General features: G+C 40.9%; 6 protein-coding genes, 1 long non-coding RNA gene, 1 other non-coding gene and 1 pseudogene across 96 annotated transcripts, besides 56 other annotated features; 5 read left to right on the forward strand and 4 right to left on the reverse strand.

The window, feature by feature from the left end:
- Positions 997-1,056: a silencer, noted in NCBI's record as "silent region_19132". NCBI's record gives its function as "represses an Ori minimal core promoter by ATAC-STARR-seq in GM12878 lymphoblastoid cells {active_cell/tissue: GM12878}" and the evidence as "EXISTENCE:reporter gene assay evidence [ECO:0000049][PMID:35858748]".
- Positions 6,229-6,750: an enhancer, noted in NCBI's record as "H3K27ac-H3K4me1 hESC enhancer chr8:38577151-38577672 (GRCh37/hg19 assembly coordinates)". NCBI's record gives its function as "activates a minimal SCP1, AML or CMV promoter by ChIP-STARR-seq in primed H9 embryonic stem cells {active_cell/tissue: H9 hESC(primed)}" and the evidence as "EXISTENCE:reporter gene assay evidence [ECO:0000049][PMID:30033119]".
- Positions 7,903-7,952: an enhancer, noted in NCBI's record as "active region_27255". NCBI's record gives its function as "activates an Ori minimal core promoter by ATAC-STARR-seq in GM12878 lymphoblastoid cells {active_cell/tissue: GM12878}" and the evidence as "EXISTENCE:reporter gene assay evidence [ECO:0000049][PMID:35858748]".
- Positions 8,093-8,272: an enhancer, noted in NCBI's record as "active region_27256". NCBI's record gives its function as "activates an Ori minimal core promoter by ATAC-STARR-seq in GM12878 lymphoblastoid cells {active_cell/tissue: GM12878}" and the evidence as "EXISTENCE:reporter gene assay evidence [ECO:0000049][PMID:35858748]".
- On the forward strand, positions 15,178-139,624 carry TACC1 (transforming acidic coiled-coil containing protein 1). 57 transcript variants are annotated; one of them, XM_047422141.1, is made up of 16 exons: positions 15,178-15,267; positions 23,469-24,111; positions 28,947-29,047; positions 75,300-75,415; positions 106,118-107,231; positions 110,586-110,621; positions 111,904-111,964; positions 113,764-113,971; positions 117,721-117,773; positions 122,758-122,883; positions 125,066-125,142; positions 126,820-126,863; positions 128,883-129,043; positions 129,885-129,991; positions 133,295-133,415; positions 134,551-139,624. In XM_047422141.1, the coding sequence occupies exons 2-16, from the start codon at positions 24,058-24,060 to the stop codon at positions 134,617-134,619; spliced, it is 2,448 nt and encodes an 815-aa protein (XP_047278097.1). In that variant the 5' UTR covers positions 15,178-15,267; positions 23,469-24,057; the 3' UTR covers positions 134,620-139,624. The 57 variants fall into 57 exon arrangements, 50 of the variants coding, with proteins under 50 accessions (XP_047278097.1, XP_011542934.1, XP_047278096.1 ...); XM_011544632.3 differs by lacking the exons at positions 23,469-24,111; positions 28,947-29,047 and adding exons at positions 72,272-72,332; positions 74,153-74,339; XM_047422140.1 differs by lacking the exons at positions 23,469-24,111; positions 28,947-29,047 and adding exons at positions 72,509-73,608; positions 74,153-74,339.
- Positions 21,005-21,504: an enhancer, noted in NCBI's record as "H3K27ac hESC enhancer chr8:38591927-38592426 (GRCh37/hg19 assembly coordinates)". NCBI's record gives its function as "activates a minimal SCP1, AML or CMV promoter by ChIP-STARR-seq in primed H9 embryonic stem cells {active_cell/tissue: H9 hESC(primed)}" and the evidence as "EXISTENCE:reporter gene assay evidence [ECO:0000049][PMID:30033119]".
- Positions 22,085-22,584: an enhancer, noted in NCBI's record as "H3K27ac hESC enhancer chr8:38593007-38593506 (GRCh37/hg19 assembly coordinates)". NCBI's record gives its function as "activates a minimal SCP1, AML or CMV promoter by ChIP-STARR-seq in naive H9 embryonic stem cells {active_cell/tissue: H9 hESC(naive)}" and the evidence as "EXISTENCE:reporter gene assay evidence [ECO:0000049][PMID:30033119]".
- Positions 40,927-41,221: a silencer, noted in NCBI's record as "tiled region #10821; HepG2 Repressive DNase matched - State 8:EnhW, and K562 Repressive non-DNase unmatched - State 9:DNaseU". NCBI's record gives its function as "represses a minimal TATA promoter and a strong SV40 promoter by Sharpr-MPRA in HepG2 and K562 cells {active_cell/tissue: HepG2 | K562}" and the evidence as "EXISTENCE:reporter gene assay evidence [ECO:0000049][PMID:27701403]".
- Positions 43,350-43,899: a silencer, noted in NCBI's record as "silent region_19133". NCBI's record gives its function as "represses an Ori minimal core promoter by ATAC-STARR-seq in GM12878 lymphoblastoid cells {active_cell/tissue: GM12878}" and the evidence as "EXISTENCE:reporter gene assay evidence [ECO:0000049][PMID:35858748]".
- Positions 43,990-44,039: a silencer, noted in NCBI's record as "silent region_19134". NCBI's record gives its function as "represses an Ori minimal core promoter by ATAC-STARR-seq in GM12878 lymphoblastoid cells {active_cell/tissue: GM12878}" and the evidence as "EXISTENCE:reporter gene assay evidence [ECO:0000049][PMID:35858748]".
- Positions 44,060-44,229: a silencer, noted in NCBI's record as "silent region_19135". NCBI's record gives its function as "represses an Ori minimal core promoter by ATAC-STARR-seq in GM12878 lymphoblastoid cells {active_cell/tissue: GM12878}" and the evidence as "EXISTENCE:reporter gene assay evidence [ECO:0000049][PMID:35858748]".
- Positions 57,118-57,167: an enhancer, noted in NCBI's record as "active region_27257". NCBI's record gives its function as "activates an Ori minimal core promoter by ATAC-STARR-seq in GM12878 lymphoblastoid cells {active_cell/tissue: GM12878}" and the evidence as "EXISTENCE:reporter gene assay evidence [ECO:0000049][PMID:35858748]".
- Positions 73,436-73,515: an enhancer, noted in NCBI's record as "active region_27258". NCBI's record gives its function as "activates an Ori minimal core promoter by ATAC-STARR-seq in GM12878 lymphoblastoid cells {active_cell/tissue: GM12878}" and the evidence as "EXISTENCE:reporter gene assay evidence [ECO:0000049][PMID:35858748]".
- Positions 73,556-74,095: a silencer, noted in NCBI's record as "silent region_19136". NCBI's record gives its function as "represses an Ori minimal core promoter by ATAC-STARR-seq in GM12878 lymphoblastoid cells {active_cell/tissue: GM12878}" and the evidence as "EXISTENCE:reporter gene assay evidence [ECO:0000049][PMID:35858748]".
- Positions 80,567-80,861: an enhancer, noted in NCBI's record as "tiled region #13542; HepG2 Activating non-DNase unmatched - State 23:Low, and K562 Activating DNase matched - State 14:Gen5'". NCBI's record gives its function as "activates a minimal TATA promoter and a strong SV40 promoter by Sharpr-MPRA in HepG2 and K562 cells {active_cell/tissue: HepG2 | K562}" and the evidence as "EXISTENCE:reporter gene assay evidence [ECO:0000049][PMID:27701403]".
- Positions 83,452-83,990: an enhancer, noted in NCBI's record as "OCT4-NANOG hESC enhancer chr8:38654374-38654912 (GRCh37/hg19 assembly coordinates)". NCBI's record gives its function as "activates a minimal SCP1, AML or CMV promoter by ChIP-STARR-seq in primed H9 embryonic stem cells {active_cell/tissue: H9 hESC(primed)}" and the evidence as "EXISTENCE:reporter gene assay evidence [ECO:0000049][PMID:30033119]".
- Positions 84,110-84,249: an enhancer, noted in NCBI's record as "active region_27259". NCBI's record gives its function as "activates an Ori minimal core promoter by ATAC-STARR-seq in GM12878 lymphoblastoid cells {active_cell/tissue: GM12878}" and the evidence as "EXISTENCE:reporter gene assay evidence [ECO:0000049][PMID:35858748]".
- Positions 84,320-84,479: an enhancer, noted in NCBI's record as "active region_27260". NCBI's record gives its function as "activates an Ori minimal core promoter by ATAC-STARR-seq in GM12878 lymphoblastoid cells {active_cell/tissue: GM12878}" and the evidence as "EXISTENCE:reporter gene assay evidence [ECO:0000049][PMID:35858748]".
- Positions 91,881-91,940: an enhancer, noted in NCBI's record as "active region_27261". NCBI's record gives its function as "activates an Ori minimal core promoter by ATAC-STARR-seq in GM12878 lymphoblastoid cells {active_cell/tissue: GM12878}" and the evidence as "EXISTENCE:reporter gene assay evidence [ECO:0000049][PMID:35858748]".
- Positions 92,291-92,340: an enhancer, noted in NCBI's record as "active region_27262". NCBI's record gives its function as "activates an Ori minimal core promoter by ATAC-STARR-seq in GM12878 lymphoblastoid cells {active_cell/tissue: GM12878}" and the evidence as "EXISTENCE:reporter gene assay evidence [ECO:0000049][PMID:35858748]".
- Positions 93,311-93,502: a silencer, noted in NCBI's record as "fragment chr8:38664233-38664424 (GRCh37/hg19 assembly coordinates)". NCBI's record gives its function as "represses an EF-1alpha promoter that drives an FKBP-Casp9 reporter gene in an ReSE screen in K562 erythroleukemia cells {active_cell/tissue: K562}" and the evidence as "EXISTENCE:reporter gene assay evidence [ECO:0000049][PMID:32094911]".
- Positions 121,478-122,261: an enhancer, noted in NCBI's record as "H3K27ac-H3K4me1 hESC enhancer chr8:38692400-38693183 (GRCh37/hg19 assembly coordinates)". NCBI's record gives its function as "activates a minimal SCP1, AML or CMV promoter by ChIP-STARR-seq in primed H9 embryonic stem cells {active_cell/tissue: H9 hESC(primed)}" and the evidence as "EXISTENCE:reporter gene assay evidence [ECO:0000049][PMID:30033119]".
- Positions 142,957-143,016: an enhancer, noted in NCBI's record as "active region_27263". NCBI's record gives its function as "activates an Ori minimal core promoter by ATAC-STARR-seq in GM12878 lymphoblastoid cells {active_cell/tissue: GM12878}" and the evidence as "EXISTENCE:reporter gene assay evidence [ECO:0000049][PMID:35858748]".
- Positions 147,876-148,376: an enhancer, noted in NCBI's record as "H3K27ac hESC enhancer chr8:38718798-38719298 (GRCh37/hg19 assembly coordinates)". NCBI's record gives its function as "activates a minimal SCP1, AML or CMV promoter by ChIP-STARR-seq in naive H9 embryonic stem cells {active_cell/tissue: H9 hESC(naive)}" and the evidence as "EXISTENCE:reporter gene assay evidence [ECO:0000049][PMID:30033119]".
- Positions 148,377-148,877: an enhancer, noted in NCBI's record as "H3K27ac hESC enhancer chr8:38719299-38719799 (GRCh37/hg19 assembly coordinates)". NCBI's record gives its function as "activates a minimal SCP1, AML or CMV promoter by ChIP-STARR-seq in naive H9 embryonic stem cells {active_cell/tissue: H9 hESC(naive)}" and the evidence as "EXISTENCE:reporter gene assay evidence [ECO:0000049][PMID:30033119]".
- Positions 150,632-151,132: an enhancer, noted in NCBI's record as "H3K4me1 hESC enhancer chr8:38721554-38722054 (GRCh37/hg19 assembly coordinates)". NCBI's record gives its function as "activates a minimal SCP1, AML or CMV promoter by ChIP-STARR-seq in naive H9 embryonic stem cells {active_cell/tissue: H9 hESC(naive)}" and the evidence as "EXISTENCE:reporter gene assay evidence [ECO:0000049][PMID:30033119]".
- Positions 151,133-151,633: an enhancer, noted in NCBI's record as "H3K4me1 hESC enhancer chr8:38722055-38722555 (GRCh37/hg19 assembly coordinates)". NCBI's record gives its function as "activates a minimal SCP1, AML or CMV promoter by ChIP-STARR-seq in naive H9 embryonic stem cells {active_cell/tissue: H9 hESC(naive)}" and the evidence as "EXISTENCE:reporter gene assay evidence [ECO:0000049][PMID:30033119]".
- Positions 151,495-151,544: an enhancer, noted in NCBI's record as "active region_27264". NCBI's record gives its function as "activates an Ori minimal core promoter by ATAC-STARR-seq in GM12878 lymphoblastoid cells {active_cell/tissue: GM12878}" and the evidence as "EXISTENCE:reporter gene assay evidence [ECO:0000049][PMID:35858748]".
- Positions 153,790-154,989: an enhancer, noted in NCBI's record as "MED14-independent group 3 enhancer chr8:38724712-38725911 (GRCh37/hg19 assembly coordinates)". NCBI's record gives its function as "activates an origin of replication core promoter dependent on BRD2, BRD4, P300/CBP and CDK7 cofactors, and independent of MED14, by STARR-seq in HCT116 cells {active_cell/tissue: HCT116}" and the evidence as "EXISTENCE:reporter gene assay evidence [ECO:0000049][PMID:35650434]".
- Positions 154,153-154,654: an enhancer, noted in NCBI's record as "H3K4me1 hESC enhancer chr8:38725075-38725576 (GRCh37/hg19 assembly coordinates)". NCBI's record gives its function as "activates a minimal SCP1, AML or CMV promoter by ChIP-STARR-seq in naive H9 embryonic stem cells {active_cell/tissue: H9 hESC(naive)}" and the evidence as "EXISTENCE:reporter gene assay evidence [ECO:0000049][PMID:30033119]".
- On the reverse strand, positions 185,846-188,041 carry LOC124901937 (uncharacterized). The gene is made up of 2 exons (XR_007060893.1): positions 187,809-188,041; positions 185,846-187,292 (listed from the first exon to the last, which is right to left on the reverse strand). It is a non-coding gene; the product is annotated as an uncharacterized LOC124901937 (long non-coding RNA).
- Positions 186,354-186,543: an enhancer, noted in NCBI's record as "active region_27265". NCBI's record gives its function as "activates an Ori minimal core promoter by ATAC-STARR-seq in GM12878 lymphoblastoid cells {active_cell/tissue: GM12878}" and the evidence as "EXISTENCE:reporter gene assay evidence [ECO:0000049][PMID:35858748]".
- Positions 186,604-186,853: an enhancer, noted in NCBI's record as "active region_27266". NCBI's record gives its function as "activates an Ori minimal core promoter by ATAC-STARR-seq in GM12878 lymphoblastoid cells {active_cell/tissue: GM12878}" and the evidence as "EXISTENCE:reporter gene assay evidence [ECO:0000049][PMID:35858748]".
- Positions 187,454-187,863: a silencer, noted in NCBI's record as "silent region_19137". NCBI's record gives its function as "represses an Ori minimal core promoter by ATAC-STARR-seq in GM12878 lymphoblastoid cells {active_cell/tissue: GM12878}" and the evidence as "EXISTENCE:reporter gene assay evidence [ECO:0000049][PMID:35858748]".
- Positions 187,942-260,508, forward strand: PLEKHA2 (pleckstrin homology domain containing A2). 8 transcript variants are annotated; one of them, NM_021623.2, is made up of 12 exons: positions 187,942-188,041; positions 204,503-204,666; positions 222,590-222,646; positions 230,385-230,433; positions 232,720-232,817; positions 237,446-237,586; positions 238,762-238,908; positions 239,232-239,300; positions 239,893-239,963; positions 243,919-243,982; positions 255,188-255,265; positions 256,017-260,508. In NM_021623.2, exons 2-12 carry the CDS (start codon positions 204,526-204,528, stop codon positions 256,377-256,379), a joined length of 1,278 nt encoding a protein of 425 aa, NP_067636.1. In that variant the 5' UTR covers positions 187,942-188,041; positions 204,503-204,525; the 3' UTR covers positions 256,380-260,508. The 8 variants fall into 8 exon arrangements, with proteins under 8 accessions (NP_067636.1, XP_047278023.1, XP_011542909.1 ...); XM_047422067.1 differs by lacking the exon at positions 187,942-188,041 and adding an exon at positions 188,360-188,665; XM_011544607.4 differs by lacking the exon at positions 187,942-188,041 and adding an exon at positions 188,360-188,501.
- Positions 187,944-188,613: a silencer, noted in NCBI's record as "silent region_19138". NCBI's record gives its function as "represses an Ori minimal core promoter by ATAC-STARR-seq in GM12878 lymphoblastoid cells {active_cell/tissue: GM12878}" and the evidence as "EXISTENCE:reporter gene assay evidence [ECO:0000049][PMID:35858748]".
- Positions 191,996-192,255: an enhancer, noted in NCBI's record as "active region_27267". NCBI's record gives its function as "activates an Ori minimal core promoter by ATAC-STARR-seq in GM12878 lymphoblastoid cells {active_cell/tissue: GM12878}" and the evidence as "EXISTENCE:reporter gene assay evidence [ECO:0000049][PMID:35858748]".
- Positions 200,743-201,424: an enhancer, noted in NCBI's record as "H3K27ac-H3K4me1 hESC enhancer chr8:38771665-38772346 (GRCh37/hg19 assembly coordinates)". NCBI's record gives its function as "activates a minimal SCP1, AML or CMV promoter by ChIP-STARR-seq in primed H9 embryonic stem cells {active_cell/tissue: H9 hESC(primed)}" and the evidence as "EXISTENCE:reporter gene assay evidence [ECO:0000049][PMID:30033119]".
- Positions 222,947-223,627: an enhancer, noted in NCBI's record as "H3K27ac-H3K4me1 hESC enhancer chr8:38793869-38794549 (GRCh37/hg19 assembly coordinates)". NCBI's record gives its function as "activates a minimal SCP1, AML or CMV promoter by ChIP-STARR-seq in naive H9 embryonic stem cells {active_cell/tissue: H9 hESC(naive)}" and the evidence as "EXISTENCE:reporter gene assay evidence [ECO:0000049][PMID:30033119]".
- Positions 223,628-224,307: an enhancer, noted in NCBI's record as "H3K27ac-H3K4me1 hESC enhancer chr8:38794550-38795229 (GRCh37/hg19 assembly coordinates)". NCBI's record gives its function as "activates a minimal SCP1, AML or CMV promoter by ChIP-STARR-seq in naive and primed H9 embryonic stem cells {active_cell/tissue: H9 hESC(naive and primed)}" and the evidence as "EXISTENCE:reporter gene assay evidence [ECO:0000049][PMID:30033119]".
- Positions 223,805-224,134: an enhancer, noted in NCBI's record as "active region_27268". NCBI's record gives its function as "activates an Ori minimal core promoter by ATAC-STARR-seq in GM12878 lymphoblastoid cells {active_cell/tissue: GM12878}" and the evidence as "EXISTENCE:reporter gene assay evidence [ECO:0000049][PMID:35858748]".
- Positions 244,162-244,321: an enhancer, noted in NCBI's record as "active region_27269". NCBI's record gives its function as "activates an Ori minimal core promoter by ATAC-STARR-seq in GM12878 lymphoblastoid cells {active_cell/tissue: GM12878}" and the evidence as "EXISTENCE:reporter gene assay evidence [ECO:0000049][PMID:35858748]".
- Positions 244,342-244,591: an enhancer, noted in NCBI's record as "active region_27270". NCBI's record gives its function as "activates an Ori minimal core promoter by ATAC-STARR-seq in GM12878 lymphoblastoid cells {active_cell/tissue: GM12878}" and the evidence as "EXISTENCE:reporter gene assay evidence [ECO:0000049][PMID:35858748]".
- Positions 260,509-260,823: 315 nt separating the features above from the next.
- On the forward strand, positions 260,824-275,259 carry HTRA4 (HtrA serine peptidase 4). 3 transcript variants are annotated; one of them, NM_153692.4, is made up of 9 exons: positions 260,824-261,325; positions 261,627-261,726; positions 263,131-263,335; positions 264,549-264,743; positions 265,811-265,843; positions 268,249-268,363; positions 269,094-269,151; positions 269,549-269,644; positions 274,532-275,259. In NM_153692.4, exons 1-9 carry the CDS (start codon positions 260,860-260,862, stop codon positions 274,692-274,694), a joined length of 1,431 nt encoding a protein of 476 aa, NP_710159.1. In that variant the 5' UTR covers positions 260,824-260,859; the 3' UTR covers positions 274,695-275,259. The 3 variants fall into 3 exon arrangements, with proteins under 3 accessions (NP_710159.1, XP_011542733.1, XP_011542734.1); XM_011544431.3 differs by lacking the exons at positions 269,094-269,151; positions 269,549-269,644; positions 274,532-275,259 and adding an exon at positions 269,190-269,541; XM_011544432.2 differs by lacking the exons at positions 268,249-268,363; positions 269,094-269,151; positions 269,549-269,644; positions 274,532-275,259 and adding an exon at positions 266,555-267,081.
- Positions 260,991-261,220: a silencer, noted in NCBI's record as "silent region_19139". NCBI's record gives its function as "represses an Ori minimal core promoter by ATAC-STARR-seq in GM12878 lymphoblastoid cells {active_cell/tissue: GM12878}" and the evidence as "EXISTENCE:reporter gene assay evidence [ECO:0000049][PMID:35858748]".
- Positions 261,401-261,460: an enhancer, noted in NCBI's record as "active region_27271". NCBI's record gives its function as "activates an Ori minimal core promoter by ATAC-STARR-seq in GM12878 lymphoblastoid cells {active_cell/tissue: GM12878}" and the evidence as "EXISTENCE:reporter gene assay evidence [ECO:0000049][PMID:35858748]".
- Positions 265,986-266,280: a silencer, noted in NCBI's record as "tiled region #15086; HepG2 Repressive non-DNase unmatched - State 23:Low". NCBI's record gives its function as "represses a minimal TATA promoter and a strong SV40 promoter by Sharpr-MPRA in HepG2 cells {active_cell/tissue: HepG2}" and the evidence as "EXISTENCE:reporter gene assay evidence [ECO:0000049][PMID:27701403]".
- A 144-nt stretch (positions 275,260-275,403) lies between the features above and the next one.
- Positions 275,404-283,586, reverse strand: TM2D2 (TM2 domain containing 2). Of its 6 annotated transcripts, none has more exons than XM_011544667.3 (4): positions 283,189-283,586; positions 281,914-282,289; positions 280,141-280,256; positions 275,404-278,141 (listed from the first exon to the last, which is right to left on the reverse strand). In XM_011544667.3, exons 2-4 carry the CDS (start codon positions 282,097-282,099, stop codon positions 277,928-277,930), a joined length of 516 nt encoding a protein of 171 aa, XP_011542969.1. In that variant the 5' UTR covers positions 282,100-282,289; positions 283,189-283,586; the 3' UTR covers positions 275,404-277,927. The 6 variants fall into 6 exon arrangements, with proteins under 6 accessions (XP_011542969.1, XP_006716471.1, NP_001019552.1 ...); XM_006716408.5 differs by having other exon boundaries at positions 281,914-282,390; NM_001024381.2 differs by lacking the exon at positions 283,189-283,586 and adding an exon at positions 283,015-283,105.
- Positions 282,233-282,755: an enhancer, noted in NCBI's record as "NANOG-H3K27ac-H3K4me1 hESC enhancer chr8:38853156-38853678 (GRCh37/hg19 assembly coordinates)". NCBI's record gives its function as "activates a minimal SCP1, AML or CMV promoter by ChIP-STARR-seq in naive H9 embryonic stem cells {active_cell/tissue: H9 hESC(naive)}" and the evidence as "EXISTENCE:reporter gene assay evidence [ECO:0000049][PMID:30033119]".
- Positions 282,756-283,277: an enhancer, noted in NCBI's record as "NANOG-H3K27ac-H3K4me1 hESC enhancer chr8:38853679-38854200 (GRCh37/hg19 assembly coordinates)". NCBI's record gives its function as "activates a minimal SCP1, AML or CMV promoter by ChIP-STARR-seq in naive H9 embryonic stem cells {active_cell/tissue: H9 hESC(naive)}" and the evidence as "EXISTENCE:reporter gene assay evidence [ECO:0000049][PMID:30033119]".
- Positions 282,756-283,335: a biological region, named in NCBI's record as "NANOG-H3K27ac-H3K4me1 hESC enhancer GRCh37_chr8:38853679-38854200".
- Positions 282,886-283,075: an enhancer, noted in NCBI's record as "active region_27272". NCBI's record gives its function as "activates an Ori minimal core promoter by ATAC-STARR-seq in GM12878 lymphoblastoid cells {active_cell/tissue: GM12878}" and the evidence as "EXISTENCE:reporter gene assay evidence [ECO:0000049][PMID:35858748]".
- Positions 283,236-283,335: an enhancer, noted in NCBI's record as "active region_27273". NCBI's record gives its function as "activates an Ori minimal core promoter by ATAC-STARR-seq in GM12878 lymphoblastoid cells {active_cell/tissue: GM12878}" and the evidence as "EXISTENCE:reporter gene assay evidence [ECO:0000049][PMID:35858748]".
- Positions 283,396-283,445: an enhancer, noted in NCBI's record as "active region_27274". NCBI's record gives its function as "activates an Ori minimal core promoter by ATAC-STARR-seq in GM12878 lymphoblastoid cells {active_cell/tissue: GM12878}" and the evidence as "EXISTENCE:reporter gene assay evidence [ECO:0000049][PMID:35858748]".
- Positions 283,456-283,765: an enhancer, noted in NCBI's record as "active region_27275". NCBI's record gives its function as "activates an Ori minimal core promoter by ATAC-STARR-seq in GM12878 lymphoblastoid cells {active_cell/tissue: GM12878}" and the evidence as "EXISTENCE:reporter gene assay evidence [ECO:0000049][PMID:35858748]".
- ADAM9 (ADAM metallopeptidase domain 9) lies at positions 283,569-391,857 on the forward strand. 7 transcript variants are annotated; one of them, NM_003816.3, is made up of 22 exons: positions 283,569-283,756; positions 294,482-294,579; positions 298,254-298,312; positions 300,561-300,639; positions 302,714-302,790; positions 303,815-304,010; positions 305,449-305,514; positions 308,239-308,310; positions 309,752-309,921; positions 312,399-312,480; positions 313,273-313,406; positions 328,542-328,713; positions 341,077-341,169; positions 342,173-342,368; positions 357,894-357,999; positions 363,824-364,007; positions 369,237-369,317; positions 369,564-369,669; positions 376,643-376,784; positions 377,855-377,942; positions 388,459-388,526; positions 390,203-391,857. In NM_003816.3, the coding sequence occupies exons 1-22, from the start codon at positions 283,660-283,662 to the stop codon at positions 390,294-390,296; spliced, it is 2,460 nt and encodes an 819-aa protein (NP_003807.1). In that variant the 5' UTR covers positions 283,569-283,659; the 3' UTR covers positions 390,297-391,857. The 7 variants fall into 7 exon arrangements, 3 of the variants coding, with proteins under 3 accessions (NP_003807.1, XP_047278346.1, XP_011542984.1); XM_011544682.3 differs by lacking the exon at positions 283,569-283,756 and adding an exon at positions 284,138-284,230; NR_027638.2 differs by lacking the exon at positions 376,643-376,784.
- Positions 283,776-284,205: a silencer, noted in NCBI's record as "silent region_19140". NCBI's record gives its function as "represses an Ori minimal core promoter by ATAC-STARR-seq in GM12878 lymphoblastoid cells {active_cell/tissue: GM12878}" and the evidence as "EXISTENCE:reporter gene assay evidence [ECO:0000049][PMID:35858748]".
- Positions 289,380-289,519: an enhancer, noted in NCBI's record as "active region_27276". NCBI's record gives its function as "activates an Ori minimal core promoter by ATAC-STARR-seq in GM12878 lymphoblastoid cells {active_cell/tissue: GM12878}" and the evidence as "EXISTENCE:reporter gene assay evidence [ECO:0000049][PMID:35858748]".
- Positions 290,814-290,883: an enhancer, noted in NCBI's record as "active region_27277". NCBI's record gives its function as "activates an Ori minimal core promoter by ATAC-STARR-seq in GM12878 lymphoblastoid cells {active_cell/tissue: GM12878}" and the evidence as "EXISTENCE:reporter gene assay evidence [ECO:0000049][PMID:35858748]".
- On the reverse strand, positions 305,212-305,281 carry SNORD38D (small nucleolar RNA, C/D box 38D). The gene has a single exon (NR_145988.1). It is a non-coding gene; the product is annotated as a small nucleolar RNA, C/D box 38D (small nucleolar RNA).
- Positions 318,806-319,100: a silencer, noted in NCBI's record as "tiled region #279; K562 Repressive DNase unmatched - State 14:Gen5'". NCBI's record gives its function as "represses a minimal TATA promoter and a strong SV40 promoter by Sharpr-MPRA in K562 cells {active_cell/tissue: K562}" and the evidence as "EXISTENCE:reporter gene assay evidence [ECO:0000049][PMID:27701403]".
- ADAM32 (ADAM metallopeptidase domain 32) lies at positions 394,125-571,513 on the forward strand. Of its 13 annotated transcripts, NM_145004.7 has the most exons (25): positions 394,330-394,429; positions 404,682-404,761; positions 423,253-423,314; positions 433,726-433,801; positions 436,387-436,463; positions 437,973-438,144; positions 447,493-447,561; positions 451,360-451,431; positions 451,626-451,792; positions 456,512-456,593; positions 473,505-473,641; positions 497,740-497,920; positions 508,206-508,298; positions 509,636-509,834; positions 518,623-518,731; positions 520,495-520,678; positions 532,679-532,762; positions 541,010-541,112; positions 543,783-543,939; positions 557,472-557,510; positions 560,908-560,946; positions 562,424-562,462; positions 567,732-567,770; positions 570,182-570,220; positions 571,389-571,513. In NM_145004.7, the coding sequence occupies exons 1-25, from the start codon at positions 394,372-394,374 to the stop codon at positions 571,393-571,395; spliced, it is 2,364 nt and encodes a 787-aa protein (NP_659441.4). In that variant the 5' UTR covers positions 394,330-394,371; the 3' UTR covers positions 571,396-571,513.
- On the reverse strand, positions 444,078-445,315 carry RPL3P10 (ribosomal protein L3 pseudogene 10; annotated as a pseudogene).
- Positions 467,314-468,513: an enhancer, noted in NCBI's record as "BRD4-independent group 4 enhancer chr8:39038237-39039436 (GRCh37/hg19 assembly coordinates)". NCBI's record gives its function as "activates an origin of replication core promoter dependent on BRD2, P300/CBP, MED14 and CDK7 cofactors, and independent of BRD4, by STARR-seq in HCT116 cells {active_cell/tissue: HCT116}" and the evidence as "EXISTENCE:reporter gene assay evidence [ECO:0000049][PMID:35650434]".
- Positions 513,509-514,708: an enhancer, noted in NCBI's record as "MED14-independent group 3 enhancer chr8:39084432-39085631 (GRCh37/hg19 assembly coordinates)". NCBI's record gives its function as "activates an origin of replication core promoter dependent on BRD2, BRD4, P300/CBP and CDK7 cofactors, and independent of MED14, by STARR-seq in HCT116 cells {active_cell/tissue: HCT116}" and the evidence as "EXISTENCE:reporter gene assay evidence [ECO:0000049][PMID:35650434]".
- Positions 571,514-572,441: the final 928 nt, after the last annotated feature.

The raw sequence follows: 572,441 nt of genomic DNA on the forward strand, positions 1-572,441 counted from the left end.
CAAAAAAGCTCCTGCACTCTGTTAAGAGTTCATAGCCAGGAGGATAAACACCACTTAATTTGCAAACGATTACCATTTGGAGATGATAAAAAAATTAAATATCACTGGAAGAAAAGTTTACACAGAAATTGCCAGATCCTGTGCTGGGAACATTTGTGAATTCCTCCCCAGCCGCCTCCTGGACAACAGTTCACGGCTAGACTCCACGGCATCTATTCCATGGCTGGTTTGGTTTAGTGGCTCTCAAACCAGGCCAATGTTGTTACCTTCTCCTTCTACCTCCCCCAAACATTTGGCAATGTTTGTAGACATTTTCTGTTGTCACAACTGAGACGGGGAGTGACGACTGCTAGCAATTTGGTGTAGAGGCCAGGGATTCTGGACAGCCCCTCACAATGCACAGGACAGCCCCCCACAGCAACAAAAATTTCCAGTCCAAAATGTCAGGAGTGCCCAAATTGAGCAAGACTGGTAGGAAGGTATCCAAGGGCAGAAAGGAAAACACAGAGTTGAACTGGGCTTGAGTTCTAGCTTTCTCCTTGGAAGAAGTCGTGGTAAAGGCAGGAGGTCCACCCAGGAAGTTCCAGACTTCCTGGAAACACACTAGGCCAGTAAGGTCTATGGAACTGTATTCTTGTCTTGGTATGATCAGGATGTCTCCGTCTTCTAAAATCTAGGTGAAGTTGGCTGGGTGCAGTGGCTCACGCCTGTAATCCCAGCACTTTGGGAGGCTGAGCCAGGCGGATCACGAGGTCAGGAGATCGAGACCATCCTGGCTAATATGGTGAAACCCCGCCTCTACTAAAAATACAAAAAATTAGCTGGGCATGGTGGCACACACCTGTAGTCCCAGCTACTTGAGAGGCTGAGGCAGGAGAATCACTTGAACCCTGGAGGCGGAGGTTGCAGTGAGCTGAGATTGTGCCACGGCACTCCAGCCTGGGCAACAGAGCGAGATTCCATCTCAAAAAACAAAACAAAACAAACAAAAACAAAAAACTAGGTGAAGACATGGACGCCCATCACTAACCAGCTAGTGGTCCAAATGCGTCCGATGTCCATGTGTGTGCAGCCACTGCCCTCTAGGGGCAGAATTGTGTGCGGCCGCTCACCATGGGTGTGTGTTTTGAGGCTGCACCATAAACCCTCAAGGCTCCTTCTTCACTCTAGGGGTCTAGGGGAAAGAGTCCTAATTGTATGGTTAGCTTTAGCTCTACCATTTGCTCACAGTGGCAAACCTCGTAACTTCTCTGAGCCCCAGGCGTGCCCTTTGTTCTTCACAGGTCATGGGAATCTCACGAAAGCATGGATGAGGAGACACTGTGTATTAAACCATCACACAAATAAATGTCCATTGCTGAGGCACCTCTGGAATCTGATGGTCAGAGATGTCCAATCATTAACAAATAGGCATTGAGGGCTTATGCACATGACGAGGTCCATGGTGGGCAGAGAAAGGTGTGATTTTAGATGGTGTAAATTGCTATGAAAAGATCATATGGGACAAGGGGACACAGAATGGTTGGGGTGGTGCAGTATGGATGCCACATCAGTTATTCAGGGTGGCCAGAGAAGGCCTTTCTATAAGCAGGTACCCAGGAGGCATGAAAGAAGGAACTACCCTTGGAACAGGGCAATAGGGGCCCCTGTCCTGGGCCTGGGGATTTGGAGGACCCCAACCACTCTGATTATTTAACACGGTTCAGACTCCAGGGAAACGCTTCTCCACCACCTTGTCCTAATGCTGTCAAGGTTGTGGGTGGTGCTGGAGAGAATTTGTGTGGCGAAAGTGCTTAGGTGAGAGAAAGGACAAATTAACTAATTTGTTCAAACCTTTCTCAAAACAGCATCAGAGCACTAGATTATTGCATAAGGAAGAATTGTTTCCCAGAGTTCTGAGAATCTGTCTTTTTCTTCTCTTTGTGTTCTGGAGATGCTCATGGATTAAAGAGGTATTTAGGATGTTTACACATGATGGATGAGGAACATTTGCAATGTCAAGTAATTCGCATTTCTCTTAAATGTGTATGTATGTTGGTTTAGATGTAAGATGCTCAAAGCATACCAATTATTTACCTTGACAGCACTGAACACCAAAATTGAGAAACGTTTTCTCTTTTGTTTGTTTTGAGACAGGGTCTCCTTATGTTGCCCATGCTGGAGTGCAATGGCACAATCATGACTCACTGCAGCCTTGACCTCCTGGGCTCCAGTAATCCTCCTGCCTCAGCCTCCCCAGTAGCTGGGACCACAGGCATGCGCCACCACACCTAGTTACTTTTTAATTTTTTTGTGGAGACAGAGTCTCACTATGTTGCCCAGGCTGGTCTCAAACTTTTGGGCTCAAGTGATCCTCCGGCCTCGGCTTCCCAAAGTGCTAGGATTACAGGTGTGAGTCACCATGCTCAGCCTGAGAATTTTTTTAAAAAGTAAGAATATCTAATATAATTTAGCTAGATTTTCCAAAAGAATTTTTCAGCTTTATTTAAATAATTGTAATTTAAACTTTTCATATTCACTAATTAGAACACATATTTGTTTAATTATAAATAATGTTGAATACCTGAGAAAAATAACTTTTTTGAAATGATATATGAAAACTATTTTAATTTTCAAATATTTACTTTCAGTTATATTTTAATGATAATATATTTTAATTTTTTACACTTTGAGGACAATAACATTTTAAAAAATATTTTATATCATTCATCTCAATATAACACAATTATTTGAAAATGATTATATTAGTGATTACATCGAAATGAAACAAAAAATAAACTTTGTGGAATAAACATATAAGTCATAGATAATACATATGTCTCTATTTTTATTACTCATTCAAATATCACCAACCAATCAACAGAACAGTTAAATATGCACAGTAATAAATTTAATTTTCTTTTGTATTTTGCTAACTTGCAGTCATCAAAACCATGTGTTTACACATATTTTTCAATTTTGTCATTATGAAGGCATTTGACATGTTAAGAGGCTGGAACATGTTTTATGTGATAGGTTTTAGAGTGATCTATAACTTTTAAATACTTGGAGATATGGTTTATGGGTTTCCATTCCGGCCCTTGTTCCTGGACCCCACTAGTGTTAGAGGTTGGGGTGTGTATGAAGATCTGGAGAAAGAGGTAATAACACGTTCTAAGCCCTGAAAGAGCAAAATGCTTGGCTTGTGTGAGGGACAGAAAGGCCAGAGTGCCTGGGCCTTGGACAGAGGTTGAGAGGTAGGCAGGGGCCGTGCCAATGTGGTAAGGAGTTTGGATCTCACTGGACTAGCAATGGAAACTGATTGGAGGGTTTTCAACGGGAGATGATGGTCCTGTCTGCTCTCTAGAGAATGGTCTTTAGGGGAACAAGAGTAGATGCAAGAGAACAAGGGAGGGGGCTGTTGCATTCGCTCTGACATGATGACATGACTTTCACCTGAGTTTCAGCAGTGGCGGTGATGATATGCGGGCAGATAGGGGACATATTTGAAGGAAGAGAGGATTGAATTTGCTGACAGACTGCGTGTGAGAGGCGGGGAAAGGAGACAATGGTTTCCAGGTCTTTGGTGTGTGCAACTGAGTGGATGGTGGAGGGAACCCTAGAGAGAGAAGTGGGGAAGTACAGAATACCTTGTATTTGGAACGCAAGTCCTGCTTTTGTAGAAGTACATGTGTTACTGATAATGGCTAGAGGAGAAACTAACAAGGTAGGATCAATTTCACTTAAGTATCTTCCTCTCTCCCTATCAACAGCCTGCAGCGTCACTGGGGCTGATTACCCAGGTGCCACTAAGAGCCTGTCTCATCCCAGTTGCCTGTCAACAATCCCTGCAAGGTTTTGATGGGATAACTGAAGTATTACTTGCTAAATCCTTTCTAGCTTGAAATCCTAGGATTTTAAGGTAATGAAATGGGACCCAGAAAAATTTGAATTTTAAGAGAGGACTTTCTGAAGACAAAAAAGGAATCAAACTGCAAAGGTAGGAGGGTTTGCAGGACAATCTGCCAATTGACCACCACCCTGGCCACAGTATTGTTGTCCACAATCCTTGTCTTGGTGCACACTTCAATGCACATTCACGTACATGGCCTATTTTTAAAACTAGCAAGTTTGCTTAGATGTCATCGTGCATTCTGTGAACTCATAGCTCAATGCGCTCAAAATAAAATAACAGAATATCAGAACAAGAAAGAAGTTGTTCAGCGGCTCTGATTCTTTGTTGCCCTGATAAGGGAAGTGAGGGTTCTGACATGTGACCCTCAATGATCACACAGCTGGCTGGTGACAGACGTGGGCCGGATCCCAGGCTTTGAGACTTTCTGCCTGGTGTGCTTCCCACAAACACAGCCTCTGCACCAGGGATGAGTAATAGGTTGTGCAGGGCGAGGACCTGACATTAAAATAAGTCTCAGATTTCTTCTTGCAACGGCTGCAGATTTATGTCATTTTCTGCAATGTAGAATATGGTCATATTCCCAAGAGCTCAGAGCTCTTTCATAAATATAATAATATTGATCTCCACCGTCATTCATGTAATCATCCAACATTTATTGAGTGCCTCCTTTGTGGACAAGCCCAGTGATGCTGAAGACGTAAAGAACAGGGTGTGCCCCCAAGGAGCTCCCACTGCCTGTTTGTGGTGGGCAGGGTGGAGACACTGACATTGATGACCCCTACGCAGTGTGTGTGGTGCTATGACGGAAGTGTGCATAGGATCCCACAGGATGGCCCAGCACTGACAGAAAGGAAGGGTAGGGAAGGCATCTGGAGTCGTTGAGCCCTGGGCTCTGCAGAAGGACTACCGGGAATTAAACAGGAGAGAAGGAGCGGTTCTAGGACAAGGGAACAGCATGTGCAAAGGCAAAGAAGGCAGCAGAGTTGGACACATTCGAAGAACTGCAAGAACTTGGATCTGCCTGGAGCATGGAGAGACAGGAAGAGAAAAGCCATAAAAGGGATGGTGAAGTGGGTGGGGCCAGGAGTTGTGATCTCCATTATACTGGTGGTGCATCTAAAGCAGACATCAAATTGGCAGCAGGTGAATTTCCCAGGCCTTCATGCTATTTACTCCAGAGAGTCAAGAAATGCCCAGGTGAGAGCTGCATTCAAGTCCCACCTTCTGCCTCCATCAGCCATGTCTCCCCAAGGGCAGAAGTTTTAAACAGGTGAAATCTTCAGAGTGAAAATCAAGGATATGATTAAAAGTTTAGGGATGGTGGAAAAGACAGCTATGGACTGAGTCTACGAGTGGGTTTTTCCTCTTCCCTTTAGCAGCACCTGCTGTAGCCTCCTCCTCCTACTCTTCCTCCTCCTTCTCCTTCTTCTTCTGTTTTGAGACAGGGTCTCAGTCTGTATCCCAGGCTGGAGTGCAGTGCCGCAATCATGACTTAGTGCAGCCTTGACCTCCTGGGCTCAAGCAATGCTCCTACCTCAGCCTCTGAGTAGCTGGGACTACAGGCACCCGCCACCACACCCACCTAATTTTTAATTTTTTTTTTGTAGAAAGGAGTCTCACTACGTTGCCCAGGCTGGTCAGCAACTTTCGGCCTCAAGCCATCCTCCTGGCTAATTTTTAAAATTTTTTTGTAGAGACAAGGTCTCGTCGTGTTGTCCAGGCTGGTCTCAAGCTCCTGAGCTCAAGTGATCCTCTCCTCTTGGCCTCCCAAAGTGCTGAGTAATTTGCAGAGCCCAAGACAATCCCCGAGTCTACCCGGGGATGGCACAGGGTCAGCAGGAGACAATAAGCTTATTAATCACAGAGTATCTGGCACATATTAAGTAGGTGCTTAATATGTATGTATCAAATGAATGAATGATGTGAGTGTATCAACAGAGATTCTTTGTTTTTCCCCCGGGATTTCTCTGATTTGCCAGGACTCCAAGTCTGATTGGCTTGGGTAGGAGGAAGAAGAGTCCTTGGGGCCGCCCAGGTGCTTCAGGCAAGGTGTCTCCCTTCATCCTTATAAAACCCTTTACGCCCTTCCGGTGTGTGCAACCGAATGGATGGTGGAGGGAACCCTAAAGAGAGAAATGAAAAAGTACATAATATCTTGTATTTGGAATGGAAGTCCTCCTTTTGTAGAAGTATGTGTGTTATTGATAATGGCTAGGGGAGAAACAAGATAAGATCAATTTCACTAAAGTACCTTCGTCCCTCCTCCCTCCCTTCTTTCCTCCCTCCTCCCTCCCTTTACAGTCAGTAGTTCAGATTTACAATCTCTTACCCTAGAGCCGGGTGTACTTCGGGATTCTGGATTTTCTCAGGTTTTAGGAAGGTAATGAGAGGTGACAGCGTGCTGGCAGTCCTCACAGCCCTCGCTCGCTCTCGGCGCCTCCTCTGCCTGGGCTCCCACTTTGGCCGCACTTGAGGAGCCCTTCAGCCTGCCACTGCACTGTGGGAGCCCCTTTCTGGGCTGGCCAAGGCCGGAGCCGGCTCCCTCAGCTTGCGGGGAGGTGTGGAGGGAGAGGCGCGGGCGGGAACCGGGGCTGCGCGCGGTGCTTCCGGGCCAGCGCGAGTTCCGGGTGGGCATGGGCTTGGCGGGCCCCACCGGCCCCGGGCAGTGAGGGGCTTAGCACCTGGGCCAGCAGCTGCTGGGCTCAATTTCTCGCCGGGCCTTAGCTGCCTTCCCGCGGGGCAGGGCTCGGGACCTGCAGCCCGCCATGCCTGAGCCTCCCCCGCCTCTGTGGGCTCCTTTGCGGCCCTAGCCTCCCCGACGAGCGCCGCCCCCTGCTCCACGGCGCCCAGTCCCACCGACCACCCAAGGGCTGAGGAGTGCAGGCGCACGGCGTGGGACTGGCAGGCAGCTCCACCTGCAGCCCCGGTGCCCGATCCACTGGGTGAAGCCAGCTGGGCTCCTGAGTTTGGTGGGGACGTGGAGAACCTTTATGTCTAGCTAAGGGATTGTAAATACACCAATCTGCACTCTGTATCTAGCTCAAGGTTTGTAAACACACCAATCAGCACCCTGTGTCTATCTAGCTCAGGGTTTGTGAATGCACCAATGGACACTCTATATCTAGCTACTCTGGTGGGGACTTGGAGAACCTTTGTGTCCACACTGTATCTAGCTAATCTGGTGGGGAGGTGGAGAACCTCTGTGTCTAGCTCAGGGATTGTAAACGCACCAATCAGCACCCTGTCAAAACAGACCACTCTGCTCTCTGTAAAATGGACCAATCAGCAGGATGTGGGTGGGGCCAGATAAGAGAATAAAAGCAGGCTGCTGGAGCCAACAGTGGCACCCTGCTGGGGTCCCCTTCAACACTATGGAAGCTTTGTTCTTTTGCTCCTTGCAATAAATCTTGCTGCTGCTCACTCTTTGGGTCCACACTGCCTTTATGAGCTGTAAGACTCACCGTGAAGGTCTGCGGCTTCACTCCTGAAGCCAGCGAGACCACGAACCCACCGGGAGGAACGAACAGCTCCAGACGCGCCGCCTTAAGAGCTGTAACACTCACCACGAAGGTCTGCAGCTTCACTACTGATCCAGCGAGACCACAAACCCACCAGAAGGAAGAAACTCCGAACACATCCAAACATCAGAACAAACAAACTCCGGACACGCTGCCTTTAAGAACTGTAACACTCACCGCAAGGGTCCCCGACTTCATTCTTGAAGTCAGTGAGACCAAGAACCCACCAATTCCGCACACAGTGACACAACCCAATATACCTTTTATTATATCAAACCCCGAGTGGGCTAGGGGAGCACCTTGTAATCAAACATATAAACCCTTTCTGCAGCGAAATGTAAGAATATTCAAGCTAAGTAGGATAGTACGTAACTTCAGGTCAGTTGAGGTCAGGTTTTGCTGCCCCACAGTTACGAAATGCTTGTGGTTTCCAGAGTGGGGAAGTTTGGAAATGTGGATAAGGGATCGCGGACCTACAAAACCATCACCTTTTGGATGAGGTAACTGAGATTCAAAGAGGTGAAGTAATGTGCCCAAGGTCACTCTACTGGGCGGAGGAGTCCAGGTTAGGACACGGCGGTGTTGGGTTGCAAGATCCATGCGCTCTCTACTGCATAATTCTGGCCTGCTTCCTGCTGTCCGGTACAAAAAGGAGTAAATGGCAGTCCCTCCGGTGCTCAGCGGCAATGGCAATCAGACCAAGTTTGCAAAGAAGAGTTTTCTTTCTGGAACAGCAATGCCTCCACCTACTGGACATATGTGAGAATATCACCTGACTCCCCCAGAAAACGGAGTTTATTGTCCTGGTAATGGACTCTTAAAGGAGGGCAACGGAATTGTCTTTCTGCGACTCTGCAAATGACATTTCAGGAGCCAGGAAGTGGTTACTAAATTGCTGTTACATAACTATCCTTCAAAATAATAACAACAACAAAACAACAATAATAACGTTGGAACCGTCAATGAGATTTGTTTGTTTGCTTGCTTGCTTTCTCTACTGGACTCAGCTCCTGCACCTTGAAATGTACCGGGAATAAAGTAAGAGGTTGGGACAGGCGAGGTGGCTCATGCCTGTAATCACAGCACTTTGGGAGGCCAAGGCTGGAGGCTTGCTTGAGCGCAGGAGTTCAAGACCAGCTAGGGCAATATAGGGAGACCCCCGTCTCTACAAAAATAATTTTTTAAAAAATTTCTTTTAAAAATTTTCTCTTTCATCCAATTGCCAGAAATTCTATTGTTAAATGCCAATTTTACCATTCTCAGCATCTCCGAACATCCATTCTCAAACATGGCACTCTCCAAACCTTTCAGGAGCTCCTTATTGGCCACAGACACCTGCTGCTCCAGCAGATTTGCCACGTCGTATACCTCTGCCCTAGATGGGCCGTTATCATACCGCTATATCCTATTATAGTGCCCAGAACCGCCTATGAGATCTGTTTGGTTAGTTGCTTTCTCTACTGGAGTCTTAGCTCCTGCACCTTGCAATGTACCTGGAATAAAGCAAGAGTTTGGGTTGGCCACGGTGGCTCATGCCTGTAATCTCAGCACTTTGGGAGGTCAAGGCCGGCAGATCGCTTGAGCCCAGGAGTTCAAGACCAGTTTGGACAACTTAGGGAGAACCCCGTTTCTACAAAAATAATTTTTTAAAAAATTAGCTGGGCATAGTGGCATGCGCCTCTGGTCCCAGCTACTCTGAAGGCTGAGGCAGGAGGATTATTTGAGCCCAGGAGGCCAAGGCTGCCATAAGCCATGCTCACATCACTGCCTTTCAACTTGGGTGACAGGGCAAGATCCTGTCTCAAAAAACAAAAAACAAAACAAAACAGAAAACCAGAAACCAAACAACAAAGAGTTTAGTCTTTTTTGAGGAAGGAAAAATGAGAGTGAATTTATTTCATAAAATTACAAAAATAAAAAATTTTTACATTAATTAAATGCAAATATAGTCATCATTGCCTTCTAAATTTCAGTGTGATTACACATTTAAAATCCTTTCTTGAATATGTATTTTGGTAGAAGGCAGGATGAAGAGAACTCGGGGATACACACATTGCCAGAGAAGGGAGATCTTCAATAAATGTAATAACCACAATATACAGGATACTGTGTTCATATAAGAGATGGTTCTTTCCTTCAATCTCCCACATCATCTCTTCTTTTCTCAGACAGTGCCTTGAATTTCTCAAAAATACCTTATTCTTTCCTTCCTTCTTTTCTTTTCTTTTCCTTTCTCTTCTTTTCTTTTCTCTTTTTTTGAGACTGAGTCTTGCTCTGTCGCCTGGGCTGGAGTGCCCTTAGAATGAATTAGCCAAGGAAACAAAAAAGTATACATGGAATGTGACACTTTGGAAGCTGGAGTGGTTACAAGATAAGTGGATAGTTATTTTTTCAGGTATGTGTTTTGTTTCTACAACAGTTCTCTATTTAGATATCATTCACACACAATAAATTCACCCATTTAGAACATGCAGTTCAACAATTTTTAGTATATTCACAAAATTGTGCAACCATTGCTGCAATCAATTTTAGAAAAAAATTTTTTTTTTTTTGAGACCCAGTCTTGCTCTGTTGCCCATGCTGGAGTGCAGTGGCTTGATCTCCTCGGCTCACTGCAACCTCTACCTCCCAGGCTCAAAAGATTCTTCTGCCTCAGCCTCCCAAGTAGCTGGGATTACAGGTGTGCCCACAACGCCCAGCTAATTTTTGTTTTTATAGTGGAGATGGAGTTTCGCCATTTGGCTAGGCTGGTCTTGAACTTCTGGCCTCAAGTGATCCACCTGCCTTGGCCTCCCAAAGTGCTGGGATTACAGGTGTGAGCCACTGCATCTGGCCTAGAACATTTTTATCATGCCAAAAAGAAAGCCTGTATCCTTTAGCTGTCAACCCCCAAGCCCTCTGCTCCCCACGCCCCCAGGTGCTGGCAACCACTACTTTCCATCTCTGTAGATTTACCCATTCTGGACATTTCATAAAAATTGATCATATAATATGTGGTGTTTTGTGACTGGCTTCTTTCACTTAGCATAATGGTGTCCAGGTTCATCTATGTTGTAGCATATATCAGTACTTCATCTCTTTGTGTGGCCAAATAATATTCTATTGTGTGGATATACCACATTTTGTTCATTCATCAGTTGATGGACATTTGGGTTGTTTTCGGAAGCAGCTGTTATGAATAATGCTGCTATAAGCATTCGTGTACAGGTTTATGTGTGGACATTTGTTCACATCTCTCGAGTATAGACCTAGAAGGGGAAATGTTGAGTTAAATGAGATGGGTATTTTTAAGCCAGGCGAAGTGGCTCACTCCTGTAATCCCAGCCCTTTGGGAGGCCAAGGCAGGCAGATCACTTGAGGTCAGGAGTTCGAGACCAGCCTGGCCAACATGGTGAAACCCCATCTCTACTAAAATACAAAACTTAGCTGGGCATAGTCACCTGCGTCTGTAGTCCTAGCTGGGAGGCTGAGGCAGGAGAATTGCTTGAACTTGGGAGGTGGAGGTTGCAGTGAGCCAAGATTACACCACTGCACTCCAGCCCAGGCGACAGAGCAAGACTCAGTCTCAAAAAAAAAAAAGAAAAGAAGGAAGGAAAGAAAGAGGTATTTTTATCTCATCTCCCTTCTAGATTACAAACATCCCTAGGGCAGGGTTTGAGTCATTCCTCTCCTGGCCCGGTGCTATGCACATCGACATTCATTAAATATTTATTGACTAGGACGAATCAATGGATGACATTTTCAATTTTAACATATAACATGGTAGGGAGTTGCAGGACTAGAGAGGCATCATGAATACAATAAATCTTTTTTTACAAAAGCAAAAAAGAACAATCTTAACACTGACAAGTAAAACTGCAAAATATATATCTCAGAACCTCAGCTCCTCTTCTGTAAAATGAGAGCAACAATACTTTATAGTGCTGTTGTATGAAAAATTGTGTTCTATCTGAGAAGGCCTCAAAGAGACGTGGCACACATAGTAAGCACTCAATCAATACTTTGTAGCCAGTTCAATTCAATACGGTCCCTCATCCACAAACCAATCCAGCATTTGGCCTTTTGTGAAATATTGTTTAGCTTTCACCTTGAAAAGCCTGGGTTTTCATCTCACCTTCAGCTCTGTCTTTTGCTGTTCAACAAGAGATTTTTATACTTGTGTCTATATTCATGATATCAAAGCAAGTAGTTTAATAATTGAAAAAGAGGTGACTGATCTAGTGAATCTTGCTCTCCAGGTAAAAATTAGAAGTGACAGCCAGGCGCGGTGGCTCATGCCTGTAATCTCAGCACTTTGGGAGGCTGAGGTGGGTGGCTCACAAGGTCAGGAGATCAAGACCATCCCGGCTAACATGGTGAAACCCCATCTCTACTAAAAATACAAAAAGATTCACGGCTATAATCCCAGCACTTTGGGAGGCCGAGGCAGGCGGATCACAAGGTCAGGAGATCCAGACCATCCTGGCTAACACGGTGAAACCCTGTCTCTACTAAAAATACAAAAAAGTAGCCGGGCATGGTGGCAGGTGTCTGTAGTCCCAGCTACTCGGGAGGCTGAGGCAGGAGAATGGCGTGAACCCAGGAAGCGGAGTTTGCAGTGAGCCGAGATTGCACCACCGCACTCCAGCCTGGGGGACACAGCGAGATTCCGTCTCAAAAATAAAAATAAAAATAAATAAATAAAAATACAAGAAGATTAGCCAGGCATGGTGGCAGGCGCCTGTAGTCCCAGCCACTTGGGAGGCTGAGGTAGTAGAATGGCGTGAACCCAGGAGGTGGAGCTTGAAGTGAACACAGATCATGCCACTGCACTCCAGCCTGGGCAACAGAGCGAGACTCCGTCTCAAAAAAATAATAATACTAATAAATAAAAAATAAAATAAAATAAATTTAAAAAAAGAATTAGAAGTGCCATCCCACTAACTCTGCTAGGCAACACCCCGATATCTCTGGTCAGATGTGTTCATGAGGCTACATAGTCTTCAAGTCTGTGGAATTAGACTTCTGCCCTTAAGTGGGGGCATAATAAATCTTTTTAAAACTTAGTTTGCCTATTGTTTAGATATCAAATAGACTCAATCTGTCTACCTCTTTTCAGAGTCTGGTTCTTGAGATCATATGTTTATTTTAATATTATGTTTAAATATGTTAGACTATAAAATAGACATCTAACTACATACTTTTAATGTTGGGTTAAACTTTGTTGATTAGGATTATCTCCACACTACACTGAGTTTGAAATGATAGAATATCTAAATTTCAGAGTATAAATGCATTTCAATTACTTTCAAGTTTAGGTACAAAACTCAAGCCAGAACAGAAAAATATCACCTAGGGTCAGTCTCACTTCACTGACTAGATAAAAATCATGTGTAATCAGTACATCAACTCAACAATCTAGAAATTGCTAGCTTTAGTCTCTTATGTGTACAGTATAATTTTTGTAAATGAAGGATACTCCTAAAACATTTGAAACTTTCTAACCTGATGAATTGGCAAATTTTTTTTCTTTTCTTTCTTTCTTTCTTTCTTTTTTTTTGAGATGGGGTCTTGCTCTGCTGCCCAGGCTAGAGTGCCATGGTACAATCATGGCTCATTGCAGCCTCGATCTCCCAGCCTCAAGTGATCCTCCTGCCTCAGCCTGCCAAGTAGCTGCAGGTACAGGCACCACCACACTGGCTAATTTATTTTATTTTATTTTTGTAGAGACAGGGCTTCCCTAGGTTGCTCAGGCTTGTCCTGAACTCCTGAACTCAAGTGATCCTCCTGCCTTGGCCTCTGAAAGTGCTGGGATTACAGACATGAACCACTGCACCTGGCCTAACAAACTATTTTTTCTTACAATCTTACTCGCACTATGAATGTGCAAGTAATGATAATAATAGTAATAATAACAATAGCTGGTAAAAGATTGCAGTGCAGGCCAGGTGCTGTGGCTCATGCCTGTAATCCCAGCACTTTGGGAGGCCAAGGTGGGCAGATCACCTGAGGTCAGGAGTTCGAAACCAACCTGGCCAACATGGCTTCTTTTAATGCATAGAACAGAGGAGATGTTCTCATTTCCTGTTTGTGAACAAATTCCCAATTAACACTATGAAAACTACTGAGTTTTGTTGCAGGGGTCAACGAGTACCCTAAAGGTTCCCAATTTGTGGTAGCATTTGACAATTCACAGACATGCTACTCCCTGGGCAGTTACCAACAACTGAATCTTATGATCAGCCTCTCAGCCCTGTGTACTTCCACCCAATCACCTCCACAAATCACAACCAGGGGTCTTTCAGGCCTATCCCTGGGGTGCGGGGTGGGGGCAGGGAGCAGAGGAGATGGAGTTTGTAATTTGAAATGGGACCCCATTTGAAAAAAGTAGCCAATTCTTGTGTGACCATTATAGAAAGACCTAGAACTAAGAGAGAGCCTTGAAGACCTGAATCATTACCTGTTACTCCTCTTTACCACACAGGATGCACACTGTGCTGTGGGGAACACGATCACACAGACAAGGCTGAGTGAGGCAGCACCCTACCGCCCACAGTTTAAGAACAAGAACACCTGCATTGCGATTTTTCTTTTCTTTTTTTTTTGAGAGGGAGTTTTGCTCTGTCGCCCAGGCTGGAGTGCAGTGGCGTGATCAAGGTTCACTGCAACCTCCGCCTCTAGGGTTCAAGAGATTCTTGTGCCTCAGCCTCCCGAGTAGCTGGGATTACAGATGTCCACCACCACACCTGGCTAATTTTTGTATTTTTAATAGAGATGGGGTTTCGCCATGTTGGCCAGGCTGGTTTTGAACTCCTGACTTCAGGTGATCTGCCCACCTTGGCCTCCCAAAGTGCTGGGATTACAGGAGTGAGCCACAGCACCCGGCCTGCACTGCAATCTTTCACCAGCTATTGTTATTATTACTATTATTATCATTAGAGACAGGATCTCACTCTGTTGCCCAGGCTGGATTGCCGTGGCTCAATCATAGCTCACTGCAACCTCCAACTCCTGGGCTCAAGTATTTGGGACTACAGACACAAGCTACTGTGCCAGGCTAGTTTTTAAATTTTGTGTAGAGACAGGGTCTCACTATGTTGCCCAGGCTGGTCTCAACCTCCTGAGCTCAAGCAATTCTCCTGCCTCAGCCTTCCAAAGTGCGGGGATTATGGGCACAAACCACTATGCCCAGTCCAACCAGCTATTATTACTATTTTTTAATTAGAAGGAAAAAAAAAAAAACAAAAAACAGAGGGATGTGGGTGTGTATGTTTCTTGGAATCCAAGCGATCAGGGGGAAAAAATCCGTCAAAAATGTTCTCAGTACAAAAGTTGGCAAAACAGCTCTCTTTTTTAAACTGAACTTTGTAATAGGAGAAATACTCTCACAAGGACAGGATGTTTCTGAGCCAAGTTGAAGCAAAAGAAACTTTTTCCAGCATGTCAGGAACGAAGCTGACGTTCCATTAAGAAAAAAAAAAAAAAAAAAAGAAGTGCTAGAGGAAGGAGTAAGAGGTGAAAAGGCACCAGAATTCAGACGGAGCTTTAAATTCCAGACAGGGCCAGCGTTGGGAGCACGTAGGAGGCGCCCCTCGGAAAGGAGCCGGAGACCCAGCTGACTTCGCACTTGAGCTCCAGCCCCGTGGACATTTCCTGTTCTGCCTCTGGAAATTCAAGCTGAAAGTTACAAAACATCCTTTTCCCTGGAACCAAGTGCTTGGTTGGGAGACCATGCCCTCCCCTTCCTTCCTCGGAACTCCTCCCTGATCGCCCCGTGGCTTCCCCAGGAGAGATGCGAAATCAGCGGTAGCAGGTGGCGCAGAAGGGAGAGGGGAGCGACCCTGGGGACCGACTCTGGGGACCCTCGCCGAAGAGGTAGGAAACGGGGGACTGCACGTTCCTGAGGCCACTTCACACTTATTGAGCAAAACGAGGTGCTGTCCTTTAAGCCTGGGGCTGAGGTGTTTCCCTCGCTTGGGTATGCGCCGGGTGGTGGGTGGACTGGCCTCGAATCTGGAATAAGTTCAGGCATTCCTTTTCCCTCTCTCTTTCCAAGTTGAACTTTAATTCTTGGGTCTCTGGAACCACGTATTTTGTTTGGTGTGGGAGGTATTAAATGGCAGAATTCTAGGAAGTAAATATTGTGAATCCCTGATTTTGCTCTTTTCTTTATTTTCTTTTCTCTTTCCTTTTCTTTTCTTTTCCCTTTGCTTCTCTCTTCTCTTCTTTTTTCTTTCCGCCCCTGAAATGCCCAGGAGCAGTCATAAATACCTTCATCTGGGAATAGATTCGGGGAGAAGTGAGAAGGGGACAGGGCTGGGAAAAGCATTCTCACCACGGTGAACGGGGCGCGGCTGTTTTCCGGGACCTGGGCCATGTATTCTTCTGGCCCAGATGCTCTCTCCGTCCCTTCCTTCTGCCCACTGCCATAGGGACAACTACCTTGAGTTGTTTCTCCGGGTGCAGGGATGTGGCACAGACCCTGGTCAGGGCCCTTGAGCATCAGTGCCCTGCGTTTATGGACAGAACTCAGGTGCTGTCTTAAACGTTTCTGTCTGGGGCAGAGCTAACTGGTCTACCCAGGAGCCTGCGTGTAGTCCTTGGCTTCGTGAGGGACACCCGGCAGTCGGTCTCTGGAAGGCCAGCCTTGGCAATACATGTGCTGACACTGGACCTGCTCAGAGAACTCAGCATGGCTTCTGCATAAGGAGTACTCAGCTGGGTTCACATTTATTGTATACATTTGTTTCTCTTAGAAAATGGCTTTTGAACTTAAAAAACGTCTTGTGTGGCCGGGCGCGGTGGCTCACACCTGTAATCCCAGCACTTTGGAAGGCCGAGGCGGGCAGATCACTTGAGGTCAGGAGTTCGAGACTAGCCTGGCCAATATGGTGGAACCCTATCTCTACTAAAAATATAAAAATTAGCTGGGCGTGGTGGCAGGTACCTGTAATCCCAGCTACTCAGGAGGCTGAGGCAGGAGAATTACTTGAACCCGGGAGGTGGAGGTTATAGTGAGCTGAGATCACGCCACTGCACTTTAGTCTGGGCAACCGAGCAAGACTGTCTCAAAAAAGAAAAGAAAAAGAAAAGAAAACATCTTATGATCTAAGGACATCCTTGCTCCTTGGAAGGGATGCAGGTCCCCTTTGTGGAGTTCAGCGTGGAGCCTGGGGGCACCAGGGACCTCCTCTTCCCACTTCCAACAAAGTAGCTCCATCCTTACCTGACTTTTATGTCGAGGTTCCCAGTTAAAAGCATGCTTTTGAAACAATTTGCAGAACTGCTGACCTGCAGCAAGCAGTGCTTTGCCTAGACTGAAAATGACTGCTTATGGAACAAAGTTGATTGACGGAGGGATTTCTAGCTTGCCCCTGTCTAGGCTCTTACTCCGTCCTCCCATCCGCCTCCTTGAATGATCGCCTTCTGCCCTAGGGAACCCGCTGGAGGTGGGAGTGCCAACAAGGCTCAGCGAGCCAGCTGTTCCATCTCAGGCACCTGACCTCTCGTGCAGGGACAGACAAGGGGCAGAGCCCCGGAGAGCTGACATTACAACTCGGCCTCTCTCTCCAAGTCTTTTCTGAATTTGTCCTTCTAATTGTGCTCACGGTTATGAACTACATGATCAATAATTGTAACAGCTAATTATTGATCTTCCTTTATGATAACAGATTACTTATTGAGCCAGGCATGGGGCTGAGCACATTACACAGATGAGCTCATGGAATACTCAGCCCTATAAGGTAGCTTTTGGCATGACCCCCACTCTGCTGTGTGGAGCGGAAAGGAAGAGCCACTGAGTGACTGGCTTGAGGGCACCCTGCCACTTAGTGGTGAAGGTGGGGCTGGGGCCCCCTCCCCCTGAGTCTGAGCCATACTGCCTTGAATATTTTTGCAGCCCTGTTTGACAGAAGTAAGAAGGACATTGTTGTGAGTGTGGCTTTTTCGTATTTTGTCGAAGAATGCCCCTGAGAATAGGCTGGGAGGAGCAGGGTCACGGGGCCAGGACGGAATGTTCTGTGGGAAGGAAGAGTGCTCCTAAGAATAAGTGGAGTTAGAATTCTTGTCCAAACTGTATCCCTGATAAACATCACTTTTTCTCTGAGAGGTGGTATAGTTTTTGTTTGTTTGTTTTATTTTTTAGATACAGGGTCTTGCTGTGTCATCCAGGCTGGAGTGCAGTGGTACAGTCCTAGTTCTAGCTCACTGCAGCCTCAACCTCCTGGGCTCAAGTGATCCTCCCACCTGAGCCTCCCCAGGAGCTGAAACTACAGGCATGCACCACTATGCCTGGCTATTTTTTTAAATTTTTTAATTTTTGTGTAGAGATGGGGGTCTCCCTATGTTGCCCAGGCTGGTCTTGAACTCCTGGTCTCAAGCGATCCTCCTGCCTCAGCTGCCCAAAGTGTCAGGATTACAGGCGTGAGCCACTGTGCCCTACCGAGGTGGTAAGGTTCAATGGGAAAGTGCCAGGCTCTGTAGCCAGAGTGCCTGGGTTCACATCTCAGCTCTGTCACATTTTAGCTTGGTCATCTTGGGCAAATTACACAAACCTGTGTGCCTCAGTTTCTTCAAAATAATATCCTCTGGAGAAGGATGATAATAACAGTACCTATTTCACAAAGATATCATGAAGATAAGATTAGTTAATCCACATGAAGCATTTAGAATTGCATCTGGCATATGATAAACACTCAATAAATATGTTATGTGTAAAAGAGGTTGTTGTGTTAACCCAAGGAAAAGTAGTTTGGGAGCAGTCTGGAAATATGAAGTCACTGGTGTTTGAAACTATAAAATGCACACCAACAAATGCAATGTAATTTCAATTTGAGCTGGGGAGAGGAGGATTGTGCTTGGACCCCAGCTAGGAAGGAACCTGGGAGACAGCCTAGGACCTTCAGGGAAGAGCTTAGCTGTTCTCCCAGAGATAAAACTGAAAACAACAACAACAACAACAACAACAACAACAAAACTAGTCTTTAGGGTTGGCATTGCCAAATTACATCCTTGCATTAAATGAAGTAAGTGTAGGCTGGGTGTGGTGGCTCATGCCTATAATCCCAGCACTTTGGGAGGCCAAGGCAGACAGATAACTTGAGGCCAGGAGTTTGAGACCAGCCTGGCCAACATGGTGAAACTCCATCTCTACTAAAAATGCAGAAATTAGCTGGGTGTGGTGCCAGGTGCCTGTAATCTCAGCTACTCCAGAGGCTGAGGCAGGAGAATTGCTTAAGCCCAGGAGGCAGAGGTTGCAGTGAGCCAAGATTGTACCACTGCACTCCAGCCTGGGTGACAGAGCGAGACTCTGTCTCAAAATAACAACAACAAAGAAAAGAAAGAAAAGAAAAGAAAAGAAGAAAGGAAGGAAGGAAGGAAGGAAGGAAGAGGGAAAGGAAAGGAAAGGAAAGGAAAAGAAAATGGTATAAGTGTAATTTATTTACCTTTGTAGTTGTGGAAATGAGTCCCACCTCTGACCTAATGTTATATAAAGCAAAAATATGTTTTTTTCTTGTTTTTTTTTTCAATGCCATCTGCTGAACCACTTGTATTTTTGGAAGGATGACTTTAGGATTTCAAACTGAGATATGAAATTTAAGAGCTAAATATAGCTGATTTAAAACAACAACAACAACAAAAAAAAACCCAGGAGATCAAGACTTACAAAAGAATTGTGTGGCTTTTTCAAAGAACAAATTTGTGAGCTCAGCCTGAGTCTGGATTACATGTATAATGATCTTGAAACTAGTTTGCCAACTTTTACTTGAAGTAGAAGTAGATGAGAAATAAATCAATGGCTGACATTGACTGAGCACTTACTATGACCCAGGCATTGTGCTAAGTGCTTCCCCTGCGTCACCTCATTTGTTTAATCCTCATGGCCGCCTGTCAGGTGAATACTATTATTATCCCCGGTTTGCAAATAGCGATAGCAAGGTTTAGAGAAGGAGACAAAATGCACAAAAGCAGACAGCTCGTAAGCATTGGAGTTGGCATTCTAATTTAGGGCTATCTAATTTGGGTATGAGTGCTTAAACCCAACATTATAGTTCTAGTGAATCTAATAATTCCTGGCTTAAGCCATTTGTGTCTGTTTGAAGAGTACTGTACATAGAAGCTGATGGACAAGAGTCATAACTCTTGCAACATGGGCACAGCGCTAGTGTGGGCAAAACACACTTAGACATTTTGGAGAGCAGAGTTTGGAAGACTCGGCACCGGACAGGAGATGCACGGCATAATTGCATCTGAGCAAGGAGACTGTTCCAGGCAGCTCCAGGTGTAGGTAAAATCGTGAAGCAAGTTGCCTTCTTCACCTTTCTCTCTGCTCTCCTAGAGGCTTCCCTGCTCATCCCAGGCCACTCAAGATATCAGGGATATCTTTTTCTTTTTTCCAGAGATCTCAGTCACACTCTAACAAGACAGAGACGATCCCAGCTGTGGACTCCCACCAAGCCCCGCTCTGCAATAAATACCCTCCATCTCTCATATCCAGAATTGATCCTCTTTTTTTTTTTTGGTCCATCAGAACCCCCTTTAACCAGCACTTGATGTTTAGCAAACTGTTTGAAAGTAATCAATGAATTCATACACTGGTGCAGCTCTCTTGGGGGACTTTTAGGCTTCAGTGTGACAGTGACTAGGGGAGATGCACTTAGGGCAGGGAGATTCCCAGGAAACCCCTGGCCAAATGCCACTGTAGTTATCTGTTCCCTGGTGGGAAAGGCACTCTCCTTTCTGATGGTCTGAGGTCCGGACTGCAGGCTTTTGCTGTGTTCCTTCATAGGAGGCTGCTTACCTGAATTTTCAGAACAATTCCTAGCACCAGCTCAGCAGGGACAGCACCCGGCAGCAGTAGGAAGCGGGTGTGATGTTCTTCCTGGGTGCCCAGAGCCCTCTCCCTCTGTCCTTTTTCTTGGTGGCCCCTCTCCCACCCCATTCCCAGCCTCTCCCAGGCTCCCCTTCCTTCCTCACCTCCAGGAAAGCCTCGAGGCTCTTAATTCACGGGACAACCTTAAAACGCACACTGGCCAAGCATGGGCGTGTTTATAACAAGAATCAAATTATTTTGCTGGAAACAAGAGGACAATGGAATTTAGGAATCAGCAGTTCTGGGAGAGTTTTTTAAAATGTTGGAATTCGGGTCCTCCTTAGACGTCCCTGCCTCAAATAATGCACTGTAAACCGTTCTCATTCATGGCCCATCAGTCATTGCGCAGGGTCCTAGTTTAATAAGTATGGGGAACTGGGGAAAGGAAGGGAAACCTGTTGCTCATCCCAGGCCTCCCAAGATTTTGGGGATGGCAAAGAGGGGAGGGCTTCCACATCTTCTGCACTTTCAGTCTTCTAGAGGCAATGAAGATACCAGATACCTTCTTCTTTAGTTTCAGCCTGTTTGTTTGTTTGTTTTTTCTAGACAGAGTCTTGCTCTGTCACCCATGCTGGAGTGCAGTGGTGTGATCTCGACTCACTGCAACCTCCGCCTCACAGGTTCAAGCGATTCTCCTGCCTCAGCCTCCTGAGTAGCTGGGATTACAGGCACCTGCCACCACACCAGCTAATTTTTGTAGTTTTGGTAGAGACGGGGTTTCACCATGTTGGCCAGGCAGGCTGGTCTTGAACTTCTGACCTCAGGTGATCCGCCCTCGTTGGCCTCCCAAAGTGCTGAGGTTATAGGTATGAGCCACACGCCTGGCCATAAGCCTGTGTTTTTAAAATGAGGTTCCAGGCAGATACAAGCAGAAAGGAAGAGTTGCAAAAGCAGACACGATACAGAACAAAATGCCCCAAGGTAGCAGGGAGGGCTTGGTATGTTTATTATGCAACAAAGGACTCTCCTGGCCCTTGGAACTTTCCATAGTTTGACTTTCGGGTTAATCATTACCATCTGCATGGCTGCTGGCAGCCGAGGCTTTGCTTGGCCTGCCGGGCCTGGCAGTCGCGTTGCTGGCCAGCCTGAGGGCTGCACTAGCCATAGTTAGCTGCGATGCCCCCTTGAGTTTCCTGCAGGAACAAGCAAGGGTGCCTGCGGCCTGCTGACGCAGGCTGGCGGGGAGTGGCTTGCCTTAGGCCTGTCTCCTTGTCTCTCACAGCTGGCTCTCCAGGGCCGGTCTGGTTTTCATAGTCTCACGTTTCCTTTTCCAGCACACTTGTGTGTGTCTGCATACCACGTGAGAACACAGCCTGCTCTCTTCCTTGGAGTGGCTGGATTTCCAGCAGGCACCACACGTGCTTGTTCAGATGCAAGGATACGTCATGGAAAAGAGAGGCCTGAATAGATGCATCTTAGTTCATACACAGCTGTCAGGACTTGAGGCACGCATCAGCAGAGCCTGGGAAAAAGCATGAGATCTGCTTTTAGAATCATGAGCACCAGAGCTGAAAGGGATCTTACTCTCTATTCGAAACCCTTCATTTCACAGCTTTGGAAAATGAGGCTTAAGACAGGTGGGGAGTTGCCTTGGGTCACAGAGCAAGGTCCAGGGGTCCTTCTATTTCTTGAAACCAAACTGGTTGTGTGGAGAGTCTTGAGAGGAAGCTAAAGTTACATGGGTGCTGGATTTTTCCATTTGGCCTTAGAAATCACTCTCCACCGTTTTCCACCCGCGCTGTGCCTGGGAGGCTGGCCAGACTGGCACCCTTACATCTGGCTTCCGGGTAGATTTAGCCAGAGGAGGGCACCTGCAGGTAGGTTTAGAGGGAGGGGAGTGTGTCATGGAGGATTTAGTCCACTTCTTCCTTTCCCGCTGCTTCCATGGGCTGGTGGTGTCCGCTGACTGAAGGCCAGGACTCCTGTCAGCAACCACCCCCTGCACTCAGCTCTCTCCCCTGACCCTTCAGGCCTAAGGCAGTGACAGCATCTCCTACAGTGGGCAGCCCTGGGCTACGCTGCTGTCTCCTGTGGCCTCCCAAACCCTCCTCAGACCTTTGTAAATGGTCCCTTTATTAAACCCTCAAGTCAAAGAGAGAGTGTTACCTGCTGGGCTCCTGACTGAAAGAATGGATCCTGACCCACCTGACAGGTGGCTTTGTTTGTTAGCATAAAAGAGAAAATCTGTAGGAAAGGAAGATGTCCCTGAAATTTAGGAAGAGGGTGTGTTAGTTTCCTGTGGCTGCTCTAACTAATGACCACGAACTTGGTAGCTTAAAACAGAACAAAACCAGAAATGCATTCTCTCCCAGTTCTGGAGGAGAAAACTGGGGTCTACCGGCCGGTACTCCCTCCAGTGGCTCCAGGAAATCATCTGGTCCTTGTCCCTTGCCTCCTTTGGTGTCTGGTGGCTGCCAGCATTCCTTGGCTTGTGGCCATGTCCTTTTGATGTTGACCTCCGTGGTGACACTGTGTGTATGAAATCTTCCTTTGCCTCTCTTGTATAATGATGCTTGGGGTTGCATTTAAGGCCCACCCAGATAATTCAGGATAGTCTCCCTCTCTCAGAAATCCTTAATTTCATCACATTAGCAAATACAGTAAGATATTTACAAATAATAAAACATTGTTCCAAATAAGATAACCTGGCTGGGCACTGTGGCTCATGCCTGTGTGGTGGCTCATGCCTATAATCCCAGTGCTTTGGGAGGCCGAAGAAGGAGGATTGCTTGAGCCCAGGAGTTCAAGATTAGCCTGGGCAACACAGTGAGACCCCTGTCTCTACAAAAAATAAAAAAATTACCCGGGCATGGTAGCACACGCCTGTAGTCCCAGCTACTTGGAAGGCTGAGGTAGGAGGATCGCTTGAGCTCAGGAGGTCAAGGCTGCAGGAAGCTATGATTGCACCACTGCACTCCAGCCTGGGCAACAGAGCATGACTCTGTCTCCAAAACAAAAGAATAAGATAATGATAACCTTTACAGGTTCCAGAGATTGGGACCTGATAAATTTGAAGTCATTATTCAGCCTCTGGCAGAGGGTGAGAGAGGCACATCAGAGTTCCTTCAGGACATCTCTAATGGCACACATTTATGGATACCTTCATGCTTGACAAAAGTAGTGACCAGTCTCTGGGGGCAGACACATTTTTGAGGATTCTGTTCAGCTCCATACTCTCTAATTCTCTTATCTTTTTGTCTGGCAGCCAGATATCATTGTGATGGTCCCATTCTGAAGCCAGCTGATTTGTTACCAGGCAAAGCACTCAGAGAAGACAACATAGTGGGCCGCGATGAGGACACAAAAATTGTGGAAGGGCCCAGCGTGGGGACATTTAGGGCATGGAAGTCATTTGACTCAAGGGTTGGATCCTAGAGGTCAAGAATTGGGAGGCCCTAAGAAATGACCTAGCTCAGCCACCTCCTTTACCAGGTGGGGAAAATTAGTCCTGATGTGGGAATTTCCTTATCCGCCGCTGGTCAGTGACAAGGCCCGGACTAAAACAGAAGTCTTGGCACTCAATCTAAGGACTTCTCCTCCGTGCCTCCCTATCACGCCTTCCCACCAACTGGCCTCCTCCCCAGCATCTGTGAGAATTCTTTGTAGGAATTCTACCCCCAATAGTTTCATTTACTGAAAGGCAGTGGGAATGTACTCGATGTCAAGTCTGTGATGCAGCATGAAAGAAGAAACAACACTGGGGACAGTGGCTTCGCTCAGTGCCACTCACAGTGCCAGTTCTCGATGAGATCAGGAGACTGGGCTGGAACAGAAATCTACATCCAGCTTCCTTCATGGAGAAAATCTTGCTGTGGAGGCCAGGCAGGGGAGCAGCAGTGCTTAGTGAGGTAACTGGCTTACCTTCTGCCACAGGCTCCTTATCTCAGCACTGGCCAGTGTGATGGTCCCTGGCTGGAGAACACCAGGAACAGCATTGCCTCACTGCTGCTTGAGCAAACCCACCTCCCAAATAGGGCATGGTGATAGAAGAATATGCAGAAAAGACAACAGTCCCTCTGTCCAGATCCCATCTAGACAATAGAGCTCAGATTGGGAGCCATTCTTTTTTTTTTTTTTGAGATGGAGTTTCGTTCTTGTTGCCCAGGCTGGAGTGCAATGGTGCGATCTCGGCTCACCGCAACCTCTGCCTCCTGGGTTCAAGCGATTCTCCTGCCTCAGCCTCCAAAGTAGCTGGGATTACAAGCATGTGCCTCCATGCCTGGCTAATTTTGTATTTTTAGTAGAGATGGGGTTTCTCCATGTTGGTCAGCCTCGTCTCAAACTTCTGACCTCAGGTGATCTGCCCGCCTCAGCCTCCCAAAGTGCTGGGATTATAGGCATGAGTCACTGCGCCCGGCCTGGGAACCATTCTTTAAGGGAGGTAATGATATTCTAGAGATCTTCCTGTAGTTCCTGACTCACAGAGCACAATTTTTGTGAAGATTAGAAGAGGCTAGGTGTGGTGGCTCACACCTTTAATCCCAACACTTTGGGAGGCTGAGGCAGGAGGAGCCCTTGACGCTAGGAGTTCAAGACCAGCCTGGGCAATATAGTGAGACACCCCCATCTCTCCAAAACATTAAAAAAAAAAATTAGTCGGGCGTGGTGGCAAGTGCCTGTAGTCCCAGCTACTTGGTAGGCTCAGGCAGGAGGATCTCTTGAGCCTGGGAGTTCGAGGCTACAGTGGAGCCTCGGCTTCCCAAAGTGCTGGAATTATAGGTGTGAGCCACCATGCCTGGCTACATAAATTATTTGGAATTCCATCATGGACATTTGTCTCTTCTCTTCATTTATTTATTTGTTTAATCACTAACTTATATTTGTAGGGGCTTGTGGATTTCTTTTAATACTTTGAGTTGTAATCAAATACTGATTTATTAATCTTGTTGCTCAAATTGTTCCAGCTTCGCCCATTGAGCGCTCTCTCATTTGGCTTCTGTGTCCCTTTGCTAGACCCCATTATTGTGGGTCTTGGTGTTGTATTTGTGTTTTGAGCACTTTTTTTTTTTTTAACCTTCTGGTTCTACAAGATACTCCAGGCTCATCTTATATGTTCCCTGACCAAGTCCTAGAATCAGCCATTTCTTCAAGTATCCCTGGTTCCTTTCGTTGGTGCATGGTGTTGAAAACCAAAATCTTGGTGCTAGATGTGCTTGTTGATACTGGGGTGCCATTGGTTCTAGGCCCTCTCAGCTGATAGGGCAAGGAGGTATATGTGTGTGTGCTGACTTCTTTTTTTTGAGACTGAGCTCACACTCTGTCGCCCAAGCTGGAGTGCAGTGGCACAATCTCGGCTCACTGCAACCTCCGCCTCCCAGGTTCAAGCGATTCTCCTGCCTCAGCCTCCTGAGTAGCTGGGATTACAGGCACCTGCCAACATGCCCGGCTAATTTTCGTATTTTTAGTAGAGATGGGGTTTCCCCATGTTGACCAGGCTGGTCTCCAACTCCTGACCTCGTGATCTGCCTGCCTTATGCTCCTGAAGTGCATGGGCCACTGCACCCAGCCCATGTGTGCTGACTTCTATGTGTAACCATCTGTATCTATATTAAGCTAAACATGAATTCATACTGATGTCTATAACTCTAATTCATTGTCATATGGGTCACTGTAGACCTCCCCTTGCTTACCTGTAACTTTCCACTACAACCTGAAACCTGGCTCCCACCATCTGCCATTCATCCACTCAATTGTTCAACTGCAATGTACACATATAGTGGTATTAGAGTGGTTAACGTGGATCCCCATGAGAAGCAACTTTATCAACCAGATGTCAGTGCTTACATACAGTTTCTTTTGCCTTTCGTCTTAACGGACTCCACTCATTCCTAAAGTTACTTAGGTCAACAGTTTTTCCCTACACCATTTTCGGTGCAGTTGTTTTACACATTTGTAATACAGTTAGATTGATTTGTCACAGTCGGCATTTCATCTGCATTTCCTCTGACTGCCTAAATGATTTTTCTTTGATTTGCATACGTAAAGGTTCACTTTCTGTGTTGTAAAGTTCTATGTGTTTTGACAAATGCATAGTGTCCTGTTTCCACCATTACAGTATCATATAAAACAGTTTCACACCCTAAAAATCCCCTGTGGTTCACCTATTAAGACTTACTGAGGAGTAACACCTAGGGGAGGAGAAGGACAGAAAGCAGGACTGGATAATAGAGCCTTCAGGCTGTGATGCAGGAAAAACAAAGTTTCTGCCTGCCCCATGGGGAGCACCATAGCAAAGCTTGGCCCTTAGAGAGTACCCTGTTGGGCAGCAGTGGCCAGGACTTTATCCTACTGCCTTGCTCAGCCATTGTTTGGGGCTGCCAGAGAAGACTGATTTCAGCTCAAGAGAAGAGACAGACCCAGAAGGCACTAACAGCTGGAGGTTCTCAGCTAACCACATTCCTTGAAGCTGGGTTGCTAAGTCCTTTCTTGGCGAGAGATCTGAGTGCTGTAACTCTGGGTCTGCCAGAAATATCTCTGAGGATTCCAAGCAGGGGTTGGCTGACCACTGGTCAGGAATCTTGAGCTGAGGATTCCTCCATCACGTGGGATTTGGGACCAGATGATCCCATTGGCTGCCTTCAGCCTGCTTGAATCCAGGTGATCCAGCCATTCCATTCCACACATTCAGCCCACTTTGCTCAAGCCTCTGCTTCCCTTCTTGCATTAATTATCTTATGCTCTGCTGCATCCTAGAGGTAGGCTCAGAACACCTCCTTTTCCCCAGGGACCATTCCTGGAGGGCCAGAGAAGCCAGAAGACAGAGTCTAGGGTTGCCCGCACCTTTTTGATCCCAAATGTGGCTGTCTGCACCTTTTTGATCCCAAATGCTCAAGAAAGTGGTTACAGTATCCATAGCAATATAGATCAAGGAGTTGAATGCACATAAAAAGCATAAAAAGTTTGTGATGATGGGCAAAAAAATGGAAACATTCTAAGCTAAGACTTCAAAAACTAAATCTTTGTCTGAAATGTCTCCTCCCTGTGGAATGTGCAAAAAGCAAAACAGCACTCCCTACTGATCTATCCATATACTATATCTGGCAGGTACCATTCTTTTATTTTCTTCCATCTTAACTCTCATTCTCATGGTGCTCCTGGATTTCCATTTGCAGGCACAGAGTCATTTTAGTGCAATTCTGATCTTTCTCCGCAGGAAGATGGAAAACTTTCAGACCTCTTGGAGAAAGCATGGCTCTGATGTTGTGCTCTATCTGTGCTTATTCTTCCTTGTATTTAACTTGCTTAAGGTTAAAAGCCTGTTGTGTTTTGTTGTACCTTGGCAGCTCTCTCTGGCTCGCGAGTATCCTAAAGTCACTATATGGCCTCTAAGGACAGTCTTGACTTCTAAGCCAAAAGAACCTTTTATTTTACTTTGTCTGTCTTTAGAGATTTCCTTTGAATGTTTGCTTCTGTTCTGCAGCATTTTCAGGCTCTGTAGACCTTGATTGTTTTGCTCAGCCAGGGCATTTAAAAAAATACTCATGCTGCTATTTTTTTTTTTTTTTTGAGACGGAGTCTCCCTCTGTTGTCCAGGTTGGAGTGCAGTGGCATGATCTCTGCTCACTACAACCTCCACCTCCTGGGTTCAAGCAGTTCTCCTGCCTCAGCCTCCCAAGTAGCTAGGATTACAGGCACCCGCCACCATGCCTGGCTGATTTTTTTTGTATTTGTAGTAGAGATGGGGTTTCACCATGTTGGCCAGGCTGGTCTCAAACTCCTGACCTCGGGTGATATGCCTGCCTCTGCCTCACAAAGTGCTGGGATTACAGGCAGGAGCCGCCGCGCCTGGCCCATGCTGTTATTTTTACACAGTGAACCATGAATACTGATTTTAATTCCAAAGGCTCACAAATTAAAGAGCTTCCTTGAACCCTGGCCCTCAGGATTCTTTCAGTCTCCTGGTTTTTCTGTCTGCTTTGTCATTTCTCAGTGGAATGACTAAAGCCAGAACCTGCTGGGTTAGTGAATGGAAATAAAGTATTGGTGGATGTACTCTTCCTGCCCTGCCCGTCCAAGACTAGACTGTGGGGTTGGAATCCATGTTTCAATACCCAAACACTGCACCAGCTCACGACTACAAAATTAGATGAGACCCAAAAAAATACAAAGAGTCAATATTCCAAGAAGATACTTGCGGTTACTGGGTCCAAGATGTTTGAATTATAGGTAGACTCTATCTCTGCCAGGGACTGAAATACGGCCAGGGCATAAAAAATAGCCTGTTTAAAAAAAAATCAATAAAAATCTCAGAAAGAGCACACTGTCCCTGGACCATTATATACAAAAAGAAATGACAAGTAAATGGAACAAAACAAAAGAAGTTTATAAACACAAATGCTTTTATTCCTCTCTCTGAAAATACAGACTGACACTGTACACTTGGCAGCTGTTTCCACAGCAGGGAAGCAGGGTCACAGGTCTGAAGCATGAGTTCTCTTCTGGAAACCACCTACTGATTATAGGTGACAGTTGCATCACCTTGAAATGGAGGAACAAAGACTTTTTTTTGCCAGAATTTGGCATTGCTAGCACAAAGTGTTAGAAAACGGTGACACACAGAGTGGCTGGTAGAACTGCAGAGGAATTTCTGAAAGTGAGCCTTAGGCAAAAGGTTGGAAACTTGTGCTGGAAACTTACCTTATGATTAAGCATGTGACTCCCACCTGACTTAATTCTCTTCCAGTCCCAAGGGTTCCAAGGCCAGAGAGAGGTCCTGGTCTTGATTGCTGGCATGTTTACTCTTCCAAGTACACTGAGATCAAATGCAAAGACAAACCATCAAAGGTAATTCTTTTCTTTGACATTGAATATACCTGGGATGGATTTTAAAGTAAAAATTTTTATTTCCTAGTGAAAAATAACAGATATGTAATCTTTGTATTTGGATTAAGTGTGAATGAAGGAAATAATGATCGAGGAAAGAACAAAGAACTGGGTGGTGGTGATGCAAGCTGAGTCCTGGTTCTGGCTTTGCTACTAACTATAACTTGGGCAAGTCTGTACTTCTGCTGCATAGAATATATTTACTTATTTCTTTTTTTGCTTGTTTGTTTTGATTTTATTTCGAGACAGAGTTTCACTCTGTCACCCGGGCTGGAGGGCAGTGGCACGATCTCGGCTCACTGCAACTTTCGTCTCCCAGGTTCAAGCAATTCCCCTGCCTCAGCCTCCCGAGTAGCTGGGGCTACAGGTGAGCACCACCGCAACTGGCTAATTTTTGTATTTTTACTAGAGACAGGGTCTCACCATGTTGGCCAGGCCGGTCTCGAACTCCTGACCTCAAGAGATTCACCTGTCTTGACCTCCCAAAGTGCTGGGATTATAGGCGTGAGCCACTGCACCCAGCCAACTTACTTCTTTACTTGTGTAAATGAAAGAAGGTAGAACTACATGGCCTCTGAGGGCCTTTCCAGCTCTGTTCTGTGAGTCAGTTTCTTATTTTTTATTTTTCATTGTTTAGGCAGTGCCAAAACAATAATGTCAGGTGGGTTAGGGTACAGATTTGCAAGACGTTCATCCTGAGGCTGGTAGCAGGCCCCAAAAAACTCTTACCTCATCCATCATTTTTGCAAAGATGAATTCAGAGTAAGACAGACATCAAGGTAGGCATTCAGTATATATTTGTTGAATGAATGAATGAATGAATGAATGAATGAATAACTCAGGCAGCCTTGAGGAGGAAGAGAAAGGAAACATTCTGCCAGAAGAAATACAAGAGGAAATGTATTTGGGACAGGGGATGGATTTGCTTGATGATAATGGTTGGGGGGCAGTTTTATAGACATTTTCAGCTGCAGCTGAACTTTAGGCCTGGGCAGTGTTAGGGTTAGGGCTAGTTTACAGAGCACTCCTTATCTATAGAGTAGGGTGAAATGATTGCTGGCAAGGCTGCCAAGAAATACAGTTCTTCCAGGTACAGGTGGCTTAACTACAAGATAATGGTACTCTTTTTCTCCTCAATTTAATAATGAGTATTAATTAGGATTTGATCTGGCTGAGTGTCATAGAAACTCAAAATAATAGTGACTAAATGATATATATGTTTATTTTTCTCTCCCATAAAAGAAATCTGGGCCAGGCTTAATGGCTCATGCCTGTAGTCTCAGCTATTTGGGAGGATGAGGCAGGAGGATCACTTGAGCCCAGGAGTTGGAGGTTGCAGTGAGCTATGATTACACCACTGCACTCTAGCCTGGGCAACAGAGTGATACCCTGTTAAAACAAAACAGAACAAAAAAGAATTCTGGGTGGGCAAGATAGGGCAGGTTCAGAGCCTCCATGGTTTCAGGGATTCAGGCTCCTTTAACCTCAGCACATGGCTTGTACTTCAAGATTAATTATGGCTGCTTGACGACTGGTCCGAAGGTAGTGAGTTATGTCAATTGATTGTCCACAGTCAGTTACAGATCAGACTCCTTATTCTACTCTATCCCCCTTCTCACTAATGCACTCGACAGGTCTTGAAAAATAGTATGTGGCTGCTTGAATTCAGCGATCCCATCAGTATCACAGCCAGCAGGGAAAAGAAAAGACCAATAAAGGGCTCACCTCCGCACTCCCCATTCATGACACTTCCTGGAAGTTGAACTTGACACTTCTATTTTCTTTTTTCCTTTTTTTGTATTTTTAGTAGAGACGGGGATTCACCATCTTGGCCAGGCTGGTTTCGAACTCCTGACCTCAGGTGATCCACCCGTCTCAGCCTCCCAAAGTGCTGGGATTACAGGCAGGAGCCACCGCACCGAGCCTGACACTTCTATTTACATCCCATTGACTAGAACCTAGTTACTTGGCCAAACTTAGGTGTCATGGAGACTGGGAAATGCAGCTTTTCTTCATAATAGCTGTGTGCCTAGCTATCAGGGTTGGGTTTTGTTTATTTGTTTGTTTGTTTGTTTTACTTAGAGAGAAAGGGAGAAGTGATACTAGGAAATAGTAGCTTCTGCCACTTTGAGAGATGACAGACTTATTCCAACCACATGATGATGCCCCCATTGCTCAATTCCTTTGGCCTGGATCACTTAAAATTGCCCATCAGGGTCCATAGGAACTATTTTCGGTATTCTTTGATTTTAAAAGTAGTTCAAGTCCACACAGGACAGCTGTGATGAGTAGTCGGCCGGGGGTGGGGGCGGGTAATAAAACTGAATATGACCATAAGAATAATATATGGGCTTCTGCTTCTGGGTATTATAGATAATTCTGGGTATTATGACCATTCCTGCAGAAAATAACTCTAAAATCTGGACATGATATACAAAGTGACTGCCTAAAGGAGCTGAAGAGAGGACATAAGTGGATCGCCTCTGCTGTTGCATGTTGGCTTGGAGAACAGAAGATGAGGAGCCAAATAAGCAAGTCCTTCAGCCCCAGGCTTCTAGCACGGGGCTGCATGTAGGCTATGCATTCTGGGGAGTGAGGAGATCATGAATGCTGAAAATAAATGAAGGAATCCAGAAAAGCAAGAGTCAAAGAAGGCATCTGCAGGCCAAATCTCTGATCAACCCCTGACCCACATACACACAAAATACACTCAAAGCAGCTCAGCTAAAGACAAAGATCTGCACTCAGAGTAGAGCTGCCTCCCCAGAAACAGAGCTCGCAGTTCAGGCCCAGCAAGAAAATTACCTGCAAAACAAAGGAAAAACAACACTCATCAGAGAAAAAGAACAGAATCTGGAATCTTCACAACCTAGCATTCATCATATCCAAGATTGAAACCCAAATTATGGGACATATTTAAAAACCAGGAAAATGGAACGTAGTCTTAAGAGAAAAGTCAATCAAATCTGACCTGGAGATGAATAATATATTGAAACTTAAAAGGCAAGGGTTTTAATTTTTGTTTTCTTGTTTTTTTTCTGTTTGTTTGTTTGTTTTTGTTTTTGTTTTTTGAGATGGAATCTTGCTCTGTCGCCCAGGCTGGAGTGCAGTGGCGCAATCTTGGCTCACTGCAGCCTCTGCCTCCTGGGTTCAAGGAATTCTCCTGTCTCAGCCTTCCGAGTAGCTGGGACTACAGGCGCACGCCACCACACCCAGCTAATTTTTGTGTTTTTAGTAGAGACAGGGTTTCACCATATTGGTCAGGCTGGTCTTAAACTCCTGACCTCAGGTGATCCACCTGCCTCGGCCTCCCAAAGTGCTGGCATTACAGGCATGAGCCACCGCACCCAGCCTTGTTTTCTGGGGTTTTGTTGAGATGAGGTCTCACTCTGTCACACAGGCTGGAGTGTAGTGGTGCGATCCCAGCTCACTGCAGCTTTAAACTCCTGGGCTCAAGCAATCCTTTTGCCTCAGCTAGCATGCTCAGTTAATTTTTAAATATTTTTTGTAGACATGGGGTCTTGCTATGTTGCCTAGGCTGGTCTTAAACTCCTGGCTTCAAGCAATCCTTCCACCTTGGCCTCCCAAAGTGGTAGGATTATAGGTGTAAGCTCTCCTGCCCAGCCGGCAAGGGCTTGAAAGTGTTATGTTATTTTATAGTTTTAGGAGGTTTTGTAGCTCTCTATGATGAAGTTTAAAAATTAAGAAAAAAAGCTTGTTTTTGATTAATCGAAATCTCAGCACAGAAATGGGACATTTCATCAGAGAAATAGATACAATGAAGAAGAGCCAAATGGAAAGCCCCCTTTTTTGGTTGCTCTTTTTCTGCTTTCAAGGTTTATATTAGCTTGACTTAGATGTGCCTTGGAGTGGACTTCGTTATGTCCCTTCTGCTTAGTGTTTGTCTAATATCTTGAATCTGCAAATCTCTGACTTTCATTACAGCTGGGAAGTGTTTGGTTATTATTTCTTTAAATATTTTTTCTACTTGAGTTTCTTCTCTCCCTCTGAGATTTCAATTACATGTATGTTTGTTTGATATCATCTAACAAGTCTCTGAGATTTTGTTCATTATGTTCTAAGTCTTTTTCCACTCTGTTACTCATTTTGAGTAATTTTGATTGATCTGTCTTAAAATTTACTCTTTCCTTTAACATGTCCACTTGGCTGTTAACTCCATCTGGTGAATTTTCTACTTAAGAAATTATACTTTTCAGCTGTAGAATTTACATGAAGAAGTACATTATCAACTGTAAATGGGCCATGAAAAGTTAAGGTTGAATTTTGTAATTTATAAATCAACTATTAAACAGTGCAGAATAGCTGTAAAGCATCAGGAAAATTAAAATAGAATATATCTTAAAATATTAAGTAATTTTTAAAGGCGGGAAATAAGAAATGAAGAAACAAATGTCAGAGGAGACAAATAGAAAACAAAATAAAACAAAAATGATAGACTCATACCCAACCATTTCAAAAATTACATTGAACATTTATGAGCTAAACACTCCAATTAAAAGACAGAGATTAATAATTGTTTTTAAATGGATACAAAAACAATTATAACATCTCACCAAAGAAGATACACAGATGCCAAAAAATTTGAAAAGCTGTTTAATAGTATATGTTATTAGGTAATTACAAATTAAAACAACAATGAGATACCACTACACATCTACTAGAATAGCCAAAATTCAAAATGCTAACAACACCAAATGCTGGTAAGGATGTGGAACAACAGAAACTGTCATTCATTGTTGATGGGAATGCAAAATGGTTTGGCCACTTTGAAAGACAGTTTTGACAGTTTCTTGCAAAACGAAACATACTTTTACCATATGATTCAACAATCTTACTCCTGGGTATTTACCCAAATGAGCTGAAAACTTATGTCCACACAAAACCCTGCACATGGATGTTTATAGCAACTTTATTCATAATTGCCAAAAGCTGGAAGCAATCAAGATGTCCTTCAGTAGGCAAATGGATAAACCGTGATATATCCAGACAATGGAATATTATTCAGTGTTAAAAAGAAATGAGCTGTCAAGCCATGAAGACATGGAGGAATGTTAAATGCATATTACTAACTGAAAAAAGCCAATTTGAAAGGGCTGTGTACTGGATGGGTCAAACTATACGACATTCTGGAAAAGGCAAAACCATGGAGACAAAAAGATCAGTAGTTGCCAAGGGTTGGGCAGAGGCAAGGATGAATAGATGAAACATAGAAGATTTTTAAAGGAGTGTAACTATTCTATATGATACTGTCATGGTGGCTATATGTACATAAATACATTAGACATTTGTCAAAACTCATAGAATGTATAATACCAAGAGCAAACTCTAATGTAAACTACGGACTTTGGATAATAATGATACATCAGTGTAGGTTCATTGATTGTAGCAAATGCACCACTCTGGTATGGGATGTTGATAGTGGGGAGGCCATATGTGTAGGGGTAGGGGGTGTGTGGGAACTGTCTGTACTTTCATCTCAATTTAGCTGTGAATCTAAAACTGCTCTAAAAAAATAAAATCCATTTTTTAAAAACCTAAATATAAACTATGTGCAAAGACATACTTTCAATATAAAGACAGAAGGAAACCAAATATAGATGGATAGAAAAAGATATATCATGTAAATAGTAAGCACAAGAAAGCTGGAGTGGCTACATTAGTATCAAATAAAAATAGATTTCTAAAAAAAAGTATCATAAAAGATAAAGAAGGGCACTTTAGAAGAAGAAAAGGAATAATTGATCAAGATGACATAAAATTTACAAATTTATTTGTGCCTAATAATAGTCTCAAATTACATAAGGCAAAAACTGATAGAATGAAAGGAAGAAATAGGCAATTATAATTGGAAATTTTAATGTCTCTCAGAAGTTGATAGAGTAACCAACAAAAAATCAGCAGACAGAAAACCTGAACAACATTATCAGTCACTTTGACCTAATTAATATTTTTAGAACATTTCACTCAGCAATAGCAAAATGCACATTCTTTTCAAGTGCACATGGAATGCTTACCAAGATAGACCACATTCTGGACCATAAAAAAGTTTTAATAAATATTAAAAAGGTTGAAATCAAATAGTTTGTTCTCTGACCACAATGAAATTAAATTGGAAACCAAAAACAATAAGATAACTAGGAAAACCCCAAGCATTTGGAAACTAAGCAACACACTTCTAAATATTTATTGGGCTAAAGACTAAATCACAAGAGAGATTGAAAATATTTTGCCCTGATGATAATATAAATACACATTTCAAAATTTGTGCAATGTAGCTAACATAGCACTTTGAGGGAAATTTACAGTTTTGAAAGCCTATACGAAGTGGGGAAAGTTCTTAAATCAATGATCTTAATTTTCACTGTTAAAAAATAGAAAAAAAAGAGTAAATTGAACTCAAAGCAAGCAGAGGAAGAAAATAATAAAGATAATGACAGACATCAATGAATTAGAGAACGAAAAAAAGAGATAAAAAAATCATTAAAAGCAAAAAGCAGTCCTTTGAAAAAACTAATAAAATTGATAAATCTCAAGACTGACTGGCAAAGAAAAAAAAATGAACAATATCAAGAATGAGAGAAGGGACATTATTACTTTGGATATTAAAAGAATAACAATTCTCTATTGTTATGAACAACTTTATGACATTAAATGTGTCACAGATGAAATGAACACATTCTGGGAAATACATAAATTATAAATCTAATCAAAGATGAAATAGAAAGCTTGAACAGCCCTGTATCAATTAAAGATATTGAATTTGTAATTAAAAACTTACTGAGAGAATTCTGGGTTTAGATGCTTCATTGATGAATTCTGACAAACATTTATGAAAAAATAATACCAATCCTACAAAAACTGTTTAAGAAAATAAAGGAGGAGGCATGATTTTATGATGCAGTATTATTCTAATTCTACAGCCAGATGAAGACATCTTAAGAAAAAAACTACAGTCCAATATCCCTCATGAATATAAATGCAAAAATCCTCAACAAAATATTAGCAAGCCAAATCCAGCAGCATAAAAAAGGTTATACACTATGATCAAGGGGCAATGCAAAGTTTTTTTTTGTTTGTTTTGTTTTTTGGGTTTTTTTTGAGATGGAGTCTCAGTCTGTCGCCCAGGCTGGAGTGCAGTGGTGTGATCTCAGCTCACTGTAACCTCTGCCTCCCAGGTTCAAGCGATTCTCCTGCCTCAGCCTCCTGAGTAGCTGGGATTACAGGCACGCACAACCACGCCTGGCTAATTTTTGTATTTTTAGTAGAGACAGGGTTTCACCATGTTGGTCAAGCTGGTCTCGAACGCCTGACCTCATGATCCACCCACCTCAGTCTCCCATAGTGCTGGGATTACAGGTGTAAGCCACCGCGCCTGGCCAATGCAAAGTTGTTTTAACAGCTGACAGTTAATCAATGTAATTCAACAAATTAATAGAATAAAGACAAAAACACAGACACAGTGGTGCAATGTAGCTAACATAGTACTTAGAGGGAAATTTATCATTTTGAAAGCCTATAAGAAGGGGGTAAAAGGTCTTTTAGTCCTAGCCACTCAGGAGACTGAGGCAGGAGGTTTGTTGGAGACCAGGAGTTCAAGGCTATAGTGCACTATCATTGCACCTGTGAATAGCCACTGCATTCCAGCCTGGGCAACATAGCAAGATCCTGTCTCTTAAAGAAAAAAAGGAAGAAGGTGAAAACAATATGATCAGTTCAATAGGTGCAGCAATAGCATTTGTCAAAATTCAACTCCTTTTTATCATTAAAAAATCTTTCAGCAAATTAAGAATAAATTAAAACTTCCTCAACCTGATTAAGGGCATCTACAAAATCTGTCAGCTAACATCCTACTACAATGTGAAAAATCAATGCTTTCTACCTAAGACGAGGTAGAGGGCAAGGATGTTGGCTCTCATCATTTTTATTTAACTTAAATTGTATAGGAGTGCCTAGTCAGTGCAACAAAGCAAGGGAAAAATAAGGCATACATGCTAGAAAGAAATAAGTAAAATTGTCCTTATCTACAAGTGACATTGTATAGAAAACCCTAAGAAACCCACAATAAAAGCTATTAGAGGTACAAGGTTGCAGGATAAAATATACAAAAATCAATTCAAGGTTGCAGGATAAAATATACAAAAATCAATTCTGTCTCACATACTAGCAACTAACATTTAGAAAGTTAAGTTATAAGACACTTTGTTTACAATAGCATAAAATACTTAGCAAAAGACATGTATGACCTGTAGGCTGAAAACAATAAAACATGACAGGAAGATCTGCATAAATGAACAGCTATACCGTGTTCATGGATTCAAAGTCTCAATATTGTTAAGCTGGCAATCCTTTTTGAATTATTCAATAAATTCAATGCAATTCCCACGAAAATCGTAACTTTTTTTTTGAAAAAAATTTGCAAGAGTATTTTAAATTTTATATGGGAAGTCAAAGGACCTAGTATAGCCACATCGTTTTGAAAGAGGAGAACAATATTGGAACACTTCAGCTACCTGATTTCAAGAACAATATGTGGCTCTGAAGGAATGAACCAATTTTATTCTTTGATCTATAAATTGGCATTTAAATAATTTCCAAATGAGGAGAGATGGGTAGCTCTGAGATAAGCATGTGACTTCCCAAGGTGGCCAATTTGAAGGGTAATTCTCCTTTGGGATGATTGCTAAGGGAAAAAAAAAATCCATGTTGAACATAAGGTTTGTAATCAAGACAACTGGATTTAAATATTGGATGCACCATTCAGCTCTCTAAAACTGAGTATCTTCATCTTAAAATGGGATGTGCAGTGTAAGGATTAAGGCAGTAAAGTATAGAGGCTAAGCCGTGTGCTATAGCACTGGAGCTATCTTACCCAGGTTTGAATCTAGCTTGGCCATTTTCTAGCTATGTGGCCTTGGGTATGTTTAACCTTACTTTGCTTCATCTTGCTCATTTGTACAAGCACTGCTCGTTTTATTGCATTTCACTTTATTGCACTTCACATATATTGCATTTCTTACAAATTGAAAGTTTTTGGCAACCTTGTGTGGGATAAGTCTATTGGTGCCATTTTTCTAACAGCATGTACTCACTTCATGTCTCTGTGTCAGCATTTTTTAGCAATAAAGTATTTTTTAAATCAAGGAATGTACATTTTTTGGACATAATGCTATTGCACACTTAACAGACTATCATATAGTGTAAACATAACTTTTATATGCACCGAGAAACCAAAAATTTTGTGTGATTCGCTATATTGCAATATTCACTTTATTGCAGTGGTGTGCAATGGAACCTGCAATATTTCTGAGGTATGCCTGTAAACGAGAATACTAAAAGTGCCTAGCCATAGGGTTGTGGTGAACAGTAAATGAGTTAATAAATCTAAAGCACTTAGAACAGAATCTGAGCACATAAAAAGTGCTCTATAAGTATTACCCACTGTTATTTTTTTCCTGGTGCTATGAGGCCCGAATGTGGTTACTTTCGTTAACCACCAAGCGTAGTTCCTAGTATCCAACAAATGTTAGTGCCCATCCCTCTGCAGAGCATAAGTAGCATTCTGGGGGTAGCGTTTGACACTGAAGGATGTATTTCGCAATCTTATAGGCAATCTTGAGTTTCAACAGCTTAAATTTTCTTTCCTTGCTATTTTTCCAATGTTTAAAGAATACCTTCTTGGCCAGGCACTGTGGCTCATGCCTGTAATCCCAGCACCTGACAGGCTGAGGCAGGCAGATTGCCTGAGCTCAGGAGTTCACAACCAGCCTGGGAAACACAGTGAGACCCCGTCTCTACTAAAATACAAAAAAATTAGCCAGATGTGGTGGCGTGTGCCTGTAGTCGCAGCTACTCGGGAGGCTGAGGGAGGAGAATTGCTTGAACCCAGGAGGCGGAGGTTGCAGTGAGCACAGATTGCACCACTGCACTCCAGCCTGGGCGACAGAGCGAGACTCTGTCTCAAAACAAAAATAAAAACAAAAACAAAACCCCAAAAACCCCAAAACCAAAAAACAACAAAAAAAACCTTCTTGACCGAATTGTTATGTGCGAGTGGAAACCTTAACCACGGACATGAAATTCTACCCCACTTGGACTCCATCACAGGCCATGTGTCCTCTTTGGCTCCAGCTGGTCATTGTATTCAGCAGCCCACTGACCCAGAGACTAACAAATAAGGGCTGCCTCCTTCCCTCTCTTTTCATTCTCCTCCTCCTCCTTCTTGTGTCACAGGCAGGCATAAATTACAGGGCACCAAAAAATAGTAGATTTTATTCTCTCTATGTTCTGTATCAAATGCAATACCAAGTAGTGTCCAACTATGATCCTCCTGCCCTCTGCTTGAAGGAAAACTCAGTTCTGTGAACGATTCTGAGCCCCAGAATTGGCATTACGAAATTTCTCAGTCACTGGGGACAGACAACAGCAGGGTTGCCCATAACTTACAGCTGGCCTCTGAGTGTACCATTTTAGAACCACACCAAGGGAGAGGACATGTTTCCATTTCTTTAATAACTTTCATCAGAGCATAAATTGTGATTGCATAATAACTATTCATATCATCATTAGGGATGCTGAAGTGTTGTGTTTTGTTTTGCTTTGTTTTTTGGAGACAGACTATCGCTGTGTCGCCCAGGCTGCAGTGCAGTGGTGTGATCACAGCTCATTGCAGCTTTGATTTCCTGGGCTCCAGTGATCCTCCTACTTCACGCTCCTGAGTATCTGTGACTGCAGGTGAGCCCCACCATGCTCAGCCAATTTATTTTTTATTTTTTGTAGAGACAGGGGACTCTCTATGTTGCCCAGGCTGGTCTCAAACTTCTGGGCTCAAGAGATCCTCCCCTCTTGGCCTACCGAAGGGCTGAAATTACAGGTGTGAGCCACCATGTCCAGCCTTTTGTTCTTAACTGAAATACAAAAAGCAAGAAAGAGTTTAAACCCAGTGACATTAATCAGAGGAACTGCAGACATCCCACAGTCTATGCCTTTCTTGGAGATCTGCAGCCAGGCTCTGAGATGGAGAAACAGATCTTGGTTCTGCTTCCATGAGAGGGACAAAGCATTATATGTTGTGGGGTAAGATGTGTCTGGGGATCTCTGGTCTGTCTTGGACATTTTTCCCTAAAAGCCCTCATAAGTTTACTTCACAAAGACAACACTTCCCTTCACTGTGTCCACTCAGCCTGGCCCAAAGCCCCAGCTGCCATGCCAGTCAGGGCAGCAAACCCAGTAAACAACATAAAGCAAAACCAGCCAACACACAAGCATCTTTGCAGAGATGCCCTTTGGGTCCCATATGTTAAATCTTTTACATTATTTTACAGAGTTCCTTTTCCCCTTGTCTCAATTTCTCTGCAACACAAGAGGGTGTAGGCTTCACTCTTTCCTCTTTTTCTTTTTCTTTCTTTCTTTCTTTCTTTCTTCTTTCTCTCTCTCTCTTTCATTTTTTGGGTTTTTTTTTTTGAGGCAGAGTCTTGCTCTGTCGCCCAGGCTGGAGTGCAGTGGCACGATCTCCGTTCATTGCAACCTCTGCCTCCCGGGTTCAAGCGATTTTCATGTCTCAGCTTCCCAAGTAGCTGGAATTACAGGCACGCACCACCACACTTGGCTAATTTTTTAAATTTTTGGTAGAGACAGGTTTCGCCATGTTGGCCAGGCTGGTCTCAAACTCCTGAACTCAAGTGCCACCTGCCTCAGCCTCCCAAAGTGCTGGGATTACAGGTGTGAGCCACCGCGCCCGGCCTTTTTCCTTTACTTTCAACCATTTTAGTGGCCCCACCCTGTGCCTTTCTGCACTAATAGTAGTAAGATTCTTCCCGGCAGCCCGTCCTGTCTACCAGAGAAGGAAAACTTTCCCATTCTCACCCTTTTCTCCTGCCTCTCCCGCTCCTGTCTTCCCTCAGAATAACCGACTGGGAATAAAGACCTTTCTCACCAGCAGAGGCTGAGCGTTCCTCTGAAGGGAACCGCAGCTCTGACAGGGTTATGTTTGCATTATCAATGACACTTCAATCACATTGCCATAGTGTTCCAAACAGACTGTGGGAGGAACTTGAACTTAAAAGAAAAATTATCTCAGGAGTTCAAGGCTGCAGCAAGCTATGATCATGCCACTGCACAGAGCAAGACCCTGTCTCTTAAAAGAAAATTATCTGCCAAGAGTCAACTTTTCTTTAGCTATTTGAAATTCTTCATAAAAGAATCTCAATTCCAGCCTCAGTATACTTTTACTAATTGTTTATTTTCCCACTTCAAAATACTGTTTATGTCTACCATGTGTCAACATTCTGGACCCTGGGAACTTTCTGGCTAAGTAGACTAAAGATAATTTATAAAGAGGTAGTCGAAGTCTGCTACATAAAAGAGAGATCTGGCCGGGCACAGTGGCTCACGCCTGTAATCCCAGCACTTCGGGAGGCCGAGGCAGGCGGATCACAAGGACAGGAGTTCAATACAGCCTGGCCAACATAGTGAAACCCTGTCTCTATTAAAAATACAAAAAATAGCCAGGCGTGATGGTGCGCGCCTGTAGTCACAGCTACTCGGGAGGCTGAGGCAGGAGAATCATTTGAACCCGGGAGGCAGAGGTTGTGGTGAGACAAGATAGTGCCACTGCACTCCAGCCTGGGCAACAGAGCGAGACTCCATCTCAAAAAAAAAAAAAAAAAAAAAGATCTGTTGTCAATGTAAATCTCCATTATGCGTTTTCTGATTCTTTCTGGAACAACTAAAATGTAGTCACATATATCTTTATTCCCCTACAGCTTCAAGAATGAAGTTAATGTTGAAAACAATTCTGTGTGCTTCACCACTGGCTCTTTCATTCATTCAGCAAATAGTTATTGTATATAAAACAAGAACCAGGCACTGTGCTGGGCACTAAGCTAGAATACAGAGAAAAGGAGCATTCCCAGCTGGGTGTGGTGGCTTACACCTGTAGTCCCAGTGCTTTGGGAGGTCAAAGCAGGAGGATCACTTGAGGCTAGGAGTTTGAGACCAGCCTGGGCAACATAGTGAGACCCCATCTCTACCAAAAAAAAAGAAAATTAGCTGGGTGTGGTGGCATTCACCTGTGGTCCCAGCTGCTGAAAAGGCTGAGGCAAGAGGGCTGCTTGAGCCCAGGAGTTCAAGGCTCCAGTGAGCTTTGATCGCACCACGGCACTCCAGCCTGGGCAACAGAAAGAGACACGGTCTTTCAAAACAACAACAACAACAACAACAACAACAACAACAACAACAACAACAGAGTGTTCCTGCCTTTAAAGAACTTATATTCTAGTGAAAGATAGACAAGTGAAGAGATCATTATTATTATTATTATTAGAGATGAAGTTGTGCTCTTGTTGCCCAGGCTGGAGTGCAGTGGCGCGATCTCGGCTCACTGCAACCTCCACTTCCTGGGTTCAAGCGATTCTCCTGCCTCAGCCTCCTAAGTAGCTGGGATTACAGGCGTGTGCCACCATGCCCGGCTAATTTTTGTATTTTTAGTAGAGACGGGGTTTCACCATGTTAGTCAGGCTGGTCTCTAACTCCTGACCTCAGGTAATCCACCCCCTAGGCCTCCCAAAGTGCTGGGATTACAGGTGTGAGCCACCGCGCCCGGCCGGGAAGAGAGAATTATAAAATAAGATTGGTAAATGCTTCGTTAGCAGAGTTAACAAGTGCTATAGGAGCCCTGGGAAGGACAGCGATAACATGGGTGTAGGATGCCTGCATCCATCACCAATTGTGAGCGCCCACTGTGTGCCAAGCATGTTGGAGGAACAGTGAAATCGAAACAGATTCCCTGTCTTCATGGAGCTTATGTTCTAGCAAGGGAGACAGGCAGTAACAAAGAAGATGTAACATCAAGATGCAGGATGGTGTCATAGAAGGGAGGTTTGGAGAAGGATTCCAGTCTGCTGGAAAAAGCGCTAGAATAAGGACAGGTGGCTGGAGAGGAGGTGGGTGGGAGGCAGGAATGGGTGAGGAAGGGCATGAGAGATGCTCTAAAGGGAGTTGCTAGGTGTAGCTGGATCGCAGATGAGATGATAGGGATAGGTGTTTGTTTGTTTGTTTGTTTTTTCCTTGCGACAGAGTTTGGAGGAAAATTCATTGCCTGGTTGTCAGAGCCTAAAGGGACATTAAAAGCTAAAGATGAACATACTCCCTTGTTTTATGGATAAAGAAAACAAGACTCAGAGAGGGTGAAATAACTTGTTCCAAGTTACTCAGCTAGTTGGAGGCATAACCAGAGCCCAGTTTTCTGTGCAGCGCAGTCCAGGCCTCCCCTAGTCTCAGGAGGCAGAAGCGGTTTAGGGGAAAGAGCATGCCCTTTGCAGGGCCGCCTGGGTCCCCTGACCCCGTCACACACCGCCCCCTCCTGCTGCTTCTCTGAACAGCAGCTCCCGGGGCCTCTTCCCGCGGCTTCCCTTCCAGCCCCGGACCCAGCGGGCGGAGAGGGCGACGTCCGCGGATCGCGGAGTCCCGGGGGCGCCCGCAGGCCTAGCGCCCTCCACCTGCTGCCCCGTGCCACCTAGGAGTTTCCTTGCCGGGCGAGGAGGCGCCGCTGCCCGGGCTCCCCGCAGCCCCGCACGCCCCAGGGGCTCCGCATCTCCAGGCGGCAGCACCCGCGGGGCCCTGCAATCCGCGGAGAAGTTGGCGGCATCTGAAGCCACCTCCTTCCCCGCTTTCCCAGCGGCGGGGACCCTACGGCCGGGCGCCCCACCCCGCCCTCCCTCGCCCCACCCTTCCTCCCGCCCCACCGCCTCCCCGCCCAGGGTCTGGGCACAGCCGCCCGCCGCCCAGCACAGGAGGGTGCAGCCCCGGCCCCAAGTTCTGCGCCATGGGAGGCTCCCACTCTCAGACCCCGAGGGGCCGGGAACCCGCCGGGGAGAGGCACCCGAGACCCACGGAGACCGCGTGAGTCCCAGAGCCCTCTCCAAGGGCCGCCTTTGGGGGTTTGCGTGCCAGCCCGGGATGGAGCGCGCTGGGGCCCGTCCCAGAAAGGCTGGGAAGGTGGGGTTCCCGCTGGCGGCAGCGGGGCACGAGCGCTCGGCAGCGGGGCACGAGAGTTTGGCCAGCAGGGCCCCAGGGGCGTCCGGCTGGGAGCGTCCTGCCAGGACCCCACCGCGACCGGATCGCGTCCGGGCGTGACCGTGGTCCTGCCCCAGTACACGCTGTACTGGGGAGACAAGGGGACCCCGGCCTCGTCCAAGCAGAAAACGCACGTGTCCTAAAGAGCTCTGAAACATTCACAAGACAGAGTTATTTGTAGGGAGGTGAAACTATGAGAGAGGCACTCAAGTCTCAAAACGCAATTGGCGTTGGCCCTCGGGGTCCAGGAATTTTGACGCAGTGCTTGCTGCTTGCAAGAACTCCCTCTCTTGTTTGCTCCAAGGGTTTCATGATGATCTCAGAAAAAAAGGGCAGTATTGTAGCAGCAGCAATTAGGCTTTTGTTCTGGGACAGCAACAATTGGGGACACCAAGTACTGTAATGAAAGCTGTGAAGGGAAAGTTTTAGAGAAAGTGATTAGGAGCAAGTCCTACGGTTTGAAAGATGGCCAATGCTTATTGACAGAGAGGGGATAACAATTTATTTGGAAACCAAATAGTCTTTAAATATTTATTTATTTATTTATTGGAATGCATGCGTGTTTTGGAATTGCAGCAGTGTCAGGGAATCCATACTCTTTATTTTAATTCAGCCCATGTCGAAGCTATTTAGTTTGAGAAAGATACACTTAACCATCACAAAAGCAGCCTGGACCGCGGGAGGGCTTTTGAATCATCTTTTCAAGGCAAAATAGCTTTCGGAATATCCAAATGGCTAATTTTGTCCCTAATGTTACCGATGTTCACAAATATAAACTTACTTCAGGCAGCTTATTAATAAGAATAGCTGACGCCGGGCGTGGTTGGCTCACGCCTGTAATCCCAGCACTTTGGGAGGCCGAGGGGGGCAGATCCCCTGAGGTCAGGAGTTCGTAGACCAGCTTGACCAACATGGTGAAACCCCGTCTCTACTAAAAATACAAAAATTAGCCTAGCATGGCGGTGCGAGCCTGTAGTTCCAGCTACTTGGGAGGCTGAGGCAGGAGAATCACTTGAACCCAGAAGGCGGAGGTTGTGGTGAGCCAAGATCGGGCCACTGCACTCCAGCCTGGGCGACAGAGGGAGACTCCATCTCAAAAAAAAAAAAAAAAAAAAAAAAAAGCTGAGATTTACTGAGCACATGACATGTGCAAAACACTTCTAAATGCCCCACATGTTATTTAACCCCCAAGAGCCATTGAATTACTATAGTTCTTGTTACTGTCTTCATTTTACTGGTGAGGGAACTGAAGCACAGAACGATCAAGTAACCTCTCCAAGGTCACACAGCTAGAAAGTGGTGGACCCCAGAGCTCATGCCGCAGCCGCCTCCCACCCAAGAGTTGGAACTATCCTAGGAAACAATCAAAACTTGTCTCAACTGGCAGAGCACACCATCCTTTTTCCTTTAATTTTGTTTGAATAAGGAGTAAATCTGCAATAGCAATGCTTAATAGCTAATTAGACAAAATTGCCAAAGTCGATTTAACTTTCAAAAAACAAACAGGAGAGGCAATATAACATTGAGATGAAGTTAAGAGTTTGGGAGGCAAAGAGCCATGGGTTGAATTTCTAGGTGCTGCTCCTTAATGCTGGAGATCTTTTATCTGTTCCTTAACTCCTCTGTGTCTGTTTCCTTATGTGTGAAACAGGAATGATAACAATATCTACTTCACAGGCTATTCTGAGGTTGACATAAAATCAGTATATATGAATAATAAGTTATAGTTTATCTCTGAGCAATATACTATTTTAGCTGAGGATGAAAGTTGACTATTTTTTGTAAATGTGTGGCCAAGTTTACTGTGTAACTTGAAAGTAAATAATGGAGTCTTTCACTGACTGTATGCTGAAGAAATGAACTCAGGATGTGAGGTAGGGTTCAGTTGTTAGGGTGTTAAATTATCCAGTGGCTTGGCAGCCTACTTGTTTTACCCGTATAATATAAACATGCATAAAGGATCTCTCTCTTCATTGAGGCTCTGCATGCACCTTGAATATTTTACAATGCTTGCCTAAAAGCAATCAACATGAAAGCCCATCCTTGGTCTTTGCCTAGGAATACAGTCCCTCCCTACTCAAGTGAATACATGAAGCACATAAACACATGCAGTCAGTACTGGGATTACTGGCCTCATCTGTATGTGTAGACTCTGCTCAGTGAGGCAGCCTCACAAATCATTTGGCATGTCCAGGTGAAAGACTCTAGAAATGCAAGATTCCAAACTGTAATATACATGAAAAGCAAAAAGGATGCTTTTTATCCAAGTTCTGCCTTGTTCAGATGTACAAGCGACAAGTCTCTCCAGGATACAAGAAAGTAGGAGGTTCATTGTTAATGTTACCCGGCTACAGACTTCCTGCCGAACATATGGCTGTCATGGATAACGCTGACCTCAAGGAAGTTCTCCTACTGAGGCTGTAGCCTTTTCAAAATCTATTGTTCTTTTTTTAAAAAAAAAAAATACATGAAAGTCATATGAATAATACATCAATGCTGGCATTTGTCTTTTGAGGGAGAAAGTATGTTTCACAATGTTCACAATTTGTATTTCAGAATAATCTAATCAGGTACTAAAAGTAACTAGATTAAATCTCTCTTACAAGAGCTCTATTGTGAAATATAAACAAGCATAGATGTACATGAAAAGAAATGTCTGATTTTAAGATACAATTCATTATTATTGAGAATTGTAGCTGCTAACCTTCTCCAAACCCAAGAAGCCAATGAGCCAGCTTTGGTAAAAGCTAGTGGAAATTTCACTTCATTTATTCAAGGAGGCCGTACAGGAAGGTGATTAAGAGCAGAAATTGTGGAGTCAGGCAGACCTGGGTTGTAATCCCAGCTAGATCACTTAGGAGGTTAGTTTAGGAAACATTGGAAATACAGTTATTTAACTCTTCAGTTAGGCAAATTTCTGCATCTGTAAAATGGCAATAATAATCAGACCTAATTGTTTTTTTTTTGAGATGGAGTCTCACTCTGTTGCCCAGGCTGGAGTGCAGTGGCACATCTCGGCTCACTGCAACCTTCAGGTTCAAGTGAGTCTCCTGCCTCAGCCTCCTGAGTAGCTAGGATTACAGGCGCATACCACCATGCCCGGCTAGTTTTTATTTTTAGTAGAGATGGGATTTTGCCATGTTGGCCAGGCTGGTCTCGAACTCCTGACCTCAAATGATCCACCCACCTCACCCTCCCAAAGTGCTGGGATTACAGGCGTGAGCCACTGCGCCTGGCCTCAGACCTAATTTTTGAAGTGGTGTATATTAGTAACACAATGGCCAGCACTTAGTGAGTGTGCAATACGTAGTTATTATGAACACATTTGCACATGTATGTACCCATGAACCAGATGCCATGCTGGGCTCTTTGGAAGGTATATTCATGAGTAAGGCAGGGTCTCTTCTGCAGGGAAGTTTGATTTGTGTGCTAATTCTACAAGGCCTCTGAGAAAAGCAAGGCAATAACTTTTTTGAGTTAATTTTTTCCTCATTTTTCACTTCCATTTTCCAGAAAGTTGTACTACCAAGAGGATGGAAATGCATTTGGGAATATGATAGTTTGATGAAATGTTTGAAATCACTCATTCCTTAGTTGTGTATTTTTGGCGATGTGGCCAAGGTAGGTTTTCTACGAGTAGTGGGGAATTTGTGGAGAGATTTGAAGTATGAGACAAAGCAGAACCTGTGATTCATTGGGGAATATCATCTGGTGTTTGTTGTTTAGCTTCTCTGCCTGGAATGTAAGATCTACACCTGTTGTCAATTCTTACTAGTTAAGTTTCCAGACCAATCGTTTGCATTTGGAATTTAGCATAAGGTCAGTAGCAAAGTCAGGAGGAGTTTCTGACGTCTTCATTGATTTTGCCATGTGAATTTCTGATCAATTAGGTGCTGGCTATGTGATATTCTAGTGAACTGCAAAGTCAGCAACAGCTAGGGTGAAGTGCCTTTTAATGAGCACATCACTGTGGGACACATGTCCCTGACACCAAGAGGGAGGTGCTGGCTTGGAGGTTTTAGACACAAGAAAACATGAATTAAAATAACTAAACTTAGGGAGCAACATTTGTAAATTCATTGCTTTCAAATTTATAATATTGTTTACCACCTTCTCAACACAAAATATTTGTTGTCATTAAAAGCATGTCAGTTCCCATTTGCTATAGAAGTTTTTTAAATGTCCATGTGAAAATGTCTTAGTATAAAATTAAGAGAGAGATTTAGAGCAAGTTTGTGGAGAAGACCCAGAGCAACCAGCCCTGTGATGAAAAGGTAAAAGAATTATAGTATTTAACTTGGAGAAGGGACCCAAGACATGTGGAAATATGTAATTTTTAGGAGATGTTGGCTGGCTCTATCTCCCGTGAAGCCAATCCCGAAGGAAATGATTTGAATTGCATGACAAGGGAATTATTTGTATCTACTGAATTTAGATATTGCAACTTCTAGACTATGAGGGTAGTTGAAATAGAAAAAAGAGTTAATAATGGGAAGAAAAATCCCTCTCTGCAAAGCATTAAAAAGTAAGATAGATACTCTATCAAGAGTGCAACTCTGAGGGAATTCAGGCACAGTTTTTAAGTATACAACTCCGTGGCATTAAGTACATTGGACAACCATCACCACCACCCATTTCCAGAACTTTTTCAGCATCCCAAACAGAAATTCTGTACCCATTAAACAATAACTTTTCACTCCTCCTTCCCCCAGCCCCCGGCACCCACCATCCTATTTTCCGTCTCTACACATTTGACTACTGTAGGTACCTCATGTAAGTGGAAATGTACAGTATTTGTCTTTTCATGACTGGTTTATTTCCCTTAGCATAATGTCCTCAAGGTGTGTCCATGTCGTAGCATGTATCAGAATTTCTTTATGGCTGAACAGTATTCCATTGTGTATATATACCACATTTTGTTTATTCATTCATCTGTGAGTGAATACTTGAGTTGTCTCCACCTTTTGGCTTTTTTTTTTGTTTTTTTTGGGGGGACAGAGTCTCACTCTGCCACTGATGCTGGAGTACAGTGGCGTGATCTTGGCTCATTGCAACCTCCACCTCCCAAATTCAAGCGATTCTTCTGCCTCAGCCTCCCTAGTAGCTGAGATTACAGGCATGCGTCACCAGGCCCGGCTAAATTTTTTATTTTTAGCAGAGTCAAAGTTTTGCCATGTTGGCCAGGCTGATCTCAAACTCCTGACCTGAGGTGATCCACCCGCCTCGGCCTCCCAAAGTGCTGGGATTACAGGCATGAGCCCGGCCCCACCTTTTGGCTCTTGTGAGCAATTCTGCTTTAAGCATCGTTATACAAGTACGTGTGAGTCCCTGCTTGCAGCTCTTTGGAGTATAAACCTAGGAGCTGGATTGCTGGATCATGTGATAACCCACTTCACTTTTTGAGGAACCACAAAACTGTCTTCCATAGTGGCTGCACCATTTGTCATTCCCACCAACAAATGCATGAGGGCTCTAATTTTTTCACATTCTAACACTTGTTATTTTCTGTTGTTGTTTTTAAATAGGCATCCCAATGGGTGCGAAGTGGTATCTCATTTGTTGTTGTTGTTGTTGTTGTTGTTTTAGACAAGAGTCTAGCTCTGTCACCCAGGCTGGAATACAGTGGCACAAACATAGCACACTGAAGCCTTGAACTCCTGGGCTGAAACAATCCTCACACCATAGCCTCTCGAGTAGCTGGACCACAGGTGCACACCAACATCCCTAGCTATTTGTTTAAAAAAAAAAATTGTGGAAATGGGGCTCTTGCTATATTGCCCAGGATATAGTCTCAAACTCCCGGCCTCAAATAATTCTCCCCCCTCAGCCTCCCAGAGTGCTAAGATTACAGGTGTGAGCCACCATGCCCGGCCTCATTTTGTTTTAGCATAAACAAGACATCACTTTGGAGATCTAAGGATTTTAGGAGTTGCATGCCAGGAAATGGAGTCAGAAACCAAATACAGTATTTACAATATCACAATTGTAAAGAAAATAAACTACCCATAATCTCATCATCTGGAGATAATTGTTAACATGCTGGGACATTTTTTATAGTCTCTTTTTGTCCACCAAGTATATTTTTCAAAAATGGGGTTCTGCTATGTCTTCTGTATTCTCATGTTTTACTTAACATTATAAACATTTCTCTATATTACTTTACTGAATTCAAAAATATTGTTTTAATGCTTGCTTAATGGTTCATTATCTGTATATACCATAATTCATTTTTTTCTACATGTTTGATATTTAGGTTGGTTATCATTTTTGCTCATATAAACAACACAGTTAATAAACATCCTTGTAATTCTTTGTACATTTCTGAGTAATAACTTAGGATACATTCCTAGAACTTCAATTACAGGGTCAAATAATGTATAGCAAGATTCTAAAAGTTGCTACATATTACTATATATTGCCAAATTTCCCTCCTCCCCACAATTAATACCAAGTTAGAATCCTCCCAACACTTCATGACAGTGACTGCTCAGCATCCTTTTCTTTTCTTTTTTGAGACTGAATCTCACTCTGTCACCCAGGCTGGAGTGCAATGGTGCAATCTCAGCTCACTGCAACCTCCACCTTCCTGGTTCAAGCAATTCTCCTGCCTCAGCCTCCTGAGTAGCTGGGATTACAGGCGCCCACCACCATGCCCAGCTAATTTTTGTATTTTTAGTAGAGACAGGGTTTCACCAAGTTGGCCAGGCTGGTCTTGAACTCCTGACCTCAGGTGATTCACCCTCCTCAGCCTCCCAAAGTGCTGGGATTACAGGCATGAGCCACTGCGCCTGGCCCAGAGCATCCTTTTCAATGCTGGGCACTATCATTTTAAATCAATTTGGTAAAAAAAAAAAAAAAAAAAGCAATCCTGTTTTAATTTTTTAATTCATTAGTAAGGGTTATGTTTAATTCATTAGTAAGAGAATGTTATGTTTATTAGCCATTTTGAATTCCTTAATTTCTTGTTATTTCTCCTTGCCTGTTATGGACTGGTATATTAATTTTTCCATATTTATTTGTAAGAGTTCTTTATCTTTATATGGTGAGGCCAGCTAGCATTTATTGAGCACTTACCACGTGCTAGGAAAATGCTAAGGTCTTGGCCGTGCGCAGTGGCTCATGCCTGTAATCCTAGCACTTTGGGAGGCCGAGGAGGGCAGGTCACCTGAGGTCAGGGGTTTGATACCAGCCTGGCCAACAACTTTGAAATACCATTTAAAAAATTTAGTATCAGGCTGGGCACGGTGGCTAACACCTGTAATCCCAGCACTTTGGGAGGCCAAGGCGGGTGGATCACCTGAGGTCAGGAGTTTGAGACCAGCCTGGCCGACGTTGCGAAACCCTGTCTGTACTAAAAATACAAAAATTAGCCAGGCATGGTGGCAGGAGCCTATAATCCCAGCTACTCAAGAGGCTGAGGCAGGATAATCGCTTGAACCGGGGGGATGGAGGTTGCAGTAAGCCGAGATCACACCACTACACTCTAGCCTGGTTGACAAAGTGAAACTCCGTCTCAAAAAAAAAAAATTCCGTATCATAACCTCTCTTTCTTTCTGTTTAACTCTTGATGGCTTTGTTTCTTTTTTTTTTTAATGTGTAATTTTATTTCTGCCTCATTAAACCTCCTCTTGGTCTAGGCCAACAAGAGTTTCTTCCTCCTCCAAGCACACATGTATTGGGCACTTGATTATGAGAAAATCCTCAGATTATTGGAACTTGGTATGGAGTACATACCTGTCCCTCCCCTCCAACCTGTGTGCTAATTATCTTATGGAAAATAACCTTTTTCTTGCCTTTTTCTCCCAAGAAAGCCTTGAGTCTCATCCAGAAGTCAGATAAGTGCTGGATCTCTTCTCTTTGCTTGAGTGACAAGTTGTTTTTTTCTGATTCTAAAGAAGGAGATTGCTGTCCACACATGAATATCCACAAGGCTAACACTGCCCCTTTATTATTCAGGAAGATATTTGGTTTTCAGCTTTCCCTTGATGGTTTTTGTCTTTTTATTCCCATTCATTGAACAAATGTTAATTTTTTCTTTTCACTCTCTTTCATTCAACAAGTATTAATTGACTGCCTTCTTATGTTCAGGCACTGTGAACATTATTATGTATGTGGGAATTTACATGAGCAGAAGAAAGCATTTCTAAATGCATGAAATCTGAATATTTGTTTATAATACTGCGGACGGGACATATGCCGAAAAGTCAAACAAGAGGAAATGACCTTGTGAATGGAGGGGGATGTGTGGAGCTGAAAAAAAATAGGACATCTATAACTGAGCTTTTCTCATAGATTTTTTTTTTACCAGCCTAGCCAATTTTCAGTCCATCTTAAGGTTGCATTTTAAGCATTTTCGCTTCCTCTGCTGAAATAGTGGCACCTTCAAATGCTCTCGGTCATCAGTAAGCTTTGTCAGGCATACATTTTTCAGGGACAGTCTTTAGAGTTTATTTTTTGTAATAATAGGACATAAAGCACAAACAGATTTAATATAAGGAATGGCAAATGATGAACCACTGTTCTCTGCTCTTCCTTTATCTTCCAGCTCCTTTACTTTTATTTGTGGAGACTTGGTACCCTTGATGAGTGACTATCCACAAGGATCCCTTACTTTGACATTGCTTCATTCCCAGAACACTTACTGTTACAGATACTTTGGATGTAATTTTTTCATTGTTTGTACAATTGTACAATAGTACAGTTTTATCTTTATCAATCTTATATGTCTGCTACATATGATATTAATGACACTTCTAGGCAAAATACATTATATTTAGCCTCCTTAAATTTGGGAATGTTACACAGAAACTTTAGAGTCCTGTCTATTTTTGGAGGTAGAGTAGTTCCATTTCTGAGAAAACCCATCCTGTTTATCTGTCTTATACTCTGCATGTTCTCATAAAAACCTGACGGCATAGAATGTCACTGGTAAAGATGGGAGCTCCCAGAAACCTTACAAAGATGCTTTGCTGTACAGCAATAGTTCTGAAAACTGTTCAGAGATCCCTTGATAATATGATCGAACTTTTAGGGATCTTTCCCTGTGAAAATACACATATACACAATATGTGAAATGAGGACTGTCAGAGACCCTGAAATCTGTGCATTATCCCATTTAATCCTTTCATGGATCCCATGAAATAGACATTATTATCTGCATTTTACAGATGAAGAAACTGAGGCCTGGAAAAGTTGAGAAACTAAGGCCACAGAGCTAGGTTTCAGTCCTGATGAACCTGGCTGAAGCAGAGGACACAAATTACCAGTCAATTCCAGAGTGTTTCTGCCACCCAGGCAACTCATTAACCAGTGGAGGCTTCTGTTTATCTACTAGAAAAGGAGTTTTTATGGCTATTTCCTACTGATAAGATAGTTTCAGGGAAGTAAATGTTTGAGAAAACATCGCCCAGCCCATTCTGTAGCTAAATAGCTATAGAGAAATCCTGTATTGCATTTACACAGAGCCGACAGAAGACCTCTGTGTAAATTTCCTGGGTTTCTGTGCTGAAGTATTTTTGTCTATGAGTCTTGCTTTCCTAACAACGGCAAAATGTTATGTTTCTATGGCTACATCAGAATTGTTCTTAAATAGGGGTTTGAGAAAACAAAACTAGGAAGGCTTGGGCAAGATACGAAGGTAGGAAGATGACTGACGTTTCCTCTGCCTTTTCACACCTGTGTATCCATTGGCCTCAGAAGGCCCTTGAACCTCTTGATGATATTCAGGCTGTGGCACTTCTGGGCAGATGTGTGTGAAGCCATGATTCCTAATAAGTGCCCCGTGGGCCATAGTAATGGCACTTGGGACCACAGGTCAAGTCCTTATAACCTGGGCCCTTTACAGTTGATACCCAAAGCAGAGATTGGCAGGTTCTCTTGAGGACAAGACTAGAACCAAGAGATGTGTGCAAATTTCAGGAATAGCTGGCAATAATGGGGAAGAAGAGAGACAGAGAGAGTAGAGTCTAGAGTGGGCTTCTTTTACCTGTTTTCCATCTCCTTCCTGCTTCTTGCCAGGTGGAGGGCTCTATCCTCCCACCAGGGGATGCCAGCCACCATCCACTAAGTTTTTGGCTTGGGGTTGGCCTGGTGGGGAGCAAGAGTTTCTTCAATCAACTCCTTTGCTGGGTGGAATAAAATGAGAGGGCCATTCAGATACTAATTTATAGTACCCGTAGGATAAAAGAAAATAGATTAGGGGCCGGGCACAGTGGCTCACGTCTGTAATCCCAACACTTTGGGAGTCTGAGGTGGGAGGATCATTTGAGCCCAGGAGTTTGGGACCAGTCTGGGCAACATAGCAAGACTCTATCTGTACAAATAATTTTTTTAAAAATTAGCCAGATGTGTTGTCGGCGCCTGTGGTCCCAGCTACTTGGGAGGCGGAGGCGGGAGGATCTCTTGAGCCCAGGAACTCGAGGCTGCAGTGAGATGAGATTGTGCCACTGCACTCCAGCCTGGGTGACAGAGTGAGACGCTGTCTTGAAGGAAGGAAGGAAGGAAGGAAGGAAGGAAGGAAGGAAGGAAGGAAGGAAGGTAGGGGAAGGGAAGGGAGGGAGGAAGGGAAAGAAAATAAAGGAGGACAAAATTGACTTTTTGACACCCCATTCCTTCTGCTGGTCGGGATCCTGCCTCTCAGGGGTGTGTCTTCAAATCCTGTGATTCACAGAGAACTTTCTGTAGCTTCTGAGAAGTTGGGAGTCTCCCTTCTGCAGTCGTTCAGTGCTTGTTCATTTGTATCTGCTGGTTAAACTGCAGTATAAACACCCTGCATTGGATGCAGAGGGGACTCATTGTGACTTTTTGTATTTATAGAAGTACAAATGTTGAAGAAATTCTCTTCACACACAAATGTGTTGATGGACGGTGTGATGGAACGTTCTAGTGCCCTCTGGTGGCTACTGCGGCTTCCGGCTGGTGAAGCTGCACAGCAGAAGGAACGGGAGTGTCAAAAGTTCAATTTTTTCCTCCTCCATCCTTGATAATTGTGTGTCTTGTTTGATCGATTCCATACCCCTGTATGAATGGTCCAGGGGCTGAGCAAGAAGCTGTGTCTTAGGACTGAAGTGCTTGAGGAGTGTGTGTGTGTGTGTGTCAGACAGAGAGAGACTTTGAGGGGTATATGTGCAATGTGTGTGTGTCACCATATATATATGTGAAACTGTGTGTGGGAGGTATGTGTGTGACTGTGGGCTTATGTGAGAGTTGGGGGTAGGTGTGGTGTGTGTGGTTATATGTGTACCAGAGACTCAATGTGTGGGTGGGGGTGTGTGGTGTGTGTGAGACTGTGTATGTAAGACTGTCGGGGGAGGTGTGTGTGTGACTGTGTGTGGTGTGTGTGACTATGTGTGTGGGGTGTATATGTGTACATGAGACTGTGGGGATGGGAGTGTGTGATATGTGTGGTGTGTGTGAGACTGCGTGGTGCGTGGATATGAGGCTGTGGGGGTGGAGGTGTATGGTGTGTGTGTGAGACTGTTGTGGGGAGGTTTGTGTGACTGTGTGGTGTGTGTGTGTGTGAGAGACTGTATGGGTGGGGGTGTGTGTGGTATATGTGTGACTAGGTGTGTGGTGTGTGTGTGTATGAGACTGTGTATGGGAGGGTGTGTGTGGTGTGTGTGATTGTGTGGTGTGTGTATGTGTATGAGACTGTGTATGGGTTGGGGGTGTGGTGTGTGTGACTACATGTGTAGTGTGTATATGTGTATGTAAGACTGTGTATGGTGGGGGGTGTGTGTGGTATGTGTGTAACTAGGTGTGTGGTGTATGTGATACTGCATGGGTGGGGGTGTGTGGTGTGTGATTATATGTGTGGTGTGTGTATGTATATGAGACTGTATGAGGTGGGGGGGTGTGGTGTGTATGTGACTGTGTGTGGTGTGTGTGTGTGAGACTGGGTATGGGTGAGGGTATGTGGTGTGTGTGTGTGGTGTGTGTATGTATATGTGAGACTGTGTATGGGTTGGGGGTGGGAGTGTGGTGTGTGTATGACTGTGTGTGGTGTATGTATATGTATGTGAGGCTGTATGGGTCAGGAATGTGGTGTGTGTGACTACGTGGGGTGTGTGTGTGTGAGAGAGAGACTGGGTATGGGTGAGGGTGTGTGGTGTGTGTGATTGTGTGTGTGGTGTGTGTGTGAGACTGGGTATGGGTGAAGGTGTGTGGTGTGTGTATGTGTATGCGAGACTGTGTATGGGTTGGGGGTGTGGTGTGTATATGACTGTGTGTGGTGTGTGTATGTATGTGAGGCTGTATGGGTTAGGGGTGTGGTGTGTGTGACTATGTGGTGTGTGTGTGAGACTGGGTATGGGTGAGGGTGTGTGGTGTGTGTGTGATTGTGTGGTGTGTGTGACTGTGTGTATGGTGTGTGTGTGTGAGAGAGAGTGGGTATGGGTGGGGGTGTATGATGTGGGTGTGAGACTGCTGGGGGAGGTGCATGTGTGACTGTGCATGCGTGTGGTGTGTGTGTATACATGAGACCCTGTGTGGTGTGGCGTGTGTATGTGAACATGCGTGCTCCCTGCGCTGCCGGCTCTGGCTCTCCCCCATCCTTCCTCACAGAGCAGCGCAGGTTTGGCCACAGATGTCAGGAGCCCGCGGCTTCCCTGCTGAGCTAAGAGCCCTCTTCAGGCCTTGTGGTGTCACTATAGCTGACAGTGTCAAGTCTCACGCCCTTTACGAAGCAGAGAGGGGTTTTGATGCCGCATTGTTTAGCAGTATGCAGACCTCTCCCTAGGGGCTGTAGATTTCCTGCCTTCTGAACAATCTCGAGGGGAGCGTGGATTTCCGTCCCGGCGGCACCCTCGGGTTTTCCCTCCCCTGCCCCCTCCGCCGCGCTCTCCCCCTTCGCACATTCGGAAACCCTCTTGGGAGCTGAATCATGTTCTCGCCTTTTTTGGTCCTAGTTGAGCTCTCTTCCACTTTCATCACCAGAGGCTTGAGATCTGTGAAAGAATCAGTTCCTCGCAGGCTGCGGTCTGCGCCGCGCCTCCTTTGTATGTCACGCTCAGAGAGGAGCAGTGCCCTTGGAGTGCCCTGCTCTTGCTGAGAGCCGCACGATAGATGTCTTTGAATGACTGACTTTAATTAAAGTGTGGCGGGCTGGAGATAAAATGATTCTGAATATCTTATTTGGGGGGAAAAAAAAGCCAGCTTCTTTCTTAAGGGAGAAAAAAAGGACTCCAGCGCCAGGAGTCTCTTCGGTATCCCTGAGAGTCGGGGGAACTCTTTAAATGCGGCCCTTGATGGTGTTGTGGAGGGAGAGTGAATTCTGGGAATCTCTCAGCAGCTTTTTGCCAAACAGATGGGCCAGGAGCCGCGGAACCAGGCTGAGGAATGTTGCCTCACGATCTCACATATCCATTCCTGGCACCCACCAGCCCAGGGAATGCCTCTACCAGTTGTCAGCGAGAGGCTTACACAGCATCTTAAATAAAAGGGATTATTGAACCAAGAGGCCAGGGACTGATGGAAATGCCCACCTTGCTGGCTCATTGAAAAAGTTTGGCAAGGTTGTCAGGAGACATGAATTAGATGGGCTTGGGTCTTGTGCCCTTTGCTAAACCAAGTGCTGTATTGGGAAAGAGACGGGGAGAGAAGTGTTGGAGATGCTCTTTAGTCAGGCCTGAGTCACTTGCCCAACCCTGGAGTTGGAGTTGGGGATGGAGCCAGGATCTCCAAACCACATGCCCCTAGAGTTTCAGGGAAAATATGGATTGTGAATTGAAGATGGGGGGTGATGTAAGGCAGACAAGGACAGAAAATCCCTCTTCCAGCTGTGATTTGGCTGTGAGTTTGGCGCTCGAGACACCATACGCTCCTGAGGTTTGTTAAGGGGTTTCAGGATATTGTGGACAAAAGGGAATAGCAAACGATGTTCAGTCCATAAGTACCATTTGGAGGAGGAAATAATTGAAATTGCTGCTGATCAAAAAGCTTTTTGTCTCCAGTTTGGATGTTGGAGACAGGTTTCTGTGTAAGAGAGTGAGGGTGTACAACATGACTGAGAAAGAAAACAATGAGTTAAGGCACATAAGTGCGCATGGGTGTCACCTGGAGGCCTTCTTATAACACAGATGGTCAGGCCCACCCCAAGTTTCTCATGCAGTAGAGGTGGAGCTCAAGAATTTGCATTTCTATTTTACTTTATTTATTTGCTTTATTTATGTTTGAGACAGGGCCTTGCTCTGTTGCATGGGCTGTAGTACAGTGGTGCAATCATAGCTCACTGCAGCCTCCAACTCCTGGGCTCAAGTGATCCTCCCAACTCAGCCTCCCTCCCAAGTAGTGAGGACTACAATCACACGCCACCATGCCTGGCTGTATAATTTGCACTTCTAAGGTGTTCCCAGGTGATGCTGATGTTGCTGGCCCAGGGACCACACATTCAGTACTGCTGTTAAGGCAAAAGACTTAAACACTCCATATATGAAAGAAAGAAAAAGAGAGAGAGAGAGAGAGAGAGAGAGAGGAAGGAAGGAAGGCAGGCAAGCAGGCAATGCTTCAATAAATCCATTAAAACACATTCAAACTTCAGAAATAAACGTGTTCAAATAAGACCAGCAGTCCTTGGTGGTGGCTTATCATTTCACCCATTTGACAGTTTTAAAAGATTGACCGAACTCAGTATTGATTAAGGTTTAGGGGAAAGGCTGTCTCATATACTGTGTTTACAAATGTGAATGAGTACAGCCTTTCCAGAGGGCAGTTTGGCTATGTGTATCAAAATATAAAATGTGTTTGTTTTGACACTACAATCTCACTTCTAGAATTTTACTCTAAGAAAAGATAAGTGTGTGAAAAGAAATTTAAGTGTGTGAAAAGATGCATATGCATGGGATTGCTCATCACGGTTTCATTTATAATGAGGAACAGCAAACCCGTTAAATATCCCTCCATGGGGAGCAAGTCAGGCAAATTCTGTACAGACACACAAAGGCATGTTATGCAGTGAAGAGAAGGAGGCACATGTGGGTTCTGCAGAGAGGCAGATCCCAATGAGGGGTCAGGACGGGTCTTGGCTGCACATCCTGGTTTCCTCTTCATCCATGGGGAGCAGCACCTTATGAAGAAAACAAGCGGCATAATGAATAAATACTCACCTCTAGCAAAAGATAATATGTATAATTAAATCAATAAATATTAATTTGTTAAATGTTAATAAATGTAAATAAATATTCATATATATTAACGTGTTGATTTAAATATTACTATTCATTAATATAAACAATAAATTGATACTTGTTAACATTAAATATCAATAAATTTTATGTATTAATATAAATAAACACTAATAAAACAAATATTTAAACATGCATAAAGTACTCACCTCTATTGATTAAGGTTTGTATTAAGGTTTATAATATTAAGGTTTAATAATTAAGGTTTATTGTTGTATTAATACTTAACCTGAATAAGTACTCACCTCTAGCAAAAGACAAAACGTATACTTAATAAACACTAGGCCCGGCGCGGTGGCTCACGCCTGTAATCCTAGCACTTTGGGAGGCCGAGGCAGGTGGATCACAAGGTCAGGAGTTTGAGACCAGCCTGACCAACATGGTGAAACCCCATCTCTATTAATTATACAAAAATTAGCCTGGCGTGGTGGCGGGCACCCGTAATTCTAGCTACTCAGGAAGCTGAGGCAGGAGAATTGCTTGAAATTGGAAAGTGGAGTTGTGGCGAGCCGAGATCATGCCACTGCACTCTAGCCTGAATGAAAGAGTAAAACTCCGTCTCAAAAAAAAATTCATTATTTTAAATATTGACATAAATATTAATATGCATATCAAATAAATTAAAATATTAATATAATATAAATTTTTATATTTAAATATTAATATTTATATTAAATAAATACTAATATAATATAAACATTAATATTTACACTGGTAAATATTAATAAAATCAATAAATATTTAAACATACATATTGTCTTTTGCCAAAAGTACTTATTCACTATTTGTGTAAAAGTATCTATCTATCTAGCTAGCTATCTATCTAGCTATCTATCTATCTAGCTATCTATCTAGCTATCTATCTGTTGTTCCATTTGTCCAAATAAGTACATGCTTGTGTATATGTAAGAGAGAGATTTGCAATCTTTATTCAGTCATCAAATATTGAGCAGAAGAAACAAGATAGGTAAGGTACTCTGTGTTCATGGAGCTTATGTCTAGTAGGGAAAGACAGATTATAAATATTAATAGAAAAACATAAATATTTCAATTCCAGATGTAAAAAGTACTTTGAAAAAGAGGGAAAAAAGGGTATATCTAGCTCACCAACATTTTAACAGTGGCTATTTATGAAAGACAATACTATGGGCAGGTTTTTCTTTCTTCTTTGAACTGCCTATGTAGTCAAAAATTCACTTTTTCAGAGACAAGGATGCTTAACATGGTCTTCTAGGCTGTCATGCCTTGTGCCTCTCCCACTTCACCAGCCTAAGCCCCTCTCCTCCCTCCAGCAGCTGCTCTTCAACCACGCTTACTCAAAACTGGAGGCTGCTTCTGTCCTTAGTGTCTTGATGAAGGAACGCTGTTACCCTACACTTCACCCAGGCAGCTTCTGCCTATCCCTGAGGCTTCAGTCTGTCACTCCTTCAGAGCAACCTCCCTTGACATCTCCACCGATGCCGTCCACCAGCCATTCTCAGAGCCCCCTGCAGTTCTTATATTTCATACATGACAATTTATATATTACATATTTATTTGTTGGCTTACTAAGCTCACTAATATGCAAGTTCTATGAGGGCAGGAACTGGGTCTCTTTTGTTCAACACAGTGTTCAGCAGAGGCTGGCAAAGCTTGGTCATTTGTCAAATTTGTGGAATGAATGAATGAATGAATGAATGAATGAACATATGTATTATTTTGCCTTAAACACTAAAGGTATTTAAAAATACATTTTTTATTATTGTTTTGAGACAGAGTCTCACTCTATAGCCCAGGCTGAAGTGCAGTGGTAGCATCACAGCTCACTGCAACCTTGAATTCCTGGGCTCAAATGATCCTCCCATCTTGGCCTCCCAAGTAGCTAGGACTACAGGTGTGCATTGCCACACCAGGCTAATTTTTTTTTGTTTTTGTTTTTGAAGGGATGGGGTCTCACTATGTTGCCTAGGCTATAAAAATATTTTTAAAGGCCAGCCACGGTGGCTCACGCCTGTAATCCCAGCACTTTGGGAGGCCGAGGCGGGCGGATCACGAGGTCAGGAGTTCGAGACCAGCCTGTCCAACATGGTGAAACCCCCTCTCTACTAAAAATACAAAAATTAGCTGGGCATGGTGGCACATGCATGTAATCCCAGCTACTCGGGAGGCTGAAGCAGGAGAATCGCTTGAACCCCAGAGGCAGAGGTTGCAGTGAGCGAAGATCGCACCACTGCACTCCAGCCTGGGTGACACGGTGAGACTCCGTCTCAAAAAAAAAAAAAAAAAAATGAAAACCAAAAACTTTTAAAACAAAGTACAAGACTATTTGTATGTATTTGCTTTATAAAACAATTTACAGTGCCTTTTAAAATGAGGTGAATTTTGGGGAGAAGTCATATCTCTATTATACATACCAAGTGGGCATATCTTTTGGGGCTGGGGGGAAACTCCAGAATTCATACCTTCATACCTTCCTTGCAAGGGTTATGAATCCTAGTTGTGCACTTTGGTGCCTGAGTAAACCTTCTTCCAAAAAGAATGATATTCGACCCAGTGATCTTTGGCAAAGGTCCTTTCCAGCTAAAAATTTCTGTGGTTCTATGAGATCTGAGATGGATGCTTAGGTTAGGAGTCAGTGATTATCTTAGTCTGTTAAGGCTACTATAAGGATATAATTGCCTGGGTGGTTTATAAACCAGTCATTTATTTCTGGAAGTTCTGGAGGATGGAGGTCCCCATGATTAAGGGACCAGCAGATTCCACATCTGGTGAAGGCTGACCTCCTGGATGTCTTCTCCCTGTGTCCTCATTTGGCAGAAGAAGGGAGAGGGAGCTGTCTGGGGTCTCTTTTATAAGGGCGCTGACCCCAGGAAGAACCCTCATGACCTAATCACCTCCCAAAGGCCCCACTTCTTAATATTCTCACATTGGAGTTTAGGTTTTAACCTATGAATTTTGGGGGGATATAAACAGTCAGTCTGTAGCAGTGATTTATCATTTGTTCAGAAAATAATGTAAAACAAATATATTCTGCTCAGTGTCTATGCCTTGGCCAAAGGAAACAGAAAACACATAAGATATTCCTATATCATACATGATGAGGTACAGGGAAGACCGGTAAGGATAAACTCGCTCTTGCTTGTCATAGTTCTATAAAATAATACAACAAAATAACTTGACTAATTGAGCCCATAAGAAAACAATTTCTAAAAATATTTTGTGTGTGTGCTAGAAATCGTCACTAGCACCAGTTAGTGTTGAAGCCAAAGAACAATGATTAATTCACTTATAGGATTTGGGTCAGTTATTATTTATTATTGTTATTATTTATCCTTAGAATTGGGCAAATATTGGAGTTATACAATCATATTATTTCAAGGAAATCTCCCCAAAGAAAATAATAACCTTCATCAATATGTAAATCCATTCTACTTGGCCTTTGTGAAATCTAAATATTGACTCCCTCCTTCTTCAACGTTTTTGTCCACATCAGTCATCTTTAAAAATGCAACTGCCTAATTTCTAGAAAGTCAGTATCACAGCTCAAGTCATTACGGCAGAAGGAAGGGTAGTCTCAGTCCTGTTTTTAGGATAATTAGGACATCATCCACGGGGCAGGCTTGAGTCTTTTGGTTCGGGAATTTTCTGCCCTGAGAAAAGACATCATTGAGATACAGGTAGAGTGTTCCTTATCCAAAATGCTTAGGACCAGAAGTGTTTCAGATTTTAGATTTTGGAATATTTGCATATACATAATGAGATAGCTTGGGGATGGGACCCAAGTCTAAACATGAGATTCATTATGTTTCATATACACCTTCTACACATAGCCTGAAGGTAATTTTAAACAGCAGTTGTAATAATTTTGTGCATGAAACAAAGTTTTGACTGTGTTTTGACTGTGACTGGCCACATGAAATTAGGTGTGGAATTTTCCACTGTGGTGTCATGTTGACAAGCAAAACGTTTTGGATTTTAGATTGTTGGATTAGGGATGCTCAACCTGTGTAGATTTATCATTTTTAAAAATGCTTCCATCTTTGAAGGAACTTTCATGTAATCCTGTTCAGAAGAATGTAGAACGAAATTTAAGGCAGGTTCTTCCCATACCTTCATCTAAGGAAGCTTAGATGCTGAAATCCCCCAGAGGAGGTTGTAATGTGAGGGTGGAGATGAGGCTGCTGTTACAAAGGGGCCCAGTGACACAGTCTGATAAAGAAGATAGACTTTTAGGCTGGGCACGGTGGCTCACGCCTGTAATTCCAGCACTTTGGGAGGCTGAGGCAGGCGGACCACCTGAGGTCAGGAGTTCGATACCAGCCTGGCCAACATGGTGAAACCCCATGTCTACTAAAAATACAAAAATCAGCTGGGTGTGGTGGCACGAGCCTGTAATCCCAGCCACTCTGGAGGCTGAGACAGGAGAATTGCTTGAACCCGGGAGGCAGAGGTTGCAGTGAGCCGAGATCACGCCACTGCACTTCAGCCTGGGCAACAGAGTGAGACTCCATCTCAAAAAAAAAAAAAAAAGAGAAGATAGACTTTTCTCTCTCATGGAACAGTCCTCAGGCAGCAATTAGTCTAGGGCCGCAGGCTGCTCTGCTCCCCAGTCAGCCTGGTGCGGGTTCTGTCTGTTCTGTGGCTCTATCCTGTCCAGAGTGTGGTCCTCACACAGCAGAAGTTGTGACACGCAGTTCACAACTTTTCGGCCGGGAGAGGCTGGACATGCAGTTTTCTTTTTAAAGACATTGGCCCAGGGGCCAGGCACAATAGCTCATGTCTATAATCCCACTGCTTCTGTAGGCCAAGGGGTGAGAATTGCTTGAGTCCAGGAATTTGAGACCAGCCTGGGCAACACAGCAAGACCCTGTTTCTACAAACAAAACAAAACAAAACAAAAAACATTAGCTGGACATGGTGGTGTGCACCTGGATTTCCAGCTACTCAAGAGGCTGAGGTGGGAGGATTGCTAGAGCCCAGGAGCTCGAGGCTATAGTGAGATATGATTACACTACTGCATTTCAGCCTGGACAATAGAGCAAAACTCTGTCTCTAAAAGAGAAAAAAAAGACACTGCCCCAAATTTGCACTTACCCCTTGTGCTCACATCCCATGGGTGAGAACTGAGTCACAGGCCACACCTAGTTGTAGAGAAGGAAACGTGGCCTCTTGCTGTGTGACCATGTGCTCAGCAAAAATTCAGAGGGTTCTTTTGCTAGAAGAAATAAGGAAATGATGGATACAGATGGATACAGGATGTGGGGTGAGGGAATTAGGCTCTACCATGGTGATCTTGTGGAAATTCAAAGAGTAGAGGTGCATAGACACACAATGTTAAAGAAGCATTATAGTTTTTCTTTTTTATCTTTGTGTGTGTGCATGTGTGTAGAGATGGGCTCTCACTGTGTGGTCCAGGCTGGTCTCAAACTCCTGGGCTCAAGCGATCCTCCTGCCTTCGTCTCCCAAAGTGTTGGGATTACAATCATGAGCCACCACACCTGGCCTTTTGCTTTTTTATCTTAATAATTAAAATTGTGTGTGTGTGTGTGTGTGTGTATGTGTGTGTTTACAATGGGTACAGAAGGAACAGAGCCATGAATTATGTTTCACAATCTGTGTAGGAGATATCTTTTGACAGTTTTATCCAGTTTCCAACAGTTAAATATTTTTGTTTCCTCTAAGAAGACAGAGGTCAGTGTGACCCCCTCGCTCCATAAATGGACATTTCACTTACTGAGTTGAGGCCAGCTGAACCACTCCTGAGCCACAGGCAGGAATCTCTTTTGTTCTCTGGGCAGAGCTGAATTTACTATGAAGCTGAGGAAGCCTAAGCTTCAGTCCCCTCCCTTGCATGGGCCCCTTCATACTAGTGTGGCCCTAGCACTGTGTTCATGGGGTCCTTTAGCATTTTTCTTAAAGAGTGCTTCCCCAGTTTTTAGGCTTCCTGCTTCACAAAATCAGGCCTTGGCAACCTGTTTGATGCCTCCTTTCTTTGCTGAGCCTTGCTACTTTTTCCCAGATGGGGAGAGGCTCCTGGGTGTCATTTCCCTCATCAACATAGTTTCTTGGAAGAAACCACCCTAAAAGGAAGTATAGCGAAAGAGCATCCCAAAGAAAGAGATGTTAAAATTAATCCTTTTGCACCTCCCACATAAAGTATGCCTTTTATGCTCTGGCCCAATTTTTTGTGCCTTTGAGGATTCTCATTTGTATCAGTAGGGGTCCTTGGGTTTTTTTTTTTTTTTTCTTTTCTTTTTAGACAAGGTCTCGCTCTGTCACCCAATCTGGAATGCAATGCCACAATCACGGCTTACTTCAGCCTTGACCTTCTGGGCTCAAGCGATCCTCCTGGGCTCAAGATTAGCTGGGACTACAGGCGAACACCACCACGCCTGGCTACTTTTTAATTTTTTTATAGAGATGGGGTTTTGCTATGTTGCTCAGGCTGGTCTCAAAGTCCTGGGCTCAAGTTATCCTCCTGCCTCAGCCTCCAAAAGTGCTGGGATTATAGGAAGATGCCACTATGCCTGGCTGAAATGCTCTTTTTTTATGGTACTTTGGCTCAACTGGCAAATGCCTTCTTGAAATGAGCATTTCACACTTTGGTCACCACACAGTCACTTAGATGAAACCCACAGGCTGCCCAGTAACATGGGCTCCCACTGGGCATTTGGGGAAGGGCACACCCTGCCTGGAGTGGTGAGCACTGCTAGGCCTGCTCTCCGCCCTTTTCCACCCTCCGGGTGTCTTCAAAGCTGGCTGTTTTCTACACTAACTTCTGGCAGGTCTGGATTTTCCGTATAAGGGCTTTTTTGGCCAGTACTTCCTTATACTGAAGAATTTTATATTAGTTCCCTTTCAGATTCGAAAATCAATCTTTAGTCAACCTAAAACATTATTCCTGGAGTGGGGCTTGACTGTATGTGGGGAAGAGGAGAGGGAGAGACTGATGCAAATATGCACACACACATACTTTTTGCATACAATTTCAGGGAGGCCAGGACCTTCTGAAACCCTTCCTTGCTAAGCCTCTGCTGTAGAGGGTGAAATGCAGCCAAGTTAACTTGTTAACAACAACAAAAAGGCCGTAACAATACTTTCCTCCTGAGATTGTAGGAGTAAGTGGGGGAGATTAAATGAGACGATTCATGTAAAGTGTAGTGTCTAACACATAGTAAGCAGTTATAATTGTTCACTTTTCTTTTGGGGCTTAAATGATCTTACTTGTTTTCACGAGTTCCTTAGGTAATAACAATACTAACAGCCTTTGTTTTTCCATGGCCTGTTGTTTGCCTTTTAACTTGAAGGCACACAGTCAGAAGCTTCATTTTTTTAAATGTAACCAAATCTATCTTTATTTTGTGTCTGATTTCATTAATTACTTGTAAGTTGGATCCTCATCCTTCCTACAGAGCTCTGATAGATTCTGTTGCTTGTAGACTGTTTTCTCCCAATGGTTCGATTTTTATTATTTAGTCATCTAATCCATCTGGAATTTATCCTGGTATATGCTCTGAGGTAAGGGTTTAACTTGATCTTTTTTCCCATTGCCAGCCAACTATGCTCCAATCATAAATCTTCCTTCTCCTTACATATTGTAACATGTTCTTTATATTTTTGTTGTTTGTTCTTTTTTTTTGAGATAGAGTCTCGCTCTGTTGCCCAGGCTGGAGTGCAGTGGCACGATCTTGGCTCACTGCAACCTCCGCCTCCCGGGTTCAAGCCATCTTTTTTGGTATATAATAAATTCCTGTATCTTGTAAGATCTTTTCCTGGGCTTTCTGTTCTGTGTTACAGAACAAAGATCTGGCTATTTTTGCATAAATGTGTCTCAATGTCTTGTAGGACTAGTCTATTCTTCACTCTTCTTGTTGGTGTTGTTTTTTTTTGTTTTTTTTTTACAAAATCTAAAATATGTTCACCAGTTTATTTTTCCAGATAAACTTTTAAACATTATTGACGAATTCTAAGAAAAATCCCCTCGGAATTTTGATTGAAATCAAATTAGCCCTGTAAGTTAACTGGGTGGTATTGCCATCTTAGCAACAGTGTTTTACCAACTTGGAGTTTCAGGACCAAAATACAGTAATCAAAATTTTACTCCAAAGAGATAAAAGCTGGAGTTTACAGGATGCTGTGTATCATGTCACAGAGTTGGCTGCTTATTTTCCCATCTTTTTATTTCTTAGAAATACAGGAAGATTATTGGTCACAAACACATGAGTTACTGTAATGAAATTCCCCCAAATCCCTAGACTAAGGAATTAAGTTGGAGTTGGTGTCACAGTTATTTTTGAAAGCTTTTTGTGATTTTATTCTTTTCTTCTGGGTGGACCTTTTCTCCCCACATCCTCCTAGCAGTGAATCTGCTTTTGCCTTTCACTGCCCCTTCCAACCACCATCCCAATCTGTTACCTTGTAACTTCTTAGTGACAAGAAGACGTATGGTCTCCTGAAGATTCACAATATATTTATGAGGATAGTGAGTAGAATATTTTATATTAGGGTGATCTCAAAACATTTGGGCTATATGATTAATGTTCTACTAATCCATAAGGATGCATTGTTTAGGACATTTATTTTATTTTGGAGGTGGGGAAAAGAAGAAGGAATAAAATGGCTGTAGGAGAAGAAATATTCTTCTTTTTTTTTTTTTTTGAGGCGGAGACTTGTTCTGTCCCCCAGGCTGGAGTGCAGTGATGCAATCCTGGCTCACTGCAACTTCTGCCTCCTGGGTTCAAGCGATTCTCTTGTGTCAGCCGTCTGAGTAGCTAGGATGACAGGTGCGTGCCACATGCCCAGCTAATTTTTGTATCTTTAGTAGAGACGGGGTTTCGCCGTGTTGGCCAGGCTGGTCTCGAACTCCTGACCTCAGGTGATCCACCTGCCTCGGCCTCCCAAAGTGTTGGGATTACTGATGTGAGCCACTGCGCCTGGCCAGGAATATTATTCTACTTAAATGTCCTGAATTCCTTCAGCCTCTTTAATTCAAGTCTTAAATTCCACCCTCCCCACAAACAGGTAAGTGTAGTAAAGCAGATATCTCAAATTTGAAGTAATGTCCTTTACTAGAATCTTAAATTTATAAACAACATAGAGGAAGTTTCAGATGGTTTTCTTGTCTGAGCTCTAGGTATAAAACTCTCAGACTTGGAGTTGGACTTGGACAGCCCTCTTTTTTATTTTTTATTTTAATTTTATTTATTTATTTATTTTTTACATTCTTGTAAATCTTTATTTTTTTTATTTTTTATTATTTTTTTTTGCAGATTTCTTTTTTTTTCTTTTATTATTATACTTTAAGTTTTAGGGTACATGTGCACATTGTGCAGGTTAGTTACATATGTATACATGTGCCATGCTGGTGCGCTGCACCCACTAACTCGTCATCTAGCATTAGGTATATCTCCCAGTGCTATCCCTCACCCATCCCCCCACCCCACAACAGTCCCCAGAGTGTGATGTTCCCCTTCCTGTGTCCATGTGATCTCACTGTTCAATTCCCACCTATGAGTGAGAATATGCGGTGTTTGGTTTTTTGTTCTTGCGATAGTTTACTGAGAATGATGATTTCCAATTTCATCCATGTCCCTACAAAGGATATGAACTCATCATTTTTTATGGCTGCATAGTATTCCATGGTGTATATGTGCCACATTTTCTTAATCCAGTCTATCATTGTTGGACATTTGGGTTGGTTCCAAGTCTTTGCTATTGTGAATAGTGCCGCAATAAACATATGTGTGCATGTGTCTTTATAGCAGCATGATTTATAGTCCTTTAGGTATATACCCAGTAATGGGACGGCTGGGTCAAATGCCCTCTTTTTTAATGCCTAGTCTGCTCGAAAGGAATCTGAGTTCAACAGAAGGAAACAAAATGTGCTAAATCAGTAAGAGTAATCCTCCAAGATGATATTCCTGTTTAACAGGCTCTGTAAATACAATAGTGTTGTTTAGCAGGAAAGACCAAACATATCTATTGGAATAGAAGATATTTCTAAATTTAAAGATAGTTCACTGCTTTAAGTGGAGCTTTGTGTTTGTTTTTGGTTTGCTTGTTTTCAACTTTGGATTTGTGGTGGTTGGTGGGAAGAATTAGGGATAATGTTGGGGTTATTTTTCTTCACTTAGAATAAACAGGCTGACCTAATTCTGTTTATATCTTTTGCACTCAACAACTGCTTCTTTAATATGTTTACATCACAGAGTAGAGAACTAAAGTGAACTTTCTTATAAAGTCAATAAACATATAGTCATGAATATTTGATGGGAATGAGAGAATCTCACAGAACTGGCTCTTCAATGACACTAGTGTAGTGTAAATATCTATCTATCTATCTATCTATCTATCTATCTATCTATCTATATATATATATATATATATATATATGTCCCCCCAGCTTCTCTGAAAGCTGACACAGTGTAACTCTTCTGTGTGGCAGTTCTGCTATAGGTTTGACCTGTGACCTAGGTTGAATGGTATACTTCCTGGGGAAAGCAAACTTTTCTTCTGTGATACAGAAGAAAACAGATCAATGGGTGGATATGACAAGAGTTGTTCACCAGAGCAAAGTCTGGGCAAGGGTCTTTCAGCAGACCCCAGGTGGGGGGCTCAGCCAAGTCTTTAATAAATGCAGTTTGGATCTTTGTTAATCTTCCTGGAACTCTGAAAGAGTATTTTCTTTTTTTTTTTTTTGAGATGGAGTCTCACTCTGTTGCCCAGGCTGAAGTACAGTGGCATGATCTCGGCTCACCGCAATCTCTGCCTCCCCGGTTCAAGTGATTCTCCTGCCTCAGCCTCCCGAGTAGCTGGAATTACAGGCGCCTGCCACCACACCTGGCTATTTTTATATTCTTAGTAGAGATGGAGTTTCACCATGTTGGCCAGGCTGGTCTCATACTCCTGACCTTAAGTGATCTGCCTGCCTTGGCCTCCCAAAGTGTGGGATTGCAGGCATGAGCCACCGCACCCAGCCTGAAAGAGTATTAGCTATGAACATACCCTGACACCTCTCTTTTAAAAAATTAGAAAGGAGCTTCTCTTTATAATTTTCTGTATAAATGCATTGTACACAGTCCTGATTTCGGTGTTTGGGTAGTGGAGGGAAGATTGTAATTCTATAGATGTTTGTAGTCTACAGGTAAAGGATAATTAGGTAAATATCTGATCTTGCAAGGTTAAGACTGTCATGTTAACATATTTGAATGCGGTCAGATGCTGTTATTGGCAATGTTGTCTTGATTAGACATCATCATGCCCTTGCCTGGTTAGACTGAGGTAGGGCAGAAAAGCAGATAGGGTGGCCACAGCCTCCTGTTGGCAATGGCACGTCTTCACTGACAGGGCTAGAGTGTTCCTAGTTGTGACTTTGCAACCTGTACCAGGTAAGAACGAAGCCAGGACTAGGAGCAGCAGACTGAGAGGAGTGGTCCAGCTAATGGACTCATATTCATTACTGCTTACACTAAGTTCAAGAACTTGCAGAGGAGTGATTTTCAGAAACCTTAGGCATTTATTTGCTAGTCCAGTCTCAAGAAGTTGCTGCAGGCCGGGTGCGGTGGCTCACACCTATAATCCCAGAACTTTGGAAGTGGGTGGATCACCTGAGGTCAGGAGTTCAAGACCAGCCTGGCCAACATGATGAAACCCCGTCTCTACTAAAAAATAAAAAAATTAGCTGGGCATGGTGGCAGGAACCTGTAATCCCAGCTACTTGGGAGGCTGAGGCAGGGAGAATCGCTTGAACCCAGGAGGCGGAGGTTGCAGTCAGCTGAGACTGCACCACCGTGCTCCAGCCTGGGTGACAGAGTGAGACTCCATCTCAAAAAAAAAAAAAAGTAAATTGCTGCATAGGTGAGGCTTAATCTTACTGGGGCCATCACTTGGTCCTGGGTTCTGTTATTTTCTGGCCCAGAAACTAGATTTCCCCAGGGGGAGTCAGGCTTTAGGAATTTATGTCACCTTAGCCAAACTCACAAGGACTATTTGTAAACTAGAATGTTTGTTTTTTCTTACATATATATTGAACACCTACTGAGTGTGTGGTTCTGTCCTAATTTCTGGAGGAAGTCCCAAAGGGGGGTAAAGTCCCTTTAGAAGCTTGTGGGACAGATATGTAAATAAATATGTTATATATGGTGTGCTAAGTGTAGAATGGCCTTACATCCTGGTCTTCTGGAGACAGTCCTGGTTTATGCCTATAGTCCCTGTGTAACTATTAAGAATGCTGTCTTTCACTTTCAGATCTAAGGCCACAGGAAGTGTTCTTTATGGATGTTCGGGGTATAGAAATGATAGAAAGGAAGGACAATGAGCCTGCTTCCCCCTGTAGACACTTGAGCTAAGTGCTGAAGGACGTTCGAGCAGCTGAAGCCTGGGAACTTGGGGTGGGCTGGGGTGGGGGAGGAGGTGTGTTCCAGGAATTCGCAAAGCTCCCTCTGCAGGCAAAGGGAGACTGTTCCCGAAGCAGTAAGCAGTTGGTTCAAGCTAGGCACTGTTTCCCAAATTTACCCTGTGATAACAGTTCCCCAGGACACTTAGTGAACACACAGATTTCCAGACTCTGCTGGCAATTTGGATTTTTTTAAGAAGGCTGGCGGATGATTCTTGGGCATATTAAAGATTGACAACGAGTTCTCTACTCACTGTGGCTAGGAATACAAAAGGATGGGCATAGAGGGGAATGGGAACCGAAAGATTAGAGCACGAGTCACTGATCAGCCAGGCAGGGGTGACCTCAGGCAAGAAAACCTTCAGAGGTAAAACCAGGTGGGAGTTATTTACAGTAGATCATGAAAGATGGGGAGTGCGGGAACTATGTCAGTCACCACAGGGATGCAAAGGAATGAAAAGATAAGAGAACTATTCAGGAGGAAGAACAGGTCCTAGTGTATGCTAGTTACTGATTTGCTGGGGTAATATTATTTCCCAGAAACAGAACCCTGTGTCAAATCCAGGAGCCTGGGGGACTGTAGAACCTGAAGTTTTACTGGGTAAGCATAAACCTAAAACTACAACAGTTGGATAAGTGGTGTGATATATTTCACATGGACCTCCTGCCTAGTTCACTTCTTTATAGTCGCTAGAACACTCATGACAATTTATTTCTGGGAAGAAGCCAGGATGAATTCGAAAGCATCCTGACACCCCACCCCTTTCTTTTCTCTAGACTTCAGGTTAACTCCTGCCCTTCGGTTTTGGTAAAACTACCCTGCCAAGCCTTATCTTGTATTTTGCTCCTGTTTTTGTTATCAAATGTGTAAAACAGTCACGATGAATATACATGCCAACTGCTTTCAGAGGCAACGGTTAGTCTCTTGCAAGTTTCAACGTGCACATTTTGGAGCTGCTGTCTCTGTGGGAACCTGCAGGCACCTCATGGATGCACCACAACTCGGAAATTACAGTACCACCTGGAACACCTTATCCAGGCAAGGAGATCATTAAGCCTGGTGTTTGAGGCAATCGATTCACTTGGAAGAAGGTGCTTTGGTGGTTTTGAGAGGAACAATCCCTACATGAAATCCCTCCATGGGAAATGGAGAACATCAGCTATTTCCCATTGCCTTCAAACCTAAAGATGTCGCCAGGCCTCTTGGCTTGTTACTGAAGCAGCGAAATAAGTCAGAAATCAAAGACTTAGAAGTTACGAAAAGAAAATCTCAAAAAGGAGAATGGGGTCAGGCGCGGTGTCAGGCCTGGAATCCTAGCATTTTGGGAGGCAGAGGCGGGAGGATCGCTTGTGGCCAAGAGTTCAAGACCAGCCTGGGCAACATATCGAGACGCCTGTCTGTATTTTAAATAAATAAATATGGAGAATGGGAAACCCATCAGGCTGTAATCTCACAGGGAATTTAGTACCCTTTACCTAAGACAAGACCTGGGCACTTGGGAAGCCTCCCCGAGTGCGGTTTGGGGAGGGGGAGGGCATCTTAAATTCCAGTCCTCGGTCACTCTTGTGGCTTTGCCAAGGGATTTTCAAATCCCGGGAATGCCAGGGATGGAGATGAACAGGCTGAAATCCCCCACGCTGCCAGGGTTAGGGAGGGGAAAACAACAGTCCACAGCGGCCGCGAAGGTTTGTATTTTTTTTTTTTTGGTAACAAGGGGCTTGTGTGCAGTCCAATATCACCATCGCCGTGAAGTCACAGTGGCAAGATGAAAATGTTTAAAAAAATTTTAAAAAGGAATAAGGAAAGAGGAAGAGGACAGCGTGCCCCGGCTCAGAAAACGGTCCTCCTCTGCCCCGGACGCCGGCGGACCTGTGGGGTATGACCGAATCTCCCCGCGCAGCCGGCAAGCCCCGGCCCTCAGTCGGGCCGCGACCAGCGTGACGCCGCGGTAGGGGGATCCGGCGGGCGCGCGGCCGTCTTCAAAGCCCCGGCGCCGCCGCCGCCCCCGCGCGCGCGCGCGAGTAGTACGGTCCGAGGGGGCGGCTTCTGGGGCGCGGCTCCGGCGGCAGCTGATGCGCGCCCCGCCGGCCGGGAGGCGGGAGTCCGCGAGCCGGGAGCGGGAGCAGCAGAGGTCTAGCAGCCGGGCGCCGCGGGCCGGGGGCCTGAGGAGGCCACAGGACGGGCGTCTTCCCGGCTAGTGGAGCCCGGCGCGGGGCCCGCTGCGGCCGCACCGTGAGGGGAGGAGGCCGAGGAGGACGCAGCGCCGGCTGCCGGCGGGAGGAAGCGCTCCACCAGGGCCCCCGACGGCACTCGTTTAACCACATCCGCGCCTCTGCTGGAAACGCTTGCTGGCGCCTGTCACCGGTTCCCTCCATTTTGAAAGGGAAAAAGGCTCTCCCCACCCATTCCCCTGCCCCTAGGAGCTGGAGCCGGAGGAGCCGCGCTCATGGCGTTCAGCCCGTGGCAGATCCTGTCCCCCGTGCAGTGGGCGAAATGGACGTGGTCTGCGGTACGCGGCGGGGCCGCCGGCGAGGACGAGGCTGGCGGGCCCGAGGGCGACCCCGAGGAGGAGGATTCGCAAGCCGAGACCAAATCCTTGAGTTTCAGGCAAGTACACGGCGTCCCCGCTGAGATGCAGACGCGCTTGCCTCCATCCATCTGCGACTCCCTCTGTGTGCGTGTGTGTGGTCGCCACCCGCGAAACCGTCCTCACGGCCGTGCCGCGTCCCTGCCCGGAGCCGGGTCCCCGTGTGCGTCCGAAAGTTCAGGATCTTCTGTCCTCCCGTGGGGTTTCTGGCCCCCGTTTCGCTAGGAGAGTTCCGCACCCAACCCAGAATCTGCAGTCTCTCCGCATCCCCGCTGGCCTCGGTCACTTTCTCTAAGCTTCGACCCCCAGCCCCCGCCCCTCCACACTGGAGCAACGTCACTGATCTAACCCAGTGCAACTTAGGGCCCCCCCGTGGGGAAGAAGTCGCTCCCCGGCCCTTCCCGGGGCCCTACCGTGTACCCAAAACGCAGCCGCGGTGAAGAAGGTCGCGTGATGACAGGCCCCTGGCAGCTGCTGGGAAATGGTGGTCTCTGCCGGGCTGTCATCCGCGTGATTGCGGAAGGCAGGTGACACCATTCTTAGCCTCGGGCCCAGGGAGTTCCAGCAGGTAGAGGCCTACCGAGCAAAGAGGAATGCCTAGCATCGGCCTAACTCGGGGGTGGGACCAGTATTAATTGTTAAAGCCTCTGGGAAAGGGCTCTTGTGACAAAAGGAGTCTGTTGGAAAAGCGCATTTTTCAGGTGTCTGAGGGAAGGATGACCTCGAAAATAAATGGTGCTGGAGAAAAGCTCCAGGGAATGGAGGAGCTTTCAGAGAGACAGGATGCCAGCCTGAGAAACCCAAGGAGGGCACTGCTCAGAGACCGCAGTTGCCTCCCGCAGGTCAGACCCTGCTGAGGACCGGTTGGTTGTGAAGTTAGACAAAAGTGCTGGACTTTTAGCCTCTGTGAATATGTAGATTTCAAAGGGTGTCGGAAATACCGTTGAAAGTGGTAATTCCTCATTTTTCCTCCTTGGCAGCTCGGATTCTGAAGGTAATTTTGAGACTCCTGAAGCTGAAACCCCGATCCGATCACCTTTCAAGGAGTCCTGTGATCCATCACTCGGATTGGCAGGACCTGGGGCCAAAAGCCAAGGTAAAGAAAAACTTGCATTTTTCCTGCCTGTTTTGTTTCAAAAGTTTTGAAAAATATCAATGAAGGAAGGAAAAAAGTGTAAATTTAGGACCATTTAAGAGAGTTTGACTAAGAAAGAGCTGTTTGAAACCTCCTGGCTTATGTATTTTTAGGGGTGTGGTGATCGAGGCTTTCTCCTCTGAGTAGAGTTTGTGCATTTGCAGTATAAGATTATCATTATCAAACATTCCTACTAGGCCTTTCTCCTCAGCCCCTAAAAAAATATGTATAGTAATGAAGTAGGAAGATCATGTTTATATTTGACTTCACAAATTCCTCAGGCTAAGTTGCTTTCTACTGGGGTGTGGCTGGAGACAAAAATTACAGGTAAGACTTGACTTAATTTTTGATAGGGAGGTTCTTAAGAGGCTTTTTCGGAATCACTCACCTCGCCCACTTCCATGCAGGGATGTGGTGAGAGCCCTTCAGTCTACTTAGGAAAACCTGGCACATGGATTCCCTCCCAGCCCCTCAGAGCCCAGCCCTTCATCTGCAGGAGCTTCCGTTGTCTCACTTAATTAGTAGAAACCTTTTTTGTCACACAGCCAGTTCAGAATAAAATTTCACCTATCCCAACAGAATTCATATGCTTATTTACTAAATAGAGTGCACTGTGATTCAGCAGTGAAGTCCTGCTCTCTCGAGCTAACATTGTGGAGGGAGAACCTGTGAAGGGTTAAGCAAAATATCTATGTCAGCTTGTGTGAAGCACTGTGGAGAAAAATAAAGCAGGGGAAGAGAATAGGGAATATGGAGTGGGGATAGGGAAGGCTGAAGGGGAGTTAGTGGGGGCATTCATGATTAGGTGACTTGAACAGAGACCTGAAGGCAGATTGAGGGAGCAGGCCTTGGAGGTTCCTGAGGTGGGAACCCTTCCAGCAGAAGGAGTGGCATCTGCAAAGGTCTGACAGCACCAGCCTGCTGCAGGGAGGCCGTAAGGTGGAGGGTTCATGGTACAGTTTGAGGACCAGCCAGGAGGTCAGTGTGGACTGACTACTCAGAGAGCAGGAGGAGCTGAAGTCAGCGTGGTCAGAGGAGGTCCAGATGCTGCTGCAGTGAGGATTTGGTTTTCAGTAAGGTGGAAAGCCACTGGAGGGCATATGCATTTCCAAGGGCTGCCATAACAGAGTAACTTAGCGGCTTACAATAACAGAAATTATTCTCTCACAGTCCTGGATAATTGAAATCAGAACCAGAAGTCTCAAGTCAAGGTGTTGGCAGGGCCTTGCTCTTCTGAAGGCTCCAGGAAGTCTGTCCTTGCCTCTTCTAGCCTCTGCTGGGTGTCTGCAATCCTTTGTGTTCTTTGGCTTGTGGCAGCAGAACTCCAGTCTCTGTCTCAACACATGGCCATCTTCTCCCTATGTATCTGTCTTACCGTGCCCTTCCTGTGAGGACACCAGTCGTTGAAGTTAGGGCCCACCCTAATCCAGTTTGACCTCATCTTAACTTGGTAACATCTTCAGAGATACTATTTCTAGATAAGGTCACATTCATAGGTACTAGGAGTTGGGACTTTAACATATCATTTTGAGAGACATAATTCAGCCCACAACAGAGAGCTTTGAACAGAGGGATTGTGATTCAGCTTCTTTTGTAAAAGGCTCCCTGGGCTGCTGTGTGGAGAAGGGACTCTAGGATGGAAGTCCTTTTTATGTGGTTTCTCTGTTCCAGTATCTGGCACTGTCACCCTGAAGTGGCAGCGCCAGCTTTCAGTTATCTAGCTACCTAAACTTTGTGCTGATTGTGACTTTCTCCTCTCCCTAATAAGTATTTTTATTGCTTAGCAACTTCTTCGTAGGTTGCCTAGGGAAGTCAAGTTACTCTGGTAATAGACTGCATGATGGAGCTGGAATTATTGGTAAAATGACATCAGCAAAAAGCTGATTTGGTTTTGCTTTAAATTGATAGCTCCATGCTGTGCTTACCCAGCTGAGAATTCAGCAATACCCTCAACTTGCCCTAGGCTGCATTTTGCCATTGTTCTAGGCAGGGACAACATGGGAATAGGCAAGCTTATATACTGGAGAATTTGTGTGCGACGCATAGCTGTGTAGCACTCTCAGTGATGAAGATAACACTTATTCCTCATAGCTTCCCTTTTCTTCCGTAAAGATTGGCAGATCAGAAGGGAGATTTTGAAGCTTGAAAGAACTATTTGGTGGCCTTTCCATCAAATTTAAATAAAGCTCATAAGACACATGTTAAGGAGCTGTTTGAAAGCCTTTTTGAATTGCCATCAGCTTGGGCGGCCCTTCCTCATCGTTTTGTCAGCTGCTAGACTGATTCATCCCGCCAGATTCTTTGCCAATTGAATAGAGGCCTGGATGACCTAGGCCCCCAAAACCACAGAGACCCAATTGTTTGGTCCTTCCTGTACCAGTGACTCTCACATTTTTTTCATTCTCTCTAAAAGGAAAACTTTTAAATGTTTATGGATCATGAAGGCTCTATGGGGTAGTTCATGAATGCAGACTGTAATTGTAGGGGTAGAGGAGTGTCCAGTCCAGGAAACAACCCTGCATATTATGAAGGCTTTCAGTTTAGGGTCTTTAAACAATAGGATGATTGCTCATCAACCTGGTCGTACCCTGACTTCCAGGGTCCTTGGGTGCAACATCCGGAGCTAGTCCAGAGTACCGCCAATGGCCTTGTCACACATACACAGCAAATGTGCAAAGACAGCCAGAGCACAGGTCTGCCTGGAGAGGATTTCAGTGGGCAGAAAGCCCTTCAGAGTCATTTCATATTGAAGTTTAATTTCTGGGACTGGATAAGTTCCCTTTCTCCCAAAATTATTGATTGTTTTGTTCCTGGTAAAGATAGTCTTTCATACTTTTGTGGTTCCAAGACATGGTTGGACCGCAGTTATAAATTATATAAGACTAAATCATTCTGGAAGAATGATTTACGAGGAGTTAGTCAGGAGTTGGAGTTGAAATATGTAAACATTCTGGCTTCCTGGTACATAATGGCCCTCAAACGTGTGGGCTACATTTACCATACCCATGGCTCCTGTGCTGACTTCTGTATAGTTCTTTGAACTCAGGGAAACATCTAAGACTATTTTGAAATGACTTTTCTTATACTGGAACTGCTTTAGGAACTTGCAGTATCTAAACTCTATAATGACTCTTCCTAAGAGTTGTATGCCAGGAGTTAAGTGGCGGATAAGGTTGTAGATTTTTTTTGAAGCCACATATAGAAGCAGGTTTTAGGCTTACTGGTAAAATAAAACTCTAGCTAAAGATATTTCCTGGAAATAACCAGACTGGTAGCTGTAAAGCTTGGGCTGGTCTGTATTTGCTATCTGTCTGTTTTCTCCCACTAAAGTTGTTTAATGCTGCTGCTGTTGTGGTGGTCTTTCTCTTTGCTGGGAAATATATTGGTGAAGAAACATCCTCTAGGAATGGACTTTTGAGGAGGTACAATCTCAAGTTCATCCTCTGTTTTGTTTTGCTTTGAGACAGGATCTATGTCTAGACTGGAGTGCAGTAGTATGATCATAGCTTACTGCAGCCTCCAACTCCTGGGCTCAGATGATCCTCCTGCCTCAGCCTCCTGAGTAGCTGGGACTATAGGCACACACTACCATGCCTGGCTAATTTTTTGTTTTGTTTTGTTTTTTGAGATAGAGTCTCGCTCTGTTGCCCTGGCTGAAATGCAGTGGTGCGATCTCGGCTCACTGCAAGCTCCGCCTCCTGGGTTCACGCCATTCTTCTGCCTCAGCCTCCCAAGTAGCTAGGACCACAGGCGCCCACCACTACGCCCAGCTAATTTTTTGTATTTTTAGTAGAGACGGGGTTTCACCGTGTTAGCCAGGATGGTCTCGATCTCCTGACCTCGTGATCCGCCCGCCTTGGCCTCCCAAAGTGCTGGGATTACAGGCGTGAGCCACCACGCCTGGCCAGTTTTTTTATTTTTTGTAGAGATAGGGTCTTGCTATGTTGCCTAGGCTGATCTCGAACTCCTGGCCTAAAGGGATTCTCCTGCCTCACCCTCCCAAAGTCCTGGGATTACAGGCGTGAGCTACCATGCCTGGCTTTTGTGTTTGCATGTGTGTTTATGGAGGACTTAGGGGTTGTGGCTTTGTGTAGCTGTTTCAGTCACAAAAACTGCAGTGGGTGCCCTCTGCCCCTTGAGTTTCTCCTTCACCAACATAGCCCCCCTTCCCCAAACACACACACCTTTATCTACAGATTGTTACCTCTCTCTGAGAAAGAGAATCTTAATTAGTGTAGAAGCTCTCACATCACCCTTGGAACAACTCGTTAAACCTCTCCAGTTTGATGTGTTAATTAAATGCCTAGGTATTTCAAACACAAACTGTAGTTCTCTGGACTTTTCCCCAGAATAGAAGAAAAGAGATAAATGGGATCTGTGCACAGATATTTACTGCCTCAGGCCTGTGAGGGAATGCCAAGTTGTTTGTTGACACAATTTTGGTAGTCTCGATCAGAATCAGCAAACTGTGACTCATAGACCAAGCCCTGCCTGTCCTGTTTTTTTGCATGGCCCTGAACAGAAGAATGAGTTTTACATTTTTTGATGGTTTAATGGTGATGTGTGAAAATAATGTGAAATCCAAATTTCAGGGCCCATCAATGGTCACACGATTATGTGAATTTACTAAAAACCATTGCATCATATATTTTAAAGGGTGGACTGTATGGTTTGTGAATTATATCTCAATAAAGTAGTTCTTAAAAAAAAACAAAACAAAATTTCAGGGCCCATCAAGTTATATATATATGAAATATATATTTTGGTAGATATGGGGTCTTGCTATGTTGCCCAGGCTGATCTTGAGCTCCAGGGCTCAAGTAAGTGATCCTCCCACCTCAGCCTCCCAAAATGCTGGGATTTCAGGTTTGAACCACCACTGTCATCCCCATAAATAAAGTTATTGGAATACAGCCATACTCATTCATTCATGTATTGTCTATGGCTGCTTTTGCTCTACAATAGCTGGGTTGAGTACTTGGAACAGAGACCAAATGTCTGGCAAAAGTCTAACATATTTACTATCTTGTACAGAAAAAAAATGTCAACCTACATCTATACTTATTACAATTTCAGTAAAAATACAGAGTTTAAGTAATTTGGGAAAATGGCTTTAAGAATGAAAAGGTGCAAGGTTATACCTGCTGAACAAATGAACTGTGGGCGTGAGGTGCCATTAGTCTAGGCCTGCATGTTCAGGGAAGGCCCAGGGGAGAGCCTGATGTGGCCTGGCTATTTGTCATATTTGCAAAGGGGAAGTGATGTAATTGGTCTGCAATGAACTTGATTTTCAATTGACTCAAAGATCTAAGGAGGAATAAAAATTATTTAAAAAGGAAATTAGGGAAGAATGGGGAGAATATTGGAATCATTTAATAGAAGTACAAACACATAGACTTTTAACTTTTGCCCATTAAATTTTTTTTAACATTTTATTTTCTTAAATTTTTTTTAAAAAAATAGTGATGGGGTTTCACTGTGTTGCCCAGGCTGGTCTCGAACTCCTGGGCTCAAGTGATCCTCCCACCTTGGCCTCCCAAAGTGTTGGGGTTACAGGCATGAGCCAGCCTCACCCAACCCATTAAATGTCTTTAATGTAACTTCGGGTGTATGAGAATTTGTAAGTTGACTGTGCAGATCTCTTAAAAGGTTGATATGGTGTATTTTTAGAATGTTTTAGACTGCACGTGTGTGTGTGTTTGTTTGTGTGTGTGTGTGTGTGCGTGCTATAGAAAACACAGCATGGAAACCTTGTTAAAATCAGAGGCTTTGATTTTTTATTCTAAAGCTTTGAGTTATATGTTTAATCAGATACTATGTGAAAAATTTTCATTAGGTACATATTGAAGTGTTCCATTCAAGTCTACAAGTATATCCTCCTAAGGATTTAGTTTAACATCCTTTCCCTGCTCCAACAAGGGAATGCTTTATTAGAGTTTCCTAGAAATAATGGGACTAATTAGGACCTTTCATATTACCTAGTCCAGCAGTCCAACCCATGTGGCTCCTTCAACAGCATCGCAGCCTAATGCTTTTAATTTAATTTTAAATTTTTAATGTTTTGCTGTGATTGCCTCTTCCACAGTTTGATTTTTTTGTACTGTATAATTCCATGTTAAGGTATTTAAAGCTTGAAAATCTTAGCATGATATAGCTACTTTGTTTTTTCATGTATTTTTAGCTCTGAAGTTGGAGATTCCAACCAGCTAATAAATGAGATCAGAGTCATGTGTTTTTTTGTTGTTGTTGCTCTATCACAATGTAAATGTGCCCCTAGGAAGCACCTGCTTCTATATGGTGCCTTACCCAAGGGAGTGTCTTCCTGGGGAAAAAAGTGTAGTTTTTCCAGCAGAAACTTGTGAGAGTGCAGAACCACAGAGGAGCAACAGTGTCTGAATAAAAAATTCCAGGGCAGGGAAGCAAAGTCTACCTGCAGAAAGGAAAGATTTTAGTAACTATCAAATCACAATTTTTCTTTTAAGATGAGTGACAAAATCAAGACCTTGCACTCCCCCATTTTGGGCTTACCCAAGCATCGAATAAAGCAGTAGAACTTACTTTGGTACTTGCGGGTGGCAGAGACACTTTCTACCTGTGTATGTGTTTTGGGAGCCGGCAGTCCTTCTAAAATTATATTGCTGCCATGTAATGTCCCACCTACAAAATGGATGTGGCCTAAAGCCATTTAAACATTTAAATGAAAGAGCAGTTGCAGTGTCTTTTTCAGGTTACCAGTTATACTGCCCAGAGGAAATCTTGGAGGGTATAAACCATTTTGTCACACTCTCCTAAATCCAGAGTAGCGATGGGAGATAATGGTTTATCCACCCAAAACAACCCTCTCAGTGGAGATTTCATAACCAAGGTTGCTAAATTGCCTGGTGACTATTAAATCTGGGCTTAGAAAGGCTTTGCTACTTGTGAGTTCAAGATCTCACCCTCACCTTTGCATGTACATGACCTAATTTTATGAGTTCAAACAAACATGATTAGATCCCCAGGGTTTAGATTGATGATGGCCAGACTCACAAGGGAATAATAATAATGGCATGGAGTATTTTATTAATTCACAAATGAAAAATGTATCTTGACAGTTTGGCAGATGCAGATACTCTCCTAGCCAGTCGAGGACCCTCTTTCTTATATCATAGCTGGAAATATGACAATAAATGATTGATCTCCAGCTTTCCCATTACAATATTCCCACCTAGCAGATCACCAGCTATCTGTTTCAGCCGTATTTATTTATTAGATGTGTTGGGAACAAGTAATCTTTGTTTGCAGCATCTTGTTTGATTTTTATGACCATGATTCTGCGAGATAGGACACAAGTGATTTCCATTTCACAGATTGGGAAATTGAGGCCAGAGCCTTTACTGCTAGTAGTGGACCTGGGTTTTGAATTCAGCTTTTAAGATTGCAGATCCAGAGCTCTTTGGAACATATTATACAGCTTTTCTCTCCAGGAAATTTGTGAATCCCTCTCTGTTGTTCACTATCTGAAGAGAAGACATATCAGAGGAAATAAAGGGTCTTAAAATGTTGCCAGAGCAGGGTGTGTGATGGGGGAAAGCATCGTCTTAAGTATCCTGTCATGTGATAGTAGTTTAAAAAATCAAAAAATACATCTTCCACATGTGTGAACTTGGCACATATTATTCTGAAGTATGAAATGTATTTTAGGAAGTTGAAACATCAGAAGTTTGGAAGCTTGCAGCATGATTTAGATATAAATTAATAGTCAAGCAAAAATCATCACTGGATAAGTGCAGTGGGATTGAAAACATTTTGCTTCCTCAATGCCTAGCTTCAGCTCATCAGTGAAAAATAAAGAAGGAGTAGACAAATTCAGTACTAGCCTTTGCATTCTGTCTCCACCTGAGTCATGCATGGTTGAGAAGAGGCAGGTGTGTGGAGGTGTGTGCGGCTGCCAGGGGCTCTGCGCCTGTTTTATGGTAGATAGAGGAGTTTTTAAGAGGCCTTTGTTGGTGATCTCTGGCTGCATAACAAATTACTCCAAAACTGAAAACAACGAACATCTCACATAGTCTTTGTAGTTGGGAAATTTGGGAGCTGGGTGGTGTGGCTCAGGTCACTTTTGAGAATGCTGTCAAGATGTCGGCTGGGACTGCAGTTGTTTAAAGACTTGACTGAGGCTCAAGAATCCTCTCCTAAGGCGGCTTACTCATTTGCCTGGGCTGTGAGTGCTGGCTGTTGGTGGGAGGCTGCAGTCCTCACCATGTGGACCACTGCTGGGTTGCTTGAGTATCCTCACAGCATGGCAGCTGGCTGCCCCAGAGTGAGTGATCCAAGAGCAAGCAAGATAGAAACTGCAGAGTCTTCTGTGACTTAGCCTCAAAAGTCACACTTATTTCCACAGTATCCTTTTGGTTACACAGGTCAGTCCAAGGGCATGTGTACCAGGAGGTGAGACATATAGGGGCCGTCTTGGAGGCTGGCTACCACAAAGCCCTTTTCCACTTTTTAAAAAACTTGCATGAAAGGATATACAAGGGTATACATTCTTAGATGGCAAAGCTTTTCCCATTGCTTTCTTCCTTTGGCGTCTCTTCACTATGCCCTTCCTAACCCCACTCCTTCTTGCTGCCCTCTTTCTTAAACAGGAGCAGAACTGGCTGAAGAAATTATATAGCCGCCTATTGGCTTGTGGTCCTGCCATGGATGTGTCTCATGCACCCAGCATGCTGGCTGAGATTGCTCTGTCTGGAGGCCCCTCTCTTGCTGAACATTCCTCCCTCTTCTTCTTTATCCAGCATCAGCTTCTCAGCTCCATGTGGGTGGTTGCTACTTTGTGAGAGAGGCAGTTGGTATTTTGAATTTTCCAGTAATTATTTCTGAAGAGATGCACATTATGGTTGTTTGGCAGCAACAGATTGAAGTTACACAATCCCAGATCTCTGCACAGGAGCCCCATCTGTTAGCACGTGCTCTTTCCCCCCTTGCTCTTCCTGCCAGAATAGGTTGGGGATGGGGGAGAAGTTTTGTGGGGAGGGCCTTCTATGATTTCTGTCTGTGGAAGGGGATTTCTACTCTGTCTAAAATATAACCTCAAACAAATCCAGATGGTTCCAGAACCCATGGGCATCTCATGAGTGAGAAGAGAAGACACATTCATTGCTGGATTGGCTTCTCTGGAGGAGGCTTTGGCTTCCTGGTGGGTGGACACTTCCTGATAAGCAAGTCCCATCCTCTTACCTTATAATCTTGGCCTTTAGAGATACGGTTTGGGTCTCTTTTTATTTTTCTTCCTTTTTTTTTTTTAGAGACAGGGTCTTGCTGTGTTGCCCAGGCTGGAGTGTGGTGGTACAATCATAGCTCACTGCAGCCTCAACTCCCAGTCTTAAGGGATCCTCCTGACTCAGCCTTCCGAGTAGCTGGGACTACAGGCGTGTACCACTACACCTGGCTTGGGTGTCTTTTTAAATAAAATAGCATAAAGTGCTGTTTTGGAAATTTGAAGTGCTTTCTTCATCCTTAGTACAAACTTTTTTCAGTTTACCAAGTGGTTTTCCAGATTATTCTTTACCTGTAGAGTCTTAGGTTTTAGGGGGAGCCTCTCTCAGGAGTTAGAGGCTTATCTCAGGAGAACAGCAGTGTAGCTGGTGCCCTGTCTCTTAAAAAAGCAATGAAATTTGCCCTACCGTGACTTCTGGGTAATGTTTTTGTTTGGGGGTTTTTTGGAGGTTAGGAAGGGGTTTAAACAGGTAGTTTGTTGTCTGGGTTCTGCGTGTGTGTGTGTGTGTGTGTGTGTGTGTGTGTGTATGTGTATTTTTCTGCTTTGGTTGGTGAGACAGCTTAAAACTATGATGTACCTAAGAGGATGGTCTGCCTTGACTCACCCACTCAGAATCCCGCTGACCCACCCCTCTCCCATGCTTCCGGGGATCCTGGGCCCCAGCAGTTGTTGGGGAAATGTGAGCTATGCAGCCCATACCCTTAGATTGTATCCCGCATTCCTGGAAAAGGGCCTATTGTACGGTTGTTCCAACCCTGGACAATAAATTGTGTACTTCTCCATTTTAAGGCTGATGACTAAGTGAGAACGAACATATATAAAATACACTTCAACTTTGGAGGAATCAGAGAGACTGGGAACCCAAAGACATGAAACTGGGGGAAAAAAACACTCAAATTTTGGACTTTTAGCATTAATGCTAATATACATCTGATTAACAGTCTCCTCAGGGCAGACCACTTGAGCAGAAAGGGTTGGTGCCAGAATCACGCTTGTTTCCCTCCTGAAGCCCTTGATTCAGTGTGGGGGAGGAGAGCTGGGAGGGCAAGACCAAGGCACGGAAAGGAGGAGTGGGACCTTCAGGGCAAAGGGCCAAGGGAAGAGCTATGCCAAGCCATCCCCCAGCCGTTAGCCTAGAGCTGAGCTGCGGCATCACTGAACAATTAGCTAGGCCTTCTCAGTATGCGACAGATGAGGTGAGGAGGAGTCCTTTATGTATCAGACACTTGCCCTGCAGTGGGCACTGATTGAGCATCAGCTCTGTCTTGGACGCTCAGTTTCTGCTCCCAGGGATACAAAGAGTAAGGCCCCTGTGGGGCTCCGAGTCTGGAGGGAGCTAGCCCTGTCCTGTTTCCCAGACCTCTTGGCCGCCTTGGCATCCCAAGAAGTTTTAGCAGCAAAAGATAGGGAATTTGTGAGGGAAGAAATTCCCCCGCAAATCTGGAGGTCAAATGTTAAAAGGAAGAAGGCAAATGTTAAAAGTTAGAATTTTAAAAATCCCCCTGCCCACAAAGTAAAAAAAGCCTTTTGGGCTTGACAATTATAACTCTAGGATGTTTCATATACCATACTTGGCTACATCTGTTGTGGAAAAGAGGGATGATGTCATTTTTTTCACCTCTTTCTGTAAATAGAATTTATGTAGCACATGTGGGCTTCCTCAAGAGAAATTTAAAACCCCAAATTGATGGGATGGTGAGACCTACCACCTCTCTCAAGCATGTGTCTCTCCAAGTGACACACATAAGACACTATTTAAAGCATGTACTTTGGATGTGTGTGCTGGCTCACTCCTGTAATCCCAGCACTTTGGGAGGCCAAAGCAGGAGGATTGCTTGAGACCAGCCTGGGCAACAAAATGAGACCCCGACTCTACCAAAAACAAACAAACAAAAAATTAGCAGGGCATGATGGCTTGTGCCTTTAGTCCCAGCTGCTCAGAAGGCTAAGGTGGGAGGATCACTTGAGCTTGGGAGGTTGAGGCTCCAGTGAGCCGTAATCGCCCCACTGTACTCCAGCCTGGACAACAGAGCAAATCTGTGTGGTATAGTTGAACATTTTACTAGAAATCACAGGACATTCCTCCTGCTCCATTTCCCTCGGGTCTGAGCCTCCATGTTCTTTTTTAAAAATAGTTTTATTGAGATATAGTTTACCTGCCATACAATTCACCATTTAAAAGCTTTATGATAGTTTTTAATTTATCGACAGAGTTGTACAACTATTATCTCAATTTAATTTTTAGAACATTTTATCACCCCCAAAGGAAACCCTATACCCATTAGGTGTCACACTCCATTCCTCTTCCTTCCCACCACCAGTCCTAGGTAACTGATGATCTAGTTTGTGTCTCAATAGATTTGATTATCTAAACGTTTCATGTAAGTGGAGTAGTAGAATATGTAGTCTTGTATGACTGAATCAGTTCACTAACCATGTTTTCAAGGTTCAGCTATGTTGTAGCAAGTATCGGGACTTTATTCCTTTTTTATTGTTGAACAATACCCCATTTTATTGATATACTATATTTTATTTACCCGTTTATTGGTTGACGGACATTTGGGTTATTTACACTTTTGGCTATGATGAATAATGCTGCTATGAACATTCACATCATGGATTTATGTTTTCATTTCTCGGGTATATAACTAGGAGTAGAATTGCTAGGCCATATGGTAACTTCATGTCAAACATTTTGAGGTACTGCCAAACTTTTTCAAACTGGCTGCACTATTTTACATTTCTGCCAGTAGTATTTGAGCGTTTCAATTTCTCCATATCCTCTCCAACACTTCTTATTGTCTGTCTGTTTGGTTATAGCCATGCCAGTAGGTGTGGAGTAGTTTTGATTTGCATTTGGTTTTCATTTGCATTTCCCTAATGGCTGATGATATTGAGCAACTTTTCATGTAGCTATTGGGTATTTGTATATATTCTTTAGAGAAATGTCTATTCAGATTCTTTCCCCACTTTTTAATTAGGTTATTTATCTTTTTTATCACTAAGTTATATATTCTAGATGCAAATTCCTTATTAGATATGTGACTAAATATTTTCTTCCATTGTCTTTTCATTTCTTGATGGTGTCATTTGAAGTGCAAAAGTTCTTAATTTTGATAACGTTCAGTTTACTTGTTTTGTCTCTTATGCCTTGATGTCATGTATAAGAAGATTTTGCCTAACCCACAATCACAAAGATTTACTTCTTTGTCTTAACAGTTTTATAGTTTGAGCTCTTACATTTAGATTTGTGATCCATTTTGAGTCAGTTTCTGCATATGGTGTAAGGGAGTAGTCTAGCTTCATTCTTTTGCATGTGGATATCCAGTTGTCCCAGCACCATTTGTCAAAAAGACTATTCTTTTCCCTATACAATTAACTTTGCACCCTTGTCAAAAATCAGTTGGCCATAGGTACAAGTATTGATTTGTAAACTCTTAATTTTGTTTCTCTGATCTATATGTCTCTCGTTATGCTGGTACCACCACACTGTCTTGATTACTATAGCTTTGTAGTAAGTTTTGAAATCAAGAAGTATGAGGCCTCCAAATTTGTTCATTTTTTCAAGATTGTTTTAGCTATTCTGAGTCCATTGCATTTCTATATGAATTTTAGAATCAGTCTGTTAATTTTTGCAAAGAAGGCAGCTGGGATTTTGATATGGATTGTATTCAATCTGTAAATAAATTTGGGAAGTATTGCTGTCTTAACAATATTAAATCTTCCAATTCATGAACATGGGGTGTCTTCCATTTATTTAGGTTTTCTTTAATTGCTTCAAGCAATGTTTTTTGTTGTTGTTGTTTGTTTGTTTTTTGAGACATGGTCTTGCTGTGTCACCCAAGCTGGATTGCAGTGATGCAAGCATGGCTCACTGCAGCCTCAACCTCCCAGGCTTAGACAGTCCTGCCCAGCCTCTCTAGTAGCTGGAATCACAGGCGCATGCCACCACGACCGGGTAATTTTTAAATTATTTGTAGAGAGAGGGTTTCCCTATGGTGCCCAGGCTGGTTTCCAACTCCTGAGCTTAAGTCATCCTCCTGTCTGCTGCTCCCAAAGTGCTAAGATTACAGGTGTGAGCCACTGCTCCTGGCCTTGCAGTTTTTATAGTATAAGTTGTCTCAGTCCGTTTTGTATTGCTGTAAAGCAGGGGTCCCCAACCCCTGGGCCTATTAGGAATGGGCCACACAGCAGGAGGTGAGCAGCAGGGTGAACGAGCATTACTGCCTGAGCTCCACCTCCTCTCAGATCAGCGATGGCATTAGATTCTCATAGGAGTGCGAACCCTGTTGTGAAAGGCACATACCGGGGATCTAGGTTTTGCACTCCTTGTGAGAATCTAATGCCTGATGATCTGAGCTGGAACAGTTTTATCCCAAAACCATACCCCTACCTCCCATCTCCCCGGTCCATGGAAAAATTGTCTTCCATGAAACCGGTCCCTGGTGCCAAAAAGGTTGGGGACCACTGCTGTAAAGGAATACCTGAGGCTGGGTAATTCTAAAGAAAAAAGGTTTATTTGGCTCACAATTCTATAGGCTGTAGTAGAAGCATGGCACAGGCATCTGTTTCTGGTGAGGGCATCAGGGAGCTTCCAATTATGGCAGAAGGCAAAGGTGGAGCAGGTGTGTCACATGGTGAGAGACGAGAAGGAGAAAGAGAGAAAGAGAAAAGGAGGCGCTGGGCTCTTTAATAATCAGATCTGAGGAGAGCTAATAGAATGAGAACTCACTCATTACCTTCAGGACAGCAACAAGCCGTTCATGAGGGATCCACCCCCGTGACCCAGACACCTCCCACTAGGCCTCACCTACAACACTGGGAATCAAATTTTAACATGAGATTTGCAGGGGACAAATATCCGAACTACATCAACATCTTATATTTCTTTTGTTAAATTATTTCCTAAATATTTTATTTTTTGATACTGTTATAAATGGAATTGTTTTCTTAATTTTTTTTGGAATTTTCATTGCAAGTGTGTAGAAATACAATTGATTTTTACACATTGATCTTGCATCCTATAGCCTTGTTGGTTTCATTTATAGTTTTTTGGTGGATTCCGTAGGACTTTCTATATGAAAGATTATGTCATCTGCAAATAGAGATAGTTTTACTTCCTTTCCAATAGGGATACCTTTTATTTCTTTTCTTGCCAGTTACCTTGGTTAAAACTTCTAGAACAGTGTTGAGTAGAAGTCGCAAGAGCTGACATTTTTGTCTCGTTCTTGACCTTAGGGTGAAAACATTCAGTCTTTTATCATTAAGTATGACGTCAGCTGTGAGTTTTTCATAAATGCCCTTTATTGAGGAAGTTCTCTTCTAGTCCTAGTTTGCTTAGTGTTTTTATCATAAAAGAGTGTTGGATTTTGTCAAATGCTTTTTCTGTGTGTATTGAGATGATCATGTGTGTTTTGTCCTCTGTTCTGTTGATTGTTGTGTATTATATTAATTGATTTTCAGATGTTAAAGCAACCTTGCATTCCTGGGATAGATCCTGTTTGTTTGTGGTGTATAATCCTTTTTATGTGTTGCTGGATTTGGTTTACTAGTATTCTGTTGAGGATTTTTGCATCTATATTCAATAAAAGATGCTGGTCTGTAGTTTTTTTTTCCCCCTTGTGATTCCTTTGTTTGGTTTTGGCACCAGAGTAATATTGGCATGATGGAGTGAGTTGGAAAGTGCTTCTTCCCTCGGTATTTTTTGGAAAAGTTTACAAGCAATTGGTATTAATTCTTTAAATGTTTGGTAGAATTCATCAGTCTGGTCCAGGTCTTTTCTTTGGAGGAAGTTTTAAATTTACCAGTTTAATCTCTGCCTGTTTTAGATTCATTCAGATTTTCTGTTTCCTCTTGAGTTGGTTTCAGTAGTTTGTGTCTTTCTTGGAATTGATCTATTTTATCGAAATTGTCTAATTTGTTAGCTTACAGTTACTTATAGTATTTTTTCTTATTTTTTAATGGCATTAATAAGCCCTACTGTGCCTTTTACACAGGGTTGATTTGAGGATCAAGTTAGGTAATGTTTATGGAAGTGCTTTGAAGGCTATATAAGTATGAAGTATTTTATTTGTTCTAAATTTTTAATTATAGGAAAACAGTTGTTCTAGAACAAATTTTCATTAAATTTCTTTGCATTTTTCACACTCAATGTCAAGAGTAGCCCACTGTTAGCACTGTTGCAATTTTTTTTTTTCTTTTTGGGATGGAATTTCGCTCTTGTCACCCAGGCTGAGTTCAGTGGCGCCATCTTGGCTCACTGCAACCCTCCGCCTCCCGGGTTCAAGCAATTATCCTGCCTCAGCCTCCCAAGTAGCTGGGATTACAGGCACCTGCCACCATGCCTGGCTAATTTTTTGTATTTTTAGTAGAGATGGGGTTTTGCCATGTTGGCCAGCCTGGTCTCAAACTCCTGACCTCAGGTGATCCACCAACCTCGGCCTCCCAAAGTGCTGGGATTACAGGCGTGAGCCACTGTGCCCGGCCTGTTGCAATTTTTTATTTTTCAGATGGGTTCTCACTCTTTTTCCCAGCCTGGAGTGCAGTGGCACTATCACAGCTCACTGCAACCTCAACCTCCTAGGCTTAAGCGATCCTCCTGCCTCAGCCTCCTGAGTAGCTAGGACTGCAGGCAAACACCACTGTACTCAGCTAATTTTTAATTTTTTTGTAGAATCAGGGTCTCCCTGTGTTGTCCAGGCTGGTCTCAAACTCCTGGGCCCAAGTGATCCCCCCTACTTAGCCTCCCAACTGTCTACAGTTTATGAAGTTAACATTTGTGATTTGCTCCTCTTTTGTGAGTTGCACTTGAGGGGAGAGATTATTGCCCTTGTTACCAAAGGAATATGAACTAAGATTGAGTTGAAAGGGCAATTAAAGTGATTTTTGGACCTATTTCCCTATTTCTTGAGAGATAGCAGAACATAGATCCTATAGTATCAGGCTCAAAGGGCATCAGTGCCCCATTAGAAAGTCATCTTTGGGCTCTGACCCATTTGTTCCTGGCTAGCATTGAGAGCAGCTGTTTCCTTTCCTCCCTGAGGAATCACTGAGCGTGGTCTATTCTTTGGCTTCCTAACCTCTCTCATAGCACATACCTTAGATGAATTATCTGCATTCCCACCTCTTCCCAGCTTACTTCTAAGTCAATAATAAAGGTCCTTTAAAAACACAAATCAGTTGGCTTTCAAAAATAAAGCATCATTTTTTCTAGAGCTTTCTTCTTTTGCTGAATACGAAAACAAATGTAAAAAGGAAGTAACTCATTGAGAAAGGGAAGCTGGTGACACAGGAAATGACTCCTTTAAAAGCAGAAGTCCAGCTGCAGGGTTTTCTGTGCAAATGTGTTGTGGGCCTTGAGGTGGCAGTCCTATGAGGCGGTGGTAGGGCTTTCCCCTGATTCAGTACTCAGCTGGTCCCAAGGGGCTTTGAGTGTGGCTTTTGCCTCCTTAACTGGATGCTGAATAGGCTCCTTGCACTTATTTTGGGACTCCGTTGTGCCTGTGCCCAGCACAGGGTGTGCTGCTGGTGGTAAGGACCTGTGCTTGGTTGGTTGGTTGCTTGGTTGGTTGGTTGGTTGGTTGGTGATCTGAGAAGATAACTCTGTGGTTCAATTTTAGGGCTTCAGGTCCTGGCAAAACTGCCAGTTTAAATGAATTACAGAGTGCCGACATTGAACATCTGGTTTGGATCTTTATTAGAATTTCTTAATACTATGGCTTACAGTCAATTGCTTTTATATGTTTGTAAAATTTCACCATTAGTGCTGAGCCTTCCAAATTTGTGGCATCCTTTGTGTGTCTTATGTGGCCCTTAGTGGCAGAGATGCACACTTGGGGCTTGGATTCAGCAATCTAGGCCACTGCCTTGGTAACCAGGGCTTCTATTCTCTAGTTGTCAGAGGCTTGCTTAGTATAAGACATATTGCAACCTGGGCAGTTGTGTGAAGCTGTGAGGTCACCTCCACTAATGAGGACAGAGTAGAGGAGCGAGGGGATAATTCTATCTGTTTGAGATACCTGGCCCCAGTGTGGTCGTGTGGGTTCCCTGTCTGACTTCTGGGTGCTCAGAAGCATGGCCCCGGGGGTCTGTAGAGACATGCCATCTGCTTCCATCCTGGCTCCATGCCTGCCTGCTCTCAGTGGTGTGACAGTACAGAGCAATGACCTTGACTCCGTCATGCCATCAGCAGGAACCCTGGAGCCCTTCCCTGGTTTATGGTCCACTTGGGTTTTCTCAGGTTCATCCTGTGAATGAAGAGAAATTGGATGAACGAAGATAGCTCTAGAATTAATTGAGGGGGGGCTCTCTAGCATGATTGAGTCATGGTCTGCCTGTGTGTGTGTGTATGTGTGTGTGTGTGAGAGAGAGAGAAAGAGAGAGAGGGAGAGAGAGAGAAAATAAATTCCATCCCTCTGTCTTGGGAGGAGAAAGAGGGATGGGGCTGGCTAGGTTGAGGATGGGGTCCTGTGATGAAATGGAAGCAGAGGAGAAGTGGGTAGAAGGGGACTTGGTTTTGGGTAAGAAGATATTTTTGTGCTTGCTAAGAAGGATTCTAGGCCTGTTTCTTACTGCTCAGTAGACTGTGTTCATGTATCAGTGGCTAACCTGTACTTGTGGAATATGCGGTTCTCTTCTATACCAGTTCTCTGATTCTCCAGCCCCAGCTGGGTTTTCAAAAACTCAGTTCTATTCTGATACTTACTTTCTCGAGTTAGCCTCAGACTCCACAGGCTTAAGGGCTCAATCTCACAAAACTGCTCTCGCTTCAGATGCTAATTGCAAGTCCCAGATCCCAGTCATCTGCACTTGTGTCTGACTTGGCTACAAATTTTGGAGTTTTCATACCCTCGCCCAGGTTTGATAATTCATTAGAATAACTCCGAGAATTCAGGAAAATGCTAAAGTTTACTGGTTTGTTATAAAGGATACAACTCAGAAATAGCCACATGGAAGAGCTGGGTGTAAGGAGTGTGCAGAGCTTCCATGCCCTCTCTGGGAATGCCATTCTCCATGCACATCTAAGCGTTTGCCAGCCCACAAGCTCTCTGAAGCTCATACTTCCGAGAGTTTTTATAACTTGGTCTTCAGCCCCCTTCCCTTCCCCAGAGATGGAGGTGGAGAGGGCTGAAAATTCCCATCTTCTAATCATGCATTTGGTCTTTCTGGTCGTCAGCCCCCATCCTGAAGCCACTTGGATATGAGATATTGTTTATGTGTTTTGAGGTCAGAAAGAGAGCCAGCGTGTGTATGTGAGAATACAGGAGACTTGTCCAAATTCTGGCAGCTTTCTCAATTATATGTCAGCTGTCTAGAAACCCGTAAAAAGGGCTGTCTATCTAAAGGAGAGGAAGTGGTGGACGAATCTGAAAGGAGCTCTTAGACAATGTTTTGCCATACAGTTAAAATCTGGGAGGGAAAAGTCAAGCATAGCTGAGAATAATGCCAAATCTGAAGTGTTAATGCACATTGTTTTCCAAGTGGTTGCTGTTTTATCTCTTCTTAAATGAGATTCTACATGTAAAAGCAGCTAACCAGTTGATTCTCAGTATGTTAGCTGAATACATTTCTCTGAAGTTTCAAAAATATTTTGTGATAACATTTCCCCTCTTCTAAGACTTTCAAGTTTTTTCATAGATTTGAATTTTAACCCAGTATATTTTCAACATAACAGGGTACAAACTAGAATATTAAGCTGTTTCCCTCAATCCTTAAAATTTTGCATTCCATACCTTTTCTTTTAAAAATACAGAGAGGGAGAGAACTCTTTTTACTGCAAATAGTCTTTATCCTGAATAAGCATAAAAAGCATCTACTGTTTAAGATCACCCGTGGGCGATTCACACAACCTTTTAGATTTAGGGAAGGCTGACTATTGAAAGGAAGAGTTTCATTAACAGCAACAAATGGGCCAGAAGTGGAAATTTTGGTCTATTTGTGGATTTCCTCTGTGTTTGCTTTTAATTCATCTACTGATCTAATCTCTGTCTGTATTCACCAAGCCGCCAGGCAATGCTGTGCTTGTCAGAATCAAACTCATCAAACTCCTTCTAGAGAGAGAGCCTTTCAGTGCCCTGGAAGAAGGTTTTTAGGGAACACAGGATTTCTGTAAAAATGGAAAGGCACATGAAGGTAGGTTAGTTACATAACAGTGCTTTCAGATGAAAAGCAAGGCCTGACAGCTGTGGCCCAAACTCTTCATTATGGGAGATTGGGACCTGGAGCCTACTGAGGATCTGGGTATGTAACTTCTTATAAAAGTGACTTGTGGTGTGATACTTGAAGTTTAGGTTCTTTCCTTTCCTTTTTCTTTTCATTTCCCAGGGACTTGCTCTGTTGTCCAGGCTGGAGTGCAGTGGTGTGATCATAGATTACCGCAGCCTCCAACTTCTGGACTCAAGTGGTCCTCCCATCTCAGCCTCCTGAATAGCTGGAACTACAAGCATGTGCCACCACACTTGGCTAATTTACTTTTATTTTTTGTAGAGATGGGGTTTCACCATGTTTCCCAGGTTGATCTTGAACTCCTGGGCTCAAGGAACACCCCCTACTTTGGCCTCCCAAAGTGTTGGGATTACAGGCGTGAGCTGCTGGTCCTGGCCTAGTGTTTTAGGGCAGCACTAGGTATATGGGGTTAGCTGGTACTGAGACACTTGCTGATAGTGTAAATGCAAATAGAATCTTACCCAAACATACCTTTTCAAGTTATGTGGTTAGTTTGTTTTTCTCTTTTTTTTTATTCTCAGGGCTCCCCAAACTGGTTTAAGTAAATGAGCATTCTTCTCCCACCCACCGCCTCTGCTTGTTTGGACCTTCTCTTGGTGACTGAAGATGCCAGACTGAGATATGGGGTCTGCAGTGACTTGGTATAGGGCTGGGCAAGTTTATTTACCTGGCACCTGCCCCGAGCTGGCCAAGAAATGACTGGGCCGGGGGTGTATTTTCAGTGGAGTTCCTTCAGCCCTCTGCCCAGCCTGGGGACTGAGCGGGGTGGTGTTTGTTTTCCTTCTGCATTCCACCATGACAGGGCCATGCGTTTTACAATGTAGCAGATAAGGCTCCCTATCACTGATGCTAACTTTGCATAAATCTCTTGATTCCCAGCTGCTTGACTGATGTAGGAACACAAGTACCAGTGAGAGGAGCATGTGGGGGTGAAGCCATCTCATACAGTACTACCCTTCCTAGGTGTAGAGTGAGGAGATGTGCCACGGCTGTTGACCCTTCTTAAACTGCAGAGCGTTTGATGTCCAGGGACAGTTGTTGGGGCAGGGTCAGACTTAGAGCTTTTGTCTTGTGCTGAGATGTGCTCCTTTTTCTTTCCTCCCCCTTCCCTAGCTCTTGGACGGCTTTGCCCCATCACTGATTGGTGCACACCCCCTTTTGAGAATCTCAGGGACTCAGTTTGGTAAAAGCAGCTGGTGGAGATGATGGAGAGAGGAGGAAGACTCTTAAAGGAGTGGGTATATGTGGAAGAATGAGGGAAAGGCCCTGTCCTTGTGTTATGGAGATTAGGGTAGAAATAGAAAGCTAGGAGAGAGTTTGGCAAAAGGTGATTCTCATAGACTCCTTTCTTTGGGGGCTGTGGGACTGATGGTGAAGGAGTCTGGGTAACAGGAAAAAAAAGAACCCCAAGAGGTGGATGAGTGTGGGACCTACAGAAGGAGGGGAAAAGGGCTTCTCAGCTCCTGACAGCTGAGTGTTGGTAGCGCTTTACTTCCCTTCCCTTTAACCCTTAGGTTTTCTGGAAGCTGTAGGGAAAGAACACATAGCCCTGGATATTCTGGCTCTGGGATCCTATGAAGGAGAATGGTAGTAAATGTTTAGGAGTCCATGACAAAAAGAGTGGGAGAGAAATTATGTAACTGTAAAAAAACTTTAAAAAACTAGGATCCGCTTCCAACACTACATACAAAAGTAGAACTTCTATTTCCATTGCCCAGATAAAGGACTATCAAGATTTTGCCATACTTGCTTCCACCATCCTCTTTTTCTTTTTTTCTTTTTTTTCATTTTGTTACTTAGGTATTTTTAAAAGCAAATTCCAGATATCATGTCATGATACCACCTATGATCATGTCATTATACCTGTGATGTAATTATCAATAATATTACTCTTTTAATTTAAAAATATATTTAAAATTCAGGTTTTATCTTACATTAGATTCATATTTTTTAGGTAAACTTTTTTTTAAATAAACTTCTGGCTGGGTGCAGTGGCTGACACCTGTAGTCTTAGCATTTTGGGAAGCTAAGGCAGAAAGATCAGTTGAGGCCAGGAGTTTGAGACCAGCGTGGACAACATAATAAGACCCCATTTCTACAAATTCTTTTTTTTAATTAGCTGGGCACACTGGCTGTATGCCTGTTGTCTCAGTTTCTCAGGAGGGTGAGGCAGGAGGATTGTCTGAGCATAGGAGGTTGAGGCTGCAGTGACCTACGAGTGCTCCGTTGTACTCTAGCCTGGGTGACAGAGCAAGACCCTGTCTCCAAAAAATAAATAAATATTTAAAATTTAAAATTAGGATTTAAAATATGTTAAAGCTCAAAGATGAAAGTGTAGAATGGATATCACTTATTATTATGTAGTATTCAGTGTGAATTACGATGATCACATCTATATCCATGGCTCTGGTGATGTCAAATATTATTCCCAGCCCAGATTTCTTCTCTGAACATACTTCTACTTATTCAACATCTCTGCTTCAAAATCCCAAAACAGGCCAGGCATGGTGGCTCACACCTGTAATACTATCCCTCTGGGAGACTGAAGTAGGAGGATGATGTGGGCCCAGGAGTTTGAGACTAGCCTAGGCAACGTAGTGCGACCCCGCCATCTGTACATACAAATTAAAAACTAGCTGGGTGTGGTGGTGTGCCTGTAGTCCCAGCTACTTGGGAGGCTGAGGAGGGAGGAAAAGTTGAGCCCAGGAGGTCGAGATTGGAGTGAGCCGGGATCACGCTACAGTATTCAAGCCTGGGTGACAGAGTGAGACCCTGTCTCTAAAATAAATAAAGTATAACAATGTATTTAAGCTATGTTTAAAATTTTTTTGAAATGAAATATGGAATGATTAAAAAAAAAAAAACCTGAAACAGATCTCAACATGTCCAAGGCTAAACCCATGGCCCCACTCCAACTAGTCCCCAAGCATTCACTAGTATTTCCTGAATCTCACTGAATGGCACTAGTCTTCTAGTTTCAAAGGCTAAAACTTACAAATCATCTTTGCTACCTCCTCCTACTTCAGTCCTGTATCCAGCTTATCACCCAGCCTTATCAGTCTCACCTCATTTCCTCTCTAGAGCATAACTTCTCCTCCTGTTGTGGGAAGTCAGGGACCCTGAACGGAGGGACTGGAAGAACATAAATCGTGAAGATTTCATGGATATTTATCAGTTCCCAAAATTAATACTTTTATAATTTCTTATGCCTGTCTTTACTGCAATCTCTGAACATAAATTGTGAAGATTTCATGGACATTTATCAGTTCCCAAATAATACTCTTATAATTTCTTATGCCTGTCTTACTTTAATCTCTTAATCCTGTTATCTTCGTAAGCTGAGGATGTATATCACGTCAGGACCACTATTGTACAAATTGATTGTGAAGCATGTGTGTTTAAACAATATGAAATCAGTGCACCTTGAAAAAGAACAGAATAACAGCGATTTTCCGGGAACAAGGGAAGACAACCATAAGGTCTGACTGCCTGTGGGGTCGGGCAGAATAGAGCCATATTTTTCTTCTTGCAGAGAGCCTATAAACGGACATGCAAGTAGGAGAGAGATTGCTGAATTCTTTTCCCAGCAAGGAATATTAATAATTAATACCCTGGGGAAAGAATGCATTCCTGGGGGGAGGTCTATAAATGGCCGCTCTGGGAGTCTCTGTCTTATGCGGTTGAGATAAGGACTGAAATACGCTGTGGTCTCCTGCAGTACCCTCAGGCTTACTAGGATTGGGAAATTCCAGCCTGGTAAATTTTGGTCAGACCGGTTCTCTGCTCTCGAACCCTGTTTTCTGTTAAGATGTTTATCAAGACAATATGTGCATAGCTGAACATAGACTCTCATCAGTAATTCTAATTTTGCCGTTTGCCTTGTGATCTTTGCTTTGCCCCTTGCCTTGTGATCTTTATTGGCCTCAGAAGCATGTGATCTTTGTGACCTACTCCCTGTTCGTACACCCCCTCCCCTTTTGAAATCCTTAATAAAAACATGCTGGTTTTGCAGCTCAGGGGACATCATGGACCTACCGATATGTGATGTCACCCCCGGCGGCGGCCCAGCTGTAAAATTCCTCTCTTTATACTCTTTTTATATCTCAGACTGGCCGACACTTAGGAAAAATAGAAAGAACCTACGTTGAAATATTGGGGGTGGATTCCCCCAATACTTCCTATTCATTAGCATCACCCTTGTCAAAGCCCCTAGAATAAAATACTAGCAGTTTCACATGTTCCATTTTTACACTCTTTAATCCTTTTCCACATTGCAACTGGGGTCTGTTCAAAATATAAACCTGAGTATATTCTCTGCTGCTTAAAAACTCATGGCTTCCTGTTGCTCTTAGAATAGAACCAGATTCTTGACAAGGCCTGCAAGGCTCTGTGAGCATGGTGCCTTTCTATTTCCCATCCTCATTTTTCCCCTTCATTCTTTCAGTATTATTTAATCAATATCTCTCTTTCCTGCTAGTCTCTAAACTGCATGAGAACAGAGCCCTCCTCTTTTTTGCTTGCTGTTACGTCCCCAGTGCCAAGCACAGAGCCCAGTACATAAAAATACTTAGGTATTTGTTGAATGACTGAGTGAACATGTGAGTGAAATGGAGGGGTGAACCATTCCTGATGGATAGGGAGCTGGCTTCTCTTTGCACTCATTGCATGATTGTTTGTTTTCTCTTATATTGAGTTGAAATCCACTTTCCTCTTAATAGTTGTGCATATGATCCAAATTTTTTCCCTTTACCTCAAACGCCCTTAAAATTTTTGTAGACTCTATCATGTTTCTTAGTTTTCTAGACTAAATATCTTAGACTAATTGTTTACAGATACACCACCTTGATCCACATTCCTCTAAGGACGTCCATTTTTGTTCACAATTTTTTTAAGATGAGGAGCTCAGAACTGAATTCAGAATCTAACTGAATTCACAATCTCAGATGTTATGTGATCAAGGAGACTACAAGAAACTGTTATGGCCATGAAGAGATGAATTTAACATATGGTTTAGCACCCAGGCCTTAGAGTTTCGACAGATTTGGTAAAATCTGTCATTAGTGGTAAAGACTGATGTCTTGGTTCAATAAGATAGTCCCGGTGAGCTCTTAGTAGCCCATTGCCTAGTCCATCCAAACCCTCAGTGCATTTTACTCAATCCTGTTGTCATTGATGTTTCTGTTTATCTGTTAATAGGATCTGAGATTGCATATGCTTTGTGCTCAGTTATGCCACCATGGGTTGTATTGAGTTGCAATCACATGTTAACTCCAATCACATGTTAGAAAATGTTGACTGGTTGCTCAGGTAGGTCTCTCATCCTGTACTTATATGCAGGTTTTCTCTTCACCTCTGGGCTCCTTGAAGACATTGCATAGGACATGGTTGTAATGCCCATCCTTTCATATCAGAAGGGTTTATGTGTTTGTCTCTCGTTAGGTGACATCAGTTGATCTCAGAATCTTGGGACTTGAGTTCTCTGTGCACTTTAGTTTGAATACATTTGGTCTCGGCAGAAATCCACTCACACTAGCTCAAATATGTATACATCATTGAGAAAGGGGCGTTTCATAGAAATTAAGCTGGGGCAGTGTAGGTAGGCCTTTGTGGGCATTGAAAAGTCCTCAGGTACCTCCATTCTCTATCACTTGTCCACTGGGATAGGATGGTCTTCTGTCTTTATTTTATCCTGACCTCAGCCTCCTACAGATCTACTTACTGTCTTAATTCAGATTCTTGAGAGAGAGAATCTGTTATTTGTGTCACTTGGATAATCAAATAGAACTTATTTAGGAAAAGACTAAGTAGAACAAGGGTCTACTGCAGTATATCTGATGTGATATTAATATTCTGTAGGTCCAGAGGAGCCATTGGACATCAACAGCTTAAATGTTAGGGATGCAAATGGGTACTGAGTTCCCAGGCACAGTCTGATAGTTTCAGGGTCAGAATTTTATGCAGTGATCAGATTTGAATGTTTGGAAGTTAAAAATACAGTCATTCACCATATAATGATGTTTTGATCAACGACTGACTGCATATATGATGTGATCATGTAAGATTATAATACCATATTTTTACTGTACCTTTTCTGTGTTTAGATACACAAATACTTAGCATTGTGTTACCATTGCCTACAGTATTCAGTACGGTAACATGCTGTTCAGGTTTGTAGCCTAGGAGCAATAGGCTATACCATAGGTATGTAGTAAATATACCATCTAGGTTTGTGTCAGGTACACTCTATAATGATCACACAGTGACCCGCACAATGATGAAATCACCTAATGACAGATTTCTCAGAATCCGTTGTTAAGCAACACATAACTGTATTCCCTATTCCACAGAACAGGGTTTAAATAATCAGACTGTTTCAAAAATAAATGGAAAACCTCTCATGTCTGGCCTAGAATCACCTCTCTATAGACAGAAGTACTAAAAGAACCAAATAAAAAATCCATTGGAAAACAAACCCACAGCAAATGAAAGGAGGTAGTTCTTGTCCTAACATTTAATATAGGCTAATTAGTTTATGGGTAAATACAGTTTATAAATTGTACACAAGAAAATACACATGTAATACCAATATTTTAGAAGTAGAATTTTTATTTTTAGCAAATCCATCATGATTTACTTAGGTAACAAGTTCTTCCAGTATATCAGTTTGATTTATAGTAAAATGTAGTGTAAAATAGTTTTCTAGATGGAGAAACAGTGGCTCCGGACCATTTCTTGCTTGTCAGCATATGGAAAGGGTGGCTCTCCCACCATGCCACACCATCCACTCCTGCTGGGCGCACCAGGATAAAGATGTTAAAATACAACCTCTTGTATAGGGTTTTCAAGATCTGTTACTTAGAGTGGGATCATCTGTGGTACAACTGAGAGATGCTGAAGTTCTCCTTAAAAGGTCACGTGTATTAAGTTCCTAGAACGCCTGTTCATCTCCACTTATTTCCATATCACCATTTTTAGAGATGCACTTCCCACTTTAACCATAGTTTTCAAAATCTTAAGGCAGTGGAACCTTTTCCTCAAAAAACAAAAATTATGTGGACTCTAACATATAATAGATTTTTTGTTTGTTTGTTTGTTTTTGAGACAGAGTTTCACTCTTGTTGCCCAGACTGGAGTGCAGTGGTGCGATCTCGGCTCACTGCAACCTCTGCCTCCCAGGTTCAAGCGATTCTCCTGTTTCAGCCTCCCAAGAAACTGAGATTACAGGCATGCGCCACCATGCCCAGCTAATTTTGTATTTTTAGTAGAGATGGGGTTTCACCATGTTGGCCAGGCTGGTTTCGAACCCCTGACCACAGGTGATCTGCCCGCCTCGGCCTCCCAAAGTGCTGGGATTACAGGTGTGAGTCACCGTGCCCGGCAATGTATAATAGATTTTAAGGTGATATATATTATAGTTGTAAAGATTAAAAACATTAGTTTTAAAAACAGTGGGATTTGTGAGATTGAAACATGCAAAATAACTAAATCAGAGTCTAATTAAAAACTAAGCCGGATGTGGTGGCATGCACCTGTAATCCCAGCTACTCAGGAGGCTGAGGCGGGAGGATGACTTGAGCCCAGGAGTTCAAGATCAGCCTAGGCAACGTAGTGAGACCATGTTTAAAAAAAAAAAAAAAAAAGAATAAAATTTATTTCAGTAGTGTTTGGATTACATGTTATTGAAAGAACCTTGATTTATGCAGGTCAGTAGTTGCAGATAAGTTTTTAAATAATTCAGCTTAGTACCTGAGAGCGTGCCTTAATTAAACTATTCCAAAAGTCTGTAAGAGGAGCAGAGGGGAATTTGTGTTTCAGATTTGAGTTATTAACAATATCTAACAATTCATCCAATTTATTAATTTTATAGATGTAAATTTTAGAAATAGTACATAAAGTGGTTCCTCATGAGTTTAAATCTTTTTGGTAGAAAATACAAAACTAAGATATTTAGAAGTATCATTTTAAAAAAATCTCAGATAATTTAGTGCTGTGTCTGTTAAATAGTCACTGTTAAAAGGCACATTTCCTGTTCTGGATGTTCTCAGATTCTCCAGCACCAACTGGGTTTCCAAAAATTCAGTTCATTTCTTAAACTATCTGTCCTTAGTGCAGACCCCACAAGTTAAGGTCTCAGTCCCACGAGACTGCCGCCACTTCAGATACCAGTCACAAGTCTCAGTGCTTCTGAGCAACTGGCTATAAATTTGGGGATTCTCATAACTCCTCTTCTCAGTTTCAGTAATTTGCTAGAACAACTCACAGAACTCAGGAAAATACTTATATTTACTGGCTTATTGTGAAGGATACAACTCAGGAACTGTCAAATGCAAGGGATACATAGGGCAAGGTATCCCCATACCTGCAGGGGTGCAGAGCTTCCACTCCCTCTGGGCACACCACCCTCCCAGTAAGTCAACATGTTCACCAACCTGGAAGCTCCCTGTCCCTGTCATTTAGGGGTATTTATAGAGGTTTCATCATGTAGGTGTGATTGATTAAATTATTGGCCTTGGTGATTGAGCTCATTTTCCACCCTTTCTCCCCTCCCTGGAAGGAGTGGGGACGGTGCTGAAAGTTGCAACCCTCTAATCTTGGCTTGGTCTTTCTGGTGACCAGCCCATTCCCGCAGCTGTCAAGGGACCCCCAGCACCCAGTCATTCATTAACACACAAAAGACACTCTGACCAGTCAGGAGGTTCCAGGGGTTGTAGGAGCTCTGTGCCAGGAACTGAGGACAAAGACAAAATACGTATTTTTATTATACCACCTGTGTTGAATCTAAAAAGCTGACAATAAGCACCAAAACTTAAAAGGAGTGATAACTATCTAAACCTTGATATAATCAAGACTCATTGTTGTACAACTGGCCTGTCTTTTAACTGAGCCAGTTGTACATGGAAACACATGGATATTTGCAGCCTTAGGGTGCTGATGGCTTGTTTTTAGTTGTCTGCCTCCGCATCATCAGCACAAAGAAACAATAACACATTTATAACAGTTCACATACATGGACAGAGATAATAGACTCTGTACACATAAGTGAAATTGTCAGTACAGTTTAAAATGTTCTTGTTAAAATTTTGTGTGTATTGCAGTTGAGTTTTTAAACTTTTTATTTATGAAAAGTTTCACAACTGTATGACAGAGAAAATAGTACAATGAAAACTCCCATATACCTATTCCTGGACAACAGTTACCAAGATTTTGCCATACTTACTATCTCTTTTTTAAAAAATCCTTTTGAAATATGTTAAACCAAATTCTGATTATGAAGCACTGAGACGTTTTAACACATTTTAGTATTAATAATAGTTAAACATATATTTAAAAGAAAAATTTTAATTGGACATTTGTAGAATATCTGAAGTATGTTTGTGAAGTATAATTTGTAAACCAGTACCCAATAATAATCATAGAAGATTCATGAGAAAGGTGTGTGAATGCTTTAAAAAAGCTATTCCAAATCCCAGCTACTTGGGCAGCTGAGATGGGAGAATTGCTTGAGCCCCAGAGTTTGAGGCTGCAGTGAGCTGTGATCACACCACTGCACTCCAGCCTGGGCAACAGAGTGAGAGACCCCTAAAAAAAAAAAAAAAAAAAAAAAAAAAACAGGCTGGACGCAGTGGCTTATACCTGTGACCCCAGTGCTTTGGGAGACCAAGGCAGGCAGATTGCTTGAGCCCAGTGAGACCAGCCTGGGCAACTTGGCTGTCCTGTCTCTACATAAAAAATAAATTAAAATAAAAATTAGCCAAGCTTAGTGGCTCATGACTGTGGTCCCGGTTACTTGGGAGGCTGAGGTGGGAGGATCACTTGAGCCTGGGGAAGTCAAGGCTGCAGTGAGCCATGATCAGGCCACTGCACTCCAGCCTGGGTAACAGAGACACTGTGTCAAGAAAAACAAAAATAAAAACTATAGCTATGATATTCCAGTGGTACTTGACTCTGATCCTGGATTAGGATTAGGAAGTAGGATTAGAGGGTCATCTTTTAATTTCCTTTAAAATCATGAGATATTATAACCAATTCACTGAGTTTTTCTGTGCTACTCTTGTTTCAGATATCTACGTTAGGAAATCACTTTTTGCTTTAACGAAATTACCTCATTCACACCTTCCTAATATTTGCAGCACTTATCCTAGTAAGACCACAATTAAAAAGGATTTTTATTTTTCACAAGTGATTTAGAGAATTCCTGGTCCGACTTAGAGACAGAGGTTCTAAAGAAAAAATAACTTTATTGTTTTACAATTTGTGTCTTAGTAAAATAAGGGCTATTTGTTTTAAAGCCATTTCCATATCTGGTTTTTCAAATTAGCTTTCTTATTTGGTTCTTTTAGTTTTTAGGTCTACAGAGAGATGATTCTGAGCTGGTCACAGTAGATTTTTTAAATTTATTTTTGAAACAGTCTTTTTAAATTCTGTTCTGTGGATACATGGCTTTTTTTTTTTCTTCTTTTTTTTTTCTTTGAGACAGAGTCTAGGCTGGAATGCAGTGGCGCAATCTCGGCTCACTGCAGCCTCCATCTCCCGGGTTCAAGTGATTCTCCTGCCTCAGCCTCCTGAGTGACTGGGACTACAGGCGTGTGCCACCATGTCTAGCTAATTTTTGTATTTTTAGTAGAGATGGGGTTTCACCATGTTGGCCAGGATGGTCTCAATCTCTTGACCTCATGATGTGCCCGTCTTGGCCTCCCAAGATACTTATGTTTTTAACATTCAAAGATTCAGATCTGTTCACTGCATAAAGTTCTGACCCTGAAGCTGTCAGGCTGTGCTTAGGAACTGTCTCAGCACCAATCTGCCTCCCTGCACCATAGCTGTTGGTTTCTAAATACTCCTCCAGACCAGTTTTACCCTACAGAATGTTAACATCACATAATAATACATTGCAGCAGACTCTTGCTCTATTTATCCTTTTTCTAAATAGCTCTTTTGGTGTACTTACTATTCGTATCACTTGGATAATGCACATACACAACTTGGGATAGGAAAATTCATTTTAGGGTGTTGTGCCAGCTCTTCTCTTTCAGGCTGTGCTGCCATCCTTCCTGAACTTTAGAGATGCTTAATAAAAGCAAAGAGGGAAGAACTTGCTATTTGTTTATATGAATTCAGGTAAGAGAGGATACTTACCAGTGACAGATAATTCTTTAATAGATGGTTTTTGTGTTTCATTTTAGAATCACAAGAAGCTGATGAACAGCTTGTAGCAGAAGTGGTTGAAAAATGTTCATCTAAGACTTGTTCTAAACCTTCAGAAAATGAAGTGCCACAGCAGGCCATTGACTCTCACTCAGTCAAGAATTTCAGAGAAGAACCTGAACATGATTTTAGCAAAATTTCCATCGTGAGGCCATTTTCAATAGAAACGAAGGATTCCACGGATATCTCGGCAGTCCTCGGAACAAAAGCAGCTCATGGCTGTGTAACTGCAGTCTCAGGCAAGGCTCTGCCTTCCAGCCCGCCAGACGCCCTCCAGGACGAGGCGATGACAGAAGGCAGCATGGGGGTCACCCTCGAGGCCTCCGCAGAAGCTGATCTAAAAGCTGGCAACTCCTGTCCAGAGCTTGTGCCCAGCAGAAGAAGCAAGCTGAGAAAGCCCAAGCCTGTCCCCCTGAGGAAGAAAGCAATTGGAGGAGAGTTCTCAGACACCAACGCTGCTGTGGAGGGCACACCTCTCCCCAAGGCATCCTATCACTTCAGTCCTGAAGAGTTGGATGAGAACACAAGTCCTTTGCTAGGAGATGCCAGGTTCCAGAAGTCTCCCCCTGACCTTAAAGAAACTCCCGGCACTCTCAGTAGTGACACCAACGACTCAGGGGTTGAGCTGGGGGAGGAGTCGAGGAGCTCACCTCTCAAGCTTGAGTTTGATTTCACAGAAGATACAGGAAACATAGAGGCCAGGAAAGCCCTTCCAAGGAAGCTTGGCAGGAAACTGGGTAGCACACTGACTCCCAAGATACAAAAAGATGGCATCAGTAAGTCAGCAGGTTTAGAACAGCCTACAGACCCAGTGGCACGAGACGGGCCTCTCTCCCAAACATCTTCCAAGCCAGATCCTAGTCAGTGGGAAAGCCCCAGCTTCAACCCCTTTGGGAGCCACTCTGTTCTGCAGAACTCCCCACCCCTCTCTTCTGAGGGCTCCTACCACTTTGACCCAGATAACTTTGACGAATCCATGGATCCCTTTAAACCAACTACGACCTTAACAAGCAGTGACTTTTGTTCTCCCACTGGTAATCACGTTAATGAAATCTTAGAATCACCCAAGAAGGCAAAGTCGCGTTTAATAACGTGAGTGACAGTGGGCGCTGGGTGTCGTGCTCTGTGTCTTGTCTGTTGAGTTTGGCAGCCAGCTACTTTTGGCTTTGGTGAACTGAATTTACCTTTGAGGTGCACCGAGGTTCATACAAAGCTTATAATGTTATCCTGCAGTCTTCACTGTTTGGCTTAACTGTTGTGTGGAATCAGAAATACCAGAGGTTTCCTTTTCAGATTGTTGTCTTTTTTCTGAATCCTTAGCTTAATCAGCTAAGCTCTTTTCCCTTGACCCTAGAGACTTTTTTATGTTTAAAAAAAATAGACCAGTCACGGTGGCTCACACCTGTAATCCCAGCACTTTGGGAGGCCGAGGCAGGTGGATCACTTGAGGTCCAGAGTTTGAGACCAGTCTGACCAACATGGTGAAACCTGTCTCTACTAAAAATGCAAAAATTAGCTGGGCGTGGTGGTGCACACCTGTAGTCCCAGCCACCCGGGAGGCTGAGACATGAGAATTGCTTGAACCCAGGAGGCAGAGGTTGCAGTGAGCCGAGATCACGCCGCTGCTCTCCAGCCTGGGTGACAGCAAGACTCCATCTCAAAAAAAAAAAAAGAATGGCATGAGATAGACAGGTAGAGATTTGATGGTTTTCAGAAATCCTGGCTGGACTGTTAGGAGTCGTGTTATAGACAATTCAAATGTCACTGCTGGCCACCGTCTTCATACTCTATGGATAAAACAGAAATTCCAGTCCTGTAACTTACCTCTGTAGCGTCAATAACGTGGGAAATGATCCAAAAGGGTCTTGTAGAAAGAAGACTTTTTACATAAACAGAAAGCTGTGATTTTTGTGGGAAACAAACCTACCACTAAAATTGATGAGAATTCTTGTCTCCATGTGTAATTTCTGGCTCATCAGCCAGGAGGTAAAATTTCAATAAGAATCAAGAATATTTTAAATGATCAGTTAAAACTGAGTAAATTAGTTGGTTTAGTCAATCCCCCATCTCTCCTGGGAAATTATCTGACTTTTGCAAGGTCCTTGGTGTTTTCAGTGTAATTACCTAAGGTCCTATTCCATATCAAGTTTCAGTTTAACTTTGCTACAGGATTACTTTATCACAAAACTTGAGTAGATGATAATACAATCATACATCACTTAGCCACAGGGTAAGCCACAGGGAAATGCATCCTTAGGTGATTTTGTTGTGTGAACATCGTCAAGTGAACTTACTCAAACCTAGGTGGTGAAACCTACTACACACCTAGGCTATATGGTACAGCCTGTTACTCCTAGGCTACAACCCTGTACAGCACATTATTGTACTGAATAGGTGCTAGGTGTGGTGGCTTACACCTGTAATCCCAACACTTTGGGAGGCCAAGGTGGGAGGATCCCTTGAGGCCAGGAGTTCAAGACCAGCCTGGGCAACATAGTGAGACACCCCCCCACACACACCGATTCCCTGTCTCTTAAAAAAATTTTTTTTAATTAGCTGGGAGTGGTGGTGCATGCCTGTAGACCCAGCTACTCAGGAGGTTGAGGCAGGAGGATTGCTTGAGCCCAGGAGGTTGAGGTTGCTGTGAGCCATGATTATGCCATTGTACTCCAGCCTGGCTGGCAGAGCAAGACCCTGTCTTTAAAAAAAAAAAAAAAAAAAAACTACTATAGGCAGTGTAACACAATGGTAAGTATTTGTGTATCTAAACATATCTAAGCATAGAAAAGGTACAGTAAAAATATAGTATAAAAGATAAAAAATAATACACCTGTATAGGGCCCTTACCATGAATGGAGCTTGCAGAACTGGAAGTTGCTCTGAGTGAGTCAGTGAGTGGTGAGTGAATGAGAAGGCCTTGGACATTACTGTACACTACTGTAGCTTCTATAAACACGGTACACTTCAGCTATGCTAAATTTATTTAAGTTTTTTTCCTTCAATAATAGATTAAGTTTAGCTTACTGTAACTTTTACTTTATCAACTTTTAAATTTTTTAAGAAGTTTTGACTCTTGTAATAAAACTTAGCTTAAAACACAAACACATGGTACAGCTATACAAAAATATTTTCTTTATATACCTATTCCATAAGTTTTCTTTGTGTAAAATTATTTATTTGTTTACTTTTTAAAATTTTTGTTAAAAACTAAGACACAGACACACACATTACCTAGGCCTACCCATTACCTAGGCCTACTCAGGATCGTCAGGACATCACTAGACAATAGTTTTTCAGTTCCATTATAACCCTACGGGACCACCATCGTATGCATGACTGAAATGTCATTACATGGCACCTGACTGTATATCCTTTTGTGGCCCTAAAAAGGGCCACATTTTACTAAAAAGTTTGAGTAAAATGTAGATATAAAGAAGGACCAATGAGATGCAGGATGAAATATGGGAGTATGAGAAGCACTGTGTTTGTACTTGTCACTGTAGATCAGTTGGGGAAATGCTTCTCAGCATTGCTATGACTTAAAGAAAAACTCCAGATATCATGGTGACTTACAGCAGAAAGGAAGACGCCCAGAGGTTTAAAGAGCAGAAGGATCAACTTCAGTACCAAGAAAGTAGAGAGATATAGGAACCAGTTCCTCAGCAGCCCCGGAATGGCTAAGGGGAGTGAAATGTCATTAGTAGCTCTCGATCTGTTCTTTGATTATATATAAGCAGTTAAATGGTTGTTGGAAAATATTATTGATTGGGTGCCCTCTTTTGTGGCTTTTAAGGTTGGTTACTCCTCTCTAGACAGCACTTAGGGTATGTACTGGGCACGTCACTGCCTAGGTACTTCCTCCCCTAAATGTGGGATGCTTCTGCATACTGAAGTTGATAAGGAGTCATTTGTGAGTCTTTGAGTTGCATGCAACCAATGCATTAAATAAGATGAAATCTGGGCCAAAGAAAGGGTAATTTATTCTACACTTTATATTCGGCAGCAAGAAGCACCGTCTCTCGAGTCCTGCCACCCTCACCCAGTAGCCTTTTTCCCCTATTCTGTTTTTGTTGAATGAACTTCTTGATCTAATACACTTAATAGGGCTTTTTTTAAGGCCTTATGCAATCAAAAATCTTGTCGTCTTGTTCTTTTTAGAAGAAAGGAGTGCTAGACCTCTTGGAAGTTTATTTTTCATCTGTAAATTTGAATTTGTGGCATTTCTGAGTGTTTCTACCAGTCTCCTTTGTAGTTGAGGTCTGTTCATCATTCACTCACTGGTGATAACATTCATGAATACGACATTTTTAATTTGTATCTCACCTCATAGAAAGAATTGTGCAGCTTTTACATCTGCCAGACTAGAGTTGAATATTCCAGTCTTTACATGATTTTTTTCTCCATCTGTCTGTCTCTTTCCTGTCTCTAATTTTGTTGGTGCATCAGGACTACTGAACAAGTGAAATTTCTCTGTTTTCTGTTGTAAGTACTCCTGCTGTTTCTTTAGTCCCTGGGACCGTTGGCAGTTTCCTCTCTCCCCTCCCCCAGCCATCTCTCCATAGCATGTTTGCTTCTAATTCTGAGTTTGATCTTCTGATGATTTTTTTGCATTTCATCAGTCACTTCATGAGTCAGCTTAGCCTTGCAGTTGTCCATACCTAAGGGAGTGGGGCTTGGCCTTTACACCTTAGGTGCTAGAGCTTGCACTCCCTGGCTTGGCAGGTGTCACGTGGCGCTTTGACAATACCAAAAGCTGGCTTGGCCCCAAGATCATCACAGCAGTGGTTTGAGGGACTGTTCTGCTATTTAATATTGGAAATCATTGGCTTTTTTGGTAGCATAAAGCTACTGGCTTGGAACAGTTAATAAATTTTACTGAGTCAGCTCAACTTGAGTTTGGTGGCAGAGGGTAGCACTCAGTAAGAAGATTAGGGAAAGAAGATCATGAACTAGTGATTATGCACATTCCGGTAACTTATGTGCTTGTCTTTGTATTTTTTCTCACAAAAGAAAAAAAGTTGCAAATAATTTTTTCTCTTTTTTTGGTCACAGTGGTGTTTTTCCTGGAAATTCTAAGTTTATTAGAACAGAATCTGAATTAGTCCTGTGATCACAAGTTGTGTGCTAATCTACAAATAACAGATGGTTCAAGCTTCCCCAGTTTCAGGCTTTGTGCAGCGTGTGACATTCATCTTCCATCTTACTACTTAATAGGAATGGTAACAGTTTACTCACATATTTTTACTTTTATACTTTTTATTGATGACAGTTCTTCTCTGTGAGCACACAAGTCTAACTGGAACTGTTTTATGAGACGTCTATGGCTTTTAGTGCAATAAAGAATTTTTAAAGAATTTGGTCCAGCGTGATGATTTTTCTAATGAATGTCAAAGCCAAGCGAGTGAGGCTCAGAGGAACTGAATGTCTCCAGCTGCTAAGGCTCTACTGTCTGCAAAGCTTTTGGTGGCGTGTAATTAAAAACCATAGACATCAGAGTGCTACTGTTTGACAACTCATAGAAGCAAGCTGAGGGGGTCTTTTCAGAGAATGAGCCCCGCTTGTAGGTCTTTGCTTACCCCGTCTCTCTGGAGAAAACTCAGAGGCATAAAAGGTGTCCCTGCCTCTCTCCTGCGGCGATGTATGATTTGTGTGGTGCTGTATGCTTTGGCTTCTATCCGCACACACTGCTGTCTGCTCCATTTCATACCTTGACAATTGTCAGTGTGATTGCAAACTGGCTTGTTTGTGTTTCTTCTCTTTCCAGGAGTGGCTGTAAGGTGAAGAAGCATGAAACTCAGTCTCTCGCCCTGGATGCATGTTCTCGGGTGAGTCTGTGCCCATCTCCAGAATGTCTCTGAGACCAGGGGTCCTCCAGTGGGAGTTTGCATCCCCCTGGCGGGTGGTTCAAAAGGACTTTCCAATGGGTACCTGAGTACTCAGCTTTAAGAAGCCAATTTCCAGATCCTTACTGTCCCTGAAGAGAAGGCCCCTGAAGACAAGGGAACCCTTTCACAATGACTCTTTTTTTTTTTTGGTAAAATTCCCACTTTAAATGCTACAAAGATGCATCACCACAGGGTGTGAAAGTCTCCAGGGCACCGAAGGGAAGATCTGAAATACTGGTGTAGGTTCTAATAAGATAATTGACTCTAATAACTGGATGGTATTTTTCTTAAGTCAGATGGTTTTCTAATTCATTGCTTTCAACAATAGAGGAAAACCTGAGTTGTCAGCTGATAGGTCTAAAAATAATGTTTGATGGTAGATTTTTTTGGGCACATAACTTGGAAAGGGGTTCAAAGAATTGAAAGGCACTTATGTTACAGAACTACTTTCTGTTTCATCTATTGTTTATATAAATAAGGTTTCTTAATGATTATATTGATAAAAATAGAAACCAGGAATAAAATTGATGTTGACCTTTGTTACATTCTAGCAATAAATAATATCCATCCATGACCGTATAAACTAATTGCAAAACAAAGCGAAGCCCAGGCCCATCTGATTGCAATGAGATCCTTTTGTTCTTTTTAAAACTTTCTCAGTATACTTATTACAGAAATACATTCATTGGTTAATAGAGTTCAATTTAACATAACTTTTCCTCTACAATTTGGATCAGAAACTTGGTATATGGTGTAAGATGTAAAAAAGGGGTGTGATGGGGGAAATTTACAATCTGAGTTATTTTTCATCTGTTAACAAATGTGTAACATTCTCCCTCAGATTTTGCTAAAGTAGGCAGCAAGAACTATGAGAAATTTATCTTTGGTTTTCTTTAAAAAACAAAAACAAAAACCCAAAACCCATATATTTAGTGCACTGTAAAAGTTTTTAAGAATTAGTGCAATAAAACATTTTGTAATTGATATAACAACTTACTTTTGTGTCTGATAATACTTATCAAAACTTGCAATATTTTGAAAATAAGTTGTGCATTAATAAATGTGATAAGTCTCCAGCAGAAAAAATTTTAAGACTTAAAGAAAAAAGTTTCACAGAGACATTGGATAGAGACTTTTAAAAAGACTTTCAACCATGCAGATGTTTTTCATTTGGATAGTTTCTTGATGGAAGTGGGATGGAAATACAGATTTAGAGAGGAAAAGGAATAACATAAATTTCTGACTTATTCAGGAACTTGTTCATTTAAATTTACATATGGTATCAAATCACTAAGGTAACTAGATAGCATTAAGTAAATTCAATATTTAGAATATTCCAGATATTACATTCTTTGCAATTATTTAAACTTATGCCAAAAAGTTTTTAGATGTCACTTGAAAATGCAATGGGGGACATAGATTTTCAAAAAAAAATTAGGTATATGAGCAAAAAAATTGAAAACCATTGTCTTAAACCACTGAAACTGCTTGCTTATAAACTTAACCTAGAGAAGATCATTTTTTAAAACCTCAGACTCAAGTTACAGAAACTAGGTTCTATAAAACAGCATCTCACAATTGAAAGACTCCAACTTCCTCCTTGCTTTGTACCCAGGTCTGTGGTTAACCTCTCACATATCTGTATGGAGTTGTGTCTACTTTGTTCCATTCATGGGATGTCACTTTTCCCCATTGCTTGCCCTCCTAAAGGGTAGCATCTTCTCTGTTGTGTTTCTCAGGATGAAGGGGCAGTGATCTCCCAGATTTCAGACATTTCTAATAGGGATGGCCATGCTACTGATGAGGAGAAACTGGCATCCACGTCATGTGGTCAGAAATCAGCTGGTGCCGAGGTGAAAGGTGAGCCAGAGGAAGACCTGGAGTACTTTGAATGTTCCAATGTTCCTGTGTCTACCATAAATCATGCGTTTTCATCCTCAGAAGCAGGTATGGAAGCATATCTTCATCTTTCTAATGTACATAAGCATGGAAATGCCTGAAAGCCTAATAAAGCAGGAGGAGCCTTACAGAGATTAAAGAATTGGGTCACTTGAAGGATAGATTTAGGATGCTGACCTATGCTTTGCTTCTTTACCTGGAAAAGGGACACAAAGTGCTTATTGAAGTACTAGGAACGTAGAGATACTTGTGACAAGTTGTATAGGAGATGCTGATGTATGTGAGACTGCTTGAATTTCTTTATAATTTTATGTGAATATGGCCATATCTTAAAGTATAGTGGTGTGTTAGTTCATTTGCGTTGCTGTAAAGGAATACCTGAGAATGGCTAATTTATAGGAAAAAGAGGTTTATTTGGTTCATGGTTCTGCAGACTGTAGAATAAGCATGGCACCAGTGCCTGCTTCTGGTGAGGGACTCAGGAAGCTTCCAATCATGGTGGAAGGCAAGGGGGAGCAAGTGTGTCACATGGCGAGAGGTGGGAGGAAGAGGGGGCGGGGAGGATGCCAGGCTATTTTTAACAAAGATTTCACAGAAACTAACAGCAAGAAGTCGCTCATTACCACAAGGAGGGCACCAAGCTATTCATGAGGGATCCGCTCCTATGACCCAGCCACCTCCCATTAGGCCTCACTTCCAACTGTTGATCAGGTTTCAACATGAGATTTAGGGGGCAAATATTTAAACTATATCAAATGGCCTATAAATATGTCATATGTTTGACTTTTTTGTGATTGTTATACTCATTGTTTAACTTAGAGAAATAACAACTGACATGTATGGTGCCTTACCATGTACAGGCATTGTTTTAAGTGCTTTGCATATACTCATTCATAGCAAGGTGTTACCCTTTTCTCACTTCTTCAGAGAAACAAAGTAAGTCAAAGAAGTTAAGTGACTTGATTAAAGTCACTTGGCTAGGGTAGGACAGAAAAGTGGTATCTTTTTCCTCACCACAAGGTTCATGGCTGAGACATCTCTAACAAAAGATCAACAAGAGAAAAGTGTACAAATATATTTAATATAAGTTTTACATGACATTAGAGCCTCCAGAAATGAAGACCCAAAGGAACAGGGAAAACTGTACTTTTATAGATAGTTGTGCAGAAGTATAATTGGAGGACAGAAGGGTGTGATCTGTGGTAATAAACCAGGGGAACTTAGCAAGTCCTGTTTGTTCCAATTCCTCTTGGTGTCTGTGTCTTTCAGGATAAGGACATTGTTTTTCTCTGTGTACAGGGAGGACCCCTCTTGTAATGAGGTCTTATGAACTATTTTCAGGGGAAGGTCTGAGGGGTTGCTTTATGGCCTGCTTCAGGAAAGGGGGCAGGAGAGGGGCCGAGAGACCTCCCTGCTTCTGCTGTGTCCTCAAATGCGAAGGCACCATATTTTGGTGAAGTGTGTTCTGAACCTCATCATTAGTAAATGGTAGAACTACATTTGACTCTAAGCAGTCTGGTTCCATGGTCTTTTCGCCACAATGCCAAAGTATGAAGAGATTATTTTCATGATACTAGGCTACTGTAAATTTTCCTGGTACAGATGTGGTAAGTTGAGATTGACCAGTGCACTGTAAAATCTTTCTTAACATGCCAATGAGGAACCTGGGCTAACCAGGGTGGAAGCCTCTTATTGATGGACTCATCAGATCATTCTAGAGCTAAGCCCCTCTTTCTTGGGACCCCAGTTACATCCTTGGCCTTAAACTTTACTTATGAAAAGTTTAGAACCATGTTCCTGACTACATTAAACATTATTAAAAACTCAGATCTTCTTAACATAATTTTATTCATGGGCTTTTATGTATAGAATTTTAAAAGTCATGATCTGCCATTAAGCCAGGGAAGCAGATGGAAAGTCAGGACTTGGAGCAATTTATTCCCCCTGGCCTCCTTCTCATCCCAGGCCTCAGTCTCTCATCTATAAAATAATATGCCAGGCATTGTTCCTGATTTCTTCCAATACTGTCTTCTGCCCTGACATCTTTCCCAAAGATATTGTTCACCATTCCCCCAGTTTCTTGGGGTTAATCCTGAGTATTCTTAACACCTGCCTTGGTTTTTTTCCATCTGAAGTGTCTTCCTTTGCTGCCTCTTACACAGATCTGCACATCCCTTCAGGTCTCTCCAGCATGCTTTTGCTCCCACATTTCCTTTCCCCCTTCCTGTTCCACAGTACCTAGCGCAGTGTGTTAATTACAGGAAGGTAATATTATAAACTTACTGAGGTTAGAGACTACCACTCATCTTTGAGTCACCTTTGACACAGTACATGGTAAACATTTATTGAATTATATTCTTCCTCACTAGAGGAAATTCCTTCAATAAAAATTTATGTAGAGAGCTGGGGCCCTGTACATACAGTGCTGTCTTCAAAGTTAGCAAACAGCAAGGGGAACATATTTAAACAAGTGGTTACATTGTAACTGATCAGCCGCATCACAAGCAAGTGGAGGCTGCGGTCCTGGGTGTGGGAATGGCTACAGGCCCTGTTAGGTGAATCCTGACTGTGTCCTGGTGAGTGTCCCCTTGAAGCTGGGTCCTGATGGATACTTACTAGATGTTCTCCAGGAAATGAGATTTTCACACAGCCATGGGAAGAAAGCTGCCACGTTGGTAAAAGGCCTGGTTGCTTTCTGTAAGTATCTGGCCAAGTGGGAAACAAGGTCATACCGTGGAATCTGGGCTTGATCCTATAGGTAGGGAGGGGGAGGTTGAAGGTTTTTGAATAAGGGAGTGATGGTCACATTTGTGTTTTAAATAATTAGCTATTGACAACAATAGTAGTTAGTGATTGCCATGTGGAGGATTGTAACTTTAAACTTTTGTATGCTTTTCTGTATTTTTATGTTTACTTTAATGAGTGCATCTTCTGGTTATTTTATTTTTTATTTTTCTTATTTTTGAGACTGAGTTTCGCTCTTGTTGCCCAGGCTGGAGTGTGGTGGCGCTATCTCAACTCACTGCAACCTCCAGCTCCCGGGTTCAAGCGATTCTCCTGCTTCAGCCTCCCAAGTAGCTGAGATTATAGGCATGCGCCACCACGCCCAGCTAATTTTTGTATTTTTAGTAGATGAGGCTTCGCCATGTTGGCTAGGCTGGTCTCCTGACCTCAGATGATCCACCCACCTTGGCCTCCCAAAGTGCTGGGATTACAGGCATGAGCCACTGTGCCCAGCCATCTTCTGGTTATTTTAAATGTCATCCTCTACCCTAGTAGAGTAGAGGATAGACCTGAGACAAGGAAGCCCATTTGAAGGGGTGGAGGGGAGAATGAGTTTAGTTTCGCTGCCTTGAATTTTAAAGCTTATTATCTTATCTGCTGCATTAATTAGATCAAGGCCACCCTTCTGGGCTGGAATTTAAATTCACTCCGACTTGATGATTAAAAAAAAGCATTCAGTGTTACACAGTGTCCCCTTTCTGAAATAATGCCACAGTTAGTACGACACATTTTTCCAAACTTTTAATGGACACAAGGGGGCAGCCTTGCTGTTCTTTCAGCCTGAAGGCTGACGACCTGTTTGTGGCTGACTAACCATGTGCTCCTCTTCTGAATGTCATGGACTTATAACAGCACTCAACAAAATGCCAGCGCTCCTTTTAAATAAAATCTTAAAATGCTTTTCATGTGTTCATAAGTCATTCTCGCCTGCACTGGGGTTTCCAAGAGCCTTTCACTAGGGAGGAAAGGAACCGACTTCTTGGGATAACTATAAAAATGACTTTCTGTCTTAGGCATAGAGAAGGAGACGTGCCAGAAGATGGAAGAAGACGGGTCCACTGTGCTTGTAAGTTCCTGAATGTGGAGGGCCGGGTGGACTCAGGTTTCTTTCAGTATTTGTTTTGAAGCCCATGTGAATTTGTTAAATTCTGGTCAGTGTTAGGTGATGAGGATAAAATGTAAATGAGATAGTTTCTTCACTTGAGGAACACATAGTCTCTGCATTGTAACCCTAGCCGCAGGTAGCTGTGGAGCACTTGAACTGTAGCTACTCAGAAAAAGAAGAAGCATAAATGTCTCAACTTTTTATATTAACTACATGTTGAGATGATAATATTTTGGATGTCTTGGGTTAACTAAGGTTTATTATTATCATTATTATTGTTGTTATTATTATTATTATTTGAGACAGTCTCACTCTGTTCCCCAGGCTGGAGTACAGTGGTGCAATCTTGGCTAACTGCAACCTTCACCTCCTGGGCTCAAGTGATCCTTCTACCACAGCCTCCCAAGTAGCTGGAACTAGAGGCACGTGCCACCGCACCCAGCTAGTTTTTGTATTTTTTGCAGAAATGGGGTCTTGCCATGTTACCTAGGCTGGTCTCAAACTCCTGGGCTCAAGCAATCTGCCCACCTCCGCCTCCCAAAGTGCTGGGATTACAGGCATGAGCCCCTGCACCTGGCTGGTTTACTCAGTTCTTTTTTTTTTTTTTGAGACAGAGTTTCACTCTTGTCACCCAGGTTGGAGTACAGTGACGCAATCTCGGCTCACTACAACCTCCACCTACTGGGTTCAAGCAGTTCTCCTCCCTCAGCCTCCTCAGTAGCTGGGATTACAGGCATGCGCCACCACGCCCAGCTAATTTTTGTATTATTAGTAGAGATGGGGTTTCACCATGTTGGCCAAGCTGGTCTCAAACTCCTGACCTCAGGTGATCCACCTGCCTTGGCCTCCTGAAGTGCTGGGATTACAGGCATGAGCCACTGCGCCCAGCCCATTTACTCAGTTCTTAAACTTTAAACTTCCTAATTCCCAACTGATTCATCCATAAAATGAGTAGCACCCATCTGCCTTATCAAAGTGGTTGTAAGGATAAGATGAAATGACAACGTGAAAGATTTAAGCTGTAAAGTGCTAGAATACACTAGTGTGCTAGAATACACTGTTGTGTTAGAATACACTGGTGTGGTGTTGATAGGAAACACGTGGAAAAGAGAGTGGAAAGGAAGAGAGTGAAAAAGAAAAATGGCAAACACTGTCTCTGAAGCCAGCTGGTGAGGAACATATCATATGCTGTGACCTTTTAAAAGCAACTCCTTTTGAACTTCCCAACATAAATTAATTTCTGCTTCCTTAGAACATTGAATAAACATTGTATAAAGAAATTTCACCATGCAAAACATTGAATGAAAAAATCATCTATTTAATCCATCATTCACTTTTTAAGTTTATCTGTGTTGCTCTGAAGTCCATTCTTATGTGGTCTTGTGCCCAGCAGTAGGTGGTGGCTGGACTAAGGCCAGAGTACAATCAGTGGTAGGAGTCAGTCTCTCCTTGCTTTTCAGCTGTTGTTCCACAGCATTTTTCACGTAAGAAGTTAACTTTTCTTTTTAAGTTTTAAATGTTTTAAAAGGTGAGTTCATTTGGCTTTTTTGGGCACGTCTCTGTTAGAGTACGGCAGGGGCTGATACTGCTCTCTTGTGATTGAGGACAAATGAGCACAGTCAGCACACTGCCACAGATTAGTGATGCGAATTCTCCACAGCCACGGGAATCAGTGGCATCTGTGCTCACTGTAAATTTGCAACCGGGAGTCCATTGAGTTCTGTTGTCTATAGACTGGTCTTTGTTGGTCCTCAATTGTGAATGTTTTGAGGGACTGGGAGAAGCACTGGCAAACATGAAATAAAGCCCTTTTGGAAGGATATGATTGATTGATTTAGCGTCTTCATTAAAGACATATTAGATGGCCCAGGCCTAAAACAGATCTTCTGGCCAATTCTCTGTGATGGTAGATTCTATAACAAGCTTGTCCAACTTGCTTAATTTTGTTGTTGTTGTTCTGATTGGTTTTGTTTTAGGCTTTTAGCAGCCTGAAGCCATAGTTTTTAGTTTCTGTCTCTAGTGATAAGCGGAAAAGAGGGATGAGGAAGGGGCTTTACTGCCCCAACCAGAAACAGAAACTAAGAACCCATGACTGCATTCTCTCCCTTGGACACCCCTGTGAAATGTTCTGCACTTTTTGATAAGCAACTTAAAGGACTAAGGAATGTAAAAAGTTAAATCCTAGGAGACTGGAAAAGATGGCTAAAGTAGGCAAGGGCATACATTCCTGCCCTGACACCTGTAAGAGTTGTTGCATTTTGAGTAGTGAGGTTTGTAAATGTGGCCAGGCAGAGAGGAGAGTGGCTGGGGAGAGTCGGCAGGCTGAAGAGCCCACTCACCTGGAGACATTAAACACCATCTAAGGTTTGATCTCCTACCGCCTGCTCAGGATGCTGCCTCTTCCAGACCCCACATGTGTTAGCATTGAGTTGTTAAGCAGGCAGACTGAATTCATTTACCCTCTCAACAAATGAATGAGATGCTGAACTCTGTAATGGATGTTGATGTTTTCCTGGCTATGAAGATTTTTAGGGGGCGTATTTCCCATATTCTCACGAACTTGGTAGCCATGGAAAGCACTGAGAGTCTGTTTCCTAAAGTTGACTTAACCTGGGGACTCTGGCTTAAACTAAGAACTCAGAAGAGACTGACCCATGAAATGTTGTTAATTTAGAATCAGAAGTTTAACAGTGAGGTGAATCAAGTCTCAACTTGACCTCCTGTATTACCTCCCTTTAGGCAAGTAAAAGTTTCTTGATAAGAAACAAGGCACAGGAAGTTAGTGAGATGATTCAAATGTCCAGGGGTGTATCAGCTATCTGCTGCTGTGTAACACATTACTCCAACACTTAAAGCAAGTGTTTATTATCTCATTGTTTCTGTGCGTCAGGAATCTTGGGCAGCTTTGCTGGGTGCCTCTGACTCAGAATCTGTTACAGGCTGTGCAATCCAGGTGTTGATCAGGGCTGCAGTCATATCCAGGCTTGACTTGGGGAGGATCTGCTTCCAAGCTCACTCATGTGGTTGTTGGCAAGTCTCGGGTCCCCACTGGCTATTGGCAGAGACATCGGCTCCTTGCCACGTGGGCCTTTCCCTGTAGCTTCTCAAAACATGGAAGTCAGAGTTTGTTCAGAACCTAACCTCAGAAGTGACATCCATGACGTTTGCCATATTCTAATGAGTCACTAGGTCCAGCCTACACTCAAAGGGAAGAGATTACAGAGGGAGGGGATTAGTACTGGAGGTAGGGGTTACTGGGGGGCATTTTAGAGGCTGCCCACTGCAAGTGCCTTCTGGTTCTAGTGGTAGATTTTTCCCAAGAGAGAAAAGAGAGGTTTTGTGGGTACCTTGGACTTCTGTTGGCATGGTGGGCTGCCCTCCCCCAAATGCTGCTGGAACATGGGCACTGCCAGCTTGTGGCTTTTGTATTTTGCTTTTCTGTGGCCTGAGACAGGTTTCTATTTTGGGCCCATGGCTGAGGTCTGTGAAGCTGCATGCTAAAATTCTGTTTCTGAGCATTTTCTAGAGAGAGGGTAAAACTATAATGACTCTGAAAAATTTAAAAGCCACTCATCTACGTTCACCTTGGACTTTCTGTTTAGTGTTGATTCACACAAGATGTAACTGATTGATTATAATCAGTAACTAATTGATTAGTTATCCCACATTTAAGATTAAGATTATTCCAGGTCACTTTGGCATTTTGGATGTTCCCAAAGTATTAGATGACTCATTTATATAAAAAGTTTACTTCTGGCCAGGCGCGGTGGCTCACGCCTGTAATCCCAGCACTTTGGGAGGCCGAGGCAGGCAGATTGCAAGGTCAGGAGATTGAGACCATCCTGGCTAACACGGTGAAACCCCGTCTCTACTAAAAATACAGAAAAATTAGCCGGGCGTGGTGGCGGGCACCTGTAGTCCCAGCTACTCGGGAGGCTGAGGCAGGAGAATGGCGTGAACCCGGGAGGCGGAGCTTGCAGCGAGCCGAGATTGCGCCACTGCACTCTAGCCTGGGCCACAGAGTGAGACCCCGTCTCAAAAAAAAAAAAAAAAGTTTACTTCCGTAGGTAGGAGGAATAGCCAGCAAAAACGTCTTTTAGGAAGGAAAATAGTACAAAGTCCATGTTCTCATGAAAAGAAAAGTTTGCCAGTGTTTTGCTCTGGAACCTGAGCTTATGAAAGAAGCTCCTCAGAGCTTCTGAGCCAGCACCTCAGAGGGCGAAGTGCTGCCAGAAGGGAGTGGAAAACTTAGTAGCAAGGAAGAACCAACACACAGGCATGGTCCTTGACTTATGTATGGCCATTTTGCATATGGGCAACAATGGCACACACCCAGCAGGCTGGGTTACAGCAGGAGGTCGCTGCGGAGCAGCGGAAGTTCAGGATGATCCTGAATCATCCGGGTGAAAGGGTGGGGGTGAGAGTTCAGAGTTCAAATATATTTGCTATTTCTGCCTTCTTAGGCCTGAAAGTTAGTATTTTAGAAACATTTCCATCTGCAGTGGCTAAAGATACATACAAAGCATCAATATGTAACAGGAGCAGCTGTCACTTGTTTTTGTTTTTGCTTTTTTAAAAAAGAAATTCCCATTTACATGGAGCTTATCCCCAGAAACTTAATCATGGGTGTGTTTCTCTTTTATCCATGTGGTTCTTTGGTGACTGACCGCTATTATAAGTACACTTTCTCCCTTTTAGATCAGAATAAAATTCTCTAGGTTATCTGCTCAACAGAAGCTAAGACCACTCTGATAGTCATTATAACAGTTTTTCTTTAGTTACTTCCATAATTAGATTTGTTTTTTAAAAAGCTTCCCCCCGCTGACTTTTCTTTAAACATGGTTTTAAAGGATGTGATCAATTTAGTAATGAGGAAGTTGTTGAAGGATGTCTGGGGTTAAGAAGCTGAAAGCTGACAGATTCAGTGTAATCCCTTTCCCCACAGGGGCTGCTGGAGTCCTCTGCAGAGAAGGCCCCTGTGTCGGTGTCCTGTGGAGGTGAGAGCCCCCTGGATGGGATCTGCCTCAGCGAATCAGACAAGACAGCCGTGCTCACCTTAATAAGAGAAGAGGTAAAAGCTCTCCTGTTTAGTCTGCTTATCACTCCATTTCTTTGTAAGGCCCATGTACCAGCAGGTAGATTGCATCTCTGCTGGCTCAAGTTATCACAGGCTGGAAGTTCTTATTACCTGCAGCTTGTTTAGGTCGTAAAAGGGCCCCCTGTGGCAGTGGTGCTGGAGTCCTGACATTCTGGTCTCCAGGGTAAAATGTTGACAATCTGAAATATTCTTAAGAATTTTGTACCCTTCTTTATCTTTCAGCCCTGACATTTAAAATACCTAATTTTGCCAGCTTTGCTCCCATGTGTAACTAAATCAGTGCTTTTATTTTACAGAGGATATATGCTAATGCCTAAAAACATTTGTAATTTTTTTGCAGTAATACACAGTTGTTTCCTACTTTCATCCATTCTTTAAACCGTTCAACTCTCCGATTCCTGTATTGTGTTTCTTGAACAGCCTTTGTTCAAAATAGATCACTGCTAGGCCTTTCCTGGTTATCTGAAAAATACGAAAGACACTGTTGTGTACCATTAATAAGTTGCCCACCCTCTCCTGTCATATATCTATGCTGTATTTTGTGTGTTTGTTTTGTGTGTTTCTTGACAATTCCACCTGTTCTTAAAGGAAGGTGTGGCAATTTTATTTTTATAGTTTTTAGTTTTATAGTTTTTTTTAGTTTTAATTTTTATAGTATGCTGAAAGTGGTTAAGCACCTCAGCTGTAGGTCTTTTACAGCTTTCTAAAATAGCATCAAGTTGGTAATGAGGGATGTCAGCTAGTCCTGTTTTCAAAACTTGGGAGCAGTGGTAATAAGGCCCACCAAAATCTTTTTTTTTTTTTTTTTTTGAGATAAAATCTTGGCGCAGTAGCTCATGCCTGTAATCCCAGTGCTTTGGGAGGCCAAGGCGGGCGGATCACCTGAGTTCAGGAATTCGAGACCAGACTGACCAACGTGGAGAAACCCCATCTCTACTAAAAAAAAAAAAAATACAAAATTAGCTGGGCGTGGTGGTGCATGCCTGTAATCCCAGCTACTTGGGAGGCTGAGGTGGGAGAATCGCTTGAACCTGGGAGACGAAGGTTGTGGTGAGCCGAGATCGCACCATTGCACTCCAACCTGGGCAACAAGAGCGAAACTCCATCTCAGAAAAATAAAAATAAAATAAAAGACAAGATCTCACTCTGTCACCCAGGCTGAGTGCAGTGGCACAATTATAGCTCATTGCAGCCTCGAACTCCTAGGGTCAAGCGATCCTCTTGCCTCAGCTGCCTGAGTAGCTGGGACTGCAAGCACGCACCACTGTCCCTGGCCAAAATCTTGTAAATGAGAAAAATGACTTGATGTTTTTCCTGGGAGTTAAACTATGAGATCACCACCTAATGGATCAAAGTAAAGAGGTGCCTGATTACCTGAAGCACACAGGATACATCCTTCTATGTTCTTGAGATCCTAATAAATATAATGAAACTACCAATTAGGAAGAGAGCGGCACGGCCAGGGAAGTACAGTAAGAGGCTGCCCATGCAAGCCCAGCCCAGGGCAAATAGAGTTTGAGGCAATGAATTTAGAGTATTTCCTTCCAGTTAGCAAGAGCATCCCAAATATGAGCCTAGGTTCCAGGCTAACTAGCAAGACTCTACCCATAAGTGACGGATGCTATAGCTAGATGTAGCCAGCTCATCTGAGCCCCCTCCTTCTGACTCCATTTCTATGAAGCTGTCAGAAATCTCTATAGAAAGAGAATGTGTTGCTCATGCCAACTTCCAGTGGTCTGACTTTGTGGCAGTTTCACTCTGGTGGCCTGGCATCAGCCGTGATTACATGGCCTTAGTTAAGAGTGAATACCTGCCAATCAGATGGCTCTGTTCTTGGTGTCTGTCCCAGTCAGGGCCTGGCCCTGCAGAGCTGAGAGCTAGACCCTGGACCAAGGTAAAGTTCACAGAGGCTGTAAATACTACTTGGGATTTCTGAGAGATGTTCTACTCATCTTTATTCCCGTGTCTGCATCCCAGCATTCAGTGTGGCTTAGAATACACTTTTCCAAATGGTTACAAACATTTAATATTGAAGTTTATATTTCTAATATAGATTGAACATCTTGGGTTAGACCTGGTTGTGTGCTATTTCAGTTCCCAGTCTTAAATGCAAATTGTAATAGATTGGGTAAAACTAAGCTTTATTGTACTCTAGATAATTACTAAAGAGATTGAAGCAAATGAATGGAAGAAGAAATACGAAGAGACCCGGCAAGAAGTTTTGGAGATGAGGTTAGACTGGAGGTTTTGGGGAGGGGCTGGATACTTTTATGCACTGTTAGATTTGATACAGATGAAGTGATGACAGTGTTTGCTTGCCACAGAACCAAGTGTTGAGAGCTTGAGGGCTTTGCTGTTTGCACCTTGCTTTGTGATTGAGAATGTTATTTCAGGAGTTATTGCTAACCAGTTATTATATTCAAATACTGTAGTTTATCTTGGGTTGTTCAGAACATATAACATGTAAACAGAACCCACATAATTCTTATCTTCTTAGAACTGACAGAAATTTGTATCAAAATATCCATTTGGAATACAGAAAAATAAGATTTATCCAATGATAGAGACACTGAAATTCATAATACTACTTTTTTTTTTTTGAGGCAGGGTCTCACTCTGTCATCCAGGCTGGAGTGCAGTGGTGTGATCATGGCTCACTGCAGCCTCAACCTCCTGGGATCAACTGATCCTCTCCCCTCTGCCTCCCAAGTAGCTGGGACCACAGGCATGTGCCACCATGCCTGCATAATTTTTTTTAGAGATGAGGTCTCGCTCTGTTGCCCAGGCTGGTTTGTAACTCCTGAGCTCAAGCAATGCACCTGCCTCAGCCTCCCAAAGTGCTGGGATTGCAGGCATGAGCCACAGCGCCTGGTCCATAATACTTTTTAAAAATTAATTATGCATGAGAGTTTCAAATTACATAACCACCAAATAGATGATAGAAAGCTTGTTAACAAGAAACAAAATTGATTGACTTGAAATCGAAATCTTTTTATTTTTCCTCACTTTTAGAAAGGAGAGTTATGAGCCATGAAATGACTAAAGATGAAATCAAAGTAGAGAAGAAAAAAAGGCATAAATAATTCACACACAGTGTGGTCAACACTTGAATGATTAAAAAACATTTTAAGTATATCCCTCTAATTTGTTGCTCTTTTATTATTTGTCTTTTAAGCATTTCCTAGGTGTAAGGCCCTTTGCTGGGCTTGATGGAAAGGAAGGGACATTCCTGCTCTTAGAGAGCGGTAGCCATCCATAATAACCAACTTGGATATGACGTCAAAAGTGATGGGGGCACCACCATTGAGGGCAGGGGAGGACGTGATGCGACTCACAGAGCACCCAGCACCGGACTGGGTCAGAAGGACATTGTCATTCTTCACTAGAAGAAAGGTTAACCCAAGAGGTTGATCTTTAAAGTCTTTGAATAAGTGAAATACTTTTGGAATTAGGACACAAAATAAAACTTGTCACTGAATCAGAGGTAGAGTGTCTGAAAGGGTGGATTGACTCAGGAAAGTCTAAAGTCAGATCGCATCTGTTAGGAAGAGCCCAGAAGAATATCTTTAACTTAGTTTGTAAAAGATTGACTCATCTAAGCAGAATGAATCTATTTCCTTGCAGTATTCAAATAGGTGCAAAGAGAAAGGGAAGGCAGTTGGTTCTATAAGTAAAATATAAGTTTGACTAAAGATAAAATCTTAACAAAAACCTTTTTAGAACCTTAAGAAACCTTATATAATGTAAAAAAAAAAAAAAAAAAAAGATAACGAGAGCCCCAAAGCAGATAAATGGATTACATACATTGTCAGTGTATGTTAATGTGTTTAATTGTTTGGGACAGCATTTCTCCAACTTTCATTGTCTGAAAATCCTCCTCTGGTAATAAGTTCTTTTTTTCTCATTTAGGAAAATTGTAGCTGAATATGAAAAGACTATTGCTCAAATGATTGGTAAGGAGAACATTTTGTTTTTTGAGGGTATGAGCCATAGGATCTGTCTTAGTCTGTTCAGCCTGGTATAACAAAATATGTAAGCTAGGTAGCTTATAAACAACAAACATTTTTCATAGCTCTGGAGACAGGAGAGTTCAAGGTGCCCACAGATGAGATGTCTGGGGAGGGCCCATTCCTCATAGAAGGGGCTGGCTAGCTCTCTGGGGTCTCTTTTATAAGGACACTAATCCTGACATAATCACCTCCCAAATTCCCTTCCATGCCCACTTTCACCCTGAACATACTCACACACTGGGGATTAGGTTTCAATACACAAATTTGGGGTTGGGGGGTGGCATAAACTATAAGACCATAGCCGGATCCATTTATGATTTTCAGACCATGTCACAAACTTGTATTTGTCTGTCACTTAGATACAGTCGTCTCATTATTCGTGGGAGGTATGTTCTGTAAAGTTGCTGCAAACACTGAGTTAGTGAATACTAAACACTGCTCCTGGCCTGGCATGGTGTCTCACGCCTGTAATCCCAGCACTTTGGGAGGCTTGGGTAGGTGGATCACCTGAGGTTGAGAGTTCGAAAACAGCCTGACCAACATGGAGAAACCCCGTCTCTACTAATAATACAAAATTAGCTGGGCGTGGTGGTGCATGCCTGTAATCCCAGCTACTCGGGAGGCTGAGGCAGGAGAATCGCTTGAACCTGGGAGGCGGAAGTTATGGTGAGCCGAGATCGTGCCACTGCACTCCAGCCTGGGCAATGAGCAAAATTCCATCTCAAAAAATAAATAAGTAAATAAACACTGCTCCTAGGGAAAAGACAGAGTTAGAGTCTTGCATCTGGCCACAACATTTTCATTGATTGATCAGTATATAACCTTGTTTTACGTGTGTTCCTGTTTAAAGACACCTTATTTAATATATATAGTTGATTCATTAACATTGAGCTCACAGTCAGCGGCACTTTGGCTCACGTCTGAACAGAGCTTCTGTAATGTATGTATTTTAAGGAACCTTACTGCCTTCTTGTGCTTGGTATCACTAGACAGCACTGTGGCACTGCCCTTGGAGGCCACTTAAAACAGTGAAGTCTCCGGCAAAAAGAACACAAGTGCAACAAACATGGCCTGAATAGACCAAAAGAAGAACACTTGTTTATAGAATGAATCAAGAAGGCAGAGTATTGCTTTGTTCACTGTCAGCTGAGAGCGTGCATATCAGGTGACTAAAGCATTTTTGCACTCTGCACACATCCACAAATGACTGTCAAAGTCCAGGAGGATAGATTTTAGGATTACAAATAAATTTTAGCAAGTAGGTGAATTGGGAGGTATGGACTTGGTGAATAATGAGGGTCAACTGTAGTTAGGTTCATTTTAGAAGATGGCAGGCCTTGAATTCTGTGACTGTTGGTGGCCTGGTCACATCACTAACACCCACTGGGAGCATCCTGTGTTTTGGTGCAGGGTTCTTACTCTAGTGCAGATTGTAATTTCTCTGCATCAGACCCAGCGGTGCCTTTACAAAACAACAGGGATTGATCCTCCTGCATGGAATTTAGAGTCTCTTCTCATCTATATCATAAGGATTGACTCCCTAAACCAGAGTCTGTCCTTTCTCCACTAAATTGCCGAAATGATACTTTCTATCATCCACATCACCTAATGCCTTCCCAGCTCAGGGCCTTACCACAGCTGTTCTTCTCTATGGAATATTCTCCCAGGTAGCTGTATGGCTCACATCCTCATTTCTGTCCGGTCTATGCTCAGATCTCTCCCTGAGAGCAGGTACTCTCTGTACAGTAACAGCCCCCTCCCCGCCCCCATTCCTCCTTACCCTGCCTTGTTCTTTCCCCATCACTTGTTACCACGCGTCTCCCCCAACTAGAGTATAAGCCATAAGAGCGGGAATTTGGTCACATCCCCGGCTGTGTCCCTACCACGAGAACACTGCTTGTCTTCTAAGGAGTGTCTATTTTTTGAATAAATATGTCATTCCTTTTGACTTGTGATTCCCAGAAGATGAACAAAGGACAAGTATGACCTCTCAGAAGAGCTTCCAGCAACTGACCATGGAGAAGGAACAGGCCCTGGCTGACCTTAACTCTGTGGAAAGGTCCCTTTCTGATCTCTTCAGGAGATATGAGAACCTGAAAGGTGTTCTGGAAGGGTTCAAGAAGGTAGAGTGTTTTTTCCCTCTGTCTCCTGGTGTATTTCCAGTAGTGTATTTCCTTGGTAACTGGTCATCAAATACATATGCCAGAGGTTGTGGGTATCCTTTTAAATAGGAGCTCAGGGCCTACTGGCCTTGTATCCTCTATTCCAGTGAAGCTGGATTTTTTTCCACATTTTTCCTTCTTTGGTTGTTCAGGCATCTGGCCCACTGGGTGCCATGTCTTGGCCATTCCTCTCCTGTGTCAAGCCAATAAGCCCCAGGCTGTGGCGTAGACTGCAAGAACTGTTAATTGAACCCTCAGACCTCAGGTGAATTCTAGAAATGTTCTTTCTGGTAATTCACCTTTTCAGTTTTAGTAAAAGGGATTAGAAGGAATTCCATGTCTCTGAAAAATTCAAGCTGCATATTCTAGAAGACATTAGTATAATGTTTCAAATTTAGATGTAAATGGGCCTGTTGATTTAATTTAACTTTACCATATCAACCAGACACAATTATAGCAATGAAATGGCTTTATTTTCATATTAAAATAAAAATGAAACTGGCCAGTTTATCAAATATGGAAATCGAATTGCCATTCAGTTTTGAATAACTGCCTTCCTAAAGTAGGCATATTGGTATAACTGACCCTTACTGTATGATATTGAAAATTAACACATGAAGACATTATGTAGAATTTCCTCAGTGAGAATTACATGTGGCTATTTCAAATTACTGCAGAGTATGAATAAAAGCCATCTGAATTAATTAGATTTTTCCATTCTTTAAAAAATGAAAACTCTGATATGTGGTAGATTAGAAGAAACAAAATGACCTGTTTATTTTCAATTTTTGCTTTGGAACAGAATGAAGAAGCCTTGAAGAAATGTGCTCAGGATTACTTAGCCAGAGTTAAACAAGAGGAGCAGCGATACCAGGCCCTGAAAATCCACGCAGAAGAGAAACTGGACAAGTAAGAGCTTGTAAATGTTGAATTTCACTCTTCATGATGTTGTGGGAAGATTGAGAGAGGAAAACAAAATCACTGTTTCGCAACTCCAGGTTGTATTTTTATGTGTGTGTTTATTTCACTTTTTAAACCCTTTTCCCATTGTTAAAACATTAAAAAGTAAAAAAAGGTATATCTGCTCCTGCCTCCTTCCACTGGGTTCCCATCTTTCTCTATGCCAGGTAATCACCATTGTTGGTTTCTGTTTTTTCTTCCTATTACAATTTTTTTCTTTTTTATATGATTATAGCATACTTCGCTATTTTTGCTTAGCAATATAATTTTGAGAATCTTTCCATGTCAGTGCAAGAAGAGCTTCCTCTTTTTTTTCTAATAGCCACATGGTATTCCATTGTTGGAATGTATCATTTATTTAACAATCCCCTCCTGTTAGACATTAAAGTTAATTCAAATGTCTTGCTGCCACAGACAGTGCTGTAATAAGTGACCTGGTAGGTGATCGTTTTGCATGCCTGTGAGTTATCTTTATGATCTGTATGTTAGAAAAGGAATTGCTAGACCAAAGCATATATGAATTTATAATTATAAGTGTTGTCAGATTGGCCCCATTAGACTTTTATCATTTGATAGCCCTAGATAATATATGAGAGCATCTCTTTTTTCTACAACTGTGCCAATAGGTCAACGTTTTTATTTTCTGCAAATCAAATAGGTGAAAATGGTATTTCAACATAGGTATTTGTTTTTGGCAAGCAACAGAGCATTTATTTATTTATTTTATTATTATTATTATTTTTTGAGACGGAGTTTCTCTCTGTCACCCAGGCTGGAGTGGAGCGGTGCAATCTAGGCTCACTGCAACCTCAGTCTCCCGGGTTCAAGTGATTCTCCTGCCTCAGCCTCCCAAGTAGCTTGGATTACAGGCACACGCCACCACACCCGGCTAATTTTTTGTATTTTTAGTAGAGACAGGGTTTCACCATGTTGGCCAGGCTGGTCTGGAACTCCTGACCTCAGGTGATCCGCCCGCCTCAGCTTCCCAAAGTGCTGGGATTACAGGTGTGAGCCACCGCGCCCAGCCCCAGAGCATTTATTTTAATCAATGTAATTTTGATTTGCATCTATCTTATGAATGAAATTGAATATATTTCACCATTCATTTATTAATATATTTGCTTTACTATGAATTACTCTATTCTTTGCCCATTTTCCTATTGTCATTTTATAGATTTTATATATTAGGGACACCAGCCCTTTGTGATAAGAATTTTGAATAATTTTTCAAGTTTATCATTTGTCTTTTGCGTCCACCTATAGTGTTTTTTGATATTCAGAAATTTACTTTTATGTGCTGAAATGTATTAGTCATTTCTTTTACAGCTTCTGGATTCTTTGTCATAGTAACAAAGATCTTCCCCATGCTGGATAGAAAATATTCTCCCATGTTTTACTTACACTTTATGGCTTAGTTTTTTTAATCCTTAAATCTAATACATTTGGAGTTTATCCTGGGGAGTGTTATCCAACTTGATTTTTTGTTGGTTTTTTTTGAGACAGAGTCTCACTCTGTCACCCATGCTGTAGTGCAGTGGCACAGTGTCAGCTCACTGCAACCTCTGCCTCCTGGGTTCAAGTGACTCTCCTGCTTCAGCCTTCCGAGCAGCTGGGATTACAGGCACCCGCCACCATGCCCAGCTAATTTTTGTATTTTTAGTAGAGACGGGGTTTCGCCATGTTGGGCAGGCTGGTCTCGAACTTCTGACCTCAAGTGATCCGCCCGCCTCGGTCTCCCAAAGTGCAGGATTACAGGCATGAACCACTGAGCCTGGCCTCCCAACTTGACTTTTTAACTAAAAGGTAATACATGCTTGTACATTTTGCTGCCTAAATTTCTATCTGTAGAAGCAGAAGTTCCCCTGTCCCCTTCCCACTCCCATAGTACTGTATTAGATTTCTTATGCATTCTTCTCCATAGGTTTTACAGATGCCTCTATATATTATACGTAGGTTTATTGTATATCCCTCTAGTCGTTTCTTTGTGTCTTTATAAATACTATGATTTTGAACTATAAAAAATATTTACAATATTGGAATCACATTAGACAAATTTCCTTTTTCCCTTAATAGCATATCCTGACCATTTTTTCATGTCAGAACATATAGCTGAATCTAATTCTTTTTATTAGGTCGTGGAACTATAGCATTTCTTTATTGATGGGCACTTAGTTACAAACTTTTTTACATTGAAGGTAACACTACAGCGAACATCCTGTGCACTCACTGTTATGCCAGGTGGGAGTATTTCTGTGAATACATAACTGAAAGTGGCATTGCTGCGTTGGAGGGCATGTACACTTTAAATTGCCCTGGTGACTACCACATTGCCCGCCACAAGGCAGCGCCAGTTTTCAGCCGCCCATTGGCACATGAGCCTGCCTGTCTCCTTGTATCTCGGCCCACACAGGACTGTCCTTGTTAATTTTTGCCAATTCAATCAATTTTCAAAGCTTATCATTTTAATTTACATGCCTCTGATTGCTAATGAGGCTTTAGCATCCTTTCATCAGTTTAATGGCTGTTCATCAACTGACATTTATGGTTTTTAAGAATGCCTTTCAGGCCGGGCGCGGTGGCTCACGCTTGTAATCCCAGCACTTTGGGAGGCCGAGGCGGGTGGATCACGAGGTCAGGAGATCGAGACCACGGTGAAACCCCGTCTCTACTAAAAATAAAAAAAAAAATTAGCCGGGCGTGGTGGCGGGCGCCTGTAGTCCCAGCTACTCGGAGAGGCTGAGGCAGGAGAATGGCGTGAACCCGGGAGGCGGAGCTTGCAGTGAGCCGAGACTGCGCCACTGTACTCCAGCCTGGGTGACAGAGCGAGACTCCATCTCAAAAAAAAAAAAAAAAAAAAAAAAAAAGAATGCCTTTCACATCTCATTAATAAACTCATTCCCTGTAGGCCCGTGTCTCACAGATGTCAGTGGTTAGTATCCCAACTCTAGCTGTGATCGTCTCCAAAATTATGCAGTCTGCTTTTGTACTGGTCTAAAAAAAAAAAAAAAATCTAAGACTGTTATAGAAACCATTTGCTAGTGAGATACAAATTTTGAAGTTGTCTGTAAATTGAATTTTTATAAATTAAAATGGAATTATTTAGGTCACCGATTTTTGTTTTTTTTCTCTCATGCAGTCAATTCTTTGAGGCCTGTGCCTCACAGATGTCAGTGGTTAGTATCCTGACTGGCTTTGACTAGTGGCTAATCATGTGCTTTTTGTCTCTTTATTACACCCAAACACCATAAACAGAGCCAATGAAGAGATTGCTCAGGTTCGAACAAAAGCAAAGGCTGAGAGTGCAGCTCTCCATGCTGGACTCCGCAAAGAGCAGATGAAGGTGGAGTCCCTGGAAAGGGCCCTGCAGCAGAAGGTACAGAAAGGGACCTGATCTGGGTGGCCACAGAGACGTTTGGTTTTCCTCCTCAGCAGTGACTCACTTAATGACAGATCTGGGTGAAAGAGGCCTTGGCTTTCTACTCAGACATTTCAGTCCAGCTCCTTTCTGAACTGATCCAGGTGGAAACAAACAAGTCAAACCATTAAATTTTCAAGCACATCATGTGGAAATCATCCACAGGCAGGGTGCAGAGAGGAAGTTGCATTTTAACTGAAGTTCAGAACAGCTTCCTAGTTGGGGTCATGAGACTGCCTTTCTTTCTTTCTTTGTTTTTTATGCAATATATTAATATGAAGCCATCTTCCCCCTTCATTGCTTTAGATCAGTGGTTTGCAGTTGGGGGCAGTTTTGCCCTCCAGGGGATGTTAGGTGTTAGGTAATGTCTGGAGATATATTTGTTTGGTTGTCACCACTGGGAGATGCTGCTGGTATCTAGTGCAGGAAGCCAGGGATGCTGTTAAACATCCTACAATGCACAGGACAGCCTCTGACAACACATTTACCCATCCTAAAACATCAGCAGGGCTGCTTTGAGAAACTGCTATAGATAAATGAAAACCAGGACTAGCAACAATCCCTGTTTCTCACTAAGCAATTTTTAGCTTTCCGTTTTTATATGTCTCCGGTGTATTTTCTTTACTGCATTTCCAATTATGTACTCATACCTGTGCCATCCATTCATCAAGAGCAGGAGTTTTTATCACAGGGTCTGTTAGCCCCTAGAACGGTGCTCCCTGGGAGATTCAGACTCCAGCATCCCTAGATATGCTAATGGATTGAGTGAGACCCAGATACTTATGTTTTTGACAAGTACCCCAGATAATTCCTCTGATAACAAGAAAATTGGGGAACTAAGAGATTCATGGACAAGTTTCAGAGGGCTGGTGACTGTCCTCACCCTTTACTCAATTTAAGCATGATTTTATGAGTACATTTTTTGAGGTGTGTAGCCTTTTTTTCTTTAAAGCATCTCTGATGTAGAAAAGTTAAAAATCACTGAATTAGGATGTCTAGGGTAGGGTAGATCCAGACTTGGGACTAGTTAACTCTATTTGCCTTTATTTCAGAATACAAAGTGGCCTGCATAATTATGTCATTTGTCTTTCAGAACCAAGAAATTGAAGAACTGACAAAAATCTGTGATGAGCTGATTGCAAAGCTGGGAAAGACTGACTGAGACACTCCCCCTGTTAGCTCAACAGATCTGCATTTGGCTGCTTCTCTTGTGACCACAATTATCTTGCCTTATCCAGGAATAATTGCCCCTTTGCAGAGAAAAAAAAAAACTTAAAAAAAGCACATGCCTACTGCTGCCTGTCCCGCTTTGCTGCCAATGCAACAGCCCTGGAAGAAACCCTAGAGGGTTGCATAGTCTAGAAAGGAGTGTGACCTGACAGTGCTGGAGCCTCCTAGTTTCCCCCTATGAAGGTTCCCTTAGGCTGCTGAGTTTGGGTTTGTGATTTATCTTTAGTTTGTTTTAAAGTCATCTTTACTTTCCCAAATGTGTTAAATTTGTAACTCCTCTTTGGGGTCTTCTCCACCACCTGTCTGATTTTTTTGTGATCTGTTTAATCTTTTAATTTTTTAGTATCAGTGGTTTTATTTAAGGAGACAGTTTGGCCTATTGTTACTTCCAATTTATAATCAAGAAGGGGCTCTGGATCCCCTTTTAAATTACACACACTCTCACACACATACATGTATGTTTATAGATGCTGCTGCTCTTTTCCCTGAAGCATAGTCAAGTAAGAACTGCTCTACAGAAGGACATATTTCCTTGGATGTGAGACCCTATTTTGAAATAGAGTCCTGACTCAGAACACCAACTTAAGAATTTGGGGGATTAAAGATGTGAAGACCACAGTCTTGGGTTTTCATATCTGGAGAAGACTATTTGCCATGACGTTTTGTTGCCCTGGTATTTGGACACTCCTCAGCTTTAATGGGTGTGGCCCCTTTAGGGTTAGTCCTCAGACTAATGATAGTGTCTGCTTTCTGCATGAACGGCAATATGGGACTCCCTCCAAGCTAGGGTTTGGCAAGTCTGCCCTAGAGTCATTTACTCTCCTCTGCCTCCATTTGTTAATACAGAATCAACATTTAGTCTTCATTATCTTTTTTTTTTTTTTTGAGACAGAGTTTCGATCTATTTTAAGTATGTGAAGAAAATCTACTTGTAAAAGGCTCAGATCTTAATTAAAAGGTAATTGTAGCACATTACCAATTATAAGGTGAAGAAATGTTTTTTTCCCAAGTGTGATGCATTGTTCTTCAGATGTTGAAAAGAAAGCAAAAAATACCTTCTAACTTAAGACAGAATTTTTAACAAAATGAGCAGTAAAAGTCACATGAACCACTCCAAAAATCAGTGCATTTTGCATATTTTTAAACAAAGACAGCTTGTTGAATACTGAGAAGAGGAGTGCAAGGAGAAGGTCTGTACTAACAAAGCCAAATTCCTCAAGCTCTTACTGGACTCAGTTCAGAGTGGTGGGCCATTAACCCCAACATGGAATTTTTCCATATAAATCTCAATGAATTCCCTTTCATTTGAATAGGCAAACCCAAATCCATGCAAGTGTTTTAAAGCACTGTCCTGTCTTAATCTTACATGCTGAAAGTCTTCATGGTGATATGCACTATATTCAGTATACGTATGTTTTCCTACTTCTCTTGTAAAACTGTTGCATGATCCAACTTCAGCAATGAATTGTGCCTAGTGGAGAACCTCTATAGATCTTAAAAAATGAATTATTCTTTAGCAGTGTATTACTCACATGGGTGCAATCTTTAGCCCCAGGGAGGTCAATAATGTCTTTTAAAGCCAGAAGTCACATTTTACCAATATGCATTTATCATAATTGGTGCTTAGGCTGTATATTCAAGCCTGTTGTCTTAACATTTTGTATAAAAAAGAACAACAGAAATTATCTGTCATTTGAGAAGTGGCTTGACAATCATTTGAGCTTTGAAAGCAGTCACTGTGGTGTAATATGAATGCTGTCCTAGTGGTCATAGTACCAAGGGCACGTGTCTCCCCTTGGTATAACTGATTTCCTTTTTAGTCCTCTACTGCTAAATAAGTTAATTTTGCATTTTGCAGAAAGAAACATTGATTGCTAAATCTTTTTGCTGCTGTGTTTTGGTGTTTTCATGTTTACTTGTTTTATATTGATCTGTTTTAAGTATGAGAGGCTTATAGTGCCCTCCATTGTAAATCCATAGTCATCTTTTTAAGCTTATTGTGTTTAAGAAAGTAGCTATGTGTTAAACAGAGGTGATGGCAGCCCTTCCCTAGCACACTGGTGGAAGAGACCCCTTAAGAACCTGACCCCAGTGAATGAAGCTGATGCACAGGGAGCACCAAAGGACCTTCGTTAAGTGATAATTGTCCTGGCCTCTCAGCCATGACCGTTATGAGGAAATATCCCCCATTCGAACTTAACAGATGCCTCCTCTCCAAAGAGAATTAAAATCGTAGCTTGTACAGATCAAGAGAATATACTGGGCAGAATGAAGTATGTTTGTTTATTTTTCTTTAAAAATAAAGGATTTTGGAACTCTGGAGAGTAAGAATATAGTATAGAGTTTGCCTCAACACATGTGAGGGCCAAATAACCTGCTAGCTAGGCAGTAATAAACTCTGTTACAGAAGAGAAAAAGGGCCGGGCACAGTGGCTTATTCCTGTAATCCCAACACTGTGGAAGGCCGAGGCAGGAGGATCACTTGAGTCCAGGAGTTTGAAACCTACCTAGGCAACATGGTGAAACCTTGTCTCTACCAAAATAAAAATTAGCTGGGCATGGTGGCACGTGCCTGTGGTCCCAGCTACTTGGGAGGCTGAGGTGGGAGCCTGGGAGGTCAAGGCTGCAGTGAGCCATGATCATGCCACTGCACTCCATCCTGGGTGACAGCAAGATCTTGTCTCAAAAAAAAAAAAAAAAAAAAAAAAACCAGGAGTGAAAAAGGAAAGTAGAAGGCAGCTGCTGGCCTAGATGTTGGTTTGGGAATATTAGGTGATCCTGTTGAGATTCTGGATCCAGAGCAATTTCTTTAGCTTTTGACTTTGCCAAAGTGTAGATAGCCTTTATCCAGCAGTATTTTAAGTGGGGAATGCAACGTGAGGCCAACTGAACAATTCCCCCCGTGGCTGCCCAGATAGTCACAGTCAAGGTTGGAGAGTCTCCTTCCAGCCAGTGACCTACCCAAACCTTTTGTTCTGTAAAACTGCTCTGGAAATACCGGGAAGCCCAGTTTTCTCACGTGGTTTCTAGCTTCTTCAGACTCAGCCCAAATTAGGAAGTGCAGAAGCACATGATGGTGAAAAACCTAGGATTTGGCAGCCTTCCAGAATGGTATGGAATCTGAGGGAAGATTTATGTTTCGTTTTGGAGGATAGCTCAAGTTGAATTTTCTTTCCAGCCAGTTACCCTTTCAACCTACCCATACTTTGTACAACTCTTACACAAATACTTAGATATTTATTAGATAGCCCTGAATTCACTCTAATTATAAACAGGGAGTGTAAACTGCCCCCAGATGTTCCTGGGCTGGGTAAAAGCAGCTGGAGTGAAGCACTCATTTTCCATAAAGGTAACAAAGGGCAGCTCAGTGGTTACTCAAGCTCAAAAGGGTTTTTTTAAGAGCAAGCATTGGTTAAGTCTGTGTATACTGAGTTGGAAGTGATTTCAGCACATTCTTTTTTAGTGGAGTGAAAGTTCTGAAGCCCCCTTTTAACTTCCTCTTGGTTTTTCATTATAATTGGTAGCCATCTCATGAACTGTCTCTGACTGTTGTCTCTTTGTGGTCATGTGATTGTGAGCTTGCTTTCTGACTTGCATTTCTGACTTTATCCTGTTGTTAGGAAGATAGAAACTAGGTTTTGAAAGATTACATGATTCAAGCGAGGGATTTTAAAGTAAAGATGTATTTATTCTGAAGAATCTAAAAGATAACAGATTATTTGCTTATGAAAGAACAATATAGTCTGGGAATCCCAGAATGTCAAGCCAAAGGTCTAAGAAGTCATCTCCTTCAAATACTTTAATAAAGAAGTATTTCGAGGAGATATCTGTCCAAAAAGGTTTGACTGGCCTCCAGATTCCAGTTATTTTTAAAAAGCAACTTACCACTAAATCCTTGAGTCTCCATAGAGTAACAGTAAAGAAACTGATGTAACAGACTCTCCTCTCAAAGGATCTCCTCTGGAAGAGACTATCAGCGGCAGCATTCTCCAGGGAAGACCCATCCCCTAGTGCCAGAGCTTGCATCCTGGAGACTAAAGATTGCACTTTTTTGTAGTTTTTTGTCCAAATGCAATCCCATTTCTGTGCCTCTTAGCATGCAGTTAGATTTGGACAAACAAGATTCCTAAGGAATGACTTTATTAACTATAATATGGTTACAGCTATTATATAAATATATATTCTGGTTATAGTTCTAATATGGAGATGTTGTGTGCAATGCTGGCCTGTGGTGGTCTGTGTAATGCTTTAACTTGTATGGAGGAGGCCAGGCTCAGAGCTGAGATGTGGCCTGAACCTTCCCTGTATCGATCCTTTAATTTAGAACTGTCAAGATGTCACTTTCTCCCCCTCTGCCTTTTAGTGGTATCTGACATATACTCAAAACAGTAATTTCCTGGTCACATCATTAACTGCTAATTCTGTATTTATAAAGAATTTTCAGATGGACATGTACAAATTTGAACTCAAACCATCCCCAGTCCAGATACAGGGCAGCGTGTAGGTGACCACACCAGAGCCTCAGCCTCGGTCCTTCTCAGCCGTCGGGATAGGATCCAGGCATTTCTTTTAAATCTCAGAGGTAGCAGTAAACTTTTCAGTATTGCTGTTAGCAAGTGTGTGTTTGCCAATAGATACCCATTATACTAATGTGCCAAGTAAATGTTCATTGCACATCTGCTTCCACTGTGTTCCCACGGGTGCCATGAAGTGTGTGAGGAGCCCCTCATCTGGAGGGATGAGTGCTGCGTTGACTACTGCTATCAGGATTGTGTTGTGTGGAATATTCATCTACATAAATTTTATATGCACAGTAATTTCCCTTTTTATATGTCAAGTAACTATTTGTAAAAGTTATACTCACAAATTATTATAATGATTACTAATATATTTTTTCCATGTTTCATTGCCTGAATAAAAACTGTTTACCACTGTTAGATTTGGGGGTGTGTGTGGTGTTGGTACTTTTCCTGGTTATAAATTGTATCCCTGAATGTGAAAATTTATGGCAGCCCTGCTTTTATGAGCCCCATATTTCAACCTAAAAATAGGAAAGATCACATTTTCTCTACACTCATTTTGTGCATGTGGTTGGGTGTGTAACTAAAAACAAACTTTGGAATTCAGATACTGCCATGTAGATGTCGTGCCTTTGCATCTGTGCAAACAAAGTTTTTAGCTGGGTGCTTCTTGGTTTTGCTTAGAGACTTGTTGTCTGCCCTGGCATTTTTCAAGTCACCCCAAGCTTTCTGACTCGAAGGACCTGGGGTAAGGCAGAACTATGTAAATAGTGCAGAGCAAAGAGTTGCTGTGTTTTGTTTCTTCTAGGTTCAATGCGGTACCAGGAATAACTTTTTAAATACTGGCTAAGCCAACTCTCCACTTTAAAGGGATAGGAGATTGGGCAGGAAATTTTGTGGGTTGTATTACAGGAAAAGACAAATTAAGAGGATAGTTAAGGCTTCATTTTACAACTAGCTGGAGATCCACTTAGGAAAATCAGAGAACTATCACTTTTCTTGCTGTTTGCCACATCTTAAGACAGTGCAGCCTCTGTCTGCAAATATGCCAAAAGGCATATTTCTCACCCCTGCGCGCCTGAATCACCAGGAGAGAATCTTCTAAAAGTCTCTGATGGAGACTGCCATTTGCAGAATGTGAAACACAGTAGAAATATGTTTCTAAGAATTATTGGGAAGAATAAGATGGAAATTAACCTTGCTACTCTCTTACAGAATTGTATTCTTAGATAATTTAGGACCACCAATGTTTTTCATACTTTTACAAATAGGGGATCATGGGGCCATTTTAGTGAATAGCAATTAAGCGTAAGTATTTCTTCATGGAATCTATTACAGATATAAATGAATATATGTGAACTTGGTCATGACAAAAAATGACTTTCTTGCTGTGGCTAATGGTCAAAGCATGAAAAACCCTGATCTAGCCAACTGAAGTCCTTTTACAATGGAAACAGGCCCAGTGGGAGAAGCAATGAAGTGAAGATCACATGGCTTGTATGTCAGTAAGCATTGTTGCCCTCACTCAAAATGAGGGAAAAAAAATTAATTGCAACTTAGTTCTTTTCAAGCTCTTGAAATCCAAGTCCTAGGTTTAGGTAGTATTTATATCATTTTCCAAGTTTGTAGGCACTTAAGGACCGATGAAAACCAAATACCTTTTTCTCAACACTTACTCATTCATTCACTCATTTATTTGCAGAGTTTAAAGTGAAACATGAAAAGTTTGAGGGACAGTTAGCCAAAGAAATTGTTTTTACATTTTATTGAAACAGCATTTAAATATAAATAATAGGGTAATGAAAATGATTCTTCCCGAGAAGAAAGCCATCCCTAGGTTACATTTCTTGAAAGAAAAAATGTAGTTGTGAGTTGTTGGTTAGTTATTATCTGAGTTATTTCCTGAGAGTGGATAGATAGTGGTGCTTATGATCTATGAGATAAATCTAACCCGGACAGGCCTGTATTTTCCACCTTTTTTCTTTTTTGGAGACAGATTCTCGCTCTGCTGCCCAGGCTGAAGTGCAGTGGCATGATTTCAGCTCACTACAACCTTCACATCCCAGGTTCAAGTGATTCTCCTGCCTCAGCCTCCCAAGTAGCTAGGATTACAGGCGCATGCCGCTACGCCATGCTAATTTTTGTATTTTAGTAGAGAGGAGGTTTCACAATGTTGGTCAGGCTGGTCTCGAACTCCTAACTTCAGATGATCCACCCGCCTCGGCCTCCCAAATTGCTGAGATTACAGGCGTGAGCCACCGCGCCTAGCCCTATTTTCTGCATTTCTGAGAATTAACAAAATGTGCCAAGTTAAGATGTGCAAACTCCTAATCAGAAAACATTCAACTGTGAGACATCATATAGACCAAGAAGACATTTTTGTTTTAGACATCAAAAATGACAGCACAATTAGCTAATTGGGTGCATTCAGGCATAATCACAATATTTTACTAAAATATTAAGGAGTCCAGACAGCGTCTCTTGGATGTGCAACGATGAACATGCCTTCTATTTCACTGTAAGACTGGCACTCTAATTTGTCTTTTATGTAGTCCGTACTTTTCCAGATACGTATTTTTTTCTTTCTCCCTTTCAGTTGATTTGTATAACATCATGAATTTTCAGCAAAAATGCCATGTGTAAAATATGATTCAGTCAAGCATGGTGATTCACGCCTGTAATCCCGGCACTCTGGGAGGCCAACGAGGGTGGCGGATTGCTTGAGCTCAGGATTTTGAGACCAGCCTCTAACATGGCAAAAACCTGTCTCTACAAAAAACACAAAAATTAGCCGGGCATGGTGGTGCACACCTGTAGTCCCAGCTACTCGGGAGGCTGAGGTGGGAAGATTGCTTGAGCTGGAGGTCGAGGCTCCAGTGAGCCATGATTGCACCTCCGCACTCCAGCCTGGGCGCCAGAGCAAGACCCTATCTCAAAAAATTTTTTTTTTATATTAAAAATTTTTTAAATAAGCAAAATATGATTTTACTTCCTGTGTCAACTTTCAGTGCAAATGTGTATGAGTGGTCACAGGGGGCCTCCATTCCCAAAGGCTTATTCTCTCTCGGGCCACGTCTTTCAAACTGCAGGTCAAAACCCATTTTAGAGGTTATGAATTAGAACAGAAGAATGAACGCTTGTAAAAGCAAATAGTGAAGATGTAAGTGCTGTTTCATGAAATTTTATTACACTTACATGATACCATATATGGGTAATGAGTTGTAATTTTAAACATCTTGGTTTGGGGGCCTAAAAGTTAAAAAAAGCAAGTTTAAAAAAGCTTAAAAGCCACTAACTTTAGGTCATGGGGAGACAGTTGTTGGATCAGTCAAGGATTTTATAGGAGTTAAAAACAATGATTGCAATCTCCATTTGTTAAAAGTAAGCTACAGAGTTAGAACACAGTAATCCACAACCACAGTTTATGGCAACTTGAAGAAATCAAAACTTCAGAACGGAAACATGAAGCTGCGTTCAGAAAACACAACCTAAAAATTCCTTTCTAATCCTCAGTTGAGATGGAAAGAAGAAAAGAGAACGTTAGAACGGGAGTACATAAAGAATAAAAGCCTGTGGACCTAACAAGCCCTCTAGAAAATAAAGTCTACTAAAAAATAAGAAATGTAAAATTCTTCCTTCCCTCTGCCGTCCCAACATAAACTCATCCTCCTCCTCGAGGCAGCAGAGGGCGAGCTACTCAGGTTCAGAGACACATTTCTGTTTTGCTGCCACTGCCAAAAACTAACCCGACTCTCAACTGAAAAAATGAAACCTCCTCTGTTAGAAGCAAAAATTCTCCTTGATTACAACTTCTTAGACTTAAATTTCTTTGCACAGTTCAATTCTAAATTACAATTGTTCCTATCTGCTGTAGACAAGATCTTTCATTTAAATCTTAACTAGATGTTGGTGTCTGTTCTTCGATGCCACACTTCAACTGAGTAACTGCAAGGCAATGAATACGTGTGTATGAAGTAAGTGACCAAGTCTTGAGGTTCCACATATTTTCAGAAACGTGGTCAGATTTGAAGTTGAATCTGAGGGTTTGAGTTAAGGAAATAAGCTTAAGGAGACAAGATCATTCACCACAATGTCACACAGGCAGAAATCAGATACAAATCAGAGAATGCCAGAGGTGTGATAAAATAGTTGGTCAATTGGGGCCAGGCACAGTGGCTCATGCCTGTAATCCCAGCACTTTGGGAGGCTGAAGCGGGTGGATCACGAGGTCAAGAGATCGAGACCATACTGGCCAACATGGTGAAACCCCGTCTCTACTAAAAACACAAAAGTTAGCCCGGCGTGGTGGTGCATGCCTGTAAACCCAGCTACTCGGGAGGCTGAGGCAGGAGAATCACTTCAACCTGGGAGGCTGAGGTTGCAGTGAGCCGAGATCGCCCCACCGCACTCCAGCCTGGTGACAAGAGTGAGACTCCGTCTCAAAAAAAAAAAAAAGAAAAAAAAAATATATATATATATATTTGGTCAATTGGGATGTTTGTGGAAATTAATTTCTCTAAACATTTAAAAATTATTTTGGAATCATTTTAGATTTGCAGAAAAGTTGCAAAGATTCTCTTAACTTTCCTTCCTTTCGTGGCTAGCTCTATATTTCCACCCTTTCCTTGTTCTTCCTTTTTTTTTTTTTTTTTTTTTTTTTGACAGAGTTCTTTCTCTGTCACACAGGCTGGAGTGCAGTGGTACAATTATAGCTCACTGCAGCCTTGACCTCCTGGGCTCAAGTGAGCCTTCCCCCTAAGCCTTGTGAGTAGCTAGGACTACAGGTGCACGCCACTGCACCTGCCTGTTTTTTTTTTAATTGTAGAGATGGGGTCTTGATACGTTGTCTAGGGCGGTCTTGAACTCCACAGCCCATCCTGGGCTCAAGTGATCCACTCACCTTGGCCTCCCAAAGTGCTGGGATTACAGGTGTGAGCCACCACACCCAGCCTCTTCCTTATTTTGTATCCTGCTGGTGTTTGGCTATTAACTGGGCATTTGCCATGTGCAGAGTCCTGGGTAGGCGCTGATGGGAGAAAGCTATCTTCCCCCTGCACACCTCTCTTTATACAAGCACTATTATGAGGAAAGGCTATGAACTCCTCAGCCCTACTTTAAAAACAAGCATTACTGTGGTTATAGCAAAGTGGTGGTATCGTGGGCCATCTCTTTTCCAATAAGATATACTTAATATATTTTTAAAGCTATAAAAGGTCAAATCAATACTTGGTAATTTGCCATAGACGAAAACAAGGCCGCTTTCTTTTCCTCCCTGCATCTTCTATACAAAGAGCTTGGGTCAAGTTGAGAAGAGAGCTGGGTTTGAAACCTTGGCCTGTGACCTGGGGCCCTGGGACAGTCACTCTAATGCTGTGGACCTCTTTCCTCACCAGTATATCTATAAAATACCAGAACTTTGGGCCAGGTGCAGTGGCTCACGCCTGTAATCCCAGCACTTTGGGAGGCCGAGGCGGGTGGATCACCTGAGGTCAGGAGTTCGAGACCAGCCTGGCCAACGTGGTGAAACCCCATCTCTACTAAAAATACAAAAAGTTAGCCGGGTGTGGTGGCAGGCGCCTGTAATCCCAGCTACTCAGGAGGCTGAGGCAGGATAATCGCTTGAACCTGGGAGGCGGAGGTTGTGGTGAGCCGAGATGGTACCATTGCACTCCAGCCTGGGCAACAAAAGCAAAACTCCATCTCAAAAAAACAAAAAATAAACAAACAAAAAAAACAGAACTTTGGACTCTATGTTCTTAAAACTGTGTATGTGTTTAGGTGTTCTAACATTTTAAATTTGTCTTTAAAACTTGGAGCTCTTTTCCAACCTCTTCTCAGGTTTCCTTCTTATTCCAGAGACATTCTCCTGACACAGCTGTTCTCCTAATTTATTTGGTTATAGTCCTGCATTGAGAAATGCTACTTTTTATGGAATTCCTGTTTGAAAGTCCACTATCTAAATTTGCCTGAGTCCTAAATGAAATCAGATCCTAGCACCCCCACCAAAAAAAAGAAATGGAATTATGAACTCCGAAGCAAAAATATAGCTGTACCTTTGTGTGTGTAACTTTAGTAACTTGGTGTTCAAACACACATGATCGTCAGGGAGGAGAGAGATCACTTGGCTGGAGGCAAGTGCTTTTGTTCTGTTTGGGAGACAATATGAGGGAAGGGGAGGGAGGCGTGGGTACCAGGAGGCAAAGTAGGCAGCATCTGTAGATTCCAGTTGGGCCCATTTCAATTGTGTAGGTGGATCAAATGCTGGGCCTATTTGTGCTTTTGGACAGCGATCTGCCATTTTCCTAATGCTGGAAAATTCCTAATTCTGGTCTACAAAATTGACCAATGCCAGTATAATATAATTCAACATTTTCCTAGCTTGTTTAGAAGAGGCATGTTGCAATGTGACTTTGATCACATTTTTTGATCAGCAGATAAATCTATCTTTATTTATAATTCTGTTTTGTTCTAAGAAGGATTTAAGGCAGTTTGCAGGCAGGGTATAGAACCATCGATGTCACTTAAGATTGTCAGTTAATAGTGATGATGACAAAGGACTCGATGCAGTTGGGTCCAGTCACTTCCACCCCACCCACATGACAGGCATGGCCAAGACAGCCATTATCTTGTCATCACTGCAAATGGAATCTTCCTGAAATGATTAGCAAGTCACTTTCCTAAAATGAGAATGACTTTTACATTTTTATTTATTTGTTCATTTTTTTAGAGACAGGGCCTCGCTCTGTAGCCCAGGCTGGAGTGCAGTGGCACAATCATAGGTTACTCCTGGGCTCAAGTGATTCTCCTGCCTCAGCCTCCCGAGTAGCTAGGACTACAGGCTCACACAACTCATTTTTTAATTTTTTCTAGAGACAGGGATCTCAAGGACAACTTTGCCCGTGCCCACTTCTACATGGTGACTGAGCACCTGGGAAAAAAAAAAAAAGATAGCATCTCACTATGTTGCCCAGACTGGTCTGGAACTCCTGGGCCCAAGCAATCCTCCTGCCTTGGGCCTCTCCAGAGTGCTGGGATTACAGGCATGAGCCACTGCACCCAGCTGGCTTTTACATTTTTTAATGGTGGAGGAAAAAAAAAAATCAAAACAAGAATGACATTTGATGTCAAATGAAAATTACATTGAATTTAAATTTTAGTGTCCATGCATAAGATCTGTTTATAACACAGCTACACACATTTGTTTACATACTGCCTATGTCTGCTTTTTTGTACAACATAATCAAGCAGTTGTAACAGAGGCCATATGGCCCACAAGGTGTATAATATTTACTATTTGGTCCTTTAAAAAATGGATTTGCCAGCCCTTGTTTTTTTTTTTTTTTAAAGAGGGAACCTCGCTCTGTTGCCCAGGCTGGAGTGCAGTGGCGCGATCTCGCTCACTGCAACTTCCACCTCCTGGTTTCAAGCAATTCTCCTGCCTCAGCCTGAGTAGCTGGGATTACAGAAGCCCACCATCACACCCAGCCAATTTTTGTATTTTAGTAGAGACAAGATTTCGCCATGTTGGCCAGGCTGGTCTTGAACTCCTGACCGCAAGTGATGGCCCGCCTCGGCCTCCCAAAGTGCTGGGATTACAGGCGTGAGCCACCCCTGTTAGAGCCCAGCCCCCTGTTCTAATTTATTCATTATTCAACTGACTTATTGGCAGTGTACTATGTTTGTTGTGCTTGGGTTCTTGGTGCTTGATTACTGTTCTCAGTGCTGGAGTTAGAAAGTTCCTAACCTTAATGGACTTTATACTGTAGGTGACATCAAAAATTATATCATAGTAAATTGAGTCCTATCATGTAGATATTAACAAGAATCATTAACATGGACATGCTTTCTAGGTGCCAAGCACTACTCTAAGGATTTCATATGCACGAATTTACTTAATCCTCACAATAACTATGCAGTCTTCAAGGAATCTTTAGAAGAGGATATAACCATGACCTTCATACAGATACACAAAATCAACCCATGTCAAAGATTTTATTAAGCTCATTAGTTAATCAGGGAACCAGGAAATGTTATAAGTGGTTCAAAGAAGAATTCAAAAAAATATATAGAAAATAAGGAATTGCGAAATAAATGTATACATAGATGAAAAATGGGTCTGTCCTCAAGGCCATTATCATTCTATTGGAGGCAGTCCATTTGCATTTCTATGGACAACTGTCATTTACGGAGTTGCACAAGAGCTCAAAGACAATAAAAGACAGAGATTCTGGGTGCGGTGGCTTGGTGGCTCACGCCTGTAATCCCAGAACTCTGGGAGGTTGAAGCAGGAAGATCGCTTGAGGTCAGAACTTTGAGACCAGCCTGGGTGACATAATGAGACCCCAAGTCTACAGAAAAAAAAAAAAAAAAGACGGAGATAACACAGATAGGTGAGCAAGTCTAAGAAGATTTTCTTGCCTATTTCAGTCTCAGTTTTTTTCTGATAGAAGTCAGTACTACAGTATGTCCATACAATATATTTGTATAGACTGAAGATGTCCTTGATGACATTACAGGCATACCTCCCTTTATTGCACTTCACTTTATTGTGCTTTGCAGGCTGTTTTTTACAAAATGTGGCAAGCCTGCATTGAGCGGGTCTACCGGTGCCGTTTTCCCAAGAGCATGTGCTCACTTTGCGTCCCTCTGTTACATTTTGGGAATTATTTTACAATATTTCAAACGTTTTCATTATTATTATATCTGTTATGGTGATCTACGATCAGTGCTCTTTGACGTTACTATTGTCTTTGTTTTGGGGTGCCACAATCCACATCCACATAAGATGGTGAACTTAATAAATGTTGTGTGTGGTCAGACTGCTCCACTGACCAGTGTTCCTCCATCTCTCTCCCTCTCCTTGGGCCTCCCTATTCCTTGAGACACAACAATATTGAAATTAATAACACTACCATGTCCTCTAAGTAAAGTGAAAGGAAATGTGTCATATGTCTGTCTCTTACTTTAAATCAAAAGCAAGAAATGATTGAACTTAGGAAGACATGTTGAAAGCCAAGACAGGCTGAAACTGAGGCTTCCTGGCCAAACAGCCGTGAGTGAATGCAAAGACATTTCTAAAGGAAATTTAAAATGCTACTCCAAGGCCAGACGTGGTGGCTCACACCTATAAATCCAGCTGAGACGGGAGGATTCCCTGAGTCCAGGAGTTCGAGACCAGCCTGGGCAACATAGGGAAATCCCATCTCCAAAAAAAATAATAGGCCAGGCGCAGTGGCTCACGCCTGTAATCCTAGCACTTTGGGAGGCCAAGGCGGGAGGATCACGAGGTCAGGAGATTGAGACCATCCTGGCCAACATGGTGAGACCCCATCTCTACTAAAATACAAAAAAAAAAAAAAAAAAAATTAGCCGGGCATGGCGGGGGTGTCTGTAGTCCCAGCTACTCGGGAACCTGAGGCAGGAGAACCGCTTGAACCCAGGAGGCAGAGGTTGCAGTGAGCTGAGTTTGTGCCACTGCACTCCAGGCTGGTGACAGAGTGAGACTCCGTCTCAAAAATAATAATAAAATAAAAATTAATTTAAAAATGAAAATAAGCTATTCTACCTCTAGCTTTACCTATTTCTGACAACAACAAACAAACAAAACCACATTTCTTCCTCTTATGCAGAGAAATTCAATGATGCTTCCATGTGATCTTTTTCAGGCTTTGTTTTCACTCCCATCTTTTAATACCTAAATGCCCCTTCAAGATAATTTCCTAAACAAAAACAATTCCCTTCTTTAGAGAAATTCCTGCAGAGGAGTCTTTACACACATTTTTAACACTGAAAGATGACCTTGAATTCACTCTAATTTATATTTTCAAAGCCACTTTCAAACTTTGGTTTCCTGAGTGTCAATTACTAATAAATTACTTGCAATATGCCCCCGAGTCATTGAGAAGCACTCCTCTAATTGTCCAGTTTTGCACATGTGTTAGATTACAGATTGATTTCAAGGTTCCAGAGTACTGTTTCTGTACTTGTCTCCTTACAACCAGAGCATCTGACAAAGGGTTTGCTGCATGTAATAGACTAAAAGAAACTGTTGGCTGAACCTCTTTTCTAGGACTTGGTATTGTAGAACTGCTCTGGAATTGGTGAAGTGTTTCTTCACTGTCCTCCACAGCACTGGTTTACAACGTTTGCCAGATAATGTTGGCCAAGTTGTGATTTGATAGGGAACAAAACCCAGAAGGAGCCATGATTCCACCCCACAGCTAAATGCTTGGAATGGAACGCTTTGTTTCCTAAACATCTGAAGTTATCAAATCAACCTTCTTGCCTCTTCTTTTGTTTTCTTTGCAAAAGTGAGATCCTGAAGGGCCACAGCTGCTATATGACCTCAAGTGACCACGTCAGTTAATTCCTCAAATTAGTGCCTCTGTTTTTAATGGTGCAGAAAGATCCAAGCTCAGAAAATCAAAGAAGAGAATTGGCACGGGGAGCTTGTCTCCACAGTGTTGCAACAGAGCTGAAGTCAGAAGTGGACTGAGCAACTTGACATGCCCAAGTAGTGAAGGAGTTCAGGACCTGCCACCCCAAAATACGCTGCCTTGGCATATTAATTATTTTGGGCTAAATGCACTTCAAAAAGAGCAGGTGCGGCTGGGCACAGTGGCTCATGCCTGTAATCCCAACACTTTGGGAGGCTGAGGCGGGTGGATCACTTGAGGTCAGGAGTTCGAGAACAGCCTGGCCAACATGGTGAAACCCCGTCTTGACTAAAAATACAAAAATTAGTCAGGTGTGGTGACTCATGCCTGTAATTCCAGCTACTTGGGAGACTGAGGCAGGAGAATCACTTGAACCTGGGAGGCGGAGGTAGCGGTGAGCCAAGATTGCGCCACTGCACTCCAGCCTGAACGACAGAGGGAGACTCCGTCTCAAAACAACAAAAAAAAACCTAGCAGGTGCAAGAAGGACTCCGATCTCCCTTTTTCCTCCTGAAAGCAGGAGATGAAACTCTCCCATGAGAGATGCCCTTCCTAAACTAGGAGGAAACCAGCATTCTTATCACTAGAGATGAGGAGTCAAAACTGAGAGAAAACTACAAACAAACTTTGTGACACTAACCCTTATCTTTCTGGTTACTTTTCCACAATTTACTACTCTTCATTCAACTTAGTAGAGAAAGCTTCAGCTCTCTGTATAAACTGCTTCTCTGTGCCTTTATTTTTCTTGTGAGGGCTCCCATGCACATGTCAATCAATCACGTCAATCAAATCTGTGTGCTTTTCTCTTGTCACTCTGCATGATGTCAGTCCCAGCGGGAGACTCCAGGAGCGGGGAGGAAAATCTGACCTTCCTTCCAGTATGAACGGAAGAAAATGACTACCTGAAGCTCCCATCATGATACTGACGGGTCAAAGCAATGCCACTTTCTGCTGGCCAGAAGGTATTATTGCCAAAGGGCAAGACCCTTAAAGATGATCTAGTATTGCTCTGTGATTTTATGGATGAAAGATATTAATAGCAAAGTGACCATCCAAGGCTACACGGTAACTTGGTGGCAGTGGTAGGATTATTACTTACGGATTCTTTCCATGCAGCCACTTCACTTTTCTTGATGTATATAAGAAAAATAAGGAGGCTGAGGTGGGAGGATCACTTGAGCCAAGGAGTTCGAGGCCTGCCTGGGGAACACAGGGAGACCCTTTCTCTGCAAAAAGTACAAAAAAGGCACTGGAGCTCTCGGTGGCAGAAGAGAACTTGATTGGCCTGCTTTTCTTACTGTGGCTGCCAGGCTCCTGTCAGCCGCTCAGTGAGAAAGCTGCTCTCACCCTTGCTCAGCCTTGGTGCTGGTCCTCTACCCAACTCTGCACCTGTCTTGCTGGTGCTGATCTGCCTTGTCAGGGCTGCCTGGCTTCCCTGCGGATGGCACCAGGGCAGGACAATGATGCCTCTGGATGAGCTTCCCCACCCTGACCTCTGTGGGCTTTGTTCAGCCTAGTCGGCCTCGCCTTGGCTACAGCCCAGGGAAGATTTGAGAAGTGGGAATTTCAGGAAGCTGGGGAAATCTTTTTTGGTGGGGGGACAGTGTCTCGCTGTGTTTCCCAGGCTGGAGTACAGTGGAACAATCATAGCTCACTGCAGCCTCCAGCACCCAGGCTTAAGCCATCCTCTGGCCTCAGCCTCCCTAGTAGCTGGGACCACAGGTGTGTTGGACCACATGTAGCTAATGTTTTAATTTTTTGTAGAGACAGGGTCTTGCTATGTTGCCCAGGCTGGTCTCGAATCTTTGGGCTCAAGCAATCTGCCCACCTTGGCCTCCCAAAGTGCTGGAATTACTGGCATGAACCACCATGCCTGCTCGGGGAAATCTTTTAACAGACAGTAGAATCTGTTTGAATATGAGCTGTTGAGAAATGGGGAAGTTGGTGGGTGAGAGAGCATCGAGTTGGGGGTTTGTGACGGGAACAGAATAGGAATCAGTCTGACTGGACACTTGAAAGAAGTTTCCTTAAAATATGAAAATAATTTTGCAGAGGAATGTTTACACAAAAAACGATCTAAAGAAAAAACAGCTTACACACTGGAATCAAAATGTCACTTGATTCCCAGAGGGAATGAGCTCAGAAGTTAAAAAGAAAGGGATCCTTTCCAACTATTAAATGTATTTTTAAAGGCCCTTTCGGGTTTAAATTGGTTCCCGGAAGAACACAGGCACTTATCCCAGGGGAGGTATCTTTGCAGATGCAAATAGAAGGGCCCAGAAGCTCACCATTCAGAATGGGGGTGGCGGGGGCAGAGGACAGAGGGCAGGGAGGTCAACCAGAAATACTCCATCAATGGTGGTTTCAGCCGATAAATTCAGCCAGATTTTAAGATCAAGCATTTGGAATTTGAGAACTTCCCACAAGGGTTGCTTTTGTTTATCCTACTTCCCTGGCTGTTGGAGTTCGCAGGGAATGATATCATTGGAAGAACTTTGAAAGCAGGTCCAAATTTTCTAAGGCACAACCTTCGAAATGGAAAACAGTTCTGCAAATTGGTTTGCAAGAGTCATAAATAAACTTTGAGTGGGCAGTTTTAATAAGTGTGCTGCCTGAGCAGTGAAGGAAGTTGAAAATGCAACTGCCCAACTGCTAGCAGCTAGCTGGTCACTGCAAGAAAAGGGAAACAGGGTTCCTGATTCCCAGTCCGGTGCTTTTATTATAAACTTGATCCTATGGTCTGGAAGTCAACCTCGTATAAGTATAAAAATAGCTTCAGAAGTGAAGCTGACTTACATATGAAGTGCAGAATAAGATGCCTCGTCTTCCCAGGCACCACACAAAATCTGGACCTCTAAGCAACTTATCACCATCTAAGGCCATCAAATCAAAAGGAAACAAGAAAGATGCTCCTACCTAGTTGAGGGGGAAGAAGGGGCTTGGGGGCCTGGGGCCTCAGGAGCTGACAGGTAGGCAACTCTTAAAGGTACTGTCATTTTGGGAAATTCTTACTTCCCTTTCTGCAAACCTCCAACTTCCTCCCCCTCCCCCAAGGCCCTTTAGAGAATCCTTCGTTTGCTCCTGGACACACCTTTGTCACTGTGCCTTAGGACAGGGGTCCCCAACCTTTAGCAGTCCCCAACCTTTCTGGTACCAGCGACCAGTTTCGCGGAAGACAATTTTTCCACGGATCAGGGGAGGCAGACTGGGGAAGGTTTCGGGATGCAACTGTTCCACCTCTGATCATCAGGCATTGGTTAGATTCTCATAAGCAGCGTGCAACCTAGATTCCTCGCACACGCAATTCACGGTAAGGTTTGTGCTTCTATGAGAATCCGATGCTGACGCTGATCTGACAGGACATGGAGCTCAGGCGGTCATGCTCACTCAAGGGCTGCTCACCTCCTGCTGTGTGGCCCTGTTCCTAAGAGGCCAGTCCCTGGCTCAGGGGTTGGGGACCCCTGCTTTAGGACAACAAAAGCCAGGGGAGTTCATTTTACTGCAGGTGACTTAAAGGGAGCACTGGTCATCCCACCTACCCGCTTTCCATCCCTGCCTCTCATCTTTACCTGCAATCCACTCCTATGCAACTTTTCCGCCTGTTGTTTTGTGTCCAGGAGTCTCCCGAGTGTTAGAGTTATTTGAATCAGAGCAACTCCGTTCTTGAATAGGGGCTGGGTAAAATAAGGCTGAGACCTGCTGGGCTGCATTCCCAGGAGGTTAAGGCATTCTTAGTCACAGGATGAGACAGGAGGTCAGCACAAGATACAGCTCATAAAGACCTTGCTCATGAAACAGGTTGCAGTAAGGAAGCCAGCCAAATCCCACCAAAACCAAGATGGCGACGAGGGTGACCTCTGGTCGTCCTCACTGCTACACTCCCACCAGCGCCATGACAGTTTACAAATGCCATGGCAACGTCAGGAAGTTACCCAATATGGTCTAAAAAGGGGAGGCATAAATAATCCACCCCTTGTTTAGCATGTAATCAAGAAATAACCATAAAAATGGGCAACCAGCAGCCCCGAGGGTAGCCATTCTTTTATTCCTCTACTTTCTTCATAAACTTGCTTCCACTTTGCTGTATGGACTTAGCTTGAATTCTTTCTTACAAGAGATCCAAGAACCCTCTCTTGGGGCCTGGATCAGGACCCCTTTCCAGTAACACGAGTAATGACTGATGAAGTGTGTGGTCAGTTAGCACTGAGTCTTCGGCAGTCTCCATTTATCTAGCAAACCTTTACCAAGCTCCTTCTACAATCCCAGCAGCATGCTGAATATTAAGGATTCAAGAGACCCAGTCCCGGTTCCTCCACAGCGCAGCACGGGAGTCTGAGAGTAAACCACCAATGCCACCAATGCAACAACTCTGGTCATGAGGGTTTGTTGGGGGTTCAAATTGTGGCCTTGGCAGCCAGCAGAGGGGAGACGAGGGAGGTGTACTTTCCTTAGAGATATGGGGGTGGACAATCCTATGGGTAGGATGCAGGTGAGAGGGAACAGGAAAGACACTGTACATCCAGAAAAACCATGTGCAGAGGAACGAGGCAAGAGACGGCATGCTGGGATGTCTGGAGCAGCAGGAGGCAAAGTTGAAGAGCCAGGCATGGGTCAAACTGTGGAGGAACAGTGAGCCATTGTTACCTGGAGGGGGTGGCGGGCAGTCCTTTTTCTTAGAGTTCCCAAGATGGTGGCGGACCGCTTCCAAGATGGCGGCGGACCGCTTCCAAGATGGCGGCAAGCCTCTTGTTCTCTGACCTGCGGTTCTTGGCATCACAGATTCCAAGGAATGGAATCTTGGGCCATGCGGTGAGTGTTACAGCTCTATCAGAAGCTGTGGGTCATGGAATAAAACTGTGGAACCCAGCGACTAGTGTTTAGCTCGATTAGGATGAACCCGGGCACTTAGGCATGCAGGAACAAAGGCGAGCCTTTAGCCCCATTGGGAGCGGCAATGGGCGCCTCGCTGGATCAGCAGCACAGCAGACACGGTGCGGGATCTGGAGGGGTGGAAGTCAGCGATGGGTCTGCCACAGCGGCAAACAGCAGTGGTGGATGGCGAGCGAAAGCTCAGCTCGAGCAGTAACAAACACGGAGCAGCAGTGTGTGCAGTTGCAAGATTTAATAGAGTGAAAACAGAGCTCCCATAAAATGGGAGGGGACCCAAAGGGGCGTTGCCGTTGCCGGCTTGAATGCCTGGGTTTATATCCCGATCATTGTCCCTCCCGCTGTGCTCTCAGGCAATAGATGATTGGCTATTTCTTTACCTCCTGTTTTAGCCTAATTGGCATTTTAGTGGGCTCTCTTTACTACCTGATTTGTCGGGTGTGAGCTAAGTTGCAAGCCCCATGTTTAAAGGTGGATGTGGTCAGCTTCCCAGCTAGGTTTAGGGATTCTTAGTTGGCCTAGGAAATCCAGCTAGTCCTGTCTCTCACCATCACAGGTGTCTGAGCAGGAGACTGGGATGGTCCAGTTTCTGATTTAGAAAAATCACCTGGGGCTGGAGTGGGGAGAAGAGATGGGTGGAGAGGTGAGCCTGCAGACAAATTAGATCAGGATCCCCACGTGGTCCCTCGGCAACCTTTGTCCCACTTCCACAATCTCTAAATTCTAGAGAAAGTGGGCCCTTGCTGAGATGGTGGCAGCAATCCTCTGAGAAGAATTCTCCAAGGGACCTCTCCATAGGTCTCTTTACACAGAGTTGTGAGTCCATTTCCTGGACCTTTCTTAAACCCCCCAAATAAAGTTCCAGGTAGGAGAACCTGAGACATTGCTAACACACCCTGGGGCAGCAGTTTTCCAAGTGGGGCCCCAGATCACTAGGAGCAGCAGCATTGCATGAGAACTTTAAGATCTCATCTTCTTGAGACCTACTTTATAGGTATTGAACCAGAAACTCTGGGGCCCAGCTACGGTGGGTTTTGTTTTTGCTTTTTTTTTTTTTTTTTTTAGAGCCAGAGTCTTGCTCTGTTGCCCAGGTTGGAGTGCAATCGTATGATTATGGCTCACTACAGCCTCTAACTCTTGGGCTCAAATGATCCTCCTACCTCAGCCTCCCAAGTAACTGGGACCACAGGGGTGCCACCATACCCAGCATTGTGACAGGCTTTCACTTTGCAGAGATGGGATCTCACTATGCTGCCCAGGCTGGTCTCAAATTCCTGGACTTGAATGATTCTCCCACTTCGGCCTCCCAAAGTGCTGAGATTACAGGCATGAGCCACTATGCCCAGCCCCAGCTAGTGTTTTTAACAAGCTCCAGGTGATTCTGATGCAAGGTTCAAGTTTGAGAACCACTACCTTGTGCTAGCACAAACTCAGATGAGTTATATGGAGAACTGATCAGCAGGCTCCCAACATCCTATTTTTGTTTTGTTTCTTTAAGAAAAAGAAAAGCTTCAAGCCTAATCAAAGTCACCACCAAGCAACTTAGATGTTCCATGTGTAGGCTGGGCGTGGTGGCTCAAGCCTGTCATCCTAACACTTTGGGAGGCTGAGGCGGGCGGATTGCTTGAACCCAGGAGTTCAAGACCAGCCTGGGCAATATAGTGAAACCCCATCTCTACAGAAATTACAAAAATTAGCCAAGCCCAGTGGTGGTGCGTGCCTGTAGTCTCAGCTACTTGGGAGGCTGACGCGGGAGGATCACTTGAACCCAGGAGGTGTAGGTTGCAGTGAGCTGAGATTGTGCAACTGCACTCCAGCCTGGGCAACAGAGCTAGACCCTGTCTCAAAAACAAAAAAAAAGGTTTTATTTGACAGACATGGAATGATTATGATTTATTTGATAATCTAGCAAATGATTTTTAAAAACCTACTATTTGCACTGTACTTTCTGGGCAGAGGGAAGAAAGAAATAAAAAAGACACAAGGTTCCTTCCTCCAGTAGGATTCTGCCGTCACCACATCATCAATCATCATCATCATTATCAATCATCATCATCCAAACATCATCATTACTATCATCAATCATCACCATCTTCAAAAAACATCTTTTAATGCTAATGATAGTCACTTATAAGAATCCACGTCTGAAAATCCACAAGGGATTTCTGAGAACTCATTTTGTACCCAGCTCTGTTCCCTAAGGCTTCTGCCTACAACTGATTTGCTGTCTGGTTCAGTCAGAACTTGAACACAAGAAGCAATCAGTCACACAGGGCAGCAGATAATTGTGGGCTAAATGTTTCCAAGCTTAAGCAGGCCTGTGGATTCAAGAGTCCTCTTCCAGCTTTATGCAGATGGCCTTCATTTTCACTCCTTGCCTGAAGCCCTGTATTTTTCTTCTTTTTTTTTTTTAATCCAGATAGTGGCAATCACATGCTACAAGATAAACAAGGTGATGCCCTTTGCATCTCCCTACTCTCTTATCCACAGCAATTTCCCAGCCTATTTTTCAAAAACCCCCAAAGGAATTATTAGGCTGGCTGTGCACGGTGGCTCACACCTGTAATCCCAGCACTTTAGGATGCCAAGGCGGGTGGATCACCTGAGGTCAGGAGTTCGACACCAGCCTGGCCAACATGGTGAAACCCCGTCTCGACTGAAAATACAAAATTAGCCGGGCGTGGTGGCACATGCCTGTGATCCCAGCTACTTGGGAGGCTGAGGCAGGAGAATCACTTGAGCCCAAGAGGCAGAGGTTGCAGTGAGCCAAGATTGCACCATTGCACCCCAACCTGGGCAACAGAGCGAGACTCTGTCTCAAAAAATAAAAATAAAAAAAGATAAAGGGGATTATTAGGCCTATCAGACCCCAAATACTGCCAGAATGAGGCCAGAATTTCCCAGGAATTGAGCTCCCACTCCCCACCCTGCAGGCATTGAGTCATGCGTCTCCAGGAGAGAGCATTTGGCTACACCTTTGGTGCTATCGAGGAAATCATGATGCCCAGTGGTCCACAGCTCTTAGGAATCTGAGCTTCTCTGGGTTTGTCCGTGGACGTGGGGAGAGGAGTCTTTTGGTGCCCTGACTCTAAGAACTTTGACCTTTAATTCTGAAGTCCTGGGCCCCTATCATCTCTCTCCCAAAGGGAGTGTTTGAGGATATGGCAAGTGCGGCATTAACAGATGATTCTAGGAAGAAGAGGAAAAGGCCTGTTCTATAAATAAATGTACTGTTCCTGAATGAGGCACTGTCCTCCTCCCTACTCCCACCCAATCACCCTTGTGACTCTTTCAGAGCAGAGCAGAGCAGCCCCGAGCCAAGGATTAGTGTGATCACAAGGTCAACAATAGATACCCTGTCCATAAATACTCCTGGAGAGCTTTAGTCATTGACTAGGAGCCAGGAGTGGGGGAATAAGAAGAGGGGAAGGGAGAGAGCTGGAAGCCTGTAGGGCTAGCTTGAAACATCTACAGTTGTTTGTTTGTTTGTTTGTTTGTTTGTTTGTTTAAAAAAGCCCAACTTTCCTCCTGAATGTGAAAGTCTCTGGATGGCGTGGAGAAGGGAGGGGACACGGGCTTCAGGAGGGGGATACTGGGAGGGATGGATGAACCCCAGAGAAGGACTCTTGTTTTTAGGGTGGTTAGCTTTATCCTCAGAGCACAGATCTGCCCCCAAAATCTTTGTTAAAAGAAACCCAAGAGCTGGCCGGGTGCGGTGGCTCATGCGTATAATCCCAGCACTTTGGGAGGCCAAGGCAGGTGGATCACCTGAGGTCAGGAGTTTGAGACCAGCCTGGCCAATATGGTGATACCCTGTCTCTACTAAAACACAAAAATTAGTTGGGCGTGGTTGTGGGCACCTGTAATCCCAGCTACTTGGAAGGCTGAGACAGGAGAATGGCTTGAACCCAAGAAGTGGAGGTTGTAGTGAGCCAAGATCATGCCACTTACACTCCAGCCTGCATGACAGAGCAAGACTCCACCTCGAAAAGAAAAGAAAAGAAACCCAAGAGCTGGTACCACCAGCAATTTCAGAATCTCTTTTGTTATATCTTCAGTAAGCAGGAAGAGAGAGCCAGGCTCCTGCATTGATAAGGCTGGGAAACAGTTTAATATCTAACCTTTTTGGATATGAGGACCAATGAAGCCAAGCGATAATCTGTTGGAGGGGCCTGTTCTGCGGGTTCTGAGGACCCCGGGGATCTTTAAGTCCTCACTTTCTTTTTGGGCATGAACATTTGGGTGTTGCAGGCAGATAAAAGTGGTGGGGGAATGTGATCAAGAGATGGAAAGCTGCGTGTAGGAGCGCACTGCCCACCAGCATTGCACCTAAATAAAGAAGGCCACGATGTGCTGTGACAGTGCCACAGAACTGATAGTCTGCATTTTCACCAGGCAGAGGGGAGGACAGGGGGGTGGGTCGGCTTTACTGTCACCAGCAGAGAACTTCCAGAGCAGCTTGGATGAATCATCTGGTGCACACGCACACTCAACATTTTAAAATATGGATGATGGGGCTGGGGAGGCGCCAACTCACAAAAGCTGACTGTTGGGTACATAATTTTTTGGACCCGGTGTGTCTAATTCCATCTTCAATTATTGATTCTTTTGATCCCTTTCAAGTGAAACTTTAAGTGACTTATCTAAAAATAGGCTACTGCTAAGCTTATGTTAGAAGGAGGTAAAAACCTAAGTTATTTAAGATGATGTGGCTAATGTAAGTGACTAATCAGAAAACAAATTAGCTAATTGGTTGTGGTCACAATGTTATTAACATTAGATGCTACTAACATCTTTGTTTTGCCTTTTTTAAAATTTTTTAAGAGACAGAGTCTCACTATGCTGCCCAGGCTGGTCCTGAACTCCTGGCCTCAAGAGATTCTCCTGCCTCAGCCTCCCAAGTAGCTGAGATTACAGGCATGAGCCACTGTGTCTGACTGTTTTATTTTTTAAAACCAAAGTTTAGGGCGAGGCATGGTGGCTTACACTTGTAATCCCAGTGCTTTGGGAGGCCAAGGCAGGAGGAGTGCTTAAGACCAGGAGTTGGAGACCAACCTGGGCAACACAGTGAGACCACTACAGAAAACTTAAAAATTAGCTGGGCCTGGTGGCTCACACCTGTAGTTCCAGCTGCCCAGGAGGCTGAGGAGGGAGGATCGCTTGGGCCCAGGAGTTCGAGGTTACAGTGAACTATGATTGCACCACTGCATTCCAGCCTGGGCAACAGAGCAAGAACTTGTCTCAAAAACTTAAAAAATAAATAAAAATAAAACCAAGGTTTAGGTTCTGAGTTCCAGGGTGAATTTGTGTTTATAATTGATATTCAGAGCAAAAATTCACCATCCCTTTGTCCCCATGTTGGAGAAAGGGCATGGCTTTAGGTGGACAATAGATCTGAAAAATGTTGCCATTTCTTATCCCCAGAAACAAAAAGCCACTGAATTAAATTCCTTATTTGTCTTTGGAGACACAGGTTCTACTTCTGCAGAAAAGATGAAAGCAGATTCTGGCCAAGCAAACGAGAATGTAAGAAACTCTTACGAGATTCAGAGGTCAAAAGCTAGCTAAACGTAGCTGTAAAGGACTTTTTTGTGTGTGTACTTGGAGCTATGTGAAGATGGACTCTACAGGAGGTGATAGTTAAGCAATACTAATGCCTTGCTGTGATCTAAAAGGCTAAAACTTGCTAAGTCAGTCCAGTTACAGATGTTTTGCACCAGATTATTATGTACAATGAACTTCATGGGCCCCTGCTCTGGAAACAGCATGTCCTCTGTATTAGATTAGTGAGCCAAGACATAAATATATGGAAAGCTAAAAAAATAACAAAACAAAAAGTCAGCTGAAATTTTTGACCATTAAGGTAGGAGAAACACTGACTTCAACTTCACCAAGAAGCTGCATTTTGGGCTGGGCGCCATGGTCACCCCTGTAATCCCCCCACTTTAAGAGGCTGAGGAGGGGCTGGGCATGGTGGATCATACCTATAATCCCAACACTTTGGGAGGCCGAAGCAGGCCAGATTACTTGAGGTCAGGAGTTCAAGACCAGCCTGGCCAACATGGCGAAACCCTGCCTCTACTAAAAATACAAGAATTAGCCAGGCATGGTGGTGGGCCCGCGTAATCCCAGCTACTCGAGAGGCTGAGGCACAAGAATCGCTTGAACCTGGGAGGTGGAAGTTGCAGTGAGCTGAGATCACGCCACTGCACTTCAGCCTGGGTGACAAAGTAAGACTCTGTCTCAAAAAAAAAAAAAAAAAAAGAAGAAGAAAAAAAAAAAGTTGAGGAGGGAGGATCGCTTGAGACCAGGAGTTTGAGACCAGCCTGGGCAACATAGTGAAACCCTATCTCCAAAAAAGTAAAATTAAATTAAAAAAAAAAAAAGAAGTTGTCATTTGCTTGATGCTTAAGACCAAATGAAATCACCACAATTAGGATTTATGAAAAGAAGGGGCATCACCGTTTATAGCTTGATTTAAAGTTTTCACATCTTTCTTCAGAAATTGGTCATGGTTACATCTCACCTGAGCTGCAGCCAGCTGTCCTCTTCTAAGTTGTGCTGCTTGTGACGCAGGCGCAGGCAATGGCATCCACTTGGCAAAGCTTCTGAATCAGCCGTATCCGGAGAGCAAGGGAACTTGGCACCATTGGTCTTCGGCACGGGGAACACATCTGCCTTCAGTTGTCCCCATCGTGACTTTTTTCAGTAAGCACTCATGCAACAGTAATCAGTGACAGCAGTTCTCAAACCTGGAGAGCAGAAGTGTGCAGACTGGTCCTAGATGTATTTCCCTGGCCACCTCTTTGCTACCCCGGGCCACTTCTGCCCCACTTTCTTCCGAGCAGCAGCTGCTGAAAAGGCAGGAAGGGCACTCATTCTGAAGGTATTTCTCAGCACACGGCAAGCCCTTTGACAGGCAGCAGAGAAACCACTTTGAGCACTTGGCAGGGTCATTTTCTGATTCTTTTTCTTTTTTTCTGTAACCCTTAACATCTGGTAATTTTGGGATTCTCTTTTGCTTCATCCTCATTTGTGGCCCAGTCCATGATAAGCAGACACAAGCTGGTAGGAGCCATGCATTGACCTTCAACGTCAAGGTCAAGAGACCTTGAAAAACATCCGTAGCTTTTGCTGCCTGTAACATACCGTCCAGTGCTTGATTATATAGCCCTAGTTTATCTTCTAATTATGTCTTGCCTATCAATGTGTCAATTAACAAACATCAATTGGTGCCTTCTATGGACAGAGTCATGATCTCCCTTCCCTAGATATAGGAAACAAGTTATTTACTTTTTTATTTTCCCCCACCTACACTCCGCAGTGCAGAGCACTTACCCGGAAATTATTGGAAGTTTTCAAATAGGGTCTCACTCTGTTGCCCAGGCTGGAATGCAGTGACACAATCATGGCTCACTGCATCCTCAACCTCCTGGGCTCAAGCAGTCCTCCCACCTCAGCTCCCTGAGTAGCTGGGACTACAGGCACGCCACCACACCCAGCTAATTTTTAATTTTTTTGCGGGGGGGCGGGGACAGGGTCTCGTTCTGTTGCCAGGCTGGAGTGCAGTGGCGTGATCTCAGCTCACTGCAACCTCCACCTTCCGGGTTCAGGTGATTCTCCTGCCTCAGCCTCCTGAGTGACTGGGACTACACGTGCATGCCACCATGCCCAGCTAATTTTTGTATTTTTAGTAGAGACGAGGTTTCACCATGTTAGCCAGGATGGTCTCAATCTCTTGACCTCATGATCCACCCGCCTCGGCCTCCCAAAGTGCTGGGATTACAGGTGTAAGTCACCGCACCCGGCCATTTTTAAATGTTTTTGTAGAGATGTGGTCTTGCTATATTGCCCAGGCTCGTCTTGAACTCCTGGCCTCAAGTTCCTCCTACTTCAGCCTCCCAAATTGCTGGGATTACAGGTGCAAGCCACCATGTCCGGCTTTAGCAGGAATTATGAAGTGACAAATTCTGTCTCTGACAGTCCTGCTTCAAGCAGCTAATGCATCCCCTGGTACCATCTGTGATTGGATGAGGACTGTGGAAATGGTGCGGACACTGTAGAATGATGAGAGGTGGCTAACAAGTAAATAGGCTTCAAAATAGCTTGTGCCCCATAGGTATTTTTACTTGCTCAAACTCCTTCCAAGTTCCCTCCTTGCCAATGGGGCTCAACGTGTGGATGTAGCTTATGTTGGGAATACTGGCAGCTCAAAGACAGATCTGCTATAAGTCTCAACTGACATGTTCATTAAAATCCTCATGTTTGTAATCCTAGCACTTTGGGAGGCTGAAGCAGGTGAATCACTAGGTCAGGATGGCCAACATGGTGAAATCCCATCTCTACTAAAGATACAAAAAAAAAAAAAAATTAGCAGGGCGTAGTGGCGGGTGCCTGTAATCCCAGCTACTCAGGAGGCTGAGGCAGGAGAATTGCTTGAACCTAGGAGGCGGAGGTTGCAGTGAGCTGAGATCATGCCACTGCACTGCAGCCCGGGTGACAGAGTAAGACTCCATATAAAAAAAAAAAAAATAGAAATTCTCACTGAGCTTCAAGCATCTGGTTTCCTGCTCCTTTGGCAAAACTATCATGTGTAATCTAAATATGCAAAACAGGGGAAATCCGTTCTTTTTACACAATAAAGTACTCCAAGCTCTGTGCTCAATGGTAGGGAATAAATATGAGTAACAAAGGGTCATGTGTGAACAGGGAGAGATGCATGTAAACAGACACGTGCTGTCAAACATTGAGGATGCAGAGGAGGGAATCATCCATTTAAAACAATTTTTTTTTCTTTAGTGATGGGGGTCTCACTATGTTGCCCATGCTGGCCTCCAACTCCTGGGCTCAAGCTATCCTCCTCCCTCAGCCTGCCAAGTAACTGGGATTACAGACATGAGCCACCATGCCCTGTGGGAACAGTCCATTCTATCTGGGGGGTAGTGATCAGGAAAGATGAGGTGACATTTGACCTTCGGCTTGCAGGATGTGTAGATTTTTGTTTGATGATGGATGGCGTAGGGAATGCTGTACCCAGAGAGATGCATCCTGAGAAAAGACATGGCAGAACCCACGAGGCAACCTGGAAGTTGCTTGGCATGGCCAGGCAAAGGAGATAAAGAGACACAAGGAAAAATAAGGATGGAGCGAAACATGGGGCGAGAGCATTCAGGGCCTTGTAGGCCAAGCTAAGCAGTTTAGGTGTTAACAGCAGGCAAATGGGAGCCACTGGAAATTTTTAAAACCCAGAGAGACATGATCAGATACTTGTCCTGGAAAGACCAACCTTGAAGCCATGTTGAAGAAGGATTGAAGAGATATGGAAGGCCCAGGGAGACAGGTCACCCTCCTGATTAACACTTTTCAACAGCTTAAGGTAAAATCCAGACTTCTGGCTGGGCATGGTGGTTCATGCCTGGAATCCCAGCCCTTTGGGAGGCCGAGGTGGGTGGATCACCTGAGGCCAGGAGTTCAAGACCAGCCTGGGCAACATGGTGAAACCCCATCTCTACTAAAAAAAAACCAAAAAAACAAAAAACAGCTGGGTGTGGTGGTGCATGCCTATAGTCCCAGCTACTCAGGAGGCTGAGGCAGGAGAATCACTTGAACCCGGGAGGTGGAGGTTGCAGGGAGCTGAGATGGCACCACTACACTCCAGCCTGGTGATGGAGCGACACTCTGTCTCAAAATAAATAAACAATAATAAAAGATCCAGACTTCTCATTGTTGCCCAGAAGGGCCCTGCCCACTTCTCCATGCCACCTGGTTCCACTTTTCCTCTCAGAGCAATATGGCAACCGAAGCCCCTCCAATATGGCGAGATCTTTTCACCTCAGGGCCTTGCATTTGTTTGCTGTTTCTCTTTCTTGGAGTGTTTGTCTTTGAGCTCTCTCTGCGAAACTTTCTTCTCAGTCTCAATTTTAATTTCCCCTTCTTCAAGCAAACAGTTATATTCTTCATATTGCTCTGATACATCATAAACATGGGATTCTTTTGTTTGATTATTGTCTTTCGTACCCACAAGCTTCATGAGGGAAGGACTCATTCCTATCTTATTCACCAACATGCCCCCAGAGCCTGAATGAGTGAATGACCCAAACAAGGACTAACATGAGCCTGAACTAAGGCGAGGAGGAGCCAGGAGCAGGGAGGAGGAGATGGAAGGGGTGTAGGCAGTGGGAATCGATACGGCTCGATGACTAATTGGCTGTGGGTGGTGAGAGAGAAGGAGTGACAATGACATTTCGGTTCCTAGCTTGAGTGACGGGGTGGAAGTTATGTCTTTATTATAGAGACAGGGAATGCAAGAGAGAGAAGTTTATGAGACAAAGTCAACAAGGCGAGTTTTAGGTATATTAGGTTTGGGGCATTTGGAGGTAGAAGACCAGCGTGCAATTCGATACAGGAATGTAGAGAGAAGTAGAAAGGCTCAAGCTGCAGACACATACTCAGGAGCTGTCCACATGCATGATGATTGCAGTCAAAGGAAAGACATCCATCAGAGGAAAATGGAAAGGGTATGGGTGCAAAGGAGAGGAGACATGAGTGCAGTTTCTTTCTGAGAATGCATCTCTCTGAGGGATAGAAGGGACATTGAGCTGCAGGGACCTGCCAGCCTTCCCCGTGCCTCCTAGGCGTGGTTTGCTCCCAGGCTGACTAGATGAGAACCCATCATGGCAGAGCTCAGAGAAGAGCATGTAGAAGGCCAAGTGGGAGACATCTGCCCTTGCCTGTCCTCTCTGAGAAAAAGACAAAGGGTTTCAGTCACCCTGGGACCAATTAAAGAATGATATCCAGGCCAAGTGCAGTGAGTCATACCTGTAATTCCAGCACTTTGGGAGGCTGAGGCAAGAAGATTACTTAATCCCAGAAGTTTGAGACCAGCCTGGGCAACATAGTGAGACCTCATCCCTACAAATATTTTAAAAAATTAGCTGGGCATGGTGGTATGCACCTGTGGTCCCAGCTACTCTGGAGGCTAGGTGGGAGGATTGCATGAGCCCAGGAGGTGGAGGCTGCAGTGAGCTGTGATTGCACCACTGCACTCCAGCCTGGGCAACGGAGTAAGACCCTGTCTCAAAAAACAAAACAAAATAAAACAAACAAACAAACGAACAAAAAAAAGAGTAAGACCCTGTCTCAAAAAAAAAAAAAAAAAAAAAAAAAGGCATGACGTGCACAACAGCTTTTAACCTGCTGCACTGAACATGGGGATATGTGGGCAGGAATTTTATCAATACAGTTGGTGCAGTTGAGACCAAGAACCACATCCTCAGTCCAAACAATACTGTCTCCTTTCAGAAGTCTACTCTCTGTAAGAGTACATTCATACAGGTCCACTTACAGAGTGCCCTATTTTACCTGCTTATTTAAATAAGGTGTATTTCAAATAACAATAGGTTTAACTCTTCAATGGAGAAAGGAGAATATAAATCATCATCATCATCTTCTAAAACAATACTACAATGAGCTTTTTTTCCTCCTAGTTTTTTCCCCCTGACCACAGGCTTTATAAAGCATAGTCAAAATCATATATATATATATATGGGCATATATATATACATATATATATATGGGCATATATATATACCCATATATATACATATATATGGGTATATATATACACATATATATACATATATATGGGTATATATATACACATATATATATGGGTATATATATACATATATATGGGTATATATATATACATATATATATATGGGTATATATATATACATATATATATGGGTATATATATATACATATATATGGGTATATATATATACATATATATGGGTATATATACATATATATGGGTATATATATATGGGTATATATATATACATATATATATGGGTATATATATATACATATATATATGGGTATATATACATATATATATATGGGTATATATATATACATATATATATGCATTTATGTGTGTGTGTGTATGAAATGTATCTTGTGGCCAGGCACAGTGGCTCACACCTGTAATCTCAGCACTTTGGGAGGCCGAGTGGATCATTTGAGTTCAGGAATTCGAGACCAGCCTGGCCAGTATGGTGAAACCCCACCTCTACTAAAAATACAAAAATTAGCCGGGCGTGGTTGCGGGAGCCTGTAGTCCCAGCTACTAGAGAGGCCGAGGCAGGAGAATGGCTTGAACCTGGGAGGCGGAGCTTGCAGTGAGCCGAGATCGCACCACTGCACTCCAGCCTAGGAAACAGAGCAAGACTGTCTTAAAAAATAATAATAAAATAAAATGTATCTTGCTTTTTAAAAAATAACCCATATGACAACATATAATTTTTCAAAATTATTTTACTTTTATTAATTATGGTACATCATAGTTGTACATATTTATGGGGTACATATGATGTTTTTTATTTTAGAGTTGGGGTCTTGCTATGTTGTCCAGGCTGGTCTCGAACTCCTGGTCTCAAGTGATCCTCTTCTTTCAGCCTCCCAAGTAGATAGGACTGCAAGTGAGAGGCACTGTGCCTGGCATCTTGCTTTTTTTGGCTAAACATTATCTTGTAAGCTGTTTTTTCCATACACCCTCAGCATTTTGATGATGGTATGATACTCTTTTCCCAATTGTTGAACATTTAGGCCATTTCTAATTGTTCTCTATTTTAAATATATATAATTATTTTAAAAATCATTGTCTATTAGTTTGCTAGGGCCACCATAACAAAGTACAACAGACCTAGGTGGCTTAGGCAACAGAAATTTTTTTTCTCACTGTCTGGAGGCTGGAAGTCCAAGATCAGGGTGGGAGCAGGGTTGGTTTCTGCCCAGGCCCCCTTCCTGGGCTTGCCATTGGTCACCTCCTTCCTGTGTCTGCACTGTCTTTCTTCCGTATTTGGGCATCCCTGGTGTTTCTTTATGTGTTCAAATTTCCTCTTCTTATATAAACACTACTCAGATTGAATTAGGGCCTATTTTAATAGACTCTGTTTAACTTAATCACCTCTATAAAGGCCCTACTTCCAAATACAGTCAATTTTGAGTTACTGGCGTTAGGGTTTTAACATGTGAATTAGGGGTTGGGGGGAGGCATAATTCAGTCCCATAACACATTATGTTCAATTTTTTCTCACTTGCATTTTAGATCATTTTCTTTGGATAGATTTCCAGAGTGGGAATCACTGGGCCAAATGATAAAAATATTTTAAGGCTCTTGAAAACTGCTTTTCCAAAGAATATAACAATTGGTTCCACAGCAGCCTGCTTAAATTAAAAAAAAAAAAAAGTAAATGGACTGGGTGCGGTGGCTCACACCTATAATCTCAGCACTTTTGGAGGCCCAGGAGGGCGGATCACTTGAGGTCAGGAGTTTGAGACCAGCCTGGCCAACATGGCGAAACCCTGTCTCTATTAAAAATATGAAAATTAGCTGGGTGTGGTGGCGGGTGCCTGTAATCCCAGCTACTTGGGAGGCTGAGACAGGGGAATCACTTGAACCTGGGAGGCGGAGGTTGCAGTGAGCTGAGATCACTGCACTCCAGCCTGGGCAACAGAGTGAGACTCCATCTCAAAAAACAAGCAAGCAAATAAACAAACAAAAAAACAAATAAAAAAAACAATTTTGTGAGCACTGCCTTCAGCAAGAAAAGGGCAAGGGGAAACAAAGTCATGAAAAGCTTGAACTGAATCTGTCCCAGGGCACCAAAAATTCTGCTTCCCATGGAGCTCTTGGAAATGTTTTTTTTTTTTTTTTTTCAGAGACAGGGTCTCACTCTGTCACCCAGGCTGGAATGCAGTGGTGCAATCATAGCTCACTGCAGCCTCCAATTCCTGGGCTCAAGTGATCCTCCACCTCACTCTCCCAAGAAGATGGGACTACAGGTGTAGAATCATGCCTGATTAATTTTGAAAATTTTTTGTAGGGTGGGAGTTTTGATCCATTGCCCAGGTTGGCCTCAAACTCCTGGGCTCAAGTGATCCTCCACCTCACTCTCCCAAGAAGATGGGACTACAGGTGTAGAATCATGCCTGATTAATTTTGAAAATTTTTTGTAGGGTAGGAGTTTTGATCCATTGCCCAGGTTGGCCTCAAACTCCTGGGTTCAAGCAATCCTCCCTTCGGGGCTGCACAAAACAGTGGGATTACAAGTGTGAGCTACCTTGCCTAGCTGTTGAAATGTATCTTTATTAAAAATCAAAATATAACCAGGAAACAGAAAGTGAGTATATGAACGGTGAAATTGTTACATATCCTATCTCATGCCATTCTTATTAGTTGACTATTGTCTTTTACTGAAAAGCAACTCATGCCAGAATCAACAAGAACTTTTGTTTTGTTTTGTTTTGTTTTGAAATGGAGTTTCGCTCTTGTTGCCCAGGCTGGAGTGCAATGGCGTGATCTCGGCTCACTGCAATGTCTGCCCCCCAGGTTCAAGTGATTCTCCTGCCTCAGCCTCCCAGGTAGCTGGGATTACAGGCGCCTGCCACCATGCCCGGCTAACTTTTGTATTTTTATTAGAGACGGAGTTTCATCATGTTGGCCAGGCTGGTCTTGAACTCCTGACCTCAGGTAATCCACCTGCCTTGGCCTCCCAAAAGTGTTAGAAGTGAGCCGCTGCGCCTGGCCTAACAAGAGCTTTAAGTATGGCAAACTTGTACCTTTGAGGTGTAAAATTAACTCAGCATGATAATTCCTGGCCATTACCTACCTCACAACTTCAAACAGTTTTTTCAAGAACTAGGCATGCAGAAATAAATGGTGGATTTCATTGAAACCTAAAGGCATTTTTGAATGACATTGTCACCAACCATTAATTGGTTCAGGACCTTTGCAATTTTTATTTAACTTGAGTTGTCTTTTTTTTACCATGCTTTTTTCAATGCATTGCTCAGTATTTTTTAAGTTTCATGAACGCATGCTCAATTCATTAGATTCCATGACTGTAATATTTTGATGCAGCATTTTGCAAATTAAGTTGCATTTTCAGAGCAGTTCTGTATGTTCTGTGATACCATCTTTTCAAAGAGAAACCTTTAAAACCTTAAAAACAAAAGAAAGAAAAACGAGGCCGGGTGCAGTAGCTCACACCTGTAATCCCAGCACTTTGGGAGGCCAAGGCGGGCAGATCACGAGGTCAGGAGATCGAGACCATCCTGACTAACACGGTGAAACTCCGTCTCTACTAAAAATACAAAACATTAGCCGGGCGTGGTGGCGGGCGCCTGTAGTCCCAGCTACTCGGGAGGCTGAGGCAGGAGAATGGCGTGAACTTGGGAGTCGGAGCTTGCAGTGAGCCGAGATCACACCACTGCACTCCAGCCTGGGCAACACAGAGAGACTCCATCGCAAAAAAAAAAAAAAAAAAAAAAAGAGAAAAAAGAAAAACAAAACTGCCCCAAACCATAGAAAACTCTTAGGTGTGCGGTCCTTTTTCTTGTTCTCATTTTTTTTCCCTTTCCTTTTTCTTGTCAATAACAAACATTTGCCAGAGTCTACAGATGCTAGCTAAGGAAGGGCTGAGATGGGGTGGAAATGGGTCGGAGGTGGGTGTCGGAGGGGACTGAGGGTGGGGTGGTTACATCTACAGATCTGGTGATATTTTGTCTTTTAATAAAGATGCATTTCAACAGCCAGGCAAGGTGGCTGCCACCTGTAATCTCACAGCTTTGGGCAGCCCAGGAGGGAGGACTGCAAACTCCCAGGAGTTTGAGGCCAGCATGGGCAACAGGCTTTTTCAGAAAGGAAAATCACCTGTCACCCAGAGGACCATGGAAGGGATCATGTGGGTGAGTTGGTGAGAAGGAAAATCACACACACACACACACACACACACACACACACACACACACACAGGGGGTGGGGTGGAGGAGAGAGAGGGAGAGAGAGACAGAGAGAGAGAGAGAAAGAGAGAGAGAGAGAGAGACTCACTGAACTTGGTAAGTTGTTAAAACTGTCTTTGAAACAGGAACTTGCCTTGGCTCCCCTGAACTGAAGAGTACAGATCTCGCCCTCCTCTTTCTCGCAATCACCTTGCCTTTTAAAGCTGTTGCTGGAGGTAGCTTCCCCTGGCTAGGGAGGAGCTGCTTTGTTGTTCAGAAAGAGTCGTTCTTCCAAAACCAGGAGTGGGGTAAGGGGAGGCTGCAGACCCTCAGGGGCTCCCTCGGGGGGTGCCTGGGGGGATCTCTGGGGGAGATCTTGTCGCTTTGGTTATCCTAAGAACCATATTTTGAGGTGGGGATTCGAACTCCCCTTATATTAAGAAGAAAAGTTGGGGGTAGGGTGCAGAAATTTTGCCAAATTACAGATGGAGCCACCTAGAACCAGAACAATTCCCAAAGGACGTCCTCCCACACCCGCAGGAAGGCCAAAAAAAGGCTTGAAATTCAAATTATTTTTGGTGCTTGGGAGATGAGAGGGAGTGAGAGAGGGCAGCAGCAGTGAATGGGAACTGAAGGGGGAAGAAAAAACAGAAGGCTTGGTCAGTATCATTCCGAAGAAACAGGTCAGGAGAGCACCAAGGACCCTCAGACATGTAGTTGGACTTGGAATACTTTTATTATGTGTCTACAGGGTAGACTGTAAAGGAGAATATTCACACATTTTACATAAATGTAGTTTTCGCTGTAAAGAAACTGCTGCTCTCCCTCCTCTTTTTTTTAGCCTCTGTTTCTGGGATGACAGGACAGAGGTGTCTATTTCTCTCTGCACCTCTCAAACCCCTTTCCTGACCCAAGTTTCCTCCAGGAGCCTTCTTCCCTTTATGAGCATTGGCAGTTTTGTTGTTTTGTCTGCTTACATTTTGCTTTGGGTAAGAAGGATGAAAAAAAGGTAGCAGGGTGGGATGGAAATGGAGCACCCTGTGAGAGGCGAGAAAGCAGTAAACTGATTTGAGAATTGGGCAGAGGGAAAGGGGAGAGACCCTTGTGGAAGAACTGTCTCGTTTATTTTTATTTATTTATTTTTTTGAGGCAGGGTCTCACTCTGTCGCCCAGGCTGGAGTGCGATGGTGTAATCTTGGCTCACTGCAACCTCCGCCTCCTGGGTTCATGCCATTCTCCTGCCTCAGGCCTCAAAATAGCTGGGACTACAGGTGTGAGCCACCATGCCCAGCTAATTTTTTGATCTTTTGTAGGGACGGGTTTTCACCATGTTGCCCAGGGTGGTTTCAAACTCCTGAGCTCAAGCAATCCACCTGCCTCGGCCTCCCAAAGTGTTGGGATTACAGGCGTGAGTCACCATGCCCGGCCTGCACATTTTTTAGGTATCAGTTTTTCTCATCTCTTTCATCTCTTCAAAAGAGTGACTTGGATTGCACAGGATTCCCAGGTAGATACTGGACACCCAGCTAAATTTGATTTTCGGACAAACAGCAAATGACTAAAAATCTGACATGAGGATTCTGTACATTTGAAGCAGTTCTTTTTTTTTTGAGATGGAGTTTCGCTCTTGCTCTTGTTGGCACGATCTCGGCTCACTGCAACCTCCACCTCTCGGGTTCAAGCAATTCTCCTGCCTCAGCCTCCCGAGTAGCTGGGATTACAGGCATGTGCCACCACACTCAGCTACTTTTGTATTTTTAGTAGAGACGGGGTTTCACAATGTTGGTCAGGCTGGTCTCAAACTCCTGACCTCAGGTAATCCACCCACCTTGGCCTTCCAAAGTGCTGGGATTACAGGCTTGAGCCACCGCGCCCGGCCCGAGGCAGTTCTTAAATCACCTCTACAGTGGTGTTTAAACAGTGGGTACCCAGAGGGCACGGTTTTAAGGGACTCAGTGTCTAGATCTCCCTGAGATGCAGTGAAGGCCAGTTCACACTGGCTTCTGCCTTCCCACCTCTCCTTTCCCAACAGCCTTCTCTCACTTCTAAAAACGGAAAGAAAGACATGGCGACATGGCCGTGGGTCGTAAAAACCTTCAGGGCCAAGACAAGGGACAGTGAGAAATATCCATGTTTGTGTTGAGACAGGAAAGCCTTTTCTAACTGAGATACAAATCCTTTCACAGGTTAAGCGGTTCCCAATTCATTGCTATCCATAAAATTTGGAAAAACCTAATTGAATTGTCCACGAACAGATCAATCATTAGAATTTTTTTTAAGAATAAACTTTATTGGCTGGGCACAGTGGCTCAAGCCTGTAATCCCAGTACTTTGGGAGGCTGAGGCGGGCGGATCACCTGAGGTCAGGGAGTTCAAGACCAGCCTGGCTAACATGGTGAAACCCCGTCTCTACAAAAATACAAAACTTAGCCAGGTGTGGTGGCGGGTGCCTGTAATCCCACCTACTTGGGAGGCCAAGACGGGAGAATTGCTTGAACCCGGGAGGCAGAGGTTGCAGTGAGCTGAGATCCCGCCACTGCACTCCAGCCTGGGCGACAGAGTGAGACTCTGTCTCAAAAACAAACAAACAAGCAAGCAAAACTTTATTTTGTAGGGCAGTTTTGGGATCACAGCACAATTGGGTGGAAACTAGAGAGTGTTCTCATTATACCCCCAACCCCACACATAAAAAGCCTCCCCACAGAATAATTTTTGAAGGAAGCTCTCTAACATAATTGAATGACATTACCAAATACGGCCCTGCTGAAAAACAGATCTCAGGTTCCCTGGCAAAAGTGGATTTAGTCATTCCAGGATCCCTCTTGAAACCATAAGCCTTTCTGGGTTATGTCCCAGTTTTCTTGCCTCTCTTCAGCCCTGGACATTGTCATAACAAAAGTCCTTGTAGCCTCATCTACGTATTAACGTGACCAAAGCTGCTCAGAGCTTACATTCGTAAAAATGAGAAATAGGGAAAGTATTAAGGCCAGGGGCGGCGGCTCACACCTGTAATCCCAGCACTTTGGGAGGACGAGGCAGGCCTCACTTGAGGCCAGGAGTTCCAGGCCAGCCTGGCCAACATGGTGAAACCTTGTCTCTACTAAAAATACAAAAATTAGCTGGGCGTGGTGGCAGGCACCTGTAATCCCAACTACTTAGGAAGCTGAGGCAGGAGAATCGCTTGAACCGGGGAGGCGGAGGTTGCAGTGAGCCGAGATTGTGCCACTGCATTCCAGCCTGGAAGACAGAGTGAGACTCCATCTCAAAAAAAAAAGAAAAAGAAATAGGGGAAGTATTGATGCTACATCCTGCTCATTATTGCAATAAGTAATATTAATTAATGAATATTTAACCTCATTACATATACTTGTTTACTGTAGATGTATGTATGTAAATATATAAACATACATATATTTAAAAATCCATCTCATCCATCTCATTAAGAGAATGATTTCTAATGCTATTTTACTGTTTTGTGTTTAACTATCAATAAACTATATTTTTATCTTGTTATTAATAATTGTAATGATGACTTAGTCTCAAAAACTATTTTAACACTTAGAGCCTTATGAACACAGGATGTTTTTTAACATTGTAAAATCAATTTACATATGCATTTTTGTTTCAGAAAATATGATAGGGCAATCAATAAAAGATGTTCAAGCATAAAAATAGCTGACATTTGGATACAATTCTTTAGAGAAAGTGGAATGAAAGTATAGTTCAAGGAAGAAAGGGGATGATTTAACATTTCTGGCTGTCAAAGAACCGCTTGTTCAATTTCAAAAATGAGTGACAGTGTCATATTACTATGGTACTTAGATTCTATTGGATACATTAAAAACAGTGATATGACAGTTTTATTTCAAAACATCCCATGCTAACAACTGCAGAATACATCCCTTGCGAACACTTAAAGCTACGATTAAAAGTTATAGATGTCAAACTTTAAAGTGTGTGAAGAGATGCATAGCATTTCAGCATTTTAGGGGTTGTAGGTAAGGAAAAGTTTGAAGGCTGTTGCTTTCTTTTTTTTTTTTTTTTTTTTGAGACGGAGTCTCGCTCTGTCACCCAGACTGGAGTGTAGTGGTGCAATCTGCCCACTGCAACCTCCGCCTCCTTGGTTCATGCGATTCTTCTGCCTCAGCCTCCCGAGTAGCTGGGATTACAGGCATCTGCCACCATGCCCGGCTAATTTTTTAATTTTTTTAGTAGAGACAGGGTTTCACCATGTTTCCCAGGCTTGTTTCAAACTCCTGATCCCAGGTGATCCGCCTGCCTTGGCCTCCCAAAGTGTTGGGAGTGCAGGTGTGAGCCACCGTGCCCAGCCGAAGGCTGTTGCTTTCTATCACCCTCTTACTAACATTCCTGTTCACAACGTAATACTTACATTTTCCCAATCCTTTACAACCTGGAACAACAGAAATGGTAGACATAATTGTCCCTACAATTTCAGAGGATTCCTAGTCTGAAATTCTTTGTACTGCACTATGCTGCCCTTCTACTCTGAACTGGGTAGTAGTTACAGGATCATAGTACAGTACAAGGACTTAAATTGGAGAAACCAGAAATAAATCAGCCCCCAGACCTCCTGGATGAACTATTTAAAGAATATGCAGTTACATTTCGGAGGCCCCAATTTGACTCATGGTGTACTCAGCAACACATAATTAGAAGCTGCATTCTAACAGACTTCTGCTGTAATGCTTGCTTCTGAACGTAATGCTTGCTACCATGATGTCATCTTCTGAATACAGGGGAAAGCCACGGCAGAATTTATGGCAACACATTGAAACTAACCAACCTTCATATGCACCTTGCTCTGCTCTGGAGAGAGACTTTCTCGAATACCAGGTGAGGTTCTGGTGGAGTTTCTCCAAGTGTTGAAACTTTCTTCTTAAGGAAGGTAGAAAAATGGATGGAAGCAACCAAATGCCCAAAGAGCAGAGGAAGTGCTCATGGGGGCAGCTATGTGAGAGGGATTGTAGCAGTTGAGGTGGGAGAGGAATGAAGCACTGCTCTTTAAGTCACAGCTAAAAACTGAATGTTAGCCCCCAACAATTTAAGGATTGCCAGCCTCAATGTGCAAAACTATGCTTAGTCTGTGGAGTTCATAAGTAGGGATGCCTCAGTTATCCAGGATCAAAAGGGATATATGTTCACCATAAGTTATATATATATATGTACACACACACACACATATTGAGATAGTGCCTCCTCTGCCACCCAGACTGGAGTGCAATGGCACGATCATGGCTCACTGCAGCCTTGACCTCCTGAACTCAGGTGTTTCTCCTGCCTCAGCCTTCTGAATAGCTGGGACTACAAGTGCACGCCATCACATCTGGATATATATATATGTGTGTATATATATATATATATATATATATATATATATATTTTTTTTTTTTTTTTTTTTTTTTTTGAGATGGAGTCTTGCTCTGTCACCCAGGCTGAAGTGCAGTGGCATGATCTTGGCTCACTGCAACCTTTGCCTCCTGGGTTCAAGGAATTCTCCTGCCTCAGCCTCCCAAGTAGCTGGGACTACAGGTGCACACCACTAGACTCGGCTAATTTTTTGTATTTTTAGTAGAGATGGAGTTTTGCCATGTTGGCCAGTCTGGTCTCAAACTCCTGGCCTCAAGTGATCCAGCTGCCTTGGCCTCCCAAAGTGCTGAGATCATAGGCTTGAGCCACTGCGCCTGTCTTTGGCTAATTTTTTTTATTTGTTGTAGAGATGGGGTTTTGCCACATTGCCCAGGCTGGTCTCAAACTCCTGGACTCAAGCGATCAGGCTGCCTCGGCCTCCTGAAGTGCTGGGATTACATGCATAAGCCACAGCTCCTGTCCTTAAGTGATTTTTTAAAAAAATAGATAACATCTATTCAAGCACAGAACACTCACAATAAATTGTTTGGCTTTAAAACTCTTTCTTGGCCAAGCGCAGTGGCTCATGCCTGTAATTCCAGCACTTTGGGAGGCCGAGGAGGGCAGATCACCTGAGGTCAGGAGTTCAAGACCAGCCTGACCAACATGGAGAAACCCCGTCTCTACTAAAAATACAAAATCAGCTGGGCGTGGTGGCGCATGCCTGTAATCCCAGCTACTCAGGAGGCTGAGGCAGGAGAATCGCTTGACCCAGGGAAGCGGAGCTTGCAGTGAGCCGAGATCGCGCCACTGCTCTCCAGTCTGGGTGACAGAGCAAGACTCTGTCTAAAAAAAAAAAAAAAAAGAAGTGGATATGATGGGAAGGAAGGAAGTATATGTGGCTATAAAAGAACAACACAGGGTTACTTGTGCTGATGGAAATGTTCTGTGTCTTGGCTCACTCAATGTCAAAATCCTGGTTGTGGCATCTCACTATGATTTACAAGAGGCTACCATTCAGGAAATGGGGGAAAGGCATGAACCACCATGCCCAGCACATACCCACTTCATAACCTTTGACACCCATGAATCTGTTCTCCATTTCTATACTTTTATCATTTCAAAATGTTCTATAAATGGAATCATACAGTATGTAACCTTTTGTTTGGCTTTTTTTGCTTGGCATGATTCTCTGAAGATTCATCCAGGTGGCTGTGTGTATCAACAGCTTGTTCCTTTTTATTGCTGAATAGTATTCCATGGTATGATGAACTAAACTTTGTCTGATATTCACCAGCAGAAAGACATCTGGGTTGATTCCAGTTTTTGGCTATTATAAGTAAAGCTGCTATAAGCATTCCTGTATAGGTTTTTGTGTGAATACCATAAGTCTTCATTTCTCTGGAATAAATGCCCAGAAGAGCAATTGCTGGGTCCTATGATAGTTGCATGTTTATTTTTATTTATTTAAATTTATATTTATTTATCTATTTTACAGATAAGATCTTGCTCTGTCACCCAGGCAGGAGTGCAGTGGTGTGATCATGGTTCACTGCAGCCTCAAACTCCTGAGCTTGAGGCTCAGGAGCAACCCTCCTCCCCCAGCCTCCTGGGTGGCTGGGACTACAGGCACATGTTGCTGCGTCTGGCAAATTTTTGTATTTTTCTTTGTAGAGACGGGGTTTTGCCATGCTGCCCAGGCTGGTCTGGAACTCCTGGACTCCGGTGATCTGCTTGCCTCAGCTTCTCAAAGTGCTGAGATTACAGGCGTGAGCCACTGCACCTGGCCTGTCACCCTTTTTCATTTTAGCCATGCTGGTATGTGTGTAGGTATATCTCATTGTGGTTTTTTCTCAATGTGGTACAGTATTTTTAATTTGTACACTTTTTCCAGGCTTTTTATTTGTAAAGTCTTATGAACATTAATTAAAAACATTTTTTATTAAGAAAAAGATACATAATGCACATGATGTAATATCTTAAGAATATAAAAGGGCATGAGAGAATCATTAAGGCTGCTCTTATCACCGCAGGGGTGAGCTCCACTGCCATCCCCCCACCAGGCCACCCCTCCTACTAGCAAAACCACGTAGCACTTTCCACCTAAAACAAAGGCACTGATCACAGTTCAACCACATCTTACTCCAAGATCATCCCCAGGAATGATGAAGATTGTCTTGAGCACATGTAACCTGTGGGAATGCTAGTTAACTTTTCAGCAATCCCATGTATGAGCATAGGAATGAACTGGATAAAACCATGCACTTGGCTGGTGTGGTGGCTCACGCCTGTAATCCCAGCACTTTGAGAGGCCAAGGCAGGCGGATCACGAGGTCAGGAGTTCAAGACCAGCCTGACCAACATGGTGAAACCCCGTCTTTACTAAAAATACAAAAATTAGCCTGGTGTGGTGGCGCACGCCTGTAGTCCCAGCTATTCAGGAAGCTGAGGCAGGAAAATCGTTTGAACCCAGGAGGCATAGGTTGCAGTGAGCTGAGATCACGCCATTGTACTCCAGCCTGGGTGACACAGTGAGACTCCGTCTCAAAAAAACAAAACAAAACAAAACAAAACCCATGCACTCCTCCACACCCTCTCACCCACTTCTCCAGTGGTTCTTCCATTCTCCTGAGATTTCTGATATGCTGAGGGCTAGGAAACCATACTCCCAGGGTTTCTGAAATTAGATATGCAATTGGAATCAATAATCAAACCTAAGAAAGGCTCCCAGAACTTTGGCTAGCAACTCAGAGGCCCTTCTCTTCTCACCTTATGAGTTCAGAGTTCTGTTCCAGAAACTGAAGTTGCCAGAAAGGTGACCATGTTCCTATATCTTCTTAGGGAGCTGGAACTATGACAACTTCAGACACTGAAGGGTGCATTTGGTCATTCAGGCAATTAAAACACCCACAGCATCATTAAGTATTAGGTGTAAGGATAAATTTAGTTTGTGATAGTTTAATTGCTAAATGAAGGAGTTAAACTGGACTGGCCTTAATTCTCCAGTCTGGTGCTACACTTAATTTTAATGTAGTTTGAAGGACATGTGGAGTCATCATACAAATTATGATGAAATTTGAAAGAAGATTCCTGAGCAACTTACCTATCTCCAGTGACTCATGCTGATTCACTAGGACTCAGAGTTCAAGCTGCTAACTACGTTTTGCATCTCTTTTCCAGTAGCAGGAGTTTTAATGTGAATGGACACAAAACTGGCCAAAATTTTTTGAAAAATATATCCACAGACTGGCATTTTCTTTCTTTCTTTTTTTGAGAGAGGGCCTCTCTATGGTCCTCCAGGCTAGGCGGGAGTGCAGTAGCACAGTCATCACTTACTGTAGCCTCAACCTCCTGAGCTCAAATGATCCTCCTACCTCAGCCTCCCAGGTAGCTAGGACTACATGCTCATGGTGCCATGCCTGGCACCATGTATTTTTAGTAGAGACAGAGTTTTACTATGTTGCCCAGGCTGATCTCGAACTCTTGGGATCAAGCAATTGCTTACCTTGGCCTCCCAAAGTGTTGGGGTTACAGGTGTGGGCCAGCATGCCCAGACATGGCAAGTATTTTCAAGTATTTTTTGAGGATGAAGTTAGTTCTGTGTTGTTTTTATTTATTTTTATTTTTATTTATTTTTATTTATTTATTTTCTTGTTTTGAGACAGAGTCTTGCTCTGTCGCCCAGACTGGAGTGCAGTAGCATGATCTGGGCTCACTGCAAACTTCACCTCCTGGGTTCAAGCAATTATCTGCCTCAGCCTCCTGAGTAGCTGGGATTAGAGGTGCCTGCCACCACACCTGGCTAATTTTTTGTATTTTTAGTAGAGATGGGGTTTCACCATCTTAGCCAGGCTGGTCTTGAACTCCTGACCTCATGATCTACCAACCTCAGCCTGAGCCACTGCGCCTGGCCAGTTCTATATTGTTTTTAAATCACAAAACATCTGTGAGATAGCTGAAGTACTTTCATGGTAAGAACTATTTATTTGTAAAACTTTTTTTTCTTGAATCATAAAATAATACATGCATATTAAAGAAAACTTAGAAAACCCAGAAAAACAGAAGATTTTAAAAATCACCTATAAGTCCACCACTAGGGTAATTACTGTTATCGTTTTTAGGTATATTCTTGCAAAACTGAATATTTAGTATTAAACACACACATACACAGACACACACACACACACACACATTGATTATCTCTGGTAAGAATAACAGTGTGTTTGAGAACATGGGTAGAAGAAATACTGCTTTTCAATGTTGTTATTTTGTACTTTTTTTTTTTTTTTTTGAGATGGAGTCTCGCCCTGTCACCCAGGCTGGAGTGCAATGGCGCCATCTCGGCTCAATGCAACCTCTGCCTTCCAGGTTCAAGCGATTCTCCTGCCTCAGCCTCCCAAGTAGCTGGGATTACAGGCGCCTGCCACCACGCCTGGCTAATTTTTTGTATCTTTAATAGAGATGAGATTTCACCATGTTGGCCAGGCTGGTCTCGAACTCCTGACCTCGTGATCCGCCCACCTTGGCCTCCCAATCTGCTGGGATTACAGGCGTGAGCCACCACGCCCAGCCCATTATTTTGTACTTTTAAAAAATAATTGGTAACTCCTTTGTATGTGAGAACACAAGAATTTAGAAGTCAAGCAGGGAAGCATCGACTTCATTCTTTTCTACTGTGTGATTCTGAGATGCTATTGTTCTCCTTAAAACCTAAATTTTCCATCTGTAAAGTGAGATGAAAAATCTCTAATTCCCTGAGAGTGGGGGAAAAGGAATATTTAATTCTTTTGAACTTTGTACTGTGTATATATATTGCCTATTAACAAAATAATAAAAGGACATAAGTCTACGTGTCCAAATATCCTTTTTGCTTTTCTTTGTTTTCTATGGTTTATAATAATCAGCTTGTATTGGGAATCACTGATGTAAAAGTCAACCCACTTCACTGACTACCATAGGCATCTCTTGGAATAAACTGGCTAGAGTTTATTCTTGCTAATAACTTTGACTATATTCACCCACAAGTATTTACTAAGAGTAGCCCCTGTGTGGCCTCAGTACTGAAGTAGTGAATTATTTAACTAGTCTATAGTGAATTATTTAACTAGTCTAAGCAAAAATAAAGTCAAACAGTGCTAAAACATGGTCATAGATCCAAAGTTAAGTACCTATTCATTCTCTCACTCTGAACTGGGAAGTCCCAGTTCTTCCCTCTAATTGCAGGGCATCACTGAGGATGCAGAATTCCGAGTGGTGCACTACACTTATTCAAACTGATGGGAAAACAATGCCATCAGCATGAATCAATAGGAATGGTGCTCTTGGCCAGGAGACTGTTATTTCTGGGGACGGCACGCACACTCATTTCTGAGGCTGAGAAATGACACTATTAGTGTTAGACTTAGCAGTACAACAATGCTTTCCAAACTTTTTTACTAGGAAATAACTTTAGCACCAGTAAGTATGTATGTATATGTGTGTATGTATATATATTTATATGTATATCTCCTGTTTATATTTTACAAGTCTGATTTTATAAACTTCCAGATGTTCCACCAGAGTTTTCTCTTTTTTGATTTTACCTTATTACTGTCCTTTACTGCTGTTCCTCTTACTCTATAAACAGAAATTTCCTAAGCTTCTTCCACTCCCCATTTTCCTACTCTCAAGGCTCTGAGAATTTGAGCTAAGAGACAACCTTAAGTATTGGGCAAAGGTCACTGAACTACCATTCAGAACCCAGGGATTCAGATCATGACTGGCTGTGTGATTCTGAGATGCTATTGCTCTCTTAAAACCTAAATTCTTCCATCTGTAAAATGAGATGAAAAATCTCTAATTCCCTGAGAGTGGGGGAAAAAGAATAGTTAATAATTTATCATGAAGTGTTAGCTCTTTGGGATAAAAGTTTCAAATGAAATACGAGGATTTAAATCCAAAGGTATGACACTGATTTTTCAAATTTAGCATTGTCAGCACTTAACCATGTTTCCTAAAAGCATGAATTCACTCAATCCCAAATGCCATGGTATGAGACAGTTATCTGTCATCACCACCTTCCCCATTTTATAGAAGCACAGAGAAGTCACTGGTCCCTGGCTATTCAGCTAATTAGTGACAGAGTCAGGAGTCAAAACTAGGTAGCTGGGTGCCAGAGTCTAGTTACTAGGCAGCCAGTAACTACGAAATCACAGCCAGTTAACTTCCAACTGTGTCCCTTCCTTGCTCAAAAGCCTTCAGTGGCTCTTGAAGCCTAATAATAAGTACAGACTCCTTAGCTTAGCAATAAAGACACTCCAGCTACCTTTCTTTCCTGTTTCATTCCCCATGAAAATCCTTCCTATGTCCTCCCGTGCTCCAGCTCAACTGTACCAGCCACACTTCCCTGAATAGATCCCATGTGGTCCTGCTCTGTGCTTTGCCTCTGATCATCTCTGTATCTGGAATCCACCTATTCTCACCTCCTCTTCACTTTTCTACATTTTAACCTTTCTTTCAAGGTCCTTGCAAGGGGCCATGTCCTTCATGCATTTTCCCCTGCCCTTCTCAACCACAGCTGGTTGATAATCTTCCCGGGGAATTTTATCTCTGCTCTCCTCTGCATGTATCAGTTTCTGTACATACTATGTTCCCTCCTTAGTAAGAGATGAGCTCCTCGAAGGCTGCAATATTATTTTCTTCCTCATGGAACTTTTAAATTTTATTAAAAATTTAAGCCATTCCTGTTCTTTTTTTAAAAAAAAAACCAAATGCATGCATGCTTGTTGCAAAAAAAGAACCCTCACAGAATACATCTCTTAGAAAGTGAAATCCACCATTATCACCCCTCTACCCCTGCCCTAAGAGAACTGTGGTTAACAGTTTGGAATGTATTCTTATAGAGCTTTTTCATGCAAAAAATTATTTACAGAAATGGAATTATACTACATGTAAAGCTCTGTACTTTTTTCACTTAAAATGTATAGTATTTTTCATATAGATATCTACCTCATTCTTTTTTTTTTTTTTTTTTTTTTTGAGACAGCGTCTGGTTCTGTTGCCCAGGCTGGAGTGTAGTGATGGAATCATAGTTCACTGCAACCTTGAACTCCTGGGCTCAAGTGATCCTCTTGCCTCAGCCTCCTGAGTAGCTGGGGCTACAGGTGTGCACCACCATGTCCAGCTAATTTTTAAAAATCGTTCCCAGAGACAGATCTCGCCATGTTGACCATGTTAGTCTGGAACTCCTGGGCTCAAGTGATTCTCCTGCTTTGACCTTTCAAACTGCTGGAATTATAGGCATGAGCCACCCCACCCAGCCCTCATTCTTTTCTAAGTGCAGCATAGCATAAGATTGTAGTGATGCACCTGTTCAATCCCTTCTTGATGCGCATGAAAGTGATTTCCAATTTTTACCATTATGACCAATGCTGCAGTGAATATAAATACATATGTGTGTGCATGTATTGCTATCTATATATCCATATAACTTTCTTTGGATAGGCAATTGCTAGGTGAAATGGAATGGAGATTCTAAATGATGATAAATATAGGAAGTGTCAGCGGTGGGAAGGAAGAGTCTTGTTTTATGCTTTTCTGCATCCTTCACAAGGCCTAACATTGCATCTACCAGTGTAGCTTGGTAGGTAAAAGACCAGGCTCTGGCCTCTGGCTGTCCAGGTTTGTATCAGGGCTTTATCTGTATGCCTTAGCCATCTCATCACCATAAAATAATGGCAGGGTCATTGTCATTATAAAGCTTAAATGAGATAATACATGCATAACAATTAGCAATTAGTAAGTACCTGGAAAACAAGTAAATGCAAGACATACAGAAGGAAAAATGGTAATGGGTTCAGATAATTGTTTGTTGAATGAATTGGACTGAATAAAACAATGGCAGTTTGAGCAATCATTCTAGAAATGGATGGTACAGAACTATTCATACTTTGCTATCAAAACCCATAGCAACTATTTATAAAATGACTGGCTAACATTAGAGGTGCAGTGTATAGCCCTGGAGCAATCCATCTCTGTGCAAAATGAACTGGCCTGAGCCAGAATCAAACCAATGACCTTGGCCTCTTTGGCCCCACACTTTCCCTAATAGAACTAACTGGCCCCAGCTGCAGCCTTATGTAATGGGTATCTATGAGGACAGAACAATAGTTCCCTGCAGGGTACACTGGCTCACCACTGGAGGTTGTTAGGTTATCTAGCTAACCAGCCATTAACATTGAAAATGAATAGAAAGTACATAAATAAATGCTTAGAGTAGTGCATAAGGTTTTCTGTTGAGATTCTTAGGTTCTAGGCCAGAAGTTTTCATCTTGGTGGCAAGGTTTCTATACCAATACTAGAAGATTCTAAGGTAGTCAACTCTGGGTTCTAGAACCAACTCTGCCACTAACTATTATAGCTTCAAAACCTTGAGCAAATTGTTGAGCTTTATTTTACCTTGGTACAACAAGGGGGCTGAAATAGCTCACATGAAACGTCCTTTTTTGACATTCCTTTCCCCACAGGTACAGTCACATTCTCAGACATCAGGGCTGTTTATTGCACTGAACAAAATTAAAGTATAAAATTAGGCAACAGCAATACTGTACTTTCAAAATGTGTCAATGAAGTGATGGCAAAAGTAAACATAAGAAGCTAGACACAGCCAGGTGCGGTGGCTCACGCCTGTAATCCCAGCACTTTGGGAGGCGGAGGCGGATGGATCACTTGAGGTCAGGAGTTCGATACCAGCCTGGCCAACGTGGTGAGACTCTGTCTCTACTAAAAATACAAAAATTAGCCGGGTGTGGTGGCGCAGGCCTGTAATCCTAGCTACTCGGGAGGCTGAGGCAGGAGAATCGCTTGAACCTGGGAGGCGGAGGTTGCAGTGAGCCAAGATCATGCTGCTGCACTCTAGCTTGGGCAATAGAGTGAGACTCTGTCTCAAAAAAAAAAAAAAAAAAAAAAGCAGCAACAGCAGCTAGACACAGAAGGCCACATATATATGATTCCACTTATATGAAGTATCAAAAATAGGCAAATCTGTAGACTGGATGGAAAGCAAGTTAGTGGTGACCAGGGGCTGGGAGAAGAGAAGAATGGGAGGTGACTGCTTAATAGGTATGGCGTCAACTTTAGAAGCCATGAAAATCGGTTGGAACTAGACAGTGGTGAGAGTTGTACAACATTGTGAATTTACCGAATGCCACTACATATACACTTTAAAATGGTAAAATTTATGTCATGTATACTTTATCACAATAAAAAAGTGTCCCCCCAAAAAGAGAGAAAGGGATGGCAAAACATAGCAGGGCACAGACTCACTTGACGCCTGCTTCAAGGTGACATGAGAGGAGGGTGGGGGTGGGGGTCCCTCTGAGGAAGCCCTGGGAGATCCAGGAATAAGAGAGTGGACATTAGTGCAGGATTTGTCATCTAACTGGGGCCAGGTCCTGGCCAGGGACAAGTGTAGCAGTAAATGGGGCTCCAGTGAAGTATGAGCATCTCCCCGAGTGCACTGATGATGACCTTCCCTCAGCCCAACATGTTCCTGGCCTCCTCCCACTGGTGTCAAACTGTATCCATCTAAGTCCCATTTCAAAGCCCACTCCCTTCTTGAGCTCCCCCACCGTCCCCCCCCACCCCCCATCCCCCATTCAGAGACACATTTCCCTCTTTTTTATTTATTTTTTTTCTGAGACAGGTTCTCACTCTGTCACTCAGGTTGGAATGCAGTGGCATGATAATGGCTCACTGCAGCCTCAAAATCCTGGGTTCAAGTGACCCTCCCATTTCAACCTTTAGAGTAGCTGGGACCACAGGTGCATACCTGGCTAATTTAATATTTTTTATTTTTTGTAGAGATGAAGTTTCCCTAGTTGTCCAGGCTGGTCTTGAACTCCTGGACTCAAGGGATCCTCCTGCCTTGGTTTTCCAAAGTGCTGGGATTACAGGTCGTGAGCCACTGCCCCTGGCTATATCTTGTCCTTCTAAAAGTTGACAGCACTTACTCTCTGTGCCATTCCCAGGGCACAAGCCTGCTTCAGCCTTCTAGAGACACCTGTATTCTCTTGCCACCCAAGGCCTTCTGCTTCTCTTTGCCTCCCAGCATCCAAAACAGTAGTGCTCAGGAAATACTTGTGGCTCTGTGATGGAGTGACTCAGGCAGCCCCACGGGGAGTAGAGTTTTATGAGTTTAATATGAACCATACCCTGAAATCTGAGAAATTTACCTCATTGCTCATGCTGGAAACCCTCAGTTCCAGTCGGATTTGCTTGGAGCTGGATGGAATTGTGTTGCTTTTCATACTGAAAATGATCATCTAATTTTTAAATTTAAAAAACATTTACGTAGCACCTACTTCACGTTCGACAGGAATCTCAACACTTCACAAATGTTAACTCACTGACTTTTCCTAACAGAGGCATTGAGAAGTTAAGTAACTTGCCCAGGGGTCAAAGCCAGTAAACGGCAGAGCTGGGCTTCAAATCCAGGTTCCTTGCTTCCAGAGGAGATGCTCTTCAGTTTGTTCTGGTGCCTGAAACTTACAGATGAGTGGCAAAACCCTCCATGAACGGGGAAAAAAAAGACATTGATGTATTTATTTCAAGGGAAATGTGTGTGTGTGTGTGTGTGTGTGTGTGTGTGTGTGTGTGTGTGTGTGTTTTGCCCATCGTCCCCCTTTTCTTCCTCATTGAAAGCAAAATGCTCTAAAGCAAACAGTCTTTTTTCACACCTGAGACACCGGCGGTGTTCATTTTTGCTTTGGCAATCAAAATGGAAGAGGAAACTTGTGTGGTTTCATCACTGGTGCTTTCGGGGTGTGTGGGGCGGGCTGTCCTTCTCCCTCGGTCCTGGCTCATCGGCCCGAGCCCCCCTCCCCAGGCCTTGTGGCCTCCGGTCGGTCGTGGAGACATAAGAGGCCGCCTTTCCTCTGTTAACACCGGGAATGTGCCCCAGCCTCTCCCTCCTTCCTGCAAATCCAGTCCTTGTCCTGGAGAACCTCAGCGTCTTCTTATGCCTGCCTCTTTCAAAGCCTCGTAGGATTTACACCTGATTAACAACGTTTGCATTAGGATCGCCAGACACCGGCGCACGGCCCCGCAGGCCCGCGCGAATCTTCTACATTTTCATGTTTCGGATGTTGTCCACCTGACTTGATGCATATTCAAATGTCTCTCTCCCGACGTGGGAGGCCGGAGTCAGAACCTGACAGACCTGCCGTTTACTAACTGGGTACCCAGGGCAAATTACTTCACAAGTCTGAGTCTCGGTTTCCTCACCGTGAACCGGACTGGTACCCATAGGTTGCGGCGTGGATCAAATGAGATAGCGCAGGGGCGGGACCCGCGCACAGCAGCTCTCTTAGTTCCTCTTGGCGAGGTTTACGTAGTAACACATGCTTGTCTGTTTCCCATTTTTTCCCAGAGCACCCTCATGCTCTGGGGGCAGGAAGGGAGTCTTCGCATCACACCGAAAAAGTCCCAACGGGCACGGTGTAGGCGCCTGTGGTCCCAGCTACTCGGGAGGCTGGGGCAGAAGGATCGCTGGACCCAGGAGGTCGAGGCTGCAGTGAGCTATGACTGCGCCACCGCACTCCAGCCTGGGCGACAGAGCCAGACCCTGTCTTGATTAAAAAATAAAATAAAATAAAGAAATTAAAGTCCTTATAACCCTGGTTAGAGCGTTCCCGCCCACTGGTCTCTTAGGGCACATTTAGGACAACCTGAAGAAGCCACTCTTCTTGGGACCCTAACCCTTACCCCAACTCCTCGGTCCCCAAAGGCTAAGGGCTCGGGATCCGAAGGAGGCCCAGCTGAGGTCGCTGGGTGGGGCTCTGGGAGGAGGAAATGGGGTTCTTGAGGGAGCTCGCGCTCCAGCTCGCCTCCTCCTGCGAGGACGCCCCCTGCCCGGACACCTGCTGCCCGAGCGAGCGTCGGGGCCGGGCCTCCCCGCGGGGCAGTCTCGGCGCGCAGGTCCCACCTGCCAGGCGCGGAACGCGGGCGGCCTCGGGCGCAGCCTCCGGGCGCCCCGCCCCCGCCTCCCCCGCGCGGCCCCGGCGCCCGGCCGCACCCCCTCCCAGCCCGCGGCGCCCCGGCACCCCTCTCCCTCCCCGGCGGGCTCCGCGGAGCATTGTACTCACATCCGGGGCTGGGTTTTGCTTTAATGCGAAACGTAATTAACCCGGAAAAAAGAGCCGAGGGACGGGAGAGAAGGAGGGGGCACTGGGGGAGACCAGAGCGAGGGGAGCGAGAGGCGCGGAGAGTTTGGCAGGCAGACCCAGAAATCCCTGGAGCGCGGCGGACCCGGCGGCCGGAGGGGCGACCCCGCCCGATGTAACGCGCCCCGCCCGAGCCCCGGCCCCTGCACGGGGGGGTAAGTTGGGCGCCCTCGCGGGCTCGGGAGTGGAGAGGCGCAGAGGGGCGCGCGGGGGCTGGCGGGGCTGGGGGTGCAGGGGGCGCCCCGGCGGAGGCCTGGCGGCCTAGGGGCGCGAGGGGCGCGCGCGCAGGGCTGAATACGCCGGTCCTAGTGGCTGACAGGCGAGGGGAGGTGGCCGCAGACCCTGGAGGCCTCCTCCAACCCTCTGGGAGAGCCCCGAGGGCAGCCCCTCCTCCAAGTGCCCCGGGTGGCCAAGGTCGCCGCCGCCAGGGGTCGGGCTGCGGGGGGTGGGGCCGCGGAGAGGGTGGGGGCGGGAGTTCTGCTGAGCTGCATTTTCTCACGTTTGCAGCAGCGAAACTTCTCTGCGGGTTCTGGCGCTGGGGCACCGACCCCGCAACGACTGCCCGGGCTGCGGGAGGGGAGGAGAGCAGAGAACGTCCCCAGGCAAGTCCCTTGGGTACGGATTGGGCCATGGAGACTCCTCTTTCACTCCCCCGACTACCTTATTAAATGACAGGCCTAGAAGGCTCCCCTAGGGACTCCTGTCCTTTCCTCTGGGTGCAGCCTGGACTTCGGGCTTCTGGAACTCCAGACAGTGAAAAGGACTGCCCTAAAATGCAGGTTCGGTGCCAGGTTGGGTGAGCCCTCGAGGGGAGCTGTCGTTCTCTCTCTCACCAACTTCTTCCTCACCTTACACGCTTCCCTTTTCTCCTCCAGTCCTAAAGACGATTTCACCAAAATTTTTTTAAAAAGAAAGAGAAAAGAAGGGTGTGGGGGGGGGTGGTGGGAAGCTAGGCCGTTTAGAAGGGAAAAGTGTCCCTGCACGCCCAGAGAGGGGCGCAGGGCCCGCTGCGGCCGGAGCACCCTCACATCTCCTCCCCGGGGCCAGCCCTGCCCCCAGGCCCTAGCCTTAGGGTTTGGCTTCCTTCCTTCTTGGTGAACGCAGGTTCAGGATGTATCTTCCCCTTCTCATTCCTTCTTCCTGCCCGCCCCCTTTCTTTCTTTAGGGCTCCAAGTGGGGTTTTCAGAGGACAGTAAACGGCAGAGAAGAGGGAGGGGAGAGCACCCCACCAGAAAGCCAGCTGTGGCTCTGGGGGCTCTGAAGGCTGAGCTGTAGATGCACTTGGGGCTGAAGTCCCAAGATTGCACTAATGGTGTTCTTAATCTATCTGACCAAGTCCCATTTTCCCTTCTTTTGTCATTTTTTTTCTTTGGTTGCGAAGCCTTCCGAAACAGCAAAGCAAAAGATCTTGAAAGAATAGAAGTTTTTGCTTTCTATTTCAGTTGCATTCAGTTGACATGTATTATACATGCAAGGCAGTGATGAACAAAACACAACCCCTGTCTTTATTTTTTCTTTTTCCTTTACCTCTGGAGGGCTGGACCCTGTCTTTGGCGAGCTTACAGGACTTGTAAGCCCCCCACTTGTTTTGAGAAGCCAGAGTAAGCTTTTAGAAAGCATCATCATCATCTCAGACATTAGCCCTCTTCACCATGTGCCGCCTGAAGGCAGATGACTTTTGCACTATCAGAGGTCTAGCTTGTAGTCTAGATTATGGCCAGCCCAACGTATGACATGTACCAGGTGCTAAGTAAATGTTTATTGCATTAATGAATGAATGCAAACACATGAATTGTTTGCACTTGTCCAAATGGCAGAGAAAAGAGCAGTGTGGTTGTTCCTCAAACCTGTAGGGATTTGGTTCTCCAAGCTGGTACATGGGAGTTATTAGTCCGGATGTTGCCTTTACACCTAAGTATCCTTTGACCCTGTTTGTACATTACAGCATGCTTTCTACAAATTGTCTATGGCACTCCTAGTGGGGTTTTAGCTAGCTGGTAATGGGAGCCTTGCTCATTTCACAGATTGGTAATTACCTTGGTATTGATTGAGAAACTGCCTGCCCTTTGGTGAAGAGTTTTTGCAACCCTTTCTTTTTCCTTGTCATTGGTGCTTTCTTCTCTCTTCTGTGTTAAGGAAATAGGGCCTGCAGATCCCATCATGTCATGGTAGTGAGCTGAACCATATTCAGCTCGGTATTTTTGAGTGGTTAAAATAAATCTTGAAGACATGCAGGTTTTGGTTGGTGCAGGTTTTTGTTCTGCAGAAGTGGGAAGGGGAAGGCTGATGAGCCCTATCAGCTGAGCCCCAGAGCAGCCCTCCCACTACCTTGCCAAGTGTTTGCCGAAGTGCTAGGATACTAGGAAGACCCAAGCAGCGTTGGTCTCCTGTCCAATTCATGGGACAGATGGACAGGTGGGTGATGCCCCTGCTGAAAGGCTGGATGACTCAGATGAGAGCTTGCTGCAGACCACAGTGCATCAGAATATCTCTTCTGATTCACGGAAACTGCTGTGGCTCGACTTATTCCGGTTGTGATAGACCTAGGGCTTGGAAAAGAGGATCTGGGTGCTGGGACGTTGGGTTGCTCTGCCCCCTCTCTTTTTCCACCATGAACAGTTTGGGTTGCCTTACTTTCCGTTTTCCATCTGTCTCAGTGAGCTGGATGGGACTCCAGCAATCTAATCTGGTAGGCTTTGGAAAGGAAGGAAGGAAAGCAAATATTATAGTGTGTTGGCCTATGGGAAGAGAAGAACCCTGGCCCTGCCTGATATGAGCCCATTATTGAGATGGGGTATTGGACAGGCGGGGGAGATAGGGCAGCTGAGAGGTGGGAGGGATGCGGCCCCATCCTGTCAGTAGAGGAGGCCGGGGGTTGGTGTAGTGAGACCCTACTGTTCCTTCTGAAAGCCCCTTCCCTGCCCTGACCCCAGTTGACTGAAGTGATTTGTTATGCATTAAAGCCGGAATTGGGCTTTCTCACTGTGGAGGTCCCAGCCCTGCTGGGGCAGGGGCTCCTGATATTGCCCAGTGTGGGCAAAAGGCTTGGGGGCTTTGGCCCTGTGGTGTGCCTTTTGCCCACAGTGCCTGGTCAGCTGAGATGAAGAGGATGGGAAGCTGGGTCCTCTTGTCCTTATGCTCTTGAGAAGCACTGCAGTTAAAGTGCGAAGGCTGGGACTCAAATTTGGCTGGCCCCTTGCAAAGCAGCTCTCTGCTGGTATGATTGCCCATGGCTGGATCAAGAGGCAGCTTGCCTTGGAAACTGACGAGCATGTCTAGGTTTCTGTTAACTCTCAGGGTAGCCTGGCCAAGAAGGAGTCAGCACATTGCCTGGACTTTTTGTTTTAAACCTCCTGGAGAATTTTTAGAGATGTAAAATGTGGTGTTTCTTGGAGTAGAGGGAAGAGTGAGGGAAGCTGATGCCTTTCCTCGTGAGAGGAATCCCAGAGTCGCAGCTTTTTCATTGACATTTGCTCACTGGAGTTAGAGGGATGGAGGTGCGCATGCAGCAGCTGCCTGCCCAGTGTTAAGCAACTTTGCAGTAGTAATGATGACCATGTACTCCTTGTTAGGCACCCACACATGCAGTTTAACAACAACAATATTTACCCAATGTCTGGGTGTCCAGCACTTTTCACACATTATTTCATTTAATCCTCACAGCAGCCTTTGAAGTAGGTAAAGCAATTATCTCCATTTTGCAGATTAGGAAATAGACCCTGAAGACTTAAGCAACTTTTCTGCGTTTGAATCCAGGTCTGTCTGGCTCAAGACTCATGCTCTTTCCCTTCACTCCACTGCATGGATGGGATGGGTAACTGAAATCAGCACACCCTTTTGAATGGTCATCTTCTTGCAAAAGTTCCCTCAAAAATACTCATATTGGCTGGATGCCGTGGCTCATCTCTGTAATCCCAGGGCTTTGGGAGGCTGAGGTGGGGGGGATCACTTGAGGCTAAGAGTTTAAGACCAGCCTGGGGAACATAGCGAGACCCCATCTCTACAAAAAATTGAAAAATTAGCTAGCTGTAGTAGTGTGCGCCTGTAGTCCCAGCTACTCGGGAGGCTATAGCAGGAGGATTTTTTGAACTCAGGAGTTTGAGGTTATAGTGAGCTGTGATCGCACCACTGCACTCCAGCCTGGGCACCAGAGCGAGACCCTGCCTCTAAAAAAAAAAAATTTTTTTTAAATACTCATACTGATTATTGTCACCTGCACATCCTCCTTACCACACCCAGCCCCTCCTCCTTCCCTAAATCAAGAGACAGAAGCACATGTCTTTAGAGGAACAGAGCTAGGCCATTTACGCTCCCCCCTCACCACTCCCCTGCCCCACCCCCAGCACTTAGCAAAAGGCCAGTAGGTTGGAGAAATTATGTTTTTTGTGTTTTTGCTTTTTTTTTTTTTTTTTGAGACAGAGTCTCGCCCTGTCGCCCATGCTGGAGTGCAGTGGCGCTATCTCGGCTCACTGCAACCTCCACCTCACAGGTTCAAGCAATTTTCCTGCTTCAGCCTCCCAAGTAGCTGGGTCTACAGGCGCATGCCACCACGCCCAGCTAATTTTTTGTATTTTTAGCAGAGACAGGGTTTCACTGTGTTAGCCAGGATGGTCTCCATCTCCTGACCTCGTGATCCACCCACCTTGGACTCCCAAAGTGCTGGGATTTCAGGCGTGAGCCACTGTGCCCGGCCAGGAGAAATGGTGTTTTCTTTTCATTCTCTTAACTGCCCATGTATTAGTACCCTTTGGTTGACATCGTCCATTATAAAATGAAGATTAGAGTTCCAGGACTCGCAGCTGTTGTTAGGAAGCCCAATAGTGAAACCGAATTCATTGTGGGGAAACTTTCACAATTCTGAAAGTTGGAGATCTCAGCTTTTATAGGCTGTAAAGCCAGTATGGCTGCGTGCCTGCACTGGTGCCCTCTCTGGTGGAGATGGTCTGATGAGCCTTCAGCCCCGGGCAGGCTTTTGTTTCCTGCAGGCTCCAACAACCACATTTTCTTTGAATGTAGATGAGGCTGCTGTGAAGAGAGGTCATGAGTGTCTGAAATATTTTGTTGTTTTTGGCATCTTTATTGCAGTGGTATCAATTTCCAGTTACTCCTGCCTTACACCCCTCCCCCCATATTTTTTCAAAAATTCCTTCTTGAGTATCTCTTGCTCTCTACTCCAAGTTCTAGGGTCCAGTGGGGATTGGGCTATCTCAGGGTCAAGCCAGCACCCTGTCTGATCCGCCCCCCGCCATTCCTGTACATGTTTGCATTCCTCACCCTGCACTTCCTCTGGGAACTTGTTCTCAGTACGTTCCCTTCTCTCGCACTTTATTCTCCCGCCTTACACTATTTGGAATCTGCTATCATGACAGTTTCAAAATGCGGCCATGTTAGAGCAGTAGGAAGTGGAGGCTTCCACACTTCCTAAGTTATAATCTTTGACCCATTCTCAGGGATGTGTTCTCAAATAGCCATGCTTGCATTTTGCTGTTGTTTTTACTGGGTTTGTACATTGCGAAGGCTCTGGTTGGCTTCACAATATATCTTGATGTATGCTGCAAATCTGAACATATATGAACTCTGTTGACATGGTCCGTATGTATTCTAGCAACAGGTGAGTGACTGCTCCATATCTCTATACCTCAGTTCCTGTCTGCTGTATTTCATACAGTCCTCTTTGAGATCTCTGATGTTATTTCCCAAAAAACTTTCTCCTGTTACCCAGTTGAGCCATTTCTGGTTGGTAGAACCTCAGTCACTACTGAAGCTGCTGCCTGCAGCTTCTGCCCTGGTAGGGGTAACAGGACAGAAGATGTACGTACCACACGCCCCACTCCTTGTCAAAAAGCACCTTTTGAATATTTTCTGGAGCAAAATCCCAGAAATTCCTTGTCCTGCTAACACAGAATGTGAAAGAAACATCTCTAAATTTTAAAAATGAGTAATTTTTTTCTCATTTTTGAACTGAGGTTGTAGTAATTTTGTACTTCAGCCAATACCACTGAAGGCTTTATCTCTGTTATCACTTTCTCTTATTATTTATCTCAAAAATGCTAAAGTAGTCAGGCAGAGTCTCCCATATTTCCCTCTATTCTTTCCTCTGTCTCCAAATTATGTTAGCCATCTTCAAAATCAAGAGGGCTATTCAGAAAACCACAGCTCTCATTACTTAATACCTTTATAGCTTTTCTTTAAAATAAATCTATCTGGCTGGGCACAGTGGCTCATGCCTATAATCCCAGCACTTTGGGAGGCTGAGGCCAGAGGATCACTTGAGCCTAGGAGTTTGAGACCAGCCTGGGCAACCTACAAAAAATACAAAAATTAGCTGGGTATGGTGGTGCACGCCTGTAGTCCCAGCCACTCAGGAGGCTGAGGTGGGAGGATCGCATGAGCCCAGGAGGTGGAGGCTGCATTGAGCCATCATTGTGCCACTGTACTCCAGACTGGGAGACAGAGTGAGACCATATCTCAAAAAAAAAAAAAAATTAATCTATTCATCTTTTCACTCATCCAGCCAGCCACTTATTTTATGTATGTATGTATGTATGTATGTATGTATGTATGTATGTATGTATTTTTGAGACAGGGTTTCACTCCTGTCACCCAGGCTGGAGTGCAATGGTGTGAGACATTGGCTCAACTGCAACCTCCACCTCCTGGGCTCAAGAGATTCTCCTGCCCTAGCCTCCCCAATAGTTGTGACTATAGGTGCACACCACCTCACCTGACACTTATTTTAAAATGTCAGTCCTATCTCCCAAGTTTCAAGAAGGAAAACTCCACTGGGCGTTCCTGTCAGGGTCCCCATTTCCTTTTCCCAGAGCACTTTTCAAGGTACAGCTCATGTGTTGTAGGAATAGAGGAATAGCAGCATCGACTTGGGACTGAGTATTCTGTTGGCCCGAGGACCTGGGTGCTTCTTAAGACCAGAGAGCAAGGGACCACACCAGCAGGAGAAAGAGGGAAAGGCGCTCAGAGGATGTTGCCATACGAAGTAAGAAACCCAAACAGCTTGGAGGGTGCTAAAGCCCTCTGGGCAGGTAGATATCTGGCTCTTGGATGATTGTGAGATGTGAAACATTTATTTATTAGGTTTAGGTCTTTAAAACACCAAAAAGTTCCAAGAGAGCTATAATTTAGGGAAGGCCTTGTTTGTTTGTGGACTCTGGAGAATTGAGAAATTTATTATCAGATTCAAAACTTATACACTTGGGTGGGAATCTGTGTGGAATTAAATAGCTTTCTCTCCTGCTAAATAAAGTAACACATGCTCCCTGTAGAAGATTTGGAAAAATATGTACAAGTAAATGAAATTCCACTCATAGCCCGTAGATAATAACTTACTGTTTTGGTGACTATATATCTGGTTTTAAAACAGACCGTATATAGGAATATAAGAATAATATTTGGATGATTGAGATCATATTATGTACCATTTCATATCTTTTAAAAAACTTATGATGTGGTGAGTTTTCCCCTCATTCATTAAAAATAACCTGAAAACAGAGTTTTTGAATTATTGTGTAATATTTCCTTGTGAGTATGTCCTGTTGTTTATTTAATTATTTTCTGGGCCAGGCGCGGTGGCTCACGCCTGTAATCCCAGCACTTTGGGAGTCCAAGGTGGGTGGATCATGATGTCAGGAGATCGAGACCATCCTGGCCAACATGGTGAAACCCCATCTCTACTAAAAATACAAAAATCAGCTGGGCGTGGTGGTGCACGCCTGTAGTCCCAGCTACTCAGGAGGCTGAGGCAGGAGAATAGCTTGAACCTGGGAGGCGGAGGTTGCAGTGAGCCGAGATGGCGCCACTGCACTCCAACCTGGGCGACAGAGCGAGACTCTGTCTCAAAAAAAAAAAAAAGAATTATTTTCTAACCATTGTGTTGTTCAGGACATTACCAGTTGTTTGTTACTATAAATTCTATTGCAGTTGCCATCTTTTTACTTTAATCTTTCTTTGCATCTTTGTTGATTGACTTGGATGGAATCCTAGAAGTAGAATCACTGGGTCAAAGGGTATGAACATTTTTTGCTTTCTTGTTATATATATACAACTAAATTGCTTTCCAGAAAGGTTCATAGTCCTGTCCTGGGTGTATAAGAATCCTAGGAACATTTTTCAAGTAGACAACATCTGTTTTAAGCAGTGATCTTTCCCTTTCAGCCCCTCTATGCCTCTGTGTCCCATCTGGGCTATGTGCTATTTTCTCAGGGTCTGGGTCCCAGCTGTCTCTTGTATATTATGAGCCTTGCAAAGTTATCCATTGCCTCAGTTCCTCGGGGCAATTTTTTTCTTGGCTTGAATCTCCACTGGTGGAACCTAAGGCATGGGAATGGGCAGTAGAGAGATATTTGGGGCTGCAATACCTCCCAGTGCCCCCCATTTCATTCTCTGGCAGGCAGCCATTGACTTCCTTCTCATGAGCTGCTTCTAGTCAACTGGCAGGTGTCGGCCAGGAATCTCTCAGTTTAATTGCCATTTAACACACTTTCTGCCACTGATTAATGGGTGACTCCATGCAAACTCACTTTCTTTCCCCAAGTTTCACTTGTATCATAAATACTTATTTTCATTCGCAGTACATACTTAAGAACTTATATTCTACTTAGAAATCTGGATCATATAAAACTTCCCACTTTTTGTTTTTCTTTTCATTAAAATACTTTTTTTTTTTTTTTGAGATGGAGTCTCACTCTGTCACCCAGGCTGGAGTGCCATGGTGTGATCTCGGCTCACTGCAGCCTCCACTTCCAGGGCTCAAGTGATCCTCCTACCTCAGCCTCCTGAGTAGCTGGGACCACAGGCATGCACTACCATGCCCGGCTAATTTTTGTATTTTTGGTACAGATGAGGTTTTGCCATGTTGCCCAGGCTGGTCTCAAACTCTTGGGCTCAAGTGATCAGCCCGCCTTGGCCTCCCGAAGTGCTGGGATTACAGGCATGAGCCACCATGCCTAGCCTGAAATACAGTTTTTAGTTACTGGAATAATATGAGGCTACGTCTTGGTTTGGTTTGGTGTTTGTTTGTGAGAGACAGAGAAGAGAGGGAGAGAGAGAATGAAGGAGAGAGGGAGAGAAGGACAGGGAGGGAGACAGAAAGAGAGGAATTCTGTATGCACATACTTTTGATTTGCTTTTAATGAAGTTCAGGAAAGTAGATGAAATAGGAAACAAACATTTAAAAAACATTCAACCTCACTAGATGTCATTATGTATTTGAAACCACCAATAGTTTAAAATAATGAGAACATTCAATATATGTAAGATTATAGTGATGATAACAATATATTGCTGGTTGCAACATAGATAACATCTTTTTAGAAAACAATTTTGTAAAAGGACTCAAGAATTATGAAAGATCATAGCCTGTGATCTCATATTATTACTTGGAATTTATGCTCTTTCCATGTAAAAGAAGAAATAAAGCATGAAAATACAAATTTTAGCCTTATGTATAACAGTGAAAAATTGGATATAACCTTCAATTTAATTGTAGAGAAATGGTTATGTAAATTATAGTAAAACCAGTCCATTAATGTTATGCAACCATTAGAAACGATTATAAAGACTATGTAGCAACATGGAAAATGCTTATGACATCATCTTAAGTTTTAAAAAGGCCAATTATGTGGATAGGGACATGAAAAAGCATGCAAATGTGAAAATTGTTGGCTGGAGTGATTGTTAAAATAATTCCAGCATTGTTATATTATGATTTTTGCACTAAACCCAGAAAACACGAGGGAGGTTTGGCTAGGGAAGATAGGGTGCTGAGTGGGTTGGATAGAGGCCCCTTCTCTTACAAATACCCTGTGTGCTTTGTTAGCTGTGTGTTGTGAAGGCCAGGAAGCTACTTGCCAGATAGTTTCATTACGGTATGAGAGCAAAGGTGAAGGGACCATCTAGAGACAGGGGTATCTAGAGCTCTAACCCAGCATGAACACTTTCTTTTTTTTTTGAGAGGGAGTCTCACTCTGTCACCCAGGCTGGGGTGCAGTGGCATGATCTCGGCTCACTGCAACCTCCGCCTCCCAGGTTCAAGCAATTCTCCTGTCTTAGTCTCCCGAATAGCTGGGATTATAGGTGCGCACCACCATGCCTGGCTAATTTTTGTATTTTTAATGGAGACAGGGTTTCACCATGTTGGCCATGCTGGTTTTGAACTCCTGAACTCAAGTGATCCACCTGCTTCGGCCTCCCAAAGTGCTGGGTTTACAGGTGTGAGCCACCGTGCCAGGCCCCAGCATGAACGCTTTCCATGTTGTCCCAGGAGATGAGGGCTGGGTATTGTCAGGATGCCCACAGGCTTACCTGGGAACTCTTGAGATAAACCACCCTCGGTCACCCTCTACCCAATATTTTCACACTGGGGAACTCAGGACAAAATGAAATTTAAGGCTGGGTGTGGTGGCTCATGCCTATAATCCCAGTACTTTGGGAGGCTTGAGGCAGGAGGATTGCCTGGGTCTAAGAGTTTGAAAACAGCCTGGGCTATGTAGGGAGACCCCATCTCTACGAAGAATTAAAAAATTAGCCCTCCATGGTGGTGTGCACCTGTAGTCCCAGCTACTGGGGAGGCTAAGGCAGGAGGATGGCTTGAGCCCAGGAGTTGGAGGCTGCAGTAAGCTACGATTACACCACTGCACTCCAGCCTGGGCAACAGAGTGTGACCAGGTCTCTAAAAAATAAAAACATAAAATGAAATTTAAGGTAAGTGATTTTGGCTGGGCGTAGTGGCTCACGCCTATAATCCCAGCACTTGGGGAGGCTGAGGCTGGTGGTTCACCTGAGGTCAGGAGTTTGAGACCAGCCTGGCCAACATGGTGAAACCCCATCTCTACTAAAAATACAAAAATTAGCCGGATGTGGTGGCACACGCTGTAATCCCAGCTACTCTGGAGGCTGAGGCAGGAGAATGAATCACTTGAACCCAGTAGGTGGAGGTTGAAGTGTGCCGAGATGGCTCCACTGCACTCCAGCCTGGGCGACAAAAGCAAAACTCTGTCTCAAAAAACAAAACAAACAAACAAAAAACCAACCATGTAACTGGCAGAGTGTTGTGAGAGTTAGAAAAGACATTTTGAAGCTTTGCCTTGGTCTTGGCAGGGGATTTGGGGGTGATAGCATATATATGTACACCAAGTTGTTCCCCCATCTAAGTACCAATTACTACTGGCACTCCCCTTTCTCCCCTCACTGGCTCATTGCTAGAATAGTAGAAGCTAGGGATGAGCTGGCAAAGTTAACTTCCACACAGGCCTCTGTGAAGAAGAGGAAGAGCCAGAGAAGATTTGGAAGATTATGGTGACATGGCAGAGGAGGCGAGGACAGTGGATCTGGGGGCCTGGGGCAGCTCTGTGGACCCAATCTTAGCAACTGTTGAGACAAAGGATGTACAAATGGGATCAGAATGAACCATCAGAGGATTAGGGCTCAGGACCTGAGGTTCATGTTGTGTGCAGCATCTGAACGTGCCGCTGCTGCGTGGGTCAGCTAGTTAGAGCCACATTTCTGTGTGATGCTCTGTTCTCCTGCAGCCAGTCCTTCCCCCCACCTCCCACATTCCTGATGAGCTCTGTGACTCAGCTGCTTCTCGGGACGTCTGAGCAGCTGTTTTTTTCTAGGGATAGAAGCACAGTCAGGAGATGTAACCTGAATGCTTATCTTTCCCTTGGGTCCGTGAGGGCCCTCTCCCACCGTGAGGCCCCTGAAACAAAACTGGACTTTTAGAGGATTGTAGAAAGAGTGCCTTCTTTAGCCCCTGACTTCAGAAAAAGACAGGCATGACCAGGCATGGTGGCTCATGCCTGTAATCCCAGCACTTTGGGAGGCCGAGGCTGGTGGATCACCTGAGGTCAGGATTTCAAGACCAGCCTGGCCAACATGGCGAAAGCCCGTCTCTACTAAAAATACAAAAATTAGCTGGGTGTGGTGATGTGCACCTATAATCCCAGCTATTTGGGAGGCTGAGGCAGGACAATCGCTTGAACCTGGGAGGCGGAGGTTGCAGTGAGCCAAGATTGCCCTGCTGCACTCCAGCCTGGGTGACATAGCGAGACTCCATCTCAAAAAGGAAAAAAAAAAAAAAAAGAAAAAGGAAAGATGAATCCTGCAGGCTAAAAAGGGGAAATTTGAAAGCCAATGTTCAGCTGGACACCTTGCTTAGCGATTGAGCCCAGGACAGTTACCTTTGCTCTTCCACAGGAGCTTGTGTGTTTTCTCTGGGAGGTGCCTCAAGAGTAGCGATAGTCCTTGCAGCCCCTGCAAATCTGTCTGTGACTGGTTGGGCATCAAGGGAGTTTGCCTGGTTTTCTTGAGGGGCTGGCGATCACCAGCATCCTGACCAGGCAGCTCTGCACCCTTCCCGGAATGCTGACCCAGCCCTTCTGGTGGGACTCTTGTTCCTCCGTCATCCAGGGAGCTGAGGCTTCTTTCCAGGATATGCTCCCCCGCCCCCAGCCAGCGCCAGACCACTCCCCTTGCTGCCTTTGACCCAATGTCTGCTGGGAGACTTCACGTTCCTTCTGTGGCGTCTGTTCCTCATTACTGGCTTGTGCCCATCTCTCTCCTGTTTCTGAACTCAAACTTGCTCCATTGTGAAACTGGAGCTGGGGCGGAAGCTTTGTTGGAGGAGGCCCTGGGTCTGTCCGCAGGTGCCATAATGGAAGGGTTGCTGCTTTGGGCAGGGGTGTGCCTCCCCTGGCCCCTGCTGTGCTGCAACACATCCTTTTCTGCTGTGTTTCTGAAACCTCCTCTGTCCATGGTTGATCCTTCTCACCACCTCTTTTACTGCAGCTCCTCTGACTTCTTCCTTAGCTGTGCTGTTTCACCTCTGTCCTGTTTCTCGCCTGCTTTGCTCTTTGTCCCCTATCCTTTTGCACTGAGTAGCTGTGGGATTCCCCGACGCATCTCCCTGATGTTTGTGTCTCCAGTCCCCCTGACCTCACCTGGATCAAGGGATTCACCAGTCACTGGTATCCATATGTGTGTTTTGGGGGCATTTGTTCCTAGGGGCTGCCTCTCAGCACTGGCCCTTGTGGGGATGGGAGAGAACATGCCACACCACCAGTCGCCACCCTTACTATTAGCCTGATCTGAATCTGCCTGATGTCAGCCTGTGCTGTGGGAGGGTGTCTCCCTCTGGGCCTGCAGTACCGGGGCTGTTGGGTCTCTCTAGCTCACCTGCTGACCCAGCGTCCCGTTGTGGGGGATGGCCTGAGCCAGCCATCTCACAACTTTGTGTGGCTGTGGACAGAGGGCCTTCATGGGCTTGGGCCACCAGGAACTCCACTCTGTTGGAGCCTGTCAGGGCTCAGCAGTGGGTGGGGTCTGACCTTGAAAGTCTGAATGTCACGTGGTGCTTTGGGATCCCTTGTGGGACCCTTGTCCCACGTCAGCACTGGGTGTGCATTTGAATTGGGTGTCTCTGCTCATTGAAAGGGGCCAATCTTCGTTGGGGAGCAGGATAGAGCTCTCGCCCTTCCCTTTGGCTCTCAGAGAGGCCTAAGAAAATTGCAACAAGAGCAGAGGTTGGCTGGTTTGAAGGTGTGGCTCATCCCACATTACCAGAGAGACAGTTCCGGAGTCGGGGATAGTGCTCACGGGCTGGGACTTTCTTCTTTCTTCCTTCTTCTCCTTTTTCTTCTTTCTTCCTTTATTCCTCTTCTTCTGACAGGGTCTCACTCTGTCGTCCAGGCTAGAGTGGAGTGGTGCTCTCATGGTTCCCTGCAGCCCCAAATTCTTGAGCTCAAGCGATTCTCCTACCTCAGCCTCCTGAGTAGCTGGGACTACAGGCACGCCACCGTGCCTGGCTAATTTTTAAATTGTTTTGTGGAGACGAGGTCTCACTGTGTTGCGCACGTTGGTCTCAAACCCCTGGCCTCAAGCGATCCTCCCACCTCAGTCCCCCAAAGTGCTGGGATTACAGTTGTGAGCCACTGCACCCAGCCTGGGACTTTGTTCTGATTCCTCATTCTTTCCATTATAAAGGGTAACCGTATTAGGCTGCTCAGGCCATCATAAACAAGGACCACAGTTTGGATCGCTTAAACGGCAGAAGTTCATTTTCTCACCGATCTGGAGGCTGAAAGTCCAAGGGCAGGGTGTTAACAGGGTTGGTTTCTTCTGAGGGCCGTGAGAGAAAGATCTGTCCAGGGCCTGCGCCTCGGCTTCTGGATGGCTGTCACCTCCCTGTGTCTTCACAGGGTCTTTCCTCCTCTTACGGAGACATCAGTCATAGTGGATTAGGGCCCATGCCAATGACATCATGCTAACTCCGTCACCTCTTTAAAGACCCTGTCTCCAAATATAGCCACATTTTGAGGGCCTTAGGGTTAGTACTTCAACATATGAATTTTGAGAGGACATAATTCACCCCGTAACAATGACAGTGGAGTGATGTAAGATGCTGGGCCGGGGCTGTGACCCTACCTCAAGGCTCCAGAAACCCTTTGCATTTTAATCTTTTGGTATCTTCATGGAGCTGGAGAGGCTGTCCTTTGTGACTTAATTCCTGGCAGAATTTTAGAAAAATTTTTTATGTTTAATTTTTGTGCGTACGTAGTAGGTGTATATATTTATGGGGTACATGAGGCTTGCAGCACGTAACAGTCACTTCATGGAAGATGGGGTATTCATCCCCTTCAGCATTTATCCTTTGCGTTACAGACTGTTCAGTTATATTATTTTATTTTATTTTGACAGAGTTTTACTCTTGTTGCCCAGGCTGGAGTGCAATGGTGTGATCTCGTCTCACTATAACCTCCAGCTCCTGAGTTCAAGCGATTCTCCTACCTCAGCCTCCTGAGTAGCTGGGATTACAGGCATGCGCCACCACGACTGGCTAATTTTTTGTATTTTTAGTAGAGACGAGGTTTCACCATGTTGGCCAGGCTGGTCTCGAATTCCTGACCTCAGGTAATCCACCTGCCTCAGCCTCCCAAAGTGCTGGGATTACTGGCATGAGCCACCATGCCTGGCCTCTTTTAGTTATTTTAAAATGTGCAATTAAATTATTATTGACTATAGTTACCCTGTTGTACTATCAAATAGTAGGTCTTATTCACTCTTTCTAACTATTTTTTGTACCTATTAACCATCCCCATTTCCCCCCAGCCCCCCACTACCCTTCCCAGCCTCTGGTAACCACCCTTCTACTCTCTATCTCCATGAGTTCAATTGATTTGATTTTTAGATCCCATAAATGAGTGAGGACATGTGATGTCTGTCTTTCTGTGGCTCTCTTATTTCACACTTAACATAATGATCCCCAGTTCCATCCATGTTGTTGCAAATGACAGGATCTTACTCTTTTTTTATGGCTGAATAGTACTCCATTGTGTATATATGCCACATTTTCTTTATTCATTCATCTGTTGATGGCCACTTAAGTTGCTTCCAAATCTTGGCTATTGAGAACAGAGCTGCAACAAACATAGGAGTGCAGATATACCTCTTCAACAGACTGATTTCGTTTCTTTGGGTATATACCCAGCAGTGGGATTGCTGGATCATATGGTAGATCTATTTTTAGTTTTTTGAGGAATCTCCAAACTGTTCTCCATAGTGGTCATACTAATTTATATTCCCACCAATACCGTACAAGGGTTCCCTTTTCTCCACTTCCTCACCAGCATTTGTTGTTGCCTGTCTTTTGGATAAAAGCCATTTTCACGGGGGTGAGATGATATCTCATTGTAGTTTTGATTTGCATTTCTCTGGTGATCAATGATGTCGAGCACCTTTTCATGTGCCTGTTTGCCACTCGTATGTGTTTTCCTTGAGAAATGTCTGTTTAAATCTTTTGTCCATTTTAAATTTGGATTATGAGATTTTTTTTCCTATAAAGTTGTTTGAGCTCTTTATATATTCTGGTTATTAGTCCCTTGTCAGATGGGTAATTTGCCGATTTTTCTCCCATTCTGTGGGTTTTCTCTTCACTTTGTTGATTGTTTCCTTTGCTGTGCAGAAGCTTTTTAACTTGATGTGATCCCGCCTGTCCATGTTTGCTTTGGTTGCCTGTGCTTGTGGGGTATTGTTCAAGAGCCTGGCAGAATTTTATTCAGATGTTTGAATTGGAGCTTACATCCTTTCTGAGATCATTTCTTCCATGTATAAAATTGAGTTGCGAGCCACTTCACAAGGTTTTGTGCAGAGCAACGATAATAGCTACTGTTCAGGAAGTGCTTACTGTGTGCCTACCACTTAATTCTCAGCCCAAGCCTTATTATTAACCCCGTTTTACAGATGCAGAAGCTGAGGCACACGAAGGTTAAATAATTGGTGGTCATACAATTAACAAGTATCCAGAACTGGAATTTGAATGCAGGCCCCTGATCTAAAGTCTGGGCTTATCTCCTCTATGGATGTAAAGTGCCCAATGCTATCCTGGGCACATAGAGCCTTGGAAAAGTGAGTTGAATACGTGTGAATGGATTTTTAGGGGTGCTTAACATTGGGAGAGGTTTCCAGGGTCTGGGATGGAACATTTGGTGCCCCCACGGAAGGAAGCTGGTGAGAGTCTCAGCCCAGCTTCTGGAAAAGATTCCTGCAGGTCCTGAGGCAGAGCTGCTTCATCTTCCTTCTCATCAGCACCTCCCTCCTGCGCGCAGGGTGATGTGAGCAGAGCCCAGGAATGCCTTATGTGGATCGGCAGAACCGAATCTGTGGGTTTCTGGACATCGAGGAGCATGAGAACAGCGGCAAGTTTCTGCGGAGGTACTTCATTCTGGACACCCAGGCTAACTGCCTCCTCTGGTATATGGACAACCCCCAGGTGAGAGGGTCAGTGGGAAGGGGTGGGGCGACTGGGTGCCCATCACTGCGCCAGAGGAATGCACACAGGGTTAGCCTCCAGGCCTAGGCTCGTGAGCAACACAACCTGCTGATCAGCAGGGAGGGGACAACCCTACAACACACACAGACACACACACAAATGCACATTCACGTGCACACACACCACACACACCCCATACACACCACACACACGCACACACATGCACCTTATACACACACACCACACACACACTGTACAGACACGACACATACACACATGCACACACCATATACACACCACACAGACACACACACATACCCCCCATACACATACCACAGACACATACACACACCACACACACCATACACACACACAACCCATACACCATACACACATGCACACACGACACACACCATACACACAACCCATACACCAGACACACACCATACACACATGCACACACACCCCATATACACACACCACACACACATTATACACACACATGCACACACATGCACACACATCCCATACACACATACACAAGCCATACACACACACCACACACAGAGACACACATACACCATACACACACCCCCATACACACACACCCCCACGCACACCACACACACCACACACGCATGCACCTCATACACATGCAGACACATGCGCACACGCACACACCATACACACACATGCACACACACATATACACACAGACTACACACATACTATACACACCCATCCACACACACACAGAAAACCATCTCAGATCTTAGCTTGGAGAGAATGATGCTGTCCTGACCCTGGCATCTGGTGTCTGCTCTCACACGCAGACACCAGCCAGGATCTGCCAGTGAGATCCAAGTCCTGGATCCAGGCTCCAAGGCATGGCTTGCTTCCTGTTACTTCTCTCCAGGGCTGTGGCCTGTGGCTGCTCCTGCTCTTCCAGTCTGGGGGCCCCTCCCCAGCAGAGAATGTGACCTGGTTCCCTGAGCCGGACACATGTTGGACTTCTTTGGTCTCCTGACTCAGGAAGTCCTAGAATCCTGGATTGGAGGTGCCCTTGGAGGTCACCCAGTTTTGTTTCCTCATGGTCCAGATGAGAAGAGAGCCTCAGACACTGCACTGGATCTTGGCAAGGACATGGTCAGAATTAGGTGACTTGCTGAGCATCTTGTGGAGGTCAGGCACAAAGATGGGGGCCACCTACCTTTGACTGCTATGTCTAGGAGTCCCTGGAGTCATCACTGCTCTGGGAACAAGTTGCTTCACCCTGATTTGGGATCTCAAGGCTTTTCTTATTCTGGCCCTGAGTGCTGTTAGCTCTTTCCTTCCCCTACCCTTGAGTGATTTGGTGGAATGAGCCTGCAAACACTGACATGGCCTCTGAACAGCAAGGTCACAGGTCATGGCTGTGTTGGGATGAAGAAGGGTGTGGGATCTGGGATTTGGCTCTAGTTCCGAGGCTTGGGAAGAGGAAATTCTGAATGTCCCAGGGATGGAGTTATGCTTTAAGATGCAATGTGGAAAATGAGTTATGTGAATCTCTAGGTCACTGTCCAGGGACTAATCATCTAGTGATCTTGGGCATTTGTCTTCTAGATTTGATGACCAAGAGAAAAACAGCATAGATGCGGAAAACATACTCAGAAAGTCAGCTGCTGCTAATTGCCTTCTCTAGCAAGGATTAACCCTAAGTAGAACTGAGCCCCATGTTTCACCCTGCAGCCCTGATAAACCTGTTGCTTACTTTCATTTGAAGTGCCTAGTATTCAGAATGAACCCTTCCTAGGCACACTGTGACACCCTCAACTCAGCCTGGAATGCTGCCATTTGTCATGTAATGGGCCTGGTTTGCCTTCAGGCCCTGCGATATCATTTTCCTTTCCTTTGCTCTTTTCTTTTCTCTCTTTTTTTTTGAGACAGAGTCTTGCTCTGTCACCCAGGCTGGAGTGCAGTGGCATGATCTCGGCTCACTGCAACCTCTGCCTCCTGGATTTAAGTGATTCTCCTGCCTCAGCCTCCTCAGTAGCTGGGATTACTGGCATGTACCACCATGCCCGGCTAATTTTTGTTATTTATTTATTGATTTAGTTTTGAGACGGGGTCTCTCTCTGTTGCCCAGGCTAGAGTGCAGTGGCGCGATCTCGGCTCGCTGCAAGCTCTGCCTCCCGGGTTCACGCCATTCTCCTGCCTCAGCCTCCCGAGTAGTTGGGACTACAGGCACCCGCCACCACGCCCAGCTAATTTTTTGTATTTTTTTTTAGTAGAGACGGGGTTTCACTGTGTTAGCCAGGATGGTCTCAAGCTCCTGACCTCCTTATCTGCCCACCTTGGCCTCCCAAAGTGCTGGGATTACAGGCATGAGCCACTTTGTTACTTTTAGTAGAGACAAGGTTTTACCATGTTGGCCAGGCTGGTCTTGAACTCCTCACCTCAAGTGATCTGCCTGCTTTGGCCTCCCAAAGTGCTGGGATTACAGGCATGAGCCGTTGCACCTGGCCGTTTTTTTTTTTTTCAATTTGGGATCTTACTCCGTTGCCCAGGCTGGAGTGCAGTGATGCAATCATAGCTCAAACTCCTGGGCTCAAGTGATCCTCCCACCTCAGCCTCCCATGTAGCTGGGACTACAGGTGTGCGCCACCACACTGGGCTAATTATTTTTATTTTTTGTAGAGATGGAGGGTCTCACTTTGTTGACCAGGCTGGTCTCGAACTCCTGGTTTCTTTTTTTTTTTTCTTCTTTTGAGACAGAGTTTTGCTCTTGTTGCCCACGCTGGAGTGCAATGGCGCGATCTCAGCTCACTGCAACCTCTGCCTCCCGGGTTCAAGCGATTCTCCTGTCTCAGCCTCCCGAGTAGCTGGGATTACAGGCGTCAGCCACCACGCCCAGCTAATTTTTGTATTTTTAGTAGAGACGGGGTTTCATCATATTGGTCAGGCTGGTCTTGAACTCCTGACGTCAGGTGATCCACCGGCCTCGGCCTCCCAAAGTGCTGGGATTACAGGCATGAGCCACTGCGACTGGCCTGAACTCTTGGTTTCAAGCGATGCTTCTGCTTTGGCTGGAGTTAAATGTTTGTTGCCAGTAGACTTGGCTTTGGGCACACCAGAGATGAGCCCTGGGTGACTTATGGGTCTTCACGTTCCCTCTCCATTCTCCTCCTTTGTGTACTTCCTCCCACTCACCTGCTGTGTTAGTGCAAGTCATTCGAATGGATTTTTGTCTTGATTTACCTGCTTCACGCCATGCTTCCCCACTAGGGCTGTGCTTTACCCGAACTGACTTGCTTGGGGAATCCTGTCTGGCTGTTGCCAGCTGCCTCCCTGGAGAGTTGGATCTTTCTTCACACCCTGGGTCACAGACTGAGAGTTGTGCTGTCAGTGGCAGATCACCCAGGACCACAGTGGCACCATCTTGGAACTTGAATATTGACGGTTGTCAGGATTCCCCTCACTCTGATTTGTCACTGGGGCCCAGAACCTGTGCTAAGCCTGGACGCTGTGCCTCGGGCTGCCTTCTAAGCTCTCTGGGGTCAGCCTCTGCAGCAGGTTCCCCTGGCCCAGGGCAGGCTCTTACTCTTTCCTGCTAGCTGAGCTCTCAGGGTGTTTTGTGGTAGAACCTTCTTCAAGTTTGAATTACCAGGTAAAACTAACTAGTGGCCCACTGCTGGGGATTCTTTATGTTTTCCCAGGAAGCAGTAGAGCTCACCTGGCTTGGCATATTCTTGAAAAAAGAGAGTCTTGCTGTGATACAGAAATAATTCAGGACATTTTACTTCTTCAGTGGTTGGGTTAGTTCTTTGTTGTGTGAACAGCCAAACGGCCACTCCAGATTTAAGTGTGGATGTTTCAGTTAAGTTCTAAAATGGTATTAGTGAGCATTTATTACTGTGTGCCAAGCACACTTCATTGGGTTTTTATTTCATTCTGACAACAAGTTTAATTGGTAGTTATTATTGCCCTCATTCTGAAGATGAGGTGGGTGAGGCTGACAGGGGAAGAATTTGCCCGTGGTTACATAATAAAAAAGTAGCACAGCTGGGACTCTAACCCCGGCAGTCTAACTCTAGTGCCCCTGCCATTATTGCTGATAATGAGACAGGCGTCTAAGGGTGACTTGGAGGATGAAGAGCCTGCAAAGGTAGTTTCTGGTTAAGAAAGAGAAACCTGAGGACTCTCGGGGCTGGGAGGTCCTAGAAGGTAGGGCACTCGTGTGGCTTAGTTTTTTATCATAGTGTTTCCAGCATTTGATGAATATGTGTTCATTGAATGAAGGAATGAATGAGCCAGCTAAAGAGGGCCAGGGAAGGAAGTGGTCAGAAGTCAGGTCACTGGGGAATGTGGAGTGCCCAACATTGCTTTCCTGGGACTGGGGACAGGGCCAAAATGGAATGGAAGCTCTGCAGAGAGGGGCATCCTGGGGATTTTGGTCCATTCCTATGAAAAGAGGCATTGAGAACTGTGTGTGGTCGTTGAACATCTTTATTTGATAGGGACAAGGAGATGCCTGCTATGTTTTCTTAATTATTTAATAGGCAGTAATAAGCAGAAGATTTTTGGACCCAGGTCTCCGATCTTTGTGTGTTGAAGCCACCTGGTAGGTGGTGTTCACTGAGCCTGAATCTGTTACTGCTGCTGCTACTGCTGTTATTACTAACTGCAGCTTATACTTACTAAGTGGTTGCCATGTACCAGCTATGGTGTGAAATGCTTTTACATGTGTTACCCCATGGAACCTCTCCATAATCCTGGGGCCTAGGGTCTGTTGTTACTCTTTGCTCATGGTTGTGCAGGTGGTAAATGCAGCGCTGGAGCCAGGTCCATCGACTCAAGTGTGCAACCTCCTCTTTGTCTGCCTCCCTCCTCCCACTGACCTCTGTGCTCAGCCCGTGCAAGGTCTTGTAGATGATGTGGAAAATGAATTCGGTGAGGCCTTTGCCACCAGGAAGCTTCAGGGTTAGCTGGGGAGAGGAAAACAACACACACAAAACTATGGTGCTAATAATCCTGGCAAATCATTATAACAGGGTAGCATATCATTAGGTGCCAGTGCCAATGCCCGGATGCCAATATTTGGGTTGAAGGAGAAGCAGTTGCCATTTTCCTTTGCTGCCACCCATAAGGGAAAGATGTAGGGCTTGGAGGTGGAGTCTCATATGGAAAGTTCTCATGCTGCAGAGATAAGAGATCAAGGTTGCAATCTTGGCTCTGCCACTAAGTTGATTTACATCTTAGGCAAGTCACTTATCCTGTGGAGTATGGGCACTCTAGGTGATCCTTTCACCAGCACACCTGGCTAATTTTTGTAGTTTTAGTAGAGATGGGGTTTCACTATGTTGGTCAGCCTGGTCTTGAACTCCTGACCTCAAATGATCCCACTGCCTTGGCCTCCCAAAGTGCTGGGATTACAGGCATGAGCTACCGCGCCCAGCCTGTAGGTGATCCTTACGTGCCTTTTATCCTTTCATTTCCTGAGAATAGAAGGAGATCCTGGAGTTCAACAGCATTGTTAACACATATTTACTAAATTTGTTCAGCGTGCCAGATGCTGATCTAAATACTGTGGCTACTTCAGTGAACAAGACAGTCTTTGCCTTCATAGAGTTTACACTGTATTTGGGGAAACAGACAATTGGGGTGGGGAGAGCTGGGGGCCCCCCTTCATAGAGGAGGTGTCACTAGATCCAGATGTTGAAGGGTGTGTGAGGTTCATTTTTGCTATACATTATTTGTATTTGCAGAGCATTTTGTGGGTTTTCCACTTACTTTTTAAAATTTGTATTTATTTATTTTTTTAAGACAGAGTCTCACTCTGTTGCCGAGGATCCAGTGCAGTGGCGCGATCTCAGCTCACTGCAACCTCCGCCTCCCAGCTTAAAGAAATTCTCGTGCCTCAGCCTCCCAAGTAGCTGGGATTACAGGCCTGCACCACCATGCCCGGCTACTTTTTGTATTTTATTAGAGATGGGGGTGTCACCACGTTGGCTAGGCTGGTCTCGAACTCCTGACCTCAGGTGATCCACCCACCTCGGCATCCAAAGTGCTGGGTTACAGATGTGAGCCACTACGCCTGGCCCGGTTTTCACTTACAAGATGTCCTTTGATTGTTATACCTACTCTGCCCCAAGCAGAGATGAAGAGGAGGAGAAGGGCGTTCTGAGTTGGGGAAACAGCAGTCATTGTGGGGCAGAGGTGAGCTCGCCTGGTTGGAGGGGCATTTAGGGTCGTCAGGGTCCCCAGAAGAAGACCCTGAGACGAGGAGTCAGGCGCTGAGACAGGGAGTCAGGCGCGGAGGCAAGATCTGTCAGGAAGTTCTTTATTGAGGAAATGTTCCCGCGGGGACTGTGAAGAGAGCTGGGGAAGGAGGACAGGGAAGGGAGGAGGCCAGACAAGGGTGTGAACTCAGGTGGAGGTCTGAGCAAGGGATGGTTTCACTGTGGGCCTGCAGGAGCGCTGGGGTGAGTCATGCCTCAGCCTTGTCTCAGGGAGCTGGGCTTTCGTGTGCCTGCACCGGGCAGTCACTGGCTCCAGCTCTGCACATGTGGGCAGAATGGCTTCCAGCAGCCCAGAGGCAGTTCTCTGAAGCAGAGCTGTAGATGCAGGCCATGGAAGGCACAGCCAAATGGCAAAAAGAGATGGAGGGAATTTGGGAAGTCAGTGGCAACGTCTGCTAGATGGACATACGGTGGGGGTGTGTTGGGGATCAGAACACAGCGTGGGCCAGGCGCAGCCTTGAATGTCTGGCAGAATTTAGAATCAGTGTGGTTAAGTAATGAATCAAGGCTTCTCGTACAGGCAGTGGTGACTCTAAACTGATATAGAACAAAAACCCATTAGCTAAAAAGGACCTGTATAAATGGAAAGTCTCAGTATTATTGATTATGGACACTGATTTGGCTAATGCATTTAAAAATCAATATACTGACAATATCAAGCAAACTTTTTTTTAAATTATAGTAAGGATGTTCAGCATGAGATCTACCCTTTTAACAAATTTTTAAATGCATGATACCATATTGTTGACTGTAGGCACGATGTAATACAGCCAGTCTCCCTACTCTAGAACTTCTTCATCTTGCATGCAATCAAATAATTCTTGAACAGAAACAAATGCTGGCTTGATTTTCCTTAAAATGTTACTACAATATTATGGCACTAGCGCTTGTATTTTGATTTCACATTGGTTCCCGTCATGATAGAGGAGATGAAATTCCTTAGGGCCGCCCTACTCTAGTACAGCAATCTGCAGACTAACTATGTTTTAGTTGCAGAGAATTGCTTACATCCCCCACTTTCTAAAGTCCACTTGGCTAAGTAATTGCAAGACCAAATTATATGGCCCTGAACAAAGAGTAAACAGAAGCGTGAAACACAATATTGCACTAGATTGCTGGTCTTGTCAAATTTACTCTGTCAAATGTGTTTTTTCCTCTTTTTCCAAAAAATACGTAGTTGCTTTTACTTTCCAAAGGCCACGATATGACTCATGGATCATCAAATAACCAAAAAGATTGCATGGCTCTTAGTACTCCTGGGGTGCCAATGAAAGCCCTTTGCTTTTATTTAATTTTTTTAAATAAACTGAAAGCAGTTCTTTCCATTGATGGGGTGAAGAGCGTTAGCAGTGTTGGTAAGAAGATGGATATTTGGTGCATTTTAGTAGAAAGCATACAAAGTTATGGGAGGAGGTTATAATAACACATAATGTATAATGGACAATACTGTTGTCTTAAAGGCTACATGAAAATTGGTGTTTTTTTAAAAAAACGTGAAATTTTCCTAAGCAAATTTTGGCTGAAAGCCAGGAATAATTTTTGCATTGTATGCTTCAACCTGTCAGAATGCCAAGAACCAGGAAATAATGTTCTTTAAAAATTGGGCAATAGATGCACGTGGTGCAGAATTTGGAATGTAGGAATGCAGAGTTAGTGACAAATTTCTCCCTCCCACTTCTGTCCTCTCAGCAGGGGCAGCCAGTCTTGACAGTTTCTTGTGTCTGTCTGGAGATAATCTCTGCCTGAGAGACTATCTCTTAAGATCATGGTAACTTTCAGATCTTCAGCAAATTGTTTGGGCAAAGTGTCTTCAATTCATGGATTTTGTGTAATTGATATCTTAACTATCCATGTAGACTTGTGATTTCCAGGAGTCAGTGGAATATTTGATGTGCTTTTGTCTGTAGTGTGTTAGAGTAAGAACGCAGAATCCTTTGGTAAAAAAAAAATCCCAAAAGAAGATTATAAGTGACAAATCTGTACTTTTACCAAATGCAAATTTTGCTAAGGGTAAAAATATTATTAAAAAGTACTTTTTTTTTTTTTTTTTAGAGACAGGGTTCTTACTCCGTCTCCGAGACTGAAGTGTAGTGTGCAGTCAGAGCTCACTGCTGGATTTGACTGGGCCTGGTCAAAACATGCTTAGAATTAAAATTATATGTGGGCTTTTTGAGAGCTTAATGTAGAATTAGAAACTGCAATTTTGCTTTATGTGTTTTCTGTAGCCATCATATTTTTTAAACAAGTTGTATCTTTATAACAGGATGTACTTTGTCTAAATTAAAAAAAATTAAAAACTAAGCCGGGTGCGGTGGCTCACGCCTGTAATCCCAGTACTCTGGGAGGCCAAGGCAGGCGATCACCTGCGGTCAGGAGTTCAAGACCAGCCTGGCCAACATGGCGAAACCCTGTCTCTACTAAAAGTACAATAATTAGCAGGGCATGGTGGCAAGCTACTCAGGAGGCTGAGGCAGGAGAATCGCTTGAACCCGGGAGGCAGAGGTTGCAGTGAGCTGAGATCACGCCATTGCACTCTAGCCTGGGTAACAAGAGCGAGACTCCATCTCAAAAAAAACCAACCAACCAAACAAACAAACAAAAAACTAAGTAGCACATTGAAAGAATTGTGTTAAGAGTTAGCACTACTCAGTATTAAAGTCCAAGCAGCTAAACAGATAGAAGCTATGAAACTTAGCAGAGGTTAAATAACTATTGCAAAACCATAGTGATGACTATTCTAAGTTTTCTCAAAACTTCTCTTTGGTATGTTGTTGTTAGATTTTGCTTTACATTTTAACCTTCAACATTTGTTCAATGTATTTATTATATACATCTCTTTCTATATTTATAGATCTAGTTATATACCAAAGAATGGTATGACCAGACATGGTGGCTCATGTCTGTAATCCCAGGCCTGTGGGAGGATCACTTGAGGCCAGGAATTTGAGACCAGCCTGGGCAACATAGGAAGACCCCATCTCTACAAAAAATAAAATAAAATAAAGAAATTAGGCAATCGTGGTGGCATATGTCTGTAGTCCCAGGTACTTGGGACGCTGAGGTGGGAGAATCACTTGAGCTCAGGAGTTAGAGGCTGCAGTGAGCTGTGATCAGGACACTGTACTCCAGCCTGAGTTACAGAGCAAGACCCTGTCTCAAAAAAAGTCATTTTATTAATTTATTATCTAAATAGTGTCTCGAAGGCAAAGGAGGTTGGTTATTGCATGTTTGGGGGAGGGGTTCATATTAGATTTTGCTTCAGAGACCAGTTTTATTAGTTATATCAATTGAGCACAGGACAACATGATGAATATATTCATTAAGGAAACATCCATTTTTTGAGCCTCCTGTCCTCATCCACAGTATATGGTAATGATATCAATGATCTCCACCTGTGACATTGTTGCTGTGAAGAGTAAATAATGTATGTGAGAATGCTTTGATGAGCTCTAAAGTGCTACAGATGTTATCTGTTAAGAAAGTTTGTTCTGGCCAGGACATCGGGATGGATGGGGAGGTGGGGAGAGCTGGAGCTGGAGATGACGGCTGGGGATTTGTCACAGAGCTTCCTGATATGCCTGAGGTGGTGGGAATGGAGAGTGGGGGGGCAGGTTTAGAGGCTACATGAGGGAAGAATGTTTGAAAGTTTAGTACCTGGTTGACTGGGGAGAGGAGGTGGAATTACTGACAGAGGCTGGGGAGGGGAGAGGGAAACCGATTAGAAAGTGGAGGGGAAATGACATTGAGTTTGAGGCTGGATTGAAGAAAGGGCTGATGGAGTTGGCTTATTGAGTTTACAGCTTTAGAAACATTTAGGTGGCCAGCAGTCAGAGTTGGGACCCAAATGCCTCCGGGAGATTATCTGAAGCCCAGGCCTCTGACCTGGTCTTTTTTTTTTTTTTTTTTTTCTTTTTGAGATGGAGTCTCACTCACTCTGTCACCCAGGCTGGAGTGCAGTGGTGTGATCTTGGCTCACTGCAACCTCTGTCTCCTGGGTTCAAGCGATTCTCCTACCGCAGCCTCCCGGATACCTGGGATTAAAGGTGTGCGCCACCACACCCAGCTAATGTTTGTATTTTTAGTAGAGACAGGGTTTCACCATGTTGGCCAGGTTGGTCTTGAACTCCTGACCTCAAGTGATCCACCCGCCTTGGCCTCCCAAAGTGTTGAGATTACAGGCATGAATCACCGCGCCCGGCCCGACCTGGTCTTTAAGTCTCTGTCACCAGAGTTGGAAGACGGAAATAAAGGGAATGGGGGTGTGGCTGAGAGACTTAACACACAATGAAACTTATCCTGTCTAAAGCTGATACTGGTGTCTGTCAACAAGAAATCGACATCCAAGTAATAGAATAAAAACATTAAGCCCACGCAGCAGAGGATGATATAGAATCGACTTCTCCTGAAGGGAAAGATTAAATACACACTTTGAACTGGAGAATGGGGAGAGTAGCTATCAGCGTGTCGTGTGTCCCCGCGTTAGCATCAGCAAGTGGACCTACAGGGCAGAGGGGAGGAGAGGTGTTTGGCCCTAGAGCAGCAGGTAGAGCCACGGCCCAGGTCACCTGGTGCCTGGGATTCGCTTGGCTCCCCTGCTTTGGTTGCTCATGTCAGGGTGAGGGCTTTGGAATGTGGGGCAGCGGCAGCTATGCTCCTCCTTCCCAGTCCTGTCACACCGTTCTCCTACATTCAAATGTCTACTCTGAGCTATACCCCCTCTGCAGGCACATTCTTTTCTGTGAGTCTACATGGCCGTGGCTTTTGGTGGCTGAGCTATGGTTTTAGCTCACAGACAGCAATGTCAGCTCATGCCCTAGCTCTGGGATTACCAGGGGCGTCCCCTCCCTCCGTCTCCTGCTAGCTGCTTTTTACTGTCTGCTGGACACCCCAGGGGCCTGTAAGAGAAGGTCAGATGGCACCAGCATCTCTCCTTCCTTCCCCCTTTCTGCTCTGAATCTCTGGTCTATTGGAGTTTGGCACCCAAGAGCCAGTTGGACAAGTTCCTGCCCTGCCCAGCTTGGGCAATGACACTGGGCCTCTTTTGGTGTAACCCTGCTGGTCCTGCTTTTGTATTTACCTTTCATTGATAATCAGCTCTTAGATAATGTCTCATGGGAGATGGCAGGGCCTAAAGGAAAGTGCATGGGATTTGGGAATCAGGAAGGGTTGGGCTTGAATACTGGCTCCGCTGCTTGCTGCCTGTGTGACCCTGGGCAGGTTCCTTCACCTGCCCCATCCTTAGTTTCTTCATCTGTGAAATGGGATTGTTAGGATTAGGCGACCACATGTGAAGGTGCCTAGCAGCATGTCTGGCGCATCATAATTTCTAAATATATGTTAGTTTCCTTCTTTCTTTCTCAGGCTGTTACTTTGCCAAAGCACCAGATTGATGTTAGGAGTTTGAGCTCTGTCTTCATTTGACTCCCTAAGGAAGTCACTTCCCCCAGTTGAGCCTTAGAGGACTCATGTGTAGTGAATGAAGAGGTATGCACAGGACCTTTGAGTGCTGACATGCTGTGAGTTTATGGATCGATAGTTGGGTCTTCTGGTCATTTCTGTGTTCTTTGTGACTCTCACTGGAAGAGGCGGAAGGGAGTAGAAGTCACATGGGTAAAAATTTCTTCTTCAACAAGAAATACTGCTGTTGCTAGAAAAAGGATTAACGTGGGAGGTGTGCCACATCCCTGTATGGGCACCTCAGCTGCTTCCTTGGTGACGGAGAAGAATAAGCCATATATTTTCCCCCCTGGGGAGCTGGCTCCTTCAAGGACCTTAGTGGCAGAAGAGCTCTTGAGCAAAAAGGAAGGTACTGGCATTGTCTGCATAAAACCACCTATCTTTATTTATTTATTTATTTATTTATTTATTTTTGAGATGGAGTCTGGCTCTGTCACCCGGGCTGGAGTGCAGTGGCGCAATCTCGGCTCACTGCAACCTTCGCCTCCTGGGTTCAAGCAATTCTCGTGCCTCAGCCTCCCAAGTAGCTGGGATTACAGGCGCATGCCACTATGCCCGGCTAATTTTTTAATACTTTTAGTAGAGAAGGGGTTTCACCATGTTGGCCAGGCTGGTCTTGAATTCCTGACCTCAGGTGATCCCCCTGCCTCAGCCTCCCAAAGTGCTGGGATTACAGGCGTGAGCCACCACGCTCAGCCTAAAACCACCTATCTTTTAACAGGAACCTGCCCTGTGCCCTATGTGGTTCCACAAAATTTAGAAGTCCACCAAATGTACAGACCACTCCTGACTTGTAGACTTCCTCTCGTGGGATCGCTGCCAGCGAGGCACGGCACCCCACGGCATGGCATGGCATGGCACGGCATGGCACGGCATGACACGGGAATCTCCATTCCCTCTTCCTCTCTCTCTCCTACCTTTCCTCCTTCCTCTCTGTTGGCTGCTGGTGCAGCAGCCAGGGTGACTCTGTGGGCTGCTGGCTGGCGTAGCCTTTTCTCTCACCAGCTGCTGTGTCTCTAGGGCAGACTCAGCAGGACCAGCTGGTGCCTACAGCCATGACCTCCAACCTGGAAGCACATGGAATCCCTTGGGAGCTCTGGAAACAGGCAGGTGCCTGGGTATCCCAGACGAGTTCAAACCCTGAGAATGAAGCATGCGTCTTAGTTTGTTTAGAAATCTCCCGAGGTGGCCAGGAGACATGGTGGCCCATGCCTGTAATTCCAGTACTTTGGGAGGCCAGGGCGGGCGGATCACCTGATGTCAGGAGTTTGAGATCAGCCTGGCCAATATGGTGAAACCCCATCTCTACTAAAAATACAGAAATTAGCCGGGTGTGGTGGTGCATGTCTGTAATCCCAGCTACTCAGGAGGCTGAGGCACGAGAATTGCTTGAACCCGGGAGGTGGAGGTTGCAGTGAGCCGAGATCATGCCACTGCATATCCAGCCTGGGCAACGGAGTCATCTCAAAATAAATAAATACATAAATAAAAGATACCTCCCGAGGTGATTCACATAAGCAGCCTTCCAGAACTTCATTCCCACCACCCACCGGCTCCACTTTGTATCTGCTCAGACGCCTTCATCTTGACGCTTCCAGTCCCTCTCCCTATGGCCCATTCCTCAACTCTGCCCCTACATTTTCCACCTCCTTTTCATTGGGGTTCAGTCCTTTCCTGCCTCTTCTACCCGATCCTGATTCCTGTCCCACAGAGGCCTTGCCTAGGTCTTGGGAGCTGCAAACTGAAGTGACCCCCAAGTTGGAACCTGGGAGATGTCACGAGAAAACGTTGTTTGCCGGTGGTGGGCAGAGCTGCATTGGTCTTCCAGTACTTTATGAACTCAGTGGGCTTGTATGGACTGGTTGGGAACTTCACCATCATGCAAATATTGTTTTCATTTAAAAATTAAGGAGTCCCCTCTGTAAAGCAGTAAGATCCTACTCATGACCTTCGTGTGCTTCCGTCCAGTAGGAAGAGACCTAAACTCTCAGAAAAACATACTCCGAGAACAGAGTCCAAGGCTAGATTTTGTCCTGTTGACCAGCTGTTCTTAAACTTGGGCCTGTTGAGGGATCGCGTGGGAGCATTTTAAAAATGTCCATGTTCTGACCACATTCCATTTAATTCTCATTCAGTGTTCTGGTGGGGGGAAGCTTGAGCGCGGGCTTTTTTTTAAAATCTCTTTTTTTCTTTTTAATAAATAGAGTCAGGGCCTCGCCCTGTTACTTAGGCTGGAGTGCAGTGACACGATCATAGCTCACTGCAGCCTCGAACTCCTGGGCTCAAGTGATCTTCCCACCTCAGCTTCCCACATACCTGGGACTACAAATGTGCACCACTACACCCAGCTAATTTCTTTATTTTACTTTTTGTAGAGACAGAGTCTTGCTGTGTTGCCCAGGCTGGTCTTGAACCCCTGGCCTCAAGCGATCCTCCCACCTCAGCCTCCCCAGGTGTTGGGATTACAGGTGTGCGCCACTGCACCTGGTCATTCTTGGGGTTTTTAAAACAAGCTCTCCAGGAGATTCTGGTGTGCACCAAAGTTGGAGAAGGATTTGTGTGCCTAAATCCAGAGAGAGGGGAGGTCAGGGCAGGCTGGAGTCGGTTCAGGCTTCAGGGAAGAGAGTCCTGAGTTTGTCCTTTTCCTAGAGGAGTCTGAGCTATGGCCAGGGAAGAGGGGGGACAGCTTGGGTGGGCTCCCCTCCCCAGCTCTGATCCCTTGCCGCTACCTAGGTGCTGTTTCTTGGCCTTCCTGCCCTGACACCTGGCTAACCAGGCCCTCAGCTCAGGCATCCCCACTCTGTCTTCCTTGATCAGAAAGCACCTTCCTAGGGCTGCCGATGTGTCACCCTGGCAGTCAGCTGTCACCGTTCATCTTCTAGGTCCAGTCACTGGAGTGGACCCTGAGCGTCACTTTGGATCAAGCCTCAAGGATCCTGGGGCTGTTTTCTCCCATGTCTCCCATTTCCCCTGGATGGGGAGGAAGGTGGGAGGGAGGAAGGCAGCATCAGACACGCGTCATATTTTCCTGGCTTCTCCTGGTGGAGAGGACGTACAGTTGAGCCCAGGAGCAGACTGTGGGTGGGGTGTGGGTGAAGGGGTGAGGACCCCTGCCCTTACCCCTGGGGTCCCTGGGCCTGGAGAGTGGCTGCGGCATCTTTCTCTCTGAACAGGGAGAGCTGCCAGGGAGGCCAGGACAGAGGGTGGAGCAGCCCTTGAGGGGCAGAGGGGATGAAGTAGTTGAAACCTGATCAGCTCATAGTTGTTTTTCCATGTGGGTTAGTGTCCGAATGGTTCCCCAAATCCCACTTCATCACTCATAATTCAGGCTAGAGCTCCGGAGGCTGCTGGGCTGTGGTTTGGGGTGAGGAGAGTGTGTTGTGCAACAGCGGCCCTGAGATTTGGCATTTGCATCTTGTAATTAGTGCTGTGGGAGGGGGATCGGGACTCCAATAGGAGGGGTTGGGCCCTCTCGTGTCTTTCCATGGAATTCTCCCCACCACCCTATGAAACAGGGTTTAGCATCTCTGTTTTATAGGTAAAGAGACTTGCCTGTGGTTACAGAGCATTAATGTCACAGCTAGAATTCCAACAGCTCAAGCTTTTAAAATTACCCCATGCCACTTGCAGGGCACTGCATTGAAAGTCAGCTTTGGTTTAGGCTCTGCCACCAATTATGTGACCTTGGACAAATCCCCTCACTCACAAGCCCACTTTCCTAAACTGCAAAATGAGGTCAGGGGTGGTGGACCCTTAGTCCTCAGCAGAGTCCTGCAGTTCCTGTGTCCCTGGAGCCCGTTGGTCTCCCTCTGTAAGTCTGACCTTGGGCAGCACGGTGTCTTTGCCCAGAGCGGTTCTCATTCCCTTCTAAGGCAGTGTCTGTCACTCATGCCTTTTGGGAGCTGGGGCTCCTATGTGGACTCTGATTTAAGGGCTATAAGGCCTGTCTCTTCCTACCCAATAGAGGTTTCCTAAAAAAAAAAAAAAAAGAAAAGAAAGAAAAGCAGTCGCTATGTGGTTGAAAAAAAATGTGTAAATAGAAGTGTAAATCAGATTATCCACAGTTCATATACAAATCTGGCTGTAAGAGGCAGCTCCTTAGCTTACTGCCTCATTCGCAAAGGGAAGAACGTGAGTGCAGAGTCTTTTCTAGGTCCCCCACTCTAAGATTCTTGGGTTCTGAGAATACCTTTTTTGGTAGTATTATCCCCGTCCATTTTCTTGCTTGAATTTGCTTCAAGCGATGTATGTTAATTTAGATAGGTGGGGTTAGAAGGACTCTTCCCTAACACCCTGAGGAGACATTTACAGAAAAGAAAAAGAAGAAGAGGTAGAAGAAGAAGAAGAAGAAAATATATATATATATAATGTTTTTATAGAGACGGCGTTTCACTATGTTGGCCAGGGTGGTCCCAGAGTCCTGGTCTCAAGCAGTCCCAGCCTCCCAAAGTGCTGAGATTACAGGTGTGAGCCACCACGCCTGGTCCACCAGAGACACTTCTTAAGGCTATCTCCTGATAGATCATTTCACTGATAATTCTTAGGTAAATTTCCTAAATTCCTTTATCCGAGATTCATCTCCTTTTATTGCTTTGAGAGGACCCCAGGTAATGGGGGCTTCAGAGATTTTTTTTTTTCTTTTTTGAGATGGAGTCTCTCTCTTCCAGAGATTTTTCTTGGAGGCTTTTGGCAACAATTTAAGAGGTCAGCAGGAGCTATGGACAGAGTCTCAGATTCACAGGGGGATGGTCTGCATTCGAAGCCCCAGGGCTGTGATTTCTAACCTTGACCGTGACTCTGGCATGGGACTGCCTTGGGTTTTCACTGCTTCATCCCTGCCAGTGGGGACATTAGAAAGCCAAAGATGGTGTGCCAGGGTAGAGCACAGTGCCAGACCTGGTGCCTGTGAGTCTCCTGCTGTCGTGATAGTGCATTCACTTCATGTTTTATACTGTACAGACATCTTTCCTTTGCTACTCATAACAGCCCTATGAGATGGGCTGAACAGATGTATATATATATATATTTTTATTTCTATATTGCGTGAGTTTGTATCCTATGTATTATAAAAAAAAAATTGAACTGGCATAAAACAGGACAGAGTCAGTGAGATCTCAGGGCACTCACAAAAACTATAACAGCTCACACTTGCTGAGAGTCTTCTACATACCAGGGACAATTAATTCCAAGTGCTCTTAAATGTATTTATTTATTTTTTATTTTTGGGGGATGGAGTCTTGCTCTGTCACCCAGGCTGGAGTGCAGTGGTGAGATCTTGGCTTACTGCAACCTCCACCTCCCAGGTTCAAGCGATTCTCCTGCCTCAGCTTCCCAAGTAGGTGGGACTACAAGTGTGAGCCACCAAGCCCGGCTCTATATTTTTAGCAGAGATGGGGTTTTGCCATGTTGTCCAGGCTGGTCTCGAACTCCTGACTTGAGGTGATCCTCCCGCCTCAGCCTTCCAAAGTGCTGGGATTACAGACGTGAGCCACTGTGCCTGGCCTTCTTAAATGTATTAACTCATTTTTACAGCTTTCTTATGAGGTAGGTGCTATTATCCCTATTTTACAGAAGGAAAAACTAAGGATCGGTGGTTAAGGAACTTGTTCACAGTGGAGCTTACACTTTTTTTTTTTTTTTTAAGAGATAGGGTCTTGCTGTGTTGTGCAGTGGCATGAACACAGCTTACCGCAGCCTCTATCTCCTGGGCTCCAGCAGTCCTGCCAACTCAGCCTTCCATGGAGGTGGGACTGCAAGTGTGAGCCTCCATACCCAGCTAATTTTTAAAATTTTTGTAGAGATGGGGTCTTGATATGTTATCCAGGCTGGTCTCAAACTCCTGGCCTCAAGTGATCTTCCCACCTTGGCCTTCCAAAGTACTGGGATTACAGGCATGAACCAGTATGCCCAGCCTGAGCACACACTTTTACCACTGTACTAGAATATTTCTTTATAATAGATAAGGCTTGGGGGTAATGTTAATGTCACAGGTTTCTATCAGGAATCCTGAATCATTATCCAGGAATTATCATCACTGTTTCACAGGTGAGGAATGCAAGTTAAAGAATGGTTGAGTAACTTGCTCAGTGTTGCCAGGAAAGTGGCATAAACAGAGCTAGAATCTTGGTCTTCTGTCTCTTGGTGCTGTTTCCACAGCCTTCTTAAAATGAAAACTATGTGTCTTTCAGAATCTGGCAATGGGGGCAGGAGCTGTTGGAGCTTTGCAGCTGACCTACATCTCGAAGGTAATGTTGACCTGGAACTCTGGGAATTCATGCTCTGTAAGTCGATCTGGTTTCTAAGCAAGGGGAAGTGTCCAGTCCTTTGGGCATTAGTATTTAGGGACGTTGCATGGTGTTGAAATGCTCCCCTGAACCCACACAATGCCTGTGGAGGCTTAGCTGCTAATGGGTGGCTGTAGAGGTATGTGGTTCCAAGTTGTTGGAGGGTGGACCTACAGCCTCTTACTCCTTGAACACATCAATCCATAATGCTCCCAGCTCCTGCGCAGGAGGTGTTATGTGGTGGTGGAGCTGGGGTAGGGGTAGTACATGATCCATGACCTTTTTTTGTAATTGGGACGAAAGGGAACACGAAAACAATCACCAAAAATCCAGCAACTGTGAAGGATTCTCTCAAAGGGTACAGTCAAACAAAAAATATTGGGGCTTCACTGGATTTTTTACCAGTCACCTGGACAGGATTACTGTGGAGGGAAGGCTAAGAAGGCCCTGAGAAGCCACTCAGATTACCAAGAAGACATTCAGCAGCCAGATAACTGCTGGGGGTTGGGGCAGGTGGCTGCGAGGCCACCCCCGTCCCATTTGTACAGAAGGGGCCGGAGCAGGCCCTCTCTTGTGCTGAGAGCTGGGGTGGGGACTGGTTAACGGTGCCCACATGTAACTGCTGAATTCAGCTTCTATTAGCAGCCGCTCCCTGGAGCAGGCACCACTGCTGACCCGTGATGCAGCGGTGATAAAAAGGCCGGGAGATTTAGAGCCTCCCCAGGAAGAGGAACTCTTTGTACAGTGAGGAGAGCCAGGTGGCACCCCGCCAGCACTGAGGTTTCGGAAGTCCTGTGCTCCCCACACACCCTCACTGCAGGCCTCTTGGGAGCCTCTTCTGCCCTGCACATCCCCTTTCATCCTCAGGGGCTGGAGGCCTGGGGGCCCCTGAGCCAAGGGTCTATCGGCTCCATCTTGTAACAAGCTTTGGGAGTCTTGTACCCTGGCTGGTCAGGAGATGAACCTGAAGGGGACTGGGGGACTCTGGAGGAGAGGCCACCCTTGGCTGGAGGGGCAGCCCGCCCCTGTGCCTGTGGTATGCAGGCAGAGTCTGGCAGACACAGCCCAGTACAAAGGCACAAGATGCAGGGCAGCGTCAGGGCGGATTAAAGAGGGAGAGAATGACCTCAGGGAAGGAGGAAGGGCCTTTTCAAGTCCAGCCTTGCTAGCACAGCTGCCGGCAATTTGTGCATGCCTTGTGGTGAGAAATGTGGCTGCCTCCCCGGGCCAGAGCAGCCAGAGGCCCAGGCCTGCCCGCCCTCCCTGGCTTGTCCTCATCTTGCTGAGAGCTCCTGAGGTCGTTTCTCCAGGAGGGTCGGAGATGGAGAATTGAGAGCAGAGGAGCAGAGAACCTCGCAGTAATAAAGGAAAACTGAAACCCTCTCCTGTGTGAGAGGGTTTGGGAAGCCTTTTTTTTTTATTTTTGGTTGGGGAAGAATGAATTCAGTCTCCTGCTGAATCATGATTTATAAATGCAGCTCAGATGAGGGTTTTAGAGTTCTCAGCCTTGGAGGCTGCGTCATTTAGAAAGGGTGACCTGCCGTTTAGCCCCTTCCCGAGAAAGGCAGGGCTGGATGGGCATTTTGCAAAACCCACAGCTGCCACTGGGTCGGGTTACACAGAGCTCAGAGCCTTTAACTCCTGCCTGACTCCCTGCCAGAAAGCAGGGGTTTTTCCCAGAATGACATTTAGCCTCAGAGGCGCTGGACTCCAGCTCAGCATTCCAGGTCATTATTTGTTAACTCTTAGGTATTCCTTCTTGGAGGAGAGCGCTTGCCACCGTGTCAGGTGGCCTGGCCAGAGGGCTGCGTGTGGGCTGGCTGTTCAGGGTGTGTGCTTCTCTGCTGTCTGCTGAGGGCCAGTGATGGGAAGATGAGGACGGGCGTGTGGCCCTGGCCCTTTGGAGAGACAGAGATGAAAGTGATGATTGGATGTCATCCAGAGCATCAATGGCAACAGAACCAGTTCTTAGCAAACTAGAAAATAATTAAAGCTGCACTTTGACCCCTGCCTCCACCCGCCGACTGCACAGCCAACCCCGCTGTCCCACCCCCAGCTGTGTCCCAGTTGTCAGGGCCTTGCTTTCAGCCACCTCTCAGAAAGAACTTGTAGGGGCTCATGGATCCTTTTTTGAGACTGATGAAATGCATGGATGCCTTCTCCAGGTAAATGCATAGGTGTACAGACACACCCTGCTTTTGCCTATAATTTCAGGGAGCCCATTGACCTCCTGAAGCTGGTCCAGAGACCCCCATCCCATGTAGGTGGCTGCTATTCCCCTGATCCTGATGCCACCTTGTGGGGCAAGGTCACCCCCAGATACCAGGGCAGAGGCCGCAGCAGAGCTAGGAGACCTTGTTTTGCTGCCACTGCTTCTGCCAGAGGGGCCCCAGCTCCTCTTCCGGCCATGGGCAGACAGGGTGGGGCTGGCCCTAGCCGTGCCTGGCCGCTGACGAGCTTGCAGCTCCTGTGGTCTGTGTTTGATCTGATAAGCGCAAGTTCCTGAGAGTCTGTTGAGCTGTGGAGCAGCCCTGTCTGCGTCACTCTACGGGGGACCTGTGCCCACTCCCTGCTCACATCCCTGACCTCTGCTCGCTGCTGGGGTGTTCACAGGACCCACCAGTCAACCACTGCTGGGTAGCGCCTCTGCTGTGGCCACCTCGGCTGTGTGGATGGCTGCACTTTGGTGGCCTCACTGGAGTCAGACGGTCGGGTGACCTCACCCGCCTGCAGCCACGCCTCTTCATGAGAGGAGGTGAAGCCACCACGTCTCCATGATAAGTTAGATTTCCTTCTTGGCCTTTCTTTTTCTTTTTTTTTTTTTTTAAATTTGAGACAAAGTCTTGCTCTGTCACCCAGGCTGGAGTGCAATGGTGCAATCTCGCCTCACTTCAACCTTTGCCTCCTGGGTTCAAGCGATTGTTCTGCCTCAGCCTCCCGAGTAGCTGGGATTACAGGTGTGTACCACCATGCCTGGCTAATTTTTGTATTTTTAGTAGAGACGGGGTTTCACCATGTTGACCAGGCTGGTCTCGAACTCCTGACCTCAGGTGATCCGCCTGCCTTGGCCTCCCAAAGTGCTGGGATTATAGGTGGGAGCCACTGCACCCGGCCCCATCTTGGCCTTTCTTTCCGTGGGACTCAGCAACAAGTAGAAATCATTTCATTGTCCTCTTTTGCCACTCTGTGGCAAAGGAGAATAGTGTTTTTACTCTGGCTTCACCTATTGTAAAGCTGATCAAAGACATTGAGGGTCTTACCCTTGCAGTGAGCCAATCAGGGCAGAACCAGAACCGATCCTGTTAATTCAGCAATGAGTTGGTTTGCCGAATCGCCCTTCCATGGTAAGCCATTAGGCATGAGGCCAATGATGGTTGTACACGCATGCACTCACACGTGCACTCTCACATGCCTCCTGACCAAAACTGGATAAACAGAGGAAAGCAAACAAACAAACCCAAAGCCAGACCGTCTCTTTGAAGGCTCCAGTTCCCATAATAAGCACATGGGTAGCATTCTCACAGCACAGGCTGGCTAATCAGTTGTGGTCAAAACGAGCATTTGTTATCCAAACAGAATTAAAACAGTCCGCCTGTGGTGCTCTCTCTAGTCAGTGACAAATAGGAGTTTTTCAGAGAAAAGGCAGTTCTCCTAATAAGCCAGAAAGGGTCTTGGAGTGCCCAGTTTTTCAATGTCATTCTAAAGCTGGAAGTAGGTTGGGCATAGTGACTCATGCCTGTAATCCCAGCACTTTGGGAGTCTGAGGTGGGAGGATCGCTTGAGGCCAGGAGTTCAAGACCAGTTTCAGTAACATAGCGAGACCCTGTCTCTACAAAAAAAATTTAAAAAATAAAATTTAGCTGAGCATGGTGGTGAGTGTCTGTAGTCCCAGCTACTTGGGAGGCTGAGTTGGGAGGATCGCTGGAGCCCAGGAGTTTGAGGCTGACCAAGCCATGACTGCACCTCCACACTCCAGCCTGAGACAGAGTGAGACCCTATCTCTTAAAAAAAAAAAAAAAAAAAAAGGGCCAGGCGTGGTGGCTCACGCCTATAATCCCAGCACTTTGGGAGACCGAGGTGGGTGGATCACCTGAGGTCAGGAGTTCCAGACCAGCCTGGCCAACATGGCGAAACCCCATCTCTACTAAAAATATAAAACATTAGCCAGGTGTGGTGGTGCGTGCCTGTAATTCCAGCAACTTGGGAGGCTGAGGCAGGAGAATCGCTTGAACCTGGGGGGCGGAGGTTGTAGTGAGCCAAGATCGTGCCATTGCACTCCAGCCTGGGTGACAGAGCAAGACTCTGTCTCAAATAAATAAATAAAGCTGGAAGTAGAAGGGGAGGATGAGATTGGTGGGTTCTGAGGGCTGGGATGGCCAAACACAGTTCTGCTGTGGTCAGGATTATGCAGAGATCAGGGGCAGAACAACCAGGAGTTATGGACCAGAGGACTGCAGGAATGTGGACGCTGAGGGCCAAAGCAAGAAAATGAGTGACTGACAGATTAACACTCAGGTGTAAGCAGGACAGAAGTCTATGCCGTGGTCCAGATTGAAGGGGCGGGGGGGGGGGGTCAGAAACCCAGGAAGCAAGATGTCTAGGGGCCTGGACTATTGTGTTATGGAGCCACCAGCGTCCTCTTACTGTGAGTTGACACACAACTGAATTTGGATCCTCTGTGTCCGAACTTGGGATAAGCGGGTTTACCTTTGCTCAAATCATCATTTTTTTAGGTTTTTCGTAGGCTCTGTGGCTTTCACCTCACATCTCAAAATGTACATCCCTTATTAAATATAATTGGCTATTATATATATATATAAAATATTTGAAAGGATTTTAATCATTTTACTTTTGGAATGATTTGGCTCTGAGTAACTCATCCAATTTGTAACTGGCTCTAATTTCTGGGCAATCATCTTGCACACGCACAAAAGGATTCTTGTGAGCTAAGAAAATCTAAGGTATCTTTTTTTTTTTTTTTTTTAAAGACAGAGTCTCGCTCTGTCACCAAGGCTGGAGTGCAATGGCGGGATCTCAGCTCACTGCAACCTCCATCTCCCGGGTTCAAGCGATTCTCCTGCCTCGGCCTCCCAAGTAGCTGGGATTACAGGCATGTGCCACCACACCCGGCTAATTTTGTATTTTTAGTAGAGACAGGGTTTCACCATGTTAGTCAGGCTGGTCTCGAACTCCTTACCTCAAGTGATCCACCGGCTGTGGCCTCCCAAAGTACTGGGATTACAGGCGTGAGCCACTGTGCCCGGCCTGGTACCAATTATTTTCAAATGAAAAACTTTTTAATGTTTCATTGAAAAATTAATGACGTTTACTTGACGTAACATCCTGTACGCATTTAAATACTTGTCAGGGAGGTTGATATAATGTTATGTAGGCATTCAATTAAATGTTTATTAACACCAGATACAGCATCTTCACTTTGTATGTAGGAGGCCAGGCAATTTTTTCAGGTTTCATACAGTTTTGCAGGCCCAGAGAAACTCATGGACCCTCAGCATTTTGCCCGTAGTTCCAGGTGGGACACTGCCTGTGTTGATGTGTGGAGTGAGGCTTTAAAGGAAATGAGGTATCAAAAGCTATAAATAATCCCTCCTGGGTTGAGCAGATTCTGTGTGGAAGAATGACTGTCTTACCTGCACTATCATATTTAACCCTCATGATAACCCTGTGAGAACACGATATTATGATCCCTTATTTGATAGAACAGGAAATGGAGGTCATTCAGTTGGAACACCTGTCATTTGAGACTCTCTGTCTCTGCCTGACCTTCTTTTGATCTTTTATAAGGTGCCACCTCAGTTCCCATTTATTTGGGGCAATATTAATTTTGGTTAAGGAATCTAGGCAGGTGTATAGCAAGAACTTAGAGCCAAGAGTAAGAACCTAGACAGACTGGTGAGTCAGTCATTGTTAGACCCTAACTGCTGTCAGCCAGGAAGATACTTTAATTTCAATTCAGGACTTTTTCTTTAGCACCTGGCTTCTGATACGCTGCCCGTTAAAGTAGCAGCCAGCCGGTTGCGGTGGCTCATGCCTATAATCCCAGCACTTTGTGAGGCTGAGGCAGGAGGATCACTTGAGGCCAGGAGGTTGAGACCAGCCTTGACAACATAGCGAGACCCCATCTCTAAAAAAAAAATGGAAAAATTAGCTGGGTGTGGTGGTACACACCTGTAGTCTAGCTACTCAGGAGGGTGAGGTGGAAGGATCACTTCAGTCTGAGAAGTCGAGGCTGCAGTGAGCTGTGATTGCGCCACTGCACTCCAGCCTGGGTGACAGAATGAGATGGGGTCTCATTCTGGGCTCAAGTGATCCTCCAGCTTCCTGTCTCAAAGAAAGAAAACCCAAAAAAACCCCACAAACAAATAAAATAAAGTGGGAACCACTCCTGGATCCCCTAGGTGGAGGACATGTCGAAGAATACCCTTGGCTGGAGGGGGATGGAGAGAATGGTATTCAGGGGAGGACTGTGACATCATGTGAATAGTCCCCGGCCTAGGACCCATGGGAAGGTGACTGTCTCTTTAGAGGCTCAGTGGTGGAGGCTCACTCCAGGGAGGCTCAGCCTCCATCAAGGATTGTCCCTAATCTTTGTGGGCATGTGGTGGAATATGAGTTGCTTTCTTTTTTCTTTTGTTTGAGCCTGAATGATGAGAGTTCACATATGCAGATACTCAGGAGTGTACATGCCAGGGGTAGGATTGCCAGAGCAAGATGAAATACAGCAACAGGAGGTATAGAAATACCTCCTCTGTTTCTTGCCCTTCCCTGAGATATATAGGAATGTTCTCCGATTCCATCAGCCCCTCTCTGGGCACCTGGAAGGTGCTTATTTTCATGGTTAGGCCATCAGGGCAGATGTAAAGGCAATTGTTCCATGTGTCTGAGGGCAGCGAGCAGCCTGCTGCTTCATCTCTCTGAGTGTTCTGATTGGAATCCATGCATTTGTAGCAATATTGCCTTCAGCTTGGAGAACGATTTAGGGAGAGGGTTGGCGGTTGAAAGAGGAGGGGAGGAGGGGAATCTTGCTAGTGTGAATGAGGCCAGGATAGGTTTTCGTCAGGACTTAGTGGCTTTTAAAAGTCTTTTTGAGCTGGGTGCAGTGGCTCATACTTGTAATCCTAACACTTTGGGAGGCTGAGGCGGGAGGATTGCTTGAGCCCAGGAGTTTGAGACCAGCCTGGGCAACATAGCAAGACCCTGTTTCTGCAAATATTTTTCTTTTTTAAAAAAAACTAGCCAGGCATAGGGGCATTTAAAAAAAATTAGCCAGGAGGTGGAGACTGGAGGATCACTTGAGCCCAGGAGTTGGAGGCTGCAGTGAGCTATGATTGCACCACTGTACTCCAGCCTGGGTGACAGAGTGAGACCCTATATCTAAATAAATAAATAAATAATAAACATAAGTCTTTTTGTAAAGATGAACAGACCTCAAGATAATGGTTATCTCTGACGGTGGGGATTCTGTCAGGGAGGGGCACACAGGGCTTCTAAGAAATAGGACTGATAATGCCTGTTTCTTAATCTGGATGATGAGTACAGGGTTTTCATTTAATTATTATTTTTTAAAAATGTAGACATATGTTTAATGTACTCTTTATATATGAGAAATTTCACAATAAGAAATCTTCAACATTGTAAGACACATATTCATGTTTCTTTTATTTCTTATTTGATTTAGGTGAGCATAGCTACCCCAAAACAGAAACCAAAAACTCCATTTTGCTTTGGTAAGTACTGAGCCAGGGGAGGGACTCATTTAATATTGACATGGCAACTTCCTCTTTTGCATGGAGACAGTCCTGTGATCACATGTGACTATACCCTGTGAGTATGAGTGACTTAAATCACAGTGACGGTCCTGGACGTCAAGTGATATTGTTTTCCCTGGTCTTGCTGCAAAGGTTGTTAATAACATAAGGACAGAGGTTCAGGGACTAGTAACATTTCTGTTTTCTTTCTTTTTTTTTTGGTTTTAGTTTTATTTTTTAAGTTGACAAATAATAATTATATATATTCATGGGGTACATAATGTATAGAGTAATTAGCATATCTATATTAGTCTGTTCTTGAACTGCTATAAAGAAATACCTGAGACTGGGTAATTTAAAAAGAGAACAGGTTTGCCCGGGCCTGGTGGCTCACACCTATAATCCCAGCACGTTGGGAGGCCGAGGCGGGCAGATCACCTGAGATCAGGAGTTTGAGACCAGCCTGGCCAACATAGTGAAACCCCATCTCTACTAAAAATACAAAAAAATTAGCTGGGCGTGGTGGTGAGTACCTGTAATTCCAGCTACTCGGGAGGCTAAGGCAGGAGAATCTCTTGAACCCAGGAGGCGGAGGTTGCAGTGAGCTGATTTCAGGCCATTGCACTCTACTCCACCTCAAAAAAAGAAAAAAAAAAGAGGTTTAATTGGCTCAGTGTTCTGCAGGCTCTATGGGGCCAGAGGAGAAGCAAGAAAGAGAGTGGGGAGGTGCTATGCATATTTAAATAACCAAATTTCACAAGAACTCACTATTATGACACAACAGCATGGGGGATGGTGTTAAACCATGAGAAACCGCCCCCACGACCCATCATGATCCAGTCACCTCCCACCAGGCCCCACCTCCAACATTGAGGATTACAATTGAACATGAGATTTGGGTAGGGACACAGATTTGGGTGGGGACAGAGATCCAAACCATATCAATGTCCATCATCTCGAACATTTTTTTCTTTTAATAATTGTCCATATGCATTTCAGTTTTCTTGATGCCACAAGGCAGGTGCAAAATGTCCACTATAAGTTTCTGTGAACCTTATTTTAGAGCTGAGAAATGTTGTGCTCAGAAAAGATGGAGGACTCAGAGGAGACGCAGATGGCAGTGCCAGGAAGGGGATAAGACAAAGGAAGGAGAATTCTGTTAAGGGTCTCAGTTGCCCAATAGTGACATGTTGGGGGATGGTGTAGGAGGCAGAGTCACCGTGCATGGGTGCCTCAAGTCAGGAAGTGGTCAGTGAATTCAGTGAATCCATCATCAAATAGTTACTTGGCTCCTACTATGTTCTCACAGCTGTGCTAAGTGCTATGAGCAAATGCTAACAAATAGTTTCTGTTGCCTATCTGGGGTGGTTCTGAATGTAAGTTTCACAAAGGCAGGGGTATTCCTCTGCCTTGTCACTGTGGTATCCTCAGCACTTAAAGATGTTTCCTAGCGCATAGTAGGTGCTCAGTAAATATTTGTCAAATGAATGAATGAACGGATGAATTCTGCATCTACCCCATGAGACTCACCTCCTACAGTTCAAGCTTATGCTAAGAGAATAAAGTATTCCCTTGAGCGATTCTGTCTCCCCACCTCAGATTTGTTCAGACTTCTTTGGCATGCTCATTCTTCTATTTCTTGCAAATTTCATAGCTAAGCTCAGAAATGACTCTCACGTTTTGTGGTTATCAGATCTGAAAATATATATATGTAATAATAGTGAATGTGGAAGTAAATTGTTGACCTAATGGAATGCTCAGAGGAAAGAACAGGTTGAGAGTGAGGCCAAGGTCACAGATTTGATCTCAGGAAAGCTTTGTTCTATTTCCCAACCACAGACAACTCTCCCAGTCCAGACCAGTTGTGCCAGAGGAGACCAAGCATGGGTCCAAAATTCTGTATATACCGTGATGACAGTAAATGTATTAGCACCGCCAGAATGCGGTTCACAGTTGTGTCTTGTTGACGGCAGACCAGCAGCCTCATCACCGCAGAACAGCACACTGAGGCTGCTGTTAACATGGTCAGGTGTTGTTCCTGTGGCCAATGGGATGTTTTTAAAGGTGGGAAAGAGAGTGAGCAGGTGTGGCCTGGGGCTTCCTAGATATCCAGGCAAATGACTTAGCATCATGGGAGATTTCTTGTTCTGCTTTGTGGAGTTCACTCATCTCACTCCCTCAAACACCTTAGCTTTGTGGAGACTTGTTGTATTGCTTGTATTCTGACCTAGGAATGTCTTCCCTTCTTTTCTGTGGCTTTTGTAGTTATCAATGCCCTGTCTCAGAGATATTTCCTTCAAGCCAATGATCAGAAAGATATGAAGGACTGGGTTGAAGCCCTGAACCAAGCCAGCAAGATCACCGTAAGTTTGGTTTCTTCTGTTTTCTGGTGGTAGTAAAAGTGCCTCTTCCCAGGCTATGGCCTTGTTGGGGTTGGGGAAAACTGAGATGGCAGCGGGGACTTTCCCAGGAGCCTGGTCTGTACCCAGTTCTCTCCCACCTCGTCTTTTTCCTTGGCTGACCAAACACAAGTTGAACTGAGAGTCTGAGTTTGAATCAAGTTCAAGGGGAAGTTCATGGAGCGTCCCCTTTGTGCTTCCTGGGAGGGCTCCCGATCAGTCATGTTTCGGGTGATTCTGGGATGCTGATTCAGAATGTGGTAGGATTGGAAAATGGATTGGTGACTGTGAAAAGTCAAGTAAGGGGAAAAGCATATGGGGAGGGAAGTCAGAACTTTTTCCCAGCTTGGGGGATACTCTTCTTACTTTCAGAGGCTGCCTGCAGGGTCAGTCCAAGCCATCCGCCTCCCTGTCCTAGAAAAGCCTTCTGTTTAAAAGCATCACAGAGCTCGTTCATGGACTGTCCTACGAGTGTGCTCTTTTTCCTTGAGTTGGCTAATGAAGAATTCCTTTCTTTTTCCTTAGAGATATAGAAAAAGAAAGGAAGAAGGGTAGGAAGGATGGAGAGGGGAAACTATGTTTTGGAAAAAACTAGACTTTTAATCAATAAGACAGGCAGACTCCTGGCTTATATAGATCATGGCTTCTTTGCTGAAAAGTTTGTTTCTGTATCATACAGTCAGAAATGCTTATGTTTGAGGGGCTTCCAGTAGTGACTATTACATGCTGCAGCAAATTATCCTCCCAGATTTCTCAGGGTTCCTGTGAACAACTGTATAGAAGAAATTTGTACACGTATATAGTATTCATATTGCTAGACCCAACCTGAGTGTAATTGAGTCTCCTATAAGCACTTTTGCTGATTAGCTTCTTATTCTGATAAACCTTGGTAAACCCGTGAAAAGAGAGAGTGATGAAAAGAGAGAGGATGGATGGCTGGGTGCAGTGGCTCACGCTTGTAATTCCAGCACTTTGGGAGGCCGAGGTGGGTGGATCACCTGTGGCCAACATAGTGAAACCCCGTCTCTACTAAAAATACAAAATTAGCTGGGCGTGGTGGCACACGCCTGTAGTCCCAGCTACTCAGGAGGCTGAGGCAGGAGAATCACTTGAACCTGGGAGGCAGAGGTTGCAGTGAGCCGAGATCGTGCCATTGCATTCCAGCCTGGGCGACAAGAGTGAAACTCCACCTCAAAAAAAATAAAAAATAAAAAAATTAGCCAGGCCTGGTGGCTTACACCTGTATTCCCAGCTACTTAGGAGGCTGAGGCAGGAGGATCACTTGAGCCCAGAAGTTTGAGGCTGCAGGGAGTTATGATCGCACCACTGTACTTCAGCCTAGGCAACAGAGTGAAAGCCCATCTCTTAAAGAAGTCTCAGGTAGTGTAAACAGCTTTGGAAAGGCTCTGCATGTTGATCTGAAGCACTGCATGACACCGGAGCATAAGCACTGACAAACAGTGTTCTTCGGGATTTTGAGAGGAAACACAGCAGCCAAGCTTCTGTGCCTCCTTTTCTGGCCACTGGGAACTCTAAAAAGTTACTTTCTGGCCAGGCGCGGTGGCTCACGCCTGTAATCCCAGCACTTTGGGAGGCTGAGGCGGGTGGATCACAAGGTCAGGAGTTCGAGACCAGCCTGGCTAACATGGTGAAACCCCGTCTCTACTAAAAATATAAAAACTAGCTGGGCATGTTGGCATGCACCGTAATCCCAGCTACTTGGGAGGCTGAGGCAGGAGAATCACTTGAACCCAGGAGCTGGAGATTGCAGTGAGCCGAGATCGCGCCACTGCACTCCAGCCTGGGCGACAGAGCAAGACTCCATCTCAAAAAAAAAAAAAAAAAAATTGTTATTTCCCTCCTTCTTTGCTGGGTTTCAGGAATTCATCTGGGTCATTTAGGGGAAATTTCTGCAGTTCCATGGTGATTTTAATCACTAAATATCAACTAAAAATCAACATCCCTAAAAATGTGGTTACATAATAACAGAACTCACAGAAAGTGAGAAAGAGTAGCTTAGGTAGGTCGTGACATGCAGCAACAAGGAGTCAGGCAGTCCTAGAGCCAAATCACTTAATTTTAATGAGCTTGAGTTGACCTCATCTATAAAGTGGAGAAAATCATGCCTGGTTGATAAGATTAGTGATAATGCAGCAAAGAGCTTATCAGTGCATTGCCTGGCACTGAATGGTGGCCCAGAGAAACTGTAACTGCTGGTATCTCTCAGCCAGAAAGAAAATAGAAGGCGGAATTTCTGGCCTGATTTGGAGGGGTAGGGAGGGGGCAGAGGACGTCCTTGTCTATGTAAACTGAGTGTGCAGTCCAGGAAGAGAAGGTCTCGTTGTCTTTGTGGGGGCCCAGCATAATCAGGGTGCTCTTATTGTTTTGAACAGACACCAAATGACAGGGCTGTCATATAGCTCTGAGCTCGGATCCTTAGGTCTTTCTTACTCTGAAAGCTGTAGAAGTGGGAGAGGACCTTAGCTTTTCTCTCGAAGTCCCGGTGACGTCCCGGCAGATAGATGTAGGGTGTTGCGTTCTCCTGAAGGTGGGGCATTGTGATGCTGGGGCACTGGTGGGAAGTCAGAGTTTAGTAGACATTCAGCTGTTTTTTTGTTTTGTTTTTGTTTTGAAACGGAGTCTCGCTCTATAGCCCAGGCTGGAGTGCAATGGCGTGATCTCGGCTCACTGCAACCTCTGCCTTCTGGGTTCAAGCGATTCTCCTGCCTCAGCCTCCTGAGTAGCTGGGGTTACAGGTGCCCGCCACTACGCCCAGCTAATTTTTGTATTTTTAGTAGAGACGGAATTTCACTATATTGGTCAGGCTAGTCTCGAACTCCCGACCTCAGGTGATCCGCCCGCCTCGGCCTCCCAAAGTGCTGGGATTATAGGCATGAGCCACTGTGCCTGGCCGACATTCAGCTGTTAATCCTGGCTTTGGGTAAATGACTCAACTGTTCTGGACCTCTTTTTTTTTTTTTCTTTCTAACAAAATGAAAGATTTCCTCAGCATTTGCAGACTCTAGTATAAATGAGTGAAGTGGGCAAGGAGGAGGAAACAGGGCAACAGGAATGAGGATAAGTGACATTTGACCCCTGGCCTCTCCCGTTCTGCTGGGGAGAATGGTAGGGACTGTGCAAACACAATGTATTTTCTATCTAAAAGGGAACTGCTGCATAGCTGAAAATCTGGATTTTTCTGTGAAATATCCCAAAACTTAGATGCAGATTTTAAAAAATACTGCATGTGACTAACAAAACATTGTTTGGGCAAAGTCAGTGGGTGGGCCACCAATTTGCAACCTCTGGCCTGTGATTTCCAACTAACAATAAAAATTTTATGATGATTTGATCAGCTGTGGTACCATATCTCTGTCAAGGAAGAGCAAAGATAGCTCATTCTTCCAAAAGGGCTCTGTGTATAATTATTAGTAACAACGTGGGAAGCCTTAATTATAATATTTTGTAATATGTTTTTCTTTTTAGTTGTGTTTCTAAAGCATTTAATATACTCTATCATTTGATAACCACAACGATGGTTATGATAAATATTATTCCACTTTTCATTTTATGCATGAGACGGTTTAGGCCTAGAAAGGTTTGATGGTTGCCAAAGGTCTCTCAGGTGGTTCGTGAGAGGTGAAGGGTTATACCACACATCTTCTGGCTCCAGACTTCATGGACCCCTTGTTCTGTCTCTACAAAGGCATGCATGCATTTTTACCTGTTCAATCTGCCCAGAATGCCTTCTCCCAGCTTCATGTTCCTGGTTCCTTTTATTTAGTTTTTTATTTTGTATTTTTTTCGAGACAGGGTCTCTGTCACCTAGCCTGGAGTACAGTGGTGTGATTATAGCTCACTTCAGCCTCCAATTCCTGGGCTCAAGAGATTCTCCTACCTTGGCCTGTTGAGCAGCTGTGTGCTACCACACCTGGCTAATTTTTTTTTTCATTTTTAGTAGAGATGGGATCTCACTATGTTCCCCAGGCTGGTCTTGAACTCCTGGGCTCAAGTGACCCTCCTGCCTTGGCCTCCCAAAGTGCTGGGGTTACAGGTGTGAGGCCCCGGACCTGGCCCCCATCTCCTGCTTACCCTCCAGGTTGCCGTTTGAGTGTCTCCCTGCCTTCTCCTCTAGAGACCTCCCTGCCCACTCTGTTTCCAGCAGGTCCCCTGCTGTGCGCTGCCTCAGCTCTCTTGATCTTCTTTGTGCCACTCACCACCATTTGTAATTACTCTGTTTGTTTTACGTTTTTTTTTGTCATTCCCCCTACTAGCATGTAAGTGCCGTGAAGGTGGGGACCCACGTGTGTTTCGCTTGACACTTTATCTTTGGTTTCTAGCCAGGGAAGGGCTGGCTCATAAGTAGGCGCTCAAGAAATTCCTGGAGTCAGTTTGTATCTGTGTAGGGGGAGGGCGTTGCTGGTTGAGATGCTCATATTCAGATTTGGACTGTGGAAGGCTTGGGGAGGACACGCAAGTCTGACTGTAATTTGGCACATGAGCTTTTCTCACGGCAGCCCCATTCTGTTTTGGGCTCCCCATGTTTCCTAAATGTTCTGTTCCCCATTGATTGTTGCTGCCGCTCACCCCAGGTTCCCAAAGGTGGGGGCCTACCCATGACCACTGAAGTTCTCAAGAGCTTAGCAGCTCCTCCAGCCCTGGAGAAGAAGCCACAGGTGGCCTACAAGACGGAGATCATTGGAGGGGTGGTGGTCCACACACCCATCAGCCAGGTGAGGGGCCTGACTGGGGCTGCGGGGGGAGTGGGGGTGTGGAAGTGTCCATGGTGTGCCCATGATGTGCTCGGAGCACTGTACTGGGGAAAAGGAGGGTGGGAGTGGGGGGCAGCTGGTGCCAGTGGAGCCATCAGGAAAGTACAGGTCATGTTACATCCCCATTCATGGGTGTTAGTGACGGCAGTGCGGAAGTGGAGGCTGCTGCATCTTGAAGCCATGTGGCCTGTGCAGTTCTGTGCCGAACACGGGAGACACAGAAGATGAGGGTTTGTGAAACCATAGGAAATGGGACAGAGCATGGCAAACAAGGCTGGAAACCAGCCTGGTGTCCCTGCTGGTTCACATTCCCTATCCTTCCCTTTCTCCTGGGTCGGCCCAACCTCCCTGATGCTGGTTCTGTGAAAGTACCCAGTAGAGTGCATGACAGAGAAAGGAAAGGTTTATTTTCCTGTTTTAATTATTTATATTTATTTAAGTTTTTTTTTTTTTTTTTTTTTTTTGAGATGGGGTGTCCCTCTGTCACCCAGCCTGAAGTGCATATACACATAATCACGGCTTATTGCAGCGTCTGCCTCCTAGGCTCATGCAATCCTCCTGCCTCAGCCTTCCTAGGCTCAAGTGATCCTCCCACCTCATCTGGGACCACAGGCATGTGCCACCACGCCTGGCTAAATTTTTTTGTATTTTTTGTTGGAGATGGGGTTTTGCCATGTTGTTATTTAATTTTTTTAGAGACAAGGTCTCGCTGTGTTGCCCAGACTGAAGTGCAGTGGTGCAATCATGGCTCACTTCAGTGTCAGACTCCTGGGCTGAAGCCATCCTCCAACCTCTGCTTCCTGAGTAGCTGGGACTACACGCCTGGGTAATTCTTTTTTTTAATTTTTAAATTTTAAAATCAAAATTAAACAAAAATTTTAAAACAATTTTTAATTTTTTTGTAGAGACTGGGTCTCACTGTGTTGTCCAGTCTGGTCTAGAACTCCTGGGCTCAAGCGATCCTCCTGCCTTGGCCTCCCAAAGTGTTGGGATTACAGGCGTGAGCCACTGTGCCCACCATTTATTTCTTCTTTGACTTAGGGCAAAGAGGCCAGAGATTCAGGCAGAGGGAGGTAGGTGGGGCTGTGGCTGCATAGAGGGAGGGAGGCGCTGATACTGACACTGTTTCCTTGCAGAACGGTGGGGATGGGCAGGAAGGGAGTGAGCCCGGGTCCCACACCATCCTTCGAAGGTCTCAGAGTTACATCCCCACGTCAGGCTGCCGTGCTTCCACTGGGCCTCCCCTCATTAAGAGTGGTTACTGCGTGAAGCAAGGGAATGTGGTGAGTGTCAGCACAGGGGCTGAATTGGGGTTCTGGTGACTCCTCAGAGCCAGTGGCTGTAGACATAGCAGAGGTGAGAGGGGATTGACAGGAGGTGCCTCAGTCCTCCATGGAGCCTCCACCTTTGAGGGTGAGATTTTGGGACTGACCTTTGGCTCCCACCTGTCAGAGGTGTTGCCCCTGATATGAAGAAGCCCTTGCCCCTGCTGAATGTGGGAGCCGGACTTCCATGGGGCTGGGTCCTTGGGAGCTTAGCATGAGTACACCCTCCACAATGCTGGGCACCTCTCGCTAATGGTCTGCCTTTTATTTTTTTATTACAGCGGAAGAGCTGGAAACGTCGCTTCTTTGCACTTGATGACTTTACCATCTGCTACTTCAAGTGTGAGCAGGTTTGTAGTAGCTTTGCTGCCCTTCTGAGAGGTCATGGAAACTAAGAGGTGCATAGGTGCACACCCACAGGAGAGCGTGCATGAGTGGAGATGTGGGCACACAAAGACTTCAAAGGCGCCTCTGTCTTATCTCCATTCTGTGCACACATCTTTACAGTGACACTAAAGTGTCCTCTCTGCAGTGAGCTGCTGTGTGGTCAGAGTCATAGCTACACAACATCTTCTTCTTATATTTTTTTGTCTTTTTTCTTGTTTTTGGAGACAGGGTCTTTCTCTGTCACCTGTCACCCAGGCTGGAGCACAGTGGTGGATTTTTTGTAGAGACAGGATTTCACTATGTTGCCCAGGCTGGTCTTGAACTCCTGGCCTCAAGCAATCCTCCAGCCTTGGCCTTCCAAAGTCCTGGTATTACAGGCATGAGCCACTCTGCCCAGCCAGATTTTTTTTTCTCTTGCTGATTATTTTGAGACCAGATTATTTGTCAACCTGATTTTAGCCAACCATCTCTGAGAAAGGGGTATTGGTCAGCTGGTCTGGGTCGTGATATGACACAGACAGCCTCACTTACCTGTCTTTCTGTTCTTTCCACCAGGACCGAGAACCACTGCGCACCATATTTCTTAAGGATGTTCTGAAGACCCATGAATGTCTGGTCAAGTCTGGGTAATTGTGTCTGCTTTTTCTCTTCTAATCCAAACCTCCATTTGTCCTCTTAAATCTCCCTTTACTACCCTTCAGAGACTCTATGCAAGAGTCATCTTCTTCCAAGAGCCAGGCACAGGAGCCTAACACCTTGTGGCTGACTCACTGCATCCAAGCTAACACAGGGAGGAGACCGCCCTGGGCACACTTGCCCTCTTCCCATACCTTACTCTGGCTCCTAAGCAGATAGGCCTACGTAATAGTTTCTGGTGGGCAAAAAGAAAGGGTATAGAAACAAAGAGTGGGGCTCCGAAGCTTCTCAGGTGTTAGGATTAGATGCTCAATCCCTAGCAGAACACAGGCTCAGAGGAGAGACCACGCCTCTAGGTCACTCACCTCAGTGCTTCTGGTCAGATCACTGTACTAGTGCCTCTTCCCTGACCTTCTTATTCCTTTTCTCCTCCTTTTGACCCTGATGTCCCATTAACACAAGGTGATTCATAGCATCTCTGTGTTACTCCCACTGGGAAGGAAGAACAGGTATTTTAAAGGGATTCCTCTGTCCACTAGGAAATAGTTACCTTCCAAGTGCCACTTTGCATAGGATGAGTTTGGGACCTGGCAAGGGATCTCCTAGGTCCAACACCAAATACAGATGCCTATAGAACTAAACTTTAGAGACCCTAAGGGTATTGGGGCATCCAAAAACCCTTTTTCTGGCCACCAATCTGCAGTCTTTAGAGACAGGGTGTTTGTGTCCCTCCGTCTCATGGCTTGTACAAGCAGAACCCTCAGATATCATCAGGAAAGCTGTTCACAGCAGGCCGACTCTTCTCCCATGAAGGCACAAACAGTCTTGCATGAAAACAACATGCTGTGTGACCCAAGGGGGCAGAGACAGAAGCACTCTCCCGAGTCTTGCAAATGGCAGTTGCAGAGTACAGAAGACTGGGGAGGTTCCCAGTGACTATTTATAATTCGGGAAAGTAGCTATAGATGGAAATTCCAGAAGTGTGGCTCTAGAAGTAGGCAGAGGGAAGATTGGGCATGATGAGATCCTTGATTGTACTTGACCCTGGAGGGCCCTTGCAGATGTGAGACCACCTGGGCACATGGGGGAAGCTTAGAGAACCATAAGGAACTTACGGTTAAATCCTAAGAATGCCTTGAACTTTCTCTAACTCTCTAACTCTGCCAGAGTCACACTAAACTGAGTTAAGGAAGTCAGGGACTAGCAGGGAAGGAAGGTCCTTAGGGCTCTGCAGCTTCCATGCCTGTTAGACTGCTTGGCCTCCCTGGAACCCAGTCCAGGGTTTTAGGATATCTTGATAATCAATTAATATTTGTTGAAAGGCACCATGTAGCCTGGTGCCGTTTTAAAAAAATATATATCTTTTTAGGCCGGGCGTGGTGGCTCACACCTGTAATCCAATCCCAGCACTTTGGGAGGCCGAGGCGGGCGGATCACCTGAGGCCAGGAGTTCCAGACCATCCTGGCCAACATAGCGAAACCCCTTCTTTACTAAAAATACAAAAAATTAGCCGGGCATGGTGGTGGGTGCCTGTAATCCCCGCTACTTGGGAGGCTGAGGCAGGAGAATCGCTTGAACCCGGGAGGCGGAGGTTGCAGTGAGCCAAGATCGTGCCACTGCACTCCAGCCTGGGCAACAAGAGTGAAACTCTGTCTCAAATAAATAAATAAATAAATTTTTACATTTTTTAAAATTTCTATCGTTTTGGGGGAACAGGTGGTGTTTGGTTGCATGGAAAAGTTCTTCAGTGGTGATTTCTGAGATTGTGGTGCACCCATCTGCAGCAGTGTCCACGGTGCCCAAATGCATAGTCTTTTATCCCTCACCCCCCTCCTGCCCTTCCCACCCTGAGAAGTAGATGTGAAAGGAGTGGGGATTTCCCACCTGCTTTTCTTTCACCTCCTCAATAGTTGTTTATGTGACTTTACTGGCTATGCATGAGTAGAATTTGAAAGGCTAAGACATTTTAGCCAGAAAGAGGCATTTTTTATTCAGAAACTCAGAAAGTAATCATAGTTGGTGAAATTTGCTTCAAGTGACTATTCTGTGACATACATTATGCCGGATGCCTTCTGTACCTTATAACTAACTGGTCTTTGTAGTGACCAGCCTGATCAAGGGGGTCCTCTTATTTGTCTCTGTTTTATACCTGGGGTCACAAAGGCTCCCCAAGTTTTTACAACATTCTCAAACATCTCTTCCCTACATGTAGTCAGGATTCACCCCAGGTCTATCTGGCCCCTATCCTGTTGTTCTTGCTCATGGATCTCTGGTCTCATGCACTCCTTTGCCCAGGTACCTGTGGCACTGGCCGAGGTAGTGCCATTTTCTTGCAGGCTTTCTCATTCATAAAGCCAACCCCACCTGTGATCAGTCCTTTCCAACTCTTGGCATATAACACACAATCTAACATCTGATGGTACAGTTTTGCTTCCTTATGTTCTTTTTTTGTTGTTGTTGAGATAGAGTCTTGCTCTGTCCCCAGATTGGAGTGCAATCTCAGTTCACTGCAGCCTCTGCCTCCCAGGCTCAGGTGATCCTCCCGCCTCAGCCTCCCGAGTAGCTGGGACTATAGATGTGTGCCACCACACCTGACTCAGTTTTGTATTTTTTTTTATAGAGAACAAGGTTCACCATGTTGTCCAGGCTGGCCTAGAACTCAAGTGATTTGCCTGCCTTGGCCTCCCAAAGTGCTGGGATTACAGGCGTAAGCCACTGCGCCTGGCCCTTATGTTCTTTCACTGGGTAGGAATTAGATCTTTTACTCCTTATGTATTCCCCGCAGTGGCTGGGGATATACGCGGCAGGCATTTAACACTGGGAAATAACTTGGGCTGCTTTGAGGTTTGTCACTGAGCATCATCTACTCCCCGCCCTCTTCCTTGCAGAAGTCAGGATTTCTTTTCCAAAACCCACACCCAGCAGTGTCCCCTAAAGGAGTGCCCTGAGGTCATCTCCTCTCCCCTTGCTTTCCTCCTCTTTAGCTCTTTGTCTCCTGGGCCCCGCACAGTGAGGCAAGGAGCAGGAGCTGAGTGAGGTTGATGGGGCTGCTGTGAGGGTGGAGGAGACGGTTTAGGGAGCGGAGAGTTGGCTCCCTTAGGAGAGGCCAATGGCAGTGGAGTAATTAAAAGCATAGGCTCACTGGGTTCAGTGGCTCATACCTGTAATCCCAGGACTTTGGGAAGCTGAGGCAGGCAGATTGCTTGAGCTCAGGAGTTCAAGACCAGCCTGAGCAACATGGAAACACCCTGTCTCTATGACAAATATAAAAATTAGCCAGGAGTGGTGGCATGTGCCTGTAGCCCCAGTGAGCCATGATTGTACCACTGTACCCCAGCCTGGGCAACAGAGCGAGACCCTGTCTCAAAAAAATAAATAAATAAAGCAGAGACTCTGGAGTCAGACCTAGGTTCCAAATCTCCAGCAACTTGGAGGAGTCATTTAAGCTCTGACCCTGAGTGTGGGTCTGGGTTTCCTCATCTGTAAAATGGGGGAAGTCTTAAGTGCCCCCCGGGGCTGTTGTGAAGATTAGATGAAATAATCTACAAAAAAGCACCCGAAACGGTGCTTCCCACAAAGCACTTCATACACCTTAGAGGGAAGGAGGGAGGCAGGAAGGAAGGAAACTGTAGGAGATGGTGGTGGTGGGGTTGGATATTAGGCAGGAGGTTTTGGAGGGAAAGGAGCTTGTTAGAACTGCTGGTGGGAGAGGGGCCTGGGGAGGGTCCATCTGGATGGCAAAGCCTCCTGAGACCCTCTAGGAAATGAAGCTAGAGGAAACCCCTGGAGTGTTTTTCAAGGCAGGAGCTGAAGGAAGAATGGCTTGGAACCACCCCCCACCCATCTTCCTTTTTTATGGTAGAGGGCACTGGGGTCTTAGGACATATCGAGTCCTCTCTGAGTATGTCAGCACGCCATAACATTCTTTCTCTTTCTCTGTCTAGTGATCTCTTAATGAGGGACAACCTGTTTGAAATAATAACAAGCTCCAGGACCTTCTACGTACAGGTAAAATGCTCCCTTCCAGAAGACTCCAGCATTCTGTTTCTGTGAATGGTGCCCTCACAGGCCGTGTCCTTTCCTTTGCTTTCTCTTTTCATTTGCTTGAAGTTTCTAGGCAGTAAATTTAGCCCCTGAGAGTCAGTCTGAGTCCCATTTCATCCTAAACAGGATGTTTGCCAAAAGCTTCCCAACCATAAAATAATGAAAGCAGGTTGAGCCGCTCTACTGAGGAATGTGAGTGTGTACCAGTTGCTCTCAGCTGCTGGGCTCCAGCTAAGCAGAGAAAAGGAGAACCGGTCAATGATTTCACTTCTCCTTTGGAGGGTATTTATAAGTCTCGTCTGTGTGTGGACATCACTGTGTGCGGAAGGACAAAAGCACAGAGGGCCCTGTGCAGGCACCAGGTGCAGAGCCCAGCTGCACAGAGGAAGCCATTGTTCAGGCTCTGATGGTTCACTTATCAGGAGCTTCTCCCCTCCACCCACAGCTCTGGAGTTCTCCCAACTCCTTCTAAAGTCATAGGAACTAGAAAGGCAGATTTCCAAGCAGGGACTAGACTTTCAGGGCCAAGTCCTAACCCAGCTTGCCTAGCAGTGCACAGAGAGTGCCTTGATTCGCAGCCCCGTGGTGATGCTGGACTTTTAGTATTGAAACTGACACTTGGCCAGGCGCGGTGGCTCATGCCTGGAATCCCAGCATTTTGGGAGGCCGAGGTGGGCGGATCACTTGAGGTCAGGAGTTTGAGACCAGCCTGGTCAACATGGTGAAAACCCCATCTTTATAAAAATACAAAAAAATTAGCTGGACATGGTGGTGTCTGTAATCCCAGCTGCTTGGGAGGCTGAGGCAGGAGAATTGCTTGAACCCGGGAGGCAGAGGTTGCAGTGAGCTGAGATCATACCACTGCACTCCAGCCTGGGTGACAGAGCGAGACTTTGTCTCAAAAAAAAGGGAAACAAAAAGAACAGAAATAAAAAACTGACAAGTAAGCAGGTTGGTTTAAAGGTGTGGTTTCCCAACTAAAGCTTTTCAAGCTCCCGCTGCCCTTTCTTCTGGGCCTCGAGTGTCACTCCCTGTTAAGCAACCTCCCTTCCCCAAGGAGCTGGTCCGCTTTCCCATTTCTTGGGCAGCAATTCCTGTCACAACTCCTTCCGCCGAGCCCAGCACGTGTTTGAGTAACTTAGTCATCTCGGGGCTATATCCATTTGGACAAGCACATACCATCCAGGAAGAGACAGCGGAGTGGGGGCTTGGGAGTGAACTGGAGCTGTGGAAAGGGCTGCCATGGGCATCGGAGCTACTAATTCACCAGCAACACTGCCACTCAGGGACAAGGTTTAACCTGTAGATTGCTCTACAAGTTTGTAGTTCTTGCATTCAACAGATATTTGTAGAGTATCCTCAGAGTGCTGGGCATTTTGTCTCAGGCTGGGGACACCAGGTTAAACAGAACAGATCCCGAACCCAAGAGAGAGAGAGCTCGTCAAGTCCATAGGCAGTTAAACTGTGGCATGGCGCAGGGGAGGGAGTGCTGGGGGAGATGGAGCACAGGGGAGTTTGCAGACAGTGAAACGATTCCGTATGACACTGTGATGGTGGGTGTGTGATGAAGAACTTGACAGCACAAAGAATTGACCTAATGTATGCAAATTGAGAAAAAAATTTAGGAGGTCAAGTGATCCTAGCAGGAAATGCAGAATGTGACAGTAATCGAAATGTATTACAGGTCCTCCCTGAAGTGGGTAGGGGAATACAAAATAAAAAAAAAAATGGTGTGATAAGTGCTACTGCCATTAGACTGAAACGTGAACCATAAGCAGGTCGCCTCACCCAGTCTTAGGGAGTTGGGGAGGGTTTCTGAAGAAAGATACAGCTAAGCTCAGTCTGTTGGGGGAAAAGTGGCCCAGGCAAAGGAAATAGGAGGTATTTTTTTAAAGCCTGGTAATAAAAGGAGCAAAGGGCCAAAAGGAGGCTGGACAGTTAGGCACGGAGGACCCTCATATGCCTTATTGAAGAGCTCGTATTTTATCCTTAGAATTAATGCCCTTAGAGGTTAAACAAAGGGCTTGATCTGATCTGCCTTGCCATTAAAAAATACCACTTGGGCAAGTTATTTAACTTCAGTGCCTGTTTTCCTCATCTGTGAAATGGAGATGATGATCTTCAACCCCAGCCCTTTTAATGACATGCTGTCAAGGATTGCCTGGCCCTGTGCAGTGTGGAGGACAGAAGAGAAAAGGCTAAGATAGGATGAGAGAGAACAGTTTGAAGGCTGTTGTTAATAATTTAGTGAAGGATAAAGGAAGCCTGAATGAGGGTAGATGGAGAAAAGTGGAAAATTTGAGAGATATTAAAAAGGTATATTTTCCAGGACTTGAGAGTCAGTCGGATGAAGGGAGAGAGGACAGGTATGCCCGGATGTTTGGCTGGAGCCTCAGGATGGCTCATGGCACCAGTCATTGTAACAGGAGCATGGGAGGAGGAGCTGTTGAGAGGAAACACAAGGTTAGCATAGGTGGTTCAGAGTTTACAGTGCCTGCTGGACATCCAAGGAGATGTGCTATGAAGACCATTGGATACACACTGCTTGGCATGTTGCTGACACTAAATAAATATTTGCTAAGGGAATGATTGTGCTGGTTGAGTTCAGGAGAGAGCTTTGGACTAAAGACAGCAATTTGGGAAACACGAAACCCAACCAAAAAATGTTCCAAAGATAATCTACATGAGTGTATGCACATTTACCAGAAGATTCTAATCACCCCATCTTCCATTGCCTTCTGCTTCCCACATTTCTGGGATAAGAGAACACTAGCGTCACACTGAATAAGTAAACGAGAGGGAGGACAAATCTGTTTACAGCACCTAACTCAAAAAACAGTGGAAAGAGAATAGTATAGATTAAAAATCACTTAAAATATTTATCAATTCATTAAAAATAGCAACTATCAAGCTGGGCACCATGGGATGCACCTGTCGTCCCAGCTACTTGGGAGGCTGAGGCAGGAGGAGAGTTTGAGCCCTGGAGTTTGAAGTTGCAGTTAGCTATGATCTCGCCACTGCACTCCGGCCTGGGTGACAAATCAAGACCCTTTAAAGACCTTGTCTCAAAAAAAAATGAGCAATCATAAACTCATTATAAGTTAATAAAACAGATTTTGTGAAAAAAACATATTTCTAAAAAATAGCAAGAATAGTATTGTTTTTACAGTTTTGCACATCTATCTTTAATGGCTGGCATAATAGAAGACAACAGGATTCTCCTATCTGCTTCTGCATTCTATCTGTGGCCATATGTTGTTTTGATTGAAGAATATGGAGAAAATCTTGCCTCACACAGATGTGTATTTGGAAAAAAGGAATATTTTAATAGCCTTTTTAGATAATTGTGGATATTCTTTGATTCTATACCAAAACTTGACAAATGTTAATTTCTTAATGTTTAGGTACAATGTACAATCTGAAGCCATATCAAGAAATTTTTATACTCTTACATTAAAATCCATTGGTCAATTTTGCACTTTGAATAGATACTTTTTATCCATGCATGGTTTTTAACAGTATGCATTGGTCATTTGGAAAACAATGGTCTCACTGAGGTATGCAGATATTCAAAATGTTGACACATTTTATTATGTACTATCCAAAATCACATCATTAAGATATCACCACTAATATCATTAACAGTCTTTGAGTGTAGAAAACTATTAAGCTCATGGAGGTAGCCAGAATTTTTTTTGAAATTCTAGTTTTTGCTTTGAAAGCTCAAAGCTTACTCATTTTGGGGATAAAAATCTACCAAATACCTAACTCGGAATAAGTTTGACTGACAGTTTGTATGTCAGTCATTTGTTCTAAGTAAAAATTGTGTTTTAGGCCAGGCACGGTGGCTCACGCCTGCAATCCTGGGACTTTGGGAGGCCAAGGCAGTGGATCATCTGAGGTCAGGAGTTCGAGGTCAGCCTGGCCAACATAGTGAAACCCTGTCTCTATTAAAAATACAAAAATTAGCGGGGTGTGGTGGTGCGCACCTGTAATCCCAGCTACTTGGTAGGCTGAGGCAGGAGAATCTCTTGAACCCAGGGGGCGGAGGTTGCAGTGAGCCGAGATCACACCACTGCACTCCAGCCTGGAAGACAGAGTGAGACTCTGTCTCAAAAAATTAAATAAATAAATAATAAAAATTGTGTTTTACACAAAAGATGAAAGAATATGCCTACTGGTAGAGCTTGGTGCTAAGGTGCTGGCAGTTTTACCCACCATGCCAAAGTGTCCTTCTGACCTGCTCCCCAAGGTTATGCTCAGTAAATCTGCCAGAAAGAACCGTTCATCCTGAGTATCTAAGAGAGCTAGACCAAAGAGCAGGGCAGATCATGGTGGAGAAGACTCCCTAGACAGAAGAGAAAGACTTGGGTTAGATTCTAACCACTTAGATCTTGGTCGTTTAACTGTTTAACTCAGATGTCATATTTACGTATAATTTGTACCCTGTGATTTCTCACACTGTAGTAGTCTTTTCTGTTAAGAAAAGCTACCATTTTTTGGACACCTAGATGTCCCAGGCATAGTGCTAAACAACTTACAGGTAGTATAAGTTAAAGTTTATCACTTTGTAGTATAAGTACTATAAGTAGTATAAGTTTATCACTTAAATCTCAGCCGTCTCTGAAATTATCTCCAGTTTACACACAGGAAAAAGAAGGCTTTGAAGGTAAATTATTTGTGCAGGATCATAATAAATCCAGTGAATTATGGAACCAACTGGGAAGCACCAGGTGCTGGAGCAAGATTTGCCAACTTGGGTTGTTTGCGAGCAGCCTGGTCCAGGCCGGGTGCAGTGGCTCACACCTCTAATCCCAGCACTTTGGGAGGCCAAAGTGGAAGGATTGTTGGAGCCCAGGAGTGCGACACCAGCCTCAGCAACCCAGTGAGACCCCTGTCTCTAAAAACAAGCAAAAGTAAACCAAAAGAAAAGAAAAAAATAAGAGCAGCCTGGTCCAGAACCCATGATATAGAGGGTGTGGTCACAGACAACCAGGGAAGTCTGACTCTGTTGGAGAAGACCAACTTGGGGTAATTGGGTGTCTTGGCAAATGGATCATGGTGACCAAAAATCCAAGATCTGGAAATAACCAGGTATCTAAGCAGGTAGAAAGGCCAGTGATTTCAGCAAGCTTGTAAGCAGGTAAACAGTTCTCAGTTCTGGGCAAAAGTTCAAAATCACATTTCAATTCTTGAGCTACCAGGCAAGTAGAGGTCACCATTTCCCCATTTCCCATTCATAGAATGTCAAGGGAATTAGGCAGTTTATCAAGAGGGAAATTAGTTATTCGAAATGAGAAATGTGGTGCAAACTGGTCTTAGCTTGGCATAAGCCCAGTTGTTAGAACTAGGGTGCTATGTCAGGACAAGAGTAGCAATAAGTGGACTCAAGTGAGTTGCAGAGTGTTGCATTAGAGCTCTTCGGATACTTACTGTTTAATTTAGACTACAGGGTGAATGATGTCACCTAGAACTATGTAGTGTGCAATCTACACAATCGTATGTGGCAGGGCTGTGTCTAGAGATGGCACTAGTTCTTGGGAAAGGAGGGTTGCAGAGGTGGAGAACAGAATGAAGGAGGAGTTGCCTAAAAATTTTGGATAGCGGCAATGGCAGTAACCAGAAGTAGATATGGAAGCCTTTATGGCCTCTAGAATTCATTGCTTCAAACCATTGTATCTATTATAGTGCTGGGCTTATGTTAGATAGTCAATAGAAGCTCACTGGACTACAATAAAACTGCAGGCTGCAACGATTCATTTTAATACTGTCTGTCCTACTCATCTCAAAAACTGCCCTCAAGGACAGAAGCCCTGCTTTTTCTTTTGAACCGAGCACCAGAAACAGGTGCACACACATAAGCACACCAGGAAGAGATGAAGCTATGACCTTGGCACTTCCTTTTTTGTTTTACTGAGTTTAAAGTATGTTTTTAGTCTCATGGTAATTCATCATGGGTGGGTAGACTTCAGCTATATATATTTTTTTAAACCTCTGTTTCATGAAGCTACTTTGTGATGTGGTTTTACGATTTTGATGAAAGCTAAGCACAGGCTTTCCGTAAAAATAGATATGTACATAACCATAATTTTTGCATACAATTTTGGAGTTTCATTGAGTTTTTGTTTCTCATGAATCCCAGTTCTTAAAACTACTAGGAGAGATTATAGGCCAGGCCTGGTGGCTCATGCCTGTAATCCCAGCACTTTGGGAGGCTGAGGCAGGAGGATTGCTTGAGGCCAGGAATACCCTGCTCCAAAAAAAATTTAAAAATAAAACATTGTAATTGTGATCTCAATAAAATAATATTGTTTCTTCTCATATGGAATTCATTGCAATATCTGATTTTCTTTTTGAGCAGTATTTTAAAATAACATTTATTAGGGAGTAGCATTTATCTTCATGGCTGAGTTACTATCTAGGTTATCTGACCGAAAAATGTTCTTAAGAAGGAATTAGAGAATTAGGGAAGAAATATAACTAGTAAACAATTTCCGTCTTCACTAAATTACTAAATGTTTTAAGAAAGAGATTTAATTATTTTACCTATCATATTAGCAAAGATTTAAAAAATTATAATATTTAATTCTAGCAAGGGTGCATGTAACAAAAATGTTGGCAAATGAAATTTATATTATTGGCCAGAAATCTCTCTGGCCAGATGTAAGAAGAGATTTAAAAGGGTGTGAATTCTTTAATTTAGTAATTGCCTTGGGAGCTGAGGGTTCCTAAATATTCCTAAATACGAAAAAAGCTTTATCCCCAAAGATGTGAGTAGCAGCATTATTCATATGAGGAGAATAGGGAATATTCAAAAAATATTTTAGAGCAGCGATCCCCAACCCCTAAGCTGTGGACTGGTACTGGTCCATGGCCTGTTAGGAACCTGACCACACAGTAGGAGGTGAGCAGTGGGAGAGCAAACATTATCGCCTGAGTTCCACCTCCTGTCGGATCGGCAGCGGCATTAAATTCTCATAGGACTGCGAACCCTATTGTGAACTGTGCATGTGAGGGATCTAGGTTGTGCGCTTCCTATGAGAATGTAATGCCTGATGATCTGAGGTGGAACAGTTTCATCCCGAAACCACCCGTCATCCCCCTCCCTTTACCCTTCCAAGTTCATGGAAAAATTGTCTTCCACAAAACCGATCCCTATGCTGAAAAGGTTGATGACCACTGTTTTAGAGGACTAGGTGGGTGAACCATAGTATATCTACTTGGATCCCCTGAAAATGCTTACAAAGACGTCTGGTAACATGGAAAAATCCTTCTATTATTAACTGAAAAAAAAAATCAAGATATAATGTATCTTTGTATTTTGGAAAACAGAAATGAATAGCAAAAAGACTGGATTTGCTCTCAATTGTTATTTTAGAATTTTGTGAGGTTTTAAAGTGATTTTATTTTATTTTTTCTTGTTACTTCCCTTTTTTTTTTTTTTTTTTTTTTTTTTTTTTGCAAAGGTTAGGGAGAAGAGGTCTTGCTCTGTTGCCCATGCTGGTCTCGAACTCCTGGGCTTAAGCCATCTTCCCACATTCTAAACTTTAGCCTCCTAACATTGTGGGATTACAGGCTTGAACCACAGTATCCAGCCGATTTTAATTTTTTATTTTTCTACATTTATTATCTATATTGTCTTTAATGAGCCCTTATTACTTGCAAAAAGGAAAACGGGGAAAAAATAACAAATTGTATTAGGTAGTCATCCAAGAATAATAGTGGTATTTTGATTCTTGTACTTGAGTGCCCATCTAAATCAGGATAGTCCTAGTTTTCTGTGATTCTGTGATTTCTTGCTAAGCAGAGGCTGGGTGAAGACACCTGGGTTTCCTGTGTGACAGTTCCTGGAGAAGGAGTTTGTGGGGAGGCAGTACTTCAAAGCGCAGTCAGGCAGGTGGCCTGTGGCCTGTGGGGGTAGCATTTGACATGACGGAGAGCATTTCAGTAGACTGCTGGAAGGAGCATGGAGATAGCTTAACACCCCTGGAAACTGATTATCGGATTGTCATCCTGGGGATGTTCCTGTCTGTTTAATGAAAATGTCAGATCTCCTATGTGACATAGGAGACTTTCTCCCTCAGCTCATATGCCTCCTACCAAATCATCTTTTGTTCCCCTAGGAGGAAAATCTCTTAATAAATGCTTTTCTCCTAATGGATGATGACCTCCATCTCATTCAAATTCAAAATAACCTTTTTTTTAACCTCCAAATACATGATCTTATTTGATCTTGATGATTTGATCTTTGAGGTAGGAATTAGCTGCAGTTTGAGGATGAGGAAACTGAGAAAAGGTCTTCTTATGGAGAGGGCAATGCGCTTATCTGTAAATGGTGGCGTTTAAGGCTTCATTTTTTTGTCGCATATCATATAATACCAGTGAAAACAACAATAATATCTGCTACTTACAGAGCCCATTCTGTGCGTTCGGCCCTGTTTCAATAGTTTTTCCTAATTGAGGTCATTTAATTCCCTCAATAATTAAGCTTGTGGAACAGGCCAGCCCTGATATTTGTAAAGAACCTTCTGGAAGGATCTTGGAGTCCTTATCCTGGTGATCTTTTTGGACAAAGGATGGGTTTGTCTTTTTCTTGGGAAACCACCAGATTGTCAAATAACTGGAAAAAGTCAAGCGGGGAGACAGCGCTAGTAAGTTTGCAGGCAGAGCACACGTTAGAGAGGTGTTCACTTTGGCCACTTGTCACTACACCCTTTTTGCCCTCGTGCACCAGGACCTGAACGGTTTTCCTTGTAGGTGCACACATCTAACCAAGGAGGGTTTGTTTTGGGGTGACAGGAAGGGGTAGGGATGCAGGTTTGAGAATTTTTGTTTTACTGTCTTTTCCTGATAGAATGCAAAGAGGAGGGGTCACTTTGGGGATGGGGGGATGAGGGGGGATGTGGAGTCCTTTGGGGGCTAGTGTGTGGTGGTGGCACATACATCTGCATGTGCACACCAATGCACGCGTGTGTGTTTTGGTGGGACTGTTAGGGGATGATGCTGGAGACAGAGGAAGGCTAACATGCATATTTCTGGAGATTCTGCCTGGTCCCATTGCTGTGTCTGGCACCTGATGCAGCATGTAACACCGGGTGGGGCCCTTAGCCAGCGTTTGCTCTGTTCACTTGAACTCAACCCCTATAAAGCTGGAGGGCACTGACAGGCTCCACCGGCAGTAGCGAGGCCGCTGGAGTTTCCTCCCTTTTTTCATAGAGCCGCTGCTGCCCCCTTCTGGGGTTTATAGGTTGTTTCTGGGAGGAAATAAGTAACTCGGCTTCATCCTTCACATACTGTGAAGCTTGGTGCTGCGAGTCCCACAACTCTTTAAATTTTTTTAAAAGTTTTATTCACAATAGCAAAGTCACAACTCTTTTTTTTTTGTATAAATTTAAGGGGTACAAGTGCGGTTTTGTTACATGAATATATTGCCTTTTGGTGAAGTCTGGGCTTTTGCTGTAACCATCACCTGAGTATTGTGCATCGTACGCATCAAGTAATTTCTCATCCCTCACCCGCCTCCCACCCTCCCTCCCTTCCATGTCTCCAGTGACAATTATTTCACACCCTATGTCCATGTGTACCCATTATTTAGCTCCCAGTTATAAGTGAGAATATGTGGTATTTGACTTTCTGTGTCTGAGTTGTTTCACTTAAGATAATAGTTTCATCTATATTTCTGCAAAAGACACGATTTCATTCATTTTTATAGATGAGTAGTATTCCATTATACATATGGACACCACATTTTCTTTATCGAGTCCTCTGTTGGTGGACACTTAGGTTGGTTCCATGACCTTACTATTGTGAATATTGCTGCAATAAACACAAGGGTGCAGGTATCTTTTTGATATAATGATTTCTTTAAAAAATTTTTAAAGTTTTATTTTAGGTTTGGGGGCACATGTGAAGATATAATGATTTCTTTTCCTTTGGAGAGACACCCACTATTGGGATTGCTGACCTGAATGGTAGTTCTATTTTTAGTTCTTTGAGAAATCTCTCTACTCCTTTCCATAAAGGTTGTACTAATTTACATGCCTTTCAGCAGTGTATAAGCAGTCCCTTTTCCCCACATCCTTGTCAGAATCTGTTTTTTGTCCTAATAATAGCTATTCTGACTGGTATGAGATGATTTTAATTTGCATTTCTCCAATGATTAGGGATAGTGAACATTTTTTTCATATGCTTCTTGGCCACTTGTATGTCTTGTTTTGAAAACTATTCATGTCCTTTGCTCACTTTTTTTTTTTTTTTGAGACAGAGTCTCACTCTGTCACCCAGACTGGAGTGCAGTGGTGTGATCTCGGCTCACTGCAACCTCTGCCTCCTGGGTTCAAGCAATTCTCCTGCCTCAGCCTCCCAAATAGCTGGGACTACGGGCGCACGCCACCACTCCTGGCTAATTTTTTGTATTTTAGTAGAGACGGGGTTTCACCATGTTGCCCAGGCTGGTCGTGAACTCCTGAGCTCAGGCAATCCACCCGCCTCGACCTCCCAAGTGCTGAGATTACAGGCATGAGCCACCACGCTTGGCCTACACTTTTTAATGGGATGATTTATGGTTTTGTTGTTGTTGTTGAGTTATTTGAGTTCCTTGTAAATTTCAAAGCGACCCAGTAGCTTGTATTCTGAGAAAAGCCCCATTTCTGAAGGCAATACATATCTTAGAGGATTTACAGTGGGATTTGGCTTTAATAGGGCTGGAATTGAAAGTGGGATTATTCTGTTCAGATAGTTACAGTGGAAAGGCAACTATGTTGAGAGTGAGGAGAACTCGAATCTCTACCAGCCATAAACCTTGGGCTTTGGCTTTCTGGGCCTCATTTTCCTTTTTTATAAAACTAGGAGGCTAGACTGGATCAGTTGTTTTCTGGAGGGGGTGATGGACTTCAGCAGCGGATAGGGTCTTAAACTTTCCCCTTCCTCACAGCCTGTGCCTCATTTCAGAGCAGCTCCACTTTGAGCGGTTTTATTTATTGGGTGTCAAATAAGATATTGCAGGGAAAACATGTCCTTAAAAGTCTGAAAGCTACTGGACTAGATGATTTCTGGGATGCTTTCTACCCCTAATGGTGTAATTTTATAAACTTAATATTGAGTCAGAGACTTGGAAGCTGAAATCATAGTGCCTAAAATTTCTTGGTAAGAGCCATGGATGTTTTGCAGGCAGACAGTCCAGAAGACATGCACAGCTGGATTAAGGAGATTGGCGCAGCTGTCCAGGCCCTCAAGTGCCACCCCAGAGTAAGTCACTTCCTTTCTGTTGCACAGTGTCAACTCAGAGATGAATTCCTCTCAAGCAGGCATGTTTTATTTGGTGATGTAGGCAAGCAGCCTGGTCCCGAGGTGCAGCTGAAGCCCCAGGCTGTCTTGCTTGTTTTTCTCATTCTACTAATTTGGGTACACATTTTTATTTTTCTCTGTTTGGTTGTGGGAGGAGGTGAGGTAGGGTTAGATAGAGAAATGGAATTTCTTTTTTTTTTTTTTTTTTGAGACGGAGTCTCACTCTGTCGCCCAGACTGGAGTGCAGTGGCACGATCTCAGCTTACTGCAACCTCTGCCTCCCAGGTTCAAGTGATTCTCCTGCCTCAGCCTCCCAAGTAGCTGGGATTACAGGCACGTGCCACCACGCCCAGCTGATTTTTTTGTATTTTTAGTAGAAATGGGGTTTCACCATGTTGGCTAGGCTGATCTCAAACTCCTGACCTCAGGTGATCCACTTGCCTCGGGCTCCCAAAGTGCTGGGATTTCAGGCATGAGCCACCACGCCCGGCCGAGAAACAGAATTTCTGATATGTCCTGCAAGTTTCACTGCCAGGCTGACGTTGACACATTTGGAGTGAATCCTTTTGACTGTATTTCATTTTTGTAGGCAAGCATCCTTGGACTTATGAGGTGGTGATCCTGGTTGGGTACTCTTTCTGGGACTCTGTGATAAACATTGTCTGAAAAGCCCTAACTTTCTTTTGTCTTTTTCTTCCTTTTATTTTTATAGGAAACGTCCTTTTCTAGATCCATTTCTTTGACCCGACCTGGAAGCTCCAGCCTTTCAAGTGGGCCCAACTCTATCCTGTGCAGGGGGCGGCCACCTTTGGAGGAAAAGAAAGCCCTCTGCAAAGCCCCCTCTGTGGCCTCCTCCTGGCAGCCCTGGACACCTGTCCCCCAGGCTGGGGAGAAGCTGCTTCCACCTGGAGACACTTCAGAGGACTCCTTGTTCACGCCTCGTCCTGGGGAGGGCAGCGCTCCTGGGGTGCTGCCCAGCTCCCGGATAAGGCACAGATCGGAGCCCCAGCACCCCAAGGAGAAGCCGTTTATGTTCAACCTTGATGATGAAAACATACGGACCTCTGATGTGTGATGGAGCACAGTGCCATGGGAGGGAGGGAGGGAGGGAGGACTTGAGAGAAGGAGGCTGTGACTCAGTTTCTCTACCTTGTTGGAGGGTAGTCAGAGGCCTTTATGTCACTCATATTCCTGTGGATGCTCTTTGGGAGGGAGGGGCCCATCCAGCTGGGCTGTGTGTGTGTGTGTGTGTGTGTGTGTGTGTGTGTGTAATATCAACGCAGTGTATTTAATTTGGGGAAGTCACTAGGTTAGAACTGTAGGCATACTCAGTGGAGAGGAAGCTACCTATTCTATTCTAACTATTCTGAGGTCTTCCTGGAGAGGGATTGTTTTAGCAGCTCCTCTCCAGAGGGGGCTGGAAGTCCAGTTTCACCAATGACCAAGTTTTATTTCCTTGTCCTTGTTTTAGTTTTTTCATTTTGTTTTCAGTCCAGGTGCCTCGCAGCTCTTTTGGAATGGGCCAGCATTAGTCTAATTTTAAGCGCTATGTGTTTTGTACCCTTGCAAACTTGCTTTCTCTTTCTTCTTGCTGTTGCCCTTTGAATGAAGCCTTGTGTGCTTGCATGATCAGACCCTGTAATAGGATGAATTTCCATGCACTTAACATGAAGAGATACAAAAAGAATCTAGAGAGAGATATATATTTTTAATGAAATAGAAGCTTGGCATAGAAACATTGATTTAGATGTTATGAGTTGCTGGCCAGAGATTCCTCAGATAAAAGAGCCTAGAAAATTGAGTTTTGAGCGGGCATGGTGGCTCACGCCTGTAATGCCAGTAGTTTGGGAGGCTGAGGCGGGTGGATCACCTGAGGTCAGGAGTTCGAGATCAGCCTGGCCAACATGGTGAAACCCCGCCTCTACTAAAAAATATGCAAAATTAGCCGGGCGTGGTGGTGCAGGCCTGTAATCCCAGCTACTCAGAGGCTGAGGCAGGAGATTCACTTGAACCCAGGAGGTGGAGGTTGCAGTGAGCCAAGATCGCGCCATTGCACTCCAGTCAGGGCAACAAGAGTGAAACTCCGTCTCAAAATATAAAAGAAAATTGAGTGTCCCACCCAAATTTTAGGGCGTACCTCCTTCCATTTGATAAGAAGATGCTATTTCCAGTGTCCCTGGGAGAATTCTTCCATCCAGTTTATATGGTGAATTGCCACCAGCGTTCCCTAAAGGAAGAGAGAACTTAGCTTATTTCTGTCTGTGACTTTTATCAGCTAGATCAGTTAATTGTATTTTTAAATTAAAAATTAGTAACTAGAGGAAGAGACTAAGAGAACTATTTTTACCTGAGTAAATGCTCTCCTCTTCTTGTGTCCAAATCTAATGCAGAGGTGAAAACACTTGATGAGAAAATCCTTTGTGGCTTGAGGGGAATCATGTTTCTTTCAGGACGTGTTGTTTCCCTGAAGTCTATGTCACACTGAGAACTTTTTCTGACTGCACTGCTTTGGAGCTATTCATTTAAATTGAGTTTGGCCTAGTTTTCCTGGTATAAAACAGGAAATCTACATTGTTCCCTCTTTCTCTCCCTTCCATCCCTTCCCCTGCCTTTCCTATACACGCTGGTGTGCTTTTGCCCTCAGAAATTCTTGGTTTGGGAGTTATGTATTTTTGAGTGATCGAGGTTATGACATACTTGGAGCGGCATGATTTCAAGAAGCCATTCCAAATTCTTATAGCTCCTTAGCTCTGGTTTTACTCTCGTATTTTCCCCAAGAAAATTTTTTGGCTATTCAAAGAAAGCACAAAATATGTGATGTGGAACTCATGAAAATAGGGACTTTTGATATCTCTTTAAATATTCCCTGACTCACGGAAAAGATGTCCTCTTTTGGTGTATACATTGTGAAAATCTACCCATTTATCTCTCTCTCTCTCTTTTCTTTTAAATAAATTATCTGATAAGGCCGGCAAGGTGGCTCACGCCTGTAATCCCAGCACTTTGGGAGGCCGAGGCGAGCGGATCACGAGGTCAGGAGATCGAGACCGCGGTGAAACCCCGTCTCTACTAAAAATACGAAAAAAAAATTAGCCGGGCGCAGTGGCAGGCGCCTGTAGTCCCAGCTACTTGGGAGGCTGCGGCAGGAGAATGGTGTGAACCTGGGAGGCGGAGCTTGCAGTGAGCCAAGATCGCGCCACTGCACTCCAGCCTGGGCGACAGAGCAAGACTCCATCTCAAAAAAAAAATTATCTGATAGGTTACTATTGCTAAATTAATTGGCCATTATAATAAGCTGATTTGTTTCTTATTCAGCAAGATCTCTTTTGAGAATGTGACAAATTAAACATACATAGAATCCATATGGTATTATCCTGATAAAGGGAAACGAGGACACTAAGACTGTCAAATGGAAATCTTCTTGTCAATTGGCAAACACTTGGGAATTCCACATTAGAGCATTGCTTGTTTTTAATTTTTTTTTTTTAATTTTTAAAAGACAGGGTCTCACTCTCTTACCCAGGCTAGAGTGCAGTGGTGTGATCATAGTTCATCATAACTTTGAATCTCTGGGCTTAAGCAATCCTCCCATGTTAGCTTCCCAAGTAGCTAGGACTACAGGGTTGTGCTACCACGCCTGGCTAATTTTTAATTTTTTTTTATCTACAGAGCCTGGCTATGTTGCCCAGGCTCTCTCAAACTCCTGGCCCAAGTGATCCTCCTGCCTTGGCCTCCTAAAGTGTTGGGATTACAGGTGTGAGCCACTGCACCTAGCCAGAACATCGTTAATGTAGTTCAATATGAGATAAATTATTATCTTCAATGAAACAAGCTCTAAAAGCATTCCATTCCTAAATTGTATTTCAAACTTCCTATTTTGTTGATATTTCTTAACTTCTGGCCAGTTTTGGACCATAATCTTTTAATGTGAACCAAAGATGGTACGTATTTGACCAAAGCAGTTAGTTTTAAATGTATAAAATTGAACCAAATGGAAAAAATAGGTTGGGGATGCAGTATAGATTAGTGACTAAGTGCATAGGCTCTGGAGTAAATCTGAGTTTTTTTTTTTTTAAAGGAACTAAAAAATGTACTGCATTTTCTTTGTGGAATAAAAGCCTTGCCTGAGTTGTGCTATTTTCATAAGGCTTTTGAAGTGGTCTTGACCCACTGTGTGTAACAGTATTTCAGGTGGTCCTCCCCATGGCTGAATAATGCCATCCATTATTCTTTAATTTTTATTTTTAGAAACAGTGTTTCACTCTGTCACCCAGGCTGGAGTGCAGTGGCCTGATCATGGCTCACTGCAGCCTGGACCTCCTGGGCTCAAGTGATCTTCCTGCCTCACAGCCTCCCAAAGTACTCAGATTATAGGTGTGAGCCACCACGCCTGGCCACCATCTATTACTTTTGAAATCTTCAAAAGACTTGCTTACTCAATGTCAGCTGATGGTTGGTAAAAATAATTTGGCCTTTAGTGTTAAGTGAGACATCATAAGGGTATTGAGGTATACATTATGGAGATTGATGTCAGGTCAGAATATTGGAGTTATACATCTATTTCTGAGTTGAATACTCAGCTCCCACGAGAAAGAAAGTAGTTTTAAGGTCCAGCTTCTTAGTCTACTTGAAGCAAATTTTTTTTCTTTTATATTTCTGAATATAAATATACTCTTATATGGGCTAAAAAGACCCCATGAATAAATAGCAGGTTCAGTAGTTGAGGAGTGGAGTTTAGTAGGTTTGTTTTCAGTATAAATTAGATAACATGTGGAGGTCACAGCATTTTGGAAATTGAGTGTCCCCAAGTGAGCTTTGTTTATAAACTTTCAAAATGTCGGAAGTGGACAGGTTTGTTAAATCTTGTCTGCCAGCACCCTTTTCTTCCTTTGTTCCTTTTCCTCTCTGTGTTATTGCCTGCGGCAGCCAGTCCTTCATACTAGATAGAGTTCAGATAAAGCAAACGTTTGGCAAAAACATACTGTTTGACCTCCTCCCCCTCTGCTTATGAAGGGGTAGCATGATTCTGTGTTTTAAAGCAGTGATGTTTCAGCTGTGAAATGCACTCGCTGTAAGCTCTAGGCTGAGTGCATGGAAACTGTTACGCTTCTCATTTTATGTGATCTCCTAATTGGTATGTAGCAAAAATTTTCTAAAACTGTTTTGTGGCTTGTTTTGTAATAAAACCATGTGAAATACTGAAATATGGTCATGTGTTTTCCTAATACTGACCTTCTGACCATGGGTGGGTGAGCTTTCTTATCAGTCTGCCCTCATTGTCGGTTTTAGGGATTTCAGGAGGTAGGTTCCTGCTCCGGGTAGGGCTAGAGACCTTCCCCTCATTGCCTGGGGGAGAACCTGGCTCCGGGGCGCCGACGGGGGCGGGTGGTAGGGGATGTACGGGTGTGTATATGCAGAGGTATGCCAGGCTCTGCCCCTTAAAGTTTGGGGGCCGGCGGAGGCGGCGCCGTGGCCGGGAGAAAGTGTCTCTCATTTAGGAGGGTTTGCAGGTCCAGAGTAAAGTCACTGAAGAGTGGAAGCGAGGAAGGAACAGGATGATTAGACCTCAGCTGCGGACCGCGGGGCTGGGACGATGCCTCCTGCCGGGGCTGCTGCTGCTCCTGGTGCCCGTCCTCTGGGCCGGGGCTGAAAAGCTACATACCCAGCCCTCCTGCCCCGCGGTCTGCCAGCCCACGCGCTGCCCCGCGCTGCCCACCTGCGCGCTGGGGACCACGCCGGTGTTCGACCTGTGCCGCTGTTGCCGCGTCTGCCCCGCGGCCGAGCGTGAAGTCTGCGGCGGGGCGCAGGGCCAACCGTGCGCCCCGGGGCTGCAGTGCCTCCAGCCGCTGCGCCCCGGGTTCCCCAGCACCTGCGGTTGCCCGACGCTGGGAGGGGCCGTGTGCGGCAGCGACAGGCGCACCTACCCCAGCATGTGCGCGCTCCGGGCCGAAAACCGCGCCGCGCGCCGCCTGGGCAAGGTCCCGGCCGTGCCTGTGCAGTGGGGGAACTGCGGGGATACAGGTGAGCCGCGGGGGCGCGCGCCCTCGGAACACTTTCTAACTCTGGAGGAGCGTAAAGGAACAAGACCTCACTGAGACCGCACAGTTCGCGCCTGGTCCTCCTGCGTCATTTGCCTCCTGGATTCGACACCTCTGTGTTCCTGATTTCCTTTCCTCCTTAACAGGGGCTCTTTACCGGCTGCTACGTGGTTTCTCCCTCCCCATGCACCTTTTGAACACTGTCTTGCCTTTAACATTTTTCCAACTAGGATAGCAGGTCTGGTTCCCTCGAGGCGTACTCTTGAGCCAGTATTTTTTCATAGGGACCAGAAGCGCAGGCCCGCTCAGGAGGAATTACAACTTCATCGCCGCGGTGGTGGAGAAGGTGGCGCCATCGGTGGTTCACGTGCAGCTGTGGGGCAGGTAAAGGAGGAGGAGGAAGACCTCCACTGTCCCAGCTAATGGTTTCTGCGTGCCTACCTGCTCCAGACCCTTCGCAAGCGTCATTTAATCCTAAAAAACCAGTGAGGAAACTGAGACGTAAAGAGGTTGAATAACCTGTTCAAGGTCATTTAACCAAAGAGCAGAGGCACAAGGATGCTGACTTCTAAATCCCAGCTCCCCCTGCCCACTTAGGTGGCTGGTGCTTTTTCCCCCTCCTGCCACAGACAAAATTTAAGGTCAGATATAAGAGCTAGTAGGCAATTTCTTTTCTTTTTTTGAGACAAGGTCTTGCTCTGTCGCCAGGGCTGAAATGCAGTGACAGATCACGGCTCACTGCAGCTCCATCTGCTGGGCTCAAGTAATCCTCCCAACCCAGCCTCTGGAGTAACTGGGACTATAGGCAGGTGCCACCATACCCAGCTAATATTTGTATTTTTTTGTAGAGACGAGGTCTTGTTATATTGCTCAGGCTGGTCTCGAACTCCTGGGCCCAAACGATCTGCCACCTTAGCCTCCCGACGTGCTGGGATTACGGGTGTAGCCACCACATCCAGCTTAGTAGGCATTTTGGTTGTGATCTTGCTCAGCCCCCACTTTGGATACAAGGAAATCCAGACCCAGAGAGCAGGGTTAATTTGTCCTATGTTACTATGTTACGAGGCCAGTTGGCGGTGGAAACTAAGCCAGAATCAGAGCCCTTTGATTCTCTCCTGCCTGGGTCCTTGATACTGTGGTAAGAGGCTGACTTTTGCCTCTAGTATTAGGATTGGGTTCAGTCTTTTCGCAGCAGAGAACCCATGGGCTGCTACACTAACCAGCTCTGAAGAAGCAGTGTCCCTGGAAAAGGAGAGCTGGACCCCACTCTCAACCATGCTCACAAGAGATGGCTGGGGCCCTGTACCTGCCAAGTCCACTGATACATGGAGAAAATTTACGCATAGCCAGGGAAAAGTGAAATGTCTGAGAAAACTGAAGGAAGGCTGGGTACGGTGGCTCATGCCTGTAATCCCAGCACTTTGGGAGGCCGAGGCGGGTGGATCACCTGAGGTCAGGCGTTCGAGAGCAGCCTGGCCAACATGGTGAAACCCCATCTCCACTAAAAATACAAAAATTAGCCAGGCGTGGTGGTGCATGCCTGTTATCCCAGCTACTTGGGAGGCTGAGGCAGGAGCCTGGGAGGTGGTTGCAGTGAGCCGAGATTGCGCCACTGCACTCCAGCTTGGGCAACAGAGCGAGATTCTGTCTCAAAAAAGAAAAAAGAAAAGAAAAGAAAACTATGATGGAGGTATGTTTAATAAGAGTGAGGTTCCCATGACTCAGATTATATGGCTGTATCCCCTAACTTTCTTGCCCTCTGTTTACACTATTGTCTTGTGGAGACAGGTTACTTCACGGCAGCAGGCTTGTTCCTGTGTACAGTGGCTCTGGGTTCATAGTGTCTGAGGACGGGCTCATTATTACCAATGCCCATGTTGTCAGGAACCAGCAGTGGATTGAGGTGGTGCTCCAGAATGGGGCCCGTTATGAAGCTGTTGTCAAGGATATTGACCTTAAATTGGATCTTGCGGTGATTAAGATTGAATCAAATGTGAGTATTTCAGGGCTGAGTCAGAGTCTACATATTTGGGGATTTTTATCTATTTGCTGATATTTTCTGCCCCACTACACTCTCACACCACATCTTTTCTGTTGAATATATGCTTTTCTCTGGTTTCTTTCTGTTCTTTACTCCCTCTTTTATTTATTTGCTTCAACGCCTTTCTGTATATCCCTAACCGTTTCTTTCTTTTCTTTCTTTTTTTTTGAAACAGTCTCCCTCTGTCACCCAGGCTGGAGTACAGTGGCTCAATCTCAGCTCACTGCAACCTCTGCCTCCTGGGTTCAAGTGATTCTCCTGCCTCAGCTTCCTGAGTACCTGGGATTACAGGTGCCTGCCACCACGCCTGGCTAATTTTTGTACTTTTAGTAGAGACTGGGTTTTACCATGTTGGCCAGGCTGGTCTCGAACTCCTGACCTCAAGTGATCCGCCCGCTTCGGCCTCCCAAAGTGCTGGGATTACAGGTGTGAGCCACTGCGCTTGGCCTCTAACTGTTTCTATTAACTATCAAGCAGTCTTTTTTTTTTTTTTTTCCTCCTTCAACAAATGCTGCTTCAGGGAAAATTATTTCTCTACTTGTCTTAGGATATCAGAAATTACTGCGATGGACTCAAAGTTGCTAAGGAATACTTTGAAGTCCTTCCTACACATAGTACTGGTAGTCTGCACATCACATATATTGACATGGTGTCTGAGAGCTTTTTAGAAGTTCAGAGTCTCAGCCTTTACCCAGATAGATGTGCTGACTCAGAATCTGCATTAACATAACATCCCTAGGTGATTTGCATGCACATTACAGTGTGAGAAGTGTCACCCTGGGTGATCTCCTTTCTGTTTGTGGCTTATTCACTTTGACTGTTAAGCTTTGAGCTGGAATGGTGCTGTGTAAATTCCTAATGTCAGTTTATGTTCATCAGTGACTTCACTGGCTGTTTACTAATAGTAATTTCTACAAAGTAATTGTTTTAGATCTTAGAAATGATCCTAGTCATCTTAACACTCAAGAGCTTCATGGTAGTTGGACTTTGAGGAAGAAGTAGAAGGCAATCATAGAAGCTGTGTGAGTGGGTGCTTCTCAGGTGGTAAGGGCCAAGGTGATAGAGACAGCGTCATATATGTGTTAGACACACACTTTGGTCAATTCTGATCGTGATTTGTTCTTTACCCTTTCTGTCCTCCCCATCCCTTTTTGGGCACGTGCAGGCTGAACTTCCTGTACTGATGCTGGGAAGATCATCTGACCTTCGGGCTGGAGAGTTTGTGGTGGCTTTGGGCAGCCCATTTTCTCTGCAGAACACAGCTACTGCAGGAATTGTCAGCACCAAACAGCGAGGGGGCAAAGAACTGGGGATGAAGGATTCAGATATGGACTACGTCCAGATTGATGCCACAATTAATGTAAGTCACTTAGGACAGAGGTGCCCAACCCATGGGCTGTGGACCAGTACAGGTCCATGGCCTGTTAGGAACTGGGCCGCACAGCAGGCTGTGAGCCATGGGCGAGTGAGAATGACTGCCCGAGTTCCACCTCCTGTCAGATCAGTGGCGGCATTAAATTCTCATAGGAGTGCAAACCCTATTGTGAACTGCGCATGCAAGGGATCTGGATTGCATGTTCCTTATAGAATCTAACTCATGCCCGATGATCTGAGGTGGAGCAGTTTCATCCCAAACCACCCCTCCGTCTGTGGAAAAATTGTCTTCCACAAAGCCGGTCCCTGTGCCAAAAAGTTTGGGGATTGCTGACTTAGGAGGCCTTTCCTCAGATCACACAATATTGGCAGTTCAGTGAGAAGAATATGTCAGAGTGAACTTTGGGGATGTCCAGGTTTGGTTGAATCACTGTGGGAGGAATGGAATGCCACTTTGTTAGAGTCTGTCTCGTTCGCTGTGATCGCTGGCATCCATGCTATTAGGTGGTCTGTTGTAGAGGTCACCCCTCCTGTAAGAAGGTGGTGGTCCCTTGGCCAGGCACGGTGGCTCATGCCTGTAATCCCAGCACTTTGGGAGGCCGAAGGGGGTGGATCATGAGGTCAGGCATTCGAGACCAGTCTGGCCAACATGATGAAACCCTGTCTCTACTAAAAATACAAAAATTAGCTGGGCATGGTGGCGGGTGCCTGTAATCCCAGCTACTCAGCAGGCTGAGGCAGGAGAATCACTTGAACCGGGAGGCAGAGGTTGCAGTGAGTCGAGATTGCGCCATTGCATTCCAGCCTGGGCAACAGAGTAAGACTCCGTCTCAAAAAAAAAAAAAAAAAATGAAGGTGGTGGTCCCACTGCTATAGTTCTTTACCTACACTGACTTTGGTATTGGTGATGATAGGGGCACAATTTTGCCGGCCTGGGGGGAATAGGAGCTTGGTGGGCTGCTTTTGGTAAACTGTTTTGGGAGCTATGTGTAAAGGACAAGGGGGAATGTATTCATTAGCTTCACTGATGTCTTTTTCAAATTCTGCTTTTAGTATGGGAATTCTGGTGGTCCTCTGGTGAACTTGGTAAGTGATCACTTTCCTTGTTGCTTCATGTTTCTTCTTAACTTTCAAAGACTTTATTAATTCCAGGCCAGGGGTGGTGGCTCATGCCTGTAATCCCAGCACATTTGGGATGACTGCTTGGGGCCAGGAGTTTGAGACTAGCCTGGGCAAGACAGCAAGACACCATATCTACAAAAACAAAAACAAAAAAGGACTTTACATATTCCATGATGCAGACTTGGGTGCCACTCTTGTGTAGAGAGCTGTGGAATGGTGCTTTTCTGTTCTTGGACCTTAAGTCAATAGTTAGAAAAAATTCAAGATTGTTATCCTGGTGTGTGATCTCATCCCACTGAGAACACTAGGGTTCTAGCTCCGGCTTCCTTTGAAATTTCTCTCTTCCCCGTGCTTTCTGTTTTCATTGGCTAGTTACCCAAAGCCCTGGATTTTATTTATTTATTTATTTATTTAATAGAGACGATGTCTCACTATGTTGCCCAGGCTGGTCTCAAACTCCTGAGTTCAAGTGATCCTCCTGCCTTGGCCTCCCAAAGTGTTAGGATTACAGGCATGAGCCACCATGCTGTGCCAAAAGCCCTGGATATTAAACCCAGGTTTATGCCAAATGACCAGCTTTGCTATGAAATGTAGGTCCTTGAAGACTCCTTGATGCTGCATATGAAGAACTATCTCTCATTTAAAAATGCTAATTACATAATGTCATCTGTCCAGGTTTTTAGTCTTGACCTCTTGACCTGCTTATAGATGAGAGAAAAGCCACAACCAGCACTCCTGACTTCAAGTGAGCTGCCTGCCTTGGCCTCTCAAATACATTGCCGTGTCATGTATTCTTAAATTGTATTCCGTGTCTCTAGTGGAAATGTCAGGGTTTCTAGTTGCCCAAATACATGTGAAAACCTAAGAGAGTGCAATGCTGTTTGACACATAGCATGTGATCATCCTTTCTGAGTCCCTTTGCACTGATTGCTTTTGGTTCCTGTTTAAATATTACATTTGCTTTTAGAATGAATTTTATGCAAAATGATTGTTTTTTTTTTTTTACTCATAGCATTGCATGTCATTTTTCTTTGTTTTGTTCCTGCCTTCTCCATTAGACAATGAGTTTACTAGAGCAGGGATGAAATGCAGAATTTCAGGCCATACCCCCGACCTACTGAATTACAATCTGTAGTTTAACACAATCAGAAATCTCTTTTCTGGCTGGGTACGGTGGCTCACTCCTGTAATCCCAGCACTTTGGGAGTCTGAGGTGGGTGGATCACCTGAGGTCAGGAGTTCAAAACCAGCCTGGCCAACATGGTGAAACCCCATCTCTACCTAACATACAAAAAAAAAAAAAAATTAACTGGGCATGGTGGCATGCGCCTGTAATCCCAGCTACTTGGGAGGCTGAGGCAGGAGAATCGCTTGAACCCGGGAGGCAGAGGTTGCAATGAGCCAAGGTTGCACCAATGCACTCCAGCCTGGGCAACACAGTGAGACTCCGTCTCAAAAAGAAAAGAAAAAAAAAAAGAAATCTCTTTTTTATCCTTTCCCATTACCTAAAAGGCTAAAGGAAGATGAGGTACATAAAGAGGAAAATATTTTCTACCTCATACCTTTAGCTTAGCAGAGCTTTGTTCCCTAAGGTCAATTTTGCTAATTCTCAGTGCAGTGTTACTGACAATCCCACAGCTTTTTACCTTTTCCATGTTTATTTTTACTTTTAAATAATAAAAAGGCAAATGCTCCTTGTCCTTCTACCTTTGTCAAAATACAAACTGTGGCTCACTTTTAAAGTCAATGTAACTTACTAAAGGAAAAAAATGAGCTTAAGTTTTTTTTTTTTTTTTTTTTTTTTTTTTTTTTTTGAGACGGAGTCTCGCTAGGTCGCCCAGGCCGGAGTGCAGTGGCGCGATCTCGGCTCACTGCAAGCTCCGCCTCCCGGGTTCACGCCATTCTCCTGCCTCAGCCTCCCGAGTAGCTGGGACTACAGGCACCCGCCACCAGGCCCGGCTAATTTTTTATATTTTTAGTAGAGATGGGGTTTCACCATGTTAGCCAGGATGGTCTCGATCTCCTGACCTCGTGATCCGCCCGCCTCGGCCTCCCAAAGTGCTGGGATTACAGGCGTGAGCCACTCTGCCCAGCCATGAGCTCAAGATTTTAAAAAGTCCTCAGCATCCTTGATCCTTTGGCCATGAAAAGAAGGTAACTTCTGCGCATGTGCAGTTACCCTTTGCTGTCCCATCACACTATTTGCCCTATAAAGGAACATCCGTTGCTCTCTTTTGAAGTACAAAGTTCCTCTCGGCCCTGTTTTCTGACCCTAAGTAACTAGCTTCACTCCTTCTTCTGCTTGTTCTGGTCTTGCACTCATCAGTTTGCAAAACTTCATGACTGAATGATGTCCCCTCCCTTGCCAGGATGGTGATGTGATTGGCGTCAATTCATTGAGGGTGACTGATGGAATCTCCTTTGCAATTCCTTCAGATCGAGTTAGGCAGTTCTTGGCAGAATACCATGAGCACCAGATGAAAGGTAAAGCAAGTTGGGATTTTTTTTTTTTTGGTTTCGTCTTGTGCTTTTCAGGAACACTCAATCTTTTGTGGTGACAGCAATTTTTTTGTTTTTGTTTTTGAGACAGAATTTTGCTCGTCATCCAGGTTGGAGTGCAGTGGCGTGATCTTGGTTTACTGCAACCTCTGCCTCCTGGGTTCAAGCGATTCTCCTGCCTCAGCCTTCCGAGTAGCTGGGACTACAGGCACCCACTGCCACGCCCAGCTCATTTTCGTATTTTCAGTAGAGACGGGGTTTCACTATGTTGGCCAGGCTGGTCTTGAACTCCTGACCTCCAGTGATCCGCTTGCCTCGGCCTCCCAAAGTGCTGGGATTACAGGCATGAACCACCATGCCTGGCCCGGAGACAGCCATTTGAATCCTGTAGACTACTGGGTCACTCATTTGTACTCAGCTCCTATAATGGTGATTTGAGCAGCAATATTGGGGGACTAGGCACAAACCAAGCATGAGTTGTACCCAGAAGTATTTGGATTGAGCTAATGTGGAAATGAAACCCAGGGGCTGGAGGTGGGAGGTGGGTGGGAGGAGTGTAAGTGCTAATGACAAAGGTTCTCTGAAGCCTGTGTTTCATCCAGGTAACCTGAAAGGACAGCTGTGATGGCAAAGAGATCCTGGGACATGGGTGTCTTTTAAGCTGCGCTAACAGGAAAGAGGTTTTGTTGTAACACATCATAACTTTCCTTTCCAGGAAAGGCGTTTTCAAATAAGAAATATCTGGGTCTGCAAATGCTGTCCCTCACTGTGCCGTAAGCATGTGTTTGAATATGTCTGGGTTGTTTTTCAGAGGCAAAAACCATAGCTGCACAGTCTTAACAGAAAAGCTGAGCCACTTGGACCACAGCCAGGTACTCTTGTGACCATAGGCCCTATCTGTCTCAGGGTATGTATCTGCCTCTGCCTGCATCAGCACTAACTATACATAGTTTATTTCATTGTGGCTGTATTTTATAATGTCCAGTGGTTCTAGGCTTTGGGATAGAGGCTCAGCCCGAACTGAGAGGAGAATGACTGTGATTAGCTTGATGGAATCTTCCTCGGCCCTTGTGAACCTTGAGCAGAACAGAGTACCTACTAAGAATTTCAGGCTTTTACCAGGGCTCAGGAGACTAATTCATTGTTTCCTAATCTTCTCACTTCTCTTAGCCTTAGTGAAGAATTGAAAATGCATTATCCAGATTTCCCTGATGTGAGTTCTGGGGTTTATGTATGTAAAGTGGTTGAAGGAACAGCTGCTCAAAGGTAAGAGAAGTGAAGGCCTTTGTCATCTACCTTTGCTTTTTCTAAATGTGTGCCATGGTAAAATGCATGGGGGATCCAGACTTGATCTGTCCAATACAGTGGCCACTACTTACATGTAGTATGTACTGAGCACATGAAATGTGGCCAGTGTGACTGAGGAACTGAATTTTGAATTAAAGTAAGTTTAATTTAAATTAAAAAACCCAGGCCAGGTGCAGTGGCTCATGCCTGTAATCCCAGCACTTTGGAAGGCCAGGGTGGGTGGATCACCTGAGGTCAGGAGTTTGAGACCAGCATGGCCAACATACTGAAACCCCGTCTCTACTAAAAATACAAAAATTAGTGGGTGCGCCTGTAATTGCAGTTACTTGGGAGGCTGAGGCAGGAGAATCGCTTGAACATGGGAGGCAGAGGTTGCAGTGAGCTGAGATCACGCCACTGTACTCCAGTCTGGGCGACAGAGCAAGACTCCACCTCAAAAAAAAAAATATTATCATTATATAGTAGTATATTGGGGGGGTGTGTTATTTCAAGTGGATTTCAAAGACATAGGAAACAGAGTGTAAAATAACTATTTTAAAAATATCACGTTAAATGATAATATTTGGATATATTGTATTAAATAAGATATATTATTAAATTAAATTCATCTATTTAAAAATTTTTAAAAATGTGGCTACAAGAAAATTTAAAATTATGTATGTGGCTTGCATTATTGTCTACAGGACAGTGCTGATTCAGACTTGGGTACTTATAAAGGCTTTTTTTGTATTTTGGGAGGGAGGTGGTTCTCTATAGTCTAAGAAGAGCTCATGTTATGAGTTAATAGCATAAGTTTAAATTAATTTGGCTAGGAATTCCCAAATCTACCCTTTCAACATTAATAGTTATTACTTAATAACTATTAAGTGATTAACACCTATTAGGTATTAGTAACTATTAATTATTCATTAATAGTTTTTTTTTCTTTTGAGATGGAGTCTCACTCGTTGCCCAGGCTGCAGTGCAGTGGTGCAATCTTGGCTCACTGCAACCTCCACCTCTCAGGTTCAAGCAATTCTCCTGCCTCAGCCTCCCGAGTAGCTGGGATTACAGGCACCCGCCACCACGCTTGGTTAATTGTTGTATTTTTAGTAGAGACAGGGTTTCACCATGTTGGCCAGGCTGGTCTCGAACTCCTGACCTCAAGTGATCCACCCACCTCGGCCTCCCACAGTACTGGGATTACAGGCATGAGCCACCACGCCTGGCCATATTTTAGGTATTTTAAAACACATTTTTCGGCTGGGCATGTTGGCTCAGCCCTGTAATCCTAGCACTTTGGGAGGCTGAGGTGGGAGGATTGCTTGAGCCTGAGAGTTCGAGACCAGCCTGGGGAACACGGTGAAACCCTGTCTCTACAAAAAATAAAAATTAGGCCAGGTGCCGTGACTCACGCCTGTAATCCCAGTACTTTGGGAGGCCAAAGTGGGCAGATCACTTGAGGTCAGGATTTTGAGACCAGCCTGGCAAACTTGGTGAAACACCATCCCTACTTAAAAAATATAAAAATTAGCTGGGTGTGGTGTCGCATGCCTGTAATCCCAGCTACTTGGGAGGCTGAGGTCAGAGAATCGCTTGAACCTGGGCAGCAGAGGTTGCAGTGAGCTGGGATCACGCCCCTGTACTCCAGCCTGGGCAAGAAAGCGAGACCCCATTTAAAAAAACAAAAAACAAAAAACAAAAATTAGCCAGGTGTGGTGGTTTGCACCTGTGGTCCCAGTTACTTGGGGAGGTCGAGATGGGAGGATCACCTGAGTCTGGGCTGTAATGAGCTGTGCTCATGCCACTGCACTCCAGCCTGTGCAACAGAGTGAGACCCTGTCTCAAACAAACAAACAAGCAAAAAAAAACTACACCAAAACCTCACAAAACCTACATTTTTCTTTGAACTCTGAATGACAATATCAGAGGCCAGCGCTAAGACCTGTGTAATAAAGCAAAGGCTAGGACAGCTTCCAAAAGAAGGTTCTCCAGCTGATTTCACTGTTGTTTCAAAACATTTAATACTAAGTACTGAGAGAGGTGGCTTGTCCTACAAATATCATTCTCCTGGGCTTTTCTGTTGTACTTCTTTTTTTTTTTTTTTTTTGAGACGGAGTCTCGCTCTGTCACCAGGCTGGAGTGCAGTGATGCGATCTCGGCTCACTGCAACCTCTGCCTCCTGGGTTCAAGTGATTCTCCTGCCTCAGCCTCCCGAGGAGCTGGCACTACAGGCGTGTGCCACCACGCGCAGCTAATTTTTGTATTTTTAGTAGAGATGGGTTTTCACCATGTTGGCCAGGATGGTATCCATCTCTTGACCTTGTGATCCGCCTGCCTCGGGCTCCCAAAGTGCTGGGATTACAGGCGTGAGCCACCGCCCGCGGTCTGTACTTCTTTATTATCCCTTTCTCATTGTTTTTATTTTTCAAGAGCTCAGTAATCTGTTTAGATTATGGCACCACTTTCACTGGGGCTTTCCCCCTAGTGAAATCAGAGGGCACTGTTCAGCACAGCAGTCATAGGTCTCATGTTACTAAATTTGGCTTGTCCCTGGTTTCTCTGGACTTTTCTCATTCCTGCTCTGCTCCACTCTTCCCCCATTTCCTTAAGTTCTGGTTCAAGACCAAAGCTATTTCTTTCGGCTAAGTCCTTGCTACTCAGAATGTGGTCTGTAGACCAGCGTCATTAGCTCAGCTGGGGCTTGTTGGAAAGGCAGAATCCCAGGTCCCACCTTTGATCCACTGAATCGGAATCTGTGTGTTTAACAAGATCCCCAGGTGATTCATGTGTATGTTAAAATGTGAAAATTAGTGCTGGAAGTTGCTGATAAACAGAAATCAGGACTGGGCATGGTGGCTCATGCCATGATGTGGGAGGATCATTTGAAACCAGGAGTTTGAGACCAGCCTGAGCAACATAGTTTCTAAAGACAAATAAATAAAATAAACAAAATCAGCTGGGTGTGGTGGCAGGTGCCTGTAGGGAGGCTGAGGCAGGAGGATCATGTGAGCCCAGGAGTTTGAGGCTGCAGTGAGCCATGACTGCACCACTGTATTCCAGCCTGGGTAAGAGAGTGAGAACCTGTCTCAAACAAATCTATTCTTTCTGGCTTTCACTGACTTATACCTAATATAATGATAATTACACCACTATCTGGCACTTACAAAACTTTTACTATATCTCAGGCACTATTTGAAGTGTTTTATTTTTATTATTATTATTTTTTTGAGACTGAGTTTCGCTCTTGTTGCCCCAGCTGGAATGCAATGGCATGATCTCAGCTCACTGCAACCTCCGCCTCCTGGGTTCAAGCGATTCTTCTGCCTCAGTCTCCCAAGTAGCTGGGATTACACACCTAGCTAATTATTGTACTTTTAATAGAGACGAGGTTTCACTATGTTGGGCAGGCTGGTCTCGAACTCCTGACCTCAGGTGATCCACACGCCTGTGGCTCCCAAAGTGCTGGGATTACAGTGTGAGCCACTGCTCCTGGCCTATTTGAAGTGTTTTATACACCTGTTTGTGCTCCCAACATTTTATGATATAGGTATTATTTTATAGAGGAAGCAGCTGTGGTACAAAGAGGTTCATTAACTTGTAGAACGCAGTAAATCAGAGAGCAGAGAGCAGGGATGTGGGCCCTGGCTGAACCCTTCTATTATCCTGCTTTGGTGGCTGCTTTTCTGTTTCTGACAGGCAGAGTGATTTAGTGGCAAGAAGATGGGTTCCCAAGTCTGAAAGACCCAGGATGAAATCCCTCTCACAAGTTGCATGACACAGAAAAAGGTCATTTGTCCTGTCTGAGCCATAGTTCCTCATATTTGGTGCATAGGTTATTAGTAATAATTTGCAGGTTTCTTTTTCTCTTTTCTGACTCACAGGACTAGTATGAATTAAGTTCTCTATAAGTTCTTTCTTTGTACTCACTGGTCCTAAGTCATCCTCCTAAACTGTCTTTGTTCTAAGGTTATTTCTTGATTTTAGTTTTATACTTAAGCGTCTCTTCATATCCTCTTGCGTTAAGCTTCTTCTTTTTAAACTCCACATATCTTGATGATCAAACCACATTATCATTCTTCCTTGAGCTTCCCATTTCTATCAAGTGGTGTCTCCTGGAGTCATTTGCTGTTCCTTTTTCAGCCTATTTTCACCAAATCACTGGCATGGCTATTTCTGTATTGTAGTGTTTTGTATTTGGAGCTGGTTTTTGCTTCTAGAATATATACTCTATGTGAAGCAATTATGTTGAAGGCAATAAAGTCACAACTTTGGAGAAAAGGAGCCTAGAGCCAGAGCTGGAAATATTTAGACTCAGAAGGTTGGCGGGTTTTTGATTTAGTGGAAGCAGAATTCCTATAATGCAGCTCAGCATCCTTCCCAGCTCCATAAGCTGGGGCGGGGGGGTGGGGTGGGGTGGGAAAGACAGGCAAGTGAGTGGGCTGCCAGAATCAAACTGAGCCGAGTTTAAGTGTCTGGGAGAAAACATATTGCTTGGGCTTTTCACTTTGGCTGCTGAGGCTGGGAGCATGTTTGAAGTTCACAGAGGTCAGGGGTTGATAGAAATTAAAAGCTAAACTCCCCCTTCCAAACCAACTCCCCAAAATGGGAGGAGTAAACTTCTCACATGATTCTGATAGGAAATTAATTTTATAAAGGTAAATAAGACAGTTGTCCTCTAGGTGACTTTTTTGCAGCATATTTTAGAATAGCTTTATGATTTGGAAGGATTGAGGCTATTTTCTCGTTTGTATGCTTAATGCCAGCAAAATAGTGCCATTAAGACAGAAATATTAAATTATAGATGGGGATAAGTAAAATTCTTGTTATAGTTTCATGATCCTCTTTTTTTTCTCCCTCTCTCAGCTCTGGATTGAGAGATCACGATGTAATTGTCAACATAAATGGGAAACCTATTACTACTACAACTGATGTTGTTAAAGCTCTTGACAGTGATTCCCTTTCCATGGCTGTTCTTCGGGGAAAAGATAATTTGCTCCTGACAGTCATACCTGAAACAATCAATTAAATATCTTGTTTTAAAGTGGGATTATCTAAAAAAAAAAAAACCAGTTATATCACGTGGTTTGTATTGGAGATGTGCCAAACATGGCAAGAAGTTTTTGGATCTTTTTCTTACAAAGAAAAATGGATGGTTATCAACCCAAATGCCCATCAATGACAGACTGGATAAAGCAAATGTGGTACATATACACCATGGAATACTATGCAGCCATAAAAAGCAACAGTCCTCTGCAGGGACATGGATGGAGCTGGAAACCATTATCCTCAGCAAACTAACGCAGGAACAGAAAACCAAATACTGCATGTTCTCACTTATAAGTGGGAGCTGAACAATGAGAACACATGAACATAGGGAGGGGAACAACACACACTGGGGCCTGGCAGTGGGTAGGGTAGAGGGAGGGAGAGCATTAGCAAAAATAGCTAATGCATGCTGGGCTTAACACCCAGGTGATGGGTTGATTGATAGGTGCAGCAAACCATCATGGCACACATTTACCTATGAAACAAACCTGCACATCCTGCATATGTACCTCAGAACTTAAAAATAAAAATAAAAAGAAAAATGGTAATGTTGTGAGATTACAATTAAAAAATAAGAAAAATGGAGTTTGAAACACATATACACATTCAGGGATCATTAGGTTGGGGTACTATACTGTTGCTAAGATGCCTGACTATGTCAAGTGGAAGAAGAACACAGTGCCAGGAAATCTGGGGGAACTGATAACATTTTATTAAAGGCAAGAAACAACTAAAAGGCAGGCAGCTTCTAATTTAACCTTGAGGGAAGGACACTGTAGTATTTTAAACCTTCTCTATAGCCATAAACTAGATATAACACACACATATACAAATGGATCTGTCTACCAAAATTTAAGAAACAACCTGAATAAAGTGCAAAGGCAATCAATTGTTAAATAGTACTCCTTTAGTCCATCAGGTTTTCAGGTTGTATCACATTTGGCCAGGTTTGTGGGCAGATGGATGATGGGTGTCATTTACAAGTCAAATGAAAACCAGTAATTTTGGATTGTCACATAGGAATACTGATGATTCTCAAATTACCACTCTAGCAGCGAGAACAACTTCTTTTGTCTCCAGCAGCTTTACTGACAGTAAGAAGGGCATCTTCAGTAGTTTCTAGTCTTTTAGCCCTTCAACCAAGCTCTTACCCCTGGCAACATAAATGACTTCAAGCCTTGGAGCTGCAAAATTTCTTTTTTGGTCAGAGTCTCACTCTGTTGCCCAGGCTGAAGTGCAGTGGCAGGATCTCGGCTCACTGCAATCTCTGCCTCCTCAGTTCAAGTGATTCTCTTACCTCAGCCTCCCGAGTAGCTGGGATTACAGGTGCACGCCACCACGCCCGGCTAATTTTTGCATTTTTACTAGAGACTGGGCGGGGGTGGGGGAGTGTGTCTCACCATGTTGGCCAGGCTGGTCTCGAACTCCTGACCTTAAAGGATTCACCTGCCTCGGCCTCCCAAAGTGCAGGGATTACAGGCTTGCACCATTGCGCTGGCCCTAAAGTTTCTTATTTTTTAAAGAAAACAACTTTTGGTAGGGTTATGAATATACTTAGGAGGTTAAAGTGTGAAATGAGGCAGGACTTGGTTAGGTGAAAAGTAGCATCTTATTTTGGGTAATATTATAATTTATGTTTTTTAGACTTCCCTTAGAAATTTTTTTAAAATATACATATGGCATCCTTGAACTCCCTTAAACTCTTTTATTTGTATAAATTTATAGGGTACCAGTACAATTTTATTTCATGCATAAATTGTGTAGATGAACCCAAGTTCTATGTAAATTCTGTGTATGTAGATTTTTCTGGGGAGAGGGTCTAGTTTCTTCATGACCCATAAAAATTTAATAAATACTATCTTAGGGTATAAAGATTATGAATTAAAAGTTTACCAATTGTTATGTTATAAGCAAGGTTAAGGTCAGTGTGGTACAGAACTTTCAAGACAGAATAGGATCATCTGTTTTAAATTTTTTACAGAAAATTGCCACCTTTAATAATGTAAAAACAGTGATTAATCAGGAATGATAAAGCAAGAAATTCTTAGGAAAGCTACAAAATGATAGAATGTATCCAGGGAAGTTATTTCAACTGTGATATTTGGTCTTAAATTCAATTATTATTAGGTAAACTGAGTGAGTTCTACCTTGTTTCTAGAATTTGTAAGTTATTCTGAGTAAAGCCTCTTCCATTGACTTGGCCACATTGCCCACCTTTGATTTTATATTTAATAGTTCTTTCAACTTAGATTGCAAACGATGAGAACTGAGTTTTTAAAACCACTTACAATCTGGAACATTTCCTTTTATTCCTGGTGACCGGGGAATGCAGAGGTGTGGCTGTTATCTCTTTCTGACTGCTGCAGCCCACAGGGAGAGCTAATCATGAAGAATAGTTTTACAGAAACTTGTATGAAATCTTAATTTTATTAGCATGGGCTGGTAAACGCTGATTTTTAGATTGGACAATTCTGCCAGGAGGAATAGCTCAACTCACACATCTGATGCCGCTGGCTTTCAAAACATAAGTGGAATGAAAAAATTATTGCACTGCATATACTGCCTCTGGAACATAATGGAGACAAAAGAGGGCTTAATAGGATGGCTCATTTCAAATGACTAGGTTTCTGCAAAACAAATATAATTTTGAGTTTATTCCCCCTACTGAAAATACTCATACAGTACTCCAAGTTGGTAAAATTTATTCTACATTTAAATTCAGAAAGTCAGAATTTCAGTGTGTATTACAATCCACGGCCATTTCTATTTCTGCTGAAGATTTTCATTGTTCAGCTTCAGATCTCCTTGCATGAAGACTCAGGGTCACAAGAGGAACATGGATCCAAATATTCATTTTGCTCAACTTGTTAGGTCCACTTGCTCCAAAGGACTGAAGATATAGCAATGTACAGAAAGGAAGACTATGGAAACCCATCCACAGCTTGTAAACTCGCCACTATCCTTTATGTTTTGTGCATGAGGAAAGGAACAAATTTGATTCCCCACAACACTTTTTGCTTGTCATTCCGTCTGCAAGGTAAAATCTGGGTTGAAATTCCAAAGTCCAAAGAAGCCTTCTTAACCAAACAAATGCCCTCCAAAAGAAGGAAAATAACATCAGGTCTGATATCAAAGAGGAGTTTTGAGCCTGTAGAGATGAATTCAGAAGACGGAGCTTTCACCCGCCTCCCTGGGCCATGATGGCAGCTCTTCTTAGTAAACAGTGCACCAGTTGCTGCCATCACTTGGCATCAGCCCTCCAGTAATTAGCAAAATAAGGTCAACAAACCACCAAATCCCAAGTCCTCCAAGCGTCAACAGCTTCCCTACTGCAGTGCCAGTGTGTCCCAAACAGAATCGATCCACACCAAAACATCCCAGGAAGAAGGAGTAGAGTAAAGTGGTTATGAAGTAGTGTCCGGTATACCTAGGTGAAAGGAATGAAAAGGAAGATGTTTTACTGCACGAAAATTTAAACCCTTAAGGATTAGTGAATTTAACGTAAGTGATGAGACAGTGCAGTGGACCCTCTGTGGCCTTTTACCCTCCATTTTGTTTTCTTTTATGATATGGTCAGTGAGGTGAGAGGATCAGGAAAAACCAAAGTTTATTATACTCATAGGTCCCAGAGACAGGAGGCACATCATGTTATACAAGGCTACCTGGCAAAGATACCAGGGTGGTTGGAAGATAGAAGGGAGGGGAAGGTTTTTGGCCACTATCTTCATTGGGGTTTCTGCAGGAAAGGCAAGACAGGGCAGGGCGAATAGTTTAGAACTGGCTAGTTTGAATAACCTCAGCAGGCTCTAAGCTATAGGAGTGGTCCCTGGTTGCCTGGCACTTGGACCTGAGAAGACTAAGGCAGAGGAATATTATTTCCTGGGGTGTACAGGCCAGAAACAGAAGATATGTCTCTAGACTAGTTTGCATATCAAAGGCATGCTGCTGGTTGGGCCCTTTGCTATCTCTAAGAAATGACTAGCTTCAGGAAGAGCAGTCTCTTCACAGCCAGAAAGGTTTTTAAGATGTCAAACATCATAATGTACAATAATTTAAAAAACTTTTTGACCATGGTGGTGGCTGATGCCTATAATCCCGGCACTTTGGGAGGCCAAGATGAGAGGACCACTTGAGCCCAGGTGCTCCAGGCCAACCTAGGCAACATAGCGAGACCCTGTTTCTACCAAAAAAAAAAAAAAAAAAAAAAAAAAAGGCCAGGTGTGGTGGAGCACACCTGTAGTCCTAGTTACTCGGGAGGCTGAGGTAGGAGGATCGCTTGAGCCCAGGAGGTCGAGGCTGCAGTGAGCCCTGTTTGTCTGTTTGTGCCATTACACTCCAGCCTGGGCAATGGAACAAGACCCCATCTCCAAAAAAAAAAAAATACGCATTTTTTTATAATACACCCTCTTCACCTTTACTTTACTCTCCTCTAAGAATCTCTAGTTGGTAGAGGGTCTCAACAGAATACTTGCTAAGATATGGAGCATCTCTAAGAACAAATACTGACTTTTGCAGAGTTGGATTGGACAAGAAGTCATCAAGCACATTTGCACAACAGGCACCATGGTAGGAGTAGGAGTCTGGGCTCCCATCCTCCTCTGTAGAGGCTCTTTTCCTGAGACTCAGCTGGCTTCCTGCATGTAGTTCTCTAAGGAAGCACTGTTCTTAAATGAACACTTGATCTCCATACACTCTTTCCTGTTGTTTTGAGCAGCGAAAAGCGAGGACTTCTTCATAAGGCTCTGCCCTTATCCACTGTGCTGACACAGCTGCAGTTACCCTAATATTACTAATCATACTCATAGACTGTTTCCATTAGCAAACTGTACAAGGAAATTCTGTGCCTTCCTTTACCTTAATGATAAACTGATTTTCAGAGTGTGGAGCCTACACTTTTTATAATAAAACCTTTATTCCTGAAATACTAGGGCAATTTGCACAAGATTTATATCTATTGTAGGAATTTTGGGGCTAGATCATCTGGCCCAAAATTCTGTAGATAAGGGATAAACTGAGTGCCCACAGGCACTTAGCAAGTTAGAGAAAGAGACAGTTAGAACTTCACCTTCCGGGCTTAAGTCCAGAGTCCTCTCTACTATAAACATATTGCTTCTGTCAATGAATTATGCACAATGGTAGCCATAGACCCTCTTTGGTGCTTAAAAAAAGTCATATCAAAAAATAACAATGAGCTGAACACAGTGGCATGTGCCTGTTGTCCCAGATACTCGGGAGGCTGAGGCAGGAGGATTGCTTCAGCTCAGGAGGTCCAGGCTGCGATAAGCCATGATTGCACCACTGCACTCCAGCCTGGGTAACAGAGTGAGACCCTGTCTCTTAAAACAAAAAATAAATAAATAAAAAGACAAGGAAAATGGCTCTACCTCCAACCAAGTACCAACTACTCCAATCAAAGTAACACTTACTTTATACAAGGTTTATTTTCTCGTAGAAAGGTCCTAGGACTGGCACACTCAATTCCATCTAAGGCATGGCACTGGACTGAAGTGTGTTCCACGTCGCTGTAGGCCTGACCGCCGAACTGTGGAATAACAACCAAGACCAAAACCAACTCACCAGAGCAAGTGACACAAACATCTATCTTTATATTCACTAATAACAGAATGAAAGCGGCCTCAGGACTACAATTATTCCAACAAGGTTGAGGTACAGCTGTGCTCAAGGGCAAGGAATTTAGTGACACACTTCTGAGTCCATCTTAAAGGTACACTGTCTTAAATAAACTCCTGCTTTCTTCTTCATGACTGGCTTCTTCAATAATATAGTAAAAAAAACCCCCAAACACACTCAGTGTCATTAAAGGCCATTTAGAAGAGATGAACACAATGCTTTACTTATCTTTACTTATAAGCATATGTATATGCTTATACATATTTATATGTATAAGCTTATACATATTTACAGGAAAAAGAGCATATAACTGAGCATTTGGGAGTGGGTATTTAAAAAGTCACTGCCTATTAGAGGTCTCTTTTATATCTATTAAAAATGAATAGAATTAGGAAAGAACTCAGGATATTATCTGACTCAGGACTTTATTTAGGTCATAAATGTGTATTACCTGATATCTGTGGGACACCTGTTAAGTTTAAATTCCAGCCAAAAATTTCAGAACTGGGCCTCTTACCATTGCTTAACTGAATTCTAGCCAAGAAATCACAGATATTCATTTTTTACTGGTACCTTATATCAGTGCTTATTACTATTTTCATTGGCGAGTTCCTCAAAGGGAAGGGACTGGGAAATAAGAATGCTTACAGGATAAACTCAATTTTTAATTAAAATGGGCAAAAGTGATCTCTATACAATATTAACTCAAACTTTAATCAATAATTATCAACAGAGTAAAATTTCATTGTCTTAAATATTTATCTATACATGATTTCAGTAAGAGTTGCCCTTTTAGTCTTATTACTGTCAGGTTTATTCCTCTGTGTCTGATTTAGTACAAAACATGCCTTCCCATCATTCTCTTAACATCTGACCAAATCTTGACTTGCATTATGTGGCATAATAGGATGGCGAGTCCATGGTGGGGAGGAGATACATGAACTTCATTGGTTATTTTGAGAGATTGATTAGGAACTGTACACTCAGCTTTAGGGATATTACTAATAAACCTTAATAGCGTTTTTCCATTCCAAGAAGCCACTGTTAACCAATGGCTTCCGCTGGAACGCTTTAATGTCCTACAAAGACATATACCGGTAGACTCTATCTGTCTCCTACGGACATGGTGGAACCTGTTTGCCTGGAGAAAAGAAATGTCATTGGCAAGAAAAGCTCTGCCCCAAATGCATGTGTAACAAAGATACTGCCCAATCCATCACCAGTGTTGCAAAGTGCACAGACTTCCTTTTGCTCTTTCAGGAAAGGTTCATGCCTTGAAGGAGAGTCAGGGGTGACATTTTAGTTTCAAAATCTGTCAGTGGCCAAAGGAACCAAAGACAGGTTGGTCTTTGCACCTGGGTGGTTTTAGCACAGAGATTGCTCCTTCATAAGGAAACCAAATATCTTGTTCAGTCACTGACCCTGGCCATACTGGAAATTTCCAGTAACGGTCTTTCTGAGGAAATTCTTCAAAAAACTTTGTACCTCTTATACTTTTATGTAATAGCATTCAGACATTCCTATTTCGTTATCGAAGGGTTTGCTCTTACGACAAAACAAAAACTCACCTTGAGACAACCATAACCAAGTTCCTGGGATGCAGTTGCATTTCCAACATGATCCACTGGGTCTTCACATTCTATAAATTCATCAGGTCTGTAATTCACCAGTAAGATCATGATCATCATCATACGGTCTTTGCAAATCGCTGTTTGCATGCACGTAATCAAAACGGGCAAAAGACATTTCTTCATCAAGTTTTCTGGGGTTCGGTTTCACCCTGCTGACCCCTTTCCAAGCCAATTAAACTGAAGCACAGCAGGTCAAACGGACAGCCACCAAAATGAACCTTTTGTTGGAGAAGGGAGGTGTTTCTGGTCCTGTTTCTATAAGGATTCTACTTCTGCCATGGTTTCATCTCTTCAGTAGGCAAACAACAAGATTCTGGGGGCAAAATTTAAGCCAAAGTATTCTCAGTCCTCTTTGCATTTCCCAAATGCCTTTTCTTGTTTGATCAAAAAGAGATGTTAAAAAATGGCGTGATTCTGCAACGGTAAGAATATTGATTGCTTTTTTAAAAGATGCCTTGTAGGCAGAGACAAGTCATTTACTCCATTTATGCCTTACTCAGTACTGGCACCGAATCGACCGACTAATACTCTCCTTGGGCTAAAGGGCGCAGGGCAAAGAAAGCACAACCTTACGCCCTTCTTCCAGAGGCTATATGATGTTACTCCTACCCAGTTTTCCTCTTTGGGGATCTCAAAGCCTCTGTCACTGACACACAAGAGTTTTCTCTGCACGGGCTGTGAGAAACCTGGTTCATGATATTTGCCTCCGGAACGACCTCAGAGAGGCAGGGTCTGAAAAAATGCAGCGTCCCCCCAACCCTGCCTTCCCTTAACACCCATATATTCCTGGCACACCCTCCACGTCCACCCGCCTCGACCACTGGTAGCTTACAGGTAAGAGCAGAGGATGACCGGAGAGTGGGGGTCGCCATATTCCCAGCTCGCAGCACCCCCGGGGCCCTCCGGCTGGGCGGCGCCAGCGGATGTGAGCTCAGGCTCAGCGGTCGCATTTTGCGAGTGGCTCCGAGACACACAATGCAGCAGAAGTAAATTCCCCAGCAGCAAAGCCGCCTGGCCGCACAGAAGTAAGTAACTAACCGGGCAACCACCTAGCACCATCTTCCCGGGCACAGGAGCGGAGACCCGGCCTCAACCACAACCCCAGGCCAGCAGCACAGACCCAAGAACTGCGTGGTCAGGCCTTTCCGCGTAGCCCCGCCCGCGTAGCCCCGCCAAACAGCCAATGGACGCGCAGCTCGACGCTCCGCGCACCTCCGCCAACCAACTAGAAAAGGTCGAGCAGACGGGCGGGGCTACTCCGCCCTCTGCTTCTGCTTCTCGATTCCTCTTCTGGGTCTCATGCTCCTCCTTCTTTTGCGCCGAATGCGTTCTCCAATCGGATCCGTCGACCCCCCTAGGTGGGCGTGCCCGGCAGCCGACGGGGCGGGGCGGATATGACTGGCGGGCCGACTAGTGCTGGTTGCCACCGCCGGTTTAGAAATCCTATTCTCGCGCCGGGGACTGGATTTTTCCCTACGTCAGCGCAGCTAGGCGATGTCGGGAGCGAGCTCGGACCGAGGGCTCAGTTGCGTCAGTGCCGCGCGCGTGCTCGTCGGGCGCGCGTGCTCGTCGGGCGCGCGCGCTTCCCGGCCAGACTTGGGGCCCCGGCAGGGTTGGAAAATGATGGAAGAGGCGGAGGTGGAGGCGACCGAGTGCTGAGAGGAACCTGCGGAATCGGCCGAGATGGGGTCTGGCGCGCGCTTTCCCTCGGGGACCCTTCGTGTCCGGTGGTTGCTGTTGCTTGGCCTGGTGGGCCCAGTCCTCGGTGCGGCGCGGCCAGGTGGGTGTCCGCGCCCCGGGTCGGTTGGGACGGCTGCTTCCTAGGGACGGGGCGCTCGGAGTGAACCTGTGGTGCCTGGGAGTGGAGGGGCCCGGCCTGGGGATCGGACCCGGGGTCGGGGGGCGCGGCCGCTCCAGGTGTGTGCGGACCGGGGTCGCACCCGAGGCGCGGGGTTTGGCGCCCCAAGCCCTTCTTGGCCCGGGTCCTCTGCCCGGCACCGCTTCCTCCGTGTCCTGTTCGATGGAGCCGTTCCCAGCGTCCCCCCATCCCTCGCCGCCTCGCGCGACCCCGGGTCCCCCAGACGCCCCGAAACCCGCTCTGGGGCGGGCGCTGACCTCGGCGGGCCGGAGCCCTGCAGGCTGGGCGCGCCCGCGGGCGTTCAGTCCTCCAAACGCCTGCAGGGAGGGAGCTGGCTCTCGCTCGTGGAGTTAATGTCGCTTGGAAAGAGACTGAGAGATGAAACTTTTGCTGCAGGTTATAATTTGAAATTTTGACGTTCATGGTATCCTTGGGTCAACACAGCTAAATTTAATGGTGGAATAAAGGTGGGTGGGAGGACGCTCATTTCTCTTGGGTCATTTTTGTAGTAAGAATATTTTGTAAACGATGTGCTACCTTTCTATAGCCAAACCATTCTTAAAAAATCTGTGTTTTTATTGGGTTCGTACTGTGTTAAATCCGGACAGATAATCCCTGCTCTTTTGAACTCACAGGATTATTGTAGGAATTAAATCATTTGTGTGAAATCGTTTTTGAATTGTGAAACTGCCCTTGACTATGTAAGATACTTGTATTGGAGATGCCCAAACATAGTGGAAGCAGATTGTCAGCACGCTGGCGTCTTTCTGGAAACAAGTTGTTTATTTTGGATTTTGTATGATATAATTGTTTGCATGGCTGTATTTTCTCTATCAGCGACAGAGGATGATGGAGAATGGGAGTTTTTACTAAATCATTGATTGAAAGTTATTCAAAGGTGATGATAGAAGATTTCAACGCAGGACTGTTGACCTTCAGGAAACTAATTACTTGTTTTTCTTATCTTTGGCTGCTTTATTTGAAATTAAGTAAATTTGCCCCAGTGTGGAAATGTTGAAACTCTGACAATGTTTTGAATGGGAAGTTGCCAAATTTCTTCTGGTTAAAACTACTTTTCCGGTGGTATTCTAGATGGTTAACACTCACCGATGTTTAAGGTGAAGACGATTATACATCCGGAGTTTTATTAATCTGTGATTTTTTTTTGTGTTTGTAAATGTAAATAAGACTGTATTTTTAAATGTTAATATAAATTGTCAGTCATTACCGACCTGCATTAGGTGAGTGGAATATCCTGATGGTCTTTAACTGTGGTTTTGGCCAGCTCCTCACTTCGGCATGTGTATGCCCCTTCAAAGTTTAGCCACCGTTTATGGAACTCCTATAAACACCACACAGTTGATTGTAGAGGGGCAGAAGGTGACCAAATATGCTAAGCGCATCTGAGAGATGTTGGGGAAGATTTTTAGAGAAAATAATATTTGAACTGGGCTACATCGGTGATTTTTCAAGTAGAATAGTAGATACATTCTAAGCAGAGGAAAGTTTTTGCAAGAGTATGGTGGGGCGGGGGGCGTATGAAAGAACATGACTTTTTAGGAAATGATAAAAATGTCAATATGTCTTCATGCAGACTATAAAAGGGAGGGATGGAAGATCAAACTAAGGTAGGTTGTTACCAGTTGGGAAGAGTCTTCTATGCTGAACTAAGGGGTTTGGACTTCACCCCGTAGGAAGTTCTTTGGGCAGTGGAGGTTTTAAGTAGGGGTGCGACCTAATCTCATTTTCTGTTAAGAAAACGGGCAACACGGTGGAGGATAGAATCTAGGAGGGAGAGACTAGAGGCTGGGACACCGGTTAAGAGGCTTTTGTAATAGTGTGCAGTGAGTCAACTCTTGTTTCTCTCGGGGAACGTTCATACAAAATCAGCTGACCACATTTTTGCAGTATAAGGTGTTTAAAACGTGCACTGAAACATTTTCCAGGATCGAAAGAGGAATTTGAGGTACCAGGCACACGTCAGTTACATTAGGAGTTAATTAGGTTTTATAGGATTTTTACTACCTTTTATAACATTGTCTCAATGAGGAAATGCAGTATAATTTCCAAACAGCTAACTTTCAGTAAACTTTTTTTTTTTTTTTAAACTGACAAAGGTAACTGTGTCATTGTAAAAAATAAGCGGAATCAGGTATGAAACCTCTTCTGATTTTCTAAGGTAGTAATTATGAGGAACAGATTTAGAATTTTTTTTTAAACAAAGACTGGCATTCTAAAGAAAATGACTTTGAAAGCTTACTCATGGTGAGTCACTGTAAAATCATTTGTGTAGTAAGAACTTAGGTCCATACTAATCTCGTTTTCAGATGCCAGCAAAATATTTGAATTTGATATGTTTGTGTTTGTGCCGATAGGAGAATGTAGCCTTTTACATTTAAGAATGATTTGGTTTTCAACCTTTTAAGTAAAAAAGAAAGCATATATAATTAAAATATGTACAAACCTAGTTCCTGGTTTCCAAGACAGTTTTCAAAAAGCACTTGAAGCTTTAACTTACCAAATTTATATTTGCTCTTTGTAAAAAATCTGGGTTTATAATAGAATTTATTATGGAATCCCCCAAAAGATGCAAGCTCTAAGTAACTGGAAGCTTTTTCTTGGGAATATCCGCAAGCTCAAACATATGACATAGCCTCATATTTCTTTTTCCTTTTTGGTATGTAACATATACTGGAGGCTTGGAGTCATGCCATCCTTTTGAGTCAGCGCTATGGAACTGCCTCATAAATGAATGCAGTCCTTTTGTATCTCAGTAGCTAATCCCTCACAGTCTTTTTTTTTTTGAGATGGAGTCTTGCTGTGTCGCCCAGGCTGGAGTGCAGTGGCACGATCTCGGCCCACTGCAACCTTCACCTCCCGAGTTCAAGCAATTCTCCTGCCTCAGCCTTATGCCTGGCTAGTTTTTTGTATTTTTAGTAGAGATGGAGTTTCACGGTATTAGCCAGGATGGTCTCGACCTCCTGACCTCGTGATCCGCCCACCTCAGCCTCCCAAAGCGCTGAGACTACAGGCATGAGCCACCGCGCCCCAGCCTCTCTCACAGTCTTTGAATGGGTCTAATGTGGACCCAACTAAAGTTGGGTAGCACAATGTTGTTTGTATATTGAGAGATTATTGTAGTTTATTTTCCATTTCATGTTGTTATTTTAATCAGATTATTTTCCCTAAGTGATCATATGTGGGACACTGCTTGAGTCACATCTTTTTTTTTTCTTTCTGAGAGACAGGGTCTTGCTCTGTTGCCCAGGCTGGAGTGCAGTGGAACAGTCATAGATCACTGTAACCTCGAATTCCTGGGCTGAAGCAATCCTCCTGCCTAAGCCTCCTGAGTAGCTGGGACTGCAGGGGTGTGTCACCATGCTTGGCTAATTAAAAACTTTTTTTGTGTGTGGAGAGGCAATCTTGCTCTGTTGCCCAGGCTGGTCTCGAACTCCTGGGCTCAAGTGTTCCTCCTGCATCAGCCTCCCAAAGTGCTGGGATTACAGGTGTGAACCACCACACCTGGCCTTAAATCACATCTTTTAAGAGTGAGCTAGGGAACCTTAGAAATTAACTTGGTCCGTTTTAAAATATGCAGTTCTGTTTGTATTTATTTATGTTTATGGTAATGTAAGTATTGTGTTACTAAACCTTACTGGAAGAAAAGAAAATGATATCACCCCCAGACATGTTATAATGTAGGGCAGAACTCAAAGGGAATGGGACGTTCCCTTTGATGAATTGTTCTTTTAATGAGATTTTTCATGATTTAAGTCATTTTAGGATGATTTTAACGTCTTCCTTCTAGTAGTGTAGAATCTTCATATGAGTAGACCCCAGGAGAGCCTGATTCTAATCAGTCTTATTGAAAGGCTGAGAATCCTGTTGTGAAGATATCTTGGGCCTAACCTCCCATCCCAGCCACTTAAGAGAAGTGATTAAGCAGTCTGTGGATAGCAATACAATGAAATACGATTTTGCTATCAAAATGACAAATGTGTAGGCTATGTAGATTTGTAGAAAAGTTGATACAAAAGATGTTAATCATAAAAAGTAAGGTTCACTTTAAGTCATATGTGATAATTACAACTATCAGAACTATGTTTGTTTAGCTGTAACCATCAGAAGAGGTTATTTATTCAACACATATTTTATTGAATACGTACTGTACCAGTGCAGGAAGTACATGATGAATAAGATACCGTCCTTGATCTCAAAGAACTTAAATTCTTTGCTGGAGGAACTTAAATTGTCTAGGGCATTAAATCTTAGAAATGGGTGGTGTTTTTCCCAAAGGGACACTTAAACAAACAACAGAAGCCATTTCTTTTTAAATGTAAAGATGGGTAAATATTTAAGAAAAGTGTAACACTAAAAAAAGTAAGAGTGTAGACCTAGCAGTAGAAATTATAATTAAGTATGTTTGAAGGTAGTTTTTTTTTTTTTTGAGATGGAGTCTCACACTGTTGCCCAGACTGGAGTGCAATGGCTCGATCTCAGCTCACTGCAACCTCTGCCTCCCAGGTTCAAGCGATCCTTCTGCCTCAGCCTCCTGAGTAGCTGGGATTACAGGCGCGTGCGCCACCACACCTGGCTAAATTTTGTATTTTTAGTAGAGACAGGGTTTCACCATGTTGGCAAGGCTGGTCTTGAACTCCTGACCTTGTGATCCACCCGCCTCGGCCTCCCAAAGTGCTGGGATTACAGGCATGAGCCACCACGCCCAGCCCAAAGGTAGTTATTAATATACGGTATGTATTTATCTGGAATTGACCTGGCGAATACTAGAATGATTAAAAAAAAAAAAAAAAAAAAGGCAAAAACTGCAATTACTTTTGCACCAACCTATTATATGGCTCGAAATAATAGTGCTTTGTAGATCTAATTGAAACAATTTCTCTACAAGAAATACTTTGGAAACAGAATTATCTTATTTATCCTGAATGTGGAGGCCAGGTTTATTTTTATTTTCTACAGTGGAAGTACTTAAAAGTGGCTGTTTGTTTATGTAGTAGGCAGGAGAAGCCCATGGTTTGGAGTTCACATTTGTTTGCTTTGCAATTAGGTAGAATTCTTTTTTTTTTTTTTTTTTTTTTTTGAGACAGAGTCTCACTCTGTTGCCCAGACTGGGGTGCAGTGGCACAATCTGGGGTCACTGCAACCTCCACCTCCCAGGTTCAAGTGATTCTTCTGCCTCAGCCTCCCGAGTAGCTGGGACTACAGGCACGCACCACCACGCCCGGCTAATTTTTGTATTTTTTTTTAGTAAAGACGGGGTTTCACCATATTGGCCAGGCTGGTCTGGAATTCCTGACCTCGTGATCCGCCTGCCTCGGCCTCCCAAATTGCTGGGACTATAGGCTTGAGCCACTGTGCCCGGCCACAATTAGGTAGAACTCTTTTAACTCACTTCCCTGTACTACAATTACTATTATGAAAAGTGTGCTCAGACTTCCTCTAAAACACACTACAGTGTATAGAAAGATCTACGGAGTTAGAGAAAGAAAGAAGTGCAACTAACACCTTTTCCTTTCTTTAAGATTAGACATGTTAAGTTTCATGTTTCAGTGGTTCACGTTTTCTCTTCAGGCCGTTTTCTCTTTTTCTTTTTTTTTAGACGGAGTCTCCCTCGGAGGTTGCCCAGGCTGGAGTGCAGTGGTGCAATCTCAGCTCACTGCAACCTCCCCCTCCTGGGCTAAAGTGGTTCTCAGCTCACTGCAACCTCCCCATCCTGGCTCAAGTGGTCTCGTGCCTCAGCCTCCCGAGTAGCTGGGACAACAGGAGAGCGCCACCAGGCCTGGCTAATTTTGCATGTTTTGTAGAGGCAGGGTTTCACCATGTTGGCCAGGCTGGTCTCAGACTCTTGATAAAATAAATGATTAATTGTGGCATTTTGGTTTTCAAAATGAGAATTGTGTTTAAAATGCAAAAGAGGGAAAGAAAGTTATATGTAATCTTCCTATATTTAGCTTTTATTTTACTTCATTGGCAGTCTGGGTAAAAAATTCATAGAAGACAGAAGACTTGGTTTCTAGTCTTGGCCTGAAACTTTTAGCTGTCACAACTGGGGGATGCTGTTGGCATCTAGTGGGTGGAGGCCAGGGATGCTGCAAAACATTCCACAGTACACAGGACAGCGCCCTTACAGGTTGAAGGTTTATACAAATAATATTAAAGCTCTTTTTTTATATTAATGTGGAAAAATGTTATTTTGGTTCCCATGAGAAACTGCTACTATTTGGAATTTAAAAAAAAAAAAAACAACTAAAGGGAATTTGGGGAAAATCTATGCAGGATATGAACAGGAAAAAAGAAAAAAACCTGACCTAGAGATAAGAAAGGAATTTTGGGAAAAAAACATGGGAAGGAGGATTTTCATACAATTAGTATGTATTATTTTGATGACATTCCCCCAGTATGTGCATTTGTTATGATGTTTTGGAACTTTTTATGGCATGGCTTTAATTCAGAAAGTGGTTGCTTGGATTTTAGAAGCAAGATGTCAATATCAGAATAACAGCCCTTACACACAGAAATTATTTCAGGGTGCTATAATTTTGAAAGTCTTTTAAAAATAAGTGATTAGTTACGGCATTTTGCTTTTCAAATGAGAATTGTGTTTAAAATGGAAAAGAAGGAAAAAAAGTTACGTATAATCTTCCTATATTTAGCTTTTATTTTACTTCATTGGCAGTCTCGGTAAAAGATTCATAGAAGACAGAAGACTTGGTTTCTAGTTTTGGCCTGAAACTATAAGTAAAGTAAACTAACTTTGCCTATAAAGTAACTGAACCTGTTTCAAAATGAAAGCTCTTTAAATACCTGCCTGCCCATAAGAACTACAGATGCTTTATTTTTGGAGGCATTTCTTTTTCTCTGTTATGTTTGGTTCTGAGTTGTAACGAAAAAACTTCAGTTTGGTTCTATATTGTTTAGCTTCTAGTGTAACAGTTGTCTGTGTCTATCAGCATATGTATTCTTTATTTTTTTTTTTTGGCAGGGTCTCCCTCTGTTGCTCAGGCTGGAGTGCAGTTGCATAATCATGGCTCACTGCAGCCTTGATCTCCCAGGCTCAGGTGATCCTTCCACTTTAGCCTCCTGAGTAGCTGGGACCACAGGCATGTGCCACCATGCCCCACTAATTTTTAAATTTTTTTGAAGAGACAGGGTCTTGCTCTGTTGCTCAGGCTGGTCTTGAGCTCTTGGGCTCAAGTGATCCTCCTGCCTTGGCCTCCCAAAGTGCTAGGATTACAGGGTTGAGCTACCATGCCTGGCCAGCATATGTAATCTTGTCTGTAATGATTTACTTAAAGAGAATTTTTTTTTAAAAAGTGAAAGCATGTTTATTAAGAAAGTAAAGGAATAAAAGAATGGCTACTCCACGAGCAGAACAGTGGCACGGGCTGCTCAGCTGAGTATACTGATAGTTGCTTCTTGGTTATATGCCAAACAAGGGGTGGATTATTCATGAGTTTTCTGGGAAAGGGGCAAGGATTTTTAGACCATATAAGGTAACTTCTGGGCATTGCCATGGCATTTGTAAACTGTCATGGTGCTGGTGGGAGTGTCTTTTAGCATGCTAATGTATTATAATTAGCATATAATGAGCAGTGAGGACGACCAGAGGTCACTTTCCTCGCAGTCTTGGTTTTGGTGGGTTTTAGCTGGCTTCTTTACCGCAAACTGTTTTATCAGCAAAGTCTCTGTGACTTGTATCTTGTACTGACCTCCTATCTCATTCTGTGACTAAGAATGCCTAACCTTCTGGGAATGCAGCCCAGTAGGTCTCAGCCTTATTTTATCCAGCCTCTATTCAAGTTGGAGTCAGTCTGGTCTGAGTGCTGCTGACATATTTTCCCTCATCCTTTTACATGGGAACCTTAATCCTAAAGATTGTAGAGGGACAAAGATCTATCTTCTGTGACTTCTTCAGGCTGAATAGGGGCAATCATGTTCCTGCCTAACTATAGGGTATCTTGTATCCGGGGTAGAGAGGAGCTCAGTCACACAACGTCATTATGCTGAGGGCCATTCACAACTCTGAGTTCTGTTGAGTTCACAACACAAAAGGTGATATCTAGAAGATTAGTAAGATTAATAATTAATAAGTGTTCAATTTAAGAAAACATTCAGTAAGCTTATCCTGCATTCCTACACAAAGATTACAATAGCAATATATTTCATGACAGTATAGCAAATAAGTAAAATTATTCCAAGTAAACTAAATAGAAAGCTGTTCCATGAACTGGGCAATTGTTGGAACCCAGCTGATATAGGGTCACTAACTGATTCCAATATATGCCCAGAATTAGAATACTGATCCAGATGTTAACATTAGCCATCCCTCTTGTTTATTCTGAGCTGCAGTTAGAGATCACTGATTGGTTCACTGAAATAAGCAGAGTCAGTCCAAATTGCAGGGAAAAACTCAGAAACAACTGATGAGACTAGAATTTAATGTCAGGTGTACTATAGTTCTTGAAACGTAATTTTTCCCTTTCCTGTCCTCCATTTTCATTAAAAACAAATCATGATAGGACTGATAGGATATGATGGGTAGCAAAATAAGCTTTAGTCTTATTATGCTTGGCCTGATTGTTTGAAATAATTGCAGTAAGAATAATTATTTGCCACATAGGCACTTTTTAATTGGCTTTGATGGAACTTTGTTCCATAAGGAATCTCACCTGAGATGTTTTTTAAAGCAGAGCTCAGCCATGGGTTTGCACAGTTAAATACAGGTATGAGTTGGGTAAATTCCTCTCCTCTTGAGGTCCCAAGATAACTTGACACACCTGGGACTGTAGATAGTGACAGTCTTTATTTACAACAGATCAGGAACCTCGTACAGGGACTGTGTAGACAAGGTATGTGGCCAGTTTTCTCAAGGGGCTTTTATCGGTTCTATAAATCAAGTTTGATTCCTTAAAGGAAAGCACAACATTCCAGTCAAAACTTGGTAAAATAACCAGTTTCTCCAGTTGTGTCCTGTGCAAAAGAAAACAGATTCTTACAGAAATATAAGGGATTGATGGGTAAAGAGTTTAAAAGCTGTTTATACATGCAGTACATTGGATATGATATAATTTATGGTTTCTTGTTTGCAGCTGTTTGTATCTTTTTAATCCCAAACCAGACAAAATTATAAACATTTTATATACAATGTTATCTTGGAAAAAGTTAGATGTAAATAATTCATCTTAATCTATATTTGAGAAATCTGAGGGGTATTAGGAAACTCATGAGTGAATGAACATATAGATTGGATCAAAGGAGGAGAGTATGAGAGTAGGGAGACCAGGTAAAAAGGTATCATAGTCATCTAGAGGTGAGGTTAGTAAGGGTTAAGCCATTGGTAATAATGCTGGAAGAAAAAGAGGTTGTGTTGGACTTATCGAGAGACTATGTATTGGACTCCCACATGGTGTGTCTTCCTAAGAGATTTGTGTTGGCAATTTTGATTATACTCAATTTCAATTCAAGTGATGACTTTAGAACCCAAGCCCTGCTTAAGACATCATGATTCCATGCGGATAGACTGAACAGAATTGGAAATGGGAGTTAGTCTGCATGACTTTCAGAGCTCTTAACTGTTAAGAAATTTTGCTTAAAATTTGTGTTTTTGTGATGGATTAATGGCTATAATTTGAAAGCGTGGCTACATTGTTGAGTATGTATTTGTCAGAGTTAACCCATCAGATATTAAAAGTACCTTTTCCCTCTTACAGTCCTTGTCCATTTAATAAGTGTCTTAGTCTGTGTTGCTATAAAGGAGTACCTGAGACTGGGTAATTTATAAAGAAAAGAGGTTTATTTGATTCACTGCAGGCTGTACAGGAAGCATGGCACAGGCATCTGCTTCTGGTGAGGGCTTTAGGCTGCTTCCATTCATGGCAGAAGGGGAAGCGGAGCTGGCGGGTACAGAGGTCATAAGGCAAGAGGAAGCAAGAGAGATGGGGGAGAGAGGCTCTTTTTAACAACCAGCTCTTGAGGGAACTAATAGAACAAGAACTCTTTCTCCTACCCTGGCCCCTCAGGGATGGCATTACTCTGTTCATGAGGGATCCACTTCAATGACCCCAACACCTGTTACTACACCCCACCTCCCAACACTGGCACACTGGGGGTTAAATTTCAGCGTGAGATTTGGAGAAGTCAAACATACAAACTGTAGCAGTAAGTATTTAGTAGTATCATCTGAGAGGATGTTATTCATGCTGGGTGAGGGGGAGGAATGGGAGATGAGTGAAGGGTGCTAGACTCTAGGATGCCTTTCCCCCATTTCCCCACCAAACCAGTTCTTTTCTTTCTTCTTGTGTTTATACCTTAAGATTTCTTTTGAGAAAAAAGGGTTAGGGTTTATAGCTAAAAATGTTTGAAATGATTGCTATGTATATTTATAATGTTTGGATAAAGACTGATATTCTTTTTTAAGAAAATACATTTTCCTCCCTCATACTTACCTAATGCATTGCTATTTTCATGTATTAATACAACTTTATATGAGTACTTTTATTATATGCATATTGTAATATGGGAATGTCAGGTGATTTTTCTGTGATTTGAACATTTTGATTTTTCATTATATTGTGTTCCCACGTAGTTTTTCAGTTTCACTTATTATATTTGTTTTTGCCTTTTCTGTAGGCTTTCAACAGACCTCACATCTTTCTTCTTATGAAATTATAACTCCTTGGAGATTAACTAGAGAAAGAAGAGAAGCCCCTAGGCCCTATTCAAAACAAGTAAGTTATAATTGTTGAGAAATAATATGTGGTTAATTTTTTTCTTTTCTGTTTTAGCACAAAGGTGTTATTTGTAGCAGTGATCAGTTCAGTGAGTTATTACTTGGCTGTTACTTAGAATAGCACCATATGGTACTGATGTCCCCTGGATGTTATGCTAGTAAAAGCAACATATTGAGCCTTAATATCCTTTTTTTTTTTTTAAAATGGAGTCTTGCTCTGTCGCCCAGGCTGGAGTGTGCAGTGGTGTGATCTCGGCTCACTGCAACCTCCACCTTCTGGGTTCAAGTGATTCTCCTGCCTCAGCCTTCTGAGTAGCTGGGACTACAGGCATGTGCCACCATGTCTGGCTAATTTTTTGGTATTTTTCAGTAGAGACAGGGTTTCACCATGTTGGCCAGGCTGATCTTGAAGTCCTGACCTCAGGTCATTCGCCTGCCTCGGCCTTGCAAAGTGCTGGGATTACAGGTGTGAGCCACCACGCCCAGCCAGTATCTTTTCTTTTTTAAAGACAATATGATCAACTCGAAACATAACAGAATAGAATAGTTAAACAAAATTGTATCACTAGGGTAGGCTGCTGATTATATACATTTTAACTGACAGGCAATGGTCACAGTGATTTTATTATAATAAGAATTATAATTCTTACTATAATTATATAACCTCACTCAGTTTGTGATAGCTAGAACACTTTATACTATATCTTCACTGACGGTGGAGAGTGATAATGTGTTAAATGCGTATATTTTATATTAGGGAATATTTACTAAAATACAAGTTTTATTTTCATATTGGAAGAAACCTACTGTGCTGTAAATGGGGTAACCAGTGCACAAAAATTATTTTTTCTACTATTCTTTTGTAAAGTTTGTTCAGAAGTAATCTTATTTGGACTTTAATTTTATAAGTCCTTCAACTTTATAGAAGTATAATTAAATTTTATTATAATTTAACAATGACAGGTAATAATGCATAGAATTTAGCTTATGAATTGTATTAATATCTGAATTGCTGATACACTCAGAAATGTAAGGCAGCGTGCCTGTTTTTTAGGGAGTGGGCATTGTAAAAAGAACACTGGAGTTGAGGATCAGGAACTTTTAGTTTTGGTCCTCCCTGTGAGTACCACCACCTACTAGTTGGGTTGGTCACTCAACTCCATTTACATCTCTCCAACTGAGGAGTAAATGACTCTAAGATCTCCTCTGTAGATGAATTTATACATTTTACTTGTTTTTGGTTTGAACTGGGCAGACTACCATTTGATTATGTTTTGTCTTAGGATAGAGTTAATCAGTTAATCCCTGTTTGGGTGCGATCTTGGCTCACTGCAGCCTCCGCCTCCTGGGTTCAAGTGATTCTCGTGCCTCTGCCTCCTGAGTAGCTGGGACTACAGGCATGTGCCACTATACCCAGCTAATTTCGTATCTTTAGTTGAGATGGGGTTTTGCCATGTTGGCCAGGCTGGTCTCGAACTCTTGGCTTCAAGTGATCCACCTGCTTCAGCCTCCCAGAGTGCTGGGATTACAGGCATGAGCCACCTGTTTTCCTCCTTTTCTACAGTCAATGGTAGACTTTCAGCCTAGGGACCATGTTTTCTCCTTTTTTGTGTCTCTGATAGTATCTTCATTTAGTACTTCCCTCATTAATACTTGGGATCGTCATAGATAATTGTCATTTTTATGCTTTGGTTAATATTTGGAGAAGTGATATAGTCAGTGCATATTGAACTGGATTTTGCTCATTCAACAGTGAATGTAATTAACTCGTTAAAAAGTATTTATTGAGTTACTATTGTATGCTAGGCACCATTTAGGTATTGGGGATACGGCAGTGAACAAAACAGACAAAAATTTATGCCCTTGCATGAATGCAGTCTTGTATTCTATGGAGCTTGCATTCTAGTGATGGGGGGGGGGGGCAGGGAGAGAGAGAGAGAGAGAGAGACAAAAACAAAAACAACAACAACAAAAACAAACCCCCCCCCCCAAACCAAAAATGTATATTACTTCAGATGGTGATAAGTGCTATGGAGAAAATTAAAGCAAGAAGGGGGATAGGGAGGCTGGAAATGGTGAGTTGCTGGGGAGAGGATTGCATTTTTCAGTAGGATGGCCAGGGAAAGCCTTACGAGAAGGTAGCCCTTTAGTAAAGACTAGAAGGAGGGGGGTGAACAATCCAGGCAGATACTTGGGGGAGGAGTAAACTATCACAAAACAATCTTCAGTTTCTCAGATTTCTTTTTAGTAGACATAGCAGTGATGTTATTACATCACGTGATTATCTAAGAGCAGAATGAGTAGAAAGGCACATGACAAAGCTGTGGCAATAGAAAGAGCTTGGTGGTTTTGCTGGCCCACTGGAGACTGAGGTAGATGATGAAGGGTTCTTGGATTCCCATGCAGGATGTGGAGGTGGATGACAGGATCCATAGGTTGGTCTAGCGCTTAGAAGTCAGAGGCAGATGTGCCGTGGTGAAGGGGTTGATGCTGTTTCTTGACAAAAGGTTAACTGAGTCTGGAAACGGAAGGGAATATTAAGTAGACACTTCTGATAATGTTAGTTGTCGAGTCCCTCCATGACTTTCTTTTTTATTAAAGAGTTAAGGCGAAGTCACATCTCTTAGTTCCAGAGATCACGTTAAGCACTTGTGGCTAATGACATGGTGAATTGCTGGGGAAGTTGTTTCAGAGTTGCCTGAGGTAGAGAAGATGATCCCATGAATTGGAGGATGTGTATATATGTTACTTTAATTCCTTGACTCTAAGATGCCATCAATTGTGAGACACACCATATTGTTTTATGTACCACTAATAAAGACACGGAAGTGGCCCAGCAGGGTGGTTTATGCCTGTAATCCCAGCATTTTGGGAAGCTGGGTGGATCACCTCAGGTCAGGAGTTCAAGACCAGCCTTACCAATGTGGTGAAACCCCGTCTCTACTAAAAATGCAAAAATTAGCCGGGTGTGTTGGTGGACGCCTGTAATCCCAGTTACTTGGGAGGCTGAGACAGGAGAATTTCCTGAACCCGGGAGGCAGAGGTTGCAGTGAGCCGAGATTGTGCCACTGCATTCCAGACTAGGTGACAGAGTGAGACTCCATCTCAAAAAAAAAAAAAAAAAGACAGAGGTGCTGCTAGTTAGTCTAGACTGCTTTGCCTTTGTATGATGCATCCTCATTTCAAGGACGTTAATGTGAGGGAAAAAAGCATGTTTTAGAATTGATAAAATGAGGTAAGCCCTGTAATTTGTATCATAAAAGGAGTTGAATTTCTTTTTAACTTTATATAAGTAGAACTAGGTATAATTTCTTGAAACCAAGAGTTTCATTTCATTTAGACAAAAGCAGGAACTATCTTTGTACTGTAGGTAATACATCGATGGACTTGAGAAGATAATCCCTGCAGTTATAGCTGAATTAGAAATGAATTTAAGAAGAGTTAGATAGACATGGGGTTATTTTCCATGATCAGTTATGAAAGGAAGGAAGGGATGATCAGAGTATATTTTTTATTATTTAAGAATAGACACAAAGTTCTTCTATTAAATAGTTCAGCCAATACCAAATTATTTTAATTCAGGATGGAATTTCCTGCATCTTATAAATGAGATGTTGTTGAAAAGTAATTTTTAAGATGATGTTTTATTCTTTTCCCCTTCTGTGCATTTAGGTATCTTATGTTATTCAGGCTGAAGGAAAAGAGCATATTATTCACTTGGAAAGGAACAAGTAAGACATTTAATTTATTTTGGCTTTTCAGTAATGTTTTTCCAATAGTATATTGGTTTTCTTTCTAGTTTGATATGGTTTAGTGGATCCTGAACCCTGGGATTAAGCAGATTTAGCTCTTCATATTGGTGCTGCACAGTGGCAGCTGGCTGGGCAGGCAGTGACTTCTAAACAGGAAAGAAGGCAGAGACTGGAACCAAGTACCTCCAGTTTATTCTTTTCAAATGCATCACTAAGGGAGCAAAGGCTACACATATGTGGGGGAGTTGGGGAGAAGGGGAGCCTGCAGTGACTGAATAGGGTCCAATTACTGGAAAGACTAAGGTTCCACAGGCTACTTCTATGCCTACTCACATAGACTTTAATAAAGGTAAAGGATATAATGCATCAGGACAAAGAAAGTGCAGGCAGTCATCAAGGCATGACCCCCAGAGTCCTTTCTCAGTTGCACAGATGTGCTTTGCCTCCAGATTATGAACCGCTGAGATATGTGTGAGGCATCATATTTTCTGGGGAGCCCAGGCACAAGTTTACTGAAGGTATCTTTCCTACTTTGCTGATCATGTAGCTAAAGTCAGGCTGTGTACCTAACTAAATCGGACAAAAACCTTCCATTTATTCATCTCTAGTCAATATAGACAGGCTGTCAACCATTGTGGAAGACAGTATGGCGATTCCTCAAGGATCTAGAACTAGAAATACCATTTGACCCAGCCATCCCATTACTGGGTATATACCCAATAGATTATAAATCATGCTGCTATAAAGACACATGCACACATATGTTTATTGCGGCACTATTCACAATAGCAAAGACTTGGAACCAACCCAAATGTCCAACAATGACAGACTGGATTAAGAAAATGTGGCACATAGACACCATGGAATACTATGCAGCCATAAAAAAGGATGAGTTCATGTCCTTTGTAGGGACATGGATGAAGCTGGAAACCATCATTCTCAGCAAACTATTGCAAGGACAAAAAACCAAACACCACATGTTCTCACTCATAGGTGGGAATTGAACAATGAGAACACTTGGACACAGGAAGGGGAACATCACACACCAGGGCCTGTCGTGGGGTAGGGGGAGTGGGGAGGGATAGCATTAGGAGATATACCTAATGTAAATGATGAGTTAATGGGTGCAGCACACCAACTTGGCACATGTATACATATGTAACAAACCTGCACGTTGTACACATGTACCCTAGAACTTAAAGGATAATAATAATAAAAAAATATATAGACAGGCTGGTCCCGGGTGCCTCCAGGGGAGTTTTGAACTTGAAAGGGCATATTTATGAATCACTAGTTAGCACATTACATCTCTGACTTGTCCATAAGGCCTGGAAATAAGCATACAGCTGCTCCAGTCCTGCTGCAAGAGAACGTGATCCTCATAAACATGCTTGATGCCACTGAACCTCCTTAACATGGAGTGAAGATTTGGAAATCAGGAATAATTGTTTCTTTCAACAATTGAGACAGAAATTTGCCTCCATACTTAGGAGGTTAATTCTTATTTATATAGAACTTTAAGAAAAGAGTGTAAAAAACCATTTATTTTTCTAATGTAAATATGATATACTGTCAATAACCCAGTTTTTACTTTTCCTGTGAGCCATATCTGAAAAATTTAGGGACATTATTTATGTTGTCTTAAATTTTTTGGAACTAGCATTTTAAGACCATTACAAAATGTGTAGCTTAATATTAAATATTATTTATGAATAAGTAATGTACACTATTTCAGAGTTGTCCGTTTATGAGCTTTTTTTTTTTCTCCTTTTTTTTTTTTTAAGAGACAAGGTCTTACTCTGTTATCCAGGGTGGAGTGCAGAGGCATGATCATAGCTCACTGCAGCCTTGAACTCCTGGGCTTAAGCAATCCTCCCACCTTAGCTTCCTGAGTAGCTGGGACTATATGTGTGTGCCACTATGCCCAGCTAATTTTTTATTTTTTGTAGTGACAGGGTCTCACCGTGTTGCTTAGGCTGGTCTCAAACTCCTGGCCTCAAGTGATCCTCCTACCTCAGCCTTCCAAAATGTTGGGGTTACAAGTGTGAGCCACTGCACCCAGCTGTTATGAGCTTTTAATTTTACAATAGCACATTTAAAAATAATTTATCTGGTGAAAGTTCTTATTTACTCCTGCTTGTCTCCTCTAGGAATAATGCCTTATGAATCGTGTCCTTAGTTGTAGATAGATAACATATATATAAACGGTGTTTTATTTCTCTTCCAGAGACCTTTTGCCTGAAGATTTTGTGGTTTATACTTACAACAAGGAAGGGACTTTAATCACTGACCATCCCAATATACAGGTAATGTATTTTTCTCTTGATCCCATAGCAAATTTTAAAACAATTATAATTTAAAAATGAGTTCTGTATAGGCACTCAGGACTGTTACATTGCACAGCCCCACAGGGTACCTTTAACATTATAACATATGGGTTATCTTGGGAAAAGTGGGTGCATTTCTATAGACTAAGCTGTACCTTACAGCTCTCCAGGTACTCAGTAGTTAAGGTTTTTTTTTTAAAGACTAGGAAAATAAATCTTCTATTTAATGGTAATCCTTACTGATGAGAAAATTTGATATGTTTTGAAAATAGGAGTTTCTGATTTTTTTGTTGAAAGTTAATATCTCTAAAAGTGCACTTATTAAAACATTTAATTTGTCAGTGATATTTAGTAAAGAAAAACACTCATTTGATGTTATGTGTTCTAATGTTCTAAATTTTTTCTGAAAATAATTGTTTCCTAAAAGAGGTGTGGTCCTCTCTGCATCAGAGAACAGAGTACTCCTGGGGACAGAGCTGGCCAGAATACCCAAAATAATTGGCAGATGTCAAATTTGGCTTTCTGTGTTTATTACTAGAGCATAAACATTTCTAGTTTTGTTTGAGTGTTTTACAGTCCTTTTTGGCAGTTAGGTATTATACCTTTTTTTCTTTTGCAATGGTTTTCATGAGAAATCTTTATTCCCATTACATGTGTATGTTTTATTTTTCTTCTGAACTTTGTAATACTTTGCTATGTTGAATTGTTTCTGTTGGTAGCGCACTTTTGCAGCATTCTTCAAATAGGAGGCAAAAAAATCTTTAGATTAATTATTAGTACTTACAAAAACCAAGGAAATGCTGACTTAGGCCTATCTTCTGGTCCACTATCTGATTTCTTTATCTTAGTGTGTTGTTGGTCCATTGTTTAATAGAAAATTAGTAGAGGAGTTTGAATTTACCTTACAGCATAAACCAGATAGAAAATAACGCATTCATCCAGTCATGCATCCAATGATTACCAAGGCAGAAGGCCAAACACCACATAATTTGTGTCACTTGACAAAAGCAGTAATGTTAAAAGGCATTTTTTTCCTCATAGAGGTTTCTTGGCATACTTTCTTCAGACATACACTGTTTGGGCTTGAGTTTTGACTCATTATTTGCTGATGAAGCTACTTTAATCTGTTTGTGCCTTGGTATCTTCGCTTTAAAATGTAATAATAGTTACCACTTTATGGATATACTGGGAAACTTAACTGAGTTAATACTTACAAGATGCTTAGAACAGTCTGACAATTTTTAACTCAACGAATGTTATTATTTGTTGCTATTATTGACAGCGTATGTTCTTAAAACTGCCAAAAATTGATTTAATTATATAGAAACTTATGTAACTATTATCTTATATAATACTTAAGTATCATAAGTATGATAGAGTTATGCTTTTCTGGGTGTTTGAAAAATGTCAACTAAGACAGATGGTGTCTCACTTATTTCTTGGTTATTTAATATTGTTCAGTTAGATGAAAGTGTGATTGTAGATTTGAAATACAAAATAAAACTTGGATACTGTGATTTTTTTAACATGGCCAGACTGTCATGTATTATAATGACATATACTTTTGTCCATAAAATGAAATTAAGTTTCACTGAAAAATTTACATACTTTCCCCTGGGGATTCTATTGCTTCAGATTAAAGTTTATAAAGTATCATTAGTGTCTTCCACAGGGTCATTTTACACAAACACAGTTTTAGTGAGATGTCAACTGGCTTTTGTTGGTTGTTGGATTGACTGTGATTTAAAATGTTAAAGATGATATAATGCATCTTGTTCTGCTTCTAGGCTGAAAGGTCACTGAGGCAGAGCTGTTTGTACCTTGTATCCCCTGGAATTTTGCCTAAACATTTGTGTACTCATAGGGTGGTAGGAGATAGTCCGCAGATGGTCTAAAGAATGCCATGTGATACTGTGAGATGCCAATAATATAAATAAAACTTTGTTATTATTAAACTTGACTGGCCTAAAGTAATTTTGTTAGCTCTGCAATTTCTGTGATGATTTTCAGCAATGTAGCAATATTTGAAGATAATACAGTATTTTTCATTTAGAATCATTGTCATTATCGGGGCTATGTGGAGGGAGTTCATAATTCATCCATTGCTCTTAGCGACTGTTTTGGACTCAGGTAAGCAATTTCCTTTATCTTCTTTTTTTTTGTTTCCCCTATGTCTTACCCTCTTTCCTGTTTCTGTCTCCAAATTAAATCATTTTGGGCACTTAGCAAAATTGGAATTTACTTTGATGTTACTGAACATTTTTACAGCTGTGTTTCAGATATCCTTGGCATGTTTATTTAAGAAAGTATTATAGTTGATGAGTTTTAATATGTAAAGAGGAAATTTTTTTTGAGACCACTAAATCATTTTTGCTATTTAAAATGAAATATACTTTAAATTTCTGTAGCACTTTATATTTATAAAATTTTCACTTGTATTATTTAAGACTTGTATTTAAGTCTTATTATGACTGTGAATAAGAGCTCATTATCTCTGTATTTAGGTGAGCAAACTGAAGTTCAGATAAATTATATTACAATTCAAATTAAGTTATTATAGTATTAACATTACATTCCTTGAGGTCATGGCAACATGGCACTGTGCTGGTTGGTTGACTGCATGATTGCTTGAACTAAAACATATTAGTTCTATATAAGATGAATATGATTATATTCACTTAGGCACTAACACTTATTTGGTAGTTACTGTGTGCCAGGCAATATGTTCCGTGTGTTTTCTGCTTATTAAGTAATTTTGTTTTCAGAACAATCCTGTGCAGAGTGCAAACCAAGGCAGAGGTTAAATACCTCGCTGAGAGTCCTGCAGCTAGTAGAAGACATTTGGAATTCAGACTCTTGTCCTCTGGTCCGGATGCCACATTCTTAGCCACTATTTTGTAGTGCCTTCCATTTCCCGTAGATCACTCAGGGAGGTTAAGTGACTTACAGGCAGTGACGCTGCTAAGTAGCTATTTGAGCTTTCAATTTAGGTCCGTCCCAGCCCTATCTGTCTGATTCTAAAGCCTCTATTTTCTTCTCTATGTAATGCTATGCCTACTTACACATTTAAGAATTAGGACTTGAACTTAGGTTTTCTGATTCCTTGTGTATTTTCTTTTTCTTAAAATTTGTATACGTGTAATGCAACATTCAGAGGATTGCTGCATTTAGAGAATGCGAGTTATGGGATTGAACCCCTGCAGAACAGCTCTCATTTTGAGCACATCATTTATCGAATGGATGATGTCTACAAAGAGCCTCTGAAATGTGGAGTTTCCAACAAGGATATAGAGAAAGAAACTGCAAAGGATGAAGAGGAAGAGCCTCCCAGCATGACTCAGCTACTTCGAGTAAGGAAATAACATAATTCTTCATGGCTCAGACTACCATTTTAGAAAAATCATGTATTTATTCATGAAATCAATACTATGAGTAGTGTTTTTTTTTCTTTTCTTAATTTTGCCAAATATATGCCAGACATTGTGATAGGTACTAGGGGATGAAAAGATGAGCGATATATAGTTCCTGCTACCAAGTTGAGTACAGTTTAGATCCTGTGGGTTTTGGAAACTAGGACTTAAATCTGCAACAATGTTCACTGTGGCCTTGACCTCTTGAGCTCAAGCAATCCTCCTGCCTCAGCATCCCAGTAGCTACTGCTACAGGTCTGTGCCACCCACCGTGCCTGGCTAATTTAAAACAACTTTTTGTAGAGATGAGGTCTCATTACATTACCCAGGCTGGTCTTGAACCCCTGGTATCAAGCAATCCTCCTGCCTCAGCTTCCCAAAGTGCTGGGATTATAGGCATAAGCCACTGCACCCAGTGCAATAGAGTTTTTATTTAGGTACCTCTTAGACAACTCAAATGGTGATTCTTGAACCCTAGATTGGAAAAAGAGAGAGATACGGCTTTAGGAACTTAATGACTTCAGATGTGTTTCAAGGACACTCTGCTAATGACTTTAAGTGATGATAAACTATGTCTGAGTCCCTCTTTGGAGACTGCTATAGCACTTCATGATTTACTCTTGACATGGGTGTCTCTTAGACTGAAATGGTTCTAGGACTAGATCAACTTCAGCTGCAGGGATTGTACCTTTCTACATATGAGATTCTGTTGCTGCCTTGAAAGAGGCATATTTTTAATTAAGTTATACTAGTTTATGGCATTATTTTTATTGCCTCTGCTGCTATCCACTCTTTTGACTTGGGCTATTCTTTTTAACTTTAAACATTGGAAAACATTAAAATTTTTGCTTATTCTACTTCGCATGAATTTCTGTAAAATGACAAAACTAGTCATTTTTTAAAATGGCAACCTTATTCTAACTTCTGCTCTGGGATATTAGTGGATATGTTTTCTTTATCTCTCAGCATAGTAATGGGCTTTTTCATTAAAATATGTGTGTGTTTGCATGTGTGTGTGTGTGTAGTTTTGATTTTAGAAAATTGGTAATTCTGCTTTGTAAACTTAAACCCATTTTATCTGTAACTAACATTTTTCTCATATTAGTGCAGATAGCAGATAACACTTCAAAAACATTTTTTTCCCCTCAGACATAGTTTATCATCACTTAAAGTCATTAGCAGAACTGGACAAAGTTTTCATCACTAAGAAGCAGATAACACTTCAAAAAACATATTTTTCACTTTCTTGATATAGGATATGTTAAGTAAAATAATTTTATGATGTTCTTAGCAGACATGAAATAAGTGATGAGAGATTAGGATGTGATCATAGCCTTATAACTTCCTTTTGCCTTTATGATGTTTGTGTTTTTGACAGAGAAGAAGAGCTGTCTTGCCACAGACCCGGTATGTGGAGCTGTTCATTGTCGTAGACAAGGAAAGGGTAAGATTGGTGACAATTTTTCTTCTTTTCCATGAAAAGGATATGAGAAGTGAGCATTTAATGAAGGAAATCTAAACTACACATTGTTTGTATTGATTTTACTTAAATAATGATTTTAAAACTAAAATGGTTTTTTTCCCTTAAACTTTATACCACCAGAATACCAACAGAAGCTAAATGTAGCAAATGTGACTGCCTTTAACTTTATCTTTTATTAATGATTTTTTTTTCTTTTTCTTGCTGATGACTTGCTTATGCTGAATTTTTTGAGTGAATCTGTACTGCCTATCAGGCTCTTGAGAACTTTTCAGATTACTTTAATGGGCTGTGGCTCTAAAAGGTTTGGCTTTGTTGGCTAATAAAATTGCTTTGCTTTCTAGAATTTGAGATAACCTATATTGCACTTTGAGAGATGGAAAACCTCCAGGTCCTGGCATGCTTTAGAAGGGAATAGTATTAATTTCCGTGTATAGGATCACATGAGGGCATTTTCCTTATTTATACTTAAGAAACTGAACTAAGTGCTTTGCTTTAACTAAGAGAAGTAATGTGTCCCTATTTTGGCATTTACAGGATTATCAGTTTTAGAGATAATGGCTGTATAATTTATTTTCATGTTGCTTTTTTTATTGATATATAATACTTCACATGTTTAGGGGGTACAGGTGAGTATTTGTTACAACAGCTGTGTAATTTAAAAAAGAGAGTATTTTTAGTGTTTTGTTTGACTTTTACTTCCAACTTTGTTGTCAGTGTGAAAAAGTTATTTGTGGAAACTTACTATGATTGGCAGTTCCTTTCTTGTAAGCTGTAGAGACAGTTTTGAGGTTTTTTTTGGTTTTAAAAAAATTCCTTGTTGTATGTAGGTTGGAAAATAACAAGCCACCCCAAATAACTAATTTGGAGAAAATATTAAGAGATAGACTTGGATTTGTACATTATAGGTTCATTGCCCTCAAGTGGCAGAAGGAAAAGCACATGGAATATGAACAAGTGTGAACTCTGCCCCAAACAGTGGGCAAAAAGCTTCTGTAGAAGAATGTTTTGGACAAGTCACAAAAGTCAAGATTCAAAATGTTTTCCTTGGCTGGGCGCAGTGGCTCACGCCTGTAATCCCAGCACTTTGGGAGGCCGAGGCGGGCGGATCACGAGATCAGGAGATTGATACCATCCTGGCTAACACGGTGAAATCCCATCTCTCCTAAAAATACAAAAAATTAGCCGGGCGTGGTGGCGGGCGCCTGTGATCCCAGAACCCGGGAGGCGGAGCTTGCAGTGAGCTGAGATGGCGCCACTGCACTGCAGCCTGGGTGACAGAGGGAGACTTCATCTCAAAAAAACAAAACAAAACAAAACACACACAAAATGTTCTTCTTCATTGCTGTCTCCAGATGTATTTGTTATATACAGATAGAAAATGGTTAAAAAAAAGGTTCAATTTCAATCAAGCCCTATCAAATATATTAAATTAATTTTTTTTCTTGTTTAGGAGGATCATGATTAGATCCCTAACTGATAAAATCTGATATATTCTGATACTAATGCTTTTAGCATAGAGCAAAATCATAAATCCTTTTAAAATTTTTCTTCTGCTAAATTGGTTATATAAATTAATGTTAAAAATAGACATTTCAGTTTAGCCAGGTGTCAAAGAAAAATTAGTCATATTTATTTGGCTTAAGATGGTTAAACTTTTATATATTTTCATCTACATATGATTTTTTAACTAGTGATTATTGGTTAATCTCTCATTTTTAATTCAGCCCAGCATTTAGAAATGGTTTATTGGTGCTGATCTGTAACCAATCTGGCTGTTTCTGTCTCAGTTCTATTTTCTGTATGTCACTTCGTTTTTCTGTCCATAAATCTTCTTCCACTATGTGGCTGCACAGAGTCTCTCTGAACCTGTTCTGGTTTGGAAGCCACACAATTCTTGAATCAGTCATTCTTTGCTCAACTAAATTCTGTTAAATTAAAAAAAAAAAAAGTTTATTGATTACATCATTAGCTTAAGAGGTGAAAGGGTCAGGAAGTTCTTTAGATTGTCTTTTATTCTTTTATCTATGCATTTTGATTGCTTAAAACTCTACCTTTGTGAAATGCTTGAAAATATTTTTGCATTAAAATAAAAGGAACATTAAGAAGATAATTCGTTTTAAAGTTCTACTAATTTGGATAAAATGAAGTCTTCAGTGCTCTTTCATTATTATTCACTTTACCCTTTTACCTGTTTTTCTTTTATTCCTGTCACTACAATGTAACCTTTAAATTTCTTAATTTGAAATGTTGATAAATGTCTAAATGCCTCAATTTTTTGTTCAGAGGAAATATTTGGATTCTTCATAGTAACAGACACATTTTTATTTTATTTTTATTTTTTTTGAGATGGAGTTTTGCTCTTTCTCCCAGACTGGAGTGAAATGGCGGGATCTTGGCTCACTGCAACTTCCACCCCCACGGGTTCAAGCGATTCTCCTGCCTCAGTCTCCTGAGTAGCTGGGATTATAGGCACCTGCCACCACGCCTGGCTAATTTTTGTATTTTTAGTAGAGAGAAGGTTTCGCCATGTTGGCTAGGCTGGTCTCGAACTCCTGACCTCAGGTGATCTACCCGCCTGGGCCTCTCAAAATGCTAGAATTACAGGCATGAGGTACTGCACCCGGCCTTACATTTCTATTCTTAAAGTACTTTGGTGATAATGATTCTCCTTCTTTGCTTTTCCAGTATGACATGATGGGAAGAAATCAGACTGCTGTGAGAGAAGAGATGATTCTCCTGGCAAACTACTTGGATAGTGTAAGTTGTATTTTCTATCAACCAGGATGATTCTGTCCTATTCTTTCAGTCCCAGAACAGAACTTAAAAATGTCTCATTTTGAGTTCTGATTTTCATAGGGCCTCAATGACTTAGTCTTTCAGAGGTCTGCTTTCTGGTTTGTTTTGTAACTCTTTTTAATGTTTAAAGGAAAGTACCAGTGTAGAAAGACTGAGAAGAGCAAGAGATTTCATATTAGCATCTACTTTATCTTCAGAGTTGCTAGGCTTAGGTGCTTTGGCATTTATGGAAAGATCTTTGAATTTTTGTCGAATGCATCTTATTTTGAATAAGGCTGCCTTCTACCCTGAAAACATGATATGACAATATTTGTGTGTGTGTGTGTGTGTGTGTGTGTGTGTGTGAGAGAGAGAGAGAGAGAGAGAGAAAGAGAGTGTTTGGTTTGAGATTTTGGAGTTCATCCGGTGGGAGATATTAAAGAATTAGATATATGTTCTTATAATTTTATCTACAAAGCTGATATGAACATTAAACGTGATGATGACGATGATGATGATAGCATTCACTTGAGTACTTACAGTGTGCTAGACACTGAGCTAAGTGCTTTACATTTATTAACCCATTTACTCCTTACAGTACCCCTATGAAATTATGAGTTCCACAGTCCTTTATCTGAAACCTCTGATGTACCTGTGATTAAAATTTTAGATAAGTTTAGAAAAACAGTGTGATTAACTCTGTATTATATAACACCTTCGACAGGATCTTGGGGTAGCACCTCATAATCAGACTCATTGATATTTCTGCAGTGAAATATAGGAATATTTACATTAAATAGGTTAAATGTGGACTATGAATGGGCTTGCATTATATCAGGGCAAATTTTGGAGCCAGTTTTACCAAAAACTTAATTTCCAGAGTTTGTCAGATTTTAGAATAGAAGATAATAAGGATTTCGAATCTCTGTTACTATTATTTTATGGTTGAGGAAACTGAGACTATTGAGAGGTTAAAGTTTTATTGTATTTTTTTTTTTATGAGATGAGTCTCGCTCTGTTGCCCAGGCTGGAGTCCAGTGGCGCAATCTCGGCTCACTGCAGACTCTGCCTCCCAGGTTCAAGCGATTCTCCTGCCTCAGCCTCCCAAGTAGCTGGGTTTACAGGTGTGCACCACCACGCCCAGCTAATTTTTGTATTTTAGTAGAGACGGGATTTCACCATATTGGCCAGGTTGGTCTCCAACTCCTGATCTCCGGTGATCCAACTGCCTCGGCCTCCCAAAGTGTTAAGATTACAGGCGTGAGCCACTGCGCCCCGCCCAAAGTCTCATTGTATTAAAGGAAAGATAGTTTTTTTTAGGCAGGGGAGTTTTAATTTAAGTAGCCGTGTTACTTCATGTGGTTAAAAGATTTTTCTCACGTTCTTTACTATATTTTATATACTTTTATTTCTTTCTTCCCAGATGTATATTATGTTAAATATTCGAATTGTGCTAGTTGGACTGGAGATTTGGACCAATGGAAACCTGATCAACATAGTTGGGGGTGCTGGTGATGTGCTGGGGAACTTCGTGCAGTGGCGGGAAAAGTTTCTTATCACACGTCGGAGACATGACAGTGCACAGCTAGTTCTGTAAGTATTTTTTTTTTAAGTACTATTAATGAAATAATCAAAATAATAATTTTTGCTTATTTTCTTGTATTAGAATTATATTCTCTTGAGGTTTTGGGGTATTCATTTAAATGAGGAAAACTTAGCTTGATGTGGCATTATCATGAGACCTCTTCTGTTTTGGATTCCTGTGACCTTTCTCCCATATCCTCCTTTTTTCTTGAGTTTACATCCTCATTTGGGTATAGTGTGCTTTGTACTAGTTTTTTGTGAACGGATATATAGAAAGAAAACATTTTGACCTCCTGTGTGTCTGAAAATATGGTTTCCCAGTTTCGGAACAGAATTGAAAAATTATCTCAATTTGAGTTCTGATTACTCTAGGCCTAAGTAACTCAGTATTTCCTAGGCATGCTTTGAGTTTCTTTTGCGTTTGTTTTTTTTTTTTTTTTTTTTTTTGGAGACAGAGTCTCACTCTGTTGCCCAGACCAGAGTGCAGTGGCACGATCTTGGCTCACTGCAGCCTCTGCCTCCCAGGTCGAAGCAATTCTCCTGCCTCAGCCTCCCGACTAGCTGGGATTACAGGTGCCTGCCCCCACACCTGGCTAATTTTTGTAGTGTAGCAGAGATGGGGTCTCACCATGTTGGCCAGGCTGGTCTCGAACTCCTGACCTCAGGTGATCCACCTGTTTTGGCCTCCCACAGTGCTGGGATTATAGGCGTGACACTGGGTATAAAATTGTATCCGTGAAATCCTTTTTCTTCACGACTTTGAAGGCGTTGCTCTTTTGTCTTTTTTGTCCCAGCATTACTATTGGGAAGTCTGAAACATTCTGATTCCTGACCTTTTGTATGTGGCCTGTTTTTCCCCGTCACTGGAAACTTGTAGGATCTTCTCTTGGTTCCCAGGCTTCTGAATTTTCCTGATGATGTGTTTTGGTGTGGGTCTTAATTTTTAGTAAAATCGTACGCTCACACATCCTCGTACCAGTGAGAATGCCATCTAGTTCACAAAATACCATAAGGAGCAGGTGTCAAGCATACTCACTATGCCTTGCCCAACCACACCCACCAAACTATCTTAACCCCCTCTCTTTGTGTGGTCTCCATCTGTCCTGTTAGAGACATTTCCCAGATGCTTGATGATTTTTAGTTGTTTGTTTACAGTTGAGAATGGGGTCCCGAAAACCTTTTTGGAAGCCTTGAGTCCATGAGTGCATTTTGGGGCCTATGAGTTCCTTATAGGGTGGTTTGGCTGGAATGTCCTTGTCAATCTCCTTATGTCAGTACCTCTGGTCATCTTCTCCTGGCTGGTCAGATGGCCCAGAGAAGGATTTATCCATTCATTTAAAATATATTTATTGGGTGTATACCCCAGACACTGGGACATAGCAGTGAACAAAACTGGCAAAAATTCCTGCTCTCATGGAGTCCATGTTCTGGTGGAGGAGATTGGCTATACATGTGATAAATAAGTACATGTAGTATGTTAACCAATGATAAGTGGTAAGGAGAAAAATAAAACGGGAGGGTAGATATAAAAGCATTGGAGGTTGTGATTAAAATTTTAGATAAAAGTTTAGAAAAACAGTGTTATTCACTGTTGAATTTTGAGGTGACATGGTCTAGCCAGGGAGATGCCTTCTGAGTAAAGACCTGAAGGAGGTGAGGGAATGAGTCTGGGTTATATTAATATTAGGGAAGAGAGGTCCAGGCGGAGGGAACAGGTGCTGAGGTACAGGTGTGTGGGGTGTGACTGGGGAGGCACACAGGGCCCATCCTGAATTCTTTTTTTTTTATTTTGGAGACAGAGTCTCATTCTATCACCCAGGCTGGAGTGCAGCGGTGCAGTCTTGGCTCACTGTGGCCTCCGCCTCCCAGGTTCAAATGATTCTTCTGCCTCAGCCTCCCGAGTTGCTAGGATTACAGATGTGCGCCACCATGGCTGGCTAATTTTCGTATTTGTTTTTTTAGTAGAGATGGGGTTTCATGATGTTGGCCAGGCTTGTCTCAAACTCCTGACCTCAGGTGATCTGCCCACCTCGGCCTCCCAAAGTACTGGGATTACAGGCATGAGCCACCACGTCTGGCCCATCCTTACTCCTCATGTTCACCCTGCTCACTGCCCTGCAGCTGCCCGTGTAAACATATTCATTTCATTCGTTATCTGTCTCTCCTCACTAAAATGTGTATTTTAATATATAGTTAAATATAATAAGTGTATAAATAAACCTAATGTATTTTAGGAGAGGTTTCACCTAGAAGGTAAAAAGAAACAAACTTGTCTCGGTATCCAGAAAGTGTCTTCATTTGTCTGAAAAAATTAATAAGAAGGAGATAAGGCATAAGTATATTCTGATTTTAGAATTTTTTTTTTTTGCCATTTTCCTGCCATGTTTTGTAGGTTCTCCCAATCCAGTTGAGATTATTCATAAAATAAAAGCAATGTGTTCCTTTTTTCCCCAAGAACATTTTTTAACTTTTACATTTTCATTTAGAAAGAAAGGTTTTGGTGGAACTGCAGGAATGGCATTTGTGGGAACAGTGTGTTCAAGGAGCCACGCAGGCGGGATTAATGTGGTACGTTGTTCTTGATGTTTAACTTTGGATGTTTGCACTGGGACAATATCAAGCATTTATTGACTGTATACTTCCTCCCCTGGTCCTTAAAACAATATTTTGGGTGTTATGAGGAACACAGTAGAAGTCGCAGATGGGTTCTTTCCCCAGAGACTGGGTCAAGTTTTTAAATATGTGCTATGTGTTTATTAGCTCTTTTCTTTTTTATTCATTTTATTTTACTTTAAGTTCTGGGACACATGTGCAGAATGTCCAGGTTTGTTACATAGGTATACATGTGCCATGGTGGTTTGCTGCACCTATCAACCCGTCATCTAGGTTTTAAGCCCCGCATATGTTAGGTATTTGTCCTAATGCTCTCCCTCCCCTTGCTCCCCACCTCCCGACAGGCCCCGGTGTGTGATGTTCCCCTCCCTGTGTCCATGTGTTCTCATTGTTCAACTCCCACTTATGAGTGTAGCTCTTTACTTTTTATGGGTGAGGAAACATGTACTCCATTTTAGAGAATTAAATTAGAACCATTAACTTGTTTTCCTATAAACTACCATAAGTAATCTGTTGGTGCTAAAGTGGTTGACCTCTTGCTTGAAGGATCCATGTCCATCACGTGTGTGATTCATGTTACTTTCTTACTAGACTGAAATGTATAAAGACTGTTGTTGGATGCTTGATTTATCACGTAGGCTGTCAACAGTGTAGTGAATAAATTTCCTTTTGTGAAAAAATAATCTGAGCAGCAAAACATTTTCTTTGCGTTCAGAAACCTAATTACTACCTTCCTGTTCTGAACAGTTTGGACAAATCACTGTGGAGACATTTGCTTCCATTGTTGCTCATGAATTGGGTCATAATCTTGGAATGAATCACGATGATGGGAGAGATTGTTCCTGTGGAGCAAAGAGCTGCATCATGAATTCAGGAGCATCGTGAGTACCTGGGTTCTTCTTCTCCTTTATTTGGTATTGTAGATCCATGTTTCTTACACTGTGAGGGATATTCATGTCTACATTGGGAAAACAGGAAATGTTATTTCCGGTTTGCTGAAATTAATTGCATGACATACCAATGAGAAGTCTTTTTTTTTTTTTTTCCAGCCTTTTAGATTTAGGGGGTACATGTGGAGTTTGTTACCTGATGTATTGCTGAAGTCTATTTTTTAATTAAATGATTCCAGAGAGCTTTAAGAAGGCAATACTTATGTAGGCACAAGTATGTAACTACACTCTTCTGTAAACCAGTTATAGACTGAAAGTATAAGAACATGGCAAAGTTTATTATCTGAATTAGAAATTAAGAGGGAGTTTCTGCTAGGTTCAGTGTGGATTGGATTACACTGAAGGACTGCATAAGAAGTTTCTTCACAAACCTCTTTTTGAGAAAGTGCTGCATTGTCACTGTAGGTAGAAGAGATCCTGATATATTTCTATTAACAAACCCTGTTTTATAGAGATAAAGGTGGGAGGCAAGACAGAGAAGAGGAGAGAGAATGGTTAACATTTGTTAAGCTCTTTTTATGTACAGGCACTATTGTAGCCATTTAAAACGTATCCACTCACTTACTACTCATCAGTGAAATGAGGTGCACATACTTTATCTCCATTTGCAGATGAGGAAACTGAGGTCACACATCCAAATTGCTGACTGGGATTCAAAGTCAGGAAGTCAAAGCCTGTGATCTGAGAACCCTTTCCTGTCCCAGAGCTAAAAAATAATTATAATAGAAGATCCCATGGTGGTTGGGCATCAGAAATATAGATTTCTAATGCAGATTCGTTGTAATGCCAACGAGGTTCCTTCCTAATTTAGAAGGCAGGAGTCCTAAGCAGAGAGCTGAATGTAACTGTAGTTCGTACGTGTGTAGATGTTGAGCCTGAGTGAAAATTAGATATGAGAGGTGATATCTTTAACAAATACAGGACGGACCTGGTGGCTCATGCCTATAATCTCAGCAATTAGGGAGGATTGCTTGAGACCAGGAGTTCAAGACCAACCTGGGCAACACGGTGAGACCCTGTCTCTAAAAAAAAATAAATAAATAAATAAAAAATAAAATATTAACTGGGTGTGTTGGTGCGTGCCTGTAGTCCCAGCTACTCAGGAGGTTGAGGCAGGAGGATCACTTGAGCCCAGGAGTTCAAGGCTGCAGTGAGCTATGATTGTGCCACTGCACTCCAGCCTGGGCAACAGAGCAAGACCCTGTTTCAAAACAAACACAGATGAAGATTTCACATGGGGAATATCCGTGGCCCCAAGTGTTCATGCCACTTCCCACCTCCCTCAGGCTCCTGAAGCACTGACAGAGTAATAAAAACTTCTGTCAACCAGCCTTTCAGCTGAAGTTCTGAGTGGACAAGACAATTTCAATCACATGCTAGTATAAAGGGAAGCACTCAAGCAGAATTTACAGTTTTTGAACAAATACTAGGCTCAAAAATAGATATGGAAGAGTTAAAATAGTACTTACAAAAAGCCATGCTTCATAAAAAAAAAATTAGGTATGTAAGGAACGTCATATGTTTGTAAAAGATTTCCTGTAGGAGAGGGAAGTAAATTTAGGATTTGCTTTGGCCAGCAGTGAAGTTGAGAAAGACGTGAGTTCAGGGAAACAAGAAATGTGTAATGAGCAATGAGATAAGTCATAGATTAAAATAAAAAAGAAGCATTCAGAGGTAAGGAGGGAATGTTATGAAACAGTGCCATAGTGGAATTTAATATGGTATAGGAAGCAATGAAGAGTGGACCCATACTTTATTCACCAACTTGTCAAACATTTATTGAGCACTGACCACCTGCCAGACTTTGTTCTCAGCACTTGGAATACCTCAGTGAGTTAGATCGACTCACCCTTCAAGGAGTTTACATCTGGGGGGAAGACAATCTATAAACATAAGAAAATCAATAATATAGAGTGTTAGAAGGCGATAAGTGCTATGGGAAATAAAATAGAGCAGAATGTGGAGGATTGGGAGGACGGAGGGTGGTGAAACAACAGAACAGGCTTCAGTATGACAAAACTGGATGTTAATAACAGAAACCTGAGTGAGTTGGTATTTAAAACCACTCCCCTAAAGTCAACCCTGTGTCAAGCAGACTTACAGTATACTTAAAATATTTTGAGGAGAATGGTATTTTTGAATATTATATTTAAAACAGTGCATATTGACGTTTAAATATGAAGATAACATGATTTCAAATTTAAGGTATCCATCATTTTCCCAAGGGAAGAGCCAAAAAAGTGTTGTTGTTGTTTTTTTTTTTTTTTGGTTGACTTGAATGTGTATAAACTTGCTAGGGATACAGTAGATAGAAAGGGAGTGAACTGTTCATTACTGGATCTTGGAGAGTCTCTGTAGCCACAGGGGAGACTGACCCCATAGGAGTTGAGGTAGAGGGACACTGATAACATGAGGATACTGATAACATGAGGTAGAGGGACACTGATAACACTGATAACATGAGGTAGAGGGACACTGATAACACTGATAATAGAGAGGGTTCCAGGTGAATTATTCAGCCTTATTCTCCCAGTGACTTCTTATCTCTTGAATAGAAGTGGCCAAAGTGAGTACCTATGTCTTGTCCAGCTTAGTGGGAAAGCTTTTGATTTTTCACTGTGGAGTATGATGTTGTCTGTGGGCTTTTCATATATGGCCTTTATTATATTGAAGTGATTTCCCTCTTCCTAGTTTGTTGAGATCTTTTGTTGTGAAAGAATGTTGAATTTTATCAAATGCCTTTTTGGCACCTGTTGAGATGATTATGTGACTTTGATCCTTGATTCTGTTAACGTGGTGTTAATACATTTTTGTGTGTTGAACCGTCCTTGTGTCCCAGGTACAAATCTCATTTGGTCGGAGGGCCTGATGTTTCTGGTGTGTTGTTGAGTTCTGTTTGCTAGTATTTGTTTTGAGGATTTTTACATTTATGTTGCTAGGGATATTGACTTACAATTTTCTTTTCTGGTTGTCCCTTGTCTGACTTTGATATTAGGGTGATGCTGGGCTCATAAAATGAGTTTGGAAGTGTTCCTTCCTCTTCAATATTTTGAGAAGACTTTTTTTTCTTTTAAGCAGTTTTAGGTTCACAGAATAATCAAGAGGAAAGTAGAAAGACTCCTCCCATATACTTTCTGTCCCCACACTTGCATAGTCTCTCCATTTCAATATCCCTCAACAGAGTGGTATGGTTGTTAAAACTGACAAACCTATATTGACACATCATGATTTCTCAAAGTCCATACTTTATGGTTCAGTCTTGGTGTTGTGCATTCTATGGGTATGAACAAGTGTATGATGACAAGTATCCCTCATTATGGTATCATGCAGAGTATTTCCATTGCCTTAAAAAATCCTCTGTGCTCCACCTAGTCATCTCTCCCCACCCCTCCAACCCTTGGCAACCACTAATCTTTTTACTGTCTCCATAGTTTCGTGTTTTCCAGAATATCATATATTTAGAATCATGCAGTATGTTGCCTTTTCATATTGGCTTCTTTCACTTAGCAATATGCATTTAAGGCTCCTCATGTCTTTTCATGTCTTGATAGCTCATTTATTTGTAGTGCTGAATAATAACCCATTGTTTGGATGTACCACAGTTTAACCATTTACCTACTGAAGGACATATTGGTTGCTTCTAAGCTTTGGCAATTATGAAAAAAGCTGCCATAAGTGTCCGTGTGCAGGGTTTTGTGTGATCATGTTTTCAGCTCCTTTGGGTGAATACCAAGGGATGCGATTGCTGGATCATATGTTAAGAGAGTATGTTTAGTTTTGTAAGAAACTGCCAAATTGTCTTCCAAAGTAGCTATACCATTTTGTATTCCCACCAACAGTGAATGAGAATTGCTGTTGCTCTACATCTTTGTCAGAATTTGGTGTTGTCAGTGTTCTGGATTTTGGCCATTCCTATAGGCATGTAGTGGTATCTCATTGTTTCAATTTACATTTCCCTGATGACATAGGATGTAGATGATCTTTTTCCTTCTTTATGTCTTCTTTGTGGCATCTGTGAAGGTCTTTGGCCCATTGTTTAATCAGATTGTTTCTTTTCTTATTTTTTAGTTTTAAGAGTTGCTTGCATACTTTGGATAAGAGTCTTTTATCAAATATGTCTTTTGCAAATATTTTCTACTAGTCTGCAGCTTATCTTCTCATTCTTTTAATATTGTCTTTCACAGAGCATACATTTAATATTTTAATTCTTTCATGGACGATGCCTTTTGTGTTGTATCTAAAAAATAATTGCCATATCCAAGATGATCTAGGTTTTCTCCCATGTTATCTCCCAGGAGTTTTAGAGTTTTGAATTTTACACTTAGACCTTTGATCCACATGGAGTTAATTGTGGAGGATGTAAGATCTGTGTCTAGATTTATTTATTTATTTTTTGCATATGAATATCTAATTGTAGCAGCACCATTTGTTGAAAAGATTATCTTTTATTGTATTGCCTTTGCTCCTTTGTCAGAGATCAGTTAGCTGTATTTATGTAGGACTCTTTTTGGGCTCTCTATCTTGTTCTCTTTATCTATCTGTCACCTTTTGCTAATAACACAGTCTTGAAGCTTGTGCATGCGTCACATAGTTCTCGTGCCATGGTTTTCAGCTCCATCAGGCCATTTAAGGTCCTTTCTACCCTGTTTATTCTAGTTAGCCATTTGTCTAATCTTTTTTCAAAGTTTTTAGCTTCCTTGCGATGGGTTCGAATATCCTCCTTTAGCTTGGAGAAGTTTGTTATTACCAACCTTCTAAAGCCTATTTCTGTCAGCCTGTCAAAGTCATTCTCTGTCCAGCTTTGTTCCGTTGCTGGCGAGGAGCTGTGATCCTTTGGAGGAGAAGGGGCGCTCTGATTTTTAGAATTTTCAGCTTTTCTGCTCTGGTTTCTCCCCATCTTTGTGGTTTTATCTACCTTTGGTCTTTGATGCTGATGACCTACAGATGGGGTTTTGGTGTGGATGTCCTTTTTGTTGATGTTGATGCTATTCCTTTCTGTTTGTTGGTTTTCCTTCTGACAGTCAGGTCCCTCAGCTGCAGATCTGTTGGAGTTTGCTGGAGGTCCACTCCAGACCCTTTTTGCCTGGGTATTACCAGTGGAGGCTGCAGAACAGCAAATATTGCAGAACAGCAAATATTGCTGCCTGATCCTTCCTCTGGAAGCCTCATCCCAGAGGGGCACCCGCCTGTGTGAGGTGTCATTGGCCCCTACTGGGAAGTGTCTCCCAGTTAGGCTACATGGGTGTCAGGGACCCACTTGAGGAGGCAGTCTGTCTGTTCTCAGAGCTCAAACACTGTGCTAGGAGAACCACTGCTCTCTTCAGAGCTGTCAGACAGGGACGTTTAAATCTGCAGAAGATTCTCTTGCCTTTTGTTTAGCTATGCCCTGCCCCAAGAGGTGGGATCTACAGAGGCAGCAGGCCTTGCAGAGCTGTGGTGGGCTCCGCCCAGTTGAGCTTCCCTGGCTGCTTTGTTTACCTACTCAAGCCTCAGCAATGGCAGACGCCCCTCCCCCTGCCAGGCTGCTGCCTCACAGGTCAATCTGCCTGCTGCCCTAGCAGTGAGCAAAGCTCTGTGGGCGTAGGACCCGCCGAGCCAGGCGTGGGATGTAATCTCCTGGTGTGCTGTTTGCTAAGACCATTGGAAAAGCACAGTATTTGGGTGGGGTTGTCCCAATTTTCCAGGTACAGTCTGTCACGGCTTCCCTTGGCTAGGAGAGGGAAATCCCCTGACCTCTTGTGCTTCCTGGGTGAGGCGATGCCCCGCCCTGCTTTGGCTCACCCTCTGTGGACTACACCCACTGTCCAACCAGTCCCAATGAGATGAACCAGGTACCTCAGTTGGAAATGCAGAAATCACCATCTTCTGCGTCTGTTACACTGGGAGCTGCAGACCGGAGCTGTTCCTATTCGGCCATCTTGGAATGGCCACACGGTCTTGATTACTGCAGCTTTAGAGTAAGTCTTGAAGTCAGGTAGCACCAGTCCTCCAACTTTGTTCTTCTTCTTTACTATTATATTGGCTATTCTGGGTCTTTTGCCACCCCATGTAAACTTTAAAATCAGTTTTATCTATATCCACAAACTAATTTGCTGGGATTTTGATTAGGATCGCATTGAATGTATAGATCAAGTTGGGGAACTGACATCTTAATATTGAGTCTGCCTGTATGTGAGCATGAAATATCTCTCCATTTATTTAGTTCTTTGATTCTTTCATCAGATAGTGTTATAGTTTCCCCATAGAGATCTTATACATATTTTGTTAGATTTATACCTAACTCTCATTTTTGGGGGTCCTAATGTACATGATATTATGTTTTTAATTTCAAATTCTACTTGTTCATTGCTGGCATATAGGAAAGTAATTGACTTTTGTATATTAACCCTGTATCCTATAACCTTACTGTAATTGCTTTTTAGTTCCAGGAGTCTTTTTCAATTCTTTTTGATTTTCTACATAGATGATCATATTATCTCTGTACAAAGACAGTTTTTCTTTCTTTCCAGTCAGTATACCTTTTACTTTGTTTTCTTTTCTCACTGCAGTAGCTAGGACTACCAATCTGATATTGCTTTACCTTCCTCACATTTTTTTTTTAGCATTGACAGTGTGTTTTTTTTTATTTTTAATAGTTATGCTTCTAAAACATATTTAAATTTTATTTTTAATCCAAATTGAAAATATATGTCTTATAATTATATCACTTAATATATTTATATTTACTGTAATTACTGATCCATTTAATCAAATCTAAATGCCATTGATTATAAGATACACCACTTTTTCCATACCACTGAGAAAGAAATATGGTGTCAATGAAATTAATACGTCAATTGTAATCTGAAATGAATCTCAGTTTCAAAGTTATTTAAATATGGAAAGAATGTGTTTTAGAATCAATTAAATACAGCATTTGGGTTTAAATCTACCATCTTATATCTCCTTTATTTGTCTTCTTTTATGGTTTTTTTCTTAAAAGTTTTCGGTCTTAAATATTTAAGTTGATGGATGTTCCAATTACCCTGATTTGGTCTTTACACATTGTATGAATGGATCAAGTGATCACATGTATCCTGAGAATATATACATCTATTGTGTATCAGTTAAAAATGGGACGACAACAACAACAACAAAATCTTCTGTGTTATTTCTTTTGGGTTGGTAGAGTGTTTTTATATTTATTTTCACTTTGTAGAAATGGGTTCTTGTTATGTTGCCCAGGCTGGTTTTGAACTCCTAGGCCTAAGCAATCCTCCCACCTTAGCCTCCTGATGTGCTGGGATTACAGGTGTGAGCCACTGTGCACTGCCAGATAGAGTGTTTTTAGTAGATACTGTTTTTCTTCTAGACATATTTCTAGAATGGAAATTATGCAGTCTTTTATTTTTTTTAAAGTTACCCTAGAAATTATTACACATGTTCTTATTTATCATGTCTACTATTAAATCTTATCCTTCCCCACACAGTTCAAAGGCTATATCGTGCCTTAACTCCATTCATCACTTTCTTGACTCATATAGCTGTGTGCCAGGAAGATATTAGTGATTGTTTATCATTATTCATTTAGATTTTGACCACTGCCCTTGCTCTTTGGTCCTCTTGCATCTCTGACCTTCCATTTGGTATCCATTTTTCAGTCTGATCAAAGAACCAGTTTTGACTTTCCTTTAATGTGTTTTTAGTAGTAGTGTATCTCTTAGTTTTTGTTTTTGTTTTTCTCCTGAGGGTGTCTTTGTTTCTGTTTTTTGAGGATATTTTTGTTGAATATAGAATCGTAGATCATCAGTTATTTTTCATCATATTGGGATTTTTCCATTGTCTTTTGCTTTCCATGTTGTTGTTGAGATGTCAAGGTGTCAGACCATTATTCCATTGAAATGAATCTGTCTATTTACCTATGGCTGTTTTCACAATTTTGTCTTTAAACTTTTTTTTTTGACGTTTCATTATCATGTTCCTGTTGTAGAAAGAAAAAAATATACAACATGCATACATACGTATGTTATGTATATATAACACATTTACACATATATGTCTTCATATCCTGCTTAGAAATTTTTTAGTGTTTTAAAGTTTGTGGCTTGATATTTTTCATCAGTCGGAAAATTCTCAGTCATGTCTTTACATATTGCCTGTGTACACAGGGTGTCTGCACATTTGCTGTCTCTCTTACGCCTCTGTGATTCTAGTGAACTGTGTGTTAGACCTCACTATGTCTCCTTTGTCTCTTAGTTTTTTAAATATGTTTCCTATCTTTTTGTGTTTTTTTCTTCTGTGTAATTTCTTCTGATATCTTTCAGCTCACTGATTCTGTCTTCATATGTATTTTGTCTGTTGTTAAACTTATCCATTGAATTATTAATTTTGCTTATTTCATTTGTCAAATTTATGTCTGGTTCTTTTTCAAATCTGATATATTAGTTTTGTAGATTTTAGTTTCCTGCCCAAATTTTCATGCTTGTCACTTTTGTCTCTGATCATAGTAAGCATAAATGTCTTATGGCTATCATTTGATAATCCTAGAACTAGTATTAGGAGTCTTTATTGGACTTTATCTGCTCGTTTTTTTCTTTCTTGTAGTGTATTGTGGCTTCATGTGGTATTTTATATTGTGTAGCTGTTATATTTAAAATTTTTTTTAAGAATAATTTCTAGACCGGGTGCGGTGGCTCACGCCTGTAATCCTAGCACTTTGGGAGGCTGAGGCAGGTGGATCACGAGGTCAGGAGATCGAGACCATCCTGGCTAATACGTGAAACCCCGTCTCTGCTAAAAATACAAAACATTAGCCGGGCATGGTGGCGGGCGCCTGTAGTCCCAGCTACTGAGGAGGCTGAGGCAGGCGAATGGCATGAACCCGGGAGGCAGAGCTTGCAGTGAGCTGAGATCGTGCCACTGCATTCCAGCCTGGGTGACAGAGCGAGACTCTGTCTCAAAACAAAACAAAACAAAACAAAACAAAAAAAAGAATAATTTCTGAACTAGGATGAGGTTATCCTAGGTAATACATATTTTTTTCTCTTATTTTTCCTCAGATTCCTTTTTACTACCAAGCTGATATTAAACTTTCTTTTTTTGAGGGCATATTTCCTACCCTCTACTTCATAGGCTGTTTAATAAATGTTAATTTTCTATCATTTTGTTTGGCTTTTTTTTTTAGATGCTAGTGATGTACATGTTTCATTTTTTCCCCCTCAGATAACTCAGTCATTGGGAGCCAGTTCCATTTAATAAAATGGATAATCTACCCTCGTAATAAGATTTTTTTGTTATTGTTTATGATATTTTGGGGGCACAGTGGTATTCTTATGCATTGCTGTTAGATTCTGGAAAGTGTGAGTTGCTCTTCCTGGGAGGTGCCTTTCTAGAAAAATGGCTTTCTTAACTCTGCCCCTCAATGTCAGCAAGCTTCCATCAGCAAGCTTCCATAATCAGGTGTTTTTTTCTTAATCTAATTCAGTACCAGCACTTAGAATCTTCTCTTAAGACTTCCTAATCCTAGGCTGTGGGAATCAGCATAGTAATGGTGAAAATTGTGTTCTGGGAATTTTCAGAGGACTCAAATAAATATGTTTTGAATGATAGTTGAAATTTTTTTTTTTGTCATTTCCATGTAAAACATTTTCATTATTGTCGATCTCCTTTTGAAGCCATTTTGGGAAAATCACCTAGATGTGAGAAAAGAGAGGAGGAGAGGCTATAAATCATTAATATTGTAGAGTCTAGAGGTGATAGAGAGTAGAAATACTTGAGTTGCTCTTCAAGCCCCGTATCAGGAGAAAGATCATTCTTTTTGTTGCCATAGGTGCCAGCCAGTGATGGCTAGTGGAAGGGTATTTTCACTGTAGCCTCTAAAGCATTTTAAAGTCTCACTGAAGGCCAACACAGGGGATGTTGTTACTATCTCCCATCTGTTAAAAAGCACCACAAGTGTCTATGATTTTGTTATGCTTTTTAGTTCTATAGTCAATTCATGTGGGTGAATTTTTTTTTTTTTTTGGTAGATTGCTGAAGGATCAAGCATTTGAAACATTGTTTATAAGAAAATATCCTTCAACTACCAGATAATGAGCTTATTTAAAAAATAACTTGTTTAGAGGTGGTAGACTTTATGTAGGTTGAAATTAGGGACTAAAATATAGGACTATACATATGCCTGCGCAAGTTCTTTTTTTTTTTTTTTTTTTTTTTTGAGACGGAGTCTCGCTCTGTCACCCAGGCTGGAGTGCAGTGGCGCAGTCTCGGCTCACTGCAAGCTCTGCCTCCCGGGTTCACGCCATTCTCCTGCCTCAGCCTCTCTGAGTAGCTGGGACTACAGGCGCCCGCCACTGCGCCCGGCTAATTTTTTTTTTTTATTTTTAGTAGAGACGGGGTTTCACCGTGGTCTCGATCTCCTGACCTCGTGATCCACCCGCCTCGGCCTCCCAAAGTGCTGGGATTACAAGCGTAAGCCACCACGCCCGGCCTGCCTGCGCAAGTTCTATGGCCATTGTCTAATTAAATATATGTAATTTATAAATATATATTTATGTAGTATATATATTTAAATATATATTTAAGTGTGTGTGTGTGTGTGTTTTTTTTTTTTTTTTGGAGACAGGGTCTCTGGAGAGCAGTGGCTTGATCATAGCTCACTGCAGCCTTAAACTCCTCCCACCCCAGCCTCCTGAGTAGCTGGGACTACAGGTGTGCACCACCATGCCCAGCTTATTTTTTGTAGAGACAGGGTCTCATTATGTTGCCCAGGTGGCCTTGAATTCCTGGGCTCAAGTGATCCTCTTGCCTTAGCTTCCCAAAGCATTGGGATTACATTATTAAATATATTCCTACAGAAAACATTATTGCATGTATACCATGTAGCAGGCGCTGTGCTTACCACATAAAGATCAACAGTACAAAATAAAAAACAATTACAAGCCTCTGTTTAAACTGCAGTCTTCTTTGTTTATCAAATAATTATTTTATACTGCTTTGACATTTTTACTTGATGTCTAATAGGCTCAAACTCCTGTGATCCCTCCTAAAGTTGTCCTAAAATGTGATCTACCCATAGTCTTCCCCATGTGAATTAATGGTAACTCCTTCCTTCTAGTATCCCAGGACAACAACCTGGGAGTCATTCTTGATTTCTCTTTTTTCTCACTCTTCATCTTAATGGCTGTTCCTTTAAAACAAAAGCAATCCAACCACTTCTTACAGCTCCCACTGTTTCATTTTGGTCCATCATCATCTGTTTGGTGGATTTCTCTAAGAGCCTTCTTTGTAGTCTTCCTCTTAATAGAACAAGTATGGTGATCCTATTAAAACATTAGTCAAATCACATTACTCCTGCACTTTTCATGGTCTTCCCCTTCCAACTTCCCCATTCCACTTAGAGTAGAAAGCCACATTCCTACAATGGCCTATTCCTGTCTTTGCTGACTGTATCTCTCATGACTCATTTCCTCACTGACTCAGTCTGCCAGGAAAGCTTCTACCCCAGAGTTTTTGCATTTGCTATTCCTTCTTTCTATAGTGTTTTCCTCCCAGATACACAGTTTTGATTGAACTGTCACATATTTGAGGTGCCTGTCCTGACTGCCCTTTTAAAATCACAAGCATCCCTTCCTCTGCAGAGCTCATCACACCCACACCCCGTCGCCTTTTTTCCCCATAGCACTTATTACCTTATAATATGCTATCTAATTTATTATATAAGTAAATCACTGAATCATAATCATAACCTTTACATGGGCAGGGATTTTTGTCTGCTATGTTCACAGTTTCATCCCTTGCACCAAGAAGAATGCCTTGTACATAATAGATATTCAGTAAATATTTGTTGAGTGAGTGGTTGATTGATATTGCACAAAAGGACTCCTCCCCACAATATTCTTAGTAGCAAGAAAAAGAATAAGGAAGACAAGTCTTTCTGTTATTGACAAAAGCCTTGTGCTAAATGTTTTCTTTCCGTGAGTCAGAATTTTGTCTTTGCCTATTCTTTTGTCTCAAACCATTGATAGTTTATGTTCTTTCTTTTTTCTTTCTCTGCCAGTCTTTTAAAATCCTTCCACGTCCTACATCTAGATACTTTTTTTGTTTTTTTTGGTCAAACAGCAGTTAACAGTACCAAAATGTTCTAGGCAGACTGCATTCCAATCCAAGAGGCAGGAGTCAGTACTATCAACTTTTCTAGAGACCAGTTAGCAAAGAAGAGTTTAACATGACTACTCAGGGCAAAAAATATGTTTCTTAGAGTTCCTTGGATATACAAAAGACCAAGCTATAGATAGGGCTGCTTCTTCATTAACTAGAATGCAACATAGCTTTCACTCCTGCTGCTACTTCTGGTACCATTGCTCAAACTGATGAAAAGAGATTCAGGGTACCAAATTCCCTTGAAAAAATACAAATATATGTAAGATATAAATTTTATTGTATTTAAGATGTACAACATGTTTTGATGTAAATATAGGTGGTGAAATGGTTAGTCAAGCAGATTAACACATCCATCATTCCACATTGTTGCCCATTTTTTGTGTGTGTGGCAAAGAGCACCTATAATCTCTTTTAGCAAAAATCTTGAATGTAATACAATATTATTATCTATAGTCCTCATGCTGTACCTGAGATCTCTAGACTTGTTTGTCTTACATATCTGCTACTTTGTATCAGACCTACATGTCCCATTTCCTCCACCTCCACCATAATCAGTGTTTTATTTTCTGTCTCTGGATTTTCCACTTCTTTTTTTAGATTCCAAAATAAGTGAGATCATGCAACATTTTTCTTTTTCTGTCTGGCTTGCTTCACGCAGCATAACATCCTCCAGGTTCCTCCATGTTGTGGTAAATGTCAGGATCTCCTTTTATAAGGATGAATAATTACCAGTCTTATATGTGCCACAGTTTTGTCCATTCAACTGTTGACACTTTGTTTGTTTCCATATCTTGGCTAATGCTGCACTGAAAATGGGATAATACAGACGTCTTTATGAGGTGGTGTTTTCATTTTCTTTGGGTGTATACCCAAAAGTGAGATTGCTGGGTCATATGATAGTTCTGTTTTTAATTTCTTTAGGGAACTCCTATTGTTTTCCACAGTGGCTGCACCAATCTACATTCCCACCAACAGTGCTCAAGATTCCTTTTTTTCTATACTCTCACTAGCACTTGTCATCTCTTTTATTTATTTATTTATTTATTTGAGACAGAGTCTCTCTCTGTTGCCCAAGCTGGAGTGCAGTGGTGCAATCTCGGCTCACTACAACCTCTGCCTCCCAGGTTCAAGCGATTCTCCTACCTCAGCCTCCCAAGTAGCTGAGATTACAGACGTGCACCACCACACCTGGCTAATTTTTGTATTTTAGTAGAGACGGGGTTTTACCATGTTGGCCAGGCTGGTCTGGAACTCCTGACCTCAAGCGATCCGCCCGCCTCAGCCTCCCAAAGTGCTGGGATTACAGCGGTGAGCCACCATACCTGGCCGTTATCTCTTTTTGATGGTAGTCATCCTAACAAGGGTGAGGTGGTATTTCATTGTGGTTTTGATTTGCACTTCCTTGATGATTAATGATATTGAGCATCTTTTCATGCACCTGTTGGCCATTTTTATGTCATCTTTGGAGAAATGTCTATTTAAGTCTTTTGTTCATTTTAAAAATCGAGTTATTTGTTTTTCTACTATGGAGTTGTGTGAGTTTTAAAAAATATATTTTGGATATAAGATACATGGTTATAAGATACACCTTATAAGATATGTGGTTTGCAGATATTTTCTCCCAATCTGCAGACTTTTCATTTTGTTGGTTGTTATCTTTGCTGTGCAGAGCTTTTTAGTTTGATAGCTATAGTAATCAAAACAGCATGGTAGTGGTATAAAAACAGACACGTAGACCGATGGAACGGAATAGAGAGCCCAGAAACAAATCCAAACATGTGTAGTCAATTAATTTTTGACAAGGGCACCAGGAGGATACAATGGGGAAAGGATAGTTCTCTTCAATAAATGGTTCTGGGGTAACTGGATTTCTACATGCAAAAGAATGAAATTGGACCCTTATCATACACCATACACAAAAATCAACTCAAAATGGATAAAATACCTAAATGTCAGACTTGAAACTGTAAAACTTTCTAAGAAGAAAACGTTGAGGAAAAGCTCCTTGACATTGGCCTTAACAATGATTTTTGGATATCACACCAAAAACTCAGTCTACAAAAGCAAAAATAAAATAGAATTTTAATGTGACATGGATTCCTCAAAGATATAGGTGATGTATAGGTGTAATTTCCACTAGTTTTCAAAGGTAAAAATAGCCAGTGGGACTACCTGAAAGTATTTTATAGTTATTGAGTAAAGTAGTAGCTAAAAAAAAAATCCCAGGTAGAACATATCAAAATTGCATTTATATAAATCTCACATAGCTCAAGTTGGACATTTCTTAAAGGCCAACTAACTTTCAAAGTACTAACCACGGTTCCCAGGAATTATCATAAAATTTATTATATGTAAAGCTCAAGTTGAAAACTTGTCATATAGGAGTAGCTGAAATTCTACACTGTGCAGTCTGCCTTTTGATGGCTAGTGTGCATCTGAACTGGAGTTGCCCATTTGCATTATTTTTGCAGAGCTCCTAATAAGTGGTAATGGGCATGGGTGAACATAAAAATGTTATCCTTCAGAGTAGAAAAAAGATTGGAGACAACGTACAGCTACCTTCCAATATTTGAAGAACCTTTACTGTGTTAGATAAATAAAACTTTATTCTCATAGGACTAAATAATTTTTAAAGTCTCTTCTGATGCTGAGAATTATCATTTTGTATTTCAATGTAAGTGATATGTTTTAAAGATATTTTATTGGAAGTACAATATATTGTAAGAAAAGTGAATTATTATATAGTAGCTGAAGTAATGTTCAATATTTATCACAAGTAGATATGAATTCTCATTTCTGTCCACTTTTATTAGCTTCTTTTCTGTCATTTAAAATATTCACATTTTGTGGGTTAAAGTCATGACTTAACATTTTCAAAGTGAGTAATCACTGTGACATAGATCTTTTTCTTAATGTTTATTATAGGGGTTCCAGAAACTTTAGCAGTTGCAGTGCAGAGGACTTTGAGAAGTTAACTTTAAATAAAGGAGGAAACTGCCTTCTTAATATTCCAAAGCCTGATGAAGCCTATAGTGCTCCCTCCTGTGGTAATAAGTTGGTGGACGCTGGGGAAGAGTGTGACTGTGGTACTCCAAAGGTCAGTTTAATTTTTGACTTTTGCCTTGTAAAATTGCCATGATATTTGCAAGAAATAAAATGGCTTGCTTTGGGCAACTCTGACATAGGAGCTAAAGTAAAATTTAGTGGCACAGTGAGGATTGTTATTTTGTTTGTATGGCTGTGTTCCAGGGATTGGTCATCTCCTTCTTCTCAGAGTATGACTAACGGTGCCATCTGTTTTGAAGTCAGGGAATGTGCCATGTTTATTCTCTACTTTTTTAATGCTATTTTCTATGATTTATGGTTATTAGCTTATTTGCTTTAAAGAATGAATTTCACCTGGCTCTTTATTTGTAAGCTTTCACCATTCTGGCACTGCCATTGCAGGAATATTTATTTAGCTGGACTCATTTTAAAAATGAATTGGAGCTGGCCTGTCCTCCAGCGTCCTTCAGTATTCAAAGTTCTTGCTACTCAAAGTAGCACTCTAAAAAAAAAAAAATTCAAGTAGTAAGTAAAAGCAACCTTACACACGTTTATTTCCCCCATAAATCTTTTACTTCCTTTTTTTATGTTTGATGTTTTTCTTTTTAGACTATTCTGTTCATTTATATACAGTATACAGTAGGTACATTTATAAATATTGGGCTTGTTTTAGGATTTATTTTTACTTTAATGTGGTAAGAATACTTAGCATGAAATTGATCCTTCTAAGAGATTTTTAAATGTCCAGTACAGTATTGTTAACTCTGGGTACTGTGTTGTACAGCACATCTCTAGAACTTTTTCACTGTGTGTAACTGAAACTTTGTATCTGTTGATCGGCAGCTCCCCATTTTCCATTCCACAAGCCCCTGACCACCACTATTCTGTTCACTGCTTTTATGAACTTGACTATTTTAGATACCTAATATAAGTGGAATCAAATGGTATTATGTCCTTTGTGGCTGCCTTATTTCTCTTAGCATGGTATTGTATACTCAAGTTTCATCTACGTTATTGCAATGACAAGATTTCCTTCTTTTTTGGGAAATAGTATTCCATTGTATGTGTGTATATGTATGTATGTATGTACATTTTCTTTATCCATTCAACTGTTGACAGACATTTAGGTGGTTTCTACATCTTGGCTACTGTGAATAATGCTGCAGTGAACATAGGAATGCTAATATCTCTTCAAGATCTTGATTTTATTTTAGATAAGTACCCAGAAGTGGGATTGCTAGATCACATGGTAGTTATATTTTTAATTTTTAAAAGAACCTTCGTACTATTTTCCATAGTGGCTGCACCATTTTGCATTCTTCCCAACAGTGCACAAGGGTTCCAGTTTCTCCACATTCTTGCCGACACTTGTTGTCTTTTGTTTTTTTCCGTGATAGCAATCCTAACAGGTATGAAATTATATTTCATTGTGATTTTGATTTGCATTTCCATGATGATGAGTGACATTGAGCATCTTTTCATATACCTGTTGGCTATTTGTGTGTCTTCATGGAGCAATGTCTATTAAGTCTCAGGCCTGTTTTAATTATTTTTTTGTTTCTTTTAACATTTTTATATATTTAGGGGATGTAAATGCAGATTTCTTGCATGTATATATTGCATATTGGTAAAGTGAGGGCTTTTCATGTACCTGTCATTCAAATAGTGAACATTGTACCCAAAAGGTAATTTTTCAGCCCTCACACCCCTCCCATGCTCCCACTTTTTGGGGTCTCCAGTGTCTGTTATTCCACTCTGTACATCCATGAATACTGATTGCTTAGCTCCCACTTATAAGTGAGAACATGCAGTATTTGACTTTCTGCTTCTGAGTTACTTCAATTAGGAAAATTAACCCATTTTAAATCAGGTTATTAGTTTTTCATTTTTTGCTATTGAGCTGTAGCTCTTCCTGTATATTTTGAAAGTTTACCCCTTATGGTTTGCAGATATTTCCCCCTATTCCATAACTTGGCTTTTCACTCTGTTGATTGCTTCCTATGCTGTGTAGAAGGTTTTTAGTTTGATATAGCCCCACTTGTCTATTTTTGGCTTCTGTTGCCTGTAATTTTGGCATCATATCCATGAAATCATTGCCAAGACCAATGTCATGAAGCTTTTCCTCTATGTTTTCTTCTAAGAGTTTTACTGTTTCAGGCCTTATGTTTAAGTCTTTAATCCATTTTAAGTTGATTTTTGTGTATGGCGTAAGATAAGGTTCCAATTTCATTCTTTTGCATGTTGATATCCAGTTTTCCACGGGGGAAGGGACTACCTTTTCACCATTCTTTTTCTTAGCATCCTTGTTGAAGATCAGGTGATCTCATATGTGTGGGTTTTTATTTCTGCATTCTTTATTCTGTTCCATTGGTCTATATGTCTGAATTTTATTTTATTTTAGATTCAGGGGGTACATATGTATGTTTGTTACATGGGTATATTGTATCCTGGTGGGGATTGGGCTTCTGGTGTACCCATTACCCAAACAATGAACATTGTACCTTATAAATAATTTGTCAGCCCTCACTCTCCTCCTACCCTCTCCAGCCCTCACTCTCCTCCTACCCTCTCCTCTTTTGGAGTTACCCAGTGTCCATCACCTCCATCTTTATGTCCATGTGCGCGCATTGTTTAGCCCATGCTTATAAGTGAGAATATGCAGTGTTTGATTTTGTGTTTCTGAGTTAGTTCACTTAGGATAATGGCCTCCAGCTCCATCCATGTTGCTGCAGAGGACATGATTTCATTCTTTTTTATGGCTACATATAGTATTCCGTGGGGTGTGTGTATGTGTGTGTGTGTATACATACATATATATGTATATATATGTGTGTGCACACATACATATGTATGTATATATGTGTGTGCACACATACCTATGTATGTGTATATGTGTGTGCACACATACCTATGTATGTGTATATGTGTGTGCACACATACCTATGTATGTGTATGTGTGTGTGCATACATACATATGTATGTGTATGTGTGTGTGCATACATACATATGTGTGTGTGCATACATACATATGTGTGTGTGCATACATACATATGTGTGTGTGCATACATACATATATGTGTATATATGTGTATACATACATATATGTGTATATATGTGTATACATACATATATGTGTATATATGTGTATACATACATATATGTGTATATATGTGTATACATACATATATGTGTATATATGTGTATACATACATATGTATATGTGTGTGTACACCTATACATGTGTGTGTACACCTATACATGTGTGTGTACACCTATACATGTGTGTACATACATATAGGTGTGTGTACATACACCTATAGGTGTGTGTACACACACCTATATGTGCGCGTGTGTACACACACCTATATGTGCGCGTGTGTACACACACCTATATGTGCGTGTGTGTACACACACCTATATGTGCGTGTGTATACATATGTGTGTGTACATACATATATATGTGCATATGTGTGTATATATGTGTGTGTGTATATGTGTGTGTGTGTATATATATATATATATAAAAGATTTTTCTCATCCAGTCGACTGTTGATGGACACTTACATTAGTTTCATGACTTTGGTATTGTGAATAGTGCTGCAATGAGCATATGAGTGCAGATACCTTTTTTACATAACGATTTATTTTCCTCTGGGTAGATACCCAGTAGTGGAATTGCTGGGTCAAATGGTAGTTCTAGTTTTAGTTCTTTGAAAAATCTTTATACTGTTTTCCATAGAGGTTGAACTAATTTACATTCTCACCAACAATGTATAAGCATTCCCTTTTTTCTGCATCTGCACCAAGATCAGCCTTTTTTTTTTTGACTTTTTAATGATAGCCATTCTGACTATTGTAAGATGATATCTCATTGTGGTTTTAATATGCATTCTCTGATTTTCAATGATGTTGAGCATTTTTTCCTGTGTTTGGCAGCTGCTTGTATTTCTTCTTCTGAGGAATGGATTTTATTGAATCTGCAGATCACTTTGGGTAATATGGACAATTTACCAATTTTAATTATTCCAATCCATGAACATAGGATGTCTTTCCATTTATTTGTATCATCTTTTATTTCTTTTAGCAATGTTTTGTAAGTTTTTAGTGTGTGATCTTTTTCCTCACTTGTTAAGCTTATTCACAAATGTTTTGTTTTCAATGCTATTGTAAATAGCTTTGTTTCCTTAATTTCCTTTTTGTAGTTCATTGTTAGTATGTGAAAATGACCTTATTTTTGTGTGTCAGTTTTGTTTCCTGCAACTTTACTGAATTTATTTATTAGTTATAACAAGTTTTTTGATGGACTCTTTGGGATTTTCTATATGTATGATCATGTCATCTTAAAAGAGGGACAGTTTTGCTTCATTTCCGATTTAGATGCCTTTTAGTTTTTCTTGCTAATTGTTCTGGCTAGGACTTCCAATACTAAGTTGAATAGAAGTGGCGAGATTGGGCATCCTTGCTTCATTTCTGATCTCAGAGGAAAAGCTTTTTGTTTTTCACAACTAGGTATGATTTTAGCTATGGGAATTTCATATATGGCCTAATTATGTTGAAGTTATTTTCCTTTATTTCTAGTTTGTTGAGAGCTTTTTGCATGAAAGGGTGTAGAATTTTATCAAGTGCTTTTTCTGTATCTATTGAGATGATCATGCTATTTTTATCCTTCATTTTGTTAATGTGGTATATCTCATTATTTAATTAATTAAATTTTTTTTTTTTTGAGACAGGGTCTTACTGTTGCCCAGGCTGGACTGCAGTGCTGTGAACACAGCTCACTGCAGCTTTGACCTAATGGGCCCAAGTGATCCTCGTGCCTCAGCCTCTTGAGTAGTCGGGACTACAGGCATATGCCACCATGCCTCACACATTTTTGTATGTTTTGTAGAGAAGGGGTTTTGCTACATTGCCTAGACTGGTCTCGAACTCCTGGACTCAAGCAGTCTGCCTGCGTAAGACGCCCAGAGTGCTGGGATTACAGGTGTGCACCACTGCACCTGATCTCATTAATTGATTTTTGTATATTGAGCCTTAATTGATTTTTGTATATTGAGCCATCCCAATTTATACCCAAGGATAAATTCTACTAGGTCATGTTGTATTTTACTTTTAATGTGCTGCTGAATTTGGTTTGCTAGTATTTTGTTGAGGATTTTGCATCTGTATTTGTTTGGCACATTGGCCTGTAGTTTTCTATATTTGGCATATTGGCCTTGGTGATACAGTCTGCATCAGGATAATGCTGGCCTCATAAAATGAGTGGAATTTTCTCCTCCTCCTCTATTTTTTGGGTGAATTTTTAGAATGATTGGCATTAGTTCTTTAAATGTTTGGTAGATTTCACCAGTAAAGCCATTGGTCCTGTGCTTTTCTTTGCTAGGAGGTTTTTGATTACTGATTCATATCCTTACTACTTATAGGTCTGTTCAGACTTATTTCTTTATGATTCAGTCTTGGTGGGATGTGTGTTTCTAGGAATTTATCCGTTTCTTTTAGGTGATCCAGTTTGTTGATGTGTAAATGTTTATAGTAGTCTTTTATAATTCTTTTTATTTATGGCATCAGTTGAAATGTCTCCTTTCTCATTTCTGATTTTGAGTCTTCTCTTTCTTTTTCTTAGTGTAGCTAAGATTGGTTAATATTGCTTATCTTTTGAAAAATACTAACTCTTGGTTTTGCTGATTTTTCAATTCTTTTTCTAGTCTCAATTTTGTTTATTTCTGATCTGAAGTTCATTATTTCCCTTATGATAATTTTGGGTTTAAATTTTCTGTTGCTTTTCAGATTTCTTGGGTTGTAAAGTTAGGTTGTTTATTTGAGTTTTTTTTTTTAATATAGGTTATCACAGCAAGCTTTCCTTGTATTTTTTTTTTTTGACAGAGTCTCACTGTGTTGTCCAGGCTGGAGTGTAGTGGGGCAATCTTGGCTCATTGCAACCTCCACCTCCTGGTTTCTAGTGATTCTTGTGCCTCAGCCTCCTCAGTAGCTAGGATTACAGGCGCGCACCACCATGCCTAGCTAATTTTTGTATTTTTAGTAGAGATGGGGTTTCGCCATGTTGGCCAGGCTGGTCTCGATCTCCTGATCTCAGGTGATCTACCCGCCTTGGTCTGGGATTACAGGCGTGAGCCACCACATCTGTCCTCCTTTTAGTATTATTTTTGTTTTATTTCATAAGTTTTTACATATTGTGTTTTTTGTTTGTCCAAAAGTATTTTTTAATCTTGTGTTTGATTTCCTTTTTGACCCAATGGTTGTTCCACAGTGTGTTGTTTAATTTCCACATATTGGTGAATTTTCCATTTTCCTTTCTGCTTTTATTGTTGTCTTTTTCTATTCTAATTGCTAGTTTCATCCATTTTGGTCAGAAAATATATTTGGTATGATTTCAGTCTTCTTAAATTTCTGAAGACCTGTTTTGTGACCTAAAATGTGAGCCTGGAGAGAGTTCCATGTGTGCCTGAGAATAGTATGTATTCTGCCACTGTTGGGTAGAATGTTCTGTATATGTCTATTAGTTTGATTTGGTCTGTAGTGTTGTTCAAGTCCTGTGTTTCCGTATTGATCTTCTATCTAGATGTTTTATCCATAATTAAAATGCAGTCTTGAAGTTTCTTACTATTATTGTGTTGCTGTCTCTTTCTTTCTTCAGTTTTGTCAGTGCTTGCATTACATATTTAGGTGCTCTAATGCTGGGTGCATATATATTTATTATTGTTATATCTTCCTAGTGAATTGTTACTTTTATCATTATAAAATGTTTTTCTTTGTGTTTTGTGACAATTCTGACATAGAGTCTCTTTTCTTTGATACAAATATAGGTACCCCTGCTCTCTGTGGTTACCATTTGCATGGAATATCTTTATCCATTCTTCACTTTCAGCCTATATATGTCCTTAGAACTATAGTGAGTCTCTTGTAGATAGCATATAGTTTTTTTTTTTTTTTTTTTATCCATTCAGTATGCTATGTGTTTTTGTTGGGGAGTTTAACATATTTACATTTAAAGTAATTCTTGATAGGGAAGGATTTACTGTGATTGTTTTAAATGTTTTTTGTTTGTCTTGTAGCTCTTTTGCCTGCCCTTTCTTGCTGTTTTCCTTTGTAATTTTTTGATTTTGTGTGTGTGTTGATAATTCTTTTATCCCTATTCCTTTTTCTTTTGTGTAACTTCCTTCTATAGGTATTTGTTTATGGTTACCTTAGAGCGTGCATAAAATATCTTGTAGTAATAACAGTATTTTTAAGCTGATAACAACTTAACCTCAATTACATACAAAAACTCTTCACTTTAAGTTCTCCCATTACACAGTTTATGTTGTTGTTACAGTTTACAATCTATTAATATTGTGTATCTTCCAACATATTTTTTATAGTTTTTTTTTTTTTTTTTGAGATGGAGTTTTGTTCTTGTTGTCCAGGCTGGAGTGCAGTGGTGCGATGGCTCACTGTATCCTCCGCCTCCTGGGTTCAAGTGATTCTCCTGCCTCAGCCTCCCAAGTAGCTGGGACTACAGGTGCCTGCCACCACGCTTGGCTAATTTTTGTATTTTTAGTGGAGATGGGGTTTTACCATGTTGTCCAGGCTGGTCTCGAACTCCTGACCTCAAGTGATCTGCCTGCCTCGGCCTCCCAAAGTGCTGGGATTACAGGCGTGAGCCACTGCGCCCGGCCTATAGTTACATTTTATACTTTTTCTTCTAAATTTACACTAGAAGTGAAAGTGATTTACCCAGTACCATTAACAGCAACACAGTATTTTGCATTTGTCTATATATTTATTCTTACTAATTAATTTTATACTTTCTTATGCTCCTGTGTTGCTGTCTAGCAGTCTTTCATTTCAAGGTGCAGAACTCCATTTCACATTTCTTAGAAGAAAGGTCTAATCATGATGAACTTCCCTGCTTTTGTTTTTCTAGAAAAGTCTTAATGTCTTCTTCATTTTTAAAGGATAGTTTTGCCAGATATAGGATTCTTTCTTGGCAGTTTTTTTCTTTCATTACTTTAATATGTCACCTCATTAACCTTCTGGCCTGCAAGATTTCTGCTGAAAAATCCACTAATGGCCTGATGGGGGTTCCCTTGTATGTGATGAATTGCTTTCTTTCTTACTGCTTTCAAAATTCTCTTTGTCTTTTGATAATTTGATTGTAATGTTTCTTGGTGTTGATTTCTTTAGATTCTTCTTACTTAAGGTTCTTTGGGCTTCCTGCATCTGGACGTCCATTTCCTTCCCCAGATTTGGGAAAATTTCAACCACTACCTCTTTGAAATAAGCTTTTTGGTACTTTTTCTTAGTCTGCTCCTTGTGGGATTGCCACAGTGTGTATATTAGTCTCTTGATGGTGTCTCATAAGTCCCTTAAGCTTTCTTCACTTATATTTCTTTTTTTTTTTTTGCTCCTCTGACTTGATAAGGTAACCCGACTTTGAGTTTGTTGAATCTTTATTCTGTTTGCTCTGATCTGCTGTTGAACTCCTCTGTTGCATTTTTCCATTAAGTTGGTGTATTCTTCAGCCCCGAAATTAGTGAGAAGACCTTCACTAGTTAACCTGGCCAGAGCTTTTTTGGGCCTCTCAAACTTTCATGTTTGTTATACTGCCTTTTCTATTGTTGTTAGCGCTCAGTGTCTACAATATGCTGGAGCCTATCAGTGTTCTGAGAGGGGAGAAAGAAGTGAATTTGTTGGGCAATCCCTAGAAAAGTTGGAACATGTGACATGTGGTCCAACAGTTTCTCTTTCCAGGGAAAAGCTTGGAAGTGTTTTTTTTTTTTTTTTTTTTTTTTTAATCACTATGTTAAACTGGGTAGAGGAACTGTGGCGAGTGTCTGAGTGATAGTTTGAACAACCACCTTCATTCTTTGTAGCCTTCAGGGGTCTAGCACATACCAGCTCCATCTGTGCTCTGAGAGAGGAGAGGGAAAAGCCAATTTCTTGGGTAGCTCCTAGAAAAATTGTAGCGTTGGATGTGTGGTCCTCCTTTGGGAGAAGCTAGGAGCTGTGGCAAGTGCCCACATGCTAGTTTAACCTACTACCTTTGTTCTCTGAAAACCCCAGGGATCTAATATATTCCAGGTCCTATATGTTGTCAGAGGCAGATGAGATAGAAGGTAGTCCCTCAGGAAGCACTCTAAAAAACTGTAATATTGGATGTGTGGCCCAACTCTTTCTCTCCTCAGGGAGATGCTGAGAGCTGTTTCCTCCTGATCTTATATGACGCGTCATGAGTTGGGATTGCGGCGAGAAAGGATCTCCAGTTTTCCTACTGGTTTCAGTGTGGCTGGTTTTACAATTGCCTGGGATGTAGTAGCCTCTCAACTAGTTTCTGGATTTCTCACAAAGGGAATTGATTAGTGTGTTACTGTTGAATTGCTGACTTTTTATAGGAGATTTGTTAGCCTCCAATAAAAGTTAAAATGTACATGCTTTTAGATCTAGTAATTCTACCTTTATGTAACTATCTTAGAGAAATATTTGTGTATATACACATGGGGAGTGTACAGGGATGTTTATTGCAGCACTGCCTGTTGGAGGAAGGAGAATCCAGAGCTTTCTATTCTCCCATTTTGGTGATGCCACTCTGGCTTTTATTTTTGTGCATAAATAAAATCAGACTTAATATTGTTTAAAATTGACTTAAAATCTCTTGTGTGCAGATTTTTTTCTATTACGATATCCTGGACATTTTTCTGTATCATTTTATTATGTAGACATAGCCCTTTAATTTGCTGAATAGTATTCCAATACAAGGATTTACTATGATTTATTTAACCATACTCTCATTAATTACTGTAATTAGTGTTTTCTATTGTAAACAGTGCTGCCGTATACATCCTTGTACACACCTCATGTGTATATATACAAACATACACACCTCATGTGTATATATACAGATATACACACGTCGTGTATATATACAAATATTTTTCTATGATAGTTATTGTACATAAAGGTAGAATTATTGTATCTAAAAGCATGTACATTTTAACTTATATCAGAAGCTAATGAATTTCCTATAAATAGTGTGGGTCAGTTTGCATTTCTGACAACAGTATATTATGCCATTGTGTACCCATAGTCTTACCAGCACAGGATAATATGTTTTCTTAATTTTGGCAAGCTGATGGGTAAAAAATAAGAAGATACTGTTTTAGTTTACAGTTTTTCATGTGATTGTAGATTATAGGCATCATTTTCTTCTATGAATTATTATTTTATGTATTCCTTATCAGTTCTGTTGGTTCATTAAATCTTCTTTTAAATTGATTTTTAGACCTCTTTCTATAAGATGGACATAACTCCTTTGTTATATATGTTCTAATATTCTTTATTTATAGCTTATTTAACTTTTCATAGGTTACATTTTATGTTGAAATTTAAAATTTAAATGAAGGCAAACTTACTAATTTTTTTCCTGTAATGGTTTCAGAAATTTGTATCTTGACCTGGTTTTTAGTATTCCTATATATAGATCATCATCATAGCCCCTCTACAAATTATTTTAGTTTTTTTTAAATTTAAAATTTTTATGTTAACTCTTTTAATTGAGGAGGGGGCATGTGGAGTAAGCTTGGAAATTAAACTTATCCACTAATGATCAGTTGTTGTGGAACCATTTAAAATGGTTCTTTTACGATAACCTAAGTTCCTATATACATTATCTATTTCCTGATTCCCTATTCTTTCATGAAGCCAACTGTCCTGCAGTGTTTTTGAACTGGCCAGCATTCACCTTCAAATCTTTATGTGAACTTATGTTTTTAATACTGTTGGGTAAATGTCCCGGAGTAGAATGACTTGGTTAGATGGTAGAGGTATTTAACTTTTCAAGAAACTCTCAAACTGTTTTCTAAAGTGATTGTTCCATTTTTCATTTCCATCCTTAGTGTATGGGAGTTCTAATTGTTTCATATCCTGACCAATACTTCGTGTGGTCAGTGTTTTTAATTTTAGCCATTCTATTGAGTGTGAGGTGGTGCCTCATTGAGGTTTTAATTTGCATTTCCTTAGTAACTAATGATGCATTGAGCATGTTTTCATGTGCTTTTTTGCCATCAGGCTATCTTATGGTGATATGACTGTTCAACTCTTTTCCCTCATTTAAAAATTTTGATTACTTATTGTTGAGTTTTGAGAATACTTTGTGTATTCTGTATACAAGTTCTCTATCAGATTGTCAATATTTTTTCCAAGTTGTAGCTTGCCTTTAATTAACTTAGCAGTATATTTTGAAGAGCAGAACTTTTTCATGTTGATGAAGTTTATTTTATAAACTTGTAATTTTATCGGTTGTTCTTTTGGTGTCCTATCTAAGGACTTCTTGCCTGCTCCACAGTTGCAAAGGTTTTCTCCTAGAAGTTTTATAGTTTTAGGTTTTACATTTAGTTCCATGATGCATTTTGACTTTTTTTGGGTATATTTCAAGATGTACATTAAAGTTCATTTATTTTAAAATGTTTATTATGAAATAATTATAATCTGAAAAGAAGTTGCAAAATAATATAGAGTCCTGTGTACTTTTCACCCAGTTTTCCTTAGTGGTGACATCTTATAAAGCTGTACCACAGAATACAAAACAGAACATTGACATTGCTATTTTAACAGAGAAGATGTCTCTGTGGGTGGGAGTTTGGGGGTAAGAAGGAGCCATGGTGGCCCAGAGTATAGTGAGAGAAGCCAAGCAAGGTAAAAAAGAGTGTTCAGCTAGGGTGAAGAGCCATCCAACAGAGAAGTTAGACCCTGAGCATGAAGATAAATGCCTTTATGGACACTGACCTCTCTGTGATCATCAAACATACTGTTATGAACTGAATGTTTGTGCTTCCCCAAAACTCATGTGTTGGAGCCAGCCACCAGCATGGCTACATTTGGAGATGGGGCCTTTAAGGAAGTAATTAAGGTTAAACGAGGTCATAAGGATGGGGCCCTGATCCACTAGGATCAGTGTCCTTGTAAGAAGAGACACCAAACATCTCACTTGCCGTCTCTCTGCACACATGCACTGAGGAAGGGCTATGTCAGCACACAGCAAGAAGGCAGCCCTCTGCAAGCCAGGAAGAGAATCCTCACTAGAAACTGAACTAGTAGGAACCTTGATCTTGGATTTCTAGCCTCAAGAACTGTGAGAAAATAAATTTCTGCAGTTTAAACCTGTGGTATTTTGTTATGGCATTCTGAGCAGACTAAGTAAGGCACATACTATATGATTTCTGTCCTTTGAAATATGTTGAGACTTATACTTGCAGCTGAAGAGACATTGTTAAATCCAGAAACAGTAAGCAACTGTTTCTGGAGGGTAACTGCTACAATCATGTTAGAATGAAGTAGATTTTAGGTGTAAGATGAGAATTTTATTAATGAGTATTCATGTCAATTACTAATTTCTTTATTGACAGTCATTTTATGTTCACAGGAATGTGAATTGGACCCTTGCTGCGAAGGAAGTACCTGTAAGCTTAAATCATTTGCTGAGTGTGCATATGGTGACTGTTGTAAAGACTGTCGGGTAAGGAATTCCTCCCTTTTGGAAACAGGAAAAAAAAAAAAAAAAAAAAGAAAACCTGTGTATATCAAAATTTGTTTTTTGAGATTTCTGAGTCAGCACTATTTTTATTTTATGGTCATGGGAAAAATTTTATGCCACTTGTGTATAATTTTAAAGCACACTCTTTTACGTTAAGTGGTCTGTTGATATTGTTTTCTAAGTAGAAACATTTTTTTTCTGATTTTTAGAGTAACATATGCCTGTTAGAAATAATTAAATAACATGAAACCATAGAAAGTAGAGAATGAAAGATCCTCTATTATTTTATACTCTTCAGGTAACCACTGTTGATAATTTGTTAATATAATCACGTTTTTTCTATACAAATGTGAGTGTATGTGTGTATGTGTGTTTTTAAGTGGGTAAGCACAGATACATATATTTTTACTACCTGCTTTTTTCAATATGACACCATGGACTTTTTTCCCATTCATGTAGTTCTATAATACATGGTTATTTAAGTAATATTACTTGTATAGTTGTACCATAATTTCTTTAGTCAACTAATGATGGACATTTTGATTACTTCCAGTTACTGCTTATAAGAGAAATCACTGGTGCAGAATATTCATACTAAGTTTTTGATATACATTTTATATATCTTTCACACATATGCCAATCTATACTTCTACCAACAGTATTATCAAATACTTGTTTCCTTATGCCAATATTGGGTACTAGCAGGCACTATACTCCTAGTTAATTCAATAGGTGTAAAGGGTTCTTGTATTTTTATTTAGTTTGCATTTCTTTTGGTTACAAATGAGGTCATGTTTCTTTACTTTCCATAGTTAGGACTTACATGAATTACCTGTTGTTAGCCATTGTTCATTTTTCTGTTGGGTTATTTAATCTTTTGCTATTGTTAGAATGCTTTATAGATGTAAATGCTGTGGTTTCACATTTGATTAATTTGTGGACATTATCCTGATATTTCTGTTTAATTTGAATTCTATTTCACTAGTTCCTTCCAGGAGGTACTTTATGCCGAGGAAAAACCAGTGAGTGTGATGTTCCAGAGTACTGCAATGGTTCTTCTCAGTTCTGTCAGCCAGATGTTTTTATTCAGAATGGATATCCTTGCCAGAATAACAAAGCCTATTGCTACAACGGCATGTGCCAGTATTATGATGCTCAATGTCAAGTCATCTTTGGCTCAAGTAAGATATCATCATTTATAATTGATTGCTTCGATATTATTTATTTTTGATTTAGATATTTTAAAAAAGGTAATGAAACATTATTGATAAAGTTGAGGCTCTCTTGTTTCTCATCGTATTTCCTTTCTTCTTTGGAGGCAGTCATGATCATGAATTTAATATGCACAGATTCAGTTGATGTTTTCTTATTTTTACTGTCTATATCTTTTTATATTTTGTGTATCACGCACACACACAGATACATATATAGTATCTAGTTTTAATAATGTTGAATTGTGCACAAGGATCTGCTATTTGCATTGTTCACTCAGAATTTTCTTGAAATTCATCTATATTGATATATTTATATTATAGTACATTAAAGTATTCCATTAGATGAATGGATCATGATTTAGTTATTCTCTTACTGATAGATATTTGGGATTTTTAAAAAATTTATGTATTTTTTCTTTTAAAAGTTCTTATTTTTATCAAGGGCATACATATAAAGAGCCAAATTATTGTGTAATGCATAGTATGAACAAATAAGGACTGTTCCCACCCACTATTCCCATCACTTGAGGCAGTTTTACCTTTTTTGGCTAAGATTTTTGTTAACTTGTGCTAGGTTTTTAGATAATCTCTTGGCAATGCGACGTTTTGATTTTTTTGTTCTAGGCATTAGTTATTAATTTCTCACTATAGAAGATGAGTTAGTTTTCTTTCCTTCTCTTCCTTCAACCCTTAACAACTCCCATCATACCTATGCTGATTTTCCATTCTTCATCCTCCCAATAGTTAGGGCAGTGATGACTGTGTATTGTATAATGGCCACATTAATGCTCTTCACAACTAAACTGTATAGTAAGTTATAATTACTTGCCTGATTTCTCTAGAGTTACTAATTCTGTCTTTCTGTTTCTCTCTCTCTCTTTTGGTTTGGTTAATTTCCTATGTACTTTCCATTAATTGACCTGTATATTGTTAACCATTGGCCTGATTGTGCCTTGAGTTGATTAGTGGCATCAAGTATTCTATTTATTTCAATTTGTTCAAATAAGTCTGAACAGAAGGCCTCTGTTCCTCTTCAGTCTTGACTGGTTTCCCTCTGTATAGTTAGTTAGGGTTCTCTAGAGAAATGGAACCATTGTGTTGTGCGTTTATGTATACAGTCATATACCGCATAACAACATTTTGGTCAGTGAGAGATTGCATATACAACAGTGGTCTCATAAAATTATAATGCTGTATTTTTACTGTAACTTTTCTATGTTTAGATATGTTTAGATACCTTTTCTATGTTTAGATACGTTTAGATGCCATTGTGTTACCATTGCCTACAGTATTTAGTACAGTGACATGGTGTACAGATTTGTAGCTTAGGAGCAATAGGCTGTACCACATAGCCTAGATGTGTAGTAGGCTATACCACCTAGGTTTGTTTAAGTGCACTCTGTGATGTTTGCACAATGACAAAATCACCTAACAACTCATTTCTCAGATCATATCCCTGTTGTTAAGTGACACATTACTGTAGATATTACTGTATATATAATCTGGAGGAATTATTACGTGAATCTAATATTTATATATAATATATAATTTACATATAATATATTAAATATATAATATCTTATATATGTATTACATGAAAATCAAATATATTCTCCTGGAGGAATCTGATATATTAGATTCATGTAATAAATCCTGCGTAATAGCATGAGCCCATATATGAATTGGCTTGTGTGATTGTGGAAGCTGCTAAGTGTCAGATCTGCAGGGAGAGTCAGCAATCTGGAGACCCTGTAGAGCTGATGGTATAGTTCCAGTTAGAAGTCTGGCAGGCTCATGACCATGGAAGAGCTAGTGTTTCAGTTCAATTCCAAAGGCAGGAAAAAAGCTGATGTCTCATTCCAAAGGCCTTCAGGAAGACTTTTCTCTTACTTGAGGGAGGACTGGCCTTTTCGTTCAAGTTTAAAATTGATTGGATGGGGCCCACCTCCAATAGGGAGGGCAGTCTGCTTTACTCATCCTACTGATTTCAATGTTAATCTCATCCAAAATCACCCTTACAGAGACATCCGTAATTATGTTTGATTAAATATCTGGGGATTCTGTGGCTCAGTCAAATTAACTCTACTAAAAAGGGTAAAATTAACCCTCATCAAAAATCCACTCCTTGTCAGCTTGAAACCCATAGACACCTTAAACCATACCAAATCTCCAAATGTGGACCTTGTTAAGGGCATAATTCCACCTAGCATGATATAATAACACTATCCTGCATGCAACTAAAACCTCACTAACCTCTTTTCCAGAAAAGGAGGTAAAGTGATGTTTATTCTTCTTCTTGATATCCCATAACTTAAATACTGGGATATAAAATTAACAATACTTAAATGCTATAATATCAAGTCAATATGTCTTATGCTGCATGATAAAGGTATAAGGAATGAGAACATATTTGCTCAGTACGTGTGTGTGAATGCACACACACATACACACATGCAGCTATTCTTAATGAAACAGTCTTCGTTTCTGCAACTGGTCATGTGGTTGTAGCTGGTATTTATAACTAACTTCCACCCATTCTGTATTCCCTTTGCCTTCAGCAAGCACGTTAGCTGTTTGTGGTTCTTTACCTGTTAGGGTGACCCAAACTGTCGTTCTTGAAGGGTCTGGGCCATTTGTAGTCCTTCCTAGATTGGGTTGTTAAAGTTTTCCATTGAACTTAAACTTAATCATGAAGCATGGTAATACTAAGAGATGCCCTAAGGGATCTCCGGCATTCTAGACATACTCTTCCTTGCCTCCATTTTGGAGTAGTAGGCCAGTTTCCCTTTGGTGGTTCGGATCAGTAATTCTACCTGGCATAGAAACTGCCTTCTTTGCCTGTTGACTTGGAGGTATGAGGAGCCAATGTGGCTGGGCCTCTGGCTTAATTTCTAGTTCAGTAGAATCATTATTGTGGCTCCTGGTGGCAGCATTCCTCCTTTTGGAACTAAGGCCTCTAGTCCAGTAGAGCATAAGGTCGTGGGAACAGGAAACAAAATTTTGCTAGTGGGTCACTATGGATAATGGTGAGTGGTGTTTCTCCCATTTCCACCCCTTGATACCTGGACACGTGAATCCTGGTTATGGGAAAATCAGCATTGGATGTTGGCTGCTGATTGAGAGCATATACAGCCTTTTGGAGAACCTTGCCCCAGCACTGTAAGGTATTGCTACCTAGTGGCACTGTAACTGAGTCTCCAAAAGGCATTTCCACCATGCTGTCAGCCAGCTGCTTCAGGATGGTGGGGAAGGAACATGGTAAGGCCAGTGAATTCCATGTGCATGGGCCCATTGCCTCATTTCATTTGCTATCAAGTGAATTCTTTGGTTTGAAGCAGTGCTGTGTAGAATATTATGATGGTGGGGGAGGAATTCTGTATGTCCACAGAAGGTAGTTTTGGTAGTTCACAGGAGTGTTGCTACAGAGATGGCAAATCTATATCAAGAGTACGTGTGTCTGTCCCAGTAAGAACAAAGCACTGCTTCTTTCATCATGGAAAGGGAAAAATGTAATCAACCTGCCACCAGGCAGCTGACTGACTAACCTAGGGAATGGTGTCATACTGGGGACTCAGGATTGGACTTTGCTACTGGAGAATTTGGGCACTTAGCAGCAACAATGCCAGGTCAGTTGTTGAGAGGAAGTCCATGATGCTGAGCCCACGCATCGCCTCCAACCCTGCCACTGTGAGTACGTGGTTCCTGAGCCCATGGATGAGAATAGTTGGCTGGGGAAAGAATGAGTCATCCTATCTACTTGATTATTAAAATTCTCCTCTACTGAGGCCACCCTTTGGTGAACATTCACATGGGACACAAATATCTTTGCCCTACAACCCAGTCATGGGCCATAGCCCATAAATTGGTGTATAATCACGTCTGGCTGTTTCTTCTCCCAAGGAAAGTGAACAACCAGGTGCACTTCAGGGATGTCCCAGAAAGGGGCTGCAGTGCTACAGTCATCCACTTTTGGTTCTTCATATCATATCATGTGTAGAACCATCTGCAAACCAGGTCTCCGTCTTCTTTTCTACTGTCACCTGATGGGTAGGAAGTTCCCCGTGAGGTCATAGTTGCTGGCTAGGAGAGAAAATGTAGTGTAGCAGGAGTGGGGAGCAGGGGCATGTGGGGCACTTCTTTATGTAACTTGTGCCTTCCAGGCCTTGGTTTGGCTCAATTACATACGTAGCACTTCCATTTCATGATGGGGTGCTGCTGCATATGCCCAGCTTTATAGCTTGGTGAGTCAGATGACATCCAGTTTATCATGGGCAACTCAGGTTGAATGGTAACTTGGTGGGTGGCCCATGGTTAAATGTTCAATTTCTACTTTAAGGCCCAGTAGCAGGCCAATAGTTTTTTCTCAAAAGGAGAGTAGTTATTCGCAGAGGATCACAAGGCTTTGCTCCAAAATCCTAAATGCCTGCACTGCACCTGACCTATAGGGAACTGTCGGAGGCGCTAAACAGCATTTCTGTCTGTAACTGCTGCTTCAAGCACTGTTTGATCTGCTTGATCAAGTGGGCTAAGCAGCAGAGCATCTTGCCTGACAGCCTGGACCTATTGCAGAGTTTCTCTTTGTTCTGGGCCCAGCTCAAAACTAGCAGCTCTTTGGGTCAGTGGGTAAATGGGCCAGAGTTATGCAACCAAATGAGGAATATTTTGCCTTCAGAAATCCAAATGGACCTCTAAACATTGTGCCATTCTGTTGGTTGTGGGAGTGGCCAGATGCAACTTCTTCTTCCCCTTAGAAAGGATATCTTGACATGTCCCACACCACTGGACATGTAGAAATTTCACTGAGGTAGAAGGCACCTGAATTTTTGTCAGATTTATTTTCTACTTTTTGTCGTGCAAATATCTTGCCAGTGACAAGAATAGTTGCTGTTTCTTGCTCACTAGGTCTAATGAGCATAATGTTTTCAATGACTAGTGTGATATTTTGTGGAAGGAAAAGGTAATCAAGATCCCCAAAACTAAATTATGACATGGGGCTCCAGAGTTGATATTCTTCCTAAGTAGGACAGTGAAGGTGTATTGCTGGCCTTGCCAGCTGAAAGCAGCTGCTTCTGGTAGGCTGTGTGGATGGGTATAGGTAAAGGTTTTTTCAGATCACAGCTGCATACCATGTATTAGGGGATGTGTTAATTTGCTCAAACAATGAAATACATTTGGTATAGCAGCTTCAGTTGGAGTCACCACTTAGCTAAGCTTATAATAATCCACTATCATTCTCCAAGATCTGTCTGTCTTCTGCACAGGGCAAATAGGTGAATTGAATGGAGATGTGATGAGAGTCCCTGCCCCTGCATCTTTCAAGTCCTTGATGTTGACACGAATCTCTGCAATCCCTCCAGAGATGTGGTATTGCTTTTGGCTTACTATTTTCCTAGGTAGAGGCAGTTCTAGTGGGTTCCACCTGGCCTTTCTTACCATAATAACCATCACTCCACAGGTCAGGGAACCAGTGTGGCAATTCTGCCAGCTGTTGAGTGTGTCTGTTTCAATTATGCATTCTGGAATTGTGGGAAAAAACCCACAAGGTGGGTTCAGGGACCCACTAGGCCTGCTGTGAGATGGACCTGAGGTAAAACTTCATCTATCACCTGACCTTCATAAGCCCCTACTCTGACTTCTTGACCACAGTGACATTTTGGGTTTGCTCAATTATTTCAGATATAGGGTTCTGTGTTCCTGAAAGGTCGAATTTTTTTCTCAGTGCACAGTGTCTTAGTCTGATCAATTCTGTCTCAGTCTATTTTGTGCTATTATAACAAAATGCCACAGACCGGGTAATTAATAGTGAACAGAAATTTATTGGCTTCTGGAGGCTGGGAAGTCCAAGATAAAGGTGCTGCCATCTGATGAGGGTCGTTTTGCTGAGCCATCACATGACGGAAGGTGGATGGGCAAGAGACGAAGTGGGGCCAAACGCACCCTTTTATAACAATATTAATCTTATCCCAGAGGGCAGAGCCATCATGGACTAATCACCTCTTAAAGGTCCCACCTCTTAATGCTGTCACAATGGTAATTAAATTTCAACATGAATTTTAGAGGGGACAGACATTTAAACCATATCTGGCTGCTCTAACAAGATATACTGTAGACTGTGTGGCTTAAATGGCAGACACTTATTTCTCAGAGTTCTGGAGGCTGGGAGTCTAAGATCAAAGTGCCAGTCAATTTGGTTCTTGGTGAGGGATCTCTCTTTTCTTCTTATAAGATCGCCAATCCCATCATAAGGGTCCCATCCTCATGATCCCACCTAACTCTGATTACCTCCCAAATGGCCCATCTCCAAATACCATCACTTTGGGGTTAGGGCTTCAACAGATGAATTATGGGATACACAAACATTGAAGGGGTACACAAACGTTCAGTATATAACCATTGCCCTGGTAAAAGCCATAGGTCCCTTGGAAATGTCTGGGATAATGATTAATAGTATAAATTTTTGGCATTGTATGGGAGGGTTCTTCCTTAAAGAAACTTACCCTGCCTTTAGTTGAGAGTTTCTGTTTCTGTAAACTGGCTCAACTCAAGGAATTGATTAAGAGGCTGTGACTTTCTGTTTTTATGATTCAAATTAGACTTTTGTTTACTTGGCCTAGAGTTTTCTTATTTGGTACAGGTCAAGTAAGACTATGGGAAGCTGCCTATCTTGCTTCTACTTAGACAGAAACAGTGTGATCAACTAGCCAATGCCGTAAGTTTTTACATGGGTCAGGTTATTCTGATTGCTGCTTTGACTCTGCTCTCCATTATGGTAACCTTGGCTCTCCATTATGCCAACCTTGGCTCTCCATTATGCCCACCTTGCCTTTGGTGGTTGAATGTTGACACTTTCCTATCACCTAGAATCTGATACTTTCATTGCATTTAAGTTTCCCAACTCAGTGGCCATAGCTCCTACTATAAGGTCTGCCCTTTAGATAAGAGTGATCACAGAGCTTTTCAAGGATGCTAGGCCTCCCCTTACAAATTTATTTCTTACAGTCTTGGTGAAAGGTGTGTTTTCTGGATTCTTCCAGGGTGGGTAAATACATCTTAAGTGACAAATCGACTCAAACATTTTAGTCTCCCTCAGACTTTGAATCCCTTTCTCTGCATTAAACTGAGATAGGCCCTGCATTCCTGACTTGCTCACTGTGAGCTGCCTTTTGATTCACATTTCAGCCAACCAACCGAACAAACTGTTAGAGACCTTTCTAACTCCCTGAATGGCAACATTCAATGCAGACTGTCTGCTTCGTGAGTCCTCACCAATGAATTCATCCCAATCCAACTTTATGTTCCTCCCACCATTATCTCACGCCCTTAATATCCATTCCCACACATGTTCCCTGGATTTCTGTCTGTGTAAATTAGAAAACTCAAGTAGTCTTGGAGTGTGGTGAACCTCCTCATGGGTTGTATTTAGTATTTCACCTTTAGGGGCATTTTCTATGACTTGAGTCTAGTTATAGGTTTAGAACCAATGAGATATTTTGGAGGTGGATCCTGAGGGAAATTGGCATTATCTTGCATGGCAGCTGCCTCCAGGGAGGCTATTACAGTTTCCTCAGGCAATGCAGGGTTAGTCCCCTCAGATGTTGGAGACGCTGTTTCCACTGGCAAAGACGACTCATCAGAATTTAGAGGCTCAGCCAGGCGCCTGTAATCCCAGCACTTTGGGAGGTGAGGCAGGCAGATCACTTGAGGTCAGGAGTTTGAGACCAGCCTGGCCAACATGGCGAAACCCTGTCTCCATTAAAAACACAAAAATTAGCCAGGCATAGTGGTGCACTCCTGTAGTCCCAGCTACTTGGGAGGCTGAGGCAGGAGAATCGCTTGAACTTGGGAGGTGGAGGTTGCAGTTAGCTGAGATTGTGCCACTGCACTCCAGCCTGGGCAACAGAGCAAGACTCTGTCTCAAAACAAACAAACAAGAAAAGAAAGAGTTTAGAGCTCAGTGTACCCAGCTTTATCAAAGTCTCCCCACATGTCCTCATTTCAACTTTCAAGATCCAGTTCCTTATTGATCAATAACCTCAATTTAACAGTAGATACCCTACAAGGCTAGGAGTTCAATTTGCTTTCAGCCAGTCACAGGATAAGATTCTAGGTTTGATTTTCAACAATCTCAGCTCTGCAACTACCGGCGATATGGCTGTCCTTTAGGGCACACACAGAAAATTTCAGGTCACTTATATGGTGCTTGAACTAGGAATCCCTGCGCTTATCATCTTCTTTCCCTACTTTGTCCAGTAAAATAAGGAGCAACCAGGCAATCTCATACTGTTAGTATGAGAAAAATGTTTGAAGGCATCATATACATAGTTACCCAGATCCTTGCTTCTTGTAAATGTCTGATTAGGAGTCTCTAGTGTTGATATGTTTTTGGACTGCAATTACCATATCATGCCGTGAACTATCAGTGCTACGTTAACTTTTGGAAATAGAGTCATAAGTGTCTTTAAAAATCTAATCAGATTAGATAGCCCATTCTAGAAACCTTGGAATCAATTCAGAAAACTCATTCTCAAAGTTCTGTTCCTCTGGAACCACTGTTGGTCCAAAATCTGAATTAGTTAGACTGCAGAGAAACAATATCAATTGGATATATACATATTATATATATGTTTATTCATTTATTATAAGCAATTGGCTCATGCGATTATGGTAAGCAACTGAAAATCCCAGATTTGTAGGATGATTTGGCAAGATGGAGACACAGGAGAGATGATGGTTTAGTTCCAGTCCAGATTTGAAGGCCTGAGAACCAGGATTGCCAATAGTGTAATCAGTATTTATCCTGAGATCTTTCACCATAATCTGAAGGCGAATCATTGGCTCTCTCCCTTTTGAATCTCCTGTTTGCATTTCCCATATTACCTTCTTTCTTTGTTTATTTCCTCCTTTCATGGAGCTTTCCTTTCGGTAGTTTCCTTAGATAAGGTGAATTAGAGGTAAATTTTTTGAGATCCTGCAAGTGTGAAAATGGTTTTATTTGGACTAAATACTTGATTGATGGGGATGGAAATCATTTTCTGTCACAGTTTTGAAGGCATTGCTTTATTGTCTTCCAGTTTACAGAGTTGCTGTTGGAAAGTCTGAAGCCATTCTGATTTTTATACCTAGCTTTTCCCTCACCCCCTCTGAAAAAGCTTGGAGAATGACCTCTTCAAGGTGATATGCCTTGATGTGGGTTTGTTTTTATTCACCGTGCTATGTAATTGGTGGGTACATTCAATCTGGGAACTCATTTTTTTTAGTTCTGGAAATTTCTTCCCTTTCATTTTTTTGGTGTGATTTCTTTTCCTGGATCACATATTATTTGGATATTGGATTTACTAGATTTCCTTGGATTTTGGATTTCCTGGATTTTCTTATCTTTCCTGTCTTTTTATCTGTGTTTTTTTTTGTTTTTTTTTTTTGACCTACTTTCTGAGCAACTTCTTCAACTTTATCTTCTAACTCTTTTATTGCGGTTTTCATTTCAGGCACTATGATTTTAGTTTTCAGAAACTCTTTTATATTCTCTGAGTTTTTTTCCCACTTATTTTTAAGAAATAATCTATTCTTGGCCAGGCGCGGTGGCTCACGCCTGTAATCCCAGCTCTTTGGGAGGCTGAGGTGGGCGGATCACAAGGTCAGGAGATTGAGACCATCCTGGCTAACGTGGTAAAACCCTGTCTCTACTAAAAATACCAAATAAAAAAATTAGCCTGGTGTGGTGGCAGGCGCCTGTATTCCCAGCTACTCGGGAGGCTGAGGCAGGAGAATGGCGTGAACCCGGGAGGCGGAGCTTGCAGTGAGCCGAGATCGCACCATTGCACTCGAGTCTGGGCGACAGTGCGAGGCTACATCTCAAAAAAAAAAAAAAAAAAAAAAAGGACATAATCTGTTCTTATTTCATGCACGAAACATCTCTCATGTTTGTCAGTATGTTAATGATAATTTTTTTCTTTTTTTTAAATATATTTTAAGTTCTAGGGTACATGTGCACAACGTGCAGGTTTGTCACATATGTATACATGTGCCATGTTGATATGCTGCAGCCATTAACTCGTCATTTACATTAGGTGTATATCCTAATGCTATCCCTTCCCACTCCCCCCACCCCATGACAGGCCCCGGTGTGTGATGTTCCCTTTCCTGTGTCCAAGTGTTCTCATTCTTCAATTCCAACCTATGAGTGAGAACATGCGGTGTTTGGTTTTTTGTCCTTGGGATAGTTTGCTGAGAATGACGGTTTCCAGCTTCATCCATGTCCCTACGAAGGACATGAACTCATCCTTTTTCATGGCTGCATAATATTCCATGGTGTCTATGTGCCACGTTTTCTTAATCCAGTCTATCATTGATGGACATTTGGGTTGGTTCCAAGTCTTTGCTGTTGTGAATAGTGCTGCAATAAACATACGTGTGCATATGTCTTTATAGCAGCATGATTTATAATCCTTTGGGTATATACCCAGTAATGGGATGGCTGGGTCAAATGGTATTTCTAGTTCTAGATCCTTGAGGAATCGCCACACTGTCTTCCACAATGGTTGAACTAGTTTACAGTCCAACCAACAGTGTAAAAGTGTTCCTATTTCTCCACATCCTCTCCAGCACCTGTTGTTTCCTGACTTTTTAATGATCGCCATTCTAAATGGCGTGAGATGGTATCTCATTGTGGTTTTGATTTGCGTTTGTCTGATGGCCAGTGATGATGAGCATTTTTTCATGTGTCTGTTGGCTTCATAAATGTCTTCTTTTGAGAAATGTCTGTTCATCTCCTTTGCCCACTTTTTGATGGGGTTGTTTGATTTTTGTTGTAAATTTGTTTGAGTTCTTTGTAGATTCTGGATATTAGCCCTTTGTTAGATGAGTAGATTGCAAAAATTTTCTCTCATTTTGTAGGTTGCCTGTTCACTCTGATGGTAGTTTCTTTTGCTGTGCAGAAGCTCTTTAGTTTAATTAGATCCTATTTGTCAATTTTGGCTTTTGTTGCCATTGCTTTTGGTGTTTTAGACATGAAGTCCTTGCCCATGCCTATGTCCTGAATGGTATTGCCTAGGTTTTCTTCTAGGGTTTGTATGATTTTGGGTCTAACATTTCAGTCTTTAATCCATCTTGAATTAATTTTTGTATAAGGTGTAAGGAAGGGATCCAGTTTCAGTTTTCTACATATGGCTAGCCAGTTTTCCCAGCACTATTTATTAAATAGGGAATCCTTTCCCCATTTCTTGTTTTTGTCAGGTTTTTCAAAGATCAGATGGTTGTAGATGTGTGGTATTATTTCTGAGGGCTCTGTTCTGTTCCATTGGTCTATATCTCTGTTTTGGTACCAGTACCATGCTATTTTGGTTACTGTGGCCTTGTAGTATAGTTTGAAGTCAGGTAGTGTGATGCCTCCAGCTTTGTTCTTTTGGCTTAGGATTGACTTGGCAATGTGGGCTCTTTTTTGGTTCCATATGAACTTTAAAGTATTTTTTTCCAATTCTGTGAAGAAAGTCATTGGTAGCTTGATGGGGATGGCATTGAATGTATAAATTACCTTGGGCAGTATGGCCATTTTCACGATATTGATTATTCCTATCCATGAGCATGGAATGTTCTTCCATTTGTTTGTGTCCTCTTTTATTTCATTGAGCAGTGGTTTGTAGTTCTCCTTGAAGAGGTCCTTCACATCCCTTGTAAGTTGGATTCCTAGGTATTTTATTCTCTTTTTAGCAATTGTGAATGGGAGTTCACTTATGATTTGGCTCTCTGTTATTGGTGTATAAGAATGCTTGTGATTTTTGCACATTGATTTTGTATCCTCAGACTTTGCTGAAGTTGCTTATCAGCTTAAGGAGATTTTGGGCTGAGACGGTGGGGTTTTCTAGATGTACAATCATGTCATCTGCAAACAGGGACAATTTGACTTCCTCTTTTCCTAATTGAATACCCTTTATTTCTTTCTCCTGCCTGATTGCCCTGGCCAGAACTTCCAACAGTATGTTGAATAGGAGTGGTGAGAGAGGGCATCCCTGTCTTGTGCCAGTTTTCAGAGGGGATGCTTCCAGTTTTTGCCCATTCAGTATGATATTGGCTGTGGGTTTGTCATAAATGGCTCTTATTATTTTGAGATATGTCCCATCAATACCTAATGTATTGAGAGTTTTTAGCATGAAGGGCTGTTGAATTTTGTCAAAGGCCTTTTCTGCATCTGTTGAGATAACCATGTGGTTTTTGTCTTTGGTTCCGTTTATATGCTGGATTATGTTTATTGATTTGCATATGTTGTTTAAAAAGTTTTCTTTCTTCTGCGTAACCTCTGTTTCATATTACCTTTTTTCTTTGTTTGAGTTTCCATCTTTCACATTAGCCATGTTCCTCAGCTCTCCCATAGTCCCTGGTCCAAAGGAGGGGAATAAGAAGCAGAGAGGTCACTCTAGGCTCATGGGGGAGGCTTGTTAACTGAAAGCTTTCCTATAGGATGATACAGCTGAACTTTTTAATTAGGGAAATGGAAAATCCACATCTTTAGGTTTTTTTCCTCTTGGGCTTGTTAAGATTCCCTTGTGAAGACCTTATCTATCTGCATCCTGGAGGGCCAAGTCCTAGCTGTCAGTCGGGCACGGTGGCTCACACCTCTAATCCTAGCACTTTGGGAGGCCGAGGCATGTGGATTGCCTGAGGTCAGGAGTTCGAGACCAGCCTGGCCAACATGGTGAAGCCCTGTCTCTACTAAAAATACAAAAATTAGCTTGGCATGATGGCGGGCACCTGTAATCCCAGCTACTCAGGAGGCTGAGGCAGGAGAATCGCTTGAACCAGGGAGGTGGAGGTTGCATTGAGCCGAGATCATGCCATTGCACTCCAGCCCGAGTGACAAGAGTGAAACTTCTCCTCAAAAAAAAAAAAAAAAAAAAAAAAAAAAAAAAAAAAAAAGACCTGACTGTCAGCATTCTGGGAGGGAAACAGGAGGTGAGGGAAAATAAGGCTGGGACCTCAGTATGAGGTAGGTAAATGCTCAGTTCATCCCCTTGTTTTTAGAAGAGTTTCTGTGCCTGTTACTGTGCCTGGTATCTCTTGAGTCCTGGAACCTTGTGTTCTACTCTCTCCAGAAAATAAACCTCCAGTGTTTTGCCAGGGTAGAGAAGAGACAGTCACTTGGCTTCACAAAGATGGTAGGTGACTTGTGGGCCAAACTGCTTCTTAAGCAGATTTAAAATTTTTCCTCTTTATTCCTGCCACCTGCCCCTCCTTATTCTCTATAGCCAGAGGTACCTATTACTACCAGTTTCTTATCTCCGAGGAATTCTACGGTGTAAAAAGGGTTGATCTCAGTTTTTTCTGTTGCCACTTTAAGATTCAGTTTTCTGAGATACATTGAGTCATTTATTACTTCACCAATTTCTTTTCGGCTTCTAAGTTTTGTGCAGTCTCCTTTCCCAGTTCCATTGTCTGTGGGTTTATGAATTAAAAAAAAAAAACTACTTTCTGTGGGATTTTAGGAGGGAGGGAAAATACGTGCATGTATTCAGACTTCTTACCTGAAGTTTGTTGATGGCTTCTGATTTTAAAGATAAGTCAATTCTGGTGTTATAGGTCTAGTTTTCATTCCTTTGAACATTTGAACATGTGGAGAATAAGGATTTAAAAGTCCTTCACTAGCTCATGCATTCTCAAATTCCTTATATTTTTAGTAAACACCAAATAAATATTTATCAAATAAGTGAAGAACTTGAGAGCTAACATAAGAGAAGGTATTGACGCTTACTATCAAATTTGGCCCTTAAAAAACCTTATGAGGAAGGCAGGGCTCAGAGAGCTAAATGGTTTGCCTGAGGTCACACAACAGAAAGCAGCAAAACCATGATCTCATCCACCGTGAGCATGGTGAGCTGATGAAGACTTACTGCTAGAATTTATCAAAGACATTGTTAAAGGAAAATAACTTACATTGGTTTACTTCTTAAATGGAAATAGGACATATTGAAATATTGAATATACAAATAAGCAAAAGGTAGAAAATAAATATTTCCTCTACTGTCAATATTCTGGATAAGTAACTGTTGAAAATTTCATGAATATCTTTCACTTATTTTTTGTGCATATGAGTGTATAATATACAAAAATGGTATCATATTGACATACTGCTTTAAAACCTGCTGCCTTTCAGCCTGGGCTGCATAGCAAGACCTTGTCTCACTAAAAAAAAAAAAAAAAAAAAAAAATTAGTCAAGTGTGGTGGTGCATGCCTGCATTTCCATCTACTTAGGAGGCTAAGGCAGGAGGATCACTTTAGCCTGTGAGGTAAAGGCTGCAGTGAGCTATGACCTTGCCACTGCATTCTAGCCTGGGCAACAGAATGAGACTCTGTCTCAAAAAAAAAAAAAAAAAAAAAGCTAAAATGTAACTGCCCGTTTTCAATACTAACAATAAATTGTGAATACTTTTCCATGTTAACCATTTTTCTACAACATTGTGTTAATGATATACTATAATTTATTTAAACAGTCAACAGTGTTAGCAGTAAACATCTGTATGGTTTAGTTGTGGCCTCCATTTATCCTTCTGGATAAATTTCCAGAAGCAGGATTCCTGTATTAAAGGCTTCTAAGACATTTCCACATAATCTCCAGAAATATATACCACTTTTTACCTTCATTTGCTATACGTGACTGTTCATTCCTTCATATGTTTCCAACATCAAGTATTTCCATTTTTAAAACTTTGCCAATTGAATAGCCACAAAACATATTTTTATTATTTAAAAATATGCATTTTGCAACATAGGCAACATAGCAAGACCCCATCTCTACAAAAATAAAAACAAAAATTAGCCAAGCATGGTGGCGTGTACCTGTAGTTCTAGCTGTTTGGGAGGCTGAGGTGGGAGGATTGCTTGAGACCAAGAGTTCAAGGTTACAGTAAGCTATGAACGTGCCACTGCACTCCAGCCTGGGTGACAGAGTGAGATCCTGTCTCTTAAAAAAAAAAAAAAAAGGGAAAGCAAGAATAGATTGTTACTTTGTCATCTGTCGTCAGTGTTTGTCAATGTATTTAATTAGTAGGGACATCTAAACCAAGCATCCATATATGATAAATGAAAAAAACAAAAGTATTAGCTGGCAGTGTTTTCTCCAACCCTTCCTAGCTGATCTAACCAGTGGTGCAGTTGGTTTATATGTGAGAGCAATGAGAATGAATATGCTGCAAATGGTACTATACTGTGCATGGTTTTTAATTTACTTATAATCTATTATTTAATAGTGTTTCTTTTAGGGCTTGAGTTTGAATTCAGGCTAACTTTTAAGTACAACTTAAGATTTATTTTTACATTTTGTCATTACATATGAAATGTGGAACAAAAATGTATCATGTGTGAGGCAGGAAAGGTTTTCCACGGTGTTGAGGGGTATTGAGGCTGTTCATCCAGGTGTTTAGACTGTTGTAGGGAATACTTTTATTTCAAAAGCTAAATTGCCATAACTTTTTTTTTCTTTTTTTAAATGTTTAATGTTACAGAAGCCAAGGCTGCCCCCAAAGATTGTTTCATTGAAGTGAATTCTAAAGGTGACAGATTTGGCAATTGTGGTTTCTCTGGCAATGAATACAAGAAGTGTGCCACTGGGTAAGTGGAGGTGCGGTCATAATGGAATATGAAAGATTATAAGATCCGTCATCTCTAGTATCTTTTTTTTTTTTTTTTTTTTGAGACGGAGTCTTGCTCTGTTGCCAGGCTGGAGTGCAGTGGCGCGATCTCGGCTCGCTGCACCCTCCGCCTCCCAGGTTCAAGTGATTCCCCTGCCTCAGCCTCCTGAGTAGCTGGGACTACAGGCATGTGCCACCACGCCCAGCTAATTTTTTGTATTTTAGTAGAGATGGGGTTTCACCATGTTGGCCAGGATGGTCTTGATCTCCTGACTTCGTGATCCGCTCGCCTCAGCCTCCCAAAGTGCTGGGATTAGAGGCGTGAGCCACTGTGCCCGGCCGTCTCTAGTATCTTTTACAACTGCTCTCTGTGACCGCTGATTTTCTCCCCCTTAAATACCTAACTTTTCAAACATTTTACAATGCAAAGCTTCAGAGAGACTCTGGTGTTAGGAAAAGAACTGGTAACATAATTTGTCCCTTTAGACATCAACTACAATCTAGTGGTTTTTAGACTCTTATTTTGTTTATCCTTGATTTATAATAAGAACCCCAACTAAACACCATTTTCATTTTCCTTTCCATAAAAGATTATGTTACTAAGTCCCTAGATAAAGGTACCTGCAGAAGAAACTCTGAACTTCATTATTTTCTTCTAGCTTTGTATAATTTCAAGATGATGAATTTAAAATATTTTATATTTCTACAATTAACATTTGCTTTTTGTAAAACATTAATAATGAAACATTACAAAGGAGGAAAAAGTCATGTATAATCTCAATCCATATATGTTCACTAATATCAGTGAAATTATTTTCTTCTTCACACTAACATTTTACATAGTTGGAATTATTCTGTAATATTATCATTGCTTCTACCCATTCTACCTCCTATGCTATCAGTTAAGCTAAGCAACTACAGTAAAACAGTGCTTGCTAAGAAGAAATAGCAACAAAGACCCCCATGTCACTCAATCTGACAGTCGTTTTTAGGTCTTCATACAATAGTACTTGACCTGTCAGTAGCATTCAATTATGCTGGCCATTTTCTCCTTCTTGAAGAAACCTCTTTTTTTTTGGTGATTGTGTAGGGTGTTCTTCTTCTCCCCTGACCCCATGTGATTTCGTTTACTTCCGTGGCTTCATTTGCCTCCTCTCTGAGAAGCTCCAGCCCTGCTGGCCTGCATGTGGCCTGCGGCCACAGGGCTCTGCACCTGCTGTTCCCTCTGTTCAGCATGCTGTCTTTCCCCCTCTCAGCCTGCTCAGTTCTTCGTCCTCCAGATCTCAGGTGAAGTGTGGTTTCCTTACAGAAGACTTCTTCCACTTCCTCAACAGGACCAGCTCTCCCTCTGACAGGTGTTCTTGATGCTGTTTGCTTCTTTTTCATAGAATTTGATATGTTTTCATTATTTTTTAGTTCATAGTATTTTCTAATTTACACTGATTTTTTTCCTTTGACTCGTGTTATTGAAAGCCTATTGCTTAATTCCCGAGTAGTTGGGAATATACTGGTTATCTGTTTGGTTTTGATGTCTAGTTCAATTCCATTGAGAACACATTCTATATGATTTCACTTTTTTGGAATTTGAGATGTGCATTATTCAGTTACACTTGGAACATTCATCCATACAGACTAATATGTGGGCCAGCCTCTTAATACCAGACCAATATATGGTCTGTATGGGTAAATGTTCCATGTATAATTGAAAGAAAAAGTATATTCTGCAGTTGTTAGAGATGTTATTCTATAAATGTCAAGTTAATAGTCTTATTCAAATATTTCATATCTATGGTGTACGTGTGTTATATCTGTTCCTTCAATTTCTGAGAGAGGTGTGTTGAAGTCTCCAGTTATGATTGTGGATTTGTCTATTTATCTTTTTAGGTATGTAAATTTTTGCTGTGTATGTTTTAAATTTGTTACTAGGTGCATACACAATTAGGATTGTTATGCCCTCCTGATGACTTGGAGGGCATTAGCAAATTTATCATTAGCAAATTCTTTTCATTTCTGGAATATTCTTTTGAAGTATTTGTCAGTTTCATTAATTATGTAGCTCTTTTGTTATCGCTGTTCCTCACTAAACTGTAAGGTTCAGTGACACATTTTATCTTGCATTTAGCATAATGCTTGGAGGAAACATAATAAATGACTATTAAACATTGAATGAATGAAGGTACAGATGATATGGATGAAGAATGAATGGGTGGAGAATTAATATAACCGATTGAATGAACTGATTTAAAATCTAGGGATAAGTGGATTAATGCAGACTTGGAAAGAATTTGCTGGACATATACCATATTCTTGTCTTTAGCCTTGTCTTGTTTCATATTTTTATGAATATCTTATTGAAAATAGCAACTATACTTATCAAACTTTAAAATTACTGAGTCATTTAGGAAGCATTTTATGTAATAGTAGTATACAAACAATATAGTCATTAAGAATATACATTTGAAGTTAGACTCTTTGGATTTGAATCCTTGTTCAATCACTTAACATCTCTGAGTCTTTGGACAAATTACTTCACATACATACCTCATTTTTCTGTTCTGTAAAATGGGGATAATAATGGCACCTGTTTCCAAGTGTTGTTTTGAACTGAATGAGTTAATGGGTGTTAGTACTAAGAGGAATATCTGGTTCATTGTCACATTCATCATCATCATCACTATTTTTGTTGTCATCCTCCTTGGAGAATGTGTAAAATCTGGAAAAGTCTTTTCTACCCATTGAAACTACCAAAAACATCTAGAAACATTTAAAGAAAGGATTCACATATGGTCCTACCATCCAGAGATATTTCCTTAAGTTTTTGTTGTATTTCTTTTTTATGTGTATATACATTTATAAACATAAGCCAAATGTTTCCTTTCACTAAAAGGGTTATCTTTTAGTACATAGACAATGTCATTTTTTCAAGCATTATAAAAAAGAAATTCCAAATATACAGAGGAGTAGAAAGAATAGTGTGATGAACACCAATATATCCCAGACCAAGACATTATTAATGCCTTATCATTATTTGCTTCATCAAGATTTTGCTGAACCATTTTAAGTAAATTATAGACATGATACTTTACTCCTAAATTCCTCAGCATCCGTCTTCAACAAATAAGGCCATTCACATGATCACATCACACCTAACAAAATGAATGATTTCCTAATATCATCTAGTATCTGATCAATATTAGTATTTCCATAAGTGTCCTCAAACTGTCTTTTATAGCCGGCATTTTCCAACATCCGGACTCAATCAAGGATCACACATTGCATTTAGTTGTTATGTCACTTAAGTCACTTTTAATCCAGAATACCTTTTAGACTGATTTTTTTTCTTTTCAGTGACATTGATTTATGGAAATGGCTGGGCCAGTGGGCTCATGTTCTGGATTTGTTTTAGTTTCCTTTTGGTGTTGCTTAACTTATGTCTCTATCATCCGAATTTTATTTAAATCAGAAGTTAAGCCCAAAATCTTTTTTTTTTTTTTTTTTTTTTGAGTAGAGCCTCACTCTCTCGCTCAGGCTGGAGTGCAGTGGCATGATCTCAGCTCACTGCAACCTCCACCTCCCAGATTCAAGTGATTCTTGTGCCTCAGCCTCTGGAGTAGCTAGGACTACAGGTGTGCACCATCATGCCTGGCTAAGTTTTGTATTTTTAGTAGAGATGGGGTTTCCCTATGTTGGCCAGGCTGGTCTCAAATTCCTGACCTCAAATGATCCGCTTACCTTAGCCTCCCAAAGTGCTGGGATTACAGGCGTGAGCCACCGCGCCTGGCCCTAAGCCCAAAATCTTAATTGAATTCAGGTTAAATATTTTTGGCGAGAATGTTCATAAGCAATGCATTATATCAAGGAGTCACTTAGTGCTGGGTAGTCTTATTAATATTAGTGATACTAAGTGGCAATGACCAGATCTTGCTATTGTGGAGTTATGCTTTTTAAAATTGCAGCTGTCAGGTAATATGTGGAGTGATGAGTTTGTGCCATATGAATATCCAGTTCCTGACCAGTGTTTCACTTTATGGATGATCCTTGCCTGAAGCAATTATTTTACTGAGGGTTGTAACTGAATTTTGTTTCTGTTAGTATTATTCAACAGTGAATGAGCATCTCAGTTTTGTTGGCTGTTTACATTTCTTATTTTATGAGCTGCCTGTTTACATCTTTGCTAATTTTTCTGTTGAAGTGATTTTCTTTGTCTTAATGATTTGTAACAGCTTTTTATATTCTAAGAGTATTTTCCTTTACTTTTTAATGTATCACCAAGCCTATGTATGAAATACTGAGTATATCATAGCAATGTGAATTTTGGTAGGCCCCAACAGATCTTAACTGAGGTCTACTTTATGCTACACTTTGTTTTTGAGGTTTTCATATCTAATTTCAGCTAATTATGTGAGATAGGCATCATTTATCTCATTTTTTTCAGCTGAAGAAACTGAAGCTCAGAAAATGTAAGCACTTCTCTCAGGTCAGCTAGCAAATAAATGGTGACATAAGAATAAATGTAAAGTTGGGACAAAATTATTAACTCTTAAATGCAGGATGAAGGGAAGATGAAGACTTAATAGCAGCACAACAAAAATTAGGAGTTTTAGTGATATATTCAAGGACATCAATAATATAATGTAGTTATAAAAGCTATTGTAATCTTGAACTTAATAGAAGTACAGTATCTAGAATAAACAAGAGCTCCATTTTTTTCTTTGCTCACCAGGCTGTCACTGAAATTTCATGCTCCATTCTGAGCACTATGCTTCAAGAGGCAGTGAGGCAAACTGGAACATATTTAGGAGGGAGCGTCCTTGTTGCATGAAAAGTGATTGTAGGATAGTGACCTGGTGAAGTAAGTATTTAGGAGCTGCATAATAATTGTCCTAAAATAGCTGCTGTGTGAAAGAAGGAAAAGATATCTGTGTAGTCTCATGGGGAAGATCTGGGACCAATGAGGATAAATGCTTTACAGATGTAGATTTTTACCTAATAAGCAGAAAGAAGAACGTGATGGGAGCTAGAATGGGCAGTTTCAGGAGGGTGTAAATTAGAGATATTGGGAAAATATATCCTATGATGACTGGGCAGTGATATCATAGAGAAGATTCAGATATAGAGTAGGTGCTTGGATCAGATGACAATCAGTTAAACAGGAAATCTCAGTACAGCATCATAAGAGTTATTGTTGGAAATACCTAGAGTGTTATGAAAGGATATAGGAAGGGCATTTAATTCACACAGCCTTGGCAATAAGAATTATGGTCAGGGAAGCCTTCATAGAGTTCTGATATTTAATTAATGAATTAACGAGTTAATGAATTGATTCTTTAAATAAGTAACCAAGAGTTAGCCAGGAAAAGAGGGGTGGAATCCTTTCTTAGTTATTTTGCATTATAGAATCTAATTTCTTCTTTATCATAACTCTGTAAGAAGACATAATTGAATTTTGATATTGCTATATTATTTTCTGTATAATAGAATTTATAAAATTATACTTAGAAACAACTTTATTAGTTAGGCTGTTGAGCTCTAGACAGACAGTGAAGAAGATTAAGTGTGGTAAAAGAAGAAGCATCAGCACCAGCTGGTGCCCTAATTTGCATCTTAGCATCCACTTAACTCTTTTTTCGCCTTTTCTGCCGTATTTAAAGAGAGCTACTTTGACCTCTCTTGCTCTCATACACTTTCTCTGTTGAGATTCCCTCCATAGCAGCAAACTCTGTCCATATGCAAATATATAAATTTTTTCTTTTGTTATGTATACTGGATGCATTTTATGTTGCATTATTTCTCTCTCTTTATAGGAATGCTTTGTGTGGAAAGCTTCAGTGTGAGAATGTACAAGAGATACCTGTATTTGGAATTGTGCCTGCTATTATTCAAACGCCTAGTCGAGGCACCAAATGTTGGGGTGTGGATTTCCAGCTAGGATCAGATGTTCCAGATCCTGGGATGGTTAACGAAGGCACAAAATGTGGTGCTGGAAAGGTAATCAAAATATTTTTTATTTACAAAGTAAAATGAAAAAAATTAAAAAAATTATTATACATAGTAAGTGGTTGCTCTTTTCTGATTGTAAAAGTAATCTAAATTCATTATAGAAATTTTAGAAAATACAAAGCCACCAAAAGAAAATTAAGAACTATAATTCTGTTATCCACATTTCCTTACTGGGGTCAGATAACCAGTGTTTTCCACTTTGCAATATACTGTGCATGGTTCCCTCCCCTACTGATATGCTACAATTTATTAGCCAGTTTGCTATTACTGGGACACTTTGGCGATGTCCTGAATTTCAGGGTGTGTGTCTGTGTACTAGAAATGTCATGGAGCTTGTCCTGCCCATGTTCCTGACCACCTGAGCTCTGCTGTTTGGATTAGATAGAAGGCCAGAGTCAGTCAGCCCATGACTTATTACTAGTGGTTTCATATGAGAAGATGCCCTGGGCCAAATTCCTTTTTTTGGAGAATATAAAATTAAGGAGGGTAATTAAGAGTGCGGGCAGAAACTGTAAGAATTCGTTGGGAGATGCTGTGAAGTAGGAGCTGGGGTAGAAGGGATGTGGCAGCCTTAAGCCATATACAAGAGATATGAGGGAGCAGGATTGTTGAGTAAGTTGAAGAAACCAACTCAGAGGAGAGAGAGAAGGAGAATATATGATTGACTGATTAGCCCATGAAAAAGACAGGTGGGTGGGCCTTCAAGTTACTTCACTTTCTCCCAAGTTTTCAGTTCCAATTCTGTTTCTCACTTCTCTTTACAAGAAGATCCATATATTTTTGGTCCTGTCCTTGCAACTAAATAAACTTGATCGTTGCAGCTGTTATAAACAATGATAAGAGATATATACATTTAAGTTTTTGATAGTGCAATTTCCCTTTCAATAAGGTGGTAACAATCTATATCCCAGCCTAGGCAGCAGAGGAAGACTCTGTCTCAAAAAAAAAAAAAAAAATTGTGCTGAAAGGCTCATGACAAAAACAACTCTCTGACATGCTCTTATCTAATCTGCCAGTCTAGACGCCTAGAAGCAACTGTGGTTACTTCTGTTAATTACCTCCCTATTTTAAATTAGGGCTGGGCACGGTGGCTCATGCCTGTAATCCCAGCACTTTGGGAGGCTGAGGTGGGCGGATCACTTGAAGTCAGGAGTTCGAGACTAGCCTGACCAACATGGTGAAACCTCGTCTCTACAGAAAATACAAAAACTAGCCAGTGTGGTGGTGCATGCCTGTAGTCCTAACTACTCAGGAGGCTGAGACAGGAGAATCGCTTGAACCTGGGAGGCACAGGTTGCAGTGAGCCGAGATTATGCCACTGTACTCCAGCCTGGGCAACAAAGTGAGACTCCCATCTAAAAATAAAGTAAAATAAAATAAAATAAAATAGTATGCTATTTCTAGATTTATCTATTTTAGACATTATCCACTAGTTTTATTTTTGATAGATAAGAATTCAATTTTCTTATGCAAATCCCAGTTTCCCTGCTGTACCTTTTCAAAATAAGTGCTTAATATTTACATAATTAATATTGGGGTGTTATTGAATGAGTCCACAACATCTCACTGTTCACTGGGCATATTCCAGACGAGGTGAGAGAAAACAGGGGAGGCTAAACAATTGGAGATCAAAGGATCATTTTTATTAGGAAGAAAGCATGTAACATGACTTAAGTAGATAGCAAAAATGGGCTTCCTAATGCTGCCCTACACAGTTAAACTTACCTGTCCAGCCTTACCTGCGAAGTTTAACTGCATGGTTGAAAGGGCAGACCAGAATGCACCCTTTCTGCCACCTCAGCTTACTACTAGCTGGCACCACAGGTGTAACCAGCATGCCTGGCTAATTTTTTTTAATTTTTCTGTAGAGACAGGATCTTGCTATGTTGCCTAGGCTGGTCTTCAGCTCCTGGGCTCAAGCGATTCTCCCTCCTCAGCCTCCCAAAGTGCTGGGATTACAGGTGTGAGCCACTGCACCTAGCTGGGCATCTTTCCATGTCTTTATTAGATCCATGTATTTTTTTCTGAGAAGTTCATATTGATATCTCTTTTTCTATTAGCTTGCCATTTTTTGAGGCTTCTCATATGAGAAGAATATTAACTGTCAGTCAGTTATATCTATGTAAATATGATCAACAATTTGACATAAGCCTATTTTAAAATATCATGAATTTTTTTTTTTTTTTTTTGGAGCCTCACTCTGTCACCCAGGCTGGAGTGCAGTGGTGCAATCTCAGTGCAACCTCCGCCTCCCAGGCTCAAGTGATTCTTGTGCCTCAGCCTCCCCAGTAGCTGGGATTACAGGCATCTGCCACCATGTCTGGCTAATTTGTGTGTTTTTAGTAGAGACGGGGTTTCGCCATATTGGCCAGACTGGTCTCGAATTCCTAACCTCAAGTGATCTGCCTGCCTTGGCCTCCAAAAGTGTTGGGATTACAGGCGTGAGCCATGGCATCCGGCCTTAAAATATCATGAAATTATATCAGTCTTATCTGTTTTGTCTTGGTTTCATGTCATGTTTAGAAAAGCTTTTTGTATCTCAGTATAATATGAATATCTGGCTTTTATTGGCACAATTTATTAACATTTCATCCTATTTCTCTGATCTTATTGCTGCTGTTAAATATTTTCTTGATATTTTCTACTTTATCTTCCTCTTGCAGTATTACACAAATTATTTATTTGTGTGTGGGGTGTGTGTGTGTGTGCACATACACTTTGGTAGTTGTATGTCTTTCTATTCTGCTTGTTTACTTAATAACAAAAAAATGAATATATTTTTCTCAAAGTTGTCGTGATTAAAAATAGTATCTACTGATTGTTGCAGTGTAAGCTATACCACTATTACTTCCAAACCCCCATGTCCCAGTTTTTACTTGGTAGGAAAAATATTGGCTTTAGATTCCAGGTTGTTATTAACATATATCAATGTATTTTTAAGACCTTTTGTCTTTCTGGATTTTATTGCTAACTGCATAGTTTTCTAGCTATGACAATAATATTTATGTACAAGAAAGGATAGCAAGTGGTTGGTGTGTGTACCTGGACTGATACACCTTGACCCAAACTGACATGCCGTTGAGACCATATACCACACGTTCTGTACAGCTGTAACTTTGTAACTGTTGGTTTAATCTATGAGTCTAACACCCAAGTTTTCACACGGCAGATAGGATCCTGTCCCTTCTGGTATGTACCAAAGCCTAGACTGGACAGTTTGAGCAGACTGACAACTTGGTACTTCTTCAGATCTGTATTCTTTATATATTTATTCAACATTTATTTCCAGGACAAGCTAAACGTGGGGTAGGGGGAAAAGTGGAAAATAAGAACTCCTCACCTTCATTTTTATTGTCCCAGGTAGTTCAATTTTGCTCCCCACTTGCATCCTGAAATCAGTAAACCAGAAGTCCTATAGTCAAGTTTGCTCTACTTGCTGCGTGGTGGTTGTTGGTGGTGGCCATGGGTGGTAGGGGGAGTGGTAGTAGTATGTGAGAGGATGGTCTTACCTTCCCACTGTGAGAGTTTTTTTTTTTTTTTTTTTTGAGGCAGGGTCTCGCTCTTTGACCCAGGCTGGAGTGCAGTAGAGTGCAGATCTTGGCTCACTGCAGCCTCTGCCTCCTGGGTTCAAACGATTCTGCTGCCTCCCAGGTAGCTGGAATTACAGGCTTGCACCACCATGCCCGGCTAATTTTTGTGATTTTAGTGGAGATGGGGGTTTCACCATGTTGGCCAGGCTGGTCTTGAACTCCTGGCCTCAAGTGATTCACCCACCTCGGCCTCCCAAAGTGCTGGGATTACAGGCGTGAGCCACTGCACCCGGTCCCCACTGTGAGAGTTTTTGGGTGTATTCCTTTCAGTTTGATTTTTCCCATTCCACAAGGTAAACACTGCCAATCAGAACACCCTTTCTCTGGAGGACTTGGAATTTTCCTGCCCCTTAAAGTAAATCTGCCAGTTATTAACACATTTCATCTTATTTAACACTTCAGGTGTCCGCTATGAATCAATTATTGACAGGAAAATCTTCTTTTAACTGGTAGGGAAACTCTTGGTAAATATCTCCTCTAAAGACTTGCGGATGTAAGAAAAAAGTATTTTGAAATCTTTATTCAGGAGTAGTGCATGGCTAGAGGACACATGAGGAGTGACTTACTGTAGAATCTTCTGTAATTTTGGAATTTTAAATCATATATGTCCTATTTAAAAATTAATGGAAAATTGGAGGAAACAGTGTTTGGAGATCTTTTGACTTTAAAAGTACAATTCTGTTTAAACCTGTGTATTTTTTAGAGTGGTAAGGCTATCGATATTTCGTTGTAGGTTTGTTCTCTAATTGTTCTTTATTTCATTTGAGCATTTAAATATTCTGATCTTGTACACAAGATCAGTTGGTTAGTTACCTAATAAAATTTTAAAATAGCACTCAACAGTCTTTTAAAACGTTAGTCTTCTTTTTTTCCTCTAACATCACAACAGAGCAGTTTTCACAAAGATGTCAACTAAAAAATTTCTAAAATGTGTTGAGCTGATTTCTTTAGATCTTAGGTTTAATATTTTTTTCTGAGGTAATGGTTTTTATCTCTCAGTAGCTAGGATTCATTTCTGTTTCATATCTCATCATATGAACTAGAATTTCTTGAACCATGTAAGATTATAACTTATTTTCAACAGTGCTTTTAATAGAAATATCTAATCATGGTACTAGAAAACAGATTTTATCTTGTCAACAAAGTACCCTTTTATTTTTGAAAGAATTTTAAAAATTAAAATGAGTTTTAAATATTATCCTTTTGATATCTGTCATAGTAACAACACTTTATGAGAGGTGTAATAGAAATAGACCTTCTATCCTTGAAACTTTCTTGTAGTCCTGGGGTTAACTCTATCTAGTTACTTTTGATTTGAAAAAGTCTATTTGTGAATATTTTATTTAGGATCTTCACATCAATATTCACATGGAAGGATAGATAATAGTTTTATCTTTGTTTTTGGTCTTTATGTCATCTTTGTGTTTTTTGATAATTAATTTTGTATCAATTAATTAATGCCACTTATTTTTCTGCATTTTTAAAAATATAATATGGGAATTAATGGTTCCTTGAAAGTTTGAAAGAATTCTGCAATGAAATAATCTGTACCCAGGTCTTTTTTCTGGGTACTTTTTAATGACTGTGCTCAATCTTTCTTTACTTAGTTCATTTTTTTTTTTTTCAGATCTGTAGAAACTTCCAGTGTGTAGATGCTTCTGTTCTGAATTATGACTGTGATGTTCAGAAAAAGTGTCATGGACATGGGGTAGGTAATGTTTTCTTTTGGCTTGTTCCTGAAAGTAGTGCTAAATAATGAGAAATCTCAGGACTAGATGAGAGTTCCCAGGATTTTCAGATGTTGGGGAATTTAGATTCCTGATAAAATTTTCATTCTTAAACAGTGTCAGTAAGCTTGTATGAATTTAGTCCTTTCTCTTGGTTTCCATTCTTGAGTTGATGATATAGAGCAACATTCACAATTAACAAAAGTGGTATTTTGATTGTTTTGAAGGTATGTAATAGCAATAAGAATTGTCACTGTGAAAATGGCTGGGCTCCCCCAAATTGTGAGACTAAAGGATACGGAGGAAGTGTGGACAGTGGACCTACATACAATGGCAAGTAATATAGAAGAAAATTAGTGTGATCTCCCAGTGGCCCAAGGCATAAATTGGGCATCCTCGTACCTCTCCCTCACTTCCCACATCAGTTATACATTTAATTATGTTGATTCAGCCTCCTAAATTCCTTGTGACTGTTTCCATTTTTCTCATCCCCATTTATTACTTTCAATTTCTTGCCTGGACATACATCATAGCCTCTTATGTAGGCTCCCTATTTTTCATCTTGCTTCCTATAATCCATGTTTCACTCTACATTACAGTTTCAGTGTTTTCCTACAAGAATTCAGTTTTGATTTTGTCAGCGTCTTGCTTTAATTCAGTGCGTCTGCATTGCTATTAGAATGAAGTCCACAACTCCTTAACATGGGTTAAATGCCCTGCATGACTTGCCCCTAGCTTGCCTTTCAAGCCTCATTTCACTATGTTGAAGACATATTGTAACTTCTTTGATTTCCTGTACTAGGCTACTATCTTTTACCTGTGGGCTTTCATACCGTATTATTTTCACATTGTTGGCCCTTGGCTAATTGCTATTTAGGTTTCAGATTATACCTCATTTTCTAAAGAAAGTTTCCCCTGGCTGCTTAAATCTAAATTATCATTTCCTTCTATTGCTTTTCTAGTACTGTTAGCACTATCTGTTAGCACTAATTGCTATACTAATTACTGATTTGCTTTTTAAAATTCCCTGATAGACCATGAGCTCCCAGTTTATCGGTATCTTTCTAGTGACATCATATGCTTTTTTTCTCTTGGGTAACTACCAGCTAGAATGACTAGTCATATAGTAGGTGTATGTTAAGCTTTTAAAGAAACTGCCAAACTGTTTCCCAACGTGGCTATACCAGTTTACATCCTTACTAGCTGTATATGAGAGAATTCCCCCAATTTCCCCACATCCTCTCTAACAGTTGCTATTGTCAGTCTTTTTAATTTTTAGCCATTCCAGTAGGTATGTAGTGGTATTTCAGTGTGGTTTTAATTTGCATTTCTCTAATTACTAATGATGTTGAGCATCTTTTCTTGTACTTATTTGCCATCTACATATCTTCTTTGGTTATGTGTCTGTTTAAATCTTTTTTCCAGTTTTTAATGGATTGTCTTAATGAGTTTTGAAAGTTCTTTGCATGTCACTGATTCAAGTATTCAAGTTCTTTATGAAATATGTGCCTTGTATATATTTTCTCTTAGTCTGCTTACTTTGGGTTTCATTTGTTCTTTTTCTAGTTTCTTAAGGTGGAGGATGAGGTCATCTTTTTTTTTTTTTCTGATACAGACATTTTATTGCTATCAGTTTTCCTTTAATTCAGAAATTTTGACATGTTATACCTCCATGTTCATTCAGTTCTGAATACCTTCTAATATGCTTTTTTTTTCTTTGACTTACAGGTTATTTAGATATGTGCTATTTCTTTTGAAATACCTGTGGATTTTTTAGTTATCTTAATGTTACTAATTTAAATTTTACTGTAGCAAGAGAACATATTGTGTATGACTTGAATCCTTTTTTTTTTTTAAACTTGTCTTGTAGCCCAGAATGTGGTTTATCTTAGTAAAAGTTCTGTGTACACTTGAAAAGAATGCGTATTCTACTATTCTTAGGTGGAATATTCTGTAAGTTATTAGTTCATGTCAGTTAATAGGTAGTCGGATCTTTCATATCCTTACTGATTTTCTGGTCTACTTACTCTGTCAGTTATTGAGAGGAATATTGAGTTCTTTGGCTATAACTGCCAATTTGCCTATTTCTCTTAATAGTTCTATCAATTTTTGCTTTATTTATTATGATGTTCTGTTATTAGGTACATAAACACTTAGAATTATTCTATCCTCTTTGTAAATTGACTCTTTATCCTTATGAAATAGCCTTCTTTTTCCCTAGTAATATTCTCTGCCCTGCAATGAGATATTGTTAATATAGCTACTCCAGATTCCTATTAATTAGTCAGCATGGAAAATCTTTTCCCATCCTTTTACTTTTAATTTCTTTATATCATGCTATAGTAATTAGTACATATAGTTGGATCTTGCTTTTTATCTAATCTGCCATTCTCTGTCTTTCAATTAAGTTGTTTCGATAATTTATATTTAACTTGACTATTGATGTGTTTATGTTTAAATTTACTGTCTTGATATTTTCCATCAGTCTCCTTGTAGTGATATTGTAACACTTCAGTATATTTCCATTTCTCTCATTTTGTGCCATTGTTGTCACATGTTTTACTTCTACTAATGTTATAAATCCCACAATTCATTGTTACTCATTTTGCTTTGAACAGTTGATTATCTTTCAGAGACTTAATGGTAGAAAAAGTCTTTATATTTACCCATATAATTACCATTTCTGGTGTTTTTCATTTATGTAAATTTGCATTTCAATCTGATTTAATTTCTGCTTGAAGGATTTCCTTTTACATTTCTTATAATACCAGTGTGCTAGTGACAAATATTTTTAGCTTTTGTATGTCTGAAAAAGTCTTTAATTTGCCTTGCTGCTTGAATAATAATTTAACTGGGCAAGGATTTTGGGTGATAGTTTTCCTCCCGTTTTACTTCTAAGGATATTCCTTGTCTTCTGACTTGCATTGTTTTTCCTGAAAAATCTGCTATCATCCTTTTCTTTGTATATAATGTCTTCCGTATATGTCTTTTTCTAATCTCTGGTCACTTGTAATGTTTTGCTCTTTATCTCTGGTTTTTATATTGTGCCTTGGTGTAGTTGGGATTTTTTGAGCTTTTTGGATCTGTGCTTTTATAGTTTTCTTCAAATTTGGAAAATTTTTGGCCATCGTTTCTTCGAATATTTTTTTCTGTCTTCCTCTTTCTCCTCATCCAGGTCCTCCAATTTTATGTATATTTGGCTGCTTGGTGTTATTTCACATGTCACTGATTGGCTGTTGATTTTTTATTTTTGTTTTTTTTTCTTAAATTTTAATTTAACTTTACTTTTTTTGAGACAGAGTCTTGCTCTATCACCCAGGCTGGAGTGCAGTGGTATGATCTTGGCTCATGGCAATCTCTGCCTCCGGGGTTCAAGCAATTCTTATGCCTCAGCCTCCTGAGTAGCTGGGACTACAGGCGTGTGCCACCACGCCTGGCTAACTTTTGTATTTTTAGTAGAGACAGGGTTTTACGCTGTTGGCCAGGCTGGTCTCAAAGTCCTGGCCTCAAATGATTCACCCACCTCAGCCTCCCAAAGTTCTGGGATTATAAGTGTGAGCCAGCATGCCTGGCTGGCTGTTGATTTTTAAAAATTATTCCTTATTCTCCATGTTTAATTTTGAGTAACTTCTGTTACTCTTCAAGTTTACATTTCTTGTGTGAAGTCTAATTTGCCATTAACTTGATCTAGTGTGTTTTTCATTTTAGACATTGTAGTTTTTATTTCTGGAAGTTCCATTTGTTTCTTTTATATATCTTTCATGACTCTACATAAGATGCTCAATCTTTACTTTTTTGAACAAATAGAATACAGTTGTAATAACTGCTAATGTCCTTGTCTACTAATTCTGTCATATGGGTAATTTCTCAGTTTTGATATTTTTCCCTCTTTTATTTTCTGTATTTTTGTAGGCCTTATACATTTTTATTAGATGCCAGAAGTTTTAAATCCTACTTTGTGGGTTATTGGATATTTTTGGATTTCTATTGATGAGGTTTGTACTAGTATGTTTGAGTTACGTCGACATAGTTTGATCCTTCTGGGTCTTGCTTTTAAGCTTTTAAGGCAGGACCTGAATAGCATTTAGTCTAGGGCTGATTCTGCTTCATTACTGAGGCAAAACCACTTCTGTTTATCCTGCTTAGTACCACGTTAATTATGAGATTTCCCACTGAATTATAGGAGCAAGTGCTCTTCCTAGTCCTGTGTGAGCTGTGGGGCTTATTTCCACCAATCTTTTCACATGGTTCTTTCTCCAGCTTCATGTGGTCTCCTTACATGCATATATCCATCAGCACCGATGCAGATCTTTCAGCTTTTTCTCTGTAGCTCTCTTCCCTTTGGTACTTTGCCTAGGAACTGTAGCTGCCTTGCCCTCTTCAGAATACCAGCTCCATCTCTTTAACTGAGGGAGACCACTGGGTTTTGCTTTGGTGCCCACACCCGAGTGTCTGTTAACTTTCTTTAGGCACTAACCTTGGACAATTCTAAGGCTCACATTTTTTTTTTCTGCCTCTCAGGGATCATTGCTCTTTGTTGCCTGATGTCCAGTGTCTTGAAAACTGTTGTTTCATATATTATGTCTGGTTTTCTGGTTATTTTAGCTGGCAGAGTAAATCTGGTCCCTGTTATTCCACCTTGGCTATAACTGGAAGTCAGAACTATGGATTTTAATGGCTGTGTATCATTTCATCCAGTGGATGTGCTATAACTTCACTTAGCTGTTTTCTAATTATTTGACATTTAGATTGTTTCTAAGGTTTTGATAACTCACTGTTAACATTGTAGTGTACATGTTAATGTGTATGCATTTTTCCAATTGAAGAATCAATTGCCAGTAATGAGATTAGTTTGAAGAGAATAATCCTTTTTATGGTTCTTTTAGGAGTAAAAATTCCTAATAAATGATACATTTGTGTAATGCCACTAACAGTGCGAAGGTATCAGTTTCAAAATAATCTTGCCAGTGTTGAATGCTTTAATTTAAATTTTGTGTACTCATTAGTAAGTATAAAATGATATATGAAGCTTGCTTTAATTTTTTATACAGTTGACCGTTGAACAATGCAAAGGTTAGGGGCTCCAACTCCCTGCATAGTTGAAAACCCATGTGTAACTTTTGGCTTCCCCAAAACTTAACTACGAATAGTCTGCTGTTGACTGGAAGACTTACCAATAACATAAACAGTTGATTACCATAGATTTTGTCTGTTATATGTATTATATACTGTATTATTATAATAAAGCAAGCTAGAGAAAAGCAAATTTATTAAGAAAATCATAAGAGAAAATATATATACTATTCATTAAGTGGAAGTAGATTATCATAAAGACCTTCATCCTCATCATCTTCCTGTAGAGTAGGCTGAGGAGGAGGAGGAAGAGGAGAGGTTGGTCTCAGGGGTGGCAGAAACACAAGATAGCCTGCATATAAGTGGACCTGCACAGTTCAAACCCACATTGTTCCAGGGCCAACTGTATTTTGATTTTCAGTTGGGATAAATATTGTTTCATATAGTTTTATACAACTTTTTTTTTTTTTGAGATGGAGTCTCGCTCTGTTGCCCACGCTGGAGTGCAGTGGTGCAATCTCGGCTCCGCCTCCCGGGTTCATGCCATTCTCCTGCCTCAGCCTCCCGAGTGGCTGGGACTACAGGCGCCTGCCACCACGCCCAGCTAATTTTTTTTTGTATTTTTAGTAGAGACGGGGCTTCACCATGTTAGCCAGGATGGTCTCGATCTCCTGACCTTGTGATCCGCCTGCCTCGGCCTCCCAAAGCGCTGGGATTACAGGTGTGAGCCACTGCGCCCGGCCAGTTTTATACAACTTTTTACAGAAATTTCTGGTTCTTTTACAAACTTAAAATTATGAATCAGTTTACCACTCCCGTTTATATCTACTATATTGTTTCTCAAAAGAACACAGAACAGATAAAATACTTAAAGAATTTGTAAAAGTTCTAATGAAACTTAAAATCTAGAAGGCGTAAAAATAAGATTGATAAATTCAACTATACAAAAATAATAAACTTTTCCGTGGAGAAAAGCATAGTGCCATAGGTTAAAATGGGGAAAATATTTCCAACTTGTATCATGGACAAAGCTAATCTCTCTAATATATAAAGAACTTTTAGAAATTAAGAAGAAAAAAGCAAGAGTCCAGTAGAAAAACAGTCAAAGGACTGAGCAGAAAAAAATAAATAATGTTTCCTTAAGAAAAAAGTGAGGCCAGGCACGGTGGCTCACGCCTGTAATCCCAGCACTTAGGGAGGCCGAGGCGGGCAGATCATGAGGTCAGGAGTTGGAGACCATCCTGGCCAACATGGTGAAACCTGTCTCTACTAATAATACAAAAAAATTAGCTGGGCGTGGTGGCGCATACCTGTAATCCCAGCTACTCGGGAGGTGGAGGCAGCAGAATCGCTTGAACCCAGGAGGCAGAGGTTGCAGTGAGTGGAGATCGTGCCATTGCACTAGCCTGGGCAACAGGGTGAGACTCCATCTCGGGAAAAGAAAAGAAAAAAAAATTATCAACTCATAGTATAAAAAAATGTAAATTAAAATTCTATAAGAGAAAATTTTTCACCTGCCTGGTTGGCAAAAATCCGGAAATTTGGCTCTGTGGGTGAGGCTATGGGGAATTCTTATATATTGCTTGTAATATTCTTATAAATTGTAACCATTACTATTGAAAGACAATTTGACAATACCTAAAAGAAATGATGAATGCACTTATTTATTGATACAGCATTTCTGCTTTAGGGAAATTATTCTGTAGTTATTATACCTGCACTAATATGATACAACATATGTGCAAGGTTATTCATTATAGCAGTTTTTTTGGTAGTAGCAAAAGATTGGAAAAATATAAGTGTTTATCAGTAGGGTACAAGTTAAATAAACTCTAGAACATCTTCACAATGGAGTTTCATATAGCTGTATGGAAAACGAGGAGGTCCACTATGTACAGATAAGTGGAAAAAAACTGATGCACCAAATGGTATATAAATAGTATGCTACCTTTTGTGTAAGAAAGTGTTGACAGTAGAAACGTATTTTGTTCTTGATTGTTTGCTCGAAGAAATACTGTAAGGTTACAGAAGAAACTAATAAAAGTGGTTATTTTTGTGAAGGCAGAAGTAAAGCGGACAGGAATGAACTTTGTGGAAGACTTCTCAATATATTCAATTAATATCAGTTTGATTTTTGAGTAATGTGAAAATTAATGTAAAGTGTTTATAATCATCTAGTATTTTCTGCCTAGTATGAGTTTGGTGACTGTTGATGTAAAATTCTTCTCTCTAGAAATGAATACTGCATTGAGGGACGGACTTCTGGTCTTCTTCTTCCTAATTGTTCCCCTTATTGTCTGTGCTATTTTTATCTTCATCAAGAGGGATCAACTGTGGAGAAGCTACTTCAGAAAGAAGAGATCACAAACATATGAGTACTTAGATTTTTTTCTTTTAATTCCTATATTAAATATATACATACATTTTCTGAGACAGAATCTCGACTTCCCTGGGCTCAGGTGATTCCCCCTGCCTCAGCCTTCCAAGTAGTTGGGATTACAGGCACACCACCACACCCAGTTAATTTTTATATTTTTTTGTAGAGATGGGGTTTCGCCATGTTGCCCGGGCTGGTCTTGAACTTTTTGAAGCCATCCATCTGCCTCAGCCTGCCAAAGTGCAGGGATTACTGGAGTGAGCCTCCACGCTCAGCCTATATTAAATAATTTATAAAGTATTAATGCTGATAGTCATATCACCAGAGATTGGTAATCCTCTAAAATAGGGTTCTAAGTTATTTCTCTGACCTTTTGACATGATTAGCATGGGTTGAAAGGTGGTGGTGACCAAGCCACCTCTTTTAATGGGGAGGAGAAAGGCTTATGTTGGTCAGCCTTTAGGCTGCTGAAAGTGACCCTCAGGGTTCATTTTGCTTAACACCAATTTCTGATAGAGGACTAAGTAGATACTTCGTATCATACTTCCAACTGACCAGTCTATGCAAATAACTCCCCCATCTGCATTTTTGAAGTTTGAGTTCCATAACTACAGCTATCTTTCATACATCTCCACTGCACTGATTTGCTGTCACTTCAGCATGTCTAAAACTTACCTATTACCTTTCCAGCCAATCCATTCACTACCCTTGGATTTCCTAATTTTTAAAATGACTACTTGGCAACCTGAGAATATGCTTTTACTCTTCTCTGATTTTAGGAAGACTTGAGAAAAGTTAGGGAACATTGGCCTAATTGACCAAATTTCACAATTTCTTAAAATTTCAGTTTAATTATAAAATGTGGTTAGTAATGCTTTCTAATACCATAAGGATTAAAAATACGTGAAAGCTGTTAAAATGCCCTAAAAATTTAAACCGTATCATGATTATCATCCCCACCACTACCAACATCATTATTCTGTATTTGGGAAAATGCAAAATGTGTGTAATATTTCATGTAGAAATGTTTTTATCTTAATTTAGATCAAAAGTAATTGTATCTTTCAGGTCAGATGGCAAAAATCAAGCAAACCCTTCTAGACAGCCGGGGAGTGTTCCTCGACATGTTTCTCCAGTGACACCTCCCAGAGAAGTTGTAAGTATAAAATGAAAAATTATTTTTCTTTACTGTATTAAAGGATCAAATGCTTAAGGATTAAAAACACAGTTATATAGCTATAGCTAGAAACATAGATACCTTCTTAAGAATTCAAGAGTATTGTAGGTGGTCCCTGAGTTTTTTGTTTTTGTTTTCGAGACAGAGCCTTGCTCTGTTGCCCGGGGTGGAGTACTGTGGCACAATTGCGTCTCATTGCAACCTCTGCCTCCCAGTTTCAAATGATTTCGTGCCTCAGCCTCCCGAGTAGCTGGGATTACAGGTGTGTACCACCACGCCTGGCTAATTTTTGTATTTTTCATAGAGACGGGGTCTCACCGCATTGGCCAGGCTGGTCTTGAACTCCTGACCTCAAGTGATCCACCCGCCTTGGCCTCCCAAAGTGCTGGGATTACAGGTATGAGCCACTGTGCCCTGCCCCCTGAGTTCTTTAAAGGAAAACCAGCGGAGTCCTTGGCTCAGAGGACACAGAAAAAGACAGCTGGACATTAGGAATGCCTTGCCTAGCAACCAGGATTGGGAAATGACATGGGACGTATGCTATCACTGCTTTTTTCTGTGTCTGCTCTTTTCCTATTTTCAATACCTGTCTCCATCTCCCTATGGGATGTTACCAAAGACCTGGTGCTGAGCTCTTGGATCGGCCTAATTGTCTAAGCTGTAGGACTGATAGTCACTGTTCTGCAAGTGTATTAGGGAGTGTTTAGATCATGATATACTTTTATTGAGTGTTTAGATCATGATATACTTTTATTGATCTGCATGTATCCCTAAGCAATATGTAATTTTTTAATGTTTTAAAACTTTTAAGAACGTTTTATTTGATAATTTGCACATATATCTGCAACCTGTTTTTCCCCTTAATGTCACTTTGTGATTTATCTCTATCGATAGATATAGCTGTGATTCATTCATTTTCACTGTTGAAAATGATTAGAAATCCTTCATTTTTTAATATATTTATACACACACACACACACACACACACAATCTCCCTATTCCACCCCCTTTATCTTTATAAAAAGGAGACAAAAATCGTTAGGCCCTTTCTCCTCTTAACCATGTATCTTGGAGATTTTTCCATGTTGTTATGTATACAGGATGGCCACAAAGGCCATATGCATGCTAGTTCAAAATTATCTGTATACTCTTCTTCATCATTGCCATATATGTATATATTTCTTATTTGGTTTTGGCAAAATATATATAAAATTTGCCATTTTAACCATTGTTTTCAAGATTTTTTTGTAAATTTAACAGTAGTGGTAAAAAAAAAACCCACTAATATTTACCATCTTAACAATTTTTACATGTACAGTGCAGTACTCCTAAGAATATTTACCTATGTTTTCTTTTAGTAGTTTTATAGTTTCAGGTCTTATGTTTAAATCTTTAATCCAGTTTGAGTTGATTTTTGTATATGGTATGAAATACCAGTTCATTTTCATTTTTCTTCATGTGGATATGAAGTTGTCCCAACACTATTAATTGAAGTGACTGTCCCTTCTTCATTGTGTATTCTTGGCACCTTCGTTGAAGATTAGCTGACCATAAAGTTGTGGATTTGGGGTTCTCTATTCTGTTCCATTTGTCTTTATGTCTGTTTTATGCCAGTAGTATGCCATTTTAATTAGTATAGCTTTGCAGTATATTTTGAAATTTGGTAATGTGATGCTTCTAGCTTTGTTCTTTTTGCTCAAGATTGGTTTAGTGATTCTGGGTCTTTTGTGGTTCCATATGAATTTTAGTATTTTTTCTATTGTTACAAAAATTGTCATTGGAATATTAATAGATATTGCATTGAATCTGTAGTTTGCTGTGGTTATTTTAATATTAACTCTTCCAGTCAGTGAGCATGGGATATCTTTCCATTTATTTATGTCTTCAATTCCTTTCATCAATGTTTCATAGATTTCCTTGTACAGATACTTATTTTTTGTGGTTAAATTTATTCCTATATTATTTATGTATGTATTTTTGATGTCATTCTAAATGGAATTTTTTTTCTGGATTTCTTTTTCAGATAGCTTGTTGTAGTGTATAGAAATACTAGTGATTTTCATATGTTGATTTTGTATTATGCAACTTTAGTGAATTCATTAGTTCTAACAGTTTTTTGGTTGACTCTTTAGGGTTTTCTATATAAAAGACCATGTCATCTGCAAACAAGGACAGTTTTACTTCTTCCTTTCCAATTTGGATGTCTTTTATTTCTTTTTCTTGCCTAACTGCTCTGGTTAGAACTTCTAGTACTATATTGAGTAGAAGTGGTAGGAGTGGACATCCTTGTCTTATTCCTGATCTTAGAGGAAAAGCTTTCAGTTTTTCATTGTTCAGTATGAAGTTAGCTGTGGGCGTGTGATGTACAGCCTTTATTGTTCTGAGGTTCATTATTTCTTTCTTTCTTTTTCTTTGTTTTTGAGATAGAGTCTCGCTCTGTCACCCAGGCTGCAGTGCAGTGGCACGATCTCGGCTTACTGCAACCTCTTTCTCACAGGTTCAAGTGATTCTCCTGCCTCAGCCTCCTGAGTAGCTGGGATTACAGGCATGTGCCACCCTGCCCAGCTAATTTTTATATTTTTAGTAGAGAGACAGGGTTTTGCCATATTGGCCAGGCTGGTCTTGAACTCCGGACCTCAGGTGATCCACCTGCCTCGGCCTCCCAAAGTGCTGGGATTACAGGCGTGAGCCACCATGCCTGGCCCAGTTTGTTCTTTCTATACAAATTTGTTGAGAGTTTTTATCATGAAAGAATGTTGAAATTTGTCAAATGCTTTTCCCTCATTTCTTAAAATGATCACATGGTTTTTGTTAGTCTATGTTCTTCATTTCTGTTTTTTGTTTGTTAATGTTGTTATTTATTGATTTGAATATGTTAAACCATCCTCGCATCCCCAGAATAAATCCCACTTGGTCATTGGGAAATATCCTTTTATGTGCTGCTGAATTCAGTTTGCTAGTATTTTGTTGAAGATTTTTGCATCTGTGTTCATAAAGGATATTGGCCTGTAATTTTCTTTTCTTGTGGTGTCCTTGTCTGGCTTTGGTTTCAGGGTAATGCTGGCCTTGTAAAATGAGTTTGGAAATATTCCTTCCTCTTCAAGTGTTGGGAAGAGTTTGAGAAGGATTGCATTAGTTCTTCTTTAAATGTTTGGTAGAATTCATCTGTGACTTTATCAGGTCCTGAGTTTCTTTAATGGGAGACTTTTTAAAGTTACTAATTCAATCTCCTTACTTATTATTGATCTTTTCAGATTTTTTATTTTGTCTTGATTCAGTCTGGATAGGTTGTATGTTTCTAGGAATTTATTTTTTTCTAGGTTCAATTTGTTGGTGTATGATTGTTCATAGCAGTCTCTTATAAAACTTTCTATTTCTGTGGTATCAGCTGTAATGTCTTCTCTTTCATTTCTGATTTTGATTCCTCTTTCTTTTTTTCTTAGTCTACTTAATGGTGTGTTAATTTTATTTATCTTTTCAAAAAACCAACTCTTAGTTTTATTGATTCTATTAATACTATTTTTCCAGTATTTCATTCATTTTTGCTCTGAACTTCACTATTCCCTTTCTTCTACTAACTTTAGGCTCAGATTGTTCCTCTTTTTCTAGGTCTTGAGGTGTAACATTAGGTTATTTGAGATTTTTTAAAAAATGTAGGCACTTATTGGTATAGACTTGCTATAAACTTCCCCCTTAGAATTGCTTTTTCTGTGTTGCATACATTTTGTTATGTTGTGTTTCTATTTTTGTTGTCTCAAGATATAGTTGTTTCTTGGTACACATTGGGGATTGGTTCCAGGACCCCTACATATAGCCCAATCTGCCTATACTCAATTAATTCTGTTGGCCCTGTAGAACCCACATATAGGAAAAGTTGGCCCTCTGTATATGTGGGTCATGAATACTGTATTTTCAATCTGTGTTTGGTTGAAAAATATCTGCATATAGATGTACCTGTGCAGTTCAAACCCGTGTTGCTTAAGTGTCAGCTATATTTTAAAATATTTCTTTTTATCTGTCATTGACCAAGTGATTGTTTAGGAGCATGTTGTTTAATTTTCATGTATTTGTGACTTTCCTAAATTTCTTCAGTTATTGATTTTGAGTCCTAATATTGTAGTTGGAAAACATACTTGATGTCAGTCTTTTAAAATTTGTTAAGGCTTGTTTTGCAGTTTAACATATTATTTGTCCTGGAGAATGTTCTGTGTGCGTTTGAGAAGAATGTGTATTCTGCTTTTGTTGGATGGAATGTGTCTATTAGATCTGTTTTGTTTAAAGTCTAGTTTGAGCCAAATGTTTTCTTACTGATTTGTTGTCTGGATGACCTATCTGTTGTTGAAAGTGAAGTATTGAAGTTTCCTAGTAGTATTGGGTTGCTATTTAGCTCTCTCTCCAGATTAATTAATATTCGCTTTATATATTTAGGTGCTCTAAATTGGCTGCATATGTATTTACAGTTGTTATATCCTTGTGATGAATCGACACCTTTACCATTAATGCACTTTTTCATCTCTGTTTTTATTGTTTTTGATGTTACATCATTTTGTCTGATGTAAGTATTGCTATCCTTGTTCTCTTGGTTTCCATTTGCACAGAATACTTACTCATATTTAAAAGAATTACTGATAGATGGGGACTTACTATTGCTATTTTGTTTTTGACCCTTCCTTCTTCCCTTGCTGCATTCTTTTGTATTTCTTTTTAATTAAAAAAATCAATTATGGATACATAATAGTTGTACATATCACATGGGGTACATGTGATATTTTGAAACAAGCATATAGTGTGTAATGATCAAATCAGGGTAATTGGGATAGTCATCACCTCAAGGATTTATCATTTCTATGTTAGGAACATTCCAACTCTACTCTTTTAGCTATTTTGAAATATACAATAAATTAATCATTTTCTTTGTTTTTTTGTAGTAATATTTTGATTCTCATTTTCCTTTGTGCATATTCTATAGCACATATATTGTGATATCTTTGCAATTACATAAAATATTTTATAAATTTATAGCAATCTATTTTAAACTGATTACTTCAATCACAAAAACTCTACCCCTTTATATTTCTTCTTCTTCCACTTTATGTAACTGATGACACAAAATTACCTCTTTTTATATTGCTTATCATTAACACAGATTCATTACTTTTTATGCTATGCTTTTAACATTCTAACAAGATTTAAAAGTGATTTTCACACTCACATTACAGTACTACAGGATTCTCTGTCTATACACTTACCATTATTATCGAGTTTTATATTTTCATATGGTTTTGTGTTGCTATTTATTTTCCTTTCTCTTCACCTTTTTTGCTCCTCTGCCACTTTGATTTTGAATATACTAGTCTTTGAGTCCACTGATGCTTTCTTCTGCCTCATCATGTTTGTTGTTGAATCCTTTTAGTGAATCTTTCAATTTAGCATTACAGTAGTTTTCAGCTCCAGAATTGCTGTTTGGTTCTTCTTTATAGTTCCTGTCTCTTTGTTGATATTCTCATTTTGTTCATACATCATTTTCCTGATTTCTTTTAGTTGTCCATCTGCATTCTCTTTTAATTTTTTGAACATCATTATGATGGTAATTTTTGAATTCTTTGGTAATTTATATATATCTGTTTCCTTAGGGTCAGTTTCTGGAGATTGAGTTTGTTTCTTTAAATGTGCCATGTTTCTATTTCTTTGTATTATTTGTCATTTATTATTGGGATTTTGGCATTTGAAGAATTAGCTGCCTTTCTCAGATTTTGCAGCCTTGTTTTGTACAAGGAGGACTTACGCTACTCAGCCTGGCTAGAGATTCTGGTAGCCTCTCAAATCTTTTTTGGGGATGTGTCCTCTGTGAGGTTTTTTTCTGCAGTCTCCTAATTGTGGAGGTTTGCTAGTTTCTACTCAAGAGCACCCCCAGGTGTCTGTGATACTGTGGTCTCTCTGACTTTTTTTTTTTTTTTGAGACAGAGTCTTTCTCGGTTGCCCAGGCTGGAGTGCAGTGGTGCCATCTCGGCTCATTGCAACCTCCGCCTCCCAGGTTCAAGCAATTCTCCTGCCTCAGCCTCCTGAGTAGCTGGGAATACAGGCATGCGCCACTACTCCCAGCTAATTTTTGTATTTTTTAGTAGAGATGGGGTTTCACCATATTGGCCAGGCTGGTCTCGAACTCCTGACCTCGTGATCCGCCCGCCCTGGCCTCCCAAAGTGCTGGGATTACAACTTGAGCCACTGAGCTTGGCCTGTTGTCTAGTATTTTAAGTCTTTTTTTTAAAAAAATTCTACAATATAGATATGACTATTGAATTATGAAATGTTTGTTTAGGTTTGTGAGGCCATACACCAATTAAATTAATTAAGAGGATGGACTGTGAGCCAAACTGCCCAGTTTGAGTACTGCCTTTGTCACTTTATAAGCTGTGACTTTAGGCAAGATTCTCAAACTCTTTCTGTACTTGTTTCCTCATCTGTAAAATAATAATAGTACTAATCACAAATGACTTTTGTGAAAATCAGAGGGATTCGTATGTGTGGAGCACTGAGAAGTGCTTGTGGCACATGTGAAGTGCTCTGTGAGCTTTAGCTATTTTCCCATGTGTTGATTGTCTGCTTTCAACCTTATTGAATCTCAGCTTATTTTTCTGATATATCTACTTCAACTGGGTATCTTTTAGAAGTTCCCTTAGCGAAGGTATTTTGGTAGTAAATTCTGTCAGTTTTTGTCTTTTCCGGATGTTTTTGGCTGACAGCTTTTTTTTTTCCTAAGAACTTTAAATAGACTATATTTTAACATCCTTTGTTGCAATTTAAACATTGTCTGTTACTCTAATTGATGCTGTAGATGATATCTTTTCCATGTGGCTTTTTCTTCTGTATCTTTAGACTATTTGGTGTAGATGTGGACTTAAAAAAACTCCTTTGCCAGTAAATAGACTTCCGGAGTTGATTTACATTTTTCAGTTCTAGCAAATTCTTAGCAATTATTTCTTTATTGCCTCTGTCTCATTATCTAATTAACTCTTTCATGCATTTCTTGCATGTTAGACTTTTTACTATCTCTGTTTCTTAACCTCTCTTTGGTATTTCCAATATTCTTGTGTATTCCATTCTGATTATATTGGATCTACCTTCTATTCACTAAGTCTCTACTAAACTATGCCAAATCTACTTAACCAACTCATTGAATATCTCATTTCACTAGTTTTATAGTACATTTAATTCCTGTAGTTCTACTTAGTTCTATTTCGAATCTGCCTGGTTATTTGTGATTGTTTGTTATAGTTTTATTATCTGTTTTAAAGCTTTTATTTCTTAAAGCATATTCAAACACCTAATTTTTGTGCTGTATCTGATCATTTTAATATGTATGCCCTTGGTGGGTTCTCAGGTTTGTTATTTCTGCTGACTCTCGTGATGGCTCATTTCTTAGTGCCCTTGTGATGTTGATTGTAAACTCACCTTCTTTGGAACTTTATATTGGAAATAAATATATTTGAATCCTGAATTATAGTGGGTTCCTACCGAGAGTATTTTTCTTTGCCAGATGCTTGGGGGCATGGTCAATCTTTGATGTCTTTAAACTGAAATTTTTGTTGATATATATATATTTTTTTGCCACACAAATGTTAGGAACTCTGGTCCCCAAACTCTTATGAGGATGGGTGTGTGGTAAGAATTTCTCCATGGAGACTATTTTTTTAGTTCCCCATCTATCAGCACCAAGGCAGTATCACCACGGGCCTTCCTTGAGGCAGGTTTTTGTTTTTCTAGTTAACCCATGGGGATACCACCCTTCATATGTCTAGGCTTTGTATAGGGCCTTGTATTCACCATTCCATCCAGCTCAGGCCCCAGCTTTTGCCTCCTTTATCTATGGGTCACTGAAAACGCATACTGCCACCTGCCAAGGATAGGAAGATTTCCACAGGACAAAGGCAACTCCGTAGTTTGGACTCTTTCATACGTTCTTGGTTTTTTTTTGGCCTGTAAGATGTTTCTTACTTCCCACCAACCCAGCCAAGTGTTTCAAAATACCTTTTAAATATTTTAGGCAGCATTTTAGGTGTACTGTACTGGGAAGTTTCCTCTGGACATTTGGTCCACTATTTGCAAGAAGTGAACATGTACTTCATTGTTTTTAATAACCGCATGCTGTTCCCTCTTATAAATTTACCAGAAATTTAAAAACAGGTTGTTTCCAGTCTTATACCATAAAAAAATGTGGCACCAAGCATCCTTGTAAATAGATCTTTGCATACATTTAAAAGTATATGTCAGATAAATGCCAAAAAAGATTAAAATTTTTTTAAATTAATTTTAGTTTTAATTGGCAAATCATAGTTGTATACATTTATGGGGTACAGCATGATGTTTTATGTAAACAATGTGGAAGTGATTAAATCAAGCTAATTAACATATCCAGCACCTTGCTTGCTTGTAATCTTTAGCTTGTTTTCATTAATTTATATTTAATTGACAAATAATAATTGTGTATATTTTGGGGTATCGTGTTTGTTTTTTTTTTTTTTTTTTTTTTGAGATGGAGTCTCGCTGTGTTGCACAGGCTGGAGTGCAGTGGCATGATCTCGGCTCATTGCAACCACTGCCTCTCGGGTTCAAGCAATTCTTCTGCCTTAGCCTCCTGAGTAGCTGGAATTACAGGCGTGCGCCATCATGCCCGGGTGATTTTTTTGTAGAGACGGGGTTTTGCCATGTTGGCCAGGCTGGTCTTGAACTCCTGACCTCATGTGATCCACCTGCCTCAGCCTTCCAAAGTGTTGTGATTACAGGCGCCTGGCCACAATGTGATGTTTTGGTCTATGTATACCTTGTTGTAAGATTCAGTCGGCTGGGCGCGGTGGCTCATACTTGTAATCCCAACACTTTGGGAGGCTGAGGTGGGCGGATCATGAGGTCAGGAGATGGAGACCATCCTGGCTAACATGGTGAAACCCCGTCTCTACTAAAAATACGAAAAAAAAATTAGCCAGGCGTGGTGGTGGGTGCCTGTAGTCCCAGCTACTCGGGAGGCTGAGGCAGGAGAATGGTGTGAACCTGGGAGGCGGAGCTTGCAGTGAGCTGAGATCGCGCCACTGCACTCCAGCCAGGGCGACAGAGCCAGACTCCGTCTCAAAAAAAAAAAAAAAAGATTCAGTGAAGCTAATTCCCATACCCATCACCTCACCACATTGTCATTCCAAAAGTGGACTTGATCCCTTTAGAGTGCTGTTCCTATGGCTTGTGGAAAGGGATGGAGACATTTTGTTGCATTTTTCACCCATTTTCACAGTACATATAAATCATTCTGTGGGGAAAAAAATTGCAGATGATAGACCACCTGTTCTATGGTAGAAGCCAGAGGGTGCTCAAGGTCTTCACCACCACTGTGCATTCTCTGCCAGTCATAGAACTTTAGGAGTTAACAGTAGATAGTAAAGAACATCTTGGTCAAGGTCACTTCATCATTGATTTAGTAATTCCATCTGATCATTCCTAACGTCTTATAGTGTAATGTGATATGTGAAAAATATTACTTTTACTTTCTTATTTGAGGCTAAGTTATACAGTTTCACTTTGTTGTAAACTTCAACTACTTCATCAAGGAAGGATATAATGAATTCCAAAACCGAGGATTCTAGCTGAGTGGTTTTTATAGTATTAGTTAGATACTGTATAGGTTTGGCAATACATTTTGGAAGATTTTATTTAAAATACATTGACATAGGAAATATGTTACCTTCTAACTAATACAGTTGGTTTGAACCAAGATCTTAGTACTTTGGTATTACTGAATTTAAAAAAATACCTTAAAAGAATTAAGTATTCCACATTCAGTGGTAAAGATATGTCAAATAAGCAAAATATTTTTGACTGTCAGCATTATAAATAAATACAGGTTGAGCACCCCTAATCTGAAAATCCAAAGTGCTCCAAAACCCAAAACTTTCTGAGCACCAACATGATGCCACAGGTGGAAATTTCCACACCTGCCCTCATGTGATGAGTTGCAGTCAGAATGCACTGTTTAGTACTTATATGTGAATAAATCTAAGAAAATGATTGCTTACCAGTAGTATATAAATTCAGAGTCAGGAGTGATGGTGAGCCAAACAACCACAGATTGTCCACATGAGGGGCTGAGAGAGTAACACCTTTGCTTTCTGATGGTTCAGCATACACAGACATTATTTTATGCACAAAATTATTTAAAATATTGTATAAAATTACCCTGAGGTTATATGTATGAGGCCTATATGAAACATCAATGACTTTTCTGTTTAGACTTGGGTCCCGTCCCCAAAATATCTGATTATGTACGTGCAAATATTCCAAAATTGGAAAAAAAATCTGAAATTTGAAACTCTTCTGGTTCTAAGCATTTCTGATAAGGAATATTCAACTGTAGTCTGTTTATTGATTTTAAATATGTAGATTTCTTCTATTTAGAAATCATATTTATGAGCACATAGTGGTAATAACCTTATTTTTTTTTTCTTTTTAGCCTATATATGCAAACAGATTTGCAGTACCAACCTATGCAGCCAAGCAACCTCAGCAGTTCCCATCAAGGTCAGAAGAAAATTTGCTTAGATTTTTTGGCCAGAATAAAACCTAGGGGTTAATGTCTAATAATTTCCCCTGTATTTTAATGTAATTTAGTGAAAGGTATTTATTGTCAACAGTTTACAAGAATATGATTTGCAGAAAGGTTTTAAAATAACTTTATATAAATTTTATCATATTGGTACAGGGTCAAAATGAAATATTAAATAAGCTTGAGCAAGACAGATTCTGCTGCCACAGCTTTCATGTGCATACGATTTAGAAGCAAGGGCCTTTGAGATAACCAGCAGTAGGAAACCAGATGGGTTGGAACAGCCTTCCCGTCAAAAACAGCTAAAAAAGCTGGACAATATAAGAAAATATGTGTTTGAAGGCATAGAAGACTAAAGAAGTGAGGAATTGTGGGGGTAAGGTCAGGAGAGGAAGGAAATCTAGAAATGATCCCAGCTTTGGGGGCCACTTTTCCTTCCTAGATGAGTTTACCTGTTCTGACAACAGAGAGGCTAGGAAGCTGAGGAGAGCTTTCTACAAACTCACAGGGCAGAGGGGACAAAATTTAGAATCCTGCCAAAGAGGAGGCACCCTGGCAAACATCTCAGGGTCTGTGCTGGGACCCAGAAGTAAGAGTGAACTAGACCTTCAACTGATTTCTACAATTTCTTATGTTTTGCTCATGATCAAAAAAAGCCAAGTGTAAAAGAAAAGAAAATATGACTAAAACCAAGAAACAATAGACCATAGAAACAGACTGAGATGGTATCCAGTTAATAGACATGGACTTTAAAATAACTATGATGTCATGGAATTAAAAGTCAAGATTGAGAATTTCAGCACAGAACTAAAAACTAAAAGAATCAATGCAAATTCTAGAACTGAAAAACACAGGAACTGAAGTGACTCAATGGATGGGCTTAAAATCATCAGGAAGGAAGATAATTTATTACTTCATTTTGTATCACATAAAATGCAAATGCATGTGACCCTCCCATCCCCTAGAAGTCTTTCAAATTACAATTGCGTTGCAACTCTGAGGACTATCTTCATATGTAATCTTTATTATACAGTAAGAATACATTGAAATCCGACTGAGGATCAGGGAAAGAGTATATAAATTGTGAGGGAAACATTCACCAGGTAGTGTTCTAGTGTTACTGGAGTAGAGGTGTACTAGAATTGGATGATGAGGTTAGGAGCGGGTGTCCACAGGTGGAAGTATGAGGTTTGAGATGGACAGGTATAGAAGTCATAACACTTTTAATTCTCAGAGTGAATCTCATGTTGAGGGAGCTATAAACAGCTAGGTTTACACCAGCAGTAATTTGCTGCCCTCAAATTCTAACAGCACAGGCAAGTGCTTGATCACTTAGTGTACTCACTTGTCTTTTACAGTTTATCTTTACCATTTCATGTGCTTTTTTTTTTTTTGAAAAAACATGTAAACTAGAACCTTCATACAACATTGTTGATTATGGAGTAATATTATTTAAAGTAGTTATTCCATTTTAGACTCTAATTGGAGCCTTTTAGCCATTGAATATCACCCTAATACTGATCTCAGAATGTACAGTACCCTTTCCTGTTGTCAGAGATGTTGAGGATGGTGTTATGTTGAGCTTGTAATGAATATGGCATTATTTCACCCAGTCTAAACACTCTATTAACTATCTCTTTTCCCCTCGCAGGCCACCTCCACCACAACCGAAAGTATCATCTCAGGGAAACTTAATTCCTGCCCGTCCTGCTCCTGCACCTCCTTTATATAGTTCCCTCACTTGATTTTTTTAACCTTCTTTTTGCAAATGTCTTCAGGGAACTGAGCTAATACTTTTTTTTTTTCTTGATGTTTTCTTGAAAAGCCTTTCTGTTGCAACTATGAATGAAAACAAAACACCACAAAACAGACTTCACTAACACAGAAAAACAGAAACTGAGTGTGAGAGTTGTGAAATACAAGGAAATGCAGTAAAGCCAGGGAATTTACAATAACATTTCCGTTTCCATCATTGAATAAGTCTTATTCAGTCATCGGTGAGGTTAATGCACTAATCATGGATTTTTTGAACATGTTATTGCAGTGATTCTCAAATTAACTGTATTGGTGTAAGAGTTTTGTCATTAAGTGTTTAAGTGTTATTCTGAATTTTCTACCTTAGTTATCATTAATGTAGTTCCTCATTGAACATGTGATAATCTAATACCTGTGAAAACTGACTAATCAGCTGCCAATAATATCTAATATTTTTCATCATGCACGAATTAATAATCATCATACTCTAGAATCTTGTCTGTCACTCACTACATGAATAAGCAAATATTGTCTTCAAAAGAATGCACAAGAACCACAATTAAGATGTCATATTATTTTGAAAGTACAAAATATACTAAAAGAGTGTGTGTGTATTCACGCAGTTACTCGCTTCCATTTTTATGACCTTTCAACTATAGGTAATAACTCTTAGAGAAATTAATTTAATATTAGAATTTCTATTATGAATCATGTGAAAGCATGACATTCGTTCACAATAGCACTATTTTAAATAAATTATAAGCTTTAAGGTACGAAGTATTTAATAGATCTAATCAAATATGTTGATTCATGGCTATAATAAAGCAGGAGCAATTATAAAATCTTCAATCAATTGAACTTTTACAAAACCACTTGAGAATTTCATGAGCACTTTAAAATCTGAACTTTCAAAGCTTGCTATTAAATCATTTAGAATGTTTACATTTACTAAGGTGTGCTGGGTCATGTAAAATATTAGACACTAATATTTTCATAGAAATTAGGCTGGAGAAAGAAGGAAGAAATGGTTTTCTTAAATACCTACAAAAAAGTTACTGTGGTATCTATGAGTTATCATCTTAGCTGTGTTAAAAATGAATTTTTACTATGGCAGATATGGTATGGATCGTAAAATTTTAAGCACTAAAAATTTTTTCATAACCTTTCATAATAAAGTTTAATAATAGGTTTATTAACTGAATTTCATTAGTTTTTTAAAAGTGTTTTTGGTTTGTGTATATATACATATACAAATACAACATTTACAATAAATAAAATACTTGAAATTCTCTTTTGTGTCTCCTAGTAGCTTCCTACTCAACTATTTATAATCTCATTAATTAAAAAGTTATAATTTTAGATAAAAATTCTAGTCAAATTTTTACAGATATTATCTCACTAATTTTCAGACTTTTGCCAAAGTGTGCACAATGGCTTTTTGTTAATAAAGAACAGATTAGTTTTGAAGAAGGCAAAAATTTCAGTTTTCTGAAGACAGCATGTTATTTTAACAATCAAGTATACATATTAAAAATTGTGAGCAATCTCAAATGAAGGTCCATCGTTTCATTTTAAATCTCTAAATGAATTCATATAAGACTCAAACGTTTGTGCTGTTCACTCATGTAGCCTCAGTTTTTGCAATTGTGATGCATATCACTGAAATTTTACAGTTGGTAATGTATTAACTATGTAACTTAACACTTGGAATTAAATAGTTCTTTGGATATTTGACTAGTTAAGTTTTTAAAAAGACTATTGGATCTGAACTTCTTTTATATATTTTTTAATATGCTTTATGTTTTTTACTTACTTGGTCATGGATGCCACTTCAAAATTTGAAAATATTAAAGGACATCCTTTCTTTCTTCAAAAAGAATAAATAAGGGTAAATTATATGCAAGTTTGACATCTCTGTTTGACTCTGTATGTCAAACTGACCTTGTTCAGAGTATTGCATTCTCGCTTTCTCCTGTGTCTGTAACCATAGAGTTAAGCACAATTTGGGTTTTCTAAACTCAAATCAGATTTTATTAAATTTCATAAATGTTTACTAAAACCTACCATTTTTCAGGCACTGTATTAGGTACTGTGATATCTAAGTTCTGGATAGGATATGTTTCCCGACTTTTAGAAGTGCATCCTCTGTTATGAAGAGAGGCATACACACAAGAATAATACAAAATCAACCCTATTAAAGATACAAACCAGAAAGGTTGAGGAGTAAGAAAGAACAAAATAATACAAGAGCCAGAAATTCATTCAGAATACTTACCACTAATTGATGAGTTGAAGCATTTACTGTAATTGCTCTTCTGTTTGTTACAAAGCAAGGTGAAACTAGCTGTGGCTCAGCAGCTGCCTAAAAGCAGTGTTAGCTTAGCATTGGCTGTTCCTATTGAGATACAAGCTCAGTGTATTTTTTTGTTGCCTTGTTCCCCACCCCACCCCTCCACCTGCCCCAGATGGAGTTTTGCTCGTCACCCAGGCTGGAGGGCAATGGCACAATCTCGGCTCACTGCAACCTCCACTTCCTGGGCTCAAGCGATTCTCCTTCCTCAGCCTCCCCAAGTGCTGGGATTACAGGCGCCCACAACCATGCCCGGCTAATTTTTGTATTTTTTAGTAGAAACGGGGTTTCACCATGTTGACCAGGCTGGTTTCAAACTCCTGACCTCTGGTGATCCAACCACCTCGGCCTCCCTAAGTGCTGGGATTACAGGCGTGAGCCACCTCACCTGGCCTGTTGCCTTGTTTTTGTTCATGCTATTAATTTCAGGTGTAGATTGCCCTGTTGAAATTGCGTGCATCCATAAAAATCACATCTTCACTTTAAATGTCTTAGTTCCCCAAGTGAGATTTTTCTCTGTTCCCATGAGGCCTTTTAGTTTATGTGTTGGCCTATTATGTAGTATGAGAAATTAATCCATTCTTTGGGATTTGAAAAGAATGAAAAGCTAATGCATACAGATGGAGACCAGGTGTGAGGCTGGGAAGGAGGAGGCATTGCAGTTCCAGGGAGTAAAGCAGTGTTTAGGAAAAACCCAAAGTCAGAGCTGCTAAAACACGGGATAGGAGAAATTAAGTGGCAGGTTCCGGTCTGAGTTCAGAAAAATTACTATGCTGAGGCTAGAATTTTCTACTGGAATGTAATTACTGTAATTGTGGGCAAGAATCTCTAAATCTTTCACTACATGAAATAAGTATTTATTGCACTGAGAAGTTTCTGAACAATAGAATGACATCACATGAGTTTTAGCCAATGGCCTGCGGAGAACCAGATTGGAGGAAAAAGCCTGGTTGTGAAGTCCATTTGGGCAGCGTCAGTGGGGAAAAAAATGCAGCTGGCGCTCTTCAAAAATATGAAGAGCTGGCATTTCATATTGAAAAGCGGCTCACTTTTCCCTTCTTTGGAATGTTCACACATCTGGCTAAATAGTTTTGAAAAAATATTAGAAACAGGTTTGGCAAATATGAATATATATTTAGGTGTGTATATAGATTTTAATTCAGAAAGTATTACACATTCGCTTTTGAAAGGACCTAGGAAGCCCCGAACGGTGGCAGATGCCTGTAATCCCAGCTACTCAGGAAGTTGAGGAGGGAGGATCACTTGAACCCAGGAGTTCGAGACCAGCCTGGGCAGAATAGTGAGCACCCCCGTCCCAAAAAGAAAAAAAAGCAACTGGGAAGTGTCTGGTGCAGGAGAGCACACGCTGACTGTGAATAAGTGTGTCAGTTCTTAAGGTCCAGCAACACAAAGCGAAAAGTTAGTGGAGGACTACGAGCGCGATCTCGACAGAGGGCGCTGGGTGGTCAGTGGCTCCAGCAACCACGCGGCTGGGGTGCGCCGGGAAGGGAGCTGGATGTTTTAGCCTCGGGGCGCACGCTGCGGGCCCTTCGTGTTCCGGACGCTAAACACCGAGAGCACCCCGTCTCCGGGGCCTCCGGAGAACGCTGTCCCATGAACGTGCGGGGAGCGGCCCCCGGCGTCCGCGCGTCCCCGCGTCCCTGGCAATTCCCGACTTCCCAACGGCTTCCCGCTGGCAGCCCCGAAGCCGCACCATGTTCCGCCTCTGGTTGCTGCTGGCCGGGCTCTGCGGCCTCCTGGCGTCAAGACCCGGTGAGCCAGCCCAGACCCTGACACTAGTCCGGGCGCTCGTCACACTGCGGCCCGACTCCCTGCAAAGCCCGGGGCCCTCCCTGTCTGGGTCCCTTTGGTCCTGTCACCCTGGCAACGGGGCCTTTTCCAGGGGATTAGGCGCCCCGTCCGGATGGAGAAGCGACTCAGGGCCCAGCACCAGGGCTCACGCCTGTAATCCCAGGGCTTTGAGAGACTGAGGCGAGCTGATTGTTTGACCTCGGAGTTGGAGACCAGCTTGGGCAACACAGCAAGACCCCATCTCTACAAAAAAATTTAAAAAAATGTTCCGAGGTGGTGGTGCGCACCTGTGATCCCAGCTACCCGGGAGGCTGAGGGAGGAGGACCACGTGAGTCCAGGAGGTGGAGGCTGCAGTGAGCCAAGATCGCCCCCACTGGACTCCAGCCTGGGCGACAGAGATCCTGTCTTTTTTATAAATTAAAAAAATTATTTTTGTGTGTGACCGAGTCCCTTCTGTCGCCCAGGCTGGAGTGCAGTGGGCAACAGTAGGCAACAGAGGGAGACTCCAGATCGTAGTTCTCCAGAACTATGAGGAAAATAAATTTCTGTTGTTTAAGCCATGCAGTCTACACTATTTTGTTATGGCAGTGGGAGCTGACTAATATAGTACTTAACAGCAAAATGATTGAAAAACTGTAAAAGTTCATTAGTAAGAGAACTGCTAAATAAACTGTGGTTATCTCCAAACAATGCAAATGGACCACTGTGGAGAGGGAGGAAGTAAGACATGCCATGTACTGACTCTGGCTGACAAGATTCAGAATAGTATGTAATAAGAGAAGGAAAAAAATACGGGCATATCCAAACATTTTACTTGCATGTAAGCCTCCCTGGTGATACTGTAAATTTTTGAGAACTCTTCCTACTCTTCTTCCTATCCTGCCATAATTACCTCTGCAGCATAGCAGAGGTGTGGTCAAGGCCAGGGTGTCAGCCTGGTTAGATTAGGGTGAGTGTTCTCTTCCTGGCTTGTAAACAGCTACCTTCTCCCTGCGTACTCACAGGACCTTTTCTTTGTGTACAGGGAAAGACAGGAGGAGGAAATTCTCTGATGTCTCATCTTATAAGGGCATGAATCTCATCATGAGGGTCCCACTCTATGCCTAAAACCCTGATTACCTCCCAAAGGCCATAACCAAATACTGTCACATTGGGGGTTAGGGATTCAACATAGAATTTTGTGGGATACATTCAGTTCATAACACATACAAAATTTTAATGCAGTGGTTGTCAAAGTTTTTGGGTTCAGAACTGCCTTATACATGAACAATTTTTGAGATTCTCAAAGAGCTTTTGTTTATGTGGATTTATATCGATGTTTAACATATTAGAAATTAAAATAGAAATGTAAGAATGTGTATTTCATTCATTAAAAATAAAAGTAACGGCCAGGCGTGGTGGCTCACGCCTGTAATCCCAGCACTTTGGGAGGCTGAGGCAGGTGGATCACCTGAGTGAGGTCAGGAGTTTGAAATCAGCCTGGCCAACATGGTGAAACCCCATTGCTACTAAAATACAAAAAAATTAGCTGGGCGTGGTGGTGCGTGCCTGTAATCCCAGCTACTCGGGAAGCTGAGGCAGGAGAATCGGTTGAACCCAGGAGGCAGGAGTTGCAGTGAGCTGAGATGGCACCATCGCACTCCAGCCTGGGTGACAAGAGCAAAACTCCATCTCAAAAAATAAAATAAAAAAAAAATATTAATGAACATTATTTTTTAGAGTACGTTTAGGTTCATAGCAAAATTGAGCTGAAAGAGTTCCCATATAGCCCCTGATCCCAAATATGAACAGCTTCTCCCACTATCAACATCTGGCACCATGGGATCCATTTGTTACAATTGAGCCTACACTGACACATTGTTATCATCCAAAGTCCACAGTTTGTTTGCATTAGGGTTCATTCTCCACATTGCCCATTCTATGGTTTTGACAAATGTACAATGACATGCATCCACCATTGTAGTATTATACAGAATAGTTTCACTGCCCTACAAATCCCATGTGTTCTGCTTATTTATCCCTCCCTCCCCACTGCCCCTGGCAACAACTCATCTCCTTAGTCTTCTTAGTTTTGCCTTTTCCAGAGTGTCATGTATTTGAAATCATATGTAGCCATTTTGGATGGACTTTTTTTTTACTTAATAATATGCATTTAAGGTTCTCCCATGCCTTTTCATGGCTTGATAGCTTATTTACTTACTTAATTGTTTTTTTGAGATGGTGTCTTACTCTGTCGCCCAGGCTGGAGTGCAGTGGCAGGATCTTGGCTCACTGCAAACTCCGCCTCCCGGTTCAAGCAATTTTCCTGCCTCAGCCTCCCAAATAGCTGGGATTACAGGTGCCTGCTACCATGCCCAGCTAATTTTTTTGTATTTTTAGTAGAGATGGGGTTTCACTGTGTTGACCAGGCTGGTTTCGAACTCCTGACTTCAAGTGATCCACCCACCTTGGCCTCCCAAAGTGCTAGGATTACAGGCATGAGCCGCTGCACCCGGCCGCTTTTTTATTTTTAGTGCTGAATAATATTCAATTGTCTGGATCTACCACAGTTTATTTATCCATTTACCTACCAAATGACATCTTGGTTGCTTCTAAGCTTTGGCAGTTATGAATAAAGCTGCTATAAACATCTATGTGCAGGTTTTTGTGTGGACATAAGTTTTCAACTCATTTGGGTAAATACCAAGAAATGCTATTGCTGAATCATATGATAAGAGTATATTTAGTTTTTAAAGAAACTGCCAAGCTGTCTTCCAAAGTGGCTGTACCATTTGCATTCACCCCAGCAATGAATGAGAACTTCTTTTATTAATGCTGTCATATTATAAATTATATGCATAACTACAAGTGCAAGAAATCCTGGCTGTCTTTTTTATTATAACTCAGAAGAGAGAATTTAAACTTTCAAATGAAAATGCCAGCTCCAAACTGCTGATGGTCCCATCAGCTGAGGGATCTTGCTCAGCAATTTGGGGATGGCATTTTCACATTAAGCAGTCACTCCTCATGTCCTCCTGCTTCCAGCCCCTGGCAGCCACTGATCTGCTTTGGATTTATCTGGCAGCCACTGTCCCTTTGGATTTATCTATTCTGGGTATTTCGTATAAATGGAATCATACAAAATATGACCTTTTTTGTCTGGCTTAATTCACTTGCATAATGTTTTCAAGGTTCGTCTCTGTTGTAGAATGCATTAGAACTTCATTCCTTTTTGTGACTGAATAATATTTCATTGTATATATTCACCCGTTTGTTTACTGATTCATCAGTTGATGGACATTTGATTGTTTCCAACTTTTGGCTGTTAGGAGTAATGCTGCTAGGAACCTTCATGTACCAGTTTTTGTGTGGACATATGTTTTCATTTCTCTTGGATATGTACTTACAAAGAAACTGTTAGGCTCAGTGGTATAGGTATGTCCATTTCCTCTTCTGGACTTTGTTATCCCCCAATAATGAGTTGGCTATTCTGGGTCTTTTACCTCCTCATGTAAACAGTAGAATATGTTGGTTGATATCCACAAAATAGCTTGCTTAGATTTTGATTAGGATAGTCTTGACATAGAACAAATTGGGAAGAGGCTGGGAATGGTGGCTTATGCTTGTAATCCCAGCACTTTGGGAGGCCAAGGTGGGTGGATCACTTGAGGCCAGGAGTTCAGGACCAGCCTGGCCATGGTGAAACCCCATCTCTACTAAAAAAAATACAAAAATTAGCTGATTGTGGTGGCACATGCCTGTAATCCCAGCTGAGGCAGAATTGCTTGAACCTGCGAGGTGGAGGTTGCAGTGAGCCAATATCGCACCTCTGCACTCCAGCCTGGGCAACAGAGCAAGACTCTTTCTCAAAAAAAAAAAAAAAAAAAAAAGGAAAAAAAAAAAGAACAAGTTGGGAAAAGCTGACATCCGATGGAGTGGCAGTGACTACCTACCATGTTTTGTTGAAAATGATTCTGAGGCTTTGCCTAAATTTGATGTAAAAGCTATGATACCTGCTAGATTTTTGAAGTGACATACGCATTTATGTATCAGTCTTTTCCTAAGGTGGGATAGTTGAGGCCAAATTTGGCTTTACATCAGAATAATCTCTGGATATTTATAAACATATATATTTCTGGATCAAAATCCTGGAACTTTAAAAATAATTATAAACTTGTTAATAATTTTTATTTAGTAATATGTGATTACATTCAAAATGAAGTAAAAGAGGCTACCCTATATGTTACCATCTTTCCTGATTGTCAATTTTACTATATTTTTAAAGAAAACGACTATGTTTAACAGTTTGATGGTACTCTTCTGGACTTTTCTCTAGACACTTAGATATAAATATGTGTAAATGTAGACATATACGGTCCTTTTGAAGTAAATTATAAATGACAAAAGCATATTGTATAAATTTATGTATGTCATCTATTTTTAATATATTTTGGATATTAATCATTTTATTTTTTCTATATCTTGCACAAGTTTTCTTCAATGTGTTATTGATCTTTTCACTTGTGATATCCTGATTTTTGTACTAAGTTTATCAACACTTTCTTATGGCTTCTGCATTTTGTTTTCCGTATTAAGGCTTCCCTTGGTACAATGATTAAAACAAATAGTTTCCCATACTTTCTTAAAGTTATTTTACAACTTTAGACAACGTAGCCTTTCAGTCTTTCTAATAGTTTTGTAACTTTGTACATGAAGTCTTGTAATCCACACTGTGGTGCTAGATAGGAAACTATATTTGTATTTTTCCAAATGGATAAATACTGATATTACATCATTCCCCCATTCATTTGAAATGCCACATTTAGTAGATGTTAAACTATCACCACCCCCTTGCCCCCAAAGTACACAGGTAGGTCTCACTTAGAGACCTGTCATGAGACTGAGGATACACTGAAAGGGTTTAAATAAAGAGAGTTTAGCTATGGGACTATCTATAGAGATGTGGGCATCAATAATTAACGATGAAACGCACAGACTAGTAACAGTAGAAAGCCATATCACATGTGTTGAATTGATTGTTTGCAAAGATGACAATGGCCTTAACACTTCCTCCATCCCTGTGTGTGCTTCCATTTTGCAACATTTCTTTGTCATTCCTCCCATTGAGAGGTAGAATGTATTTCTTCACTCTCTGAATCTGGTTGGCCTCATTACTTGCTCTGGCCATTTGAATGTGGTAGAAATGAGTTGTGAGACTTCCAAGTCTATGCCTCAAGAGGCTTTGCAGCTTCCTCTCTGCTCTCTTGAAGCACTGTCTTGACTGCTACATGAAGAATCCTAGACTAGGACGATAAGAGGATGTGTGAAACAGAGATGACTCAACCTAGGCCGTTCAGTCAAAAGACATGAATGGGGTCGTCTTAGTCTCTCCAGGCCTAGGCGAGCTGCCAGATGACTGCAGCCACATGAGTAACATTATGAGTGTCAGTGCAGTGGGTACTGCAGGGTGTCCTGTGTCATAACACTGAAGCAGGGCAGTGCCATCTATATCTTGAACTTGCTGCAGATTCTTCTCTTGCGCTGGGTCCAAGTCAATTTTGACAGTTTTACCAGTCACCCGATGAATGATTCAGGCTCTCACACCCCAAAACAGTATGTATTATCTCTGAATTCAAAAACTCAAAACGGCCTGCCACTCGTTGTGACTCTTTTTTTTTGTGGTGGACTATGCAAGGTGTAGCCACTAGCATCTCACTTTGTACAGGATATCTCAGCATGCTGCAACCACTGGACCCCAAGAAACTTTGGGGTTGTAACTATCCCTTAACCTCCATAGGTTCTTCTACCACATTCTGGCATGCATGTATCTTACTGAAACATCTAGGGCACTTGCTACTTCTTGCTCACTAAATATATAAGCATGATGTCTTTCACATCATGCAACTTGACCAGCATGATGTTCTAATGGGAAATCAAAACGGTCAGTGTCCCTCTGAGCTACGACAGGACAGTTGACAGCTTGAAGGGAAGGTGGTGAAAATAGTATTATTGTTCTTGTCAGATGAAGGCATTTGTCACCATTGCTGATTGGAATTGAAAATAACATTTTCCAGGTCAATAACTGCATATTAGGTATTAGGAGACGTGTTGATTTTTTTCAACAAATCAACACATTGGAATCTATATTTTTTTCACTAATCAACTATAATTTCACATGAACTAACTAATGAGACTTTAATTTCAACGAGCTAGTTCATTTCACAAAATCTATAACTTCGTTCACCATTGATGGATCCAGGTCACAATTTATCCCTTGATCTATATAAGTCCCTATTCTGATCAATGGACCATGCTGGTATTTTGAGTCCTCAGGATTAGTGTCAGTTCAGAGTCAGTAAATAATACTCCCTGAAAGTCTGGCTATTTCCCCTCCCCTGGGCATAGTCATCATGGTAAAAGGACACAGGACACTATGGAGGAGTCTGCAGGGGAAGATTCGCAGCACATTCCTGTGGTTGCATGGCAAGGTCCTTCCTAAAGAGGACTCCCTCACTCCTTAATGAAAAGGCTGCAAGCCTCTGAACTGGGTCAGGTGTAGGAACCAGGGAAGAGGCTGTGAGTCCTCGTGGTGATTGCATCAGTTTCTGCGCACCACAAGCTAGAATTTTCTTGACTAGACTGCTCATCTAGTTCATTCCTAGGGACTCTGTGATCAGTTAGATACTACCAAGGATCTCTGTAGGTGAAAGCATTTTGTTTTTCACTCTGTCCTTGTGGCTTCTTCTGGTAATTGTGCTCACCTGTCTCTGAGAGTCAATTGTCTGCCACTTCAGAATTCCCTGATTCCCAGTCAAAGCAAGGAATCATGTTTAAAAATTTTTTTCATAAGTTTTATTTTATTTTTTCTTCCAACTTTAATTTTAGGTTTGGAGGTACATGTGCAGGTTTGTTACATGGGTAAATTGCGTGTCACTGGGGTTCTATGTACAAATGATTTCATTACTCAGGTAGTGAGCACAGTATCTGAGAAGTAGTTTTTCAGTCCTCTCCCTCCTCCCATCCTCCACCTTCAAGTAAGTTCTGGTTCTATTGTGCCCCTCTTTGCATCCATGTGTACTCAATGTTTAGCCTCCGCTCATAAGTGAGAATATGTGGTATTTGGTTTTCTGTTCCTGTGTTAATTTGTTTAGGATAGTGGCCTCCAGCTGCAACCATGTGGCTGCAAAGGACGTGATTTCATTTTTTTATGGCTGTATAGTATTCCATGGTGTATATACACAACATTTTCTTTATCCAGTCCACCACTGATGGATGTCTAGGTTGATTCCATGTCTTTGCTATTGTGAAAAGTGCTGCAATGAATATACGTGTGCATGTGTCTTCATGGTAGAATGATTTATATTCCCTTGGGTATATACTCAGTAATGGGACTTCTGGGTAAAATGGGAGTTCTCTTTTAGGTTCCTTGAGAAATCACACTGCTGGGTAAAATGGGAGTTCTCTTTTAGGTTCCTTGAGAAATCACACTGCTTTCCACAGTGGTTGAACTAACTTACATTCTCCCCAGCAGTGTATAAGCATTCTCTTTCCTCTGCAACCTTGCCAACACCTATTATTTTTTGACTTTTTAATAAGTCATTCTGATTGGTGTGACATGATATGTCACTGTTGTTTTGACTTTCATTTTTCTAATGATAAGTTTTTCATATGCTTCTTGGCCACATGTATGTTTTATTTTGAGAAGTGTCCATGTCATTGGCCCATTTTTTAATGGGTTTTTTTTTTTTTGCTTGTTGAATTGTTTAAGCTCCTTATTGAGTCCAGATATTAGACCTTTGTTGGCATAGTTTGTTGATATTTTCTGCATTCTGCAGGTTGCCTATTTACTTGGTTGGTAATTTCTTTTGCTGTGCAGAAGCTCTTTAGTTTAATGAAGTCCCACTTCTCAATTTTTGTTTTTGTTGAAATTGCTTTTGGAGTCTTCATCATGAAACCTTTGCCAAGACAAAGATGTCTAGAATGGCATGTCCTGGGTTTTCTTCTAAGGCATTTATAGTTTTAAGTTGTACATTTAGGTCTTTAATCCATCTTGCATTGGTTATTGAATATGGCAAAAGGTTCAGTTGCAGTCTTCTGCATATGAGTAGCCAGTTATCCCGGCACCATTTATTGGATAGAGAGTCCTTTCTCCATTGCTTGTTATTGTTAACTGTCAAAGATCAGATGGTTATAGGTGTGTGGCTTTATTTCTGAGTTTTCTAACCTGTTCCATTGGTCTATGTGTTTGTTTTTGTACCAGTACCATGCTGTTTTGGTTACTGTAGCCTTGTAGTATAGTTTGAAGACAGGTAGTGTGAGACCTCTTGCTTTCTTCTTTTTGCTTAGGATTGCTTTGGCTCTTTGGGCTCTTTTATGGTTCCATATGAATTTTAGAATAGTTTTTTCTAATTCTGTGAAAAACTGACATTGGTGGTTTGATAGAAGTAGCACTGAATCTGTAAATTGCTTTGAGCAGTATGGGCCTTTTAACAACGTTGATTCTTCCTATCCATGAGTATGGAATGTTTTTTCATTTGTTTATGTCATCTCTGATTTCTTTGAGCAGTGTTTTGTAGTTCTCCTTGTAGAGATCTTTCACCTCCATGGTTAGCTGTATTCCTAGGTATTTTGTTCTTTTTGTGGCTATTCTGGATGGGATCCTGTTCTTATTTTGGCTCTTGGCTTGGCTGTTGCTGGTGTATAGAAATGCTAGTGATTTTTGTACATTGATTTTGTATCCTGAAACTTTACTGAAGTTGCTTATCAGATCTAGGAGCCTTTGGGCAGAAACTATAGGGTTTTCTAGGTGTAGAATCATATCGTCTGTGAAGAGAGAGAGTTTGACTTCCTCTCTTCCTATTCGGATGCCTTTTATTTCTTTCTCTTGCCTGATTGCTCTGGCTAGGACTTCTAGCGCTATGTTGAATGGGAGTGGTGAGAGTGGGCATCCTTGTCTTGTTCCAGTTCTTAGAGAAAAGGCTTTCAACTTTTCCCCATTCAGTATGATGTTAGTTGTGGCATTTAATGATTATGGTTACTTTTTTTTTTTGAGACAGAGTCTTTCTCTGTTGCCCAGGCTGTAGTGCAGTGGTGTGATCTTGGCTCACTGTAATCTCTGCCTCCTGGGTTCAAGCGATTCTCCTGCCTCAGCCTCCGGAGTAGCTGGGACTACATGCACATGCCACCATGCCCGGCCAATGTTTGTATTTTCAGTAGAGACGGGGTTTCACTATGTTGGCCAGGCTGATCTGGAACTCCTGACCTTGTGATCCACCTGCCTTGGCCTCCCAAAGTGCTGGGATTACAGGCATGAGCCACCATGCCCGGCCCTGTTAAGCAGATTTAAGGAAATCAGTATGCTTATGTGATCTTCCTCTTCTTCTGCTACAGTTCCTGAAGTTGTATATATTATGTTTATGTAACCAGAGCTTTTAACATTTGCATCTGTTATGTAACTGTGATTCCCACAGTTGTTTTAGCCTTTAGTCTATATTTAAGATTTTTTTTTCTCACTGTTAGGCATTTTACCACAACTCTGCTGATATTTTTATTGGGAGAAATGTCTCTGACTTTTGTGGTAGACACATGTGAACTTTTTTTTTTTGAGTTTTGCTTGTAAATATCTATCTTCTGACTTTATATTTAATGGCCTTTTTGCTGGGTATACATTTATAGGGTCTTCACTGTCTTTTCTTAAAGTTCTTTTTTAGACATTGTTCTTTAGTCTTTTAACATTAAATACTGTGGTAAAAATTCTCAAGCCAGCCTGCTTATCTCCCCTTATACATAACATGATTTTCTTTTTTTTTCTTTCTATCATATTTTCAAGGAATTCTTTATCTTGGAAACCCAACAATTTCAGTAGAATATGTTTTAGTTTAAAGTAATGATTAGTTATTCCTGAAATACAGTATACTTTCTAGTCTATTGTTTTGAATCTTTTATTTCAGGAAAAAGTTTTTGAAGTATGTCTTTGATTTTTTTGGTGTGTATTTTCTATTTTCTTCAGAACCACACATTTTGTGCGAGCTGCATACCTCTTCCCTTCTCCTTTTTTGTTCTTTCATAAGTATCTTGTCTGTTTTTCAAATTAAGTGTTTTCAAGCTTTTTATAGAAGTACACAGTGATGAGCCACCCATACCTGCACAAGTAAACTTTATGAAAGAAACTGAACAGATATTTAATCAAATTAAGGCAAGGTTACTAACTTTTTTTTTTTTTTATCTCTTCAGGTTTTCAAAATTCACTTCTACAGATCGTAATTCCAGAGAAAATCCAAACAAATACAAATGACAGTTCAGAAATAGAATATGTAAGAGATATTTTTTCACAATCTAAATGTTTATATGAAATTTCATATTTTTATTATATAGCTATGAAATATGTCAAGCCCATTTTAATATGAATATAATGTCTCTTGTATTTCTACTGATAGGAATTAAAAGCTTTGATGGTAAAAGCAAATAGGTAAATTAGAATGTTCTGTATTTTTTTAATGTTTGTCATTTTCTTATGGTAAATTATTTTTAAAAGTTTACATATAGAAGAGAATGTAGAATTAAGTGTTTTATCTGAGTGATATCTAGGACATCAGCACAAAGAGAATAATTTTCTCCAAAATGTCTAAGACAATTTCTTTTAACTAAAGCCTGTTTCTCAATCTCCACCCCTACACCTAGCAATTCTCAGACGAGAAGAAACATTTCATTCTACTATTTTTATTAGAAAGGGAAATACTTTATTTTGTTCATTGATTTATTTAGCAACTATTTCTCTAGACTTGCCATGTGCATACCTATATGCCAGGTGTCTTAGGAGATTTAAAAAAAAGAAATATAATTAAGCAAGCTTTGCTTATAAGTGACCAATCTTTTGGTAACATTCTATTTTTAGCAGTTTTGTTGAGGTGCAATTTACAACACCATAGAGTTCACCCATTTTAAGGGTACAACTCAACAATTATTACAGCAGTACATAAATAGAATTGTGCAAACATTACCACAGTCCAGTTGTAGAATGTTGCTATCAATCCTAAAAAGATCCCTTATGCACATTTGTAGTTCTTCTCCAGCCCTTGGCAACCGCTGATCTGTTGTCTATCTCTATGTATTTGCCTCTTTAGGGGCATTTTATATAAATGGCAGCATGCAATATGTAAGCTTTTGTATTAGACTTTTTTCACTTAGGATTATCCATTTTGTAGCATTTATCAGGTTATTAATTTTTATATCTTATATGTGGATATACCACATTTTGCTTATCCATTCTCATTCTCCAGTTGATGGACTTTGGATTGTTTTCTGATATTGAGTATTATGAATAATTCTTTTATGAACATTCATGTATGGACATATATTTTCCCTTGGGTAGATTCTTAGGAGTGAAATTGCTGGGCACATGATAAGTTTGTGTTTAACATTTTTAGAAACTGCTACACTGTTTTCCATAGTGACTGTACCAATTTACATGTCACATCAGCAATTTTTGAGTGTTCCAGTTTTTTCACATACTTGTGAACATTTGATGTTTTCTGTCTTTCAGATTAAAGCTATTGTAGTGGGAGTGTAGTGGTATGTAATTGTGGCTTCAATTTGCATTTCTTTAATGAATAATTATGCTGAGTATTTTTCATGAGCCTAATAGCCATTTATATGCCTTTTCTGTGGAATGTCTACTCAAATTATTCTCCTGTTTTAAAATTTAGTTGTTTATTTATTTTTGAGTTCTATGAATTCATTATATATTCTGGACACAACTTCTCTATTTGGAATTATTTTCTCCCAATTTCTGGCTTGCTTTTTCATTTTTCTCAGTGGTGTTTTCTCAAACACAAACATTTTCAATTTTGATGACATTCAGTTTATCAAATTTTCTTTTTATGGATCTTGTTTTTGGTTTTGTATCTAAGAACTCTGTTATGGACTGAACTGTGGCCCCTCAAAATTCATATGTTGAATCCCTAACCCCTAATGTGACTATATTTGGAGATAGGGCCTTATGGAGGTAATTAAGGTTACATGAGGTCAAGGGCCTTATGGAGGTAATTAAGGTTATATGCTGTCACAAGGGTAGGGCTTTAATTAATCTAATAGGACTGATGTACTTATAAGAAGAGGAAATATACTAGGGGTTCATGCATACAAACTGAAGGTCATGAAAGGATACAACAAGAAGGCAGCTGTCTGCAAGCCAAGAGGAGAGGCCTCACCAGAAATCAGCCCTGTTGGCACCTTGATCTTGGACTTCCAGCCTCCAGAACTGTGAGAAAATACATTTTTGTTGGTTAAGCCACCTTGTCTGTGGCATTTTGTTTGGGTAGCTTGAGCAGAGTAATCCGATTTTGGTATTGTGAAGTGGGGTGCTGCTGTAACAAATACCTAAAAATGTTGAAGTGGATTTGGAACTGAGTGAAGGGTAGAGGCTAGAAGACTGGTGAAGTACATGCTAAGAAGAAGCCTAGATTGCCTTGAAGGGACTGTTGGTAGAAATATGGATGCTAAAGGTAATTCTAATGAAGGATCAGAAAGAAAAGACTTATAGAGAAAGCTTTTATCGTCTTAGGGAATATACATATCATTATGAACAGAATAGAACTGGTAGAAATATGAACATTAAAGGTGTTCCTGGGCCGGGCACGGTGGCTCACACCTGTAATCCTAGCACTTTGGGAGGCTGACGTGGGCAGATTACCTGAGGTCAGGAGTTCAAGACCAACCTGGGTAACATGGTGAAACCCTGTCTCTACTAAAAATACAAAAATTAGCTGGACGTGGTGGCAGGCACCTGTAGTCCCAGCTACTCGGGAGACTGAGGCAGGAGAATTGCTTGAACCCAGGAGGCAGAGGTTGCAGTGAGCCGAGATTGGGCCACTGCACATTAGCCTGGGTGACAGAGCAAGACTCCGTCTCAAAAAAAAAAAAAAAAAAAGTGTTTCTAGTGAGGTCACAGATAGAAATGAGAAATGTTATTGGAGACTGGAGGAAAGGAGATCCTTGTTAAAAAGTGGCAAAGAACTTGGCTGAATTGTGTTCTAGTCTTTTGTAGAAGGTAGAAATTGTGGGGGAAAACCTTGGGTATTTAGCTGGGGAGATTTCTAAGCAAAATGCTGAAGATGTGGCTTGTTTTGTCATCACTGCTTATAGAAAATGCAAAATGCAAGAGAAGAGAGGTAAATGGAAGGAATTATTTAGCAAAAAGGAACAAGAACTTGAAGATTTGAGAAATTTTCAGCCTACTTTGTATTTTTTAAAATGAGAAATGATGTTTTAGAAAGAACACCAAAGGTGTAGCTGGACAATCAGACAATAAAAAGATTCCTCATGATTTAATCCGCCATGTCAAGTGAAGCCAGGATCAGAGACGGGATTACATCAGCAGAAACACTGCCAGCTGGAACTAAAGGGAACAGAGAAAATTGGATAGAATGAAGGAAGGCTGTTTAACTTCTGGGATTCTACAGGATAGGACGATAGAGTTGTCTGGCTTCAAACATGCATCATTCTTCACAAACACCGCATGTTCTCACTCATAAGTAGGAGTCGAGCAATGAGAACACATGGACACAGGGAGGGGAACATCACACACTGGGGCCAGTCGGGGGGTGGAGGGCTAGGGGAGGGAGAGCATTAGGAGAAATATCTAATGTAGATGACGGGTTGATGGGTGCAGCAAACCACCATGGCACGTGCATACCTATGTAACAAACCTGCATGTTCTGCACATGTACTCCAGAACTTGAAGTATAATAAAAAAAGAAAAAGAGAAGAATGACCCTGAAAGCAATTCAGAGATCATCAGGGCTGCCACTCCTGCTACAGGCCCAGGAGGCAAGGCTGCATTCTCTTTGGTTTCAGAGAGTGGGGCCACCTCCTTGGTTTCAGTAGTCTAGGATGTCACTGTTTATTACCCCAGGAACAAGGCTGTCACCCAGAGCTGTGGGGGCAGAGCCGCTTTACAGAGCTGAGGGGATGGGGCCAGTCCCTAGGGCCATGGGAGAGTTGCTGTCCAAGTGGGCCCAGCAGGGTAGAGCATCCTGTCAAAGAAGAGTATTCTTGAACCTTAAGATCTAACGGAATTTGTCTTGCTAGGTTTTGGACTTTGTTGGGATTGTCACCCCTTTCTTTTTTTCTGGTTTCTCCTTGTTGGCATGGGAATAGCTATTCTATGCCTGTTCTACTATTGTATTTTGGAAGCACATAACTTGTCTGGTTTCACAGGTTCACAACTGGAGAGGAATTTTGCCTCAGGATGAGTCATAACTTGTATCTCAACCATACCTGATTTAAGTGACATTTAGATGAAATTTTGAACTTGGAATTGATGCTAGAATGAGTTAAGGCTTTGGGGCTTTTCCATGCAAGAAGGAAATGAATTTGGGGGGCGCACCATAGGGAAGAATGTTATGAATTGAATTGTGTCCCCCGCCAAATCCATATGTTGAAAACCAAACTCCCAGTATGGAGATAGGACCTTTAAGGAGATAGAGTTAAATGTGATCATAGAGGTGTGACCTTAATCTGATTGGACTGGTGTCCTTATAAGAAGAGGAAGAGATACAAGAGGTCCTTGTCTGTCTCCATGCATACACAGAAAAAAGGCCATGTGAGAACATAGTGAGAAAAGAGCTACCTACACGCCGTAAAGAGAGGCCTCACCAGAAACCAACCTGCTAGCATATTTATCTTGGATTTCTAACATCCAGAACTGTGAGAAAATAACATTTCTGTTTTTGTTTTTGTTTTGAGACAGAGTCTTCCTCTGTTGTCTAGGCTGGAGTGCAGTGGTGCTATCTTGGCTCACTGCAACCTCTGACTCCCAGGTTCAAGCAATTCTCATGCATCAGCCTCCCAAGTAGCTGGAATTACAGGCATGTGCCACCACGCTTGGCTATTTTTTGGTAGAGATGGGGTTTTGCCATGTTGGCCAGGCTAGTCTTGAACTCCTGACCTCAAGTGGTCTGCCTACCTTGGCCTCCCAAAGTGTTGGGATTACAGGCATGAGCCACCACACCTGGTCCTAAAATTTCTGTTGTTAATGTCACCATGCCTGTAATATTTTATTATGGCAGCCTAAGCAGACTAATGTAAGGTCTTTACCTAACCCAAGCTCACAAAGATTTTCTTCTGTGTTTTCTACTAGCTCATAGTCTATGAGCCAATTTGAGTAAACTTTTGTATATGGTGTGAGGTCAGGATATAAGTTCAGTTTTTTTTGCCTGTGGATCCAACTTTCCCAGCACTGTTTGTAGAAAAGACTATACTTTCCCCACTGAATTGTTTTGATACCTTTGTAGATCAAGTAAATAAAAATGTAAAGGTTTATTTCTGGACTTTCATGTCTTTGCCATTTATCTAGCTGGCTTTCTTTGCACCAAGATCTCATTGCTTTGATTATTGTGCATTTTAGGGCAAGATTTGGAATTGGGTAGTGTAAATCCTTCATTATTCATCTTTTCCAAAATTGCTTTGACTATTCTAAGTCCTTTTTATTTCCATATATATTTTTAGAACAACTAAAAATACCTCTATGATCACATTTAACTCTATCTCCTTAAAGGTCCTGTCTCCACACTGGGGGTTTGGTTTTCAACATATGGATTTGGTCGGGGGGCACAATTCAATCCATAACATTCTTCCTTGTGGTTCCCTCCAAATTCATTTCCCATATTGCATGCTCATTTTTACAAGAAAAACTGCTTGGATTTTGATAGAGATTACATTTAATATGTATCGATTAATTTGGGAGAATTGCTCTTTTTACAATATTGAGTGCTCTGATCTATGAACATGTATGATACTTTCATTTATTTAGAGCTTTAATTTCTGTCATTAAAGTTTGGTAATTTTCTTTCCTTTTTTTTTTTTTTTTGTTTGAGTTGGAGTCTCACTCTGTCTCCCAGGCTAGAGTGCAGTGGCGCGATCTTGGCTCACTGCAACCTCTGCCTCCTGCGTTCAAGTGATTCTCCTACCTCAGCCTCCCAGGTAGCTGGGATTACAGGCACACGCCATGACACCCAGCTAATTTTTGTATTTTTAGTAGAGACGGGGTTTCGCCATGTTGGCCAGGCTGGTCTTGATGTCCTGACCTCAGGTGATCCACCTCCGTCAGCCTCTCAAAGTGCTGGGATTACAGGCATGAGCCACTGTGCCTGGCCTTCTTTTTTTTTTTTTCTTTAACATTTATTTTAAGTTCAGGGGTGCATGTACAGGTTGTGCAGGTTTGTTATATAGGTAAATGTGTGCCATGGTGGGTTGCTGCACATATCATCCCATCACCTAGGTATAAGCTCAGCATCCGTTAGCTATACTTCCTAATGCTCTCCCTCCCCCAGCTCTCTGACAGGGCCCATTGTGTGTTTTTCCCCACTATGCGTCCATATGTTCTCATCATTCAGCTCCCACTTATAAGTGAGAATGGGCAGTGTTTGGTTTTCTGTTCCTGCATTAGTTTGCTGAGGATAATGGATTCCAACTCTATCCATGTCTCTGCAAAGGACATGATCTTGTTCCTTTTTATGACTGCATAGTATTCCATGGTATAGATTTACCACATTTTCTTTTTCTTTTTTTTTTTTTTTATTTTTGAGACGGAGTCTTGCTCTGTCGACCAGGCTGGAGTGCAGTGATGTGATCTCTGCTCACTGCAAGCTCCACCTCCCGGGTTCATGCCATTCTCCTGCCTCAGCCTCCCGAGTAGCTGGGACTACAGGCACCTGCCATCATGCCCAGCTAATTTTTGTATTTTTAGTAAAGACGGGGTTTCACCGTGTTAGCCAGGATGGTCTTGATCTCCTGACCTTGTGATCCACCGCCTTGGCCTCCCAAAGTGCTGAGATTACAGGCATAAGCCACCGCGCCCAGCCAATATACTACATTTTCTTTATCCAGTCTATTGTTGATGGGCATTTGGGTTGCTTCCATGTCTTTGCTATTGTGAATACTGCTGCAATAAACATACATGTGTATGTATCTTTACAATGGAATAGTTTATATTCCTTTGGTTATATACCCAGTAAAGGGATTGCTAGGTCAAATGGTATTTCTGCCTCTAGGTCTTTGAGGAATTGCCACACTGTCTTCCACAATGGTTGAACTAATTTACATTCCCCCCAACAGTGTAAAAGTGTTCTTTTTTCTCTGCAACATTGCCAGTATCTGTTGTTTTATGACTTTTTAATAATCACCATTCTAACTAGTGTAAGATAGTATCTGATTGTGGTTTTGATTTGCGTATCTCAAATGAGCAATGATGTTGAGTTTTTTTCATATGTTTGTTGGCCACATGTATGTCTTCTTTTTGCAAGAGTCTGTTCACATCCTTCGCCCAATTTTTAATGGAGTTTTTTGTTTTTTTCTTATAAATTTGCTTACGTTCCTTGTAAACTCTGGATATTTGTTGTTTGTCAGATCTTAAGATCTAACGGAATTTGTCTTGCTAGGTTTTGGACTTTGTTGGGATTGTCACTCCTTTCTTTTTTTCTGGTTTCTCCTTGTTGGCATGGGAATAGCTATTCTATGCCTGTCCTACTATTGTGTTTTGGAAGCACGTAACTTGTCTGGTTTCACAGGTTCACAACTGGAGAGGAATTTTGCCTCAGGATGAATCATAACTTGAATCTCAACCGTACCTGATTTAAGTGATATTTAGATGGAATTTCGAACTTGGAATTGATGCTAGAATGAGTTCTTCATCCTAGGGGTACTCGATTCTTCATCTGGTAATTTTTAGTGTACAGTGAGTAGATTGCAAAAATTTCTCCCATTCTGTAGGTTGTCTGTTCACTCTGATCATACTTTCTTTTGCCCCACAGAAGCTTTTTAGTTTAATTAGATCCCATTTGTTAATTTTTGTTGCAATTGCTTTTGGTGTTTTCATCATGAAATCTTTATCCATACCTTTGTCCTGAATTGCCTAGATTTTCTTACAGATTTTCTTACTTTGGGTTTTACATTTAAGTCTTTAATCCATCTTGAATTACTTTTTGTATAGGGTATAAGGAAGGAGTCCAGTTTAAATTTTTTGCATATGGTTTGCCAGTTCTCTTAGCACCACTTATTAAATAGGAAATCCTTTCCCCATTGCTTGTGTTTGTCAGGTTTGTCAGAGATCAGATGGTTGTAGGCATGCGGTCTTATTTCTGAGTTCTCTATTCTGTTCCGTTGGTCAATGTGTCTGTTCTTGTACCAGTAACATGCTGTTTTGGTTACTGTAGCCTTGTAGTAGTTTGAGGTCATGTAGCATGATGCCTTCAGCTTCGTTCTTCTTGCTCGAGTTCGGGTCTTGGCTATTTGGGCTCTTTGGGCTCTTTTTTGGTTCCATATGAATCTTAAAATAGTTTTTCTAATTCTATGAAGAATGTCAATGGTAGTGTAATGGAAATAACATGGAATCTATAAATTATTTTTGGTAGGCCATAAATTACCATTTTCATGATATTGATTCTTCCTATCCATGAGCATGGAATGTTTTTCCAGTTGTTTGTGTCCTCTCTGATTTCTTTGAGGAGTGGTTTGTAGTTCTCCTTGAAGAGGTCCTTCACTTCCCTCGTTAGCTGCATTCCTAGGTATTTTATTCTTTCTGTAGCAGTTGTGAATGGGAGTTAATTGATGACTTGGTTCTCTGCTTGCCTATTGTTGGTGTATAGGAATGCTAGTGATTTTTGCACATTGATTTTGTATCCTGATACTTTGCTGAAGTTGCTTATTAGCCTAAGAAGCTTTTGGGCTGAGAGGATGGGGTTTTCTAGATATAGGATCATGTCATCTTAAGGACAGTTTGACTTCCTTTCTTCCTATTTGAACATCCTTTATTTGTTTCTCTTGCCTGATTGCCCTGGCTGGAACTTCCAGTACTGTATTGAATAGGAGTGAGACAGTGCATCCTTGTCTTGTGTCAGTTTGCAAGGGAAAAGCTTCCAGCTTTTGCCCATTTAGTATGATACTGACTGTGGGTTTGTCATATATGGCTCTTATTATTTTGAGGTATGTTCTTTCAATACCTAGTTTACTGAGGGTTTTTAACATGAAGCAATATTGAATTTTATCAAAGGCCTTTTCTGCATCTATTGAGATAATCATGTGGTTTTTGTCTTTAGTTCTGTGTATGTGATGAATCACACTTGTTGATTTGCATATGTTGAACCAACCTTGCATCCTGGGGATGAAGCCTACTTGATCATGGTGGATAAGCTTTTGGATATGCAGGTGGATTCAGTTTGCCAGTATTTTATTCAGGATTTTTGCACTGATTTTCATCAGGGATATTGGCCTGAAGTTTTCTTTTTTTGTTGTATCTCTGTCAGGTTTTGGTATCAGGATGATACTGGCCTCATAAAATGAGTTAGGGAGGAGTCCCTTTCTTTTCAACTGTATAGATAGTTTCAGTAGAAATGGTACCAGCTTTTCTTTGTCTTCTTTTTACCTCTGGTAGAATTCAGCTTTGATTCCATCTGGTCCTGGGATTTTCTTCGTTGGTAGGCTATTTATTTCTGCCTCACTTTCAGAACTTGTTATTGGTCTATTCAGGGATTTAGTTTCTTCCTGGTTCAGTCTTGGGAGGGTGTATGTGGCCAGGAGTTTTTCCATTTCTTCTAGATTTTCTAGTTTATGTGCATAGAGGTGTTTATAGTATTCTCTGATGATTGTTTGTATTTCTGTGGGGTCAATGGTGATATCCCCTGTATCATGTCTGATTGTGTTTGAATCTTCTCTCTTTTTCTTCTTTATTAGTCAAGCTAGTAGTCTATCTATATTATTATTTTTTTCCCCAAAAACCAGCTCCTGGATTTATTGATTTTTTGAAGGATTTTTCATATCTCTATCTCCTTCAGTTCTGCCCTGATTTTGGTTATTTCTTGTCTTCTTCTAGCTTTGGGGTTTGTTTGCTCTTAGTTCTCTAGTTCTTTTTGTTGTGATGTTAGGTTGTTAACTTGAGATCTTTCTAGCTTTTTGATGTGGGCATTTAGTGCTATAAATCTCCCTCTTAAAATTGTTTTAGCTGCATTCCAGAGATTCTGGTATGCTGTCTCTTTTTTCTCATTAGTTTCAAATAACTTCTTGATTTCTGCTTTGATTTGATTATTTTCACAACAGTTATTCAGGAACAGGTTGTTCAATGTCCATGTACTTGTGTGGTTTTGACTGAATTTCTTATTCTTGAGATTTCTGTAGATATCTATCAGGTCTGCTTGATCCAGAGCTGAGTTCAGGTCCCATATATCTTTGTTAATTTTCTGTTTCGATGATCTGTCTAATATTGACAGTGTGCTGTTAAAGTCTCCCACTGTTATTTTGTGGGAGTCTAAGGCTCTTTGTAGGTCTCTAAGATCTTGCTTTATTAATCTGGTTGTGCCTGTATTGGGTGCATATATGTTTAGGATAATTAGCTCTTCTTGTTGAATTGAACCCTTTAGCATTATGTAATGCCCTTCTTTGTCATTTTTTATCTTTGTTGGTTTATAGTCTGTTTTGTCAGAAACTAGGTTTGTAACCTCTGCTCTTTTCTGTTTTCTATTTGCTTGGTAAATTTTCCTCCATCCCTTCATTTTGAGCCTATGTGTCTTTGCACTTGAGATAGTCTCTTAAAGACAGCATACTGATGGGTCTTGGCTCTTTATCCAGCTTGCCAGTCTGTGTCTTTTAATTGGGACATTTAGCCCATTAACATTTAATGTTAGTATTGTTATGTGTGAATTTGATCCTGTCATCATGATGCTAGCTGGTTATTTTACAGACTTGTTTATGCAGTTGCTTCATAGTGTCACTGGTCTGTGTACTTCAGTGTTTTTGTAGTGGCTGGTAACAGGTTTTTGTTTCCATATTTAGTGCTTCCTTCAGGCATTATTCCAAGATAGGCCTGGTGGTGATGATTTCCCTCAGCATTTGCTTGTCTGGAAAGAATCGTATTTCTCCTTCAGTTATGCAGCTTAGTTTGGCCTGATATGAAATTCTATGTTGGAAATTCTTTTCTATAAGAATGTTGAATATTGGCCTCCAATATCCCTTGACTGGGAATGCTCAGTTCTTCATTCTGGGGATACTTGGTTCTTCATCTGGTAATTTTTAATGCACAGGAGGACCTTCACTTGTTTTGGTAAATTTATCATCAAGTATTTTATTATTTTTCATGCTATTGTGAACTGAAATGCTCCTTTAATTTGATTTTTCAGATTGTTTCTAGTATATGGAAATACACATACACATTGATTTTTGTTTATTAATCATGTGTCTTGCCACCTTACCTAATTTGTTCATTGGTTCTCGTTTTTTTTTGTCTTTTTTTTTTTTTTGTGGATTCTTTGGGAGTTTCTACAAACAGGATCATGCCACTGCAAATACAGCATTATCCTGTTTTATGCCTTATTTTCCTTTTCTTTCTAGATGTCTTTAGTTTGTTGAATGGAAATGGTAAGAGGGGGCATTTCTGCTTTGTTTCTATCTTGGGAGAAAGTACTCAGTCTTTTAACACTGAATTTCTTGTTAACTAGTGAGGTTTTTGTAAAGGCCTTTATCATGTTCAGGAGGTTCCCTTCTATTCCAAATTTGTCAAATTTTATTGTAAACGTTTATTGGGGTTTTTCAAATGCTTTTTCTACATTTATTGTAATGATCATGTGTTTTTCTTCCTTTAGTTTATTGATGTGGTGTACCATATGAATTAATTTTTGGATGTTAAACCATTCTTGCATTTCTGTGATAAATGGTGTATAATTCTTTTTATATGTCACTGGAATTTGTCTGCTAATATTTCAAGAGGGCTATTGGTCTATAGTTTGTTTTTTGTAATGTCTAGATTTAATTGTTGTATAATTGTATAACCACCATAATTCTGACCTCATAGACTATATTTAGAAATGTTTCTTCTCTATATTTTGAAAGAATTGTGAAGGATTAATATTATTTCCTTAAACATTTGATAGCATTCATCATTGAATTCATCTGCACCTTGGCCTTTCTTTTTGGGAAGATTTATAATTATGAGTGTAATCTTTGTTATAGGTCTATTTGGATTTTATTCAGTTTTGGTAACTTGTTTCTTTTTAGAAATTTATTAATTTTATCTAAGTTATCCAATATGTTGGCATAAAATTGTACATCACATTTCCTTTTTTTTTTTTTTTTCAAGACAATGTCTCACTCTGTCACCCAGGTTGGAGTGCAGTGGCACAGTCTTGGCTCACTGCAACCTCAGCCTCCCAGGTTCAAGTGATTCTCCTGCCTCATCCTCCCAAGTAACTGGGATTACAGGTGCCTGCTACCATGCTCACCTAATTTTTGTATTTTTAGTAGAGATGGGGTTTCACCATGTTGCCCCAGCTGGTCTTGAACTCCTGACGTCAAGTGATCTGCCTGCCTACATTTTCTTATAATACTTTAAATTTCTAAGGGACAGTAGAGAAGTACCTTTTTATTTCTTATTTTGGTAATTTCTTATTTTTCTTCGTCAGTCTAGTTAAAGGTTTGTCCATTTTGTTGATCTTTTCAAAGAATAATCTTGTTTCATTGATTTTCTTTGTTTTTTTGTTTTCATTTCATTTATTTATGGTTTAATTTTTTTTGTTATTTCTGCTTGCTTTTGGTTAGTTTGTTATCATTGTTTAAATGTCTTAAGATGGAAATTTAAGTTACTGATTTGATACCTTCCTCTTCTCTTCTTTTCTTTTCTTTCTACATAGGTACCTAAAGCCACACATTTCTCTACAAGCATTGCTTTAGCTGGATTCCATAAATTATGCTATGGTGTGTTTTTGTTTTCATTCAGTTAAAATATTTTCTAGTTGTCTTTGCAATTTTTTTGATTCATGGGTTATTTAGAAGTGTGTTTTTAAATTTTCAAATTTTTGAGGATTTCCTAGGTTTTGTCTCTTGTTGATTCTAATTTAATTCAATTGAAGCAAAAAATGTACTTTTGTGACTTCAGTTTTATTTTCTGAGACTTTTTGTGGCCTAGAATATGGTCAATCATGAAGAATATTAATTATGCACTTGAAAAGAATATGAATTCTGCAGTTGTTGGGTTAGTAGTCAGTTAGCTTGTGTTGGCTAATAGTTTCATTTATCATGCCTATAATCCCGGCATTTTGGGAGACTGAGGCAGGAGGATGTCTTTTTTTTTTTTTTTTTTGAGACAGAGTCTTGCTCTGTTGCCCAGGCTGGAGTGCAGTGGCGTGATCTCGGCTCACTGCAAGCTCCACCTCCCGGGTTCACACCATTCTCCTGCCTCAGCCTCCCAAGTAGCTGGGACTACAGGCGCCCGCCACCACGCCCAGCTAATTTTTTGTATTTTTAGTAGAGAGGGGATTTCACCGTGTTAGCCAGGATGGTCTCGATCTCCTGACCTCGTGATCTGCCCGCCTCGGCCTCCTAAAGTGCTGGGATTACAGGCGTGAGCCACCGTGCCTGGCCAGGAGGATCTCTTGAGGCCAGGAGTTTGAGACCAGCCTGGGCAACATAGTGAGATCTCATCTCTCCAAAAAATAAAACATAAAAAAATAGCCAGCCATGGTGGCACATGCCTGTAGTCTCAGCTACCTGGGAGGCTGAGGTGGGAGTATCACTTGAGTCCAGAAGGTAGAGCCTGCAGTGAGCTGAGATTGTGCCACAGCACTCCAGTCTGGGTGACAGAATGAGACTGTCAGTAGTTTCATTCAAAGATTTTTTTGTGCTTGTTGATTTTTTGTCTAGTTGTTCTCTCCATTATTGTGAGTGGAGTACTTAAGTTTCCAAATAGGATTATTGAATTGTCTATTTCTCCTTTCAGTTCTGTCAGTTGTTCTTTCATGTATTTTGAGGCTTGGTATTTAATGTGTGTGCACTTACAATTTTTATGTCTTTGGGATGCAGTGATGATTTTACTGTTGTGAAACGTCCTTCTTTCTTTCTGATAATATTTCTTGTCTTTAAGCCTATATTGTCTGATATTAGTATAACTTCTCTTTATGGTTACTATTTACAATATATATATTTCCATTATTTTATTTTCAACCTATTTGTGTATTGAATCTAAGGTGTTTCCCTTGTAGACATCATGTAATTGGAGGGTTTTTGTTTTTTATTTTTTGAGATGGAGTTTCGCTCTTGTCGCTCAGGCTGGAGTGTAGTGGCACGATCTCGGCTCACCTCAATCTCCGTCTCCCGGGTTCAAACGATTTTCCTGCCTCAGCATCCTGAGTAGTTGGGATTACAGGCATGCACCACCACGCCTGGCTAATTTTGTATTTTTAGTAGAGACAGGGTTTCTGCATGTTGGTCAGGCTGATCTCGAACTCCCGACCTCAGGTGATCCGCCCACCTTGGCCTCCCAAAGTGCTGGGATTACAGGCATGCGCCACTGCGCCTGGCCCAATCGGAGGTTATTTTTGAGATAGATAGATTGTACCAATCTATTTCTGCTTTTTGGTTTGGATTTCTAGATCATTTGCATCAAATATAGGTATTTATATGGTTGAATTTATACTCAATATTTTGCTATTTTTACTACTTATTTTCTTTGTGGTGATCCAGGTATTATAATATATCTTAACTATCATGATTTACTTTAGATTAATACTTATTTCTGGTAAAATATAGCAACTTTGCTCCAATATAATGGAATTCTTTCTTCTCTGTACTGTTCTTGTCACATTATTACATCCATATTTTTTAAACCCAACTATATATCATCATAATTATTGCTTTTTCACAATGCTATATCTTTTAAAGACATTGAAAAGAGAAATTAGAAAAACTATTAAAGTCTTTTTATGTTAACTCACACATTTACCATTTCTGCTTTTTGAGTTACCATCTGGTGTTATTTCCTATTAGCCTAAATAAATTTCTTCAGTATTTCTTGTAAGACAGGACTTTATTTCACCATTTTAAAAGCAGATTTTGCTGGATATAAAATTGTTAGTTGACAGATTTTTTTTTTTCTTTCAGCACTTTTTATGTCTTCACTGCCTTCTGGCCTACATTATTTCAAATGAACAATCTGCCACTAATTGTATTAATGCAGCTTCCTTGTATGTGATGAGTTTTTTTCTTGATATTTTCAAGATTTTCTCCTTATGTTTGACTTTCAACATATTAAATATGATGTATCTTGGTGTGTATCTTCTTGTATTTTTTTCTTCTTGAGGTTGGCTGGAATTTTAGATGTGTAGACTACTGTTTTCCTTCAAATTTTGAATGGTTTTGGCCATTATTTGTTCAAATACTTTTTTTCGGACCATGCTATTGTTGGGATGTTTGTTCTCCCAAACCTCATGTTGCAATTTGACCTCAGTGTTGGAAGTGGGGCCTCATGGGAGGTGTTTGGGTCATGATGTCCCTCATGAATGGCTTGGTGCCATCCTTATGGTAATTAGTGAATTCTTGATCTGTTAGTTGAGACCTGGCACCTCTCCCTCTCTCTTTCTTCCTCTCTCACCATGTGATCTGCTCCCCTTTACCTTCCACCATGGATGGAAGCTTCTTGAGACCCACATCAGAAGCAGATATTGTTGTCATGTGCAGAGATGTAATATCTATATGATTTCTTCAACTATAATCAACATCAGTGATGTCTGTGAGTTTCCCAGTGGATTAGGCTATGTTTGTGACTGGGGACTGTGGCGAGGCTTTACTGGGGATGGGGAAACCAGGCAAGCCAGTCTACAGTGGTGGCAGTGGCAGGTCAGGTGGATGGGGCCTTGGGCCCTGGGCAGTGTGTGACACCAGCAGTGGCAGTAGCAGTAGTGGGCCAGTCCTCAGGCTGTCTGGTGGTGCATGTGAACACCATTACGGGTGGCAGTAGGCTGGGTCAGCCAGTTCCCAGGCTCCTGGCTGGTGCATGTGGGTGGGCACTGGTCAGGGTTGTGGCAGACTAGGCGGGCCATTTTCCAGGCTCCTGGGAGGCATGCATGGGCACTGGTGCTGATAGCAGGTGGGGCTGGCCAGATATCAGATCCCCGGATAGTGCATGTAGGCACAGTGGTGTTGGGTAGCCTGAGCTTGCCCTCAGGCTCAAGGACTGCGTTTGGGTGGGCCGGTCCTCAGACTTACTGAAGGCCCATGCAACTGTGCTGTGTCCCTGCTGCTGGGAGCGCGTGAGGTTGCTGTCAGTGCTGGCAGCCCCAGGCAGGTAGCTCTCAGGTTCTGGGGAGTGCATGCTTCATCTCCCTTTGTCCAGGTGGCAGCCTTCCCAATGTGCTACATCGCCCCTTCTCTGGGGTGTAGGACATTGTGTGGGCTAGAGTGCTGGGGACCCAGCTGCCCCACTTGTTCCAGCTGGCGTTGCGCTGCTGCAGCCCTCTGGGTGGACATGGGGGGATGTCAGCAGGGCTCCAGGGCTGAGGAAATGGGGCTGTTGGGTCCCAGGTCAGGATGTAATCTGTTGGGGCTGGGCTTTCAACATGGTACTGTGCTGCCTCTGCTTGGGTATCGAAGGGTGAGTGGGACTCAGTGTGAATTCCCAGTCTGAAAGAATTCAGTCACCAGGAGTGCAGGTAGGCAGGGCCCGTGAAGGCTCAGGGGCTCTCCTGTGGCTTGTATTGCAGAGCATTCGTGGTGGGACCCTGGACTGTGGAAGATCTCTTGCTTGCTTCTTCCCTACAATGGGGACTTCCTCCTGGCTCTCAGCCAATCCTGGCCAGGCCAGCTGCTTATTTGCTTGTCTTTCCTTCTAGGCCTCAGAGGTTCCCTGTCACTTCCCTGCTGAATTCTAGTTCTCTCTCCTAGATTCTCTGTTTGACATGTGCTTATCTGCTCACTGTTTTGGTACCTCTTTGTTGAGGAGGCAAACACAAATTTACCATTATTGTTTAGTAAATTATCTCATGGCCTCCGATAATCAACTCCTCTACACTCTTTAAAGATCTACCTAAACTTCTGTATATAGTCTGCAAATAAAAGGTATTTCATGATAACTCCCATAGTGAAAGTACAGCTAAACAAAGTATTATCTGGGACACTAATAATAATTACTAAGTTTTGGGTTTGAGAAAAATATTCATCCAAGAACTGCTTGCACATCAAATCCACCTTAAAAAAAGATAAAGATGGGGCCTGGTGTGGTGGCTCAAGCCTGTAATCCTAGCACTTTGGGAGGCCGAGGTGGGCGAGTCACCTGAGGTTGGGAGTTCGAGACCAGCCTGACCAGCATGGAGGAACACCGTCTCTTCTAAAAATACAAGATTAGCCAGGCGTGGTGGCGCATGTCTGTAATTCCAGCTCCTCGGGAGGCTGAGGCAGGAGAATCACTTGAACCCGGGAGGCAGAAGTTGCGGTGAGCTGAGATGGCGCCACTGCACTCCAGCCTGAGCAACAAGAGCGAAACTCTGTCGCAAGAAAAAAACAAAAACAAAAAACGATAAAGATGCTCAAGCATCTGTGTTCAGTTATCACATTCAGATCAGGCTCACTAAGGAGCTAGTGTCACCAATGCAAATTTAAAAAGTAGGATGCCCTGCTGTTTCAGGGTTAGGGTTTTCTCTTTGGTCCTTCTGCCTTATATTTGCCATATGCCTGTTATGCTTCTTTTGTTTTCTCGATTTATGTCTGGTTTTTCTTTTTTAAAAATAAACTTCTGAAAATTTGGAATAATTTTAGATATACAGAAAAATTGCTAAAAGACTACAGAGTTCCCATATATACTGTTCACTCAGTTTCCTGTAATGTTAGCTCTTATATAGCCACATGAATACATTATATTTATTAAATACAAGAAATTAGTATTGATACATTACTAGTAAGGAAACTACTTTCTTTGGATTTCTGGATTTCAACTAGTTTGTCTTCTACTGTCCATTTTGTTCCGGGATCCAATCCAGAATACTACCCAGCATGCCCCCTCCCAGGCTCCTTTGCTCTGTTTCTCAGTCTTTCCTTGAATTTCATGACCTTGACAGTTCTGAGGAGGTCAGGTACTTTGTAGAACACCCCTCAATTTGGATTTGTCTGATATTTTCTCATGTTCAGTGAATTTTAGGGAAGATTAACATAGAGATGAGGTGCTCTCCTCATGACATCATATCATGGGGTACATGATATCAAGTTGAGTTATCACCAATAATGTTGACGATCTGGTTTCATTTCTGACCTGGAAACAAACTGCCTCATTCTTCTTTGATCTGTATGGTACCCTGGTTGCTTCTTATTTTCAGAGATCCTGGAATGCTTATCCTTTTTCTGTGTTTTGATATTTGTGTCCTTTTCATTTCTATATGTTTTAACTAATTTTTTCTCTGTTTCTCTACCTCTTGCTTTTCACGTGTTCCCTTTTGCTCTATAAAATCTCATCACTGAGGTTCACTGACCTACAGATATTCCAACCTATTGTCATCCATATTCTAACTTGAAAATAGTAGAGATAAAGTCAAAGACAATATTAAATTTTGTTCAATAATCTTCTGTTTAAAATATAGGGAACAGACAATACATCTTAGGAGGGTTTTTAAGAAAATGGTTAAATAATTTTTATGGTGGACAGAGTAAGCTTCACTGATGTAGAATATCCTCTTATCCCAATGATGCCACCTAAATAGGTATTTTAGTGTAGCACGTGACCTATTCATTCATAAGAGGTTACAGGTTAGTTACAGGTAGATTTTTAATCCTATGTAAATCCTTAGACTGGGTTTATTTGTGTGGAAATAGTAAAAACCATTATAAAATAAGTAAATATTAAATTTTTTGATGTGTTGTTGCACATTTTAAATCACATGTAGTCTGAGAAATGTAATGAAGATGTTTTAAGCATTGTTTGGACAGATTAATTGATATAAAACTGTTGTTTTGCTTCTTGTATTAAATTTGTCTTCACTCTCAGTTGTTTTGAATTCTCTAGGAACAAATATCCTATATTATTCCAATAGATGAGAAACTGTACACTGTGCACCTTAAACAAAGGTAAATTTTTATTCTTTAGTTTTGGATTTTATTTTATTTCTATGAAGCTGTTTACTTGCAATAGAAAATGGAGTATGAGAAAAATACATGGAATTATTAACTTTTTTAATTGTCTTAAGTGAAGAGATGCTGTCCTGTGACTTAATTAAATTTTGGTTTTAATGTCTCAAGTATTCTTTGGTAAATGGGAGTTAGGACAAAAAACAGGGACTTATCTCCTGAAGACTGATTTATGATATTAAGTTGGCAGGACCAGCAGGACCTATATCATCAGGGCAGATGTCACAAAAATAAGTAAATCTGTAGCTGGTTTATATCAGTTAGGGTTTTATCAGAGAAGTGGGATGACCATGAGTAATATGGGACAGGGATTTAATACAGACCTTATAGTGTTGCAGAGCTGGCGAATAGTTTATGGAAAATAGTCCTAGCTATATGCCACTCTTCAGAGAATTATTAAATAATTGAAATAATTTTCTATAGGGTTTAATTCTCTGATGCAAGCCCAGTTGGGAAAGGCTGGCTTGGAAGTAATTTGTGACATTCAAGAGGACAGCTTCAGCTAAACTAGTAAAACTAGACTACATGGCATTGGAGAGAGGTGGATTATGAGAAACTAGAGGTAGCAATTATAGACTTTTTCAAAAACATCCCTCAGAGAAAAAAGAGGCTTACATGAATATTTTTGAAGAAAGAGAAAACAAAGTATTTTGATTGATGGAAAATTTCTTAAGGAGAAGAAAAGAGAGATGAAAGATGTAAACAAGCTGGGCGCGGTGGCTTTCGTCTGTAATCCCAGCACTTAGGTATGCTGAGGCAGGTGGATCAAACTCCTGAGGTCAGGAGTTTGAGACCAGCCTGCCCAACATGGTGAAACCCTGTCTCTACTAAAAAATACAAAAATTAGCCAGGCATGGTGGCGTGCGCCTGTAATCCCAGCTACTCGGGAGGCTGAGGCAGGAGAATCGCTTGAACCTGGGAGGCAGAAGTTGCAGTGAGCCGAGATGGTGCCACTGCACGCCAGCCTGGGTGACAGAGTGAGACACTGTCTCAAAAAAAAAAAAAAAGGTGTAAACAAGTGGTTTATTGTGTGTAAGATACTAAATAATTTTCCCAAAGAAAAGGTTAACTTACTCTTTTAGGCAGAAGAGAAAAAGAATATGGTGGATGATAACGCAAAGATCTTTGTGAAGAGTATGAAGGAAAGTTAGAGAGCTCACATTGCATTTGAACATCTTACTAAGACTATAAGCAGTGTTGAGAAATTGAGAGACCAGAGCTTGGGAGAGGGATAGGGCATGTGTATATCGTTTTGAGAAATTAACTGCTTAATGATTATGATAGCCTAACGACCATTAGGAAGCTACTGCAAATAGTTTATATGAAAAATAATGAGAAGCAGAACTATGACTACATAGAGATAGGGAGTTTCCTTTTTTTGTGTGTATGTTTTTTTAGTTCTTTTTTTATTATACTTTAAGTTCTAGAGTACATGTGCACAGCGTGCAGGTTTGTTACATAGGTATACATGTGCCATGTTGGTTTGCTGCACCCATCAACTTGTCATTTACATTAGGTATTTCTCCTAAAGCTATCCCTCCCCCAGTCCCCCACCCCCCAACAGGCCCTGGTGTGTGACATCCCCTGCCCTGTGTCCATGTGTTCTCATTGTTCAACTCCGACCTATGAGTGTGAACATGCGGTGTTTGGTTTTCTGTCCTTGTGACAGTTTGCTTAGAATGATGGTTTCCAGCTTCATCCATGTCCCTGCAAAGGACATAAACTCATCCTTTTTTATGGCTGCATAGTATTCCATGGTGTATATATGCCATATTTTCTTTATCCATTCTAGCATTGATGGACTTTTGGGTTGGTTCCAAGTCTTTACTATTGTGAATAGTGCCACAATAAACATATGTGTGCATGTGTCTTTATAGTAGCATGATTTATAATCCTTTGGGTATATACCAAGTAATGGGATCGCTGGGTCAAATGGTATTTCTAGTTCTAGATCCTTGAGGAATCACCACACTGTCTTCCACAATGGTTGAACTAATTTACACACCCACCAACAGTGTAAAAGGGTTGCTATTTCTCCATATCCTCTCCAGCATCTGTTGTTTCCTGACCGCTTAAAGATTGCTGTTCTAAGTGGCGTGAGATGGTATCTCATTGTGGTTTTGATTTGCATTTCTCTGATGACCAGTGATGATGAGCATTTTTTCATATGTCTGTTGGCTGCATAAATGTCTTCTTTTGAGAATTGTCTGTTCATATCCTTTGGCCACTTTTTCATGGGGTTGTTTGCTTTTTTTCTTTTAAATTTGTTTAAGTTATTTGTAGATTCTGGATATTAGCCCTTTGTCAGATGGGTAGATTGCAAAGATTTTCTCCCATTCTGTAGGTTGCCTGTTCACTCTGATGATAGTTTCTTTTGGTGTGCAGAAGCTCTTTAGTTTAGTTAGATTCCATCTGTCTATTTTGGCTTTTGTTGCCATTGCTTTTGGTGTTGTAGTTGTGAAGTCTTTGCCTATGCCTATCTCCTGAATGGTATTGCCTAGGTTTTCTTCTAGGGTTTTTATGGTGTTAGGTCTTACATTTAAGTCTTTAATCCATCCTGAGTTAATTTTTTGTATGGTGTAAGGAAGGGATCGAGTTTCAACTTTCTATATATGGCTAGCCAGCTTTCCCAGCACCATTTATTAAATAGGGAATCCTTTCCCCATTTCTTGTTTTTGTCAGGTTTGTCAAAGATCAGATGGTTGTAGATGTGTGGTGTTATTTCTGAGGCCTCCGTTCTGTTCCATTGGTCTATATCTCTGTTTTGGTACCAGTACCATGCTATTTTGGTTACTGTAGCCTTGTAGTATAGTTTGAAGTCAGGTAGTATGATGCCTCCAGCTTTGTTCTTTTTGCTTAGGATTATCTTGGCAATGCGGGCTCTTTTTTGGTTCCATATGAACTTTAAAGTATTTTTTTCCAATTCTGTGAAGAAAGTCATTGTAGCTTGATGGGGATGGCATTGAATCTATAAATTACCTTGGGCAGTATGGCCATTTTCATGATATTGATTCTTCCTATCTATGAGCATGGAATGTTCTTCCATTTGTTTGTATCCTCTTTTATTTCATTGAGCAGTGATTTGTAGTTCTCCTTGAAGAGGTCCTTCACATCCCTTGTAAGTTGGATTCCTAGGTATTTTATTCTCTTCGTAGTAGTTGTGAATGGGAGTTCACTCATGATTTGGCTCTCTGTTTGTCTATCATTGGTATATAGGAATGCTTGTGATTTTTGCACATTGATTTTGTATCCTGAGACTTTGCTGAAGTTACTTATCAGCTTAAGGAGATTTTGGGCTGAGATGATGGGGTTTTCTAAATATATAATCACGTCATCTGCAAACAGGGACAATTTGACTTCCTCATTTCCTAATTGAATATCCTTTATTTCTTTCTCTTGCCTGATTTCCCTGGCCAGAACTTCCAACAGTATGTTGAATAGGAGTGGTGAGAGAGGGCATCCTTGTCTTGTGTGGGTTTTCAAAGGGAATGCTTCCCGTTTTGGCTGTGGGTTTGTCATAAATAGCTGTTATTATTTTGAGATACATTCCATCAATACCTGGTTTATTGAGAGTTTTTAGCATGAAGGGCTGTTGAATTTTGTCAAAGGCCTTTTCTGCATCTATTGAGATCATCGTGGTTTTTATCATTGGTTCTGTTTATGTGATGGATTACATTTATTGATTTGCATATGTCGAACCAGCCTTGCATCCCAGGGATGAAGCTGAGTTGATCGTGGTGAATAAGCTTTTTGATGTGCTGCTGGATTCAGTTTGCCAGTATTTTATTGAGGATTTTCGCATCGATGTTCATCAGGGATATTGGCCTAAAATTCTCTTTTTTGTGTGTGTCTCTACCAGGCTTTGGTATCAGGATGATGCTGGCCTCATAAAATGAGTCAGGGAGGATTCCCTCTTTTTCTATTGATTGAAATAATTTCAGAAGGAATGGTACCAGCTACTCTTTGTACCTCTGGTAGAATTTGGCTGTGAATCTGTCTGGTCCTGGACTTTTTTTGTGGGTAGGCTATTAATTATTGTCTCAATTTCAGAACCTGTTATTGGTCTATTCAGAGATTCAACTTCTTCCTGGTTTAGTCTTGGGCGGGTGCACGTGTCCAGGAATTTATCCATTTCTTCTAGATTTTCTAGTTTATTTGCATAGAATTTATCCATTTCTTCTAGATTTTCTAGTTTATTTGCATAGAGGTGTTTATAGTATTCTCTGATGTTTGTATTTCTGTGGGATTGGTGGTGATATCCCCTTTATCATTTTTTATTGCATCTATTTGATTCTTCTCTCTTTTCTTCTTTATTAGTCTTGCTAGTGGTCTATCAATTTTGTTGATCTTTTCAAAAAACCAGCTCCTGGATTCATTAATTTTTTGAAGGGATTTTGTGTCTCCATATCCATCAGTTCTGCTCTGATCTTAGTTATTTCTTGCCTTCTGCTAGCTTTTGAGTTTGTTTGTTCTTGCTTCTCTAGTTCTTTCAATTGTGATGTTAGGGTGTCAATTTTAGGTCTTTCCTGCTTTCTTTTGTGGGCATTTAGTGCTATAAATTTCCCTCTACACATTGCTTTAAATGTGTTCCAGAGATTCTGGTACATTGTGTCTTTGTTCTCATTGGTTTCAAAGAACATCTTTATTTCTCCCTTCATTTCATTATGAACCCAGTAGTCATTCAGGAGCAGATTGTTCAGTTTTCATGTAGTTGTGTGGTTTTGAGTGAGTTTCTTAATCCTGAGTTCTAATTTGATTGCACTGTGGTCTGAGAGACAGTTTGTTGTGATTTCTGTTCTTTTACATTTGCTGAGGAGTGTTTTACTACCAATGATGTGTTCAATTTTAGAATAAGTGTGATGTGGTGCTGAGAAGAATGTATATACTGTTGATTTGGGGTGGAGAGTTCTGTATATGTCTATTAGGTCCACTTGGTCCGGAGCTGAGTTCAAGTCCTGGATATCCTTGTTAACCTTCTGTCTTGTTGATCTGTCTAATATTGACAGTGGGGTGTTAAAGTCTCCCATTATTATTGTGTGGGAGTCTAAGTCTCTTTGTAGGTCTCTAAGGACTTGCTTTATGAATCTGGGTGCTCCTGTATTGGGTGCATATATATTTAGGATAGTTAGCTCTTCTTGTTGAATAGATCCCTTTACCATTATGTAGTGGCCTTCTTTGTCTCTTTTGATGTTTGTTGGTTTAAAGTCTGTTTTATCAGAGACTAGGATTGCAACCCCTTCTTTTTCTTTTTTTGTTTTCCATTTGCTTGGTAGATCTTCCTCCATCCCTTTATTTTGAGCCTATGTGCATTTTTAAGTGGCACGTGAGATGGATTTCCTGAATACAGCACACCGATGGGTCTTGACTCTTTAAATCCAATTTGCCAGTCTGTGTCTTTTAATTGGGGCATTTAGTCCATTTATATTTATGGTTAATATTGTTATGTGTGAATTTGATCCTGTCATTATGATGTTAGCTGGTTATTTTTCCCATTAATTGATGCAGTTTCTTCATGGCATTGATGGTGTTTACCATTTGGCATGTTTTTGCAGTGGTTGGTACCGGCTGTTCCTTTCCATGTTTAGTGCTTCCTTCAGGAGCTCTTTTAGGGCAGGCCTGTTGGTGACAAAATCTCTCAGCATTTGCTTGTCTGTAAAGTATTTTATTTCTCCTTCACTTATGAAGCTTAATTTGGCTGGATATGAGATTCTGGGTTGAAAATTCTTTTCTTTACGAATGTTGAATATTGGCCCCCACTCTCTTCTGGCTTGTAGGGTTTCTGCCGAGAGATCTGCTGTTAGTCTGATGGTCTTCCCTTTGTTGGTAAGCCAACCTTTCTCTCTGGCTGCCCTTAACATTTTTTCCTTCATTCCAACCTTGGTGAATCTGACAATTATGTGTCTTGGGGTTGCTCTTCCCGAGGAATATCTTTGTGGTGTTCTTTGTATTTTCTGAATTTGAATGTTGGCCTGCCTTGCTAGGTTAGGGAAGTTCTCCTGGATAATATCCTGAAGAGTGTATTCTATCTTGGTTCCATTCTCCCTGTCACTTTCCGGTACACCAATCAAACATATATTTGGTATTTTCACATAGTCCCTATATTTCTTGGAGGCTTTGTTAGTTTCTTTTCACTCTTTTTTTCTCTAATCTTGTCTTCTCACTTTATTTCATTAATTTGATCTTTAATCACTGATATTGTTTCTTCCACTTGATCGAATCGGCTATTGAAGCTTGTGCATGCATCATGAAGCTCTCGTGCCATGGTTTTCAGCTCCATCAGGTCATTTAAGTTCTTCTCTACACTGTTTATTCTAGTTAGCCATTTGTCTAACCTTTTTTCAAGGTTTTTGGCTTCCTTGTGATGGGTTACAACATGCTCCTTTAGCTTGGAGAAATTTGTTATTACCGACCTTCTGAAGCCTACTTCTGTCAACTCGTCAAACTCATTCTCCGTCCAATTTTGTTCCCTGGCTGGCGAGGAGCTGTTATTCTTTGGAGGAGAAGAGGCACTCTGTTTTTTTGGAATTTTCAGCTTTTCTGCTCTGGTTTCTCCCCATCTTTGTGGTTTTACCTACCTTTAGTCTTTGATGTTGGTGACCCACAGATGGGGTTTTGGTGTGGATGTCCTTTTTGTTTATGTTGATGCTATTCCTTTCTGTTTGTTAGTTCCTTTTAATAGTCAGACCCCTCAGCTGCAGGTCTGTTGGAGTTTGCTGTAGGTCCACTCTAGACCCTGTTTGCCTGGGTATCACCAGTGGAGGCTGCAGAACAGCCAATATTGATGCCTGATCCTTCCTCTGGAAACTTCATCCCAGAGGGGCACCTGCTTGTTTGAGGTGTCTGTCGACCCCTACTGGGAGGTGTTTCCCAGTCAGGCTACATGGGGGTCAGGGACCCACTTGAGGAGGCAGTCTGTCTATTCTTGGAGCTCAAATGCTGTGCTGAGAGAACTGCTGCTCTCTTCAGAGCTGTCAGACTGGATGTTTAAGTCTGCAGAAGCTGTCTGGTGCCTTTTGTTCTACTATGCCCTGCCCCCAGAGGTGGAATCTATAAAGGTAGTAGGCCTCGCTGAGCTGTGGTGGGGTCTGCCCAGTTCGTGCTTCCTGGCCACTTTGTTTACACTGTAGGCTATTCAAGCCTCAGTAATGGCAGATGACCCTTCCCCCAATTAAGCTGCAGTGTTGCAGGGCAATCTCAGACTGCTGCACTAGCAGTGAGAAAGGCTCCATGGGCATGGGACCTGCTGAGGCAGACACAGGAGGGTATCTCCTGGTCTGCTGATTGCTAAGACTGTGGGAAAAGTGCAGTATTTGGTCAGGAGTGTACTGTTTCTCCAGGTACAGTCTGTCACAGCTTCCCTTGGCTAGGAAAGGTAAATCCCCTGACCCCTTGAGCTTCCCGGGTGAGACAACACCCTGTCCTGGTTCAGCTTTCCCTCCGTGGGCTGTACCCACTGTTGATCCAGTCCCAGTGAGATGAACCAGGTACCTCAGTTGGAAATGCAGAAATCACTGCTCTTTTGTGTTGATCTTGCTAGGAGCTGCAGACCAGAGCTGTTCCTATTCAGCCATCTTGGAAGCAAGCCTCCCTTTTCCTGTTTTTGAGAAATGCTGATGTGGCAGAAAAAAGATGTAGTAACAGATTGACTATAGTGGTGGCAGGGATTTGGTAGGGTAGAGGGAGGATGAGAACAGACCTGAGTCAGGTATTATGGCTCCCTGTTGGAGATGCTGGGTATGAAGTGCTTGTGGGATATCCCACAGGGGGAAATATCCTGATGGCAGTTAATTTAGTTTAGAATGGGGGAGAGAAGTGTGAGTATCCACATTCTTTCATGATGTAAACTCTCTGCAAATTAGGCCTAGAAGAGATATACCTTAACACAAAAATGTCATATATGACAAAGCCATAGCTAACATCATACTCAGTGGTAAAAAGTTGAAAGTTTTTCATCTAATATCAGGAACAAGATTAGGATGCCTATTTTCCTTCACCTCTTCTATTCAACATAGTATTGGAAGTCCTAGCCACAGCAATTAGGCAAGAACAATGAATAAAAGGCATCCTAATGGGAAAGAGAAATGTTAAATTGTTCCTGTTGCAGGTGACATGATCTTATATGTAGATTACTTATAGAAGACCCTAAAGACTCCACCAAAATTTGTTAGAACCAATAGACAAGTTCAGTGAAGTTGTGGGATATAAAATCAACATACAAAAATCATAGCATTTCTATACATTAATAAGAAATTTTCCAAAAATGAAATCAAGAAAACAACCCCATGTACAATAGCTACAAAAAATAAAATACTTAGGAGTAAGTTAACCAAGGAGGTGAAAGATCTGTATACTGAGAGCTAGAAAACATGATGAAAGGAATTGAGGAAGACACAAATATATGGAAAGAACATGGATTGGAAGAGTTAATATTGTTAAAATGTCCATACTGTCCAAATTGATACACAAATTCAACGCAATCCCTACCAAAATTCCAATGACATTTTTCACAGAAATAGTAAATTCCTATGGAACCCCAAAAGGCCCTGAATAGCCAAGGCACTACTGAACAAAAAGAACAAAGCTGGAGGCATCACACTACCTGAATTCAAATATATTGCAAAGCTATAATACTAAAAGCAACCTTTTTATATAAGTAGTAAATTAAACCACAGAAATGAACAAGATAAATCTATACAGGTGGGGGTGAATGTTAAAAGTAAGAAAGAGAAACAGCCTAGAATTGAATGCCATGGAAACATTTAAGGGATGAAGGAAGGATCCAAATAAAGGGACTTAGAAACGTAGAAAGACAGGAGAACCAGGAGGAAGTGGTATCTATCATTATCACTGAAGAAGAGATGGTTTCAAGAAGGGGAATGTGGTCCACAGTATGAAGTACTTGAGAGTATTTTATTTATTTATTTTTTTGTTTAATGTATTTTAAAATTATTTTTATTATTTATTTATTTTTGAGACAGGGTCTCTCTCTGTCACCCAGGTTGGAAAGCAGTGGTGGCATCTCAGCTCACTGCAGCCTTGAACTCCTGGCTCAAGTGATCCTGTTGCCTCAGCCTCCCAAGTAGCTGGGACCACATGAGCAGACCACCACACCTGGCTAATTTTGGTATTTTTGGTAGAGATGAGGTTTCGCCTTGTTACCCAGGCTGGTCTCGAACTCCTGAGCCCAAAGCAATCCCTCCACCTCGGCCTCCCTAAGTTTTGGGATTACAGGAGTGAGCCACCCCGCCTGGCTGCTTCAGAGTATTTTTACTTGACATAATACTGTCTTTTGGATTGGACACTCAGGAGGTCATTAGTAATTTTTGTGAGATCAGTTTGAGTGGAGGCTTTCCAACAGAAGCTAGTGTGAGTGGCCTAATTAAGTGACGGTGGGTTGAAGAGTGAACATGAAGTGAGGAAGCATAACTAAAATAGCATCATGAGTACAGGGATTAATACCAAAGTTGAACTTAGACTGGACGTTTCAGTACATATGCTCAGATGAATATGACCTTTATGCAATACTCTTCCACTTCATTATCAAAGTAATATATGTGCATAGTAATAAAGCTTTAGAAAGAATGTAAGAACAGAAAACTCTTACAATCCAACATCCAGTTTATGTCTATTAAATTTTTTTTTTTTTTTTTGAGACGGAATCTTGCTCTGTCACCCAGGCTGGATTGCAGTGGTGTGATCTCAGCTCACTGCAACCTCTGCCTCTTGGGTTCAAGCAATTCTCCCACCTCAGCCTCCTGAGTAGCTAGGATTATAGGCACCTGCCACCACACCCGACTAATTTTTGTATTTTTAGTAGAGACGGGGTTTCACCATGTTGGCCAGGCTGGTCTCAAACTCCTGACCTCAGGTGATCTGCCCACCTTGGCCTCCCAAAGTGTTGGGATTACAGGTGTGAGCCACCACGTCCAGCCTCTTTTACATTTTAGAATGCTCTTCTTTTAGTCTCTTCTTTTTTTCTTAAAAGGAGTCCATTAAGGTAGGAAAACTATTTTGAGTAAACGTATATTGCTTTAAGTAAACATTAAATATATGTCAAAAGAAAATACTACCTTTATATCAGGTTGACAGACGTTTTCTCTAAAGATTCAGATAGTAAATGTTTTAGACTTTGAAGGCCATATGTTCTTTGTCAAAACTAGTTAATCTCTCATCTTACAGCATGAAAAGAGCCATGACAATATGTGGGTGAATGGGTATGGCTGTGTTTCAATAAACCTTTATTTACAAAACAGAGGGTGGGTCAGATTTTGGCTGAGAGTGTTAAGTTTACTATGTTTTTATATGTTTCAAAAAGAATAATTAAAAAAATTTCCTCTTTTTTTATATTCAGATATTTTTTAGCAGATAATTTTATGATCTATTTGTACAATCAAGGATCTATGAATACTTATTCTTCAGATATTCAGGTAAGATTTAAATTCTGTGTTTTATAGTTTTTTTTAAATTTTTTTACATTAAATAAATGCTTTATTATACAGAAGGCTCTCAAGATTCACAGGGGATATATTTAAGACATTTGTTGATTAATGATCAGGGTTTCCTGAAGTTTTGGTAAAGACAAATTAGATTGACTTAGCACCTTTCCCATTGCTGAGAACATAGTCACTATTTTTTAATTTAATTGATATTTTGTTAAATAAAATATTTATTATTTATATTTTGTTTGTAAGAATATAAATTAAATAACAAGAAAAGTGGACATGAATGTTATGAGACACAAATCACAGATCAAAAACTCTTTGTTTTTTTCTTAACTCTTCCTCATCTCATCCATTATTTATACATCCATAAATCCTACTGACCCTGCCCTTCAAACTAAGTGTCCAGCATCCACCTTCTTCCTCTGCCTTCACCCACTGAGACCACCCATTTCCAAGTAAACATCATCTCTAGTTTGGATCATTGCCATAACTTCCTGAATAATCTCCCTGCTTCCTCACCTGTCCATCCCTTCATTTTATTTATTTATCCCTTTATTTTATTCATTTATTTTTGTTTTTATTTATTTATTTTGCCCAGGCTAGAGTGCAATGGTGCGATCTTGGCTCACTGAAACCTCCACCTCCTGGGTTCAAGTGATTCTCCTGCCTCAGCCTCCCGAGTATTTGGGATTACAGGCATGCACCACCATGCCCAGCTAATTTTCTATCTAAACCCTATCAAGAGATAGGGTTTCACCATGTTGGCCAGGCTTGTCTCGAACCCCTGACCTCAGGTGATCCACCTGCCTTGGCCTCCCACAGTGCTAGGATTACAGGTGTGAGCCACCGCACCCAGCCTCAGTCAGTTCTCAACATGGTGACCATATTGATCCTGTTAAGACATAGTCAGATTACCCTGCTTCTCTGCTCAGAACCCTGCATGAATGGCTTCCCACCACTTACAGAGTGAAAGCCAGAGTCACCTGGTTCCCTTTTACCTCTCTGACCTCATTTCCTATTATTCTCTACCTCATTCACTTTGTTCCAGCATTGTTGTTCTTCAAATATAATAGCTATGTTCTCCTTTCAAAGACTTCATACTTTCTATTTCCTGGTATCCAAATGCTTGTTCTTTCCCAACAGACCCATATGTTTTTCATCCTCATTTCCTTCAGGTCTTTACTCAAAATCACCCTATTAGTCGTTGACTAACCCCTACTTTAAATTGGTCTCTTACTCTTAATACTCTATTTCCTTTACCTTTTTTTTTTTTGCCTTTTTCCCATGGCAGTTATCAATACATGATGTATCATATATATTCTATTTATTTACTTTATTTTCTGTCTCCCCAGTGCAATATAATCATCCCGAGGGCAGGGCTTTTGGTCTGTTTTATTTACTGATGTAACACCAGTGCCTAGAAAAGTGCCTAGCACATACTTGGAATATAATAAAAATTTGCTGAAATATTAAATTAGATATGTTGCTTCACTTACATTGGATGGGATCATCATTTTGCTTTATTGCTCCCTTTTCCTTCCCTTAGTTCCATCATAAAGCAGTGTGTTAATAAGAAATCTTAACCTTATTTATAATAAAATTTATAGCACCATTGAATATTGGAAATTATATAATTTTCACATCTGTGACAATGTTTGTGACTCTGTGTGTCTCTAGCTTGATTGTACTGTGCTCAGAGACCAACTCTATACAATTTAATTCCTTTGTAATCTATTGAGTCCTGCTTTATGGCCTGGAGTATGGTTTCTATTTTGTAGATGTTCCATGAGTGTTTAGAAAGCATATATTCTAAAGTTTTTAGGTATAGTATTTTGCATATGTTAACTAGGTCATACTAACCACGTTGTCCAAACCTTCTGTAGATTCTGAACACTTGATCTATCAGTCACTAAGAGAAATTAACTTTAAAAAACTTTTTTATAACTGTAGATTTTTTAATTTTTACTATTCTTTCAATTGTGACTTTATATATTTTGAAGCTGTGTTATTAAGTGAATGCCAATTTGGAATATTTATGTCTTCCTGGCAAATTGAAATGCTTATCATTACCAAATGTCCCTGTTTATCTCTAGTAATGTTTCTGGCCTTAAAGTCCACATTTCCTCTCTTAGTGCAAATTCAGCATCATCCTTTTGGTTTGTGTTGGCATCTAGCCCTTCAATCTTCCTGTGTCATTGCATTTTTATGACTCTTTTTTAGCATCATATTAATTGAGTTTTTAAAGAAATCCAGATTCATCATCTTTGTCTTTTAATTGAGGATCTAAATTTATGTACTGGAAGATATTTTTACCTAAAACATGAGACAACATTTTGGAAGCAGGGTGTAAAATAGTAATCTCAAGTCATAATCTATTATAAAGTGTAGTTAACATAGTGTAAGTGGCAATTATGGGGAGAATTTTTTTCTGAATTTCACCTTACTTGTACTGATATAAATCACGGAGCCTGTGAAAAATATTCAGAAGGTTCTATCAAGTATAGAAGTAGGAAATCACTAGAAAGTTTTGTTACTTCCTAAGTGACTACTTTACTTTTTTTCTTTCCTAGACTCAATGCTACTATCAAGGAAATATTGAAGGATATCCAGATTCCATGGTCACACTCAGCACGTGCTCTGGACTAAGGTTGTTTTCTGTTGTTGATTACAGAACACCTTAGTTATGATATTTGGCTGCAGTGAATTTGTTCTCTTTGTATTAAGTGTGGGGTTGAAGGAGCTTTCCTATGTGGAGATTATTTAATGATATCCCCCTCTGAACATGTTTCCAATTCTCTTATTTCTCCTCACTTTCCTCAGTGACCAGAGACATTTCTAACCTTTTCAAAGGTTTAGATTTCCTAGTCTCCTTGCTCTATGTCTTACGTTTCCTTAACCACAGAAAAGACAATTGAACATGTTTGACTACAAGTGTTTTAGGAGCTAAGTTTAGGACAGCTCAGTCACTGTCTTGGAAAACAGGGAAATTAATCACTGTAATGCTGTATACTTGCACACTTAGCAATTGATTAGGTAATTTCTGCTGCTTTTGTAACTATAAAAAAGTGAAATGGAGAGCTGGTTTTGTAGATTAGGGTAATCTTTTATCTTCTCAGAGTCATCTCTAAGACAGGTTTGAGTCAAAATACTGGACTGAAAATGTATTTATGTTACCCACCATGTGTTTTAATGTTGGAGATATGAAGATAAAGAAGAGATGCTTTTTCTCAAGGAAATCATCTTCAGACTGAGGAGGCAAATTATATAAAAACAAATAATTTTTAATACTCATAAAAATACTCATTTTTCTGATGATATTATTATCTTGAGCTCTTCAAGAATTACTGGGTTTCCTCCTTACGGCTTAGGGAGTTTTCCATTCTGTCAGGAAATTTTCCACCTTCATTTTGTAGTGTAGGGTGTTTGTTTTCACAAACAAATGTTCTTCTTCAGTGCTTCCTACATAGAAGCCTGAAATTTGGATCTGAAATTTATATTTTAGGGAGTAGTGACTTGGGCTGCCACCTGTATTCACAGAAAAATAGTGATACAAGTCATTTACTCTTTAAAATCTTGCTTTTAATTTCTTATTCAGACTATATAAGCAAAAGTAACAAATATTTCATAATTCTGCCAAATTTTATTTTTAAAAGTAAAGTTTCTTATTATATACATTTGTCATATATGCAGTATAATCATTTTTCAAAAGCATGGCATATTTCATAATTCTGCCAAATTTTATTTTTAAAAGTAAAGTTTCTTATTATATACATTTGTCATATATGCAGTATAATCATTTTTCAAAAGCATGGCAAACCAGAGAGAAAGTCATCATGATTTCTGTTTACAATTGCTTTAATTGAGACACTGACTTGGAAAACAATAGAATTACTCAATTACTGTTATGCTATATACTTGTGTACCTAGCAATTGATTAAGTGACTTCTGCTGCTCTTACAACTATACAAAAACGAAATAGAAAATGGGTTTTGTGGATTTGGGAAATCTTTTGTCTCTTCAGAGTCATCTCTAAGACAGAATTCAGAAAAAAATACTGGACTCAAAACGTTTTATTTTTTTTTCTTTTGGATTTTGTCAGAAATTCATTATATAGATTTGATTAAAAGCACTTAAAATTGTATTCATAATTTCACAGAGGAATACTGCAATTTGAAAATGTTTCTTATGGAATTGAGCCTCTGGAATCTGCAGTTGAATTTCAGCATGTTCTTTACAAATTAAAGAATGAAGACAATGATATTGCAATTTTTATTGACAGAAGCCTGAAAGAACAACCAATGGATGACAACATTTTTATAAGTGAAAAAGTGAGTTGTATATGTTTTATTACTACTTTTAAAGCAGTTATTACTTCCATTTAATTTATTTAAAAAATAAATTTATAAGCCCACTGTAGAATTGTAGCAAATATCCTTTCCTTGTGAACATCTTATCTTTTTTTTTTTTTTTTCTCACTCTCTCACTCAGGTTGGAGTGCAGTGGACTGATCATGGCTTGCTGCAGCCTCTGTCTTCTGGGCTCAAGCAATCCTCCCACCTCAATCTCCTGAGTAGCTGGGACCACAGACATGCACCACCATACCAGACTAATTTTTTGTAGAGACAGAGTCTCTACAAAAAAGAGACAGACCATGCTGGTCTCAAACTCCTAGGTTCAAATGATCCACCCGCCTCAATCTCCCAAAATGTTGAGATTACAGGCATGAGCCACCGTGCCTGGCTGTTCATCTTTCTGTTACCTAACAATTTCCTTGAAACCATACTTTTTATGATTCACTTTATTTTTGTTCTTATTTTGCTTGTTACATTCTTATTACTTTCCAAAAATTCCCTCTTGTATATGCAATATAAACTTTAAAAACTCAGTTCCTGCTTTTGCTCCTACATTCCTGGAAGTTACTCAATAAAGTCAATAATTTTAAAGGTTATATTCATGACCAACGAGTCAGCATTAATTAAATCATAGATATAATTAAAATGTCATAAACAGAATTGCCGGTTATGGTCATGTAAATTGTTCAGTGAACACACTATGTAACTGCATGTGTTGGTGCTTACACAAGCAATTGTGAAAGAGAAAATTTTTATACCAAGTAACATTGGCATAACTATGCATAGTTTATACAAGAGTATGTGGCAGTATTCATTGTTTCCAGTATATGCTCTCCCTGTTTTCTGTCAGTAAAGAAAAAAATACCAGGCCAGGCATGGTGGCTCACACCTGTAATCCCAGCACTTTGGGAGCCCAAGTTGGGTGGATCTCCTGAGGTCAGGAGTTCAAGACCAGCCTTGCCAACATGGTGAAACCCCGTCTCCACTAAAAATACAAAGATTAGTCAGGCATGGTGGCAGACGCCTGTAATCCCAGCTACTCGGGAGCGGAGGCTGAAGAATTGTTTGAACCTGGGAGGTGGAGGTTGCAGTGAGCTGAGATCACACCACTGCACTCCAGCCTGGGTGACAGGGCAAGACTCCATCTCAAAAAAAAAAAAAAAAAAAAAAAAAAAAAGAAAGAAAAAAGAAAAAAACACCAAACCTCAGAATTTAGCTGGGCATATAAACAAAGACAATATTTCTCAACCTCCCTTACCTCTAGGTAGGGCCATGTGACAAAATTATGGCCAATGACGTGTGAGCAAGCATAATATGTGTTACTTCTGGCTTGAATATTAAAAGGAGGGGTTTTATCTTCTTTCCCTTTTCTGCTGGGTGGAGTGTGGACATACTGACATGTAATGGTCCACAAGGATGAGGCTGACGCCATACAGGTAGCAGAGAAACAAGGTAAAATGAGCCTTGCTTTTGAAGAATTTTCAGAATGGAACTACCATACCTCTTCACAAATTTATGTGAGAGAGAAATAGACTCTAAGTTTGCTTAATTCACTATTATTTTCTGTCTCTGTGTAGACGGCAATCCTATATCTTAAATAATACAGGGTCCAAATGAGAGTGCAGTGCCAGAGTTTTCAATGCTAGCAAATATATATGTATAATTTCAAATAATGTTTGTGAACTAGATGCTGAACTTTTTTTTCTTGCCTTGTGAAAATTTCTAATTTACAATGACTGAGATGACCCAGTGTAGCGAACAATGTCAGTGCCCTGCCCAGAACCCCTCATATTCCTTTCTAGTATATTTTTGTGGGGATGATGCAGGAGGGTGGGACACCATGTCTTTGTTTATGCCTTTGCTTTGAACATGTGCCACTTGTAACTCTTTTTTATGTGGGCTGCCCTTCAGCCAACTGAAACTGCTTTGCCCAGATGGCAAGGTAAACATAAGTACTGGAGATTTACATTTCCCCAGGGTGGTCCTTAGCCAGCACCTCACCAGTGTGGGAAAGGGTGAGTTTGGTTTCTTGTTACAGGTCAGGACAACTCTGTAGCACAACTTACACACCAGATTTTCTCTGTGGGACTGTGTCTGAGAGCACACTCTTGTGTGGATTCCTCCTGATCCTAATCCTGCTTCTCCCACTCATTAGCTGGTCTCTCCTGGGAGAACTTTATTAGTAAATTATCTACATATAAATCCTGTCTCAGATTTGTCTTTGGGTTTCCTTTGAAAATCAGGAAGTTTTCACATACTTATTTTACAATGAAGTGATAATTACTACAATAAAGTTATTTGAGCACATATGTCAGCCAAATTGCATTTGTATGTATCATTTGGAAAGTGGCATGATCTGGAAAGCTGGGAAGCTCTGGATCCCCACAGATATCATCGTTTGTCTGGACAAGTGTTGGAGGAAAGAAAAACAGCCAAGTAAAAGACAAACAGAAAGTTCCTCATATATATATATATATGTAATTATACTTTAAGTTCTGGGGTACATGTGCAGAACGTGCAGGTTTGTTACATAGGTACACACGTGCCATGGTGGTTTGCTGCACCTATCAACCCGTCATCTACATTAGGTATTTCTTCTAGTGCTATCCCTCCCCTACCCCCCATCTCCCCGACAGGCCCCAGTGTGTGATGTTCCCCTCCCTGTGTCCATGTGTTCTCATTGTTCATCTCCCACTTATGAATGAGAACATGTGGTGTGTGGTTTTCTGTTCTTGTGTTAGTTTGCTGAGAATGATGGTTTCCAGCTTTATCCATGTCCCTGCAAAGGACATGAACTCATCCTTTTTTATGGCTGTATAGTATTCCATGGTGTATGTGTGCCACATTTTCTTTATCCAGTCTATCATTGATGGGCATTTGGGTTGGTTCCAAGTCTTTGCTATTGTGAACAGTGCAGCAATAAACATATGTGTGCATGTGTCTTTACAGTAGAATGATTTATAATCCTTTGGGTATATACCCAGGAATGGGATTGCTGGGTCAAATGGTATTTTTGGTTCTAGATCCTTGAGGAATTGCCACACTGTCTTTCACAATGGTTGAACTAATTTACACTCCCACCAACAGTGTAAAAGCATTCCTATTTCTCCACATCCTTTCTAGCATCTGTTGTTTCCTGACTTTTTAATGATTGCCATTCTAACTGGCATGAGATGGTATCTCATTGTGGTTTTGATTTGCATTTCTCTTAATGACCAGGGATGATGAGCTTTTTTTTTCATATGTTTGTTGGTTGCATAAATGTCTTCTTTTGAGAAGTGTCTGTTCAAACCCTTCACCCACTTTTTGATGGTTTTTTTTTTCTCATAAATTTGTTTAAGTTCTTTGTAGATTCTGGATATTAGTCCTTTGTCAGATGGGTAGATTGCAAAAATTTTCTCCCATTCTGATTATCTCAATAGATGCAGAAAAGGCCTTTGATAAAATTCAACACTCCTTCATGCTAAAAGCGCTCAATAAACTAGGTATTGATTGAACGTATCTCAAAATAATAAGAGCTATTTATGACAAATCCACAGGCAATATCATACTGAATGGGCAAAAACTGGAAGCATTCTCTTTGAAAACTGACACAAGACAAAGATGCCCTCTGGCATCACTCCTATTCAACATAGTATTGGAAATTCCAGCCAGGGCAATCAGACAAGAGAAAGAAATAAAGGATATTCAAATTGGAAGAGAGGAAATCAAATTGTCCTCATATGCTTTCTTAGTTACTGCATGTCATTGTAATTTATGGTAATCTGTGTCAAGAATTTCAATAGCCTGGATGGATGCATAGAGCAAAGTGGCAATAATGGTAGTAACAGAGGCAGTATAGCTCTACCTTTATGTGACAATAGCATGACATTGAGAGAGGCCAAACATGTGAGGCTTCCTGAACTGACAGACTCAAGATATAGTTGCTTATACCAGTAAAATAGTCAATGGATGGATTAATTTCTGAAGTAGTAGGGTTTTCCTTGATGTGCAGAAGCAAGATGACACAATAAATATAAAGAGCAGTGTGGCAGTAGATTCAGGAAAAGAGATGTCTAAGCCATACAGAGCACCAGTTGTGGATCTCGACTCACTGCAACCTCTGCCTCCTGGGCTCAATAAAGACTTAATTTGACATTTGCTAATCGTTTTCTATATGTCTTCTATCTTTTTTTGTCTCTATTTCTCTATTACTGCCTTCTTTTGTTTAGTGGATTTTTTTCTAGTATGTCATTTTGATTCCCTTCTCATTTATTTTTCTTTATGTAATTTTGATTATTTTCTTAGTGGTTACTCTGGATATTACAATAACATCTTAAATTTATAACAATCATAGTTTGAATTAATACCAACTTAGCCTCTATAGTATACAAAACGCTGCTGCTATACAGCTTTGTCTTCTTTATGTTTTTATTATCACAAATTATCTAATAACATTAAGCTATGTTAATGATAATACAATGTACAAGCTATTGTATAGTAATACAATAGCTTAATAATTATTGTTTGATACATTTTCTCTTAAATAATTTGGGGAAAAGTGAGGAATAACAAAACAAAAATATAATAATAGTATCTTTTTTTTTGGAGGCAGGGTCTTACTCTGTCATCCAGGCTGGAGTGTGGTGCTGGTGCTGTGATCACAGCTTACTGCATCCTTTACCTCCTAAGCACAGGTGATCCTCCTGCCTCTGCCTCCCAATTAGCTGGGACCACAGGCATGTGCCACCATGCCCAGTTAATTTGTTTATTTGTAGAGACTGGGTCTTCCTTTGTTGCCCAGGCTAGTCTCAAACTCCTGGACTCAAGCAGTCCTCCCATTTTGGCCTTCCAGAGTGCCAGGAGTATAAGTGTAAGCCACTGCACCCAGCTATAATAATATCTTCTATAGTTACCAATGTATTTACCTTTACTGTGTTTTTAATTTCTTTTATTGCTTCTTGTTACTGTTTTGTGTGCTTTCATTTTAAACTGAAGGACTACCTTTGGCATTTCTTGTAGGGCAGTGTATTAGTTTACTACAGCTGCCATAACAATTTACCATGGACTGGGTAGCTTAAACAAGGATATGTATTTTTTCACAATTCTGGAGCCTGGAAGTTTGAGATCAAGGTGTTAACTAAGTTGTAGTTTCTTCTGAGGACCCTCTGCTTGGCATATAAGTAACCACCCTCTCCCTGTATCTGCACAAGGTCTTCCTTCTGTGTTTGTGTTCTAATTTTCTCTTATAAAGATACCAGTTACATTGCATCAGAGCCCATCCTAATGACCTAATTTTCAATCTAATTACCTCTTTAAAGGCCCTGTCTCCAAATACAGCCTCATTTTGTGACATACTGGGGTTAGATCTTTAACATATGAATTTTACTGGGATACCATTTGGCCTATAATAAGCAGGCAAGTCTACTAGCAATGAGCTTTTTCAGTTTTTATTTATCTGGGAATGTCTTAATTTCTCCTTCATTTTTGAAGGATAGTTTTGTCAGATATAGAATTCTTGTTTGACAGTTTTTTTCCCTCCAGCACTTTAAATGTCATCCCACTGCCTCTGGCCTCCCTGGTTTCTAATAAGAAATTAGATATTACTATTATTGAAGATCTCTCATTTGTGAGGAATTGCTTTTCTCTTGCTGTTTTCAAGGTTCTCTTTTTATCATTAACTTTGGACACTTTGATTATAATATGTTTTGGTGTGAATTCTTTTGAGTTTATTCTACTTGGAGTTTGTTAAGCTTCTTGGATGTGTAGATTCATATATTTCATCAAACTGGGGAGGTTTTCACCCATTATTTTTCAAATTTTCTTTCTGCCCCTTTCTTCTCTTCTGCTAGGAACTCTTCTTATTTATGAGCTTGATGGTGTCCCACAGGTCTCTTAGGCTCTGTTCATTTTTCTTCACTCTTTTTTTTTCAGTGTCAGATAACTTTTATTGAGATCCCATCAGCTGTACAATCTGTTCCTGGCATTAAGCTCCTTCTTCCTTTGCAATCTGGTCTTTCTTGAGTGGTCCCATGAATGCTTCTTCTCCATGGTTTGGAAGCGGCCATGGCCAAATTTAAAGGTAGTGTCAATGAACTTAAGGTCAGTCTTCTCCAGAGCCTGCTGCTTGGTCTGCATCAAGACTTGTGGAGGATGAGCGCTTGCCTCTTAGTTCCCACCACACAGCACTTCAGCATGACAAAGTCATTGGTCACTTCACCATAGTGGACAAAGCCACCCAGAGGGTTGATGCTCTTGTCAGGTTATAGTCAGTGGAGGCACTGATCAATTTGCCATCCTTGATGAAGTAGCCCTGACTGATATTATAGATCTTCTTGTTGATCTCAGTGCAGTGATAGTTTGTGTCTAGTACGTGCCACAGAGAAGGTCATATGGGCAGGATGCCATGCCCCAATATAGGCAACCTTCCACAGCCCTCAGTGGGTCTTGTAGGGCAGCTTCTTGGTATGCCAATGACTGGTGACCTCTTTGTAGCCTTTGCCCTTGGTCACCCGTTTGATGTCAATCATCTTGTCCTGCCCAAACGCTTGCTTCACAGGTACCTGGTCCTCTAGCCTCTCCAGAGACCAGTCCAGTTTCTCGGTCACAGTGCCTCTGTTCACCTGGATGTCCATTAGGTGGGTCTTCTTCATACATAGAGGAAGCAGGTGCATCTGGGTGTAGATATTCAAGCATGCTGTTGAAGTCCTTCTTCAGCTGCTTCTTGTCATCCTCACCCTGCAGTTTCTTGCAGTACTTGGTAAAAGCCTTCTACTTCGCTTTATGCCAGTTCCTATAGAAGTGCCTTTTGCACTCATTGCTAATGTGCTCAACAAAGATGGTCTTGGAAATTCAGAGGCCTTGAGGGGTTTCCATGTAGCCCAGGATGCCTACTACCACCATGGGCAGTGTCTCCACAATGGTCATAGCCTCTACCCCTTCCTTCTTGTTCACCTTGGGTCCTAGCCGGCCAGCTTCCCACACGATGTGTCATGCCAGCCTTGTATCCCAGGAAAGCTGTGAGGTGGACCAGTTTAGAAGGGTCATCACTGGGGAAGCTCTTCACCTTGCCATGATGCCTACTGCTGTGTTTCCAAGGCAGGAAGCCCGGGGACCCATGTCTTGGAGCAAAAGATTTCCTGCGAGACATCATGCCATCAAATCCTGCTTTATTCTTTGATTGTGCTCCTCAGATTGAATAATCTTGATTGATTTGTTTTGAAGTTTGCTGATTCCTTTTTTCTGCTTGCTCAACTATGTTATTGAATCCTAGTGAATTTTCATGTGTTTTACTTTTTAGCTCCACAATTTCCTTTTTATAATTTCTATATTTTTATGGATACTCTCTATTTGGTGAAGTATCATTCTTCTGGTTTCCTTTAGTTTTTTTTACATAGTTTTTCATAGCTTTTTGAACATATTTTAAAACAATTAATTTACATTATTTGTCTAGTAAGTACAATGTCTGGGCTTCCAGTGGTACCATTTCTGTTTCTTTATTTTCTGAGAATGGGCCATACTACTTTCTTGTTGTTGTTGAAATTTGAACATTTTGAATATTTTGATGTGGTAATGCTGGAAATCAGATTCTTCCTCACTCCCCAGCAAGGTGTGTTGTTACTGCTTGTTGTGGGTTGTAGTTGTTTGCTTGTTTACTGACTTTTCTAAAGTAAAGAAATATTTTGTGAACAATATTGTTTAGTAGTCACCAAGTGATTTGATAGAGATTTCTTTAAATTACTGGAGCCAAAAAAGAGAAAAGACTTCCTTGGTTTTTACAGATTGACTCTGGGTTTGGATATACATGCAACACTTATTCCAGATGTTGACAACTCACCCTTAGCCTTGACTCTTGCTTGTACAATGTCTGAAAGCCAGGCAGAGGAGAAAGCTTAGTGTCTTTTCAAGTCTATTCTGAGCAAGTGTCCAGCCTTGGACATGTGGGTGGCCCTCTAGATTTCCCAGTATATGCCTGAGGTTTTCAAAGCCTTCATTTCTCCACCCATTTCCTTCCTCAGCCTCTTTCTTCCTAGACTTTTTAGTGTGCTTGCTGCTTTTCTTGTCCGTTTTTCCTTGCTCCAGGTGGCTGCAGCCAGTGTATTTGCCTTGAAATGCTTTTTATAAACACTGCCTTGGAGTCCACTCCAACCCTGTGAAATTTCATGGTGGAGGAAACAAAGGAAAGCTCTTGAGCAAAACCTTTAGGGAGCCACTGGACAGCTCAAAACACATAACCATAATTCTTTGAGAACAAATTTGGTATTTCTTCCTCTGGCACGGGAAAGCCACACCAGGAATATGGGCCTCTATCTTAATGGATGCCAATGAGCTGGATGTGTGAGATGGGATGGTAGGTGGGTCAGTTCAAGGACCACAATACTCCCTTATAGAAACCCAGCAGCTTTTTTCCCCCCTCAAGCATTGTCCTGTTTTTTATTTTTATGTTTTTTTCTGGGGCAATTGCGTGAATAGGCCATTTGCTCTTATCATCTGGCAGTCTGGCCAGATGTGTACAGGCAGGGATTCCAAGATCAGGAATGGCAGTATGAAAGGCGACTTAGGCTCAAGATTGGCAAAACAACACTTCTATTGCCTTTATTGGCTCAAACAAGTTACAAAGCCCAGCCCAGATTGAGAGAGAGGAAAAATGAACTCACCTCTTGATGACAGGCACTGAAAAGTCATATTGCAAAGGACACAAATACAGAAAGGAGCGCGGTGGCTCACGCCTGTAATCCCAGCACTTTGGGAGGCCAAGGCGGGCGGATCGCGAGGTCAGGAGATGGAGACCATCCTGGCTAACACAGTGAAACTCCGCCTCTACTAAAAATACAAAAAATTAGCCCGGCGTGGTGGCAGGCGCCTGTAGTCCCAGCTACTCCGGAGGCTGATGCGGGAGAATGGCGTGAACCAAGGAGGCGGAGCTTGCAGTGAGCTGAGATCGCGCCACTGCACTATAGCCTGGGCGACAGAGCGAGACTCCATCTCAAAAAAAAAAAAAAAAAAAAAAAAAAAAAAATCCTCCACACACATATAGTTTTTAAAGCAAAAGTTTATTTCTGATATGCAGATGAAGTAGATGGAAATGCTAGGTGTTTTTTCTTAGTTCATAAATTGGAAGTTGTAGATATACTGAGATAGATGTTACAACTTCATGGGCAATCTTCTAACTACTTGAGTACATTGCCATAAAACTTAAAACTTTATTTATTAATTTTAACCAATTTGATAAAGCAAACACCTCTGCATATCTTGTAAGTGCTGTGGTATTAGCTTTAAAGAAGAGTTCAAGTAAAAAAATTATGAAATTTTTCATGTATTATATGCTGTTTTCCTTTTTTCTAGTCAGAACCAGCTGTTCCAGATTTATTTCCTCTTTATCTAGAAATGCATATTGTGGTGGACAAAACTTTGGTATGTGTTTTGCTTTTTCTTTGCTTTGAAATATTTGATCCAAATGTATGATTATGCCTAGCTAGCTAGACAGAAACTAAAAGATTCCAATGTTCTTACTCACATGTCATAGAGACAATAGTGGAAAAATGTGCAAACTGAGAAACTAAATAGTCAAAATGATACTAGTTTTATCAGAAATGTTTTATTTGAAATACTTACACAACAGTACTGCAGAACAAAATGTATTTTTTTCCCTGGCACTTCACATTTCTAGAGTCCCTCTCAATCCATACTACCATTTAATGGTGATTTTGGTGGAAGTGAAATTCTATTTTAGGGAAGTTTGAAGAGCAGAATGTAGTCTAGGGAACATTCCACCCTAGAATATTTATTGGAACAAAAGTGATGATAGTATAACTATCTACTAGAATGACTTTCACTAATGTGTCAAGAAGTTTTTTAGCAGTTTTTGGTGGGGCACCCATTCTAGTCCATTGTTTACCTGTTGAAAAGAGTACCTCGAGATTCCTAATTTCCATAAACAGTCTGAGGCCTCTGAATTTCAGAACGTTAGGGTGACAACTTAGTTTGCAGTCAACTAGGTATGTCTTTATTTCTTTTAATAGTTGAAAGATTTCAGAAAATAGAGATTAAAAATATACTTTCTAGGTTTTATTCTGATGATAAGCCTTTATTTGTGTATACCTATGGAATACCACAGCGGGTATGACTAATACTCTTTACCAATTCTATTCCTAGGGTTTAGAGCTTGTCAGGAAGCCAGAGTTAAGGTCAGGGACCAGGATTTGGAGAAAGAGATGAAAATAACTTGATTAATTAGAGTACAGGGAAAAGGGAAAAGGGAACATTTAAGAGAACATTGAGACATTGAGATAGTTGAGAGAAAATTGAAGTATTTCTGATAAATATGACTAAGTTTCCAGGGAATATTTTGGATTTTGAAACTCCTTTTGTTTTTGGATTATGTTATATATCTTGAGAGTAGTTTCAAAAGCTTCTCCAAATTGCCAGGTTTTCTTTTTTATTTTATTTTATATATATATATATATATATTTATTATACTTTAAGTTCTAGGGTACATGTGCACAACGTGCAGGTTTGTCACATATGTATACATGTGCCATGTTGGTGTGCTGCACCCATTAACTCATCATTTACATTAGGTATATCTCCTAATGCTATCCCTCCCCCCTCCCCCCACCCCACAATAGGCCCTGGTGTGTGATGTTCCCCTTCCTGTGTCCTAGTTTTCTCGTTGTTCAATTCCCACCTATGAGTGAGAACATGCGGTGTTTGGTTTTTTGTCCTTGCGATAGTTTGCTGAGAATGATGGTTTCCAGCTTCATTCATGTCCCTACAAAGGACATGAACTCATCATTTTTTATGGCTGCATAGTATTCCATGGTGTATATGTGCCACATATTCTTGATCCAGACTATCATTGTTGGACATTTGGGTTGGTTCCAAGTCTTTGCTATTGTGAATAGTGCTGCAATAAACATACGTGTGCATGTGTCTTTATAGCAGCATGATTTATATTCCTTTGGGTATATACCCAGTAATGGGATGGCTGGGTCAAATGGTATTTCTAGTTCTTTTACACTGTTGTGGGACTGTGAACTAGTTCAACCATTGTGGAAGACAGTGTGATGATTCCAAATTGCCAGGTTTTCAAGTCATATAATGCTGATTAAACATTTCTTCTTTATGTTCTTATACATTTTTACATATTCTTTAGTAAAAAAAAACCCTTGGTCGGGTGTGGTGCATGCCTGTAATCCCAGTACTTTGGGAAGCTGAGGTGGGTGGATCACCTGAGGTCAGGAGTTCCAGACCAGCCTGGCCAACATTGTGAAACCTTGTCTCTACTAAAAACACAAAAATTAGCCAGGCGTGGTGGTGGACACCTGTAGTCCCAGCTACTCAGGAGACTGAGGCAGGAGAACTGCTTGAACAAGGAAGGTGGAGGGTGCAGTGAGCCGAGATCGCACCACTGGCCTCCAGCCTAGGCAACAGAGGAAGACTCCATCTCAAAAACAAAGAAACAAACAAACAAACAATCATAGTATTCATATTTTCTTCAGTGACTTTATAATTTGTAAATCCGTAATTATGGCATAGTGAATTCATTGCCATGATTGTAGAAAGCATATGGTTCTATATATACACAGTTTAATAATGGAGACAGACATGGAAACACAACTGTAAGTTGTTATACTATAAGAGCATCCAAGTGGGTGTTTTAAAATGTAGGTTTTATTACTACTCAGGTATATTGAAGCCAACAGATCAGTAGATGGTTGCTATTGAAAAGACAGGCTGTTACTCAGTTTCCAATGGTAGGGGGCACTCTCCATCATTCAGGGCCCACAAAGGGAAGGAGGGAAGATGTCATTGAAATATTTTAAATAGGGGAGTGACATATTTCTATTTTACCTTAGAATAATCATTTTGGTAATAGTGTAGGGACCAGATTGCTGGTGGGAAAATTGGGGAAGGAGGAATCAAATTTTAAGAGACTGTTCTAGTAATCAGGGTGAAAACTTAGAAATTAGTGGCATCAAGAATAAAAATAAAGGAACAACTTTAAAAGTTACTGATTGGGTTGAATTAGAAGAACTTGATTTGATTGATTTATTCGTTTACTTAACAAATTCATTGAGCATCATCTAGATAACAGTTGCTGTTCTAGCCATTGGGGATATAGCAGTGAATAAAACAGAACAATTTCCGCTCTCATGGAGCATGTAGTGTAATAAATGTAGGATGTGTTAGATAATAATACCATTCACTAAAGTAGTGAAAATATAAGTAGGAAGAGATTTTTGAAGGAAGACGATGAGTTTAGTTTTGAATATATTTATTTTAGTTTTGGATATGAGTTTACTCTGGGATAATTTGAGGATCCTGTGGAACATCCAAGGTGATGTACTATAGAGAGTTTGTCTATGGATATATACAGTTTGACATAGTTGCAATCCAGTTTTTCAGATTTCAAGAGCGATGTATATGTATGTATACATACACACACACTCATTTGTGTGTGTGCATTTATGTACAGTTTTATGCAATGGTATTACATAGGTAGCCTTCCATAACCATTGCCACAATTGAGACACTCAACAGTACCATCACCACAGCACTCTCCTGTGTGATCCCATTAGAGCCACACTGATCCCCTGCCCGCTTCTGAGCCTTTGGTGTCCACTAAGCCATTCTCCTTCTTTGTGATTTCACACACATTGCATAAAGTTATCAAGCAGTCTGTATCCTTTTGAGATTATGTTTTCATGCTGAGCATAATTTTCTTGAGATTTATCCAGGCAGTTCCATATATCAACATTTGTTTCTTTTTATTGCTGAGTTTATGGTAGGAATGTACTACAGTTTATTTAACCATTTAACCACTGAAGGATATATGAGTTATTTCTAGTTTTTAGCTATTATGAGTAAAGATGTTATGGACATTCATGTACAAGTATTTGCGTGAGGATCAGTTTTTTGAGATAAATGCTCAGAAGTGAGATTGCTGGGCCATATAGTAAATCCATTCTTTGTTTTGATTTCAAAGAAGTTGAAGTTACCAAATTATTTTCCAGAGTGGCTGTACCATTTTACATTCCCATCAGCAATGCATGAGGGATCCAGTTTATATTCAGTTTTTACTTATTAATGTTTTATTTTGAACTGTTGAAACCCAAAGCAGCCTTACACCTCTGACAGTAGATGGAAAAGAATCTTAAAAATACTACATAATAATTTGTACTTAAATATAAAATTAATTCTGTTTTTCAGTATGATTACTGGGGCTCTGATAGCATGATAGTAACAAATAAAGTCATCGAAATTGTTGGCCTTGCAAATTCAGTAAGTGTTTTCCTTTTCATATTAAAATAATTGTTGTTTTGAAATGATAATTTGCCTAAACTTGATGCGGTATTCCTGGATAATTAACCCACCCATATAAACTGAGTGTGGGATTGTAAAAACTTTGAATTTCTGGGTTTTTATAAGATAACATAAATATTAATTATGCATGTATTTATCTCTTCTGTTTTTAGATGTTCACCCAATTTAAAGTTACTATTGTGCTGTCATCATTGGAGTTATGGTCAGATGAAAATAAGATTTCTACAGTTGGTGAGGCAGATGAATTATTGCAAAAATTTTTAGAATGGAAACAATCTTATCTTAACCTAAGGCCTCATGATATTGCATATCTACTAATGTAAGAATAATGTTTCATTATTCCTAGAAAGAAAACAAAGACCTGTGATAATTATGTGGCTTAATGTAAGGAATTATTATTCATTTCTGAATATCCATGCTTTGATTATTTAGTATGTGCTTTATTCAGGCTTTATGCTCAATTTCTAGTTGTCAGGCAATAAAAAACTTTACTAACATTTATTTCTATGCTAATAAAGCTTTTATAAATGAAGACATTGAGAGTTTCAAGAGGTTAAGCCATCTCAGGACTCTTGGATCTGGTGGTACTACTAGGTTTGAACCCACAGTTCGTAACTCTAGAGCCAAAACTCTTAACCACTACTTAAAGAGATGGGATTTATCTTGAGAGGTTTACATTCTTAAATAAGCTTTGACCAAAGACTTGGTAAATGTGGCTACAAAGACTTTACCCTAATGAATTTTCTGAGTAATTTTAAAATGTTAGTTTTCTAATTATAAATTATAGCTATATATTTATAATTGTATTCATATTAAATTTATTAGCAATAATTAGCAAGTGTCTTTCAATGAAACTATACATGTCTATATATGTATTTAAGTTTGGTATGTCAGTGTTTTCTTTTGCTTGTGTGAGACTAATCTTTCCCTCACATCTCTGCCAGCCATAAATGTTACTGCTCTTTTAATTTTTGGTAGTCTGATGGATATAACTTAATGTCATTGTCATTTTAATTTGCTTTTTTTCTGATGACTGGTGGATTTGAGCATCTTTTCAAATGCTTGTTGATCATTTGTATCTGTCCTTCTGTAATTGCCTTTTCTTGTCATTTGACTACTTCCCTATAATTTGTAAGGGTTTTTAAAAAATAATTTCATTATCTTTAATATTTATATTTTTTCCCCATAAGTTATTGGGGTACAGGTGATATTTGGTTACATGAGTAAGTTCTTTAGTGGTGATTTATGAGATTTTGGTGCACCCATCACCTGAGCAGTATACACTGCACCATATTTGTAGTCTTTTATCCCTCGCCCCACCTCCCACTCTTCCCCCCAGTCCCCACAGTCCATTGTATCATTCTTATGCCTTTGCCTCATAGCTTAGCTCCCACATATTGGTCAGAACATACGATGTTTGGTTTTCCATTCTTGAGTTACTTCACTTAGAATAATAGTCTCCAATCTCATCCAGGTCGCTGCAAATGCAGTCAATTCATTCCTTTTTATGGCTGAGTAGTATTCCATCACATTGCCACAGTTTTTTTATCCACTGGTTGATTGATGGGCATTTGGGTTGGTTCCATGATTTTGCAATTGTGAATTGTGCTGCTATAAACATGCGTGTCTAAGTATCTTTTTCAATTAATGACTTCTTTTCCTCTGGGTAGATACCCAGTAGTGGGATTGCTGGATCAAATGGTAGTTCTGCTTTTAGATCTTTAAGGAATCTTCACACTGTTTTCCATAGTGGCTGTACTAGTTTACATTCCCACCAGCAGTGTAGAAATGTTCCATGATCACTGCATCCACACCAACATCTACTGTTTTTTGATTTTTTGATTATGGCCTTTATTGGAGGAGTAAGGTGGTTTTACATTGTGGTTTTGATTTGCATTTCCCTGCTCATTAGTGTTGAGCATTTTTTTCATATGTTTGTTGGCCATTTGTATATCTTCTTTTGAGAATTGTCTATTCATGTCCTTAGCCCACTTTTTGATGGGATTGTTTGTTTTTTTCTTACTGATTTGTTTGAGTTCATTGTAGGTTCTGGATATTAGTCCTTTGTCAGATGTATAGATTGTGAAGATTTTCTCTCACTCTGTGGGTTGTCTGTTTACTGTGCTGACTGTTCCTTTTGCTGTGTGAAAAGCTCTTTAGTTTAACTAAGTCCCAACTATTTATCTTTGTTTTTATTGCATTTGCTTTTGAGGTCTTTGTCGTGAAATTCTTGCCTAAGCCAATGTCTGGAAGGGGTTTTTCAATGTTATCTTCTAGAATTTTTATAGTTTCAGATCTTAGTTTAAGTCCTTAGGTTAAATCCATCTTGAGTTGATTTTTGTATAAGGTGAGAGATGAGGATCCAGTTTCATCTCCTACATGTGGCTTGGGAATTATCCCAGCACCATTTGTTGAATAGGGTGTCCTCTCCCCACTTTATGTTTTTGTTTGCTTTGCTGAAGATCAGTTGGCTGTAAGTATTTGGGTTTATTTCTGGGTTCTCTATTCTGTTCCATTGATCTACATGCCTATTTTTATACCAGTATCATGCTGTTTTGGTGACTATGGCCTTACAGTATAGTTTCAAATCAGTTAGTGTGATGGCTCCAGATTTGTTCTTTTTGCTTAGTCTTGCTTTGGCTATGAGGGCTGTTTTTAGGTTCCATATGAATTTTAGAATTTTTTTTCTAATTCTGTGAAGAATGATGGTGGTATTTTGATGGGGATTGAATTGAATTTTTAGACTGCTTTTGGCAATATCATTTTCACAATATTGATTCGATCCATCCATGAGCATGGGATGTGTTTCAATTTGTTTGTGTCATCTATGATTTCTTTCAGCATTGTTTTGTAGTTTTCCTTGTAGAGGTCTTTCTACTCCTTGGTTAAGTATATTCCTAAGTATTTTATTTTTTTGCAGCTATTGTGAAAGGGGTTGAGTTCTTGATTTGATTCTCTGCTTGATCACTGTTGGTGTTATAGAAGAACTACTGATTTGTGTACATTAATCTTGTATCCGGAAACTTTGCTGAATTCTTTTATTAGATCTAGGAGCTTTCTGGAGGAGTCTTTAGCATTTTCAAGGTAAATGATCGTATCATCACCAAACGTGACAGTTTGACTTCCTCTTTACCGATTTGGATGCCTGTAAGGGCTTTTTGAATGCTTAGATACTAACATTGTTTATCTTTATGACAAATACTTTTTCCATATCTATAATTTTTCTATAAACTTTTTTTTCTCTGCTACATTGCAGCAGACCTTGCTGGACTGAACAAAGGAGGACGAATGCAGGAATAAAGACAAAGAGAAAAGAATATATTTGCAAGAAGGGGTCAGGGGGCTCCTTGCTTTTAGTGAACAGGGGCCCTGAACTTCTAGAGCCCTTCATATTTATTGAGTAAAGGAGATAGGGAGAAGGGGGTGGTTGTGGTCAGCTGCTTGACTTAGTGCAGGCCTGCATGACTGCATTCTTTGAACAGTAGGCTCCAGATGTTCCAGTAGATACCCTCAAGGAGCACGGCACCAGGGAGTGACTGCCCTCAGCATACCTTCTGGTGGCAGGCACAGATGTGAATTTGCCCACATTATGCATTCATGATAAACAGTTTGCTGTTTAATCATATAGCCTCCAGGGGAATGCTGAGTTGGTCATGACCCTCAGGCTTTCGGCTCCCAACACTACATGAAAACTTTTACATTTCATATGGCCAAATTTGTTAATATTTTCTTCTTACTTTTTGGTTTCCTGTATAGTGTAGAAGGTCTCTTCCACCCCCAACTTTTAGTCTGCTAGAGTTTTCTTTAGGATTAATATTATTACCTTTTATAGAGTATGGAATTCATAGTTAGAACTGGAGCTGAACCTTTGAAGGAGGGAAAGGAAACAAACACTGACAAAGCAAGGTGGTAGATCTTGACAACTGATTTGATGTGGAGTGGGCACGTCAAAAGGTGTCAGTATGAGGTAAAAAATATATTACTGAGCTTGTCAGGAGTATGTGTAGAATTTTAGGGGAAGTCTAAGTTGTAAAAAAAGGGCTTATTAAAGTATCTGTGGGAGGGAGAAACAGAGTAAACAATACTTAGATGTTGGAACATAAAACCAATGTTTGGCATTAGGAACAAATACTTGGAAACAAATGCTGGAAGGGTTAGGTATAAACAATATCAGAGAGACAGAATAAAAGTAGTGGAGAGGCAGTGCGATTGTGAAGTGAAGTGCACTTGAGACAGAAGGGGCATTTCAAATTGAGAATTGAATTCCAAGCTTCTTAAGATTCTTTACTCACATCCTGGCTTATTCGTTTTGGTGGGGGCTCTAAATAAGGCAGTAAATGCTTGGAGCATCTATACCTTAGTAGTTGAGAATATGGCTCGGATTCAGACTGTGTAAGTTCAGATCCTTCAGTAGGACGTATTAATCATGCTACCTTGAGAGAGTTACTTATACTTCGCATCTGATACTTGATTTGCTCAATGGGGACAAAAATAATATCTACTTCACTAGTTTGTTTTGAGTGTTAAATGGATTAGTTAATGTAAAGTTCTGAGAATAGTGCTATTATTATATGACAGTTTAAATGGCTCCTTACTCAAGGCTGAAATAATAATGTTTGGGTGTGAAACAATAAAGCACTCCTATTGGAAACTGTTGAACTTTACTACCTGGGAGCAACATATTTTAATCTATACATTGAAACGATTTGTCACTGTCACTCAACAAAGTATTTTTTATCAGAATATTGGAGCAAAGCCTTTGGCAAACATAGCCAGATGTGATGAGAACACTAAAGGCATTAAAAACTTTGATCTATTAGATATGTTTCAGATATCAAGAGTGTTTAATCTAATTAATACTAATATGTCATATTAAATAATATTCCAAATTTGAAACAATTGAGGACATATGGAAAGATCATACCTCAATTTGCTTCAGATTTGGATTTTATGAACTGCAGACTTAAATTATTAGCAGGAATTCTCATTTTTAAATTGTCTGTTAAAATCAATTATAAATGTAAATTTATTTATTTAGTTATATGGATTATCCTCGTTATTTGGGAGCAGTGTTTCCTGGAACAATGTGTATTACTCGTTATTCTGCAGGAGTTGCATTGGTATGTAACTATTTAATCTTATTTTTTAAATTAACACGTTTAAAAATTATTTGACATGATAGTATATATTTTGTACAATTTATGTGCATGTTTCCATTTACAGATTGCATTTTTTTCCATTACTGTTAAAATTTTTAAGTGTGTAGAAGGAAGAATATTTTGTAGATCAATATCTTGTTGCAATTAATTATGTTTCAGAGTTGGAATAAAAATATCATAAATACGCATGCTGTTCTTGATATACAGAATAATGCATTGTGAAAAATTATCTGCAGTAAAATTTCTATAACCCAAAATAGATTTTTGCTTACAGACATAAAATTGGAGAAATATTCTTATAGATAAAATAGATTCAAAATCAAAACAAAAACCAGATTAAGGATTCCTTAAGATGTTTCAGAACTCTGAAAGACAGTAAAATAAACTTTTATGTGTATTTTAAGCATTTATAATACGGATAAATGTGATTTTATATATATAATGGGTAAAAATAAATGCATTATTGAAAAGTTGATGCATCTCTTTGTGCCATTTTCTCACCCTACTCATTTTTAAAAAAACAAGTTTAAGTACTATTTTTTTAACTTACAAAGTAATTTATGTTAATGATGTCAAATTTGTTGAGTATATATATATAGGAACATATAAGAAAATTCATATAATTTTGCATTTTGCCACCAGGTGGAGATAACCACTATTAACATTTTGATTGATATATATATCTTATTGTTTTCTTAAAAGAGTTTTAAATAAAAAAATTTTTAGAACATGTTTTTAGAAACTGTTATTCATTTTTTTATTGACACATAATAGTTGTATGTAAAGGCAGTGAGCAGAATGGTGATTACCAGAGGTTGGGAAGGGTAGGGGGAAGAGGAGATGAAGAGAAGTTGAGTAATGGGTACAAAATTACAGTCAGGTAGAAGGAATAAGTTCTAGTATATATATATATATTTTGACAGAGTCTTGCTTTTATGCCAGGCTGGAGTGCAGCAGCCTGATCTTGGCTCACTGCAACCTCCGCCTCCAAGGTTCAAGCGATTCTCATGTCTCAGTCTCCCTAGTAGCTGAGATTACAGAGGTGACCCACAACAACCAGCTAACTTTTTTGTATTTTTAGTAAAGAAGGGTTTTGAACATGTTGGCCATGACAGTCTCAAACTCCTGGCCTAAAGTGATCTGCCTGCCTCGGTGCTGCCTGCCTCCCAAGGTGCTGGGATTACAGGCATGAGCCACCATGCCTGGCCAGTTCTAGTATTCGATAGCACAATAGGGTGACTATAATTAACAATAATTTATAGTATATTTCAAAATAGCTAGAGGACAAGATTTGGATTGTTCTCAGAACAAATAAATGGTATATGTTTGAGGTTATGGATAGCCCAGTTACCCTGATTTGATCATTACATATCACCTGCATGTATATCTTCTACTTCGTGTGTTTCTCTGTTTATCTGTTACTGTAGCTCTCTCTATATATATTTTTTTGCAAAATGTGATTTTGCAGCACCTATTTTTATTTCTAATACTTAAACATTTTTTATTACTGAAATAATGAATGCACATGGTAAATTGTTTAAACTATAGATATACAAAGCAAAAAATGATAGTAAAACTGTCTACCTCTTCATTTAGTCCTATTTAAGAATTTAATAATTTCCATTTAAGTTCTTCTGTTGGTTAAATTTATTTATTTAAAAATATATATGCCCTTACCTCTATTTTAATTTATAAACTGTAGACAATATTGGTAATATTACATTTGATATGTTGAGTCCACTCTCTCTACTTGTTGCTTATGTTTAAATATATATATTTAAATATTGGTTCTTATTTTTAATTTTATGTAATATCTATATATATGTTAAACAATGTCCACTGTTTGCTTGCTGTGAACAGTAAGAGGTGTAATGTAGTTGTATATTTCTTATACCCATTGTCAATATTTAGATAATTTATAACTAATTCTGTAGGGCTTTTGCACTTTGTCTAGAGATTGATGTAAGAATTAAATAAATAAACAGCATTTTATAGTATTATAAATATATAAATAATATTAACTATTGAATAAAGAAATAAATATTTCTTATGACAGTAAAGCTTTGATGGTCAAAGGAGGACATTTTAGGCATCAGAATCTAATGGAGCACTGAATTTTTTTCTAACTTCTTTTACTTGTTATGGGTGAAACCAACTGCCACAGAAAATGAAATCCCATCTTCCTTTTCTTGGAATCTTTTACTACTTTTCTGGAATAACTCTTGATTTTTTTTTTAACACAGTGTATATGAATTGCAAACATTGAGCTATTTTATCAATGAAAGCACTTTTTTTCTTCAGCGTTTAAGTTCTTGGGTACATATGCAGGATGTGTAGGTTTGTTACATAGGTAAATGTGTGCCATGGTGGTTTTCTGCACCTATCAACCTATCACTTAAGTATTAAGCCCCACATACATTAGCTGTTTATCCTGGTGCTCTCCCTTCCCTGGCCCCCTGACAGGCCCCAGCGTGTGTTGTTCCCCTCCCTGTGTCTATGTGTTCTTATTGTTCAGCTCCCACTTATAAGTGAGAACATGCAGTGTTTAGTTTTCTGTTCCTGTGTTAGTTTGCTGAGGATAATGGCTTCCAGTTCCATCCTTGTCCCTGCAAAGTCTTTCCTTTTTTCGACTGCATACATAGTATTCCATGGTGTACATGTATCACATTTATATATGTATCACATTTGCTTCATCCAGTCTATCATTGATGGACATTTGGGTTGATTCCATGTCTTTGCTATTGTGACTAGTGCTGCAATGAACATACAGGTGCATGTGTCTTTATAATAGAATGATTTATATTCCTTTGGGTATATACCCAGTAATGGGATTGCTGGGCTAAATGGTGTTTCTGCCTCTAGGTCTTTGAGGAATTGCCACAGTGTCTTCCACAATGGCTGAACTAATTTACATTCCCACCAACAGTCTAAACATGTTCCAGGCCGGCCGCAGTGGCTCACGCCTATAATCCCAGCATTCTGGGAGGCTGAGGCGGGTGGATCACGAGGTCAGGAGTTTGAGACCAGCCTGACCAACATGGTGAAACCTTGTCGCTACTAACAATACAAAAATTAGCCAGGCATGGTGGCAGGCACCTGTAATCCCAGCTACTCAGGAGGCTGAGGCAGGAGAATCACTTGAACCTGGGAGGCAGAGGTTGCAGTAAGCCGAGATCGTGCCACTGCACTCCAGCCTGGGCAACAAGAGGGAGACTCTGTCTCAAAAACAAACAAGCAAACAAACAAACCAAACAAAACAAACATATTCCTATTTCTCCATAGCTTTGCCAGCATCTGTTGTTTCTTGACTTTTTAATAATCGCCATTCTGACTGGAGTGAGGTGGTATCTCATTGTGATTTTAATTTGCATTTCTTTAATGATCAGTGCTGTTGAGTTTTTTTTTTTCATGTTTTTTGCCCACATGAATGTCTTCTTTTGAGAAGTGTCTGTTCATGTCCTTTGTCCACTTTTTAATTTTTTTTCTTGTAAATATGTTTAAGTTCCTTGTAGACTCTGTAGATTAGACCTTTATGAGATGGATAGATTGCAAAAATTTTCTCCCCCTCTGTAAGTTGTCTATTCACTCAGATGATAGTTTCTTTTGCTCTGCAGAAGCTCTTCAGTTTAATTAGATCCCATTTGTCAGTTTTTGCTTTTATTATGATTGCTTTTTTCATTTTTGTCATGAAATCTTTTCCCATGCCTCTGTCCTGAATGACGTTGCCTAGATTTTCTTCAAAGGTTTTGATAGTTTTGGGTTTTACATTTCAGTTTTTAATCCATATTGGGTTAATTTTTTTTTTTGAGACAGGGTCTCACTCTGTAGCCCAGGCTGGAGTGCAGTGGCACAATCTAGGCTCACTGCAACCTCTGCCTCCAAGGTTCAAGCGATTCTCTTGCTTCAGACTTGCCAGTAGCTGGGATTACAGACGTGCACTGCCACACTTGGCTAATTTTTGTATTTTTAGTAGATACAAGGTTTCACTGTGTTGGTCAGGCTGGTCTCCAACTCCTGTCCTCATGTGATGCACCTGCCCTGGCCTCCCAAAGTGTTGGGGTTACAGGCGTGAGCCACCATGCCCAATCAACTTAATTTTTGTATAAGGTGTAAGGAAGGAGTCCAGTTTCAATTTTCTGCATATGGCTAGCCAGTTCTCCCAGGTCCATTTATTAAATAGGGAATCCTTTCCCCATTGCTTGTTTGTGTCAGATTTGTTGAAGATCAGATGGTTGTAGGTGTGTGGTCTTATTTCTGAGTTCTCTATTCTGTTCTATTGGTCTATGTGTCTGTTCTTGTACCAGTACGATGCTGTTTTGGTTACTGTAGCCTTGTAGTATAGTTTGAAGTTGGGTAGCATGATGCTTCCAGCTTTGTTCTTTTCTCTTAGGATGGTTGTGGCTATTTGAACTCTTTTTTGGTTCCATATGATTTTTTTTTTGCCTCAGTTTCCTTATTTATTTATTTATTTGTTTATTTTTTATTATTATACTTTAAGTTTTAGGGTACATGTGCACAATGTGCAGGTTAGTTACATATGTATACATGTGCCTTGCTGGTGCGCTGCACCCACCAACTCATCATCTAGCATTAGGTATATCTCCCAGTGCTATCCCTCCCCCCTCCCCCGACCCCACAACAGTACCCAGAGTGTGATAGTTTTTTTTTCTAATTCTGTGAAGAATGTCAATGGTAGTTTAATGGAAATAGCATTGAATCAATCTATAAATTGCTTTGGGCAGTATGGCCATTTTCATGATATTGATTCTTTCTATTTATGAACATGGAATATTTTTCAATTGTTTGTGTCCTCCCTAATTTTCTTGAGCACTGATTTGTAGTACTCCTTGAAGAGGTCCTTCACTTCCCTTGTTAGCTGTATTCCTAGGTATTTTATTCTCTTTGTAGCAACTGTGAGTGGGAGTTCATTCATGATTTCACTCTCTGCTTTTCTGTTGTTGGTGTAGGAGTGCTAGTTATTTTTGCATATTGATTTTGTATCCTGAGACATTGCTGAAGTTGCATATTAGCTTAAGGAGCTTTTGGGCTGAGAGGATGAAGTTTTCTAGGTATAGGATCATGTCATCTGCAAACAAAGACAATTTGACTTCCTCTCTTTCTATTTGAATTCCCTTTATTTTTTTATTTTGCCTTATTGTCCTGGCCAGAACTTGCAATACTATGTTGAATAGGAATGGTGAGAGAGGGAATGCTTGTCTTGTGCCAGTTTATAAGGGGAATGCTTCCAGCTTTTGCCCATTCAGTATGACATTGGCTTTGGGTTTTCCATAGATGGTTCTTATTATTTTGAGGTATGTTCATTCTTTCTACCTAGTTTACTGAGAGATTTTAACATGAAAATTTTTTCAAAGGATTTTTCTGCATCTATTGAGATAATCATGTGGTTTTTGTCTTTAGTTCTGTTTATGTGATGAATCACATTTATTGATTTGTGTGTGTTGAACCAACCTTGCATCCTGGGGACGAAGCCAACTTGATCATAGTGGATAAGCTTTTTGATGTACAGCTGGATTCAGTTTGCCAGTATTTTATTGAGGATTTTTGCATCGATGTTCATCAGAGATATTGGCCTGAAGTTTTCTTTTTTTGTTGTATCTCTGCTGGGTTTTGGTATCAGGATGACGCTGGGTTCATAAAATGAATTGGGGAGGAGTCCCTTCTTTTCAATTGTTTGGAATAGTTTCATTAAAAATGGTACCAGCTCTTCTTTCTACCTCTGGTAGAATGTTAGCTGTAAATTTTTCTGGTCCTGGGCTCTTTTTGGTTGATAGGCTATTCATTAGTTCTGCCTCCATTTCAGAACTCATTTATTTGTTTATTCAGGGATTCAATTTCTTCCTGGTTCAGTCTTGGAAGGGTGTTATGTGTCCAGGAATTTATCCATTTCTTCTAGATTTTCTAGTTTACGTGCATAGAGGTGTTTACAGTATTCTCTGATGGTTGTTTGTATTTCTGTGGGTTCAGTGGTGATATCCCCCTTATCATTTCTGATTGTATCTATTTGATTCTTCTCTCTTTTCTTCTTTACTAGTCTAGCTAGTGGTTTATCTATTATATTAATTTTTTCAAAAAAGCAGCTCCTGGATTCATTGATTTTTTGAAGGTTTTTTTGTGTGTCTCTATCTCCTTCAGTTCTGCTCTGATCTTGGTTATTTCTTGTCTTCTGCTAGCTTTGGGGTTCGGTTACTCTTGGTTCTCTTGTTCTTTTAGTTGGCATGTTAGGTTTTTGATTTGAGATATTTCTAGCTTTTTGATGTGGCCATTTAATCCTATGAATTTCTCTCTTAACATGGCTTTACCTGCATCCCATAGATTCCGGTACGTTGTCTCTTTGTTCTCATTAGTTTCAAAGAACTTCTTGATATCTGGCTTAATTTCATTATTTACCCAGGAGTCCTTTGGGAGCAGGTTGTTCAATGCTTATGTAGTTGTGCAGTTTTAAGTGAGTTTCTGAATTTTGAGTTCTAATTTGATTGTGCTGTGGTTTGAGAGACTGTTTGTTATGATTACAGTTCTTTTGCATTTGCTGAGGAGTGTTTTACTTTTGATTATGTGATTGATTTTAGAGTAAGTACTGTGTGGCGATGAGAAGAATGTATATTCTCTTGATTTTGGGTGGAGATTTCTGTAGATATCTATCAGGTCCACTTGATCCAGAGCTGAGTTCAAGTCCTGTATATCTTTGTTAATTTTCTGTCTCAATGATTTGTCTAATATTGTCAGTGGGGTGTTAAAGTCTCCCACTATTATTGTGTGGGAGTCTAAGTCTCTTTGTAGGTCTCTAAGAACCTGCTTTATGAATCTGGGTACTCCTGTATCGGGTGCTTATGTATTTAGGATAGTTAGCTCTTCTTATTGAATTGAACCCTTTACCATTATGTAATGCCCTTCTTTGTCTTTTTTGATCTTTGTTGGTTTAAAGTCTGTTTTGTAAGAAACTAGGATTGCAACTCCAACTTTTTTCTGTTTTTCATTTGCTTGGTAAATTTTTCTTCATCTCCTCCTTTTTTTTTTTTTTGGAGACAGGAGTCTCACTCTGTTGCCCAGGCTGGAGTGCCATGGCATGATTTCGGCTCACTGCAACCTCTGCCTCCCAGGTTCAAGAGATTCTCTTGCCTCAGCCTCCCAAGTAGCTGGGATTACAGGCACACATCACCATGCTTGGCTAATTTTTTGTGTTTTCAGTAGAGACAGGATTTCACTATGTTGGCCAGGCTGGTCTTGAACTCTTGACCTCAAGTGACCTGCCCACCTTGGTCTCCCAAAGTGCTTGAGTGATTACAGGCTTGAGTGATTGCTCCCAGCCATCCCTTTATTTTGAGCCTATGTGTCTTTGCATGGGAGATGGGTATCTTGAAGGCAGTATACCAGTGGGTTTTGACTCTTTATTCATCTTGTCATTTGTGTCTTTTAATTTGGGCATTTAGCCTATTTACATTTAGCCGATTTACATTTAAAATTAATGTTGTTCTGTGTGAATTTGATCCTGTCATCATGATTCTAGCTGGTTATTTTGCAGACTTTTTTATGTGGTTGCTTCATAGTGTTACTGATCTGTGTACTTCAATGTGTTTTGGTAGTGGCTGATAATTGTTTTTCATTTCCATATTTAATGCTTCCTTCAGGAGCTCTTGTAAGGCAGGCCTGGTGGTGATGTATTCCCTCAGCATTTGCTTGTCTGAAAAGGATCTTATTTCTCTTTTGTTTATGAAGCTTAGTTTGGCTAAATATGAAATTCTGGGTTGAAAATTCTTTTCTATAAGAATGTTGAATATTGGCCCCCAATCTCTTCTGGCTTGCAAGGTTCCACTGAAAAGTCTGCTGTTATTCTGATGGGCTTCCTTTTGTAGGTGACCTGGCCTTTCCATCTGACTGCCTTAACATTTTTTTTTTTTTACTTTCAGTTTGACCTTGGAGAATCTGATGATTGGGTGTCTTGGGGCTGAACTTCTCATGGAGTATCTTACTGGGGTTCTCTGGGTTTCCTGAATTTGAATGTTGGTCTGTCTTGCTAGGTTGAGGAAGTTCTGGATGACATCCTGAAGTATGTTTTCCAACTTGGTTCTGTTCTCCCCATCTCTTTCAGGTATCTTAATCAGTTGTAAGTTCAGTCTTTTAATATAATCCCGTATTTCTCAGAGGTTTTGTTAATTCCTTTTCCTTCTTTTTTCTCTGTTCTTGCCTGAATGTCTTATTTCAGAAAGACAGTCTTCAAGCTCTGATATTTTTTCCTCCTCTTGGTCTGTTCTGCTATTGATACTTGTGATTGCATTGTGAATTTCTTGTGTTGTGTTTTTCACCTCCATCAGGTCAGTTATGATCCTTTATAAACTGGCTATTCTGGTTAACTGCTCCTGTATTGTTTTATTATGATTGTTAGCTTCTTTGCATTGGGTTAGAACATTCTCCTTTAGCTCAACAAAGTTTTTTATTACCCACCTTCTGAAGACTACTTCTGTCATTTCAGCCATCTCTGCCTCAGCCCAGTTCTGTGCCCTTGCTGGGAGATATTGGGGTCATTTGGAGGAGCAGAGACATTCTGGCTTTTTAAGTTTTCAGTGTTTTTGCATTGATTTTTCTCATCTTTGTGGGCTATCTACCTTTGATCTTTGAGGTTGCTGACCTTTGAATGGGGTTTTTGTGGGGCCTTTTTTGTTGATGTTATTTTGATGTTATTGTTGTGGCTTTCTGTTTGTTTTTCCTTTTAACAGTCAGGCCACTCTTTCATAGGGCTGCTGCAGTTTGCTGGGGGTTCACTCCAGACCCTAGTTGCCTCAGTCTCTCCCACACCTGGAGGTATCACCAGTGAAGGCTAGGAAACAGCAAAGATGGCAACCTGCTTCTTCCTCTGTGAGCTCCATCCCAGGAGGGCACTGACCTTATACTAGCCCATATACTCCTGTAGGTGATATCTGTAGGAGGTCTCACCCAGTCAGGAGGAATGGGATCATCAGGGACCCGCTTAAAGAAGCAGTCTGGCTGTCCCTTCACAGAGCAGATGTGCTGTGTTTGGGGGAGCCCTCCTCATCGAGACCACCCAGACTCTCTAGAGCCAGCAGGCTGGAAAGGCATAGTCGGCTGAACCACAGAGACTATGGCCATCCCTTCCCCCTGGAAGCTTCATCCCAGAGAGAGATCAGAGTTCTGGTCTGGACTACCTGGAGTCTCCAGAGACAGCAGGCTAGAATGGCCAACTTGAAGCACAGAGATGTGGCCGCTCCTTCCCCAAGGAACTTAGTCCGTCTCAGTCAGTCTCCAGCCTGCTGCTACTGGCTGGCTCGAATTCCAAGCCAGTGGGTCTTAACTTGAGAGGTGCTGTGGAAGTCGGGCCTGCAGAACAACACTGCTTGGCTCCCTGGATTCAGCCCCCTTCCTACAGGAATGCATGAATGGATCTCCCGCCTGGCAGGAATTCCTGGGGCTAGGGTATTCAAAACTCCTGGGTGTCCATAGTATGCCCAAATGGCTGCTTCCCTGAGGCTCCACACTCTCTGTGCTTTGGACCCAAGGCCCTGGTGACATGGGCTCATGAGGGGATCTCCTGATCCATGGGCTGCAAAGAGCCATGAGAAAAGCACGGTTTTCAAGGTAGGGCTGCACAATCACTCATCACTTCCCTTAGCTGGGGATGTGGGCTTCCCTGGCTCCATGCCACTCCTGGGTGGGCCATCACCCCACCTTGCTTTTCCTTGCTCTCCGTGGGTCAAGCCGTCTGCCTAGTCAGTCCCAGTGTAAGAACCTGGATACCTCAGTTGAAAGTGTAGAATTTGCTTGCCGTTTTCATTCCTTTCCATGAGAGCTGGGGACTGTAGCTGCCTCTAATCAGCCATCTTGGTCCTACCCGCTTCAATGAAAACACTTTTATTTTGTCTTAATGAGAGGTGACAGCTTGCTGGCAGTCCTCAGAGCCCTCGCTTGCTCTCGGTGCCTCCTCTGCCTGGGCTCCCACTTTGGCAGCACTTGAGGAGCCCTTTGGCCCACCGCTGCACTGTGGGAGCCCCTTTCTGGGCTGGCCAAGGCCAGAGCTGGCTCCCTCAGCTTGCAGGGAGGTGTGGAGGGAGAGGCGCGAGTGGGAACTGGGGCTGCGCGCAGCGCTTGCGGGCCAGCTGGAGTTCCGGGTGGGCGTGGGCTTGGCGGGCCCCGCACTCGGAGCAGCGGGCCGGCCCTGCCGACCCCAGGCAGTGAGGGGCTTAGCACCTGGGCCAGCGGCTGCAGAGGGTGTACTGGGTCCCCCAGCAGTGCCAGCCCACGGGTGCTGTGCTCGATTTCTCGCCGGGCCTTAGCTGCCTTCCCATGGGGCAGGCCTCCGGACTGCAGCCCGCCATGCCTAAGCCTCCCCCGCCTCAGCCTCCCCTGCCTCTGTGGGCTCCTTTGCGGCCCGAGCCTCCCCGACGAGCGCTGCCCCCTGCTCCACGGCGCCCAGTCCCATCGACCACCCGAGGGCTGAGGAGTACGAGCACATGGCGCGGGACTGGCAGGCAGCTCCACCTGCAGCCCTGGTGCGGGATCCACTGGATGAAGCCAGCTGGGCTCCTGAGTCTGGTGGGGAGGTGGAGAGTCTTTATGTCTAGCTCAGGGATTGTAAATACACCAATTGGCACTCTGTATCTAGCTCAAGGTTTGTAAACACACCAATCAGCACCCTGTGTCTAGCTCAGGGTTTGTGAGTGCACCAATTGACACTCTGTATCTAGCTGCTCTGGTGGGGCCTTGGAGAACCTTTATGTCTAGCTCAGGGATTGTAAATACACCAATTGGCACTCTGTATCTAGCTCAAGGTTTGTAAACACGCCAATCAGCACCCTCTGTCTAGCTCAGGGTTTGTGAGTGCACCAATCGACACTCTGTATCTAGCTGCTCTGGTGGGGCCTTGGAGAACCTGTGAGTCCATACTCTGTGTCTAACTAATCTGATGGGGAGGTGGAGAACCTTTGTATCTAGCTCAGGGATTGTAAACGCACCAATCAGCACCCTGTCAAAACAGGCCACTTGGCTCTACCAATCAGCAGGATGTGGGTGGGGCCAGATAAGAGAATAAAAGCAGGCTGCCCTAGCCAGCAGTGGCAACCCGCTTGGGTCCTTTTCCACACTGTGGAAGCTTTGTTCTTTCACTCTTTGCAATAAATCTTGCTACTGCTCACTCTTTGGGTCCACACTGCTTTTATGAGCTGTAACACTCACCACGAAGATCTGCAGCTTCTCTCCTGAAGCCAGCGAGCCCATGAGCCCACCAGGAGGAACGAACAACTCCAGACGTGCCGTCTTAAGAACTGTAACACTCACTGCGAACGTCTGCAGCTTCACTCCTGAGCCAGCGAGACCACGAACCCACCAGAAGGAAGAAACTCTGAACACATCCAAACGTCAGAAGGAACAAACTCCAGACACGCCACCTTAAGAGCTGTAACACTCACTGCGAGGCTCCGCGGCTTCATTCTTGAAGTCAGTGAGACCAAGAACCCACCAATTCCGGACACATTAACATTTGATTGATAATTGGGCTAGGTATAGAATCTTTGTCCTAACATCTTCCTACCTCAGCATTTTGAAGACTAATGTATCATATTTTTGCCAAGTCATTATGAAGTGAAAAGATGGCAAGGAAATTCAGGGTGTATGTAAAGGAATTTGAACTGATGAGTGAAAGAGAGAAGTTAGTAAGGAAGTTAGGAACAGTGAAAATGTGGTTGGAACCATGAGTTAGATGTGCTGGCTGGTTCATGAATTGTTGGAGGTGCTAGAGGAGTAATCAGGAAAAAATGCAGATGATCAGTCTGTGAGATGCAGTTACTAAGATGATGGAGGGGTGGCAGTTATTGATAAAGATCTGTTGACAAGGGCTAGAGTGTGAAACATAAGAATGAGTGGCTGAGGCAAGGCATACGATAAAATTGTGGGAGGAGATAAATTCAAGGAAGTGTAAAACACAATTTTTATACTTACACTTTTACAAAGCCACAATAATTTTGAAGAACGACAAAGTTGAGGGACATATTATAGTTTATATCAAGACATTATAAACACTTAGTAATTAAGACAGAGACAGGTGCAGTGATAGACCAATAGACCAGAGAGTTCAGAAACAAAAAAATGTATAGGCATACACTAAATTTTTTACAAAGGCGACACTGTAGTGCACTGGTTAGCAGATGGGCTTTTTGATAAAAGAAACTCTACTTTGACTTGATGCTATTTGAAAGACAGAATATAAATAGATTATAGCTCTATATGTGCAAGTTAAACAGTAAAGCTCTGGAAGATTAAAAAAAGGAACAAAGATTCATGACTATGTGAGTAGAGAAAGATTGTTTTTTCTTTTATTTCAAATTCATTTATTTTTTAAATTGACATATAAAATTGTCTGCCTTTACCATGCACAACATGATGTTTTGAAGACTGTATACATTATAAAATGGTTAAATCTAGCTAACAAATGCATTGCCTCACATACTTATCATTTTTACGGTGAGAATGCTTAACATTCACTCTCTTAGCATTTTTCAAGAATACAATTTATCATCATTAACTGTAGTTACCAAGCGGTACAATAGAACTCCTGAATGTATTCTTCCTTTCTGTCTTTAAATATCCATTCTTTGACCAACATCTCCCAGAAGAGGATTATTTTGAATTCTTTGTCAGTCATTTCATAAATATCCTTTCTTCTGGGTACACTGCAGGAGCTTTATTAGTTTCTTTCTGTGATGTCATATTTTCCTGATTTTTCGTAATCCTTGTGTCCCTATGCATTTGAGGAGATGTTCACGTCTTCTAGCTTTTGCAGGTGTTCTTTTCTGGTAACAGACCTTTACTTTTACTGTAACCTGGGATTCTGGATGCCATTGGTTACAACCGTGGACAGGCAGACCTTGGTGTTGGGTTCTCTAGTTGGGCTTGGTTGCTTCCCGTACTCTGAGGTCAAATGGTATAGTTGGCTGTGCTCCGTGGTCTAGTGAGACCACTGGCTGGACTCTAACATCAGGTGGGGATACTGGCTGGGTTCTGTGATTGTTTCTGATGGAGCAGTATTGTAGGTTGTCTTCCCTGGCTAGGCAGTATTTTTGTATGTTTGGAATCTGTATCGTGTTTCCTGCAGCATGATGCTGTTGGCTAGTCTTTCTGGCGTGGCACCTCCATTGGCCAGAATGAAGAGCAACCCCAAAGAATCATGTGCTGATCACTGTGAGCCCCACCACTATTTTTCATCTCCAACTGACCCAGATGGCTTAGCCCTACCAGCACTCCCAGTGGTTCCTGTGTGATGAGACAGGAGTGAGCCTCTCACAAATGGTCCCAGAATGGTGGGGAAGTTAAATGTCTGCCTCTAATTCACCCCTACCATACCAGAAACCTTAGGCCCAGAGTAACTCTGCATGCAGTGCCGCACCAGCCTGGGGCTATTCCCAATATAGTATATTCCCAATATAGTATAGTAAGTCACCACAGCCTCTGCCAGCTAGTATGCAGCAACTTATCTAGCAATTCCCATCCCATCTTTCCTCATCATCACTCACTCTGTTCTCAGACTCAAGCCTAATGGCTATGGGGGAAATGGCACCAAGTTTTGGCTGCTGCTTTAGGATATTTAAAAAATCATTAGTGACATCCTTCCTACCTCTCTGGATGTTGTTCCTTAGCTGGTGCCACAACTGAATCTTTAGCCAGCCATTACAGTCTTGTATTAAGCCAGTTGCTTCTGTGTTACAGGACATGTGATAAGTAAATCTTGTAGTAATGAACCCATTTCTATAAATACTAGGCCACAAAATGTGACCCTGGTCAGAAACAATAGTGTGTGGTGATGTAGAAGACACTCTTTAAGCGCAGGAATGTCGTGCTTCAGAATCACTGCAGACAGGCAAGGAAAATCCATACCTGGGATACACGAGGACAAATCGTTCCTCCTTCAATGAATGAGCAGTCCACTGTAATAAACCTATCTCCAGTTTACTGGCTAATCCAACAGGGGCATAGTGCTATGGTGGAGGCTTATCACTGGCTTCTGTTGATGGCAGGTAGAGTGCTCGAGCTGTTTAGAAAGGCAGATCGGTTTCAGATGATAATTTACAGTCATTATCTATCTTTTGCTTTTGCACCAGGCAAACAAACAAGTTAAATGATTATGTGACATGTATCATTACTCCTACAATTTCAAACTTTAATGGCAACACTAATATAAGTAGTATGCAATTCCCCAAGGGATGCCATATTACTCTTGATTTATCATCTTGGGAGCAGTTCCAGGCACTTCCTCTTGGCCCTCCCTATCATAACATGTCTCACTCCATTGGTCAGCAGACAATATGTGCTAGTATTTCTATTCCAGCCATAATTCTGGGATTTGGAAAATAATAGTAGGACATATCTGAAGTTCTTTTGGATTTACTGTTAGATGAACTTGAAACAAGTTTCTTCTGACTACCTGACCTCCATAAGCCTGCACTTAGACCAGTAGACTAAGGTGGTATTCAGTTTTTCAGGGTAACTTTAGTTCTGACTCAGAAACCAATAAGCCCCAGAAGTCCTAGCTATTTTCTTTTCCTGTGTGCACAGTTATTCTAGTGAATAGCTACAGGTCCCTCTGTGGAAGGCTTGGGGGAATAGTCAGTTTCATCTGTATGGCAGGTTCCTGACTTAGTTGTGAATCCCTGAGGTTGTGAATTGGTTTAGTTCTGGGAATCTGCATCACAGCAACTCATGTTAAGTTTTTGCCACCAGACCTAGAATGTCAAGAAAATCTTCAGTATGATGCTCATATATTTTATTTTTAGGGTCCCTGAAATAATTATCATAATCCCTGTAGGTCAAAGCAGCTTTGATAATCTGTAAGCCCCTTTAGCCTATGGTGGTAATTGCACCCACCTTGTCTCAGTTAAGCTGTGCCGCATGGCCTGTAACACTCCTGGTCCCAATGTTCCTGTTGGGGCTGGGCGTGGTGGCTCATGCCTTTAATCCCAGCACTTTGGGAGGCTGAGGCAGGTGGATCACTTGAGGGTCAGGAGTTCGAGACCAGCCTGGGCAACATGGCAAAACCCAGTCTGTACTAAAAATACAAAAATTAGCCAGGCATAGTGGTGGGTGCCTGTAATCTCAGCTATTCGAGAGGCTGAGGCAGGAGAATCACTTGAACCCAGGAGGTGGAGGTTGCAGTGAGCCAAGATCATGCCATTGCACTCCAACCTAGGCAACACGAGTGAAACTCCATCTCAAAAAAAAAAAAAAAATTCCAACTGGTTTCAGAGAACCAAGATCCATTGCACTATGCTACTGTCATCTCCAGTCTACAAAAAAAAAACAAAAAACAAACAAACAAACAAAAAAACAGCAGAGATTTTTGACGATATTGGTGTGTCTTTCAGCAAAGCATTTCCAAGTGTCTTGAAGGAAATATCCTCCCAGCTCTCTTTGAATGTTTGATCAAGGGTAGTTTCCCAACAGGTTTCACACAGTAGATTCATTCAATATTACCATATTCCTGAAACTCAGCACTTTTTCACCATACAGTATGCCAGGAAAGCTCTAGTATTTTGACCTTACTGACAGTAGGCTCCCATTAAGTCTAATTTCAGTTAACATGACTCCTGCTTTTACTTGGCACATTAAATACAAAATCCCAGGTGAGTCATGAATTACAATAAATTTGTTCCAGTCCAGCCTTCTATTTCATACTGTCTGATCAATCCCTTTCAAAGTATAAATTATCCCCTTCCAGAGCAGTACATTGATACTTCTCCTTCAAGACCATGTTGATAATTAATTCTTGATTTGGACCTAGAGGCAATGTGGGGTAGTGAGACTAATGTTCCAGCTATCGTCATTAAAACTTTTTTTTTTTTTAAATGCAGGGGCTCTCTCATTGTTTGGAGAGGGCTTCCTCTGCTGGCAAGGGAAGTAAAGAGATGTTATTCCAATTGTTCGCCTCCCAAGTTTCAGATTCTAATGCTTTTCCCACCAAATCTGGTAGGTTCCAGCTTGGTCCTCAGCCATGTCAATCCATGACTACAGATGAGTTACTTCATTGCTGCTGCAGAGGCTTTCTGATTCCGTTTGCATTTTCCATTGCTCATTTGCAGCGTTCCCTTTCTGTTCTTCATTATGTGCATCCTTTAGGGCTGTTATAAGAAATTAATTGACTCCAAAATCTTTATTATCCCTATTGTCACCATAGCAATTAAATGTCTTTATCTTCCTCCTCCTGCATCATATCCTATGCCAGCTTTGGTGATAATTTGAGAAATCATGATGTCATTGCATACCATGAATTACCAATGCCCCATTTCTTTTTCGCAAGGAGGTTATCTGTGTTAAATATATAAACAGCCTAATCCAATAGTGCAATCTGAAGGATCTGTTTTCTGTGGCTTCTTTTCATACCAGTCACTGTGTCAATGAAGTTCCTAGTAGGCAGCAGGGTGAGCACTTAAATTGGGTAATTTGGTTAGTGGCCATTTCATGAGCTGGGGGTTAGGGGAGATTATACGGATTATCCAAAATGAGTATTAGAGCTCTTGTAAAAAGTTAGATGAGTTGAAGATTATGGTCCATATAACCAACAGTGTAATGTAGATTTTCTTTATCAAAACAATTTTTTTATATATTGATACTAACTACCTAAGAATTATGTTAGGTGTTCAGTTGTTAAATTATCACAAAGCTTGGCATACACTCAATGTGCTTCTATCTCAGTAAAACTTCATAAGAAGAGCTTCAGCTTCTCACCTGTTCAAGGATCCATATCTCCCTAATTCTTTAGCATTTGATAAAATAATAAAATATTCATAATTAGAAAATTATTTTTACCACCCTTTAGAGAATTATCTTTCCTTAGAATTTTCTTTGTTGTTATTATAGTACCCCAAGGAGATAACTCTGGAGGCATTTGCAGTTATTGTCACCCAGATGCTGGCACTCAGTCTGGGAATATCATATGACGACCCAAAGAAATGTCAATGTTCAGAATCCACCTGTATAATGAATCCAGAAGTTGTGTAAGTTTTAACAATTTATTTATTGCTTATGTTTATTTCATTTTAAATATTCAGAGTGTGAAAATTTAGTATTTACTTAAAGCACAAATTAGCTATCAATGGACCAAATTCACCAAGTATAAACATGTAATTTTAAATGTAAAAGTAGTATAAAGTATAAACTAAAGATAATCAAAGATAACAAATCCAATCTGAAAGATATATTAGCAAAAGAATATGAAAGCACTTAGTATGGATTTTTTTTGAGATGGAGTCTCGCTCTTTCGCCCAGGCCAGACTGCAGTGGCGCTGTCTCGGCTCACTGCAAGCTCTGCCTCCCGGGTTCACACCATTCTCCTGCCTCGGCCTCCCGAGTAGCTGGGACTGCAGGCACCCGCCACCGTGCCCAGCTTATTTTTTGTATTTTTAGTAGAGACCGGGTTTCACCATGTTAGCCAGGATGGTCTCGATCTCCTGACCTCATGATCCGCCCGCCTCGGCCTCCCAAAGTGCTGGGATTACAGGCGTGAGCCACCGCGCCCGGCCAGGATCTTTAAAAATATGTCAGCAGAACATAATAAGTGGCCTTTGTTTTAGACAAGGTGTTTTTGGTTTTGCTTTTAGAATTGTTTGATTTTATGAAAAAAACCCCTAACATCCAAAAGAGTAAGAAGTCCTAGTTGGAGACCAAAATATATATATATATATGTTTGTGTGACTTTGGATAAATTACTTGACTTTGCCTAAGTTTACTTTTCTCATCTTTAAATGGGAATAATTATGCCTATTCTTTTATTTCACAGGGTGATGTAAGAATAAAAGAAAAAATGAAATAGGAAAGGGTTTTCTAAACTGTAGAATTCTATAAGTATGTGATTGATTAGCTACAGTGATTTCTAAACTTATTAATCTTCCCCAGATGATATATCAGACAAGAACTACAGCAGGTGTCATTAGCATTTTGTAGTTTTTCTGTTTGCAAATATGGCCTATGACGTGGGTAACCTATCATAGGTTAAAAGGTCAAAGGTCAAAAGTGAAAATAAGACATTAAATTTTGAAAACATATTATTTTTATGGGTACTCCTAAGCACCTTTTAAGGGTTAACTCTTATGTTCTAAAAACAACTCAAACTCAACATATATACCCACAAAAATAGCTCAAACTCAACATATTTTATATGTGTATACACATGCAATTATATTACAAATTAGCTCTGAAAGGAATGTGTGTATATATGTACATATACACACACAAACACACATAATCACACATATCCATATATGTATATATATAATTGATATGCATATGTCCATATAGATGGATAAATGGAATCTGTCTATCTATCTGTCTGTCTGTCTGTCTATCTATCTATCTATCCATCCATCTATCACAACAACATAAGAATAATTATTTTGGGCTCATTGTTCATATGGCCAGCTATTCTCAAGTATGCTAGGACAATGTTTTGTGTAGGTCACCCAGAGCCTAAGATTAATGATAATAAGATGAACAAATATTTACATTGTACTTACTATGTTCTAGAGACCATTCCAAGCACTTTACATATATTAACTTACTTGATTCTCACAATATCTCTACAGGGCAGTTCCTATTATTCCCATTTTTACAGATGAGAGGCTAAGTTATAAAAAGGATAATTACTTATGGTCAGATGGCTAGTTTGTGGCAGACTTGGGTTTTGAGCCTGTATTAGTAAACCTTTAAGTTCATGTGGTACTTTATATTTAAAATGCTTTCATATATAATCTCCAATTTCTTACAAATCTCTGGTGTATGAGTAGAGTATTATATTAATTTTTACAAAATCTAATAATAGCACACGTGTAACTCTTTTGCATATCCACAGTACATCTCACACATTATGTTAGTTCTCAAAGAAAGCATGTAATTAGTTACATATTTCAATTTAATGTGTTTATTAAAAAGCCCTGGAGTATAAGTAGCTGAAGTGATCTACATTTACTAGATATACAGTTAATTAGTGTACACACTTTAGCAGGTGCCAGTAATACTAGCAGTGATTTACTGTGTACCTATTAAAAGCCAGATAATTGAATTAGACACTTCACTTATTTAATTATACTTAATTCTCACAGCCTCACCTATCTATGAGGTAGATAGGCATTATCCCTATTATGCAGATGAAAATACTAAGACTTAGATAATTTAATCACTTTGCCTAAGGCCTCATAAGTCATAGGGTTGGTATTAGTCAACAAGTTTATCTAATTTCAAAGCCTTGTTTCATTCTCTAGTCTACACTTCCTTCATGTAGAAGACTTAATATATTGGCATTCGCTTAAACTAAGTAGCAAGAGAATATTCATATGTATTTGTTCAAAATTCACTTTTATACTTAAGCGCTCCTTCCATTATATCATTTTTTTTGGGGTAAAACTGTGTCTAAATGTATTATTATTATTGAAAAAATTCTATTGATATATAATAATTGTACATATTTATTTGGTACACGTGATATTTTCATATCTGTATACGTGTGTGATGATCAAATCAGGGTATTTAGAATATCCGTCCTCTCAAACATTTATCATTTATTTGTGTTGAAAACATCAAATCTCCTCTTCTAGCTATTTTGAAATATACAATAAATTACCATTAATTACAGTCACCCTACTTTGCTATTGAACACTAGAACTTATTCTTTCTATCTAACTGTGTCTACTTATTAACCAACCTCTCTTCATTCCCCTACCCACTCTTCCCAGTCTCTGGAAAGCATTATTCTACTCTATATCTTTTTTTTTTGAGATGGAGTCTCGCTCTGTTGCCCAGGCTGGAGTGCGGTGGCGCGATCTCGGCTCACTGCAAGCTTCGGCTCACTGCAAGCTCTGCCTCCTGGGTGCACGCCATTCTCCTGCCTCAGCCTCCCGAGCAGCTGGAACTATAGGCGCCAGCCACCACGCCTGGCTAATTTTGTTTTTGTATTTTTAGTAGAGACGAGATTTCACCATGTTAGCCAGGATGGTCTCGATCTCCTGACCTCGTGATCCGCCTGCCTTGGCCTCCGAAAGTGTCTACTCTATATCTTTATGAGTTAAACTTTTAAAGTCCTGCACATGATTGAGAATTGTGATATTTACCTTTCTGTGCCTGGCTTTTTTCACTTAACATAATGACCTTCTGTTCCATTCATGTTGTTACAAATGAAAAAGTTTACTTCTTTTCTATGGCTGAATAGTATTCCATTGTGATGTATACCACATTTTCTTTATCCATTCATCCACTGATTCACACTTAGGTTTATTCCATGTTTTGGCTATTGTGAATAGTGCTGCAATAAACATGAAGGTTCAGGTATCTTTCTAATATACTGATTTCCTTTACTTTGGATAAATACCAAGTACAAAGATTGCTAGTTTGTATTGTAGTTCTAGTTCTAGTTTTTTGAGAAACCTCCACAATACTTCCTATCATGGCTGTATGAATTTACATTCCCACTGACAGCGTATGAGTTGCCTTTTCTCAACATCATCACCAGTATTTGTTAGTTTTTATGTTGTTTGATAATAACCATTCTAACTGGGGCAAGATGATATCTCATGGCGGTGTTGATTTAAAAATTTCCAATGATTACTGATGCTGAATATTTTTTCGTGTCAGAAAAGAGAGCAGTTTGGCAATTTGTATGTCTTCCTTTGAGAAATGTCTGTTCAAATCCTTTGCCCACTTTTAAGTGAGATTTACTTGTGTGTGCGTTTTTAAATTTTTATTTTAGGTTCAGGGGTACCTGTGCAGTTTGTTATATGGGTACACTTGAGTCATGGGGGTTTGTTGTACAGATTATTTTGCCACCCATGTACTAAGCCTAGTACCCAATAGTTTTTTTCTGATCCTCTCCCTCCTCCCACCTTCCACCCTCAAGTAGGACCCAGTGTCTATTGTTCCTCTGTATGTGTCTATGTGTTCTCATCCTTTAGCTCCCAAATATGTGGTATTTAGTTTTCTGTTCCTGTGTTAGTTTGCTAAAGATAATGGCCTCCAGCTCCATCCATCGTCCTGCAAAAAACATGATCTCATTCTTTTTATGGTTACATAGTATTCCGTGGTGTGCGTGTACCACATTGTCTTCATCTAGTCTACCACTGATGAGCATTTAGGTTAACTTCATGTCTTTGCTGTTGTGAATAGTGCTGCAATGAACATATACATGCGTGAGTCTTTATGATAGAACGATTTATATTCCTTTGGGTATATATCCAGTAGTCACATTGCTGGGTTGAATGGTCGTTCTATTTTTAGCTTTTTGAGGAATCAACACACGTTTTCTACAATGGTTGAACTAATTTACACTCCCACCAACAGTGTATAAGTGTTCCTTTTTCTCCACAACCTCACCAGCATCTGTTATTGTTTGACTTTTTAATAATAACCATTCTGATTGGTATGAGACGGTATCTCATTGTAGTTTTGATGTGCATTTCTCAAATAATCAGTGGTATGGAGCTTTTTTTCATATGCTTGTTTGCTGCATGTATGTCTTCTTTTAAAAAGTGCCTATTCATGTCCTTTGCCCACTTTTTAATAGGGTTGTTTTTTTCTTGTAAATTTGTTTAGGTTCCTTATAGATGCTGGATATTAGACCTTTATCAGATACATAGTTTGAAAATATTTTCTCCTGTTCTGTAAGCTGTTTGTTTACTCTGTTGATAGTTTCTTTTGCTGTGCAGAAGCTCTTTAGTTTTAATCAGATCTCATTTGTCAGTTTTTGTTTTTGTTGTAATTGCTTTTGGAGTCTTCATCATGAAATGTTTCCAGTTCCTATGTACAGAATGATTATTACCTAGGCTGTCTTCCAGGTTTTTTACATTTTGGGCTTTACATTTAAGTCTTTAATCAATCTTGAGTTGATTTATGTATATGATGTAAAGAAGGAGTGTCAGCAGGAATGGTACCCGGTCTTCTTTGTACATCTGGTAGAATTTGGCTGTGACTCTGTCTGGTCTTGGGTTTTCTCTTTTGGTTAGTTGGCTATTTATTATTGAATCAATTCCAGAACTTGTTTTTGGTCCGTTCAGGGATTTAATTTCTTGCTAGTTCAGTCTTAGGAGATTGTATGTGTCCCAGAATTTATTCATTTCTTCTAGATTTCCTAGCTTGTGTGCATAGAGGTGTTTGTAGTAGTCTGTGATGGTTATTTGCATTTCTGTGGGGTCAGTGTAACATCCCCTTTGTCATTTCTAACCTTTACCATTATGTAATGCCCTTCTTTGTCTTTTTTTATCTTTGTCGGTTTAAAGTCTGTTTGCCTGAAATTAGGACTGCAACACCTGCTTTTTTCTGTTCTCCATTTGCTTGGTAGATTTTTCTCCATTCTTTTATTTTGAGCCTATGGATGTCATTGTATGTGAGATGGTTTTCTTGAAGACAGCATATCATTGGGTCTTATTTCTTTTTCTAGCTTACCACTCCATGCCTTTTAATTGGGGCATGTAGCCTGTTTACATTAAGGGTCAATATAAATATGTGTGAATTTGATCCTGCCATCATGTTGTTAGCTGGTTATTTTGCAGACTTGTTTGTGTGGTTGCTTTATAGTGTCATTGCTCTGTGTATTTCAGTGTGTTTTTGTAGTGGCTGGTAACGGTCTTTTCTTTCCACATTTAGTGCTTCTCTCAGGAGCTCTTGTAAGGCACATCTGATAGTAACTAATGCCCTCAGCATTTGCTTGTCTGAAAAGGATCTTTTTTTCACCTTCGCTTATGAAGCTTAGTTTGGCCAAATATGAAATTCTTGGTTGGAATTTCTTTTCTTTAAGAACATTGAATATTGGCCTCTGGTCTCTTCTGGCTTGTGGGGTTTCTGCTGAGAGGTCCACTGTTAGTCTGATGGGCTTCCCTTTGTAGGTGACCTGTCCTTTCTATCTGGCTGCCTTTAACATTTTTTCTTTCACTTTGACCTTGGAGAATGTGATGACTATGTGTCTTGGGAATAATTTTCTTGTGAAGCATATTGTGGAGGTTCTCTGGATTTCTTGAATTTGAATGTTGGCCTCTCTAGCTAGGATGATATCCTGAAATATGTTTTCCAAGTTGCTTCCATTCTCCCCATATCTTTCAGGGTTGCCAATGAGTTGTAGACTTAGTTTCTTCACATAATCCCATATTTCCTGGAGGTTTTGTTCTTTCCTTTATATTCTTTTTTCTTTATTCTTGTGTTACTGTCTTATTTCAGAAAGCCAGTCTTCAAGCTCCAAGATTCTTTCCTTGGCTTGGTCTGTTCTGCTCTTAATAGTTGCAATTGCATTATGAAATTTTTATACTGTGTTTGTCAGCTCTATCAGGTTGGTTATGTTCTTTTCTATCCTGACTATTTTGTCTGTCAGCTCCTGTATCATTTTATTGTGATTCTTAGGTTACTTGAATTGGGTTCAATGTTCTCCTGAATCTCAATGATCTTCATTCCTATCTATATTCTGAATTCTGTTTCTGTCATTTCAGCCATCTCACCTTGGTTAATAACCCTTGCTGGAGTACTAGTTTGGTGTTTGGAGGAAAGAAGACATTCTGGCTTTTTGAGTTGTCCGAGTTCTTCCGCTGGTTCTTTCTCATCTTTGTGGGCTGGTGTTCCTTCAATCCGTGATGTGGTTGTCCTTTGAATTTTTTTTCTTTTATCATATTTGATGACCTTGGGGGTTTGATTTTGGTATCAGGTGGGTTCAGTCGACTGGCTTTGTTTTGGAAGATTTTTAGGGGGCCAAGGCTAGGCTCAGGATTCCTGGACTGCATGCTTTAATTCTGTGGGACTAGTATCATGCCCCAGCTTTGTTCTCTGGCTCCTTGAGATTAGGAACCTGCTTCTGTGGAGGAGCCATGGTGCTCCCAGACTGCTGGCCACAACATTCCAATAGGTGGTGCCAGCCAAAGTGCTTCCTAGGGCAGTGGCAGCAGGATCCATCTTTATTTGCATGTGCCAACAGCAGTGGCGGTGGCGGCACAGTGGGGTGCATGCTTGTCAGTTGCAGGAGGGTGCTAGTGTGTACTGGGGTGCTGGCTTCCATACCAGTGTTTGTAGCAGCGATGGTGACAGCATAGCTCAGGGTGGGGTGGGAAGCCCCCAACAGCTACTGTTCATGTATTTGTGCTGGTGGTGGTGTTAGCATGGGGGCACTGGTGGGTGCAGGACAGTGTGTGCCCTCTGTGCACACTCGCGTGGTTAGCAGTGGCTGCTCAGTGAAGGGGTGGGTTTGCTGTTTTTAATGCCTAGTTTTACGCTGATGTCAGTGTCAGTGCAAGGGTGGGGCTCATGGGCTCTGTGCCTTCCAATGCTCCAGTGGCAATGGTGGTGCAGCAGAGGGATGGTATGGGGTACACCAATGCTGGCAGCAGTGTTTTGGCAGGGTGCACCTGAACTGACGGGGAAGGGGAGGCAAGGTTCTCCTGCACACACAGACACACACACCAGCAAAGCACTGTAGGTGGTGGCCATGGGTGAGTGTGTATAGGTAAAGCATCATAGACAGGCTGCAGTGAAGAGAGGGCACAAGCAAGCTGATATTTGTCTGTGGGGGCTGCTCTGCTGGTCAGATGCAGTCCACCAGTGCAGGAGCTATGATGCAGGTCCCTAGGAGGTATCCTCCCTGGGCAACTGAGGCTGTGCTGCAAGCAGTCATGGCCATGCTGGGTCCGTGGGAGAGTCCACCAGTTAGAGGGGTGCTCAGGTCAGACTGGCCCCATCTCATGGGCAAGACTGCTTTGCAGACTTCAGGTACGACAGTTCCCCTAGGGCTAAAGTCTCGTACGGAAGGAAGTTAAGCCTAGGCAGATGGGTGACGCTGGTCATGCTCTACTACTGACACTCCTGCACCAAACCTCTGGGCTCTACACCGGTTGGAGTTCTGCCTCTGCCACTTCTGTAAGCAGCTCTCCTGGCCAACTCAAGCATCTGTGGTGGTTGGGGGCTCTCCTCCTGCTGGGATTCCAGGGGCCTGTGGTGAGAGCAGGTTGCTTCTTGCCTGTTAAACTCACCCTTTCCCCAGGAGTGTTTTGGGGCCAGGAAGAAGTCTCAGTGCATAGTAGCCTTGTGTAAGGTTCCCAGCTTCCTCCCCCTTCAGCCCAGCATCTGTGTCTTCCCTCTGTCTGCTCTTATTGCCTTCTCTGAAGATCTGCTAGGAGCCCACCAGTCTTCCTAATGTCCCAGTCCCTCAGTGGCAGATGTTATTCCTGGCTGCGTCTAATTGGCCACCTTGCCACCTCTCCCCTTAAATGCGATTATTTTTTTATTTGCCGTTGAGGTTTTTGAGATCCTTGTATATTCTGGATATTAACCACCTATTGGATGAATAGTTTGCAAATATTTTCTTTTATTCTACAGATTGTCTCTTCATTCCATTGATTGTTTCTTTTGCTGTACGTAAGTTTTTTAGTTTAATAGAGTTCCATTAGTCTATTTTTGTTTTTGTTGCCTGTGCTTTTGAAGTCTTAGCCATAAAATCTGCCTAGAACAATGTCCTGAAATATTTCTGTTTTCTTCTAGCAGTTTTACAGTTTCCGGCCTTATGTTTAAGTCCTTAATCCGTTTTGAGTTGATTTTTGTATGTGGTTAGAGATAGGGCCCTAGTTTCATTCTTCTGCATATGGATATCCAGTTATTCCCAGCACACGTATATGTTCTTGGTATCTATGAAGAAAATCAGTTAGCTGTAAATAGATGGGTTTATTTCTTGGCTTTCTATTCTGTTTCATTGCTCTGTTTGTCTGTTTTTATACCAATACTGTTCTGAATTTATTCCTACAGACTTACAGTATATTTTGAAGGATCTTTTGTGGTTCCATATTAATTTTAGGATTGTTTTTTCTACTTATGTGAAGAATATTATTGGTATTTTGTTATGGATTTTGTTGGATCTGTAGATCGCTTTGGGTGGTATGATCATGATAACAGTATTAATTTCTCTACTCCACATGGGTGGATGTTTTTCCATATGTTTTTGTTCTCTTTAATTTTTTTATATCTCTGTTTCGTAGTTTTTGTGTAGAAGTCTTTTACCTCCTTGGTTCAGTTTATTTCTAGGTATTTTATATTTTTCATGGCTATTGTAAATGAGATTGCTTTCTTGATTTATTATTCAGCTAGTTTGTTTCTGGAGAATAGAGAGGCTACTAATTTTTGTATGCTGATTTTGAATCCTGCAATTTTACTGAATTTGTTGATCAGTTTTTAGAGTTTTTTGGTGGAATCTTTGATTTTTCTATATATAAGAGCATGTCACCTACAAGGAGGGAAAATTTGACTTCTACATTTCCAGTTTGGATGCCTTTTATTTCTCTTCTCTAATTCCTCTGGCTAGGATTTTCAGTACTATGTTGGTTAAAAGTGGTGAAAGTGGTATTCTTGTCTTGTGCCAGTTATTGGGAGAAAGGCTTTAAGCTTTTTCCTGTCCAGTAGGGTGTTAGCTGTGGGTTTGTTATATATGGCCCTATTATGCTGAGGTACATTTTTTCTATATCTAACTTATTGATAGTATTTATCATGAAGCCATGTTGAAATTTGTCAAATGCATTTTCTGTGGCTATTGAAATGATTTTGCGGTTTTTGTCCTTCATTCTGTTGATGTGATGTATCATATTTACTAATTCATATATGTTAAACCATCCTTGCAATCTTGGTATAAATCATACTTGATCATTATATAATATATCTCCTTGATGTGTTGTTGGATTAGGTTTACTAATACGTTGTTGAGAATTTTTGTGTCTATGTTCATTGGGGATATTGGCCTGTAGTTTTCTTTTTTTTTGTTGTGTCCTTGTCTGATTTTCCTATCAGGGTAATGCTGGCCTCCCTCAAGACTGAGTTAGTGAGAATTTCCTTTTCTTTGATGTTTTGGAATAGTTTGAGAAAAACTGGTGTTAGTTCTTCCTTATATGTTTGATAGAATTTAGCAGTAAAGTCATGTGGTTATGGGCTTTCTTTGTTGGGAGACTTTTGATTATTGATTCAGTCTCATTACTTGTTATTAGATTGTTCAGGTTTTCTATTTCTTCCTTGTTCAATCTTGGCAGGTTGTATGTGTCCAGGAATTTATCTGTTTCCTCTAGGTTTTCCGATTTGTCAGCATAGAGTTGTTCACAATAGATTCTAATGATTTTTTGTATTTTTGTGGTATCTGTTGTAATGTCTCGTTATCATTATTTAATTTATTGGGTCTTTACTCATTTTTTCTTGTTTAGTCTAGATATCTGTGTATCAATTTTGTTTACGTTTTCCAAAAATTAATTTTTGCTTCTTTAGTTCTTTTTATTTTTTAGGTTCTATTTCATTTATTTCTGCTCTGGTCTTTATTTTTTTCTACTAATTTTGGGTTTGGTTTTTTCTTGCTTTTCTAGTTCCTGAAGTACATCATTAGGTTATTTGAAATATTTCTACTTTTTTGATGACATTTATTATCATAAAATTCTGTCTTAGTACTTCTTTTGTGTATGTCACTAGTTTTGATATTATTTTGTTTTCATTTTCATTTGTTTCAAGAAATTTGTTGTTTCCTTCTTAATTTATTCATTGACCCAATGGTTATTCAGGAGCATTCGTTTACCTTTCATGTATTTGTACAGTTTTCAAAATTCCTATTATTATTGATTTTTACTTTTATTTCATATGGTCTAAGAAGGTACTTAATATGTATTCAGTGTTTTAAAATTAATTGAGACTTCTTTTGTGGCCTAACATGTGGACTATGCTGGAGAATGTTCCATGTACTAATGAAAAGAATGTTTAGACTGCAGCTATTAGATGAAATCTTCCATATATATCTGTTAGGTTTATTTGCTTGATAGTGCTGCAGATTAAATCTGATGTTTCTTTGTTGATGTTCTGCCTAGATGATCTGTCCAATGCTTCAAGAGGGGTGTTGGAGTCAACAACTATTATTGTATTGGGGTCTATTTCTCTGTTTACTTCTAATAATATTTGTTTTATATATCTGGGTGCTCCATTGTTTGGTGCATATATATTTATAATTTTTATGTACTCTTGCTGACTTGTTCTCTTTATCATTATATAATGACTTGGTTTTTTTTATGTGTTTTATCCTATAATCTATTTTTTTTCTGACATAAGTATAGCTACTCTTTCATGCTTTTGGTTTCTGTTTGTGCAGAATTTTTTTTCCTATTCCTTCACTTTTGGTCTACATGTCTTTACAATGTGAGTTTTTATAGGCAGCATATATATTTTTAAATCCTTTCAGCCAGTCTATATTTTTTAATTTAGAAATTTAAGCCATTTACATTTGATATTGTTATTAATAAATTAGGACTTACTCCTGTCATTTGTCAATTGTTTTCTGATTGATATATTCTTTCTTTCATTCTTCCTCTTTTTTTCTTTTAGGCAGGGTCTCACTTTGTCACTCAGGCTGGAGTGAAGTGGTGTGATCTTGGCTCACTGCAACCTCTGCCTCCCGGGTTCAAACGATTCTCCTGCCTCAGCCCCTCAAGTAGCTGGGACTACAGGTGTGCACCACCATGCCTGGCTAACTTTTGTGTTGTTAGTGGAGATGGGGTTTCACCATGTTGGCTATGCTGGTCTCGAACTCCTGACCTCAGGTGATCCACCCACCTTGGCCTTTCAAAGTGCTGGGATTACAGGCGTGAGCCATCATGCTCAGCCTTTCTTCCTGTTTTATTGTATACCTTTACATTAGATAATTTGGGTTGTGATAGCGTTTAACATTTTTTTTTTCTCTTCTCCTTTTCTTTTCTCTTCTCCTTTTCTTTTCTCATCTATTCCACCAGTGAGTTGTACACTTGTATGTGTTTTCAGGATGGTAGCTATTCTCCTTTTACTTCCTGGTTTAGGATTCTCTTAAGCATTTCTTATAGGACTAGTCTAGTGGTGACAAATTCTTTGTTTTTTTCTTGTCTGAAAAAGACATTCTATTTCTCTTTCATTTTTGAAGGATAGCTTTGCTGTGGATAATATTCTTGGCTGATAGTTGTTTTCTTGCAGTACTTTGAATATATACTTTCATTCTCTCCTGGCCTATAAGGTTTCTGCTGAGAAATCTACATTTATTCTCATGGGTAGTCCTTTATACATGACTTGACATTTTTCTCTTTCTGCTTTTAGAATTCTCTCTTTGTTTTTGAATTTTGGTAGTTTGACTATACGTGCCTTGAACAAGACCTTTTTGGGTTGAACATATTTCAAGATCTTTAGTTACCTGTATCTTGATGTCTATATCTCTTGCAAAACTTTGGAGAGTTTCAGCTATTATTCCTTACATAAGTCATCTATGCCTTTACGTCTCTTCTCCTTCTAGTCCCAAAATGTGAATATTTTGTTCCTGTATGCTGTTTCATGTGTCATGTAGGCTTTCTGTCATATATGTATATAATTTGTCTGATCAGGTCATTTAAAAAGCTCTGTCTTCAAGTTCAGAAATTCTTTCTTCTGATTAATCTGGTCTACTATGGAAACTCTCATTTGTATTTTTAATTTTATTTATTGAAATAATCACTTTCAAGGTTTCTGTTTGATTCTTTTTTATGATATCTATCTCTTTGTTAAATTTCTCATTGAAATTATGAATTGTTTTCCTGATTTCTTTTTTTTTAACTTTTTAAAATTATACCTTAAGTTCTAGGGTACATGTGAACAATGTGCAGGTTTGTTACATATGTATACATGTGCCATGTTGGTGTGCTGCACCCATTAACTCATCATTTACATTAGGTATATCTCCTAATGCTATCCCCCCCACCACCCCCCACCCCACAACAGGCACCGGTGTGTGATGGTCCCCTTCCTGTGTCCAAGTGTTCTCACTGTTCAATTCCCACCTATGAGTGAGAACATGCGGTGTTTGGTTTTTTGTCCTTGCGATAGTTTGCTGAGAATGATGGTTTCCAGCTTCATCCATGTCCCTACAAAGGACATGAACTCATCATTTTTTATGGCTGCATAGTATTCCATGGTGTATATGTGCCACATTTTCTTAATCCACTCTATCACTGATGGACATTTGGGTTGGTTCCAAGTCTTTGCTATTGTGAATAGTGCTGCAATAAACATATGTGTGCATGTGTCTTTATAGCAGCATGATTTATAATCCTTTGGGTATATACCCAGTAATGGGATGGCTGGGTCAAATGGTATTTCTAGTTCTAGGTCCTTGAGGAATTGCCACACTGTCTTCCACAATGGTTGAACTAGTTTACAGTCCCACCAACAGTGTAAAAATGTTCCTATTTCTCCACATCCTCTCCAGCACCTGTTATTTCCTGACTTTTTAATGATTGCCATTCTAACTGGTGTGAGATGGTATCTCATTGTGGTTTTGATTTGCATTTCTCTGATAGCCAGTGATGATGAGCATTTTTTTCATGTGTCTGTTGGCCGCATAAATATCTTCTTTTAAGAAGTGTCTGTTCATCTCCTTCGCCCACTTTTTGATGGGGTTGTTTGTTTCTTTCTTGTAAATTTGTTGGAGTTCTTTGTAGATTCTGGATATTAGCCCTTTGTCAGATGAGTAGATTGCAAAAATTTTCTCCCATTCTGTAGGTTGCCTCTTCACTCTGATGGTAGTTTCTTTTGTTGTGCAGAAGCTCTTTAGTTTAATTAGATCCCATTTGTCAATTTTGGCTTTTGTTGCCATTGCTTTTGGTGTTTTAGACATGAAGTCCTTGCACATGCCTATGTCCTGAATGGTATTGCCTAGGTTTTCTTCTAGGGTTTTTATGGTTTTAGGTCTAACATTTCAGTCTTTAATCCATCTTGAATTAATTTTTGTATAAGGTGTAAGGAAGGGATCCAGTTTCAGCTTTCTACATATGGCTAGCCAGTTTTCCCAGCACCATTTATTAAATAGGGAATCGTTTCCCCATTTCTTGTTTTTGTCCGGTTTTTCCAAGATCAGATGGTTATAGATGTGTGGTATTATTTCTGAAGGCTCTGTTCTGTTCCATTGGTCTATATCTCTGTTTTGGTACCAGTATCATGCTGTTTTGGTTACTGTAGCCTTGTAATATAGTTTGAAGTCAGGTAGCGTGATGCCTCCAGCTTTGTTCTTTTGGCTTAAGATTGACTTGGCAATGAGGGCTCTTTTTTGGTTCCATATGAACTTTAAAGTAGTTTTTTCCATTTCTGTGAAGAAAGTCATTGGTAGCTTGATGGAGATGGCATTGAATGTATAAATTACCTTGGGCAGTATGGCCATTTTCACAATATTGATTCTTCCTACCCATGAGCATGGAATGTTCTTCCATTTGTTTGTGTCCTCTTTTAGTTCGTTGAGCAGTGGTTTGTAGTTCTCCTTGAAGAGGATGTAGTTCACATCCCCTGTAAGTTGGATTCCTAGGCATTTTATTCTCTTTGAAGCAATTGTGAATGGGAGTTCACTCATGATTTGGCTCTCTGTTTGTCTATCATTGGTATATAGGAATGCTTGTGATTTTTGCACATTGATTTTGTATCCTGAGACTTTGCTGAAGTTGCTTATCCGCTTAAGGAGATTTTGGGCTGAGACGTTGGGGTTTTCTAGATATACAATCACGTCATCTGCAAACAGGGACAATTTGACTTCCTCTTTTCCTAATTGAATACCCTTTATTTCTTTCTCCTGCCTGATTGCCCTGGCCAGAACTTCCAACAGTATGTTGAATACGAGTGGTAAGAGAGGGCATCCCTGTCTTGTGGCAGTTTTCAAAGAGAATGCTTCCAGTTTTTGCCCATTCAGTATGATATTGGCTGTGGGTTTGTCATAAATAGCTCTTATTATTTTGAGATACATCCTATCAATACTTAATTTATTGAGAGTTTTTAGCATGAAGGGCTGTTGAATTTTATCAAAGGCCTTTTCTGCATCTATTGAGATAACCATGTGGTTTTTGTCTTTGGTTCTGTTTATATGCTGGATTACATTTATTGATTTGCATTGATGAACCAGCCTTGCATCCCAGGGATGAAGCCCACTTGATCATGGTGGATAAGCTTTTTGATGTGCTGCTGGATTTGGTTTGCCAGTATTTTATTGAGGATTTTTGCATTGATGTTCATCAGGGATATTGGTTTAAAATTCTCTTTTTTTGTTGTATCTCTGCCAGGCTTTGGTATCAGGACGATGCTGGCCTCATAAAATGAGTTAGGGAGGATACCCTCTTTTTCTATTGATGGGAATAGTTTCAGAAGGAAGGATACCAGCTTTTTCTTGTACCTCTGGTAGAATTTGGCTGTGAATCCATCTGGTCCTGGACTTTTTTTGGTGGGTAGGCTCTTAGTTATTGCCTCAATTTCAGAACCTGTTATTGGTCTATTCAGAGATTCAACTTCTTCCTGGCTTAGTCTTGGGAGGGTGTATGTGTCCAGGAATTTATCTGTTTCTTCTAGATTTTCTAGTTTATTTGCGTAGAGGTGTTTATAGTATTCTCTGATGTTAGTTTGTATTTCTGTGGGATCGGTGGTGATATCCCCTTTATCATTTTTTATTGCGTCTATTTGATTCTTCTCTCTTTTCTTCTTTGTTAGTCTTGCTAGCAGTCTATCAATTTTGTTGATCTTTTCAAAAAACCAGCTCCTGGATTCATTGATTTTTTTGAAGGGTTTTCTTTTGTATCTCTATCTCCTTCAGTTCTGCTCTGATCTTATTTCATTCTTGCCTTCTGCTAGCTTTTGAATGTGTTTGCTCTTGCTTCTCTAGTTCTTTTAATTGTGATGTTAGGGTGTCAGTTTTAGATCTTTCCTGCTTTCTCTTGTGGGCATTTAGTGCTATAAATTTCCCTCTACACACTGCTTTGAATGTGTCCCAGAGATTCTGGTATGTTGTGTCTTTGTTTTTGTTGGTTTCAAAGAACATCTTTATTTCTGCCTTCATTTTGTTATGTACCCAGTAGTCATTCAGGAGCAGGTTGTTCAGTTTCCATGTAGTTGGGTGGTTTTGAGTGAGTTTCTTAATCCTGAGTTCTAGTTTGATTGCACTGTAGTCTGAGAGACAGTTTGTTATAATTTCTATTCTTTTACATTTGCTGAGGAGTGCTTTACTTCCAACTATGTGGTCAATTTTGGGATAAGTGTGATGTGGTGCTGAGAAGCATGTATATTCTGTTGATTTGGGGTGGAGAGTTCTGTAGATGTCTATTAGGTCTACTTGGTCCAGGGCTGAGTTCAAGTCCTGGATATCCTTGTTAACTTTCTGTCTCATTGATCTGTCTAATGTTGACAATGGGGTGTTAAAGTCTCCCATTATTATTGTGTGGGAGTCTAAGTCTCTTTGTAGGTCTCTAAGGACTTGCTTTATGAATCTGGGTGCTCCTGTATTGGGTGCATATATATTTAGGATAGTTAGCTCTTCTTGTTGAATTGATCCCTTTACCATTATGTAATGGCCTTCTTTGTCTCTTTTGATCTTTGTTGGTTTAAAGTCTGTTTATCAGAGACTAGGATCGCAACCCCTGCCTTTTTTTGTTTTCCATTTGCTTGGTAGATCGTCCTCCATCCCTTTATTTTGAGCCTATGTGTGTCTCTGCATGGGAGATGGGTCTCCTGAATACAGCACACTGATGGGTCTTGACTCTTTATCCAATTTGCCAGTCTGTGTCTTTTAATTGGAGCATTTAGCCCATTTACAATTAAGGTTAATATTGTTATGTGTGAATTTGATCCTGTCATTATGATGTTAGCTGGTTATTTTGCTCGTTAGTTGATGCGGTTTCTTCCTAGCATTGATGGTCTTTACAATTTGTCATGTTTTTGCAGTGGCTGGTACTGATTGTTCCTTTCCATGTTTAGTGCTTCCTTTAGGAGCTCTTATAAGGCAGGCCTGGTGGTGACAAAATCTCTCAGCATTTGCTTGTCTGTAAAGGATTTTATTTCTCCTTCACTTATGAAGCTTAGTTTGGCTGGATATGAAATTCTGGGTTGAAAATTCTTTTCTTTAAGAATGTTGAATATTGGCCCCCACTCTCTTCTGGCTTGTAGAGTTTCTGCTGAGAGATCCGCTGTTAGTCTGATGGGCTTCCCTTTGTGGGTAACCGGACCCGTCTCTCTGGCTGCCCTTAACATTTTTTCCTTCATTTCAACTTTGGTGAATCTGACAATTATGTGTCTTGGAGTTGCTGTTCTCAAGGAGTATCTGTGTGGCATTCTCTGTATTTCCTGAATTTGAATGTTGGCCTGCCTTGCTAGATTGGGGAAGTTCTCCTGGATAATATCCTGCACAGTGTTTTCCAACTTGGTTCCATTCTCACCATCACTTTCAGGTACACCAATCAGACGTAGATTTGGTCTTTTCACATAGTCCCATATTTCTTGGAGACTTTGTTCATTTCTTTTCACTGTTTTTTCTCTAAACTTCTTTCTCGCTTCATTTCATTCATTTGATCTTCAATCACTGATACTCTTTCTTCCAGTTGATCGAATCAGCTACTGAAGCTTGTGCATTTGTCACGTAGTTCTCGTGCCATGGTTTTCAGCTCCATCAGGTCATTTAAGGACTTCTCTACACTGGTTATTCTAGTTAGCCATTCGTCTAATATTTTTTCAAGCTTTTTAGCTTCTTTGTGATAGGTTCAAACTTCCTCCTTTAGCTTGGGGAAGTTTGATCATCTGAAGCCTTCTCTCAACTCATCAAAGTCATTCTCCATACAGCTTTGTTCCATTGCTGGCGAGGAGCTGTGTTCCTTTGGAGGGGTAGAGGCACTCTGATTTTTAGAATTTTCAGCTTTTCTGCTCTGTTTTATCCCCATCTTTGTGGTTTTGTCTACCTTTGGTCTTTGATAATGGTGACGTACAGATGGGGTTTTGGTGTGAATGTGCTTTCTGTATGTTAGTTTTCCTTCTAGCAGTCAGGACCCTCACTGCAGGTCTGTTGGAGTTTGCTGGAGGTCCACTCCAGACCCTGTTTGCCTGGGTATCAGCAGCGGAAGCTGTAGAACAGCGAATATTGCTGCACAGCAAATGTTGCTGCCTGATCATTCCTCTGGAAGTTTTGTCTCAGAGGGGTACTTGGCCCTGTGAGGTGTCAGTCTGCCCCTACTCAGGGGTGCCTCCCAGTTAGGCTACTCGGGGGTCAGGGACCCACTTGAGGAGGCAGTCTGTCTGTTCTCCGATCTCAAACTCCATGCTGGGAGAACTACTACTCTCTCCAAAGCTGTCAGACAGGGACATTTAAGTCTGCAGAGGTTTCTGCTGCCTTTTGTTTGACTATGTGCTGCTCCCAGAGGTGGAGTCTACAGAGGCAGGCAGGCCTCCTTGAGCTGCGGTGGGCTCCACCCAGTTTGAGCTTCCAGGCAGCTTTGTTTACCTACTCAAGCCTCGGCAATGGCAGGCGCCCCTCCCCCAGCCTCGCTGCCACCTTGCAGTTCCATCTCAGACTGCTGTGCTAGCAATGAGTGAGGCTCCGTGGGCGTGGGACCCTCTGAGCCAGGCGTGGGATATAATCTCCTGCCGTTTGCTAAGACCATTGGAAAAGCACAGTATTAGGGTGGGAGTGACCTGATTTTCCAGGTGCCATCTGTCACAGCTTCGCTTGGTTAGGAAAGGGAATTCCGTGACCCCTTGCACTTCCTAGGTGAGGTGGTACCTTGCCCTGCTTCGCCTCACACTTGGTGCGCTGCACCCACTGTCCTGCACCAACTGTCCGACAAGCCCCAGTGAGATGAACCTGGAACCTCAGTTTGAAATGCAGAAATCACCCATCTTCTGCGTTGCTCAGGCTGTGAGCTGTAGACTGGAGCTGTTCCTATGCTGCCATCTTGGAACCTCCTTAAAATTATATTTCCTGATTTCTTTGTATTATTTATCTGTGCTCTGTTTTGTCTCACTAAGTTTCTTTACTATCATTATTTTGAATTCTTTTTCAGACGTTTCATAGATTTCTTTTTGTTTTGGCTCTGTTACTGCATAATTTTTGTATTCCTTTAGAGGAATATTTTTTCTTTCTTGTTTCATTCATATTTTTGTGTCTTTACATTAATATTGGCACATCTGGTGTATCAGTTGCTTCTTACAATTTAATGAGTTGACTTTCATGGGGAAATACTTTTCCCTGTAGATGTATTTATAGTATTAGTTGGATAGGATATTTTGGCCTTATTTATTGGTGAGCACAGAATTGTAGTCTCCATAGGATTTCTTTGTCTGTTAGCAGCATCAGTGGTGTTTATGAGTTCCCCAGTAGCTTGGTCTGTGTTTGTTAGTGGAGGCTGTGGTGAGGTTCTGCTAAGGACAAGGATGCCAGGTTTATTGGTCCTTCAGCACCCGTGGTGGTGGTAGTAGGCAGGGCTTGCTGGAGCCTTCAGGTGGCATAGAAAGGCACCAGTGATGGTGGTTTTGAGTGGATTGTTCTTCTGGCATCCAAGTGACATGCTCAGGTGCCAGCAGTGGTGGCAGTTGGTAGACTGGGCCTGTTCTCAGGTTTCCAGATGGTCTGCATGGGCACTGAAGTCAGCAGGTGGGGCAAGCTTGTCCTCAGGCCCCAGGACAGCATGTTATCAGGCCAGTCCTAAGTCCCTCTGAAGGTAGATGCAGGTACACAGTGACCTTGACATTGGAGGGTTCTGGGTTGCTGTCAGTTGCAGCAGACCTGGGTAGGAAGCTTTCAAGCTCTGGGGAGCATTTGTTTGGTTCCCTTCATCCTTGAGGTCACCTTCTTGGTGCACTGCACCACTCATTTCCTGGGCTATAGACACTGAATCAGCTAGAGTGCTGGAGACACAACTACATTCCTGGGTCAATCCTGTTTTGTGACACTGCAGCCCTCTGGGTGGATGTGGGGGTATGTCAATGGGATGATAGGGATGTGGAGATGCTGGAACTGTTGGGATTCAGTTCAGGATCTGAACCTGAATCTGGTGGTTTGGTGGGGCTGGGCTCTCAAAATAGTATAGTGCTGTGTCAGCTTGGGTCTTGGTGGGTGGGGGATGGGGGTGTTTGGGATCCAGCACAAACACCGTCTGTGGAACAATACCAACTTGTGGACTCGAAGCACCTGCCTATACTAATCTCAGAGCCTGTGTGGACTGAGGCACTGTCCCACCGCTAGGACTGTAGCTGTCCACAATAGGAATGTGGATGGCTGGGGATCTTGTTTACCTTTTCTTGCAGTGAGGATTTGCTTCTGGATTTGAGCTTATTATGGCCAGGCTGGCTTCTCTGCTCCTCTGTCTTTCTACATCTCAGAAGTTTTTTTTGTCACTTCTCCAATGAATTCCAGTGCTTGCTCTTAGAACCTCTATTTAATGCCTGGTTATTTACTTGCTCTTTTGGTCTTTTTTGTGCATGAGAAAAGTGCCAGGCTCCCCTACTCAGCCATTTTGAAGCCCCCTCCTATTCCTGATATATCATTTTGATAATTTGATTTATATATACTTTTTAAAAGTGACAACTCATGTCTTTTTTTATTCATACATTTTAAAAATTTATAATGGACCAAAATTTTTACGTGTATATGGGGGTACAGTGTAATGTTTCAACATATGCATATATTGTATAATGATGAAATTAGGGTAATTCCCATATCCATCACTATAAACATTTATCATTTCAGCATGACAATAACATTCAAAATCTGCTCTTCTAGCTGTCTTGGAATATGCACTACATTGTCATTTGGTATAGTCACCCTACTGTGTAATAAAATACCAGAACTTATTCTTCCTGTTTAACTAACTTTTACACATTAACCAACCTCTCCCAGTCTTCCTCTCTCTCTTTCCCTCACCAGCCTCTGGTAACCACTATTCTACTCTCTATTTTTATGAAATCAACTTTTTTTATGAAATCAACTTTTTAAAAATTTCACACGTGAGTGTGATCATGAGGTGTTTGTCTCTGTGTCTGGCTTATTTCACTTAACATAATGTCCTCCTGCTCCATTTATATTGTCAGAAATGATAAGATTGCATTCCTTTTTATGGTGGAATAATATTCCATTTATATATATACCACATTTTAAAAATCAGTTTATCTGTAGATGGGCATTTAGATTAATTTCATGTCTTGGCTATTGTGAATAGTGCTGCAGTAAACATGGGAGTGCAAATATCTCTGTGACATTCTGATTTTTTTTTACAGATATATACCCAGTTGTGGATTGCTAGATCATATAGTAGTCCTATTTTTAGTTTTTTGAGGAAGATTCATATTGTTTTTCATAATGGTTGTGTAATTTACATTTTCACTAAGAATGTTCAAGATATTGCCTTTATCCTCATCTTTTATAGTGTGTAATTTTTTGTCTTTTTGATAATACCCACTTTTTGATCACAAAGAATGAAACAAACACAACCTGAAAAACTCTACACTTTAACTCCCTTCTCCCCAATTTTGACTTTTTGATCTCTAAATTCACATATTTTTATATTACCTATCTCTTAAAAATTGTTGTAGTTATTGTTTTCAATATCTTTGGCTTTTAATCTTTATACCAAAGATATGAATGGTTTACACACCATAGTTACAGTGTTAGAGTGTTCTAAATTTGTTTGTTTACTTTTATACCTTCACATGTGTTCTTGTTGCACATTAGCATTCTTTTCTGTCAGACTGAAAAACTTCTTTTAGCATTTCTTATGGTTTGGTGGTGATGAATTCCCTCCACTTTCATTGGTCTAAGAGTTTTGAATCACTTCTTCATTTTTAAGGATAGTTTTCCTGGGTACAATATTCTTGGTTGAAAGTTTTTTCCTTCAGGACTTGGAATATGTCATTCCAGTCCTTCCTGGTCTTTAAGGTTTCCATAGAGAATTCTGCTGCCAGATGTACTGGCACTCCTTCATATGTTATTTGCTTCTTTTCTCTTACTGCTTTTAGGAGTCTCTATTGTCTTTGACCTATGAGAGTTTGATTATTATATGCGTTGAGGTAGTTTTATTTCGGTTGACTCTTCTTGGTGATCTTTGACCTTCTTGTAACTGGATATTTATATTGAGGTTTGGACAATTTTCCATTATTATTTATTTGAATAACCTTTCTACCCCCTTTCTCTTCCTCTACTCCCTTTGAAGGTCAATGACTCTTACATTTGCTATCTCACTGATCCAATAACTGTTCTTTGTTCTTTTAAATAACTTTTCTACCCCCTTTCTCTTCCTCTACTCCCTTTGAAGGTCAATGACTTGTACATTTGGTATCTCACTGATCCAATAAGTGTTATTTGTTCTTTTAAATTCACTTTTTCTTTTTTCTTCTTGACATATTTTCAAATAGCCTGTGTTTGTGCTCGTGAATTCTTCCTTTTGTTTGATCACTTCTGCTTTCGAGACCCTCTAATACATTTTTCAGTTTATCTATTATTGCTCCAGGAATTCTGCTTGATTTTTAAACTTATTTCAATCTCTTTGTTAAGTATCTCTGATAATTAATTTTCTGAATTGTTTCTCTGTGTTTTCTTGATGTTATTTGAGCTTCCTCAAAACATCTATTTTGCATTCTCTGTGTAAGAGTTTACACATATTTCTCCAGGTTTGGTTACTGGTGCCTTATTTATTATACTTGATGGGATCATATTTTCCTGAATGTTATTAATGCTTGTGGATGTATCTGGGCATTAAATAATTAAGTATTTCTTCTCATCTTTACAGTCTGGCCTTGTTTGTATTGGTCCTTCTTCAGAGGACCTTACAGAAATTCCAAGAGTACTGACTGATGAGTTAAGACCATGGTCACTGCTGCCATTTCAGCACTAGATAGCACCTTAAGCTCAATTACGCTGTGGCTCTCTTGAAGATTCCTATGCATCCAACCCTGATGGACTTGGGGAATATCAGAGACAGTTCTGTGGGTTTCCAAGCCCAAAGTCTCTTGCTCACTTCCTTTTTCTTCCCCTAGCAGAAGGAGTTGCTCTCTATACTGCACTGTCTGGAGTTGCTGGAGAGGTGATACATGCACTTTCATGGCCACTGCAACTGGCAGCATACTGGCTTACACCTGAAGCCCATGGCCTCATAGACCAGCACAGTAATGGTTAGGGTTTGCTCACCTAACACCCACAGTCACTATTACCTGACTGCTGCTGATATTTATTCATGGCCTAAAGCTTCTTTCATCAGCCAGTGGTGAAGCTGGCCAAGGCTTGGCTCTATCCTGCTGGGGTGATGAATTTTCTTCTTAGCTGGGGCAGGTCTAGAAATCTGTGGGCACCAGCCTGGAATCAGGGACCATGGGGTTCAGCCTGGTGCTGTGTTTTACGGTAGTGGGGCTGGTACAGGCTTTTCAGGCAAAGTCCCATGCACACTTCCTTCTCCCTCTCCTAAAAAGACAAATTCACTCTCTATGTGCATTGCTTCAGATTGGGGACGGGATGGTGTAGGCAACGCAAAACTGTCATTCCTATGCTCTTCAATGTGTCTTTTCTTGTTGTTATGCCAAAACCAGTTACTGTGATCTTTTACCTCATTCTTTTAGCTCTTGTGAAGGTGTTTTCTTGCATGGATAATTGTTCACTTCAGTGTCCCTACAGAGGGATGATCACTGGAGGGTTCTATCCCGTGCTCTTACTCTGCCTCCTCTTCCACATCTGATATCTTAAATCGTCACTTTCAAGACAATGTGCACAGCCAAATCAGTAATGAAATCTGGCACATAATAGGTACTCAATAAATCTCAGTTTCTTCCTTGCCTTACAGATGTTTACTACATACAAATATAGTAAAAATGGACTTCCTATGGAACTAGTCAATGAATTCTCTTTATTATTGGTATATGGACATAATAATATATAATTTTGATAAATATACACTTTTTTTCTGAGATCTTCAGGACTAAGCACATTATCATTTGTTTAATAAAATTTTGTGGTTAATTGGGTGCTAATTTTTATTTGAAGTGATGTCTGTCCAAATCTGGGTGCTGATTTTTATTTGGAATAATATCTGCTCAAATCCTTTGCCTATTTTAAAATTGGATTACTGTGTGTGTGTGTGTGTTGCTATTGAATTGTACTTAATTTTGTTTTATTAAGAACATGTATTCCAGTGAATAAAATCACATGACATCCTCAAGTATGATTTTGGCCTCTAAGCACTTATTATAAACATTTGTAACAGCCAATTGAATTTAACATTTTGAAATTAATTTATATCATATAGAAATGTGTTTCCAGAAGTATACTGCCAATGACATTATATGGATTCATCTTTAGGCAATCCAATGGTGTGAAGACTTTTAGCAGTTGCAGTTTGAGGAGCTTTCAAAATTTCATTTCAAATGTGGGTGTCAAATGTCTTCAGAATAAGCCACAAATGCAAAAAAAATCTCCGAAACCAGTCTGTGGCAATGGCAGATTGGAGGGAAATGAAATCTGTGATTGTGGTACTGAGGCTGTAAGTATGATAACTAGGAAAATTGATTAATAAATTTATTGTTTTAATTTATCTTTTTCATAAATGTCATATATCTCAAATGTGAATGAGTACCATGCAGAATGTTGACAGTAAGTGAAGTTGGGTCGAAATACATACAAGAAAATACTGTTTAGATTTTGTAGGTTGAAGAATTTTGAACAAGTTTATAATGTACTGCAAAAAATTATTGGTAATGGGAAACAGGAGAGTCTAGAATAAGCTTTTGAGTTTCAGACTAAATATATAGGGTTCTTTACAAATCTCTGCTTAATCTTTGGACATTTTACAGATGTCTTAATGAAGATTGATTAAGCAGCCCAATGTGTCCTTTAGGTTATTACTTCACAATGGAATCAGTAGTACAGGAATCTGTATCAATATCAATATGAACACTAGATATTTTGATTATTCACTTGATAGGGAAACCCTGAAAATATAATGAATTCAAAAGGCCTAGGGTTTAATGCTTTTATATAATTCAGTATTTGTAGCAGTACTGCAAATGTTATAAATTTCCTTGGTTACAAGGTAGACAGAAATTTATTAGGGTCTGTTACATCCATAGGTCTGAATTACTTGAACCATATCACATTATTTTAATTACTGTGTTTTTGTATTATGTTTAACTATTTGGTAGAACAAGTCATCTTTCTTTATTTTTTATTTTATTTTAATTAATTTATTTTTTGAGATGGAGTTTTGCTCTTGTTGCCCAGGCTGGAGTGCAATGGAGCAATCTCGGCTCACTTCAACCTCCGCCTCCTGGGTTCAAGCGGTTCTCCTGCCTCAGCCTCCCAAGTAGCTGGGATTACAGGTGCCTGCCATCATGCCTGGCTAAGTTTGTATTTTTAGTAGAGACGGTTTCATCACGTTGGTCAGGCTGGTCTCAAACTCCTGACCTCAAGTAATCCACCTGCCTCGGCCTCCCAAAGTGCTGGGATTGCAGGCATGAGCTACCACACCTGGTTCTTGATTTTTTTTAAAAAAATCAATCTTATTGGGGTATAATCCACATACAATAAAATGCACCCATTTTAAGTGTACGGGTTGATGAGTTTCAACAAATGTATATAACTATTGGTAAAATTAAGATGTATATTTTCATCATCCCCAAAAGCTTATTCATATTTGCAGTCATTTCTACCTCCACCTGTCTCCAGATAATTTCTGATTCTGTTACCTTTGCCTGGTCTAGAAAGTCATATAAATGAAATGAGACAGCACATATTTTTTTATGTCTGGCTTTTTCCTTTCAATATAGTGTTTTTGAGATTCATCCATTTATTTCATATCACAATAGTTTCTCCCTTTTAATTTTGAGTAATATTTAATTGTGTGGATATATCACAATCTGTTTTAACCATTCACCTGCTAATGGACATTTAAGTTGTTAAACTATTGGTCCATTATTCTTAATTTGTAGAAGTACAACTTCTAGGTCATATGATATGTGTATGTTTATAAGAAATTGCCAAAATATTTTCCAAAATGGTTGTATCTTTTTACACTCCTGTCAGCAGCATATGAAACTTTGAGTTCCTTCATATCTGCACTAGAATTTGTTATTATCCACTTCTTAAATTTTAGCTATTCCAGTGGTTTTGTAGTGGTTTAAATTTGCATTTTCTTGATTACTTTAATGATGTTGAGCATGCTCTTACTGGCGATTTTTTAAAAACAATTATTTTCAATGGACAAATAATAATTGTGTATATTTCTGGGATACAGTGCAGTTTGGATATACATTTACTTTCTGTAATGATTAAGTCAAGGTTATTAACAAATCCATCACCTCACATACTTATTATTTTTTTTGTGGAGAAAACATTTAAAATTTACTTTTTAAGCAATTTTTTGATATATAATAGTTGTATACATTTTGGGGGTACATGTTATATTTTGATACCTGTATAGAATGCGTAATGATCAAATCAGGGTAATTTGAGTATGTACCACCTCATATATTTATATTTTATTTGTGCTGGGAATATTATAATTCTTCCCTTCTAGCTATTTTGAAGTATACAATAAATTATTAACTATAATTTCCCTACTGTACTATTGAGTGCTAGCACTAATCCCTTCCATTTACCTGTATTTTAGATCCCTTAACCAACTTTTCTTTTCTTTTGTCTATATCTTTTTAAAAAATTTCTAATTTTTGTGGGTAGTAGATGTGTATATTTATACATACATCTATTGCACATACATCTACCATATATTTATGGGTTACATGAGATATTTTGATACAGGCATGCTATGCATAATAATCACATGAAGGTAAATGAGGTATTCATTCCCTCAAACTTTATTTTTTTGTGTTACAAACAATCCAATTATACTCTTTTACTCATTTAAAAATGTACAACTAGATTATTTTTGACTGCAGACACTTTGTTGTGCTATGAAATGCTAGCTCTTATTCATTCTTTGAAACTAATTTTTCATACCCATTAACCATCCTTACTCCCTTGTCCCCTCCCCACCTGCCCAACTACCCTTCCCAGCCTCTGGTAACCATCCTTTTACTGTCTATCTCCATGAGTTCAATTGTTTTAATTTTTAGCTCCCACAAATAAGTGGGAACATGCAGTGTTTGTCTTTCTCTGCCTGGCTTATTTCACTTAATATAATGACCTCTAGTTCCATCCATGTTGCAAATGACTGAATCTCATTCTTTTTTATGGGTGAATAGTACTCCATTGTGTATATGTACCACATTTCCTTTATCCATTCATCTGTAGATGGACAGTTAGACTGCTTCCAAATCCTGGCTATTGAGAATAGTGCTGCAGTAAACATGGGCATGCAGATATCTCTTCGACGTAATGATTTCCATTCTTTTGGGTACATACCTAGGAGTGGGATTGCTAGATCATATGGTAGCTCTATTTTTAGTTTTCTGAGGAACCTCCAAACTGTTATACATAGTGATTGTACTAATTTATACTCCCACCAACAGTGTACAAGTATTCCCTTTTCTCCATATCTTCACTAGCATTTGTTATTGCCTGCCTTTTGAATAAAAGCCATTTTAAATGAGATGAGATGATATCTCATTGTAGTTTTGATTTGCAATTCTCTGTTACTCATTGATGTTGAACCCCTTTTCATATACCTGTTTGCCATTTGTATGTCTTCTTTTGAGAAATGTCTATTCAGACATTTTGCCCACCTTTAAATCAGATTATTAGATTTTTTCCTATAGAGTTGTTTGAGCTCCTTTTATGTTCTGGATATTAATCCCTTGTTGGATGGGTAGTTTGCAGATATTTCCTCCCATTCTGTGGGTTGTGTCTTCACTTTGTTGATTGCTTTCTTTGCTATGCAGAAGGCTTTTAACATGATGTGATCCCATTTATTCATGTTTCGTTTGGTTTTGTGTGCTTGTGGGGTATTACTCAAGAAATCTTTGTCCAGTCCAATGTCCTGGAGACTTTCTCTAATGTTTTCTTGTAGTAGTTTCATAGTTTGAGGTGTTAGATTTAAGTCTTTACTACATTTTCATTTGATTTTTGTATATGGTGAGAGGGAGGGGTCTAGTTTCATTGTCATGCATGTGGATATCCAGTTTTCTCAGCATCATTTATTGAAGAGACTGTTCTTTCCCAAGTGTATGTTCTGGGCACCTTTGTCAAAAATGAGTTCACTGTAGATTAATGGGTTTGTTTCTGGTTTCTCTATTCTGTTCCACTGGTCTATATTTCTGTACCATATCATTTTGATTAGTATACCTCTGTAGTATAATTTGATATCAGGTAATGTGATTCCTCCAGTTTTGTTCTTTTTGCTCAGGATAGCTTTAGCTATTCTGGGTCTTTTGTGATTCCATATAAATTTTAGGATTTTTTTTTCTATTTCTGTGAGGAATGTCACTGGTATTTTGATAGAGATTGCATTGAATTTGTAGATTTCTTTGGGTAGTGTGGCTATTTCAACAATATTGGTTCTTCTAATCCATGAACATGGAATATTTTTTCATTTTTGGTGTTCTCAATTTCTTGCATCAATGTTTTATAGTTTTCATTGTAGAGATCTTTCACTTATTTGATTAAACTAATTCCTAGACATTTTATTTCATTTATAGTTATTGTAAATGGGATTACTTTCTTGATTTTCAGATTGTTCACTGTTACCATATAGAAATGTTTTTCTTCTTTTTTGATATAAGTGCGTAGAGCTATAAACATACCTTTTAGTACTGTTTTGCTCTATCCCATAGGTTTTGGTATGTTGTATTTCCATTATCATTTGTTTCAAGAAATTTTTAAATTTCCTTGTTAATCTCCTCATTGACCCACTGTGAATTCAGGAGCATATTGTTTAATTTCCATGTATTTGTAATAGTTTTCAAAATTCCTCTTGTTATTCGTTTCTTGTTTTATTGCATTGTGGTCAGAGAAGATGCTTGATATTATTTAATTTTTTTGAATGCTTGAAGATTTCTTTTGTGACCTAACATATGGTCTGTCTATACTTGAGAATGATTCATGTTCTGAAGAAAAGAATGTGTGTTTTTCAGCTGTTGGATGAAATGTTCTGTAAATATCTATTAGATTCATTTTATCTATAGTGCAGATTAAGTTTGATGTTTCTTTATTGATTTTATTGATTTTCTGTCTGGAAGGTCTGCTGAGTGCTAAAAGTGGGATGTCAAAGTCTCCAGCTGTTATTGTATTGGGGTCTAGCTCTCTCTTTAGCTCTAATAATATTTGCTTTATATATCTGGGTGCTCCAGTGTTGGGTGCATATGTATTTACAATTGTTATATACTCTTGCTGAAATGACCCCTTTGTCATTATATAATGACCTTCTTTGTCTCTTATAGTTTTTGTCTTGAAATGTGTTTTGTCGGATATGAGTCTAGCTACTCCTGCTCTTTGTTTAGTTTCCATTGGCAAAGGATCCCTTTCCATCCATTTATTTTCAGTCTGTGTATGCCTTTATAGGTGAAGTGTATTTATTGTAAGCAACAGATCATTAATTTCTTTTGTTTTTAAAATTCGTTCAGCCACTCTTTGATTTTTGATTGGAGCATTTAGTTGATTTACATTCCATGTTATTATTGATAAATAAGAACTTCCTCCTGCCCTTTTGTTATTTGTCTTTCTTCTTCCTTTCCTTTCCCCTTTCTCCTCTTTCCTTTCCTTCCCTTCCCTTTCTGTTTCCTTCATCTTCCTCTTTCCTTCATCTTCATTTTAGTAAAGGTGATTTTCCTCTGGTGATATGATTTAATTTCTTGCTTTTTATTTTCTGTGTATCTGTTATATGTTTTTAGATTTGAGGTTAGCATGAGACTAGCAAATACTATCTTCTAGCCCATTATTTTAAGCTGATAGCAATTTAACACTGTGCACAAACAAACAAGCAAAAAGAAGGCTAATAAAAACTCTGATTTTACTTCCTCCCCCTGCTTTTCAACTTTTTGTTTTTTCTATTTATATATATCGTACTGACTATGTCTTGAAAAGTTGTAGTTATTATTTTGATTGGTTCATCATCTAGTCTTTCTGCTTAGAATAAGAGTAGTTTTATGCACCCCAGTTAAAGTGTTATAATAATAAAGTGTTTTTCTTTGTAGGTACTCTTACCAGTGAGTTTTGTACCTTCAGATGATTTATTATCACTCGTTAACGTCCTTTTTCTTTCTGATTAAATAATTCCCTTGTACATTTCTTGCAGGACAGGTCTGGTGTTGATGAAATCCCTCAGCTTTTGTTTCTCTGGGAAAGTCTTTATTTCTCCATTATGTTTAAAGAATATATATATATATTTTTTTACCAGATATGCTATCCTAAGGCAAAAGTTTTCTTTTTCCAGCACTTTTAAATATGTCATGCCACTCTCTCCTGACCTGTAAGGTTTCTGCTGAAAAGTCTGCTGCCAGACATATTGAATCTCCATTGTATATTATTTGTTCCTTTTCTCTTGCTGCTTTTAGGATCCTTTATCTTCGACCTTTAGGAGTTTGATTATTAAATGCTTTGAGGTAGTTTTCTTTGGGTTAAATCTGCTTGGTGTTCTATAACCTTCTTGTACTTGGATATTGATATCTTTCTCTAGGTTTGGGTAGTTATGTTATTATATTTTTGAAAAAAGCTTTCTACCCCCATCTCTTTATCTACCTCCTCTTTAAGGCCAATAACTCCTAGATTGGTCCCTTTGAGGCTATTTTGTAGATCTTGTAGATATGCTTTATTCTTTTTTATTCTTTTTTTATTTGTCTCCTCTGTGGATTTTCAAATAGCCTTTCTTCAAGCTCACTAATTCTTTCTTCTGCGTGGTCAGTTCTGCTATTAAGAGACTCTGATGCATTCTTCAGTAGGTCAATTGTGTCTTTCAACTGCAGAATTTCTGCTTGATTTTTTAAATAATTTCAATTTACTTTTAAAATTTATCTGATAGAATTTTGAATTCCTTCTCTGTGTTGTCTTGAATGTCTTTGAGTTTCCTCAAAATAGCTATGTTGAATTCTCTGTCTGAAAGGTCACATATCTCTGTTTCTCCAGGATTGGTCCTTGATGTCTTATTTAGTTCATTTGGTGAAGTCAGATTTTCCTGGATGGTCTTGATGCTTGTGGATGTTCTTTGGTTTCTGGGCATTGAAGAGTTAGGTATTTATTATAGTCTTTGCCATCTAGGCTTATTTGTAGCCATCCTCCTTGGGAAGGTTTTCCAGAGTATTTGAAAGGACTTAAGTGCTGTGATTTAAGCCATATTTGCATTAGGGGTCACCCCAACCTCAGTAATGGTGTGGTTTTTTGCAGACTCTTAGAGGTACTGTCTTGGTGGTCTTGGATAATATCCAGAAGAATTCTCTGGATTACCAGGCAGAGACACTTATTTTCTTTCCTTACTTTCTCTCAAACAAATGGAATTTCTCTTTCTTTCTGTGCTGACTGTCTGGAGCTGGGGTTGGAGAGACACATTCCTGTGGCCACCACCACTTAGATTGTGCTGGATCAGACCTGAAGTCAGCATGGCACTGGGTCTCACGCAAGGCTTGCTGAAACCACTACCTGACTACTGACTATGTTCACTCAAGGCCCTGGAGCTCCACGATCAGCAGGTGGCAAAGCCAACCAGGCTTGTGTCCTCCCCTTTAGGGAGCAAGTTCTCACAGCCCCTGGGCAGGTGCAGAGATGCCATCCTGGAGCCAGGGATTGGAGTCAGAAACCTTAGAAATACACCTGGTGTTCTGTTCTACTGTGGCTGATCTGGCATTCCAACCACTTGACACAGTCCTTCCTACTCTTACTTTTTTTCCCATAGGCTAAGGACCCTCACCCTATGGCCTCTGCCACCACAGGCCCACAGGGAGTAATGCCAGGCCACCACTGATGTTGAGTTTAGGCCCAGTGATTCCTTAGTCAGCTTGTTGTGGGTGTGCAAGGCCTGGGACTCACTCTTCAGGGCAGTGGGCTCCCCTCTGTCCCAGGACAGGTCCAGAAGTGCTATCTAAGAGAAAAGTCCTGGAATAAGGGAACCCAAGAGCCCTCTTGGTGCTCTACCCCACTGTGGTAGAGCATGTACCTGAAGTCAGCATGACTAAGTTCTACTCCAGGCCTACAGCATACTACCTGGGTATCACTGTTCATTCTTTAGGGCCCAAGGGCTGTTTAGTGAGTAGGTGATTGATCCTTCCCGGATGGGGTCCTTCCATTCAAGGCAGCAGGTTCCCTTCTGGCCAGGGTGTGTTTAGAAATATCTAGGAACTAGGACCTGGAATGGGGACTTCACCACCCTGATCAGTGCCCTATCTTATTGTGGCTGATCTGGTATCCAAGATGCAAGACAAAGTCTTCTTTACTCTTCCCTTTTCTCTCAACCAGAAGGACGGGGTCTTTTTGGCGCTGTGCACTCTGCTGCCTGAGGCTGGGGGAAGGATGGCACAAGTGTTCTCTTAGCTTCCCTGGCTGGTGTCTCTACAGGTCACTTGCCCCTGCAGTCTGGCTTAGAGCCCAGCTCACCACTAGGACTTGCCTAGTCATTGCAGTCCTTGTGTCATAGATTGCCCCTCAAGTTCACTTAGGGCCCCAGAGTACTCCAGCCCATGGTGGTGAGGCTTGCTGGAACTCAAGCTCTGACTGATCAGAAGGATGATTCCCCTCTGGCTAGGGCTGGTTTATATGCCCCCTCTATGGATGGGTGTCAGCTGAGTATAGCCTGATTCTGCTTTACACTGTGTCAGGGCAACATTGAATTCAATGCAAAGCCTCATAGACACTGTGCTCTCCTCCCTGAGTCACACAGATTCTCCGCACCATGAAGCTGCTGCTGGGGGATAAGGGATGGTTGCTGTTGACAATTCAAGACATTCTTTCCCACCCTCTTTGGTGCCTCTTTCAGCAACATGAAGTCATTCAAGAGCAAGTTGTTTAATTTCCATGTAATTGTGTGGTTTTTGAGATATCTTCTTGGTATTGATTTCTATTTTTATTTCACTGTGGCTTGAGTGTATGGTTGGTATAATTTCAATTTTTAAAAGATTTATTTAGACTTGGTTTATGGTTGAGCATGTGGTTGATCTTAGAGTATGTTCTGTGCACGGCTAAGAAAAATGTATATGCTATTGTTGAAATGTGGAGTACTTTGTAAGTGTGTATTAGTATTAGGTCCAATTGGTCAAGTGTTAAATTACATTCAGAATTTCTTTTTTAGTTTTCTGTCTTGGTGATCTGTCTAACACTGTCAGTGGGGTATTAAAGTTCTCCACTATTATTGTGTGACTAAGTGTTTTTGTAGGTTTAGAAGTAGTTAGAATCTAGGTTCTACAGTGTTCAGTGCATATATATTTGGTACCATTAAGTCTTCTTGTTGAATTGAACTCTTTATCATTATGTGATGTCATTATTTATCTTTTATTACTGTTTTTGGTCCAAAGTTTGTGTTATCTACTATAAAAATATTGACTTCTGCTCTTTTTTGTTTTCCATTTGCATGATAGATCTTTCTGCAACCCTTTACTATTAGCCTACTGGCTTTGTTACATATAAGATGGATCTCTTGAAGACAGCAGATGGATGGGTTTTGTTTTTTTATTCAACTTGCACTTAGAGTCTCTTACTTATTTCTGCTTGGATCTATATTATTTCTTTTGTTCCACTAATTTTAGGTTTAGTTTCTTCTTGCCTTTCTAGTTCCTTGAGGTGCATCATTAGGTTGCTAATTTGAAAATTTTCTCCTTTTTTGATGTAGGCATTTATTCTTATAAACTACCATCTTAGTATTGCTTTTGCTGTATCTCATAGGTTTTGTTATGCTGTGTTTCTATTTCATTTGTTTCAAACAATTTTTTATTTTTATTCTTTATTTCTTCATTGACTATTGATCATTCAGGAGCATGTTGTTTAATTTCTGTGTGCTTGTGTAGTTTTCTAAGTTCTTGTTATTGATTTCTAGTTTTATTCCCTTATGATCAGAAAAGATACTTCATATGATTTTAATTGTTTTTTGAATTTGTTGAGATCTGTTTTTTAGCTTAGCATATGGTCTATTCTGAAGAATGTTTCACTTGCTAATGAAAATAATATGTATTCTATAGCTGTTTGAAGAAATGTTGTGTTAGGTCCATTTGGTCTAGAGTGTGGTTTAACTCTGATGTCTGTGTTGATTTTTTCTTTTTTGGTCTGGGTGATCTTTCCATTACTGAGTGAGGTGTTGAATTGTCCAGGTATTATTGTAATTTATTCTTTCTTTCTCTTTATGTCTATTAATGTTTGCTTTATATATTTGGGTTCACCAGTGTTGGGTGCACTGTATTTAGAATTATTATATTCTCTTGCTAAATGGACTACTTTAGTAGTATATGGGGACCACCTTTGTTTCTTTTTACAGTCTTTGACTTGAAGTCTATTTTATCTAATATAAATATAGCTATTCCTGCTCTTTTGTGTTTCCATGTGCATGTAATATATTTTTCCATGCCTTTATTTTCAGTCTATGTGTCTTCATACATGATGTATTTTTATAGGTAGCATATAGTGAGGTCTCGCTTTTTATCCATTCTGACATTCTCCATGTCTTTTAAGTAGAGAATATAGTCCAGAGGAAGGTAAGTAGGTTACTAGTTACTCTCTTGTGACTGGTAGTAAAAGTCCTACATTAGTGTTTTAAATATTTAAAGATGTTAAAACCTGTAACTATCAGCAGCATTCATATCCTTTTCCAAATTCAAACAGTAAGCCCATCAAAATATAACTCCTAGTAAAGATTTTACTATTGTCATGATGTATTTTTACTTGTACATTTCACTAATTCATAGCAATGTGGACCTGCAAGCTGTTGTGATTTTCGAACTTGTGTACTGAAAGACGGAGCAAAATGTTATAAAGGACTGTGCTGCAAAGACTGTCAAGTAAGATTTAAGCTTATGAACATCTTTCAAATATATAACAAATCATGTGCAGGGTACTTTACAACACAGACCTACAGCTGTAATTACATCAATTAAATTACTTTTCAGATAAAGAGAAAGATAATAAATTCAGAATCAGATTTCTGATTTTTATTAACTTTTCTTAGGTGTTCTATATGCCAATATTTTCACTAAGTTGATGCTGTTTTTTTAAGCCTTGATTTAGAGATATTATTGGATTCTTCAATACGGAAGACCTCTATTGAATGGAACAATTATTTATTTGCATGATACAATATTTATATTATTGTAAATAAAAACGTTTTTATGGGTTGTGAATAAGTATCTATTTATGTGTAATTGAAAGATATAGCAGATTTCCTTAAATGTATAAGGAAGGAAACTCACTAGAAGTAACATTTTCCACATGGTACATGTAGCATAACATTTAAACTTTGAACTTATTATTCAAAGATCATTTGACTTAAAGATTATGTTTTAGTTTATACAGTGAAGACATTGACTCCTGTTTTCTGTTTTTCTTTTCAGCTCTTCTAAAATATTATTAACAGGTTTCTCATAAGAGAATACCTCTGTTGAATTATCCGTAATGCAGTCTACCTTCATGACTGTCCTGGACTGATGCAGTTTTATGTATTCTTTCCTTAGGATGTTATTATCTGATTGCATTCTTACTTCTGTAATCTTTTTAGTGTCAGCTGGAAGTCATCAATTAAGAATTATGAGATAGATGTTTTATTTGAGATTCTTTTTGTAAATTTCCACAATTCTATGTATGAAAGAGTCTACGTATTTCCATGATTTGAGAGAAAGATTCTAGTTGTGTTCCTTCCTCTCCAAAGACTCTCATAGTTGAACTGCATTTTTAATAACACTTCTGTTTCCCTCTGCAGTTTTTTATGTTTCACAGTTGTCATAGAATTTTAAAGTATTCCACACTTAAAAACCATGGCTTGAAAAAGTATATTTCATTTAGAAATGGACTAAATTACATTATTTTCACCCAAAAGAAATAAATTTCCTAAGCTTAAAGTGAACATTCTTCTCTTACATTGAGACTACAAATAAAACTTTGGCTTTCATCACATCAGATTTTTGTTTTGCATTTTCTTGTACATATGTCTTATCTCCTATTTTAGTCAATAACATTCCATTTATATTTTTATATTATTAGCATAGTAATTTGTACAAAAAAGTATTAATATACATTAATGGATAGACTAAAGCGAAAATGATTAACACAATTTTGAAGTAAATATTAACAAACAGTAATCCTATTTGTAATGCTTTATTTTTTATGTTCTAACTTCTCTTAGATTTTACAATCAGGCGTTGAATGTAGGCCGAAAGCACATCCTGAATGTGACATCGCTGAAAATTGTAATGGAACCTCACCAGAATGTGGTCCTGACATAACTTTAATCAATGGACTTTCATGCAAAAATAATAAGTTTATTTGTTATGACGGAGACTGCCATGATCTCGATGCACGTTGTGAGAGTGTATTTGGAAAAGGTAATATCTTTTTGTTACATCTCAATAGCCCTTAACATTGTTATTAACATTACCAGGATAATGGGGTATATTTTCATATATATAAAATGTGGAATGTTTTATATAGTATAAAATGTGGAATATTGTTTATATATATTTTATTATATATATAAGCAGAATGTTTTATATAGTATAAAATGTGGAATATATATATTTTATTATATGTATAAGCAAACATATACGCGCTAATTCTTCTTGTTAATGTTTATATTTTTTCCATCTTTGCTGACGTATAATTGACAAAAATTGTATGTATGTTTTTAGGTGTATGATTTTGTTTTGATATATGTATACATTGTGAAATATTTGCCACAGTTAAGTTGATTAACATGTCCATCATCTCATATAGTTACCATTTTTTTTTATCCTTTAAAAGAATTTTTGTATCTATCCTTTTTGCAGATTTCAAATATATAATAGAATGTCGTTTACTAAAGTCACATTGTTGTACATTACATCTCTTGAACTTATTTATTTTGCATAACTAAAATTTTGTACCCCTTGACTAGCATTTTGCCATTTCTCCCCTTACCTCAGCCTCTTGCAACCATCATTCTACTCTCTGCATTTTTGAGTTTGACAATTTTAGATTGTATATATAAGTGAGATCATGCGTTATTTACCTCTCTGTATCTAGCTTATTTCACTTAGCATAATGGCCTCCAGGTTCATCTGTGTTACTGCAAATGGCAGGATTTTCCTCCTTACTCTGACTGAATAATATTGCATTTTGTGTGTTTGTGTATATGTATATATCTATATAAACACAGACATATATATATCATATTTTTAATACATTTATCTGTTTACCTAAGCTAAAAGTGAACTTTCTTCTCTTATACTCAGAACACAAATAAAACTCTGACTTTCATTCCATCAGATTGTGCTATACTTTTTCAATCAAATAGACACTGGTTGTTTCCAAATCTTGGTTATTATGAATAATGTAGCAATAAACATGGGGGTGCACATATCTCTTTTGCAATATTGATTCATTTCCTTTGAATCTATACTCAGTTGGGATTGGTGAATCATAAGGTAGTTCTACTTTTGATTTCTAAGGATGTTCCATATTGTTTTCCTTAGCAGCTGTACCAACTTATATTCCCACTGACAGTGTATGAGGGTTTCTTTTCTCCACATCTTCACCAACATTTGTTATCTTTTATCTTTTTGACAATAATCATTCTAACAGATGTGAAGTGGTATCTCATTGTGGTTCTGTGATTAGTGATGAGCATCTTTTCATATATGTCTTGATGAGTTGTATGTATTCTCTGGAGAAATGTTTATTCAATCTTTTCTCCATTTTTGATTGGGCTTTTTTTTTGCTACTGAGTTTTATGAGTTACTGATATATTTTGGAAATGAATTCCTTATTATATATATGATCTGCAAATACTTTATCTTATTTTATAAAAGTTGGCTTTTCACTATGTTGATTTTTTCCTTTGTTGTGCAAAAGATTTTTAGGATGCTGGTCTTCATCCCCTCACAAAAAACAAAAAATAGAAAACTATTTATGAAGGATAATAGTCTTGTGAAGGCTCCAAGGTCCATCTAAGAACCCTCTGGCAGCACGGCAGAGAAAAAAATGGGAAAAACTGTAAAGAAGGATTGCTGATTACAGCAGCATATCTGAGATATATGGAGGTGGTTATGAACAAAGAAGGGAGGAAGCTATCAGTATTAGCCACTCAGCATGTGCCATTGTCATCTCCAGTGGCCTCTGCAGAGGACAGAGGCGTCTTTTATCACTGAGGTAACCAACAGTCATCCCTGCCTCTGGCTCCATGGAAAATGAGATCCAAATGTGCCTTTCCTCCAAGAATCAGCTACTATTTTATAGCTCTGGGACTTGAGTGACTACCCCTCCCAACCCTGTGCACACCCCTGACCCTGGAGCTGTGGCTCTTGTCTGCACTGTGTGCACTCATACGTCAGTCTCAGAGACAGTGCAGCTATGTGTGAGTCTTCACACTGAACCTAGGAACTTTTGTTGCTCTACACCCACATGTGCTTGAGACGCTGACTCTCCATCTGCTCCACAAACACCCACTCTACTTCATACATCATTACTTATGTGGAAGCAGGGCTGTCTTCACCCTAGGCACCAGTGTGACTGCTGCCCTGTACCCTTTGGTCTCTTCATGTGTGTTTGTGATTCAGACCCTGGCTCTGTGGCTACTGCATGGTCACTGTGCATCAGACATCAGTGAGGGAATGCCCTCAAACCAGACCTTGTGCCAAATGAAATTGCCCGGGGCCATGACCTCCCTGGTGGGAGAAAAAGAGATTGAGGGCCCCAGGATCTTTCACCATTGAAAACCCAACAGTCTCACTGCCCCTGCAGATACCACAGCTTTAGCTGCTCAGGACCCCCTGGAATCTTTGTTAATGTTGACCTCAGCTGACAGAAATGCATGGAGGGTACACTGCTCTGTCTTCACCAAAGCTGGAACCATCCAACTCTACCCTTCTAACAGCCTTTTTCCCACCCATGGAGTAAGATTTTTTTTTTTAAATCAGTGAAAGCATTCTGTAAAGTTTCAAAATGGTGACTGCTCCATCGAATTTGAAGGTATCAATGCAATACAATAAGAAACATGAAAAACTGGGGAAACTTATCACCATTAAATGACACAATAATTTTCTAATAACTGATCCCAGAGAAATAAAGATCTTCAAATTGCCTGAACAAGATTCAAAATAATTGTTCTAAGGATACTCAGCAAACTTCAAAAGAACACAGAGAAACAACATACATTTTTATAAAAAAAAATCAAATTATTGGGCTGAAGAACACAATGAATAACATTAAAATGCAATAGATAATATCAACAACAGAATTCACAAAGCAAAAGAAAGATCTGTGAACTTGCAAACAGATTACTTGTATATATACAACTAGAGGAGAAATAAGAAAAAAGAATGAAAAGGAATGAAGAAACAAACACTATGGGATTTTGAAACAGCATCAAGAAAGCTAACATTCTCATTATAAGAGGTAAAAAAGGAGAAGAGAGACAAGGACAGAAAGCTTATTTAAAATAATAATAACTGAAAACTTCCAAAATCTTAGGAAAGATATAAGTGTGCAGGTACAGGAAGCTCAAAATCCTTCAGTCAGGTTTAATCCAAAGAAGATTATACCAAGCTCAAAATTCTTCAGTCAGGTTTAATTTGAACAAGACTACACCAAGACATATTATAATAAAACCGTCAATAAATATAATGACATTTTGAAAGAAGCAAGAGAAAAAAAAAGATTAAGTAACATAATCCAACATGTAAGTTGGATTTTCTCAGCAGATACTTTGTCAGTGAGGAGAGTGGAATGATATCGTGCTGAAAGAAAAAAAAAAAGTCAATCAAGAATACTTTATCTGGCAAAGCTCTTCTTCGGAAATAAAGGAAAGATAAAACTTTCTAAGACAAACAAAAGCTCAAGGAGTTCATTGCCACTCAATCTATCTTACAACAAATGTCAATAGGAGTTCTTCCATGTAAACAAAAAGACTAATATGTAGTATGGAAATATATAAAAATATAACGTTCACTGGTAAAAGTAAGTATATAGTCAAATTCAGAATACCAAATACCGAAATGGCGATGTGTCTCTAGTATAAAGGTTAAAAGACAAAACTACTGAAATAATTATTACTATAATAATTTGTTAAGGAACATGCAACATAAAAACTTATAAATTGAGATGGATCATCATGGCGGATGGGAGGCAGGACTAGATTACAGCTCCGGAAGGGACAGGGTGTGGTGGCTCACATTGTGAATTTTAGCTCCAAATCAACTGCAAGAACAAACCAACAATCCTGAGAGGACCCACAGACCCTCTAAAGGAAGTGGACTGCTCCTGCAGGACCTGGGAGATACCCCAAATACCATGAGTGCCCCAACTGTGGAAGTGGGAAAGGGGGACCCTCCCTTCCTCCTCTCCTGAACACACACCCCCACTGGAGAAACTGAAGGTCTGTTTGAGGGAGAAGTTTCCGACCTTACCTGGAGCTGAGTCAATTTAGAGAGCTGGGCAAAATACAGGGGTAGATGAAGCAGGAGAAAGACCGTGGGAGTTCTCTGGGTCCCCAGGCAGACCATTCCTGCCTGGCACCACAGGGATCTATCTGGAGGACGGCCAGAGGAGCATGGGGTAAAACTTCACAGGGAGAAGGAAACAGACTCGGGGCTGTTAAATTGGGGCACGGTGGGAGTGAGACAGGCCCTTCAGTTTGCATGGGAGCTGACTGAGGCCTGTGATTGCCAGCTTTCCCCCACTTCCGTGACAACCTGCATGACTCAGCAGAGGCAGCCATAATCCTCCTAGGTACACAACTCCAGTGACCTGGGAATCTCACCCCCACCCCACACAGCAGCCACAGCAGGACCCGACTAAGGAGAGTCTGAGCTCAGACATGCCTAGTCCTGCCCCCACCTGATGGTCTTCCTTACCCATTCTGGTCACTGAAGACAAAGGGCATATGCTCTTGGGAGTTCTAGGGCCCCACCCACCACTGGTCCCTCTCCATACTACCACAGCTGATGCTCTCTGGAAAGGACCACCTCCTGGCAGGAGGCCAACCAGCACAAAAATAGGGCATTAAGCCACCAAAGCTAAGAACCCTCATGGAGTCCATTACGCCCTCCGCTGCCTCCACCAGAACAGTCGCTGGTATCCATGGCTGAGAGACCCCTAGACAGTTCACATTAGAAGACTCTGTGCAGACACCCACCAGTACCAGCCTGGAGCTGGGTAGACTCGCTGGATGGCTAGACCCAGAAGAGAGACAACAATCACTGCAGTTCGGCTCATAGGAAGCCACATCCATAGGAAAACGGGGAGAGTACTACATCAAGGGAACACCCCATGGGACAAAAGAATCTGAACAAAAGCCTTCAGCCCTAGACCTTCCCTCTGACAGAGGCTACTCAAATGAGAAGGAACCAGAAAACCAATCCTGGTAATATGACAAAACAAGGCTCTTTAACATCCCCCCAAAATCACACTAGTTCACGAGCAATGGATTAAAACCAAGAAGAAACCCTTGATTTACCTGAAAAAGAAATCAGGAGGTTAGCTATTAAGCTAATCAGGGAGGCAATGGAGAAAGGAGAAGCCGAATGCAAGGAAATCCAAAAAATGATACAAGAAGTGAAGGGAGAATTATTCAAGGAAATAGGTAGCTTAAAGAAAAAACATAAAAAATTCTGGGAATTTTGGACACACTGTTAGAAATGCAAAATCCTCTGGAAAGTCTTAGCAATAGAACTGAACAAGTAGAAGAAAGAAATTCAGAGCTCAAAGATATGGTCTTTGAAATAACCTAATCCAACAAAGACAAGGGAAAAAGAATAAGAAAATATGAACAAAGCCTCCAAGAAGTCTGGGATTTTGTTAAATGATCAAGCCTAAGAATAATTGGGGCTCCTGAGTAAGAAGAGAATTCTAAAAGCTTGGAAAACATATTTGGGGGAATAATGGAGGAAAACTTCCCTGGCCTTGCTAGAGACCTAGACATCCAAATACAAGAAGCACAAGGAACACCTGGGAAATTCATTACAAAAAGATCATTGCCTAGGCACATTGTCATCAGGTTTTCCAAAGTTAAGATGAAGGAAAGAATCTTAAGAGCTGTGAGACAGAAGTACCAGGTAACCTAAAAAGGAAGACCTATCAGATTATCAGCAGATTTCTCAGCAGAAACCCTACAAGCTAGAAGGGACTGGGGCCCTATCTTCAGCTTCCTCAGACAAAACAATTATCAGCCAAGAATTTTGTATCCAGTGAAACTAAGCATCATATGTGAAGGAAAGATACAGTCTTTTCAGACACACAAATGCTGAGAGAATTCGCCATTACCAAGCCACCACTACAAGAACTGCTAAAAGGAGCTCTAAATCTTGAAGCAGATCCTGGAAACATATCAAAACAAAAACTCTTTAAAGAATAAATCACACAGGACCTATAAAACAAAAATATAAGTTAAAAAGCAAAAACAAAAAACCCAAAGCACAGAGGCAACAAAGAGGATGATGAATTCAATGGTACCTCACATTTCAATACTAACAGTGAATGTAAATGGCCTAAATGCTCCACTTAAAAGATACAGAACTGCAGAATGTATAAAAACTCATCAATCAACTATTTGCTGCCTTTAGGAGACTCACCTAACACATAAGAACTCATATACACTTAAAGTAAAGGGGTGGAAAAAGGCATTTCATGCAAATGGACACCAAAAGTGAGCAGGGGTAGCTATTCTTATATCAGACAAAACAAACTTTAAAGCAACAGCATTTAAAAGAGACAAAGAGGGACATTATATAATGGTAAAAGGCCTTGTCCAAGAGGAAAATATCACAATCCTAAACATATATGCACCTATCACTGGAGTTCCCAAATTTATAAAACAATTACTAATAGATCTAAGAAATGAGATAGACAACAACATAATAATAGTGGGGGACTTCAAGACTCCACTCACAGCACCAGACAGTCATCGAGACAGAAAGTCAACAAGCAATGGATTTAAACTATACCTTGGAACAAATGGACTTAACAGATATATACAGAACATTTCATCCAACAGCTGCAGAATATACATTCTATTTAACAATGCATGGAACTCACTCCAGGATAGACCCAAAGATAAGCCATAAAACGAGCCTCAATAAATTTAATAAAATTGAAATTATGTCAAGCACTCTCTCAGACCACATTTATCTCAGACACCCACATTTATTGCCCTGGTGCCATCCATGCACACCTATCTATGACATGCATCCACTATTTTAATGCACGTCAAAGCATTTGATAATAGGCTACTGCACATCAAAGCATTCGATAATAGGGTACTGGGGATCTAATTACACCATTTGGACTGTGGAAGAGCAAATTCTATTGCTTACTAAACTTAGTCAATATACTGGATTATAGGGAATATTTAACATATGACTTCACATTTGCAAAGTGCTGCCCTTTTTATTAGTATTTTCATTTCACTTTTGAAAACCAAGACAAGTCTGAGAGAAAGTGATCATCTAATACTAATGGGAGAGAGCGTTTAAGGGAGAAATTAATGAGAGGGGGTTATTGGTAACTTTAGATGCCACACGTAGACTAATAAAATTGAGTTGGTTGGCGACTATACTTTCAGCAGAATTCATCTGACTGCTTTGTGACCAAACATATTCTTTACATTATCTTTCTAAACTAAACTGAATTTTCAAATTCCTTTCTTCGGATAATCTCTCAGTGTTTAACAAGCCCTGCATTGGCATTCCTAACCTGGTATCTCACATTCACTATTGAACTGGTTAAACATTGTGAATACTCTGAACTAGCATTGCCTATCCTCATGGAATCTATACAATCTCCTGTGATGGGCCAATATCAAAGATGGTGGAAAGGGATAAGATGAGGGGAAAGCAAAAAACCAAAAAAGAACAGCAGAAAGAAAAAAATGTGTATCATAGAAGGTGCAGGTAAACAGGAGAAACTTTCTTGATCTTGAAAGAGAATGGAGAGGGATTAGATGGGAATTAAGAGTGACTAAATAGCCATAATATTAATTCTCATAACAATTCATTGACATATATATTATTATCTACTTTTGTCAATAAAGCAGATTTAGAGAGGTTCATTTTGGAGAAGGTAACTGTGGTAGGTAGAATCCTAAAGTGACTCCCAAAATTTTTCTGGTGTAGACAAACCTTGGATAATTCCCTCCCTTTGAGTTGGGGTAGAACCAGTGAATATATGATTGAATATCAATCCTGTGATTAGCTTATATAGTAAAGGTCAAGGAATTTTGAAGATGTAGTTAAGGTCTACAATCAGTCAGTTTTGAGTTAATCAAAAGGGAGGTCGCTCTGAGTGCACCTGAACTAATCATGTGAGCCCTTAAAAGACAGGAAATGTCAGCAAGATTCTCCTGTGGGTTTAGAGGAAGAAAGCTGCTGTGTTCTGAGGTGCCATGTGACTAGGACCTGTAAGGAACTTCTAAGAGCCAAGAGCAATCCCTAGCAGACAGCTAGTAAAGCTACAACTGCAAAAAACTGAACTACTAACAACCAGTGACCTCTGAAGGTAAACCTCAGATGACACTGCAGCCCCAGCCAGTATTTTGATCTCAGCATAGAGAAAATATGCAGAGAAAACCTGTATGCCTTGCTGAACTAACTACTGAGTCCATGACAATAAATGGGTGTTGTTTTAAGCTGCCGAATCTTTTCTAATTTTTTACAGAGAAATAAAAAATCCAATATAATGAAGGAAAAAATAGATAAATACATAGGTTGCTAATTTTGGTCCCTTAAATTTAGACTACCTGAAGATACAACGAAGTTTCTTCTCATTGAAGAAATTTTCTTGATTTTGTTATAGACTTGGTTTTTTATGAGTTCACACTCAGAATCTAGAAGAATGGTATAGTTTTCTTGGTTTATATCTCTATTGCTTTCTTTCACAGAGCCCTCTTCTAGTTGACACTTCTATACCATCTCCCTTCCACCTATATTATCTTTTATGATGGAAATTGATGAAAATGAAGCAAAAGGAGCAATAACAGTGGGCATTGCCTTTCACTTTACTTTTTATTCTTTCCTTACAACCTCACTAGGAAAAATGTTTCAATTAGATATTAATGGAGAGATAAAGGGAATATTATATGAAGAAATGGAGGAAGATGAAAAACCAATAAACATTTTAATCCAAATGTATTTCTAACTTTAACAGGTTCAAGAAATGCTCCATTTGCCTGCTATGAAGAAATACAATCTCAATCAGACAGATTTGGGAACTGTGGTAGGGATAGAAATAACAAATATGTGTTCTGTGGATGGAGGTATGCTCTACAAATATAAATGATACTTTTCTTATATTCTATTAGATTTTTAAAAACTTTGCCCCCTTCTGTGTCATTCATTCCAGTGGTTTAAAGTATTACATGTGCATAGGAGTGAACCTCAAATCAAAATCCCCAGCCCTGACACCTCTTTTGTGCTGCAGGCTAAAATTTCATCTTATTTCTAAACATTTATACGTGAATGGCCATTATGTTTCTAAATCCAATCCAAAGTTGAAATTCATAATACCCACTGTACCTTTCCCGCTCATTTTTCCTTTCCATCCCACTTGGTTACTTGCCTAAGAGGAAGACTGCTCAGTGTCTATAAAATGCAGTTCAATTCCTCCTGAATCTGAAGAGCCAGGTTTTTGATATTTTGATCATGAGTTTATTTTTACAAAACATCTCTTAGGACCCTACTATATGCCAGACACTGGGCTAAATCCTAGTTAGCAAATCATACTCATACACTCATGGAATTTGTAGACTCATAAACATACCATAAAGTTGTATGCTTCCTTGACTTGCTTATGCTGTTACTTTTGTTTAGAAATACTTCACTGTTTCTGTTGAAAGCTTACTAATTTGTGAGCTTTGACTCAGATGGTGTCTCCTCTATGAAGTTTTTCTTAACTGTGAAGTTAGAATGTGTCCTCTAACCTCACAGTTAAGGAAAACTTCACAGAGCTTTTAAGAGAATCTTAAACCTCTGTAATGATTTATTTCACTTGTAACATTTTTAATGGAATTTGAATCATATTAATATCATAAACCATAGTAAGAGTATTAGACTGTAAAGTCCTTAGAGTGTAGGGGTTACAACTTTTTCATCTTTCTTTCCTTCTATGGGGTGATATAAAATGCTGTAGTGAATTGATTATTTGACAGTAAATATATAATCTGCCCAGTAAGTAACAGATCTCTAGTATTGTTACCAGAAAGGGGTCTGAATACGGACCCCAAGAGAGGGTTCTTGGATCTTGTGGAAGAGAGAATTTGAGGCAAATCCATACAGTAAAGTGAAAGCAAATTTATTAAGAAAGTAAAGGAATAAAAGAATGACTGCTCAACAGGCAAAGCAGCAGCATGGACTGCTCAGCTGCTTACACTTATTGTTACTTCTTTATTATATGCCAAGCAAGAGGTGTCTTATTCATGAGTTTTCCAGGAAAGGAGTGGGCAATTCCCAGAACTGAGGGTTCTTCTCCTTTGTAGACCATATCGGGTAACTTCTTGATGTTGCTGTGGCATTTGTAAACTGTCATGGTGCTGGTGGGAGTATCTTTTAGCATGCTAATGCATTATAATTAGAGTATAATGAGCAATGAGGATGACCAGAGGTCACTTTCATCGCCATCTTGGTTTTGGTAAAATTTGACTGGCCTCTTTATCTTAATGCTGTTTTATCAGCTTATGACCTGTATCTTATGCCGATCTCCTGTCTCATCCTGTGACTAAGAATGCCGTAACCTCCTGGGAATGCAGCCCAGTAGGTCTTAGCTTTGTTTTACCTAGCCTCTATTCAAGATAGAGTCATTCTTGTTCAAATGCCTCTGATAGTACCTTTGAAAGTTAAGCTAGGATCAATGGATTTATACTTTTTTTACTTTTTACTTTGTTACCGTGAAAACATTAACGTTTTCTGTAAGTACATTGCCATAAGTGGAAAACCATTCTTTTTGCATCACAGAAAGCAAATCCAAAGCATTCCTAATAAATTCCTAATGTATAATAATCATATATATTTTTTATGTTTTCAGGAATCTTATATGTGGAAGATTAGTTTGTACCTACCCTACTCGAAAGCCTTTCCATCAAGAAAATGGTGATGTGATTTATGCTTTCGTACGAGATTCTGTATGCATAACTGTAGACTACAAATTGCCTCGAACAGTTCCAGATCCACTGGCTGTCAAAAATGGCTCTCAGTGTGATATTGGGAGGGTAAATAATTTAAAATCTATTTAAAAAATATAGTTTTATTTATTGTTTTCATCTTTTTATTTAAGTATCAAATTTTAATTTAGTGCTAGTATTAGGTAATCTTAAATGTTTGGAGGCAAAATGAATGATCTTAAATTAGTCTCCAAATAGTAAGAGGGAAATGGGAACATCGCACCCCACCCCCTCCCACCCCCCATTAGAATTTCAGTGTTCTGAGCAAGGAAACTCCAAATATTTGGAGCTTTCCTTGGGAGAGAGTCTTGGGAATATATTGTAGTTAAGAACCTCATAGCATGGGAACTTGCTTTTCTTCTGGGAGAAGAAAGAAGAAATCTCACTTAGTAACATAAATCTCTTTGTGGCCCCATGAATAACAGCACAACTTAGATCAGGCTGCTTAGATAGAATCAAATATTGTTTAACATTTTGCAAGTTATCTAGCTAGTCTGAGATATCTCAACTGTACATAAAGTAGGGATAATAATAGCATTTACTCTACAGGGTATTGTGAAGATTAAATGAGATAATATTATAAGTGCTTAGCACAATGCCCAGAACATAGTAATAACTAAATACAGTTTGGCTATTATTGCCGATTGTTATCATTATAATTTGTCATCTTTGAAACCAACCCAAATCTGGAGAAGATAGAGCAAATAAATTTAACATCTCATTTAGAGGGAATAACACAGCAAAGGTTCCTGCTTAGGCATTGGAAGTAGAACACAACATCCAAATAGCTCAAGCCAGCCAGAGATAAGAACTTAAAGGCATTTCTCCTTCCTGGGGGACTGGGCTCTCAACTTTCCCCATGCTTTTCTTAAGTGGACCATTCAGGAGTTTGTCTGCAAACCTAAAGCAATCCATACCCTATTCTTCCATATATGTGTATACTGTTACTTCTTTCTCTCCTTCCCCCCGCCCCTCTCTGTCTGACTCTTCATTCCTGTGTCCTGTGACCTGGGGATGGAGGACTGCCCTCCTGGTACAATGTGCTCTCCCTGCCCAGGATCTGTAAATAATAAATCTTTGGATATATGAAATAAATAAATAAATATTTAGAAATTAAAATAAAATCTTATTTAATTCCTGACCAGATCTTTGCTCATAGGGAAATATAAAAAGTGTAAAGTGTAGGCTTTAAAGATAGATGTTCATAGATTTGAATTCTGACTCTGCCACTTACTTGATAGATGATCTTTAAGAAATAATTTAATATTATTAAGCCTTGGTATCCTTAGATATGAAATGTATATTTCAATAGCCACTTTTAGTGGTTTTATAGTATAAATAAAGCTTACTGTAGGTAAAGTATATAGACTCATTAATATTGATTTATTTTTATGCATTCGAGTCATAAGTGCCATCTTGATGGAGGTTTGGGCCAGGGAGCTCAGTGGATATATTTAGGTCATGGAGCAGAAAAGAAAAAGCCTAAAAAATGCAACACAACCAATAAAGTCTTTGAGATGATTTGATAAGTAATTTAATAAGAATATAATCTTTTTAATAACCCAGACAATTCTTCTCAGAAATAATGTGTAAAAACAAATTTTACTGGGTAGTTTTTAATGATAGTATAAATTATATATGATGAAACATTCTTAGTATTGTTTCTGTAAGTTAGTGTCCTTATTCAGTGGGGAATCTATCTCAATTTCAACTGAGCCAGGCAGACAGTAGATACTATATTCCAAAAAGACTTGTTAGACACATCATCATGGTCAAGGACCAGCGAGAAGACTCAACATATTAAAAGTTTAAAAGGGTTAGATTGTTTGTATTTAGAAGAGGTTTATGATGCCATTTATCTGAAGAAGGTTATGCTGTGCTTTAATGTTTAACAGGAAATGATTTTCACATATGTCATCTCATTTTAAACTAAAAACAAGCTCTAATGTTACTTGCTTTTTCTAAAATAACATTTTTTAAAAAAGTATTATTGTACTCGTGTAAAAACTGCAACTTAAGGAAATTGAGATTGCCATAAATAATGGAGTTGGGAATATATCTTCAGCCCTCTGATTATTATACTTTAAAGTTAGAAGAATTATGTCAGAATTTTTTATACGTTCCATAATATAATGATAGACAACTCTGGTACATTTTAACAAAAATTTCTATTATCTTCATTAAATACTTATGAGACTCTAATGATAGTTCATATTTTATGAAAACAATATATGCCATTATTATATGGAGTTAATTTTTTACTATGTAAAACTTTTGTATGTGCAATTAATACAAGATATTCTTTGAACTGTGTACTCAGGGATAGTCTTGTTAGATTTCATGGTGTTATAATGAAAAGTGGTTCTTTGATAATAATTATTTATTTAATAGCCAATCTTATTTTATTGATATCCTCCACTTTTCTGCCCTGAATCATTAAAAAAATTATTTTAAAAAATATACTTTACATTTTAGTGCCATTTTAGGTTCACAGCAAAAATTGAGTGAAAAATACAAAAAAGTATTCATATACTCTTTATCCCCTACTCCCCCACAAAACCTGTACCACTGTGCATAACCTACATCAGCGTGGTACATTTGTAATAATTGATGAGCTTATATTGACACATCATTATCACCCAAAATTCATAGTTTACATTATGGTTACCTGGAAAATCCCCATACTCTTTGAGGCTAAATAACACATGGGTCAAAGAAAAATTCTCAAGAAAAAAATTAAAATATTTTGAACTAAGTGAAAATGAAAATATAACTTATCAAAACTTGTGGAGGACACAGGGAGAAAAATGGCAGATAGGAGGCAGGACTTACTTGCAGCTCCCACTTGGATGGACAGCGTGTGGAGACTCACATTATGAACTTTTGCTGCAAGAACCACTGCAGGAACATAACAGGAAAACTTAAAGAATTCACAGACCCTTCAAAAGAAGCAGCTTGCCACTACAAACTTCGTGAAACACCCATAAAACTGTAAATGCCCAATATGTGAGTGGGGGAAAGTCTGGCTCTGGACACACATCCTTACTGGAGAACCTGAAAATCCAGATCACAGGAGAATAATTTAACCTTACCTAGAGCTGAAATGAATTTAGAGAGCCGAGCAAACCATAAAAGTAGAAGAAGCAGCGGGAAGAGCCTTGTAGGCACTCCCAGTTCTCAGGGAAGCCCTGGGAAGCGATTTCTGATTTAATCTGACAGCAGTGCCTGGGGAGGACAGCCAGTGGAATTGGGGAAGGGCCACAAGGATAAGGAGACTTCCAGCTCAACCTTGTAAAAATTTTGACTTAGTGTGAATTTTCCTGGGCAGATGTGGTGGGGTGAACAAGAAGTGCAAATATGAGCACAGAAGCCATGGCAGGCAGGTAGAAGCAAGGCCTGAGAGCTCTGCTTGCTTTCTCAGTGGGGAGGCTTGTAGCCTGGAGCAAGATCTCAGCCCTGTGCACCAGAGGCCTGGATATACACTGGGCTGTGTTGGCTGCTTGGGGAGCATGGTGGGAGTGACACTGGCCTTACTGGCTGCATAGGAGCTGGGTGAGACCTGTCACTGCCGGCTTTCCCCCACTTCCCTGGTGACCTGTATGAAGCAGCAGAGGCAGCCATGATCCCCCTTGGAAGGTAACTCCATTGACCTGAGAACCACCTCCCCCAATCCACCACAACGGCCATAGCAAGCCCTACCCAAGGAGAGTTTGAGCTCAGACATGCCCAACTCTGCCCTCATCTGATGGTCTTTCTCTACCTGCCCTGGTAGCTGAAGACAAAAATGACAGTAACTCATGGGAGCTCTAGGGCCCACCCATCACCTGAAAAACTTGAATACTTACCTGGGTGACCTTAGGGCAAGCTTGTATTCCCCCTATACTACTACAGCTGATGCTCTCTTGAAAGTGCTGTCTCTTGGCTGGAGGCCAGCCAACTCAAGCCATTACAGCAGTTCATAACAGAACAACCCTGCTCCAAGGAAGGAAAAAACAACAGCTAATTCCACTGCCTACAACATTCTGGCTAACCAGAGGTCCTGAGTCTGTCCACATAACAACTTCATTGCTAGCATAACCAGTCTTGAAGGAAACCAGTGCACTAAACAAGACTATAACCAAGGACTCTCACAGAATCTACTTCACTCCCCTGCTACTTCCACCAGAGCAGGTGCTAGTATCAATGGCTGAGAGACCTAAAGATGGACCACATCACAGGATTCTTTGCAAACATTCCCAAGTACCAACTGAAAGTCCAGTAGCTCCACTGCGTGGCTAGACCCAGAAGAGCAGTAATGATCACTGTGGTCTGGCTCTCAGGAAGCCCTATCCCTAAGGGAAGGGATAGAGCACAACATCAAGGGATTACCCTGTGGGACAAAAGAGTCTGAACAGCAGCACTTGATTCCCAGATCTTTCCTCTAACATAGTCTACCCAAATGAGAAGGAACCAGAAAAACAATTCTGGTAATATGACAAAAACATGGTTCTATAACACTCCCAAAAGATCACACTAGCTTACCAGCAGTGGATCCAAACGAAGGAGAAATTTCTGAACTGTCAGTAAAAGAATTCAGAAATTTGATTATTAAGCTACTCAAGGAGGCACCAGAGAAAGGTGAAAAACTACCTAAAGAAATTTTTTAAAGTACAGAATATGGACAAAAAATCTCCAGAGAAATAGAGATCAGAAATAAAAGAAATCATAACTTATGGAAATAAAAGACTTAGAGAAATGCAAAATACACTGGAAAGTTTCAACAATAGAATTGAACAAGTAGAAGAATTTAAGAGCTTTAACACAAGGCTTTGGAATGAACCCAATCTGACACAGACAAAAAAAATAAAAAATAAAACAATGAACAAAGCCTCCATGAAGTTTGGGATTATGTTAAATAACCAAACTAAGAATAATTTGTATTCCTGAGGAAGAATAGAAATCCTAAAGTTTGGAAAACTTATTTGAGGGAATAATCAAGGAGAACTTCCCTGGCCTTGCTAGAGATCTCGACTTCCAAATACAAGAACCTCGAAGAATACCTGGAAAATTTATCACAAGAAGATCATCATCTAGGCACATGGTCATCAGGTTATTTAAAGTAAAGATGAAGGAAAGAAGCTTAAGAGCTGGGGGCAAAAGCACCAGGTAATGTATAAAGGAAAACCTATCAGATTAACAGCAGATTTCTCAGCAGAAACTCTACGAGCTAGAAGGGATGGGGATCCTATCTTTAGTCTCTTTAAACAAAACAATTATCAGCTAGGAATTTTGTGTGCAGTGAAACTAAGCTTCATAAATGAGGGAAAGATAAAGTCTTTTTCAGACTAACAAAAGCTGAGAAAATTTGCTACTACCAAACCAGCACTACAAAAACTGCTAAAAAGAGTTCTAAATCTTGAAACAAAACCTTGAAATACACCAAAATAGAACCTCTTTAAAGCATAAATTTCACAGGGTCTCTAAAAACAACAACACAATGAAAAAATAATCAAGATATTCAGGAAACAACCAGCATGATAAATAGAATAGTACCTCACATCTCAATACTAACATTGAAAATAAATGGCCTAAATTCTTCACTTAAAAGATTCAGAATGGCAGAATGTATAATAATTCACCAAACAGGTATCTGCTGTCTTTAAAAGACTCACCTAACACATAAGGATTCACATAAACTTAAGGTAAAGGGGTGGAAAAAGATATTACATGCAAATGGACATGTAAAGTGAGCAGGAGTAGCTATTCTTATATTAGACAAAACAGATTTTAAAGCAAAAACACTTAAAAAAGACAAAGAGGGGCATTATATAATGATAAAGGGACTAGTCCAATAGGAAAAAAATCACAATTGTAAATACATATACACCTAACACTAGAGCTCCCAAATTTATAAAACAATTCTTGATAGACGTAAGAAATGAGATAGATGGCAACACAATAATAGTGGGGATTTCAATACTTCGTGACAGCACCGGACAGGTCATCAAGACAGAAGGTCAACAAAGAAACACAGTACTTAAATTATACCCTAGAACAAATAGACTTAACAGGTATTTACAGAACATTCTGCCCCAAAATGCAGAATATGTATTTCTATTCATCAGCACATGGAACATATTCCAAGACTGATCATATGATAGACCACAAAATAAGCCTCAATAAACTTAAGAAAATTGAAATCATGTCAAGTACTCTCTCAGACCACAGCGGAATAAAATTGGAAATAACTCCAAAAGAAACCCTCAAAACCATCCAAATACATGGAAATTAAGTAGTCTGCTCCTGAATGATCTTTTAGTAAACAGTGAAATCAATAGAAACTAAAAACTTCTTTGAACTGAATGATAATAGTGACACAACCCATCCAATCCTCTGAGATACAGCAAAAGCCGTGCTAAAAGGAAAGTTTATAGCATTAAATGCCTACATCGAAAAGTCTGAAAGAGAAAAAATAGACAACCTAAGGTCATTGTCATTGTATTAGTCTGCTTTCATGTTGCTCATAGACATACCTGAGACTGGGCAATTTACAAAAGAAAGAGGTTTAATGAACTTAAAATTCCATGTGGTTGGGGAGGCCTCACAATCATGGCAGAAGGTGAAAGGCATGTCTCACATGGAGGCAGACAGGAGAAGAGAGCTTGTGCAGGGAAACTCCCCTTTTTAAAACCATCAGATCTTGTGAGACTTATTCACTGTCATGAGAACAGCACAGGAAAGATCTGCCCTCATGGTTCAATTACCTTCCAACACATGGGAATTCAAGATGAGATTTGGGTGGGGACAGAGCCTAACCATATCATTCAGCCCAAATCTCATGTCCTCACATTTCAAAACCAATCATGCCTTCCTAACAGTCCCCCAAAGTCTTAACTCATTTCAACATAAACTCAAAAGTCTATAATCCAAAATCTTATCCAAGACAAGGCAAGTCCCTTCCACCTATAAAATCAGAAGCAAGTTAGTTACTTCCTAGATACAATAGGGGTATAGGTATTGATAAATACAGCCATTCCAAATGGGAGAAATTGGCCAAAACAAAGGGGCTACAGGTCCCATGCAAGTCCAAAATCCAGCAGGGCAGTGAAATCTTAAAGCTCCAAAATGATCTCCTTTGACTCCATGTCTCACATCCAGGTCATGCTGATGCAAGAGGTGGGCTCCCACAGCCTTGAGCAGCTCTGCACCTGTGACTTTGCAGGGTATAGCCTCCTGGCTGCTTTCACAGGCTGGCACTGAATGTCTGCAGCTTTTCCAGGCAAACAGTGCAAGCTGTAGGTGGATCTACCATTCTGGGGTCTGGAGGATGGTGGCCCTCTTCTCATGACTACACTAGGCAGTGCCCCAGTAGGGACTCTGTGTGGGGGCTCCAACCTCACATTTCCCTTCCACACTGCTCTAGCAGAGGTTCTCCATGAGGGCTCCACTCCTGCAGCAAACTTCTGCCTGGACACTCATACATCCTTTGAAATCTAGGCAGAGGTTCCCAAATCTTGACTCTTGGCTTCTGTGCATCCACAGCCTCAACAACACATGGAAGCTGCCAAGGCTTGGGCTTCCACCCTCTGAAGCCACAGCCTGAGCTGTACCTTGGTCCCTTTCAGTCACAGCTTGAGTGGCTGGATGCAGGGCACCAAGTCCCTAAACTGCACACAGCAGAGGGACCGTGGGCCTGGCCCACAAAGTCATTTTTTCCCTCCTAAACCTCCAGGCCTCTGACTGGAGAGGCTGCCACCAAGGCCTCTGACATGCCCTGGAGACAATTTCCCCATTGTCTTGGTGATTAACATTTGGGTCCCCATTACTCATGTAAGTTTCTGTAGCTGGCTTGAATTTCTTTTCAGCAAGTGGGATTTTCTTTTCTATTGTGCTATCAGGCTGCAAGTTTTCCAAACTTTTGTGATCTGTTTCCCTTTTAAAACTGAATGCCTTTAATAGCACCCAAGTCACCTCTTGAATGCTTTGCTGCTTAGAAATTTCTTCCACCAGATACTCTAAATCATCTCTCTCAAGTTCAAAATTCCACAAATCTCTAGGGCATGGACAAAATGCTGCCAGTCTCTGCTAAAACATAGTAAGAGCCACATTTGCTCCAGTTCCCAACAAGTTCCTGATCTCCATCTGAGACCACCTCAGCCTGGATTGTGTTGTTCATATCGTTATCAGCATTTTGGTCCAAACCATTTGACAAGCCTCTAGGATGTTCCAAACTTTCCCACATGTTTCTATTTTCTTCTGAGCCCTCCAAACTGTTCCAACCTCTGCCTGTTACCCAGTTCCAAAGTCACTTTCACATTTTTGGGTTTCTTTTCAGCAGCACCCCACTCTACTGGTACCAATTTACTGTATTAGTTTTTTTCATGCTGCTGATAAAGACATACCTGAGACTGGGCAATTTGCAAAAGAAAGAAGTTTAATGGACTTACAGTTCCACATGGCTGGGAAAGCCTCACAATCATGGTGGAAGGTGAAAGATACATATTAGCAGACAAGAGAAGAGAGCTTGTGCAGTGAATCTCCCTTTTAGAAAACCATCAGATCTCATGAGATTTATTCCCTATCACAGGAAGAGCACAGGAAAGACCTGCCTCCATGATTCAATTACCTCCCACTGGTTACCTCTCACAATATGTGGGAATTCAGAATGAAATTTGGCTGGGAACACAGCCAAACCATAACAGTCATACCTCAAGGAACTAGAGAAACAGGAACAAACTAAACCCAAATCCAGCAGAAGAAAATAAGTAACAAAGATCAGAGCAGAAGTAAATAAAATGGATACAATCAAAGGAAAAATAGATGAAACAAAAGCTGGTTCTTTGAAAAGATAAACAAAACGGATAGACCATTAGTGATATTAACCAAGAAAAGAAGAGAAAGTTCTAAATAAGCTCAATTAGAAATGAAATGGGAGATATTACAACCTATAGCATAGAAACACAAAAGATCATTGAAGGCTACTATGAACACCTTTATGAACACAAAATAGATAACCTAGGGGAGATAAATAAATTCCTGGAAATATACAACCCTCCTAAATAAAATCAGGAAGAAATAGAAACTCTGAACAGACTAATAACAAGCAGTGAGATTGAAATGGTAATAAAAACCATTACCAATGAAAAAAAGTCCAGAATTGGATGGATTCATACCTGAATTCTGTCAGAGATTAATAAAAGAACTGGTACCAATCCTACTGAAAATATTTCAAAAGATAGAGAAAGAGGGAATTTTTCCTAAATTGTTCTATGAAACCAATATCACCCTAATATCAAAACCAGGAAACGAAAGAACAAAAAAGGAAAACTACAGACCAATATCTCTGGTAAACAAAAATGCAAATTTTCTCAACTAAATACTAGCTAACTGAATGCAACAGCATATCAAAAAGATATTCCACCATGATCAAGTTGGTATCATACCAGAGATGCAAGTTTAGCATATACAACTAAATAAATGTAATACAACACATAAGCAGAATTTAAAACAAAAATCAGATGATCATTTCAATAGACACAGAAAAAGCATTTGACAAAATCCAACATCGCTTTATGATTAAAACCCTCAGAAAAATTGGCATAGAAGGGACATACCTTAAGGTAATAAAGGCTGTATATGCCAAAGCCGCAGACAACATTGTACTGAATAGGGAAAAGTTGAAAGCATTTTCCCTGAGAACAGGAAGAAGATAAGGATGCCCATTTTCATCACTTCTATTCAACATAGTACTGGAGGTCCTAGCCAGAGCAATCAAACAAGAGAAAGAAAGAAAGAAAGAGTATTCAAATTGATGATGAGGAAGTCAAACTGTCACTGCTTGCCAATGATATGATCATATACCTTGGAAACCCTAAAGACTCATCAAAAAAGCTCCGAGATTAGATAAATGAATTCAGTAAAGTTTCAGGATACAAAAGTAATGTACACAAATCAGTAGCATTGCTATACACCAACAGTGGCCAAGCTGAGAATCAAATCAAGAATTCAACCCCTTTTATGGTAGGTGCAACAAAACCCCCCAATATACTTAGGAATATACCTAACAAAGGAAAACTGTGAAACATTGCTGAAAGAAATTATAGATGACACAAACAAATGAAAACACATACCATGCTCATGGATGGGTAGAATCAATATTGTGGAAATGACAATACTGTCAAAAGCAATATATAAATTCAATATAATTCCCATCAAAATACCATCATCATTCTTCACAGAACTGGAAAAAACGATCCTAAAATTCATATGGAACCAAAAAAGAGCTGCATGGGCAAAGAAAGGCTAAGCAAAAAAACAAAAACAAAACAAAATAAGAAAACCCAAAAAACAAATCTGGAAGCATCACATTACCTGACTTCAAACTATGCTACCAGGCTATAATCACCAGAACAGCATGGTACCACTATAAAAATAGACACATAGACCAATGGAACAGAATAGAGCTCCCAGAAATAAAGCCAAGTATTTACAGTCAACTGATCTTTGACAAAGCAAACAAAAACATAAAGTGGGGAAAGGACACCCTATTCGACAAATGGTGGTGGGATAACTGGCAAGCCACATGTAGAAAAATGAAACTGGATCCTCATCTCTCACCTTATACAAATATCAACTCAAGATGTGTCAAAGACCAGGAAGGGGAACATCACACACCGGGGCCTGTTGTGGGGTGTGGGGAGTGGGGAGGGATAGCATTAGGATATATACCTAGTGTTAAATGACGAGTTAATGGGTGTAGCACACCAACATGGCACATGTATACATATGTAACAAACCTGCACGTTGTGCACATGTATCCTAAAACTTAAAGTATAATAAAAAAAAGATGTGTCGAAGACTTAAATATAACACCTGAAGCCATAAAAATCCTAGAAGATAACATCAGAAAAACTCTTCTAGATATTGTCTTAGGTAAAGAGTTCATGAACAAGAACCCAAAAGCAAATGCAATAAAAACAAAGATAAATAGATGGGACTTAATTAAACTAAAAAGCTTCTGCATAGCAAAAATATAATCAGCAGAGTAAACAGACAACCCACAGTGGCTAAGAAAATGTGGTATATAAATACCATGGAATCCTACTCAGCCTTAAAAAGGAACAAAATAATGACATTTTACAGCAACCTGGATGGAGTTGGAGCCATTATTCTAAGTGAAGTAACTCAGGAATGGAAAACGTAACATCATATGTTCTCACTCACAAGTGGGAGCTAATCTCTGAAGATGCAAAGGCATGAGAATGATACAATAGACTTTGGGGACTTGGGGGGAAGGGTGGGAGGCAGTAAGGAATGAAAGGCTACATATTGGGTACAGTGTGCACTGCTAGGATGATGGCTGCACCAACATCTCAGAAATCACTACTAAAAATCTTATTCGTGTAACCAAACACCACCTGTTCCCCAAAATCTATTGAAATAAAAATTAAAAAAAGAAGAAGTAGTTAAGGTTAAATGAAACTGCAGCCTTGTTCCAATCTGACTTGCATCCTTATAAAAAATAGATTTGGATACACAACGAGACACCAGGGGCTTGTGCATGTAGAGGAAAGGCCATGTGAGGACATAGGGAGAAGGCAAGTCTAGAAGAGAGGCCTCAGGAGAAACCAACCCTGCAGACACCTTGATCTTGGACTTCCAGCCTCTAGAACTGTTAGAAAATAAGTCACTGTTGTTGAGGCCACTTAAGCTATAGTACTTTGTGGTGTCAGCCTAAGTAGACAATATAATATCCTTATTTAGATGTTTGCTAAAACTCTCTTATTATTTAAACACTGGGCTTTTTGTTATTGTTTTAATTATTCTGCTTTAGAACTACATGAAGAAACATAGTAATAATAATATCAATTTAAAATGCAAATAAATCACAAATGTCTTTTCTTGCAAAAAAAATAAAACACCCTTCTGGAATGCAGCAAAAGCAGTACTTAGAGGAAAATTTGTATCATTGAATGGCTATGCTTTTATATCATATAATTATTTACTGTAATGTTATGATGACTGTACCCCTCTGACATGGGAACTTTTTTTGTATGTGTTTTTCTTTAGGTTTGTGTAAATCGTGAATGTGTAGAATCAAGGATAATTAAGGCTTCAGCACATGTTTGTTCACAACAGTGTTCTGGACATGGAGTAAGTAACCACATGTTTCCCTGAATCACATTTCTTGGACACTTTTTTGCATCACTCATTAATTTACTGACATTTTTTGGGTCACTACCATGTGACAGACTCTGTTGCATCTAGCTTCAATTGAGAGCTGAATTAAGTCATTAAATTCAGCAGCCATAATTAGTTACAGAAGATATATTGAGCAGAATTAAATTGCTAATGACCTAAATATATATTGTTATAATTGGGTACTTTTCAGAGGGTGTTAAATTTTCTGATAAATACATTAACCTGGTTCTCAAAGGAAAGATAATTATGCTGTAATTCCTGTGTCTGTGAATACACAGGGATCATGAAAAACTATTGTTTTATTTATCTACTTTTAAAAATAGACTTTATTTTTTAGAGGAGCTTCAGGTTCACAGAAACTTTGGAAAGTAGAAAGTACAGAGATTTTCCATATATCCACTCATCTTACAGAGGCACAATCTTTCCCAATTTTAACATCACACACCAGAGTGGTCTGTTTGTTATAATTGATGACCTACAAGGACATATCATTGTCACCCAAAGTCCAGTTTACATTAGGATTCACTGTTAGTGTCTCACATTCTATGGGTTTTGACAAATGTGTAATGATATAGATCCATCATTATGATATACAGAGAGTATTTTCATTACTCTAAAAATTCTCTGTGCTCCATCAGTTCATCCTTCTGTCTCCACTAACCCTTGGCAACCACTTATCTTATTACTGTTTTCCTAGGTTTTTCTTTTCCAGAATGTCATTTCATTGAAATCATATAGTATGTAGCCTTTTCAGATTGGTTTCTTTCACTTAGTAATATGCATTTAATGTTTCTCCGTGTTTTTCTATGGCTTGATAGCTTATTTCTTTTTAGTGCTAAATAATATTCCATTGTCTGAATGTACCATAGTTATTTATCCACTCATCTACTGAAGAACATCTTGGTTGCTTCCAAGTTTGGTAATTACAAATAAAGTTTCTATAAACATCCTTCTGCAGGTTTTTGTGTGGACATAAATTTTCACCTATTTTGAGTAAATACCAAGCATTGTGGTTGCTGTATCATATCGTAAGAGTATGCTTAGTTTTGTTAGAAACTGACAAAACATCTTTGAAAGTGGCTGTACCAGTTTGCATTCCCACCAGCAGTGAATGAGAGTCCCTGTTGCTCCACATCCAAGCCAACATTTTTTGTTGTCAGTGTTTTGGATTTTGGCCATTCTAATAGGTGTGTAGTGGTATTTCATTGCTGTTTTAATTTGCATTTTACTGATGACATATGTGAGGCATATTTCATATACTTATTTTCCATCTATTTTTTTTTGGTGAGGGGCCTTTTAAAGTCTTTTGCCCATTTTTAAATCAAGTTGTTTTCTTGTTGAGTTTTAAGTTTTCTCTTCATATTTTGAATAACAGTCATGTATCTGATGTGTCTTTTGCAAATATTTTCTTCCATTCTGTGGCTTATCTTTTTATTCTCTTGACAGTGCTTTTCACAGAGAATGTTTTAATTTTATGAGGCCCAGCTTCTTAATTATTTCTTTCATAGATTGTGCCTTCAGTATTGTATCTAAAAAGTCTATGCAATACCCAAGGTCATCCAGGTTTTTTTTTTTTTTCTGAGTTATCTTCTAGGAGTTTTTTAGCTTTGCATTTTACATTTAGGCCTATGACCCATTCTGGATTAACTTTTTGAAGGGTGATAAGTTTGTGTCTAGATTCTTTTTTTTTTCCTGCATTTTGATGTCTAGCTAGTACCAATTGTTGAAGTCTTTCTTTTCTCTACTGTATTGCTTTTGCTCCTTTGTCAGAGATCAGTTGACTAGATTTATGTTTGTCAGTTGCTGGGCTCCTTATTCTATTTCATTGATCCATTTGATTATTCTTTCTCCTATATCATATTGCCTCGATTACTACAGACTTACAGTATGTTGAAGTTGGGTAGTGTTAGTCTTCTGACTTTGTTCTTTTTCTTTCAATGGTAACTTGACTATTCTTGATCTTTTGTGCCTCCATAGAAACTTTAGAATCAGTTTGTTAATTTCCACAGAACACCTTGCTGGGATTTTGACAGGGATTGTGTTCCATCTATAGATCAAGTTAGTAAGAACTGATATCTTGACGATATTGAGTCTTTCTATCCATTCACATGTAATGTGTTTTCATTTATTTAGTCCTTTTTTATTTCCTTCATCAGTGTTTTGTAGTTTTCTTCATATTGATCTTATATATATTTTGTTAGATTTATACCAAGTACTTCATTTTTTGGGGGGGCTAATGCAAATAGTATTATGTCTTTAATTTCAAGTTTCATTTGTTCGTTGCTGGTGTATAGGAAAATTATTGGCTTTTGTGCATTAACCTTGTATATTGCAACCATGCTACAATCACTTGTTAGTTCCAAGGGTTCTTCAATTCTTTTTAGATTTTCCAAATTGGTGTTTATGTCATATATGAACAAAGACAGTTTTATTTCTTTCTTCCCAATCAGTATACTTTTTTTATTATTTTATTGTATTAGTTAGAACTTCCTGTATGATACTGAAATAGGAGTGGTGAGAGGAGACGTCCTTGCATTGCTCCTTATCTTACTGGGAAAGTATCTAATATCTCACCATTAAGTACGATGTCAGCTGTAGGTTTTTTTGTTTGATAGTTTGTTAGATGAAAAAATTTCCCTCTATTCCTAGTTTACTGTTAGTTTGCTTTTAAAACACAAATGAGTGTTGACTTTTTTTTTTTTTTTTGAGATGGACTCTCACTGTGTTGCCCAGGCTGGAGTGCAGTGGCATAATCTCGGCTCACTGCAAGCTCTGCCTCCCAGGTTCACGCCATTCTCCTGCTTCAGCCTCCCGAGTAGGTGGGACTACAGGGGTCCTGCCACCATGCCCGGATAATTTTTTTGTATTTTTAGTAGAGACGGGGTTTCATCGTGTTAGCCAGGATGGTCTCGATCTCCTGACCTCATGATCTGCCCGTCTTGGCCTCCCAAAGTGCTGGGATTTCAGGCATGAGCCACTGTGCCAGGCCTGAGTGTTGGCTTTTTAATGTTAAATGCTTTTTCTGTATTTATTGATATGATAATGTGATTTTTCTTCTTTAGCTTATTGATGTGAGATGAAGTACATCAGCTAATTTTCTAATGTTGAACCAGTTACATGCCTGCGATAAATCTTGTTTGTGGTGTATAATTCTTTTTATGCATTGTTGAATCTGATTTACTAATGTATAGTGAGAGTTTTTTGCATCTTTGCATCGACAGACATTTTTCTGTAGTTTCCATTTCTTGTAATATTTTTCTATGGTTTTGATGTTAGGGTAAGGATGGCCTGATAGAATGAGTGAGGAAGTATCCCCTCTGCTTCTGTCTTCTGAAAGAGATTGTAAGAGATTATAGAAAATTGGTATAATTTCTCCCTTAAGTGTTAGGTAGAATTTAATAGTGAACCCATCTCAGCAAACAATTATCTGTAACATCAATTAAGAATAAGAAAAATAAAAATTTTTAGTTTACTTTCACTTAATTCCTTCTCTAATACTATTCTTTTTATGTAAATAACATTTGCTGACCTTTGTGATTATCATTCTCTCTGAAGAATCTCTTCTGACATTTATTTCAAAGGCATGTCTACTGGTGATATATACTCTCAATTTTTGCTTGTTTGAGAGTCTTTATTTCATTTCCATTTTTGCAAGATAATTTCAAAGGATTAAATATTTCACTCCTCACTCTTTTTGCTTGCATGGTTGCTGAAGAGAAGTCCAGTATAATTTTTATCTTTGTGCCTCTATAGATATGGTATTTTCTCCCTCTGGCTTCTTTCCAAATTTGTCTTTATCTTTGATTTTCTGTAGTTTGAAAGTTATTATGTCTAGGTATAAATTTTTGGCATTTGTCCTGATTTTTTTGTGGTAGGGGTTGCTTGATCTGTGATTTGTTGTGAGACATTAATTTTGGAAAATTATCAGCTATTATTGCTTCAAATATTTCTTCTATTCCATTCTTTTTTGTTCTCTTGGTATCCTCATTACATGTATGTTATACATTTTTTTAGTTGTCCCACAGTTCTTGGATATTCTGTTCTGTTTTTTCAACCTTTTTTTTTTGACTTTTTAGTTTTAGAAGTTTCTATTGAGACACCCTCAAGCTCAGAGATCTTTTCTCATCTCAGCCATAATTATTCTATTTACGGGCCCATCAAAAGCATTCTTCATTTCTGTTGCAGTGTTTTTGATCTCTAGTACTTCTTTTTGATTCTTTCTTAGAATTTTTATCTGTCTGCCTACACTGCCCATCTGTTCTTACATGTAGTCTACTTTATCCATTAGAGCTTTCAGCATATGAAGTATAATTGTTTTATTTATTTATTTTAGTTTTATTTTTTATTGGCAATAGTTGTACCTGTTGTGGGGGTATAAATGATAATACATTCATATAATTCATAAAAATCAAATCAGTATAATTAAGATATCCATCACTTTACATATTTGTCTTTATGCTAAAACATTTGAATTTATTTTTCTAGCTATTTTTGAAATATACAATAGGTTATTTTAAACTCTGGTCATCCTACTGATCTGTCAAACACTTGGTCTTACTTCTTCTTTCAAACTGGATATTTGTACCTATTAATCAACCTCTCTTCATCCTTTCCTCCCATTACACATTCTGGCCTCTGGTAACCACCCACCTACTCTGCATCTTCATGAATCCACTTTTTTAGCTTCCACATAAGAGTGAGAACATGTGATATTTATCTTTCTGTGCTTATCCTATTTCATTTAACATAATAACTTCCAGTTCCATCCATGTTGCTATGAGTGATGGGATTTCATTATTTTTATAGCCTATGTTTTACATTGTGTATGTATCTCACATTTTCTTTATTTATTCATCTATTCATGGACGCTTACATTGATTCTATATTTTGGCTATTGTGAATAGTGCTACAATAAACATGGGAATGCAGATAGCATTTTGAAGTATTGATTTCCATTCTTTTGGTTATTTACTCAGTAGTAGAATTGCTGGGTCATATAGTAGTTCTATTTTTAGTTTTTTTGAGGAATCTCCACACAATTTTTTATAGTGGCTGTACTAATTTACATTCCCACCTATAGTGTGTGAGTCTTTCCTTTTCTCCACAGCCTCGCCAGCATTGGCTGTTCCATCTTTTTTTATCAAAAAGATGGTCTTTTTGTTACAAAAAAAAAATGGCTTTTATAAGCCATTTTAACTGGATTGAGATTATATCTCATAATTCTGATTTGCATCTCTCTCATAATTAGTGATGTTGAACATTTTTTCATATACCTGTTGGCCATTTGTTTGTTTTATTTTGAGAAATGTCTATTCAGATCTTTTGCCCATTTTTTTAATCATATACTTTGTGGAGTTTTTTCCTATTGAGTTATTTGAGCTCCTTATATATTATGATTGTCAGTCCCTTGTCAGATGGATAGTTTGGAAATATTTTCTTTTATTCTGTGGGTTGTCTCTTCACTTTGTTGATTGCTTCTTTTGCTGTGTAGAAGCTTTTTAGCTTGGTGTAATCCCATTTGTTTATTTTTGCTTATGTTTCCTGTGCTTTTGAGGTTATATCCAAAAAATAATTACATAATCAGTGTCTTAGAACTATTTTCCTACATTTTCTCCTGGTAATTTTATAGTTTTGGTTCTTAGATTTAAGTCTTGAATACATTTTGATTTTATTTTTGTACACAGTGAAAGATAATGATCAAGTTTTATTCTTCTGCATATGGTTATCGAATTTTTCCAGCACCATCTATTGAAGAGACTGTTCTTTCTCTGTTGTACATTCTTGGTGCCTTTGTTGAAAATGAATTGGTGTAAATGCATGTATTTGTAGCCGGATTCTTTATTCTGTTCCATTGGTCTATGTGTTTGATTTTATGCCAGTACCATGGTGATTTGGTTACTATAGCTCTGTAGTATAACTTGAAGTCAGATAATGTTATGCATTTGGCTTTGTTCTTTTTGCTCAGAATTGCTGACCACATATTAAGTCACGAGACAAGTCTTAACAAATTTAAGAAGACTGACATCACTCCAAGTGTATTTTCTGACCACACTAGATTGAAGCTAGAAGTTAATATTAAAAGAAAGTGGGAAAACTTAAAAAATACATGAAAATTAAATAACACATGAGTGAACAACCATTGGGCTAAACAACAAATCAAAACGGAAATTAGAAAATATCTCAAGACAAACAAAAAATGAAAAAAAAAAGGGATGTGGCAAAAACAGTACTAAAGGGAAATTTATAGTGATAAATTCTTACATTAAAAAGAATAAAGATTTCAAATAAACATTCTAACTTTACACCTCAAGAAACTAGAAAAAAATTGAACAAACTCCAAGTTTGCAGTAGGAAGTTATGAAGATTAGAGCACAAATAAGATAGAGAATAGAAAAATAATAGACAAAATCAAGGAAATTAAGAGTTGAGTTTTTGAAAAGATTAAAAAAAGGACAAACTCTTAGGTAAAATAGCAAGAAAAAAAGAAATAAGACTCAAAATCAGAAATGAAGGAGCAGATATTACAACTGATGTCACAGAAATTTTTTAAGAAGATACTGTGGTGTATATTTATACACCAACAAGTTGGATAACCTAGAAGAAATTTATAAATTCCTAGGATGATACAACCTGCCAAGACTGAATCAAGAATAAATAGCCTGAACAGAACAATAACAAATAAAGAGATTAAATCAGTAAACAAAACTTTCTAGCGAAGAAAATCTCAGGACTAGGGGGCTTCACAAATGAATTCTGTTAAACATTTACAGAAGAATTAAACAAGAAAATAAAATTGCAGGCTAATATATCTACAAACATGCATGCAAAAATTTACAGCAAGACATTAACAAACTATATTTGCCGCACGTTAAAAGAATCATACACTATGACCAGATGGGATTTATTCCTGGGATGCAAGGATGGTTCAAAATGCACAGATCAATTAATGAGATATGCCACATTAAGAAGATGAAAGATCAATTTACTTTATGACATTAAGATGCAGAAAAAGCATTTGACAAAATCCAACACCCTTTCATTATAAAAACTCAATACGTTAGGAATAGCAGAAAGCCTACATGTAAAAATCCATAGCTAAAATTATACTCAATGGTGAAATAATGAACGCCTTTACTTTAAGATCTATAACAATGCAAGGATACTCAGTCTCTGCACTTCTCTTCAACTTGGTACTGGAATTCCTAGATGAAGCAATGAGGCAAGGAAAAGAAATAAATAGCATCCAAATGGGAAAGTAGAAATAAAGTAGCTTCTGTTTGCAAATGCCATGATTGTATACACAGGAAACCATAAAGGTTCCATAAAACTAGTAGAAGAAATAATGAATTCAGTAAAGTTGCAGGACACAAAAACAACACTCAAAAATCAGTTCATTTTTATACGTCAAAAACAGACGGTCAGGAAAGGAGATTAGTTAAACAATCCCATTTACAACAGCATCAAAAAGAATAAAATACTTAGGTTTAAAACAAACCAAGGAGGTGAACGACTTGTACACTGAAAACTATGAAACATGAAAAAAAGTAAAAGAGACACAAAAAATTGAAAGATATTCCACGGATTGAAGAAACTAATATTGTTAAACTATCCCTAATAGTCAAAATTATCTACAGATTCCATGCAATCCTTATCAGAATCTCCATGTTATTTTTCAAAGAAATAGAAAATAAAAAAATTATATAAGATGAAAAAAATCCAGATAATTAGAAGCAATTTTTAAAAAGAAGAACAAAGCTTTTCAAAATACAGTACAAAGGTACAGTAACCAGAACAGGATGTTACTGTCATAAAATAGAGACATATAAAGCGATGGATGAAAATAGCTCAAAGATAGACTCATATATGCTGGCTCCAGCATGTCACTGGAGGGGTCACATTTTCATTATAATTTAAGTATGCATTTTTGAAATTGCATCGTAAATTTGTAGGTAAACATTTCAAGGTGTCAAATTTTCTTGATGCAAATATTGAGAGCCTCACTTTATAGTTCTTTTTTTTTTTTTTTTGCTTTGTGTGTGTGTCTGTGTTGTAGTCTAAGAAACCAAACATTTGATATGTGAGACTGTCGCTCTAAATAAACAAAATTACACTAGATTATGGTACAAAAGTAAGCTTGATGCTCACCTTCTCTGAGAAAATATTTTAAAACAATCATTTAATTTTTCAAAATGATCCTAGGTGTGTGATTCCAGAAACAAGTGCCATTGTTCGCCAGGCTATAAGCCTCCAAACTGCCAAATACGTTCCAAAGGATTTTCCATATTTCCTGAGGAAGATATGGGCAAGTATTTGTCTCTTTAAATACCCATTTAATAAAATTCTCAAATTGCTTATCTTCACTAAAACAAAGTTCGATTTTTCCACTTACAAGGCAACTGATATTTGTAATAAAAAGGTAATCAGAATTCTCTCAAGGAATGGAAACCAAACATGCCATCTTAATCTTGCTCTCTTTTCTTTATAATTAACTAATCAATTAATTTTTTTTATTTCAATAGGTTTTTGAGGAATAGGTGGATTTTGGTAACATGGATAAGTTCTTTAGTGGTGATTTCTGAGATTTTGGTGCAGCCATCACCCAAGCAGTGTATACTGTACCCAATGTGTAGTCTTTTATACCTCACCTACTCCTATCCTTCCCCTCAATACCCCAAAGTCCATTGTATCATTCTTATGCCTTTGTGTCCTCATAGCTTAGCTCCCACTTATGAGTGAGAACATATGATATTTGGTTTTCCATTCTTCAAGTGAAGAGTTACTTCACTTAGAATAATGGTCTCAAACTCCATCCAGGTTGCTGCGAATGCTATTATTTTGTTCCTTTTAATGGCTGAGTAGTATTCCATGGTGTATATATACATCACACTTTCTTTATTCACTCACTGATTGATGGGCATTTGGGCTGGTTCCATATTTTTGCAGTTGCAAATTGTGCTGCTATAAACATTTGTGTTAGCGTCTTTTTATGTAATGACTTTTATATAATGACTTCCTCTGGGTAGATTTCCAATAGTGGGATTGCTGGATCAAATGGTAGATCTACTTTTGGTTCTTCAAGAAATTGCCATACTGTTTTTCGTAGTGGCTGTGCTAGTTTACATTCCCACCAACAACGTAAAAGTGCTCCCCTTTAAGCACATCCATGCCAACATCTATTATTTTTTGATTTTTAAATTATGACCATTCTTGCAGGAGTAAGGTGGTATTGCATTGTGGTTTTGATTTACATTTCCCTGATCATTAGTGATGTTGAGCATTTTTTCATATGTTTGTTGGCCATTTGTATATCTTCTTTTGAGAGTTACCTATTCATGTCCTTAGCCCATGTTTTGATGGAATTCCTTTTTTTCTTGCTGATTTGTTTGGGTTCCTTATAGATTCTGGATATTAGTTCTTTGTCAGATGCATAGTTTGTGAAGATTTCCTCCCACTCTGTGGGTTATCTGTTTACTCTGCTGATTATATCTTTTGCTTCGCAGAAGCTTTTAAATTTAATTAAGTCCCTTCTATTTATCTTTGTTTTTATTGCATTTGTTTTTGGGTTCTTGCTCATGAACGCTTTGCCTAAGCCAATGTCTAGAATAGTTTCCTGATGTTATATTCTAGAATTTTTATGGTTTCAGGTCTTAAATTTAAGTCTTTGATCCCTCTTGAGTTGATGTTTGTATAAGGTGAGAGATGAGGATCTGGTTTAATTCTTCTACATATGGCTTGCCAGTTATCCCAGTGCCATTTGTTGAATAGGGTGTCCTTTCCCCATGTTATGTTTTTGTTTGCTTTGTTGAAGATCAGTTGGCTGTACGTACTTGGCTTTATTTCTGGATTCCCTATTCCATTCCATTGGTCTCTGTGTCTATTTTTATATCAGTACCATGCTGTTTTGGTGACTTTAGCCTTATTGTCTATGGCCATACCAGCCTGAATGTGCCCGATCTTGTCTTGCTCTTTTTTCTAACATTAAAATATCATAATTCACGCTGAATACCTTTTAAAATTTCTCTTTACTGATATCATTGACTTTATCTTTTAGAATATTTTCAACCTCTCTTCCTCAGCTTTATGACTGATCCTGTGACCTCAGCTCTAAACAAATGACATTTTCTCTGTGTCTAGTACTGTTACTGTGTTTCTGTTACAGAAGAAATGAAATAGAAGACAAGATTTTACTCTGAAGGAGTTTATCATTTAAATCAGAAAAATCCATCAATTTCTGCTTAGGAGATGACAGAAGTGATGCTGGCATATTATTCTGTTTGTGCCCCACAGCTTCCATTTCTGTCATTAATTCATTTATTGAGTTAGCAAATGTTTACTGAACTCTTAATATATGCCAGGTCCAGGTGCTGGTCTACACACTGGGGATGTACGGTGAGCAAAATGAAGTTCTTCTCCTCATGGAGTTTAGAGAATATGTTTAGGTCTATGTATCCAGTGATAGCAAGGGACAGAATTAGGATTAGGAATCAATTCTTCTAATTTTTATGCCAGTGCCCTTTTAGTAGTATTGCAATGACCCCATTTACAACATGATCCCCAAGGCCAAAAGCCAACAATCTACCAAAGAAAAATAAGATATACACAAATACACTGAATTCCTTTGATAATGCACCTTGTAAGAGTGCATTTTTGGATAACCATGCAATTACACAATCCCACGTTGTATATCATTGAATTTTTTTGTCCCTACTTAGAGGGTTATAGTGAGATTTTGCTGTAGCTGCTGTGAGACTTGAATACTTTTGAACTTTCCAAAACTTGGTTTCCATGCTTTTAGAATGAAACGTTGTACAGGTAGCCCCAAGGATTATGATTACAATTCTATAATGATTTTTTCCATGTTCCTTGAATAACAATACAAATTCAGAAGATTTTAATGAATGTGTTGCAACTTGAAAGTAAAAGTAGATAGTTTAATTTTTTTGTTTTTTTTTTTTTGTATTTCTGTTTTTAGGTTCAATCATGGAAAGAGCATCTGGGAAGACTGAAAACACCTGGCTTCTAGGTTTCCTCATTGCTCTTCCTATTCTCATTGTAACAACCGCAATAGTTTTGGCAAGGAAACAGTTGAAAAAGTGGTTCGCCAAGGAAGAGGAATTCCCAAGTAGCGAGTAAATTGCATTTGTGTTCTGAAGTTAAACATTAGTACCATTTGAATCTAGTTATATGTAAGACAATATCACGAGCAGTAGCAATACTTTACATATCACTGGGATTTTGAGTATTACATCAATATGTCATTTAATTTTATGAGGTAGCTGTGAATACCCATTTTTAAGACACAAAGATTTGGAAGTGTAATTTACATAGTTTGCCAAAGTCATTGAACTGCTAGTTGAGAGAGGAAGAAGTCAAATGTTTACGTAATATCTGTTCTTTTCTTATCAAAGGGGATGATCTGTATCATCTACAACAGAAGTATTTATTAAAAATGCAGATTTCAGGGCCTTACTACAGACTAAATATTTTAATTCACATTGCTGGCTCATATAAGAAGTAATTTTAAAAATATTCTTTGGGTTAAATTTTCAGAAGGGAAATTTGTAATTTAGATTATTACATTTTTATTTTTCAAGAAATAATTCAAACACTAAGACAGAGAACAACATGACAAACATCCTCTTGCCCACCATGGGAAATAAACAGATATTAATATTTTTCTTGTTTCTCTTATAAAATAAGCCATTGTATTTGCAGCTGCAATTCCTTCTGGTATGATCCCCTTCCCTCCCTGTAGAGGATGTCTACACTGAATGTTTGTGTATCTTACATGTTTTTAATACACGTGGCATTATCCATATCCCATAACCTACCTAGTATTGTTTTATGTATAATTTTAAATAGCTATACTTTCTCTGCAGATGCATTTCTTTTTCAATTTTGGTTTGTTTGTTTTGTCTTTTTTTTTTCTTTTTCATGAGCAGTCCGCTCAGAGGTGTTTTTATTTTGTTAGTAGTTTGAAACATGTAACTTTTGGTTTCATTGTGGTCTCTATTTCTATTGTTTTTTATATCAAGTTTTGCTCTTTTTCCTCCTTTCTGGTCTTTTTACCTTTGCTCTGTTGTAACTCTAGATTTCTTGATTTTAATGCTTTCTTTATTAATTTTCAACCCTTCTTATTTTCTAAAATAAGAAATACTTTAATAGCAAAAACCTTCTCCTTAACATATATCATTTCCTTTATACTCTCCAGTTTTTAAATGATAGTCGACATTCAGTTAAAAAAATTTGAAAAATCTAGCAGGATTTCTTGTTTAAATAATGAATCAATTGTAATCTTTAGTTTTCAATTATATGATTTATTTTCATTGTTTTAAAAATAATTTTCTAATTTTATTAGCTTATTTTGAGAAACTTGTCTATGTGGTTCTCTTAAATGTTGGAACAAAAAATGAAGTAAATTTTTATAAATGTGTAAGCTTGATATGTGTCCTCCAATGTTTTTAGGACCAACTTTTTAATTGTGTTGTTTCAAATCATTTTTATACATACTGGGTTTTTTTCCTGTCCGTTTGATACTTTGTCTTCTGTGAGAGGCAAAGTAAAATTTTCAGTGGGTTGTAGCTTTCCCTCTGATTGTTGAAATTTTCGCTTCAGATATTCTGAGGCAGTGACTAAATGCATAATGTTTATTTTAGTTAAATTTTCTTGATGTATTTTCCTTTAATCATTACTAATAATATCTTAAATACAATTTTCACTGTTTTAGATTGCTATATCAACTTTCTCTTTAAAAATGACGTTTACCTGGTACAACTTTTTTCGTTTTTTTCTCAATCTGTCTTTGCATTTAGCTGGTGTCTTATAAACAGCCTTTATATGAAATGCACTAATGGAGTTCATTATGCTCATATGCTTAATCCATGATGACATATGTTTAGGCTGAAATTTGCCATCCTACTTTTTTCCTATTTACCATGTTTTTTGTTTTTTTTTTCCTTTTTCTATCATCTATTTTCTTGGTTTCATTTTTCTTTCTTTTTTGAGACGAAGCTTTGCTCTTGTTGCCCAGGCTGGAGTGCAGAGGCATGATCTTGGCTCACTGCAACCTTAGCTCGCCGGGTTCAAGTGATTCTCCTGCCCCAGCCTCCCCAGAAGCTGGTATTACAGGCGTGCACCACCACGCCTGGCTAATTTTTTGTATTTTTAGTAGAGACTGGGTTTCTCCATGTCAGCAGCTGCTCTCAAATGGTTTCATTTTTCTGTTCTCTTTTTTTTTCTTTAACTCTGGACATTTTTGTATTCTGTTTTTGTTTTAGTGATTTTCTTTAAGTTTTAGTATTTGTAGTTAATGTTATATAATGTCTAAATTTAATCATTACATATAGTCTTCTTGGAAATAACCCAAGGACTTCAGTCATTTAACTCCTTCCATTTTCAATGTTTGTCATTTGACTTTCAAATTTCTCCCAAATAAGTCAGTGTTATTTTTGTTATTATCATCTTTATGTTTAGTCAGTGAATACTAGGATTTTCCAGTATATTTCCCAGTCTTACTCACCATTCCTTTTCTAAAAATTGTTTTGTTTTGAAATAATTTAAAGACAAAAAGTTGCAAAAATTGCACAGGGCTGTCATGTACACTTTGCCTAGCTTTTTCCATTGATAACATCTTACATGAACACTGCATTTCCACAGCCAGTATAATGGTATCGGTACAATACTTTTAATACAACTAAAGATCTTATTCAGATTTGATAGTGTTGTATGCATTCATTTATGTGTGTGTATAGTATTACCACATTTTATCATGTGATTCGTACCAACACCACAATCATAATTCCTGTTGGAATCCTACTTTTTCATTCTAGGTTCAATTATCTTTTTTCCCTTAGATTTACTGTGGTATGATTGACAAATAAAAATTGATGATTTGCCTGATATATGTATATGCTGTAAAATGATTATCACAATTCCTGTAATTAACACATCCATCACCTCATATAATTACCTCTTTTTGTGTATGTATTGAGAACACTTAAGATCTACTCCCTTAGCAAATGTCAAGTTTTTTACGTATAAGGTCATGTCATCTGAAAACAGAGACAACTTCTTCCTATTCAATTTGGATGCCCTTTTTTTCTTATTTCTTGTCTAATTCCTGTGGCTAGGCCTTCTAGTACTATGTTGAATAGAAATGGTGAGAGGGGCTTCTTGTTTTATTCTTGATCTTAGGCCAAAACTTTTATTGATAGCTTTTCACTGTTAAGTTTAATGTAGCTGTGGGCTTATAATACATGGCTTTTGTTATGTTGAGGTATATTTCTTCTATGACAAACTGTTGCTAGTTTTAATTAAATATGTTGAATTTTGTTTCCTGTATCTGTTGAGTGTATTTTCAACCATCCTTGCATCACAAATATAAATCCCACTTGATCATGGTGTATCATCCTTATAATGTTCTGTTAAAGTCAGTTCACTAGTATTTTGTTGAGGATTTTTACATCTATATTAATCAAGGATATTGGCCTATTATTTTCTTTTGTAATGTCCTTGTCTAACTTTGGTATCAGAGTAATTCTGGCCTTATAAAATGTGTTTGAAAGTGTTCCCTACTCTTCAGTTTTTTGGAGGAGTCTGAGAAGGATTAGTATTAATTCTATTATAAAAGTTTGGTAGAATTTACCAGTGAAACCATCTGGTTCTGTTTTTTTCTTTGTTGGGAGATTTTTTTTTAATTGCAAGTTTTATTTTTTCATATATTTTTAAATTTTCCAAATAACAATTGTACATATCCATGGGGCACACAGGGATGTTTCAGTATATGTAATGTATAGTGATCAGATCAAGGTAATTAGCAGATATATCATCTCAAATATTTATCATTTCTTTGTATTGGGAGGAGTCAGTATCCTCCTTCTAGCTATTTGAAACTATATATTATTGTTAACTATAGTCATCCTACAGTGATATAAAGAATTAGAACTTTTTTCGCATATCTCGCTGTAACTTTGTAGACTTTAGCAAATCTTTCCTTATCCCTCCCTTCCCCTTAAACTTCACAGCCTCTAGTATCTTCTATTCTACATTTTACTTCTGAGATCAACTTTTTTTTAGCTTCCACATATAAATGAGAACATGCAGTGTTTAAGTTTCTGTTCCTGGCTTATTTCACTTAACAACATACTTCAGTTGCATCTGTGTTGTGGTGAATGACAGGATTTTATTTTCGTGGCTAAATGATATTCCATTGTGTATCTACACCACATTTTCTTTATCCATTTGTTGTTGGAAACAGGTTGATTCCGTATCTTGACTATTATAAATAGTGCTGCAGTAGACATGGCAGTGCAAATGTCTCTTCGATACAATGGTTTCCTTTCCTTTGGATAAATACCCAGTGGTGTGATTGCTGGTTCATATGGTAGTTGCATTTGTTGTTTTTTGAGGAGCTGCCCTGCTGTTCTCCATAGTGGCTATCCTAGTTTATATTCCCATCAACAGTGTCCCTTTTCTCTGCATTCTTGCCAGCATTTGTTATTTTTTTTTGTCTTTTTGATAAAAGCCATACTAACTGGGGTGCGAGATTACCTCATTGTGGTTTTGATTTGCATTTCTATGATTATTAGTGATGTTGAACATTTTTTCTCATATTTGTTGGCCATTTGTGTGTCTTCTTTTGAGAAATGTCTGTTGAGTTTATCTGCCCATTTTTAAATCTAATTGTTTGCTTTTTTCCTGTTGAGATAGTTGAAATCATTGTATATTCTTGGTATTAATCCAGCAGTTTTCAAATATATTCTCATATTCTGTAGGTTGTCTTTTCACTATGCTGATTGTTTCTTTTGCTGTGCAGACACTTTTTAATTTGATATAATCCCATTTGTTTATTTTTGCTTTTGTCACCTGTGCTTTTGAAGTCTTATTTATAAAATCTTTTCCCAGGCCAATGTCCTGATCATTTCTCCTATGTTTTCTTCTGTGAGTTTCATTATTTTGAATTTTATATGTAGGACTTTGATCCGTTATGAGTTTTTTTTTTTTTCTGGTATAGATTGAGAGGTAGGGGTCCAGTTTCATTCCTATGCATGTGGATATCCAGTTTTCCCCAGGGCTATTTAATGAAGAGACTGCCCTTTCTCCAATGAATATTCTTGGCACCTTGTCAAAATTCAATTGGCTGTAGATATGTGGATTAATTTCTGTGTACTCTATTCTGTTCCATTAGTGTAAGTGTCTGTTTTCATGCCAGTATCATGCTGTTTTGGTTTCTCAGCTTTGTAGTATATTTTGAGTCTGGTAGTACAATTCTTCCAGCTTTACTCTTTTTTCTCAGGATTGTTTGGCTATTCAGGGCCTTTTGTAGTTGGGAGTTTTTGATTATTCCTGCAATCTTCTACCTCTTATTTGATATGTTCAGATGTTCCCCTCCCTTCCTACCTTCCTCCTTCCCTCCATCCCTCCCTCCATTCCCCTCTTTCTCTCTTCCCCTCTTTCTCCCTCTCTCTCTTTCACTCCCTCTCTCTCCTTCTCTCTTTCTTTCCTTCCATCCTTTCTTTTTCTCTTGCTCTGTCGCCCAGGCTGGAGTGCAGTAGTGTTTTAGGCTCACTGCAATTTCCCCCTCCCATGTTCAAGTGATTCTTGGGCCTCAGCCTCCAGAGTAGCTGGGACAACAGGTGCGTGCCACCATGCCTGTCTATTTTTTTTTAATTTTTAATACAGATGGAGTTTCACCATGTTGGCCAGGCTGGTCTCAAACTCCTGGCCTCAAGTGATCTGCCCACCTTGGCTTTGCAAAGTGCTGGGATTATGTGTGAGGCACCAGGCTTGGTGAGGTGTTCTGTTTACGATTCAGTCCTGATATGTTGTATCTTTCTTGGAATTTACCCATTTCTTCTATTTATTCAGTTTGCATATATTTGCTGTAGGTTCCATTTTATTCTGGAGGAAGTACATTACAGTGATGTTCTACATGTAATAATCTGTTTGATGGTTATTACTGAATTTTTTTGCTTTATGTTCAATATTAATTATAGGTTATATGGGTATGGAACTTTAGGTGAACAGTTATTTTTGTAAGGCTTTTAAGGATATGCCTTTGAATTTTAGCATGCACTGTTTATGGGATGTCTGCTATCAGTCTAATCAATTCATTTTTTATCTTTATACTTAAACTTTATTTTTCTATAAGTTATGAAAATTTTCAGCCCTTATCTCTGCAATAATTGACTTCTCCATTCTGCCTCTTTTTCTCCTTCTGAACTTCCTGTACTTTAGTGTCCCCATTCTAGCCTCCATGGTTGTGGTGGTGGTTGTTCTCTATTTCCTCCTTTTTCTTCATCTTCTTTTCTTCCTTTTCATTGTTTTTCTTTTGCGATTGGAATAGGGCTTTTAAAAACTGGGATATAATTTACATATCCTGAAATTCATTATTTTTTAGTGTGTGCAGTGTTATGAGTTTAGCAAATATATACACATACCACTAGCTCAATAAAATGTAGAGCAGTTCTGTCATCCAGAAAATTTTGTCTCACCCCACTCGAGCTCTGGGCACTGGTGGATCTGTTTTCTGTGCCTACAGTTTTGCCCATCAGAACTTTGTATAAATGGATTAATACATTATGCAGTCTTTCCAGTCTGGTTTCTATACCATAGCTAATATATTTGAAATCCATCCATGTTATTATGTGTATCAATAGTTTGCTCTCTTTTAAATCTATTGTTTTATTGATATATAGTTGATATACAATAATTTACACATATTTTCAGTGTATAATTTGATGTTTTGATAATTTGAAAAGTAACACCCATTAAACCATCGACATAATCAAGATGATAAAGGTATCTGTAACCCTCAAGAAATTTCTTATTTCCCTTTGTAATTCCCTTCCTTAGCCTTTCCCTCCCATTTCCTGTCTATCCCCAGATTACCACTTTGTTTTTCTTTTTCAAATTTTAATTTAGGTTCAGGGGGTACATGTTCATGTTTGTTACAGGGTTAAATTGTGTGTCACTGGGGTTTGGTATATAAATGATTTCATCCCCCAGGTAGTGAGCATAATACTTGTAACTGATCTGTGTAAGGTTTCAGTTTCTTCATGGTTCAATCATGGTAGGTTGTGTGTTTCTAGGTATTCATCTATTTCTTCTAGGTTTTCTAGTTTGTGTGTATAGAGGTGTTTGTAATAGTTTCTGAAGATTTTTAAAAATTTCTGTGGGGTCAGAGGTAATGTCACTTTGGTCATTTCTTAGTGTGGTTATTTGGATCATCTCTTTTTAAATTAATCTAGCTAGTGGTCTATCAATCTTATTTGTTCCTTAAAAAAGAAACTTTCGGTTTTATTGATCTTTTTCCTGGATTATTGTGTCTCAATTTCATTCAGTTCAGTTTGGATTTTGCTATTTATTTTCTTCTAGCTTTGGGGTTGGTTTGCTCTTGTTTTTCTAGGTCTTCTAGGTGCGATGTTAGGTTGTTAACCTGAGATCTTTCTAACTTTTTGATGTATGCATTTAGCACTATAAACTTTCCTCTTAACACTACTTTAGCTGTGTCCCAGAGTTTCTGTTATGTTATATGTTTGTTTATATTAGTTTCAAATAATTTTTTTATTTCTGCCTTAATTTCGTTATTTACCAAAAAGTCATTCAGGAGCAGGTTGTTTAATTTCTACGTGATTGTATGGTTTTGAAATTTCTTGGCATTGATTTCTGTTTTTATTGCACTGTGGTCTGAGAGTGTGATTGGTATGATTGGTATGTGCTGATGTGAAGAATTTACATTGTGGTGTTGTTGGGTGGAGTATTTTGTAGATGTCTGTTAGGTCTACTTGGTCAAGTGCCGCGTTAAGTCCCAAATACCTTTGTTAGTTTTCTGCCTCAATGATCTGCATAACACTTTCAGGGGGTGTTGAAGTCTCCCACTGAAATAGTCTCCCACACTATTATTGTGTGGTTCTCAACATCTCTTCGTAGGTCTCTAGGAACTTGTTTTATGAATCCAGGTGTTACACTGTTGGGCCCATATATATTTAGGATCATTAAGTCTTCTTGTTGAATTGAACCCTTTATCATTATGTAATGCTCTTCTTTGTCCTTTTTTATTGTTTTTGGTTTAAAGTTTGTTTTATCTTAAATAAGAAAGCAACTTCTGCTCTTTTTTATACTTTGTTTGCTTGATGGATCTTTCTCCTTCCCTTTACTTTGAGCTTATGGGTGTCATTGCAGGTGAGATGGTCTTTTGAAGACAGCATGTAGTTGGATCTTGCTTCTTTATACACTTTGCCACTCTGTGTCTTTAAGTGGGGCATTTATCCCATTTACATTCAACGTTAATATTGTTATGTGCAGATTTGATCCTGTCATCATGTGTTAGCTGGTTGTTATGTAGATTTGATTATATATTTGCTTTATAGTGTCAGGGGGCTATGCGTGTAAGTATAATTTGTGGTGGCAGGTAGCTGGTTATTAAGTAGATTTGATTATATATTTGCTTTATAGTGTCAGGGCTAAGCATGTAAGTATGATTTTGTGGTGGCAGGTAGCTGGTTGTTATATAGATTTGATTAGATATTTGCTTAATAGTGTTGGGGGGCTACGCATGTAAGTATGATTTTGTGGTGGCAGGTAATGATCTTCCCTTTCCATGTTTTGCTTTCCCTTAAGGACCTGTTATAAGGTAGGTGTGGTGGTAGCAAATTCCCTTAGCATTGACTTGTTTGAAAAATATTTTATTTTTCCTCTGCTTATGAAGCTTAGTTTGGCTGGATATACAGTTTTTGGTTGAAATTTCCTTTCTTTAAGGATGCTGAATATAGGTCCCCAATCTCTTCAGACTTGTAAGGTTTCTGCAGAAAATTCTGCTGCTAGCCTGTTGGGGTTCCCTTTGTAGGTGACTTGCCCCTTCTCCCAAGCTGCCTTTAAGATTTATTCTTTCACATTGCCTTTGGAGAATCTGATGACTATGTGTCTTGGGGATGGTCATCTTGTATGGTATCTCACAGAGGTTCCCTGAATATCCTGAATTTGCATGTCAACATCTCTAGTGAGGTTGGGAAAATTTTTGTGGAAGTATTCTCCAATATGTTTTCCAATTTGCTTGCTTTCTCTTCATCTGTTTCAGGAATGCCAGCGAGTCCCAGGTTTGGTCTCTACGTAATCACATATTGCTCTGATATTTTGTTCATTTAAAAAATTATTTTTTCTTTTTTCTAGTCTGCCTGTGTTGTTTCAAAGAAATGGTCTTCAAGCTCTGAGATTCTTTCCTCAGCATGGTCTATTCTGTTATAATGCTTTCAGTTGCTTTATGAAATTCCTGTAGTGAATTTCTCATTCCCAGAAGTTCAGTTTATTTTTCTCTTAAAATGGCTATGCCATCTTTTAACTCTTCGACCATGTTGCTGTGTTCCTTGGCTTGAGTTTCGACCTTCTGTATGTCGATGAGCTTCCTTGCTATCCAGAATTAGTATTATATGTCTGTCATTATAGCCATTTCAGTCTGGTTAAGAACAATAGCTGGAGAGCTATTGTGGTTGTTTGGTGTTAAAAAGACACTGTGTCTTTTTGAGTTGTCAGAGTTCTTGCATTGGTTCTTTCTCATTTGTGTGGGCTGATGTTCCCTTAATCTTTGAAATTGCTGTCTTTTGTATGGAGCTTTCTGCTTTTACATTCTCTGATACCTTAAGGGTTTCACTGTGGTATAAGTTAGGCTTAGGCAATTGGCTTCATTTCTGGATGCTTTCAGGGGGCCAAGGCTCAAATTAGCATTCCTGGGGTATGTGCTCTATCCCTGGGGGGTTGGGACCTGGCCTGTTTCTTTGTTCTCTGTCCCCTTAAGGTTAAACCCCTGTTGCACTGGAGAGGCCAAGGTATTCCCAGTCTGCTGGCAACAACCCTCCAATGGGGGCTGCCAGCAAAAGCACTGGGGTGGGCCAGTGGTGGGTCCATGTATATGTGCGTGCAGGCAGGGTAGGTGGGGGTTCCCCCATTTGTGCATGCTGGCAGGGTGGTGAGGGTTCTGTGTGCCCATGCGTACTGGTGAGGGGGTGGAGAGAGGCTGTGCTGGTGGGGAAAGGCTGCAGGCTGGTATCCCAGACTACTACTAATCTGCTTCTGTCACTACAGTTTACAGTTCCTTTTCTAGAATTTTATATAAATGAGATCATATGATTGTATGTACTTTGTCTGGATTATTTACATCACCATAATTATTTTGATATTTATACATGCTTTTGTGTGTGTCAATAGTTTGTTCCTTTTTATTGCTGAGAACTACTCAGCTGTATGAATATACCTTAATTTTTTTAAATCTATTTATCTGTTGATGAATATTTGGGTTATTTCCAGTTTATAGGTGTTATAAATGAAGCTGTTGTGAACCGCTGGAAACAAATGCTCAGTGCCGCAAAGAAGAACCAGCACTGAGACAAAGGATCTCTCAGCAAGGCAAATTTACTTCTGCAGAAGGGTGCTTCTCATAGTTCTGGTTGCCATGAGAGCACCCCAAACAGAGGAAAGCAGGGGTTTTTATTTCTAACACAGCTTGTCCCTGCTACTGTGTCATGCCTCCATTGGCTGGAGTTGGACTGCACAATCTAAGCTGAACCCGGTTGGCTAACTTGAAAAGTGCAGGAATGCGGTTACACTGGTGGGAAGGTGGGAAGATCAGTTTCGGCAGGAGTAGCCATTGCAATGGGAAAGGTAATTTACAGAGTGGTTAGCAGATGTGGAATGTGGGCTCTATAGATAAAGACTGGCAGGAAGGTTGTTTACCAGGGCAGGCGGACACAGTGAGTAAAGAAGTCTGGCCTTGAAAGCAGGGTACAAAGGACAAGCAAACTTAAGCAAACTAAATCTTTGAAGAAGAATTTCTTACTGTATTTAACATGAACATTCAGGTACAAGTCTCTATGTGAATATATGCTTTCCTTCTCTTGGTTAATACCCAGGAATAGAATAATTGGGTAATAAAGTAAGTGTATGTTTAAATTCTAAAGAAAGAGCTATGTTTTCCAAAGTGGTTTTGTCATCTTGTATTCCAGCCACTAGTGTATGAGAGTTGTAGTTTCTCCACATTCTTGTCAATATGTGGTCTCATTTTTTTTAACTTTACCAATTCTGATATTGTGTAGTGGTATCTCATTATAATTTGAATTTCTCTAATGGTTAATCATGTTGACAATTGTTTCATATGGTTATTTGCCATCTGTATACCTTCTCTGGAGAAATGTCTATTCAAATTATGGGTTATTTTCCTTTTTATCATATTTTTCAAATCTTTTGATCACTTTTGAAATGGGTTTGTTGTATTTCGAGTGTTCTGAATATAAGTCCATCATTATATATGTAATTTGCAAACATGTTATCTCAGTCTAAGGCTTGTCTTCTAATACTTTTAGCAATCTTTAGAGCAAATGTTTTAAATGTTTAATAAAACCAGTGTATCAATTTCTTTTTTTATAGATCATAATTTTGGTGCTGTAGCTAAGAAATAATTGCCTAACCCAAGTTCACAGATTTTCTCCTATGATTTCTTCTAAAAGTTTCAAAGTTTTAGGTTTTGCCTTTAGATCTATATCTAATTTGAATTTTTGTATATGTTAAGAAGTATGGAAATAGTATATTTTGTACAAAAATTTTTAATTATTCTTACACCATTGATTTTAAACTTTGTTAAGTAGGATCAGAATAGTCACCCATAAAAAGACAGTACCATTCTGAGTAACTCTATCCATCTTACTCTGAATTACCATATATTCAACTCAGGTGGAACTCAAACTATTCCTGTCCTTCTGTGAGCACAAGAAATTATTCCCTTTGTTCATTTTGGATAAATGGTTTTACTCTGGCTCAGGCAGTTCCCTCACTGGCAAGCATTTATCAGTACTCTGCAGAAGATGCAAGAGGCGAGGGAGGGGGTCTTCCCCCAATCTCAGGATTCCTTCTAAGCATTTTCTTTTTTTCTGTGGTGTTCTGCCCTGTGAACCCTAGCTGCCTTGCCCTTCCTAGGCCCCCAATTCTATCACCTCAACTCAGAGAGACTACTGGGATTTGCCTCAGTTTCCCTCATTGCATTACAGCCTGAAAACTCTCTCTAGGCAGTAAGAAGAGTCAATCATAGAGCTCACCTTGTTTCCTTCTCTCAAAGTTCGCTGTACTGCACTGTCTAGTAGCCAATGTGTGAAATCAATTGTTTTATACATTTTGTCTGTATTTTTAGACATTCTGGCAGGAGGGTAAATTTAGTCTTACCCCATCTTGGCCAGAATTAGAAGTATGCTTTTAGTATTTGCAACTTTCACATATTTTTAATCTCTGCATCTCACATTCTGATTAATTTTCTTAGTTTACTCTTTCATTTCTCTAATTTTTCTTTCCTCTCTGTCCTGTTTTAGACTTATGGATTCTATTCCTGCAAAGATCTCTGTGAGGAGTCTAAATATTCTCAGATTAAAGCGTTTTTAAAGCAAATCATTTGTAGCTCTTGCTGCGTGAATTCATGTTTTAGTGTAGTGTTGACATTAACTCTTAGTGATTTGTAATGGTAGACTCTTTTATCTTCAGTGTCTTTGATGTTTCCCATGAGAATTCTGTGTGTGCTGTGTTATAGAGACATATATGTAAGTTGTTGTATTAGTCCATTTTCATAGTGCTATACAGAACTGCCCAAGACTGGGTAATTTATAAAGGAAAGAGGTTTAATTGACTCACAGCATGGCTGGGAAGGCCTCAGGAAACCTGCAATCATGGCAGAAGGCGAAGGGGAAGCAAGGCACCTTCTTCACAAGGCAGCAGGAGGGAGAAGTGCTGAGCGGAGGGGCAAGAACCTCTTATAAAACCGTCAGATCTCATGAGAACTCATTCACTATCACGAGAAAGGCATGGGGGAAACCACTACCGTGATTCAATTACTTCCACCTGGTCTTTCTCTTGACACATGGGGATTATGGGGATTACAATTTAAGATGAGATTTGGGTGGGGACACGAAGCCTAACCATACCAGTTGTTTAATTTTTCCTTTCTTAAAGAAAAAATATTTTTAAAAATTTGCCATGCATGGTGTTCAAGAATTTGTGGGAGTGTGAACTGGGGTCCTGAAACTGCACTTTTATGACACTTGGGAGTCCTACTTCTCTTCTTGATGCATTTTTCTCTCTATTTATGCATATTTCCCTCTTGCATTCCAAAAGCCACTGGTCAGAAATTTTATTATTCCTGTTTCATGGGTGAGATGGCTCCTTCTGGCTCCTGGTTTAGTTAAAGAGTTCACTTATAGCATCTCTGCATCCGAAGGCCTGAGGCTTCAGCTCCTTCTAAGGCAGTGCTACTAAATCTCTGGCCTCAGAGTTAGTCTTTTCTTTAAAAATGAATAAAAAACCAAAAGTTGGATTATGAAGGTCAGAATCAGACATTCAAGGTCAAATCTAGATTCTGTGTTTAGAAGGGATCAGAAAAAGCAAATTTGGGTGTTTTTGATACTCTCCTCATTGCAGGATTTGAAATGTGCCCTTCTTATGGATGAGGTATATGGGTAAATAAAAATGTTATTTATTTGCATCTGTGTTCATTGACCTTTGGACAATATTTTATTTTTTAATAATTAGTCTTATAAGGAGATAATACTGATTATAAAATGGACTGATTTTAATTCATGAAGTTGGCAAGTTTTCTAAGTACTAACATGAGACATTTTCAATTTCTTTTTAGATCTAAATCGGAAGGTAGCACACAGACATATGCCAGCCAGTAAGTAGTTTAGAAGGTGTTTTTAAGATACATGTTGAAAATTAAGAGTTAATTGATAATTCACAATTTATTTCCAATTTTTTTTTGAACATCAATTGGTAAAGCAATGCACTGAAATCCAGACTGCTAATATATAGTCTAATTTAGTTTCTAATAAATTAGTCCTTTCTTCATTTAATAAATGTTTACTGGAAGTCTCTTCTGAGGAAACAAGGAATAAAATAGCTGATTCTAAAATGAGATAGGACATGTATAATTAGTAAAGAAAAAGAATGTATAGGGCCTAGAAGTTACCCAGCTTGTGTTATAGAGGCACGTGCTGTATAATAATGTTTTGGTAAATGATAAACCACATGTATGATGGTGGTTCCATAAGATTATAATGAAGGTGAAAAATTCCTGTAGCCTAGTGATGTTGTAGCCATCACAACATCAGAGAGCAATGCATTACTCACTGGTTTGTGGTGATGCTGGTGTAAGCAAACCTACTGCACAAAGCAAAATATGCAGAATTCTCATGAGACAATCAATGCTACTTAACCTTACAAAAAAAAAAAAAGCCACTAAAGGTGGTGATGCCAACAGCCAAAGCAATCTAAAGAAATACAGGTAATTGAAAAACCTCAAAAAAAAAAAAATGCTTAGGATCCGCATAGAAGTTAAAAAACAAATATAATCCATTAAACAAGAAATAAAGGAGCTGAAAAAAGATTTTATTTTTAAATTGTTTAGGGAAATCACTGAGAATACAACATAAACAGAATAATAACATATAAAAGACCAGTTAAGAAACAAAAGAATTCAGAGACAGAAAATTTAGAGTGGGGAAGAGTCAATATTTGAAGAAATAAGGTCTTGGACTTTTACAAAATTGAAAATGGGTAGTTAAGTGTCTTGACACTGAAAGAGAATATGGAGTCCACTTCACAGACTGTTAGAAAATAGTGAGAACTGAAGTTATGGTTAAAAAATATGAATAGGGGCTGTGTGTGTTGGGTCATGCCTGTAATCCCAGCACTTTAGGAGGCTGAGGTGTGAGGAGCACCTGAAAAATTAAAAATTAAAAAAATAGCCAGGCATGGTGGCATGAGCCTGTGGTCTCAGCTACTTGGGAGGCTGAGGTGGGAGGATTCATTTAGCTTAGGAGTTCAAGACTGCAGTGAGCCATGATCGCCAGTGAGCTCCAGAAAAAAAAAAAAAAAAAAAAGAAAGAAAGAAAGCAAAAGAAATAAAAGAAACATAAGTAGGATGAATAGGGACAAAATGCAATTTATTGATGATTAAAAGAACAGAACAATTAGGTCAATGTAATTAGCTCTCCTCAACCCATAATTATTGTAGAAATTTATACATCTAGATTCATGACTTCTGTCACAATCTATAAAATTCCATCCATTTGTTTGTTTACCCAAGCAGTACACTAATTCAGTCATGAGTCGCTTAACACAAAGATACATTCTGAGAAATGCACCGTTAGGTGATTGTGTTATTGTGCGAACATCACAGAGTGTACTTAAAAAAACCTAGATTGTATAGCCTATTATGTACCTAGGTTATATCCTATAACCTTATATATATAAGCCTGTACAGCATCTTATGGTATGGAATACTGTAAGCAACTGTAACTGATTAAGTATGTATTGAAACATAGAAAAGCTACTGTAAAAATAATATAAAAGATAAAAAATGATATGTCTGTATAGGGCACTTACAATGAATGGAACTTGCAGGACTGGAAGTTGCTCCGGGTGAGTCAGTGAGTGAGTGGTGAGTGAATGTGCAGGCCTAGGGCATTACTGAGTCCTACTATAAACTGTATAAACACTGTGCACTTAGGCTACACTAAATTTACTTAAAAATTTATTTCTTCAATAATATATTAACCTTACGTTTTACTATAACTTTTAAAATTGATACACTTTTTAATTTTATAAAACTTTTTGACTCTTGTAATAACATTTAGCTCAAAAACAAACACATTGTACAAATTCTTTATATCTTTATCGGCTTTTTTGTCTTAATTTTTTTTTCTTTTTAAAATTTTTGGTAAAAACTAAGACAGAAACACATTAGCCTTGGTCTATGCAGGGTCAAGACAGCCAATATCACTGTCTTCCATCTCCACATCTTGTCCTGCTGGGAGGTCTTCAGAATCAATGACATACCTGGAGCTGTCATTGGCCAGGATAACAATGCCACCTTCTGGATTCGTCTTGAAGGACCTGCTTGAAGTTGTTTTACAGTTAATTTTTTTTCTTTAAATAAGCAAAAGGAGTACGCTCTAAAATAATGATAAAAAGGACAGTATAGGCCTGGCGCGGTGGCTCACTCCTGTAATCCCAGCACTTTGAGAGGCTGAGGCGGGCGGATCACCTGAGGTCAGGAGTTCGAAACTAGCCTAGCCAACATGGTGAAACCCCGTCTCTACTAAAAATACAAAAATAAATAAATAAATAAATAAAATTAGCCAGGCGTGGTGGCACATGCCTGTAATCCCAGCTACTCAGGAGGGTGAGGCAGGAGAATCGCTTGAGCCCAGGATGCAGAGGTTGCAGTGAGACAAGATCTCGACATTGCACTCCAGCCTGGGAGACAGAGCAAGACTCCACCTCAAAAAACAAACAAACAAACAAACAAAAGGATAGGATAGTAAACACATAAACCAAAACCAGTTATTATTATCATTATCATGTATTTTGTACTGTACATAATTGTATGTGATGTACTTTCATATGACTGGCAGCACTGTAGGTTTAGATGCTTCTGAAGTTATTCAGCCTCAGCTCCTGTTTAACCTGTGAGCTCTCAGTTTTATCGTTTTTATTGGCAATAGGAGAAGTCTTTCCTTGCTGTGAGCTTCAGTTGTGTATCAAATGTTTGTGTGTGTGATTTTTTTTTTTCAGCACTCCTCTATGCGAGGAATGGAAAGGGAAAATTGTTTTGCCAGCTCACTCTGCTAGATTGCTTAGGAGGCAGTATAGGTTTTAATTTACAAAATACTGTCTTTTTTTAAACAATAAATAAAAAGCCAAAAGTTGGGGTATGAAGGTGAGAATCATGCAAAGTCAAACCTATGTTCTATGTTTAGAAATAGCTAATCTGTGTTTTTTTCTGAACGGATCTATATTCTATGTTCAGAAAAAGCAAATCTGTGTTTTTTGGATACTCTCCTCATTGCAGGATTTGAAATGTGCCCTTCTTGTGGATGAGGTATATGGGTAGATGAAAATGTTATTTATTTGCATCTATGTTCAGTGACCTTTGGACATCATTTTATTTATTAGTAATTAGTCTTTTAAAGAGATAATACTAATTATAAAATGGCCTGATTTTCATTCATGAAGTTGGCAAGTTTTCTTAGTACTAACTTGAGACATTGCTTTCAATTTTTTTTTAGATCCAGCTCAGAAGGCAGCACTCAGACATATGCCAGCCAGTAAGTAGGTTAGAAGAGGTTTTTAAGATACATGTTGAAAATTAAGAATTTATTGATAATTCACAATTTATTTCTAAATATTTTTGAACAATGTCAATTGGTAAAGCAATGCACTAAAATCCAGACTGCTAATATACAGTTGAATTTAGTTTCTAATAAATTAGTCATTTCTTTATTTAATAAATGTTTACTGGAGGTCTCTTTTGAGGAAACAAGGAATAAAATAGCTGATTCTAAAATGAGATAGGACATGTATAATTAGTAAAGAAAAAGAATGTATAGGGCCTAGAAGTTACCCAGCTGGTGTTACAGAGAGAGCCATGTGCTTCATAACAATGTTTTGGTAAATGAGAAACCACATGTATGATGGTGGTTCCATAAGATTATAATGAAGGTGAAAATTCCTACAGCCTAGTGATGTTGTAGCCATCACAACATCAGAGAGCAATGCATTACTCACTTGTTTGTGGTGATGCTGGTGTAAACAAACCTACTGTGCTTTGCAGAAGACTCCTTGTGGAGGTCATGTTTTACCCTCCTGTGTGATAAATTTTTACATTAACTGTTACACTGGAGTTCATGGGAAGCATGGAGTGGTGTCCTTATCCTATACGTGTAAAGAATTAAGGCTCCTGTTTCTCTGTGTGATGATTTTTCCATCCAAATTCCTAAGCCAATTTAAGTGCTCCGGGTTCCCGTGCCTCCTGGTGTTCATTTTTCATCTCTACTTCTGAAGCAATTTCCCTGATGCATCTCTGTGTCTAGTGGCCACAGCTTTTACTATCCCCATTTCATGGGTGGTACAGCCTTTCAGGGCTTCCAGGTTTAGAGAAGGAGGTCAGCTTCATCTTTCTAGGAAGTCTCAACTCTTGATAAGCTGATGTGGCTTATGAAACTGACTTGTGTACCCCCAAAGTCATTCAGATTTAGTTTGTATTTACCTTTCGCATTTTCAATTCTCTCTCTCTCTGTTACTATCACTAGAAATGGCCTTTTCTTTCATAAAGTTTTAGTAAATAGTATGTGTTGTTTTGCACTATTTCTCTGTGTGTGGTATAGGAGGGGAAATTACCACACCTCCCCATCAGTTCAGTCTTCTTGACATTAGTGTGGATTTTGAATCACAACCTACAGCAATGTATTTATCAACGGATAGACTCTGAAGGCCAGAATCAGGCATTTAAAATAAAGCATGTATTCTGTGCTAGAAAGTGAAAGGAGAAAAACAAATCAGTTTTCTTGTTCCTCTGCTTAGTTGAATATTTGAAATTTAAACTTTTTATGGACATTGTATATGAATAAATAAAAACTTGTTTGCATATGCTAATTTAGTAGTCTTTTGAAATTATTCTTCAGTGGTGATTCTTGGTAGAGAAGAATTAACACAGGTTGTAAAATGATCCGACATTCATTCATTATGGAGGCACATTTGTGTTAAGTATTAACGTGGAAGCATTACTTTTTCGCTTTCTTTTAGAACCAGATCAGAAAGCAGCAGTCAAGCTGATACTAGCAAGTAAGTGAATTAGGGGGCATTTTTTTTATATAATAAGTATATGTTAAAAATTGAGATGAACAAATTGATAATTAACAATTACTTGCTAACTATTAACTGAGTAGCCACAATTAGTAAAGTACTGTACCTTAAAACAACCTATTTGCTGATCTAGTAACTTGCGAGTATTTGTCTAAATAAGACAATATCTTCTTTCCTGCAGTTTAGTTAATATGTGTTGGGAGTTTATTTTTGGGAAACAAAGGAAAACATTTTTGGTGAAATGTTTAAGGAGCTAATTCATAAAAAGGATCTTTTTGTATTCTTTTTCTTGGAGTACACCAAGGGGAAGTTTACTTTTTTATTTGGAGATGGCACAACTAGAAACTAATATGTATGCTGATGAATAACTGAGTGAATGCTCGCATAGATCACCTGGGAAGAATTTGTTGAAAAAAAAAAAAGCATCACAAAGGAACAAAAATTCCACATCTTTCATTGTTCTCAGTATTACTAGGTCCCTGTCCATTTCCTGAAAGGTGGATGTCTTTTTATAATAACTCAGTAAGTATCTAGTTCCTCACACTCAGCAATTGTGGGTTTTAGGTCCTTCTGCAGATATAAAATGCTTTGAAGTTTTTACTGCTCCCTCTCTGAGTTACAGTTTTTATATACATTTATAGGGGGCTAGTGTTATTCTTTCTAGGTTGCTCCAAGCCCACTGCTGTTCCCAAACACATCCAAATCCACAGGACAAACTCTCTAAGCTGCACAACAAGGTTGTATGATTTCTTTTGTTCCAGAAGAAATTTACCTCTTCAATAAGAATGCCTGCGTTGCTCATTTTTAATCTGCCTCATTATTTTTTTCCTTACAGTGGCACGTTGGAGTCATGAGTTTATCTTTAAAATTTTGATTTTTATTATCATGTCTGTTCTTATTATTGTGAGCAAGGGAGTTACCATATAGGGATCAGGCCCAGCGAGCCTCAGTGACCTTTTTCTCTTATTATATTCTGTCATCTCAGATAATAAAGGCTATGTCTATCTTGCTCAGCATTGTATAGCTAGCATGTAGCAGAGTGCTCGGCTCATATTATAAGTGATCAATAAATATTTGTTGAAGGAATGAATGAATGACTACCTTTGATCTTCACACAGAGGCAACCAAACCAACAAAAACAGAAACACAAAGGTACATAGACAAATCTATATATATATGTGTTCACATGCATGCATGCACACACATTCATATATCCATGATGATGTTGTCGCTTCCTCCATTTCTTCTTCGCTCAATATATCATCTCTCACCCTGAAACCCTGTTAACATAATTCATCTCTCCCAGGGTTATTTACCTCCATTCAGTGAGGGGTGATAGCATCACCCATAGGAAAATGTACATTTCAATAGACATCGTTTAATTTGCAATGTTAAACCACTGGTCTAGCCTTCTGGCTTACCGTGCACCAGGGAATCATTTTAGAATAACTATTCATTTGAATTTTAGTAACATCATTTGACATGGTGGCTGTGCTTTAGTGATATAACATCCACCATAGTTTTCATGTCATTTATCTTTGGAGTAACCTTTAACTGGTGGGAAGTTGAAGCCAAAGAAAGCAGAGAGATGGAATGAATTCCAGTGAAGCAGGATATTTCCCTGACCCCTTCAGGGGACTCATGACAGGGGTGCCTCGTTTACTCAGCCTCCTGACTCCTCATCGGAGGGAACGCGTGGGTGAACGAGGTGGGAGCTGCTAGAGTGCAGGAGCGCTGGAACCAGCCGGCCATTTCAGCCCTGGCTGGGCGGGATCAAACTCCACTCACTGGGACCCACTGCGCTCCACCACTCGGGAGGGAGCATGCAGGTGAGCAGGTGCAGGAGCCACAGCCAGCACTTTTGGGCGCCGGCAGGGGCGAACTCTGTGCAGGCCCTGCAGCGGTATCCAGGCAGGGTGCCTGTGACTCCGAAAACCCCAGAGGGCGTGTTACAGTGCTCTTTTAGCTTGGACAGCTTAAGTATTAACAGCTCAGTAGGCCCTCTGCCTTTTCAAGTGAGGCGGCTGATCTCCACCAGTGAGGGCGAAGGGACAGTGTGACAGCCTTTTGAATCCACACTTGTGGCTCCCAAACTCTTGTCTGGCATCCAGGAAAAATGAGGTTGCATGAATGAATTGAAAGATGATAAATGTGAGGAATTTTATTGAATAATGAAAGTGGCTTTCAGCGGGAAGGGGAGCTGAAAAGGGGATGGGCAGGAAATCTTCCCCTCAAGTCCAGCCACCTCGGGCTGGACTCTTCTCTGAAGTTATGCCATCAAGCTGTCCCTCTGAAGTCTAGCCCCTTCTCTCCGACATCCAGCCATAGTCCCTGACGTCCAGCTGCCTCTCGTCTCTGCCAACTGAGTCTGGGGTCTTTATAGGCACAGAATGGGGAGGGGCAGGGCCATGGGTGGTTTAGGTTGAGCAGGAAAACAGTGATAGAAATTCTCTCTTTGGATGGTGGTTTCCGGCTTTTCGGCTTGAGGGTGGCGCTTTTGCCAGAGACCCACCCTTTTCTGCCTAGAATTTCTCTGCCACCTGTTCCCATCACCAGTATGGGTCACATTAGTACTACTTTAGTGTAATTATTTTAAATGTCTAAATTCTTTCAGTATTTCCAGTCTTTTCCTAAGCAACAGAAGAATCTTTGACAATTTATCAGCAAACTCTTAACATTACTCTCCCATATTATTGTCATTTGGCTTTTAGCTTCTTCCAGGTTTTTACCTACAGAACCCTACCCTCCATTATTATTATTATTATTACTATTATTATAATCATTTTTATATTAAATTAATACCTGCTAAGAGCTTAAAACGTATTTATCAGTTGCTTTGCTCTCACTATTTATTGTTGAATCCATTGATTTTTCATTATGGGTTTAGTTTCCTTTTTACAACCCTTTTAGTTTCAGTTTAGTGATTCTGTATTATCAACATTTGTGTTAAATGCCTGAACATGCTTTTTTTATCCACACTGAATTTTGAATGATAGCTTAAATGGTTACTCCTAGCTGAGAAGGACTTTTCTGAAAGCGTTTTGTAATATTCTGTTGTTGTAATGTGCCATGTACTGTCATTGATGAGACCTTAGTTGTCAGTATCATTATTTATTCCCCCCTCAATTAATGTGCTTTTTCTAGGTGGCTTCTAAGTTTTCCTTTTTGTCTCAAATGTTTTGTTATTTTATGATTATATGTTCTGATAGAATTTGTTTTTATTTATCCAGCTCTAGATTCAATATAGTCTTTAGATATCAGGACTCAGGTCATTAAATCTAAAAAATTAATTCAGTCATTATGTCTTCAATTATTGACTCTTTCTCATTCTTTCTCTTTTTTCCACTGGAAATGATTATATTTAGGAGGGTCTTCTCATTTTAGCCTTCATGTTTCTTTCGTCTTTTATTTATTTTTTTTAAGCGGAGTCTCTGTTGCCCAGGCTGGAATGCAGTGGCGCGAGCTCAGCTCACTGCAACTTCCATCTCCTGGGTTCAGGCAATTCTCTGCCTCAGCCTACCAAGTAGCTGGGCTTACAGGCACCTGCCACCACGCCTGGCTAATTTTTGTAGTTTTAGTAGAGACGGGGTTTCACCATCTTGGCCAGGCTCTTCTTGAACTCCTGACCTTGTGATCCACTCGCCTCGGCCTCCCAAAGTACTGTGATTGCAGGCGTGAGCCACCATGCCCGGACTAGCATCCATGTTTCTTAACTGGGTTCTTCATGTATTACATCTTTCTACCTCTCTATCTGACATTGTTTCACTTCCTTATATCAGTTTCCAAATCCTCCGTTTTCTTAATAGCTATTTTTTTTTGCCTCAGTCCTGCCTTGATTTGTGTGGAGATCCTAAATATTTCAATTTTGAAGATTTTTATATTATCTGTTGATCTTGATGTGTGAATTTTTGTTTTGCAATTTAGGTTGATAAGCCCACCCTCAAGGGCAGTGATTGTTCTCATGGGACTTCTGCATGCCCTGAGTTGTAGAGGCATGCATTGGGAGGATGAGAGTATTTCAGGTTTGCCTCTCCTGGGGCATGAATGTTGTAATGTTTTCCATGCTTGCTCTTTCAGATTTGCGAGTAGTGGAACTGAGCAGCTGAGGTCTGCACTGCGTGGTGCAGGCCTGTGATTTCTGCATCTCTAGATGATCCTTTTCTTTTCACTTGCCTGAGAAAATTTGCTAGTTGTGTTCTGAAGTGCAGTGGTCATAGCTTTTAATATTTCCATTAAAGACTACCAGGCTTGGGAAACTGCTCCATTGCAGCTTTCTAACACGTAAAGATCCATGCCCTCAACTCCTTCCAAGCTAGGGTTATGAAAACCACATCTTTTAGGGTATAAGTAATTCAGCTTTAGCTCTTGTTTTCCCTCTGAGCTTCTAATTTATTTTTTTTTAAATGGTAGAAGGAAAACCCTTTGTGACTGTCAATCTTAGTTATGCATACGTTTTTTGTTTTCTTCAGCTTTTCTCTATGTATCTAATAGAAAGGATAAGTTTTACTATTTGTCCAGTCTGCCAAACTGGTCAGAAGTAAATGTAAGTTTTAATTTACAAACTGCTGCAATTTATATATTAACAAATACAAAACTAACTTGGAGGCTGAAGAACAGGTTTAGACATTTACAGTTAAATTTACATTAACTTCGAAGTAATTTGAAAAACCTCTGCTATCTTGATACTCTTGATTCTCTACTAGAGAATTTACATTTTGTACTATATGTTGCATTTGGTGTTTGAGTAAAAAAGAATGCTATTTATTTGCATGCCCCACATATTTAAATAATTAGTTTTGGTGCTATAAAATGGCCTGTTTTTCATTCTCAAAGTAGGCAAGCTCTTAGTGTTAACTTTCAGATATTGTTTTTAATTTATTTTTATTTTTATTTATGTTTATTTTTATTTTTTTGAGATGGAGTCTTGCTCTGTCTCCCAGGCTGGAGTGCAGTGGCGTGATCTTGGCTCACTGCAAGCTCTGCCTCCTGGGTTCACTCCATTCTCCTGCCTCAGTCTCCCGAGTAGCTGGGACTACAGGCGCCCGCCACCACACCTGGCTAATTTTTTGTATTTTTAGTAGAGACGGGGTTTCATCGTATTAGCCAGGATGGTCTCGATCTCCTGACCTTGTGATCCACTCGCCTCAGCCTCCCAAAGTGCTGGGATTACAGGCATGAGCCACCGCGCCTGGCCAATTTATTTTTAATAATAGATATTTAATATATATTGTTTTTAATTTATTTTTAGATCCAAATCAGAAGATAGTGCTGAAGCATATACTAGCAGGTAAGCAGGATAGAAAGTGTTACTTATAAATAAGTATGTTGAAAATTCAGAATGAAAAAGTTGATAATTCACAAATAATTGCTCAACATTTTTTGAGCAGCCACAATCGATAAAGTCTACACCAAACCCAACTTATTAATATTTCCCATTCTACAAGCATTAATTAATTCCATTAATCTTTTTTCTTCAGTTGACTAAATTTTTGTTGATTGCCTACTCTTGTGGTACATAAGAAATAAGCTAGTGAAATTTAATAAGAGACAAATATTTATGATTACTTTGTGAAACTAAATCATAAGCTGAACATTTTGCATCCTTTATTCTGGGATACACAAAGGGGAAATAGTACTTTTTCAGGTTGCATTTACACCCCCAAAAACTCAATGTGAACAACTGAGCGAATGATTATTTCCACTTAGGAAGAGTTTAGGAGACAGTATTATAAACACACTAAAATTCTACATTTCCCACAGATCCTCAATGTCCCACACCTATGTTAACAAGGGTTCTCTGAACTCGTTTAGAGAAGCTTTTGGTTTCCTACACCCCACAGTTGTGGCTTTGTGATCCTTCTGAAGTTATCAAATATTTACTGCTATGTTCGTCATGGTTTCTCCATTGTAGAGTTTTCATTTTCTTATATTGCCTAGTATTTTTCCTTAAAGTGACCTCTTTGAGTTACATTCAACCCACTGCTATTCCAAAATATCCTTTATACACACAGATTAAATTTTCTAGGCTACACCAAAACATTATATGGTTTGTATTTTCCCCAATGAAGGCACCCCATCCATTAGGAAAGCTACAGTATTTCTGTCTCCTTTATCCTTTCTGTTGTTCTTGGATGTCTCCTAACATAAGCACCCTTTTACAGTCATCAGTTACTTTCTCTAAGCTATGTTTGAGAAAAAAGCTGATTTTCTTTGTTGTCTCCACTCTCCGTCACTGTCACCAAGGGAGTTGTGATAGAGTGCTCAAACACTGCAATTCTCCCAATCTTCTGCTCACCTAGAAGCATTACTCTCCTTTTAGGCTCTGAAATCACTTGAGGGTCAAGTCCATGTTTATTTTCCCTACCTATTTATAGGTAGCATCTTGCAGGGTTAATGCTCAATAAATACTTGCTTAACGAATGAGTGGTTTCTCTTGAAGTTCACATATGCACATATAATTCTTAGTGGTGTAACTACTCTAATTGTCCCCTTACATTATCTCTCCTCATAAAATATGCCATAATCATATCATAATCATCCTTTTTAAAAGTAATAAATTCAACTAGATTGAGGGATAGACAAGGGCATCATCTATAGGGTAATATACACTGGATTTGGGGAGTATAATTTGGAATGTTAACCCATTATTCTAACTTTGTGTTTAGCATACCCAGAAAGGTATTTGGTGATTATTCTTTCACTTAAACTTAGTAAGCTAAGCAGACATAGTTGCTGTCCTTTACTGTTAGAGCATTTACTGTATTTTCTTGTATTTCTGTTCCTTTTACATTTATATTTTTAGTATTTTTGTTGCCGTTGGGAAGCCAGTGGGAGATGTTGGTAGAGCCAATTCCTTGGGTAAACATAATGAAACAATATATTTTTTTAAGCCAGAAATCTAATGGGTGTACATTTCAGTAGACTCATATGTCTATAAATACAGATCTTTTTATTGGTTTGGGAGATAACTAATTATATTAAATAAGAATGTTTCATGGTCAGAGTAGTAGGAAAAATCAACAGTAAGTTTTGAAGATATAAAATAGCAAAGGTAGGGAAAGGACGAAAGAAGTAAAATTGTGCATTATCACTGAATACTCTCACTTATATTGTATTATCTTCTCTGTGAATTAATCTTGATTAATTTGTCTTCAGTTCATTCTTTTTCTCCCCCATTCTTTTAGTTAGGGGATTAGAAATAAGGAATCTGTGTATATAAAAATGGAAAAGACTGGGTGTGGTGGCTCACATTACAAAATGCTGTAATCCCAGCATTTTGGGAAGCCAAGGTGGGAGGACTGCTTGAGGTCAGGAGTTCAAGACAAGCCTGGGCAGCAAAGTGAAATCCCATTTCTACAAAGAAATATAAAAATTTGGCTGGGCATGTTGGTGTATGCTTGTAGCCTTAGATATTTGGGAGGCTGAGGCAGGAGGACATTTGAGCCCCCAGGAGGTTGAGGCTGTGGTGGGCCACAGTCATATTACTGCCCTCTAACCTGAGTGGCAAAGTGAAACTCCATCTCTAAAAAAAAAAAAAAAAAAAAAAAAATGGAAAAGAGGTAGAAATTTGGCAAATATTTCTTTTTTAGTACAACTTTGAACGGAAAGAGGAAGAAATTGCCATAACAAATAAATACAACATAAGTTTGACAGGTTGTATTATATCAGCCTAAAAATGTTATTTCCTTATTTCCTTAGATCCAAATCACAGGACAGTACCCAAACACAAAGCAGTAGGTAAGTATATTAGAAGGTGTTTCTTAAAATAAATACATGTATAAAATTAAAATAAAACTCATAATCCACTATTAATTCCTAAGTATGGACTGGGTAGATGAATTGGTAAAGTACTGCACCAATAAATAACCTATCTTTCTTTTATTCTTTTTTTTTTTTTTTTTTTTAAGACAGAGTCTTGCTCTGTCGACCAGGCTGGAGTGCAATGGTGCGATCTCAGCTCACTGCAACCTCAGCCTCCCGCGTTCAAGCGATTCTCCTGCCTCAGCCTCCTGAGTAGCTGGGATTACAGGCGTGTGCCGCCATGCCCGCCTAATTTTTGTATTTTTAGTACAGACAGGATTTTGCCATGTTGGCTAGGCTGGTCTTGAACTCCTAACCTCAGGTGATCTGCCCCCCTCAGCCTCCCAAAGTGCTGGGATTACAGGCGTGAGCCATCATGTCCAGCCTAAATGACCTAGCTTCAAATGACCAATCTTTATTAATCTTGTTACTAATGAGTATTTAAATAACTTAGTCTGTTTTTTTTCAGTTTAGTAAAGTTCTCTTAAGTTTATTGAGAACTTGCTCTTGTTGATAGAATAGAATTAAAGAGTTGTACCTACAAGATGTAAGATCTGTAAATTTGTTTATAAAACAAATCTGTAATCAGGACCATTTTATTCATTAGGCAGCATAGGCTATAATGCTTCAGGTCTATGAATTTTCAAAGATCAAAAGGCCAAAATACTGTTATACACACACACACACACGTACACACACACACACACACACACGTACACACACATACACACACACACGGAGTAATTGGCTGCAAGGTATGAAAAAAGGAAAATTAATGTGAACTTAAATTTCTAAAACATGTAAAGACATTAACTTAATTGTTAAATTCATAAACATTTCATTTTATATGAAAAAATTTTAATTTTTTCATTTGCAAGTACTTCTGATTAAATATGATGGTTCCTCAGAAATCAAAGAAAAGCATAAAGTAAATAAGTGGCTCATGGTTAAATAATTTCACAGGCAAAATTGTAAACATCCTTTCAATAATTCTTTTTTTCGTGCCACATGAATTTTCCACTTGGCAATACCTCAGCTGCTTGTACAGTGGGAGGGAATTTGCTGTCAGTACTTTGAGCACGTGTTTTTTTGTTCTCTTCCACAGTAACTAGTGATTCCTTCAGAAGGCAACGGATAACATCGAGAGTCTCGCTAAGAAATGAAAATTCTGTCTTTCCTTCCGTGGTCACAGCTGAAAGAAACAATAAATTGAGTGTGGATCAATTTGCATGCCAGCGTGTTCGTTTTTTTTCTTCTCTTTCCTTTACCCCCGGGGACTACAGTTTTGCAGGTGCAGGGCCCTTAATTGAAAACAGTCTTCCAAACTCATCTCAGCTGTCCCCGTTCCCACCTGACTCCTCATGAGCTCTTCTCATTGTCTTCTCTGCAGCTCTTCCATGACTCCTGCCCCTGTGCCCCCTGCCCCATGCCACCCCCTCTGATGTACTGCCTGGGGCCCCAGCTACAGCACCTATTCAATCTTACCCATGACAGGATCTGGGCAGTGTACTGTGTTCCTCCTTCTGGTCCTTCTCATGGGATTTGGCTGGCTGCACAGAGGTCCAATATATCCAGATATTTGCCCTCCTCATACTCCCCATGACCCCAGCCTGGGTTTCTGAGGGAGGACTGTTTGTTTCAGGGGTTGTAACTTCCCATCCAGGCCTTTCCTTCTACCCCTCACCTTTCTCTTGTCCCTTGGCCAAGTGACCCACAGGGTCAAGCCCAGAAGACAGAGAGGCAGCTTCTGAAGGACCCTTAGGCATGGGTCTTAAAGGCAAATATTAAACCCTTGTTAGAGTTTGGTATGAGGCTTGATAAAATGAATTAGAGAAAGGTTCTCTCATTTTCCATTTTCTGAAATAATCTGAAAAACTTGTTTAGATTTTCAGTTAAATGTTTGTCAAAATTCACCAGTGAAGTTCTCTGGGACTGGAGTTTTTTTTTTTTTTTTTTTTTTTTTTTTTTTTGGCGGGGGGATGATTTTAAATTACAGATTCAATTTATTAAATAGAGAACTATTCAAATTTTCCATTTATTCTTGTGATAGGTTTTTTCAGGCACTGTATTTTTAAAAAAAGTTTATCCATTTTATTTAATGATTAGACTTGTGGCCTAATGTTGTTCATAATATTCTTTTTTATGTCTATAGGATCTA

This window comes from Homo sapiens, chromosome 8 (assembly GCF_000001405.40).
Source record: "Homo sapiens chromosome 8, GRCh38.p14 Primary Assembly".
Taxonomy (NCBI): domain Eukaryota; kingdom Metazoa; phylum Chordata; class Mammalia; order Primates; family Hominidae; genus Homo; species Homo sapiens.

Coding starts and splice junctions, on each gene's coding strand:
- HTRA4 (NM_153692.4), top strand. CDS start 260,860: ATGATTAGACCTCAGCTGCGGACCGCGGGGCTGGGACGATGCCTCCTG. Junction 261,326..261,626: donor GGGGAACTGCGGGGATACAG/GTGAGCCGCGGG, acceptor ATTTTTTCATAG/GGACCAGAAGCGCAGGCCCG. Junction 261,727..263,130: donor CACGTGCAGCTGTGGGGCAG/GTAAAGGAGGAG, acceptor TTGTGGAGACAG/GTTACTTCACGGCAGCAGGC.
- PLEKHA2 (NM_021623.2), top strand. CDS start 204,526: ATGCCTTATGTGGATCGGCAGAACCGAATCTGTGGGTTTCTGGACATC. Junction 222,647..230,384: donor AGCTGACCTACATCTCGAAG/GTAATGTTGACC, acceptor TATTTGATTTAG/GTGAGCATAGCTACCCCAAA. Junction 239,301..239,892: donor GCTACTTCAAGTGTGAGCAG/GTTTGTAGTAGC, acceptor TCTTTCCACCAG/GACCGAGAACCACTGCGCAC.
- TM2D2 (NM_078473.3), bottom strand. CDS start 283,035: ATGGTGCTAGGTGGTTGCCCGGTTAGTTACTTACTTCTGTGCGGCCAG. Junction 280,257..281,913: donor TTGGTTATGGTTGTCTCAAG/GTGAGTTTTTGT, acceptor GTTATTCCACAG/TTCGGCGGTCAGGCCTACAG. Junction 278,142..280,140: donor GAAAATAAACCTTGTATAAA/GTAAGTGTTACT, acceptor CCTTTCACCTAG/GTATACCGGACACTACTTCA.
- ADAM9 (NM_003816.3), top strand. CDS start 283,660: ATGGGGTCTGGCGCGCGCTTTCCCTCGGGGACCCTTCGTGTCCGGTGG. Junction 305,515..308,238: donor TTGTCGTAGACAAGGAAAGG/GTAAGATTGGTG, acceptor TTGCTTTTCCAG/TATGACATGATGGGAAGAAA. Junction 364,008..369,236: donor CAAAATGTGGTGCTGGAAAG/GTAATCAAAATA, acceptor TTTTTTTTTCAG/ATCTGTAGAAACTTCCAGTG.
- TACC1 (NM_001352778.2), top strand. CDS start 29,026: ATGCAAAGACAAACCATCAAAG. Junction 117,774..122,757: donor AAGACGGGTCCACTGTGCTT/GTAAGTTCCTGA, acceptor CTTTCCCCACAG/GGGCTGCTGGAGTCCTCTGC. Junction 122,884..125,065: donor TCACCTTAATAAGAGAAGAG/GTAAAAGCTCTC, acceptor ATTGTACTCTAG/ATAATTACTAAAGAGATTGA.
- ADAM32 (NM_145004.7), top strand. CDS start 394,372: ATGTTCCGCCTCTGGTTGCTGCTGGCCGGGCTCTGCGGCCTCCTGGCG. Junction 473,642..497,739: donor ATAATGAATCCAGAAGTTGT/GTAAGTTTTAAC, acceptor ATTCATCTTTAG/GCAATCCAATGGTGTGAAGA. Junction 509,835..518,622: donor TGAGAGTGTATTTGGAAAAG/GTAATATCTTTT, acceptor TAACTTTAACAG/GTTCAAGAAATGCTCCATTT.